Source organism: Talpa europaea, assembly GCF_964194135.1.
Source record: "Talpa europaea genome assembly, chromosome: 9".
Classification (NCBI taxonomy): domain Eukaryota; kingdom Metazoa; phylum Chordata; class Mammalia; order Eulipotyphla; family Talpidae; genus Talpa; species Talpa europaea.
Genome location: NC_140076.1, coordinates 53,610,946 through 54,187,661, shown reverse-complemented (window position 1 = coordinate 54,187,661; position 576,716 = coordinate 53,610,946). Strand labels below are relative to the sequence as shown.

Genomic DNA, 576,716 nt, shown 5'->3' with positions numbered 1-576,716 from the left:
ATTTCATTATACAAATGTGGTAATTATGGAATATATGTTTCTATTGAATTAACACTGTTATAGTTGGAAAAAATTTGTTTTGTCCCTTTCTAACCTTTCAAAGTTCTCTATTACTATAGTTTTGATGTAGTTTTGTGGAGTTGCGGGGTCCTTGGGTTCACTCTGGGAAAGGTTTCACAAGAGCTCCCTTTTCAGCGGCATGTGGCAAGTTCACCAAGTGCGTTTCTCCACGAGACAGAGATGTTAGTCATATTTAAAGAGCAGGTTTATTAGGGTAAGGGAAAAGGAAAGGAACAGGTTTGCTGAGAGGCCTGCATGGGTGCAGGCAGGTGGCCTTGACAGGTCACGGGCTGGCAGAAAGCTGCTGCCCTGCAGAGGGAGAGAGTTGGTGGAAAGAGGCACCTGCACAGTCACAGGTGAGCAGAGGGAGTGCTGACCCGAGCCTCTGCAGAGACTGCACCGATATAGCCCTTTTCTCTTTGGGAGGGGTCACTCCTCCATGGAGTGGCTGCTTGTTGCTGATGTTGGGTAACAGGCAAAACTAGAAAGGGACCAGAGATTCCAGGGTGGGCCCAATCTCCATAACTTTACCCTCAGGCCTGTGCTCCACTCCCTACAGCATCTGATCCTGCTTGGGTCTCATGCCTTGTGATAAGACACTGGCGCCTAAGGGTCACGACCTCTACAGCTGGGTTAATGGTCATGTTATTCCCCTCCATCCCCACCTCCTTGTGTGAGTCAGGTTTTGGTCTTGTGAGGCCTCCTTTCCAGTTTTTCTATTCTAGTCTTCCATCAGTTTCTTTGACTTCCTTTTAGTTTTTATAGCATATCATTTTCACATCATTTCACTTTTTTTTTAAAGATTTATTTATTTATTTATTTATTTATTTATTTATTTATTTATTTATACAAGCACTGGGCACAGTCAGAAGCGCAGGAGGGTGAGAGAATTCACCAGAGCCAGAGTGGGGAGCAGAGCAGGCAGAAGGACCAAAGTACACTGCTGAGGGGAGCAGCGGGTGGCAGGAGAGGTCTGTGTGCCATGTGGGACCCTCCTCTGGTGGCCGGGGAGCAGCTGGGGATTGAACCGGCACCTCAGAGGCCGTGGGCAGCTTCACAGCGCTGCCCTTTACCCGCTGGGCCACTGGGGAGGCCCTATCTTGTGTATTTTTGTCCTTTCTTTCCCTCTTTCTCCCTTCTCTGCATTAGTCTGGAAACCTTTAATTGTTCTCTCTTCTCTCTGCAAGGTCAAATTTGTTGTCAAAACAAATCTGTCAAGTTCTTCATATTCATTATTACATTTCCCAAATAAAGTATTTCCATACTATTTTTGACCCAGACCACTTCAATCTGTCTCTCTACATTTCACCTTTTTTGGGCCTCCCCTGGTGGCACAGGCGGTTGAGCACCGCACTGTGAAGCTGCCCTCAGCCTCTGCAGCACCGGTTAGATCCTGGGTGGCCAGTGAGGGTCCCACATGACAAGCAGACCTCTCCTGTCTCACCCACTGCTCCCTTCATCAGTGTTTCGTCAGTCTGCCTGTTCTGTTCCCCGCTCTGTCTCTGGTGAATCCTCTCACCCTCCTGCACATCTGGCCTGTACCCTGGTTCTTGTATAAATTTTAAATAAATTTTAAAAATCTTAAAAAAAAAAGTAGCTATTTTCACTCCCGTGTCCCCAATTTCTGGGTCATGTGTGTATGTTGCTAACTTTCTTGCCATTTGGTCCTGCTTCCTGAAATTTCTGTTAGTTCTTGATTAAATATCAGAAATTTTATTAAATAATTTAGTATCTATATTGTTTTGTTTTTTCTATTACCTTAAAAAACAAAGTGTGAATCCCATATTCAGAGAAAGGAAAGTTTAGTGTAGAGGGATTTTTGGAATGTGTATCTCATTATAGGGTATTCTAGAATTAAGGTATAAAATTGAAGTCACTATATAAACCACTACATATTCATAACTGGCTTGTCATTTTATTTTTGACTTCTTCTAATGCCTTTCTATGTAATACTGCTTGGGATATATATTTTGGAAGGTTCTGCTAAAGGAATCTCAAATAGCATCTTCATTAAGGAAGTAGGTTGCATTTAGAAAAGATTTGCTTTTGTCCTGAACCTTTCACGATATAAATATAGAACAGAATTATTTTTAAAACTTAAAAATTGCTATTAAAATGAAGAAAAATCCACCAAGCATTTGAAATTTGTATAGACCTTGTTAAGTTGGTAATACAATGATCGCCAGCAGATAAAGTCTGGGTGTATGTCATCATCAGTTATTGTTCTAAAGCCAGACAAAAACATACTGAAAAATATTTGCAGAGAAAAAAATTAAGCAGTTGATAACTACATGCCTGTGAGTGGGAGAAGAGAGAGAGACAACAAAAATAATATTAATTTTTAATAAATTCCAAATTCCATCATTGTAGAAATGTTATATTTATGTCAGTCATATCTAAATATAACAGAATAATTCAGTATGCTGAAGACAGGGTATTAAAATAGAAGTGCTTGGGCCTAAATGTTAGCAGGGAATAGAAGCAGCATACCAGCTTAAGTCTGGAAGAAAGTATTGTCTTCCCATGTTCTAGTTAGTCCTCTAGCTCTACTTCCTGTGGGTGTTGATAAGCTGCACCTTTATAAATAGTACTGTGTGACCGGGTTGATTCTCCTGTTTCAGGGCAACCCCAAGGTGAAATGGGTAGTACCAATGCTATATTGTTATGACACTTATTTTCTCCCTTGGAGCCACCATAAATATCTCAATTTTTAGATTTGGAACATTAATCCCTTTGGCTTTAGGATATAGTAGATATAGATATTCAGGATTTTCCATGTTTTTTGAAGCAACATAATTGGTTACATGATTACATAATTTACATGAAAAAAAATTAATATTCTGACATTTTCTCTGTTTCATAAAATAGCTAAGATTTTTCAAAACCTGAGGTTATGTCTGTTGTGGACTGAAATAGCATGAAAGGATATCAGTGTTGATTAGTAAATCCAGGACCTATGAAATATTGACTTTGGTGAGAGAAATAAAGTGGGTGATTACAAGTTGACATTTATTAAGGCTTATTTAATAAATCTTGGCTGTGGCCCATAGAAATTCAACATACTGCAATGAAGCATTATAAAGTGAAGTTCTTGGATTTCAAGAGCTATTTCAGGTGTAAAAATTATTACACTACAGTGACCGAATTGATCCATTTTTTAATCATTTTTATTGAGGTGTAATTGACATTGTATTATATAATTGATAATATGCAATACATTATATTGAGATATAGTTGACATTGTATTGATATATAAGTATATACTATATTTGTTGTAGATGTGCAACATAATGATTCTGCATTTGTTTGTATTGTGAAATCACCACAATAGCTAACATCTGTAACATCTGTAAAAAATCATTTTGTAGAGGAAGTATTTTTGTAATTTTAGGAAAAGAACAAATTGAAAACACTTTATTTTCATTTTAAGTGCTTGTATTCAGATATTGAGAAGTTGTTTTCTATTTATCAATGAACACAGTTTTGTTTTTTGGCTTTTTTTTTTTTCCTTTCTGTATTTGGTCAGCAATCAAGCTTTCACTGGATTTAAGCACTATGTATTTTTGCATTACAAAGACTTTGCAGTGTTCCTGAAAATGAATCTTGATGGCATTCCTACTTGGAATTTCTTTAAAAAAATTGCCAAGTGAGTTTCATTCAATCCAAATCTGTTCAGTGCAAGGAACTCTGCTAGGCACAGGGTTTACAGATATGAATCATAGAAACTTCCTACCATTAAGAAATGAGACACAAACTTGCAAGAGGAAGGACTGTGTTGATTTAAGTGTAATATTCTAGCCTAATTCTCTAATGTGTCTTTCAGATGCCTAAGGAAGAAGTTTTCTAGATATTTGATCAAATTTTGTATCAACATAGTAATGAATGAAAGTGGATGTAAATAAAACTATTTTCTATATTATTTTTCATAATTATAGCATTTTTGTCTAGTTGAAATCATAAAATAATCATATCTTCACAAAAATAAGAAAATTTGTCTCAAAGATAAAATAACATTTCCAAAATCTTTTCTTTAAGGCTTTACTTGTGTGAGATTTTGATATTCTCTATGTAAAAATTACAATTTAATTGAGTTTGTAAAATATTTTTTCTTTTATCCTTTTGTGGAAAAAATCTATCTACATCTGCATAGATATACTCTACATAGATATAGATATAAAAATTTCAAAATTTTGAGACATTCTGTAGTTTAAATACTCTATTTAAGTTTAGTTAGCTTGATATTTTTTACTTTACCATAGACCCCTCTATGAAATACATACAAAAAAGAGTGTATTATGTAAAATGGTGGGATAAAAAGTTCACACAGCAAGGAAAACAATACATATAAATTTTTATTCTCAGACCTGAGTGTTTTCCACTAACCATACTCACCCTATCAAGTAATTGAGGGAATAAAGTTGACATTCTTATATGGAGATTATGGATTAAGTCTGTGACTTAGTAAAGCAAAAAATACTTCTCAGTATTCTGAGAAGTAGAACACTGACCTGCATGTAAAAGGAAGATTAATACTCTATTGCAGGCATACACAAAAGGCTACACAAAAGGTTTATTTACAGGGGAAGGGGAAATGAGGAAATGTACAACTCAGGGAGAAAAGAGGGAGATAGTCTTACATGTGTCCTCCCTGTTCCGCTGATCTGTTGACCTGGAATACCAATGGCACGCTGAGAGCTGGCGGAGATCCACGAGCCATGAAGCCAAGAGAGAGAGAGAGACCCAAGGCCCACATGTCTGGTTTTATACCAATCCTAGCAGCTTAACTCCTCCCTCAGGTCCCAGCAACCCTCCCTTTGGTGATGATGGGATTTGTGTCTTGATGGCTTGATGAGATTACTTGACTGGAGTTGGGTTGGAGTCCACAAAGCCTGTATGGAATTAGCTCAGGACATCCTTTCCCCCTAACATAGGGAGCACCAAAAGTTTTTAGAAAGAGCCTATGTAGTGGTTAACAGAAAAGATTGTAGAGCCAGTAATAGAGGAAGCAACATTATTGGTTACATGATGACATAATTTATGTGAAAAAAATCCCATAATCTGATGCCTAAATTCTATTCTGATAATCACATATTCTGATCCCTAAAGTAGTTAATATTTTTAAAACATTCAAACAATGTAGATGTAGTGCAGATAGTACACATAAGAAACAGTACCTAGGGCCTCCCTGGTGGCTCAGGCAGTTGAGCGCCACACTGTGAAGCTGTCCACAGCCTCTGCAGCGTGACTTTAAACCCGGCCTGCCGGTGAGAATCCCACGTGGTTCAGCAGACCTCTCCTGTCTCGGCCGCTGCTCCCCTCAGCAGTGTATTTCTTCGATCTGCCTGTTCTGTTCCCCGCTCTCTCTCTAGTTAATCCTCTCACCCTCCTGTGCCTCTGGCCTGTACCCCAGTTCTTGTATAAAAATAAATAAATTTAAAAAAAAAAAAGAAACAGTACCTAAGTATATAAAGAAATAGTCCTTACAGGTTTTTATTTTTTTTTGTCTTTATTGAATCTCCAGGTTGAATAATTGCCTTTTTCTGATTGAAAAACTCCATTTTCTCACACATTCAAATTCATTGGGCTGATACCCATCAAGTACTATGTTTGGGAAATTTACAGTCTGTTTATGGCATGGATAGAGTAAGAAGAGAAAAGGAAATGTTTCTTTATATCTGCCTGCTAAATCTTCAGCTCATGTTCACATCCAATATCTTGGGGCATGTTCATTGGAGAAAACCAACTAAACTTATCTAATGAGAAAAGCAAATTATTTTCTCTATTGGTCCCTGTTGCCTCCAAATGTTTGCTTGTGGACTTTCCTTGTACAATGTTAATAATAACAATATATTTACTGAGTGCTTACCATATGCCCTGTGCTCTTCTGAAGGATTTGTATGTAACTTTTTCCATGAATCCCTACAATAGACAATTCTAGAGTTGGATATTGTTATTAACCTCATTTCATAAATAAGAAAATAATCAGAAATGTCTTCTTTTATAAAACAAATTTAGCATTTCCAAATATTTTCAGTTCCTTAGCATAGAAAATTACTCTTAAACGGACATTTTTTTTTTTTTTTTTTTTTTTTTTTATAGAGGCATGCTTTATTTATTTGTTTGCTGGTTTTTTGTTTGTTTGTTTGGTTTATACATGCACTGGGTACAGTCAGAAGCGCGGGAGGGTGAGAGAATTCACCAGAGCCAGAGCGGGGAGCAGAGCAGGCAGAAGGACCGAAGTACACTGCTGAGGGGAGCAGCGGGCGGCAGGAGAGGTCTGCACGCCATGTGGGACCCTCCTCTGGTGGCCGGGGAGCAGCCGGGGATCGAACCGGCGCCGCAGAGGCCGCGCGCAGTTTCGCAACCCAGCGCTCAACCGCTGCGCCACCGGGGAGGCCCCAAACGGACATTTTTTTAAAGAATGGACTGGGAGGATAATTCACTCAGCTTACAGGTGATATTAACAATTTGCCAGTTATACATACATCAATAATGGCCCATGGATCTGTTATTATTACTCCATATTATAGAGAACTAATTTGAAGAATAGTAAAATTGCTTGACTTGTCTAATTCAATATGAAAATGATCTACTTCTTTAAAAAATGGACTAAAAATCTGAAAAGGAAGTACAATACATACTTTCACTGTTGAAACTAGACAAAGAAGAATGTTGGCATTAATGGTAGATCTGGTAAGAGATTTTCAAGCATAGGAAGGTCTCTATTGCTAAGTTAGAAACACACATGATTCAGAACAAACTTGTAGAGGAATTTTTTCTTACTGCTCATTTTTACTGAACCAAACTTGATTATAGATTCATATATCTCATCAAGAACAAAGAATGGGGAAGATGCTTTTATATGTACTAAATAGGACAAACACCTAGGAAATGAATATTTATATAATTCAGTATTTTCCATGCATTTATATGCACATCTCTAAATTGAACATAGGCCTTTGAACTCCACTGCAATTACAGGAATGGTCAGGAGAAAATTTGCATTGGTTTCTTATTATATCTATTTGTGTCTGTTTTCCCCATGATTATGACATAGAACATCATCTAAACAGTATAAATATGTATTTCCTAGTTATATGCATACTTTGAAATCACTGGACATCTTCAGTTTTAATAGGGAATGCGTTGTTTTTCTCTCTCTATGTAAGATGTTTGCTATGAGTCTGTCTCCCCCGGAGCAAAATAAATTTCATCACTTTATAATTGTCACCTTAAAAATGTTCACACTTTAGCTACTTAAGAACAATGTTTTTACAGTGCATCGAGTACTATTTATTTCATTGTAGAGATTTGAAATACACCAACTAATTGTCAAGAAAAACTGAATTTATATTCAAGGTTTTCTGCACTAAATATCATGAAGATGCAAAGAAAACTTCTAGTTCACTTCCCACTTGTTCTAGGACTTAAATCTACTGCCCCAAAATATAATAAATTACTGGGTGGCAATTAAATTCCCTTTGAATACTGATTAATGGAAATGAAAAGAAACATGATTCAACTTTCTTTTTTTTTTTTTACATAAGTGCAAGGGAACAATAAAGTAGATTTTTATTATAAATAAAAATAAATTTTATAAAATTAAATATTATAAATATTCAGAAAACTTCAGATAGTTAATTATGGCCATAGTATAGGGCATAAAATCTTGGACTCTAGTCACAGGCTGATTTATATTCGAATACTACCCAGCCACTAATCAGCTACAGTTTCTTGTTTTGTAAAATTATACTTATTATAGATATTAATTATGAAACAATTTTTATCATGAATCTATTATAATTCCCAATATAAATAAATATTATAAGGTTTGTATAAGATAATGAATCTAGACTATATATTGCTCATTGTAAGTGATTCTACTAATACATTAGTTAGATTAAAAATAAAATTAAATGCTTTGTTAGGAGTTTAGATGTCATACCATGGTAGACAATGGAAAGTCTTTGAATAATTTTACCCAGAAGAGTATCATGCATTTAAAAAGATCATGTGGAAGTTTGATTGGAGGTCACAATAGGAAAACAGTTATAAGACTATTTCAGTGGTCCAGGAGGAAATTAATAAAGGCTTGAACCAAATCAGTTGCAGAAAGAATAGAATAAATATTATATTGATCAGGAAACAACGGAGTATAGTTACTAATGCAATGGTGTAACATAGAAAAAGGAAGAATTAAGAATGGCTCCCAACCACCAGAAGGATGATGGCTATCAGAATACAGTCCAAGAGGAGGCACAGGTGGTGAGATGGGAGGATTTAGGATTAGATTAATAAGATAAAATTGGTTTTGAAGAAAGAGTTTGAATTTCCTGGAAGACATAAAGGCACATGGGTCATTTACTCAATTCATTATGTTGGTTTCAACTTGGAGTTCAGATAAGTAGGTGAAGTTATCAGACAGTATGTTACTGCCTATACAGATTAGAATAGTGAGATGTTAAGAATTGAGTTTTGGGCCTCCCCTGGTGGCGCAGCAGTTGAGCGCTGGCCTGTGAAACTGCCAGCAGCCTCTGCAGCGCTGGTTCGATCTCCAGCCACCAGGGAGGGTCCCACATGGTGCGCAGACCTCTCCTGTCTCACCCGCTGCTCCCCTCAACAGTGTATTTCGTCAGTCTGCCTGTTCTGTTCCCCGCTCTGGCTCTGGTGAATTCTCTCACCCTCCCACACTTCTGACTGTACCCCAATTCTTGTATAAATAACTGAATAAATATTAAAAAAATGAGTTTTGGGAAACCTCAAAATATAGAAGAAAAAGAACTTTAAATGGGGAGTGAGAAGGCACATTCATATAGTAGAAAGGAAATCATGACAAACTAATGCCAAGGAAAATAAGGCAAAAGTATATCAAGAAGGAAGTAGTTAACCCTACCATATATTGCAGATTAGGTACAATAAGATTAGGAGAGAAGCAATAGCATGTGGTTTGATGATTATTGCACTAATTATGATGTTTGCAGAGGTATTTCATTGCAGCAATAGGAATCATCAGATTATAAAGGGTTCAGTTGTGAATGAAACATTTTGGTTTACTGTTTTTTCCATAAACAATAATATTTGTTATTCCACAATAATATTTCTGATCCCAAATCTTCTCCCAGAATCTTATTATATTTCATTAAAGGTGGAGTCTTTTCCTGTTGCCTTAAACTGGAACTTGTGACTATCTCAATGAACACAATATAACAGAAGATATGTTGTGTTGACTTTCTTCTCTCTCTCTCTCTCTTTCTATCTCTCACCCCCTCTGTCTCTGTTTCTCTGTCATATACTGGGTTCTTGAAATCTATCAACCAAGTTGTGAGGAAGCCTAGGTCACATGGAGAGATTACATTAAGGTATTACAACAGACTGATCCAGGTAATATCTCAGTGCTGATACCAGCAATAACTGCTAGAGTGAGAAATCCTTTGAGTGACTTTCATCCCTAACTTTTGAGCTGTTCTCATGGATACATCTGAAACAGAGATTAACTATCCCCATTGAGCTCTATCCTTTTCAAAATATTCTAGCTATCTTACAACACTGAGTTCTTGGTAACATTTTACAGAGGCATAGTAAATAACACAGATGCAAAGGAGAAAAACAATAAATATAAATTATTTTTTCAAAGTCCTTAGTACTGAAGATTGACAAGTTAATAGCTTGATAAGGGTCCAGAAGGTTATTAAAGTAGGATCAATATGAGCCATATAATATGTTAGTGCAAATTCTGTATCTTGTTGGAGAGGAAGAATATCAAATAGAGAGTCTTATTTTTGAATAGGAAATCTGATATTTGTATAGGTGCTCAAATATGAGGGCATAATACTGAAAAAAAGATCATTCTCATTATTCTTAGTCAAAGGTGAAGTAATCTATACTGAAGAAGAAGTGTTGGTCAGGGGAGCAGGCAAGGTAATTAGAATTGTGAATTTTGAAATAATTGTAAGTAAACTTATAGAAGAATAAAAATAAATAGAAGGAAATGACCAATAATAAACAATTACTAGGCTCACTTGAAACTGGGAACTGTATTTCTTTAATGGCAGAAATCCAAACCTCTGTATCATTTAATTTTCAATGATACTCAGTACCACAGGTATTGATACAGAAATTACATTAACCCAGCAGTGAGCTGATTTGTGTTTTCCTCAATGAATTGTTTAAACTTAGCTGGAGATTCTCAGAAACAGAACTGAAGACATCCCCACGGGTTTTAGGATCCAGAACTTTAGGACTGGTCTTACAGTGTCTGTCTAATTCAAAAGCCAGTTACTGTTCCTTACTTGACAAATATCTTTTCAGTGCCATCAATTCAATATAAGCAGATCTCTGCAATTTTTATTCTGATTACATATTTCTGCCTTTTCAGAGCTGATTGGCACAAGCTGAACACTTGACTCCACTAGAAGCAATCATTTTCCCTATGCAGGAATTTAGCACTAGGACCAAGATAGATTCGACTCCTTTCTTTCTTGACAAAATCTTACAAGTTAAATTCAGAAGCCTTGGATTGTCTATCTACATAAGAAGTAGATAGACAGAAGTATAGATAAAACTGAATTAGAGAGAAGCTAACCATGAAAGCAAGCCAAAAAAGAAAGAAAGGATACTAAGAATTCCCTGGGTTCTTGAGGTTTTTTTCTATTTTTCTATCTTGCGTCTCCACTCTTTTTACCTTCAGGATATAGTAAATGATATTGATAAAAATGTAAGTTGAGATAATTTGTTATTTTTGCAGGCAGTAATCAGAAAGTCTATATTTGGAACCAAGACAGAAGCAAGAAATTGTTGTCTAGGTGTAAAGTCAGAATTGAGAATCTAAAAGAAGTTATAGATGATGTTCCACTCTGAAAACATGGGTAGAGAGACAGAAATCAAAGATACCACAAGAAGAGAAACAGGTGGGAAAAGAATGAGGGTATGCAATTTGCAAAGTTTTCTCACACAAAAATCTCATAGGATGCCCACACTAGTTGAGAAAAAATTAAGGTGATCAAATCAGAGTGGAAAACAAACACAAAATTTATATTGTCAAAAATAACTACACGTATTTAAAAATAAGACACCCAACAACTACTCATCCATTACTTACAATAGAGATTTTTTTTTAATTTTAATTTTTTTATTTTTATATCCCCCAAACAATTGCAACCCCTTTATTTTGACCCCATTCCCCCCCCGCCCCCCTCCCCTCATAAAGTGTCTCTGGTTCATAGTTGTTTGTTGATTATGATTTTCACCTTCTTATAGATATTCATTTTCCTGGTCCCTTATTTAAGTTTTCTAGATTCCTGCTATGAGTGAGACCATCCAATATTTTTCTTTTTCTTTCTGGCTTATTTTGCTGAGCATGATCCTTTCCAGCGCCATCCATGTTGCTGCAAATTGCATGTGTTTATCGTTTTTGAATGCTGAATAATATTCCATGGTGCATATGTACCACATCTTCTTGATCCAATTATCTATTTTTGGGCATTTGGGTTGATTCCAAAGCTTAGCTATTGTAAACAGTGCTGCTATAAACATAGGGGTTCAGGTGCTCTTTGGAGTTGATGTTTCTGTGTCCTTTGGGTAAAGACCTAGGAGTGGAGTTGCTGGATCATATGGAAGCTCTATGTTTAGTAGGTCCAGAAATCTCCATACAGCTTTCCATAGTGGTTGGACCAGTTTGCACTCCCACCAACAGTGCAGGAGAGTTCCTGTTTCTCCACACCCTCGCCAACATTTGTTGTTGCTAGTTTTTTTAATATGTGCCATTCTCACTGGTGTAAGATGGTATCTCATGGTAGTTTTGATTTGCATTTCCCTGATTACGAGTGATGGTGAACATTTTTTCATATGCCTGTTGGCCATTTGCATTTCCTCTTCAGAGAAGTTTCTTTTTAGCAATTCTGCCCATTTTTTCACTGGATTATTTTCTTTGTTGTCGTTGAGTCTCATCAGCTCTTTGCAGATTTTTGTGATCAGTCCTTTATCATTAGTGTTGTGTGCAAAAAATGTTCTCCCAGTCGGTGGGGTTTCTTTTAGTTTTTGTTATTTTCTCTTTTGCTGTGCAGAAGCTCTTTAATTTGATGTAGTCCCAGCTGTTTATCTTTGCCTTCACTATCACTGCTTTGAGTGATGTGTCTGTAAAGATGTCTTTGATGTGCAAATCACATAGTGTTACGCCTATATTTCTTTCTATATATTTTATGGTTTCAGGTCTTATGTCTAGTTCTTTAATCCATTTTGAGTTGATTTTTGTGTATGGTGTGAGGTAGTGGTCAAGCTTCATTCTTTTGCATGTAGCAACCCAGTTTTCCCAGCACCATTTATTGAACAGACTTTCTTTGCTCCAATGCATAGTCTTTGCTCCTTTGTCAAATATTAGTTGACCATAAATCTGTGGGTTTATTTCTGGATTTTCTATTCGATTCCATTGATCTGTGTGTCTGTTCTTGTTCCAATACCATGCAGTTTTGATGATTATGGCTTTGTAGTATAGTTTGAAGTCTGGGCGTGTGATGCCTCCATTCCCTTCTCTTTTTTTCAGGAGAGCTTTGGCTATTCGGGGTTTTTGGTGATTCCATATGAATTTCATCAATAATTGTTCTATTTCTTTGAAGAATAACATTGAAATTTTCATTGGAATAGCATTGAATCTGTATATTGCTTTTGGTAGGATGGCCATTTTAATAATGTTTATTCTTCTAATCCATGAGTAGGGGATGTCTTTCCATTTCTTTGTATCTTCTTCTATTTCTTTTAACAGTGTTTTATAGTTTTCTTTGTCTAGGTCCTTTACCTCTTTTGTTAGATTTATTCCCAAGTATTTGATTTTTTTTGTTTCGATAATAAAGGGGATTTTTTTTTCATTTATTCTTCTTCAGATTTACAATAGAGATTTTTTAAAGATTTATTTATTTATGCATACAAGAACTGGGGTACAGGCCAGAGTTGTTGGGGGTGTGTCCCGACCCGCGGGATTCGTAGGCACAAAAAGAGAAGGGCTGCGGATGAAATGAGGGGCTTGAGACAACTTGACGCTAGCGTATGCTTCTTTATTTTTCCTTTCCCTTCTCTTACTTTTCCATGTCTTTCTTTTCCCTGTCTTTCTTACTTCCCTGGACTTCTCTCTGCTCCTCTCGCAGCACTCTCCTCTCTCGTGGTTCTCCTCTTAAATCTCTTTTCTTCTTCTTTCTCTCTCTCCTGCGTTCTCCTCTTATATCCTGGTAGCTCCTCCCCCCGTACTTCCCAGTCTCATGTGATTTACAGGAAAAACCTGTGGTTCTCCAACAGCGAAATGGTAAAGCGAAACTTAACTCATGGCACGCATACGCAACACCGCGCATGCTCCGGACGGCTCCGGACAGGGGTGCAGTTAGAGGATTCACCAGAGACAGAGGGGGGAACAGAACTGGCAGATTGAAATACACTGCTGAGGGGAGCAGAGGGCCAGTCAGGAGAGGTCTGCTGCACCATGTTGGTAGCTCCCTGGCAGGGGATCGAAGTCATGCTACAATAGCTGCTGATAGCTTCATAGGTTGTGTCTTAACCCCTTGCGCCACCAGGGAGGCCCCCCCACAGTAGAGATTATTTTAAGAGCCAGAGTGAATGAAAGTATCAGATGATTGTTTGCCTATAGCTTCTTCGTACAATAGCATGTATACATCTTTTCATTACATAGATTTTATTATGAAAAATTCTAAAGTTGCCTTATATTCAGTCCTTAACCCTAAAATTAGATATGATAGCGTTGTCTACCCACATTGATTAGTTTTCTCCATGTTTAAAACATATATAAATGGAACCACTGAGTAGGTACTCTTTTATGTCTAATTTTTATTGCTCAGCACTATGCATATTGGACTCCTACATAGTTTATACATAGGAGAAATCTGTTCTTTACCATTGTTGAATAATACTACATTATATGAATTTATTTTTTCCATTTTAATATAGATGGACATTTGAGATGTTTTAACCTTAGAGCTATTAAAAATAAGGTTTCTATGAATGTTCTTGTGCATGCCTTTGTGGCAAATTTCTGTTAGCAGTATACCTAGGAAAGAAATTCATATAAATTATGAAAACATGCTTTGATACACTAGATTTTCCTTATCATTTAGCCCCAAATATTTTATAAGTTCCTTTGTGAGTTCTTCTTTGACCCATGGATTATTTAGTAGCATTTAATTTAACTTTCAAATATTAAGAGTTTTCCTAGATATCTTACTATTTATGTAATATCTCCTAGATTTAGTTTAATATCATTATGGTCAGAGAATATGCCTATATCTAGGAATATGTATTTGAGTTTTAAAAAACTCTACTGAGGCTTGTCTTGTGGTTTAACATATATTCTGTATTGATGAACATACACTGTGCACTTGAAAAGAATGTGTACCAGGCCTCCCCTGGTGGCACAGCGGTTGAGCGCTGGGCTGTGAAGCTGCCCACAGCCTCTGCAGCGCCATTTCGAACCCCGGCCGCCAGCAAGGGTCCCACATGGCACACAGACCTCTCCTGCCATGCCCGCTGCTCCCCTCAGCAGTGTATTTTGTTGGTCTGCCTGTTCTGTTCCCCGCTCTGGCTCTGGTGAATTCTCTCACCCTCCCGTGCTTCTGACTGTACCCAGTGCTTGTATAAATAAATAAATAAATCTTTTAAAAAATGTATATCAATAAATAATATCTACAGCATATAGATTTTTATAAATATGAATTATATAAATTAAAATTAGATCAAGATGGCTGATAATGTTCAGATCATCAGAGATTTAATACTTTTTGATGTGTTCATAAAGGGGTTTGTTTTCTTGATTTCTTTTTCTTCTAGTTCATTATTTGTATATACAAAAGTAACTGATTTTTGCAGACTGATTTTATTATCTGCCATTTTACTATACTGATTCATTGTTTCCTAATATTTTTTGAGCAGCATCCTTAGGGTTTTCTATGTACATGTTAATGTCTGCAAAAAATGATAATTTGTATTCCTATTTGGTCTTTATCTTGCCTGATTGCTCTAGCTAGGTCTTCCAATAATATTGAATAGTAGTGGAAAGTTGCATTGGGCAACTCCATACTGATAAAGAAAGGGAGTCGAGGAGCAGGCTACATAATGCAGGATGCTGCTGAACAGCAAGATCCTGGCCTTTTTATAATACAAGAATTATAAATTGAGAGGAAGGAGGACAAAGAGAAAAGGAAGCATTGTGAGTCTGCCCTCCAGGCACTTCTCATCTGCTTGATGACTTGGTATTGTCATTGAGATCAAGCTTTAGTTCCCCAGCTGTGGTTTCAATCTTACCAACAAAGCATTCCACTGATCAGCTTCTGGAGTCCCTTGTTACACATTGGTCCTTGACCCATACCCACACCCCCTCCCCACCTCTCCCCCCCGCATTTCCGGTCATGCCTCATGATGTATAAATCAGGAGAGCGTATTATGCATCAGTCATCAGCCCCCCAAGCATTCCCCAGTCATACCTTCCCAGCATGATCCAGTTTTGTGTTCTTGTTTGATTTGAAAGGCACCTTGCAGGGTTGGGCTCCTGTACCTAACTGAATGGGTCATTTTGACCTCGCTTAGGATTTAGAACTGTAGGTAACAAAATGGTGGCCGAACAGGCTGCTTAGGAGTAGCAGACCCACAGTAGAATATCCTTGATAAACACAGATGCAAATTTCCTCAACAAAATCTTAGCAAATCAAATTCAACAGCACATTAAAAGGATCACACATCATGAACAAGTGGTCACAAGATGGTTCAACATCCAAAAATTGATTAATATAATTCACCATATCAACATAAAGATAAATAATATGATTTTATCAATAGATGCAGAGAAATCATTTGATTAGATTCAACATCCATTTATAATAAATCCTTTTAAAATGCGGTAGAAGAAACATCTAAACCTAGCAAAAGTCACCTACGACAAACTCACAGTTAATATACTCAATGGTGAAAATCAAAGTTTTTCTTTTAGAATCAGCTGTAAGACACGGATGTACACTTTCACCACTACTATAGTTTTTCTGACTTTAAAAAATTGCTTCAGAATTTGCTAAATTACTTTCATAGCAAATGTTTATGATCACATTTATTCCACTAAACTGATATCCTATGACTTCTTAAGTAACCTATTTTACATCATTTACAATAACCTCCTTTTTTTTTACAATGGGCATTGAAATTCATACAGCTTTATTTCTAAAGAATTATTCAGAATTTTCATGAACACGAGATCCATTATTGTTTCAAAGGACGTAACAATGTACTGTTCATTAAAGGCAGTTCTTGACAATCTTGCAGAGATATTGCCAATCTACAATACCATTTACAATGTATAATAGAATTTTTATTACAAGCTCTCCAGAACTGAATAATTTTATATGTATATTGAATGATGTAATAATTAGAAATGAGGTATCTTGCTTCAATTTGGAGTGTCTTTGATAACTTACAAAGTTAAAAATTATTTTATTTTGGGGAGTGGGAAGTAATTTCAAAGACTGCATGTCCATAAAGCTCCTAAGTAAATTTTCATAATTTTAACAATATATTAGTTCATTTTCCCCAGGTTTTTATGAGTGTGTGTATGTGGTGTGTTTTACCTTCTATTTTTCTCAGAATTTTGTATACTAGGTAAGACCAAGGATATACTCAATATAAACTTATTAAATTGAATACCATTTTTTCATTCAGTTTTCAATGATTTTACAGACTGAATAGCATTTCAGAGACTTTAATGCACATGGTACAAAACTGTGGTTTATCTGTTCAAATCACTTACCATATGTCCAATATTCTCCTTCCTGGATGATTCATTCTGATCTATTTTCCCATCATAAGAAATAATAGATTCATAAGTTATATATCTGTTATCTAGACTTATATTGGTAGTTTTTTTTTTTCTTTTTTTCTGTAACAAACTGGCAAAGGAGACACAGCTATAATACTGGGCTTGAGCAGGCACATAATAGCAGAGTTTTGAAAAATGAGAACATGATTCAAGGCTGCTAGATAAAACATGCCAGGCAGAGCTTTTGATTGGAGAAAGTCAGTTCTACTAACCTATCATTCTCTAAACTCCTGTCTTTTTGTAAGCACAGATAATGTAGCTAACTTTTCATCAATGACGTGGTTTTAAGTTGCTTTTTCCAGAGTCATAATCAATTTGCAATGATCCTTTCTTATATAGTAAAATTTCTAGACAAGTTGAAATAGTAGTTTATGTTCTTAATTATATTTTCAAGGAAAGACTGTCATATTAAAATATACAGTTCCCTTTAAAAACTTTTTATAGGTTTAAAATTACATAGAAGGGCCTCCCCTGGTGGCGCAGGCAGTTGAGCGCAGAACTGTGAAGTTGTCCGCAGCCTCTGCAGTGGCCCTGTTCAATCCCGGTTCTCCTGGGAGGGTCTCACATGGCGCGGCAGACCTCTCCTGTCGCGCCTGCTGCTCTCCTTAGCAGTGTATTTCATCAGTCTGCCTGTTCTGTTCCCTGCTCTGTCTCTGGTAAATCCTCTCACACGCCCGCAAATCTGGCCTGTACCCCGGTTCTTGTATGTATGGATAAATAAATAAATCTTAAAAAAAAAGTCCATTATAAAAATGCAGTATTTAAAATAAATAAATAAATAAATAAAATTACATAGAAGCATAAAATTTCTTAAATGTACCGTGATTTTCTCACAAAACCCTATTTGCTATGTCAATTTTAGAAGATTAGTTTATTCCTCCAATTACTGCAATTGTAATAATTGAGTTTTCTTATAGATTTTTTTAATATGAAGTCAAAAGCCACTTAACATTAAAGATTCTATCTCTTGAGACACTGAGAAGAAGTTTAAAGTTTGTGAAAAGAAAATACATTTGTAAAGTACAAAAAGCATATACTTCATATCTACTCTTCTAGACAAATAAGATCTTTTAATAAGCCAAGAAAAATGGGGGGAAATATCATTTAACTCTAGAATTTGACTTTATTCATTTGATTTTATCTTCATATTGGAAGAAATCTTTAAATACGTTCCATTCCTCATCTGTCCAATGAATTAATATGCTTCCCATAATCTATTATTGCTAGTTATCTGTACTCTGAGATTTCATACCTAAAGAAAGACATGTATTCAAAAAATAACCAGGGAAGATAATGTTGTTTTGATAAGTCATCATCTTGCCAAGGACAATAAAAACAACAACCAAGAAAACCTAACATCTACAAATATTATCAATAGAAAGGGCATCTTAATACAAAAAGAAAGAGTGACAGTTTCCTGATTAAGCATTTTCACGAATACATTTAACTTTGTAGATAATTCATTGCAGCTTTTTTATTTTTCTCATTTTATATCTTCATTACATAATATTTTATTTATAGAAGCTAGTGTTTACTTTGTCTCAATAAAATAAAAACCATTTAAAATTAAAAAAAAAAAATTCAGGGCTTCCCTGGTGGCATAAGGGTTAAGTCTCAATGCTATCATGCTGTCACTGCTGAGGCCTGAGTTTGATCCCTGCCAGGGAGCTGACCCACATGGCCTGCCTCCCCCCAATTCATGTCAAAGCAACACATTTAGACTCATTGCCAAAGTTGTCCCAACCACATAGTGAATAAATCACAACCATTTTGATATCCCCCATGGCGCAGCAGACCTCTCCTGTCTTGCCTGCTTCTCCCCTCAGCAGTGTATTTCAGTTGATCTGTTTGTTCTGCTCCCCATTCTGTCTCTGGTGAATTCTCTCACCACCCTCTGCCATCCCGCACCTCTGGTCTACACCCCAGTTCTTGTTGCATACATAAATAAAAATGAATCTTAAAAAAAATTCAAACACTAGAGACAGTTCTTGAACTAACATACACCTTATCCAGACACCCCCAGTCACGGAAAACTCAAGCGTTTCAAAAACTGGAAAGTTCTGATACTTTAGCAATGTTTTTATTATTTTGAAATAAAATTTATTTCCCCCATGTGCTCCAGTTCTGTCTTCTAGAACTATTTAGAATAAGCCTATTACCTTCTTTGAAACACATTCATAAATATTTTGATAATTACTGAAGTAAAAAGATTGGACTTAAAATAATTTCTAAATGTGTTGATGTCACCTATTATCATCTTCAGGGAATTTGGAAACCTAAAGATTTGAGTGTATTGAGACCAGCGTTCTACAACTTAATGGGCTAGTTTATTTCTTGATTTTGTCTGAGTTCACATAAGTGAGTTCCAGATGACAGAGGATATCTTTGAAGTTAGCGGCAATAATCTAAAGGAAGCCTTACCCACAGAGTGCCAGAAGGCATTTCCTGGCAAGGTCTGGGGTGCATTCCTGAATCAAATAGCTGAAGGTGTATTCTGCTCTCTAACTGCTAAAAATGCTTTTCCACCAGGAGTCCTCATGTGCAGCCTGGGTTTCTGTCCTGTTGAGTGCCATGATAGCACTACCCTTATCTAATGAGAATTGTCCCTGGAGGCAAACACGAATCTTGTTTGCTTTGTAGAGTTGCATTATTTGTCCTTGGTTACAGAAATAGTGATGATCTGTTTCTGTGTAATTTAACATCCTCCTCTTGCAACATTTGTAGGAATCACTCTGGGGGAGTAAAAGCTGAGTAACAGTATTACAGCACTTCACCAAAGGGATTTAATCCTATTATTATTCCCATCCTATCTATTTTTCATGCTACTACAAAATTTCTCTGCAAATGTGTCCATCGCTTTTGTACTGCATCATGTAATTTGCAGGGGAAATACAGTGTCTTCTCTGTGACATGGGGGACCCTCCTGACCCTGCTTCTCCCTGCCTTGTCTGCACCATCTTTTGCCATGACTGGCTAACTCAAAACTCCAACACACTGAACTACCAACATTCTTTCTTGCACCTGTTATTTTGTGTAAGTCTGAAATGCCCTTTGCCTAAGATGACCCTTTGCCTTTCTTCTACTCTTCTTCTGTATTATATACACTAAATAGTTATATGATGAAATAATCCTCCTCAAATGCTCACACATGTCTGTGACGCCACAGTGCTACACATGCAGTTCCACCTCAGCATGAATCACACTTGCACAGGAGCTTCTATATTACCATCCTATAGATTGTGAGTCTCTTAAAAATGAGCATCTTATTGTACCCACCAATGCATGTCTGAAATTTTGTACAATGCCTGGCACATGGTAGTCTCCCTGGAAAATGTATTTTTCTTATCCTTCAATCTGATAGTTGATGCATGCTCTTTAATATGATCTCTTTTAAAACCAGCTAAATATATTTATAGAAGAAAACTGGCTAGAAGATGAGATAAAAATGGAAAGAAACAAGACTGCCTCCCCCCAATTCATATCAAAGCAACACAATTAGACTCGTTGCCAAAAGTTGTCCCAACCACATAGTGAATAAATCACAACCATTTTGATATCCCTTGTATTACTAGGAATAATGGGCATTTTCCTTTTTTGGTCGTTCGGTGATGCTTATTGTTTTTGTAAAGATACATGTAGTTCTACTGCTAGTGACAACCATAGCATCTATGTGACCACTGTATGTAGAATAGCTGACAACTGTGAAGTCAGGATAACAATGAATTTGTCATGCTCTTTTACGCTGACAAGTAGGAAACACTGCTTTATATTTTCAGCTTCCTAGTAAGTACATTTTGTATCTTCTTTCAAATATTTCCCAGTCATCATGCCTGATGGATTGACAAGCTCAAAATCATTTTCTCACAGAGAAAGTTTAACAAAGCTTCACAACCTGTTCAAGAGAGAATGAAGTTCAAAAAATAAAAGCACATGGATAAAAGAAAAGAGTGTCTGTGTCAGGACATACTCCATTTATATTAAAAAGAAAAGTCAGAACACATTTCTCTGAATAAAATCTTTATACACACTCGTACACAGACACACAAACATACACACTATTTTTATGCAGTGAAATAACAAATGATGTCAACAGAGAATTTTTAAAAAAAGATATGTTCTTTTACTTAGTAATGACCAATTAATAATAATCTGGGCCTCCCCTGGTGGCGCAGCGGTTGAGCACTGGGCTGCGCCAGTTCTACAGTGCAGGTTCGTTCCCCGGCTGCCGGCGAGGGCCCCAAAATAAATAAATAAATAAATAAATAAATAAATAAATAAATAAATAAATAAATAAATATGAACAGGAAAGACACAGTTTAAAAAATAATAATAATAATAGTCTAGTGACCACCCATTTTAATAAAAAAATTATCCAATCAATTTCTCTTTGTAATTATGTGAGAAGTCTGTTACTATAAATATGATGTTGAATTAGTTTATCATAGAATGTGGTGAGGCTCACCATTCATAGTTGTGTTCAGTTATATTTATTGCACTGTGAATATGACATGAGCAGGGATAGAATTTCACATGACAGAAATACTCAGCACCTAATTCTTTGCCAGCTATTGGGTCAGTTCTACTACATAATAATTTAATCATTACAAGAACCTTAGGGATATGTGTACCTGATGTTTACAAAGGAGAAAACTGTGGCTCAAATAAATAGCCACAGAGGATTAAATTCCAGGTCAAAATACTTTCAAAATCCCCACTTACTCCATGGTGTAACATTACTTGTGAGACACTTCATTTGGGGTTCCATCTTCATGTCATCTCTGTCAATCCTGAGCGGGACAAGACAGGAAGACAGGGAGCTCCCAAATAAGAGGCACCTGTACTCAGCCCTGTTAAGCTGACCTGTTCCATCTGCCTGCATGTCATTTGCTGATACTTCTTACAATCCATATATCTAAGTTATTTTTTCAGATCTACGTAATCAGAAATATTAATGATATAGAAGTAAAGGTACCTATATTTTTAACAGCTTCACAGATTATTCTAATGTGGATGTTAAGCTATATTCTGTATTTTTCTATCTGCTTCAATCAAATATTTCTTCATTGAAAACCTGCTCAAACATTAATCAAGTCAGTCTGCTGGGGTTTACAAACCCCATCATTTATACTGGACATAAATAGTGTCAGCACAAAACTCTCACCTTAGCAGAGAATAGCAGAGTACAGAGAGAGACTATATATTACTTGAGGGATTCAAGTAACCTTTTAATTTTCCACTTGAAATTTCAAGTTCTACTTTTTCCTCTGAGACTCATGAATGCTCAAGGGTTTTCTAAATCTCAATATCAGAAGATTGTCTTGTATATATTTTACATAGCTACTCAGTAATATTTGCTCAGCATCTGCTATGCCCAAAACATTCTTAGATATCATAATTTATAATATAATACATCTATTCTGTATTTGTTATTCACAAATTTTGATGACATCCACTGTCATTTCTTTCTAATTAGTAACAGAACTCACAAGTTTTAATATGTCATATATTCCAGTAAGGTTTTTGTCACTCAGTTCCCTTGTAGCCAGGTGAGTCTATGTGTATAGTTCTAGTAGTAAGGACAGTGATGTGTGCAACTTCTTTCCGATCATCTGTAAGGCAACCATACAGCAGTCATCTAGATTATGATAAAGTAGTCACACTGATAATGGCAGTCTCTGATATTATAGACCTCTCCATTTAGATCTGAAACTATTTATACTTGTACTCTTGCATGAACTTTTTATGTTATCAAGCCAATGTTGTTGATACTTTGTTTTTGTTAGAATAGCCAAAAAGGTATCTTAACAAAGACAGCATGGGCCAGATTCTGTTAATAGAAAGAAGGAAATGCATCAAACATACTTAGATAAAATAAGATGATTTAGTTTTTTTATCCAAAGGACACAGAAACATTAATTCCAAAGAGCACCTGCACCCCTATGTTTATAGCAGCACTATTTACAATATCTAAGCTTTGGAAACAACCCAAATGCCCAAAAATAGATGACTGTATCAAGAAGATGTGGTACATATACACAATGGAATATTACTCAGCAATCAAAAAAGATAAACAGGGCCTCCCTGGTGGCGCAGCGGTTGAGCGCTGGGTTGCGAAGCTGCCCGCAGCCTCTGCAGCACCGGTTCGATCCCCGGCTGCTCCCCTGCTACCAGAGGAGGGTCCCACATGGCGCGCAGACCTCTCCTGCCGCCCGCTGCTCCCCTCAGCAGTGTACTTCTGTCCTTCTGCCTGCTCTGCTCTCCGCTCTGGCTCTGGTGAATTCTCTCACCCTTCCCCGCTTCTGACTGTACCCAGTGCATGTATAAACAAAACAAACAAATGAAATAAATAAATAAATAAATAAAACATGCCTCTACCAAAAAAGAAAAAAAAAGATAAACACATGCAGTTTGCAGCAACATGGATGGAGCTGGAAGGGATCATGCTCAGCGAAATAAGCCAGAAAGAAAAAGAAAATACCGGATGGTCTCACTCATAGCAGGAATCTAGAAAACCTAAATAAGGGACCAGGAAAAAGAATAACTATAAGAAAGAAAAAATCAAAATCAACAACTATGAACCAGAGACACACTATTGGGGGGGAGGGCAGGGAAAGGTGGGATTGGGGTCAAAATAAAGGGGTTGCAATTGTATGGGGACTATAAAAATGAAATTTTAAAAAAGTACAAAACATTGCTAAGGGAAATTTGAAAAGATCTAAATAAATGGAGAGGTGCCATGTTTGTGCAAAAAAAAAAAAAAAAGATGATCTAGTTTTGGAATTTAGTAACAAGCTGATCCTTCATCCAAATGTTGAAGGAAACAAAGGAAACTACACTAAATTCATGTGCCCATAAATGTAAATAAGTAAGGTGGAGTGTTTCTCAAAGTACTGTTAAGAAGGTGGTTGTGACTACTGCACATGCATCCTCTTGATTGCACCAAAAGGAGGGCACCTTCTCAATGGCAATGTCATGCAGTGGAAAATATTACATGCAAATGAAGTATATTAGAGATAGAACTAGCCACACGTTGTCTAATTAGTATCATGTCAGAGTAGGTCCAGGTGTTTGTACCATCAATGTAAATTAAAGTCTGGAATTTCATGGTATAACAAATACTTAATTTGAACCTTTGCTTAAAAATCTTTTGGGGGCCTCTCCTGGTGGCACAGGCAGTTGAGCACTGCATTGTGAAGCTGTCCGCAGCCTCTGCAGCGCTGGTTTGATCCTGGCCAGCTGGAGAGGGTCCCACATGGTGCTGCAGACCTCTCCTGTCTCTCCCGCTGCTCCCCTCTGCAGTGTATTTCATCAGTCTGCCTGTTTTATTCCCCCCTCTGTCTCTGGTGAATCCTGTCACCCTCCCGTGTATTTGGCCTGTACCCTGGTTCTTGTATAAATAAATAAGTAAATCTTTTAAAAAAAACTTTTGGGAATGGAGTGCTTGTGACTTTGCTAAAAGTCAGTGTCTTCATATAAGTAAGTAGTTGGATATCTATATACTCTCACCCGTTGTCCTCTTCGACATCACTGTCTTGAAGAACTCTTTACTGAGAAATGGTGTAAGTTCTCTCCTTTTTGATGACCTATATAATTCATTTTGGGATCAAAATGATCATAGATGTTTATTACTTAGATTGTTTTCCTCAGTCTTACCACCATCAATAAGGGGAGATTGGAAGGGCTCTGAGGAGGCAGTGGGAGTGAGATTGAGACAGGATCTGTAGAAACCGTTTCAATAAAGATTTCAAAAGCATACATTCTAAATCCAGATCTTATTCAATATAAAATGTTTTTGCTTTGATGATGGGACTAATGTCCTCTCCAAAGATATAATGGTGAATTAAAGCTAAAGTACAGATCTTAATTTAATAAGAAATGTTTGCTGTTATCAAATACTGACTTTCTTTTTTGTAGACTAATATGGCCAATTTACAGGATTTTATTTTGTTAAGGTAGTTAACTTTTATCAGTATTTATAAACAACTATAAACTTGGATTTCCAAGCACAATGAGTAGTAAAGAAGTAAATAATATTCATTCATAGGGATATGTCACATTTCCAAATGTCAGGATAAGCTTTTATCTTGCAAGACACAAATATTATGTATTCTCAGTAGCATTCTCAGAATTCCTACTCTCCTGTCTAATTTAGGTATCCCTCTGCTCTCTAATGGCACAATTTATCACCCCATTATAACACTTCTGTGAATTTATTTATCTGTCTTTGTGCAGTAAACTCTGACAGTAGGGACATATATTACTTGATCATCGTATGTTCTAGTTATTGATTGCCGAACAACAAATGACTCCGAGCCACTTTGTGGCTTAAAACAACAATCATTTATTTTGTTCACAAACCTGCCATCTGGACAGGAATCAGCAAGACTAACTTGTCTTTGTTCCACACAAACTTGCAGAGGAGCAACTGAACGAAGATCAGTTAATCTATTTCCAAAATGGCTTCTTTGAAGGCTCTGTATTTGGTATCTGCTCACTATTTAACTGAAATTTAGCAGCTTAGAAAGACAATGAGCAGTTGCTGTTGTTTGTTTTTTTTTTGTTTTGTTTTTTTTTTTATGTGGTTTCTGTGGGTCAAGTGTTTGAGATAGAAAGAACTGGGTGTTTCTACTCAGAGTTTCTCGTGATGCTAGAGCACTGAAAACATGGTGGAGGCTGGAATAGCTGCTCATAAAATGACTCACTCATGTGGGTGGTAGGTTGGTATTGGCTATTGGCAGAAGAACTGAGTTCCTCAACAGATAAATTTCTACAAGGGGCGACTTGAGCAACCTTAGGACATTGTAGCAGGCATTCTCCAATGCAGTGCAAGATAGAGCAAGACAGAAGTTTCAAGGCTTCAAATACTTAGTCTCAAAAGCCACATACTGTTGTTTTGCACTATCCTGATGGATACTCACTTCGGTTTTATTCAGTATAGGAGGACACTTCACAAGGTCATGAATCCCAGAATACCAGGAACATTGTCCTTCTTTAGAGGCTGGCTACCACAGCTGGCATCTTGGTATTGGCTGTCATCTGTGTCCCCATAAGGATATTGGGGCTTCCTCACAGCATGGTGACAGTGTCTCAAGGGAAAGAAAAGACCAAGAAATCAAAGGCAGGATGTGGCAATTAGCTAAGTGGGCTTTTAAGTTCTATGCTCAGTAATTGGTAAAACATCACTTCTTTTTACCAAAGAAAGTAATTATTTGTCCCACACAGGGTACTTGATGGAAGGAATGTCAAAGATTTTTTTAGTGATCTTTAATCTTTGACATGATTGCCTTTACAATCACATGTATGATTCTGAACTCAGAACCATGTTTGGAATTCAGTAGGCATTCACTAAATGAGGATTCAAAGAACAAATGGACTTTTTGTTCATTTTCAAAAATATTGATTGGTAGAGGTGTGTACCATAAACATTTTAAAAGTGATCTTTTTGTATATATTAGTGTATTCACAAATAGAAGGAATAAAATCAGCTTTTAAGTTTCAGTTATATTTGTTGTGACTTTCCTGAGTAACATTTTTAAAAATTTGATATTTTATTTTTAATATAAATTACACATTTATTTGATAGTTTGTGGAGTAACAGTCCCTGGTATTCTCCATGTTGAGTGGCAGTACTGTCCCTCTGTCCCAGCAATCTCAGTGAAATAACATAAATTTTAGCAAATGAAAAAAAATACACATAATATTTAAGTAGCTATGGAACATTGCTCTTTCTAAAAAAAGATAATCAAATTATAGAGGCTGCTTTTTAAAACTGTTTTGTAAAAATGAGTTTTGAATAGAACCTGAGACTATTAAAGGTTGTGATGACATAACATTATTATTATTTAATGTTGAATTAGCAGTTAATATGTATCACAACCATTAAGGAAAGGAATTCATAGAATTTCTTTCAAAGAGATGGAGACCTTACAATGTAGAAATTGGGAGAAAGCTAAGAGAGTGGTTTATGAAAGCTGTAGCTATCTTATAACATATGACTTACTTATAATCAACTTTAATAAGAATCTATAATTCAAAACATTAGCGGTGGGGGGACATTTTTATACAAAGATACACACAAATTGACTTGAGCTGGTCTCCTTTAGTTAACGACAGCACTTGAGGCATTAATGTCTATTTTGTTTACATTTTTTAACTAAAAGCTCGCTGCATTTTTTGAAAGGTAGTAAAATAAAATTACAGTCCTGCTGAGTCCAGTTTCACCTTTAGACAGTTCTTTTCATCCAAATTATAAAGGTTTTATAAAAGCAAGGCGGCCATTTAATTACTATCACAAGAGCAACAACATTTCCATATAACGTTCAGTAACACATATTATCAATCAAATTGACTTTTTAAACTGCTTTGTGCAGAAAAGCATACTCTATTATGTACTCTGTGTCCTGAATGGTTTCTAAAGGTCTTAATCCATATTGGCCTTAATCCTGTCCCCTAAGGTTCTTTGCAGCTTTCAATCTGGAGTGAGAAATTATAATGCATAGATAAACAACACAGCATACAGCTCATGCTGGTAGAACACAAGCCATAGCGCAGACAGGCTTGTGTTGCTACTTCACAGCTAAGCACAAACTGCAGCAACTTGACTGTGACCTGAATAATCAGAAAGAAAAAAAAAAACTTGCATTAATTTTCACCTTGAATAACTATGCTGAAGTTTTATTTATCAAAGAAATTATCCATAAAATTTCTTCATTAACACTTTAGTAAATTATTTTAAAAAACAGAAAATTCTGTATTACTTCCCCTACACCAAATGGTGTACATCAGGAAGTTGACTTAGCCAGGCTGCTGTGTACTTAATCACAACAATAACAACTCCTGCTAAATTTTTTTAAACCAGAAATCAATAAACAGAAAAAAAAGGTTCTTTTTGGCGATAATTCAACTTAAACCTAAAATAAGAGAAGTCAGAATCCCAAGAATCCCCCAAGAAGGTTATTCTAGTTACTAGAAAAGTACAGAGCCTGAGGAAAGAAAGAGCTTAGCATATATTCAGAGCTATCTGAAAGCCATTGTGGTTAAGGTGTAGGAGTGAAACAAAGAAGAAAGTGATAGGAGTTTGGGAGGGAGGCAAGCAACAATACATACCGTAGGAGGGGTATATGCCATGGTTAAAAAAATCAGACTTCTCTCTAAGGACAGTGATAAGACAGAAGAGCTTTCAGCTAGAAGATATTATAATCATATGAGGGTTTAGTGACTATGTTGTAAGGACGCATGGTGAAACCCGGAGACAAGTTAAATAATTCAGACTGAAAATTATGATTACTTATACAAAGATAGAGATGATAATAATAAATTAGAGCAGATATATTTGAAATACATTTTGTAGAAACAATGGAACAAAGGTAGATTGGATATGCAATCTAAAAGGGATAGATGAACTATCAGGAAGGTCTATGAATTTTCTGAATTTAGCAACTGGTTCTGTGTTAGTGCCATTTGGTGCAATGGGAGAAGATTTGGGGGGAAAAGTTTGAGAAAAAACCAATAATTCTTTTTGGGACTATGCTAACACTGAGGTGATTATGAAATGTGTAAGTGGGAAAGCCAAATAGTCCTTCAATTGCAGAAGCATAAAATATAGTTCTCTTTCTCTCCATCTCTGTCTCTCTACATATATATATATAAAATCATTTTTATGCTGTCAAGATATATATATATATATATATCTTGACAGCATAAAAATGATTTTTTTTAAGTCACAGGAATGGATGAGCTTACTTAGTAAGAACATATGAAGGCAAGGGTCAAGGACCAAAGCCCACACAGAATTTTAGTAATTGTGTCTAGAAAGAGCAATTAAAAGCATTGGAAGAAGACCAGTGGAACATAGTGCTATAAAAATTGAGAAAGCGTTCAATTATGTTGAAAGATGCTTCAAGGTCCAGTAAGATAAACATAGAAGTGGCAAATTCAGAGACCTGGTGGGGCCAGAATACTGATTAGGAAGGTCAGTAGAATAAACTGAAAGCAAAAATGAAGACAATAGGAGATTGTTTCAAAACATTTTAGTATGAAAGGAAGAAAACAAATGTGGAGTAACTTGGGGACATAAGTGGGATCAAGGGCAGGTTATCTCACAAGATAGGATATCCACCTGAGAGGAGAAAGCACACATTGTACAAAAATTAACAATGATGTAAAATACATATAAATAATTACATTTTAAAAAGAAGATAGGGGGCCTCCCCAGTGGCGCAGAGGTTGAGCGCTGGGTTGTGAAGCTGCCCGCAGCTCTGCAGCACTTGTTGGATCCCCGCCACCGGGCTTGGGTCCCACATGGCACGCAGACCTCTCCTGCTGCTGCTGTTCCCCTCAGCAGTGTACTTCGTCAGTCTGCCTGTTCTGCTCTCTGCTCTGGCTCTGGTGGGTTCTCTCACCCTCCTGCGCTTCTGACTGTACCCAGTGCTTGTATAAATAATAAATAAATCTTTAAAAATAATAAGATAGGACATCTTCCAGAAGTGTATATAATGATGGAAATGATACAGGGAAGAAAGGGGAAAAAATGATGCTGTAGAAAAGGGAGCTTGTTGTCAGAGCATCTCTCTACTTGGCCAAAGTAGAGATAAAAAGAAAGGAGAGTGATGAAAAGGTTAGTATGTTGAAAGGAGACAATTTCTCAAGAAGATGAGAATGATGGATTATAGAAACAATGAAATGAGGAGGGAGTCTATCTACCATAACAAGAGGAGACAGGAGCAGATGGGACAAAGTGCAAAATAATTATTTCAGAGAGTGAGAAATGAATTTTATAGGAAAACATAGCAGAACCGATGTGCAGAATCAAGGATCTGGTTGAGGCTTGTAATTATGAATTTAAAGTGAAACCAGTGCTATTCGATTTTCTCTGACAATATCCATTCCCTATTGCAGGCACAGATGAGAAAATTTAATTTCTCTAAGGTTGGACATATATCAGGTGATGGCAGAAGTAGAGAGGGGCAAGTAAGTTGAGGATGTTTGCCGCAGTGTGTTTATAATTACAGATTAAACAAGGAAAGCAACCAAAACAGGTGGAAAGAAGCAAAGTGATAGAAAAGGTGGGGTCTACCTTTTAGGTTTTGAGGGTGTTGAAGAATTGAAGGAGTTCTAGAGCAAATGTCTTAGAAGGAGAGAAAGTTATAGGTAAATATTGGGATGTTCGAAATCCAAACCCCCCAAAATGGCTCCATGTGCATCCAGAAAAGCAGATGGTTAAAGTGAAGTGGAAGAAAGCAGCACTGGAGGTGGAGAGGACAAGAACTGAGATTCCGTTTCCGTAGAGATCATTGATGAGTAAGTACTAAGGATGTGTGGAGGAGAGGGAGGCTGTGAGCCAGGAACAGAAATTTTCAATGAGTGCAATAAACCAAATTTCAGCAGTTCCAACCAATGAGGGGCAGAGCACATTTATTTCATTGAGTTGGTCTTTTCATGCAATCAGACTTATTTCACTTTGATTTACATGAACTCATAAAAAAAGGAATTTTTTCAGTATCATTTTTCAATTATGTCTCCTGAAAATTTATGCATTACAAACAAAACACCTCACCACTGCAGTCCTGGGAAATGCTGAACGTGGAAATGATTGAGAGTCGCTGCTGAAGTAGCAAGACAATAGCAGGGATGTCATGAGGAGCTGGATGCCTTGGAGCAGAGGAGGGAAAGACATTCAACAGCAAATTATATGGAAATGGATGTGAACTTAGAAAAAAATCTAGTGATTGTTAAAAGTTGTGAGTCATGTATTCAAATCCTTTCTCCACTATAAATGAACTGAAGTCTTGGTTGTCTATAGCCCATTTTCTTGGACATTAGCATAAAGATCATAATACTGGTGCATTTGGTTGTTATGAAAGTTTGGATGAAGGTGAAATGGAGAAAATCTTTTCTCTTTTCCCTTTCTTAGGTTCTTTGGTTGGTCTAATAATAATATTGAAATAGGAAAAGTTTAACAAGAAAAAAATTTAATTTTGTACATATAGAGGCCTTATAAAAATGGGATGTAGAGAAATGACCCCAGCATTTTGCTTTGTCAGCCTGTTTAGACAAAGACGAACTGAGAAGAAAAGATTTCTGTTTGTAGGATAGTTAAAAAAGTAACAAAGTCTGTTTCCATCATCGTTTCAGAACTGAATTTCCTATCCTTGTGATAAGGATGACTTCTCTTCTGCTTTTCCTTAAAAGGAGATTGCTTTTCACAAGAATTCATCTGCTTCAAGGTCAAAGGATTGTTACAGTGTTTTTTTATTATTATTTTTTATTGTTGAGGTGGCAGTGGTTTACAACACTGTGTATTATTCAGAGATAGAGTGTCACAGTCATCCGAGTGTGTTATCACACCACACCCGCCACCAAGTTACCCACAGCCCTCCACCACAGGCCTTGGGCCTCTACCATTTTTTGCACATCCTGTTTTTTAAGTTTTTTAAGTTTTTAAGTTCAAAATAATCTGTTTGCCAAAGTGGTACATTTTAGGACAGTCTTCAGTCTTCTCTAAAGTACATCAAAGGGAAATGTGTAAAACCTATTTGTTATTCAGGGTCTAGGGTAAGATGTTATAACAAAAATAATTAAAATTATAGTTACTTCAACATAAATTTATTTCTCTGCCACCTACCAGACCATGATGGGTACATGGGCTCTGCTTGGCAAGGTCATTCAGAAACTTAAGTACTTTCCTTCTTGATATTTTCTCATGGCCTATAGATGGTTGAGCTCATGGTGGGAACAGACTGACCTTCACATCTGCATTCCTGTTTGGGAGGACAAGAAAGAGTGGGAGTACAGGAATAATTTTTGTTTGGGAAGCTGACACATACTATGTACTTCAACTTCCATCCCACTGGTCCAAACTTAGCCTGTAACTAACATAGTCCCTAGCCTGCAAACCTGATGCTCATTCTTAATTTTGAAGTTTTGTGATCGCATACCAAAAGAAGTAAGAGGGGGCCTCCCTGGTGGCACAAAGGGTTAAGCACAGCACTATGAAGCTATCCACAGCCTCTGCAGCGCTAGTTTGATCCCCGGCCAGCCAGGGATCTACCCACATGGCGCAGCAGACCTCTCCTGTCTCACCCGCTTCTCCCTTCAGCAGTGTATTTCAGTCAGTCTGCCTGTTCTGCTCCCCACTCTGTCTCTGGTTAATTCTCTCACCCCCCCACAACTCTGGCATGTACCCCAGTTCTTGTATGCATAAATAAATCTCAAAAGAAGTAAGAGGCAGAAGGATCCAATGGGAGAGTTGCAGTCTCCACCAGATCACCTTTGGTCCACATTATTCTAGTAATTAGTTCCATTTACTACCCTTATCAGAAATTCTTTTATTCACCATTTATAGTCTTTATTGACATTTAGGTACAAAAACATTGGATTTTTATTTATAAATATATGTAAAAATTGGATTCCTTACTGATTATTGACATATCTCTATTAACAAAATGGTGAACACTGCATAGGTTAGGTATATGGAGGCTGTGCTCATATACTTGCTGTCTCGGGATATGACCCATAGGTATTCATGAATCTTCATCCATACATGAAGATGAATCTATTATTTAACTTAGTGCAACAAATTTATGTATATACTCAGATCCAGCCTGAGTAAAATTACTCATAAATAGCAAGTTAATAAAATGACCATAAATCAAGTTTATTCACTTAATTTGTTGAACAGTCTCATAGCAATGTATTAACTCTGCCAAAAAAAAAAAAAAAATCTGTGGTAGGGCCTCTCCTGGTGGCGCAGCGGTTGAGTGCTGGGCTGCAAGGCTGCCCGCAGCCTCTGCAGCGCCGGTTAGATCCACAGCTGCCTGCGAGGGTCCCACATGGTGCTCAGACCTCTCCTGCCACACCCGCTGCTCCCCTCAGCAGTGTATTTCGACGGTCTTCCTGTTCTGTTCCCCGCTTTGGCCTGGTGAATTCTCTCACCCTCCCAAGCTTCTGACTGTACCCAGTGCTTGCATAAATAAATCTTTAAAAAAAAAAAAAAATCTGTGGCTGCCTAGTTTTGTTCATTCTGTTTTACTTACTAAGCATTTTTTGCTTGTGAATATCTCTGGTTGTTCACCAAAAGAGCATTTCCCTCTGACTCTGTCAATGCATTTCCAATAATGGTACTTTGCTCAGTGAAGCAGCTATAACCACTCCAGGGACATGTAAATCAGGATATTAATGAAGAACTATATACTTTCAAATTTAAAGGGTTTCCAGGAATGTGGTTCATAGACCTAAAATAGGTGATTACAACTTGAGTCAGTTTTATTGGGGTAATAAGGCCGTTACCAACTTTTTGCAGCTGAAGAACTTTGTAACAAGGATTCTATGAAATCAATGAAAAATTATAAAACTAATTCTGCTTAATAGCTTATTATGTATGGATCTATCTATAGGCAAAGTAACTTCTCTCGTTTTTCTCCTTTTGGTCAATATACACTGCCCCCTTTTAAATGATTTTTTACCTTCAAGAGGTTTCCTTCATATTCCTTGTACTCTTGTGTTCTATTTCAAAACATTTTAGACTTGTAGATATCTGACTGTATAAAACAAAAACAATATTATAATGATTTCGTTGTTAGCTACTAAAATTATGAATATAAACTGACATAGTTAGCATGTTACCTATCAGCTTCATTTGCATAGGTATGTTGACTTAATCTAATGCAGTGTTGAATGATGGTTAAAATTCATGTTCCTGAATCAAACAGTCCTAGATTTGAATTGCCTGCTTGCCAATTTTTGTATAAGTCACCATAGGGAAAGTAAAACTAAATTTCCTCATTTTTTGGTATTCTCTTTTATATTGAGCTAACATTGGTTTACAACACTATCTGATTTAGAGATGAAGGTTCACACTTCTCCAGATTACCACACCACACCCACCACCTACTGAGTAATGTTGCTGAATGATGAAATGAAGAACCATGTGTAAGATATTTGATTATCCTGACATGAAGTAAACAGTAGATAAATACTAGCTATTATTCTTGTTACTGCTAATTACTTCTGAAGCTGTAAGTATTATATGTCCAGTTGTATTGATAACCATTCAAGATTCAAAGATTTTAGTTACTTGCAAATAAATCTAAATGGAAAGATTTAAATTTTGAAAAACATTTAAAAATCCAAATGTGTTGTGCTTTCCTATCATTTCTTTGTGTGTGTGTGTGTGTGTGTGTGTGTTTGTTTGTGTTGCTTTCCATCACATCAACATCTAAGCAAATGCTATTGTTTTCAGACTGATTATTAAAAAAGAGCAGCCTACTTTTAGGCAGGAGCCTAGTTGGATATTCTGTATCCTGGGTGGGTTGAGAAAGGAAGATAATAATTGCTTTCTCATACATTTTCACTTCTGTTGTTTTGCACATGGTGTTGTTAGAGAGATCAGTGTTTTTTTTATTATTAAGTAACTTTTGTCCTGCAATTCAGCTGCCTCCTTTTCTTGTGCCTATCCTTTAAAGGGAAATGAGAGGCGGGAAAAGGAAACAAAATGGGCAAGACTTAAAACTAAAGTAGACAATGAAGAAGCTCTACATTGGGTTGTGGAAAATCTGGATTGCTTTATGATTCCTAAACTAAAATTTCTGCTGTAGTACACTATGCTGCTGCTTCTTGAGAGAAATTTATCATTTTGCTAAAGATAAAGTGAGACCGTAAGAGCTGTACATATATTTTTTTAAAAGATTTATTTTTTTATTTATATAAGTGCTGGGGTATAGGCCAGATGCGCGGGAGGATGAGAGGATTCACCCGAGACAGAGCGGGGAACAGAACAGGCAGACTGACTGAAATACACTGCTGAGGGGAGCAGCGGGCAAGACAGGAGAGGTCTACCCCATCATGTGGGATTCTCGGGCCAGACAGGATCAAACCCGTGCTGCAGAGGCTGCGGACAGCTTCACAGTGCGGTGCTCAACCACCTGAGCCACCAGGGAGGCCCAAGAGCTGTACATATTGAGTAAAGCATAGTTTAAAGAAAAAATTGTGTTCAAATAATAAAGAGAAAAAATACAAATTTCTACTGTCAAGGGTCTAAATTTTTAATCAGGAAGCTGCTTTGTACTGCCCATTCTGTCTCAGAGTTATGATAACCATAAATATAATCATATATATAGTCATATATGGATCATGATATATATAACCTGTGTGTGTGTGTGTGTGTCATTTAAACTGAGTTAATTCTAAGTCTTGACGTGTGGTTAATTCATGGGAAATTTATTTACCTCACACACACCAGTGTTTTGGCAGTCATATTATATTCCTACATATATCCTTTTATGTAGTCAACTTTAAAAAGTTCTGTATGATTCCCATGATTTGGTGAATGTCCCCTACTTTTAGAAGATATAAATGTATTGGAGACAGAACTAGTGGCAGGGAAATAGAATGCCAATTGCAATATTCCTGGGTAAATAGGTGCTAGGAAAGCATATTAAAATACCTGGACAATTAAAACTACATCAGTACTTGGGAAGTAAGGAGAAATAAAGAATAAAAGAAGACACTTAAAATTAAGCTTGAATTTGAACTTTAATGACAGGTTAGTAACTTTTTAAAATAAATTAAAATAGAAACAAGTTGAGTTTTAAGGGTTATACGATCAGAAGGGCATTCAGATAAAAGTTAATTATACACAGTAACCAAAGTTCTTAGACAGGTCATAAAAATGTTATTTCATCATAAAATGTTTTTATATCAAACACGTACTCTATGCTTCACAGTAGCTCTTATCAAACATTTACTTTTTTATTATTACTTTGAATTTTAACCCAGAATAAAATGTATTTTGGAAGATATTAATTGAAATTGCTGAAGCAATAGTATTCTGTATCTGTTTAAAGCTTTTATCATTATTCAAATATTTGTTTCTTTTAATAATAAGTTGTGACCCAATATAAAGATATTTTAGATTATTGCTGGAACACTTGCAGACCAAAAGTTTCATACATTATATAATGGGTTATATTTGTTTTAGTTAAAATGTTGTCTAAAAAAGGATTTAGAAAGACTTTAGCTCATTGCTTTCATTTCATCATAATCAAGCAGCATTCATTCTACTTTAAGCTGTGTCGGGCCTCCAGATTGAGGTCAAACATGCAGTTAATTTGGATGAGCCAGGGACTTTGCAAATACCAATTCAAATCAACTATTTAATTTTAGCATATTTTTCATCAAGGAAAGTGAATCTTTTCATGAGTTCTCATATTTCAGGACACCAACTGTTTAATTGTTCTAGACCACCCAGTTGTTTACCAAAATTCAGTTGGGAGATTTCAATTATGAATATAAATGAAATATGTGTTTTACTTTTATTTGGTGGCATTCTTTAGACACAGTCTTAACAAGACAGCACAGCATTAATAAACACCTCATGTTTTTCTTTCTTTTGTCACAAGGAGATTTTCCGTTTTAATTCTAGTGGATTGGGAATAGAAAATGATTTTGCAATGCTAGGGATAGTTTTACATTGTTCCCATTTTCCATATAGGGACCCCTAACTATTATAAGAGAAGTATTCAAATTATATGAATTTTTTGATTACTATAACTCTCTTTGTTCCTTATTCTCTTTGAAAAACTTTTAAAACTATGAAATATTGTCTGAAATCCTAGTCTATAAATTAAAATTAACACTATCCAATTAAAAATGGACAAAAGAACTGAATAGAAGTTTCTCCAAAGAAGATATAAAAATGACTTAACAAAAAGGCCCTCAATGTCACCTATCATTACAAAAATTAAAATCATAACCATAGTGAATTTCATACCTGTTAAAATGACTTGCCAAAAATAAAATATGACAATCATTGACAAGGCTGAAAAGAAAAGGGAACCATATACATTATTAGTAAGAATGCAAGTTATGTGGCCACTATAAAGACAGTATGGAGGTGACTCCAAAAATTAAAAAACAGAACTACCATATAACTCTGCAATCTCACTTCATATATCAATTAGAATTAAAATCAAGATCTCGGGCCTCTCCGGTGGCACAGCAGTTGAGCGCTGGTTTGCAAAGTTGCCTGCAGCCTCTGCAGCGCCCGTTCGATCCCCAGCTGTTCCCCGGCCACTGGTGGAGGGTCCTACATGGCTCACAGACCTCTCCTGCCGCCTGCTGCTCACCTCAGCACTGTACTTCGGTCCTTCTGCCTGCTCTGCTCCCCGCTCTGGCTCTGGTGAATTCTCTCACCCTCCCACCCTTCTGACTGTACCCAGTGCTTGTATAAATAAATAAATAAATCTTAAAAAAATAAATAAAATCAAGATCTCAAACTGCTATCTGTACTCCTATGCTCTCTGAAACATTATTTACAATAGCCAATATGTTAAAGCAACCCAAGTATCCATTAGTGAATGAATGGATAAGTAAAATGTGGGATATACATACAATGGGATATTATTCAGTCTTAAAAAGAAGGAAATTCTGACATTTATGATGGTATGAACAAATCTGGAGGATATTATGCTAAGTGAAATAAATCATACTCAAGGACAAATACTGCATGATAATACTTAGCTAAGGAAGCTAAAATAGTTAAATTGATGGAAGCAGAGAGTGTAATGGTGTTTTCCATTTTCCAGAGGAAAATGGAGAGCTAATAGCCCAAAAGTACAAAGTTTCAGTTATAAAAGATAGTTCCTAGAGGTCTACTATGAAGTGAAGTTCCTACAGTACACATTACTGCATTTTATATTAAAAAAGGTTATATCTTATGTTGGGCTTTATTGCAACATAATAAATTAACAATGATAATAGCAATTATAATAAATTTGAAAAATGGAAGGAAATTTTTGAAGGGAATGGATTTGTGTGTGGGATAAATTGTGGTGAAGGTTTCATGGGTATATGTTTATCTGAAAATTCATTAAATCATGTACATAAAATATGTATATTTTATGCAAGTCAATTATACCTCAATAAAGTGGTTTAAAGAAAACCAAATGCAACTCAAAAAGGCGATGCTGAAAAACATGGTTATGGGGGAAAAGATAAATGCAAATATAAATTAACAGTTTCTGTTTTTTACTATATTATCTGAATAATATTCATATTTCAGTATATTGTTTCAAGAGTATTTACAGAAACTTGGGGGGAGGGGAAGGACTGCTGTGTTCATGGACTAGAAATTAAATATACTAATGATATCAGTTCTTCCCAAGTTGGTCTATTAGGTTCAATTCACTTTCTATCAAAATTCCAGCAAGGTCTTTTGTAGACATAGAGGAGTTTATTCTAAAATGTAATATGTATATAGGAAAGATCAACCTCTTAAGTCACAAAAATAGCATTGACAAAGTGGAAGAAATTACTCTTATCTTATGTTCTGTTATATATATATCTACTTTGATCAGGAGAGTATGCATTGGTGAAGGGATAGATTCCTATATCAATGGAACAGAATAGAAAAATCTAGCAACAGTCCCACAGACATATAGCTTATTGATTTTTGACAAAGGTGCAAAAGCAATTCAATGAAACTTGAAGAGGAGTTTGATTTGTATCCACAAAATATTTGAGCACCTACCTCCAATATTTGTGGACTCATTTAATTATTTATAAGTTAAATGTGTGTTCTGTACTAACTTATTATAGAGAATGTATGCAAAGTACACAAATTTTAAAGTGTAAGATAAAAAATAAATGCAGCTAGGGATTTTAATATTTTATTCCTACACTGCAGTGGATCATCACCTATTCCCTTGGGATGTAAGAATCACAATTTTGTATTGGCCATTGTAAACAAAAGGAAGTTGTTAAAGAATTATTTTTTTTTTGTTTTAGTATCTTTTTAGTTCCATCTTTTCCCCCTGAAATCTCTGCCCTGAAATATTACAAAGGACGAAATAATATAGGTGATATTCTTACAGTGTTAGTCAGAGCATATCACAATTCTCTAGAGAATATTTTTTGTATTATTAATCGTGGAAACTTAACCAGTTTCTGCAGGCTTGAGAAATGTGATTAATCTTGGGTTTGCTCATTATATTTAAAGTATGTGTGATAAGTTTTGTAGTGCTAAGAGTGCAGAAAACCCAAAGGTATCTTTTTTATTTTCTCTTAACCAATCTCTCCTTTTTTCATTTTCTTTTTTCATTATATCTGCAAAATATATAGTGACTTAAAGCTGTAACTTGTGCACACTATGCATACATGTGTTGATACTTTAATATGAAGTGTTGCTGAAAGATGACCAGGACTTTCTATCTATCTATCTATCTATCTATCTATCTATCTATCTATCTATGTAGAGAGAGCACCATAAAGTGTTTGTTCTCTGCTTTTTTATTTTTATGTAGCTTGTGGTAACATATGAGAACAAGTAATCTGAGCTTTTTCATAAAGACAGAACAATGTTGCCTTGTATTTACAGATGTACTTTTAAGTAAATATTAGAAATAATGTACTATATATTAGCTACAAAATGAAATGTGTCATAATATCTAATCTAACATACATCACATCAGATTACATATATAAATCATAAATGACACAACATGAAATAAAATAATATAGTATAATATAGTGAGACTATTATTATAAGAAGTGGGAATAGGAAGTGTAGTGACCCTGATTGAAAAATATTCCTACTTGTTCATTCCTGTGAAGACTATAGAGTGTTAATTGTTTCTTGGTGGAACTGAAGCAAGAAAGACCAGTCCTATGTCATAGTGCTATGAAGTTAACAGATAACACACACATAGAAAACCAATTAGTGACTTCAATTAGTGACTTCAAGAATAGGAAGTTTAATTATGACATTTGGTGTGTCACTCAAGATTTTGTGAAAGGTCTTAAAGGACAATGTTTCTTATTTATTTAAAAATGTTTGTTGACCAACTACATAACTTCATCAAGGGATCTATCATTTGTAAAATATTGCTCTTGTCTGAATAGTCTTAAGAAGTCTCACCTCTATGCTGACATAGTGGATAGCAGAAGTGGGAAAGGAAAGGTGGTGGGTATTTACTCTTTCTAATAAAGGCAAAACTTAAAAATCTCACCCACTGTTTATACTTACATTCTGTTGGTCAAAATGTTAGTCATGAAGACAACTTAGCTGAAAATAGGGGTTTGGAAATATAATCCTTTTTATGAGTTGCACTCTACCTAGGGAAAATCTCTATTACTTTAGAAGAGGGAAGAAAAATATGAAGGAAAGTTGAAAGTTTATACCACATTTTCTATAAAGAAAATATGAATAATTCTAATAGTAAAATTTTATCAATTCTAGCACAATTTAAAGCTCTGCAGATAAACTTCAGTTCCATTAGTCACCTTAGAAATCACATTTATCTTACATTCATCTTCAGGTGGTACTAAAATCCCTTTTTATTATCTTTAGGTTTAGATATCATAGGGAAATTATTTGACTTGTTAAATTACTAGGCTAACAGATTGTAGCATAAAATAAATAGGTTCTCTACATTCAAACAAATACTTTATAGGTGACCTGCCAGGTTCCAAATTATATTGAATGAAAATTTTATTACTTTATTACCCATCACACTCATGGATTTTTGTATTATGGTCCATTCTATTTCCAATTTGATGGATATGCATAGTATATGAAGTATTCTATATTTATATTCCTTGCCAAGGCCAGAAGTTGACTAAACACATCTAGAATCTGCTCCTGTCAAAATGTAGTTGTACACATCATGAATACCTTATTGCCGCTGCAGACTCTGCAATGCATTGGGCACAAACGGCTGCAGTCTCCAGCAGACTGCAGCAAACAGAAAATACTTGCTGCTTTTTCATCCTGAAGGAAATTCTGCCTGTTTTTTTATGAAGTATGGTCCCCAGAGAAGCACATGCTACAACAAAACACAGAAATCTAGTTCTATAGCAATAGTTGTGATTTTCTATAAATGAAAGATTAATTTCGGTAATTTTATGCATCTGTAATCTATGAGAAAATTGTATTATTCTATATTTTCAGTATCCCAAAATATAGATTTTGAATGAAACAAATATCAATCTCAATTTATTAAAAGAATAGTTTCATGACCAGCATACTGACCATTTATAACCACTATGAATGCAAATGGAAGGAATTTTCAGTTAGTAAATGGTATAAATAGCTGATATTTTATATTTTCTATATATAATAAATAATTACATAATTAAATAAAAGTAATAGAATTAAAGAAGTAGACATTTCAGTAATCTGGTAAGTTTGATTTATTTTTGCAAATTACAGCCTTAAAAATTAAAGTACAACAGTCAAGAAATGATCATGGGAGAAATAACTACTCATTTTCAGTCTCCTTACCAGTTTGTTTGAAAAAATAAAATGAAAAACTATAATTGATGTCACCAGAGAAATAAAACACCACATTGACAAAAGAGAATTCTATAAAAATGAAACAATCAGAAAAAAATGAGTTCTTAAAAATAAAAAAAAAAAAATGTGACAACCAAATTTTAAGTACTCAGTGTTGGAAAGTTTGGAAAATAATATCACCTATGTGAATAAAAATGAAAGCAATCAAAAAGATGGTGAAAAGATAAAAATATTAAAGAATCAATGCAGAGAGTCATATCTAAATAATAGAAGCTCTTGAGAGAATAGAGAAAAAGGAGGGAGATATTTTGAAAAAAAAAAATAAAAGAAGATTTTCTAAAATCAAAGGCCTGGAGCATCTATCTACACTGATAAGACCCAGCAAGGGTCTAACATAGTGAATAAAAATCATTCATATCACAACAGCATTGTAAAATATCAGAGCTCTGTGTATACCAAGAAGATACCAAAAACCCTCAGAGAGAACTGGTCAAATACAACAGAATAAGTAGGGGAAAATGGCATTGGATTTCTAAAGAGTAACTCAATATTCCAGAAAAGTCAGCAATGCTTTAGTATAATGAGGGGAAATGAGTTACATCTTAACATACTATATCCAACTAAATCAATGGTGAGGGTAAAATTTTCATAGATGTAAAGAGTGAAAAACATTGAACTGCATGTGCCTACTAAGGAGACCAATGAATGGTATACATCAGCAAAATAGGAAAATAAACAAAGGGAAAAAATCTGGGAACAAAGAAGAGAAACAAAGGAAATTGCCAATGTAAAGGTGAAAGAACTACAGTGGCGACAGCTGTTTATCAAGCTGAAAAAGAGATTTGTCCAAATTGGAGCAGAAAAAACAAACTAGTGGAAGGAAGAGAACAGGGATAAAGCAGATAAATAAAAAGGCATAGAAATGATTAATAATCTGATATTTGATGGCATTTGTACACATTATAAGATATTTGATATTTAGGAAAAATAGCAACTAGCATCTGTAACTGAGCAAATGTATGTAAATGAGAAAATAGCTCTAGGTATAAAATTAAAAGTTTTTAAAGGAAATATGTTCATAGTCCATTATTTGTCTCAGCAATTTTCATAATTCTAGTAATGAAAATACTAACAATTTCACCAAACATTTTGATATAATTATATTGAAAGATAAGAGAAAGGATATTAGCTCATCCAAACTCTTAACTACTGTAATGAAAAATTTAATAGATTCTGTCAAAATGAATCAATCAAGACAAATCAGAATATGCATAGTATTTAGAAATACTGATAAAAATACCAGACGAGCCAGCTAAAAATTTGGAAAGTGGCTGCCTTGGGGTAGCATGACAACAGAGAGGAGGCACTGGGCATTGGTCACTGCACACACATATTTTTAAACATAAAGGCAACTTTTATGATATGGGCAGGATTCAATAAGGAACAAGAAGAAGACAAGTATGCCTTGATGCCTCTACTGCTTTCAAATACAACCTGCACTTCCTTTTTCCCCTATCACTTAGGTAAATTTTCCAGTAGGTACAATAACTTAGGCTGGTTATTTTTAGACCTAACCATAATGGTTACATTGTGCAGACTCAGATTGTAATTACAGTGCTTCATTGTCCTCCCTTTTTTCTGTCTTTCCCAATTGGTTTAGACTAGGAAGCCTGCAGTGAAGATGGAGATAGTGATAATAGAGAATGGGAATCTTCTCTACTTAATGCTTTTCCTTTTTCCTTTACCCTCCTTTCCTTTTCCTTTATCCTTTTTCCTTTAAGAGAAAGGATATTAGCTCATCCAAACTCTTAACTACTGTAATGGAAAGTTTAATAGATTCTCTCTCCTGAGTGGAAACAACTCTTTTATGAGTTTTTCAGGAATACTTGTTCTGGGACTTCCCAGAAATATCTCTCTACTTGTTACCTGTCCTCTTAGAATTATACTCACAGTTTCTGAATCCAATGATAACACCTTCTGTTTTTAATTCTATTTTAACTCATTTTCAGACCAGGTACACCTTATGGGTCCACAAAGTTCATGGGAAAGTCTCATATCCAAGCCAGGCAAAACGGAAATGCACCTTTCTTCCAAGAAAGCTATGAAACAGAAGAGTTTCCACTTATTCTTCTGCTGCCAGGCACACAACTCCTGACTAATTTTCACCTTTAGCCTTCCCAGATGTGAGTCAGTTAACAGTATTCAAATACTTTTTAAACCTAAACAACATACCAATATTATCAGAGTATTGTCAAGGTCCCTCTTATGAAGTCTTTGCATGAAAATGAGGTAGACCCTTTGCCCTCCACCTTATAAAGGTAGAAACCACACAGCACAGGATAGCACTCAGTAAGAATTCTTGCTCCTAACTCCTCCACATCACCTCCTTTTGCTGAGTGGGAAGCATCATCAGAGCAGGAAAATTAGTTCCACAATTGTTTAGCCTCTGCAATTCAGCTCTACCAGTTTCTAGCTTCAGTAAAAGAGAGTATTTGGTAACATTGTTTTGTTCTTTGGCCTTCGGGTATCAAATGAAACTAAAAAAGAAGTTTCATTTTGTCATTCTGATACGTTAGATTTTTTGTGCCTTTTTTTAACTTTTCATTTTTTTACTTTGTATTAAAAATGAAGACTAATTTTTCTAAAAAAAGAGAAAGTCATGAGACTTCACAGTATAAATTAAATAATAGTTTGCTGTCCTGAGTCTCTTTTGTCAAGTTTCCTGATAAACGAATATTTGGATATATGTCATTATGAAACAGCAAGTTTCAAGGTTCAATCTGCAAAAATCACAAACTCCCACAAGAATCAGACAGATGATATTACATTAACTAGATAATACTAACAAAAATTACAATGTGATTCATTCTCTCTCTCTCTCTCTCTCTCTCTCTCTCTCTCTCTCTCTCACACACACACACACACACACACATACACACACATACACACACACACAAAACTATGTGAGTGGATATATATGTTAATTAACTAGTTGGGAGAGGGAATCCACTCACAATGTATTTGTGTATTAAATCATGACAATACCTTAATGTACACTTCAATTACCTTACAGTTTTATTTGTCAATCATAACACAGTAAAGCTTTTCAGTAAAGCTGAAAAACAGACCAAAAAAAAGCCCTCTGTGTACTCAGTATCAGAAAATGGAAGTGACAGGGATTCCTAGAGCCTGCACAGTCTGAAGCAGGCAGCAACTACTGAGCTTTAGCTGCTTATCGATCAATAATTTAAAATCTTCCAACTGCAAAGAGAAACTAATTTTATATTGAATTTTTAAATTTTACATGTGCATTTTATAGTATACACAAATAAATAATTTAATATAATTTAATATAGTGACTTTAATATAGTGATAACCATTTTATCCATATTCCAAAAGTTCATATACTATTGGGCATTATGGCTTTTATGATTCTTTTCATTATATCTATATTATATAATATAGATAGATAATTCTCTGTACATGCATACATGTATATGTTTATATAATACACACAACATACTTGTCTCAGAGATGAATAAAAGTGATACTTTGACCTATTCTTATTCTAACTTCCATAATTCTTTAGGGACCTCTCAAGAGTTCTGATTTCCTAAGGACAGAGCCCTCATCTCCAGAAAGACATGGGTCTTCATGGGCTCAATTATCAGTTCTGCCCACCCTTGAAGTACCCTTCAGTTCTCAGTCCACTGAGTCCTTAACAATCATATGGAGACAACAGGAAACAGCCGAGTCTTTGTCTAAAAGGACAGAAATGATAGAGTAACTGTAATTCACATACAGAAAGAATTAGCACACACACATAGAATGTGTACACACTTTCAGTTGCAGCAAAGTGGTGATAGTGTAACTATCATGTACAGGAAGAATTAGCATACGTACATAAATTGCTTGCAGACATTACATTGCAGCAAAACCTTATTGTACACTTTCTATGGTTATTACAGTTTGTGCTACACTCTTCTAATCCACTATTTACTTACGGTATCCTGTATTGATCATCTATTTGATGTTAAACTCTTTTCAAATATCACATTCTGCAGAAAGACATTTCAACTTATGTATGCTATGTGACAAGTCTCAATACAAATGAAGCCAGGCATGCAAGCTTCATAACCACATATCAAACATTTAGAGAAGCAAATAATAAGTATGCAAAATGCAGTTGTCTCAATAAGGATTTATTTGGTACCAAATAAAAGAAGACATGAATAATGGTAACTTATACTGGACATTTAATATATATTAACAATATTCATAGATGGTTCCTAGTTTATCTTGTAGCAACTCCACAGCATCATTAAGATCCCAGCTATTTTTTATTTTTTGCACTCACATACACCTCTTGCTGAGATTTTGTCTCAGGTTTATTGGCTGAGCATCACAAGTATCTAAATGAGGAAACGAGGAAACGGACTTTTTTCTCCTTTCTGTGGGACTCTACCAGGAAGAAAATTATTTCTCAAAAGTTTCTCCATAACTGTTTGTTCATCATTGGTTAAACGGTAATGCACTAAGACAAATGGGATTGTTCAGGCAAATTATGATAGACTTTGGCAAAGTTTGACTCATCTGTGTGATTGACCAGACACATTGTTCTTTGAACAAAATTGTGGTCTTCTTAGCAAGGATGGCAGGATAAATGGTTACGCTACTAATAAAATCTTCTGAAATAATAAAATAGCAAGTATTTATTGTGCCCATTATGTACAAGTACCTTTACAATACAAAGAAATAAGATAATGCAGTGATCTATGACTATAAAACCTTCTTTTGTGTAAATATTAGGGTTAGATTCCTGAGTAAACCCTGAGTTCCTGGAATTGATCCAATCATCCAAAAATGGTGACCTGAAAGAATGAAGAGTCCTTAAAGAAAAGTCACATATTAAAAACCTAAAATACAATATATTTTAGTACAGTGTGCAAAGACAGTGAATTTTTGTATAGAACAGATCAACCATACAGTTAGTGACAATATCTTCTATTACTACAGTTCTTTAATTCTTTTGGAATTGGGTATACAAAGACAAATTCTCTATTAATAAGCAGAAAAAATCAAGAGCTTCATGTGTAACTTTTAGAAACTGGTCCCACTCAGTCTCTCAGTTACAGGTAAACAAAAACAAAAATCTCAAAATGAAATTGCTCTGTACCTGAGAAGCCACAATATGCCAATTATTAAGGTGTTTTTTTTTCCTTTTTTCTTTCTCTGTGTTTCTTGGGCTTTGCAGACAAATTAGATATAGAGACCTTTGATTTATACACACACACACACACACACACACACAGACCCCTACCCCTCAAAAAGGTTGTGCCCATCATACATTTTTCATTGTTATAACTTTCAATATTTTGCTTTCTCATGTGTTCCATTTTTGCTCATGATGCTCAAATTAAATATGATTTCAAACATCAAGAAATTATTTATGGATACTCAGCACATATGTTTATAATAGCAATTTTTCTAAATTTAATACCTCGAATGGTATAAATAAATCATAACTATCAGCATCTCACTAGACAGAAAAGCAATAATTGTGTATCTGATTTTACTCTCCCCTTTTCTCTTGATATTCACCATCCCTTAATTGCTTCCTAACCCCTTGTGGCAGGTGCTTTCAGTGCCTTATCCATATTCACTCAGCCCTTATCCCACACATTACCTGCTGCCTTTCTTTTCCAATCAGGGCTGGCAGTTTGTACCCATGGAACATTGTTTACAGCTGACCTCTGACTGCTAGAACCAGTTTTGACTGAACACAAGGAAGCCAGAAGTGCCTGTTTAGGCAACATGCCCCAGTGCCAGTGGGCAATCCCTAACCAATTACTGATGTGTACAGGGGCTCAAGAGCTTCTCCTCTTTTGCTCTTACCCAGATTTTGACACCTAGATAACTGTTCACAGAGTTCATCGAGATTGAACCAAACTTACACCTTGTGGAATTTAACCTCTTTGCTTTTCTTTCCTTACCTCCTCCATTCCCATCCTAAATCCCTCACCAATCTGTACTTGCTTTCTAGGGCTGCCGTGACAAAGTACCACAAACTGGGTGGAAATTTATTGTCTCACCATTCTAGAGGCTGTATGTTCAAGATCAAAGTGTTGGAAGGCTTGCTTTATTCTGATGGTCATGAGAAAGAATTGGTTTGATGCCTGTAACCTAGTTTCTGGTGATTTGCTGGCATCTTTTGGTTTTCCTTGATTTGTAGAAGCATCACGTAATCTTACCCTTCATGTTCATCTGGTCTTCTCTCTGTTTCAAAACAGTGTCCAAATTTGCCCTTTTCATAAACACATCACTTATGTTGGATTCAGAGACCACCTTACTCCTATATGACCTCATCTTAACTAAATACATCTGCAATGACCTAATTTCCAAATAAGATCACATTCATAGGCATTGGGATATAGGATTTCAACATATTTTGAGGGAACACAATTCAAAGTAAAAAAGTATTTTCCCTAATAAGTCTCTTTCACATGAATTTTCATCTCAGGATTTCTTCCGGCAAGCCCATTCTGTCCATCAAATATTTAATTACTGTCTCAGTTACAGTGTTTTTTTTTGTTGCACGAAAAAAATAGTTCAACTCAAGTTGACTTCAATAATAAAAGGAATGTATTTCTTTATATAAAGAAAAAATTCAAAGAGAAATCAGACTTTAGGCACAATTTTACTCAGAGATTCATGAATCATTCAATAACAAGTTTTTATTTTATTGAGTGTCAACTCTGTGCTAGGAAATGTACTCTTATTTTAAAGATTTAACAACAACACAGACAAAACATTCTTGGAAAATACATTAAGAGAGGACCCAAAAAATTAGCATTAAAAGAGACATTAATTCAATTACAATAAAAACTCTGGAGAAAAGAAAAGCTGAGAAGGAATCAGTCAGAGTTGATGTGTTGAAGGGGGTTTGGGTAGTTTTAAGAATAGCTTAGTCTTAAGGTCTCATTGAGAAAGCAACATCCAAATAAATGCCTGGGCACAATGAGGGGGTGGGGTATGAAAATATCTGGATAGAAAGCTTTCCAGGTAAAGGAAAGGCATAGTGTGAAAACCTCAGTTTGGAGTTTGCCTGGAATGCTAAGAAGCAGAGAGCAAGCCCCTTTGGTCTGAGTAGAGAGAGGGAGAGTTAAGGAGATGTGAGATCAAAAAAGGAAACAGTACTCAGAATACACAGAATTTTGTAGGTTATTGTATGAACCTTCAATTTGTCTCTGAATGAGATGGGGAACTATTAAGTGATACTGACCTGAGAAACGGCACAATCATATACTTGAACAAGTTACTTGGCTACCTTGCTGAGAATAGATCCAGTGGGAGGATAAAAGTAGCGAGACAAGTTCGGCTATTAAGTAAGCCAGGTTGCTTGGACTAGGACATAGCAATATATGTGCACATTGGACAGGTTCTGAATGTATTTTAAAGATAATAACAAAGGATTTACTGGGAATTTTTAATAAAAGAGTACATGTTTTCAAAGATGCATCTACATTTCTTTAAAGGTACATTTCTCTCTGATTCTCTTAACTCTGCCATCATCAGTGGACCAACTACATCTTCAGAGTGCTTTTCTCATGATAGAAAAATGACCACTTAATGCTTCCCTGATACATCCAGGTGAGAAAAAGAATTTCTATTTCTCCACATGTTGGCAATAATGTCCTGAGTTCCTCTTTGAATGAAACAGATTGGGTCACATTCACTGTGATCTGGGAACTCTCTTATCAAATGGCTTCAGCATGGGTTGCGGGCCCATCCCTAAACAATTAACTGTGAGAGCAAACAGAATTTCCTGATTGTCTCAACCAGCCTGCAAGGAGTGGGCAAAATCACTCCTTTGTAAGATGTTCACAAAAAATAGGAAGGAATTAAAATCTATACTGACAAAGCAAACGCATGTCTACTATAAACACAATTCTGTGATATAAAACTTGCTTTCAACCTAAAGAACTATGGCTTCCCTAGTAAATATAAAATATAAGTGAAGTCATCACAATATAGTGCATGAAAATGCTTTGAGGAGAGAAAAAAGAGGGTAAACATAACAGCAAATAAGTTATATTCATGTAAGTTAATCCGTGATGTCTTTAAGTCATGGAGAATTGTTAATTTTCCAGTTGTCAGTTACTTATATCTTTCTTTTTTGCTGGGCATACAGAGTTGCATATGGAAGAAGGAGAAAAAAAGGTCTAGTCTTATTTAATAAGTTAAACGAAGAGTTTATTAATTCATACTTAATAAATCAATTAAGCAGTCTCTCAAAATTTCAGTCTTTCCTGGTTATATTCTTTGAATTAGTAATCTTTGATCATATTTTTTAACATTTGGCCTTATTAAGTACTGAATTTAGGAGTGATCTGATGTATTGATGTTAGTTTTGATTATGTTTGCCTCCTCTAAGAGGTTGAGAACCAAGGTTAACACAAATCCAGGAGGTAAAAAGAGATTTAGATAATCCAGAATCACAATATTGCAATGCAGTTATTGACCAGGAACTTAATTTCTATACAGATACAGCATCATTTGGTGATAACTGTATTCTACATTAGTTTAATTATGCTATAAATCTTAGTGTTCTAAACAATTCAGTAGACATTTTTCTACTGTAATTCATCAAGTGATCTAAACGAGCTTAAAGATTTTTTAGTTTTAAAGTTATTATAGTAGCAATAAAAAATAAAAGTCCGAGTTCAAAAAGTGGAATGGTGCTTGTCATTAGCTGCAAGAAGGAAGAAATGGAGTTACTTAAAAATGGCCGTAAACTTTCAGTTAGTAAAATGAATAAGCTCTAGAGATTCACTGTATTGTACCTATAGTCACTGATAATGTATTGTATACTCTGGAATTTCTTAAGAGGAAGATAATGATAAATGTTCTTATCATGATAAAATAAGTAAAGAAACAAGAAATAACACTACAACAAAAACAGCAACAGTTGACTCTCATTGTTCACTATGCACCAGGCACTCTTTTAAAGGTCACACATACTCAATTCATATGAATCACACAGTGGCATCATGATCCCCAGTCACCAGGTGGAACTGAAGCACAAAAAGTTTAAGTAACTGGCCTAGAATTGAGGTCAAACTTACTCCCCAATCCAAAATTCTAACCGCTATGCCAGGGGATGTCTGTTTCTCTCTTCCTTATTTTTATTCAGGAGTGTTGTTATTAGAAGAAGCCAGTATTTGTGATGTCCCTGATTCCATATTTTGTGAAAGATATCAAAACAAAAAAGTTATATCTAACATCTTCTAGTGTTTTCATATGAGCTCTGAATCACTGATTTGGTTGACTTCTTGATGTAAAATAGCCACGTTAATAAGGAATTTTCAAACAAGTCAATTTTGTTGTCTAAATAGATACAACTAGATCTAGTAAAACAGAATAAATGAATCTCAGTGCAAAGATTTATTTTAAACATTTGATTTAAAATAAATATACTTTGTTAAATTTAATTGATTTATCTCCACATACTGAGAAGAATCATAGCATATTTGAAAGGTGCTAAGACAAGCACAAGTTTTGATTCTATGTTTTGAAGTTATTTAAATGATAGACTTTCTTACAAATGTACTTCTTACAGTTTGATTCTGGAAGAAGTTAAAGCATGATTGCATTATAAAGTGCAAAGGCTTTGAATTTGCATTTTAAAACATTTATGTAGATTTATAATTAATGTATATGTATGTATGTGTACACACACTGTTTTAGATAATGTATTGATATATTTTATTAAATAGCTTCTCTATGAAAAACAAATGACTGGAGGCTAAATTTCATAGATAAAATTTAAGTAAATGTATTAAAAAATGTAACTAGCTTTGCTAGTATTCTAAAAAGAAATATTGTATGGTTTTAAACCGCATTTATGGCTCCCCTCTTTGAATCCAAGTAATTTGAAAGAGAAAGTAAGTTTAACTTCTTGACAGAGCACAAAATCATCACATATTTTTTCATTTTCTCCCAAGTAGTTTTTATGAAGGTAGTTGATATTTACCTTCAGCAAGCTTGGGCTTTGGCCATACTTTATATCTTAATACAGGTAAAATGCTGAAAGAAATTCTGGCTTCCTACAGATATGGCTGTGATATACTATAATATTCATTAAGAGCAATGAGTCAAATTTTGCTGCATTTCAATATTGTCTGTAAAATCTCATCTAAGCTTATAAGCAGCCTTATAAAAAGAAAGAACCCTATAATTTGGAGTTAATGTCTTGAATAATCATACTTGTTGTGTCTGTTGTCTGTGGGCAATTCATTTAATCTCATCTTTGGATCCTTTTCTATAAAAAGAGGATGAGCATAATGCTTACCAAACAGGATTGTTGTTACAAAGTATCTAATAAGCTAAAAATATATGATCTTCTTAGTAAGTTAATATGGTAGAGGAATACAAATCTCTCTTCTTAAGTATTCTGTATTCACCTAGCTGCTCAATAATAAAACTGAAAGCAAAACCTTGAATTGAACACTTGCTATATTATCAGTATAAAAGGAATAATTTCCAACATTATGACTAACTGAGTCTTCCATTCAAAAATATAGAAATAATGATGAACTATACTAAATTTTCAAATGCAGAATCAACCACAAATAAGATGAAAACCTTAGGTGACAGAAAAAAAAATGCCATTTCTTTGGGGAAATTAGTCAATGATGTCAAAACTTAGGGAGTAATAGCTAGATATAAACCCTGAGAGTTACGGTTTGTGATTTTAACAAACATGAAACAGGAGATGAACCTATGGTCCAGAACAAGGTGGGAATCCGAAATCCATATGCCTGTACTAAGGTGATCTCTTGGATGGGCTCAACTCTGCCCTTAAACAAGGAAAAGAAAGGCTTGCATCTTAACTTAGGTCTTGCATGATTTTAAGGATTCATATTAATACTACCTATGAGCAATAGGAATTCCAAGACTTGAAATATAAGAATTGGTACAATGTGAATAAAATTCTAGGGAGTCCAACAAAAAGCAAAACTTTGCATCATGAAAAATCTCAGAATTCAGTATTCATGGGATTTTCACGGGGGAAAAAAAAACAATAAAACAAAACAACTAAAAAGTTCTGCAGGAGATAAGTGGGAAAAACCATGATAAACCATGAAATTTGAACCCCGCCTTACTCCACTCAAAAAATTAACTTGAAATGGATCAAACACTTACACATAATTTCTGAAGCCATAAAACTCCTCAGAGAAAAGAGAGGGAAGAAGCTCCTTGATAATGGTCTTGGCGATAATATTTTGAATATGACACCAAAAACAAACCAAAAACCAAAAAAAAAGTGGAAATAGATAAAACCAAAGCTTTTACACAACAAAAGAAACAACAAAATATTAAAGGCTACCTACAGAATGGGAGTAAATTTTTTCAAATCATATGTCCAAGTATTCTACCTAAAATACACAAAAAACTTATTTAAACCAATAGCAAAAAAACCAACAATCCAACATTAACATGGGCTGAGGAAGTAAATTTTTCCAAAGAACACATCCAAATAGCTGGCATATATGTAAAAAAGATGCTCAATATCATGAATCATCAGAGAAAATCAAATCCAAGTCTCAAGGAACCATAACCTCACACTTAAAAGAGTGGTGATAAAGAACAGAAGACTAACAAGTTTGGCAAGTTTGTCTGGTAAAGGGAGTCCTTATGCGCTGTTGGTGGATTTGTTAATTGATTCAGTCACTATGCAGAATAGAATAGTGATTTCTCGAAATATTAAAATTAAAAAATATTAAAATTAAAATCCCAAAGAAAATGAAACAGGTTATCAGAGAATCATATGCACTCCACAGTTCAAGCAGCATTATTCTTGATCACCAAGATATGGAAACAGCATATGTGTCCATTGAATGTAAATAAAGAAGATGTGGGCCATGTGCCATTAGAAAAGAGGGAAACCTGCTATCTACGTAACACCGATGGTCCTTGAGGACATCATGTGAAGGGAGGTAAGTCAGAGAAAGACAAACACTATATGATTTCCTTTATATATGGCATCTAACAAAAGAAAAACAAAAGCGGAGAATAAAAATGGTAGTCATCAGGGCCTGAAGCAGGAAAAAAAAAGAATTATTGTTTAAGGATACATACTTGCAACTAGTGGATAAATAAGTCAGAAAGACTAATACATACTACAGGGATGATGGACCTCAAAAACATAAACACTAAATTTGCTAAGAGAGCACACTGTCATTTTTGGCAACACTAGTAGAAATGATAATTATTTGACACCACACTGGTGTTAGTTAAACCTACTATGGTGATCATATTGTAATAAAAAATGTATTGAACTAGTTCATTATACACTTAGATTTTCACAATGCTGTGTCTCAAAATAATCCTGGTAAAACACTACCATGTAAGGAAACAACTCATTATGAGGGGCAGTTAGCAGAAAATATAAAGAATCAGCAACTTAAGAACTTGTAATAAAGAAACCAGCAAGCAATAAAATGTGTGTGTTTAAAACAGCAACAGTGGCTAAGATTTATTTTGTACTTATGCAGGGTTCTCTTCTACTTACTTTATATGCATTGTTATTTAATTTTTACAATTGCAAGTACAACTTAATAACAACTTAAAACCAGCAACAGATCCCCTGTAAAGAATGGTATTTAGGCAGACAGCAACAATAGCAACAGTTTAGGAGATGGAAAATATGGGAATGGTTTCCTCAAAATGCTACAGAAAAATAGTTTATCAATCTAAAACTCTATTCATAAATTGTGTCAAGAGTGTAAACAAATACATTTTAAACAAAATTTGTCATTCATGAACCCTGTTTGAAATAGTCATTAAAATCTGCATTGTAGTATGGAGCAATTAAAGTCTAGGAGGAAAGAATGGGATATAAGTAATCATTTGCTTTTTCCATTTTTGTCTAGAGAGCACGATCACAAAATAAATCAAGACATTGTCATCAAGTTGTACTATAGGATGTTGTATTTCTCTGTATATACCCCATTTAAAAATAAGGATAAAAGAATTAGAAGAGAGTATCAATTTCACTTAAGAATACTCTTGATGAAAAATTAAAATTATAAATCTTTTACATCTCAATAGGTAAATACAGTTTTTGATATGTTCTGTATGGCAACAATGGAAGTGGGCAAAAATAGAATGCTAAATATTTCTGCAGAATAAGAAAACATAGTTGTATTAAGAAAAGCACTTATAATTATTTAAGTCATAAGCTAAAATAACCACTTTTATCAGAGAACACCATTTTCATATTTGAAAAAATATGGATAGGCAAAGTATGGTTATTTATACTTGAATGTTTAGCAGATTTTTTTTCAAAAATAAGCAAAGTAAACTTGCATCTCAAGGACAACTGACAGTATTATTGCCAGTGATAAAACCTGAGCTTTCAAAAAATATAGCATTTTAGAAACTTACGTCTATCATCATGAGCTTAAAATCTTCCTGACACTTAAAAGCTTTTCTGATGAGGTTAGTATCAATATTAACAAATGTGATTTTTATTGCATAATGAAACATGTCAACATTTAAAAGATATCCGTAAATTATTGGCTCAATATTTTCATGTGAACATATTTGATAGTAAAAAGTCATGCATGGGTGAAAGTATGGGAAAGAGACCAATGTATTCTTTTGTAACAGAATACTGAAACTTCATTCATGTTGTTACATATTGTGTTTGAAACCAGTGAGAATATCATGTATCAAGTTTTAATATATATGGAAGAATATACAAAATAATCTTGAAATACTTTTTCTGCCTACATATTTATATAAAGACTTTCTTCCTATACTTCAGTCAAAAAACATACATTTCAGATATAGCAGATGCAATAATGTATTTTATTAAATCAGACAATATGAAGGAGATTTATAATAATATATAACAATGACTCATTAAATTTTTAAATTTTAATTTTAGAAGTATTTTTATAAAAACATCATTTATATTGAAAGGTAATGGGCTTATAATTGTCTTAAAATGAGTCAATAAATAATTTCAAATTTTTAAGCTTTAATTTCTAATTTGTCAAATGTAAATAGGTATTGGATATAATCCACATTAGAAATGCTATTAAAAATTTTTGAGAACCATAAATAATACCAAGACCATGGCTATATTGCTATGTACCTTAAACTACAAACAACTGAGATAGATTTATTTTTTTAAGATTTATTTATTTATGTATACAAGAACTGGGGTACAGGCCAGAGGTGTGGGGGTGAGAGTATTCACCAGAGACAGAGCAGGGAACAGGCAGATCGACTGGAATACACTGCTGAGGGGAGCAGCGGGTGAGTCAGGAGAGGTCTGCTGCGCCATGTGGGTTGCTCCCTGGCCGGGGATCGAACTCGTGCTGCAGTGGCTGCGGACAGCTTCATAGGTTGTGTCTTAACTCCTTGTGCCACCAAGGAGGCCCCATAGATTTATTTTTGTGGATGCCTAGGTGGTGGGTGTGCTATGGTAACATACAACTGAAAAGGTGTGAAACTATACTTCTGAATCATATATAGTGTTGTAAACCAGTATCACCTCAATAAGAATAAAACAATTTTAAAAATAAAATAAAGCCAGAGATAAAAGGAATCATCAGCTTTTATCATGAGGGAAATGCAATATCTATCAAAAACTACAATGAGATACTACCTCGCACCCATAAGAACCATACCCAAACAAACAAACACACAAACCCAGAAACTGGAGGGGGTTGTGCTAAGTGAAAGAAGTCAGAAGGAGAAGGACAAATACAGGATGATTTCACTCATGTGGAATATAAGGGAAAAAAACAAAGGAACAAATAAATCTTTGTCAAACTGTATAAATCAGACTACAGAATTGAGTATATAAAGGGGCTGGGAGTGCATGGTGTTGTGAGCAAACTGGGTAGGGATTCCAGTAGCCTAATCATATAGTTAATTTAAATTAGATCCACATAAACTCCCTATGAATTGGTTAGGATGCTTTTGATTTCCTGTTAGAGAATACATAATTAAAAGTGGATTAAAATAACTTGCTTATTTTTCTTATGATAACAAAATATCTTTCAGAAGCTGGTTCCAGTATTGGTCAAACATGAAAACAATGTCAGGTTCTGGGTCAGCTTGTCGATGATTTTTATGATTTGAAAATGATTGTCACAGTTCCATTTGACTTCTTCAACTTACGCCATTCAAAGTCATAAGTAAGAGAGAACACAAGTTTTTTTATATTTTTTTTAGCGAAAAGATATCTATTATTCATTATTTTGTTCCTTACAGCATTACATCATGCAAGTTACTGCCAATAAAAATATGAGAGTAAAACCCCTGTCACTGTAGTGACATTTCTTGGTGTTTTAATCATAAATGAATGACTACAAACTTGACTCCATCTTCACATCAGCCAAAACAGGGGTTAGTGAAATTACAAATTTCTATTTAAAGTCCAAACATCTCTTGACCTTGTGTGTGTGTGTGTGTGTGTGTGTGTATACACACACCAATATATATACTATACACACACACATATATATATATGTAGTTTTCCAAATTTGGTTTTGGTCATTAATATTCTGTAAATTCCTCAGACGATACATACACATTCAACAAGTCAACAAATAACAGCCTAATAATATCCTTGTGCCAAGATTTATAGAGATGGAATATTGAATACAATAGATATTGCTCACCACATGAAGCATGTATTCTAAGCATATACTCTAGTGAGGAGGACAGTCATTATTTGTAATTGCAATGATTCTGATATGAAATAGATTGGTCTTACTTCAGAGTAAATTAACATTTAAATGTGAAGGATAATGGTAAATAATGATTATCATTGTAAGAGTCCTCATGCAATATACATTTTATGTATGATTTTACTTAATATTCACACAATCTAGATAAGTAGATATCATTTCTGTTTTGCAGATCAAGACATTTAGGCACTGTCAGGTGTTTAAAAATAACAATTTTTGGACACTGTTTTTTGAACTTGAATCTGCCTGACTTGAATACCTTGCTCTTAACCTCACAACCAATGTGCTTCTGATTGCTTACTTCTTAGTGTGTCATCTGGAGTTTTGTATACTTATTAATGAAATTTGTATGGTAAAGAGAAGTATGGATACTTCAGAGTTTATTATATTTCTGTTTCCCCATAGTATCTTAGGACGATGAGTGTTTATGATCTGTACATGTGCTTAATTTCGGAAAACATCAAGGTCTTGCTTGCAATTTAGTCTTCCAGATGAAGTATAGCTCCATTTTGGTAATGTTCCCTACTATCTTCTTCTGATTGCAATGAAATTTTGATAAAAAGTGCATTGATATTATGGATTAATCCTGTCAGAATTACTATAGAGTATTTAAAATATTGAATCTCTATTGTTATCTATTTACACAGCATGTCTATACTTTATATATACAAAGAAATGTGTGCTTATTCTTTTATTAGTTCATTAGAGATTTACTACCTTTTTTTAAGATTTATTTATTTATTTATTTATATAAGCACTGGGGATAGTCAGAAGCATGGGAGGGTGAGAGAATTCACCAGAGACAGAGCGGGGAACAGAACAGGCAGACTGATGAAATACACTGCTGAGGGGAGCAGCAGGTGTGGCAGGAGAGGTCTGCGAGCCATGTGGGACCCTCGCCTGGTGGCCGGGGATCAAAACGGTGCTGCAGAGGCTGCGGGCAGCTTCGCAGCCCAGAGCTCAACCACTGCGCCACCAGGGGAGGCCCAAGATTTACTACTTTTTAAAGGAAAGGAACTCCATATCTAAATTCATCAGTACTCAAAAACCAAATGAAGAGAATATTTCAGCAATAACTGGAATGAAAGAAATGGAGGAATGATTGCCTACAAAGAAATAACAATTACACCAAGATGAGATAATGTGTACAACAAAATGATCAAACTTATCACAACGTAGTATATCTTTCCATAATCAAATTAGGATTTAAGTCAACTTACATTTACTTCCATCACTTCCATTTAGGTTTAGATATGCTCTCTCTATGACAAATGAAAGCGATACCATATTTTTTTTCTGGCTATGTCTGCTCTCCCATCATCGGAAAGATATTCCTTCCCAAGAGTTTTCTTTCAAGGTCAAGAAAAAACTCTTGACGTTATAATTGAGGTCCCAAGATTTGTCTTATGAAAGAAAATGGTTTTAGATGGACCAACATGACTCCATGATATTGACTTTAACAAGGCACTACTCTAGCAGTTATTGGAAAAAGTAGAACCATTAGAAGAATTTCGTTGTAGCTAATTGTTTTGCCATCTATCTGGACATGACAAAGCACAAAGCAGGAAAAAAGCAATAAATATTCTTTTCCCCTAACTTGTATGGAAAGATAATTGGAGCTTCCTTGTTGACTGATATAGCACAGAAACCATTTAATGATAACAATATACGGATTCTCTGATTAAAGTATTATCTTACTAAGGGAAGGTGAGTTTTTGTATTGCTCTGAATTGTGCATCCTCTTATGAACTCTGACTAGTTGTGCAACTTGAATTCAGATTACTCAAAGATCTTTAGTATTTTGTAGTTTTCCTATCAAAATTCCTTTACTAAAATAAGCACTAACCCCCTACCTGTTTTAAATAATTCCTAACTCATCAAATTAAAGATAACATACTGTATTACTTTTTACCAATGTGGGATATACAATTTCAGAGTTACAGATAATTTTAGGTTAACTTAATTACACATAGTTTTAGCACAGAAATGAATTTTAAAATTTTATATAGACATAAAACTACCTGGAGATAGCAAAGAAGTTTTTACACTATAATGTGTTGGTGAATTCATTTACATTGTTTTTGAAAAAGATATTTCATTCTTCTGGGGTGGTCTTTTCACTTATTTTATCTAAGATAACCTTCCTGTTTGAGTACTGCATGTTAAATTTAGTTTGAACTGTTTGTGAGAAAGAATTGCCAATTTGCTATCACACTAGACAGAACAAGTTCTTGCAATTTCACAATCTGAGAAAAATTAAAGGAGCTACCAGGAATCTACATCATGCTTAAGAATTAATAGCCCAGAGAAGTTTCTTTTTAGCTCTTCTGCCCATTTTTTGACTGGATTATTTTCTTTGTTTTTGTTGAGTCTCATCAGCTCTTTGTAGATTTTTGTGATCAGTCCTTTATCATTAGTGTTGTGTGCAAAAATGTTCTCCCAGTTGGTGGGATTTCTCTTTGTTTTTGTTATTTTCTCTTTTGCTATGCAGAAGCTCTTTAATTTGATGTAGTCCCAGCTGTTTATCTTTGCCTTCACTATTACTGCTTTGGGTGATGTGTCTGTAAAGATGTCTTTGATGTGCATATCATGTAGTTTCGCCTATATTTCCTTCTATGTATTTTATGGTTTCAGGTCTTATGTCTAGTTCTTTAATCCATTTTGAGTTGGTTTTTGTGCATGGTGTGAGGTAGTAGTCAAGCTTCATTCTTTTGCATGTAGCAACCCAGTTTTCCCAGCACCATTTATTGAACAAACTTTCTTTGCTCCATTGCATATTCTTTGCTCCTTTGTCAAAGATTAGTTGACCATAAATCTGTGGGTTTATTTCTGGATTTTCTATTTGATTCCATTGGTCTGTGTGTTTGTTCTTGTTCCAATATCAGGCTTCTCTGAAGAGGAAATGCAAATGGCCAACAGGCATATGAAAAAATGTTCAACATCACTTGTAATAAGGGAAATGCAAATCAATACTACAATGAGGTACCATCTTACACCAGTGAGAATGGCACATATTAAAAAAACTAGCAACAACAAATGTTGGCGAGGTTGTGGGAAAAAAGGAACTCTCCTGTACTGCTGGTGGGAGTGCAAACTGGTCCAACCACTATGGAGAGCTGTGTGGAGATTTCTTGACCTACTAACCATAGAGCTTCCATGTGATCCAGGAATTCCACTTCTAGGTATTTACCCAAAGGACACAGAAACAGTAATTCTAAAGGGCACCTGCATGTCTATGTTTATAGCAGCACTATATACAATAGCTAAGATATAGAAACAACCCAAATTCCTAAAAATAGATGACTAGATCAAGAAGATGTGGTACATATACACAATGGAATATTACTCAGCAATCAAAAAGATAAACACATGCAGTTTGCAGCAACATGGATAGAGCTAGAAGGGATCATGTTCAGCGAAATAAGTCAGAAAGAAAAAAAAATACCGGATGGTCTCACTCATAGCAGGAATTTAGAAAACCTAAATAAGAGACCAGGAAAAAGACTAATCAATGCAAAGTAATAACAAAATCAACAAGCAACTCTAAACCAGAGACACGCTGTGGGGGAGGGGGGATTAAGGAGGCACAGGGAGAGGAAGAACTAGAGTCAAAATAAGGGGAGGGGGTGCAATTGTATGGGAGATATAACCAAAACAAAAGTGCATACATTGTACAAAGATGAAAAATGATGTAAGAATTATATAAAATAAAATATTAATAAATAAATTGATGAGTGAAGTTGAAAAAAAAAGAATTAATAGCCCAAAAATAAAAGATGAAGAAAAATCAAAGACATTTTTAAAAAGAGTAAGATGAGGTATCTTGTTCTCCCTATCTATCAGCACTGATTATGAAACTATAATAAGTTAGGACAGTTTCCAATTGAAACCGCATAGAGAGACAGATGGAACTAAATACACAGACCAAAATTTGACCAAAGAGCTGGTATATGATAAAGGAGACAATAGTACAATGAATTGTCTTTTAAGGGAATAAATGGAAACTGATACAAAAATTAATCTGATAACACCATACATATGATCAATTTCAGATGGACTGAAAGATGAAAACAATATTTTAAAGCTTTTAAAATACAATATAGAAAATTTATGTATATTTTGGGGTAGTAGAAACTTTATTAAACTAGATAAAAAGCACATATCATAAAGGAAAGTACTAATAAAGCTGAGAATATTAAATGAAACTTCTCTTCATAAAAACACAACTAACAGGATTTAGAATGCAGGTTACACACACATCAGAAAATCCCAATTGAAAAATGGGTGCGATATATAACTAAGCAGTTCACATTGGAACTAAGAAAGAGTGTTCAATCTCATAAGCAAGCAAAAAAATCTGCATTTAAATGATAATGAAGTAACATTCCACACCCCTCAGACTGGACAATATGAAAAAATCTGATACTATCAAGTGCTACCAGGGTATAGATCAATGAAAATTCTTATAAATGGTAGTAAGAATTTTAACTGCTTGAAAACAACTTAATATTGAGTATAGTATACAACTTAGGGAATCTGTAACTAAATGGTATTTAAAATTGAAAATCTCATACATGTACATAAAGAGCTACAAATAAATATGCTCACAACAGCATTACTTACAAAAGCAAAAAGTGTCATTAGGCCATGAATATGATAAATGCATAAAATTAACTATCATCTATAGTAATAATTAGTAACCCACAATATTACACATCAAAATGTATCATTCTCACAAACACAATGTTGGTTTTTTTGAGAATCACAAGCAAGTTGTAAAAGAAAACGTACTTCTTTATATCATGTACATAAGGGTTAAATTTCCAAAGCACTACAAAAATATTGTTAGTAGTAAAATTATGTGACATTTAGAATGTACAATAAATACAAATAAATTCTCTGTGTGTGAGGGGAGCAGAAATAGAGGAATGGGGTACAAATTTCAATCACATGAATAATAGTTTCTTCCCTTAGGTACTTGTTGGGTCCATCAGCATTCACTGTATTTTGTATATTTTGTTTAAGTAAATTGACATTTAAAATTAAAAAATAATTATCGAATTGCATTCACAACTACAATAAACATTTTCTCATTAGCTAGAACAGATTGTTAATCTGAGAGATTAGTTTCACAGTAAAGGCCATCTAACAAATTAATCTGAAGAATTTTTAATGATTCCTACTTCCTATTTAGAGCTCCCTTCTCACATTTCAAAAATTAACCAGAACAGTGCAGTACTCCCCACATTTATGATACCCCACTAACACTGACCCTGTCCTACCAAGCACTTCCAACTGAGCTCTTCAGATCTCTTGTTCTATACATCAACATTTAATAATCTTTTTCTATTTTCCCAAAGGCCAGTATCTAATTAAGTCAATCCTGTTGAACTATTAACAGTTGGTTAAGCTGAAAGTTTTATGCTTCCTATAAGATGTTATGTTTCCATTGCCTAAAAGGAAATATTTTAAGGTAAGGGTAACATTTCAGACCTCCAAACAGAAACATTAAGAATAAAATTGGTATCTGATTGTTTATACCACCACATCTTTTATTATTTTTTTTAAAGATTTATTTGTTTATACAAGCACTGGGTACAGTCAGAAGCGCAGGAGGGTGAGAGAATTCACCAGAGCCAGAGTGGGGAGCAGAACAGGCAGACTGATGAAGTACACTGCTGAGGGGAGCAGCGGGAGGCTGGAGAGGTCTGCGCGCCATGTGGGACCCTCGCCGGTGGCCAGGGATCAAACTGGCACTGCAGAGGCTGTGGGCAGCTTCGCAGCCCAGCGCTCAACTACTGCGCCACTGGGGAGGCCCATGTCTTTTATTTTAAAGTTAGTTCTATCTTTCAGGCAGATTATCCTTTAAAAAATTGTAGTAGTGGGTATCAAAGAAAATGATTAACAATTTATGAAACTTTATAGGCTTAATATCTAACTATTCATCAATATAGTCTGAAAAGCTAAGCTGTTAAACTGCCTTGCTTTAATTTATTTTTTTTTTTTTACAGTTTTGGTATTGAACCTTTGCTTGAAAGACAGCCTAAGAATATATAGCATGCCTTTTTTCCAATATTCAGACAGTCATCTGCATTTCTAGAGGGTTGATGACAGGGCAACTTGGAGTGTAAAGACAGCATCTACATTTGCATTTCAATAGTTCCATAATTCTGTGAAACTATGGAAATCTCTTCACTAAGCTTTGTTGTTTAAATAGTGAAGGTGGACAAATTTTGTTCAAGATTCATAAATCTTAGGGAAAAAATGGACCATTGTATTCAGTCTATTCTACAGAGAATATTCTTCTCCCTTAATTTTATGCTAAAATCATGTTTTTTAAACCCATAAATACTACATCACATCTGCCGATATTTAAAATCTTTTATCCATTTGAATTTTTATAACCAGAAATCGAAAATCTAGGTAAGATAAAGCAGAAAGGTGGACATATGATTTGATATACATTATAGCAACATTATAGCAACACACAAATTTTTAATCTGAGGTCCCCAAAAAATATCCTTCTCCCCATTGAAAAGAAATAAGTTTGTTTTCACTTAGGCGAACAGTTCCACTACACACTTGGTAGGTAGTATCATTGGTAGGTATGCTGCCTGGTTACAAGGATCTGCAGTTATTCTTAATTGGCTGTGATTTTAAATAGAATTTTTGCCCAATATTTTGGTACAGGGAATGAATCCTGGAGCTCAGATAAGAAATTCAGAGCTCAAATGCAGGGCAACTAGATAGCTTTCTGAGATGACCCTTTGTGGTATTCTTCGAAGTGTAGATATATTATCCACCAAATAATTTTAGGAAAGGATTAAATGAGAGAATATATGTGAAAGCAGCCAAAAGAAATGGAAACCTACAAAGAATTGCTAACGTTGTGTAATTGTTGGGTTGTGTCAGGTAATTTTCAATCAGTACCTAAACTGTTTCGTATCACTCCATCCAGCTGAGATACTGAGTCATGGCAAAAGATTTACAAGGACAAATCCACTGGTGAAAAAAACCGAGGTTAGTTTAAAAAAACTAATCCTTTTAACTAATTTTATCTCCTTGCCATTTCAGAATTCTTTCTCAATGGTGTTTTATAACACATTTTAAAATGATCTGACTTCCCAAAATATACTTTCGTTCCTTCCCCTGCTACATGCAAATCATATGAAATACTGAGAAGTTGTCCTTAAAAGTCAGTCCACCTTCATGGTCCAGGCAGATTGAGAAATAATCTTCATTTTTGCAGAATAGCTATCAGCCTCCAAATCTCCCCCTAGACACACCCTGGCCGAAAAGATGATTTTGACCTTGAAGATTTTAGCCATTCCAAATCCGAGAATACAAGCAAGTACGTTTTCTTGAGCGCAAACGTGAAGTTACCTCAACCCCAGAGTGACAGGGGGAATGCCAGAAAATGTGCATTAGCGATTTAGAGAACTAATGGGAAAATTATTTTACTCCTGTAATGAGGACCCGGGAGCCCTATATTCCACAAAAGAGAGAACTCGCCGGATGAGTTTAGAGAATCAAAGAGGAGTCTAAAGATAGTATAAGCTTCATCAATATGTTTTTTAAACATTGCTTGCTTATGAGAGTTGCAAGAGAAGTGTGTGAGAATAAAGTGTCTGTGTGTGCCTTTATGTGAGGGAGTGTGCTGAGTGTGCTCATGGCAGGAGAGGCGGTGCAACAGAAAGGCTAGTTGGGAAACCCCTCTCTCTCTTCTCTTCTCTTCTCTTCTCTTCTCTTCTCTCTCTCTCTCTCTCTCTCTCTCTCTCTCTCTCTCTCTCTCTCTCCCTCTCTCCCTCCCTCCCTCCCTCCCCCCCCCCCCCCCCGGCACTAATAACCCCTGCTCTGCAAAGAAAAGGGAACGTGAGAGCAGGCACAAAGGTCGCTGCTTTGAGTGATGGGAAGACACTGAACCCGCAAGCGGAGACTTTTCTCCTTGGCAGCCAACAACCTGCAGCAGGAAAGGAGGGCGGGGGAGGAAACCCCGAGGAGGCGCTCCTGGCCGCCTCCTTGCTGAGATAGCAGGAGCGGCCGCCTGCGGAGCCGCGAGCGCAGCGTCACCGAGCTGGTGCGGGTGCAGGGGCGCGAGGGAGGCGCAGAGGCCGGGAACCGCCGCTGGCGCGGAGGCGCGGGCGCTGCAGGACGCGGCGGCGCTGCCGGAGCGCCCGGGGCTGGTCCGGCAGCTGGAGGAGCCCGCGGCGGTGCGCTGCTGAGCGCGGCTGCGCCCGGTGCCACCTGCCTTGTGCGCCGCGGGCGAAAGAAGGAGCCGGGAGAGCTCGGCCTGCTGTCCCGTTCTCGACAAGCTGCACGCTGCGGCCGACGGAGCCGGGAGAGGACGAGCCTTGCGATTCTCCACCGGAGTGGGATTTTTCTTTTCGCAATTTAGGGGAACCCAGTAGAGGTCAGAGGGGCAGGCGAGGATCTCAAAAGGGGGACGAGGACAGTGAACATGGTCACCCCTGCTATCGCTGGAAAATCTCCTTGACATTTTTCACACTTTGAAGCAGCTGCAGCTGGTGTCGTCGGAAAAGGGGGTGGGAAAAAAGAGGGGGCGGGGAGAGCAGAGAGACACAGCCAAGAGCCGGGAGCAGCGCCTCCTCGCCCTCCAATCCTGGCACCTGTGCGCCGAGCCACTGCACCGAGGAGGACCCCACTCCGGGCGAACCCCGAGCTTGAAGCCACGGACACCCAGCCCCTGGGCAGCGGGTTCTCTCCCGCGGAACCTGCAGCCTCCCTCTCGGGCCACCGCGGTCTCCCGCAGTCCGCGGGCGCGCACCGCCCCTCGGAACCGCACGCTGCTCGCGGGTCCCCAAGGAGCTTCGCCCAGCAGAGGCGCAGCGGCGGGCAGGGGGTGTTACGGAGTTGGGTGCACGATTCGCCTTTTCTGCCCGTCTCTTCTCCGCCCAGGATTTATTGTCTGTGGAGCCTTCTGGGGGTGGGGAGGGAGCTGCGCCTCTGCCACCGCCGCCGCTGCTGCTGCTGCTGCTGCTGCGGTCGCTAGCGCGGCGCGCCGGGCAGGCGGAGGCTGGGGAGTGGACGCGCTACTCCTCCCCGCCGGCTCTCCGGGCTTCCCCGGGGCGGCTTCCCGCCGGAACCTCCCCAGCAGTCCACCTGAAGGGCACCGGCAACATGGTCTAACGTGGCTCTCGCTTGGAATCCCTTCTGTCTCCTCCTCCGCCGCCCCCAGCTCTCCGCCTCCGAGGACCCCCCGCGCCCTCTCCACTGCGGAACCTAGAACACTTTAAGGAATAGCCCCCGGCAGCTGCACGATTCACTCTCTGGAACCTCATGGGCAGTTTCTCCCGCCTGCGATGTGAGTAGCACACTCTTGCTCTGTGGCCAGGGGGGCTGCGGGAACCTCGCCGCTGGCGGCCCCGGCGATCGTGAGCGCCCGAGGTGTGGGACCCAGCACCGAGCACCCAGCACCCAGCACCCAGCGGCCGGCGGGGGAGGGGCGCGGGGGTGGCAGGACTGGGAGCTGCTCGCGCTGCTGCCGGCGGAGGGAGGGGGTTGTGGTAGGTGGCCGGGCGTTTGGAAATGGGGTGCGTGCTTGGTGGGTGCAGGGGAGCAACGAAGGACCTGGGTTGGTGGGGAGACCCTAAAGGGTTACAGGCTGCGAAAAGGAACGATGAAAGAGCGAGTGTTGGGCGCTGGTGTTGGGACCGTTGGTCGAAGTATGGTTAGTCTTGGCTCCTCTTTATTGTCTGGGGTATCTCCAGTCACCTTTTTCCGGGAGGCGTTTGAAGGATGGAGCGCCTGTTTGAAACACACACACACACACACACACACACACACACACACTTGTGGAGGATCGCAGTTGTCCCTTTCATCTGGGAAAGGTATAATGTTACTGTTTGATGTATTTTTGAAATATACAATTAAAAGATCTTCCTGTCATCGGAGATTGAAGGGAAAGGGTGGGGTCTTGCGGGGTGGGGGGATGGAGAGGACATAGGGGTATGGCAGATTGGAGGGCAGAAAGAGAAGTGGAGAACAGTGGAGTGAAAGCTTACTTTGGGTGTCAGGAAGAATGATGCCTCCCTCCCCTAAGCTAGACAACTCCAGCCCACATATCTCCTTTGTGTTGCACGGTGAGGCTGGTGAACCTGCACTATCCCCAGTCTCAGTGCTGGGCCCCCTTAGCATCTTGCATCCTCCTCCTAGAGTCATTAAGGATGCAGGACTAGTTTCAGATCCTGTATGGTAACTGGAAGGGAAGCGTGTTCACGTTATGGTAATCATGGCACCCTCGGTCCTGGACAATTAGGTTGGCTTCCAAATATCTCCATTCCTGGTCTTTGCAGAGTCAAGAACAGGGGGTGAGGAGATGGGGGCTGTACAGAATGCCTTTAAAAATCTGTGACTTCATAATAATGGAGATGGCTGCAAAATTGCTTCATTACACTACTTCTTGGCCACCAGGGCTGAATAAAGGACCCGCCTCCGCCCTCTTTCTGGCTCTGCTCCCCATCAAGTCACAAAGCAAGAAGGTTGGGCTGGAGAGCCGGGCTTGAGATCTAGAAGGGAAGGGGTCACTTTCACAACTCCGGGCAATTGGTTTCTGAAAGGAACCATCTGTGACTCCCACGTTCCTTTAGGAGTTCTCCTTCAAAGGGAATTAGAATATAGGGGAGGGGTACAGTGAGACACAAGGGTCTCCTCCTGCTCTTTTCAATTACTTTCCCGATGCACTTTCAATACATCGAATTTACCTGCAGCTGTAACTGGGTCAGCACTTATATATATGTGTACATGTATGCGTTGAAATGTGGCCCCTTTGATCGCTGAAAAGCAATCTCCATGTGAGCATATGTTAACCTGGGCAAAATTTCTAAGCACAATAGAGATTTTATAGCGTGGGCGAGAAGAGTGCATTCCAGCGAAAGCAGGACACGTGATCCCTCCAACCGGAGAGATACTGTATTAGGAACTCGATTTTCTTTGTTCCAGGCTGAGCCTATTAGATGCTCTGCGTCCCGGTAGTCTAAGTCCTCCTATAAGAGAGAATAAATAATAAAGTTGACCTGGGGTGAGAGGGAGAGCAGAGAAACCCCCGTGTGGTTCCCCTGTAAAGGGCTTAAACCTGCTCTGCAGCCCACCACCCCCTTTTTTCTGCCCACCTTCTACTCCATCCCTAGCCCCCACCACAGCCACCCACCTTTTTTAAAGTGAGGCATTCCCGGTGGAGACGCGGCAGAAAAGTTCTCCAGCCCCTGTACACGTGGGTTCTCCAGCGCCTCAGAACCTGCTGAGATTCGCGACACATTCTGCCACCTCCCCAGTCCAAGTGTCACGCCTCCATCTAGAAGTCGCTGAGCTGATTTGAGACTCTAAAAGAACCACCAGAGATCTTTTTTGCAAAAGACAGTAGAACAGAGTCAAACCCCTGCTTCTTGGAAACCATTAATCTTGGCAGGGGGAGAATGAGAAACTCGGGATTTAAGAATTATTTTATCTTTCCTTAAAAATTTTCATCATAGGACTAAAGTATATTGGGGGTGGTGTTTAGTGACGTCTGCGTGGGGACTCCTAAGAGGTGTCTCAGGTCTAAGGAATGCCTTCAGGTGTGATTATTTATTAATATAATGGAGGTAGAATGAGTTCTAGACCCAAAATTTTATTAGTTACCTGATTTGAAGATTTCTGTGTTTCATTTTTTCACTCCATGTTTTATGAGCCATCTTAATGACTTCAGGTTTTTTAATGTAGGCTATTTCTGTCCTATGCTGCATTGCATTATACTAATATATATCATGGTAGGGAAAGCTGAGGCAATTTTCATGCCATATTATGAGGTGAGAGTTTTTTATACATTTTTAGTTTGGTTTTTTTTTTTTTTTTGTACTTGACTGTCCAAGAAAAGATGTATGCTTACCATGGCAACCCTTACATTCTACATCACGTGTGCTAGCACATATGCAGCTTCAGAATTAGAAACAACTTCTTAAAGAAATAAACCTGGTCCAATTACAGTAGCCTTGTTTTATTCAGAATTTCAGCACTGCTTTAGGATGGCACTAAAATTTTCTTAAGTAAATTCTCATTCCACAGTTTTGTAAGCTTTTAATTTTTCATCTTTCTCCATAACATGCAGAACAGAGCTCAAAGTGTTTGTTTGCTTTGGATTTTTTCTGAAGAACAGTGGTATAAGTTATCACTATGATTTTTTTCTTGCTTATAGACGTCATTAAATAACTGTATTGCCCATATGGTACTAATTCTCCAAGGAATATCTGTTATTTTCAGATATAATGCATGTTAATATTTTGATGTAAAAGGTCATTATCTTTAATTATGACTTTGAATGTCCACTTTCTTGAACAACAAATTTAAGGATAAGTTATGTTTTAATTGGTATATTAAAATTATGAATTATACTATACTTTTATCTTCTGTACACTGTAGCCTCAACATAAGGATGGATTACAATTTCCATGATATTAAAGCTTCGTCCCATAACCAAATTAATAGAGTACACAAAGGGTAACCAGCTATTGATAAATTACCATGTGAGCTGTTTCTAAATTTTTATTACATTTTCTTCCTTCACATAAAATGTTTCATAGTTTTTGGAAAATTCTTCATTTAGAGCATATATGGCATTCACTGACTATAACAATTATACAACCACATCAATAAAAGACACTGCTTGCAGTGTTTGTTAGTAACAACTGCTTTGTAGAGTATCATCCATATTCTATCATTGAGTGAATCTAGTCTGTCATGTGAATTGGCAAGATGACTGTGGAGGAACCAATAATTCAAATTTGTGACAAAGGATAACCTTTAGTTTGTGTTTAGTCAATTGACCATTAAGCCAGATATCCAAGGAAAGACATTGAAGATGATTCTAGGATCTTCTGAGAACCCTGAAGTTTTCACTTTGATCTCTTTAAGACACATATCAATGGAGGGTTTTTAATGCCTCAAAGATTAAAAAGTGGAATTTTGATGTTAAAATAGCAATTTGGCCATGTAGTGTAGCAATTAAATTTTATTCCTAGGAAACACAAAAGCAGAAATGAAGTGCAAAGATAGTAAATTTTGCATAGGTGTTAAAATAATGAATCATGAATTGCCACAAATCACTAATAATTTTCCTTCATGAAGTTTCTAGCCATGTTTTGTGAATCAAGTTTGAATCATTAAAAGTAATTCATGTTTTATAGAAAACCACTCAAGTAAATTATCCTTAGGTAGTAGGAAAAAAACATTGAGCACTTCCAAAACTCAGATGTCATCTTAGGTAATATAAATTGGTCCCTTATAATGCTATAAGTTAGAGATGGTAATAATTGCTAATTTATAGTTGTAGTACATAGCAAATAATATGATAATGTGGTACATGAAAATTTGTTCAGGCAAATTAGAAGAATGTAACATAAACATTTTTGTATAGATCTATAGTAATGTGTGTATGGTTGTATATAGTGATAACATAGTATATATGAATAGTATGCTATTTACATGATCAAATATGTCTGTTTTCTGTCTTGGAATTAAATGATTATGCTCAGAAACCAATGAACTCTTTTGATTAGAAGCCACCCCTTGACATCTTGCTTCCCTTGACTTAGTGTATGAACTGTAATCATAATTATTTTAACAGCTACCAGTTACTAACCACCTACCAGGAGTCAAGTGCTTTAGTTCAAAATAATCTGTTACCATTTGAAAGATTAGCATATTGAGGTTCAAAGACTGAAGTGACAAGTCCATGACATGTAACCATAAAGTGGTGAAAACATAAATCCAAATTTGACTTTTGTCCCATTCTCCATTATGCCCTCTCCCTTATGGATGTAAATTGGTACTTGTTGCCTGAAATCTGTAACTCTTAGAGTGGTTTCCTAATGAATAAAGAAAAGTTAATATTTTGAACTAGCTTTCAAAGTGATCTAGATACTTGGTAATAATGCACCATGTTACTTTTGCAGTCATTTAATATTGGTACAGAAGACATTTCAGCTTATCCTCCTGATATAATTAATTCATGACAGAAACATTAATAAGCTATTAGAAACTGTCATATAAAAATACATTAAGGAAGTTTTCATAAAGCAGGTTTGAGTCAATAGCTGTCATGTCTGTTTTGAAAGTATGATGATATATTTGATGTAAAAGTCTCTGGAGTGGTATCATATGTGCTATTTAAATTATTTACCCTAATAGAGAAATATTCATTTATCATTCAGTGACACATGGGAAAATATAAAATAAGTTTAATAGCCCAAAGTATTTCCTACATATGCTCATTTTCATTATGTTATTCACTGCCTAATAAAATACTTAAAATATCTATACAAAATATTATTTTACTTAATATACATGAATGCAACAGTAGTTACCAGAGATGAGAGATTGAAATTTTTCATAGCATTGACATGATCTGTTTAAATATTTTATCAATGGAGTAGATGCTTTCATTGTTTAAAGTTTCATTTAATGGCTTCTTAAAGATAAGCTTTTTTTTTTTTTTTTCAGTTGGGCCAGGGTATTGTTCCTCCATGTGTAGTTCAATAAAGTGGAGAACATATTTAAACTTAGGAGATGGTAATACTGTTCCCAGAGTAGGGTCATTACATTTTTGTTGTTAGATTAAGAACAAGGGGATTGTAGAATATATGTGTAAATGTGTGTGTGTGTGTTCAGATGGAGAGAATTCAGTTTTAAGCTATTCAATAAGTAAAGTAATATGAAAACCAATAAGAAGTTACATCTTTAAATTGTAAAGAAGTAGTTGACCTGAAAAGAGAAAAAAAATACTGATATTGTAAGTTCTACCAGTATCATTATGAGCTTTTTCATAAGGAGAAAGATGAAAAGGTGGTATTTTGAAATACAGAGGAAAAGGGAAAAACAGTTGAAAAGAAGTATTTGATTAATTCACTGTGAAAAATAACTTACAGGGTTTTTTATGCTGTTATCATACTGAAAGATATGACACCTTTGTGTATGGTATTCCTTCTTATCCATGGGAAATACACTCCAAAAACCCCAAAGGGCATTTTGCACCAAACCCTACATATATATGGATCATACATATGTATAAAATTTAATTTATAAGTTAGGCACAGTAAGAGATCAAAAACACTAACCACTAAAACAGATATAACAATTATAACAAAATGCTGTAGTAACAATGTTAATATTCTCTCTATATAAATTATTGTATGTAATATTTTCAGACTATGGCTGATTGTGATACATGACAGATATGAGAAAGTGGACCACAGATGCGGGGAATGACTGTGGTGTCAAACTATTTTATAGATGACTGGCTATATTACCAAATTATTTGGTCATGGAAGGAAAGGAAAGGAATGAACCTTATTGAGAGAGTGCGTAAATATTATGAAGACATTTGTTGCACTAAAAAACTAATGGGGATACAGCTAAAATGTGCCAGTTGAATTTAAAGAATGTGTCACAGATATAACTAAAATAATTTAAATGAGAAAAAAAACAGACTTCTTGAATTTAATGACTGCTTAAATGTTCTACATTTAATGCATTTGCTGTTGTACTTCTTACCACAGGTAGGCATCTTACAGTCTCATGTAGGATGGAGATGTACCTCAGATCACTTACTTTGAGCTCTGACATCACATTGAGTATTTTGGTGTGTTATTCTGAGTCCGAATAATTCAAGACATGAAAAATTTTTCTTCCCTATTTCAAGTGTGATTAATTTCTTAAGACAATTATAAAAGCTATTATAATTAAAGCAAATACCTATTTAAACTTGGAGTGATTATTAAATATGAGTGATGTCCTTAGGGTAATACCATATTGTTGAACATTGAGTATAAAACACACATACACATAAAGCTGTAATTGCTCTATTTCATGATACACACACAGCTGTAATCTTGCTTGTCCATGAGTTCATAGCACTTCAGAGATGGAAAGGACTTTAGAAGGTCTCGTTTGACAGAAGAGGAAACTGAGTCCAGCTAAATATCCTTTCTTGTGCATGGTCATGCAACTGCTAGTAAGAGAAAAATAGAACCAGATCTCTTGACTCCCAGCCTCTGCCAATAAAATCACACCCTTGGAACTACTAGATTCCTTTACAGTTCAGCAAATTGTAATACGGACCTTAATTCATGAAGCCAGCCAATATGATGAACTCACCCAAAACACATTTATTTTCCATTTCATTTTTGACCTGAATTTTGGCCTGAGTTTTTATTTGGCCTTAGTTTTTTGGAGAATTCCTTTATCTATCTTTCCACTTTAATTTGACTGTCTAGGCAATATAACATTATAAATTTAATGTCTATTTGGTATCCTGTTTTTAAAGTTACCTTCATTTAAAAAATGAAACTTAAGTTCGTTAATATTGAAGCATTCTAAATTTGGACACTTTCCTTTTTAATTAAAATTAAATTGTTTTTAAAATTATTGATCTTTTTAGCATAATGCCAATTGCATGAATATTAGATGAAGAGAAATGCTCAATTCATTTCAAATAAATGAATTCTCTTCTAAATTTGCTAATTTCATTAGGGGTCAATGAATGAATTTTTGCACCAAACAAAGAATAATTTAAAGTGATGTTAGGGGGCCTCCCTTTGTGGTGCACGCGGTTGAGCGCAGCGCTGTGAAGCTGTCCACACACAGCCTCTGCAGCGCCGGTTCAATCCCTGGCCACTGGCGAGAGTCCCAGATGGCACGGCAGACCTCTTTTGTCTTACCCGCTGCTCCCCTTAGTGGTGTATCTCATCAGTCTGCCTGTTCTGTTCCCCGCTCTGTCTCTAGTGAATCCTTTCACCTTCCCGCGCATCTGACCTGTACCCCGATTCTTGTATAAATAAATCTTTGAAAAAATAAAGTGATGTTAGGCCTGTCTATAAAATGCAACTCTATAGGAAAACATTCAACCAGGAAGATAAATTATGATGCAGTTGGAATTTGTAAAATTTATTTCTATGAATATGTTTTGCATTAACTCCATCTAACTGCTAAACATCTGTTTATAGTCTTTTATGACTTAGTTATCTCTTCTGAATGTTTCATATTTAAATTTTTTTTCTAATGCTAAAATTCTGAGTCCTCTTCATTTGGAAGTTTTGACTACTGAAAAACTTAGGGCAAGATGTTCCTTAACCTATTGCCAAAACATTAACAACAATCAGATAGCAATCTTGAAAATATGTCCATATTTTTAAAAATGTATTTGCTCACAAACAATATTGTATAGAATCATTTACAAACAAAAATATTTATTTAACAATACATAGCTACATAGTCCATCTAATAATCCTCTTTAAAAAGGGAGATTAAAACTTCCTACTGTCACAATAGTGCTTGAAATTGAAGAAAAGACATGGTGTCTAAATTAGTGCATTGCATGCCAGCACATTACCTATGTTTTTCCTTTGTAGAGTGGTTCTTATTCATGCCAGCTTTCAGTGTACTGTTCTGGGACTCATGGGTGTGATAGAACGGAACATATTCTGTATCTGTGAATTCAATCCCACACACCGTTTTACATGACAAAATCTGAATGTCCTAAGACTAGGTGTTTGTTACAGATAAGACAAGATGTCAACACATCACTCCAGGGTTTTAGTCAGCTCCACAGTACTGCTGTATCTTTCAAAATATCTACTAAAATATACCTCAGACCACATATTAGATGTCATTTAGACATGTAATTTAAGGAGGAAGAGTGTTTTGTGTTTGTTTCCTTGCTTGCCTGATTACTTGCTTGCTTTTTCTACCTCAATATATCTAACGTTTGCTTCCTAAGACAAAAAGCAAACTGCTGAAATTCAAACATAGTAGACATCAAAGTGGAATATATCCAAGGGGGAAAGGGTAAAAAGGTGATGTATTTTTATACTTTGATACAGGAAGAAATTACTAGAACTACCATGTGTATTCATTTTCTAAATACAAATCATAAAGGAAGTAAGCTTTAGTCATAGTTGGTATATGGAATAACACAATCCCCTTCTATATTGGGGTGGGGTAAATGCTCATTTATGAAAATATATTGGGAAACTAGGATGATAATTATCAACTAAGAATGTATTTATCTGCGAGTCTAAAATGTGCTGGTTTGTTAAAAATGAGTAAGGATTGTGTAAAAAGTGCTTAATGTCTTTTTTTTCCCCATAAATATTGTAAACGTGTTACCTCTTAGTCCCAGGATCACTCTCTTTACTAAATTTACTCCCTTCACTCACCAAAGGCACTTGTGTTTCTGTAGCAGTAGCAAGGTATATATTTTCTCTATTATTTATTAATTAGCATAACTTCAGCCCTAACGATGTGGTGTAATGGTGATTGTTAATGGAATAGCATGTCTGTCTCTGATGCAAGTCCTGGGGAAGCAGTTGGTACTCCGTTTATCCTTGCATGTGACCAGGACAGCCCAAACCTCAAAGGTACATCTCTTTATTTGCATGTGAAAAGTTGCCATGATTTTTAGAATGAAATGTGTTCTTAATCGTCTTCCCCTTTTTCTTGGTAGATTTTTTGTGTGTGATCTTGTGTGAAAAATAGATAGGAAGGCAGGAAAAAAAGAAAGATGAAATTGAATTAAGGAATATGGATGAATATTTTCTTTTAAATGTCACTTAATATTTTTAATATTATTGTTTAACAATGGATCAAAGAGTATGCTTTGGGTACAGAAACTACAACATTTTATTGGAAGTCAAGAATTATAATCTGATGGGCTCACATTATGAAAGGTAATATAATAGCTTGTAGTATTTGCACTGAAAAGAAAGGCACCAGAAGCTACATGAAGGGTATTACTTTTGCTCCTGGATCTGAGTTAAGTGAGAAATTGACATTTAAACTAAGTAAAGATTATTAAGTTGCTAAATTCTTTTTAGAGTGCTTAGTTGAATGAAAAATGTATAGAATATGAATATAGTTTAATGAAACTTTAAAGTTCCTTGATCAGCCTGTTTTTAAACAATTCCTTTTCTATTAAACAGCCAAGCCTTTAAGTAGTGTGATTTGTGTGATCACCCAAAAATCACTTTAAGTTGGTCTTTTGCGGATGCTTCAATTATTGAATGTGCTTCCTTCCTAGCATTGCTAAGTAATTGTTTGTTTAAATGACTAGCTCCAAAACCAGCACATACATAATGGCTTGCTTGATTTTCTTATCCTTAGCAAAGTAGTTTACAGCATAGTGCAGGAAAAAAAATGAATGCTGTGTGAATGAATGTTTGAATGAATATTTTCATTTATGCTTCTGAATCCCTCTGAGTAACTCTTACAGACATTTTCATAATTCCCTCAGGTTTCTTCTTCCCTTTCAAGAACCTCATAAAAGAGTGTGCTTTGTAGCTCTCTTTGAAATTAAGCATGCCATGTGGCATTCTTTGACCAACACAATAAGAACAAAAAGTGAGAAGTGTTTCTTCTAAGTAGAAGTATTTGGCTGGTGCATTGTTTACTCTTTTTCTGCTATATAGTTGCAGGATCATGTGTCATAATGGAACCTCCACTAGTCTGGTCTCTGAACAACAACAGTAAATCAAATCATCCCTGAACACATGCATTTAATATGTAGCATGAACAAGAAATGAAATGTTGTTGCCTCAAGATTTGGGGGGTATTTTTGTTACTGAAGATAATTCAGCCTTTCCTTACTGTCAAAATCACAGAATTTTGAGAAGACAAAGTGAAATTCTGGTGAAAGTGAAGTCCTGATATCCAGGTTAGGGTGTCACAACTATAGAGATGGTCTCTGGTCATGCCTCTAATTTAGATCTTACTGTAAAATCGTATTTTATTTTATGATTCACTTTAAAATTATAGCTAACAAAGTTGTACTTAGAAAACATAAACATTGATTGTTATTAATCTCTTTCAAAACTTGAATTTTGTAGGTTTAAGCATTTTAACTTTTCTCAACTTGTAATTTTGTGTGCATGGATATTTTGATACATGAAGTCTAAGAGCTGTTGCTGTTCTTGTACAACTCAGCAAGGGTTAGTCTAATTTGTAAACATATCAAGAACCCAGGGTGATAAATCTTTTCTCATTCTGTAGATTGTTGGGGCAATATCTATAATAAAAGATCTGTCATATCTACTAGAATCTGAAACATTTTCTTAGTATGACAAATTTTACTTGAGTTCATGCATGCCTGCATTCATTCATTCTAAATATTTATTGTACCGATACTCTGTGCCTTGTACTAAGAAAGGCTGAATACAAATGTGATCTGTGTCTTCATGGAGCTTACAGAGCAATGGGATAGACAGATCTTAAATAAGTAATCACTGTAGGGTGATATAATTTCAAGATTTGTTAAGAGTCAAGAAAGAAACCCCAACTTACTGAGAGTGAATACAATAAGAGTCAGAGCAGAAGTAGCATGTCTGATAAACTGATATTTAAAAAAGGTCTTTGAGTTGATAGGAGTTAGCCAGGCAAAAATGTGTGAACTTCAGGTCTCAGTGGCTCTGCTTTGGGTCAACCGTTTTTGGCTGGGCATTGGGTATGGATAACTTTGGATGTTTCATGGGGAAGCTATTTTAAGTGTACTCTTTCTTTTCTCTTCTGTCTATTGCACACTTATTTTATTAAAGCTCTTTTCTACTGAAAAAAGAAGGGGGAGCAGGAGAATTCCAGATTGGACAAATGGCATATGCAAAGATTAAATCATCTAAAGATGATGCACTGGTGGGTGGTGTGTTTGGAAAGAAGGTAGGGTGACAGGATACAATTAGCATAATGTGAGACAGGTAAGAGTCAGATCATCTCAGGAATTATTGACCAGTTAAGAATTTGATATTTTTATGTCCTATGTAAAGTTATTAGCAGTGGTGCAAGCTGATTGTTGATCACTCTGACTGCTATATTTGTAGTGGAAATGGGAATAGAATTAGGGATTATAAATTGGAAGATTTTATAGTAGATTGGGCAAGAGATTAAGGTATCTTATGCTAAGGTTTTGGTAGTGGAAGGGGAAAGATGTGAATAAAACTGAGAAGTGCTTTGAGGGTTTTTAAATTCAATCCTAAATTGATAGTTACTGATGGCTGCTGAGAAAAACTGTGATATCAAGAATTATTCCAAGATTTCTGACAGAAGAAAATAGATACCTGGAGATACATTTATTGTCAAGGAATCCTAAAGAGGCAGCTAAACTAGACCAATATAACTAGAGCATCGGCACTAATATGAAGGAAATTGACTGATATTCTGATTTATTGAATCAGCATGAATCAGACAATCATTTTATAAAACTAAACACCCCTATGTAAAGTTACTGGTAATGTAGTGAATACTTTTGTGGAGAAAATAATTAAAGCCTTTTTTTAAGGAAAATACATTTTTAAATGTATGATAATTGGGTGTGCATTAGAGTGACTCATTTTATTTGATTATCTTGGCTTCTAATTATTCTTTGATATGAAAAACATGAATGCCTATTCATTCCTTCTGAATTCTAATTTCTTCCATCATTTTCCATTATGTGTTCCAGTTTTGAAAGAGCAATTTACTCCTGGTCTTTTTATAATTAGTTTTTTTAAGATGAGCAGGAGGGTGTTAACTATGGGTGGAATTTGTTGAAAATGACCATGTCAAGTGCTTCCTTGGGCAGCCTAGGGGTCTGTTCTGTGGAGCCCTGTGCAAGGCAACTATCCCATATCTGATCTCTTCCCTAGAGTCCTTCACGTTCATAATAGTTCGGTCAGCAGTTAATACATGCTGCAAATTGCTCCTTATTTAAGTGCATACATAAGAAAGCAATAAACCTTTATTCATGTATATATTATGGATACACTATTGAGGTATGTATTCACCTTTCAAATGATGAAAGAACCAACAACAAGTAGCTTAACTGACATAGCTATTTTACCCCTCCTAGTTAGCACTTGCAGTGGTAACTAACAATCACAAAATATCTCATTGGCTTACAATCACAAACATCTAGTTCTCACTTACAGATATATAGGGCAGCCACAATTCTGCTTGGCTCTGGTTACCCAATCTTCTTGGTTATCTCGGATGTGTAGTTCCCTTAGTCGAGGGCAGGTACAAGAGTCCCTCAAGTTCAACGAAAATTCCTGCTTACAAATGTATATATATTTTTTTAATAATAAATTTTATTGTTATATTCCCCATACAATTGCAGCCCCCCCATTCTGACCCCAACCCTCCCCTCCCGCCCCCGCCCCCCTAAAAGTGTCTCTGGTTCATAGTTTTTTGTTGATTCTGATTTTCACTTTCTTATAGTTATTCATTTTCCTGGTCCCTTATTTAAGTTTTCTAGATTCCTGCTATGAGTGAGACCATCCGGTATTTTTCTTTTTCTTTTTGGCTTATTTCGCTGAGCATGATCCCTTCCAGCGCCATCCATGTTGCTGCAAATTGCATGTGTTTATCTTTTTTGAATGCTGAGTAATATTCCATGGTATATATGGACCACATCTTCTTGATCCAGTCATCTATTTTTGGGCATTTGGGTTGTTTCCAAAGCTTAGCTATTGTAAACAGTGCTGCTATAAACATAGGGGTGCAGGTGTTCTTTGGAATTGATGTTTCTGTGTCCTTTGGATAAATACCTAGGAGTGGAATTGCTGGATTATATGGAAGCTCTATGTTTAGTAGGTCCAGAAATCTCCACACAGCTTTCCACAGTGGTTGGACCAGTTTGCACTCCCACCAACAGTGTAGAAGAGTTCCTTTTTCTCCACACCCTCGCCAGCATTTGTTGTTGCTAGTTTTTTTAATATGTGCCATTCTCACTGGTGTAAGATGGTATCTCATGGTAGTTTTGATTTTTCATCGACCAAGACCAAAGCAAGTCACATAACTGAACCTGGTGTGACAAGAGAGCAAGTGGATAAATTTCCATGCTGCTGTCATGGGTCAGTGATGTGATTAGGAACTGACTCTTTCAAACCATTGTCTACCTCCTAGATTGTGTTCTTAACATTTATATTTTCTTTTTTTTTTAATTTTTTTTAATAGAGGCATTTTTTTTAATAGAGGCATGTTTTTATTTACTTATTTATTGCTTGTTTGTTTTGTTTATACATGCACTGGGTACAGTCAGAAGCGCGGGAGGGTGAGAGAATTCACCAGAGCCAGAGCGGGGAGCAGAGCAGGCAGAAGGACCGAAGCACACTGCTGAGGGGAGCAGTGGGCGGCAGGAAAGGTCTGCGCGCCATGTGGGATTCTCCTCCGGTGGCCGGGGAGCAGCCGGGGATCGAACCGACGCCACAGAGGCCGCGGGCAGCTTCGCAACCCAGCGCTCAACCGCTGCGCCACCGGGGAGGCCAACATTTATATTTTCAATGAGTTTTCCTAATTTAACATAACTTCAAATAGATTGGCGCAAAGATAATAGCAGAAGGGGAGATCAACTGTGAGTTCTCTATATCTCCTCTTCTTTATTTTAATTTGTTTCATACAGATATATATATGGATATATTTTGATTTTTTTTTCTTCTTAGAGTGAATTGAAATGTTTTTTTATACATTCCTCAAGTAAATTATTTTGAGCATTCCCTATTATTTTATTGGATGAAGGGGCACTTAAATGAAATCCATCTTGAAACTTGGATTAATAGTAATTCACTTTTAGCTTAGAGAAACAGGATTTCTTATCTTTTTAAGAAATGAGATTATGAAAAATTTACTTTTTATGAAAATCTGCAGTTTCTGTGAAATTTATATTTTAGAAATGGCTGTGCTTTTTAACTTTGAGATAACTCTCAGTTCACAAAACTATAAACTGAAGTGTAAAACCTCATGTATTTTATTTTTGTTCTGGTCTACTTTTTCTAGAATTTTGGACTATAACCATTTATTTCATGAACCGTATTTTTAACCACAAAAAAATGTATTTTTGTTTATCTTTCTGTCTCTCAAAGACAGAAAGGTATTTGGGACTGCCAGTTCTGCCTCTTAATGAATATCTTCCGTGCCTAACAAATAAGCAAAATGGTAGAAAAGACACAGCTCTGGGTAATCTGAGTCCAGTGAAAATACTCAATCATTTTGCTGACTATAGCTCGTTAGGGCTCGTTTTTTTGTACTCTCTGGTTTTTGGCCCCTCATCCTAAATCATTCAAATTGGGAGCATTAGTTATTAAAATAAAATCTTCAAAATTAAATATATTAGATCATCATCTTTATACCTCCTTCAGTGTTCTTTTGAAACCATTTGGACTTCTACTTTGACTAGTAATCACTACTAGAGTGATTTTCCAACATATTTTGTAACGTGGAATAGTTTTATAGAATGAAATATACAGAGAACTCCAATGCAAAAAATGAAAAACAAGACTGCTATATTTGAAAATCACTGTGCTTTATATTAAAAATTTGTCACACCAAAGTATAATAATTTTATGATTTCTCATTTCCTCTCTTAATAGAAAAAAAATTTTATCCCTAGTTGGGGAAATGATAAGAAAATATAGGCATTACTTTTTTTCAGTTACAGCCTAAATAAATTTAAGTTTGAACAGAGTTATATGAATTGTCTTTAGAGTACAAACAGGGTTGCATTCGTATTAGCTCTTCAATTTTTTCCTCGATTGACGGAGGGTGATATTATCCACACAAAGACTCCCAGAGGGTTTCACTTTATCACATCAATTATCAGTGCATATTCCAGGCCTCTACAAGACAGAAAGGTATTTGGGACTGCCAGTTCTGCCTCTTAATGAATATCTTCAGTGCCTAGCAAATAAGCAAAATGGTAGAGAAGACACAACTCCGGGTAATCTGAGGCCAATGAAAAGACTCAATCATTTTGCAAACTATAGCTCGTTAGGACTCCTTTTTTGTACTCCCTGGTTTGGCCCCTCATCCTAAATACCCTGTTTAGACCAGTTTACAGTTCTTATGAAAGTAAACTACAGACCTGAGTGTAAAATAGTGTTTCAAGGCCAAAAGAGGACTGAATGATTACTCTCCAGAATTTCATTTCAGTCTTCCCATTATACAGAAATATTGAAAGAAATTTTGGGAGTCTTCTGTTTTAGAAGACAGGTTCTTACTACTGCTTGTTGGCTAACCTCTATTTCTCTATTGCAATCTGCCACCCTGACCATGAAAATTGTGTTTTATTACTTATCTTCCAAGTTGTATTTTGTTGGCATTTGTGGTTTAGTGACAGTCATAGTAGAATTGAAATTAGATAAAAAATATGGCTTTAATTTTTTTGTTATTTTCTTTCTGGGTGACATTAAAAAATATTTTTAATTCTCTAAAGCATAATTTACTCATCTTTGAAATGGACATAATAATTCCCAATTCCCATAAATGTTGTAATGATCAAATAATTTAATGTAAGAAAGTGATCTAATACACTATTGTCTCAGTGATACTTTGGGCATTCAAATTGAAACACCTCATCTCTGCTTCATATAAGTAGTTTATTGATATTCCAAATCTTATGACATTAAAACAAAAATCCATAATTTTACTTATATGTCCCTCAATTCTGGCTATTATTCACACTCTAGCTTCATTTTCTACATTCCAAAAAATGTGGGCCTTCTTTTGGTGCCTTGATGAGGCCTCTTTCTTCCAATCTCAGGGCCTTTACATGTACTATTCTTGTTAACTTTTCCCTTCATTTGGTTAATTCCTATTTTTCCTTCCTGTATTAACTGAATGTTCACTTCCTGTGGGAAGCCACTGCTGTCATATTCTTTTTGGGCACTGTGTGTATACACGATAATATATGATGTTTTCCACGTTTGTTTAATGTGAACTACTAAATTGATATTTGTAATAGTATCTTTCTGATCCTTTGAAATGCTTTATCTTGAGTATTTACAAAAATACTTGAAAATAAATTTATGTACAAATTTAAAAAAGGAGGGAAAAAAGTGCTGAAATTTACTAGGCACCTAATGTCATTTTAGGAATTCATCCATGCAGTCACACACACACACACACACACACACGCGCGCACACACACACACACTATACATATATACTTTTGTTTATGTAATCCTCACCAACTCTGTGAGAAAAAAGGGAGCATGCAAAGTTTACAAACTAAAAAATTCCTTTTTTTTTTTGTAAAGCTAGAGAGATACAGAAAAGCTTTATTACATGGAAAAATTTTTGTAGACTACCTTAACCCTATTTCCAGGGATGAACTTGCCATTTGTTTAAAACAAACTAGTTGAAATATAAAGCTTTTGAAAAGATGATGAATAGGTTATTTTAGTACATAGCGTAATATTTATTATTAAATTACTTTTATGAATATAATTCTCATCACACATGAAAGTGTCTATGATACTGATACTCTCTTGTGCCATAAAACTAAAAGGGAAGCTATGAATGAGCCTGCAGATGTCAAGAATAAGTTGTGGGTGAACACAGTAAGCATTTCTTAGAAGTACAGTATGTGATAAAACACTTGCAGCCAGTTAAATGAGGGCCACTGACCTTGTCAGAATGACACAGTCAGCCACTGGTGAGTTCAGAAAGAAGTACATGAACTATTCTGAAGAAATAGATCCTTCTAAAACTTTAATTAGCAAACTGCTCCATTGTTTATCTTATACACCTGACAAAATAAAGCCTTTGGTTCCTTGACACTACAAATATAGTCATTATCAACTGATTTAAAAATATTTGTTTACAAAAATGGCTCTTAAAATGGAAAGACTGAATTTTTGTACAGATCTACAGAACCTAGAGGGCTATTGCTGACTTAAATCTCCTATTGTTACATAGTGGAAGTACTAGCAGGTGATTTGATTGGCTTACTATGTCTAGCTATTTTAGAGGATAAAACAAAATTCCAAAACAAAATTAATAAAATTTTTGTCAATTTAAAAATATAAAAGTTTTTTATTTCCTTGTATCTCCTTCCATAATGTATAAGAATCTAATCTGTTTTTGCAATTGATCTTCCTGATTTTAGTTTCCCCCATCCATCTGTCAAATTAATCTTTGTGAATGCCTATCTTCCAAATTAATTTTCCCTCTGAGATATCCCCAGAAGTTTCCCACTGCTTATAGTAAGTCTCATTTTCTTCATTTGAAGCTCACAAGTCTTCTTCCAATTGCAACTTTCTCAAACTTATTTTCTGTTTTTTTTTTTTAAGATTTATTTTATTTATTTATGCATACAAGAACTGGGGTGTAGGCCAGAAGTGCAGGGAGGTGACAGGTTCACCAAAGACAGAGTAGGCAGCAGAACAGGTGGATTTACTAAAATACACTGCTGAGGGGAGCAGTGGGTGAGACAGGAGAGGTCTGCTGCGCCATGTGGGTCAACAACCTGGCCAGGGATTGAACTCATGCTGCAGTGGCTGCCGATGGCCTCATAGTGCTGAGACTTAACCCCGTGTGTCACTAGGGAAGCCCCTGTTTCTTCTTTATAGAAAAGTTTCATTCCCTTTAAACTGAACTAAGATCTCCAGAGACCATGTACATGCCTCCAAAGAGACCTTGTGACAAAGTGGGCAGGACCCAGACGGTGGAGTCACCTGGCTCTCCATTCAACTCTTTCCTTCATTGATCCCAGTAGTGTCCCCAGTTCTGACCTATTTATATCTCTTCTGTGCTATTTCAGTGGCTCTGACTGGCCTTCCTTTCTTATGGTCTTTTCTGCCTCCAATGCAACCTTTGGCCTTGAGACTTTCTGAATACAGGTCAATTTAGGGCAGCTCTTCTGATGTAAAACCATCCCTGAAACCTTGTGCTCAAACTCTTTGAGATGGTTTCCCATATGGAAATAGTGACTTCTTCCCCTTTCTCTCCTCCTATGTATTTGATATTCAGACAATATTGAGCTAACAAAAGTTCCAGAAATTTACTCTCCCTTGCCCCAAGTCATGTTTTCTGTCAGAAATACCAACATCTTCATTCCTTAAGTTCTAGTTCCAAATGTCACTTTCTCCATGAGCCTTTCTGTATAACCATTCTCTTTTTTCCACTCCAGAGAAAGTTGGTGTCTTTTTCCTTTGTGTTTTAAATGTAATTTGCATGTATCTCTAGCAAAAGGCTACTCTTGTTATATTTTTTTATTTTAAAGATTTATTTATTCGTGCATACAAGAACTGGGGTACAGGCCAGATGTGTGGGAGAGTGAGAGGATTCACCAGAGACAGAGCAGGGAACAGAACAGGTAGACTGACTGAAATACACTGCTGAGGGGACCAGCAGGTGAGCAGGAGAGGTCTGCTGCGCAATATGGATAGCTCCCTGGCCGGGGATCGAACTCGTGCTACAGAGGCTGCGGACAACTTCACACTGCGTTCAACCACCTGCACCACCAGGGAGGCCCTCTTGTTATATTTTAGTTGCATCTTTTCCACTGGGGTAAGCATTATGATATAAGAAATGGTGTCTTTCTTGTTTCCTCAGCTGTTAGCACACAGTATCTGTATAATAAATATTTGAAGAGTATATGAATAGCAAAAGAACTAAGGAACCTGATATGAACTTGATAACAAAACTGTGTGTATATATATATATATATATATATATAAAACTAATTCCATCAGACATAGTGTCATCAGAACTATATTGTTAATAGTTTGTTTTTTCTTGCTGTTGGGTGCAGATGGAAAAAAAATACTAAAATTTTAGTCTTCTAAGTAGAGTATGTCAATGTAAATAACACAAAACTAATGTAGAGTAATGAATAAAGTGTGATTCTTGGCACTGTAAAACCTGAATTTAAGTTCTAGCTTTGCCAAGAAATAATCATAAAATTTGAATGGGCTGCATAATTTTTCCAAGTCTTGTTTTATTCATTTACACAAAGAAAATAATATTTTCTTTAAGTCATGTAAATCAAATAAGATATATAGATAGGGATATTTTATAACATCTTTTTTTTAAAGATTTATTTATTTTTATACAAGAGCTGGGGTACAGGCCAGAGGTATGGGAGGGTGAGAGGATTCACCAGAGACAGAGTGGGGAACAGAACAGGCAGTCTGACGAAATACACTGCTGAGGGGAGCAGCGGGCGTGGACAGGTCTGCCGCACCATGTGGGATTCTCGCTGGCTGGCTGGGATCGAACCCACGCTGCAAAGGCTGTGGACAGCTTCACAGTGCAGCGCTCAACCTGCTGCGCCACCAGGGAGGCCCAGATAGGGATGCTTTATAAACTATTGAAAACTAGATGTCTTTAATATTTGTGTGCTTATCATCACTTTCAAAAATTCTTCTGTGTTGAAATATAACTCTTAATCTCTACTTATAACTAATTTCAAAGTATCTTATAAGGCCTTGTCTTGAATTTCTTAAATTTATATTTCCTTGACAGATGAAGTCACTTTTTGTCTAAAGAAGTGTATTTTTCCTCTTTACTTCTCAACGTTGCTCTAGCTGGTATATGAGTTCCTGTTTCTGTCTGTCTTTATCTCTGTTTCTCTCTCTGTATCTGTTTCTTTTTCTGTAGCCCTCTGTCTCTGTGTGTGTCTCTCTCTCTCTCTCTCTCTCTCTCTCTCTCTCTCTCTCTCTCTCTCTCTCTCTCTGTGTGTGTGTGTGTGTGTGTGTGTGGGAGAGAGAGAGAGAGAGAGAGAGAGAGACTGGGAGAAGGTTAACTCTCTTGTGTTCTGACTTCTGCTGTGTTCTGGCCTCTGCTAAGGTCCAGCAACTGGAGCAACTGCCTTCACTGTAGCTATGCCTAACATTTCTGTCCATCTCCCCCCAAACTACTAATTACTCAGGTATCTGTATTCTATGTTGTCCTTACTGTATCTCTCCATTCTTTCAGATCCACCCATCCCTTAGTTCTTTGTGCTCCTTTCAGAAACTTTTATTTTGAAAACTTTTATGTCTCACTAGGTATGAAGAACTATACCTGGTGATTCCTGGGCCCAACCATGCCTGTAGAGACCTCTTCTGTCTGCCACAGGGAAGCCCTGTTGCTCAGATACCAGTAGTGGATTTGGGAATTTTAAACACACTTGCAGACTTCCAAGGTTTTATCCTGAGAAGATAAGCACAAGTCTCAAATATGACATGCCATTAAAATTACTTGGGTTTCTGTCATACCCACCCTAAACTGTACATCGGCCAATTACTACATCGGCCAATTACTACTTCTATCTACACTGTAGTTTTGTTCATTTTGAAACATTCTCTTTTCCTGTATGGCAAGACACACAGGACATCCTCACTCATTTCTATGGGTAACAGTCACAGTCTATGTCCATTCTCCAAGGTAGATCCTTAATAGTTAACATCCAACATTTGAAATTCCAAGAAAAACCTCTTTCTCAACAGGTGTGTTTCCTGCAATTGTATCAGTGAAGGACCTTGAACACTCTATTTTGAAATTCAAGGCAGAGCAAATAACTTCTTTGTTCTCAGCTATATCGATCGTCTCCCTCTGCAATAAAGGCCAGTGGCTCCACAGCTGTAAGAGACGCAAGAGGCATAGGTAGAAATGTAGGGGAGAATATTATCAGTGAAGTAGCTCCAAATATTATATGGCCATATTATTAGTCTTTGCAGTTTAGAGAGTCCACATTAGGTTCTGCTTTAGAATTTTTAAACAATAATTTACCAATTATATACTAAAAATTTCCCCAAAATAATAGAAAACATATTTGATTATATGTTCAGTGTGTTCTGTATCCCAAATATATTATAAATTTAATATAGAAGATATACTTGTTTCCTTATCAACAAACTGGGTTAATAATATCTATTTAATCAAGTTATTGTGAATATTAAATGTGATAGTGTAAGTGGCGCATCCAGTAAATTCCGAGCATGTGGGTGATGCTCAATAAGATCTCCACTTTTGTCTTATGTTGTTATATTGTATTCCTTCGTAACTCTTAAAAGACTTGATAAGCAGTATGTATTAGCAAAGTCTAATATGTTAATAAGTGAGGTAACTAATAATTATTCCTTTATAACCAACTCTGATGCACTTTCCACAAACTTTGCAGAAGCCTAAGATTATCTAATATTCTGAATTAAGGAAGCCCACTGCACTCCAAAATTTGTCAAAAGATTGATAATTGGGAAGCCCTTTCTAGAAATCACTACCACAACAAGTGATTTACCAACATAAAATTGACTGGTATGTTACATAAAGACATCTTTGGAGCATTTAAGAAGTAGTAGATACCGTTTTCCCGATTTTTAACTTGATAGTGTGCCCAGTTCATTCTGACACTGTTGACCATAGACTAGTTGCATCAGCCTCCATCAGCTGTTATATCATGTGCTGTTCTTGCCTGTTCTTTAGCCCAGGGTTAATATCAAACACAAACTACAACTATCAAAAATACGTAAAGGGTATGATCTTTGTAGAAATTTAGTCTCTTTGGAAGTCTGTTAATCTCACAGAGATATGAAGATTGGGAAAGAAAAAATAGGAAAACATTTTTAAAATTATGAAGCACTATAAAATATCACTAATAATTATTGCTATTATTACATTAAGAAGTGGTCAGAAACTATAGCTGTTTTGCTTAAATATAGGAAACTGTGGGCATCATAAATTGAACTTTAATTTTCAGTAGATGAGGATAGTGGCTAACTGAAATAGGAAAAATCACTAAAACTCTAAAAATTCCTATGAATTAGGTTATAATCATTGATTGTTACTCGTGGATAGTATATCAGAGGAAGATGCTAAGTCCAGCAATTCTACACATGTGTTTGTCTGACTTCTAGACACTTCCCAATGATTTCTTCAAAATAAGTACACCAAAACAAACAGTGATAATCAAAGCCAAAGAAAGATGGGGTATTCAATTACCATGGAGGAGCTTCCACTTTATATCCATTTTAGTTCCACATGTTATAACAGTATCTAAAGTTGTTTGGAACATTCTGTGTTGCTTTCTCATAAAAAGGGTGGGGTGGGGGTGAGAAGCTATTTGGTAGAACAGTGATTTTCTCATAGACTTCAAGAGGACAAATCTCTCTGCCCTGCAAACATAAATCTTACATACTTTGAAGCCAGGCCATATGATCCTCAAATAATCTCCATATAGGAAAGCATAATAAAAATGATATCTTCCATGATGGATTTGCTCAAAGGACATTTATAAATCTGATCTTTGCCATTTTGACAACTCCCTTTGATTCTAGTTTTTCATAACCTGCTATCACAAAGATAAATATATTTTACTTTTCTGTATTATCTGGAAACTCACCAGCAATGTCATCTGGTGGATACTTGTAGATCCATTTCTTAGTCCAATCAGAAAAATATAAATAAACTGAAGCAAGGCATGACCCTTTTTTAATTCTCATTAATAAATTATTAGCAAATTCATCACATTCATCTGTACAATCTTATTAAGGCTGGTCTATATCTTACCTCATTAACACAAAAAACTTCCCTCATTTCCCTCTGTATTATTCCTGCTTTTATTTCCTTTCATTTTTAATCCTACTTGTCCTATAAACAGTTACTTAGATATACATTAATCTAATCATATTAATATGTGCAAGGCACTATGTCAGTTGCTGAACATAGACTTGATTCTTACCCACTTTATAGGTTAGAGGGGAATAAAGACAATTATATTACTTTGTGCCACTGCTGTGATAGAACAGCATAGGTCACTCTGCCTTGTGTTTTCTCCCACCATCCCACAAATTAGCACATATTTTCCACATCTCTCGAATCTGTAAAAGGAGTAGATGTTCCAATTTAATGGGAATTTCAGGTAAAGTTAAATCGTTATATGAAATATGTTGATTCTAAAGAAAATAAGAACATCACCTGAAAAGGATTTGGAATCAAAATTCAGAGAGATTGTCTGTCATCCTTAACAAAAGAATAAAAAGGAAGAGAGAGAATTTTATTGCTCAAAGAGCTGACTTTTTGGAAATATTCAAACATTTTAAAAATTTGAATTTTAAGTCATTATTATAAGTGCATAAAGCTAGCAAAACATCTCAGTAAATTTTCTATCTAGAAGGTGAAGATTGCCTCATTTGAGCTCAGGACTAGATTTAGAGCAGATTTTGTCTACTCAGATTTTGGCTAAAGCATCACTGAGTATTTAGGTTGCACTGTGGAAATTTAAGAACTTGCATTGGGAATAGAAATGCCAAGCTTTTTACTTGTAAATATAAGGATAAAAGCTAATATTTTCCTTCATTAGGCACATTCTGATAAATGCTCTGCATGTATTGAAGTTTCACAACATCTCTGGGAGAATGGAAATTTTATCTTCCCAATTTTATAAATGAGGAAAGTGTGAATGCATGATTAGAGAGGAGTGAAATTTTCAAGGTCCTGCAAAGCAGAGCTAGACTTGAAAACTAAGAATCCTGGTAGCTTTTATTCATAAACATTTCTAATATGTTGTTTTATTTTGTATGCATGCTTTTCTAAGGATCGGTATTCTTTAAGAATTAAATTTGTTTATAGTTTATAACATCGAAGGAAGACTGGATAATGCAGCATAAAAGGAAAATTTTATAATTTGGATTATTTAAAAATTTGACTGTTTTGGAAATTTTAGTTAATTCATAAATAACAATATTTCACTGCAAGAAAATTAATGAAAAATAATGTAAGTTTATGAAAAACCCACAGAAGACAAGTGACTTTAATATTAAAAAACTACATCTGGATATCTAGAACATACTTTATATTATTTTATATTGTTTTGCCTTTAGAACAAATTTATACATGGTTCAAGAAATATTTCATATTTATTCTTAGGAAAATAGCAGTTGTTCAATATTTGATTTTTTTTTTAAATGTAGTGACATTAAAGGTGTCAGGAAGAGACTTAGGTGTATGAGATATACTATAATTTTTCCTTAAATTTAATATTCATTTGTGTTTAAATGACTTTTTTGTAAAACTAAATTGCAGTATCTAAGAAAAATCTTAAAACTTCCATACCAAGACATATCTTTCTCCTGTATTCTTATTTTGTTTATTGTGTAGGCATGCTTATTATTATCCTTTAAACCATAGACCATGCATGATATTCATCTCTTAAAAATTATTGGCAAGCCCATGTTCAGAGTACAGGTTTTATCATCATAAGAATCCAACTTGAGCTTGGATCCTTGTTCTAATTTAGCACCTGTGGGAACATCTTAGAGCTGTGAACACTCACACAAGTGACCCTAATTCCCTTAACACAATCTATCCACAGGCAATAGCTCTGGGACCTTAGCCACCTAGGGAATTTTCTAAATTGCTCTACAGCTAATTTTTTTTTCCTTGTAAAATGAATATAATACTACTTTCTATTGAGAATTATGATAGTTAATGAAATAATCTATGAAGTGTCCAGTACAATGAACTCAGTAAATGGATAATTCTTTTTATCTGTATAGTATCCTGCAAGTTAATACACTCAACATACCTAGAAACCTAACTGAAGGTTTTTGAGACTGTGCAAATATTTTCCCCTTCTGCGGTAATATCCAGGTTACATGTTTGTGTATATAGTTCTTTATCTCTCTAATGACTAAACTCATTGAATTAATTAGAGGCAAAATTCTTGTAAGGTTGATTATAAACAGTTTGGTGCATCTTTATGTACACAATCAAGTTATTTTCCAAAAAAATCATACTAATTTTTGGTGCTTACTGTGACCAGTTTTATTTGGCAAACATTCTAGAATATAAATAGTTATATAAGTGACATCGTGTTCCCTTCTTTAAAGTAACCCCTAGGAAGGTTCTATGCTGATATTAGCAATTCTGTTAAAGCTCCTGAAGTTTCTGCAATACCTTTGGGATTAATTTTATAAACTACTTATTGGGGCATACTATTGAACTAACCCTTGCTTTAGTTGTTGTCTCTTATCCATTGCTATGTCCATACTATCTATTCAAACAGACTTTCCAGGCTCACTCTGCTTTTTTCTTCTTGTTATCAATGACGTGGTCCAGATCCTTATAATATCTAACCTGAAGTACTCCAACAGTATTTTAACTGGTCTCTCTGTCATACATATTTTACTCCTCTGGTCATAGTCTCTGGTGCCAACAGGTATTTTTCCAAAACTGAGGCCTAGTCAAATCCTTCATTTACCATTTTTCATCATATTGCTTCCATAAAATTTGGCATCAACTTTCTATTCTTTATGTTTCCCTAGTCAGTGCCTTTGCCACTCTTTTGCCTAAGGCCTAATCACCCTGGAGGAGGTATTACCTAAACTATCTTAAAGGATGAGAAAGAGTCATACATCATTCCCTTTTAATATCAATTTACATAGAAGGTGATGTCACTGTGCCTAAAAAGTGTTTTATAAAAATGATACTTGTTGCTTGTTTTGAGTATAGACCATGTATAGGGTGCTAATTTAAACATTTCACATCGATTCATTCATGAAAGCTCACAGTGGCTTTATTAGAGAGGTACTATCTCATCGTGTCTACTTTTTTTTCAAGGGAAGAAAGTAAGGTACAAGAAGGTTAGTTAACTTGCCCAAAATCTACAGCTTGGTAACAAAGCCGCATTTCAACCCAGAAAGTCTGACTTTCAATCACTTCTGGACCAACAGTTGCCTTGTGACTGTCAATAACTACTAACATTTTACTTATCCTGGTTTCCTGTTCTCGCAGTAAGTGGCATTACCACCACACTGCAGTTCAACCTGTGCTGGTTTCCCAGTGCATCGGATGTGGTGAATGATCTATCGCGTTACCCATTCCAACAAAACTTAACTCTGCCAGATGGCACATCAGTAATATATTATGGTATATTATATAATCTGTACAGATATCTTTCTGTGCCTCTTTTGAAAATGTTTAACTACAGTTACATCACCTAAGTTTCCAGCACTTTTTCTTTAACCTACCTTGCTTTTATAATAAAGTTCATATATTTATTTTTAAAAACCTATAGTTAATAATGATTGTTCACTCTTAAGCAATTAAAGTGCCTCATATAGTTTGTGTGGTTAGATATGAGGATTTGATTATTTTTTGTGTGGCTTTTCTAAGTAACTATCCTCAATCACACACAAATGGATAATGGTACCTATGGGTCCACATCAGTAACAGAAGGACCATCCAGGTACTTTAAGCAAAGACTTTTGTCTCCCATTTTGAGACAAATTCTTCTTAATAATAAGAGCACTCAATTTATTCCAAGCATTATTCTCAATATTTTATTAGGATTATGTATCTCCTTTGCTCTTCATAGCAATATTAGTGTTAGTACTGTTTTTTGAATAGAAAAATCAAACACCTAGTGATGTTAAATAACTTGCTCAAGCACATTAAATGTGCACAGAACAAAACCCTAGTCATTTGATCCTATGATCTTTACTATTAACCACTGTGCAACAGCTGTCTGGCTAGTGTGTCTGTCTCCATGCCAGGGTTCCTATATCGAAATCTAATAGTGCTTACTACTTCACAGAGCTTAATGGGGACACAAGCAAATTGGGTCATAGCAGTATTCTTTGATTCTGGAGATAAACCAGTAGACTGAAACAGAAGTATCTATTGAAGTGTATCAGAAAGATAACTGTTTTTTTTTTTTAACTAAATGGTGGCTATACATACATTTTCAGCTTTAGTTAGAAAAAATTTTTCTTATTCTCAAGTGAATGAAAAGTCAACCATTTGTATCTGGTAAGTTTTTTACTAGGGTTAGATAAAACTGGACAACTCATGTTCTCACATGGAAGTATTCTTTTCAACATTTTCTTATTCCTATTTTGAGGACAGAAATGAGGTTCACCCTTGGGTTCTGTTTTGAAGTTTGAGATGATTATATGAGCTGTGTTCCTCTCCTTTTCCTTGCACACTAGTAAGAGTTGCACTCGATCTACACAGACCTTGTTATAGCATAGGGACTGACATCAGGCGGGCATCAATCAGTCACTGGGTGTGTTGGTGAGGCAGGTTGAGAATGATTAACTTCATAAATTTAATTCAAATGTTCATTGTAAACCTTACAAAACTAAAAAATAAAAATCAATAAATACTGCTGTTGTCTCTCATTTGTATTTTGAATGAATGAATCAGAATGTTTCTCTGATTCAGTATTAGTGTGAATATCTTATATTTGGTTAGTTTGTTCCAGTTTACTTTCACAAAGATCTCATTTAATCCTCAAAAACTCCATCGGAGTTTTCCAGCCAGGATTTGAAATCAAGATTTTAACCTGCAAACCAGAGTTATTTCTACTATATAATCATTTATTTATTGTTTCATTTATGCGACATTTGTATATGGAGTGATTACTACCTGTAAGGTAAATTGCGGAACAAAATAGCCAAAATCCTTGTCTTCACAGGGCTTGTATTTTACTTGGGGGAGGTTGTGCAAGAGGACAAGCAGGTGATACATGATAAGTATTAAAAATAACATTTATAGAGTATATTAGAGAAAATATTGCAATATCAATAATTGATGGCCTAGTTATTTATATCTAGACATGCTTTCTCAAGCAGAATATGCTGAGTATTTAATTCTGATTTTGTTAAATAAATCTAGGAACTCAATACATAATGATTAAATGAATAAATGAAAGAATGTGCTAGAGATATGTAGGTCATTAGATTTAGGGAGAGGATCTGCAATCTTTGTACTGATTCTGGCCTAACTAATGCATTCATTTATTTAGTTAGCAAATGTACTGAGCGGTTACTGTGTGCCCCAGAGATAAATATCAATCAAGAACTGCATGATTCCTGCTGTCAGAATGATAACAAACTTGTGGGAAAGACAATATAAAACCAAAATGAGTGTTGCAGTTCTATGATGGGGAAAGTAAGCAATGATCTGAGAGAGGAACATGTTTATCTATCTAAGACTTGAAAAAGGAGGTTGAGTTTGTGAGTAGAAGTGACATCTTGGGATGAGAAGGGAAGGCAACTGGAAAGGCAGATGGGCTCAGATTTTGTTAGAAATTCTGTCCTGACACCACAGTGATATATTTGATTTTCTGAGCTATTGGAATCCATTATCTTTTAAGAGCTTTGGATTCCCTCTGACTTTAAAAATAAGAAAAACGTATCTTTCCCAGCTCTTCGAGGCTTTGGCCCTTTTATCATATGCCATGAATGAAAATTTCCGTTAGATGAGACTGGTCCCACTAGCTACAGATTAAGTAATAGATCTTCCAGATTGGTTTCGAATCCCAGCATCAAGTGCAGTGTCTCCACACCTAAGAAAATGTATAAATTAAAATATTACCGTTGGGCCTCCCTGGTGGTGCAGGGGTTAAAGTCTCAGTGCTATCAAGCTATAACCAGCCACTGCAGGCATGAGGTCCATCCCCAGCCAGGGAACTGACCCACATGGTGCAGCAGACCTCTCCTGTCTTGCCCGCTGCTCCCCTCAGCAGTGTTTTTCAGTAGATCTGCCAGTTCTACTCCCCACTCTGTCTCTGGTGAATCCTCTCACCACCCCCTCCCACCCTGCACCTCTGGCCTAAACCCCAGTTCTTGTATTCATAAATAAATAAAAAATCTTTAAAAAAAGGTTAATGTTGTCTGCAAACAGACATGTAGTCTTACGAGTTCCCAAAATTTCCAGGTTTTAGAGTAAATATAGAGAAGATTCTAAGAAGAAACAATTGAGAGGCAGTCTGCTGGGCAGACTTACCTATTTCTGATGGTATCCTTTACCTTGACCTTCAACATAGATTACCATGACATTAAATCAAACAGTAGTACATAATGACATGCAGTAATATGATTGATTCCCTATAATTCTCACCTTTGCAAGTACTTTTGTGACTCAGTGAACTCATTCAAATTACTCACAGAAAATGAGCGAGAAAGCAAGGAAGACAATCAAAAAAAAAAAAAAATCACCAAAGAATGTTCTGTGTGGGACTGTTTCCTTCCACCAAATGGAGTTTTCATACTTGAGATAAATTAATTTGAGGAGCAAAATCTGTTAATTTATAACTTGAATAGCTTGCAATCTGAATGTGTTGTCCCATCTACTAATGCATACCTGGAAAGATGTGTTTAGTCACAGTTATCTAAATTACAACTTTTTAAAATGAAGTGTGAGGTTTTCCTACTCTGTTGCTGTTCCATATCAGGTTATTAAACTTCATTTATCAGTGACTCTGAGGCTAAACTTTCAGGAATATGGTCTACTGTAAAATATGAGAGGGTATGTTTTGAGCTAATTTAAATAAAATACATAGTGATGGCAATATCTTGGGCAAATACAGTAGGATAATTCTGGATTGATAATTATGGGATAGGCTTTCTTGAACAGTGAGTCGGTATATGGTTGACAAGAGGTGAGGCTCATGATTATTCTAAGCAGTGATGAGATATTTTTCCTTGTGGAAGTTTTTCCTAAGGGTTTTCCAAAGCCAAATTTAGTTATTTTTTAGGTATAAGCTCTGCTTTATTAGTGAGAAATTCCCTTGTCTCCATCAAATAATTTTTTTTTAGCAAGCATTGTGAAAAATATTGCTTGATTCAATAAAAATAATTTTGATTATCAATAAATTACTTTATAATTAGAAATTATCTTTCACTACATTAATATTTATAGCTGTCTTATATGATGGATGTGATTACCACCATATAGTCAATGTTGAAAATAGAAGTCCAGGAAAGTAACACAACTAAGGAAATGTAGACGACTTACTGAGTAAGTATGGCAGAATCCCAACTGGTCTATTCCCATTATATGCCCCACCCCATACATGATGTAATGTATAAGGACATCCCAGGATACATTCTGTATATTAATCAGAATTCTCCAGAGAAACAGAACCAACAGGCTGTGGATGGATGGATGGATGGATGGATGGACGGACGGACGGACAGATGGACAGACAGATAGATAGATGGATGTACATAGATAGGGAGATAGGTCGAGATAGATTTACTTTAAGGAATTGGCCCATGTGGTGTGGAGGTTTATGCACCCCAAATCTCTTGGAATAAACCAGCACACCTGAGACTCAGGAAAGAATCCAAATGCAGTCTGTTTCTGGCAGAATTCTTCCTTGCTTGTGGGGGAGGTTAGTCTTTTTCAGTAAGGTCTTCAGTTGATTGGATAAAGCCCACCCACATTGTGGAGACCAATCTGCTTTACTCAGAGTCTACTGGTTGAAATGTTAATTTACCCATAAAAACATCCTCAACAAAGCATCTAGAATAACATTTGACCAACTATCTGGGCACTGAAGCCCAGCCAAGCTCACACATTAAATTAGCCATCACAAATACCAAGGTGTTTCCAGCCAAAATGTACTAAGGGATATTGGGTGTAATTAGTTAAGTCAGGGATGCCATTAGCAAAGTCAATGATCCAACATTCTACAGATTTTGCATTCCAGTTATTTTGACTGAATGATATTAACTGTGTTCCCACTGAGGCTTACTCTCTTTCTTTTATATCTACATACTTCAGACTATTCAGGGTCACTGTGGATTTCATACACTTTGTTCACACACTTTTCCTACCTGACTTGGTATGGTAAATGAAGCTTAATAATTGCCTCAAATATGCCTAACGCTCTGGGAAGTCCCTATAGAGAAAACAGAAAAAATAAAAACAGCATGTATTGCTCATTTCCTGCATATAGCTATTGTTTGTCTCACAAAGGTAAAGTAGAAATTATCTGTTTTACAAATGAAGAAACAAAGACCTAGAGAGGTTAATAGATTAGCATCTACACAAATAGAATGGCATGCTGATGGGTTTCACGCCAATTTGTCTTTGTTGTACAGGTCCTTTTCATTTGTTATACCAGGAATTCTTGTCTACTTCCTGAAGAAGTAGACTGGCAGCTTTCTTGATGATTTATTTTTACAAACCCTCTTTAATCTGTAAGCATATGTACAGGCTGAATTTTCACTGGGAACTGTACTGCCTTCCTTGGAACCTTCTAATCTCATGAGACAATTTATGTAAATTATAATAGGGGACTAGACAGACTGTAGGATGAGTTCTAGGCTTTACATCCTAAGTCATGTCATAAGTTATTTGTCAGGGTTTATTTTTTATTGCGTACAATAATGCTTTAATGTGACCTTTGATTATGTAAGCTTTAGAAAATATTATTTCGCTCATCAAGAAATCACATGTAATAAACTTGAAGCAGCACACTACAAGTGAAAAAGAGCCAGGGAGGTTTAGATGGAAGTAGACGTGCCTAGTTATCTACTTGACACTCAGTTCCTCTTACTTCTTTGCTGGCAGAGCCTGATTTTATTTGGGTATCTTCCAAAATCTCAGAAGGGAAGTACCTATATTCATCTCCAGGGTAAATTCTGATTAGTAGTCCATTTGTGGACATTGTAATTTTTTTTTTTTACCAGTGATTGGTTTAGATACAATTCTGGCCAATGAACCATGGAAACATCTGCAAAAGTTTCCTCACTCCAAAGAAGGTGCACAGAAAATAAATTACCCTTTTTACCCTTATGCTTATTATTGTACTTGAAATCTAAGTATCCATATTTGACCACAAAGACTATCAGTCTTAGGATTAATTTGATGCAGGTGTGGGCAAAATAGGGAAACAGAAACTCCCCAATTCCTTGGTGACTACTCTGAGACACCAATTAAACCAAATCTAAAGCCATTCTACCTCCAAGCTCTCCCTTATATGTCAGGTTAAAACAATATTCCTTACTGTTTAAGCTGATATAAGTCAGGTTTGTCAGGTTTTCTATTACTTGCAGACGAATGCATTTGAAATGATACAACTGATTTAATGGAGAAAAAAATGCAGCTTCTTATTTGGTGATCTCTGAGCTTTATTTTATTCTTTGCTTTATTTCTCCAGAACATACTAGACAAATTAAATTTTAGCAAAAAAATTTAAAATACTAGCTACTCCAATTTGAAGTAGTAATGCCTCCTCTCACTTCACTCCCAACATTCCAGTATTAAAACTCATAAGGGCAAGTTGCTTAAAGTCTCTGATAAATGAAAGTGGTTTCAACTCTATTAGCAATTTATTATAAATGGATATAAAAATCTTTTGTATAGTAATGGACATCTCATAACTCTGAATAAAGGCTAATTCTCAATAACTATTTCTTAGCAATTCATTTGTACTGTTACTATTTTTGTTTCAAAAAATCTTTTCAAAAGTTTTGTTTTATACTTTCATTTCCTATAGAATTCAAATAAAAACTTTAGTGTATATTTCACTGAATTTTCATGCAACCCTTAAATACTCATAAAGTTTACAGATTTTCTTTAAATTACCCTGCTAAAAAAAAAAATGATAGAACCTGAGATTTCTAACTTCTGGTGCTCTCTTTAATACAATAATGCAGACTTCCCAGAGTAACACAATCAAAGGAAGGACTCACTGCTAAGGCTTATATTAGCAAAGTATATGACAAATTAAAAACTAGATATGTGATCATGAAGGAAGAAGTTGATGACCTCCATAAAGTGATTGCAGGAACCAAATTTAGAACTGCAAAAGATATAGAGATATATATACACTCTCTCTGGATAATCACTGTATTTATGGAAAGCACAAACATGTGGTTCAGAAGAGATTATATTCTGTTAACTAAAAATAACAACAATAGTGTACAATATGATATTCTCCAAGTACGGATTCTACAGTAGCAAATTACCTTGAGCTCCATTGATATGGTTCCATATATTTAGTGTCACTGAATTATGTGCATAGTCTACTAAAGTGGGATCATCAGCAAGTAATAGAAAACTAAGTCCATTGATTATATATTTGTCTTTAGTAATAAACTGATTTAATACTGAGAACAATACATTGGACTAAGAAAAAAAATCAGTTTAATTCATCTAATAACCTTTGTGAATATCGGCAAATATGAGGTCATTGGCTTGGGAAAATAAGTTTGCTTCTCTCTCTAGAAATCTATGAATATCATTTTCTTTCTTTTTAAATAAACTTATTTTAGAATACATTTAAATTTTAGAACAATTGCAGATATATCGGGAACTTCCTATAAACTCCCATGCCCGATTTCCTTTGAATTATGTGACATTTAGTATACCTTTTAATATCTAACCATTATTTAGCCAATGTTGATATATTTTCTTTAATTAAAGTCCTTCATTCAAATTCCCTTGATTTTTACTTAATGTCTTTTTCTGTTTTAGGATATCAGCTCAGTTTCCATATTTCATCTCCTTGTCATATCTCTCCAAGCTTCTCTTGACAGTTTTTCAAAATTTTCTTGTTTCTGATGACTTTGACAGTTTTGAGGCAAACAGATCTGGTGTTTTTAGGATGTTATCTACTGGGACTTATGTAATGTCTTGTTTTTTTTTTTTTAATGACTAGATGATGAATTTAGGATTTCAAAGGAAGAACACAGTGTTAAAGATCTAGGATGGACTCACGGATATTTATTTTAAACTTTGGGTTATAATTCAATACAACTTTATTTTGTTGCTCAAATTGTTCCAACTTAAGCCATTAGGTGTTCTTTCACTAAACTGTATCCCTTTAATTTTTATTATGGATTTTTATTATCATTCCCTATTTTGTGCATTGCAAGATGCTCCAGGCGCATCTTGTTTATTTCCTGTTCCTGTTGTTGTTTTTTTTTAAGATTTATTTATTTATGCATACAAGAGCTGGAGCACAGGCCAGAGATGCAGGGGGTGAGAGGATTCACCAGAGACAGAGTGGGGAACAAAACAGGCAGATGAACTGAAATACACTGCTGAGGGGAGCAGCGGGCGAGTCAGCAGAGGTCTGCTGCGCCATGTGGGTTGCTCCCTGGCCAGCCAGGGATTGAACTCCGTACTACAGAGGCTTCCGATTGCTTCATGGTGCAGTGCTTAACCCCTTACACCACCAGGGAGGCCTCAGAACCAGCCATTTCTTCAAGGAACTCTGATACCTTTTATTAAAGAATGGTATTAAAAACCAAGAGCAAAGCACTATGTGTGCATGTTATGGCTACTGGGTTGCCACTGCTTTTAGAACCTCTGAGTGGATAGAGCAAGGGCATATATATTCACACGTACAGTGTATGGAATAAAGTAAATAAAACAAAAATACATGTTTAGATTATAAGATCAAATTAGTGGTTATCAGAAGGGAAAGGGGAAGAGGCAGGTAGGTAAATAGGATAAAAAGGATCAATCATATTTTGAAGGATACAACTAGACTTTTAATGGTGAAAATGTAGTATACATAGATGTGGATTTATAATGATGCACATTTGAAACTTATATAATGCTGTAGTGCAGTGTTACTTAATTTAAAAATGTTTTAAAAAGTGATAGTCCCAGGTATTGCCTTGTACCTTTAGAATAAACCACTGATGTTGACAGCTGGGTTCAGTTTTCTGATGATACTTCCACTCATATGTTTTCTTTGCAATTTTTATGATCAGAAACATTACTTAAATAAGAAAACTTTGAAATATGTAATTCCAACAATATGGAAAACATCCATGTATCTCTGACCTGAATTCACAGAGTCTTAAGGAATTTAAATGGCAAATTCTGTCCCTTTTACTTTATAAATTGAGATACAATCAATGTCATATTCATAGGACTTTAAAATACCAAAGTAATAAAGAGAGACCAGATCTTTTTCTTCCTGTGCAATTATTTTAATTTTGACAGCATCTCTGTCATCTTCAAATGGAATATATATATATGTATTATTTTTTATTTTTTTCATAATGAACTGAATGACCAAAGCAGTACTCCTAATCAACATTACAAGATTGACTGTCAATGTGTAATAATTAAAATTTTATACACAAAGTAAGCTATAAGAGAGAAAAATGTCTGATGATATAAACTGATAAGTCTTACAAATGGAAATAGCTAGATGTTATGATACATATTTCATTATATACATGAATTTTACAGTCTTAAAATGAAAAAAAATTAAATAAGATGCATTTTAGTAAAACAAATTAATTATTTAAAGAAAAAGTTGATATTCATTATCATTTTTACACCCAGTTCTGTGGCATTAAGTATTTTCCTAGGCCAGCCATTATAAATGACCACAAACTGGGTGACTTAGAACAACAGAAATTTATTCTCTCATAGTATGAAAACCAGTAGCCTGAAAGCAAGACATTAGGTTTGGTTTCTTCTGATGCTCAGAAGGAGAATCTGTCTGATCCATCACTCTCTTAAATTCTGGTGGCTTTGGACCAGGCAGCAGCTAGCAAGTCTTGTTCTATACCTGCATCATTCCAATTTCTAACTCCATTTTCACATGCTTTCCCAGTTGTGTCTCTTTACTCCTTTCTCTCTCTCTTGTATGAACATTCATGATTAGATTTAGAGCCCACCTTAAAGCTAATAGGATTTCATCTCCAGATACAAAGACCCTATTCCAAAGAAGAACATATTCATGGGTATCTAAGATTAGGGCTTGGACATTTCATTCTGAGAATATCATTCAAGTCTACTGAAGGTATATAGCTTAGATAGTAGAATTCTGATGTTTCAGATATAGCATCATTAAATTTTGTTAGTTGCATGAGTCTATTGAAATTTTATAATGCCAATGTGGATGTGATAAATGACAGGTCTCCCTTGCTTATTAGGAAGAGAGCGTAAGTGTGTTGAAAATAATTTGATAGGTTATAGAAAATACATTTTATAACTTTTCACTGCATAAAAAAAATCTACATTTCACACTTACTGTAATTCATATTCATTATGTCTTATTACTGAAATAGCATTTTTTCCAGATTTTTCCCTCACATTGCTTCTGTTTGATTAATGTCTTTAATTCAAATGATTAATAGACACGTTTTTAAGCTAAAAATAAGTAGATATTTTTACTTCATTTATTACTTTTTTAGATCTTGGAGGAAAGATGTTTGGTATCATATAGCTCAAAAATCCTTTTATTCTTTCATGCTATCTTTAATCTTCAGATTTATAAATTGTTTTTAAGCTTAAATCTATTATATATCCTTTTGAATACCAAAATATAGATGATAAATTAGTAAGCAGAGTAACCAACCTTGTGTGTACAGTTTTTCTAATTTGATACCTTTGTGATATTAGAAGATAGTTCCATTTTTCTTTCCCAAGAACATGGTAAGAAAATAAGCCAGTAATCTTCAAACACAAGAACAATGTAAAAAAAAAAATCTATATCAGCTTTTTAAATTTTTTAAATTTCTTGAATATTGACCTGTTGAAACTAAACACATATCTCAGACTTTTCTCAAAGGAAAATTATGACATCTTTGTTTTTTTTCCAGCACTCTATATAGGTGGATATGTTATTTTAAATTTAAGATCTAAAACATTAAAGCTCTCAAAAATTATACAGTCTATTGATTTTATATTATTTGGTCAAGTCTTTCCATATTTGATCCTAGCCCAAAGAGCTAAATACCACAGTTTTATTTTTGGTCTTTAAAATAAAATTATTTTTTATTTTAATTGACAATAAAATATAATAATAATTGACAATAAAATATAATATAATTTACAACTTGTAAAATCCCAAATAATCTCAGTTGGAGAGGCAGATGAGTTATAGATGTCTTCTCTTAAGAATATAATGCTGTGAGGAATGAGGAAAATATTATGTAATTAATGCCTTAACTTGATTTAGTGTTTGTTTTATTGGATTAGCCCTAGCAGAGAACAGGATCCCAAGAGAATAACATGGATGATAGATTAGGTTTAGATAAAGGATTGTGCTGTCTGTGGCATCACCTTTTATTGTTTTGTGGGTTTTGCTATAATTATTTAATAACTAGTTCTAAATCTACCAACAATTTTTCTCAATCCTCTGGGCTTACTAGCATTAGGGGATAACTGGTAGCATGTGTTATGGTGACTTTTAAGAAACTTCCTGCCTATTTAGGGTTTGTGAGATGAAAATAATACAAATTAAGAGGTACCAGTGCTATAAAAGAGTTAATATATTTATTACTAATGACATTTGATATTTAAGATGGAATAGACATGCTGTATATATGTAAAAAAAATATTTAAAAGCAGTCATTCAGCAAACATGATAATCTGGTTTTGACATGTGATGCAGAGGGGTGAGGACAAAGCATGGTAGAGGACTATGGGTGGTAGTTGTGATGTGGTATGAGGTGTGAACCTACTCCTCTGAATCGTATACAGTGTTGTATAAAAACCTTACCTCAATAAAAAATTTATGATTAGAAAAGGGTTAAAGGTAGGGGTGTGTGTGTGTGTGTGTGTGTGTGTGTTTATGGAGATCTCATGCTGTTGAACTGAATTCCTTCTTGTTGGTTGAGGAAAAAAATTATCTAAATTTTTATACATCAAAATGTCCTTGACATTCATACATTTAATAGTTGACAGTTTTTGAGCAGTAAGAAACTATCCTACCAATCTAGAGCATAATAATTTGTGATTTTTTGAGACATCACTTTAAGCAATGCATATTAAGAGCTAGTCACTTATCTAGTCTCTGAGCTAAGAAACCATCAATTCTCGAATCATGATCTCAAACACATTTTATTAGATGCATGTGTGGCATAAGGGATTCACAAGCAACTTGTGGTATCCCCTACTCTAAATGGCAAGATAAGCTTAGATTTATTAAGGGTTAACAATAGCTTATAATACATGCTTATGCTCTATACAGTGCATATCCATTTGACTCTCGTATGCATTACATTACAGATTCTTTCTTTGATCAATGAAGGGTAGGTGAGAGGAGGTGCAGAATGAGTTTCAACAGCATCAATCCAACAAAAAGCATTGTATTTGATCAATTTTTAGGAGTTGTGTTTTCCTTTTTTTATTGTTTGAAAATAGAAGATTTCAAGAAAAGCAAATAAAAAGGGTCCCCCCTTTTTACTTTCAAAGTGAGTTAAAATCTTATATTTCATATTGTGCACCTACACACACTTAGGTAAGGTCAGTGCTGGGCTTTTTTTGTTGGCAAATATTTGATTTTATGATTTTCACTACAGACACAAATAGACATTGGTGTTATCCTTCAGAGTAAGGTGAGGTGACTGAAGAATTTCAGGTGGTGCACTAATAAGAGACTGTGTTAAAAAAAAAAAAAAAGGAGTTTGCATTGGTTTAGAATCCTATTTTTTTTTTAATTAGCGTATTTTAATGCTCTTTTAGATGGAAGCCTGATTATTTGGTTTCTTTCTGATGTATTGATGAAAGTTTTGAATGTACTTGTAAGTGTTTGGGAAAGCAGATAAAAGTCATCAGTGTCATCCTCTGTAATCAATTCACTAGTGCTCAGTTCACACTCACTGATACTTTCTTCTCTTTGTCATTTTATTTTATCAGAAAGGAGTGATGTAGCACCAGATTAAAATGGTAAGCATTACTGGAACTCACAGAGCTATTCAAATGGTTTTCAGAGTTTTTTATTATTATTTATTTTGCTCCCTCTATTCCTTGATGTGCTTTCATATTCTCCTGTTAACTATTCTCCTCCCTTTTTCTCATTTTCGAATCTCTAAACTTCCTTGTAAATTTCGCTAGGCTGTTCAAATTAGGTTCAGAAACACTTATTTTTGTGTTAATAATTCCTAGGTGAGTCCACCTGAGTAATAAATGAATTTTGTCCTCATCCATTGACAAGCATTTTGTTCCACATGTTCAGTTATGCATATGTTTACTGAGGGCAATAATTCCTTCCAATTTAAAATTTTTCTCTGGGGCCTCCCTGGTGGTGCAGCGGGTTGAGTGCAGTGCTGTGAAGCTGTGTGCAGCCTCTGCAGCACAGGTTCGATTCCCAGCCGGCCAGGGAGATTCCCACATGGCGCAGCAGACCTCTCCTGTCGTGCCTGCTGCTCCCCTCAGCAGTGTATTTCGGGTCATCTGTCCTGCTCCCTGCTCTGTCTCTGGTGAATCCTCTTACCCTCTCACACCTTTGGCCTGTACCCTAGGTCTTGTATAAAAATAAATAAATCTTTAAAAAAATAAAATAAAATAAAAATTTTCTCTGACAAATGACTCATTTCAAAGTCACCTAAAGTATCAAATATACCAAAATCATTAAAACTTTTCTTAAAACTGTGACAGAAACGTAGAGTTCTGTGAAGACATTGTCAATAGATTGTATCCACCTGAGTATTCAAAATTATATTTCAGTCTGTCTTACAGAATAGCAGGTATTGACTCTTCTATTTATAGTGATTTTCTTTGTGCTGGAAAGTCAACTTCTTGAAGAAGAACTTGAGGTAAATAAGCCCTTCACAAATAAGACCTTAGAGGCTTCAGCACTGTCGGCGTCCATTCTAATGGGACATACATTAAAATTCTTCTTATTATTCTGAAATAAGCTTTTCTTTCAAAGCAGAGAAAGATGACGTCCTGACATTCAAGGTAGTACCATTCTTTTCGCAAGTATAGGATGATATCTTTGACATCGCACAGTTCAGACTTTTCATTTTCAAAATCTAAAACTAACAACTATTGTAGTCCAGGTAATTTTCAGCCATGTAGAAATGTTGGTTATTACATGGTGTGGCACACTTACAAATTGTTTGGCATGTGCCACTCTCTGGCAAGTTTTTAATCTTTTTTGTTCTTTTCTTTTATTCATAGAAGAACTGGGGTATAGGCCAGAGGTGTGGGGGCAGATGGAAGGATTCACCAGAGAAAGGGGAGCACAGCATGTAGAGCCACTGAAATACACTGCTGAGGGGAGCAGTGGGTGAGCCAAGCAAGGACTGCTATGCCATATGTTTGTTAGCTCCCTTACTGGGGATCAAACTCAGGCTGCTGAGGTGACAGTGTGATAGTGCTGAGACTTAACCCTTACACCACGGGGGAGGCCCTAATCCTTTTTTAGTTCTTTTTGGATTCATGTCTAACCTGAGATGACTATTTTCAAGGTCCCTATCTTTGACCATCCTCTGTTTTGGCCTCCACCTCTGCTGCTTCCCTCCTCATATTTCAAGGCTGTGCCAGGATGCTGGTATGGTCCCTGCCTGCCAAGATGGTAGTTCCATCTCCTGTCTCCTGCCATTTCTGTGACTTCATTTGAAGTTCTCTATCGTGCTTGCCCAGTGGCTGACCAGAGCAGTTTTTGACTTGAAGGCACTGCCCACACTCTTGCAGTTTTCTTATTCCAGGCAGCATCCCATAAACCTTAAAGTAACTTGATAAAAAGTTATCACAGACTGGTCACCTAGTCATAGTCAGTCCTAAATGTAGGTTCTTTTAGGTTCCTTTGATAAATTCCATAAGTATTTGTTAAATACTTGTATTTAGTAAGTGATGGTAACACAGAAGCAGACATGACATATAATAACACCATCCTCAAGATAACTGCCTAGCAAATATTTTACCTAAATAGGTTTAAGGCAAAAACTGACAATTTCTTTAAGTTGCCATATATCTTTAACTCTACATGGTGAAAATAATAAAATCTAATTTAAAAAAACCAACATATTCATATAGTCAAAAACAATGTGGTATTTACAAAATTGGTATTTCTCCAGAGGAAAAGAATTCACATGAGATGTTTGAGAATAAGCAGAGGCAGCATAAAAATTATAGTCTTTTTATTTGTGATGGATGATAAATGATGTTTTCTGTAAAAACAGAAAGTGGAATGTAGGGAGATTTGAATTTGACCTTAGTTCTACATTGGCTTTATTACAGTTCTTAGAATGTTACTTCTATTCTGTGCACACAGTCAAGTAGTATGATATTTTGTTCTCTGATATTCAAATCTAACCCACTTTTTACATTTTCATAAACATGATTAATTAGAATAATAGTAGGAAATGATTCAGGATATTTTTGAATCAGAATTCACATTATTTAGTGTGTACATTATTAGAATTTAAATTATTCCAATATTATCTGACAATTTTTTGAGATCAAAAGCTTAGATAAATTTCATTTAATATGGTCTATCTTAATTGTTTGCATTAGCAATATGGAAGAGTAGCAGAGAAGGAGAGAGAGAGAGGAGGTACACATAAAAACTGGCAGAAAGATGATAGGAAAACTAAAAATGTAAAAAGAAAGGAAAAAATCAACACTGATCCCGTCACCCAGAAATAAACATTGATACAACCCTAAAAATATCTTGTTGATATGAATACTGCTACAGTTACCATTTTATGAATAAAGATGTTAAGCCTTAGATGGGTTAACTAACTTAAGTAGTAGTTCCCAGGTGGCATTTGCATAGATGTGATTTGAACCTACCTTAAATTCAGATATTTTTTAGCCAGTGTGAATAATTGTTCCTGTAAATTATGATTTCCAATGGAATATATACTATATACATATATTTTATATATACAAATATATATATTTTAACCAGCAATTCATTTGTGGTTCTTTAGATTGTTTCATTTATTTTCTTATACAATGCTACAGTAAACACTGAACATTCCAATCCACTGTTTATATAGAATACTACCTAGAAATTAAAGGTCTTGCTCGCCTGGCATTTTATGAACTACCTTCCAGAATTATTTTCATACATACAGTAAAAGTAGAGAAAATGTTAAAATGAACTCCAGTATATCACATCAGTCAGCTGCATTTTAGAGCTCTTATTTCATCTTTGCTGGCCCTGATTTTGTTTACTATAATATTAAGTGAAAATCCAAATGATATATCATTTCACCCACAGAATGTGCATCTCTAAGAGAGAAGAATTGGAATCTGTAATGATTTCCTGTTTCTTTCTTGCAATTTATGTGTTGAAGTAGTAAGATCATTTTCCCCCCCAAAACTTTCTGTGATCTAGATTTGATTAAATAAACCATATTGTTTCATCTTTTCTTTTTTCCCCCTATTGTTTTCCTATAAGCTGATGGTTATCTCTAATAACTTGATGAGATTTTGGTTCAATTTGGTGGGAAAATAATACATTATGATGCTGTGTGCCATATGAGGAAGTACACAAAATGGTTGCCTAATTCACTGACGACATTATAGACCATTGGATTCAGGCACATGCCATTTAATCTGTCTTCCTTCTTTGTTCCCTTTCCTCTTTTTCAATATTCTCCAATCTGATAGCCTAAAAAAATAACTCACTATTGTTTTCTATTTTCATAGTTGCTAATGATATTTTCCCACAATTTTTTTTGGCTTTTTGAACTGCCTTCATGAATTGCCTCTCTGTCTTTTGTTCATTACCCCTTTGCTGTTGTGGAAGAACAAACAATTTTTGTGGCATTTTATTGTTCTTAGATTAGGGACATGTTTGATTTTTTTACACAAAACATTTTTAAGAGATGGACTTTAGGCCTCCCTGGTGGCACAATGGGTTAAGCACCGCACTATAAAGCAATAGGAAGCCTCTGCAGCATGAGTTTGATCCCAGACAGCCGGAGAGCAACCCACATGGCACAGCAGACCTCTCCTGTCTCGCCTGCTGCTCCCCTCAGCAGTGTACTTCTGTCAGTCTGCCTGTTCTGTTCCCCACTCTGTCTCTGGTGAATCCTCTCACCCCCGCATCTCCAGCCTGTACCATAGCTCTTGTATGCATAAATAAATAAATTTTTTTAAAAAAGATAGACTTTAAAAATTGCTCCTAATCTAGCAAGAAAACACATTTCTAACATACTGTCTGAATTAATTATAGCTCATAGTCCAGTGGTTAAGCTGTTACAAAACCGGTAAACATATTCAACTTCAAAGGCATAAGTATTTCAGAAATTTAAGGGAAAACAGCTTTCTACACAGAATATTTTAATAAATGTTGTTTTCTGCAACAAAAACCTAAAGGATCAAAGTTATGTGTCAATAGTTCTTTGATTTTTTTAATTAAATATGGCTATAGGAAAGATAATTGCTCATTTTGTAAAATACACTTAAGCAAGAAATTCAACTCTAGGATGAAAGGATACAATATTAGGTATAAGTTTAATTAAAGCATTATGATAAATGTACCTAAATATTTGCCTTTTTTCCCCAATAAAATGTAATGAATAATCTTTTGGTGTTTTTTTAAACACACTTAATTTCAGCTGGTTTTGGCTTTTTTAAAAAAAAAAAAAAAGATTTATTTATTTTTATACAAGAACCGGAGTACAGGCCAGATGCGCGGGAGGGTGAAAGGATTCACCAGAGACACAGAGGGGAACAGAACAGACAGACTGAAGATATAAAATGCTGAGGGGAACACGGGCAAGCACGGGAGAGGTCTGCTTGGCCATGTGGGATTCTTGCCGGCCAGCCGGGATCGAACCCGTGCTGCAGAGGCTGCGGACAGCTTCACAGTGCGGCGCTCAACAGCCTGCGCCACCAGTGAGGGCCCTGGCTTTTTATTTTTTATGTATTTATTTTTTTTTAAGAGGCATGCATTTTTATTTATTTATTTGTTCGCTCGTTTGTTTGTTTGTACATGCACTGGGTACAGTCAGAAGCGCGGGAGGGTGAGAGAATTCACCAGAGCCAGAGCGGGGAGCAAAGCAGGCAGAAGGACCGAAGTACATTGCTGAGGGGAGCAGCGGGCGGCAGGAGAGGTCTGCGCCATGTGGGACCCTCCTCCGGTGGCCAGGGAGCAGCCGGGGATCGAACCAGCGCCGCAGAGGCCGCGGGCAGCTTCGCAACCCAGCACTCAACGGCTGCGCCACAGGGGAGGCCCGCTTTTTATTTTTTAACTTCAAGTTTCTTGCTAACTCTTTTGAAATTTGTGACCAATGATTTTAACAAAAGCAAAATTAGTCATTTGGCTCTCAGTATATTTTATTTTCACATTTTTTTTTTTTGTTTCTGTATTATTGATACTAGACTTTACTGTCCTAAGTACTGGAAACATTTTTCCTAAGTTATTATTTGCCTTTTGCCTTATTTACATTTTTTTTAGATTTGTAATAATTTTTAAATTATCTGAGATAATTTAAAATGTATCAGTACAGTCAATTTTCAGATTTAATTCTGTTGAGCTTCTGACCAAAAGTTTTCGTTAGCTGATGAATACATAACCTGGTTTTATGTGTGTTCTATTTAAAGGCACCTTATTTAATCATTGATTCATTAACATGGAACTCAAGTCCAACACATGATGACTCATGTAAACTTGAGTTTCTTTCTATGGTAAAAATTTAAATAACAATTTTTACTGATAGTGCACAGCAGGCTTCTTGTGTTTAGGGACACTAGACAGCACTTTATTGCTATGCTCCAAAACCATTTTAAAGAACAAAATCACCAACAAAACATACAAAAATGTGGCACTCAAGACTGCACAGAGACGTGTTTAAAGCATAGGCGGTGATCAAGAAGGCAAAGGATCGCTGTGCTTCACCTAGGCTGGAAATGTGCTCCTGACCAACTCCCACATGCTGCTCTGCGCATGCACATGGCCACAGGTGACTTTGGAAGCACCACAAGTGTCAATTTGAGGGTTGCAAATCAACTTATGGGAATGCTAACTCACAAATTTGGAATCTTCAAATAATGAAGATTGATTGACTTCCCTTTTAACTTTTCCCTTGCTTTTCTATGTCACCAACATTTCAATACTATCTTAGAACAATTCTTATATTGGTCTAATGTCAATGACCTATATTACATTAAAAAGAAATACCTTCATTTCATCCAATGCAACTAAAATAATATGCAGAAGATAACATTTTCTGCAATAAAATAGTAAAGCATAGATTTTTAATATTTAAAATTTAAAGTGACATCAGACCTAAATCTGATGAAGTTAAAAATTCATTACTATGCTTTCTTCCAATCAGTAACAAAACTTATATTTTATGTAATTTTCAATATTTTTGTTGGAATTAATATTCTTTTATCTGGAATATATTTGAATATGTGTGAAATAAGTTTACTAGTTAGGTTATTGGATATTTTCCTAAATATATAGGGTTTAATATATGGGTTTAATTACTAGAAATTGGCTATAGTCTGGCTCAAACATAAGCCATTGTGAAATATTCTTAATGGGAAACATGGACAATCAGCACACCCCGGTGTTTTCTGTATGCTGTATTATATTCTTATGTTTGCTGCCTCTTTTTCTTTTATTTTTGCAGGTGCAATTGGTGATGTCAGAGATTGCTTGTTCACTGTTTTATTTTCAGTCTCTAGGACACTGACTGGCATATAATGAACCCATTTAATTTAAAATATTTATTGTGAATATTCATTTCCAAATGTTGAATAAAGCAACATATTTCTAGATATGACAAATGTAAGCATTTTGATAACTTCTGAGATGATGCATTTCCTGAAACTGTTTTATTCAACTTATGAGAGGAAGCCAGAGAGGAAGAATTATTCTGAAAATAAGTCTTCCTGCTGCTAATTATTAAGTTATACTTGCAGAATAAATGGCAGAAAAAAATATATGTCCAAGAGGAAAACATAGTGGAAAATATGATAAATTTTCATTAAAAGGCTAGAAAGCAGTGAGGACTAATGTGAAAAAATAGAAAAATATTTATCTAACATATGATGTGATGATACACATGGTTATTCATAAAATTTCACTTATTAGAAAACATCCATCTAATCATACAACTAATATCTCTGAAATTGAAAAATTGATTTACTTTTTAACTCATATTAATTAAGATATATTCATGGATATATCATATATATATATATATAAGCTCTTCATTGGGAAATTTTATTGGCTTACTTATATTATCAAGAGAATTTGCTAAATGCTTTGTGCTTGAGGCGGCACAAGGAAAGGATATCAACTGAAATGAATGTTATAGATAAAGGTTCTCTTCTCAAAGACTTTATTACAAAATCACACACCCTGGAGCATAATAATAAACTGCTTATTATAACTAATAATTTCCAAACCCAATCCCATTGTCAACACATTTCAAGCAAAATTAAATACAATTGGAATACAACCCTTGAGTATGTGATAACTGTGTATGACTGTTTTCCAGCCACTGAAAATGAATGCAAATCAGCAAGGGGGATGTATTCATTGTTATCTCTCAGTGCTGTAGGTACATAAAATTCTTATTTATCCTGACCTCTGTGGCATGTGGATATCAGTGACCAAACACCAATTTGAGCTGTGCTCTTTTGTGCGAGAAAGAACAGAAGCAATTTAATTTGCCCGTAGGCAACTTTCATTGTCTTCATTCATGTTCCTTCTCTTGGCACTGATTACTTATCTTGGTACTACTATTAACTTCTGTGTCACTTGAGGAATACAGAAATTTAACAACTTATGTGACCGATCTCATTTGTAAAATACAACTAATCTACTTACTGTGGCAATGAGTAAAATTCCTAATAATACCAGGGAGCTAATTCCCTTGCATCACTAGAATCAATTTTGTCACAAATTTGGAAGCTAGACATGGATTATATAAAATGTCTACTATTGTAATATATAAACATCTACTACACAATATATTTCATGGCATTGGGCAGGATAAAAACTAGGTGTATTGTTTTGGGGTTCTTGCAGAAACCTACTTTCCCATAACTTTAGCTAAATATTTGGTATTAAATAATCAGATTAAATATAAATATACTGAAGTAGAGATCAATATAATTACTTTCCCTGCTTTAAAACTATTTGTTAGATTTTACCCCCCAAGGTCTACTTAATAAAAATGTATAAATACTTGTAGCAAACACTCTTAGTTCCCTTCTATGTTGTCACTTATAATGACAGGGGCTAAAACATTAATTTTTCATTTATTCAGCCTCCCTTGCAGCTAAGGGGGATGTTGTAATAATAGTCCTGGTCAGAGAAATGTTAGCAGAAGAGTGATGTAGGGTACTTAAAATGGTTTAACTCTCCTAATAAAAGAAGTAGAGGCTACTGATATTGTTCCTTCTGCATGTGGCAGAAAAGACCAAAATAAAAGTGAAGAGCAAGGAACTGACTTTGTTGAGCTTTAAAGTTAATGCCAACATCTTCATGCTTTCATGATTTCATTTACTTTATTTACTTATACCTTTATTTACTTAAACCAATATTAGTGGATTTATTTTAACTAATCATAATCTTGAAACAAGATAAAAAGGTACACATACATGTGCAATTTTATATATATGTAATACACGTATACACATGATAATGAAGTTTGATGGTAGGGTACAAAAACAAATTATATGCAAGCAATTTGGTGTTACTATGAAGTCAGTAAAAATCACTCTTTTAGCAAAAATAGTATAATTGTAAAGATTACGAAACAGTAGATAATATTTAAATGTTGGAAATCAAGGTTATTCATTGTTCTTTGATAAGAATTTAAATACCATGTTGAGTTTGCATTTTTAATCCTCTTCCACTTATCCCAAGAACCACGAAAAATTCAGTTTGTGATCACTAACACAATTGGCAATTGTCTGATCACAGTTTCATTATTATTTTCCCTCTTTTTTTTAATGTTTTACAGCTGTGATAGTTGAATAGCTATCCCAATTATGTTGGAATATGGGTGACAGCAGCTACAGATTAGAGTTCCATCTGAGCATGACTAGGATCTCATATAATGTCAATCAAAAAGATATAGGTCAAATGCAAATAAGTCAGTAAAGGCAAGCATATCATTTATATGAGGGGGGAAGGATCACATTTGATTTACTTACCAATACATCACAAGCACCTACTACAATGCTTGGCCTATAAGATTACTGATCAATAGTTATTGAATTTCCAATTTAAAAAAGGTTAGAATTTTTATTATCATACACAAAAATTAATTTAAAAATGTATTAAATACTTGGATATAAGGCCTAAACTCTAAGATGCATAGAAGAAGCTATATATATATATATATATATATATATATATACACACACACACATATATATGTACATATATATATACTCCTTGATATTAAACTTACAGTATTGTGTTGGATTCTCAACTCCAACAGCAAGATAAACATAAGCAAAAATGAACAAATGAGATTACATGGACTAAAAAAACTTCTGCACAGTGAAGGAAACTGCCATCAAAATGAAGACATCCTACTGAATGAGAGAAGATGTTTGCACATCATACATTTAGAAGGGAATGGTAGAAAAACTACAGAACCCATTCAGCAACCAAGAAACAAAACTGTCTAATTAAAAATGGTCAGAAGACCCAGAGTCCAGGGAAGCGCCTGGCAGACATGTCATATTTAGACAGGAAATTCTGCATCAGGACCTCACCAAAGCTGTTGTATGGAACTGAGAAAGCACTGTCCCCACAGTCAGAGGTGAGCTGAAGGCCCCCTGCAAGCCAGGCCCCGCCTGCAGTGATTTGGAGTCCAGTGGGCGACCCAGCCACCACCAGGGCAGTGGGACCTCAAGACCCGCCTCTGGAATTAAACAAATACAAAAGTAGATTTTCAGGGACAGCAACCATTAACAGATCCACAGTACCACTACCCTACTGGACTTCTGGCATAACAGCATTGGACTTGATTGGACCACCAGTTTCTGAGATCTCAGAAAGAGCACACCAAAGAGATGGAGGCCAGTACCAGCGAAACAGTGTCCCAACACATAGGAAAAATCAGAAAACAAGTGAGGGAGAAGAAAAATTACAAGCAACCAAACATGTCCCCAGGGAAAAGACACACCACAAAAAGATAATCAAACATCAGACTGCAACAACAGTGACTTAGAGAAACTTCTGAGTCTTCCCAATAGAGAATTTAAAATTGCCATGATTAAAAAACTGAAAGAAGTTGAAAATGATATGGGAAAAATAATCAACAATCAGAAGAATGAAATTGAGTCCCTAAAGAGGGACATGAAAGAAATGAAGGAGATCAAAGGATTAATGGAGGAGCTAAAGAACTCTGGGAAAAGCAATGAAAGCAGAATAGATGAAATGAAAGAATGAATAAGTACTCTCAAAGACACAGAAATAAAAAACCAAAACAGAAAAGGAAAGAGAGATACAAAGGAAAAAGAATGAAGACTTGGGGTACTATCTGACTCCCTGAGGAAAGGAAATATAAGAATTATAGGAATCCCAGAAGGAGAGGAGAGAGACAGAGGGGCAGAGAAAATATTCAAGGAAATAATTGAAGAAAACTTTCCAAACATGAATAAGGAGATGAAAATAAACATACAAGAAGCAAGAAGAACACCAAACTTCCAAGGAAAAATACAGCAAGACACATAATAGTAAAGAATCCAAGACAAGGAAAAAATAATGAGACTGACAAGAGGGAAGAAACAGATCACATACAAAGGAAAGCCAATCAGGCTGACATTAGACTTCTCCAAAGAAACACTACAGGCAAGGAGAGAGTGGAGAGATGTAGTCAACAAACTCCAAGGCAACAAATGCCAACCAAGAATACTCTATACTGCAAAGCTTTCCTTCCTCTATGAAGAAAGAATAAGGGCAAACAGAAACTCCAGAATTTCATTAAGACTAAAACCCCACTCCAAAAAATACTACAAGGAGTCTTAAAGCCAGAACCAACAGAGGGATGAATAAGAATGAAACAAGGCAAAAAAATTGTTTTTAAATAAATTAATTAATTAAACCAGAGAAAAGACAAAATGGCAAATACAGATGCTAACATCAATATTAACTCTAAATGTAAATGTACTAAACTCTTCAATAAAAAGACACAGAGTCACAGGCTGGATTAAGAAACAAAACCCAACCTTTTGCTGTCTCCAGGAAACACATTTAACTACAAAGATAAAAATAGGCTGAAAGTAAAAGGATGGAAAACAATCCTACAAGCAAATGGACCAAAAAAGAAGGCAGGAACTGCTATACTTATATCAGGTAAAACAGATTTCAAAGTCAAAAAGGTAAAAAGAGACCCAGATAGTCACTACATTATGATCAAGGGGACAATACATCAAGAAGACATAACACTCATTAACATATAATCACCAAATGAAAGAGCACCAAAATGTATCAGAGCTATTATCATCTCTGAAAACAGACATCAGAGAAAATACATATGTAGAAGGAGACTTCAGCATACCACTATCAAAAATGGATAGATCAATGAGACAAAAAATAAGTAAGGACACTAAAGCTCTCAATAAGGATCTAGACCTCATGGGCTTAACAGACATCTACAGAACACTAACCCCCAAAAAAATCTCAGTACACATTTTCTCAAGTGCACATGGATCATTCTCTAGGATTGATCACATAGTGGGACACAAGACAAACATCAACAGATACAATCATACCAACAGACTAAAATCATACCAACCATTTTCTCTGACCATGAAGGCATCAAACTAGAAATAAACCATAAAAAGAAGTCAAGGAACCCTCCTACCTCATGGAGATTGAAACCCACACTACTGGAAGACCACTGGACTAATGAGGAGATCAAAGGAGAAATAAAAAAAATACTTTGAGTTGAATGACAAAGAGGACACAAATTTCCTAAATGTATGGGATGCAGCAAAAGCAGTATTAAGAGGAAAATATATAGCAATACAGGCTCACATCAAAAAATAAGAAAGAACTCAAAGAAACAAACTAATCACACATCTCAAAGAGCTAGATAAAGAACAACAAAAAACCCTAAAACAAGTAGAAAAAAGGAAATGATAAAAATCAAAGCAGAAATAAATAGAAACTAAAAAAAAAAAATCCAAAAGATCAATGAAACCAAAACTTGGTTCTTTGAAACAATAAATAAAATAGACAAATGCCGAGCCAGGCTCACAAAGGAAAAATGGGAGAAAGCACAAATAAATAGGATCACAAATGAAAGACACAGTAGAAATCAAAAGAATAATCAGAAATTACTAAAACTACTATGAACAGTTATATGCAAACAAGCTCAACAATCTAGAAGAGATGGACAAATTCCTACAAGTCTACAATCACCCAAAGCTAGATAAAGAAGAAATAGAACACCTAAACAGACAAATTACAAGCAGTGAAATTGAAATGGTAATCAAAACCCTCCCCAAAAACAAAAGCCCAGGACCAGATGGATTTACAAATGAATTCTATCAAACATTCAGATATGAACTAGTGCCTATCTTTTATAAACTCTTTCCAAAAATTGAGAAGGAAGGGATAATACCAAACACAATCTATGAAGCCAACATTTCACTAATACCAAAACCGAACAAGAACAACACACAAAAAGAAAACTATAGGCCAATCTCTCTAATGAACACTGATGCAAAAATCCTCAATAAAATCTTAGCTAACAGAATCCAACAATGTATCCATAAGATAATTCACCACAAACAAGTAGGATTTATTCCAGGAACACTAGGATGGTTCAACACCTGAAAATCAATGTAATTCAACACATCAACAAAAAGAAATATAAAAACCATATGATAATATAAATAGATGCTGAGAAAGCTTTCAACAAAAGTACAACACCCATTTATAATAAAGTCCCTTGAAATTCTTGGGATACAAGGAACATACCTCAACATCATAAAGGCCATATATGACAAGCCCACAGCCAATATTTTCTCAATGGTGAAAAGTTGAAAGCATTTCCATTAAGATCTGGAACAAGACAAGGATGTCCACTCTCACCACTGCTTTTCAATATAATACTGGAAGTCCTCGCCAGAGCAATAAGACATGAGAAAGACATACAAGGAATCCAAATAGGGAAGGAAGAAGTAAAATTTATCACTATTTGCAGATGATATAGTAATATATGTAGAGAACCCAAAAACTCCACAGAAAAACTAATCAAACTAATCAATCAGTTTTGTAAAGTAGAAGGATACAAAATCAACACACAAAAATCAGTAGCCTTCCTATACACAAACAATAAATCTGAAGAAGAAATCAAGAAAACCATCCCTGGGGCCTCCCCTGGTGGCGCATATGGTTGAGCACAGCACTGTGAAGCTGTCCATAGCCTCTGCAGTGCAGGTTTGATCCCGGCTGGCCGGCAAGAATCCCACATGGTTTGGCAGACCTTTCCTGTCTCGCCTGCTGCTCCCCTCAGCACTGTATTTCGTCAGTCTGCCTGTTCTGTTCCCTGCTGTGTCTCTGGTGAATCCTCTCACCCTCCTGCACATCTTGCCTGTACCCTGGTCTTGTACACATGAATAAATAAATCTTTAAAAAAAAAGAAGAAGAAAACCATCCCTTTTATTATTAAACAAAAAAAAATCAAATACTTGGGAATAAACCTGACAAAAGAGATAAAGGACCTATACAAAGAAAACTATACAACACTGTTAAAAGAAATAGAAGAAGACACAAAGAAATGGAAAGACATCCCCTGCTCATGGATTGGAAGAATTAACATCAAAATGGCCATCCAACCAAAAACAATTTGCAGATTCAATGCTATTTCAATAAAAATTTCAATGACATTCTTCAAAGAAATAGAACAAATATTGATGAAATTCATTAGAGCCACCAAAAACCCTGAATAGCCAAAGCTTTCCTGAAAAAATAAGAAGGGAATGTAGGTATCACAATCCCAGACTTCAAGCTATACTGCAAAGTTATAATAATCAAAACTGCATGGTATTGGAACAAGAAAAGACACATGGACCAATGGAATGGAATAGAAAATCCAGAAATAAACCCATAGATTTACGGTCAACTAATCTTTAACAAAGGAGCAAAGAATATGCAATGAAGCAAAGAAAGTTTGTTCAATAAATGGTGCTGGGAAAACTGGTTTGCTACATGAAAAGAATGAAGCTTGACTGCTACCCCACACCACGCACAAAAACCAACTCACAAGATTAAAGAACTAGATATAAGATTAAAGTATTAAATGGATTAAAGAACTAGACATAAGACCTGAAACCATAAAATATATAGAAGGAAATACAGGCGAAACACTATATGACATACACCTCAGTAACATCTTTAAAGACACATCACCCAAAGCAGTGATAGTGAATGCAAAGATAAACAGCTGGGACTACATCAAAATAAAGAACTTCTGTACAGCAAAAGAGAGAGACAGTACCCAAAACAAAGAGACATCCCACAGATTCGGAGAAGAATTTTGCACATGACACTAATGATAAAGGACTAATCACAAAAATCTACAAAGAGCTGACAAGACTCAACAAAAACAATGTAAACAACCCAGTCAAAAAATGGGCAGAAGAGCTAAAAAGAAGCTTCTCCAAAGAAGAAATGCAAATGGCCAGTAGGCATTTGAAAAAATGTTCAACATCACTTGTAATCAGGGAAATGCAAATCAAAACTACAACGAGATACCATCTTACACCAGTGAGTGAGAATGGCACATATTAAAAAAAACTAGCAACAACAAATATTGGTGAGGATGTGGAGAAAAAGGAACTCTCCTGCACTGCTTATGGAGTGCAAACTGGTCCAACCACTATGGAGAGCTGTGTGGAGATTCCTCAATCTGTTAAAGATGGAGCTCCATATGATCCAGCAATTCCACTCCTAGATATTTACACAAAGGTCACAGAAACATTAATTCCAACGGGCACCTGCACGCCTATGGTTATAGCAGCACTATTTACAATAGCTAAGCTATGGAAACAACCCAAATATCCCAAAATAGATGACTAGATCAAGAAGATGTGGTGCATATACACAATGGAATATTGCTCAGCAATCAAAAAAGATAAAGTCATGCAATTTGCAGCAACATGGATGGAGCTAGAAGGGATCATGCTCAGCAAAATAAGCCAGAAAGAAAAAGAAAAATACTGGATGGTTTCACTCATTGCAGGAATTTAGAAAACCTAAATAAGGTACCAGGAAAAAGACTAATTATAATAAAGTAAAAATCAAACTCAATAAGCAACTATAAACCAGAGACACACTGTGTGGGGGGAGGAGGGAGTAGGATCAAAACAAGGGGTGTGGGAATTGTATGGGGACTATAACCAAGATGAAAATGCATACATTGTGCAAAAATGAAAAATGATGTAAAAAATATATAAAAAAATAAATACAAAAAAATCCTTGTGATTTTAACATTGCTGTTACATCTGAAATAAACTTATGTAATGTTCTGGTAAAAAAAAAAAATAATAGAGAATCTCAATAGATATTCCTCCAAAGAATTACATGGCCAATAAGCACATGAAAAGATGTTCATCATTTCTTATCATTAGAGAAATGCAAATAAAAATGTGATATCACCTCACACTTGTGTGAATAGCTACTCCCCCAAAGACAAGAAACACCAAACATGTAGAGAGAACATGGAAAGAAGTGAAACCCTGTACTGTGTTGATGGAATTGTAAATCAATAAAGCCACTATCAAATGCAGTGTGAAGATGCCTCAAAAAATTAAAAATAAAGATTCCACAACCAGCTATCCTATTTCTTGCTATTTGCCCCAAAATACAAAAACATGAATTCAAAGAGATACTCAGACCCACATATTTATTGCAAGAGCTGGAAAGAGCCTACGTGTCCATTTACAGATGATCAGATAAAAAAAGATGTGGTATATATACACAATGGAATAATACTCACCTATAAAAAAGATGAAATCTTGCCATTTACCATATCATAGATGGACCTACTTAATGAAATAAATCAGGCAAAAGAAGACAAACTGTGTGTGATTTCTCACATATGTGGAATATAGAGAAACCAAACCAATGAATGAATTAAATAAAACAAAAATAAACTTTTAGACTGAAGACCGGTTAGAGCTTACCGAAAGGAAAGGGGGAATGGGAGTAGATAAATTGGTTCAAAAGGGACAATTATATTATTAAGGCTAGAATTTGGTGAATTAATCAATAAAAATTAAGGTGAATTTATTTTAGTATATACAGCTGCTGATCTTTGGTGATGTGCTTCTGAAACATACAATGTTACAGTGCAATGTTACTTCAATAAAAAAAGAAAATAGCAGTTATAATTGGAAACGTGACAATATAATCCCCATACAAGAGATTGTTCTCATTTTTCCCTCTTCATTTGTGTGTGATATTTGCTTATCTTGTAAATATGTGTCCTCTTTTTTTATAATTACCATCTAGTGAGTCCTCGCTGAGTTGACCTTGACAAGGTACTTTACTTTCATATCTAAAGTAATGTAGAAATCCCATGAGGTGTTATTGTTATGCCAATTTTATAGAGGAGGAATAGAAGGGCAAATAGGTATGTCATTTACCCAACAACTTCTGGTACTAGAATTCAAACACAAATTTATACAATTCTATTGTCTCCTTTCTTTCTACTTTGTTACACTCCTTTAAAAAAAATCATTGTTCCAAGTCAGAGGCTGGCCATCTGATTTTCTGTTGGATTCTACTAGTTCTCAGATATATACAGGAGATTTTTCTCTCAGTAGAAAATTTCTTTACTGGAATATCATAGTTTGGGGAATAATCACACTCAATCTCTTTATTAGAAACTGCTGTTTATTTTTCTACTCATGCTTGCTAATAGCTTGATAGAATCTCTCATTTTTATTTGTACAGCTAGATCTTTACCAGAATTTCAAACTAGTCTTGTAGCAGCTGCTCTAGAGAGTTCAGTCTCTTAGAAGAGATACATTTACCACCCCTCCTTATTTGTGGCCTTTCTGCCTCTAGAGTTGTTACAAAAAAAATGGACTATGTAATAATCCTCTGCTTTTTATCTTTTTTTCTATTTGTCTCAATCCAACTCTTCCTAATGAAAAAGTTGATGGAACTATTCCCATAATCCAAACATTCAATGCCTCCCATGTTTGCTGATTTTAGTAGTTCCAATTTGTAATGTACTCAAAGTGCTTCTTACTCAAAGTCCTCAAAGAAATGCCTTGGTATTTCTTCTCTTACTGTACTGCTTACCCTTACTGTACTGCTCTGTCTAACTTGGATTGCCCATCCCAGCCTTGTATCTGACCCTGCTTTTTCTCCACTCAGTAATGTCCTTTCCACCCTTTTCATTCCTATTAAATGCTTTTGATTTTTCATTGTCTCTCTGAATCCTCACCATTCCCAAAGCTTTACCATATTATATCATTTTTCCTTCTTTGAACTCCCAGTTTTCTATTTGTATCATAGAGTCTGTATCATGCTATATTTTACCTTGTATATTTGTGTACTTAGCTGTCTCTGAAATTAGAAATTGTAACTTTCTTGAACAGAGAAGTATTGTCTACTCATCTTCTAGCTTAATGATGCCTTATGTGTAACAACTGCTTGTTCTGTGTGTGTAGGTGAATATTTGTTCTACCCTTTAAGTTAACCAGTTATCCAGAATAGATTCAACATTCTGTGAGAGTGAGCATCATATAGAAAGTAAAAGCCTTTCTAAATCATTCCCTTGACACCAATTTTGGGTCAGAAACTTGCTTGTCTACATGTGACCCACAATTTCATTCTAGTCATTCTTTAAATAACTTTTGTCTATATATTGCTTTTCAGTTTCTTCAATACTATTTCCTAGATTCAGGTCTTTTTAGAAGGGCATAAAAAGACAAAACCAGTACTTCTTACAACATGAAATAATCCATTAATCAATTTGCCCTTCAGGAAATGTAAAGTTATTCTATCACTCACCTTGAATTGGAGGTGGCGAAAAGTACTGTAATGAATTTTGAAGAGACTCAGTGTCTCAGGGGAAACAACAATGCTCTAATCACCTAATCACATGTGGTACTTTTCTGAGTATAGGAAAGATCTTCCCAATGATACCCCATTGTGTATCACAGATGATGCTATGATTGAATTTAGCAAATGAAAACTAAAATACTAAGTATATTCAAGGATTTGAAGCTTGTTAGAGATGGCTATTTTTTTTAAAGATTTATTTATTTTTATACGAGAACTGGGGTACAGGCCAGACGCATGGGAGGGTAAGAGGATTCACCAGAGACAGAGTGGGGAACAGAGCAGAGATGGCTATTCTTTTTTAAAGGATTTATTTTTTATTTATTTATACACACAAGAACTGGGGTATAGGCCAGAGAGAGCATGGGGGAGGGGAAGTTGAGAGGATTCACCAGAGACTGCGTGGGGATCAGAACAGACAGAGGAGGCCTATTCTTAAGAGATAATAAGCTCAGACTCTTCTCAGGGTCTTAAGTAATTCTTGTTTACTGTTCAGCCTCCTTTGGGTAAGAACCAGCTTATCTATCACATCTTGGAGTGCTTGGAGCCTGTTTATAAGTCAGAGTTGACTTTCACTGGCACTTTAATCTGTGAGAAGGAAAAAAGCTTTTTCCCCCTTACCTTATTTCTAATGTAACTGAAGATCAGTTAGGAGTGGTGCTCCCCAACAGTGGTCCAATCAAGTGTAAAGTTAAACTTCCAGCCTATAGGAAATGAAACTTTAAAAATTGCTATTTTACTTGGTTAAATAACTTACTTAAATAACTAAATTTAAGTAATCTAAAAGCTGAATATTACTTTTAGTTTTCTGAAGTATTTAATGATATTGGGTACACTCTCCAATATTCATTGACATTCTTTTTTTCAGTTACCTGCTTGCACCCTTTAACCTTTCTTCTTTGTATTTGTCTCATAAGTTGCTTGAGAGTTATTTAGCCAAATCTGTCAGTCTTTTCTTTCTGGCTCTTGGGTTAAGTGTGTCAAAATCAGTCCCTTTAAGGGAATTTTCCACACTGATTGCCAGTAATTCTTGAAACTCCTTTACACCTTAATCTACTTTGTTTGGAGTTCTATATTACTTTACTGAACTTGCACTTGTTAAAGCTACTAATGACCACAGGGCCACAACATGAAATCCTCTTTCCTTTTGTTTTACATCGTATAGTATCTTATTCACTTTGCTCCAGGCTTTCTGACTTTTAGATTTTACATTCCTATAGCTCGAATTTCATAAGTGTTGATATCCCTCAGAATTTTACCAAGGAAACTCACTCATCTCATTTGACAGAAACTCTGTCTTTTAGGGCCTTCCTGGTGTTGCAGGCGGTTGAGCGCAGCGCTGTGAAGCTGTCCGCAGCCTCTGCAGTGACGATTCGATCCCCGCCGGCCTTGGAGCAACACACAAGGCACAGCAGACCTCTCCGGTCACACCCTCTGCTCCCCTCAGCAGTGTATTTCAGTCAGTCTGCCTGTTCTGCTCCCCACTCTGTCTCTGGTGAATCCTCTCACCCTCCCGTGCATCTGGTCTGTACCCTGGTTCTTGTATAAATAAATAAATCTTTTTTAAAAAAAAAAAAAAGAAAGAAACTGTCTTGTAGCAATAGATTGATATTACTTTGATGTTTTGGGGGTGAGGAAGAAATGTTTAGTTCTATTCGAGATCACATTTGGAAGGGACTCATGGTTGTCAAAGTCCTACCTCCAGTTCTCTCTGCTTTGCCCTCTCCCTAAGGCTTGGACAGTTTATGACAGAGATCAGTAGCCAAAAAGGGGAGAGAAGATGCCATTTTGTTATCAAAATTTGGGTGGTATCAGCTAATCTTCAATAAAGAACTGTGTTAGATAGTAAGAATGAGTTATTTAAACTTCTGCCACCACCTTTCTCTAAAACCCTAATCTCTATTTTTGTATCTTACTATACTCTGGCTAGCTGCTTGATAGACACGCAACCCAGTAATCAGCCTTTTTAGTGTGTGTTCACAATCTATATTCGACTCTGAAGCTAGCCAGAGTGCTCATCTTAATCTTAAATCTGATCATGTCTGTCTCCTGTTCAGTCACTCCAAAGGCTCCCCTCTTGACCTGAAGTTAAAATCCAAAACCTTTATCGTAGCTTACAAGACTTTTTGATTCACCTCTGTTTGAATACAGGCCTCTTTTTTACCCTCCATATCAGACAGTCTAAATCTTGTTTAGATTATTTAATAAAATGTTTTCTCTCTAACCCTATTAACTTTTTACAAGTTGTTCCCTCTGGCCAAGACCCCCATATTCCTTCTAGTAGCCCTTCCTGGAACTTCAAAGACAGAATGAGTGGCTGCTCTCCTGTGTACCCCTGGTGTCTGTTGCTTCTCTCTATTCTCCAGCATGTATCATATATTTTACCTCTCTGGATACTTTTTTTTTAAAAAGATTTGTTTATTTATGCATACAAGAACTGGGGTACAGGTGTGGGGTGAGAGGATTCACCAGAGACAGAGTGGGGACCAGAATGGTAAGACTGACTGAAATACGCTGCTGAGGGGAGCAGCGGGCAAGACAGGAGAGGTCTGCTGCACCATGTGTGTAGCTCCCTGGCTGGGGATCGAACTTTTGCTGCAGTGGCCCCAGACAGCTTCATAGGTTGCGTTTTAACCCTTTGCGCCACCAGGGAGGCCCCTCCCTGGATACTTTTTGTAGCCTCCTCACTATGAGTTGTATGAAGAAAGAAAACAGTTTTGCTCACAGTTTTATTCCTAACACCTAGCATAGTACCTGGGCTATTTTATGTGATCTATAAATATTTATTGAATTAATAATGAACTGAGTTTGCCAAGTACTATGCATACCATTACAATTTTGTATATTATCCATTCTAACTTTTGCATACTTTTAACAAATCATTCTCACATAATTGGCATATAAAATCCCACTTTACTGAACTTACTTTTCAGGAAGCTGTTTTGAATTTATTTACTGTTACATCTTCTGGTGCCCTAAATGGCTTTTATTAATCCTTAGGTTTTGTTTTTTCTTATCTTATGGCTTCCCCTTTCCATTATTTGATAACTTACAGGTTTATTGAGTAAGTTAATGACAAAGTGGCTTTCTCCTTTCCCCACCCATATTACAAACTCCCATCAAAGCAAAGAATGCGTTTGCCTTATCACTGGAAACTCAATGATAAAAATAGTCAATATGTATGAATAAATACATAATGTTAAGGTTATAAGAATGTTAAATAGAGTTAAATTTGTGCTTTAATTTTCTCACTCAACCAAGAGTTGAATACTTTTATAATTTCTAAATAGTTGTTTTTCCTTCATACTTAGTATTTTATTACTTTACAATTTTAATACAATGAAGTCATTAAATGAATTACATTTTCCATTACTATCTCCTTAATTTAAATTTTCCTCTGTCTCTGTCATTTCTACAGATTATATATTAACACTCTGTTACTTGTAATATAAAGATTCATGATTATAGACTATAATTATCAAGATTAAATCATATTTTGTCAATTTAAAATGATTTGCTTTAAAATAGTTTTACATTATCTTAATGTTTGAAGTTTTGGTTCATGTTTGCTGGTATATTTTTGTGCAACACTTTACTTTTACTTTTAATCTTTTCTGTCATTTTGTTTTGAGTGGAACCCTTATTTTCTGATCCAATCCGAGAGACTTTATAGCATGATAGAATATAGCTTATTATTTAATTGCAATTAACAATTTGGAGGTACTTACATATGTCATGTACTGCTCTTAATACCTTTTATTTATTAATGTATTTAATTCTTATAGTAGTACAGTTGGGTAAATAGTATTAATATATACATTTTATAGGTAGGGAAACAAAGACACAAAGAGAATAAGTGACTTATTGAGCTTACAGTGATAAAGAGTGGGGAAATTAAGTAATAAGCCTAAGCAAGCTGATTGTAGAGGCTGCTTTATCACCAAGTTGTCTCAGTTTATGTTGATTGAGAACAATCAAGATAAGACATATACTCAGTTGCATGGTGTACAGAGATCTTTGCGAGTCACTTAAAGATGTTGCAGTTAGATTTTTAAGAATCTGTTTTTCCAGGTAGTTCTAATGTTATGCTACAGGATTTTGTTGTTGTTGTTGTTGTTTTTAAAGATTTATTCATTTATTCATACAAGCACTGGGTCCAGTCAGAAGCTCGGGAGGGTGAGAGAATTCACCAGAGCCAGAGAGCGGAACAGAACAGGCAGAGTGATGAAACACACTGCTGAGGGGAGCAGCGGGCCAGACAGGAGAGGTCTGTCGAGCCATGTGGAACCCTCGCCGGTGGCCAGGGATTGAACCGGTGCTGCAGAGGCTGTGGGCAGCTTCGCAGCCCAGCGCTCAACCGCTGCGCCACCAGGGGAAGCCCTTATGCTACAGTTTTAATCAGTGTTCTACACCCTTAAAATACCTCTTGATTCTAGAACATTGCTTTACCTATCTACTTTTCGGTGCTGTTGAAACTTCGTATCTTTTTAGTGTCTTCTAGTTGAGGCATGAAGGCAACTTTCTTTTTCTGCCAATCTTAGAATTCCATTAAATGACTGTAGATTATTGTTTCTTTATAAATCAATAGACTCCAAATTGCCCTTTTCTCTCTTAGCATTCATCACTATTCTTGTTACCACTTTTCTTAGGATACTTTGGGCATGGTGCTATGCAGTCACTCCTATTTCAGCTTCTGGGAAGGTGAAAGGTTATAGTTTTTAAGCTTAAAGATGACAACTGGAGGTTAGTGGATCTACCACTATAGGCAAAGACTTGATAGCAGATTGAAGTAAATATAGAAGAAAATCTAACTATGTAGGAAAACTGAGGAATGGGGAACAGGATGTGCCTGATATTCAAATATTTAAAGTAATTGTAGTATTTGCTTTAAGCTTTGTGACTATCATTAATCCTTAATCATGAAAATTAAAAGAGTTATGAAAATTACTTTTAATAATTAAGAAATCTATTATGGAAATAATCATTTTAGTTATTGAATAAAAAAGGTAAGGAAATACTTATAAGAATCTAAAATGGATCATAAAGTAAGTTCAAAAAGCAGAAATCAATACTAATAGTATAAATGATATGGGTAGCCAAGTAATATAACTGTTCTTTTGGGAAAAAAATTCATCTTTTTGCCCCCTGAAATATGTATGTAATGAAAAACATGATTTTTTTTTCTTTTTTTTAACATGAAAATTTTTTTCTACTGAAATTTATCTTACAAAAGACAGTTTAGTGTAGTCTTCATTCCACTTCTGGATTTTTTTTTTGAGATAATCGTGTTTGCTCAAAGAATACAGCCAAAATTTGATAGCATTTATATACAAGTTAGCAATGTTTATCTGGTGTCTATGAAACTGATGTAATTAATGAAATCTAATATCACACACACACATGTCAGAGAAGGAAGAAAATGTTTATTTAAAGACCTTTTGCAATCATTTGTTTTCTTATTTTAGGCTCTTTAAGAACTCCAATACATTATTAAATATGAATGATAGTAGACACTTGTTTCTGGATATAAAGAAAATGTTTCTGATGTTTACAATTTAGCATGATAATTACTGAAAGTACTGCGAAGGTGCCTTTCTGAAGTTATATAAGTTTTGATATTTCTGGTTTTACTGACATGAAAAAACTCAGAATTAAAATTTATCTAAATTTTTTGTACTTACTGAAAGTTATATTTTCCTTTAATATGCTTATAGAAGGAATTATAATAAGATTGTTAAAAGTTAAAACTAACTGTACATTCTTGAAATAAATTTATATTGATCATAAAATATATAAATATTTGTATCAGACTGGATTTAGTTTGCTAATATTTTATTCATGATATTTCAACTATGTTTGTGAATGAAATTAGACTCTAATTTTCTTTTATCATGTTGCCCTGGTCTTGTTCTTTGATATAAAATTTCCAATGACTTCATATTAGTTGGAGAACATTGTCTAACCCCTTCTATTTCTCTCCTTCTATTTTTCTGCCTTTCTTTTCTCCCTCTTTCCTTCCTGTAATTTATATAAGGTGGACTAGCTAAACCATCTGGATAGACTTGGTAGGACTTTTTTGTAATGGTGTCTTTTGGTTTTGTGTGTTAAGTATAGAGTTTAAGCCTACTTGATGGATATCTTCAATAGTTCTAAATAACTTTGGATTTTTTTAAAATTGCTCCTTGAGCCTGATTCATTGGTTTATATTTTTCATGAATATTTCCACTTAAAAATTAAAAGAAAAATATTATTCATACTCTCTTGTGTTATTTTTATTTTTTAAAATTTTTTAAATTCTTTTTTTTAAAGATTTATTTATTTATATAAGCACTGGGTACAGTCAGAAGCATGGGAGGGTGAGAAAATTCACCAAAGCCAGAGTGGGGAGCAGAACAGGCAGACTGACGAAGTACACTGCTGAGGGGAGCAGCGGGCGTGGCAGGAGAGGTCTGCGCACCATGTGGGACCCTCGCCAGTGGCTGGGGATTGAACCGGCGCTGCAGAGGCTGTGGGCAGCTTCGCAGCCCAGTGCTCAACCACTGTGCCACTGGGGAGGCCGCTCTTATGTTATTTTTAAATAAGTAATTCTGTATTGTAGAACTGGGAAGAAAAATACCACAGAGAATGGTAGTTTCTCATCATGGCTCTATCACTAACTATACATGGTGTCTTAGGCAAGATAGTTAACCTCATCAATTCTGTTTCCTTACCTAAGATTTCATAACATTGGTAGAATTGTTATGAGAATTTAATGAGATAGTTTATTTAAAGTGTCAAGTGTCTCCTCATACTAGAGTTGCCAGACCAGAGTTAGCCTAAGTTGTATGATTTTCTTATACTTCTATATATAGAAGTGGAACAGCCTCATAATATACACCAGTATTTATTTTTGCTTTTTCCCAACATTTTACTAACAAAGCTAGGCTCTATGAAAGGACTCTGAGTAATGACTATGTGAAAACAAAAGCTTTCCCATATAGGTGCATCCTTGAAAGGGTTTTAGATTTCTGGCTTCCTGGCATGTGTTATTGTCCTCTGTAAGTGCTTCAGTAGTTTAGTCCAGGTACCTGGAAGAACAAATCAGTTTTACTATAACCTGATATCAGAGGAAGCTGGATGGAACTGAAATAAAAATGAGTACAAAACCAATAGCTGGATCAGTTTTCTACTTTAGGCAAATCACGAGCAAGTAAATTTTGCCTAGTATAATTGCCTTATATTTACCCAAGAATGCAAAACAGCAATATTAAATATAGGGACTACAAAGTTTCAAAAATATCTATTAATAATCAAAATTTGAAACAGTAAAGACAAATCATCATAACTCAGAAAGTAGACAAACAAAAAATGCAGGTTAAGGCAGGACAGTCTGTGACTTCTTGACATCTGGATTTTCTTCTGAGCATTGGGTAGAAGTATTATTTACTTCATGCAGTGGTCTTCTTTATTGTAAGAACTTCAGTGGAAACCATTTTGTGCAGTTGTCTCTTTGATCTGAAGGTCTTTGGCAAACTCTTTATTGTACTCCCAAAGTTTGCTACTTCTTAAGGTTTCCTAAACTCTTCACCTTGAGGTATCCAGAAGGAGTTAGACTTGAGGAACAGTATCCTACCTTTCACTGTCTTAGGGAGATTTTTTTGTAATGTCTTTTCTAGAAGGTAAAATATCTGAAACATTATTATAATGGCAGAGTTTGAAATCCTCAGTTTAAGTATAAAACACAATTAACGTTTATGCATGTAATCCATGATTGCAGTGGGAGAAAGAGCATGTCAAAAACAATGTGAACTTTTGGATTTGTAGTATAGTGAATAATATGGTTTGCTCTTGGTTATTAGGAATGATAGAACTAGTAACCCAGAAACAATGACCTAATCTATAAATTATTTCAGTTTACTATTAAACTATTTTTCTTCTGGTTAGCTCACAGAATCATCTTTCAAGCTGACTTTTTTCTTGTAACTAGTTACTGTTGTTTGTTTCCAGTGTTGTTTAATATAGGGGCAGAAAGATCTGCAGCCAGGGAGGTTAAACACAGACATTTCTTGGTTTCTATTCTTAGCATTATTGTAATATTATCTACATAGAATAAAAATATGTTAAAAGATTATTTAATGTAATCTTAATTTAAATCTCAGTGACTTGAATTGTCTTGTGCTTTCTTCGGTTAACAAGGAAAGCTATTCACTATCATGAATTGCATTCTTTTAAAAGAAGAAAACACATTCTCTAAATTCATCATAGTGTGAAAATAATGTTTAAAAATGTTTTTTTTAATTATTTACAAAGAAGATTTTAAGTGGAAATACTCAGTCTATGAACCAAGAACTTGGGATGTTACATGAGAAACAGTGTAGGGCAATTTGTGCTAGATCACATTGGACTTTTGTTAATAGTTGTGATAACTCATTGACAGTCTAATGTACTTACTAGTTTAGCAGTCTCCCTCAAATGGATAAACAAAGTATCATCACTAACCCCAGGTTTGTCCTATGCCTCTAATACCACTCCAGATAATTAGAAAATTTTTGAGTGTTATAGTTCTTATGTGGAGGCTTCCAGTTATGATAGTGAACTTGAAGGTGCCATGATACTAAATAATGCCTCCAGGTAGAAAAATGTATAATCCCTATAAGAGAAAAATAATCTGTATAAGGCACACTGGGTCTAACTTAGTTTATTATATGTACTAAAAATATTTACAAACTAAATAAGTGGTTATTGACACATTAAACCAAATTTGGTACATATCTTTCTAAATTATGCATAGAAATAATACATAATGACAAGGGACCCAGATTAAAATCTGTCAAGTAAGCTTTCAAATCCCAGTTTTTCCATTGGCAAATTAAGTATTAATTACTTTATTACATCAGCTTTCTGAGTTTTCATTTCCTGATCTGTTAAACAGGTAAAACAAGATTGCTGAAAATTACATGGAATTGTATCTATAAACTTCCAATAAAATTCCATGTAAAAATAAATGCAATTTTTGGGGCCTCTCTGGTGGTGCCGGCAGTTGAGCACCACACTATGAAGCTGTCTACAGCCTCTGCAGCGCCAGTTCAATCCCCGGCCACCGGCGAGGGTCGCACATGGCACACAGACCTCTCCTGCCATGCCCGCTGCTCCCCTCAGCAGTGTGTTTCGTTAGTCTGCCTCTTCTGTTCCCCACTCTGGCCCTGGTGAATTCTCTCACCCTCCCGCACTTCTGACTGTACCCAGTGCTTGTATAAATAAATAAATAAATCTTAAAAAAAAAGACCAAAAACAAGTTTAAAATAAATAAATAAATGAAATCTTTTAAAAATCAATCAATTAATTAATCAATCAATGCAATTTTACTATTTCTCATCTCCCTAATAGATTGTGTAATTATATCCTTATGCACTATTTGCCTGTATATCATTGTGGGAATTTATTGTTTCTTCTTTTCTGCTCATACTATTTTCTTACACTTTTTAAAAATCAAATTTAAATTGTTTTTTACTTAATTCTTCTTGTTGAACTGTAACATTTCAGTGTGATTCAAACATCAGTTTTGGTTTATTTTATTCCCTATTTATCACTGTCCTCAACCACACTTTCCTTTTCCCTCCTCTTACTAATATTTTTGGCAGAATCCATAATTTTCTGATATTTAAAAATTAATCTTATTTAAAATGTGATCTTAAGGAAGCATTCTTCTCTTCTTTTAAAATCAGCCAAGCCAGTCTTCAATTCAGTTTGTGAGGTGAATGATCTGATCTTTTGCTTCTCCTCCTCCTCCTCTAAAAGTTTTCCCCCTTAGCTGTTGGGTCATGGAAGGAAAAAAACAAACAAACAAACAAACAAACAAAACTGGTGCCTTTTGTGATCTGACCCCCATTAAAAACCTGAGTTGTTTCTAACTATATGCCATCTTCCATCAGCACCTTCTGGGCAGAGGATATCCACTTGCTAGCTTTCCTTTAGTGCACTGGTTTCATTCTTCAAAGAAGCTGTAGAGGTGGGCATCCCTGGTGGTGCAGCGGGTTGAGCGCAGCACTGTGAAGCTGTCCGCTGCCTCTGCAGTGCGGGTTTGATTCCTGGCTAGCCAGGGAGATACCCACATGGCGCAGCAAACCTCTCGCCCTCTGCTCCCCTCAGTAGTGTTTTTGGTTGTCTGCCTGTTCTGCTCCCCGCTCTGTGTCTGGTGAATGGTGAATTCTCTCACCCTACCATGCCTCTAGCCTGTACCCCAGCTCTTGTATAAATAAATAAATCTTAAAAAAACAAACAAACAAACAAAAAAAACCGAAGCTATAGAGGAACACCTTTTCTACCTCAATTCTTGGACAAAAGAAATTCTTTTACAACTTAACTCCTCCAACTTTTTTTAGATGTTTTCCTAAAGGTAGAGCCTTTAGCTTGGCACAGGTGTTTTCCTTTTCCAATTCAAGTTCTCTTTTCTATTGATGTGCAATTGTCTTGTGGTTGTCTTATGATTGACTAGCTATTTATTATATAACTCTCGATCCTTTCCAAGCTAAGTAGTGGATGCCTCTAAACTACACCAACCTCTCACTATTTTTTTTTTATATTCAAGAGGGCAGGTTTATTATAAAAAGGGAAGGGAAGTAAAGGACACTTGCACAGACATAAGTGGGCAGAAAGAGCTGCTCCTGAAAGGGACAGGTTAATGAAAAGAGACCCTGCATAGTCACCGGTGGGCAGCCTTGGGAAGAGAGCTGCCTCTGCTGCTTTGCAAAGGGAGAAGGTTGGTGAAGAGAAACACCTGCATAGTCACAGGCTGGCAGGAGAGCTGCTGCCCAACCTCTCTCCTTGTTCTACTATTATTCTCAAATTCTTTGTTTATTTAACTGACTGAAGAAATAATTTCAGGTTAATATAAACAATTGATAGAAATCTCAAAATTGTTTTGGGGCAGCCTCTCTTTACGTCATTTGGGAAGTAGGCCAAGTAACCTTTCTGTTGGTATATATACTCTCTGATTACAACAGAATTAATTAGAAATAGATTTTTAAACTAGCCAATTCTCAGATATTTCAAATTAAAAACACATTTTAAAAGAGATCATGGATTAATAAAAACCAAAAATTAGAAAATATTTCAAACTGAATGAAATGAAAGATATACCAAAATTTGTGGGCTACAGCTAAAGCTGTACTTACAGTGGATTTTTTTGCTTTAAAAGATTTTATTATTTAGGGCCTCCCTGGTGGTGCAAGGGGTTAAGCACCACACTGTGGGGGCAATCCAAGGACCCTGCAGCATGAGTTTGATCCCAGCCATCCAGGGAGCAACACACATGGTGCAGCAAACCTCTCCTGTCACGCCCATTGCTCCCCTCAGCAGTGTATTTTGTCAGTCTGCCTGTTCTGTCCCCTGCTCTGTCTCTGGTGAATCCTCTCACCCCCCCCCCCACACACACACATTTGGCCTGTACCCCAGCTCTTGTATGCATAAATAAATAAATCTTTAAAAAAAAGATTTTATTATTTCATTGCCTCTATTTGGTTTATCTTGGAATATGACCCGTGTGTACTTGAAAAGAATATGTATTCTGTAGTTGCTAGAGGTAGTGTTCTAAATATCAACAATGTTAAGGTGGTTGACAGTGATGTTTAGGTCTTCTGTAGTCTTATTTCCTTTCTTACATACTTAGTTGTAGAGAGATGTATTGATTCAGATATGACTGTGGATTGCAGTTTCACTTCTTTATTCTTTCAGGTTTTGCTTCATGCATTTTGAAGCTCTCTCATTTGATGCATGGACTTTTAGAATTTTTATGTGCCCTGATTACCCTGATTAATTATGTTTATAATTATCAAAAGTCTCTCTTTGTCCCTGGTTATATTTCTTGTCTTCTATTTACATTTTCTCATATTACTGTAGTACCACCAGCTTTTTTATGATTATAATTTGCATGACAATCGTTTTCAATCCTTTCATTTTCTGTATCCTGTGATTTTAAATTTAAAAGGTATCCATAAACAGATAAAACAGGGTTTTGCATTTTTAACTACATGGTTTCACTTAAGTATTCTATCAATAATTAAAAGATAAGACCAGAATTAAACATGCTCTTTCATAATCTACTGAGGTAGGAAGTACTTCCCAACTAATCCTCATACCAAAATCTAATATTGTAAGAAAGGAAAAGTAGAAACTAATGTTTCACTGGGAAATAGACACAGGAAACCCTTACATAGTATTAGCAAAATAAATCTAGTAGTATATAAAACTAAGAATTTATTATAAATTAATGAGATTTATCTGAGGCTTAATATTCAAAATTAGTGTAATTACCATATCATATTTTAAAGGAGAAAAATTATCTGACCATTACAATTGATACAGAAAAAGCATTTGACAAATTCAGTGTCCTTTAATCATAAAATTCCATAGCAAATTCTGGAAATAAAAAGGACTTTCTCTAATAAGGGTCTCTATAAAAATTCACAACTAACATAACTTCTTCTCTTATAACTTGTATTCTACACCATGCCAAAGGTTCTAATCTCTGTAATAAAGTAAGACATAAAGTTTTTTTTTTAATTTTATAGAGGCATGTTTATTTATTTATGTATTTATTTATTTGCTTGTTTTGTTTATACATGCACTGGGTACAGTCAGAAGCGCGGGAGGGTGAGAGAATTCACCAGAGCCAGAGCGGGGAGCAGAGCAGGCAGAAGGACCGAAGTACACTGCTGAGGGGAGCAGCGGGCGGCAGGAGAGGTCTGCGCGCCATGTGGGACCCTCCTCTGGTGGCCGGGGAGCAGCCGGGGATCGAACCGGTGCCGCAGAGGCTGCGGGCAGGTTCGCAAACCAGCGCTCAACCGCTGCGCCACCGGGGAGGCCCAAGACATAAAGTTTTAAAAGGAAAAAATAAACACTTTTTTATTCACAGATGACCTGGGTGACTTTATAGGCAACACAAAATAATCTACTAAACAGCTATTAGTAACTAAGTAAACTTAGCAATTTCAAAATATATTAGTTCAATATACAAAAATCAATTGCATTTCAATATACTAGCAACAAGTATTTTCATAGTGAAAATGAAAAATTCTTAAGATCAGAAGCCATATTTTATTAAGTTTCAGAATTTATAGTGAGCAATTTATGAAAATTTGTTACACTTGGTGCATCACTGACATTCTAAGATTTTAGAAATTATGTAACTGATTTAAAATATATACAATGGTCAATTGGACAGCATACTTTGAATTAGATTGATAGCTCTACTCCTTTTTTAAAAATAGAGAATTATGGGTAATATATGCCAGTGCCATATGCTCTTAATTTCATGTGTGTAACTGTAGTAATAGGATTGCTATTATATGCTAGAGCCTCATCTATTTTATTTTATTCTTTTTTCCATCTGCTAAGTGGTATTTAAAAAAAAAACTCAATGTCTGATGACAATTTTTGCATAGATTTCCACTTAAACCTACTTTTCACATTTTTCTTCATCTTTTTGAGAGTAAAACAGTGAAATAGCACAAATAAGCAAATCCATTAATCTTCAGACATTTATAGCAACACATGGCACATATAGAACATTAGAATAGTACTTATATTAAAACAAGCTATTGGAAAATTACCCATGTTTAACATCATAGTTTCTTGGCATAAGTTAAATATTGAATTCCATTTTGAATGTCTCTACAATGCCATCTCCTTAAGCATATTACAAATTAGCTCTGAAGACCAAGAAACATTGAACATGAAGAAGAAGGTATAAACATTTTCTGTAAAGAGAGGAATCTTGGGCCTCTCTGGCGGCACAAGGGGTTAAGCACTGCACTATGAAGCAATCCACAGCCCTTGCAGCATGAGTTCGATCCCCGGCTGGCCAGTGAGAAACCCATAAGGCGAAGCAGACCTCTCCTGTCTTACCCGCTGCTCCCCTCAGCAGTGTATTTCAGTCAGTCTGCCTGTTCTGTTTCCCACTCTGTCTCTGGTGAATCCTCTCACCCCCCGCATCTCTGGCCTGTATTATCCCAGCTCTTGTATGCATAGATGAATAAATCTTAAAAAAAAAAAAAAAGAGCGAGAGAAGAGAGGAATCTTGATTTGCTATGCTACCACAAAGAGAGAAACTGCTGCTCTAGAAGCAGAATTTTGTCTTTATGCTCTTCTGCACAATGCATCCTGACTTCAACACACATTCCCAGCTCCCTGTATTATCTAATCTTTGGTTCTGAAAAATCATTATTAATTTAAAAGCTGTGTAACCAAGCTTCTGCATAGTGGTTACATTCCTGTGGGCACTAATGATTTGCTACTGCCAGTATTTTTTTATGTTTGAGATGGGACTTACATCTCTCTTTTCTTAAGAAGTCCCAGTGGTCATTCAGATGGGTAGCATAGACTTGGGTTTCTATAGAGCAGTGGTTATTACATTTGCTTGACTGATAGTAACATGGGTGCTTCTTTTTTGAGACAACCAGGACCTGGGTCTACTCAAACCATATCAGAGCCTCTACTCAAACCATATCAGAGCCTCTATTGCTCTACCAAGCAAGTAAAATCAGTCAACCAGTCTAAAGCTACATCAATCAATATAAAGACCCTTGAGAGAAGAAAGGAAACTGTCATAGTAGGAAATAGAATACTATAATTATGTATCCCTACAGATAGAGCATTATAAAAGGAGGCAAAAGGAATCCTTCTTATCAGTTTCAAAATTTCAGGAACAAATTTCAGGAGCTCTAGTTTTTTCAGTCCAATGAGGGACAGTGCTGAGGCTAAGAGAAAATACTGTATCATTCTGTCAGTGGTCTTCAATGGGGAATGGGTTTTGTACCCATGTGAGAAGCAAATGGACTAAGAGTCATCCACACAATACATTTCTTGGCCAACACTAGGTCTCGACAAGGCCTTTGGAGGCCCAGGACATAGCACAAGAGCAATAATATTCTTCATTATTGATTTTGTGCTGTTTCTCTTGAAGGCAAATTCTTTCCCTCTGATTTTACTGTTATTTCTATTTCTTCCTCATAAAAAAGAGAGAAAATATATTTTTAAAAATGTTTTGTAGTACTTTCGAAAAACTTTCTTTAAAAAGTCAGCTATCTATGTTTTTGGTTATGCATATCCATTTTTATACATATAGCAAATATTTAGTAAGCATCCATTGTGGGGTGTCTGTGAAGCCTTTGATATATGCATGCCTCCAAGCTTTGTATTCCATTTGTGTTTTTAACCATACCCTTTAAATATAAGTATCATGTTGTCCAGTTTCTTATAATCAGAAAATTTTCATTCTTTTTAAATGCATTATGACTGCTTCAAATTTGCAGACACTCTGGGAGAACTGGCAGAATTTGGGAGCATATTGCAAGCATCATTACTTTGGCACTGTCAATAACTTACCTAATTTAATGGGCATATTTTGCACATTTTTCATTCAATTATAGTTGCCATAGATAGGAATGTTGTCTTCATATGAAAGTTATAGTGGTGATGACAAGCTTAGATGTCAATTCCAGAATTATGGACTGAAGCCTCCAGCTGAATCATTCTCCAAGACAGTTTGGCAACCTTGATTCCTGAAAATGAGTGATGAATGTCAACTCTTTCTAGTTAGGAGACAAGTCAGAGGTATCATCTGAATATAACTAAGTTTTGGCATGAGCTTAGAGACATAAAGTGGTAATTTTTATATATACTTTTGAATGTGTATTTAAAGAAATAAAAAAAAAAAAACCTAAGTTGTCCCTCTAGCAAGTTGAACCTAGTTTACAAATTACCTATGGTATTGGTTGGGGGACAAAAGCATTAAAAGAAAAGTTTAAAAGAAAAGTAACTGCAACTTCCTTTGTAGTTGAAATAGAAATTATACATCATTTTTGGTCATAATGGAATTTTGAAAATCCAGTAACATCTGTCAGTTCAAAAATTATTTATTTTGCCTGACAACTTCAAATACAGTTATTTTAAAAGGCAATAGCTGTTAAAATTAACTAATTTATTAAAAAATCAAAAGTGGGACCTCCCTGGTGGCACAAGGGGTTAAGACGCAGCACTATGAAGCTACCTGAAGCCACTACGGCACGAGTTCAATCCCCGGGCAGGGAGCTACCCACATGGCGCAGCAGGCCTCGCCTAACTCGCCCGCTGCTCCCCTCAGCAGTGTATTTGAGTCAGTCTGTCTATTCTGTTCCTCTGTTTCTGGTGAATCCTCTCAGCCTACATACCTCTGGCTTGTACCCCAGTTCTTGTATACATAAATAAATAAATCTTTTTTAAAAAAGTCAAAAGCACAGTGGGAAAAATATAGATGTGGAACTAAGAACCTTACATTTACTTTTAAAACCAGATACAAAATAAGTGCGATTTTTAAATGTCCCTGTTTAGTTAAATTGTTATCACTTTCTATTTTAGTGCATCTCCTTTTTCAGGCAAGATATTTTTCAGGCAAGATATGAAAATATAAACGCTGATCACTTTACCTTTTATTTAAAAAACTCCAGGGTGACAAAAGATATAACTGTTGTTTTTCCTATTTATTATTTTTTTAATTTTTCATTGAGAAAAATATTAGTTTATGATTTTACGTAGGTTTTAGGTATATAGTAAAAGGGAATGAAATCGTGTGGTAATTGTTTTTCTTCTTCTGACTTATTTTGCTTAGCGTACTCTCCAGTTCTATAGATGTCAAAATGGCAAGATTTCATATTTTTTCAGCTGAGTAGTATTCCATCTATTGTATGTACATATATATACTTACCCATATGTATATACACATATCACGTCTTCTTTATTCAGTCATTAAGTGTCATGGATAAGCATGTAAGTTATTTCTCTGTCTTGTCTGTTGTGAACAATGGTTATACCCATTTAAATACCTAATATATACTTGCTGAAAAATAAGAGCAGTAATGACAAGTAATGATGACCACCCCTTATTAAAGTTGCCAGTTTTATAACACAGATTATGTGCCAAATAATCTTAAAATTCCTCCAGAACACTAACAGTGCACTTGTGTAGTGATGGTAGTTTAACAAGCAAAGTTACCATTCTTAAAGCAGAAAATCTAGTTTTTCAATTTTCAAAAGGTTATTTCTGAATTCTTGCCCAACTTACTTCTATGCATTACAGGATCTTTTCCTTTTTTTCTTTTTAAGGATGATAGGTTCTTTTCATCTCTAAGACAAGCTGCACATATCCTTCAGCAAGCGAGAGAAAAGTTAAGACAAGTTAATAGCAAATAGGGCAACCTGCCTGCCATTTATTCACCATTAATAAGTGATACATTGCTTTAAGGTTATAAATTGCCTGTACTTCTCAGAAATGAAATTAATTTAAAATATCTGTTTTGATACATTATCAGAATTGCCAGTATCAGATGTTCTGACCAGCATTTCAGATAGATTATCTTCAACTTGAATACCCTTTCATCATGATGAAGGCTTTTTTCTAAGATGGTGCTGTATTCTGTATCTCACAGCTAATTGGTCACATCTAGGCAGTAAGCAGATGAATCCCTGGAGTACCTTAGTTGTGTTGAAAAACTATGCACTGATACAAATCTCTGTGATAAATTTCTACTCAATATTTAATGCAGTTAAATAAAAGAATCCACAAATCTTACATATATGCTTGAACGCATTCATTACTAAAAGACCTTTGTGTAAGTACATTCAGTTGCTTGTAATATGAATCCCCCAAACTAACTTAAACTAGTCTAGGTTTTATTTTACTTTATGTAACAATATTATAAGCCATACTATCTATCTGGTAAAGTAACTCAGTGATGCTACCAGGAATCTCAGCTTCTTCTAGCTGTCTGTTCAGACAGTAGTTTTTGTTCTGATGATTGCCAGCGTGTCTCATATACATTTTCGACCATCAAATCCACATTCCAGGCAGGAAGAAGGCAAAGGACAAAGGGAAGAGACACATAGAAGAGTCAGCCAAGCCTGTCCCTTTTAAAGAATTTCCCCAGAAACTCTTAAGTGACCGACTTACAGAATTGTGGCCTGGACTATGTCACACTGACTGCCAGAAACAAAATTAAGCCTCTATTAGTAAAGAAGAGGGGACAGGCCATAATGCACCTTCTAGAATGTTTTAAACAATTAGAAACATTTTTGCCACTGGATGTGGGTTTGAATGGAAATGCACACAGGAAGCTTTCTGGTTTAATAGAAAAAATTTTTGTATTTATCTTGATTACTCAAAGTGTATATATTTGTCAAAATTCATAAATCTGTTAACTTTAGATTTATGCATATTATTGCATACAGATTATATCTCATAAAATACCATTATTCATTTAAAAGTGCTGGTCACAGCACAGTGAATTTATTTCTGGACCCAATAATGGGTTACAACCTTTAGTTTGATAAATACTAGTTCACAGGACCTGTAAGGTTGGAAAATAGCCTATGTGTCTAATTTAAATGTCCTTCAACTCTTGTATAATTCTTCCTCTAATTACAATTTGATAGAAATTTTTGAAATCAGTTAAATAAAATTTTCAAATATGGAAAAAGCATTTGAAGTTCATATTACATTAATTATGAAAATTTAGATCTTACTTATTTGCCACATTTTGCGAACTTACCTACAAACACTGCTCTAAAAATTGCTTAAAATTTGAGTTCTTAAATTTAGGAGCTTGTATATTGTCAGGTTGACCTACTGACTTTTGAAATAATAATAAATTATAATGACAAAAGCAGAACTTAAAGTGTTTCAATAGTGTTTCCAAGGCCTTAGGCATTATCCTGCAAACACAAATGTTGTATAATATTTGCAATATGGTCTTACAACAGCACTGGAGTTGACTAATGCTGTTTAAAACAATGTGGTATTTGGTTCAAATCCCATATGTAGACTGGTACTGTTTCTTGCTAGCTTGCTCATTTATTTCCAGGTGACTCTCTCTCTGAAATACTGCATCATAGTTATGCTCCAGGTCTCATGTTATCAAAAACTTATGCCAGCATTCATTTGTTTAACTTTCACTACATTGAGTACTGATTTACTGAAATGACTGATTGATACTGAGGATATAGTAGTGAATATAGCTCAGTTTCTGGTCTCAGAATTTGATATTCTGGTCTAGTGAATGCCAACGGTAACTCGTCGTTGTCAGGATCCACAATTCCACAGACTGCATTCACATAGGATTCTCAATGAAAGATGTCTCCCATGGGTTGTTATAATGAGAAGGCTCTGGGTTAACTACCTGCACATTAAAAAGCTTTTCACTTTTTCCAGCATAATTGGGAAATGAGATTTTTCTCAAGGGGAAATGTTGCCATATAATGTTGTTTGAAGAATTGAATAAGATAATGTACAGGCATTACATAGGCATAGTAAATTTTCATTTTAAAAGAAATTTTGTTCAACTCTTTTGGTTAATAGTGTGGGCCCAGGCGTCAAATGGCCTGAATTCCAATTCTGGCTCTGCCACTTTCTAACTGTAAATGACCTTGAGCAGGTGTGTCCTCCTCTATGAAACACTGACTTTACCAGGTTATTGTGAAAATACATGAGTTTGTAATTCCTATAATCATGCATCCTCAATATATTTTGCTTGTTAGTTTATTTTTTTTTAATTTTTTAGAGAATTATTTATTTATTTATATAAACACTGGGTGCAGTCAGAAGCGCGGGAGGGTGAGAGAAATCACCAGAGTCAGAGGGGAGAGCAGAGCAGGCAGACTGATGAAGTACACTGCTGAGGGGAGCAGCAGGTGGCAGGAGAGGTCTGCGCTCCATGTGGGACCCTCGCCAGCAGCTGGGGATTGAACTGGCGCTGCAGAGGCTGCGGGCAGCTTCGCAACCCAGCGCTCAACCCTACGCCACCGGGGAGGCCCTGCTTGTTAGTTTATTAATATAAACTGGATATTAAACCTGAGGATCTACTTTTCTAACCTTATTATGCACTTTTGTTTGCCTTTGTTAATAAAATATAGTAAACATAATTTAAATTGTTCTCCATATTTAAATATCACCTTTGCAATAATCTTGATATTATACTACAGTAAAATTAGGTCCCACTTATTGGATGCTCACTGAACACTAACTATTCTGTGAACATTTTGCATGTATAATCTCATCTGATAATCAGAACAAGGTTGCTGATATAAAATTGAGAGCTTCTGTTTTGTTATTGGCTTCCTTGCATAGTCTCAGATGAAATTCAGATAGTCTCAATAACTCAATACAAGATAAGGACACATTAATATTTTTAGTACTTTGCTGTGAACACTGCTAAGCTCACAGTAGCATTCTAAATCAATGATGCTCAGGGTTCTTCCCCCCGCCCCCTGGATAGATACCTCTTAATTAAAGGGCAACTATTATTCAGACATAGAAAGTAACCCTCCCAATCTCAGCTATAGCTAATTTACTCCCTATTGATAACTACCATTCTTAGTATGTGGAAAAATTATGATTGACTATTATAATACTTTATGTAAAAATCCCACCCACGGGGGGAAAAAAATCCCCATTCATAATATCAACATAAAATTGTGGGATTTATGGCAGCAAAATAATGGAAGTGATTAAGGGTGAAGGCTTTGTATTAAAATAGGATTCAATTTTTTTATATCCCATACACTCAGTCTCTCTTCTTTCTCAGTTCAAAGTGATAGTGGTAAGCTCAGAAGAAACTCCCCATTTAGCAGTGAGCAGACTCCAAAACCTCAGTGATAAAATAATCAGTTAACTCAGCAAAAAAAAAAAAAAAAAAAAAACTAATAAATATGATCATATTATTTTGCTGGGGATTTCATAACAAAATGTCATATATTATTGATCAGTCTCTTTCTGCTAAATGACAGAAATTTACTGTCTCATAGTTTTGGAGGCTAGAATCTGAGATCAGGTGATAGCAGGTTTCACTTCATCTGAGGCCTCTTTCCTTGCCTTGCAGGCAGCTGTCTTTTCACTCTGTCCTCACATCACTTTTCCTCTGTGCACATGCTCCTATTATCCCTTTGTGTGTCCAAATTTCCTGTCCTTTTGATACCCTCAGGATCACCTAGGGCATATGCCAACAACCTAATTTTAATGAATCACCTCTTTAAAGTTTCTTGTCTCCAAATACAGTCACATTCTGATGTATTTGGTGTTAGGTCTTCAACATATGAATTTGGGCAGTAGGTAAGGTTGAAGGGAGGCACAATTCAGCCTGTAACACAATCTATTTAGAAATTACTTCTCTTTCACAACTTCTGACTACTGGACATTAGAAATTTAGCTAGAATACACAAAATAAGTAAATATGAAGTAATATATTCATGTTTTAAGTAATATATCATGATTTTCTGATCAAGAATCTTATTTTAACAAACAGAGCAGGCAACTTATATAAGAACAAGGTCTAATAAAAATTTAGTTTCAGTGATGAGAGTTATTTCAGATTGGATCACCAAATTCAATATAGTGTCCTATTAATGCATCTGCTTACCTAATTTTTCATTTTTGCTGATGTCTGTATATAATGCCAGTTAGAAGTAAAGTGCTACTCTAGACCAAAGGTTTAGGAATTATACCATTCAATGCTAACACACATAGCTTTTATTTAATATTAGCAGAATAACTGCCGATTAATCAAGTTTCTATTGTTTAATATGTAAATAATTTTGCTGAAGGAAAGAGAAAATAAATTTTTGTATGAAGAAAAATATATTCAAGGAAAATTGCTTTATTAGAGCTTCTTCGCCCTCTCTAACTTTCTTACCATAATAGATTCTTGATTAGAAAATCATGATTTATTACTAAATTTGAAAAGATACATTTCATATTACTGTTTTGTTCATTTTGGCTAAAATCTAATATCTGATACCCAGGAGTTATGAAGGAAAATTTATTTCTAAATAGGTTGTGCTATGGGCTTTCATGAATGTTTTTAAAATTAGGGAAAAATGTATTAGGATAATAATGATAAATTTACCATTTATTATCACTACCATGTTATGAGAAAGAACATTTTAATACCAAAATATATGTTTAATGAAAATCTCAAAATATTGCTTTTTGTTCTTATTTTCCTTGTGAGAACTTTGTCATTCACTCTCCAAAATTTTGTAACTAAGCACTGATCTAGAAAAGAAGACAGGAAAAGAGAAGGTAGTAAATATCAAGAGGACTAGTTAAAGACCCGTGTATAGCATAATGCATCCTTTCTCAACACTTAAGTGATTTTCTAATTAAAACACCAAATAAGATGGTTGCTGGGCAACATTTGAGAGAATGACGTTTAGCTTAGGTTGTATATTGTGATAAACAGGAAAGGATATTCTTTCATTTGTGACTTTAAAATTTTTCAATGTATTTAATACATCTTGTACAAACATTTCTCTCAGCATAAAAATGAAGCTTTAAAATGTCTTTTTTTCATTACAGAGCCTGTCTGTCCTAAAGATTAATTAAATTCTGATAAATGTCTAATATGTTAATAATAGTAGAGATAGATCATTTTAGTGACAAAATAATGGAAAACATCTTTTATGTGGTTACAAAAATGGAAAGAAGAAACAAAGGGGAAGGAAAGAAAAATAGAAGATATAGTCAATTAGAAGCAGTATCATAATGGTCATTAATGTATAAAAATCTAGTCAATTATGGACCCAAAATTAGATACTTACATTGCAAGTCTATGTGTGAATATGAGGGACTGGTTACTGACCCAATTTCACACTGACCTAATTTCTCACCAGCACTTGTGTTACTAATAGTGATAAATATTCCTGAGTTATTATTATTCTATTACTAGTGAGAAAACCAAAAGCATAGCAGTATCTTAAAGTGTAATGACTAGTGAAAAAAATTATAATAATTTGCTTAAGACAACAATTTTATTGAACTCTTAATGGCACTGTCTTTTGAGTAGATAATTTTATGTAATTAATTATCAGTGCCTCAGCACACTTTCTATAGGTAGAATTACATCACAGTAACACATAGAATCATGTTTGAAGTAAATTAAGTTACCTACATCATCCAAATTGAAAAGCATTACAAAGGCTTTCAAAGATTCCCTTCATTCAGGTGCTCTGTATCTGAACAACCATAAGTAAAATTCATACATGTTATTATTTTATTGATATACCTTTTATATGCAAAATATTTTAGGGGGTAATATTGACTTATTCCACCACAAAATACAATTGACTTGTCCAGAGCTGCAGAGAATAAAGATGGAAAAATGCAGAGAAAGGATGGGAAATAAGAAAAATGAACAAAGTAGACCTTGAGTTCGTGCAGAGGAATTATTTCCCTATTTAGAAATTTATCTAGCATAGCACTGCTGATATCACCAGTTTTTATTATGTTGTCTTTCATGCTGTTTATATCAGGTTCTTCACAAGTACACAGATTTATTTATTCTCCATATTTGCTCATAAAACATCTCTGCCAAGCCCAATAATTTCTTTGATTTATTAATGTTAAAATTGATGGAAATCCATTTGTTAAAATCTATACAATTTTTTTCTCTCTACTGTAACTTACAGCTGCTCTTTTTAGTTCATCCCTTTTATCCTATTAACATTAGTATTTAATCGCTGTTAATTGAGCCAAGCAATAATATATATTCTTAGCAATATTCACATATATTTCAATGAAGCCAGGGTAAACAAAGTTCTTCTAGCATAGAGATTTTGGAACTAGGGAAATGTGAATTTGAATTCTATCTTCCTGACTTTCTGTCATCTCCTGCAGCATATATATATAGCATTTCTAAGGCTCAATTCCCTCATTTTTTAAAAGAGACAACATTTTAAGAAATTCTAATGTGTTTATTTATAGTCTCTCTGAAAAATCATAAAAATGATTTTTTTTGGGATTTTTGAAAAATGTGACTTCTGTTGGTAGCATTAAGTACTAAGTTGCTTCAAAGTAACTACCTGTGGAAACAAGTAAAAATTCTGGATAAATATAAGTTTTTTTTTTTTCAATGAATTGCTGAGCTGGATAGAAATTAAAGAAGTAGCCAAAATCTAAATCATTGAGAAAACCTTGGAAGGTAGGTAGGAATTCAAACTAGACTTTACTCTAAGGACATCTGCTAAACCCTAGTGTGTGTGTGTGTCTGTTGTTTTAAATTGTGGTAATATTGACAAAACATTGTATATGATTTATAGGTATAGGTTTACACCTCTTCAGACTTGAGCTCCTGTTTTAATGGTAGGAAATGGCCATGAAGTTCAGGAACTAAAACGTGGATAATCTTTGGAGTAAACAGACTCCAATCAGAACCTTAGAGAAGCATCAAAGATAAAATTTCCAAGAAAAATCAGCTCATTGTATAAAATCACAAAACACACAAAGAAACCAGAAATCAGAAGAAGCATGGCATTATAAATCAAAGTCAGCATAAACAAGAACCAGAAGAAACTGAACAGAATCCTTAGAGTCCTAGATACTAGAATTTTCTAAATAACATGTGTTTTAAGAAATAAGGAATGAAATGTGAGAAAAGAACAGCACCTATAAAAATAACTAGAGCAATATATTAAAAACAGGATAAGCAAGAATATTAAAGAAACCAACAAGTGTAATGATGAGGTGGGGACTAACAAAGCAACAGCCATTTTTACTCATATGTCTGAAAAATCCTGGGAAAGGAGAGGTTTGCAAGAAACTATAGCTAGAACAAATGGTCATCTGAGAGCAATTGCAAACTTTGATAGAAGAATGCAGCTTCTGCTGACCAACAACCCACTGAGGAGGCAGCTGGAGATAACTATTCTGTCTGTCTCCTCCTAATGTCATTGTCCTGTTAGTACCTTTCACTTCCCAGACACACCTGAATACCAGAGCCATGGGAACTTTGTTGATGCATGATGTAGAAATTAATGTGCTAGGTAACAGAGCAAAGAAGGGAGGATTAGAAGTACAAAGGAGACTTCCCAGTCCAAGGGTTTAAGGACATTAAGAAAAGAGCAAAAGGCCTAACTTACATTAAAACATAGCTGTAAAAGAAATAAAACAAAGCAGAGCAGAAATACAAAGATAAAATGGATATTTCAGAATCACTGAATGATAATCTTAGATTAAAAAGTAAACCCAATATAAAAAGAATTTCAAAAATAGACAATATCATAGTGAAACTAAAAACATCAAAGACAACAAAAACATCTTAAAAACAGAGAGAAAAGAAAAAGATTCTCTTCTGAGGAAGGGCAGTTCAAGTACTAACTTATTTCTTCACAAGACTGGAGTCACAAATTAGAAATAACACATTCAATGCACAAAAGGATATCTGTCCACAGTTAATTTTTTGCTTTTCAATGCTATTTCTTGAAAAGATGAGCAAAATGTGGACATTTTCAGATGAATAACCACTGAGAGAGTTTAAAACTTCCTGATTCACTCTAAAGGTTGAACTTCAGGAAGAAGGAAGGTGATCAAGTATAAAAGGTCTGAGATACATTAGTGAGTAGGAGGGAAGTAAATATTAAATATGTGAATGTATTTAAACATAGGAATCATAATTTTCAAGGTATAAGATATAAAGAATAGAATAAAGTCAGAAAATAAAATCTCAACTCAAAAGAAGGGAGGAAAATAAAATAGAAAATCTGTGTTAACAGAAAGAACAAAATAAGATCACAGAAAGAAGTCCAAAATTGTTATCAGTGAAGTCAGATGAGTGCTAATATATTCTGATCAAAAAATGAATTTTTAGGGCCTCCCCAGTGGCGCAGCGGTTGAGCGCTGGGTTGCGAAGCTGCCCGTAGCCCCTGCGGCGCCGGTTCAATCCCCGGCTGCTCCCTGACCACCAGAGGAGGATCCCACATGGCGCGCAGACCTTTTCTGCCACCCGCTGCTTCCCTCAGCAGTGTGCTTCGGTCCTTCTGCCTGCTCTGCTCCCCGCTCTGGCTCTGGTGAATTCTCTCACCCTCCTGCGCTTCTGACTGTACCCATTGCTTGTATAAATAAATAAATAAATAAATAAATAAATCTTTAAAAAAAAATGAATTTTTTAAAAAGCTGTATTTAAAATAGCAAATTATATTTTCTTTCCAATCGGTGTACCTTAAATATGAGGACAACTACCAAAATTAGTCCAAAGTTTGGAAAAATAAAACTCCAGGCAATGACTATCCAAGAGAGCTCTTGCAACTATTACATGTTATTAACAGACACACAGATTTTAAGGTAAACACACTTATTTGACCTTAACATTATTACATAGTAGTAAAGGATTCTTTTCATCAGGATGTTATAGCTTCTATATACTCAACAATATATCCTTGAATTACGTAAAAAATTATAAAGAGAAATAGACATTCAACAACACACTCCTCTCATTAAGTAGTAAACAGAAACAAAAGCCATCAGCATTTGGATAATATACATTCTTTTCAAAGCACCTGCGAGCATTTACAATCAATAAGTATTGAATTCTTCAAGTACTTATAGATTATGTTAGATGCTGGTAAGCACTAGGATAGAGGGAAAAAGTAGACCAGTATAATGAGGATCAAGAGTTTTGGAGCAGGGGGAAATATTGAGAGACCTGTTTAAAATTCAGTGTTGAGACGTAGCGATCAGAACAGTTATTGAAGTAGTAACATTTGAGTTAAGACTTCAATTGTGGGTCTTCCTGGTGGCTCAGGCTATTGAGCACCACACTATGAAGTGGTCCACAGCCTCTGCAGCGTGGGTTCGATCCTGGCCAGCTGGCGAGATTCCCACATGGTGAAGCAAACCTCTCCTGTCTCGCCCACTGCTACCCTCAGCAGTGTATTTCAGTCAGTCTACCTGGTCTGTTCCCCGCTCTGTCTCCAGTGAATCCTCTCACCTTCCCTCGCATCTGGCCTGTACCCCGGCTCTTGTATAAAAATAAATAAATCTTTAAAAAAAGAAAAAATAAATAAAACATACACACACAAAAAAAAGACTTCATTTGAGGAGAGGGGATTCCTGAGAGGGGATACTGCTCCAGTAGAAGCCTGAGGTAGGAGCATATTGTATATGTGCAAGTGGATTGATGCAGAAGGGAAGAAAATGATATTAGGTGAGTCTAAAGGGAGCAGAACACAGAGGTCCTGTAGGCCGCTGAAGGACTTTGGATTTTGCTCTGATTAAAACAGGAAAACCTCAAAGTGTAGTGACAAGATCTGGCTCATAACTTAAAAGGACTCCCTGGCTGCTGAGTTAAGAATAGATCATGAGGAAGCAAGGGTTATAGCACAGAGGCTGTAAATAAAATATATGCTCTAATATTCCTTTGGTGGATCAGATATTTACTTTCTCTTAAATGAAGATAAGCAAAAGCAAAGAGAAAAATGAACCCTTCTGGGTGGGGAAGGAACTGAGAATGAAATGCCAGGTGTGCAGTTTTAAGGTGAAATTTCTTTGTGCCATATGATGTGATCCTTTCTTGTGACCCCACAAATTTTTGGAAAAAGCAGAAAGATTTTTAAATGCTCTTGGAATTAGCTCATAATTATGTGGTGTCCATCTGAGTAGTTCAGGCTGTTCGGGTATTCATTTGTCTCAAATAGGAACTTAATTTGGTTTTTCCCAGAAACCTATCTTCCTGAATAGATGAGTCATCTTGACTCTTCTTTCCTTAGTAAAAGATGCAGCATGTTTCATTTTTCTCGTTAGTATAAGATATTAAGAGATTGAAAGTATGCCTTAAAACCTAGAAGCTGAGAAATTATAAATATGATCCTGATTATGTTTTCTTTTTCCTCATCAATAAGAATAATAGCCATCAAACAGTATTCATTTGATTAATCTGTAACAGTTCATTTATTGAAAGAATATGCTGAGTATCTCCTGTGCTTCTATGCCATATGTGACAATGGGAGAAGATTGCCCCAATATTCAAAAAACCTCATTATCGAGTGACAGTCCTATTAGCATGTGGGCTCTAACTGCAGCTGAAAGACACTCATCAAGGATAGAATGCAGAGGATGAAGGCAGAATTCCAGAGGAAATCTTGGTCATTGCATCCCTGGATTATAAACACTGTGATGCCATTTATATTATACTTTATAGTGTATGTTTAGATACTCAGGCACATTTTAAAAGAGTAATATTTATTTTCTCCAACTCTCTATTTCATTCTGAAAAAGGAATACATACTCGTTTTGCAAAATAATTAGAATCCTTCCGCACACATTTTTTTCTGCTTCAAAACAATTACCGTGTATGATAGTAGTCACTATGGCTCTAACTGAAAGTGGAATAATCTGGAAATAAGTAATGCAGTTCCTTCACCTAAGTAACTATGCTTAGGTAGGAATATCAGCAGGAATCAGAAAATCCGGGCACGAGTCTGGTTTTGCTGCTGCTGATGGGCAAGTGAATCTCAGTTTCCTCATCAATAAAATACTAAGCCCATGGCTCTTAATGAGGATAAATAAAATATGTGAAGAGTTTGGGGCCTCCCCGGTGGCACAGCTGGTTGAGCGCCACACTGTGAAGCTGTCCACAGCTTCTGCAGCGCGGGTTCGATCCCAGCCAGGGAGAAACCCACATGGTGCAGCAGACCTCTCCTGTCTCACCCGCCACTCCCCTCAGCAGTGTATTTCGTCAGTCTGCCTGTTCTGTTCCCCACTCTGTCTCTGGTGAATCTTCCCACCCTCCCGCACATCTGTCCTATACCCTGGTTCTTATATAAATAAATAAATCTTTAAAAAAAAATGTGGAAAGTTTGTATAGCATTAGATTACATTAGAGTTGTATAGGGCATAGTTTTTTTTCTAGCATCATTCATCCATTTGGTCATTTTAAAATGAGTATTTTATTTGTGTTCAATAAACTGTGCTAGATCTTAAGGGATGATACAGCATCTGCCATCAAGGATTTTTATAAAGTCTGGGGCAATAAAATGTATGTGTGTAACCCTGTAAAGGACAGCTAGAGAATGTTAGGGACATGGAAAGATGGGAGAAACCATAAAAGATTTTCTAGAAGAGAGGTGGTTCTGTATTCTGCAGACATTAGTTTTTTCTTCAAGTTATATGTTGACTAAAAGCGATGAAACCAAAATGTTTCAAAAGAGAAATGATTTCTGCTTTTCCCTTTTTATTGAAGTCAAAGTGTGTGGGGGAAGGAAAGAGGATGTACACACACACACACAAATGCACACAGGACAAAATGTATACACTGTATACATTTCTAGATGGCAGATAATTGTATTGTCTTGTTTTTCACCTTATCCACATAATTTTTAAAACTAGTTTTCGTGTGCCATTAAATTTATAAAGTGATAGATAATTCAGGTGTAATCACTTTAATGCTATTTAAACCTGAGTATTAATAATCTGAACAAAACAACTTGTATTTTTCCTGTTTTTTTTTAGTATCAGTTTTATCTTTGCATAATGCAAATATTAGGCTTTTTTTTTTTTAAGATTTATTTATTTATTTATTCAAGCACTGGGTACAGTCAGAAGCGCAGGAGGGTGAGAGAATTCACCAGAGCCAGAGTGAAGACTAGAACAGGCAGACAGACGAAATACACTGCTGAGGGGATCAGCGGGCTGCAGGAGAGGTCTGCGCGCCATGGAAACGGCGGCGTTGCAGAGGCTGCGGGCAGCTTCACAACCCAGCGCTCAACTGCTGCGCCACCCAGGAGGCCCAAACATTAGGACTTTTTAAAGAACTCCCACCACTCTTTAATTGATATACCTCTTCCACATTACCACGTCTGATTTTGCTCTTGAGAGTTAAATAAATATCTTTTAAGTATTTTGGATGTCTTTATTTACATCTTACCATGCCTGTGACTATTATTTATTTTTATAAGCAAAAGTTTCTATTGTTTTATCCAACTTAATTTATGTAGTTTTAAGGAAATTGCTTTATGAATAGCTAAGTTTAGTGAACTTAAATTGTAAGGAACTCACAGAAAGCTTGTTATTCTGTGTTAACTTGATTTATTAACAAATGCCTTCCTATAGTTTATTTAAATAGAAGGGAAGTAAAACAATTTAAAACTGGAGTTTTGTGAATGGTGTTTTTTGAATTTATGAGGAGCTTGATTTTTTTCCCCCCATCACTACACCTGATTGCATTAATTTCATAGGTTTTTCAGGGAACAGTTGTTCATTAAAACCTCTATATACTAAAATGTATACCATTCACATCCAAGTTTGTTGTTAAAGTTAGAACACACATTTTTAAGACATACATAATGATAGCTATCTACTTTAAATTCTATTTCTTCCCCAAAAAGCTGAAAATACAGTGTTTGTCATTTCCTTCGATGTGCAATATTGCAGTATAATAACAAGTTCCTCCTCTCTGAAACTACTGATAATCCCTACATGTTTAGTAAATAGAAATCAGATATTCTGTCTCTTTTTTCCATATCAACATCACATCATCTGTCTTTCTTATGGAGCATTTATTCTTCCAATCAGTTTAAATGTAGTTAAGATGTAACTTCATTACACTATAATCTTGCTATTTAACTTATTTTTGTCCTTATTAACTATCACCTCAGCATATTTGGCCTACATAATTGGGTATTGATTATTTTTGCTCTGTCATTTGCAGTTCAAATTGGATCTTTATAAGCACTTGTGAGTCCTTTTAATCATTATTATATGCTTAATATGCACACATAGTCCTAGTTTGAGGTTTGCTTCACTGTGCTCAAATCAGGTTCAACTTTCCTTAAAAGAAAACAGCAGCTCAGTTATCATACAGAAGTACTTTCCACTGCTTCCTCAGCTCTTTCCTCTTTTTTTTTTTTCCTTCTTGAATTCAGAAACAAACAAGGAATTCTGTAACTTCAGGGGCCACTGACTCTAGGACTCTGTGAGGATGATAACAGCTTGCTATCCCCTTATTGTCTCTTCCCTGGATAGAACAAAATATTCATCACGTCCAGAAATAATATAGCAATATTATTCTTCCCCTTACAATGTGCATGCTTAAGTACACTTTCATTTTTAATCTACATTATTTTTGTTTACTTTAGTTTTCCATTAATTATATATGTTGAGCTTTTACACCTCTAGAAACATAAGTCAACATGAGCAATACTTAAAAATATTCACTACTTTAAGATTTATTGAACATTTATGACTCCTTTTGTAAAAAATTCTACTTTATGGAACACTGGAAGAAAGAAGACTGACAATATTTTCTATGTTTAGTGTCATTATGAAATGAAGCCTGGAGTTCAGAGTAGTCAGGACCTAAGTGTGAGTCCTTGCTCAAGCCCTCTGGAGTTACCTTGCATATGTCACTTAAATGCTCTACTTCCAATCATCTCATCCACAGATAATAAATTAACAATACCAACTTCAGAATTTTCAAGAAAAGGCCTCCCCTGGTGGTGCAGCAGTTGAGTGCTGGGCTGGGAGGCTGCCTGCGGCCTCTGCAGTACCGGTTCGATCCCCGGCCGGCCGGCAAGGGTCCCACATGGCACGCAGACCTCTCCTGCGGCACCCACTGCTCCCCTTAGCAGTGTATTTCATCAGTCTGTCTGCTCTGCTCCCCGCTCTGGCTCTGGTGAATTCTCTCACCCTCCTGCGCTTCTGACTGTACCCAGTGCTTGTATAAATAAAATAAATAAATCTTTAAAAAAAAAAAGAATTTTCAGGAAAATTAAATGAAACAAATGATGGGAAATTATTTTGACAATTGAAATACACTATATCTTATCCTTCAAATGATTTGGAATCTGTATGAGCAAAGGGCACAGGCATTAAAATGGAGAACAATACCTGCTGGAAACCACTTGTTACTCTTCCAAACATTAAATAGAGGGAATATGGAAGATTCAAAAGGCAAGCACTGAGAATATTTGAAATGGTTGGGTTTGATTCTGAGTGGATTTAAGACTTAAAAATATGCCTCAATGATGGGCAACATTTGTATTGGAAAAGAGCACTAATGCAATGTAATCTTTCAAATGTTTCTTCCAGGAAGGAGCAGACTTTATTCAATCCATTCATTATTTTATTTGTTAAATATTTATGGAGTATTTACCATAGGGTAGGCACTATGTTCAGGGGTGCCATGAAAGATGGAGTAGCTCTAGAGAGGAAAAGATGTCTGCCTTTTGTCAAATAGTATACGTATTAATCTTTGAACTCTGCCAAGTTAAAAGGTAGTACCCTGTTTACAACAGAATGAATATAGTGAATTTTTAGATTGTAGTCAATATTGTAGGCTTTTTCCTTTAACAGAAATGTTCCTTATACATTCATTGTCAAATTTGAAAGCAACAAATGCTACCATGCTTTTTTTTTTTTTAGAAGAACAAGGGTGTAGGCCAGAGGTTTCAGGGGGTGAGTGAATTCTCCAGAAACAGAGTGGGGAGCAGAACAGGTAGATCTAGTGAAATACACTGCTAAGGGAAGCAGCAGATGAGACAAGAAAGGTGTGCTGCACCATATGTGGGTTATCTCCCTGGCTGGGAATCGAACTCAGGTCATAGCAATGTTAGCATGTTTTAAGTTTCTACTCCTATTGTCATTCTAAGTATATAAGACTGTGGTTATTTATAGTTTTGAGTTTATTATGTTGAATTCTGCTTATAATCAGGTTAAATAAAAGCTCAGTGAAATTCCAGTCTGATTTTTTGAAAAATGCTTGCATTTGTTCAAGATTATTTAAAGATAACTATTAAAATGTCGTCGAATTTTCACTTTGCTAGAAACTGTGAGTCAAGGAAATGTATTCTGTATAATTTATTTAATATCTACCTAACTGATTTTTAAAATCAGAAGACATATGGAGCCAATAGAGAACAAGGAACAGGATTTGCAAATACTCAATTCTTGTTTTTCATGCATCAGACTTCATTTAGGGATTAATCTAAATTTTCTATCATATAAGCCCATTAAACTCAATATATCTGCAGTTTGGGTTGTACTCACAAAGAAGTAATAAACTTAATGAGGGGGAGAGGGAATAACCTCAGTATTTTTGATACCCTATGAGCAAAACATGTTTCTTTTACTTTTTTTTTAAAGATTTATTTATTCATACAAGAGCCAGAGATGGGGGTGGTTAAAAGGATTCACCACAGACAGAGTGGGGAACAGAACAAGCAGACTGACTGAAATACACTGCTGAGGGGAGAGTGGGTGAGACAGGAGAAATCTGCTTCTCCATGTGGGTTGCTGCCTGTCCAGCTGGGGATAGAACTCATGCTACAGAGTCTGTGGATTGCTTCATAGTGCGGTGCTTAACCCCTTGCGCCACCAGGGAGGCCCTTCTTTTACTTTTTAATCAACTTCCTGATGCAATGATTAAATCACCCCTCTTCTGGGGGGGGGGGGGGGTCACAGGAAATCCTGGTTCTGCTGATAGTACCTATCTTACCTGCAGCTTCCTTTCCAGACCCTCACCTTATCTCTGTATCAACAGGTGACTTTATCTTTAAAATTGAATCTTCCTCTCCTATATCTTACATCTGTGTTTTTATTTATGTGTTCCAGTATAAAGCTACATCTAACTGAAAGTGACCCGAGCCTGCTGAATTAAAACCTTAGGACTAGAAATAGGGGTATTTGTATTTATTTAAAGCTCCTCCAGTGACTTTGTGACTTAAGCTAAATTTGGAAGACACTACCAAAAGAGTTGTGGACACCTTTGCTCATAACCTCTGATTGCTTTTTCATGCTGTTTGAGATTAATCTGGCTGTCCCTATATCATCCCAGCACTTGACACATAGGCTGCACTTCTCAGAGCTCTTCAATGAGTTGTTAGAGCATCTGTCTTGCTTGTGGTCATCACACTTAATCTCTCCCTGCTGGATCTGTTAACACACTCCTGCTGGTGGCTTGCCAAGCTTGAGAGTAGCTCATATAGTGCCTTTGCTGTGCCCTGGTTGTGCTCCAAGACTTCATTCTTGGTTATTTTGTCTGACCATTTAATGCAAGCTGTAGATCTTTAATGACACTGTTGGAAGTGTCCAAGCAGTTGGAAGTGTAATCATAGGAATTAGAAGTCCCACAGTTATATCGTTTGGACATGAATATCACCTTGTAAAACTTTTAACTTGATTCAAAGTGTATTTTTTACTGGCCATAACATTTAGCATTCCAAAGAAAAAATAGATTTTTATGTCATTTTAAAATTTTTCATTCACTAGTATGTTGTATATATTATTTACAGTGAGTTGCTTTGGTCACAGCTATTTTTGTTGGTTCTCAGAAATTTTAGATGTCACTGATAGAGGCAAACATTCAGTGACAGTAGCTGAGTGATTAAAAAAATCAGCCTGTCATTAGCAGATCGGAGTATATACATACCAATATGTATAAGGGTGACCCTCCATATCTGTAGTTCAGCATCTGCAAATTCAGCCAACAGTGGGTCAACAATACGTACTATATATGGCCCACAGTGGATGTGTCTTCTTTTTCTTGTCATTATTCTCTAACAGTACAGTGTATCTGCTATTTACAAAACCTTTACATTGTATTAGATATTATTAAGCAACCAAGAGATTACTTAAAATTTATGAGAGAATATGAGTATATGCAAATACTACACATTTTATATAAGGGACTTGAGCATCCTTCGATTCTGGTATTAGTGGGTGTTCTGGAACTAATCCCATACAGGTACTAAGGGGTGTCTGTGCGTGTATATAGAAGTGTGTATATTTCTATGTAATATAATTATCCAATGTATTTGTACTATATGTTTGTAGATATTAATATATATTTGATAAGAATACATTAACATGTATTACACAGTAAATTTTCAAGTGTTCAGTCTCCTGGTAGAATTATAATGAATAATCCATAGAGTCATCGAAATAATGGATGAAGAAGCAAGTGGGGAAATGTCAAAATTCAGAGACTCTTGATTAAGTCTCACTTGAAACTTTTTTACTTCCTGTGTGCCTATGAGCAGGTAATTGAATATTTGTGAGCCTTAGTTTCCTCATCTTCAAACAGCTCTTTCAGAAGACTGTTATAAAGATTAAATGAGATAAATGATAGTAATACATTATAATATATAGTCATTGTTCTTGCAAGGTCAAAGATCACTGCACAATTTTGAAGTATTGTCTAAATTCTGTAAGAAAGAATAACCTATGTAGCACTTTTGTTAAATCGTGGATAACAACTCACTTTACTCATGTTAATATGCTTGAAAGATTATCATATAATAATTGCTTGAATCTTACTAAGTAAAATACTTTATTAAGTTCCTCATTTCCAAAAATTGGCAATTCATATGTATGGATGTTTTGTTTTTGTGAGAACCATAGCATTTGTTTAACCAGAATTTTTTTATATCTCAGCTATCCATCTGCTCTTTTTTTATTAAATAAAAGCAAACTTTTATATTTTTCTTAGCATACTGGACCTTTAAAATTTTTGCATATAATGTAATATAATTTAGGATAATTATTTAGGATAATTATGATTAGTAATAGCTACAATTGCTGTTTTTTTTTTTTCCTGACAGACACAATGTAAAGCCTTTTACATGTATAAAAATTGTTTAATCTTCACACTTTTAATCTACATATGGATCCTATCAGGCAGCTAATGTTATCCCTCTTTACTGATGAAAAAATTGTCACAAAGTTATCTTTCTCTAAAATAATTCTTTAAGAGACAGAATGGTATTTTGAACCCAGAGAATCTGCTTTCAGAACCTAGGTTCATAAAAATTAAACCATTCAGCATTGCTAACACTGCTTAATCTCTTGCATATCCACTTGTGAGTATTCCCAGAATGAAACCTTTGGGTATCATGATTCCTGGCACCCATAAATTCCTTGAATTTTTGTTTTCAATAGCAACCTTATAAATGAAACTTTCTTTCTTAAAGCTCTCAAAATACTTTATAACTTGTGTATCAGTTTTTTGGAGCACTCACAAACATATTTACATGGAAACCAAATAGACCACTTTTGTTTTTTTCACATACTCCACGATAGTCATAAATATAAAAAAGGGAAAAATAATAACATATTCAAGAGAGTGGCTTACAAATTACCAATCAGGATAACTTGTCATTCCTCATCAATACAGTTGGTTTTAAAATTATTTGACAATGTTACATACATGTGCAGATTATGTATGATGTACTTTATTATCTTGAGCTTCCAAATACTGGTGACTAATTATAAGTTCACTTAAATTTGTTATGAATTCATAATGGAAATTCATGTACTTGCTGAAACATGTAATCAAAATTGTGCATTGAATTAATTCAAAAGTCACAAACTAGAAAATTTCGTATAACTTAGTTTCCATGGCTAATCCTCAGGGTGAAACTTCAGGGACAGTCCTAGAAGACAAATTTTTCCCCCTCCCTCATATGTAATCTTAAAGCAAATTATGTCTTGGTTTCACTTGGTTTCCTGTGTCTCAAGGAACCTCGGGAGATATAAATCTTTTTCTCATTTGATATGAGCTTCAAGTGAAACTCAAGTTTAAGTTATCATTGAAAACATTTTCTTATACTTTGTATACACAGACATGGGCTATAAATACACACAAACACACACTCACACATGCACTTAAAGGAGCTCCTACGTGAGTGGATTTCAGAAAGTATGAAGTGAGTTGATTTCAGGAAGTGTTTCTAAGAACCAGTTGTAGCTTGCCATAGAAATAGTCTTATGTTACTGTTCAGTACAAAAGCTTATTTATGTCATATTCACACCATTTTAATATTACTTGTTGTGTATTGTCTGTTCCCAATTTCTCATTGAAACATAGGAAACATAATTCTCTGTGCCACTAGCCATAGGAGTCCCTCCAACTCCACAACCTCCCAATAGGTCTACTTGCAAATATGATCACAGTGGAAGTTAGGGCCTCAGCATATGAAGATTGTGTATGGGTGACAGGGATGAAATTTATCTTCCAAGATTGTCTCTGAAGTTTCACCCTGAAGATTATCTATGGAAACTAAATGTACAAACATTCTGTACATAATAATTTCTAAATGGTGAATATACATTTGTGGAACTTTGTCCACATGGTGTTTTTACATTTTTTTCCCTTGCATTTTTAAAATTGTATTGCTTTAGAAAAATCAAGCATGTTTCAGTTTACCACACACCCTGCCATTCCCTACTGTCTTACTCCTTGCCAGATATGCATAATGGTGTTAACTACCAAACCTCTGTAGGTACTTGAATTACTGACTCTTGATTTATAACATTTAATTTGTCAAAATTAATCAAGATTTTGAGTTTAAAATAATATTTTTTTCCCTCTTACAGAATGGAGAACCTAATAAGGGGACGGAATCCCCCACAATATCAGAGAAGTCCTTGTAAAGAAGTTCGTGCAGCGTTTCGGAAGAGGCCTGAAGAAGAGTGTAAGTATGTTTATAGGATAACTGTGCTTTAAATAAATTTTGGTGAGTAGCATATTAAGACTCAATTTTTGATGTGTGATTATCAAATAATAAATATTTGCTGAATCAAATTAATTTGTATCTTAAAAACAAAATCCTGCATAGTACCTGGATTTGGGCACTAAGAACACTGAGTTCTTAAGGGTTCCTCTGGTATGTCAAGATTTTCTTCTGGTAATTGGATTCCATGTTCAAATGAAATTGGAAAAATTTGCACAATATAGCATGTCTTTCTTAAGTATTTATGCAATGAACATTAATGTTTTTGAGGGTTCCTGATGTTAAACTGAAAAAATTTAGTTTGTTTTAAATGGTTTAAAATCAACATTTTCTAATTTCATTTGATAAAAATGCGCTTTCAATATTTTTCTTACACTGAGGTTTCTTTGAAAAGCCCTTCATTTGTCTAAAGAACAAATACCTTGTGGTACATAGAAACCTGTTGGTTAAGTAAAACATTTGATTTAATAAAACTTAGGGAAATATTTGGAAAGATGGATATCATATATCCTGCCATATAGTCATTTAGTTCATCTTCAAATTTATTAGACATTAAAACACGAAGCTGTCTGTAGGAATTTTGTTTTAATACTTCTATAGCATTATCGGAGATATTTGACACAATACTTTCATTTTAAGTTTGTAAGATGACCCGTAAGGCCGGTTTCCCTCATGTATTTGCATATAATTATTTTCAAGGAACCAAATCACCTTCCATTATGGTAAATATTTATCTGAATTATGGCCTTTTTACAGGAACTTACATTTTATAAGAATAGAGCTAATGGAATAGGTTCACTGGCATCTACAATTTAGTAGACTTTTAAGATGATATTCCCATTTTTAATACACTGATGTGGATAAAGACCAAATACATAATGTTGGTTTATACCTGAGGCAAGAAGAACATTTTTATTTTATTTCATTTGATTATAAAGTCAGTAGATAACCAGATTGGTTTAGCATCTATGTCATTGGATATAGTGTCCTTTTTTTATTTGGAAAATTTATAATTTCTAACTCTAGAAACAATATCCAAGTAAAACTAAAATAAAGATAAGAGTTCATAAGTATCTTAAAACAAAAGCTATAAGATCTGGACTTGTACTTAAAGGTATTGCTTTTTTATTGATCATAAGAAAGCTTTGGGGTTTTTCCTCAATGTTAATTTAACACAAACCACTTACTCTCTGAAATAGTTCTGAGGGTTTTATTTAAAATGTAGAAGAGAATTTTGTGGAGAAAACTATAGCTAATTTTCACAGAGTTGCTATTTAATGATTTAATGTATACAAAGTGACTTTCCAGGCTTCCTGTACAGATTTGGTCTAATCCAGAGATTGCCCTACTACAGTGTGCACTGACCAAAGCCAGCCTACCACCTGTTTCTGTAAACTTTTATTGATATATGGCCATCTCCTAATTATTTTGTAGTGTGTGTATCTACTTTCATACCACAATGGAAGAGTTTAGTAGTGGTGACAGCCACTACATGACCCACAAGGACAAAAGTATTTACCAGATTCTTTAAAGGAAAAAAAGTTTTAAACACTTGTCTTAGCCAGAGGTTCTCAAAGTGTGAGACACAGAGCAGCAATAACAACTCTGGGAACTTGGTAGAAATGCAGATTTTAGGACTGTAACTCGTATCTACTGAATCAAAACCTCTGAGGGTAGATTGCAGTAATCTATTATTTCTGAAGAAGCCTTACAAGCCCAAGTTGAAAACCTAAGCCTAAGTCAAGATCCCTGTGTCACTGGCTACAGATGATATAAAACATCATTGATACAAAAGATAAAGGTTGATAAAATCTTTCTGTTGTATGACATAAGGTACGTAATATAACTGTTGTTTGTATTATAGCAGGCAGGTCCTCAATGGCATTGTGGCAGTAGGAGCAATTTTTGAAGTATTGGTATAAGAGCACAGCTAGATTGAATATGATATTGAGCATATGTAATGAGAAACCTCTAAGTTGTTATTGTCATCCGCAGAGATCTTAATTATCCCTTGTTATTATAATGAAAAGTTCATCTTGGCCTGTTGCAGATCAGTGTTAATTCCTGAAGAAAGAATCCTCTTTTCAGGATGGAAGCTGCATAGCCTACTAGTTAATTAAGACATTAACTTTAGAGCACAGAAAAGGGGTCTCTTAGATGATACAATGTGACCAGCTTCAGTAACCTGGGTATACTTTTTACAATATAATATTGTGTTAACTTATCTTGAAAATGAGGATGATGATAAAGCCCACCTTGTAGGGTTGTTTTGATAATCAAGAGACATTTCTATTAAGTACTTGGTACAGAACCTAGGACATAAGTTGTCTTTCTTCTTTCTCACATTAACTCGCTACTATTGGTATTCTTATATCAAATTATTTGAGGGAAATATAGTGTGTTTCTGATGACAGAAATGAAACTATACAGAAATTATCACCATTATATTTAGAAACAATAATGCATAGTAAAGAACAGGTTGTGAAGAAATGACATAAAGCTGGATATTTTTTTCAGCACTTTTAGTTAGCAATTCATGTTAGATAGTCTTTGTTTGTCTCACACAATGACATAATTCTTTTCTGTAATTTCACAAATTCAATATAAAGGATCAAGAGCAATTCTTACTGGTTGACTCGTGTGGAAAGCTGCCACCTCAGAAAACCATCATAGAAAGCCAAGTAGTAGTGGCTTCCCTTAATTGAAAAATTGAAAGGCATAGTGGACTTGGCTAAGACTACAGGTCCTCCATATGCAAGGAGAACCCTCTTTCATTTTGGAGATACAACCTATGGGAAAGTTTTGCTAAATAGCATATTTTATATTGCTTTCTTTCATAATCTTTCACATTTTCAATCTGAAGATCAACATTAGGTTCATCAGATGTAGTCCATAACCAATTATCTTATATGAATTATATCTAACTAAGCTGCATCCAGCATAGCCATGCAACTTCAAACAAAAAATACATTGATTATTTTAAAAGACAGACTTTTAAGTATGCTTAAGTTACTTCCCAATAAAAAACAAAAGTAAAACTTGCTCTGAAAACCACAGCCCCATTTTATTTAGAGCTCAATTTTTGTTGTTTCTGGGAAAACCTCTCTAAAGAGTTATATGTATGCCTTCCAACTGCATACAGTGGAATGTCCTTCTAATCATTCTTCCAAACCTCTATAGCCTACATTCTACCCAGTCACTTTACTGTAAAGGATCTCATTCAGACCACAATAATACCTTTATGCTACTGTATCAACTTTTTATTGCTATGTAACAAATTACCAAAAATTTACTGGCTTAAAACAACACTCATGCATTATAACCTTGCCTTTTGTTGACTTCTATCCAGAGGCCACCTATAGGTTTTAGAAGCCTCCTGCAGTTGCTTGTATACATATTTTCTCAATATGGCTGCATTATTTCATTAAGCCATCAAGGAGCTCCTTCTCCTTAGGGAAGGTGCTTTCCTTTAAAGTTTTTTCACCTGATTAAACCACACTCACCCAAGATCATCTCACATTTGATTATCTAAAGATCATCTGATTCTGGAACTTAATTACAACTTTCCTTTTTCCATATGCTATTGGCTAGAAACAAGTCACAGACCCTTTGTCCAACCAGGAGGAGAGGATTATACAAAGCTTGAGCACTTGGAGATGCAATGTTCAAGGGGCATCTTAGAATTCTGTCTACCAGTTGCTAAACCCATCAGGCATTTTTTCAGTGTACTTCCTAACTGGAATCAACACTGTTGATCATTTCCCCCTTTTGAAAAACCTCAAGTGCTTTGGTTACCATAATATACTCTCCTGGTTTTCCTCAATCCCTCCAGTTATTTTTGGGCATACTCACTTTCTATTTCTAGTCATTACATATTATAATTTCTGAAGAGTGATGTCTTCTTTCCAAATATACTCTCCCCTTAGACAATCTTATTGCAACAAAAATGCTACTTATTCCTATAATCAGAAGACTCATAAATTGATACCTCTGCACAAGACCTCAGTATGATATTTAAATGTCTATTAGACACAATCTCTTAGATCTTTTGAGTGCCTCAAACTCACCAAATCTGTATCTTTCCCTCAGAACCTGAACTTCTTGTGATGTTTTTGTCTGAGTGTTAGATGTTCTTAACCATCCTGGTTCAAAAGACAGAGACTAGGAATGATATTTCATAGTTTCTACTTTTTCTCCTTAGTCCAATATAAATTCAAAGCCTCTTATTTTCACCTCCTTGGTATTTTTTGAATCTGTTCATAGATCATCATCTCTGCAAAGACTCCACCCGGTAAATACCCAACACACAATACAAAGAATGTTTCAACTTCAGATGAACAATAGAATGGATAAAAACAGAACTAAGCATAAACTTTCTTTTATCTCATATTTCAATTAAAGCAAATATACAGTACCTATTATGGTTCACAATGTGTATAGAAGAAAAAGTTAAGACAAGTGCATTATAAAATCAGGAGGGTAAAGAGACTTATATTAAAGTAAGATTTCTGTTTTACTTGAAGTGGTATAACATTAAACATGGTAGGCTTTGATAAGTTATATAAGCATTTTATGGTTATCTAGAATAACCCCAACTAAGTATACAGTGATATACCCAAGTAGTACTATAAATTCACCAAAATTGAACTAGAAATATATATAAGTAATCCACAGGAAGGCAAGGAAAAAAGAAATATAGGACCAAGGAAACAGAGGAATAGAAAACAAATAACAAAATGGCAGACATACTTTAACATATAGGTAATTACCTCAAGTATAAATCGTATAAATACTTCAATAGAAGTAGTCAGACTAGTCTGAAGAGCTAGTCAGACTAGTTTAAAAAGGAAGACAGGGCCTCCCTGGTGGCTCAAGGGGTTAAGACACAACATATGAAGCTATTCACAGCCACTGCAGCACGAGTTTGATCCCCAGCCAGGGAGATACCCACATGGTGCAGCAGACCTCTCCTGACTTGCCCGCTGCTCCCCTCAGCAGTGTATTTCAATCAGTCTGCCTGTTCTGTTCCCCACTCTGTCTCTGGTAAATCCTCTCGCCCACCCCCACACCTCTGGCCTGTACCCCAGTTCTTGTATGCATAAATAAATAAACCTTAAAAAATAAAAAAGTAAAAAGGAAGACAATATATGTTCCCTATAAAACAAAATGACCTGAAAAAGTAGACAGAGAAGATTAACTATAAAAAGATGGAAAAAGATATATCATGCTAACACTACTTAAAGTGACTATATTTATTTCAGTTGATCAAGAGGATATTCCAATTATAAATGATTGTCACCTCAATTTGTTTTTTTACAAATTGATATTTTTGTAAACTTTGTTTCAACAACTTTGCAATAATGTCTTCTTTTTACAATTTAGTGTTCAATAGCTAAGAAATTCTTGATGGCATAGGTGTGATTGAAGTCTTTATTTTTACATTTTTAAAATGACAGGTTTATTAGGGAAAAGAGAAGGACAGAAGAACACCTGAATAGACACAAGTGGGCAGAGAGCTGCTGCTGCTGTTTTGCAAAGTGAAGTTTGTGAAAAGACCACATAGTCACAGGCAGGCAGGAGAGCCATTGATTGTAGTCTGTTTAAAAACAAAAACACTATTGTTTTCATGTAGAGAAATATTATGAAGGTATAATTTTTCCTCAAAATTAACTTGAGTCAATACTGTGGAAACTGAAATTCCACAAAGCCAGTATATTGAGTTTCTGAAAAATAAGTCAAATTTATTGAAGTTTTTTCTTTATTTTACTATCTGGAATTTAAATTATTAATAACAATTATGCCAGTAATACTATGCTATCCCTTAATATAAATAATCTATTTATTACCAGGCTATAACACATAAGATTATTTTGCTTTCAAGTAATTGAATGCTTCCTTTTCAAATGTCAAACTGTTCTAATATTAACTCGTTTGGTAAAAATCATAATGATTAGACACATTCCTGCCTTTATATTAGAATTCATTGAACATGATTTAACATTTTCCTAATGATTCGAGGACAGTTTTATGAACTCCCATTATTGTCAAGTGTGTTAATACAATTATATCTATGCCTTTCTTCATATCAAATCTCAGCTGTCACTTTTGCTATGCATGTTCTTGCTTTTTAGCTCCCCCTTCTTTTGACATTCTGTTTGCCATTTTAGTTTTCTCCTTCAGAAAGCTGATAAACCATCCTTGTTAGGAATTGAATAATAAACATGTGTCACTGAACCAAAGATTTAAAACCAGTCAAGCTTTTAATGATTTATGGTAAAAAGAATAAGAAAGTAGGGAACATTAAGTACAATGTAAGACATGAGGGCACATTAGTTTCAAAGATCCTGAGGCCACGCTTCTCGTGGATGTCATTTCAGGTCTGTGCTGGGTCTCAAGATACTTTTGTTGCTTATCAGTTTCCTATTTCAAACCACGTCTCGATGATTAAACTATGATATTGATGGCATGGTGCTCATTTTATTTCACTAACTTGGTCAGGGACTTAGGCAACTGGAGGAGATTTCCTATCTACTATGAAAATTTGATGAACTCCTCTGGCTGCTAGCACCATACTATGTAACTATAGAGCTTGCACATGTGCAAAACTGTCACTACGGAGAGGAAGATTCACTATATTTTCCTGGGCTTCATTTTATTCTAGAAGACCTCCCTTATCATTTGAAGCATCTAAATTGTGCTACTTCTGTATTCTGTACTGCTACTGTATAGAAGGAGAATGGTAGGCACTCTTTGACTTAAGTCTGTTATGCTGAATCAATCACTTTCAAGAGCTGGTTTATTTTTAAAAGTAATTTAAGATAATGTATTTGCCACTAACCTGGGATAATAGACTAGATAAGGTTATTCAACAGTATGCCCCATGCTATTGCTTTAGTGTATATTTGTCTCTATATACTCAGTTATCCCAAAATATTTTAGGGTTAGAAATAGGAACAAGGTACTGGGGAATCTGGGCAATGATATTAAAGTAATTTCCAGACCCCGCTATATAACTCAGTGCCTTTTTGTTCTTCTCTAAGTCCTGCAGTTGTAAGAAATTTGTGTTGCCATTATCTTCAGTTTCTCCTTTAACTTTCTTAAAAATTCACTTCCCTTCTAGTTTGGAATGAAATCCAGTTCCCTTGCATCTCCCTTCCAGTCTTGGCCCAGTCCATTTTCATTTAACCTTGAATAATTATCAATCACATTTTATAGATGAGTCTTTAGGATCTCAGATATGGAATTAGTTAATGTGATGGCACTTATATAGTTAGTGTCAAAGCTGGGATAAAAACCTAACTTTGATTCCAAAAGTGCTTACTCCAGTGATTTTTCATTGGCCAGAAAGTCTTACCAAATATTGTTTTTGTTAATATCCTAATCTGTGATTATATACAGTACAATGACCAAAATTGAAATTCCATACATTGAACTTTATCAGCATACCTGAAATTAACAATATAATAGACTATATTAGCATGATGTAAACATAAGAGTAAAAGGAGATTAAATTACGTTCTTAGACCTATTAAAAAATGAAACCAGTCTCGTGCAAACTTAGTACAGAGTTGACATATTTCAAATGGTTTTCCCATTCAATATAATAATAGAAATTCAGGCAAATTATTTACAAAAAATACATCTTAAATTCTTCTCTGGAAGGTCCATAGATTTAAGAAAGTTGCCTTGTTTACCCCTGTTACCTGATTCCTCCCAAGATTATATTTTGGATGCAATTTTAGATAAGAACCACTAGCACTTATTTTCCTAATAATGCTGGCTTAGCCAGTCATTTATGTGTGTTAGGGCTTGAACCTGTACTGGACTTCTTCTAAACACAAATTCCTCTGAGTAACTCCAGACAAATCAAAAGACTTTTTAACATAGATATGATTTTAGGTCACTGACCTTTATAGTTGAAAGGAATCAAACATAAGATCTTTGCGTGCTTAGGAAATGAGAGAAAAAGTCAGAAAGCTGATTATAGGTGAAGGTATTGAAAAATAAATTTCACTTGCTACATATTTTTGCTAAGAGTTGATTTTATTATCTGGTGAAGAAATTTTCAAATGAAATTTCAACCATTTATGCATCCTTCCTCTCATTTCAGTTAATACTCTGCTAATTCGTCCTTCCCTCATGAAAGCTTTTTCCCTCCTTGGGAGGAAGACAGTGGTTCTGTCCCTGAAACACAGATTGTTATTGCAGTACTGATATTATAGTATTTTATTCTATTGCTTGCTTGTCTATTTCCTCCCCATTGGGATAAGGTCAGGCAGACACATCTAATTCATCTGTCACTAGCATTAAACACATTTGATAGTCATTACTCTAATAAAAAAAAGAGGAAATTACCAAAAAAAAGAGGAATGAATTGTAAATGATACAACTTGATTCATACCATGACCATGAAGTTTAAAAGGCAACCAATAAATAATCTCTGTATTCTAAAACAATTTTGAAACCAATTGTAATATTGACAAGATGTCAGATAGAGATCAAGCATCGACTTTATTACTTTTAAAAGCTAGACTGGAGAGTATAAGTGAAATGTTTGGCAACAATAGGCTACTTCATACTACAATCTAGATCTATGATACTTGTTTACTTAGCCACAGGAATGCAGAAAAGCCACAGGTCTCTTCATGTGGGAAATTCCTCCTGCAAAATTTACAGCATTGGGAAACAGATCAATGTAGACTCTTTCCTGAAAAGCCTCCATCCCAAAGAAAAATTGAGGTAGGAACTGGACTACATATCTCTAGTTCTCCTTCAAAATTTATAATTCAGGAAAATCACTCTACTTCTTCACAGGACTTAGGAATGAGATAAGAGGTTGTGAGTGTTAGGAAAATCTTCTCACACAGAAAAAGATGAGTGTATAAAAAGAATCTCCATTTGCAGTGTTTTCTAGAATTTTTGTCTCTTAAGCCAAAAATTTAAACATTAAACCCTTATACAACTAGAGAAGAATTTATTAAAATAGCCTCTACCAAGATATGAACCACTACTATTTCACAGACCCATCTGGGTTCACAGGGGGAATATAAGAGTAGCAGAGTAAAACCACTTTAAAATAGATTCTTGACACTTCATTCCACTTGTTCCAAATAATGACTTGCATGATTATCAAGACTTCTTTCTGCAATATGATTAAATTACATTCATTTTTTTCAACAAATACTGATCAAGTGCCTGCTGTGTGCCTCTCCATGTTCTAGGAGCTTGTGATACAGTGTGAGCAAAAATTTAAAAACAAAAAATATGTTCTAGTTGAGGGAAAAAAATGCTATGCTAAATAAATGCTAAAAATTCATTAGAGAGTGATTCATGTTGTGAAAAAATAGAGCAAAGTTTCAGGGTTTTAATAGTAGAAAGAGATTTGAGGGCAGTTCCAAGTAGGGAGACTCAAACAGGACTCATACAAAGGATGACTTATATGCAAGAGGTGAAGAAGTTATCCACACCAGTATCCTGATCATCTCTAATCCATGACCTGTGCATTTAAATTCTGTTGGGAAAATTCTCAAATCCAGAGGTTAATTTTGGCCTAATGTGGAGGAATAGTCACCTATACACACCATGGCCTCACTCAGAGAGGCTGTTAAGACCCCTTAGCCTTTTTGCAAGTTGAGAAACCTGTAACTGAACATCCTGCTCATCAAAGTTTGTTTCCATTTTCTTACTTTGCAATGCACTATTTTCAAACCTTTAAAATTTGTTTGAGTACCTTTGAGTACCAATAGCAGTCTGAATGTGACTCTGTCTGTCGGGATAGCTTCTACAAAATCTGGTGAGCAGGTGTCTGGTCCTGGAGACCTAACGGCCAAGTGCATAGCTGTGGAATTTCTTAGATCCATACAACTGCTTTTATTCTGATTTGTTTCATCTGGAGAATTAACCTTAGCATGTTTCTTATCAAAAGCACCTGTTGTTACTTGAGAAATCTGTGCCTCTAGGGACACGAGGAGGCTAACTCTTTGCTCTTTCAAGAAACTTGCTTTCTTCAACATTGTGACTGTTTCACGCAGAACTTGAGTAGAAATTATTTGTGCTATGTCTTTTTCCAGAAGTGAAATAGGCACATGGTGTTTTTATCTCCCTCTGTTTTTCTAATGTTTTTAGGATAAGATTGCCAGATAAAATATTAGACACCTGGTTAAATTTGATAAGCAACAAATGGTTTTGTAATGTATGTCTATACAATTTTAGGACACATGCTAGAAATTATTTGTTACTCATCTGAAACTCAAATTTAAGTGGATGTTTACAATTAGGGTTCTTGAGAAAAACAGAACCAATTGCATTTCCAGTTGATCCTTCAACTATAGGGGTGTGAACTGCACTGGACCACTTATACAGGAATTTTTTTCCAATGAGTATTATCAACACATGTATCTTATGCCTATAAATAAACATGAATTTCTTTTTCACATTATCTTTTCTTTTTGATATCTAGTGTTAGTAATATATGTGACATCTAGAGCATTTTGTATTGTACTAGACAATTTTGATGCACATTCTGATATGTACTGATGTTTATGATTCATCTTATAAACAGATGACATGCACTTACAGTATCAACAAATACAGTACAGAACTGTAGCTGTATTTTCTCTTCCTTATGATTTTCTTAATATTTTGTCTAGTTTACTTTTCTATAAGAATACAGTCTATAACTCATGTAGCATATAAAATATGTATTAGTATATCGTCTATGTTATCAGTAAGGTTTCTAGTCAACAGTAGGCAATAGCCTGTAGTTACATTGGGGGGGAGGAGTCAAAAGTTATGTGTGAATTATTACTGTGTAGGGTGTTAGCCCCCCCATCCTCCTCTATTCTACATCATTCAGGAGTCCACAGTGTATGTGTATGTATGTACATATATGTTTGTTCTGTATTTTTGAACAATGAAACTTAGATAGGGATTGTGTTGAATCTGAATATAGCTTTGGGTAAGATAGCTATCATACCTCTGAAGGAATGTGAATCTATATCCCTAAATCATATACATGTTATAAACCAACATTACCTCAGTAAAATATAATTTTAAAAATAGAATAAAAACACAAATTAAATGTTTTTGTTGGTTTACTGTTTTCTACCTTTAAATTTGCTCCAATTTTCTGGACCCTTGGTATAGTATCTCCATTCTTCAAGTTGTAGTGTCCACTTATCACTCTGGACTCTTTACATATAGCTTTAAAAAGCCACATTCTCAGTATTCAGGGATTCATTCCAGATTGTTCTCTGAAATTACATCTCTCTGCCCTGTTTAGATTTCTTTAGGCTCCAGTCACAATTGCTTGACTTGGTACCATGGAAACATGTTCAGCTTTTCTACTTGCCTCGCTTAGTCAGAATTGGGTATATCTACTTCCTTTGATTATTTGTTTCTCTCAACCTCTGAGATCCCATTTCATTTTATGTTTGTGAATCTAGCCCATAAAATCTTAATAATTCTCCTATGGAAATCTCTCTATTCCTCCAAAGTAATCAGCCAGATTTTCTTCATTTTGTTTTTATTTTTCTATTGCTTCTGTTCTGATAATAAAACTGAAGCATGCTTCTTTTCACATCACCCCAATTACTTCTAGATACTCTGTGCAAGCGCAAGTTTTAAAGGCCAAGTATTCTAAACACAGGTTTTATAATTTCTTTTCATAGCCTTTAGTTATACAATAATTTCAATGACTTTTTCAATTCTGTCTCAGAAAGGGCAGATTCTCTTCGTAGTAAGGGCTTCTTATTATTTTTTCATTTCTTTGTTAATCAAATCCATCCCTGTTAAATGGGAACATCTATAATGAGTGTCCTATGAATTATAAGGGCTTAGACAGTGCTTGTGTGACTAGTCCAAAGCTCAAGGTCAAATAGCAATAACTCAGCATTATAGCAAGCATCCACTAAGGTCAGCAGGGCCAATACTTTGTTAATAGACAGTTCTGTCCATACAAAAACAACCAGTTTGGGAATAAAGCTAGTGTGAACACTAGCCCAAATCAAATCCTGCATGGTTTGCTTGCTAAAACTAAAAACCCATAACAACATGCCCTGCTTCCATGGAAAGCATCTCCAGGTGTTATTTGGATCACTAAAATCTGCCAATTGTCTATGTTTACTACTGATAAAATTGGCATTGGATTATGGCTACAGTAATTTTCCTAAGAATTAACTAATTTTCCTAAGAATTAACCTATCTCAGCCTAAGGGGCTTACTGCTATGCAACGGAAACCCTGGGAGGGCAGAATCAGTGTGCCCCCCAAGAGAGTGCAAAGGGCATGGAGGAGAAGGGTCTGAGCACCACATTTAAACCCAGTTCTTCCTCAGAACCTATTAATTGGATTTTTTTCCACAATCCATGGTAAACAAAAAATGGGGCAAGCACGTTGAAATTGAGGGAAAAAGCATAGAATCCTAAGAAGGGAGATATGTCTATTAACAAGGCAAGTGGTATTGTACAGAACCAGAAATCATCTCACATGAGTTGTCTCTTCTTTGGGGTCTACTTGTGATGGTCAGGAACACTCATTCATACATTACTCAGACAAACTTCAGGTTTGCATACAGATCCTACTTGCAGTCTCCCATAACCTGGGCACTTCATTCATTCCTCATGCAAATCAGGCACGATTCTTCCATGTCTTCAACTGCAGGGAATTTATTGCATGCTCTCCGAAGGGTTCTATCAATGCCTCTCTCAACAAAATCAAAATGATGATCCCTACCTCTACCCTTGGGTGGGAACAATATTCATACTGAAGCAATAGATTTTTGAGGGGAAATTCCTTCACAAATTCATCTCTTTCTTTTTTTAATTTTTTAAAACTTTATATTTTTTACATCGTTTTTCACTTTTGTACAATGTATGCTTTCTCATCTCGTGAAATTCTCACCACCAATTCACCCATGTACTATCACCATAGTCCCTTCTGATCTTCCCACCACTGTTTTTATCCTACTCCCTTCTCCCCGCCTGCAGAATGTCTCTGGTTTATAGTTGCTTGTTGATTTTGATTTTTACTTTATTATAATTACTTTCTTCCCCCGATCTCTTATTTGAATCCTCTACATTGCTCCTGTAAGTGAAACCATCCTGTATTTTTCTTTTTCTTTCTGGCTAAGCCAGAAATTCATCTCTATCAACATACTTATCCCTTTTTGGTTATTGATTTGACTGGGGAATCCAAAAAATTGCAGATCTTAAACTTAACTAGCATAGAACCAGTGGGAGACATCTAGAGCATAGATCCAAAGCCAGATTGCCTGTATTTGAGTGAGTCATGCCTTTACTCCTCACTGGGAATGAGACACACAGAGGCCAGTTATTTAATCTCTCTCTGCCTCAATTTATTCATGGAAGTCAATGATGAGGATTAATTTAGTGAAAAAAAATAAAGCTCTTAGAACAATCCCTAGCATATATAAACACTATATAATTATTTGCTATTATTATTTCTTTGTCATTTCTGCATACATTGATCTGATTTTCAAATATCACTTGTCACACATCTTGCAGCTCTATTGAAGTCTGAATTTGAATATCATGTTGTATTTGTGAGTACATCCAGTTCTTCTTGCCTAGCAGAAACCCACATTTACTTGGCACCTTCATGTCCTGCCCCCACAGCGTTGGTTGTGAAACCAGAGTAAAACAACGAGTCCATGAGTGACTTCCACCTCCGTGAGGCTTGTTCCACTACTTCATAGAACAGTAATGCCAGACCCTGCAAAAAAATTATCTAAGAACTTGGCAACACATCCAACCCCTCACTGAAGCCAAGGGGGAGGAGAGAAACAAAAGAGGAATAAAAGAATTGGGACCTTGAAAATTTCAGACAACTCAGCAGGAGGTAATTCATGGCTAGTCTCTCTCAAGTGCCACCATTAATGTGATTCAGTCTCAGAGATTCAAAATAACTCTATCTCGGCTTCAAGTTTTATTTCTCACCAGAGAGGGAATTTGACAAGCCCAACTGACTGAGAATGACCATTCGTCTTCTATCACTGAAGACCAGGGTTATGTTACTTTGTGTATGGAGGCCATTCCCAAAAAAAGGAATCTTTGTTGACTACCACCCGCCCCACCCCCCCAACCAGATGTGCACTTTACTTTGAATCCCATGATCCTCCACATGCCCTTTGTGGCTCCTTTTCATTATTAACCTCTGGTGCTACTCACTTCGGACTAGTTGCAACTACAACTTCGAAACCACAAGTAATTTTCATTAGGCTCAAATTACTTTTTAATTAAATTAAATAAAATTGCACTTGTGGCTTAGATGGTGGTTAAAAGATATAGACAAAGTCTCAAGGAACTTCCTCTCTAAATTTTCAAATTAGATGTTGATAGGAACTCAGAAGTATACTAAAAGTGCAATAACATATTAATCAGAAAGCCAATTCATTTTAAATATTTCAGATTCACTGAAATAAAGTTGGTATAAAATACCCCCAAGGAACATAAATAATATTAATAAAATGTCATGCTGTGAATTTTGCTTCACTAGACTCTTAGCTCTGTGGAGACAGAGCCTCTGTTACAGCTGCTTCACAATGCCAAGCCCAGTGCCTCGGAGAGCCCAGCAATGGAGATGCTTAGCAAATACTTATTTATTGGATGAATGAATGAATGAGTGAATGAATATGTGAAATGAATGAATGAGTAGCAGAAGACTTCTTCATTAAAAAATACAATACAATTCAATTTTTGCAATTTATCGCTCAGTAAATGAATGGGACAGCTGTGAAACTAATAGCAAGCTAAAGGCATGTGTTTCTGAATTCACTTTCCTGGGAATCTACTGATGGACCCATAAACAGTTTAAACTCTGATCCACATGAAGCTGTTTTATATATATACATATATATTTTTTTTTACATAAGTGTACCTATAATAGTTCCCAAAGACATTGTTCTTGTCCCTTTAGAAGATTTTTTGACTTTATTGAGTTAAAGAAAGCTTAACTGTTAAATCAGAGGATGATATTTTAGAAACACTTGACTTAATTTATTTTTAAATTTGTATGTAGAGGATTTTTTTTTTAAGATTTATTTATTTATTTATTTATACAAGCACTGGGTACAGTCAGAAGCGCGGGAGGGTGAGAGAATTCACCAGAGCCAGAGCGGGGAGCAGAACAGACAGACTTACAAAATACACTGCTGAGGGGAGCAGGGGGCGAGGCAGGAGAGGTCTGTAAAGCCATGTGGGACCCTCCTCAGGTGGCCGGGGAGCAGCCGGGGATCGAACCGGCACTGCAGAGGCTGCGGGCAGCTTCACAACCCAGCACTCAACCGCTGCGCCACTAGGGAGGCCCCAAGGATTTTTTTTTAAAGATTTATTTATTTGTTTATACAAGCACTGGGTACAGTCAGAAGCGCAGGAGGGTGAGAGAATTCACCAGAGCCACAGCAGGGAACAAAGCAGGCAGACTGACAAAATACACTGCTGAGGGGAGCAGCAGCGGGCGCAGCAGGAGAGGTCTGTCAAGCCATGTGGGACCCTCGCTGGCGGCCGGGTATCGAACCCGTGCTGCAGAGGCTTCGGGCAGCTTCGCAGCCCAGCGCTCAACCGCTGCACCACCAGGGGAGGCCCCCAAACATTTTTAAATGGTTGGTTCAGTACCGTATAAGCCAAAGAAAAAATTACATTTAACACATTTTGAATATTTAGATAAAAAAGTGCAGTAACTCTTTGCATCAGTAATTTCTAAATTAGGCTTGTAAATTCATTTGCTATTTTTAATAACAGATGTCAAAAAAACAGGCATGTTAGTTTATTTTTCATGAGTTTAAACACCCTGTCATAAAGACCAAAGCTAAATACTTCCTTTTTAATTTAAAAAATGAAAATATATGTGACTTGGTGTGTCATTTGGCTGCAGCCCAAAGGTTGAATAATGTTTCCTCTCTGCCCATGGGTCATTGTACACCATGTTTAATCAAGAACGTGCTTTCACCTATAGCAGCTGACATGTCACATGCCTATCAGCTCCCTGTCAGGCAAGACAGAATTTATCATAAAGTGCATCAGTTATTATTATTCTCTTTTGGAGCCAAGCACTGCTGATGACAGTAAACCTGACAGTTTTTGTGATCAGCAACATTTTCACTGGCATCTTGTTATTAATAATACTTTGACTAGATGGTATTACCAGGGATAATCCATGGTGAAACATCATTCCTGCAACAGCAACTGCAAAATGACTTCTGAGCTTTTTCAAGGCTTTTTGCCTTTCAGACTTTTCCCCCTCTTGATCAAACTCTTAGCTAATTTCTTATAGAATTAATTGGGTAAAGAGAAAAGGAACTTAAAAATTCATTCAAATTCTTGAAGCAAAGGTTGTATTTACCAAATTTAAGAACCACAATACATACTGAAGGATATAATTAGGAATGTGTCATAGAGGTAACCTTAAAATTTTTAAAGTATGCAAAAATGATTTTTGATTGAAAATATAATTAAAGCCCTTGGGAAACTTATTACTGAGATGAATATTTTTGATATGTAAAGTGTAGACAGTATTCTAAACATAGTATAATATGCACTTAATAGCCATAATGATTTTTTGTGCTTTAAGAAAAATCAGTGACAAGAAAGGATGAACAGTTTTATGACTAGCCATTATCTAGACATGTTTTCCTCTCCCAGTATCAATTGAAATGTTTGTTGCATAGACACAACTTATATTTCTGATCTTATGTATTATGTCCACCATTATTAAGCAAAGGTCATTAGGTGGTGTTCCCTGGCTCACTAACCCATCTGCATATATTCTAACTTTCAGTTACTCAAAAGATTCCAGAAATGTCTGAGAAGAAAACACCAAAACTTTCATATGAATTTCACCTAAATTCTTCAAGACAAAGATGAATAAAGCTTGTTTTACTTTGTTTCATTTTTTAATTTCTGTATCACATTGTTTTAGATAAATCTTTACATTCCCTAGATTTCATTTACTCTAAAACAATAAAATGCTATATCATTTAATAATTTTATGCAAGATAATGGAACTATGAGAAATGAGGATGTTATTTTTTATATTAAATTATACTGTTAGCTAGCTTATGCAATGATGACATACTTTAGCTCTTTATAACTAGCTACAGATCTACATATCATTTTTAAGAATTACTTTAAATTTCTGATCTATAGGACTGCTCCAATACGTAATACACTTGTTGCTTCCAATTCCCCAAATTACGTAAATATGTATGTATGCCTATATGTGCATATATAGCAGGTATATAAAGTATATGTTCACACATATTAACTTTATCTTGAGGCTAACCTTTAACAAACATAAAAATACTTCATAAAAGAGATGATGAACATAAAAATATAGATGTGGGTTAGCTTCCTGGCTGGAGATCGAACTCGGGACAAGGAAGCCTTCTCATCTAATCTTAAGGATTAATTTGTCCATTAGGGGAAGCAAAATTTTTTCAAAAGAAAAATAAACCTGAGAATTTTCTTCCAATATACAAATATCTACCATTATTTAGACTATATTTGATAATTAAAAAAACATAAATAAGTATACATTAACACTTTAAGATGAATAAAGCTTGTTTTACTTTGTTTCATTTTTTTACTTTGTTTCTACCATTATTTAGACTATATTTGATAATTAAAAAAACATAAATAAGTATACATTAACACTTTAAAGACAAAAAAGAGGGCCTCCCCGGTGGCGCAGCGGTTGAGCGCTGGGTTGCGAAGCTGCCCGCGGCCTCTGCGGCACTGGTTCGATCCCCGGCTGCTCCCCGGCCACCGGAGGAGGGTCCCACATGGCGTGCAGACCTCTCCTGCCGCCCGCTGCTCCCCTCAGCAGTGTACTTCGGTCCTTCTGCCTGCTCTGCTCCCTGCCTTGGCTCTGGTGAATTCTCTCATCCTCCCGCACTTCTGACTGTACCCAGTGCATGTATAAACAAAACAAACAAATAAATAAATAAAAAACATGCCTCTATAAAAAAAAATAATTAAAAAAATAAAGACAAGAGAATAAAATATGTTATGAAGTATTTGAAAGCCATTTTGCAAATTATAGAACTACTAATTTGAGTAAGTTATCATTAATGTAGCTTTGGGAAACTTTGTTTCTTTGAGCCTCCTTTTCCTCATCTGTAAAATAAGATTAGTATTTCATAGTGACTTTTGCTGTATTGTGTTTTGAATGTTATTAGGATGACTTTTGTGCACAGTAAAGACTGTATAACTAATGGCGTTTTTAATTCATTTTTATGAAAATAAAATGTTTTAACTGGAAGCTAGTTTTTAAAACTGAACATGCAAATATTATTCTATTTGCAAGTCCAGAGTTTTAACAATCATGTTAAAACTTTATTATTCAAAACTTTGTTAAAATTTTTTTAATTTATTTTTACTCATAAAACTAATACATTTTATCTGCTTTATTAGATACTTCAGCCCTTGTATAACAAGCAAAACCTCCCAAGAACTTAAAATACTGTTGTAACACTAATCAATTAAATGTGTAAATTTAATAAATTTCAAGCTCTCAAGTGCCAGAATGCTGTTGTTAATTAACTAAGTAAATTTCTAAATATCTCAACTAAACATCACAACTCAACAATTTTTTTCTCATTTTGTTTGGATTCACATGCCCTTTAGCCCTTAATAATGTCAAATTCTTTTGAGTACTATAAAAATTTTAAATACCATTTGTAAATTTGTCCTACATTAAACCAAAAAATTATGGAGATGTAAAGTGGTTTTCTTCATGATTTTAATTTTTCATTTGTAAGCTTTCCTAGGATTAGAGACACTTTCATTTGCTTCTTCTTATACAACTTTTACCATTTTGATAATACACAACTCCCAAACCTTAGCAATTACAAACAAATTCACTTTTCATTACCATTACATGTTGGCTGGGTCTCTGCTCTGCCTTCTCCTTGTTTCACAAAGAAAATTGTGCCATGTTTTGAGTTTGTCACAGAAGGCAAAGAGCACTAGTGAAAGAACATACCGGTTCTTGAAGCTTCTCTTGGTTTAATGCCATTAGCTAAATGATCCATGACTTAAGTTAGCATCACTGAGGCAGGAGGAATTATTCTCTTACAGGAAGAGCTATCTATTGGGAAGAACCAGATAGTATGAGAAAATACTTCAAATAGTTTTGAACAATTAAAACATTCTGCCACATCTTCCTTCCAAAACCACATAATCATACATATCATGACCTAATTAATTCTGATGAAGTGTCAACTATTTTTTATCATCTTTTGTAATGCCTTATAGTGATGCTAATCACCTTGCCTTGAGGTTTAAATGAGATAACATTAATGTATGCATCTAAGCATCTATACATCCATAGCAAATATAAGTAGAAATATATTGTTTTCCTATTCCTTTGTTTCCACTTGATTCTTCCTGGTTCCATTTTGCTTATATAGTTATGTGGTTTTTGTTCAGACCCAATCCTCTAAAGCATGGATGAAATAGTTTTGCTGTTTTGTTTTCAGTTACTCTGAGAGTTCCAGCCATTATGGTCTCAGAAATCTTGCATTCACCATCACTTAGACCTACCCCTTCTGACTGTTCTAGAAATTATATTTACATTCTCTTCATCTTTTACATTGGACTGTCTAAAGGTCAGATCACAGTTTTCTCATATTAAACATATTGACAATAATCAACCAGCAAGTCATTTTCATGTATGGATATAAGTAACATTTTCTTTATCCAATAATGTATTTGTGCATTATTTTTTTAATGCACAACTGATCTAACTAGCCATATTATAAAGGGTATTGAAAAGTCAGAGAAGTTAAGATTTAATGATGTAGGAAATAGGAAACAATTGAATTATCCGAGGCAGGAAATAGGAAAACAGCATGATGTCGTTTTTTTGCAATGTGGAAAGGAGTATGAAATTTTTTATTTTAATTTTAAATTTTTCTTTTTTTTTGATCTTTTATGTATTTTTTTCCTCATTTTTCATTTTTGCACAATGTATGCATTTTTATCTTGGTTATATTCCCCATACAATTATACAATTCCCACCCCCCTTATTTTGATCCTAATCCCTTCTCCTCCCCGCGCCCCCCCCCCCAGTGTGTCTCTGGTTTATAGTTGTTTGTTGATTTTAATTTTTACTTTATTGTAATTAGTCTTTTTCCTGGTCCCTTATTTAGGTGTTCTAAATTCCTGCTATGAGTGAGACCATCCGGTATGGAGTATGTGATTTTATGTCAGACTATCCTGTGTTGAAATCCATTCACCACCAATATGGCCTTAGTACTTCAATACAGCAGTGAAGACCATACTTCCTACCTCATAAACTGTCATTCATACATTCATTCAATTACTATCAAATTCCTACTTTGCACTAAACATTGTTGAACAAAACAAACTCAGTTCTTGATTCCATTATGTTCACAGTTTAGAGACAAATAGAGAAAATATACAAGACCAGAGTCAAATTATTAGCAAACAACAATGGTAAGTGCACAAACAGCACGTGTGATAGAGAATAGAGGTATGTCTTTTAAGTAATTGGTTAGGCAAAGCCTCTCTAAACCTAGAGCTGAGAGGGACAGATGAGTGGCCTGATCTAGCCCAAGAGCTTTGCTACAGCTATAGGACTTCTTTCTCTTGCCAGTACCACTTAGGTCAAGCAGTTTCATACTTGTATTTTCCTCCTTCCTCCCTGAAAAGGTTAAGGGACTTGGAGAGGGTCATGGATAAGAAAAAGAACAATGAAAGCATTATAGTGGTCCCACAAAGTTCTGCCATTTTGTTCTGTCTTATTAATAGCCTTATGGTAAAATATACACTTGGAAGCACTTAAGGAATCTTGATTTTGTGGACTGACATTCAATTAAAATTTAATAAAATATTTGGGGTATCCAAGGCACTGACTGATCACAATTTACAGGCTTTTCATGAAACCCATATTGTGCTGCGTGTCCCTTCCCCAGTTCCCTGCATAGTACAATGTACACACTTCTGTCATATATATCAGATTATATTTAAATCTGCTTTAGATTTCTGTTTCTCAGCAGAGGGATGATTCATATTGTGTTCCAGAACCCACACAGGTTGGATGCCCAGCAGACCACAGTCTCATAATTAAAATTCTGGTTTTGCCTGCAACTTTCTGAAAGTCCTTTATGTCAGAACTTTAAAGCTCTGCCTTCAAACTAAAATGATTAACAATGTCTATTGCAAAGGCATCCTCTGCTCCACCCAAACATCACAAATCCAGTGTTGAATGTATGTTTTCAGGTTTTCCGGGAAGCAGTGTGACTCTAAATGGTATAGGTTAGCACCTGCAAGATCTGACAAACATATCCTAGTGAATTTGCTGGAAATACTGGTGATCTTCAAAATGTAATTGATTCTCACTTGCTAAGGATGACTGTGGTGAAATTCTTACTGAAGTGGTGAATGGATTAGGGCTATTTAAAATAGATTCATATAGCCTTGGTGATTTGATAGACTGTATTATTATTATTGCCTGCTGTTGGTTTCTCTCCCTGAATGGATAACACTCATTCCTGTCTATTGCTGTATGATTTGTACTATGTCCTAACAGGCATATCTGAGACTATGGAAATTTGCTCTGAAACTTCCCATCTGGATCTCAAAAATGCCTGAAATAAAACAATGTGAATATTTGGGAATTGTATGAATGATAGTGTTAGTTTCTGAATGAGGGAACTGTGGAGAAGGGCCAGTGTTTCATTTACTATGGCAGCATAATAAATTACCCCAAAACAGGAAAAATATTAAAAACAAAATAATTTTTTTCAAGGCTTATAATTCAACCTAAATATTCTTGTTTGGATTAGTGCTTGCTTATCAAATTTCTTTTGATATGCAGTACCTGTATTTCATTAATCCCATGAACATTGTTGGCATTAAATAGTCACTGACTATTTGTAATCACATCACAAAAACACCAAGAGAACATTAACCATGTGGTAGAGTTAAAATTCTTAGCTAATTTATTATCTATTTCAAAGCATTCTTGACATTTCAAACCCCTTGAATTTTTTACTTACGCAGTAGTTGCAGATCTAAATCTCTAACTTTAGTATTTTCAATAGTACCCACTCTGCCCTCTGGATTTGAAAGGTTAATTTTAATGAACATTTAAACACTTGCATTAGGCAACCTCATTTAAATATAATTGAAATGTGAATCTGGGAGTTGTAAGTTGGCATCCAAATTTGGCCCATTTACTGTGCAGTCATAGCTGAAGTGCTGTAGAAACACTTGTTAAATATTGCAGTGTCTACAGAGTGATAAACATTGATTAGAAGCATGACTGAACAAGGTTCTTGCCCTTGGGAGACCATGTTTTAATTAGGAATTTATACCTTCAGGACTTGAACATGTACTCTCTACTTTTGACTAGGTGGTCAAAGAGGCAGGTCAAACTAAGGTCAAAAAAAGCTGGGACCACAGAAAGTTCTGGAAGGAAAGGACTACAATAAAAAGTACCAGCCAATAATAATTAATGCATATAATCTACCTAATGTATACAAAGAGTTGGGATTTTGTGTCATTTACATATAATTTAGCTAGTGTATGAGAAGTTTATACTTCAAGAATGTTGACCAAAAAACTAAAAACCAGAAGTACCAAAAGCCCAAAGTAAGGTACCTTTCAAAAGACTTTCAAACCATGCTCCAGGTATAAACTCTTCCAATAAGTCTTTTAAAAATGACCTGGATTATATAAATAATAATAATAATAATAATAATAATAGATATTAAAAAATAAAACTTGCCTCTAAAAATTAAAAAAATAAATAAATAAAAATGTTAATGCTAAAAAAAATTAATTAATTAAAAAATAAAAATGACCTGGAGGCTCAAGCACGTAGCTAAGCATATCTTGGACTAACTAGGAGAATGAAAACAACTCTTGAATATTTACTTTTCTTTTAAGCACCTTATTTTGTTACTCAGTAAGAGGGACTGTCAAGACATGTAGGTTGTTCAGTATTATACTAAGGGCTTCCCTCCCCCTTCATTAAAAATATGGTATTATCTGTATACTACATGTATTAGGTCACTTATAAAAGAAAAAATAAAATACTGCATTTAATAAAAGCATGTGTGTTTTCCTAACATATTCTCCCTTGTCTGAAAGAGTATGCACATCACACTACAAACAGTAAGGCCAAGTTTGTATGTGATTTGCAAAGAACAAAAGCAAGTCTACACATCCATAAAATAAATATATATTATACTATATTAATACAGTACACTAGCAATGTAACTATAATAAAACAATATGCAATTATTACTGTAATAGTATAATACGGTATATAAAGTTCAACATAGTATAATAATATTGTATAATGATAATATAGTAGTACAACTACAATGATTGTGATAATGATCTATTGTTCTAAATGCAGCTGTATTCCTTTCATTGTACTTAACGGTGAATCTACCTGAAGTAGAGGAGAAATCTTTATTTTCAACAAAATAGCAGAAAAGAATACAGAAAGCCAGAGTATAATAATTTGAAGTACATCACATTATGGGCCTCCCCCAGTGGCGCAGTGGGTTGAGCGCAGCGCTGTGAGGCTGTCTGCAGCCTCCATGGTGCCAGTTTGATTCCCCGCCAGGGAGATTCCCACATGGTATGGCAGACCTCTCCTGTCTAGCCCATTCCTGTCTCATCCGCTACTCCCCTCAGCAGTGTATTTCGGTGTTTCTGCCTGTTCTGCTCCCTGCTGTCTCTGGTGGATTCTCTCACCCTCCCGCACCTCTGGCCTGTACTGCAGTGCTTGTATAAATAAATAAATGAATGAATGAATGAATGAATAAATGTTTTTTTTTAGAAAAATGAAGTACATCACATTCATAGGGGCTAAAATAGTATTTTTATCCTTATAATTGTATTTGTTGCAATAAAGCAAAGTAAGAACAAATGTGTTTCCCCTAAGGAGACTGCTTAGCTATTATATTATTTTTAAACATTTATGAGACACTTAGTTAATATTTATTGTCATTTTACAAAAAAAGAATATAAAATAGATGATTTCAGTTTTCTAACACGTAGACATAGGTTATATTAAATGGTATTTAACCAGGTTGTATCTTCCTATTTTTACAAAATTCGAAACAATGTTTTGTTGACTGTAAACATTTCATAATATAACAGCATAGTGTGGCGGTGTGTAAATTTTTAATTTTATTATAAAAGTTAAAAGACAAAAGCACTAAGGATAATATTAAGCACAAAATTAGTTTGTTTCTATTTCTTTTTAATAATGCATTGGTAATTAGAAAATTACTTTAGCCAAAATATAGGGTTTGCTAAACTTTATTCTAATAGTTGATTCCAATACTTATACAAATAAAGAATGGCATCAATAAATTTAACTTTATCTCTAGCATTTTTACTGTTATTTCTGTATTTTTGCTTTATTTTTTCTGTTCTAAAATACCTTTAGAGTCTTAACTTTTATTTTTTTTACTATCTCAGCCTAACTATGATCAATTAATTGCCTTTATCAAGCAGATCTTGAATATTTTCTTAGTTCTGTTGCTCCCCTTTAAATTTTTTTGATTAGAAAATTCCACTAAATAATAACAACAAAGTTTCCCTTTAAATCTCAAAACAAGCTAGGCACTACCTGTCTCTAGTGAGCTGGACACTTCTCTTTCTATTAATAAAAAGTGCTTAGTCCTGACTCATAATTTTAATAATCCCATAGAGGGATTTTCTTCATTTCCCATATTTAGGTAGAATAGGAATTAAGCATGGAGGCTGCAGCCCCCCAACCCGATACAGTAACTGAAAAAAATCTCTGCACATTCCAGAGCAAGATGACCCAAAACCTACTATTTTAGACCTTTGTGCTCTTGATTATAAAAGTTCTGCTCTCAGGGGCCTCCCTGGTGTTGCAGGCGGTTGAGCGCTGCACTGTGAAGCTGTCCGCAGCCTCTGCAGCGCGGGTTCAATTCCAGCCAGCCAACGAGAATCCCAGATGGCGCAGCAGACCTCTCCTGTCTCGCCTGCTGCACCCCTCAGCAGTGTATTTCAGTCAGTCTGCCTGTTCTGTTCCCCGCTCTGTCTCTGGTGAATCCTCTCACCCTCCCGCGCATCTGGCCTGGTTCTTGTATAAATAAATAAATCTTTTTTTTTAAGATTTATTTTATTTATTTATACATACATACATACGTACATACATACAAACACTGGGTACAGTCAGAAGCGCGGGAGGGTGAGAGAATTCACCAGAGCCAGAGCGGGGAGCAGAACAGGCAGAAGGACTGAAGCACACTGCTGAGGGGAGCAGCGAGCTTGGCAGGAAAGATCTGCCATGCCATGTGGGATCTCCGGGAATTGAACCCATGCAGACAGCTTCACAGCTCTGTGCTCAACCTTCACAGCTCAGCGCCACCGGGGAGGTCCACACTGACTCTTGAGTGTGTGCTCTCACCTGCACTGAAACTTAACTTCTGACTTACCTACTTTGACTTCCTCATTCATATACCATAGAACTTTCCTGTACCATAGAACTTCCAGGGTCCCTCAGCACCTCAGGGCCCAGTAAATGTCAAGCATGAATTACAAATGTATAGGTCGCAAATTATAATACACATAAATGTTTATGTGCACTGATGTCTTGGGATCTACTTGTTAAAAATAAATTTGATTACATGTATATGGGAATTTTAAGCTAAATTATTGCAATTATGATACACAGAAAACATTAAACTGAATATGTGCACGTATAAGTGCTAATGATCACTGGGAAACACCAAATCGGAGTTCAAGGTACAATATAGTGAGAATGTAAAACCTTGTTCATTCAGATTAATTAGAGGAAAAGGCAACTCTGACCTGTTAAAATATAAATTATAAAATTATTTTAAAGAAGTTATTTTTATAAGTTTTAAAAACACAGGAAAATATATTTTACATTTATCATGTAGTTATTAAGAATAAAATAGTCAATGAGGTAGATCATGATGAAAATCCTTATACTTGTAGCTACTGAAGTGTTGCTCTAAGAACAAATATTGGGGAAAACATACCCTTTTGCTTCACGCTGGATTTATATACTCACAGCTCAATATTTAAAATGGCAGTATTTGTGAAATTATTCTGATACAATGTATAACATGATAATTAGGAAAGCATCTGATTAAACTCTTCACATTTTATTCTTGGTTATTATGTTAATTTAGATGCATTTGTTAATTATAAGTTCAGTAAATTAAAATTTTTTAAATTTTCTTTTTTTTTTAAAGGAGCCCGCTACATGAAAAAAATGCAAGTCAAAGTGGTCACAACCTAGAAGTCTGCAGAGACAGGAATAACTAGCAAGTAGATACTATATTATTTTACTATGCTTAAGTATATAGAATTCAGTAGTTTTGGGGAATTTTACTCTCTACTGACCAAATAATCTTGTAATTTAAAATATATACTTAGTAGTATTTGTATTACTATATTATACCACATAAGTAGTTAGCAAGGGAAATGGTAACTGGATTTTAGGAAACTAGTTTTTTTGTCAATTATAATGAAATTATTTGGGTCAAAAAGACAGGTGTAAATATTGTTTCCACTCTCGGGTCTTATTTTTAGAGCCCTAATTCAACAGTATATTCCTTTATAAAACAAGTAAGTGAATATCCCTTCCCTTGTGACTTATCTAACAACTACATAAGTGTATTGCTTCCTCTCAAATTATTCACATAAATTATATTATAATCATGTTTTAAGAAATAGAGTGAAATTGCATTGAAGGTTACATTTCAAAATTTCAAGGTGATATCAAATGAAATCCAAGAAAAAAGCAAGAACTTTTCATTCATCAGTATTCCCTGACATTTTCAAGAAATGAAATAAAAGGTTCAGTGATAAAACCATGCAGTGTTTGGGTGAATGGATTTATTTTTAAAAAGGACTTAAGAATGGAGATGGGTAAATAAGATTATTTGAATGGCATGAGGAATTTTTTAAAATCTCGTTACTCCATATTAAGGTGGTTAGTGTTTACTTTTTTTAACCTCTAATGTAACTTGAAGATTATATAGAATCAGAAAATGTTAAAGCTAAAGGGATTTTAGAAAGTATAAATCTTTCATTGGCATAAATTCAGGAACAAAGTTTGCAGTTAGAAAGTGATTTTGCATGTCAAAATTCATACATATATGTACTTAGATATACAAACACACAAAACATACTTAAAATATATTTTTAGAGATTAAATAAAATGCATTAAACAAATGCAGCAGATTTTTTTCTTTTTTTAAAGATTTATTTATTTATGCATACAAGAGCTGGGGTACAGGCCAGAGGTGTGGGGGGTGAGAGGATTCACCAGAGACTGAGTGGGGAAAGAACAGGCAGATCGACAAAAAATACACTGCTGAGGGGAGCAGCAGGCGAGTCAGGAAAGGTGTGCTGCACCAAGTGGATAGCTCCCTGGCTGGGGATTGAACTCGTGCTGCAGTGGCTGTGGATAGCTTCCTAGGTTTCGTCTTAACCTCTTGTGCCACCAGGGAGGCCCTGCAGCAGATATTTTTAAATGTGATAGCTATTAAAATGTATTTGCGAATAAAAATATGTAAGAAATGTCAGCAATATCCACAATTGAAATATTCTGAAAATCATACATGAATACTTTTTTTTTTAAGATTTATTTATGCATACAAGAGCTGGGGTATAGGCCAGAGGTGTGGGGGGAGAGTGGATTCACCAGAGACAAAATGGGGAACATAACAGGCAGGTTGACCAAATACACCGCTGAGAGGAGCAACGGGTGAGCCAGGAGAGGTCTGCTGTGCCATGTGGGTTGCTCCCTGGCTGGCCAGGAATCGAACTCGTGCCTCAGTGGCTGCAGATAGCTTCATAGGTTCCGTCTTAACCCTTGCACCACCAAGGAGACCCCATAAATACTTTTTATATTTAAAACTCTGTAGTAGTAGAAATGTCTATAAATTTAGAAATTGTGTAAAATAAGCAATTTCAATTGCTTAACAGTACAGATCCCTAAAAAAAATATAAGCAAAAAAAAGTTGCTTCCCTTTCAATCTTCTTTTATAGCTTTATAAATGACAACTCATGGTTGATAAATACCTTACATATAAACTTTATCAAATATTTATACAATTGAAACCACACATTGGATAAGAACCTTAAGCAATGACTCAGTGGAGATGAAAAACATTTTTATAATGTAAATTACTAGTCATCAATGTATTTGATTTATAATTGTAAACTTTTTATCTTAGGTTGTGGTACAGTAATAACAAGCTTATAAGTTTGTAGAAGGAAGGCACCTCAAAAAAATGTACCTTCAACTTTCAGAATCTTTTAAAATAGTTCAGTTGGAATATCTTTGAGTTGAAGGAAAAACATTATGAAAACATGTTCATAAATAGTCACCCTCAATTTTTAATAGTCACCCTCAATTTTAGCTGGAAGGGAAGGAAGAAGAATTTAAAAGATATTGAAGAACTAAGGCAGTTCTTTCTCCCCACTGGTGTCTCTGCAAGCCTTCTTTTCTTTCCTTTTTTTATATAATAAATCTGCCCTTTTGGAGATATATATATATATATATAAAGATATTGAAGAATATATGTATAAAGATCTTGAAAAACTGGAAGACTGTTGGGAGAAAGTGTGGTGGAAGGAATGGAAATTGATGCTCACAATAATCCAAGTGGGAAAATTTAGGAATCAAACTGAAGTGGTAGCAGTAGTGATAGACAGAAGGACTTTAATTTAAAAGAAATAATATCTTCACTGGTATCCATTATTTGATTTGGAACATTAAAATAAGAGCACTTACTCGTATTTCAATAGATGAGGTTAAAATGGTAACTGTAGTTTGGAATGAGACATTCAAGTGCATGTAATAAGCAAAACGAGGATATCTTATGGTCAACAGAAATGCAGAACTGGAGTTCCAGATTTGTAAGACATGATAGCCAGATTTTTCTGAATAGAAATAGTAATTGAAGCCACTCGAATTTAGTTAAGGCATAAAACGTATACAGAGTAAAAAGGGAATATTACAAGTACAATTCCTGTGATTATCAGGATTTAATCATCAGAATTCTGATTAGAGGAAGCAGATTCAGCTTTTGGGGGTACAGTGTTCTACAAATGTCTAATGAGCCTAGCGATTTTAATTCCTCTTTTTGCTATTTTTTTCTTGTACATTTTGTGTCTATCAGATCTATCCGTTGATGTGATTGGTTCATTGATGTCCTCTACTTCCATTGTGTTGCTGCCAATATCTGTTTTTAGGTGTGTTAATAGTTGCTTTATATATATTGATGCTTCTCCATTTATATATTAGTAAGAATTATGTCCTGATGCAGTTATCCTTTAATCATTGTATAATGTTCATTCCTAGTTCTTGTTACCTTCTTTAGCTCAAAATATTTTATCTGATATAAGTATGGCTATCCCTCCATTTTTAGAGTACCATTTGCTTGTAGGACTATTTTGTAAACTATCATTTTTGTCTATACTTATCTTTGGATATTAGATGGGGTTCCTGGAGAGAGCGAAGAGTTAGGTTTTGTTTACTGATCCAACTGCTACTCTCTGCCTTTTGATTGGTGAATCCAATCCATATAGATTAAAGGTAATTATTGATATGTGAGATGAAACACTGTTTCATTTTTATCTGTGGATATTATTTTTACTGATTACAGATTTTCTTTGAGCTCTTCAAAAATGTCATTCCATTGTAAAGAAAGTCATCAGTGTTGTTGCTTTAAAAAAAAAAAAGATTTATTTATTTATTTATTTATTTATTTATTTATTTATTTATTTATTTATTTATTTATACAAGCACCGGGGTACAGGCCAGATGTGTGGGAGGGTGAGAGGATTCACCAGAGACAGAGCTGGGAACAGAACAGGCAGACTGAGAAAGTACACCGCAGAGGGGAGCAGTGGGTGCGACAAAAGAGGTCTGCTGGGTCTTGTGGGACCCTCACCTGCTGGCCGGGAACAAACCAACACTGCAGAGGCTGCACACACCTTCACAGCGGCACTCAACCGCCTGCGCCACCAGGGGAGGCCCAGTGTTGTTGCTTCTTTGATGATTTTTTGTGTTATTTAAGTGATTTTAAATCTTAAAAAATTTTACCTCCAATAACTATTCTTTTCATTTCAATTTTTAAACATTTCATATAGTATAACAAAGACTTTTACAAAATTCTTTAAAGTTTATGGATGTATGTTCTTTTTCACTTTTAGAAATAATTTTTTTTAAGATTTATTTATTTATATATACAGGAACTAGGATACAGGACAGAGGTATGAAGGGTGAGAGGATTCCCAGAGACAGAGTGGGGAACAGAACAGGCAGATTGGCTGAAATACACTGCTGAAGAGAGCAGCTGATGAGACAGGAGAGGTCTGCTATGCCTTGTGGGTGGTTCTCTGTCAGGGGATTGAAATCATGCTGCAGAGCTTCATAGTGCTGTGTTTAACCCCTTGAGCCACCAGGGAGGCCCAGAAATAATGTTTTTTTAAAGCAATTTTGAACAAAATACTAGTGTGATAAAGTATAATCACTAATATAACAAAAACAATTTTTTGCTCACAATATATTTTTAAAACAATGAAATTTAATTGTTTTCATTGATTTACCATTTATTTACAAAACTAAATAAATTTGGGGGCTACATCTTCACCTCTTTTGATTATAGGCCTCACTTCATCTACCACCAAATTCAAGTGCCCTTCCTACTGCCAGGTCAATACACTCTGTCCTTCCCTCGTATACACCCCAATTTCCCTTCTCCTCTGGTAGCCTCTATATTTTCCACAGGAGTGAGGTGATATCTCATTGCAGTTTTGATTTGAATTTTCCATAGTCATTGCTTTTGTCGTGATTTGTTGTTTGCTTTATTTATATTCCACATATGGGAGAAACCATATGATAATTGTCTTTCATTTTCTGATTTATTTCTCAAAATAATCACCTCAAGTTCCATCAATTTTATTGTATAAGGCAAGATTTCATTTTTTTTTAATATCTGCAGGGTGTTCCATTCAGTACAGATACCTCACTTCTTTACCCAGTCATCTGTCAATAGGCATTTAAGTTCTTTACAAATTTTAGCCATTGTGAATAATACTACTATGAACATAGGTATTACTGGGTCACAGTATATTTACATTTTTTTGTCTTTTAAGGTATTCTAAACCATTTTCCACAGGGACTGTATTAGTTAACATTCCCTCCAACAATTAGCAAGATTTCCTCTTTTGCTGCACTTTCACCAATATATGTTGTTTTCTAGTCCTTTTGATATAGATTGTTCCCACAGGAAGCTTTTGATTTGAATTAATAATCAGTGAGTTTGAACATTTTTTTCTTGTGCCTGTGACTCATAATATTTTCTTTGGAGAAGTATTTATTCAATTACACTGCCCATTTTTTTTTATTAGGTTGTTTGGTTTTTGTTGTTGAGTTGTATAAATTCTTACATATTTTGAATATGAAACCCTTGTCAGATGTATCAGGTGCTAATGTTTTCTCCCAGTCATTAAGTTTTCTTTTAATTTGTGTGTGTTTTCTTTCACTGCAAAATCTCTTTTCCTAATGTTGTCCCATTTATTTTTGCTTTTGTTTCCTTTGCCAGTGGACTCGAGTCTCTGAAGACTCTGTAGTTCAAGTCCATGTCCATATGTCTATTACCTATGTCTTCTATATAGTTTATGATTTCATGTCTTTTATTTAAGTCTTCAATCCATTTTGTATTAAGTTTTGTGTATGGTAGCAAGTAATAGACAGTTTCTTTCTTGGCCTCCCCTGGTGGCGCAGCGGTTGAGCGCTGGGCTGTGAAGCTGCTCACAGCCTCTGCAGCGCTGGTTCGATCCCCAGCCACCTGCGAGGGTCCCACATGCACGGCAGACATCTCCTGCTGCACTCGCTGCTCCCCTCAGCAGTGTATTTCATTAGTCTGCCTGTTCTGTTCCCCGCTCTGGCTCTGGTGAATTCTCTCACCTTCCCGTGCTTCACACTGTACCCAGTGCTTGTATAAATAAATAAATCTTAAAAAAAAAATAGTTTCTTTCTCTTTTTTTGCAGGGGGGAGGGGATAGTAGGTTGTATGTGGCTGGTTTCCCAGCAATGTTTGGTAAAGAAGCTTTCCATTCTCCATTGCATGGTTTGAGTCTTGTCAAAACTCCCTTGTCCACATATGTAGTGGTTTATTTCTGGGTTCTCAATTCCATTCTGTTCTATGTTTCTATTTTTTATTCCAAAATCATACTGTTTGGCTTATCATTAATTGATATTTTAACTTGAAGTTTGGGAATGTGATCCTCATTGTTTCTTATCAAAATTATTTTTAAAATTTGACAGAATACTCAAATAAATGTACAATTTTAGCCATTTTTAAAGTCTGAAAATCAGTGACATGAAGGGCATTCACATTATTGTACTGCTATCACAAGTATCCATCACCAAAAGGCTTTTCACCTTGCTAAGTTGAAACTCGGTACATTCCGTTCTCCTTCGTCCCAGACCCTGGAATCCACAATTTGGATTATATTAGGAAGCAAAAACACACATGTTATATAATAGGCACACAACAGAAATTATGTATAATACTTAATAAGCAAGAAATACATATACATTGGACAATTTTATTTCAAAGAGTTATTTCTTTTGTAGAGCAGAATTTGTGTTGAGAACTGAGAAACCTAAACATTTTTGAAAAAATTTTTCATTTATTATTTGTATGTAAAGAATTTAAAATTGGAGAAAATATACCAAAAAGGGACATTGGAATGCTTTTTTACACTATGATTTATTTACTCAGACAGTTTTTTTAAGGCAATACATTATCACAAAATATAAGTTGCAGGTGTACATCATTAAAAACCAGCATCTATTTATGCTACATTATGTTCACCTGTAAAAGCACAGCTCTTTTCTTCTCCTGCTATTGACCTGTTTTACTCAATTTACCAAGCTTCCTTCTCCAATCTCTCCACATCACTTCTAATCCCTAACTGGTTTATAGTCTAAAAGTTATTTGTTTTATTTAGCACTTCCATTTGTTTGGTTTATGTTCTACACATGAGTGAAAACATATGTTGTTTGTCTTTCTTCATCTGACTTTATTTCACTTAGCATAATAACCTTCAAGCTTGTCGATGTCATTTCAAATGGCAGGATTTCATCTCTTTTTATTCAACCAATATTGATTGAGCATCTGCTGTGTGTTGGACCTGTTGTAGTTGCTGGGAATATAGCAGTAAATAAAACAAATGAAACCTACACCCTGATGAATGTGTGAGTTTTACATAGAGGAGTGATATTTATGGGCTATGAATTTAACAGAAAATTCCCAACAGCTGTGCAGCTGTGTAAGCAATTGATTGGAATGTAGAGAAACAAGATGTAGAAACTAGTCAGAAGGTTATTTCCTTTTTATATGAGAAGTCAAAGAGGCCTGCACTTGTGAATAGCAGAGAGAACTGCAAAAACTAAATTTTTATAAATAAATAATTTCAATGTTCTATAGGAACTGGTTTGTTGAATAAATTCTATTTAACAGTTATTATAAATAATTTTATTTTCATTCATGTGATTTAAGTGTGATAAACCTGAACCACAAAAAAAAAAAAAAAATTACTAAGTCCAAACCACCTCCAATTCCATATCCTACTGAGAGTGAAACAGTCATTATGTTTGCTAAACAAAGAGAAATGAAAAATGATATAATATTGTCCATAATGAGTAATCTAATATTGATAACTGATTATTGCACATTACAGGTGGCATCTCTGTGGATAGAAATTCAAAATCTAAAGAGTGAAAATTATGTCAAGATTTTTAGAGCCTAAAATGCCCTTGTGCAGCTTAATTGTCTAAAGGTTGTGAATATTATGACAGGAAAGAAACTCACTGAATGCTGGGTGAACCACCAGGTAGTTGTATAGAAAGCGAAGCTAGAGGGAAGCAGGGAAGTTGACCCAAACTGTACTTGACTCTCAAGGTCGTGATGGTCAGAAAGAGACTATTTCCACCTGCACACTCCAGGCTTCTGACCAGACATGTGCTGATTTCTGCATAAGCCAGCAACCTGGCTTCTGTGCCCCGAGGTGTTCTGATGCCAGCTGAATGATTTCCCAGTGCTGTCATGTCTGTCTGACTTTATTCCTAACTTTCCTGTGCTGAACAAAGATATGTATGGTTTGGTTGAGCAATTTATAGCTAGAATGTAGAAAGCAAGATTGGTTGTCAGGTCATAACTGCAACCATAAAACTGAAAAGGAAAGAAAAGGCAGAAGGAAGGAAATTGACATTTGTTAAGTAACTTTTTATGTAGTTCAAGTACATTTTAACACACATTTTCACACTTACGCCTCATGATATCTCTGTAAGAGAAATGAAGAACTGAGCTGAGACTAGTTAGTTAAGTGACTTTTCCATGGTTACCACAATTGTGGTAACAGGAAAATCAGTTTTGCAATCTTTTCCTATATGACTCGAAGGACCACTCTCTCTCTACTGTTTTGTTAGGAGGAAAGGGTTTGCATGAGAGAAATTGGATGGAGAGAACATCATAAAATTTTATTGCCTTTACAAAACTCTATAGAGACATAGGTTTATGAAATAGAAATGGAACAACTCCTTCTTAAAGCAACAATGTACAATGAAAATAACTGTCAGTATTGATGCTATTGAATGTGGCGCCTCTTGTCATAGGGTAAAGGGTACATTGGTAGGAATAACCTTGAGAGGTAGAAAGAGTAGTTTTTAAGAGCAGCCATGAAATATCCAGATAATAATACCAAATGGATTTTTAAAATAGGACAGAGATTCGAGCTAACAATGTGGATTCAAAAGGCTCTACCAGGCCTCCCCTGGTGGAGCAATGGTTGAGCGCTGGGCCGCGGAAAAAAGAAGGCTCTACCATGAAATTGGGAACTAAAACCAAGAATGTGAATGAGATTTCACATGCACATAAATACAAAAGTAAGGTAGGAAGAGAAGACAGAAAAAAAAAATGTATGTTAAAACAAATAAAATTTTTTTAGAAGATTTATTTTTTATTTTTATACAAGAGCTGGGGTGCAGGCCAGAGGCATGGGAGGGTGAGAGGATTCACCAGAGACAGAGCAGGGAGCAGAACAGGCAGACACCGGAAATACACTGCTGAGGGGAGCAGCGGGCAAGACAAGAGAGGTCTGCTGTGCCATGTGGGAATCTCCCTGGAAAGCTGGGAATCAAACCTGTGCTGCAGAGGCAGCAGACAGCTTCACAGCACTGTGCTCAACCCGCTGTGCCACTGGGAAGGCCCAAAACAAAAAACATTTAAAGAGCTAGGAAGAGGGCCAGGATAAAGTGAGTTCATAGAAGCAAAAGAAGTAAGTACTAAAGAAAATATAGTCAACAGAGTTAAATAAATGCTATAAAGTAATCTAAGGGTTCATGGAGCCTCTGGGAGAACCTCATAACAGTGTAGTTTAAGAAACAGACTGGGGCCTCCTTGGTGGCCTAAGGGTTAAGTCTCAGCACTATCACCACTATAGGCTGAGTTCTATCCCTGGCCAGGGAGCTACCCACATGACACAGCAGACCTCTTCCATCTCGCCTGCTGCTCCCCTCAGCAGTGTATTTCAGTCAATCTGCCTTTTCTGCTTTCTACTCTGTTTCTTGTGCATTCTCTCATCCCCTGAACCTCTGGCCTACACGCCCAAGCTCTTCCATGCAAAAATAAAATAAAATAAAACAATCAAAAAAAAAAAAAAAAGAAAGTGGCTGATTTTAGGAAACAAGCTCTGAGATGAAGCTAGAGGTTATGGGGGAGTGTTGGGTAAGAAGGAAATGAAAATACAATGTGTTTGCAACAGAGGCCTCCATAGAGCCTTGGAGCAGAAAATCCTTCGGAATTAGACTAAAGTGAAGGAAAGTGCCTTGACCTTTAAGTCCCTATCAACCAGTCATTGGAGGAGTGTAATCTGTGTGGAATAATTCCCTTCAGTAAAAGGCAGTGCCCAAAGAGGGATGCACCTGTAAGCTATTAGCAGGCCAGCTCTGGCAACTGAGAGAATGAATGGTTCCATCCTACAAGGTAATCTGGCTGGGGCAGCACCTCACAGAATCTCAGGAGAGTAGAGAACATGAATTTAAGGACTAGGTTACAATTTTAAATACTTTGCTCTAAGTGATTTTATTATTGCAGTCACTAGTCTCATCTTTCAAATTTTCCCCCACCACCATCTTCTTACCAGCTAACTTCTTTATCAAGATTTTCTCTTCCATGTTTTATTTATTTATTATATGGCCTCCAGTTAAGTAACATTTTCTTCACAGTTCTTTGTTGTTACTCTTAGAATATCTTGTACAATAGGGACAGATGTAAGTCTAAATGGATTCCAGTAGCCATCCCCATTAATATATATTATGTGTATTTTTACAGAATTGCTTTATGTGAGTCAATTATCAATGGAAAAGAGGTTTTCCATGGACTTTCTAAGTTATAGACTTTAGAAATTTTAAACCAAAACTTGAGTCTTTCAACTACTTTGGAAGGCTCTGACTTACTGAGAAGACTGGTTTTACATATTTTATGTGAGGCTTTATATTTCTTAGAAGACACTAAATAAACAGACTTACAATTATAAATATGAAATCTTACCATAATCTCATGCTCATGAATATTGAAAAAGGGTAAATAAAAGCTGTTAATCATTTTGGTGATTATTAATTTATGACAGCTCTGAACATGGGGATAGAGTAAAAATAGTTCCCAGGAGGGATCTGAGTCAACTTGTACTTACATCATTATGTCAACCACTTTTATCACCCCACATCCGTCTGTTCCCTGTAGGTGCTTAATGCAATATCAACCACTCTGGCAGTCACTTGGGATGTGTTTTTACTGACAGTTTTATTACTTTTTTTTGGACCTATGGACTGTGTTTTTATTTCTGTTTTAAATTATCAATAGAATAGTTTAATATTTCAGCTGTATTGGCAGGTTTTGTTTTTGAGAGCTATAAAGTTCTAATACATTAAATTCCCATTTAAACAAAACATCTACCTCTCCCCCCAAAAAAACCAGCATCATGTATAACTTTATGGAGTTCTAACTAAAAGACTTTGAAAAAGGAAAATTTGTTCTTGCTTTGAAAAATACCATACATGCACACACACACACACACACACAAGCACGCACGCGTGTGCACGCATATACACACACACACACACACACACACACCAGTCCCATCTGTCACAATGCCCAGAGAATATAGTTAACAAGGAACAAGGCTACATTAAAGGACATAAAATATGCAGCAAGAGGAAAAGCATAAAGCCATCCTGCAGTTCATTGACTTCACCTGCTGTGCAGTGCTCTCCTTATGAACAAGACAGATTGGGTAGTTATTGCTACATCAAAATATCTGCCGATGTAGACAGGGAATTGGAAAGGGAAAACTGGACCCCAAATTCCAGCTCCTTCCGTGGTCATTAGCCAAGGAGATGTGACTATGAATTACATTTTCTTTCATTTTAAGGAAACAAATCAACTAGAAAATATAAAAAAATTCACAACTTTTTTTTTTTGCATGAAGGAGACTGCAATTCTAATTACCAATTTGGCAAGTGAAAGAAGTGAACTTTGACTTCAAGTTTTGCAGCTATGCCCAGGGGTAAGGAACAAACTGTTAAAAAGAACTGCTTATAATCTAGATAAAAGCAACTATATAAATTCACTATTGTTTTACCAAAATAGAAAGCAGCACAAGAAAATAAGACTCGTGGAAGATGATAACAGAAAATAAATTGTACACTCAAAAGGAAAGAGATAACACAAGTACTTAGACATCCTTTTCCACGGGAGATTTTTGCTTGAATTGTAATTTTGAAGGGTGTCTTCTTTACTGTCAAGTAACAAATTGGAAAACCATTATCTGGAACAAAATGTTCAATGCTAAACTTGTTGAAAGTGGTCTCCATCTGTGAATGTTAGCACATTATCCAAGGTTTCTCTATGGGTGCTGTTTGAAGACAGAATAACATCAGATGTTCTAAACAGTTTATATGCACTTACGAAATAGAAATGATCTTGCTTGTTTTTAGTAAGAAGTTATTTTTTGGTATTTACAGTTAAAACATGAAAATGCCCTCCATATTGTCCTTAAAACTTCTGGCTTAACAGGGGAAAAAATAGTATTTTTATTGCTAGCTAGCTAATTTATTTAAAAAAAAATACTACACTAATTTATTTGATTTCCTTTAAACAAACTTTTGGAACTATTTTCAAATCATTTACTACCCAGAAAATAAAATAGAAAAAAATTCTCTAAATAAAAAAATGTTACAAGTTATAAAAATAACACCAACTTAATAGTAATGATGATTAGCTAATTAAAAAAATAGTGATTTCTTTAGTAGGATCTATCATAACTTCAAGTAAAAATGTATGAATTTTATTATAAGGGAAACACAACACTATTACAGATAGATTTTAAAAAGCTGTTTATAGTTTTTTTTTAAGAAGTGTACAGTGTTAGACATTCCCATGAAAAAGGAGAAACATATGTAACTGTCAAAAAAAGATGTATACAAATGCAATTTAAATATGTAATCAACAAGAAATTCCAAAAGTAAGAAGCTAAATGTCTGAATTCAGGAACTGTGAAGGAATAATTATTTTAATGTTCTCTATTTTAATGTTCTGTTGTGAGAGAATGAAATAATGATTGTTTCATAATTAAAACACGGACAAAATTGAGCACACTATTGAAAAAGATAAAGAGAATTTCTACAGTGCTCCATTGGACTTAATATATACTTACAATATTTTGACTACATTTTGACAAAATGAAGAGCTGACTTTATAGTTTCTCTCATAAACAAAATGTTTTATTTTCCTCGAACTAAAAAGCAAGATGTGAGTAAAGAATGGGGTGTACCAACATGCTCCTCTGCAGATGTGTTTACCAAAATATACTTCTATACAGTAAATTATTTTAATACCTTAGATATAAAGCATTTTTGTAGGTAATCTGTCTGCCATATGTTCCTGAAAAGTGTGAGTTAGTCAATGGGTAGCGATTTGATCCAGTGACTCTATGAGCTAGATGTGAAAGGAATATCTGATTCCTAGGAGTGATTCAAGTATAGTAGAGATGTAAATGGGTTTTGGGTTTAAAAAAATAGCTTAAAACACGATAAAGTGGGTCTCCTAGGTGGCACAAGCGTTTAAGTCTTAGCACTTTGAAGCTATCTGCAGCCATTGCAACATGACTTCAATCCCCAGCCAAGGAGCTACCCACATGATGCAGCAGCAGACCTCTCCTGTCTTGCCCATTGCTCCCTTCAGCAGTGTGTTTCAGTCTGCCAGTTCTGCTCCCCACTATGTCTCTGGTGAATCCTCTCACCCCCCCATGCCTCTGCCCTACACCCCAGCATTTGTATATATAAATAAATAAAACAAATCTTTTTTAAAAAATGGTCAAGCTGGAGAATCATAGAAACAGAGATCAATGTACTCTACTTATAGACAAGTTTTTTTTAAAATAAGCTTTTTAAATTATTATTTTTTATTTTTTACATCATTGTTCATTTTTAAACAATGTTTGCTTCCCCCACCCACTCAGGTGTAGTCCCCATAGAGTTTCCTTCACCAGTGTACCCGTGCACCATCACCTCAGTCCCCTGTGCTCCTCCTTCCCTCCCTCCCTCTCATCCTTCTCCCTCCTCCTCCCCTGCAGTATGTCTCTGATTTATAATTGTCCATTTTTGCATTGTTGTATTTTTTACTATTATTTTCTTACACTGATGTCTTATTTGGTTCCCCTGTATTCCTGCTATAAGTGAATTATGCTCCGTGAAATAAGCTAGAAGGAAAAAGAAAAAGACGAGGTTATTTTTAAAAAATGGTGATTTGATTCAGATCATATGGCTACTTTAAAAAAAAAGATTTATTTATGCATACAAGAACTGGTATGGGGGGAGCCAGAGGTATGTGGGGGTGAGAGGATTCACCAGAGACAAAGAGGGTAACAGAACAGGCAGACTGATGAAACACATTGCTGAGGGGAGCAGCGGGCGGGACAGGAGAGGTCTGCTGCGCCATGTGGGTAGCTCCCTGGCCAGCCAGGGATTGAATTTGTGCTGTAGAGGCTGCGAACAGCTTCACAGTGCTGTGCTTAATTAACCACTTGCGCCACCAGGGAGGCCCCAGATCACATGGCTATTTAATAGCAGAACAGGGAATAGAATTCAGGTCTCCTGAGTCTTTACTCCAAAGTACTCTGTTGGAATTTTGGCAAGATTCCTGATGATACTTGATGTTCCCTGTTAGACATGCAATTAAGCTTATGATTAGTTCTTATTCCATTTCTCTGTGAACATGTCTTTCTTCAGATTCTATGAGATGTCACATTATTCACTCAGGGACAGAAAAAAGAGTGTAAAAATTGAGTCAGTGAAGTAATTTTATTTAAGTTGTCCAGAAAACAAGGATAACAACATGATTTGATTATTTGCTATTTGTTAGGTACAAGTGACTCCCACTTTAATTTTATTTCTGAATAATGGCAAGAAATTTTAGTTAATTGGGACCTCCCACATCAATTCTTTTAAATTTCCCCTGAATTTTGACATTATATGTCATCCCTGGCATTTTATGGCATGTCTTCTTTAAACCATCAAACCATTCTTTGCTGGCAATAAAAACCTCTTCCACAGATTTTTCAAGACAACATAAGTTTTTTTGACAAATATCATCTTTATTAAAATTATCATTTTGTTTAAAAACATTTTACTCTATCAGGTAATGCATCTACACAAGCAGTAGTAGTTTTCCTTTTCAAACACCATCCGTCATACTTTCTCACCATCGTTAATTGCTCAGATCTACCACAAGCAACTTGGCTAAACGTTGTGTCCTGTGTCACAATCTGTAGGTGGCCAGGTATAGGCATTTGAATTGCTGTTCTGATGCTCTTATTTGTGTTACAGTACATTGTAAAAGTTGGATATTCATAAATAACAGGGGTTAAGCTTGGGAATGTCACATGTATTTATTATGAATACAAGATCCTGTTTAACTTTATTCTTTTTTTTATATATTATCATATTACTAAATCAAAATAGTCATTGTAGAAAAGCTAGAAAATAATTATAGTCAAAATAAAGAATTTATAAGCACCCATCAGAGATAAACACTATTTAATTTGAGATAACTCTCACTGAATACACACACATACGGTTCCCCTATATTTCTGTGCTCCTACATCCTTCCCTCTGATCCCTCTCCCTCCTCCTCCCCTGCAGGATGTCTCTGATTTATAATTGTCTGTTTTTGCTTTATTGTATTTTGTACTGTTATTATTTTTTACATTGATGTCTTATTTGGTTCCCCTATTTTCCTGCTATCAGTGAAACCATCCAATATTTTTCTTTTTCCTTCTGGCTTATTTCACTGAGCATAATTCCTTCTAGCTCCATCCACACTGCTGCGAGTGGCATGAGTTTATCTTTTTTGATTTCTAAATAATATTCCATTGTGTATATATACCACATTTTCTTGATCCAGGATGACTGATGAATTTTAAAAGCAGTGTGGGTAAACAATATCCTTATCCAATGGTGAGATACAAAGAAACATTATGAAAACAATAAAAATATTTTGGAAATGTCTGTATCTATTAAATATATTAAAAGTGGATAGAAAGTAATATTATGTTCTTACTTAGATTCAACAGTTGTCGACATTTGGACACATTAGCTTTATCATTCTAGATCTAAGTTATAGCTATAGGACACTTTACCTTTAAATATTTTACTCCGTAGCTCAAAAAATAAGGACAGTCGTCTATAACCACCACCATTTTTAAGCTTTAGAAAATTTACAATTATTTCATAATATTATCCAATGTACAATTCATATTTTAAGTTTCCTCAATTATCCCCCAAATGCTTTTTATGACTATTTTGTTTTGAATCCTATTAATGTTAGAGCATTTTGATTATTATAATCTTCAATCTCATGACTTTTTCATGTCACTAACTTTAAAAATCTTGGCCAGTCTCCATTTAATATGTCCCAAATACTGGATTTATTAATCATCTTTTCATTATTATGTAAGATTTTCCAATTGTTCGTATTGTATACTCTTATCACAACAGAAGGCGTCACTTTGCTCCACTATTAATGATTCTTTATTCAACCACTTAACTGAGGTGGTATCAACTCCCTACATTGTTATTTACTCCTATATAACTAGTAAATAGTATGTGGGGTTCAAAAGCAACCCCAGTCAAGTGAATTCTTGACTACAATAAATTTTTACCCAACAGTTTTAGCATCCATTGATGAGCCTTGACTGAATTTCACTAGAGTTTGCAAAATGGACAGATTATACCATTTTTTACATTGTATTCACATATTGGGTATCTCTCTTACTATAGCTCCCTGCTTTCCTCCCTCCCTTGACACTATAAATTTATTATTTTTAATTCAATAAATTTCTAAACCTCAATGAAAATAATAGAAATTTAACTGTAACCCAGTTTACTTTAACTGTAAAAATTTAACTTAGAATTTGGTACTCAGAAAAATATATACATTTAATAACTAACATTGTTTCTTTTTAAACTAATAATTTTGTTGCTTTTCTGCAAATCTTATGGCATATGTTAAAATTATTTTTTTCACAATTTTCTCTTTCTAAAAATGACATTCAAAGTTTGTGAGATTAAACACTGAAGAAAGTGTTATATAGCTTGTTTTTAAATTCCCATAAGATTTGATTACTCTTGAGCCTCCCTCGTGGCATAGGGGGTAAGTCTCAGCCCTGTCATTCTATCACCACTGCAGCCTGAGTGTGACCCCACCCAGGGTGCTAAACCACACATGGCCCAGCAGACCTCTCCTGTCTCGTCTGCTACTCCCCTTAGCAGTGTATTCCAGTAAATCTGCCTGTTCTGTTCCCCACTCTGTCTCTGCTGAATCCTCTCACCCCTGCACCTCTGGCCTACATCCAGTTTTTCTATGCATAAATTAAATCTTTTTTTAAAAAAGATTTTTAAAATCTTTCTGGCTAATTAACTTAAAATAGACAATTTTTAATGTATTCAGTACTTCTACAATGTTTAATAATTGAGCATCCTAACTCAGTTTACTCTGTCTTTATCTATAGAGAAAAAGCAGGGAACATTATTTACAATGACATTTTTCTACTTCGAGTTTTACACACGTAAAAATAATTAATGTTTTCATAACATAACATAATCCAATAATGTTTGAATTATGATATATTTTTAGATCATTAAAAGTTGGTTTTCACAAATGCCTCGTCAGTGTTTGTGAATAAGTTAAGTGATGACTTGTTCAAAGGAACAAAATCTCTCCTGAGAGATGAAAATTTCTATCTGGAAAGTTACAGAAATTTGAGTTAATTTTAATACAAAAGTCCATTCTCATGATAAGAAGGCAGTTTGAACCGAGGCTGAATACAGATTTTGTGGTTTAACTGTTGTATGTTTAAATCTAGATGCATTCGCTGCTTTGAGACTTAGTGCCCTTATCTGTATAGAGGGAATAAAGCTGCCAGCTTTTTGTTCTTGTTATGGATTCATGGAAGTTTCTCACCTAATTTATGCAGCCATCATGACTGCTATTATCACATTATTATCTTTACATTGTCTTTGATGTTGTCAGCCCTTGAACTAGTTGGAAATAATAAGTTGTAAAGCAAAGTTCTAAAAGTGTGAGTCTGTGAGTGTCGAGTTATATAAATGAGTTAAAGATGACCTCTGTGTATTGTCCCCTATATTATTTATTCCTTCAGAACAAGCTTGGATTATTAACACAAAGCCTGCCAGAGCCAAATTCAAAACTTTACATATTCAGTAGCTTTAAGTAAAGCCCATGTAGTATATTTTTAGCCATGTAGAGTCAGCCTTCTTTGCAAGCCCAACAAAACTAAACCCAATATATTGCTAGTCATAGATAAGACAGCCCTGTGTTTACAAAAGACCCCAACCAGTTGCTACCCTTTGCAGCCCTCCAACTCAGAGGATCCCAGTTTTGTTACTGAGAAGCTTCACCTAAATAAACATAAAACCCCCTCTCCTTTTTCTAACCTCAATTCCTTGCTCTATTCCCCTTCTGGGTAGTGATCCTACATTACTGTCTCTGGAAGGTCTTCCACTATGAGCTACTTTCCAAAACTCTTAAAAACCCATGCAAGTCCCACCTAATAAAGCTAACTCGTGAAATACTGCCATCTTGCACTTAGGCCTTTCCCTTGATTAGCCGTGATAGCCTTAAACTCAACTACAGTCTTATATTGGAGTTCTGCATCAAAGACTAAGAAGCTGATAGTCTTTAAATAAATATTAGAACTAGAATTTACTTGTTTGCCTTTTGGGGACAGGAAGGAAGCTGGGGCAAGAGACTTTGGGCTGCATTTATGCCACAAACTTCACCCCAGGAATTGTTTTTTTATTTTTTTATTTTTTTTTTTTTATAAATTTTATTGTTATATTCCCCATATAATTGCAGCCCCCCATTCTGACCCCAATCCCTCCCCTCCCGCCCCCGCCCCCCTAAAAGTGTCTCTGGTTCATAGTTTTTTGTTGATTTTGATTTTCACTTTCTTATAGTTATTCATTTTCCTGGTCCCTTATTTAAGTTTTCTAGATTCCTGCTATGAGTGAGACCATCCGGTATTTTTCTTTTTCTTTTTGGCTTATTTCGCTGAGCATGATCCCTTCCAGCGCCATCCATGTTGCAGCAAATTGCATGTGTTTATCTTTTTTGAATGCTGAGTAATATTCCATGGTATATATGTACCACATCTTCTTGATCCAGTCATCTATTTTTGGGCATTTGGGTTGTTTCCAAAGCTTAGCTATTGTAAACAGTGCTGCTATAAACATAGGGGTGCAGGTGTTCTTTGGAATTGATGTTTCTGTGTCCTTTGGGTAAATACCTAGGAGTGGAATTGCTGGATCATATGGAAGCTCTATGTTTAGTAGGTCCAGAAATCTCCACACAGCTTTCCACAGTGGTTGGACCAGTTTGCACTCCCACCAACAGTGCAGAAGAGTTCCTTTTTCTCCACACCCTCGCCAACATTTGTTGTTGCTAGTTTTTTTAATATGTGCCATTCTCACTGGTGTAAGATGGTATCTCATGGTAGTTTTGATTTGCATTTCCCTGATGACAAGTGATGTTGAACATTTTTGCATATGCCTGTTGGCCATTTGCATTTCCTCTTCAGAGAAGTTTCTTTTAAGCTCTTCTGCCCATTTTTTGACTGGATTATTTTCTTTGTTGTTGTTGAGTCTCATCAGCTCTTTGCAGATTTTTGTGATCAGTCCTTTATCATTAGTGTTGGGTGCAAAAATGTTCTCCCAGTTGGTGGGGTTTCTCTTTGTTTTTGTTATTGTCTCTTTTGCTGTGCAAAACCTCTTTAATTTGATGTAGTCCCAGCTGTTTATCTTAGCCTTCACTATCACTGCTTTGGGTGATGTGTCTGTAAAGATGTCTTTGATGTGCAAATCACGTAGTGTTTTGCCTATATTTCCTTCTATATATTTTATGGTTTCAGGTCTTATGTCTAGTTCTTTAATCCATTTTGAGTTGATTTTTGTGTATGGTGTGAGGTAGTGGTCAAGCTTCATTCTTTTGCATGTAGCGACCCAGTTTTCCCAGCACCATTTATTGAACAAACTTTCTTTGCTCCAATGCATATTCTTTGCTCCTTTGTCAAAGATTAGTTGACCATAAATCTGTGGGTTTATTTCTGGATTTTCTATTCGATTCCATTGGTCTGTATGTCTGTTCTTGTTCCAATACCATGCAGTTTTGATGATTATGGCTTTGTAGTATAGTTTGAAGTCTGGGAGTCTGATGCCTCCATTCCCTTCTTTTTTTTTCAGGAGAGCTTTGGCTATTCGGGGTTTTTTGTGATTCCATATGAATTTCATCAATAATTGTTCTATTTCTTTGAAGAATGACATTGAAATTTTGATTGGAATAGCATTGAATCTGTATATTGCTTTTGGAAGGATGGCCATTTTAATAATGTTTATTCTTCCAATCCATGAGCAGGGGATGTCTCTCCATTTCTTTGTGTCTTCTTCTATTTCTTTTAACAGTGTTTTATAGTTTTCTTTGTATAGGTCCTTTACCTCTTTTGTTAGATTTATTCCCAAATATTTGATTTTTTTTGTTTCAATAACAAAAGGGATGGTCTTTTTGATTTCTTCTTCTTCAGAATTATTGTTTGTGTATAGGAAGGCTACTGACTTTTGCATGTTGATTTTGTATCCTGCCACTTTACTGAACTGATTGATGAGTTGAATTAGCTTTTCTGTGGAGTTTTTGGGGTTCTCTATGTATAATATCATATCGTCTGCAAATAGTGATAGTTTGACTTCTTCTTTTCCTATTTGGATTCCTTGGATGTCTTTCTCTTGTCTTATTGCCCTGGCTAGCACTTCCAGTATTATATTGAAAAGCAATGGTGAGAGTGGACATCCTTGTCTTGTTCCAGATCTTAATGGAATTGCTTTCAGCTTTTCACCATTGAGAATGATACTGGCTGTTGGCTTATCATAGATGGCCTTTATGATGTTGAGGTATGTTCCTTGTATCCCAAGAATTTCAAGGGCTTTTATCATGAATGGGTGTTGCACTTTGTCGAAAGCTTTCTCAGCATCTATTGATATTATCATATGGTTTTTATATTTCTTTTTGTTGATGTGTTGGATAACGTTGATTGATTTTCGGATGTTAAACCATCCTTGTGCCCCTGGAATGAATCCAACTTGGTCGTGGTGAATTATCTTATGGATACATTGTTGGATTCTGATAGCTAAAATTTTATTGAGGATTTTTGCATCAGTGTTCATTAGGGAGATTGGCCTGTAGTTTTCCTTTTTTGTGTTGTCCTTGTTCGGTTTTGGTATTAGTGTAATGTTGGCTTCATAGAACGTGTTTGGTATTGTCCCTTCCTTCTCAATTTTTTGGAAGAGTTTGTGAAGGATAGGCACTAATTCGTCTCTGAATGTTTGGTAGAATTCATTTGTAAATCCATCAGGTCCTGGGCTTTTGTTTTTGGGGAGGTTTTTGATTACCATTTCAATTTCGCTAATTGTAATTGGTCTGTTTAGGTGTTCTATTTCTTCTTTATCTAGCTTTGGGTGATTGTAGAGTTGTAGGAATTTGTCCATCTCCTCTAGATTGTTAAACTTGTTTCCATATAACTGTTCATAGTAGTTACTGATTATTCTTTTGATTTCTGCTGTGTCCGTTGTGATTTCTCCTCTTTCATTGATGATCCTGTTTATTTGTGCTTTCTCCCTTTTTTCCTTTGTGAGCCTGGCTAGGGGTTTGTCTATTTTATTGATTTTTTCAAAGAACCAGCTCTTGGTTTCATTGATCTTTTGGATTGTTTTTTTAGTTTCAATTTCATTTATTTCTGCTTTGGTTTTTATTATTTCTTTTCTTCTACTGGTTTTGGGGTTTTTTTGTTGTTCTTTTTCTAGATCTTTGAGCTTCGAGATTAGGTTGTTTCTTTGCGTTCTTTCTTGTTTCTTGATGTGAGCTTCTATTGCTATATATTTTCCTCTTATTACTGCTTTTGCTGCATCCCATACATTTAGGATATTGGTGTCCTCCTTGTCGTTCAATTCAAAAATTTTTTTAATTTCTTCTTTGATCTCCTCATTAGTCCAATGGTCTTCCAGTAGTGTGGTTTTTAATCTCCATGAGGTAGGAAAGTTCCTTGCCTTCTTTTTATGGTTTATTTCTAGTTTGATGCCTTCATGGTCAGAAAAGATGGTTGATATGATTTCAATCTTGGTGTATCTGTTGATGTTTGTCTTGTGCCCCAGTATGTGATCGATCCTGGAGAATGATCCGTGTGCGCTTGAGAAAAATGTGTACTCCGTTTTTTTGGGGTTTAGTGTTCTATAGATGTCTGTTAAGCCCAATTGCTCTAGGTCTTTATTTAGAGCTTTGGTTTCTTTACTTATTTTTTGTCTTGTTGATCTATCCATTGTTGATAGTGGTGTGTTGAAGTCTCCCACTACGTATGTGTTTTCTCTGATGTCTGTTTTCAGAGAGGACAACAGTTGTCTGATATATTTTGGTGCTCCTTCGTTTGGTGAGTATATGTTAATGAGTGCTATTTCTTCTTGAAGTATTGTCCCCTTGATCATAATGTAGTGACCATTGGGGTCTCTTTTTATCTTTTTGAGTTTGAAATCTGTTTTATCTGATATAAGTATAGCTGTTCCTGCTTTCTTTTTTGGTCCATTTGCTTGTAGGATTGTTTTCCATCCTTTAACTTTGAGCCTATTTTTATCTTTTGTAGCTAAATGTGTTTCCTGGAGACAGCAAAAGGTTGGGTTTTGTTTCTTAATCCAGGCTGCAACTCTGTGTCTTTTTATTGAAGAGTTTAGTCCATTTACATTTAGAGTTAATATTGATATGTTAACATCTGTATTTGCCATTGTGTTTGTCTTTCCTTTGATTTTATTTATTTATTCTTTTAATAACTTTTTTTTTTTTTTGGCCTTCTTTCATTGTTATTCGTCGCTCTGAGGTTCTGGCTTTAGGACTCCTTGTAGTATTTTTTGGAGTGGGGGTTTAGTTGCAATGAAATTCCGGAGTTTCTGTTTCTCTGGGAAGGTCCATATTCTTTCTTCAAAGAGGAAGGAGAGCTTTGCGGGATAGAGTATTCTTGGTTGGCATCTGTTTTCTTGGAGTCTGTTGACTATGTCCCTCCACTCTCTCCTTGCCCGTAGTGTTTCTTCGGAGAAGTCTGATGTCAGCCTGATTGGTTTTCCTTTGAATGTTATCTGTTTCTTCCCTCTTGCCAGCTTCATTATTTTTTCCTTGTCCTGGATTCTTGGGAGCTTTACTATTATGTGTCTTGCTGTATTTTTCCTTTCGTCGTGGAAGTTTGGTGTTCTTCTTGCTTCTTGTATATCAATTTTCAGCTCCTTCTTCACATTTGGGAAGTTCTCTTCAATTATCTCTTTGAATATTTTCTCTGTTCCTACATCTCTCTCCTCTCCTTCTGGTATTCCTATAACTCTTATATTTCCTTTCCTCATGGAGTCAGATAGTTCCCGAAGTCTTTCCTCGTTCTTTTTCCTTCGTACTTCTCTTTCCTTTTCTGTTTTGGTTCTTTTTATTTCTGTGTCTTCAAGATTACTTATTCGTTCTTCCATTTCATCTATTCTGCTTTCATTGCTTTTCCCAGAATTCTTTAGTTCTTCCATTAATTCTTTGATCTCCTGCATTTCTTTTACTTCCCTCTTTAGGGACTCAATTTCTTTCTTCTGACCATTGTTTTCCCTCTCTAGGGACCCAATTGCATTCTTCTGATCGTTGATTATTTTTCCCTTATCATTGTTTTCCTTTATGACTTCTGTCAGTTTTTTAATCACGGCAATTTTAAATTCTCTTTCTGGAAGGCTCAGAAATTTTTCCAAGTTATTGTCGTTGCAATCTGGGGGCTGGCTTTCTTTTTGTGGTGTGCTTTTTCTCTGGAGAGTTGCTAGGTTGTGTGTGGTTCTTCTCCTCCCTACTGTCTGTTTTCTAATTTGCCGTATGCGTTGGGACACTGTGTTGTTGGGACTGGCCGGCATCTTGGGTGGGCTTCTCTGTTCCCCTCTGGTTCTTCCAGGAGTCATCTGTCAGTTTCAAGCAGCCTTTACTGGAGAAAGGTCCCTGTTCTAAAATGCCGATGTGGGGACACACTCCCCTGTGCGCCTGGTCTGCCCCGGCGGTGGGTTCCTGCTCCCCTCTGGGCTTGGAGTGCAGGCCAGAGGGGGTCTGGCGTGGGCGAACTTCCCCCGCTCACCTCTGGCTCCTGAGGAAGCCTTCTGCAGGTAGTCTTTACTGACGAAATGTCCCTGTTCTAAAATGGTGATGTGTGACACACTCCCTGCGCTTCTGGTCTCAGGCACACTCTTCTGCGCACCTGGTCTGCCCCGGCTGTGGGTGCTCGCTCTCCCTGTGGGCTCAGACTACTTGTTCGGAAGGGGCCCGGTGTGGGCTAACTCCCCAGCTGGCCACTAGCTCCTTCAGTAGCCTGTGCTGGGGTCAAGTCGCTAGGTGGCGCCAGAGATCTCTCCTAGAGCCCTTGGGGAGCTGATTTTCCACCCCGTGGGACAGGGAGCAGAGCGGGGATGGTAGAGTACACCTCAACGGCTTTGGGGTGCTGTGTCTGCCTTGTGCCCCACCGTCGTGGGGAACCCACGCCCCTAATTTCGTGCCCCGGGTCTCAGTTCCAAAGCCCTCAGTTCCAGGATGCGGGCTGTAGCCCAGATCAGTGGCGCGGGAATGGCGCCTTTTGAATCCCGCTCCCCTGCCTGGGCGCCTTGTTCCTGCTCACTCAGGGAGGGCCTCCGCCATCTCCCCGCAAGCCTAGGTCGCAGGCGCGGGGACCTGGGCAGCTGCGATCCGAGCGCCGCTTTCTGGCAAGCTTACCGGGCGGCCGGGGCTGTGTGCTGGTGCTGGTCTCCTCCTGGGGGGCGGGGCTCTCTTTAATGGCGGCTGGAGCTCACCTCCGCGGCGGATCCTGCAGGGTTCTCCTCAGCTCCCGTTCACGAGGTGTGGTGGCTGAAATAGTTCCTTTCCACTCACAGTCCCACTTGCTGCGTCCGTTTTTCTTGTTGGGCGTTTTGGTTTGTTGTTTTCCTCCTCTCTGCCGGTCGGAGAGTGCCGCCTCTGTGGGCGGGGGAGGGGAGCAGGGTTCTGCGCTTCCCTCCCTTCTCGTCCTCTTTTATGGCAACTTTCTTCTTTGGGCAGTTTGCTGGAGTCGTCCGTTTATCTTCCGTGTCCCAGTTCTCACTGGGACCTGCCGCTTTTCCTCCCTATTAACTTTTTTTAATGGGAGATCTTACTCGCAGCGTCTCCTCGCCGCCATGTTGCTCCGCCCCTTCTACTCATTTCTTGGAATTGTTTTTTAAAAAAAAAAAAAAAAATTATTTATTTATTTATACAAGCACTGGGTACATTCAGAAGCGCGGGAGGGTGAAAGAATTCACCAGAGCCAGAGCGGGGAGCAGAACAGGCAGACTGACAAAATACACTGCTGAGGGGAGCAGCGGGAGCAGCAGGAGAGGTCTAGCACCATGTGGGACCCTAGCCAGCCAGAGATTGAACTGTCGCTGCAGAGGCTGCGGGCAGCTTCGCAGCCCAGCACTCAACCACTGAGCCACCAGGGGAGGCCCCACCCCAGGAAATTTGATTGCAGGATCACATTGCACTTGTCCAATAGGAAAACTGTGTTTGGCAGAAACTGCCTTATTTTATACCACAGGGGAAAATAGATTGTCTGGATTCACTGAGACTGTTTTAGGTGCCAAATGAGGGCTAAATGGCTTGAGGGCCATCTTTAGTTCACTGAGACCATAGAAGGAACATGTATTAAATTCTAACAAGAAATTTTACATCGATTACTTCACCCAGTCCTATATAGAAGGCAGTAGTCCTATTTCATTGTGTAGGTAACTGAGATCATAGAGATAGCACTGGGAGAGATGGAATTTGAACTGTAAACTTTTAATAATTTCTTAGGCCATGTTCTTGTTCTCTCATCATTCTGCTTTACCTGCTTGTCATAATTTCATAATAATCTTCAACTGAGTATTTTATAAAACTTCTAATAATGATACAAATCAAATAATAGAATTTGTTCTACCAGTTTTTACTTTTTTTAATCAACTCACTGAGAATCTTACAAAATTGAAACCTGGAACTCTAACACAAAAGACCTACCTTTTAAAAATTGTCTTTATGTTTTTTTTAAATATTATTATATACATAGTGTCAGTTTTTCAGTTAGTGGATGTTTGAGTCAGTTATCTAGAAATATTGAATAATGCACTTTTGAGAAAAAGGGATAAGAAAAGAAAGGCTATTTTTATTTAAAGAAAAACAACATGCTGATGGATCTGTTAGTTGTAAAAGGCAACCTCCCACCCAGGAGGAGTGTCTATAAGAGAAATAAGACAAAGAAAGAGCCAAACTACTTTACTTAATAAACTATCAGGAATTATAAATTTAACTCTTGGCAGCTTGAAAAGAAAAAAATCTTAAATGGACCCTCATGACTCAGTAAAATGTAGCTAGGCAGGAGTAAGTTCTTGGAGAACTCTTAATAGCTTAGAAATAAGCAGGACCTAGAAAAAGATGCCCAAGTGAGAAATTCCTTAGAGAGGAAATACAGACTATAATTACACCCCAAACAGTAGTTTTAAGGTTCTTGGGCATGATGCAAAATTCTTATATTCAACAATAAAGAGGGTTTGAAAGACTTGACTAAAAGCATGATAGCAATAGCTGGTCACTATGGTAACCAGAAGTTACCAGAACAAACATGGTAAAGATTAGGCTGAGCTTATATATTAAGGGCATAGAGAGAGAAAATCACATTGCTACCTTGCTTTCCTCCATCTGTTCTTTTCTGGCTTGAAAACAGAAAGAGGGATAAGTACTAGCTTGGAAATATAATATGTTATATAGTTCCCCTGGCCTTGTTGGGACAGCAGAAGACAGGCCATAATAAGGGTAAGCATGGTAATTAAAAGTCTTCGTCATAGAGGGGGACAGCCATGGAATTTAGCACATCCACTATAAGCCCAGGAATATAGAATGGATGCTTACACTGACCAAGGATCAGATGGCTTGAGGCCCTCTTTGTACTGCTGAGGCCACCTAGCAGATACAGGATGATTTAAGTTTTGCACTCAGAATGGACGCAACGCAAAACTGAAATAAGACGGGAATACACTTAGAAAGTTAATTGATTTGACTTGGACTTTGACTTAGACTTTTGTGTTTATTTTTTTTAATTGCCCCTGAATTTTTACTTTTTTTTTTTTTAAATCAAAGGAAAAACAGACCATTTGCTGGTTAACTGGTCAGTTTACTGGTTAACTGTGCTACGTATTTTAAATTTTATTTACTTTTATAAAGAGCTACCTATTGAAGATATAAAGTCATATTTTGCTGAGACAAAGTTTAACTTGGAGTGGTGGCTCTGAATCTGAATTCAGAGGACACACTAACTACTAATTTACAGTATTAAGCAGAGAAGTATCATTAGGCAAACTGAGATCACTTGAAAAGTTTAAAGTGAAAACTTGCGTTTGGCTTCTGTTAGAATCTGATTTTATAACTCCTCAGTATTCACAGATTCAGGCATGAGAGTGGGGAAAATAAACAAAAGATGAGAGGTTATGGGATCCATTGTATGATTGGTCTGTTTTCTAAATAGAAAGGAAATATATTGATCTATGATGACATACACCAAGAATTGTTGTATTAGTCTAGTAGGGTTGCCATGATCAAATATTATAGTCTGGGCAGCTTAAACAACAGAAATAAAATTTCTCACAGTTCTGGAGGCAGGGAGTTCATGATCAAGGTGCTGGCAGAATTGATTTCTCCTGAGGCCTCTCTCTTTGACTTGCAAATGACTGTCTTCTCCCTGTGTCCCACCATGGCCTTTATTCTATATGTATACATCCTGGTATCCTTCCTTTTCCTATAAAGACACCAGCCCTACTGGAGTAGCACCTCACCCTTGTGATTTCATGTAATCTTAATTGCCTATAAGGGTCCCCACTCCAAATTTAGTCACATTGGAGATTAAGTCTTCAGTCTATGATTGGCAAGGAAGACAAAATTCAGTCCATAATGATTGCCAGCGAACTAGCAGAAATAAGTAGACTTGGATCTTATCCTGCAGGTTGTGGGAAGGGTGTCATTTAAACAATTATGTTTGAAAGAAATAAAAGAGAAACAATGCTTGAAAAGAAATCTGTTACATTGCTGGAAAGTGCTGAGTTCAGTGAACTATGTTAAAGAGTTTAGCAGAGGCTCCCAATCTAGTCTTGCCAGATAAAATAGAGAATGCCTAGTTAAATTTGAATTTCAAATAATTTTTTAGTGTGGTCACATTCCAGATGTATTATGGGATTTATTTCTACCATTCATGGTTTATCTGAATTTTACATTTAACTGGGGATCCTGGGTTTTTTGTTGTTTGTTGTAATGATTTTGCTTTTGATTGCTAAATGTGACAACTCTAAAATCCAATCCAGGAGGCTCAGGAAAGTTCCAAAGAGGAGGTGATGTGTATTCTAAGAACTGAGAAAATGAGTAAGATCAGGGAAAGAATAGAAAACCAAAAGACAAAACAAGAAGGAAAAAATCCTGGACAAAAGAAAGGTGCTACTCTACTTCGGGTACAAAATGACACATACCAATGCTAAAAATTATTTTTCATTTGTATATTACTATTGTGTTCTCTAAATATTACAAAATGACTGATAAAGCTGGAAACACTACTATAATTATAGTCAGTTACAAAGATTTAGCATACTGAAAATCTATGACATATGTCTATGAAATAATAGTCATCCTATTTTTCTGCCATTCTGAGAATGGTTTGCTATTCAAAGACAGAGATCACCAAAATGCGGTGTAGATGGGTGCCAATGGCGAAAAGCAGACATTTGATGAGGATTAGTCATAGAAATAAGGAATAAAGATATGTATGAGGAGGAGACTGAAGAAATAATAAACAAATAATCAGTCACCAAAGTTATTTAGCACAGGAACAAGCTAAAGGAGATTTACCAACTGTGACCTGTCAATCACAAAGTCTTGCTAATTGTAACTTTATTTATGCAGCTAATATTTTTCTATACATACCTCTCTCTACCTCTTTTCTAGCCACAACTTTCTCAATAACCTCCTGATTAGTTTTTTAGACTCTTCAAGTTATTCTCCACCAAGCCACAAGCTACAAATTTGAATCTGATCAAATCCTTTCCCAATTAGAATCCTCAAGGCATTTCAGATGAGCTTTTTTCTTGTATAACTTTTCTTGTATAAGATAACTGTATAAATGAGGTGACATAAAAATCTCAGAAAGAAAACTGCCTAAAATCCTTATAGATTATAAATTGAATAAAGAGGAGCTACATATATAAAAGTCATAAGCTCTTACTTTTGGTAAAGATCCAAGCAATCCTAATTTGAAAGTATTTTGTCACCTCTGAAAAACTAAACATCAGTAATTTAAAACACATTGATTTGCATCAGAATTAAGGTAGACTACAGATTTTTCTGATATCTCAATATAGTATAGTTATAACCACACTGCTTCGTTGAAGTTATAAATAACATTAGGAGGATATTTCCAATGAAAAGATTTCCAAGCCAATAATAATTTTAGAGGCAAAATATTTTTATCAGAAAATAATTTTATATAATTGTACATATTTTATTTTGGGTGTGTTTTGTATCTTTAAATTATTTGTTCATTAGAAGACATGGTTTTTAGAGACACTTTTAGGGGGGCGGGGGCGGGAGGGGAGGGATTGGGGTCAGAATGGGGGGCTGCAATTGTATGGGGAATATAACAATAAAATTTATTAAAAAAAAAATACTAATCAGAAAAAAAAAAATAAAAATAAAAAAAAATAAAAAGGAAAAAAAAAAAAAGAAAAAAAAAAAAAGAAGACATGGTTTTTGTGTACATTTGTGTTTGTGTAAATATCATGAGATATCTCAGCTGATATGACTGTAATTTTGGAATATGAGACCCACTTATTTAATGAAATAGCATTCATCAATTCTCCCCTAGAATAGCAAACCATTCTCAGATTAAAACAGAAAATAGGGTGACTATTTATAGAAATATGTCATAGACTTTTAGCATTTTAAATCTTTATAACTGAATATATAATTATATTAGTGTTTCTAACTTTGTCAATCATTTTGCTACTATTTAGAGAGCCTAGGTATAATATACAAATAAAAAAGAATTTTTTAATATTGGTATGTGTCATTTTGTACCTGAAGGAGAATAGCATTTCTGCACCATAGATGGGAATAGCAAAATATTCTATTGTTAAAAAAAAACATAGCTGATGTCTGGTTATGTTTATTATAAACTTCAGGGTGTTACTCAGAACATAATGTTACTATAGATGATATTTCAAAAGGATGATGATTCATCATTTAGATGTCACCCATGTGCAATATCTAGTAAAGCATGAAAGTTCATGAAATTTAAAAAGAAATTTGAATCATCAACTGGCATGGGATGGATCATTTTAAAATAAGTGAAATAAGTCAGAAGGAGGTAGATAAATACAGGATATGGTCACTAAGATGTGGAATATAGAGAAATTAAATTAAGAGTCTGATAAAGATATGCATAAAAACTAACCCTTGAAGGTGACTACAAAACTAAAGCACCCAGACAGGGGCGGGGCGAGAAGGGAGGAAACACAATGGACTTTGCTGGTAGGTGCACTATGGTGCAGTACCTCATGGGGGTATTCAAATATTACCTCAATTAAAAATAATTATAGAATTGTTTTGGGGTGAGCATTTTGGGGTCATGATAAGTTCTCAGAAAGACCTTTGACAATTTACTATAACAAATACTAGAAAGTGCTCCAAGGACAAAAGAAAAGAATATCTAACATCCTAAGGAAATTGGAAAAACAATTTGCTGAGGGAGTGGCTTTTGAACTGACTTCAGGATGAATGATTAAGAATTCTCCAAGTTAAAAAAAAAAAAATGAATATCTTTGCTGATAGAGAAAAGCATTTGCAAAAGCATGGAAGAATGCAGAGGCATTTTGGACGCGTGTTGGGTGGAAGAATTCAATAGAATTATACTGTGTGGAAATCAATTAGAAAGCTATTTAGGAATTCAAAGGAAGGGAAGGAAACTCAATCCAACATTTAAGCAATGATTACTGAGAGGGGTGAAAATCTGAGTCATCCATGGCATTGAAATGGAAAATGATAGAAAATACAGAGTGGAGGATGACTCCAAAGGTTTAACCTAGAAAACTGGAAGAATGTTGATTCATTAATTGAAAGATGGAAGTATATTATAAAGGTTCAATCTGTGGGATAAAATAATAACATTAATTAAATATTATTCTTTTAAAGAGCACTGAAAGTAAGAGGAACTCTGGTAGCCCTGTGATCTTTGAAGTACGTTCTGCCCATCAACACCACCCTGTTACTTAGGCATGTTCTTTTCATTCAAAGACCTTACCTCCCTTCTTTAAATGTTCCCCAATTCTCTTTGCAAAGCTCTTGCTCCAGATTTTATTCTCTTAATTGCTTCAAATCCTTTTGCCTCTTATCATCTCCTAAATAATTTATTCCTATAAGAATTTAAACCAAAAAAATCCACATGTGGCATTTATTACTTACAAAATGAATAAAGATAAGTATTTAAATACTGAGAATGTTTTAAATTGCTGTTTGAAATTGTATTCTTAAAATCTCATATCATAGACTAACAATGAAAAAAAATTCAGAATTACAGCAAAATAATTTAGTTTTAAATGAACTTCTGATTCTGTCATGTTAAGCTTTCATGAACCTTTCATTTAATAATTACTAAGTCTATGAGTCCATTCTTGCATGCTTTTAACTTGCTGCAGAACTTCTTAAATTAAATTAATTTTCCTTTTATTTTAATTCTTCCTTCAGCCTGAGGGTGACATCAAACAGACTTACATGTTTCATGAATCTTTAAAATCTTTCCAATTATAGAGTAACTGCCTAGATTTATAGCCAAAGCAACCTAATTGATTAAAAGATTACCACTGCAACTCCTGTTTATTTAGTTGAGTTTCAAAATTGCAGCATTTGCTCTATCCTGAAGGCACAAGTACCACCATCATCAGCATTAATTAAAATATTAATAAAAACTGGCAATATAAGAAGTAATCTACATTTATGATTGAAGAATGAGTAAAGCAGCATGTAATGCCATTTAAAATGATTTCTCTAAGTTTTTATATCATATTGAAAAGATAGATCTTTTATCAGATCTTGCGTATGGCATAATATTTTTATATAATGTATCAAATTACAAAATATAAGAATTCCTGAGATAAGACAACTACATATAAAATGCTTCCTTACCAGCTCCTACCAAAGCCCTCACTCAAATCATTGGAATCAGGGGTGAAGTGTTCCATATAAAATGGACTTTTTACAAAATAAGTATTAACTATATTTATATTCCAAATTTTCATTAAAGTATTTAACTACATTTAAATGCACTATGTCCATCTCTAGCTTCTCAATAAATTATGCTTAGTAATTGATACTTTTCTTAATAATTCAGTCACCATGAAGAACATAAATCATTATACTACAGTATAAAAATATCTCAGGAGACATTAGGTTTATAACTATTAGCTAAGTAATTTAAGAATGAGACTAATTATTAGACTAAATGTCCCATTAAACCTGAGATTCTACTAAATAAATTGCTCTATCCTACTTCTGTTCCATTCTTTTACCCTGTATTGCTATATGAGCAATCTTTTGGCTATTATTCCACAAATTTATTGCTTTAAGGTATCAATTTATGAAATTAGATTTAGAGAATATCTCCCCTAATGCTTAAAAATGTGTTTCTGCATTCTATATTTGACTGCCATTAACAATTTGCCTGAAAGCAAAATTCTTTAAGAAACATAACAGTTTGCTATAGAATTAGACCTTTTTCCTGAATTTAGGTTATTTTAATCCAAATTTGAAAATTGTTTTCTATTGTTATTTACAGTTTCACTTGCATTTTTAAGTAAGTCAATAGATAAAGTACCCCAGGATAAGAAGTACTAAAATGTCTTCAACTATGTGATACATGAAGGAGAGATTTTGAATAAGCTTCTATATGTGACTACTTAGTACAAATCTTTTCTCAGATTTTTTCCAGATTGATTCTGTGGGTTGATGTTCTTTAGAGTAGTTAGTGTTAAGATGACAATAATAATGTTGAGGAGGAGGAGAACAAGGAAAGCAGCATTAATTATAGTCCGAAAAGTCAGAAAAGATTTCAAAAAGAAGAATTTGATCTTCAATGAGCGATTGAAACTCAGATTTTATATTTTTTTAATAGCACACACTATGACTACTAGGTAATGTCCTGAATAAGTTCAAGAGTAAAACAGAATATTCTATTTATCATTTCAATATGTTCCTATTCACAAGTATCTATAACATCAGCTACTATGATAGACCTGTAGACAAATTATAATAATCAACAAATTAAATCATTCAATATGATATCTGAAGAAATAATGGTGTTACCATAGATTGTTAGAATTAACACAGATGAAGAAAATTGACAGGGCCATTCAGTATTGCAAGTGGTGTAAGTAAGGCATTGAATTGGCAATGTATGTTTATGGAAGTACAGGTAAAATATAATAGTTGAAAAGTAAGATCAAAGAGAAGTTAAATAACAAGATAAAAAAATCTCATAGGCTAACCTTTCCTAAAATGTGTGATTTAGAATATTATTTTTTTTAATTTATTTATTTATGCATACAAGAGCTGGAGTGTAGGCCAGAGGTGTGGAGGTAAAGAGTGGTGTATGAGAGGATTCACCGGAGACAGAGTGGAAAGCAGAAAGCAGAACAGGTGGATTGACTGAAATACACTGCTGAGGGAAGCAGTGGGCGAGACAGGAGAGGTCTGCTGCACCATATGGGTCACCTCCGTGGCCAGGGATTGAACTCATGTTGCAGTAGCAGTGGATTGCTTCATAGTACTGTCGCTTAACCCCTCGCACCTCCAGAGAGGCCCTAGAATATTAATTTTTAGCTACCATGATAGCAAATTTAAAAAGTGATTTTGGAAACACATTTGATCAAAGATAAGCACATTTCTCTATCACAAGACCATTCTATATCCTAAATATGCTAGTGTTTGTTGCTTATTTCTTAAGGAAGATACAACCAGGACCATGAGCAGGAAAGTACTACTGTTGAAAGCATAGGCCCAGTGAAGTTTCTAGAACTCAGGAATAGAGGCATTTTAGAGGTCTAAGATATATAATGTATGTGTCAATGTATAAAATGTATAAACCTAGCATTTTCCTTTATAGCAATCATAATAATATGCAATTAGGGATTTATTTGCATAAGATTTTATTCATATTCATCACCCTTACTGTCCAGTTAATTCAATAGAGCAGGAACAGTGCTTTTTTACTTATTGGTGTTTCCCAGCATATAGCCCAGTACTTAAAACATAATAAATATTTGTTGAATAAAAGATAGTAAAGGAGAGGGCTTCCCTGGTGGTGCAAGAGGTTAACACACAACCTAGGAAGCAACCTGCAGCCATTGCAACATGAGTTCGATCCCTGGCCAGGGAGCAACCCAAATGGTGCAGCAGTCCTCTCCTGACTCGCCCCCTGCTCCCCTCAGCAGTGTATGTCCATCCATCTGCCTGTTCTGTTCCCCTCTCTGTCTCTGGTGAATCCTCTCACCCCCCACGCCTCTGGCCTCTACCCTAGTTCTTGTATGCATAAATAAATAAATCCTTAAAAAAAAAGATAGTGAAGGAAATATTTCTGGAAATTGTATACTTTTGAAGAGTATTACTTTTGGCAATAAAAGTAGGAAATTGTAAGAGTGTCAACTAGATTGCCTGAATGATTAGTAAAGGAAGGGGAAGTTGTAAAATGTTTATCATAGAATGAAAGAAAGAAAGAACAGTGAGATGACTGTAAGGTACAGAATCAAAATAATTAAAACACAGTTAATCAAAACAAGAAATCAAGAAGGAAAGCACAGTGTCTGGTACCAAGTAAGAGCTTAGCAAATATTTTCAAGTCCTGCTTTAAACAAGCTGTTTTATTTAATGTAGCTCATTAAGCAGTAGAAACAAAATCAGGGTTGATGGTTTATATTAGGAATCATTCATAGAAAGAGACTTTTTGAAGTTAGTAGATGAAATTCCTGGGAAGAATGGTGTAGAGAGAGAAAACAGAAGCATTGTCATTCTTAAAAGGAATAATTTGTCTCAAGTAGAACTTAGAAATATTTAATAGCTCATTCTTGGCACCAGGTACTATGCTATCCTTCTTGATTTCTTATTTGATTGCTGATGTGCTAACATCAGCATTAAAACCATAAGAGGGCGTAGACTAATAGCAGTCCACAGATCTTCATGAAGAGAAACCACAAATTAAATTATGTACAATCTAGACTTTCAAATATTGTAATGATAAACTGAAAACAAACCCATGAAATTGGAGTATTTTTGAAATATGATCATGTCAGCAGTCAGAAAACAAACGAATTTCAGATGCTCCATTTGGAGTCAAAATCACCGTGGAGGTTGTCTCAACAAGAGGTTAGATGTACTTGAGGTTAAGTAATGGTTTTAAAGATTGTTTCTTGAAGTAGGACATGGAGAGAGCTTGGCAGGTTTCCATATCCCCATGGCATACTTAGTGAAGCAAAAGGGTTCTCAATGAATAAATTAGAAACATTTCTCATTTGAAAAAATGGAAGACTGTGACAGTCTTTGAGGACAGCCAGAGTATTTATCACAACAAATCTTGGAAAGGTTGAATGTTCCTTTTTACCTTTATCTTTCCAGGTATGGTATATTAATCAAGGATAACATGGAGAGAGATGGGTCTAAATTCGTAGGGAATGCAAAGATATTGAAAAGTGGATGTTTTGAAAAAAATATTCTTACAGCTTGGGTCAACTATTGCAGGCATAATTCTCAAGTGGTTGAAATTGTCGTTTGTTTAAATTATCAATAGAAAAGGATTAGAAGGATGTAACAAGATGAGCCTTTTATTACTTCACCTAGGTTAGGTCATATAATCAAACCTTGCTATTTAAATGCATTTGACTCTGGGAAAGTTTTTAAAGGGAGGCCACTGACTGCACTCTGTAGTTTATGTTGTAAAAGAAAAATCCTCTTAAGCTATTCAAAGTAGATTTTTAAAATATGGTTCAAAAGAGAAGTAAATCTGTACAGTACTATGAGAATCCAGAAAAGAATGATCTTATCTTTGATTTCAAGGAATTTATTGAAAGGGTCTTAACAGGAAGAGATGGATACCTATTTTCCTCTTGCCTTTTAAAAAACCCTTAAACCTACTGAAAATCTAAGAAATTTTCCACTGGAAGTGTGCTAAGAATATGTGCTAACACAAGAAATGAGATTGCACCTGAGTTAATGTCTAAACATATTATGTGAAGCTACCTTTTCAGTAGCTTCATATTTCAGAAAAAAGAAAAAAAGTAAATATGTGCTTCTAAATATCACATATGTAATATGCATGTATATTCTGTGTTTCATGCTCTTTTGAATTCCTGAAACACTCTCTCTATCTTGCTTTTCTATACTTTCATCCTCTTGGCTTTCAACAAATTCTTTAAAACTGATCACTCAATAAGAGAACAATGCTATTTCCCTCACCAGTGTCTTTTAATTTTGTTTTGCACTTATAAGTATTATATGAATAAATAACTGTTGTGTGTGTGTGTCTGAGAGAAAGAGAGAAACAGAAGAGAGAGAGAGAGACCTACTCAACTGGTAAATTCATGTCTTAGTAAATTCTTATGTGCTGATCTATATATATCACCATTAATGTAATTCAAGGTCTGCTAATGGGAAAAATCAGTGACTTATTGTAATGAATTCTAAGAGCCACACTAATGATTCTGTATATCACTTTATGCATATCACATACTCACTAAATCTTAATTAGTTTATTAAAATATATTAATAGATGAATATATATGTGAATGCCTATTTCTCATGAAAAAAAAAGGTAATAGATCATAAGCTGATTTGCAATTTTATAAATATATATATGAAAGTGATCATATCATCTTTAGTGCCCATATTCATTTACTAATACAGTTAATATTTTTAAAATATCTGTGCTAAACCAGATTAAACATAACTTACTGGAAATACATGTTCTTGAATAGTCTGGACATGGTCCTTGTACTCACAGAACTTTCAAACTAGTAAACATGATTGATATTGAAGAAATAATGAACATTTTATTAAAAGGGAACTGCAGTGTATAGTTAGAATATATTCCCAAGAATCATAACCGACCTTGATAAGGAGACACTTATTTTCCCTTATTAATCAAACTTTTTTAAAGAATAGGGAGATGTGTCTTATGCAGAGGCAACCTTACTTCTTAAGGTTCTAGCACAAGAATGACTAAATAGTCTTAGAAATGCAAAAGAAGCCACAAAGGCAAAGAACACAGGAAGCAATGGGAAGAGTGACATCTGGCCAGAATGTGCAGGGGAATAATTGTGAGTGTGGAAGGCAGGGGTGAGACCACAGGGCCATGTCATACTTGATAAGCTGTAGTATTGCATTTCGCTATTAGGCCACAGAGAAGTTACTGACGAATTTACAACAGGAGGGTGAGAATATTATTTGTGTTTTTAAAGCCACTCCAGCTGTTCTGTGAGAATAATAGAAAAATGTTAGACATGAATGCAAAAGATAATAATTTGAACTAGGTTGCTGGGCAGTTTAAATGAAGAAAATTGGGTTTGATTGAAGAAATGTTTAGGCTATTTAATGGTTAAGACTTTGTGATTGTTTTATGTGGGAAGTGAAGGAACTAGCGGAAATCAAGACTAAACATCTTTCTCTCATGAGAAACAAGGTAAATGAATAGTAATGTTGTCCACTGAGACTGAGAACACAGAGGGAGATTTGGGTACAACAGTAGTTGCTAGCACTAAGTAAGTGCTTAACACTTACGACACAATTCTGAGTGTTTTGTATGCACTCTTATTTTACAAAAGAGGGATCTGATAGAGGTGTAATAATGTGCCCAGACTCACACAACCAGAAAGTGGGCTCCAGAGGCCAGACTCTTAACCATGATGATGTGCTCATACTTTGCAGGAACATCACTGTAAGTTTGAACATTTTATGTTTGAGATATCCATAAAACATAAAAAGGAAATTTGAGGGAAATAAACTGGTAGGGATTTTTAAAAAACAATTTTTTTACAATAATCTACTCATCAAAGTGAAATGATGTGAGAGTTGGGAAAGGTGAATGAGATCGTAAAAGCAGAGAGTGTACAATTAAATAAACAATAGACTGGGGGGAGGGGAATACTCTAATACTATAAATCTTAATGTTTAATGGAGAAGATGTCATATTCTCAAAAGATTGAACTGCAGGAACTGAAATAAGAAGATAAATGTCAGAAATGTGATATCGGAAAAAACAAAGGAAAAGTGTCTCAAAAAAGGATGTAGTTCCCTGCTCCTTGTTCATAAGAGGTCAGGTATGAGGGGAGGGATTAAAAGTATGAAAGGGATTAGAGGAGAATTTTCTTTTAATCACAGAAGTCAATCTCCCACTGTCCTTATTTATCTATTATTACAACCAAGATTCTACTGAAATGAAAGGAATGTTAAAGTACATATTCTCACTAGGAAAGAGAAAATAGAGAGGAAACACAGGGAGGAAGAAATTTCAACAAATTTTGAGATGACAGAGAAAGAAAATGTAGTTTATATTTATCTGTATTATATAACACATTAGCTACATTGTAAAATATCCATAAAGGCTATAAAAAATCATTTAGTCTAAACCTCCTTAACATCTTAGAGATACCATATCAGACAAGATCTGAGGAGAGTTAGTACTGAAAATAGGAAAATTACTGAAATCATTTCTATACAAAACTACATGGCTATCCTCCAGGTAAAAGACCAGAGGTTTTGTTGTTTTGTTTTTTTTTTTCTGGTTTTTTGCCAGATCATTCTGCAGTGAAACCTATCATGCATACAAAGCTTCCAATTAACTTTTAGAGCTCTACTTTTTAATATCGAAGGACAGCCAGGAATCACAAGATATTTGTGGAAAATCTCTATTAGGAAAGACACAAACAGAAAATAGAACATAGAAATAAAGTAAGGGGCAGAGGGAAAACAAAAAGTATATATTTAAAATCTTCTAAGAGAAATGAAAACAATACAGCACCCTGAAATACAAGCAAGATGAAAAGGAACAAGAAGAAAACAACAAATGACTTTTGGATAGTGAAAAATATGCTACCAAATAAAAGGTAAACCAGTAGATGAATTTAGAAGGTACACTTGAGAAAAACAGAATAAAAACACAAAGATGTAGTCATCAAAAAAAAAAAGAATGAAAGAGGTAATTGGATTACAAGATGAATTTAAGAAGTAGGTCCTAGTTCTATTAGTTAGGATTGTAGAGTATGAGGAAAGAAAAACAAGAGGAAGAAATGATCACATAAATAATAACAGAAAGTTTAACATATTAAAAAATGCACATCAAAGCTAAGTGTCATAAATTGTAAAAGACTGAAGATAAAAGCTCTAAAATGTTTTGATGAAGGGGAAAGTGGGTGTGAAACAAGATTTTAAATAGCTTTAAATAGAAATGGATTTCCTGACAACAACCCTAAAAGCTAGCAAATAATAAATTAAAAAATAATTTCAAATTTATAAAAGAAAATGATTTATACCTGGAAGCATATTATCCATCCAAACTTCCAAATGTTTCTGGGTGAAATAAAACCACATACATATGTAGATACTTTCTACACATGTTACTAGATATTATATTTCAACAAACTGAGGATTAAGTCTAGAAACAATAAAGACATGGGATGCTGGAAATAGGAACTATAACACCAAAAAGGAAATGCAGTATTCACAAAATGACAGCAAAGAGAAACTCTAGAATTTCTACCGATCCTGATGGGTCTTTGTTTGGTTTCCACTAATTAATTCCATACAAATTTTGGAGGAGCCAATAACTGGTTTCAAGCAAGGAATATTTATTGTGGATCACAAAATGAGGGAGGAGGGGCAACTGCCCTGAGACACACTTGGGGCTTGGATTGAGGAGTGTCCTGGCTTATGGGGTTGATGTCCAGGGTGGTGTAATGGGGAAGCAAGATATTGGTTGGCTGAGGGTCTGTGGTTTCCAACAAGAAGGTAACAAACAAGTTTGAGTTAACTCAATAACACAAACAAGACCAGTTTCCAGGGGCCCTTTAACAGAATGACAGATCTATATTTATCAGGTCAAAAAAAGAACTAGAGGGCCTCCCCGGTGGCGCAGCGGTTGAGCGCTGGGTTGTGAAGCTGCCCGCAGCCTCTGCAGCACCAGTTAGATCCCTGGCCATCGGGCGAGGGTCCCACATAGCGCACAGACCTCTCCTGCCGCCCGCTGCTCCCCTCAGCAGTGTACTTCATCAGTCTGCCTGCTCTGCTCTCCCCTCTGGCTCTGGTGAATTCTCTCACCCTCCCACACTTCTGACTGTACCCAGTGCTTGTATAAATAAATAAATAAATCTTTAAAAAAAAAAAAAAGAACTAGAAAAGAACAAATGGTCTCCTAAAGGATTATTTGAGGGAGGGGAAAAGTGACAGATGGACTTACTGGATGCCTAATATGTGCCAAATCAAAGGTGGGAAATGGAAGACACCAACTTACCATCAAGAATTTCAAGGAACATCAAGTAAAATAACAGTTACCAAACCTTGTGATTCAGGTTCTCAGAAATGACTCAGATTCTCAAAGAAACAGAAGATAATAGGGGAAAAAAATCATTATTTGAATGTTTTTAGTTAGCCTTCTACAAATTACCTTGTGCAAATAACCAATCATAAGAGCTTACTCATGAACCTGTCCCCAAAATATCATTTCTTTAATTTTATTACTTAAAGAGGGAAATTAGGATGGCTTTAGGTTGGAGTAGCTAACATCTCTTAAGCAATGTTCTGCTGTTTTCCTGTCAATTTGATATAATCTAAACAATTTTAAAAACAAGGTACTATATTGTTTTTTTAAACTGTCACTGCTTTCTAATTCAGCAAAAACCTTACATTGGTAAGCAAAAATTCATTAACAAAATGCAAGCTTCAAATGGATGTTCATTCAAAACTACTTCTATAGTTGGCAAATTCATGTGAATTTCAAAATGAAAAAGAAAAGATCCCCATCTCAAGAACTCACCTAGAACCCAGGAAAATAATACGCTTAGCAATTGTTTAGTGCTGCTCTGGATACTCAGAGGAGTTGCTAGTTATACTTGGGGAAACACTGACAGAGACAGTGACCTTTTAGTAAGAATGACAAATTTCTTAAGCAAATTATTACTCACTGATAGTGGTTGGGGGAATATCCCAACCATATCCATTTATTCATTCATTAGTTCAATTTCTATATGTTATTGAATATCTTGATGTGAAACATCAAAACAAATACATAGATGAACAAAACACAGTTCCTACTTTCAAGAGGCTTATAGTTTTAGGAGAATGACATGAAAAACAATAGATTTAATAAAGTGATGTAGGAATTTTGATACAAGTCTGTGCAAGATTTTGTGGTGTTTAGGCAGTTTAAGCTAGAGGAAGAAGAAAAAGATGGTCAGAGATCTTTCAGGAATTTCTACCATGGTTTCAAGTTTGTTGTCTCCCATTAAAGTCCTGGATCTTCATTCTGAATGAGTAGGTCAAATAGAATATAAGCTTCATGAAAACAGGGACCTTTTCCAATCTATCACTTTATCCCCAGTTGTGAGATCAATGCTGGGAAGACAGTAATTCGATAAATATGTGTTGGAATGAAATGTCTCAAAAAGAGAATGAACTCAAACCTTAGGAGTAAAACTTGAATATTGAATATTTTTACTGAAATGAGAGAAGTGTATTTTCTTCCAACAAGTTCTGGAGGTGTCTCTTCTGCACTGCAATTTGTATATTAAAAAAAAAAATACTGTAAACTCATGTTTCAAGTAAGAGTAAAATCATGGTAATAGCATTACTTTGAGTCAGAATTGTATTCTGGGCCAAGTTTGCCATTACAAAAACCACATGATAATGGGAAAGCTCTTCATCCATATAAAGATATGTTAAATGGGAATAAAAACGATCTCACATATCCTGAAGTTGCTTAAGGATTAAATGATAGATATGGCTATATCTTATTTAAACTCAAAATAATTCTGTGATTATAAAATATATACCAAAATTAAATTTGTAACAGAATCTTTACATATTACATCTTTCCAAAGCAATCAACTAAGCATTTGTTTTTTCTGTTTTTCTTTAGTGCAGTGCCTGGAGATGACCACCAAACGGAAAATCATCGGCCGTCTGGTGCCGTGCCGATGTTTCCGAGGTGAAGAAGAAATCATCTCAGTTTTAGATTACTCCCACTGCAGCCTTCAGCAGGTGCCAAAGGAGGTCTTTAACTTTGAACGAACATTAGAGGAGCTTTATCTAGATGCCAATCAAATTGAAGAGCTACCCAAGGTAATTTTTGACAACCTAAAATATATACTGTAAATGAGTATTTCATAATTTTCAAAGACTTCATATAATGATAATGTTAACTGTGGACTTCTATTTAGGTAATTGACAAATTATTCAAATTAATGCTACTTTATAATACCATTCCATTTATATCTTCATGTTATGTGTTAATGACCAGATGAGCTGCATGGAAATCATCATTTTAAGGATTATGTGTTATTGTTTTAATTTCAAATAGCTTCTATAAAAATACAGTGGGTTGAAATCAATAGGTTATATTTAGCCAAGAAAGGAAGAATATAACATTCTATTCTGAACTAAAATTCTGTATGTTGTATGTAAGGTGATTTTTTTTAAAACCTGAGCTACATGTTCTAAGCCTAAAAAATTTGCACATTTACACACACACAGTTGATGATATTATGAAAAATACACTATTATATCTGAAACTTGGAAACTTTTATTATTACAATTATCACTGAATAGATGGCATACAACTAGTAAATACAGTTTTTACAAATAACAAACTTTACACATACACACTTTGTATTATTCAAAGAAAACATTTGCGGGTCTCCCTGGTGGCCCAGGGGATTAAGACATAACCTACGTAGCCGTCAGCAGCCTCTGCAGCACGAGTTCGGTCCCCCAGCTGGTTAGGGAGCAACCCACATGATACAGCAGACTTCTCCTGACTTGCCTGCTGCTCCCCTCAGCAGTGTACTTCAGACAATCTGCCTGTTCTGTTCCCTACTCTGTCTCTGGTGAATCCTCTCACTCCTCACACATCTGGCCTGTACCCCCAGCTCTTGTATGCATAAATAAATAAATCTTAAAAAAAAAAAAAGAAAACATTTGCTGTGACTATTCTCCATTGAAGAAACTATTGGAAGATAAGAATTTACCTAAAGTAGACCAAGCCCACATATCAAAGAGGTTCAAAATCTAAACTGTTGGATCCTAAGTCTCTCTTAAATAAGTGACTCCAATTAGGTAGCCATTATTAGCATTTGCCTGTGAAGGAGTTACACAGTGGCTCTGAAGGGAAAACAAATGGCATGCAATATGTTTACATTGCTGCTGCTAAAAGAAAAATGCATCTTAAATATCTAGGAATTCAAAAAAGAAACTTCCATAATAAAAACTAAATTTATTATCAGATTCTGAGTACAGTGTACTAATCAAAACAAATTATGAATAATTATTTTCATTTAGCATTATAAATCATGGTGTTTATATAACACTTCAGAGGCAGGAACTCTTTAATGTGTACTTCAGAACCAACCTGATTCATTTTTGACGACATAAGTATGTTGCTTCATCTTAGATCTTTGCTCAGAAGAGCTTGGCCAGGTCTAACAAATCCTGGACCACATTAAGTAGAGACTTAATTGGAATGGGCTCTCTCACACCAGACTATGAACTACTTGAGGACAGAGATGACATCTTATTCATTTTTACCTCCTTGTACATGAGCATGCACAGTGACATCCACATAATAGAGACTCACTGTATTTGTCATCACTGCTCTAGTTAAAAAAAAATTAAGCACACATATTTTTGTGGGGGCAGCTAATCTAATATTGACCAAAAAAAAGACATCTCGTGATATTTGAATTTCAAACTAAAAAACAGACAATTCTTTAGTATAATCACTAAATGTTAAGTGGAGATATTTACATCACAATGGTGACAACTAATGGGGGGGAGGATCCTAATGTTACCTCAATTTAAATAATTAAAAACAATTTTTAATTTACATGAAATTTAAATTTATCTAAGCATCCTGTGTTTTTATTTGTTAAATCTGGCAGCCTTAGGTCAATACAGGCATTTAAGATTTTTTTCTGCATTCATGTAACTGATCCTTTAAAACAAATAGTAAATGAATTAATGAAATACTTATTTAATATCTACTAAAAAGTGTTTGAGGTTTGGGGGTTTACAAGAGAAATAAATCTCAATTTTGCTCTCAAGAATTTGATGAGCTATTACAAAGAAAAAAATCATTACAGGCAAATGTACAGTAATGTACAGTCAGAGCCAAATGCTATGATAGAGCTTATGTATAGAAAAGGGTTCTCTTCTAGAAGTGAAGCTTCACCAAAAACACAGATGCAAAAATTGAGATGGTATATACATGGATAGGGGGAGGAGAGGGCAGTTAGTTGTGCAGAGCCTGGAATTATAGGTGCATGTGGGTGAAAGTATGGAGAATAAGAAGGACTTAGATTATGAGACATCTTGAGAGTCAAACGGCTTTGTCTGATTTACTAAACTAGGTAGATAAAATCATTAGAGTGTCTTCTGTATCAAGTAAGTCACAGGAATGTAAGTAGACAAAGAAGAGACATCTTTAGATGTTTTATCTGGTTAGTTAAATTAATGCATTGACAACAAATTAAAATAATACAAATGAATCAAATAATGTACTTTCCCAATATATTAGAGAGAATTAGGAGAAAGTAACTTTTATTACTGGTATGATATATATATATTATATATATATATATATATTTCAAAGAGCTTTCACATAATCTCTTAAGGTTTCTTTGAATTCCCAAATTCAATTTTGTTACTGTCACAAAACAGCCCTCTAAGTTAGCTTTTTGTAAATCATTGGATGTTGAGATATGATCTAAAGTATCTAATCTTGAAATATGACCATAATAATATATTTTATGAATTTTTATAAAATGGGAAATTAAGAGATAGAAGGAATGATGTATCAATGTGTATTTCAAGTAACCAAAAACCTAATCCAAGCTGATAAACAAGACTTCATTGGTTCAGGTAAGTGGGAGATCCATCTCAGGATAGGCACCAGAGTTGGTATTTTTCTTCTCTCATGTATGCTGAAACTGCTTTTTATAATGACTGAAATAGTTCTCTATCCAAAAGGAAAAATATCTGGGTCCTGAAAATTCTCTTTCTCAGGACAAGAAAGTGTCGCCTTAGAATTCCTCAATTAACTTGTCCTTACGTCCCATTGATCTTAATTGTGGCACATGTTCATTGCTGATCCAGTCCCTTTGCTATGGGAGTCTTTTAGCCAGAGAAATGGGATTGCTCTCACTAGGAGAAGTCATGACGAGCTACCTCTGTGGAGTTGTGATTATTGGCAGCAAATAAGGCAAGGTGCAGAAGTTCCGTTTGTGCAATTACCTGAATGTAAAGTAAAAACCAAACATAGAATCATTGTTTCATAAGGAAAAGTTGCTCTTGATCAAAGGCAATATATTAAGTTTTTAAGAACTTATTGAAAAAGTATTGAACCTTTATGGAATTCTAATCTAAAGTTAGATTAAAGTACTTTTGTCTGCCATATTATTTTATTTTTCTCTTTGTATTTCTCTGATATTGTTATCAATGTGATTTCAGATTTGCTGAATGACATAGGCATTTGTATTCTTGATGCCACCTTATGGCAATAATTGAATTTTAAGTATATTTATATTTTTTCTCTTAAAATGGAATTTAAACTGGAATTAGTCTAGTTGGCCATGAGTCTCTACTTGTAAGAGGTTATATAACAGGTAGAGAACCAAGTGTCAAGGTGAATGGCATTAGGAAATGATACTTCAAGAGTGTGTCAGAAAGATGCAATAATAAATGTGAAATAACAAGTATATTTTTTTAGAACAGGAAGTTTTTTGATGGGGAATAGTTCAATCTGTGTTGCTTAGTGTTCTGTAGTTAAAGGTAAAAAAAAAATTAATAGGACTTCACACAGTGATAGAAAAACACAGAGTTTATAATTTAGTACTATTTTCACTTATTATTTTTGAATTGAGAGTTGAAAATTATAGACAGAGTAATAGACCATAACAGGTGCATATTTTATATGAAGTAGCGTGAAAGGGAAATGTGAAAAAAAAAAAAGCAATAAAGAGAAAAACTGCAGAGAAAATTCTTGAAACTGAAGAATGACTTTTAAAAAGAAAATAATAATTTTAGAAAAAATAATATTGAAAAATATGGAGAGTGAATTTGGTATTTGAGGTCAGTGTAAGCCTATGTAAAGGGAAATGGAAACATATTTACACAATATATTAGAGATTATGAACCTGAGTTTTGGATTGACAAACATGGGATTAAATCCTAGGACTGCTATTTGATTGGCAAGGTATTTTATTTTCTGTAAACCTCATCTTTTCATTAGCAATATTGGTAAAATAATAGAAGGTGTTCTGTGGATGGACAAGTAGACAGACAGACAGATTGAGTATTTGGTAAGAAAAATACATATGGAACATCTGGAATACAAATATTCAATAATTATTATTTCTCATTCTCCTACCACAAATGAAGGAAAATTACCATGTTAATTACCTCAACTCAATGAAAAACAAGTTTGTAACACCTCAAGTTAGTTGTGGATATTGGCTCTCCAGCAACAACCCCCTCCACCCCCAAAAATAAAATGTAGCATAACTATTTCTATACAAAGCAGACCTGTCCATTAATTACACTGAACATTTATTAATATTAACTTACATATGATGTTACTTGGCCCTGAAGTCAGAGGACAGGACTTCAGGTTAAGGAAGCATCCACACCACCCACCCTGACAGGGATCATCTTATACCCTGCTTAGTGTTTGTGATCATTCTTTTGTATGATTAATGACCTTGTGTCCGAAAGTACGTGTCACACTAATTTTTGTTTCAGAGTTGATTTTGGGTTGTGAATACAGGTTAAATACACATGAATAAAACAGAGGAATTGACTGCTTTCCCAGTCTGGGGCAAATACTGGCATAAGATCATATCAATACAAGATGGAGTCACTTTGGTTTTCCTACAGTGGGTGATAAGGTTTTGATCCTATACAGCTATACTAGCACATTTGTGGTAATGCTACCACTTCATAGAGAATTTCATGGACTCATAGAAACACAATGTTATATAATTTTTCAATAAATGATGTAATGGAAATTATTTCATTTAGTCCTCAATTATTACTAATAAATTCAGACTGGAAAAGTTAATTAACTTTTCTTACACCACAAGGGATATTATAGTTCTATCAAAAACTGTTACCAAATACTATGTTTGAATTAGGATAGAATAGGTTATGCTATAATAAGGAGAGAGACGCTTAATTGATAACTAAAAGGAAGTTTTGCTTTGTGTCCCATAAGAGTCAGCAGGATTCACCGCTCTTTGGGAACTCATACCTCAGCTTTGCACCCAATGCAGACATTTCTATTTATTATTTCTCATTGCAAGTCATCTAGACTTTTCATGAAAATTTGTAATAATAGAAGGAATCACTAGCCAAAAACAGACCATTGCATTATTAAAATGTTTTGTGGCATATTGATGATGTTTCTGTTTATCTATCTACCTACCTACCTACCTATCTACCCACCCACCCACCCATGACCAGGCAAGGAGAATGATAAACAATATTTCTAGGACATACTTTCTGTGGATAAGAAACTATGTTTATTGCCTTGATCCTTGGAAATATTTTAAAAGACTTTATATACTTTACCTTAGAATACTTTTTCCAAGTCAACTTTCCAAGTTTTCTGGATGGACCGCTTAAGGATATTATTTCTTGATGCTTCACCATTTTGGTTGCTTTACTCTAGATACATTCTAATGATTAGTTTGATCTTAGAGACTGATTTAGCAAATAAATATTTATTTCAATAGAAGTAGTCAGCAGAGGAAAATACAAAATGAAATGGAACTCAAAAAAGAGGCCAAGTAGGAGATGGACTTAAAAATTATCCTCCTAGAGGTGAGAATTAAAATCACGAAACAAGATATTATTCTTTAGAGAGACAAAAGGAAGACAGTTGAAGAAAAAAATGCTAAACTTCAAAAAGCAAAATAATATATAAATTTACCCTGGTGGCCTCCCCGGTGGTGCAGCGGTTGAGTGCTGGGTTGCAAAGCTGCACGCAGCCTCTGCAGCTCCAGTTCGCTCTCCAGACTCCGGGCTAGGGTCCCACATGGCACGCAGACCTCTCCTGCTGAGCCCACTGCTCCCCTCAGCAGTGTACTTCATCACTCTGCCTGTTCTGCTCCCGCTCTGGCTCTGATGAATTCTCTCACCCTCCAGCGCTTCTGACTGTACCCAGTGCTTGTATAAGTAAATAAATCTTAAAAAAAACATTGTATCCATTTAAAACAAAAAAGAAGGGCCTCCCTGGTGGCGCAGCGGTTTAGCGCTGGGTTGCGAAGCTGCCCACAGCCTCTGCAGCGCGGGTTCGATCCCCGGCTGCTCCCCGGCCACCAGAGAAGGGTCCCACATGGCTTGCAGACCTCTCCTGCCGCCCGCTGCTCCCCTCAGCAGTGTCCTTCCATCCTTCTGCCTGTTCTGCTCCCTGCTCTGGCTCTGGTGAATTTTCTCACCCTCCCATGCTTCTGACTGTACCTAGTGCTTGTATAAATAATAAATAAATAAATATTAAAAATAAATAAATAAAATAAAACAAAAAAGAAAATAAAGCAGTTTTCTTTAAAAAAAATAAATAAATTTACCCTGGAACTTGTATATTTGCTACCTCTTGTTTCCACCAGCATTCATGACAATTTTGGGGGTAAACTTAAGAAAAGTTATTATGCTCATGAAGCTAAAAACTCCATGAATAAGAAAAATAGTACATCTCGATGGATTTTGAACTAGTTTCCTATAGATAACAAAAATCTGTTTGCTCATGAGGAACATAAGGTTATAACCTTTACTGTGGAATTCTAGATATTTCCAATCTTCCAAATCATTTGAGATTTAAAATCATGCACATTTCACTGGTAGAGTCCTCAAGTGAACTTTTACATATGAGGAAGGTGAGGCTCTAGCTTCCTATCATAGTGCCAAAAACACTCTATGGGAGGGACACAAAACAAATGAGATGTAGGGGAGATGGCAGATTTTTTAAATAATTAACAGGGGGAAAAAAACAAAGAAACAATTAGTAATTTAAATTGCAGAACATGAAATCTTAAGTGTATTAATGAAGTTGCTTATTTTTATTTCATATTAACAGAATATTCCTTAAGTGTGTGTGTTGCAGAAATATAGACTTGCCCATGCGTTGGTATTTTACTTAAGAAGCCCCACATACATCTTTGGAGGGTGCATCTAAAATCTAGGTTTAATGAAAAGTTTAAAAGGGGCCTCTTTCAGCGCTCTCATTAGATAAAAGATATTCAGGGTGTATTATTAGCTCTTTCATTGCCAAAGATCTAGATTATATCTCAATATATAAAATAATGTCTGGAAATAAAACTGTCACATATATACATGGTTGATGCATAAACAGATTTTGACTCTGTTTAATCTCTTGCTTGAAGCATCTTTCTCCAAATCTGTTCTTTCATTGCAATTATTTTGACATTCAGATACATAATTATTTTCTCAATAAATAAATAATGTACATGAACTTTCTGGAGACATAAAGGAAGGTGAAATGAAGAACTAATTTGTAAAATACATAATTTACATATGGAAATTTTTAGATATTCTTTTCTTTCTTGCTCAGATTTCTGTTTTTCTAGTTCTGCTGTTTCAAAGGTTGTAGTATCAACAACTGTTAATTATATGAGAAACTGGACTTCCATAGTACCCTAATCATTTTTTAACTGTTTTACAATCTTCCAGTGAAGACTTAACTCATCCCATCACTTATTTCTAATCTTTATCTAAATATCAAACCTCATTGAAATTTGATTTCAATGGGATTTAAAATCTATTTGTTGACTTTTATTGCCACTTTTGGGGAAACAGTATAAAGAAACAGGTTTCGGGTAAAATATGTCCATTAATTTGCTCATTTATTCAGTAAACATTTCTTGCGTATCAATTATGTATAGATGGCTCTTCTAGGTGCTAGAGATACATTATAGAGCCAGACTAACAAGTTACTATTGTCACAAAATATATATTGCTTCACAAAGAAAAAGAAATGTTAATTAATAGCAAGTGCCAAATTTAAAATAGAACAAGTGTTTCTGAGAGACTTTTCTAGTTTGAGAGAACAATAAATCCTTATCTAAGATGTTGACCTTTTATGTTGAGTGTTGGATGACAGGGAAGAGTCAACCATACAGATTTGAGAAAGAGCATTCCATGTTAAGGGAATACTCTGAAGTAGAAATGAGTGTAGCAGAAAGAAGATTGGGAGTGTGATGAGGGAAAGAGAAGTTCAAGATGTAATCGGTAAATAGATATTTACCTGTAATAGATAAACAGTGGGATAATCTTTGTAAGTTTAAGTAACCCAGGGAGGACCTAAGATTTTATTCTAAGTGATACGAGGGGCCACTGAAGGATTTTAAGTGAAAGAGTGATGTGAAATGACATATATTTTAAAAATAATTTTTGATTGAGATAGCATTGCCTTATTGCATTATATGCTTTAGGTATACAGTATTATAATTTGACTCATGGTATATACTACTTTATGATCACAATCAAAAAGTCTAGTTTCCATCCATGTAATTGATCTCCTTTACCTACTTCACCTAGCCCCCAATCTCCTTCTCCTCCCGTAGCTGCCTCCCTGTTCTCTGTACCTAAGAGTTTGTTTTTGTTTTAGTTTCACTTGTTCATTTGTTTTGCTTCTTTGTCTTCCACATATGAGTGAAATCATATGGTGTTTTCTTCCCCAGCTGACTTATTTCATTTAGCACAATTCCCTTAAGTTGCATCCATATTGCTTAAAATGTTAAGATTCAACATTTTTATAGGTGACTAGTATTCCATTGTGTGTGTATACACATGTATGTTCCATTGTGTTTGTGTGTATATATGTGTGTGGTCCATTGTGTATGATACACACACAGAGAAAAACACACATGTATCTCTTACTGTATATGTGTGTGTGTATATGTATCTCACATCTTCTTTATCTATTCATCTGTTGATAGACACTTAGGTTTTTCCATATCTTGCCTATTGTATATATGCTGCAATGAACACAGGGGCACATATGACTTTTTGAATTTTTTAAATGCCACTCAGACTGCAGTGTGGTAATGAATTGTACAATCAAGAGTTTGAGGAAAAGAGATTAGTGGCTACACTAGATATTTGGGCCAAAGGTTGGTGGCATCAACTAGATTAATAGTAGTTAAGAAGAGGAGAAGGTTTTCAAGTTATGCTTTTTAGGTGAAGTTAACTGTAGTTCTAAAACAAAAAATAAAAATTCATGTGTATTATCTAAAAGAAAAGATAAGATATAGTAGCTTAAAGAGTTTAAAGTAACTACATGTAGAAGAGGGATTGTGGAATGTGAATGTAAGAATGAAGAACCGATGCAATGCTTTTATAAATATAAAAATTCATTATAAAAAAAACTAGAGGGGGTTAATCTTTTGGTAGATTTAACCAATCTCATAATATTATAGTGTTTCCTTTTGGAAATGACACATAAATTGCACTAGTAAATCCAATGCTAAATTGACATAAGACACAAAAATAAAAATTTATAAAAATTGACCAACATCTGCTATCTATTTTTTCCACTATTCTTATTACAGTTAACTGATTTATTACATGTTTAAGTTCTGTTTCTTTGCTAAGTCTTTAGTGTGTGAAGCAGTTTTAAATCGGAAAGGGCATTTACTAACACAGCAATTTAGAATCACTTGTAAAATGATATTAACCTTAAGAAATTGATGGAGAGTTACTTTTCTAGATTATAATGAGAAATATTCTAGAGAAATTAGTATGTAATTAAAAATTTGGAAGAAATGTCTATAGAAAGTCAAGCAAATTAAAAAATGAAGCAAATACAGAAATGAAAACTTGCTGAGAAATAATGGAAAGAAGAAAGGCATAGGATATGAATCCTATGTGTAAATATAAGTGTAAATATAAGTAAATATGTGTAATATATAAATATAAGTAAATATATATAATATATATAATATATAATATATAAATATAAGTAAATATGTGTAAATATAAGTAAATATAAGTTTACACTTAGTGCCTGCTAGGTAGTATTTTCAATGTCAAAGGTAAGCTCCAAAATTTCACTAGAGGCTCTAATTGCCCAGTTAAAGGTGAACTGCAGATATAGTAGAAAGAGTAGAACTTTAGAATTAAAGTTTGAATCTGAATCCCAGCTTAGGTTCCAATTCCAGTTTCCAATTCAGTTTCTCCCATATTTAGGAGATGACATCTATTTAATAGGATTGTTTACAAGCACTTTATTTTTTCATCTCCTGATCTTGTGATAATTCTTCATTATTATAGATTAAAAATCAGAACATGTTTGATATGTAAGTATGACCTGGCAAAAACCTAAAGCCTACAGCAAATAGTGGCAATTATTATGAACTAAAATACCATAAAGAACATACAAAAAATTTATTTTTTGGCACAAAATGAGAAATAACAGTCTCACTTTATAGAAAGAAAGCTATCTTCCCCCACCCTCCTAAATTAACAGTGATATGAAAAGAGAGAAAATCTTTTGCAGATATCTATTCTTCCAAAATCTTAGAGATATTGGGCCTCCCCGGTGGCGCAGCAGTTGAGCTCTGGGTTGCAAAGCTGCTTCTGCGGCACCGGTTCGATCCCCGGCTGCTCCCCGGCCATCGGAGGAGGGTCCCACATGGCGTGCAGACCTCTCCTGCCGCCCGCTGCTCCCCTCAGCAGTGTACTTGGGTCCTTCTACCTGCTCTGCTCCCCGCTCTGGCTCTGGTGAATTCTCTCACCTTCCCGCGCTTCTGACTGTACCCAGTGCTTGTATAAGTAATAAATAAATAAATAAATCTTAAGGGGAAAAATAATAATTCTTAAAAAAAAAGTTAGAGATATTTATCCTTTTATTTCTTTCTTTATAATCTTTTTACTGCTTCTGGATTTCCTGATAACAATATAGTCTTGCTGTTGATATTTTACTTTCTTGAGTGCAGTGTGTGTGTGTGTGTGTGTGTGTGTGTGTGTGTGAGTGAGAGAGAGAGAGAGAGAGAGAGAGAGAGAGAGAGAAGGAGGGGACAGGATTTATTGCCTAGAGAGTTAAGTTTCTGTTTTCATTCATTTTTAAGGGAATGAATTATAGGTTTGTTCTCTATTTTTTTTCCAAGGTGGCAATGAAGGTTAATTATGTTGAATTTAACTCCCATGGCCCTTGGTTGTCTTTTTGCTGTGTGTCAGTGGCCTTTAATAAGAGTAAAGATTCTCTTTCTTTGTTCTAAATAATTAAGAGTTGACTACATAAAAGCTTGTAATATATGTTCACCACATGAATTTATTCATTCACATTAATGATGGCTGCTTCTTTTATTGCCAGAGAAGCACCACCAGCTGCTCTCAAGAGAAATGGAGCAGAGTCAAGGCCAACGGGGCAGGGCATGGGGGATGCTGACAGACAGACATTGGAATTCTGTCGAGAAGAACAAAGTCATAGAAACCCAGGGAGTGAGGAATTCTCAGGAGGGAGTGATGACATTGTCAGATGGAATAGGGAGGGCAAGTAAGGAAAAATGAAATAATCCATTATACTGGGCCATAAAGTTTCATTTGTGATTTTTACAATAACAACTTCAGGGTAGAAGAGAGGACAGCTTCTTGATCTTCCCATTCTCTCCAGGTTATCACACTCATTCATTCTTATGTTCTCAGCTACTGATCTGAAACACACTTCTGTTTTGCCCACTCAGTCTTTTCTCTCAATCTCAAGGTTTACATGTGCATTTGGATGTCTTTTAGCATTCACACTCAAGAAATCTAATTTTTCCCCTTGAAAGCTGTTTGCTGGCCTGCATTTTCTGTCTCAATTGATGACAATCCATTCAGTCCCAATTCCAGGACCCTGCTGTTTTATCTGCCTACGTACTCACCTTCCACATCAAATAAATGACCAAGTACTGTCAATACTGCCACCCAACTATTTCTTAAATCAGATCTGTCCTCTCCATCCTATGAAACAGAGCTTTGCCGGGCCCGCATCATCTCTTAGCAGACTAATAGAATAGTCTTGTTATTGATAAGTCTTAAAACTGCTTTTTCCCCCCAATTTGTTCTTCGCAGTCAACAGTATATATCTAAATGTAAGACCAAACCACAGCCTAGGTTAAGGCTGTTCTCTGTCTCCTTTCAAAATTATGGGGGGAAAGACATGCAACAGAGCTATTATGAGCCTCCCCTGGTCTTGTTATAGCTTACCTCTCCAATCTCTTCGTTCTTCTGCCCTTAGTGTGCCTACACATAAAACATGCCCACAAGCCCATGCTGTTTTCTTTACCTCATTTGCTACTTTAAGATTCATCTCAGTTGTCACCTCCTCCCACAGCCTGCATATTTTACTCACTGGCACTGTTATTTAGCTTTCTTCTGTGCCTCTATAGTACCATGTATACATACTACAGTTGTATGTACCAAATCGATGGTAATTATTCATTCAATACATATTTATTGAATGCCTACTCTGTTTCAGGGGAATAAGGTTGAAGGAAAAAGACACTAGAATATAGGACTATGTCTATTTAATCTCTTGTTTTAGCAGGCACTACCAAAGTGTTTGGTCCAAAGGATCTCATTCAATATTTGTTAAATAAGCGATTATCATATGAGTTTGTAAAAGTGGATTAAAGAAATAAGTACACATGGTTATATGAAAGAACAGAACAATAGCTAGTTAACCCTGCTTCCTTGGGGGGGGGGGCGGGGGTGGTCAGGGAATTCTGGCAGAAATGTATTACTAAAGATAAGACTAAAGCAAGATCTTATGGGACTTTTTAAAGGATAAGTTGAGCCTTAGAAAAAAATTATGGAACTTGGTCAATAGCATATAACTAGGGTAGAGTAAGAATTCTAATGAAGTCTGCTTATTTCTAAAGTTCATAATTTTTCCACTAGGACCACAATTGGAGAAGAGCCCCCAGCTGTACCCTCAGTCCCTCCTCTCTAGTTTATTGATGTGAGCAGCACTAATGGGTACAGGCTAAGTCATTTGTTAGCTACAAATGATCAAGACAGAGATGGACAAAAATTTGAATATAGGGTTTTTTTTGGCCAGAATATATAAAAATATTGTTTTTGATATATATTATCATTAGTTTATACTACAATGAAAGTCTAGATTAATGCTAATCGACCCAGTAGTTCACACACTACCTTGATTACTCCCTTTAGATGAAGATAGTACTTTTATAAATGTCATTAACAAAACTTTTACTGACTAGTTATTAATTCAAAAGCAAGAACAACAAAAACTTCCAAGACATGCCTGTGTGTGTGTGTACACATGCACACACACACATCATTTTTCTTAAAAATAGTAGAAATATCAGGACTTTGCCCCAAGGGGCTAGCAACAGTGAAGCTAAGTAAAAATTTAAGACATTTAAAGCTGTGCTTTATAGTCAACTTTCACTTTTTCCTCTCTCTTTCTTGGATGTTTTTTAGTTTGCTAGCCTCAAACAAAATAATCATGAAAGTATAAGTCAACACTTTAATTTAAAACATTTTAAATGCAAAATGCTTCCAAGTAGAATAGGTATGGCAAGGTGCTTCTTGTATATTCAAACACACAACAGTTATTCCAAAAACACAGATATATCCCCTTCTCCTATGACAACAACAAAGCTAAAATAATCTTGCTGTTCCAAAGGGAGAAATGATTCAACAATGCTTTTGTACAAATTTGTTGCTGAAAAGATCTGTATTCGAAAAACAACAGCCATTATGTTTATTATTTTCTAGAATTAAATGCCGGGATATTTATTATAGCTTCTGTCTTTCCAAGGAGAAGGAAAGCTCTCCTCTCTGCTGCATGGGCAGATAGGGGATTAAAGTGCACTAGAAGGCATTTTAAGTGTTCTTTTTTTCTTAACAAATTCAATCATACTTGATGCTACCAGCACTTTTCCAGCCCACACCTCCCTCTTTAGCCCCTACCCTTGCCATTGTTGGAGACATTAAGTGTTCTAGGCCAACAAAGGCAAAAAAAATCTCCTCTTCTTTGATTGCCCATTTTCTCTTAGCACCAAGTCTTTATAAATTTCTCTTCCTAATGTGTCTCCCTCTTAAGCCCTACTACCAGTGCCTCAACTAAGACTTACATTATTTTTCATTTGGATGTTTTCTAATCACCCACCTGTCTGCTTCAGGTTGCTGGTGACAGTTATTTCTCAAAAACAAAAATATGAGCAAACCACTTCTCTGCTTATGAACATGTAAGGGGTGGATATTAATGTGAGGGAGCAATGTAGAACAGAATAGTTTGAAAGGCATGCAAACTACACGTCCAAATCTCCAGGTTAAAGACAAGGTCTAGGAATGTTTCTTTTTGGAATGAAATTGACTTACCAAAGCAAGCTCTCTCTCTCTCTCTCCCCTCCCTCCTTCCCTCCTCCCCCCATCTCTCTCATAGTACTGATTACATTTTTTTTTAAATATTTTTCTGTATTTGTAGCTACCAGTTGACTGTATACTTGGTTCTTCATCTTTAGGTCCTGGCATTGTGCCTGGCATCAAGTATATTTGTAAGAGGTGCTTACTGAATATAAGCCATCAAGGCAGAAGGGAAAAGTGAAATAGAGAAGGGAAGAAGAAAGTAAGAAAAGGATGGAGGGAGGCAAGGAAGGGAGTAAGTGAATGTCAAATCAGAAGCTTCCGATTTCACCAGATGCATATAAAGCCATTTTTTACTTGATTATTTCTGAGTTGGCTCTTTTTAAACTAAAGATAATGATTACACTTGTATTAAACTAAAGAATTTTAAAATATTTTATTATACTGTGTGCAAAAGAACTATTTCTTTGAAAGAGCTTTCAAAAGAACTTGGGAATGCTACAGTCTAAACACTTTTTAAAGGGATTTAAAGAAAGGCCTTCTAAGAAACTGCCATTGAGCGATGCCAACTCATTAGACAATCAGGCCTTTTCCCTAGTGGAATCCACTTGTGCCAACATATGGCATCAATAACACTCTCATTGAATATTTATGATTTTATGTGAAACTTTTCAGGAAAAGGATTTATCTTATTAAAATTCATAAGCGGTAAACACTATTTTATTTGTAGTGGAAAAATAAACAGCTTATTTCTTATTTTTTCTAAGGAACTATGTTTTAAGATATTATCACTCACATTCATGACATTTTTATTGTGCCTTTAATTTTCCAAGCCTGAGTATAAAGGTGGTATGAAATGCTAGCCCATATTATCATAGTTTGCATTTACGTAGCATTTCAGGGTTAGCAAAGTGCTATAACATACACTCACATTTACTCTAATTTAGGTCCTCACTGCAAAGGATAGTTATGGAATCAGAGTCTTCTTGCCTATCCCCCTTGGGACCATTATGATTGACTTAAAGTTCTGAAATCTCATTCACTCGCCTCTCCCAGGCAGCCACCAACTGTTGTCAGTTGTCATTGTTATCTTTCCAAAGCACAGATCTGTCTGTACAGAGGGAGCAGTGGAAAATGTACCAGACAAAAATGAATTTGAATTCTGGCTTGGCACTGTTTAAGTAGATGACCTTGCAAAAGTTAGCCTCCTAAGTTTTCTTATTTGCAAAGTAGGGATAATAATGCCTTCCTTGCAACATGATCATGCGAAGTAGAGATCATGTATATTACAATGTAGGTTAGTGCCTTGTACCTTTATAATAACCACTCAAGAAATGGCCAATGTCTTATTTGCCACTCCCCTGCATAAGAATATAAGAAAGAACAACTATTTATGGGAAAGTATCAGACACTGTATTATCACTGCGAATGCTGCAGTACTAAAGAAACTTACTGTCAAATAATCCCCAAACAGTGACATCTAGGCGTCAATATGGATTAATGCAGGATGCTATGAAAGCACACACATGGAGCATGTAAACTATTCTTAAGCTGTGGCCTGACAGACCAAAGGCATAATCTTGAAGAAAAGAGTTAGGAGGAGGTGGGATAGGAAAAATGCTTGAAATGGAGACCTGGTCATTGTAAAATCAAGCAGTCTTTGCAAAAAAAGGCAGAGCACAGTGGGTCCAGGAACTGACTGTGGCCGTTTGGGGGAGCAAAAAACAGGAGGAAGAGAGAGGGGACAGGGAATGACAAGATGAGAAACTGGAAGGATGAAGAACATTAAAGAATTTGAGGTGTGTTTTTTCATGACTTCATTCATATGTGGAATATATAGAAACCCCCCCTCCCAAAGAAGGAACAGATAAAAACACACCCTCGAAATCTGACTGCAAAACTGAGGCTACCAGAGGGAGTGGGTAGGGAGTGAGCTATAAAGGGGTGGGGACAAAAGGGAGTTTAGTGGAGAAATATGGGTGCTTTGGTAGTGGGCATCTGAAGAGGTGTGACCCTATAATCCTAAATAATATAGTGTTATAAATCAACTTTACCTCAATAAAAAATAATACAAGGGGAAAAATGGAAATATCACACTTCTAGACTTCAAACTATGCTGTAAAGTCATAATAATTAAAAGGGCATGGTACTGGAATAAAAACAAACACACAGACCAATGGAATAGAATTGAGATCCCAGAAATAAAACTACACATTTATGGACAACTAATATACGACAAAGGAGCAAAGTATATCCTCTGGAACAAGGAAAGCTTCTTCAATAAATAGTGGTGGGAAAATTGGGCTGGCACATACAGAAGAATGAAACTAGACTTTAACTTACACCATACACAAAAATCAACTCAAAATGGATAAAAGACTTGGATGTAAAACCTGAAACCATAAAATAGAAGAAAATATAGGCAAAACAGACCCTAACATAAACCTCAGAAATATCTTTGCAGACTTATCACCAGCAGCAAGAAAAACAAAGGAGAAAATAAACAACTGGGACTATATCAGACTAAAAAACTTCTGTATAGCAAAAGAAACAGTGACCAAAACAAAGAGATAGCTAATGAAAGGGGGGAAAAAGTTGTGTACCATACATCTGATAATGGGTTGATATCAAAGATCTACAAAGTGCTTATACAACTCAACAAAAAGAAAGCAACCCAATCAAAATATGGGCAGAAAAGCTAAATAGGCATTTCTCCAAAGAAGTCATGCAGATAGTAAACAGACATGCAAAAATGCTTGTCATTACTTATCATCAGGGAAATGCAAAGCAAAACCACAGTGAGATACTACCTCACACCTGTGAGAATGGCCCATATCAAACAAACTAGAAACAAGTTCTGGAGAGGGTGTGGATAAAAAAAAGACCACTCCTATACTGTTGGTGGGAATGTAGACTGGTCTAGCCCCTATGAAAAGAAGTGTGAAGATTACTCAGAATTCTAAAAAAAATGGATTTTTCCATATGACCCAGCAGTTCTACTCCTAGATATCTATCTAAAAAGAACAAAAATACTAATTTGGAAGGAAACCTGTACTTCTATGTTTATAACAGCACTATTTACAATAGCCAAGATATAGAAACCTAAATGCCCCAGAACAGATGACTGGATCAAGAAGATGTGGTCTATATACATAATGGAATACTACTCAGCAATCAAAAAAGATAAACTCGATCCATTTACAGCAACATGAATGGAACTAGAAGAGAGTGAACCAGAAGGACAATAATAAATACCAGATGGTTTCACATATATTTGGAATCTAGAGAAACCCAACAAAGTATCAGATGAACACAAACTATAAGACTGACCCTTAAAAGCAGACAACAGATCTGAGATACTCAGGAGGGGATGCAGACAGCGAGGGAGAGTAAAGAACAAGTGGAAAAGAGAACATGGTGGAGTGTGGTGGATTATGGGCACTTTGGTGGTGGGATAACTATGGTGATACACCTGATGGGAGAGTTCCTATATTGTGAAAAAATAAACAAGGATTTTTAAAATAAATAAAATGGTTTAAAAAAGACAGAAGTAAAAATAAATCTGAAATTGAAAACAAATTTAGTTTTGCTAGTTTTATGAGTTCTCCATCAAGTTTTGGGTGTATCACTGCTAAATAGAATATAGTTTGCTTATTTTTAATTTTAACCCATTCTGACAGTCTTTAAATTGGAGAAATTAATCTATATTTACTGACAGCAACTAATGAGATATTTACGTTAGCCTATTTTATGCTATTATTTTTTTATCTGCCCTACTTTTTTTCTGAGTCTTTACTTGTTTTCCATTATATTTACTAAAGATGTTTTCTAGTTATCACATTCCATTTATTTTAGCTCTTCTACTAAGAAATTTTACAACTGATGTCTACTTCTTTAGCGGTTACCCTAGAAATGTTTACATACCTCTTTTTTTTTTTTTTTTTTAATAGAGGCATGCTTTATTTTTTATTTGTTTGCTGGTTTGTTTTGTTTATACATGCACTGGGTACAGTCAGAAGCGCGGGAGGGAGGGTGAGAGAATTCACCAGAGCCAGAGCGGGGAGCAGAGCAGGCAGAAGGACCGAAGTACACTGCTGAGGGGAGCAGCGGGCGGCAGGAGAGGTCTGCGCGCCATGCGGGACCCTCCTCCGGTGGCCGGGGAGCAGCCGGGGATTGAACCGGCGCCGCAGAGGCGGCGCGCAGCTTCGCAACCCAGCGCTCAACCGCTGCGCCACCGGGGAGGCCCTGTTTACATACCTCTTTAACATGCATATTTAACTTTAATATAGAGTCAATATATTACTTTATCCTTCTCCCAAACAATGCAAAAATCAGAGAATGTTTTATGTCTCCTAATAAATATTCCTTGGTTGGACAGAAGTTTTGTTCTACATTGATTTTTTAATCCCAGAATTAGACATTTTGCTATTGTCTTACAGAGTCAATGTTTATTTAGATTTAATCACACATTATCCTTTTTTAAAAAACAATTCTATTGTTGTTCCTTCTTGCAACTGTCTTCTGGGGTCATTTTTTTCTTCCTGAAAGATATCTTTGACAGCTGCTTTAACGCAAGTCTCTTGTTAGTAAACTCAGTTTGTATTTATTTGAAAATGTAGTTATTTTGCCCTCCTTCTAAAAAGATAGCTATAAATATCATGTTACTTGCACTCAGTCATTTATTTATAATATATAATGAATCATTGCTTTCACTGTTATTAAGTTCTCTTTCTCATTCTCAGTTTTTTGAAAGCACCTCTCTCTGGCAACTTTTAAGATCTGCTACTTCAATGCTGGCAATTGCATGTAAATCTAGATACAGATTCCTTTTTTATTTGTCTTGTTTATAATTTATTTAGGTTCCTTAATCCAAAGATGAATGTCTTCAACATTCTGTGGTTCCTTAGCCATCTCACCCTCTTTTTCTTTAACTTTCCATGTCATTTAACCAGTCTTTGTGATTTTGCATCTCCTTGTCTTTCATGCTACATTCAGCTAGTTTCTTCTCTTTTTTTTAATCTTTTTTTTTTATTTGTTTATACAAGCACTGGGTACAGTCAGAAGCACAGGAGGGTGAGAAAACTCACCAGAGCCAGAGCAGGCAGACTGACAAAGTACACTGCTGAGGGGAGCAGCGGGCGGCAGGAGAGGTCTGCGCACCATGTGGGAACCTCGCCTGGCAGCCGGGGATCGAACCGGCGCTGCAGAGGCTGTGGGCCTGCAACCCAGCGCTCAACCACTGCGCCACCGGGGAGGCCCACTTCTTCTTTTTTTTAAAGATTTATTTATTTATTTATACAAGCACTGGGTACAGTCAGAAGCGCGGGAGGGTGAGAGGATTCACCAGAGGCAGAGCGGGATGCAGGTCAGGCAGACTGACGAAGTACACTGCTGAGGGGAGCAGTGGGCGGCAGGAGAGGTCTGCGCGCGATGTGGGACCTTGCCCGGCGGCCAGGGATCGAACCAGCGCTGCAGAGGCTGCGGGCAGCTCGGCAGCCCAGCACTCAACCGCTGCACCACCAGAGGAGGCCCTAATTTCTTCTTAAAATCTAGTTCACTATAATTTTCTCCAGCTGTATTTAATATCCTGACCTACTGAATTCTCTTTAATAACCTTTTATTTTATCATCATGTTTTCAAATCCCATTTGTGTTTTATAATTCTGATATCTGCATCCTCAGCAGGCAAGAATATTTGTTTTCTTTAATATCTCGCTCAATTTGATTATTTAATCAAATATTTCATGTTGTTTTTCTTTGATGATACTCTTTCTTAGAACTTTGTCTGTGGGAATTCATTAAACCCAAAATTAAAGTTCATTTCTTCAAAAGAGATTTATATTTGCTTCTACCAGCCACTCAGGGCAATACTAACACTAAATCAACTCTACCTCTGGATTTGGTTTTGGAGAGTCTCATAGATTCACTCATCGTGAATTTCAGTCCCTAAACTGAAGGAAAGTTATGCTTCTGCTTGGTATATTTAGGGTAATAATTTTCTTTTTCCTTTCTGTATCTTTTTATTTCTTCCTTTCCTTTTTGTCTTCTCCTGTCTTTTTCTTTCCTGTCTTCCCTCCTCCATTTCTTTCCTCCTCCTGTCCTGCCTTCTTTCTCCTCCTTTCCTTATTTCTTTCTTCTTTGATTTTCTTACTTCTTTTTTTCCTCATCCTTCTCTCACATTTTCCCTCCCTTTCCTTCCTTCCTTCCTTCCTCCCATCCTCCCTCCCTCCCCAAACACATATATAATCCTCCCTTCCTTTTTTTCCTTTCTTTCTTCTCAGTTCACTTAGAGCAAAAATTGTGGAAAACATGAGCTTCTACTGACTTCCTCTGCAAGACACAGTTTTTTTTTATTTCACTCTCTGAGGGTTACCCTTAGGAGATCCCAACTCTCTAGAGTCTTCTCTAAACTAACTTCCCACTCTGTTCAGTACCCAGGAAGTTTTCTATGCTTCCACTTGCCAATAACTCAGTCTTCAACCATCAGTTACTAACAGATACCACCAGAACAAAGCTAAATGAGGAACAACTTCATGTGCTAGCACATTTCTTGTCATTCAGGAAATTGAGGAGCTTTATAGTCAGAGCTAAGTTATACATAAAAGGGCATGTGTGTGTATGTGTGTTTGTGTGTGTGTATGCATGGTGTTTTGCTGTGCTAGTAGGTTTTTCTTTCTTTGTTTTTTTTTTTTACATTTATTTATTTATGCATACAAGTGCTGGGTGTAGGCCAGAATGCAGGGGATGAGAGGTTTCACCAGAGACAGAGTGGGGAGCAGAACAGGCAGACTGACTGAAATACACTGCTGAAGGAAGCAGGTAAGGGGTCTGCTGCGCCATGTGAGCCAGTTCCCTGGGTGGGAGTGGAACATGCTGCGGTGGCTAGCGATAAACTCTCAGTGCTGAGACTCAAACCCCTGCACCACCAGGAAGACCCTGCACTAATAGGTTTTTCCTCAATTATTTAGTCCACCACCCTACTTAAAACAGAAGTGGATAATATCTTTTCATGTCTTTATCTTCAGTGCTGAACATAGATCATAGCATACAATAGGTATTAAATAAGTATAATACCTAAGTATATAATAAGTATAATTGGGGCCTCCCCTGGTGGTGCAGGAGGTTGAGCGCCCCACTGTGAAGCTGTCCACAGCCTCTGCAGCGCTGGTTCAATCCCGGCTGGCAGGCAAGAGTCCCACATGGCGGGGCAGACCTCTCCTGTTACACCCACTGCTCCCCTCAGCAGTGTATTTCGTCAGTCTGCCTGTTCTGTTCCCCACTCTGTCTCTGGTGAATCCTCTCACCGTCCCGCGCATCTGGCCTGTACCCCGGTTCTTGTATAAATAAATAAATAAATCTTTAAAAAATAGTATATTTTAAATGCATGTAGATATTTTAGACTCAGAATATTCACTCCAAGATCCAAGTCTACACGTGCTTTTAAGCAAATAGTTGAAACTAGTTTGAATTACAGTCTTTGAATTAAGAATATCTTTATTGCTACAAGAAAGGCACAAGATTATCGCTTACTTAGCCTCATCTGCTTAAGCTGTGCTGGCTCTTGAGTGATGTTTTGCAGCAGAAATACTTTCCTGAGTCAACCCCACCACCATCATCAACAAAATCTGGTGTAGATATCCTACCAGTGTGTTTTCATTATACCTGATATTTACCATGGCATAGTCTTTTTTCACACTTTTAATGCATTGTTTAAATATTACATTGTAAGTAATCTGAGCTCAGTTGCTGAGTCTTACTTTCTATCTCTTCTGCTTTGTACAGTATGTATTTTTTAGCAACTTATGATTTTCCATGAATGAACGAATAATAATTTTTGAAATATACATTTTTTGTGCCAAATGTGTCTTTATTTTCAACTCTCAGGCTTTTCTTTTGTGTCAACTCTGTCAGAAAACACCTAACCATTGCTTTCTTGAAATCAGTAATGTAAACTTCACACTCTTCTCAAACCAATTTCTGTCAGTTAAATTGCTTCTGTTAGCCCAAGAACACTTTAGTACAAACATTTCTAAGACTCAAAACAATTTTATTGTTTTTGAAATGTGAAAATCATTAGCAAATGAAAGGCAAGATAACAAGAACCATTAACAATCTTGCTCTAATTAGCTATTAATTATATTTGCTGTTTCATACCATATTGAAGAATTATGGCTATTTTATAATCATCCTTCACTTCATTTTCATTCAAAGTTTGAATATTGAAGGAATCATTAAAATGCCTTCTTAATTTGTTTGCCATTTTATAGACATCATGACTCATATTTAAAAGTTCACTGCTTTGTTTATGAAATTTAGATTCTTCTGCAATTGTTTACCTATCTGAAAGTTCCTGTCCAGTGAAGTGCCATTCTCAGCTCGAACTTGGCACTCTCCTCATTTGCCCTTTACTTACCTAAGTATACTTTCAAAGATATTTATTCAACATACACTGTACGAGACAATGTGCTAGTCACTTTTACATGTGCAAAGGTGAAATAGGTTGATCCCAAATGAATCAGACATGACTCCTGACTTTAAGACTTCATCATCCAGAAACGTAAGAAATGTATTATTATGTAGGTGTGCCTCTGTACCTATGTACATAAATGTTACTAGTGGCTAGCAGTTATCAAGCTCTTACTCTACACCAAACACAGTGTTACATTTTCATGAGTAATTTATTTCATCAAAACTTAGACTATTGATTATAAAACACACGATCATTGTAGCACCATTAAAAAACACTTCTTAAAATTGTGACACTCTTCATTGTAAGATATATTCCAAGAGTTAAATAAGTTAATAGTCAAAAAAAATGGAAGATTTAGAATTGATGAAACACATTAACTTATTTAATTCTGCCAACAACCCTACAAGCTAGGTAATATTCATGTTTCCATTATATAGGTAAAGAAATTTGTAAGGTTCTGGGCCTCCCTGGTGGCGCAGCAGTTGAGCGCTGGGTTGCGAAGCTGCCCGTGGCCTCTGCGGCGCCGGTTCAATCCCCGGCTGCTCCCCGGCCACCGGAGGAGGGTCCCACATGGCGCGCAGACCTCTCCTGCCGCCCGCTGCTCCCCTCAGCAGTGTACTTCGGTCCTTCTGCCTGCTCTGCTCCCCGCTCTGGCTCTGGTGAATTCTCTCACCCTCCCGTGCTTCCGACTGTGCCCAGTGCATGTATAGACAAACAAACAAACAAATAAATAAATAAAGAAAGAAAGAAAGAAATTCGTAAGGTTCAAAGATTTTTAGGTAACTTACTCAAGAACACACAGCTAGTAAATAGATGAGTGAGAATTAAACACACTTCCATCTAATTCCAAATGCCATACTTTTAGCCTCTATCAGAGACAGGTGTTGGCTTCTCTATGCAGAATATGAGTTTTCATGTCTTTCGTTCCTGAGGTCAAATCATTTAAAATTGTAAAAGAATACAGGGCTCTCTATTAATTCTTGGGAGAAATTAAGAATTTAGTTAAGATGAAAAGACCTATTTTTACCAAAAAGACCCCTTTTTTTGAATATCACTTGTCTTAATTTTGCATAAAGTGATTATAGTAATCAAACTCAAAGGTAGTTAGTACATCTTATCAACATCAGTCATGAAGCAATTGATTCTTTTTTAAATGTATGAACCTATAACTAACCATATTGCATGTAGATGTTCTGGTTCTAACAGAATGATAAAGATTGGACAAATTTTTATTTATTTATTTTTTTAAAGATTCATTTATTTATTTACTTATACAAGCACTGGGTACAGTCAGAAGCGTGGAAGGGTGAGAGAATTCACCAGAGCCAGAGCGGGGAGCAGAGCAAGCAGAAGGACCGAAGTACACTGCTGAGGGGAGCAGTGGGCTGCAGGAGAGGTCTGTGTGATGTGGGACCTTTGCCCGGCGGCCAGGGATCGAACCGGCGCTGCAGAGGCTGCGGGCAGCTTCGCAACCCAGCGCTCAACCACTGCGCCACCGGGGAAGCCCTGGACAAATTTTTAAATTAAATTTTACCATAAGTGTAGACATCTGTTTTTCTTTTTCTTTAATGGGAAGATTAGTGGATAGTGGAAACTATTAAAGTTCTCTGTTTTAGATTTTATAAAAAGGAGTAGCAACATTTCTGTATACCATTTTGAAATTCTACTACTACATAAAGTGTTTCAAATAATCCTTGTAAGGAGCCAAAAAATGACTAACCAAAAGCTAGACACTGCATGTTTTATCTTAAGTAGCAACCAGCTTGATGATCTATTTTTTAAAAAGCTAATGAGTTAAGAAATAAAAACCATGTGCTATACTGTTTTTGCCTATAAATAATGAATTACTTGTAAGAACAAGTGGTAGTTAAATGTACTCTGGGCCAATTGCATAGTCATGGGTAGTAGAGACTTCATCTGTGTAAATTCAGCAAAACAGAATTAGAAATGTCAAACAGAAAAGATCTCATTAAGATAATTCTTCCAGAAATGAATCAAAAATCTGTCCCAGCTGTTCATATCTTGAGTAGTCAAGATGAGATGGACATAACTAAAAACAAATCCAAGTTATTGTTAACCAAAATATGATCCTGGAAACACCTATATCAAAATAATCAGATGGTTAGAGTGCTTCCTAAAAATGCATATTTTGATCCTCGTATCCAAGGACCCTGTAATTCTTCTTAGAAGAGACCAGGAATCCATGTGTCAAATAAGCATCTCCACCCACCAGTGATCATAACCATATTGGATTTGAGAACCATCACTTTTAACACTTCATCCTTCCCTACCTGGTGGCAGAAATGAAGCTATCCTTGGTGATTTTTTTGTACCAAGTATCAGAGATTAAATGTTTCATTTGCTAGGTATTTATGAAGTACAGAAGAAATGAGAGTTCATATATTTGAATGTGTTGCAGTTCTTACGTAGTGTGTTCAACATGATTAAACGGAAGTGATGCTTTATGAAATGTAAAATGGTTGTGGAAAAAAAGAATCAAAGTAATTCTGGTAGTTGTGGGAAAATAAATGGACAACTCTCAAGTATTTCAAAGAAAATTTCAGTAGAATCAGTGGGAAAATGAACAGTAATAATAAACAGAATGGAAAAAGTAGAATATATTGAATTTTTTAGCTGAGTTTACATATGAATGGATTGAACCAAATTGAAAGCTAATTAATCATTATTTTCTTTTACAGCAATTGTTCAACTGTCAAGCTCTACGAAAACTAAGTATTCCTGATAATGACCTTTCAAATCTGCCAACCACTATTGCTAGTTTAGTTAATCTTAAAGAACTGGACATCAGTAAGAATGGTAAGATTCTTATCTCATTTCTAATTAACTTGAATTTCTTTACTGAAAATATGCTTTCATGATGTCTCTTAGCAAAGGATTTAACAAGTTGTCTTTGATAATATTTGACTCTATTTTGTTAAAATAGTAAATCCTAAATTTTAAATCAAAACAGAAAATCTCTCTTAACTCACTCCAGCCTTATTTCCTTTGCATTTGGAGATGTGATTTAAACTTTTCGAATATTTTACTGGCTTTACGCTGTTTGTTTTCCTCATTCTCAAAGTAAATTTTTTTCAACATGTCTAAATATCACTTGTTTAATGATGCCTGCCCATTCACCCTACTTGAAATTGAACTCCCCTTTACCATACTCTGCTCCATTTCCCCCATAGCAGGCCATCCCCTCAATATTGTAAAAATTTACTTACTTACCAGAGTTATCTCTCTTCTCCTGTCCCAGATTGTAAATTCCATTATGTGATAGGAAGGATTTCTCTCTCTTTTGCTCACCGATGAGTCTCAAATACCTAGAGCAGTGCTTGGTAACTGATAAGCATTCAGTACGTGTTATATTGCTTGCCAGAATCATGTGTATGGTGATTTTATTTATGCTGATGCTGATTTTGATGTTCATGTCCATGATGTTTTCATCCGAATGATTGATGGGAAGCTTCTGTGTCTTCATATATATTCATCAAATCCTCATTTAATTCCAAGTGACCTTGTTTTTTTAATATTTTGTTTAATTCTTTTTATTAAGGTAACATTGGTTTACAAAACTGTAATATGACTCAGAAATATAGGATCCCATCTCTTTAGATGTATGTTACTAAACCACATCCACCATCAAGGCACCCATAGTCCATTGTGTCCCCTCCCACCCTTGATCTTCACCTTTATCCCCCACCCCACTGGCAGCCTCAGTACCACTTCTAAGGTTTGTTAGTTTGACTCTCTGACTCTTGTTTTATTTATCTATATTTCACATATGAATAAATCTTCTGAATCATTTTGCTTAGCACAATCACCTCCAGTTCCATCCATGTTATCACAAATGACAAGAGTTCATTCTAGCTGAGTAGGTTTCCATTATAAATAGATACATGCACACATATGTGTGTGTGTGTGTGTGTGTGTGTATATATATATATATATGTGTGTGTGTGTGTGTATATGTATATATATGAAGCCACATCTTAATCCAGTCAACTGTCCTTGGTTACATAGGTTGCTGCCTCAACTTAGCTATGGTGAATGGTGAAGCAATGAACATAGACATGCATCTATGTCTTTGAATTAGTGTTTTTGCATTCTGTTTGTAGATACCTAGAAATGGAATTGTTGGATCATATGGCAGATCAATTGCTATTTTTATTTTATTGGGGTAAAGTTGCTGTATATCATTGTCTTGTTTTAAACATTATAAGCTCAGACCTCTACATATGTATGTTTTCATAATATACCCACCACCAAAGCCCCATTAATCCTCCACCATGCTCCATTGGGCCCCCTCCCTACCCCACTCTCAACCCACCATCCTTCCCTTTGTGTTACCTCAGTTTTACAGTTAGCTGTCAAGAGTTCATTAGTGCTTTGTTGTTTTCTGACACTTTATTTTGTTTCTTTATATTCCACATAAAACTGAACCATTAGGTATTTACTTTCTCCTGAATTATTTTGCTTAGCATTATCTCTCCAGTTCCATCCATGCTATCTCAAATGGCAAGAGTTTATCTTTTTATTATGGCTCAGTAGGATTCCATCATATATAGATATAGACATAGATATATATCACATGTTTCTGATTCATCCTTCTGTCCTTGAACATTTAAGTTGTTTCCATAACTTGGCAGTTATATATAGGGTTGCAAAGAACATAGGGATGCATATATCCCTTTGAATTAAAGTTTTTGCATGCTTTGGCTAGATACCTAGGAGTGGAATTATTGAGTCAAATAGTAGAGGTAGGTGTATTTTTAATATTTTGAAAGCCTTCGTACTGTCTTCGGAGGGGCTGGATCAGTGAACATTGCCACTAATAGTGTACAAAGGAAAATTCCTTTTTCTGAACATCTTTACCACTACTTATTTTCTCTGATCTTTTTTATGTGGGGCTTTTTCACAAATGTGAGATGATATCTCATTGTGGTTTAATTTGCATTTCCCTAATATTAAGTGATGATGAGAATTTTATCATGTGCCTGTTGGCCATCTGTTTGTCTTATTGTGAGAAATGTCTATTTAGGTCCTCTACCCATTTTTTGAATAGGTAATTGGTTTTCCTTTTGTTGAGTTGAATATGTTTTGTAGATCCTGGATATCAGCCCCTTATCAGATGTATGATGTGAAAATATTCCTCCCATTTATTAGGGTCTTTTTATTTTAATGACAATTTCTTCTGCTATGCAGAAACATTTTAGTTTGATGTAGTCCTGTTTGTTTGTTTTTGCTTTTGCTTCCCTTGCCATAGGAGTTGAGTTCCCAAATACATCTTGGATATCCATTTTATTTTCATAAATAAATAAATAATAAGAATCTGTAAAAGTAAGTTATGAGGACATGAAAAATAACCCTTCCATTTTTAAATTATTCAGTTAAACTCTATGTATGTGTGTGAGAGACAGAGACAAAGAGAGAGATAAGCAAGAGTAAAAGAGAGAGAGACTAGTTATTTTAGGCAATATTCTTTGTTCCAAAGGAGCTGGCATAGACAAAATAGGTGCTAGCCTTCATGAAGCTTATATTCTTGTGGGTGAATTAGAAATTAAATAAATATGCTACTCAAAAAAATTAAAGTAAAATAAAAAGAAATTAAGCAGGTAATTATCAACCATTAAATAAGCAATTGAGAAAGATACATTGATTGTGAAGAGTATGCTTGCTAGTAGAACTTAATCCAGTCACTGTGATTAGGGCAAGCTACTTTAAGAAATGATAGCCAAGCTCAGACAGAACAAATAGGTGTTTCTATTGAATGGGCAATGAAGTTTCATTTATGATGCATGAAGAAATTCTAGAGATATGCTATTCAACATAGTACATAGAGTTAATAATATGGTATTGTGCACCTCAAAATTCATTGAGAAGGCAGATCTCATGTTAAGTGTAGTTATCACATACGTACAACTAACAAAAGAACACAAGACAATTTTGGGAGGTGTTGGAGATGTCTATTATCTTGATCATAGCAATGATATCATGAGTGATTGCTCGTGTCCAAATGACTCAAGTTATACATATTAAACATGTGTATCACTTATACCATGATAAAGCTGCTAGAAAAAAAGAATGAAATAAAGCACCCTAAAATGTTAAGGTAGCTTGACTTTTTGGTAAATAAGGATCTTAATTCATTGACTACCAAAAAAATCTCTTGACCACAGGTAAATTAAGAAATCCTTAACCATCCTCTTTAAAATTAAGATCCTACTGTTATTCTCCACTATACGTATCCCCTACCTCCATTCCTTATTTTATTTTCCTAATAGCTTTTATGAGAAACTGACATACTATACGTTTTAATTGTTTATGTATTTGCCTGGACTTCCCTTACAAGAATTAAAATTCAGTGATGTCATTGTTTTTTGCTGATTTTGATTACTGGTGTATTTTTATTTCCTAAAACTGTGCAGCATGTTGTAGCAGCTCAATAAATACTTATTGAATGAATTATAAATGAATAGTCCTTCTGGAACAAGGAACACATGTTGAAATATATCAGTGTAAATTACTTCTGATTTCAGTGCAAGTTTGTGAGAGTCATAGGGAAGTTTACAGTGTCAATGGGGAAATAACACTTATAAACAATCAGTGAATATCATATAACACTGCAATGAAGTGCTAAATTATATGACACAAATTACATTTATAAATTCCTAGAGAGTGGAAAGATTAATTAAGACTCCTATTAGGGAAGAGTCGAACTAAAGCTTATATATAGCATGAGGATTTTCATAAAGCAAAGCAGCATCTGAATAAAGAACAACATTTCATTAGAAGCAGACAATACTGGGCCTCCCCTGGTGGTGCAATGGTTGAGCGCTGAGCTGCGAGGCTGCCGGCAGCCTCTGCAGCGCCAGTTAGTTCCCTGGCCACAGGTGAGGGCCCCACAAAAAAAAAGAAAAAAGAAAAAAGAAACAGACAATACTAGTGCAATCAGGGGACGCACAGATCTTTCTAAACCAACTTGACTTACTACTTAGAGGAATTTCAGGAAGACACTCCTCAAAAGACCTTAAGCCAATGTAGAAAGAGAATTGCAAGTAAATTTAGGCCTAAAAAAATCAAATAAGGTCTATATTTTTAAAAATATATTTACAGGTGAACAATCTACAAATATAAATACCACTGTAAGTTGGTATTTCCGTGCTTTAATAAACTTAGTATTTCATATATATTTATATACATTCACAATCAAATTCTATTTTCAAATTACAATTCCTGAGAAATATCATCTGGCCAAATCTATCACCTATTTTGATCTTCAGTTAAGTTTGGGTGTATAGTCTAAATAAAAATCTGTATTATTTTTTTAAAGTATCAGAAATAAAATCATGACCTAATATAAAAACAAAATTCATGATAAATATTACATTTTTTTGAGCATTATAAAAAAACCCTTTTTGGCCCTTTTGCATAAAGAAATTTTTGATAGAAGCAGAATGTCACAATTCTTCAACTTGGAAGTATGTACATATCCTTAGAAGATGTTGTATTATTTAGGGACCTTCAGCTATGCTTATGATCTCTATATTCTGGGAATATTTGTGTAAAAAGACATGGCAAAAAAATTCTGTAAGTTAGAATGGTATGAAAGGTTTGATGAACATGATGATATATCATCCATTCCTAGAAGTTACACAAATAGCAAAAGATTTCGACACATCATCCTTTTCAGAAAATCATACATAAAAAAGCTGTAACTGAATTTTGTGGTAGAGACCTAGATAGTTACTTCCGGAGCATAATGCATCCTTTGGGAATCTGCCGAGTGAAGAAAGAGAAGATAGCAGAAAATACATGTAGTGTCAGCATCACTGTTGGAATGGTGCCAGTGGAGGAAAAAAATCAAAATATGAAAGAAGATAATCAGTATGTATAGGGAATAACAGAAAATAGAATGCTTGTATTGACTCAGGGACTCATTCAAATATTAGTCAATCTAAGTAAAACTTTGCTTGAAATGTACTTGAACTTGATGAGTGACCTCATATGTTGAAACTGATTCACTTGGAGGCTAAGGTTAAATGTGACTTTGGTTGTCCATGTGGCTTCTAATCTTTATTTTCATGTCCAGTTCTTTTAATGATTAGACTGATTGACCATTTTTCCTTCAATGATTCAAAAATAATATTTCATATTAAAACCTTTAGCTAAGTAAACTTTGATGTGCAAAAAGGTATCTACACAATTTTTGTGAATATCTTTCCTCTATCTAATCACACCTCCAACAAAACCAACTTGCTTTGGTTTCATCTTCAAGTAATACCAAATTGTCATTCCCAAATGCATCAGGTTGCTTATCTATGACATGGGAAATATGCTATTTTCTCTGGCTAAGAATGTCCCTTGCTCCCCACTGTTGTACCTCATCAATTAGTCAATGTTTTCTTCACTTTTTAAAAAAACTATTTTTAAAGGTTTATTTATTTATGCATACAAGAACTGGGGTACAGGCCAGAGGCATGGGGAGTGGGAGGATTCACCAGAGACAGAGTGAGGAACAGAACAGGCAGGTTGACTGAAACACACTGCTGAGGGAAGCAGCAGGCGAGTCAGGAGAGGTCTGCTATGCCATATGGGTAGCATCCTGGCCGGAGATCGAACTCATGCTGCAGTGTCTGCAGATTGCTTCACAGGTTGTGTCTTAACCCCTTGCGCCACCAGGGAGGCCCTAATTTTTTTAACTTTTCATTTTAAGTATGAAGAAAATTATATGAGACAAAAATGTGTCCATGGAGATTGTGTTAACATTTATTATATATATCATAGTCTAGTTGTATTTGAATAAGTAAAACATTGCAGAAATCAGTAAATTTTCATCCCTATACCTTCCCACTTCCTTTCTCTCAGAGTTAGTGTTAAATATTTGATTAAGTGTTTGTACATTATATGTAATATTCTATAAGTTTTTTATTCTACATTATGTCTGAAATATATCCTTTTGATGACCAATGTCCAGTAGGTATACCAACAAAAAATCAAGGCTCCATATCCCTGTCAATACTTGCAGTTATTCAATATTAAATATTCACTAATTAGATCGATCTATAAGGATGCCTTGATATTTTAACTTGCAGTTCCCACATCACTAGTGAAGTGGCGTTTTCATTTCTTTCTATTGACAAGTATAGAGTATCTTTCTCTTCCATCTGAATCAGTTTCAACTTGAGTCTACAAGCAAACCATTTACCTTTTTTAATTGACATCAACTTCAGAAATTAATTTGGGAGAAGTGATATTTTTGTTATAATCCATCACTATGGTATTTATCCTTGTTTAGGTCTTATTCTGTGTCTTTCAAAAAGTTATGTGATTCCTTCAAGAAAATGTTGCATACATTTTTATTAGTAAACTCTACTTTGTTGCTAACTTATAAATTGTTTTCCTTTTTAAAAAGTATTTTTCCTAATTTTAATGTCTTGATCTTATATTCAGCTATGGTGATGAATTATAAATTCTAAATATTTTACCAATAGATTATTTGGCATTTTATGTATAAAATCCTATATGCATATGGCAATTTTTCTTTTCCTTACTTAAATCTTTACAGCTTCTTGAATCACTCTTTCATGTTGTAATTTCCAGTGAAATCATCTATTCCTTTATCAGATAGTTAATTTTTTTCTCAATGTCAATAAGCTTCTTTTAATGTGTTTTATAAATCTCTACTGTACACAGAACTATTTATTCCTTTGTGTTCCTTATAATGTTTAATTCTGCCATCTATCTTCTACTTTTTTATGATCCATCCTTTCAGAAGTTTTTCTACTTTACTAATCTTTCAAATAATACTATTTTGGGTCATTATTCTCTCTATTGACTGGGTGTTTGGTTTGTTCATTTCCAAACAATAATTGATTTTGCTTTTCTACTTCCTATTGCAGCTATTTTCCTAAAGTTTACTCAGTTATAGTATTGTAAATATGACAATATATTTAGGTCTTGTCATCATATTATTTTGAGTGAAATACGTTATAGACTACATAGTCTGGATGATATGGTATTCTTGTTATTTATTTAATATTGTGGCCAGTGGTCAGTTTTCAAAATATTCCATGTTAACTTATAATAAAAATATATATTCTCTGGTCATTGAGTTCAGGCTAGGAATCTACCAGAAATATACTTTATTCAACATTGCAATATAAACTTTTCTATGAAAAATTCTGTATCTTAGTGATTTTTACACACTTGGAACTGTGAAATTACCAATACTTGAACTATTCTTAGTTTTAAGATGGAACACACAGTGAACTGGAAAGAAATGAATTGAAAATGAGATTTCAGCCTCTTCTATTCAATAAAAATCATAGTCATCTTTCTTAAAAATAAGTGCATTACATTTAATCTTAAGGAATTTCAATCTATATTCTAAAATTTGTCTAGATAGAGAGATGAGAGAAAGAGAGAGAAAGATCATACTGCATGTAAATTACCCTTGTCTTCTGAGTCCCTCTATTCCCCAAATTACATGAAGCAATACATAGATAAATGCATTGACATTCCATGCCAATGGATCTTTTTTCCTTTATTCCTCAGATCTAAATTCAATAGTAAGATAAACATCTTATATCCATCAGAAGCAAATGTATTTTATGATATTGCTATCCTGAATAAATATCCTTTGCCTGTTTGTAGAGCCAATACGCGGTCATAATGGAGTAAATTGTTTTATATGATAAAGCAAGATAATGAATGATAAGGTTTAATTAGGCAGTGATTCAGTTTTAAGTCTGATTGTTGATATGTCATAGTTTCAGAGAGACTATGACCCTATAATTTAAGAACTTTAATGAAAATGAATTAATGTGAAAGCCCTTTGTAATTCTTCAGCAATTAAGTGATTTTTCTCTCATCTTCTAAAACTTATTTCTATACAAGAATTGATTTGAGCAGCACCATACTGGGCAAAATCACTATTGTTTGTTATAATGAAAGGCAATCAGATTTGAAGGCATTATTATGTGTTTTACAGACTTCCCAATTATTCTGCCTTTTCCCCAAATACATGCAAAACACTGTAGACAAATAATATCCCCAAATTTCAGTGACGAGTGGGAGTTTTACTCAACAACACTAGAGAAAGTAGTTATGAGTAACCAGTTAAATGATAAAAATCCTTTAAAATTTGCACATATTAAGAGGATAGAGCCTCTGGTAGTATATATGTATATAAATTCATAGAGGAGTCTATTTTGGTCTGCCATATGTTGGTTGGGTCGGTTGTGAAGAAAATGTTACCACACTTGTTCTCAATTAGCAATAAATATGCTCTTTTCTGCTTGGCAAACCATTAGACCATTTGCTTAGAGCTTATTATTTTGCCTTATTAAATGGCTCACATTCAATGTGTTATTTATCTAAAAGTCACCAGCATTTCCCTCACTAAAAGACTACCTTCCCTTTCCACAGAATCTATTTCCACACATGATTATAGTGTTAAAATAAATTGGGGATTGACTCCTATTTCCGTTAAGAAGATGATGGCAACAAAAACCGGGTCTGTTCTCTTACTTTCTCAGTCTGATGTCAGGACTTTTAATTCTTTCTAATATTTTCATCAGGCAATAAAATCAACAAATGTTTATGTGTGTTTCCAGCATTAATCCTTAAGGGTTAGCATACAATCTGATAATATAAATATAAAGAAGAAACTGCCCCATCCCCTCCTTCTTGAATCTAAGTCAACCTAGACTCATAAATTTTCCTAGAGTCACAGCAAAGCCTTTCCTGAACTGAGTGATTAACCTGTCTTCTGTTTCCCTATAAATCATTAAAAAAAATTGAGAACAAAAACTGAATTGGTAATAAAGCACTCTCTCTACTCCTACACCATACTTTTCCAGTTTTAATATATAATCCTTGAAAACAAGAACTGGTACACATTACACAGTTTCTAAATCCACAGGAGGCACTTTCAGTGTACAAAGTAATTGCTCAATAAAGTGGTTGCTTAATAATGAAGGGAGAAATCGTTAGTCAAATACAATGACTGTTACTAAATAGTCCATGTCGCACATAGTGACTCAATATGCTTGTCTTGGAGAGAGGGAGGGAGGGAGGAAAGAAGGGCAGGAGGGAGTGAGAGACAGAGAAGAGAGTGTCAAGTGTCACTTTAACTCATTCTGACTAAGTCAGATTCATTCCTCTATGAATGAGTTCATTGTTGGTAAAAGTTATAAAGATTTCTCAAAATTTTCACTAGTCATGTCCCTAAGGCAAAATCAGTTGCATGACTGTTTTGAATTATTGATTTACCTTCACTGAGTTTTTCTCTTTATAGTACTACTAAAATAGACAAAATGTTGACAGGAGATCTCAAACTCTTTATATTTAGGTTTCAGCTGAATTCTTGATTTCCTTTTCTGAGGTTATCATGGTTTGTGTTATTGACTTTTTTTTTTTTGCCTTCATGCAGAATAAAAATGGTAAACTTTAAGAGTTCTCATGTTAACTTGTAGTTTTTCCAATCATCTCCTCTATTATCACACCATTAGTTATTATTTCTTAACACTGTCTATTCCTACTTCTTCTAATAGTTATTGCATGAACTGTAGGAGGAGTTCAAAGATACTGATCAAGACTTATAGCACTTGTGGTCAGTATATTAAAATCAGAAATAAAGAACTTTATTACCTGAGCATTATGCCCAAAATTGCAGAATGTGGATAACATCTGAAATTTAACTAACGGTAAATTATAGAACAAATGCTTACATTAGAATGGTACATTCTAATGATCAATCTTAAGTGTGCATTGAAACTTAGTATGTGTAGAACAAACACAACAAATAAAACTCTTTTAAATACTGCATTGTTGATATTGGCTAACAAAAATTAATACCCCAAAGTAATTAACTCCTAGATTGGATAAATGCAACCTATCATAGGTAAATGTGATAGTATTTGAACTTAGGTTTACCTGGTTTCAAATCATGGCTAACCTCTGAGTGTTTCTTCATTTGTTAAATGAAATAATAGACCAGCTTATAAAATTATAGTAAAAATGAAATAAAACAAAATGATTATAACATCTTAATAAGTTTCACTTTTTTGCTCCTAAATCAAATTTTATTTATTATATATACAAATAATAAACTGCCATCTTCTGAAAATTAAAAATATATGTATAAACATTGGTATAATAATTAAAATAGCAGATGAAAATATTAGGATATCAAAAATATTTTCCCTCATTTATCTTGTGCAAGATATTAAAGATTCTGTCTTTTATCACATATGGCATTTATATCACAAAGTGAAAATCCAGGAAAAAATTCATTTTAACTGCACTATTCACTATTATCATATTCACTATTATCATATGCACTGGTATTATAATAAACATAAATTGTAATGCATTTGAAAAAATACTGGTTCTTTCAAAATTTGATATTTGTAGGAAGTCTTTCATATTGCCTTTGCATAGAAACAGTTTCTTTTTCATCTTAGAACACATCATTTGATCTAAAACCTCTGTAGTAAAGTGAAGTGTTTCCATGTCAGCAAAGTGTTTTCATTCATTGCTTCAAGATTTTCATGCAAAAATATAATTAAATGTAATTTGACAAACATTTGCTGTGTTTCCATAGTTTTCCTAGATCTAACCTAGGTGCTTTCAGAAATAACAAGAAATTGAATATCTACTGAGGAATTTCATTATCTGACTCTACCCTCCTATTTTTATCAGATCGATCCCTCTAATAAACTCCAGCATCCCTGAAACCTATCAGAACCACCAGTATATGAATGTTACTTTCTTATGCCTCCTCCCAACCTTGAAGATTTCTCTGGCTTCTTTTCATAGTTTGAATTGGTTGATAAGTCATAAAGTGACACCCGTGAGATCTTTCCTCCTCTCATGTCACTGCTTGCTCAGTGAAATTTCACCCTGATTCAATCTGATTTTCTTTCTACTCATTTACTCAAATCAAAGTACAATGTATTCTTCCCTTCCAAAGAAAACATCTTGGTTCCTGAACCAGCAACAGAACCCCACCTCCTTGCAGAAAATATTTAGATGGAATTGCTATATTCCATATCGATAAATCCCTTCTCAGACTCTCAAACACATCGCAGTCTATAAACCTGCTCTCCACCAAAGTTATTCCAGTCAAGGTCACAATAACCTCCTCACTACCAAATTCAAAGACAATTTTATATCATCATCTTACTTGACTGATCAGCATCATTTGTAACAGTTGAGCAAATCTTTCAGCTTCTTTGTTAGGTTTATTCCTAACCATTTAATCCTTTTTGGTGTAATTGTAAATGGATTGTTTTCTTGATTTCTTTCTCTCCTACTTGGTTGATTACATATAGAATGCAACAGATTTTTGTCTATTAATTTTGTAACTTACCACTTCAGTGTACTGATTTATTGTTTCTAATAGTTCTATTTGTGGAGGCTTTCAGGCCTTCTGTGTATATTTATGCATATGTATTTTCTATTTATTATGTTGAGGATATTCCATTAATCCCCATTTTTTTAGTTTTTCTCATAAATAGATGTTGAATTTTGTCAAATGCATTGCTACATCTGTTGATAGAATCATATTTTTTAAACCTACAAATGACACTTCTAAACTCCAAGTTTATATACAAATAAGTACCTAACTTCTCCTTTTAGTAGTCTAGCAGACATCTCAAATTACACATGCTGGGATCAGAGGGAGTGAGGGAAGCGCACAGGCGACTGTGGTGATGGTGCACGGTTGAATTAGTGAAGGAAATTCTATTCTATGGGGACTATATTTGAAGAAGGGGAAACAAACATTGTTTAAAAATGAACAATGATGTAAAATATATATATTTAAAAATTTTAAAAATCAAATTACACATGTCTGAAATTAAATCCTTTATCTCCGCCCAAAAACCTATTTCACATATAGTTTTTCCCATCTAAGTAAGGCATCCCCTTTATTCAAGTTGCTCAAGGAAATAAAAAAATACCTGGAATGTCATGCTTTACTCATTCCACATCCAATTCATTTGGAAATCCTATTAGCTTTATGTTCAAAGTACATCCATATAAGTTGACATCCCATTAACCCCAATCCTCCCCGTATCCCTATTACCACTGTGACCTAATTTTTTGCTACTTTTCTCTTCCTCACCTTATTCTAGTCACACCAGTTTCCTTGCTATTCTTAGAATATACCAGTTATATTTAGGCCTCATAGATTCTTCACTGCCTATTCTCTCTGCCTAAAATGCTCTTACTTTCTACTTGTAGATGTTTAGGCATCTGTATCCATATCTCCCTCATTTTTCTCAAATACTTATTCAAAGACCATCTTCCCAACCAGTGACACTTACCTTAGTCACCATAGTTAAGCTTGAAATTCACGGGCATTTCTGTTTCATTTTTTAAATTCTGCTATAAATGCCTTTTTCTATAGTACTTTTCATGGCCAAATTACTGTCTAATTTTATGCTTATATTTATTATGTTTTATTATATTTATATTCTTTTGCTAGACTATAACACAAATAAAGAGAACATACCTATTTTTTCATACCTTTCCCTTAATTATTATTACAGCTCCTAACAAAAAGTAGGCACCTGATAAATATGTGTTGAATGTGTGAATGACTTTGCCATCTCAGGAAACTTTTATTAAAGTTATCAAGTCAATGTCAATAAGCTGTAAAAGATGACATGTTAAAACAATGATTCCTCAACTTATAGCCATATTTTATGTCTCATTATTTTTTAGGCTAATTTAATTTCAGACACAATGCAATCTAAAATGCTAGACATTAAGAGACATTAAAAAGAGTCATGGAGGCCTCCCTTGTGGCACAGGTGTTAAGTCTCAGTGCTATTAATCGGTCACCAGCAGCTGAGACATGAGTTCGATCCCCATCCAGGGAGCTAATCCACATACAGCATAGCAGACCTCTCCTTTCTTGTCTGCTACTCCCCTCAGCAGTGTATTTCAGTAGATCTGCCTGTCTCTGGTGAATCCTCTCACCCCCCAGCACCTCTGGTCTCCACCCTAGTTCTTGTATGCATAAATAAATTAATAGTTAAAGAAAAAGGAACATGGACTCTTGAATACATTTTCATAGAGATGATAGAATTTATTTCTTCTTTTTTTTAACTTTTTTTTTTTATAGAGGCATGTTTTCTTTCTTTCTTTATTTGTTTGTTTGTTTTGTTTATACATGCACTGGGTACAGTCAGAAGCGTGGGAGAGTGAGAGAATTCACCAGAGCCAGAGCGGAGAGCAGAGCAGGCAGAAGGACAGAAGTACACTGCTGAGGGGAGCAGCCGGTGGCAGGAGAGGTCTGCGCGCCATGTGGGCCCCTCCTCTAGTGGCCGGGAAGCAGCCGGGGATTGAACCGGTGCCGCAGAGGCCGTGGGCAGCTTCGCAACCCAGCGCTCAACCGCTGCGCCACCAGGGAGGCCCGAGATGATAGAATTTAAATATATCTATATGGATGATGATAAGACCTAGGAATTAACTGAGATAGTAAATGAGTCCAGGTAAAAATTGTAACATTAAATACTAATGAATATATTCAGAAAGTGAGATTAAAAATGTCTTATAGTTAGGTTGTTATTTTAAGTGAATTCCATTTCTGATTACAAGACTCAATATAGTTATTGCTATTGCTATTCTGTTTTATAATGACAGATTATTTACTACATTTCAATTTCATATGCATTTATTGAGTTGGGGAAACATGTGCTTTCATATTTTAATATAAATATAAAACCAACTTAAATCATAAGCCAACATTTTGTTTTGGTTTGCTTTAGTTTTAGCTTTTATTTTGAAACTAACAACCCTTTTTATGATTAAATAAAGTTGAAAACTCTATCATTTATAGGTTTAAGACACTTCTTCAAGACTTGGTTGTTGGTTAATAATAGACAAAGTGATCCAAGTAAAACATTCAGTCAAATACACTAAAACCTAAATTTAGCCATGCCTTTCAATTTATTCCATGCTAGTCACTAAAGATCACATTTGACTGATTTCAGAATCTCCTGTTTTCTCTTCTTTTTCACATTATCTGATGTAAGAATGACTGAGCTGTGAAATGGAGGCAGCATGAAAGAGAACAAGAATGAATAACCCACAAATTGTTATGGTTTTTGAATAATTAAATGTTGAGCAGGAACTTTTCAACATAACTTTTAGAAAGGAAAAAGGCAAAGAAAACAATAAGATAAAGTTGTCTGTTATATCTTTTCTACTTCAAGATATTAGTATTCTGTTGATGCAAATTTAATTCCATTACAATTAAAAGCTTTGTTTCATCTTAGTTTTAAGTTCAAAATGCAGGAATGTCATTTCTCATTTGCCAGTACTCCTGTGAACATATTCAAAATACATTTTGTGAACATATTGGGGAAATATTAACACAGTGTCTTAATTTAGAAGAATAAACATATATTGATGTCAGGTGCTATTTGTGAGTAGAGTAATAGTCCATTTTTAAAACTGAACATAGCGTTTTGCCTATAAAACACATTCTTTCCATGTAATTATTTTAGAGTACAGTCTGTATTGATTATTCAATCTAAGTTTAAATCTAGTCTAAATATACTAAGCTTGCATCTTCAAATATACCAGAAAAAAAGTGAATTCTTCATTCCCTTATGATAGAATTCCTTATGGACCTGTTTAAAAAGTTCACTTGATGTCTCAACTGCAAAAATGGGGATTAAAATTTGAGATGTGTTATTTACAAATTGTGTAGTTTCTAAGTTAACTGCAGATAAAAATATTTTAAATAAAACATACTATTAAAATGAAGGATCTGTCTCTATTACTGGATGAATAAATTCGAAAATCAAAATATATTCCATTTTAGAAAATATGTGTATTGATAAATAAATGCACTTATAAAGTATATGATCTTTTTATAAATTTAAAATATTATATTTCAGAAGAAAAGACAGATCATTCTCAAAAATTGGCTCTGAATTTTATAGTCAAATCTACCATAATCTTAAAAGTAGCACAATAGAAGGAATAAGGAACAAAAGATGTCATGTTTAAAAATTGAATTAAATCCTACCTATACACATTGTCATCTATAAGACCCACTTGGTATTTTAAATTAGTCAGCTAATCTTAGTGAATGTGTGATTCTTCATCCATAGAATGAAAGTAATATTGCCCAATGCATCTTCCTCACAGTATAATTAAGAGAATTATTTTACAGAGTGACCTACAGAAGTTACTTCCTATTAATACATGAATTTTATCTAGTGTTTATTGGGCACTTATTTAGTATCTGATATGATAGTAAGTACTTTACACTTTACCATCTCATACTCAGAGTGCCTTGAATTAGGCAAGAAATGAGTAAGTGATGGTCAATTATTTGACTATCTACCTAAGATTATATACCTATTTAGACACCCTTCCAATCTGTGCTCTTAACTACTATGCTTTCCTCCCCACCCCCATGTTTAGACTGAACATTGAGTTAACGATATGTTGCAGAGTTTGTCTTAAATTCTAGGACCCACATATTAGTATATTGACTTATGTAAATTGACCCAGACATAAGTAAGTGAGTTCATTAAAGAATTACAGTGGAGAACTAGAGCCCAGATACAGCATCCAGATGCTCTGGAAAAGCTATTCTTATTTTGAGCCTCACAATGAGAATTTTATGCAGTCTGCAAGGGAATAATTTTACATTTCAAGGACTTAAGGAGAAAATTTGGTGAGGTATCCAATTAATGTATCTATTTGATTCTCTCTGTATATGAGGAAAGCAAAGTGGGGGAGTTGTTAAAAATTTACCCTTTTGAGAATATTATCTTCTGGGAACTGGGGGTTTTAGCAAGGCCACAAACCTTAAAGTTTGTCCTTTTTGAAGTTTTTTATTTTCTTGGAAACAACTTTTTGTTGTTGCTGACACAGCGTCTTCACCAGGTCAGTCCACGGATGTCTTCTTTCTTTAGCTTGCACCTCTCTCAGTTGAGGCCAGGGAGAGGGGTACACCTTTAATTGTTAATTTTAGTTTACAACTATATGTGGTAAACTAATTAAGATATCTATGAAGACCTCAGCAGAAATAGAAAAATATTAGTTATATATATTTATTGATCTTTTACATTTTCATATATAATTCATAAATAGCCATCATAAATTTGTATACCTGTTTTATTTATTTAGTTTCCACCTGCAAGAACATTTATCTCAGCCAAAATGATGATTAGTTACTGGGACAGTCTTTCGGCACACTAATTTTTACCTTATTTGTTGTGCTTTCTTAGGTATTTTGCAAATTGTTATTTCAGACCAGCTATTTTGACATGTTTGATTTTTTGTTGAATGACACTATTTGCTTCTATTTATTGCTATGCAATAATAAGTGGTAATGTTTATGCACTATTTTATACCATTTTATATCTTTCAGTCTTCACTATTATTCTCTCATCTAACTATTCACATAGTCACTATTTCTCAGAATAGTAAACTAAGCTTCTGAATACTTAAATGATGTGCAGGTATTACCCAACAAGTACATGGAAAAGTTGGAATTCCATTTCAATCCAACAGATTCTGTTCTGAACAGTTTTAAACTTAAACTGTAAACAACATAATCTAAGTTTTTTAACAAATAATGCAACATTTTCATGACATAGGAAATTCCACTTACAGTTGAAGATAAAGAGATACAGAATTTCCTTAAACATGTATTTAAATTTATTTCTACTCTCATGTCCTGGCTTACACATAATTTATGGGGAAAAAATTATCCCAAGGCAGAATCTATGAATATTAGTGATCAGACACCCTAGCATATAATGAGCCCATGTTGGTGATTAAACAAAAAAAGCTAAAAGAAGAACTTTTGCACTCCTGTTGGTTGCAGATATCCAAATAAATATGAAAACTATGGGGAAATGAGGAGAATAGCTCAAACAGTAGTTTATTGACTTCTTTGCCATTTTGTTAATGTTTAATTAATGAGGGCAGCTCTAGGTGTTATGGCCTTTTCAAAAAGTGAAATGAACATTCTCATTGAATTCATACATAATGGAACGCCTGAGCTTTCTTGGGTTCTTATTAAGATACCAGAGTTATTCAACAATAATGGTAGAACATCATATTTTCTTGTGAAATTTCACATTGGGAGAAATGGAGTGAGAAATATCCCCATAACCTCTTTCATACCCATACTTTTCTGTGTCTTGGATTTGGCTACCCTCCTGCTGATTCACGGGGCTTCTGGTGCTGCTGGATGTGGTGGTCTAGGTCAAATGAATCTGGAAAACTGCAGTTTTCTTTCTGGAAAATTTATCATCAAAAAAATTCAACTAAATCTTGCCACAAAATTTTCCTCATCCTCTGTCAGATAGAAAGTACTGCAGAGGACTCATACTTAGTGGAAATGTTTGCATCCTTAATAGGTTCAAAAGTTGAGAGCAGGTAGTACTGCAGGCATATAGGAATGACTACATATAGCTATAGTCTAACATTTGTAGAGCCAAGTGTATTTGCTTCGTTTATATCAATTTATTGAAATGCTCTCCTTTTATTCTTCTGACCCTCACATTTACCAACTCAGTTAGTGGCTTACTGATTTTCAGTTTCATAGAAAAATCTGTGATTTTCTGTCACATAGCCAACTGCACAGCTGTGGCAACAGAAGAGCAATTCTCCAAAGGCAATGAGCCAAGCTGGCTACCTCAGAGACTCCAGGACAACCTGAGGAAAAGCTGCTCACCTCCTCACACTTGCAGGCAGATGCAGCTAGACTTTGTGCAGCCAGCAAGAAAGAGATGCATAAAATTTGTTAGAGCCCCATAGTAGTTTGGAGATATCTGTAAGTTTGTGAGGCATCAGAGGTATTTTTCATATATATAAGCTCAATCTTCCCAATTTATAAAAAGGAAGCAAAGACTTTATCTCCTGTTTTCTTTATATTTGCCAATTTCCCCAGTAGTGGCGTCATAACTAAATAATCTATGCTATGTTTATTTGTCAAATACATAATTGTCCTCAATCTTATATCCAGTTTCTAACTGTCCTTTTAAAATATTCAGGTTTCAAATTTTATTTTTAAATGTATGTTTATATTACAGCACACTAATATATTATCATTATATTACTAGAAGATTATCCTTATGGTGTTTCTACTGTGTATTGATTGATAGTTTTAATTAATTATTCTTAATAGTAGTACTATATAGTAAGGAATTTTTGCTGAACATTTTCATATATTTTTTCTTCATATTTCAGGTGTACAAGAATTTCCAGAAAACATAAAGTGCTGTAAGTGTTTAACAATTATTGAAGCCAGTGTCAATCCCATTTCTAAGTAAGTATGAGTGATTGAATTTTATTTTTATTCATATTTCCATTAGATCATCATTAATCCAGAGGAAGGAAATATGCATATTAAATGAACTTTAAAAGTTTGCACTAGCATTCAATTTAATAGAATGATGGAAAAGAAACAATTAAGTCAGAATAGTTCAATAGAAGATGATTAAAATCATTACTGAATAATAACGAGGGCCTAATTGGCACAAGATTGCATAACTTTGAGTCAATGATGTCATCATTTTTCTATAGCTCTCAAGTATCATTCCATGGAAGAGAGTCAAAACTAAGGAAACAGATAATATTTATCATCATGGTAGAAATTTAGCATCAAGGACTTCATAAAAGTTTAAGAAAGTTCAAGAAAGTACACAAGTTTAAAAGTATTTAAAGGTGAATGAAAATAGCTAATCACATAGTTCATGCTGGAAAAGAAATTAAACATGACTAGAAATAAGGAGTATTAGCATACCAGGAGTCACAGGAAGAACAAAAAGACAATCCTTTTGAGAATAGCAGAACAAAAGATGTGTATGATAAAGATGCTATGGTGAGAAAAGGGATATGTGTAGTTGATAGCTGTTGGTGGAAAAGTGACCCACCATGTGACCATGTTGGTGAATTTCCATGATGTCACAGTGATAGAGGGGACTGTAGAATCAAATAGGTCAAGAAACCACAAAGTGAATGGATTGGGTGACATAAGAACCTGATGGTAAAGTCACTTAACAATGGAAAAGGCAATAAAATCTAGACAGACTATTTATTGACTGTTACAGTAATAGTAGGAGGACACTGAAACAAATCAGAGGTATTGGGATGCAAATAATGAGTTTCAGACTATGACTGGCATTTTAATTATACAAAACTGGTACTATAATTTGAGGAAAACCCCTCAATCCTTTGTCTACATGAAGTTGGGGAGACTGAGAGAAACTGATATTCTTTGGAAAGGCATTTAATGAATGAAGTGTTTTTAGAAAACAGAAGGAAATTTATCAAAGGGAATTTGAAGGGAAATTTTTACAAGAGCCCCTCAGAATGAGAATTGTTTCTCTGTAAGTCATAAGAGATGTAAGTAAGAGTGGGAATGGATAGAATGTAAAAGAATGTAATCAAGTGTGGATGGATCTTTTAGTGAATGGCTTATGAAATTAACTTGAGAACGTTTGGTAGAAAGTGTAGAACATGAATTCAAATGTTTGAAAGACACAAACATTTGTATCTCCCTCAAAAGTAGAACATGATATTAACAGGAGGGAGGGGGGAACATTGTTAAAGTGTTTTTCAGAACACTTAGACCAAAATGCAGTTTTCTCCACAAAGAAATACAGTTCTTAAGTTCTCACATCAAGAATACAGCTGTGTTTTTGACTTGCTTCATAATCCAGGGAAGATAATGAATTTTTTCAATTTTTGTTCTTTAATCCTAATAGCTCATCTTATTTAAGAATCCTTGGAAGTCAAAATTAGATAATGAATTACATTTTTAAGAAGCTTAAGTTTCATTGACAATATTTTTAAAATTCCTTCCATATACTTCAATTTTTAAAAGATAAATATTGTTTCTAAATTCCTTTCATATGCTTATTAAAAATGAATGGATATGACCTACTTTATTTTATTTTTTATAAGATTTTTTAAAATTTATTTTTTAAAGATTTATTTATTTATACAAGCACTGGGTACAGTGAGAGAATTCACCAGAGCCAGAGCGGGGAACAGAACAGGCAGAAAGACTGAAGTACACTGCAGAGGGGAGCAGTGGGCGAGTCAGGAGAGGTCTGCGTGCCATGTGGGACCCTCGCCCCAGGGGCGGCCAGGGATCGTACCAGCGCTGCAGAGGCTGCGGGCAGCTTCGCAGCCCAGCACTCAACGCTGTGCCACCGGGGAGTCCCTGACCTACTTTATTTTAAAAAAATGCCTAACACCAAAAACATTAACCAGTTTGGAAATTCATTTAAAAAATTACTTGATAGAAATCTAAATCTAAATAGTACACTAATTTTAAAGTGTTTTTTAAAAAGATAGAACTTATATATACTGTATATATATAATTCACTCTTTCAGATATATGATGAAGTGAATTTTGACAAGTATATATACAGTTCTGAAACCATCACCATAATCAAGATATATTCCAGTTCCATCAATCCCCAAAAGTTCCTTCACCCTAATCATCCACTGATCATGATTGCTGTCTTCATAGTTTCGCCTTCTCCAAAATGCCATGGACATGGCATCATACTTTTGTTTCTGATTTCTTTTCCTTAACACAGTGATTTTGAGATTTATCCATACCATTTCAAGAATCAGTATTACATTGCTTTTTATTTCTGGGTAATATTCCATTATAATGATATACCTCAATTTGGTTATCTGTTCACCAGTTTATAGACATTTAAGGGGTTTTTTCCAACTATGGGACATTATGAAAAATTTGGTTTAAACATTTATGCAGGTATTTGTGTAAGCATATGTTTCATTTCTGCTACATTTCCCAAAATGGCTTATTCCATTGTGCATTCTCCACAGCAGTTTTTTAGAGTTTAATTTTTATCAGAAGTTAGTATTTTCAGTGCTTATTTTTTTCTGTTTTAACCTGCCCAGTAGACGTGGAATCTCATTATGCTAACTCATTGTAGTTTTAAGTTATATTGATATTTTTAATGTCAAATTAGTCTCTTTCCATGTACTTATTGATGATTTGTATTGCTTCATTGGTAAAGGTTCAAATTGTCCATTTTTATTGACTTATTTTTTTATTATTGACTTATAAAAATGCCTTAAAGACTAAAAGTCCTTTAACAAATATTTGCAGACAAATATTTGCTCTTAGTCTATAATATTTTCTATAAATTGTGATTTTCAAAGTGAAGTCTTATAATGTATAAAGTTTTTGTGGTATGTATTCCTTGTTCCTATAAATTTAATCTCCATGATAGTGACAGAGCTATTTAATTTTTTTTTCTTGAGTGATCTTTGGTAGTTTGTGTTTTTCAGGAATTTGTACATTTCATATAAGCTTTCAAACTTATTGGCATCTCATTTTTATAATTTACTTGATCAATGTGGGTGGAGATTTATCAACTTTATTTTTTTAAAAAACTAAATTTGAGTTTCAGTGATTTTTCTGTACTGCTTTTCTGTTCATTTTCTTTGCCCTCAGAAATCTACAAATTAGTAACCCTGTAATATCAAGTTATAATTTTGGGTGTTGTCTTAGTTTTAGTTTTGAATAAAGAATAAAGTTGAAAATAACACGACTTGGTGAGAAAAGCATGGAACAATTTATTGAAAACCTGTGATATCTCAGGCTTTTAGATATATGTTTCATTTTCATTTTCTCAATAACCATATGAAGTAGGTAAATATGGAAACACATGAAGATAATATTTGAATTCCTGGTTCCCTTTCACCATATTTCAGCAATTCTGAAGAAGCATTTTGAATTTGATTTAAATTAAAAGATATATTTTGAAAAATTTGAAACATTCTTTATGTTCAACAGTAAGGAAATTGGCAGTAATGATGGTACATCTACAATGTGAATAGGAAGACTATATATAGGGTGACCATATGTCTCTGTTTGCTCAAGTCATCCCAGTTTACACCTCTTGATGTAGCATGACTAATAATAGCTCCCTTTTAACTCTTAAAAATGTCCTGGTTTGAATGATAGATAAGGTCGTCATTCTAGGTATATAAAAAATTGAAAACAAATACAAAGTAGAGGGATACATCATAATAAAAGTTTGCAATGTTATTAAAACACTTGGAAATTAGATGAGAAAGAAATGCATGAAATTTTAATAGCGGTTGTATTAAGAAGTTGGAATTATGAGCAATATTTCTTTCCTTATTTTCCAAATGTTTTATCTTATTATACTAATTTCATATTTTAAGCTGTATAAATGGAAATATTCACATGTAAAATACTTTTGAATTATAGATTTTTACATTAGCTTCTTAATCACAGGGTATAAAACCTGTATTTCAATTTGGTTTATCTGTTCTATTAGAGGGCAGATCCTTGTAATATGTTTTCATTTTACTTCTAAAGTAAATGCAATTAGGAAAGAAAAATTTTGAAAACCAAGATATCTGCAACCAATCTTAATTTGTCTTTTTTCAACAATGAAATTAGCATTAGAAAAGTATTTAAATTAGTATTCTAGATGATACTGAAAGATCACAGAAGAAACAATACCAAAGTAAAGTAATACATTTGCTTCCATTTACTGAAGTCTTACCATAGGGTAGATAGTCATTTAATTATTGGAGCAATTCTGAGAAGTGAATATTAGTATAATTTATAAATAAAGAAAATGAATCTTATAAAAATTAAATAATTTGTAAAGGTTGCAGAGATAAAATAGTTGAAAGAACTCTTCAAACCTAATTTCTCTGACATCAATGCGCACTTCTCAACCACTAAACCATTTTGGTGTCTGGTTCTATTATTATACTTTCTTTGTATAGTTTGAATATGCTACTTTTAATTTAAGCAGTAATAAAAGAAAATGATTAGTAGAGAGAGATTTACCAGTATATGTATAGAACATTTATGCCCTAAATTTCTAAATAAACCAGTCAGTAGTGGAAAAGCATCAGTTACTTTGTGATAGTAAAATCATTTCAGCATTGAGCGATCCTTTATTTAGTGTGAAAAGCTGGGTTTCATTGAATAGTTTGTGACTGTCATCTTCATCAAGTTTATCTACCTTGCTAAGAAATATATTTCCCCTCATAGCAACTTGTATATTCCTCTGGAAATGGCAATATTGACAAGTAGGAACACTGTCTCTGTTACCAGCTACAAAATGAACCATAAAATTGATAATAAATTAAGTTGAATATCTTCTTTATCAGACCTACTGACTTTATATATTTGTCAGATGATATGTTTTCAAAATACAATACTAGAATATTGAGTAAATGAAAAAATCCATTCCTCAAGGAAATTATATTTCTTTCTGAAACAGATAACACCCAGTATTTTACAAACCATTGCTATAAGAATTTTGCTAAATCTATACATGGCATCCTATAGGGAAAGTGAGGAAAAGGCACCAATTTTGAATCTAAGTGCAGAGTCATAACTCAATAAATTTGTTGAAGGAAATTGATGTAAAAGTACACATGCTATTATATAAGACATATCACTTAATACCCTTCATTTTACATTTTAAAGAAGAATTTCAGTATAAAATGTAAAAACATCTTTGTTTATAATCAGGCTGAAAAACCTGGGTTTTGTTTTCTGGTTTTTCTATGTAACTTATTTTTGGCAGTCCAATTTTGCAGTTGATTCTGCAAAATATGTCAAGTCTTAAATCCTCAAAGAAGTGTTCTATATAACAAGCAACATTTTCATATGGCATACACTTTGCTAGAGAAGCAGCACTAAAGAAATATTTTTTGATCAAAGAACTAATAAAATATCATTTAGAGCTTACATATGTAGAATAGTCTACTAATGAAAGCTATGCAGTTCAAACTGTCACTATAGCAAGAAAATTAGTATTGATAAGCTCTTTTACTTATGAATAGTTACCATGTTGAAGTAAATGATCAGATCAAAGGTTTTATATTCTTCTCATTTCACATGAATTAAGCTTCCTTTTTAAGAAGTCATAAATGATTCCTTTTTTAATGACTATTGAAATCAAAAGGATATTACAGTAAGATAGTAGTTAAATTTGGATAGAAATCTATTGCGCTTCTGTGCCATTATCATAAAAACTGTCATGCAATCAAGACATGACCTCTAAACCATTGAACCAGAGGCAAACAAAGAGAAAAACAGCGATCTCTAATGTGATTTTTTAAATCACATAGCATAAAGTTCAAACCTTTAGGTCCAGTATTCATTCCCCTCTAACTCCCGCCTATATTGATATTTTCGATCATAACTCTAATACTTTCATATAAAGCATTTCCTCTAGAACGCATCTTCTTTTTGTCATCAACATCAGGTAAAGTCTTGTCAATGTGTTCTAAAACCCCTTGTGCTTCTTTGCCTTTTTTGTCCTTTATTTTCTATTGAAATAACGTGCAGTATAATATCATGTAAGTTTCAGGTATGCGTCAATGGAAATCTACACATGTATATAATTTTATGAATTCTGCTAATTTTTAAGAGCAAATTTATGTAGACATAATCTACAAAGCCATTTCCAAACAATTCCATTCCAAAATGCGAACTGAAATTAGATATTTGCAGCAAACGTAATAAATATAAGATTAATATTCGAAGAGTATATAAGAGTTTCTACAAATTGATGTGAGATAGTAATTATGTTCAGTTTGGATTCTGCAGAAGCAGATGTTCAGAAAAGAATTCTAGCAGTGTATTTAAGAGAGGGTTTCAGGAAACACTTGCATGTTATGATAGATCTCTGAGTAGATATGTTAGTGTGAATCTCTGGACCTTAGAGAATACCAGGGAACAAAATAAAACACATCAGTTTTTAAGCACAATGGGTGAGGGAGCTGAGGTGTTTATACTCCTGCTTGTCGTTAGTGAAGACTTTTCCTGAAGAACATTAATTGTAACCAACGATGTAACTTAAATAATTTATTTTATATCAGGAATATTCACAGAAGCAATGTTGGTAATGGGGGAAATAAATCTTGAAACAACTATGGTGTGCATTAGAAGGAGAATAATAGATTGTGGGATATTCATATAACAATATGCTGCAGTGATCAGTCATGTAACGTCAAAGTGGATGAATTTTACAAATCTAATGCTAATTTTTAAAAATCTCAGGAAAGCGTTCATATGTGATTTAGTATTATGTTCAAATTCATTCAGAGCCAATGAGAATTTTTTGGAATTCAAATAGATGTAGAAAAACTCCAAAAGGCAGAATGGTAAATATCATTCAGCATTTTGTGGGGAATATAGGAAGATGTAATCAAGGAGGGACATCAGAGGGTTTTAAAAGTACTGGCTCTTCTTATTAAATTGCATCGTGGGTGCATATATCATCCTTTATTAGTATAAAACATTTCATGGCAAAATATTGGGCAGAGGAAGAGAAAACTCGTAATGAAATTCAGACACAATGTCATAAGAGTAGGAGGAGAAGCAGGAGAAATGGTGTATTAGAAGGCAAAAAGGAGAGAGTAGTCAATGATGGCAACTGTTGCTAGGCAGTGTGGGAAGCAAATGAAATGAACTTAAAGGATTTGGGACTTAAGAGGTCATTGGAGGTTATGGTTAGTGCAGTTTCAGTAATAGAGCTGGGATAGCTGCCAGAAGACAAAGGCTTGAGAAACAGTAAAAAGAATATATATAAGCAGCTCTTTAAATAGTTTTGTCAGTAAATGTAAGGAGGAAGATTGGTTGTAATTTGAAGATAGGGTGAATTTGAACGCTATTTAGAAGCATGTTATAAAGGAGTATAGTCCTGTGTAGTCCATAGATAAGAGCATTAATATACTTAAAGAGAATTATAATTATAGAGAAAAAGTAATATCCTACTAAGAAAAAATCTCCTGTAAACTTCTTCAGTTAAATCTTTTTGGTGGAAATATTTAAATATTTCAAGTGATTATTTCATCTAACTGGTAGAGTCTCCCCAAAGGATATTTCCTCAACTCTTTTAGTGCCACTTAAAGCCTTTATCATTCTGTTTAGGTATTGTTTCAATGTTCTTGCTTATTTTTAGTGAATGTAACTGGACCTATCTGAATTATAATGCACATGGTGAGTGTGTATTAAAGAAATTATGAGTTAAAGGGGCAAAATACTCTTCCGCTTTCATATTGGGCAGCTTTAGTCATTGTAACAAATAAGACAAATTTTAATGATTACGTGAAAGAGTAAGCTGATATCCTTTACCTAGCTATAAATGTGAATATTCTATTGAGAAAAAAACATTAAATTAAATTTTACAAGGCATATCATACAACTTGAAATTTTTATTAAAAATATTTTGCTAGTGTGCCTAAGGTTAGGACAATAGTAAGAGATGATGTTGCCGACTTTGGCAGAAACATAAATTTCAGCATAGGAGAGCAGCATAAAGGTGGATGATGCCATTTATTTTAATAACGGGCAAAATTTTCAAACTGTAACAACATGCTCAATAAATTCTTCTATTATTATGATACCAAAAGAGGGTTGAAAAATGTATTACACGTCTATTTTTTCTCCTTAGAGATATATATTTTTGTTCTGTTTCTATGGCAACATCGATGCACTGACTAAACCTTTAACTCCTTTCTAGACTCCCTGATGGTTTCACACAGCTTCTAAACCTGACCCAGCTCTACCTGAATGACGCCTTTCTTGAATTCCTTCCAGCTAATTTTGGAAGGTAAGAATAAGAAATTTAAATGTTGCAATTGCATGTCACTTTAGCTAAATACTTTATCAGCACCAGTGAGTGAAGTTTCAAAAGTGTCCTTTGTAATTAAAGATAGGTTAATAAATTCAATAAATGAGGCAATGTTAATTAATGAAACATTTTGCAAGAAATAAAGTAAAATTAGGTCTTTATATGACATTAATAATTGAATAAATTCCAGGCACATTGTAGTTAAATATAAAAAATACCAGAAATGATCTGGGGAAAAAATGCACATAAATATAATTTAGTATGGGAAATACCTTATAACATAAAACAAAGGGTAATATCATAAATGGATAGATTTGACTACGTAAATACATTTAAAATAAAATAATATCAGAAAATATTTTTTAATTAATGTAAGACAATAAACTGGGAAAATATCTCTACCATATGTGCAACACAAATTAAACCCTTAATACATAAAGAAAATGAATATGAAGATAAAGATGAAGATAAAGATGCCTGAGGAAAAAATGGTTGACATGTATAAGAAATTCACAAAGGAACAAACTGCCAATGAAAAATACTTATCCTATGTAACAATTTGTAATCTTATGTAGTAAATTTTTTAATTCCTATAATAATTTGTGTTTAAGAGCATATTGCTTACAGTACAATATAAATATGTATGCAATTAAAGACATATCCCTTGGAAGTAAAATTATGGATTATTTGAGACGTTTAAGGTGTATGTATAGCACAATGACTTGACTTAATGTGTTATGAAAGGATTACCACAGTATGTTCCATTAACATCCATCACCTCATATAATTACAAAAAAATGTTTTTTTCCTTGTAATGAGAACATTTAATATCTGCTCTTTTAGCAACGTTCAAATATACCATACAGCATTGTTAACTATAATCATGTTGTGCATTGCATTCCTGGAATTTTTGTGCCTTTTGACAACTTTTATCACATTCCTCTACCTTTCTACCCCTGACTCTGGTAACCTCAAATCTTCTCTCTTTTTCCATGATATTTTTTTCTTTCTTTTTTTTTCCCTGAATCTTCATACAAGTGAGATCACACTGCATTTGTCTTTCTCTTTCTGGCTTATTTTAATTGCATAATGCCCTTATGATCCATCCATGTTGTTGCAAGTTAGTTTTTCCTTCTTTTTATTGATTGAATAATAGTCAATTGTGTATATGTGCTGCATTTTCCTTACCCATTCATCTGCCAATGGACACTTAGATTGTTTCCATGTCTTGGCTATTGTAATGATAAAAGATGTATGTTAAAAAGTTAAGACATTTTAAATTTATTGTCAGCTTCATTTGTCTAAGTGATCTCTTTAAAATTTTTCAAAAAATAGACTGATTGTGACGCTACACCTGTGTCAATAGAAGCCTGTGCATGGCATTAAGAACTCAATGGAATCATGATATCCCTTAAGATGTAGCAGCTTTATTTAGCTATGGAAAGCATACCCGTATTTCCTAAGTCCTCTTACTTTTGCAAATTGTGTTATCAAACACCAGTGAATACCATATAATTGCAGTTTTCAAAATATACAGATCTTCAAAACAGCATTTGCTTGATTTCAAAACTATCGGTACTTCAGCAGTCGTCATATAAACTTGGATTGATCTTCTTATACTGACTACAATATAAAATATGCTTATGATTTATTATCAAACAGGAAAATTATTATCCTAAGGTGTAATTTTTGTCTTAAATTTTCATCAGTTCTCTTGCACAGGTCCAATATGAGGGAAGAGATTTGGGCACAGAAAAAGTAATACCAAAATAAAAAATCCCTGGGAGTTAAAATTCAATTTTGTGTCAAATGTATTTCAAAATGTGTTCGATTTTGTGTAATTCAAAGAGTTTTCTAAAGCTGAATAGCTTAACAAAATGATGCTTAAAATTCCTTCTAACACCTGAGATTTGATGCCCTTAAAACCCAAAATGAGCCACAAAATATCATACTAGTACAAATATTGAGAAATTTGAGACGTATAAATGTCTTGACCAAGAACTTTAAGAAACCTCATTTACTAGTGATATACCCTTGCTCTGGACAAATGAAACACTATATGGAATGAATTATAAGATTAAAATTAAATTGAAAACTTGATAGAAATTAAGACAAAAAGAAAAGAAGAGACCTATAGATGAATACCTAAAAGCACAGTAAATATGAGAGATTGTGAGTGAAATAGCTCAAATAGAGAAATAGTCCTATAACGTAATTCAAATATTCCACTTAATATTGCTTCTAAAGTAACCTCAATTGATTATATTTTAAAACATAGAATTAGTAATAATGAGTACAAACTTTAATAAAGTGTAACATGCAATCCTAATCATAAATCCTAATCCTATACATGCAGCAGAACCCTAGAACACCTCTTATCCTCTTTATAGGTTTCACTCAACCCCAGAGTGTCAGAGGACAAATAATGCTATAGATTAAATGTACATCCATTTCAGAAATGTTAAGGCATTCATTTTAGAGAAAATGAAATACAGTATATTATAGCACTTTTCCCATTGTGCAATTAATGATAATAGTAATAGTTGACACACATTAAAACTTATTATGTGCCAGGCATTATTCTTTACACCTGTGACAATCATTTAATATTCAAAATTCCATAAACTTGGTGCTGTTATTGCACACTCATTACAGATGAGAAAACTGCAGTTAGATGGCGGTAATTATTTAGCCTGTATCAGAGAGGCAGAAAGAGTCTGGATTTCATTCACATGGGTCTGACCACAAATCTCAAACTTTTTTTTTTTTTCAAGTAGTGTTCGTTTAAAATGCTGTATTTGTTTTGGGAATGGAGGTTCATAAGTCTTCAAGTGTATGCTAGCATACCACAACTACCACCTTAGCACCAATAATCTTCCACCACAATCTATTTGGGCCCCCTCCCCCTGTTTTTTCCTAACCCTCACTGTCCCCTACTAATAGTCTCAATTCTGCAGTCAAATATCTAGAATTTGTTTTGGCTTGATTTTTTCAGTTCCTTTAAAGTTCAAGCTTTTATCCACTATTCTATACTATTTGCTTTGCAAGTTCATTTATAGTCTCTAGAGGGAAACTATTGCCATATTCCAGTGAACACAACATCTGGTATTTACTAGACTTTCTATAATTTATTGAATGCATACCATAAAACAACAGTGAATATGTTTTCAAAAAACATGAAATTTAGAAAACATGAAATCACTGATATCTTCCATAGATCTTTATTTTAAGAATATTATTTCATCATTGTCCAATGTTGATGCAACCTTATTCATTTGTATAACTCTTCAAAATGTTATCATGGTATGTAATATTTAGACATACTGGTTTGAAAAATTTAAAAATAAATCACTTTACCATAGGAATAGTGTTTTACACAAAAATATTAAGAAGCAACTTTTAATTTATTTCTATAGACTTGTCAAATTACGGATCTTGGAGTTAAGAGAAAACCACTTGAAAACTCTACCAAAGTAAGTGACTGTGTATTCTCTAAATCTCGAATTGTGATTTTATACTCGCAGGAAATATGACTATTTTTATTTTGACTATTTTTAACCATTTTGATTGAGTTAATTCTTGTGCAGGTTTTCCTAGAGACAGAACTGTATAGTGTACTATAAATAGCAAAACTAGAATGTAACTTGCCTTTTAAAGTTGTATAGGAAAGAGAATATTTAAGGTTCCTTTCAGAGCAGAACACACACACCAAGAAATTACCACTTTGAACTTACAAAATTGACATTTTTATAGCTTAAAAACAACAATTCCCAAAGGTTCAACCTAATAGGGTGCTTAATACTTCATTAAACAGTTATGTTAATTTATGAATTTTGATATATTTTGGTTTTTATATAAAGAACATTCAAAAATATTTCATACAAGTGATTAGAATTTTTTTCTAGATACTAAAGTTGTTTGAAAGAAAAGTCATATTTATATTTTCTTCCAAATTTGTCTTTTTTACTAGCCAATTTAGAATTTGGTTTTTATAAAAACACAGGATATTTTCATTTAGATATTATTACCAAATCTTTTTCCAGTATTTAATTTAATAAAATGTTTTGTTTCACCCATTGCCTTATTCATATCTAATAATAGAATTTTGCATTTTACAGAAAAGATATTTTGAAAGTAGGAAGAAATTTATTTCGTATATGTATATGTATATATATCATTTTTGTGAGCAAACACTGGTTATGGCACTGTATATGGGTTAGAGGTATAGGTTCATACCTCCTCAAAGTATGTTACCACATCCACCACAAAAGTACCAATAATCCTTTGCCATAATTTACTGGGCTATCTTCCCCCTTTGCTCCCCATCCCTCCTAGCCCCCTGTAGCCTCAATTCTGAAATTTTGTTTCTAAGGTTTGCTTTGGTTTAGGTGTGTCTGACCCTTTGTTTTGTTTCTTTATATTCTCATATGAATGAAATAATTTGGTATTTGTCTTTCTCCTGACTTATTTTGCCAATTATCATACCCTTTAGTCCATTCATGTTTCACAAATGACAAGATTTCACCTTTTTTTTAGTTGAGAAGTACTCTGCTGTGCATATGTACCACATCTCCTTAATCTACTCATCAGTTATTGGGCACTTCAGTTGTATGCATTGTTTCGCTGTTGTATATAGTGCTGTGATGAACATAAAAAATCAACAAGCAACTATAAACCAGAGACACACTGGGGGTAGGGGGGGAGGAAGGGGAGAAGAGATTAGGGTCAAAATAAGGGGGGTGGGAACTGTATGGGGAATGTAACCAAGATGAAAATGCATACATTGTGCAAAAATGAAAAATAATGTAAAAAAATAAAATTAAATTAAAAATTAATTAAAAAATAAAATTAAAAATAAAATAAGAAACAAATATATATCATTTTTAAAAGAAAGCATTAAACAATGCGTTTGCATTTCATGTACTACCATTTGTGGAAAAAATAGATAAAATATATAAACATTTTAATAATGAGGAAAAAAGTACATATATCTATTTGAATGCTGTTTTTGTAATCTTCAGATAGATTCCTAGAAGTGGAATTGCTGGAACATGTGACAGATCTATTTTTAATATTTTGAGAAATCTCCATACTCTTTTCCATAGGGCTGGACCAATCTACATTCCCATCAACTGTGTAGAAAGTTTCCTTTTTACTGTACACCTTCACCAACACTTGCTGTTTGTGATGTTAAAAATAAATTTAGATGGGAATTTTTTTTAACTGAACTAAATCAATATGAACTGGATATGTCATAATTAAAATGTGAAAAGTACTATGTTGCTACTACTGTCCTTCTGCAGTATTACAGATAAATATTGAACATGGTGATTAATTTTGAAAACATATCAGCAGAACTTGAAGACCATTTCTCTGCTAAATCAACATTTAATTGCATTTTTTGCCTTTTAGAATCCTTTTCCTGAGCTCACCAGGCTGACTTTAGATTGCATTTTTAATCAATATATCAGAAAAATACATTTGAAAACAATTTATATGTATTATGTTGGAAATTCTGTGGCTGAAATATAAAATTTTAAATAATGATACAGATTCTATTTAAGTATATACATAGAGATAAAACATCTACTCATTCCTCTTTAAGTGGAGTATAAGTAGAAAACTTGGGAAAGAGGAAATATCTCTGTTTCTGAACACCCTACACTTTTGAGTAACCTTTCCCAAGCCTTTATGCATAGGTCTAATGGAAGGCACTTCTCGATGGGAATGTGGTAGAGAGTGTTACATGTTCAAGCATTAATCTCCTGAAAAATGCAGCTGGTGTCACTGTTGCACTCCAATGCTTTAAATATCTACATTTAAAGTAGAGTGACAACGGTTAAGAGGAAACCAAGTCATGGTGAAGAAACAGTTGTCCCCTTATCTAAACAGATACATTTAGGTCAAGGGAAAAATATTGAGTGTTTGGAGGAGAACACTTTCCCCTCTGCTCTCAAGTAATGGCTTTGATGTGAAACATAAAAATAAATCGGACATAAATTGTCAGGTTTTTAAGTTATTTTTAAGTATAAATTTCAAATATAAATTAAGGCTTGACCATAGATTGATAATGTGAACTTTATATGAGATAGCTGTGTAAGTAGTTCAGACTAACGTGTAACAATTGGTGCAGGATTAGTGCATGATTAGTCTGTAGACTGAGACTGTAGCCCAATATTAAAATAAGTTGACTAATATGCATTAACAATCTTTGGCATAAAAACACTATAAAGATGTGAAGAAATTTATAAGTTTCCATAGTATATTGTTATACACGTAAAACTTGTATAGCTCAGTCAGCTTTTATATTTTAAAGTATTTTCATCTATTGAGTCTACTTTATTAGGCAAAAATCTAAAGAAGCAAGAACATGCATAAAATATGGAGACTATGGAATATAGTTCAGTGTCTATTGTATGAGAATTACAGAAAGAAGTTTGTCTTGAATGAAATAAAACCTATGTTCGCTGCACATTACCAATTCACTGCATGTTCACCAATCAGACCTGTAACAGGGAAATATGTGAGAGCTTTCTACTTTACTTTTCTTTTGTATTTCCAATGAAAATAAAGAATGAAATGTAATTTTAGGGAAAGTAATTTTAGTTCAATAATAATTATGCCAGGCCTCCCTGGTGGTGCAAGGGTTAAGTCTCAGCACTAAGAAGCTGTCTGGCAACCACACAGCATGAGTTCCATCCCTGGCCAGGAAGCTAACCCACATGGCCCTGCAGACCTCTCCTGTCTTGCCTGCTGCTCCCCTCAGCATGTTCTTCTCCCCATTCTGTCTGTGGTGAATCCTCTCACACATAACTCCCCCTACACACCTCTGGCCTACACCCCTGCTCTTGTATGCATAAATAAAATAAATCTTAAAAAAATAATAATTATTATGCCAAGAAAAGAGAGTACATGATTAACTCGGAGATACAAACTAGGCATCAGGTATATATAGTGAGTCCTTCATGATTTTCCTTCTTTTCATTTTTTGCTTAAAATCTGCATATCTAGATCTGTGCATAATGTAAAAATGTATAAGAATTATGATATAACATTCAGTAAAATGTATCTGTTATAAACTAATAGAAGTTTTGGTATAAGTTCTTACAGTTATTAAACAGATGTTCATATTACATGTAATATATGTAATAAGTGTTTTATGTAATAATTGAGGCTAGGTCTTCCTTATGATTCATACTTTTTTCACATGTTGTTTCCTTAGAGGTTTACCTTGATCGCGTCATAAAAATTGTCTCTTTTATACCATTTCACTGTTCTGTTTGATTTTCTTCTAGCATTTAAGATTGTCTGAATTATGTTGATTCTGTTTACTTGGAGGGGATCTTAGTAGAACAAAAGTTTTATTAATGATAGGATTGCTTGTTTGTTTGTTTATTATTCCTGTTTTGACATTTCTGAATCTCCAGTGCCTAAAGCAGTGTCTGGACATAGGGACCACTCAATAAATGAACTGGAATGTTGGTTTATTGATTCACAAAGAAAAATACACATAACCTGGACATTGTATGTCACTTGATTATATCTGTCCATCTGAAATTTATATGGGATGCCAAATATTGTAATCAAAAGAGTTTTTGGTACGCATCATGGAGACAGACAAGGATAAATGATTGTGTATTCTCAGTAACTGATAGTCAAGCCTTGAGTTTTAAATCCACATATATACACCTACACACAGATGTTCTCAAGTTACACATAATAACTAAGGCATGACAAAGGAGCAAGGTATTTTCCAAGTAAGTAAATTAATATATTAACTAAAGAAAATTCAAAAGTAATAAAACATATCTTTTCATTTGTCATTAAAATATTATACATGTAGTCAAGAAACAGAATAAATACCAAGATAAAAATGAATAGATAAGGATAATTTTTAAAAATGAGATTTAGGGAGCATTTCCATGAAAGGAAATAGCAGCATATACATGGTTAGTAATAATGATGAGTTATCTTTAAATAAAACTGTTCCATATTTGTAAGAAAAATTCCTCTAATAGCTTAAAGTTCAAATATGCCATAGCCCATTAATCATTTATTAAAGCTATGACTCACCTTCTTACAACCTGAGCTGAAATATGATTTTATGTAAATGTGTGTGATAATTATGAAAACATGAAGTACTATGAAGAAAAGGAAAAAGAATAGACTAACATTAAGGTTTATATTTGCACTCCCTTCTGGACACCGAAGACATGAATTATGATATTTCAGTCTGCTGTTATAATACACTGAGAGGAATATTTCAAACATGTTACTGTTGAATTGCCCGGGCAATATCAGAAAATAGAGTAAAGCCTGTTAAACAAATCCAAAATGGAAAAGAGGAATGAACTGAGTAGATAAGGAATGCTAATTGTTAGAAAAAAGAGATTCAAAGTAGAGATTAGTTTGAAGCAGTGACCACCTCATTTGAATTCCAGATCCTTCTGAGAAGCTTAAAAAAAAAAAAGGTTATGGGAATCTACAAAAGTATTAAATTTAAAATTGCAATTGGATCTATTTCTAGAATGCCTATGGTCCATTGTGTTTTCACACTTTTATTTTCACCTAAAAGATCTGACTTTTTATGTAAAATAAGACACATCAAAATATCTACTACTCTACTATGAAAGAGCTCCAAAAAAAGTGCCCTCTCAAAATGAAAGGACCAAATTTGTCAAATGGAATTCTTATCATACAGCTGTTTCTAATCTCAAAAGAGGCTATTTTATTGAGTAAAATTTCCTTTGGGTCGTTTAAAGGAATATTTCATTATCATCTGTGTACTTTTTTGATCTCCATAGAAAAAAATAAAGGAATAATTTAAGGAAAAGTTTCCCAAGACAAACATGAATGATACTTTGAAACTACTAAACCATGTATTCTTAGTAACTAGTAAATAGTGATGTGATTTACATATATTGACATGTACATATTATTATATAAGTTACATGGTTTTATTCTTTATGCAGTATTTTTTTATTAAGTGATTTCTCATGGCCAACAGCAATTCAGAAACTCTGCAGTATCTCTGTAAATGCCTAAGGAATCATATAAACACACTTATTCTCACAGAAGGGCACATTATACCTCATTTGGACATACTCTAGAAAGAAAAGATTCTCCTTGAATTGTAGATCCAGCTTTAAAGTAGAACTACATTAAAACACAATTAGTGAGAGATATTAGATCAAGAAAGTGAAGCAGACTGAGGGATATTTCGGCTGAAAATTGACCAAAGAGGCATTACAGTTAAAAGCATTGCTTCTATGGAAGGGCTGATTAGCAAATGAGAAGCAGATGGGCTCAACAGTAAACAAGGAGCGAAAGGTCATTTATTTCTATTATTTTACTTTTATCTTTTAAAAAAAGCATTGATTCTAAATTGGTTCTTTTGCTGTAAAAGGTATTATTGGGACTACAGAAAAATTTGAATGGGGTCAGTTTTTCTGACCTCATTTGGACGATTGTACTTTTGTTGCATAGGAGTATGTTCCTGTTTGTATCGCTCTTAAGTATTTGATACTGATAGGACACTAGGTTTGCAATTTACCCTCAAGTGGTTCAGAAGGTCATTTGTACAGTGCTTTGAAGGTTTCTTTTGTAATCATATGATTATTTTAATTTATTTTAAAAGCACTGTCAACACAAAATTATCAACTTCATTTCTGTAATAATTAAGCTGAGGAGGGCAAGGGAAATTTGCATTTATATACTAAAATATTTATAAAAATGAGCTTATCAGTGATAAGCATTCTATGCATATGAATAACATATGTATTGTGAATTTGTTTTTACTACTTTGAATGATAATGCTCTATATAGTCATAATTATTACTCATATCTCTAAAGTATTAATTTCCAAATAACACCATCTTAGTTTTCATATAATTTCCTTTGTTCTTTTTAGATGAGATTAATTGATAGGAGACATATCAAAAAATAATATACCTGTCATATTTTCTTTTTATAAAAACCTCTCTTGTATATTTTATTATCATTATCATTGTCAACACAATGAAGAAAATTCACAAAATAATATGCATTCTGAACTGAAAGGTGACTAAGTATTATCTATTTCATTTCAGTGTCCTATTAATTTATTTCATTTTGCATTATTTTACCAGCCATTTCAATGAAATATATCAATAGGTTCCTCAGTGCAATTGCAACAAAAACTTCCCTAGTCAGACACCACTTACAGAATAGCTTCCTGATGTTTCTATTAAGTCTGTTTTTGTGGCTATAATATATAACTGGATACAATGTGTTTTTATAATCATATATGGTGCACATACCTGTGTACCATAGTTTACAAAACATAGTGTTTGCCTAAATCTATGGTTCTATCCCATTAGGGGATAGCTTTATCAAAGGTGACAATGTAAGAAGCTAACTGACAAATGGTAATAATACTAGTTTCCTGTGGTTCTAAAGAATTGTACTTTGAACTCACTATTTTCTTCTCACCTGGTGTTATATTTCAGCTCAAATAAGAAAAGTGATAATCACGACACAATATTTAAAAATATTCTATAAATTATAAGGCTGAAATAATGTAATTATTGAGTCCCTTCTACAATATCAAATGTGCTTCCAAAGAGTCACAAAAGGAAAGCGGGGGGGGCTCTGTCTTGTGAACTAATTGTATTTCTTTGTAGCCTTATACTTTCAACATAAAATTAAGATTGAGAATATTATGATTCATCACATAAACTTGTGTCTAGTCTAGCAAAGAACTAGCAAGAGGGCACAAAAAAAAAAAGGCCAATGGATTCAGATGATATAAAATCATTCTTTTCATGGTACTAAAATCAATAGCCACTCTGATCCATCTCTGATGATTAACTTTACCAAAAGATGAAAACTGCCTGATATAATAGTGAGGTGGAAGTGCTGTGGTTCCCATTTCATAAAATGTCAAGGCGTATTCTCTCACAGAACAATTAGTTGTTCTTAGATCTATTTCACCTGGGAAGTGCCAGAATATATTTGAGTGAATATATACTTTGCAGTCAGACTCGTCTGGATTTACATTCAGGGTCTGGCTGCTTGTTTATCAATTATTTAACTTCTGTGAACTTTAGTGTGATTTTACAGAATTTTAGGTGGGGCATTACCTTCTTTGAACTATGAAATATATTTTGGGTAGTCATTGATAAAAATTAATCATGTTATCATTTAAAATCAAGTAAGAATTTTATACAAAAGTCATATATCCTAGCATTTAGATATGTGTGTAAGACACATAACCATGGGTTATATATTTTTCATTCTCTCTCAGAAAAAAACCCATTCTTATAAAGATAGTTCTTTTAATATTTTCTTTACAAAAAATGTGTGAAGCTAGTATACCTTTCTTATTGTTCAAGCAGCACTGTATGAGATTTCTTATATAAATGATTGTCTCTCATCCTCAGCAAAGTATACAAAAACTATAAATACCTATTTATCAATTTTAAAGAATTTTTAATTGGTAATCTCTGAATAAATTTTAAACTCAGATACTAAAAGATAAAAAAATAAAAACACCCAACAAGCATCAACAGAATTATATCAGCTATTTGTGACTTATGATTGTACTTGTATAAATCCATTCACTGCAAATTTGTAAATTCAAATATTTAATGTGGATGATTGCTTTCCCCTTTTGGATAAATGTCATGTCTTTACTAAAGATATGTTCTGAACATCACACTAGTATTGAACTTAGTCTCAGAGTCTTGGTCCAGAAAAATACACAAAGATCCAATGAAAAGTTAGTAAAGCTATTCCTATGACCTCAGATATTACCTCTATGGTGAATTGCAAATCTTTTCCTAAACTTTAACTCCATATTCAATTAGCCATATCTCAAATGGAGTATTTACCACATACCATCACTGAAATCTTCATCTCTTCCACCTACCACACCATAGCAAAACCAAACCAAATCAAACAGAACCCCCAGGTTGCTTATGATATGCTGCCTAATGACAGCATCCTCCATCTAATCCCAGATAATTAGAAATCTCAATCCACTTTTCTTCTCCTGTTGTCTCCAAATCACTGGCCATCCATTTATGGAACATCTGAGCACTCTGTTCTTCCTTGTGTCACTGCCCTACTAAAATTCTCTAATAATTCTTCCTTCTTCTTATGTCCCTCCTCAAATTATGTCCCTCATCCTGACTGTTGTCAGATCGTCTTTACTAAAATATACTGTGAAACATGCTGATTTAAAGACAGAGTGACTGCTCATCATTTGCAGAAGACAAATATGTCAAGATCATATTTGTACTTAACATTTCCAACATCATTACAACTTCCGTTATTCTCACCATCCCATGAAACTTCTCCAATATGCATCCATTACACAATGTACCTTTTATCTCCAAGCATATTTCTTGGAACCTTCCCTTCTTTGCCTGAAAAACTGCAAATCATCTCTTGATTTTCCCATCACTTTCACTGTGAAATTAGTCATATTCTGCATTAAGAATGATAGCTTAGAAAATCTGCTAGAGACTTTTTAAGGGAAAATTTTACAGGAATTTTCATCTATTTATATAGTTTGACTCAGAAATCTAGTAAGCTTTTTTTTGTGGATGATTTTTTTTTTGTCATCTTGAATATGTTACTTGAAGTTCCAACTCCATAGTCCAGCTGTCAAGGAAGCAATTGCTGAGCAGTATGCCTTTCCTTACTAATTACAGATTTTGTAATAGAATAATCTCAGCAATAATTGACAATCAACAGGTATTGGTGAATTGATTTTCATCAGACCCATTCTATAGTATTTTGGTAGGTGAAGGGGAAAGAAACTGAACTTCAGCAGATTTGTCTTATTCTAGCATTTTAAAAAATTTCCATGCCACCTATGTTTTGCTTATAACTTCTAAAGAGGACTCAATGACAAGCTACAAGCTACTTTGATATTGATAGTTGGTTCAATAAGATACAGTAAAGCAGATTAAATGTATCTAACTCTCCATGGATTTTCTGCTTTCTTTGTATCTCTATTCTGTCTACTCAATTTAAGGTTAATTCAGGTCTTTCAATGTGCGAAATACAGTCTAAAAATCTTAGTTTTTCTGTTGAATAGATGCAAGTGGAACATTTCTAAACTGCTGTGGCTTTTAATAGTATCTATGGCAGTTAACATTAAAAATAAAAATTCACCTGAGATATTAAATCTGTGACATTAATTTCCTTGAATGAATATATTTCTTTATACTAGTATGAGATTTTAGCTTTTCCTTTTATGACTTTAAAAGTGTGAATTCTTCCTTGTCAAATTTCTTATTCCATTATGTTTAAATTTCCCACTGTTTACTCTCAAAAGAATCCCTTTACCTAACTACATCGTATTTCCATTAATTTATTCTCTGTACTTATACTTCATTCACTGATTTAAAAGAACTTCTGGTAATATTTACTAGTAGTAGTAGTAGTATTTAGTATATTTAGTGTAAAGTAAATTTCATAATTTTATTGATAAAATTCATCAGATTTAAATGTTGCAAAATCGAGCATTCAATGCCGAGATTCATGTCTGTCCTAAATAAAATAAGGGCATAGATAATATCATGCTACAAGAATTGGTTAAAATTGCAAATAACACATTCTCTATTAAGTAATGTTCAGTGACAGCTTGGATAAATGAATTACTTTGTGGTTTAATTATATTAAAATACCATTATGGGCCTCCCTGGTGGCGCAAGGGGTTAAGACACAACCTATAAGGCTAACCGCAGTCACTGGACCACAAGCTCGATCCCCAGCCAGGGAACTACCCACATGGCGCAGCAGACCTCTCCTGATCCACCCTCTACTCCCTTCAGCAGTGTATTTCAGTCAATCTGCTTGTTCTGTTCCCCACTCTGTCTCTGGTGAATCCTCTCACACCCCCCAACCTCTGGCCTATACCCCAGTTCTTGTATACATAAAATAAATAAATCTCCAAAAAAATGAAAAATATTTAAAAAAAATTTTTTTCCACTGATAACAGTAGAAAAAATTCAAGTTAAACCTATTTTTAAAAGCAAAACCTTTACTTTGATTAAATGTCTCAAGCAATATCCAAAAGAATAAGGAAATGTATTTTGTACACTAAATAGAATTTCTTTATGAATTTGTTGAGGTAACATTGTCTTACACCACTGGGCATATTTTATAACATAGATCACACCTCCTCAGATACTTGTCTTCACACCACACTCACCACCCAGGTACCCATAGTCCCCCACTATAGTCCATTATAAAGGTATCTCTTTAATTATTACAGCAAACTGAATGGATATTTATTTTAAATCTATATATATACTTTAGTTTTGTAAAAGCAACATCTTAAAGGCTAAAAGAAAATGTAAGTTTAAATATCTCTGGCTTTTCATTGCTTGTATTAAGATAACCAAACCATTAAACATGGCATCAAAGGCTATGTGCAGTCTCACCCTTACCTTTGCTCTCACCCTACTTCCCTACTTAATTCCCTAAATATAGCTTCCAGGTCTGTATACTTAATGACAAGTTCTCCCTTCAGATAATGAACAAGTCAGTTAAAAAAAAAAACTTGAATTGAGCGTATCCTTAATATGTGTCAGACACTATTGTAGGTGCTAGAGTATGTGACAATGAACAATAGAGACAGTTTCTCTATTCTTCAGTGACTTTCAAGTCTGATGAAAGGAGCCAGACAATAAAGTCTTAAACAAATAAATGAGTAAGACAGGCAGTTTCTGTAAAGAAAACAGAATGACAGAAATTATTTGGATTTGGGGTTTTGTTGTTGCTTGGTTGGTTGTTGGTTTGGGGCTTGTCCTTGGTTTTTGGCTAGGCCAAAAGGGAATACCTTGAAAAAGTCGCATTTGCATTTAGCTTTTGTGTTTTTTTTTTAAAGATTTATTTATTTATGCATACGACAACTGGGGTACAGGCCAGAGGTTCAGGGGTTGGGAGAGTGAGAGGATTCAGCAGGGTCAAGTGGGAAACAGAACAGGCAGACGGACTGAAATACACTGCTGAGGGGAGCAGCGGGCAAGACAGGAGAGGCCTGCTGCACCATATGGGTAGCTCCCTGGCCGAAGGAGGATCAGAGGCTGCAGATAGCTTCACAGTGCGGTGCTTAACCCCTTGTACCACCAGGGAGGCCCTGCATTTAGCTTTTGAATAATAAGAATGATACAGAGTTCTAAAGGAAAAGCAAAAACAACAACAAATAATAACTGGTATAAAAACACTCATGGTGGGGGCCTCCCTGGTGGCGCAGGCGGTTGAGTGCAGCACTGTGAAGCGGTCTGCAGCCTCTGCAGTACCGGTTCAATCCCCGCCAGCCTCGGAGCAACCCACATGGTGAGCAGACCTCTCCTGTCTCACCTGCTGCTCCCCTCAGCAGTGTATTTCAGTCAGTCTGCCTGTTCTGTTCCCTGCTCTGTGGTGAATCCTCTCACCCTCCTGCACATCTGGCCTGTACCCTGGTTCTTGTATAAAAAAATAAATAAAAATAAAAAACACTCATGGTGGGAGAAATTCTGATGTATCTTAGGAGTGAGAAGTCTAATGAAGCTGGATGAGAGTGAGAAGGTGTGGTTGGAGAGGCAAGTGGGGTTAAGTTATGAAGTGCCCTGTGAGCCATGTTTACAAATTATGATTATTTCTGATTATAAATTAAAACTATTTGAGGATTTGAGCAAGAGAGAAGTGTTATTTTTTTAAAGATTTATTTATTTATGCATACAAGAACTGGGGTACAGGCCATAGGTGGGGGTGGTGAGAGGATTCACCAGAGACAGAGTGGGGAACAGAACAGGTAGACTGACTGAAATACACTGCTGAGGGGAGCAGCGGGCAAGTCCGGAGAGGTCTGCTGCGCGCCAAGTGGGTAGTTCCCTGGCTGGGGATCGAACTCTTGCTACAGTGGCTGCGAATAGCTTTATAGTATGTGTCTTAACCCCTTGCACCACCAGAGAGCCCAAGAAGTGTTATTTAATCTAAACTTTATAAATACAAGTCTGGCTGCCCTGCAAAGACTGGGTTTCAGGTGGGCAAAATTAAAAGGACACCATTATAGAGAGGATCACAATAGTAATAACAAGAAATGATGATGACTTTGACTAATGTATCTATGGAGATGGTCAGTGGTCAATTTTAGGACATATTTGGAGACAGAGCCTTACTGATAACATTTGTGGTAAGAGGAAAATATAAGAATCAGGGATCATTCCCCAAAATTGGTTTTAACTAACAGGTTGGATGGTGGCATAATTTTTTGATCCAGAGAAAATTTCAAGTTGTAAAGATAAGAGGAATCTGAAGTTTGATACTGGCACTGTAAAGTTTCAGATACCCTTTAAACACCAAGTGTAAGCAATTAGATACATAAATCATATGTTCAGGAAGATAGAAATGTACTTTCAAGAGTCATCTCTGTAGAGATGATGTTTAAAATTAAAGCAGTGGTTGAGGTCACCGAGAGAAAGAGTACAAAGTAAGAAGAAATAAAGACCCAGAACTGAGACTAGAACACTAAAATTATAGTTTAAGTATGCATGCTACCAAAGATTCACAGAGCAAGCAACTAGAGTTAAGAGGAAGCCAAATGCAAGAAGTGCACTGAAGGCACAGAAGTGCCTCTCCCTTCTAGAAAAAGGCAGAAGGGAGAAGTCAATTATATCGAATGTCTCTTAGAGGTCAAGTAAGATGGGAAAATAAAACTGAACATTGCCTTAGCAAGATATAGATCACCAAAAGAGCCTTGATAAGAGCTCTTTCGTTAATGCATTATGTGCAGCCTTTTTTGGAGTGGCTGAAGAGAAAATAGGGATTACAAATACAAAGGAGATTACAAATACAAATGATTCCTTCAAGGAGTTTAATTGCAGAATGGAGCAGAGAAAGGGCTGCAGTAACTAGATTGGGACATGGTATCATGAAAAGCTTTTTTTAAGTAGTTGATGTTAAAGCATATTTGCAAGCTGATGGAAATGATTCAATAGAAACAAAGGAATTAATGATGCAGAAGAGAAGTGAAATCATTGTTAAGACTAAATGCTTAAGGAGGTAAAGGAATGAGATGCAGAATACACGTAGAGAAGGTGGCCATGGAAGCAAAGATTCATTTAACATGAAAACATAAAGATCCTAGAGAAAATTGATATTAACATACATTATTGGTGGTATGAAAGTAGAACTGTACGATTCTTAACTAATTGCTTGGATTTTCTCTATGAAACCTGAAAGTGAGCAGGGCATGTTGGAGATATGAGGAAATAATAAAAAGTATGAGTAATCCCCTTAAAGAGTGGGAAACTGAATATACTAGAATATTGTCACAGAATGATCTGCTATTATTGACTGCCTATTGAGATTTAAGATTATATGTTTGAAAGAAATCCATCGGCAAAGTTGAGCAGTTTTCAGAATGTCAGCTACTTGACTGCATACTTAGTATGAGATAGTTGAGTGAGTTTTGCCAGGCAGGACAGAAGAGAGGGCCAAGGAGAACTTAGGCTGTTCCAGGGGACTGATGAGGGTCTGTGACTGAAAAGTCTAAGATAGGGGATGAGGGTAACTCAGGCTATAAAGGGACAGGAAGAAATGCTTTATTTTTTCTTCCTCCTTTTTCATATACAATAGATCCAAGTGCCACTTTCTCTATGAAGTAGCTCCTTACACTTCAGACACAAATAATTGCTCCTTACTCTTTGTTGTCATAGTACTTTGTACACTCCTATTACAGCATTTATCACGTTATATTGCATTTGTTGTCTCTGTCTTCCCAAAGACTGCTAACTTTCAAATGGAAGAACTGTATCTTATTTCTTTTTATATTGGCAATAACATGGGACATAAGGAAGGTTATTAAAGAACATTTGCAGAATAAAGGCATGCAGTAAGGTATAGAAGGAAGTCCTTTAGTGCCTAGAACAATGCCAAGCATTTCACCTGGTAAATATCTCATTGATTCTAAGGACCATCAGTAGGAGTTTATCTCTGTGTTATTGTCTCGTTAAATAATTTGTTTATCACAGCTGGCTCTTGATTACTAAAAATTTAGTAACTCAAGCATAATTCCTTTTATTAGCTTCTCATTTAACTCCTATCCTTTTTAGCCATTCCACCTAACTTTCAACCTTGGAGAAAGTAAGCTACAGATGTCAAATTGGTGTTGCTATCTTTATTTAATTCTTTAATTATGTTTATTGAAGTAAAGTTGATTTACAACACTGTATATGTTACAGGGGTATAGCTCAACACATCTGCAAATATATGCTCTCACACCATGTCTACCACCTGAGCACCAAAAGTCTTCCACCATAGTCCACTGAGCCCCCCTCCTACTCTGATACCCCCCCCCTTTATGGTAGCTTCAGTTCTGCTGTCAAATTTCAAAGGCTTGTTTTGGTTTGTTTTTATGTGTTCCTTGATTTTTAAAAAACTGTCAGCACTATGAAGATGTGGCATAAACTGACACTATTAGTATACATGGGCTTTTTTACTTGGATTAGTTAATTGAATATATTATCTATTTTAATTTAAAAAATGTCAACTCTAGGTATATTCTTAGATTATGCTTCCTTATAAGAAAATTTATTATAGTACTTTTTACATGGAATGAATTTCCAAGGCATTATGTAAAATGGAAATGTGTTCTAAAGAATGAAATAATGAGGGTACAGTGTATTTTGATGCAATATGGCCTTTTCTAGATTGCCAAATGTTGTTGCTTGAGAAGCAAACTATTTAAAATGCTTTGTACAGGATATCCAAAATGCAGTTATAATACATTATAGGCATATTTTACAAAAGCTTCTATAGCTTATTAAATGCATCCTGCCTGCAAACATTTACAAAATCTTTAAATCTGTTGTCATTAAAAAAATAAAAAATAAAATATTAATAGTTTACATATATAGTGTGTTCCACTGCTGTATTGTGAACCATTAATTTGTGATCTATCTGAAATAATTAAATAAATCATGTTTTTTTAGTAGAATTTTGTTTTAAGTTCTCTTTAGGAAATTAGCACCTTTCACTTTTTCTTTTACATATAATGCCTGATAGAAATTTTTGCATCTGAAATAAATATTCAGACTGTCATAGGATGAAATGTGATAAATGAGTCTAATCCAAGATGAAGCAGAATTGAAACTCAGCAGGTTGTAGGGAAAGTAGATGAGAAATATGAACTCAGTTGATTTGAGGTAGTGGATAGCTGTTTTCTTGGATAAGAACAATGAGAAACCTGAAATTCTTGTTCATTTGCCATTCAATAGATTAGGTGATATTTCATATATATTTTAAATGAAATATAATGATTAGCGTTCAATTTTAGTTCCTAAGTAAAATCTACTTCCTTATAAAATCTGGCAGATATTCCATTTGTAAGGTTTTGGCTAGATGATACAAATACCAGTAAATACACCGATAATGTTTGTTATTCCTATTCTACCCATAAAATAAATATTAAACAAGTAAATCAACATCGTTTGTTTTAACTCTGGCCCAGTTTTAAGACTGTTGGATATAATGGAAACAAGGATAATTAGCTTTCCTAAAATTTTACTGTTTTCTGTTACTTTTTTTAATCTGTATTTTTAAACAGAAAAGGACAAAAATTATTCCCTTTAGTATTACTGACAAATAAGATGAAACAGGAATATGAATTTTTGTATATCATAGGGTATTTTAATCATCATATTTGGGATGTCCTTATGCAATGTAAATCCAGAAATCTTTAATAATCTCCCACAGGATGAAGTTACTCCTTGGAGACATGTAATAAAAATGATTGGCACTTTAAAAAACAGCTGCTAGATACACTAGTCCAACAATTTAATGGCGAAACAAAAAATAACTTCTAAAATTTGATGTTAATTTCCAAATATGCCATTATTTAAAAAAAAAATTGAAAATTCTAGTAGTGATTTTTTTTTCCTAAAATGATCTATGGTTCTCTGCCTGCATCAGGAGCATAAAACACATCTTGACTGAGTAGAGGGGGCTTGGGCTTCAGATTGGGCAGACCTGAACTCAATTCTCTCACTCCTTAGTACCTATGTGCCTTGCAATAAAGGGATTAGCCTTTCTGAACTTCGGCCTCCCTTATGTATCATGTATAGAGGCATTATAGATAATATAGTATCTATATTATACCCAGTATATTAGGCATAATATACATGCATTGTTGATACATGATAAATAAAAGAGGTGCTTAAGCTTACAAAGGAAGGAACAAAAAAGAAGTTATGAGCAGCTTGTCTTGTGACACAAATACTACACTAGTCCTTGCTCAAGATAAAAAGAAATTCAGAGGGCAGGAAGTGACACCCATGCAGGCTATATCAATGTTGTCATACTGTGTATCTCATGTTCTCTTTTCTCTTTGACCCTTTGAGTTTTAAATTTTAAAGACTCTGAGTTCAGAGTTTACCAGTTCTGCTCCTACTTTGTCTGTTGTAACTCACAGTGGCAGTCACACAGCAGGCTCCAGATAACAGCTCTGGAAGCCATAATACTGACACTAGAATTATCCACTTTGGTCCACTCAACCATGTCATAAGATATTTTCACTAAATTGCCATAGCACAAATGCCCATTTTGCATTTCCTGAGTTATCTGACCTCTAGTTCCTAAGAAATGTTCTTTGAGTCCTTTTATCATATTTATCATAGTAACCTCCTTAATGCCTGGTATTCTGCCTTGTACAGCATTGAACAAACAATAATTGTTGAATATATGGAGAAATAAATGTCACACTTTTTGCAGTTCATAATTTAATTCAAAACAATAAGGTCTAGCAGGAAATATATAGCATAATTGCCATAAGGCAATATCAGATGTGTACCACTGTATCCCACACACCAAATACCACTGGATACATAGTCTTATACTGAAATCTGCCAAACTTACTCTAATCATAGCTTGAGTAGACTTAATGTATCATTAATGTCACTAATGAAAAATGTGTTTATTTACAGTTTTATAAATTTCATATTATATTTATTATCATATGTTATTTTTTGTTCACATGGTGGATAATATTTGGCTATGCTAATATTAATAATTTTATGCTACTTTCAAGCTCAAGTATTCAACTAGTATTTCCATACTTATTTGATAGTAAATATAACAACATATTTTATGCTAGGGCTAAGATTTATTGAAATTTTCAAGGTGCTGTTATCTTAAGCAGTGCCCTTGCTCAAATGTTCATGAAGATCATATAAAAATCAATTCAAGACCATTAGAATTATTTCTGGCCAGTTTAGAAAAGTTATTCTTAACCACAATGTTATGGCATGCAGCACCAACACTTCACAAACTCACCAACTGCAACTTCCAAATATCATATAAAGGTTATTATTGCTACAACTGAGCATTCTTATTGTTATGGCAGTGAGTGTTAGGCAAAACATTGCCCAGACTGGGGAGTATGGCACTGGGTGGAAAGGGGCACAGCTTCTGTAAATAAGAGGTCAGAGCATATGTAGTTAAAGCCAGTTCCAAAAGAAGAGGACATGCTTATTCAGACATATGATAAACTTTTTTCTGTATATGTTCTAGTTCAGATAAAGAGAGTAAACAGTATTACTCAAATACCAAATAGTACGTAGGGATGAATAAGGAATAATTTAACATTATGGATATTTTCATAAATACTCTGGTATGTTGTTATTTCTCATAGCTATTGCTTTGAATTATTGCTGACTTGTTTAAAGTTGCCTTGATTTTTTAAAATATATTCAAAGCATGCCACCACAACTTATAGTATGAGAAAAAAATGTGCCCAGAACACAAAAAATTAAGAACTCTGCCTAAGGTAACCTGCTTCAATGTATGTAAATTTCAGAAGCTGGTGCAAATATTGTCTAAAAAAAAAAGTAAAAAATGATAAATGTTAAAATAAAAAATAATAATAATAAATAATAAAAGGGCACCATTTCTGAGAAACAAAAAGGGTTAAAATTAGATTGTATTTATATTTCAATTACGTGTTTAGTAGAAAACAGCACTAAGGAAATCTAGAGCAAACTTTCAATAAAGAACTGGAAAAAGTAAAGTTTAAAGAAATGTTTATTGTGGCTATAAACTGCACTCTTAACCTTAACCCTAGGTAATGATCAGGAAATGTCAATATTCATAAACAAAAATAAACTCCAATACTGTTACTGCTGTTACTACTACTACCACACACAAATTTTCCTTGGATCAACCCAAACCCAAAACTACTACTTCGTATATCACCCATAATATTGAATGTTTTTGCTAACATTTGTACCATCTGTGTACAAGAGGATCACATTAATAAATGTATTACAATTGAGATTCTTGAAATTACCAGCAACTAGATGAAGATAAATTTAAATACTTTTTAATTTGCAGGAAATAATTACATGCATTGTGATTGTATGATTGAAATTAAAGATTATCCAGTAGTTGTTTTAATATCACATACCTATACAGTAGAGTTATCATATATGTGTACCATGTACAGTCAAAGCTATTATTTATTATATCAATTATGGTCCCCAATTCCAATGTGCTATTGACAGATTTCTAATCTGAATAGACTATCTTTTCTTTTTTATTACTAAAGGTCATTATTATAAATTGAGCCTAGAAATTTTATTCCCTTTTATTTTCTTCTGTTGCTTTAGATTTTGTAGATTCTAATATTATTTTGATTTTAAGAAGTACAAATTAATCATTTTAGGAAGCTTTCCTTAGATGAATTATTACAAATGTAAACATTATTGCATTCCTCTAAATTCAGTGCTTTTGTTGAGTGCTAGCAAAGTTGACACAAGAATAAGAAATCAAGCCATAGAAAAAGATTCTTTAAACTGAGAGACACAGTATGTTCATTTTGACCTATTTTTAAATCAACAAAACTTTTCCTTGAGAACCTCCTCCAACTAATTATATTCAAAAAGATGTGTTAATATTTGAAGAAACTATCAATCTTCCTTTATTTAAAAGTAAAATTGAACTAAGAGATGTGAGAGACATTTATACTAAAGCTACCCATTTCTACTACAGTCAACTTATTACCTCAATTCTGTATTAAGGTAATTTTTTTTTAGTTGTTGTTTATATATTTTTAAAAAACAGGTGAAGTACATCATTGTTGTGTTGCATTCTATTTTGCTGAATAGTTGATTGTCCTAGTATTTTTATTTGAATCATTTTTTGTTCCATGTTGCCTAGAGAATTTCTTATACCCAGAAGCATCCAAGCTGTCTTAGATTTAGGAGTTGGACACTTCCATTTAAAATCCTACATCTAAACTCCATTTAAAAATTGCTAAGAAGCATTACTTGTTCTAACATTTACACTTACTACTTAAATTGGTTTTTGCCTCATGAATTCTTCATTTACTGTAGTAATAATAGAAACCATCATTACACAGTGCCTTATGCCTGCAAGGCACTGTAGTAAATTGCTTCATTTTTATCAATATGTTTATTCCCCTTGGTGTCACTGTAATATAGGTACCATTATCAGTCCCCATTTTATGGATAAGGAAAATAAGAAGGTTGAACAACTTGTCCATTATTGTACAATTCTTAGAGTGGATTAGGGATTCAAAGAAAGATCTAATTTCTAAGTCTGAGAAATAACTGATAGTAACAGTTACATGCTTTGCTAACCATATAATTACAGTTATGTATACTTAGTAAATCTGAGTCCTAATGTACTACTAAAGTGAATACAGGCATTTGCAAGATGGCTAGAGATAAAATAAGCACATGAATGTCAATAGATTTCTTTTTTCCATTCTAGAAAAAAAAATCCTGATGAAAGAAATGGAAATAAATATTCCTTTCCAAATAGCAATAAAACTAAGTGATATTTAGAGATAAATTTAACAAGAAAGACATAATACTTACGAAAGAAAACTAAAATTCTTATTGAAAGGCACACAAAATCTGAAGAAATGAAAATATATATCATTTCTTATATACAAGGACTTAATATCAGTGTCTTATTTCTCCCAATATTGCTTATTAATGAAGATAAATATTGGATTAACTTATCTTCCCTTATGACTTGAAAGGTTTTCAATTGGATAATCCAATCTTCAAATTTATTTGAGAGAAAGAATATTATTTAATAAATGTTTTTGGTACAATTGGTGATCCATTTGAAACAAAATGAAATTATACTCTTGTATTAAATATGCAAAAACAGCTGTCAGGTATATTACTTATATTTCAACAAGGCTTACTGGAGCACTGTTTGGAGATACTAAAAAATAAGAAAACTTAAAATTAATAGAGTGAAGATTGAATAAATAATGGCACAGAAACATCATAAACCCTTTTATAGGATGACATGTACAAGTTATTATTGAGGGAGAGGAGATTTGAGACTAAAGTTGAGGTGAGAAGTGGAAAATAATGGAGAGGAGAGGGAGAAAAGAGGCAAAAAGTAAATGAAATTAAAAAAAATTAACACTTCTCTGAAAAAAATGACAATCTTATTTACAAATTTGTGAGTTATTTTATTGCTATGTATACAAAGTAATTTCAAATAGAAGTTGAAAGGGATTGCTTGAATTACTTCAATTACCTTCATTGCAATAAGCAATTTATGAATTTTTGTCTTATAATCTACCACATATTCAACAGTAATTTATAAGAAAATTATTTAAATTGTATTACTAAATTGTAACAGATTCCATCTACATTATAAGTTCTGTTGGACATGACAAACAATGTAATTAGTCTAGTTTACAGAGATCTAGGAGAAGAAACTAAACTGAGGAAAAGTCTAGCATACAAGTTTGATAAAAGCTAAGTAGATCTAAGGAAGTAGAAAGTCAAGTTTAAGGAATGAAGTGTTAAGCAGGCACCATAAAACTAAAAGAGTGGTAGGATCCTTCTGTCCATGCAAGTGTCCAGCTCCTATAGCCATAGTGAGAGTAATTGGGAATCTTAATTCTAGACCAGAGACTCTTTGCTTTATGCCATTCTATCAAGCAATTGTGTGTTTGTAAGCTGGAAAACACAGGTGATTCTTGCATTTCAGAGACACATGACACTGAAGTCCTGTCACACTTGATTAAATCAGTTACTAAAGTCTAGTTTACTGGCACTTTTCAAAAGTTATCTGACAAGTAGGGCAGGTTTATTAGGTCAGATTCCCTGTTGCTGAGTCTTCTCTATTGAGATGAGATTTCATTTATGAAGTTGCAATATCTGTGTAAATATTTATGTAGCAGGGTAGTCTCTGGATTGTCTTTAAGCAACGAGCACATTCTGCCTTGGATGGTCATTAGTCAGCATAACACCTTTTAAAATTAACCACCAAAGTATCCTCAGAGAAGAAGTATAATTTTCAGCCTTTTCATCTGTGGCATAAAGGGAAATATCTTTGACCCAAGACAGTATTAAAACATATTTGCAGTATACTACTCAGCTATTCGCAGCTCTGAACCTAGCCCCCAAGACTAGGTTGAACATGGAAAATTGGTCATTAGTTCTTATAAATGACTTATAGGTGATTTTGTGGGATGAAAGTAGTGAATGAAACCCAAAAGAAGGAGTCTAGCATACAGAAGTGAAACTATTTTTATAAGTAAATTGGAAATTAAAACAGAATCAGAGCATCATAGTGAGAAATGCAGTAGACGGGTCCAGATTTCCAGATTTTTGCTTGGAAATAGCCTTTTTAAAGTCTACCAGTTATGTTATCTTTGGATGACCTCATTAACAGAAGATTCTGAAACATCAGAAGAGAGTTAACTGGCTTTGAACAGCAGTTGGTATTACAAAGACTTTCAGCAAAAACAGCCAAATGAAAATGTCATGAGACAAGGAGTTCACCTGGACAATACTGTTGTAATAATCGTTTAGAGCTGTGACCCATATCCTTCCTGTTCTTAGAAAGAAAATATCTTATAGGTGAATTATTATCCACATATTTCAGCTCATCACAGGTATTCTAAAGTCCACAATCCAAGTACTGAGCTCATCATTTATGTCACTCTCTGTACCTTTTCCAGTATCCCCAGACTCATTTAGAAATAATAGAAATAACATTTTCTAGATCCTGTGAATCATTGTAGGCCTATTTCTTACTCCCACATCCAATCAGTCAACAAGTTCTGTCAAATCTGTCTAATTTGCTTATTCATTTCCTTCTGTCTGGATCTCTCTGCCCCCAGATCCATCCATGGTTGCCTCTCTCTCTTTTTTTTTTTTTAAGATTTATTTATTTATGCAAACAAGAATTGGGGTACAGGTCAGAGGTGCAGAGGATGAGAAGATTCACCAGAGAGAGTGGGGAGCAGAACAGGAAGATCTACTGAAACACACTGCTGAGGGGAGCAGTGGGCGAGGCAGGAGAGGTCTGGTGTGCCATGTGGGCTAGCTCCCTGGCCAGGAATTGAACTTGTGCTGCAATGGCTGGTGATAGCTTGATAGCTTGTCTTTAACCCCTGCACCACCAGGGAGGCCCCCTGTTGCTCTCTTTTATATCTAAACCTTAAGTCAGATGTCACTTGACCAAAGTGTCTTTGATGATCCTTTAAAGTAAAGGATCTCCCACCCCGGGCACTTCCCCATAATCCTTTTAAGATTGTTTAATAAATTTGATCATTACAAATACTCTATTCCTTGTCTCTCCCCTTTCTAAGATTTCTCTCTGAAAATGTCTCCTTTCCCCTAACGTATTAATCATTGTACCCTCGTTGCCTAAATGTATTATCCGGTTCATAGTGTGTGTTTAATATAAATGTACTTTAAAAAATTCTTTCATTAGAGAATTCTCTCAATACGTATTAAAGCACTTGTGTGTTAAATCCTGTTTATGAATACAAGATGCAATGTTGAGGGAAAAAAACAAAAATTATATCTTGTACTCATGGCGCTCATATTTAATAAAAAGAGACAACTCCTACTCAAATAAATGTTAACGCACAACTATGAGTATTTACTTTCAATTAGTTTTCCCTTGTCAATCTCCATCAACATTGCTTTAGTTCAGGTTATCATTATCTCATACCTCAGCTATTAAAATCATTGATTCCTATCTCCACTCTTACCACACCTACACTCAGTTTTTTCCAAAATTAAAATGGCAATAGTATGTTATTTTGTACCTTAAATACTTAATAGATTCAATGACCTTATATGAAAAGTACCTACATTCCCTAAGATAATAGCTCTTTATGACCAGCCTTCATCACCCTCTCTTTTTTTCTCTTCACCATTTATTTCTTCCCACACTTCACATTCTATGTCCCAGTCACTCTGAAGTACATTGTTTTCTCTGAGCTTTTGTATGTTGTTCCTTCTTCCTAGATCACCCTTCCCTACTCTCTAATTAACTAATGCACTTAATCCTTCATAACTCAAAAGAGATAAGCTCAGAAAACCTTTTCTGAACCAACTCAGACTGACTCAGTCATTCCTTTTCTTGCTCTCAGCAAAAAATTTATTCTATTGTGGGGAGCCTCCCTGGTGGTACAAGGGGTTAAGACACAACCTATGAAGCTGACCACAGCCACTGTGGCACGAGTTCGATCCCCATCCAGGGAGCTACCCACATGGCACAGCAGACCTCTCCTTACTCACCCGCTTCTCCCCTCAGCAGTGTATTTCAGTCAGTCTGCCTGTTCTGTTCCACACTCTGTCTCTGGTGGATCCTCTCACCGCCCACCACCTCTGGCCTGTACTTGTATGCATAAATAAATAAATCTTAAAAAAAATTATTCTATTGTGCTATAATGATTTTATCTACTTGCTTGTTTTCCTCAAGGATTGTGACTTCCTTTATGGCAGAATGTCTTTCATATTCCTATCTCCAAAGCCTAGAGCAGCAAGTATGTAGAATAAATGGAAGGATGGTTGTATGGATGAATTCACTTGACAATATTAAAAATTAAAGTCAAGGATGACATGAACATATATTAAGAATGTGTGTTGGGGTATCCCCTGGTGGTGCCGCGGTTGAGCTCTGGGCTGTGAAGCTGCTCACAGCCTCTGCAGCGCCGGTTCGATCCCCAGCAGCCAGCGAGGGTCCCACGTGGGGCGCAGACCTCTCCTGACTTACCCGCTTCTCCCCTCAGCAGTGTATTTCAGTCAGTCTGCCTGTTCTGTTCCCCACTCTGGCTCTGGTGAATTCTCTCACCCTCCCGCCCTTCTGACTGTACCCAATGCTTGTATAAATAAATAAATCTTTAAAAAAAAAATGTGTGTGTTAAAAATGTATTTTCCAGACCAGACATCCAGCAAATCCCATTTTGGAGCTTCTAAGCAATGTGGCAGGCAGCCTGCAGTAAATTGCTCATTCCATGTTTGTTGATATTAGGAAAATCTCAACAATCCATAACTCTGTGTTTGAAATGTTAGATTAGGCTACATGGCAATGATGTTATCACACCGAAAGACAGTTTGTAAGATTTCTACCAATGACAAAACACTGCTTAAAATAAAGAATACTAACATTCTCTAATCTTCAGTGTGTTATAGTCTACTGTCACTGGACAAATGGAATCATGAAGGAATGTCATATTTTAAGGAAACTTGAGTTTTTAAACTAATAAATGAAAATAGCTAATGAATATATGGCAGCCATTGCTGTTCAAAGGACATTGACTAGTTTTTTGGGTTTTTTTAGTAAGGAGGAACATAAGGGCACAAAGATAAGCTATTTCTTTAAAAACTGTCAGGATTGGTTTGCAACCAGACAGTCTTGCTGCAGTTAGTTCTTGAAATGGAATTAGAATGACTATAAACTGAAAGTATAAAAATAAAGTAATTCCAGCGATTCTACTGAGGAACATCCTGGCAGTGGGGTACTATTTCCATCCTAGTCTCAAAAAACCTAACCTGAACAGGGTAACCTAATAGTTAAATACATACTGGCTATTGTCCTAGTAGAGGTGTCAAGTTTGACCATTTGCAAAATACCTATTCAGTGTTCAGCCAGCATTCATTAAACACTTTCAGTGTTTCAGGGACTATGCTACAAAAAAATCTAATTATAAAAAAAAGAAGAACTAGGGCCTCCCAGGTGGCACAGCGTTTGAGCGCTGGGTTGCGAAGCTGCCTGCAGTCTCTGTGGTTCGATTCCCGGGCAGCGGGCAAGGGTCCCACATGGCGCGCAGACCTCTCCTGCCGCCCGCTGCTCCCCTCAGCAGTGTACTTCGGTCCTTCTGCCTGCTCTGCTCCCCACTCTGGCTCTGGTGAATTCTCTCACCCTCCCGCGCTTCTGACTGTACCCAGTGCTTGTATAAATAAACAAATAAATCTTTAAAAAATAAAAAAATAAAAAATAAATAAAAAAAAAGAACTAAAGGTAGCTGATGGAATAGAGCCATAGTGAACTTTCAGGAATCAACACTAAATAGCCACCAGATTTCAACAACCAAAGAATTAAATCATCAGAATAAGTGAGTCATTTAAGGCAATTCCTTTTATATAGATGGTAGGGAAACAGAGCTACTAAATGAAGCACCGCTAACCTGACCTGAAATTAGGCCACTGGTTGTATCTTGACAGTGTGACTTGAAAATCAGCATGGGGCCAGGATAAATTCAGATTCACTGGTAATTATGAGTAAAGCTATAGCTCTGAGTTGCCATTGTCAAATGGAAAAGAAAAAAACAATATTTTGTGGTAGATGGAATGTTTGGAAAGGAATAACTATGTCTAAATGTACGTCACTTAACTTTTAATCATGAGTTGATTTGTATTTGTTGAGATGTTTGTTTCTCTAATAGCACAAGAATGAAATCCAAGATAAATTCAACAGGGGCTTTTGCTTTAAGTCTGCTATTATTTCTAACACTCGAATATTGGAATGGAATCCTCCAAGAGGATGAGTCTTGTAATGAACAAGAGAGATTTGTTCCCTGAGTTTTGGTGTGTTTTTTTTTTTTTCATTTTTATGTAATGAGGTCTGAAAAGAATGGTTAAAATGAAAAAATGTGGATGTGCATTCCTCCCCTTCCCATTCACTTTCTCTCCACTAAATCAAGAGGTTCTTTATGAGAGATGTGATTTTCAGTAGAGACAGGGTTGTTGTACCAGAGTTAGAAAACCTGAAGGGTCTGGAAATAGAGCATAGCACTGGAGAGAATGTGGGAAATCAGCAACATGTGACACACAGCAAAATGCAAACTTGTTGAAAGATACAACCTTTCATCCTCCCACAGTAAATTTAATAAACTTTTAGAGGTTTGGAACTGGTGTCATTCAGACTTCTCAGACATAGCCTTCTGATTCCAGGGGTTACTTATCATTTTCTGTTCATTAAACTTGTTGCTTTAATCCTACTGTAAGAACCTATATATTACCAGGTGTGCCATATAATGAATGTTCTTTAAAATCATAATTTAAAAATCATAACAATAACCATTTCTTATAGTGATGTTATTCAAAGCAGTGTTTCTTTTCAATTAGCTTCAGAATTAATTTGTTAACACTGATTATCAATTCTGCATTAGTGTTCCTTTGGTAATTATTGCTTACCATCAAGGCTCCATTAAGTTTTCATGTTTGAAATGATGATTTGATTGATTACTGCTTGTGATTTAATGAGTTATTCTGTGAATAATAATATTTCTAGCAATATTGTTAGTGTTTTTCCAACATTTGTGGATCTACTAAACCTTGAAAAGTTTATATCTATTTAAACTCACAAGAGTACTAAATGTCATATTTTTTTTTCAGGTCCTTGGGACACTGGTGTAAAAAATTATTAAAGGCCCTATACAGAGAAATTTACGAAATTATCATACATTTCTAAGCCAAAGGAATTTAGAAATATAAAAAAAATTAATTATTTCCATTCTGAATCTGACTTTATTTCAAGTTCTTTATTTTTTAATATCCTTTCTTTTTAAATAGTCTTCCTTCTTTGAACCTACAGTGAAGGTTTTTGCCAAAATAGATAATTAGGCCACTTAGCAATCTTTAGTTTTCAAGATTCTTCCAAGTTTCTGTCCTGGGAATGGAGACAGACACACAGATGCATTAGTATATTAGTCACAATATGTCTCCTTAAGAATCACTGATATCAAAAGGAAAAAGCTAGAAGGATTGGATTATATAGTATATATAAAAACCTATTACAGTATCATGAGAAGGGGTTGAAAGATGGTTTTGAATGATCCATTGATCTGAAGATCATCAGTCTAAGAAATGGCATGCTCAAACTTGCATCTTTAACAAGTTATGGTAATAGTTATGAAGCAAATTTGAGAGAGATGAAATTGAATCTGCAGACAAAGAGGTACACTTAGAAACCACTTCCATAGCCTAGAGAGCATATGGACCAGTTTAAATCAATGACAGTGCAATGGAGATGAAAGATACCAGATATGGTTAGATAATAGAGTCAAAACAGTTCAATAAGTAATTGAATTTAAATAATAAAGCAAAAGGAAAAGAGAAATGAGAGCAATCCACTGGATGCTGGTTTGGAAGACTTGATACATTATAGTACTGTAAACAAATAGAGAAAATAGTTTGAGAGAGAGAGGATAGTCACTAAATAGAAATACCAGGTTTACCTTTGGACTCATTAAGTTTCAGTGAAATGCTTTGGTATAAATAGGTCCAATTGTCATCTAAATCAACCAACCAGGAGAGAAGTCTCAAATTAGAAGTTTGGAAATCATGCCATACAATTCATGGCTTCAGTGAGCACTTCTAAATTTCTGGTTATAGAAAAATGATTAGATTAATTAAAATCATGGTGAAATATAGTGTGAAGTCATTAAAATTGTTTTTTAATGATAGAAGATGCTCAAAGAATAATATCAAATCAAACAAAAAATAAGCAAATTGCTTGGGCAGTAAAATCTCAGGATGTAAAAATCAGCCTTAAAATTAAAGTGGTTAGATGGGCCTCCCTGGTAGCAGAAGGGGTTAAACACCACACCATGAAGCAGTCTGCACCCTCTGCCAGGGAGCAACCCACATGGCACAGCAGAACTCTCCTACTTTCCCCGCTGCTCCCCTCAGCCATGTATTTCAGTCAGTCTGCCTGTTCTGCTCCCCACTCTGTCTCTGGTGAATCTTCTCACCGCCCCCCTGCCACACACACACCTCTGGCCTGTACCACAGTTATTATATGTATAAATAAGAAATATTTATTTTAAAAAAGATAGGAAGGTGTTGTAGCACAGTGGGAGCTTGTTATGTTGAGATTCTATCCCATGTATTCTAAGCAAATGTTAAAAAAAATGTATACCAGGTAGCCCCTGTATTCATCTTCCAGGCCACTGAAATAGCATATCACAGACTGGGTGGTTTAAATAACAGAAATTTATTTTCTCACAATTCTAGAGATTAACAATCCAATATAGAAATATTGGTAAGGTTGGTTTCTTCTGACTCCTTAAACAGATAGTCATCTTCTCCCTTCTGTCTGTGAACGCTCTCCCTTCTCTCTGTGAACCTTCTTTCTCCCTTCTCTCTGTGAACCTATGCCCATATCTCCTCTTCTTATAAGGATGTCCAGTTATATTGGGTAAAGTCTATCCTAGGACCTCATTTACTTTAATGATCTCTTTAACGTATGTATTTCCAAATATAGCCATATTCTGAGTACTGGGAGTTAAAATTTCAACATATGAATTGGGGTGGGAGAGACACAAATCAGCCCATAACAGGGAGTGATGTGGTTAAAGTTCTTTTGACTGGACATATGTATCCGTGAACCAAAAAGTGATTCATATGAGAACTATTGTGGTTTTTGAGAATTATGTTTCCCTTTTTATTTGAAGATAAAGCATACCTTTTTCTTTGAAGATAATGGCATAGTCTGATGGAAAATACGGAAACAAAAGTTCCTTTGGTAACTATGTGGAATGTGGTTTTGAGGAAGAAGAGGTGGCTTAACAGACTATTGTAATAATCCTGGCAAGGAACCAGGATGTTCTTTAGAACAGTGAATGTAAATCAATGAATATTAAATGAATGTTAAAAAAAGAAACATGAATGAATTCAACTACAGATCCAATTCTATAATGAGGATACAGTTAGATATTTGTATCGAAGCTCAGACACAGATTATAGGGCTGAGAGCTAGAATTGGGTATGATTATTACATATGTTATGTGAAACTATAGGAGCATATCCATGTGTTTTGACTAATGAGAGCAATGGACTTAGTATAGAAAATCAATATTTATGAAATAAACAGAAACTGAGCCCTTGAAGGAGAGATTAAAGTGTGGGGTGGAACAGAAGAATGCCTTCTTGCAGAATCTAAGGAAGTATAGAGCTTTCATGAAGGGAATAATCAATAATCAAAGAGAGCTATGGAGGTCCCAAAAGTAAAGACTTGAGAAATCTTCCCTGGATTTGAAATTAGACAGATTTGTAGACATTGATACCAAATAGCAATTCCTTAAACTTTTATGTGTTAGGCACTAGCTACAGCACTGTAAAACATGTAATATATTTCAATTTGAGCTTCACTTAATAAACTAAGGAAAATGTCATTTTTCTATTTATAGATTAAGAAAATGATGGTTCACGGAAGTCAACCAGCTTAAGTTCAGCAGACATCAGATATGCGAATTAGCTCTAGATTTCCCTTTGTCACCAAGGCAGACATGCTTAACCACTAGTAATACTAACTCCCTAAGAGCAAAGCAGTTTTGTTATATTGGAAGATCTAGAAATCCAGAAAGCAGTGAGTTGACCAGTGAATGTTTGATGAAGAAGTAAAATAGACTGCCTTTTTCAGAAGAGAAAGCAGAACAGGGACTAACTCATCTATGTAGTCAGCAATCTCCATGGTTAATACATCACCAGATGCATGGTAGATGTTCATTAGTTCAATCAATAAGAAATAAATACCAATTGAAGTAACTTTAAGACATGTATGCTAGTGGTGAAAGAGAAGGTACCAGAGATGTGTGGTGCTCACAGCCCAATGATAAGGAGCCTGTAGAGAATACAGCTGGGGAAAAAGCAAAAGATTTTAGAAGCCATATCCTTTTTAGAAAGGTTGATCAAGTCTGGAAGCAAGCACATAGCTGAACTTGACCTGAAGAGATTAAAACACACACACACACACTAAGGTTGAATAAATAAAATATGGAAATAATTGTGTAAGGATACATGACAAGTAGCTTCATCAACCCCACAGTGCCCTCCATATTAAACTCCCTCATGAAAGAATATCTCACCATTCCCAATGTTATTTGCTATAACGTTTCAATAAATATATGCATGCATTTTTCTATGCGTACAATTCCCTTTTCCTCTGTGTTCCAATCTCCTGAAAAATAAAGACTCAGCTAACAGATTATCTCTTAAAATTATTTCTTGGATTCTTGAAACAGAATCTCTTACTGAGTCTCTTACTCCTCTTAATCTATTCCTTCTGTAGTGAGCTGGAGTGACTCTGGAGTGACATGGAGTGACATGGAGACCACAAATAAAACACTCCACTTATTTACTAAGGTCCTTTAAAATATTTTGGCAAATCAACAATTTTTTTTAATGTTAGAAAACATATTTTAGAGCAGAGGAATTTCATAAGTTCATTTAGGTTGAACACAATTGCATTAATTTTCTTAACCTTTTATGTATAAAACAATATACTGGTTAATTTTTATAACTGATCAGCTAAAGACTGCATTATGTAATGAATGCATATTCTTAAATCCTTGCGTTTAATAATTTCATACGTCAAAAGACACATAGACTGGAAAAGTTTATAGAATGTATTTAAAGAATAAAATGTAACTTACCATTAATGATTTAGCTATAGATTGCTATGTTGTTTAAAGAAAGTAATTTGTGCTTGTGCCCTATCTTCAAAGCCAAACTGTATGCTGTGATATTTTAACTTTTAGCTAGTGTTTACTTGGATTGGTTCAATAGTGGGATGGGAATATTGACTGCTATATTACTCTTCTGTTAGACAATATTATTCTTGAGAAATTGATGTGAATTATAAGAAGGTCAAATGATAAGGCACTGAGATCTAAGACAAAACACCAAGTTTTATTTGTTTTAAGTTTAGACAGCTATCCAGATGCATATTTCAAATTATTCAAAAAAATGCAGTTATATTCAACCTGAGTTTACACAGCATTATTCACATCTAATTGAAAATGTAGTAGGATATTTTAAATATAAAAATAAAATATTCTTTGTAATATTTTGTGCATGCTGTTATTTTCCTTATCTCATCAAAATAAGAATGTGAAGTTAACAAACATGTGTTGGGAGGGTTAATATAATGACACAAAACAGTTATATCAATTTGTAAAAAATACTTCTTTTAAATGGTTTCTTGATAGACACCCAAAATTAAAATAGAATTCTAACAAAATCTGTGAGGTAAAATACTTCACAATAATCTGTGTATGTATTGCCTGTTCATTTAACATGCAGATAGGTAATTTTTGTTAAAATAATCTATGTGCATTCCAATGTGCCTATTTTAAGTATTGAATTGCTCAACTTTTGGAACACTTGCAGTTATTCTAACATAATTAATAGTCATATGGAATTGAGGGCTCCACTTCTTGCCTTCTAGTGTAAAAATGCCTCAAGAATAATGTGTTCTAATTTCATTTGTATGCAAATATTGTAAAATCATATTTTCATATTTAATTGAAAATATATAAAACTCTCTAGATGAATTGGAGAAATTTCTATTGCAGTTAAGGTATTCAGTCATCATTTAATAATATATTTAACCATAATTGCATTTATCTGAGAAAACATAGTTTGCCTTGTTTTGCTACTAAATATATCCAATTTTTGAACCATTATATGATAGTAAATTTGTAGCATTTAATTTGGATAAAATGAAGGATATCAAAAGTTGTAAATAAAATATGTATGTATGTTATTAATTGAAACATGTGATTGGTGGTTTTTCTGAATGAAATGGGTGGTAAAATTAATGTAGAGAAATAGCATAATTAATTGATTCAGAATGGCTCCTGCTGAAAAATTATGTTCAAAAAGAATCTGTCAGTATAATTTGTGATCATTTGTCACTTTACAGTATATCAAATATAATGGATTCAGGTGCATAAGCTGTATAAATGACTGTCATAAAAATGCCAATTTTTAAAATAGAAAAAGATGGTCACTGAACTGATTTAATTCAAAATAACGATGGCTTATTAATTTGAGGTACTATTGTGCTTCCAAAGATGATAACTATTTTGTATGCTTTTGTTCTAATATATGCATTTATCATTTTGCATTCAAGTCAATGATTTCTTAAAAATCTGTTTCTAGATAAAAATGGCATATGTTTTTATTAAAGCATGAAGATGCCTGACAAAAATTTCTGTTTAAGTATTTAATTAAAAATAAATGAAAGAAAGGATTATTTTTTACAACCCACAAACTTTTTTCCAAACCAATTCTTTTAATATATTAAAATCTGCTCTTCTATAATATGCCCATTTTCATATATATATACACACACACACACATATAAATATTATATATATATATATGTATGTCACTGAGTTCTTTCAGTGATATTCTGTCCTGTGCGTCTTTTTTCTCAAACACTATACAGATTAAACTAAATAATGCTACTATGATGGGAGCTAATATATTTCAGAAGAAAATTTTATAGAAGAGAACACATTCATAAAGCAAATTTGGTTATTTCCAGGAAAAAATGACATTGAAATTCATAGTAAAGTACCATTGGCACTTTCCTTATAGTGCCTTTAACCTCATACATCAATAATGCTTGTTATTGTAGAGAGTTAATTGAAATGGACAGAAAAAACCTTGGAAGGCAAAGTTTAAGCAAGTTCATTTTCAGGAGAATGGTTTGTCACTTCATCTTTATATGAACATTTGCTTTCTCCTTTCAAGATATGCATGTTTTAGTAATCTGGTCAAATTCCACTCAGTTTAACTTTCTGCCTCTATCTAATACTTTTCCTAACCCTAAAGCTACACCTCTTTATACAAATAACTCTCGGTAAAAACCTATTTATATGGAATTACATTAAAACAAACAAGCAGTCCACGCTCCTGTACTGTAGACCAATTGGTAATTATTTTAGTCACCTTCTGCATTAGGAGTACCATCTTTTGGGCATTGAAATTGATTTTTCTCATCTTAGCATCTGAAGATCCAGAGTGTGCCCTTTGCCCAATCGCCTGAGACTATACAGTGACACCTACAACAGAGGATGTGGAGGCAGCAGTTTTCGTGCACCAGAAATGGCAGCAGCAGGAGCATCAGCACGAATAGACTTTGTAGAGGTAGTTCTCCCAAACTATATTATGAAACCAAACATTTTTGGTGTGCTGCCTGCTGATGGGGGCTGCCTTCTTACTACCTAGCATTATGAAAAATGTTTGGTCTTTGTTAAAGTTTAACAATGACATTTCTAATATAGAGAAACCTGACTTTTCCCCCAAATGTGTTCAGTTGCTTTAACTTTCAGTGAATATGAAATTATATCAATTTCAGAATTATGTAAATACCCCATATTTTTGTCAATTTTTTTTAATTACTTGTTATATGAAGCTGCTGTCACATATGATTTTTCTATAAATATTTTTTAAAGATTTATTTATTTATGCATACAGGAGCTGGGGTGCAGGCCATAGGCATGAGGGGTGAAGGATTTACCAGAGACAGATTGGGGAGCAGAACAGGTAGATGTATTGAAACACATTGCTGAGGGGAACAGTGGGTGAGGCAGGAGAGGTCTGCTGTGCCATGTGGTTCACCTCCCTGGCCAGGGATTGAACTCTTGCTGCAATGGCTGCAGATAGCTTCATAGTGCTTTAACTTAACCCCTTGCACCGCCAGGGAGGCCCCCCCTATAAATATATTTCTAAGTAAACCATAATAAGCATCATTTTGCAAGTCATCCTAAGAGAATTTCTCTAATCAGTTTTATTCTTCATGAACTGAATATGGTGGCCCACTGTCTCTTTCATACTCTATAGTGATGTTCCATTGTGAACTTAGATTATTTCCAGTGACCCCAAGTCAAAATAGGAAAGACCAGTGATTGATTGGTTTTGTGAGTCCTTGCATTTTATGTAATTTAATGTGAAACAGTTATTTTGTAGCTGTAAAACACATTTGTTAATTAACCACATTGCTTTATTTTGTATAGTTCAATGACTTAAAACATTTCCATTTGCATGTAAAATGAGTCTCTGTAATGATTATTTTGCAAAATAGGTAACAATCAACATAATGGATGCATTTACTTTAACACTTTATACATATAACTTAGAAATGATATATTTCCTGTTGAAATTTTGAAGAGTTTGAAATTCAGCATACTGAAGTCTTCACCTTGGTGCAGTAGAGTGAATTTTTCCTTCTACCTCATCTTAACTCCTTTTCGAAACAAGGCAATATACAAAGACTTTATACTAACTATTGGAACTATTGCTTAATTAAATAAAATTTGAAAGTTCTTTTCATAAAATAGGTAGATGAGCAGGATAACTGCTTTGTTCCTATTTTATTCTGTTATTTAGGAAATGACAAACTTCTGTTTTTTGCAAAATCTACACCATGGAGTTGAAATGTGCTTGTGTATGTATTTCTACCTGTTTCAGTGCATTTTCCTACATGGAATATACAAAATGCTGTATTCTTCATGGAAAGCACACATACATAGGAAAGTGGATGTTGATTTATTTTTAGTTAAAATTATATAAATGCTGATTTTCCATGAGTTCTTATAAAAATCTGTATGTAAATTTCGTAAGTCTACTTAATTGAATTTGTACATTGTTTTTAATGATGTGGGTCATAGGCTAATTGACTTCTGTCATTTTTATATGTATTACATATCTCTGGAAACTGTATATTGAAAGGTATATTGATATTTTAAAAATCACAAAAGTGAATCTCAATTGCTTTAATATAAATTGTGCAGTTTCAGTGTAAGGCAATAATGTATTCTTATGAATTCACCACCTCCTTCAATCACTATTTTGGAAATTATTAAATATGTTCTGCATAAAAGTAGCTTTAAAGTTTAAAGAAACACTGCTGTTCTGCCTCTGTCATGTTCCAAGTAAGAAACCAGAATTTCCATTAAGTTTAAAACTTTGCTATAGCTGTAATTAGTCTGCTGCATCATGTGGTAGTTCTATTGGATAATTACTTTATTGGCATGACCTTAATGCAGTAAGCCGTGTTGAGGTTCTAGCCCTATAATAAAGTATTGCAATTGAAAGCATGTATATGTAGGATAAAAGAAATTTTTGTAATGAAAGGAAATTAACAAATAATTTGAAAAACTATTGTCAAAGATGAAGTATTAAAATGCATCAGCAGAACTGATTACAAAACCAAAAGGTTAAACTAAAACATTGAATGCTTAATTCATTTTTAACCACTGTTAATGTCTAAATGTCACTGTTGGTGTTCCAACAAGTGTAAATGATTGCAAATTCATACACACTGATTATGTCACTCTAATCTAATCTTTCATTCTAAGAGGATCACACATACCAATTTAACAAAAAAAATTAAGTGTGTTCATTTTATGGAGTTCTGTATTTTTAGCCAATAGATGTATTTTTTAAATAAAATGTTTAGGTAATATGTATTTGTTATCAAATAATTTTCTATCAAACTGTATTTTAGAATATATTTTATTAATTATGCATTCACAGGTAGTGAAATGTACATGTAAAACCAGAATTTGACTAAATATGTTTTTTTAAGATTTATTTATTTATGCATACAAGAACTGGGGTGTAGGCCAGAGGTGCGGGGGAAGGGAGGTGGTGATAGGATTTACTAGAGACAGAGTGGGGAGCAGAATAGGCAGATCTATTGAAATGCACTGCTCAGGGGAGCACTGGAAGAAACAGGAGAGGTCTGCTCTTCCCTGGCCAGGGATTGAACTCCTGCTGCAATGGCTGGTAATGGCTTGATAGCACTGAGACTTGAAACCCTGCACCACAAGGGAGGCCCCTAACTAAATATGTTTAATAACCAAAAACTAAAACAAGAATAATACCCACTAAAAAGAAGATAACATAATAATACTTGGTTACCCATTCTCCAGGATACCAATTCAAAAGTCCTTTCCCTATCTCGTAAGAAAGCTGTCACTCCCAGGAGCCTGGAAACCTTGTGTGCAACATACTGAATTGCCTTTCAACATTTCATTGACATCTCATAAATAGAAATTCAGTTTTTATGGCTCTTAGAAGTGGCTTAGAAAATAGAATACATCTCCCCTATGTTTCTCGAAGTTGTGGGTTTAGTAAGAATTTAATGCACTCCTCCATTCCTGAATTTTATTTTAAATCAAATTTTACCAAATAAGGCTTCTGCTGTTTTATATTTCCTTTTGAATCAAGTCTACTTTTCATGGAACAAAACTGGCAGATGTAAATTTTGTCACAAACTTATGATTATTAGATAAATTTTTAGTCAGAAACAAAATTTAAAGAAGTCATGTTAGTTGCTGTCAGTTTTATTTTATATTGTTTTCTTCTACCCCTAGAATCAATATAAGTTGGGACAAAGAATGGTAGTTTACTTTTTTTTTTCTAGTGGCATGAAAAGCAAACAGTATTAGCAGGACAAAGGTATAACATTAAAAATGTTATTACAGTAAAAAAAATTACAGGTTCAGAACAAAAGGGTTAGAACAGCCTGAGGCTGTGAAAAACACATGATTTTTCAAAGTCTCATTGAAGTAAAAATGTTATACTGATGTACTATTCACTCATCGACTTTTATTAAAATCAGTTAAAACTTCCCAAAAATGTTATGTCAAACCAATAAAGCCCCTCCCCCCTTGCATAAGATTTGATTTAATTTCAGCTGAATGGTACACAGGGAAATAACATGTGAAATTCAAGCTCTTAGTCACCTCTTCTGATTGAGGAAATTTTAGAGATAAAACAAACCTTTAATTCAGTTGAGTTGCATAAACATTTGTGTTTCAGGCACTGTGGTTAACATTAGAGACACACCAGTGGGCAGCTTCCCTTCTAGTAAGGGACAAAGATAGTATTAGAGAAGTATGATGAATGAACAGGAATGTACCTAATCCTATTGGCAAAGTCCAGGTAAGAGCTTACAAAGGAGGCAAAACCTGAGGAATCTTATGAACCATAAACTGTACTTTAGCCAATGGACAGAAGGAAGAGTGCTGTTTAAAAAGGAAACATGTCACATGTTTTGAACTTGTAAAATAGTATGTGTGAGGAAGGAGTAACCATGATATAGATAGAGGAAACATTATAAAAGGGGCTCATGTGCTATGACTGGAGTTCATTTCCTGGGCAATGATAAAGGTTTAGGCAGAGAAATGATAAGTTAGAATGTGAGTAATAGGAAAAAAGTTATTAAGTAAGGATTCACATGCAGCCTCCCCACCAAGGAAGCAAAGAACAAAAGCCACTCATTTTTTTTAAAATATTTATTGAAATGTGCAGCTGGGACTACATCAAATTAAAGAGCTTCTGTACAGCAAAAGAGACAGTAACCAAAACAAAGAGACACCCCACTGATTGGGAGAAAATTTTTGCACACAATGCTAATGATAAAGGACTGATCGCAAAAATCTACAAGAGCTGATGAGACTCAACAAAAACAAAGTAAATAATCCAGTCAAAAACCGGGCAGAAGAACTAAAAAGAAACTTCTCCAAAGAGGAAATGTAAATGGCCAACAGGCATATGAAAAAATGTTCAACATCACTTGTAATCAGGGAAATGCAAATCAAAAATACAATGAGATACCATCTTACACCAGTGAGAATGGCACATACTAAAAAAAAACTAGCAACAACAAATGTTGGTGAAGATGTGGATAAAAAGGAACTCTCCTGTACTGCTAGTGGGAGTGCAAACTGGTCCAACCACTATGGAAAGCTGTATGGAGATTCCTCACCTACTAAAGATAGAGCTTCCATATGATCCAGCAATTCCACTCCTAGGTATTTACACAAAGGACACAGAAACATTAATTCCAAAGGGCACCTGCACCCCTATGTTTGTAGCAGCACTAGTTACAATAACTAAGTTTTGGAAACAACCCAAATGCCCAAAAATAGATGACTAGATCAAGAAGATGTGGTACATATACACAATGGAATATTACTCAGCAATCAAAAAAGATAAACTCATGCAATTTGCAGCAACATGGATGGAGCTGGAAGGGATCATGCTCAGCAAAATAAACCAGAAAGAAAAAGAAAAATACCAGATGGTCTCACTCATGGCAGGAATCTAGGAAAACTGAATAAGGGACCAGGAAAAAGTATAACTATAAGAAAGAAAAAAATCAAAGTCAACAAACAACTGTAAACCAGAGACACTTCTCTCAGAGGAGGTGGGGAAAGGAGGGATTAGGGTCAAAATAAGGGGAGGGTGCAATTGCATGGGGAATATAAAAATTTAAAAAAATTAAAAAAAGATTTATTGAAATGTACATTGTATAACATAAAATTCATTTAAAATATGCAATTCAATAACTATTAGGATATTTACAAAGTTGTGCAATCATACTCACAATACAATCCTCAATATTTTAAATCCCCCAAGCTTCTTTGAAATCAATTCTCATTCCCATTTCAGTTCCCATTCCAACCCCAGGCACCACTGATCTCCTTTCTATTTGTATAACTTTGTCTTTTCTGAACATTGCACAAAAATGGAATCTTACAACATGTAGCCTTCTGTGTCTGGCTCCTTTCACTCAGCATAATGTTCTTGTCAAATTGTTATGAGACAAACAAAAGTTTTTCACTCCCCAAAGACTGTGAACACTGAGAAAATAAGACATATGAGGTGGATATCATGTGAGTTTGGCCAAGTTGTGGAGGATACAATGGATTGGTGAACCAAGATGTAGGGACAGGATGGCATGGAAAGAGCATTCAGAGTAGAACTGCAATTGCACAGTAACGTGAATGTAAAAAACATGTCAAGATATTTTAATAACATTTTCTAAAGACTAAACATTCAACTTCCTGCTTGTGGTTACTGCTTTTGAGGTATCACAAGCTTTGTTAGCTTCTCGGATTAAAATAACTTCTCTAAAGAATGCCTTACCTTAGAGAAAGCCAGTAAATTATGACAGACTGAGTCCTTCAGTTCAAATATTGTCCTTGGAAAACCATAAGATTCCATGGGGACGCTCTGCAGTCACACTGATACTGGAATTGCATCTTTAGAATCGATAGATTTGGTTTAGGAATGCTCTTGGAGATAAACAGACTTAGATGGCATTTGAGGTCACTCAAGCCATAAAAAAAAATTTAAGTTCATTTTGTAAGAGCATACTGGCTACTGGCAAATTCTGAGTCTACTTTCAAGCTCTACCCCACTAGCTGAGAATGGCTACTGATCTGGCTACTATTGTGCTACTGAAAATAAATCAAGCTTGAGAGTTGCTCGTATGGACTACTAGTTACTGGAAAAATCCAGGATTACAGAGTGACTGATAGAATAAAAAGAATAAGTGCTGGATGGAATACACCACCACATGAATTGGGAATGCTCCATAAGTTTTAGCCAATGTTAAAATCCATGTACAAAGTGAATGAATGATTAGTTCTAGTTATAAACCCACAAAGACTGTAGAAAAAGGAATGAAATTAAGACTTCTCAATCTAATTAAACCTTTTATTAAAAGGACTGGTGCAGAATTTATCTTATAGCCAGTTGCTTCAACAAATATCCCTTAATATATAAACTAGAAGTTTCTTCTTATATATACATATAGTAATTGTAAGAATACTTATCCCATATTTGATATATTGTAAGTATTCTTAATCTGTAAACTAGAAATATCTATTATTGTGAGTTTATTTCTTATACAGAATCTTTTTATTATGTGCATTAGAGATTAGTAATTATAGGTGAGAAAATTTTTCCAATAATCACAACATCAACATAAGCTTTTGAATGTTCAGTATTTAAAAGTAAAACTTACTAAGGAAATAGTCAAAATATATGAAAATTGATGCAAGTTATGTAGTTTAAGTATATGTTTAAATATATAATTTAAATAACTTGTATAATTAACTAATTTAAATGCTGAAAGGAGGAACATCTTAATTGAAAAGGCATTAAAAAATTCACGTGCTGTTGATGGGAATGTAAATTGGTGCAGAAACTGAGGAAAACAGTATGAAGATTTCTCAACAAAATAAAAGTAGAGACACCATATAATTCAGCTATCCTACTTATGGGTATCTCTCTAAAGAATATGAAACATGAATTCAAAAAGATATATGCACCTCTATGTTCATTGCAGTATTATTTATAGTAGCAAATTTATGGAAAAAAGAAGTTGTGGTATAGAAAACAATGTAGTACTACTCACCTATAAATAATATGAAATCCTGTCATTTGCACTGTAACAAAATGGATGGATCTGAGGAGATTTTGCTAAGAGAAATGTGAGATGAAAACAATGCCATATGATTTCATTCATATGTAGAGGCTGAAGAGACAAAGTAAGCAAACAAACAAAACAAAAACAGATTCTGAAAACAGAATAATGGTTACCAAAGGGAATGATTGATGGGGCAGCAGGTAAAATAAATAAAACACAATGGAATATAATGGAGGATTGGAGGATTACGGGCACTTTGGTGGTAGGAGAACTGCGGGGTGAAATACTTTATTGCAAAAACATTAAGGGTATAGAAATTTTTAAAAAATAATAAAAACAGGTAAAGGAGGTCAATACTATGGCAGTGGATGGAAACTAAACTTAATGATCACAATATAGTACATATAGATGTTACAGCATAAAGTTGTACACTGAAAACTTACACAATTTTATAAACCAATGTTATCTCAATTTTTAAAAATGGTCTAAAAAAATTAAGTCTTTCAATATTCTTTGGTAAATGATACATGCTAGTTTGATTACATATTTTTCTAGAAGATGCCAGAAAGCCAGTATAGCTTTTTGTGGTTGTATTTAGAAGGAAGTTGAATTGAAATGATGGTGAGTATATACATATTGTAGCTATGACATTGGCTTGAAATACAATAAAAATTAAGGGAGGATTTTTATATAAAGCATTTGATCATAGAGGGGCCTCCTGGTAGTCTAGGGGTTAAGTCTGTGCTATCACTGCTGTGGCCTGAATTCAAGCCCCAGGGAGAGAGCTAGCCCACATGGCATACCCTTCCTGTCTCACCTACTGCTCTCCAATAGATCTGCCAGTTTAGCTCCCCACTCTGTCTCTGGTGAATCCTCTCACCTCCTGCACCTTTGGCCTACATCCCTGTTCTTCTATGCATAGATAAATAAATAAATTGTAAAAAAAGTTTTGATAATAGAAATTGTTATATCTACCATCAGACAATAGACAATTTTTCCTGGTTTGTAAAGATGATAAGCTTATGTTTCTTCATAATGAAGTGTATTGTGGTTGAATTTTAAAGAATGTTGAGTCTTTATAAACATTAGTGAGTCTTCTAAATGTTAGTGTTCTGTAAGGAATGATTTATTTAAAAAAATTGTAATATAAATTCAAGGAGAGATTAGGAACAAGGGAAAAACATGATAATATGGTAAAATTGCAGGTTTTAATGATAGAATGCAAATGTATAATATCATAGGACACAGAATAAATGAAGTGGAAAGATACTTTCTTTCCTTAAGTTTCAGTTTAAAAAAAATGCAATAGTCACAACTGAGAAGAGTTTTCCTATCCTTGTGCCATGAATAGTCACTAATTAGAATGTTTGAGCATGTTTGAAATACAAGTTAAAAGCTGGAATCCCTAAGCTGATGCCAAAACTTTGTAGTCCTACAAGAGTCTACAGACCCAAGTGACTGAACATGAATTTATAGGAAAATGGTTTTATATGTGACTTCAAATATAACTGTACATTTAAATAGATAAAAAACCTCTGATAAAAAGAGAATCATAGATTGCTAATTTTATCAAAGTGACAAATGCATCAAGACATTGCATTATTTCCCATCGTTGTTCCAGCTGAAATCATTTTACAGCTTTGCAGTTGAATGAATGCTTTTAAGTAATAGTGTTGTAGTAAGGGTATAATTTTTATAAACAAAACCAAATGACAGTATTAAGAACAAATGTCCTTGAATTCCAGAAACATGTACCCTGAAAGTGAGAATTTCAAATAGCTTATAAATATAGTTATCTAGTGGCAAGTCCCTAATAATAAATATTTTCAGTCCCTCATTTAATTATTATATACATATGCAATTGAAAACTTAAACATTTCTTAGGATTCAGATTTATATCATCTAGATATAAAACTGAAATTTATCTAGATAGAAGATTTTAAGGACTGATATAGGTCAAGGATTGAGGAACTATGGCTTATGTTCCAAACTGGCATCCTTGTTTTTGTCACATAGCCATGTCCATTTGTTAGCATAGTGTCTGTTGCAGCTTTTGCACTGCAATGGCAGGATTGAGTATTTGAGACAGAGACTGTACAGATCACAGAGCCTGGAAACTTCTTATCTGAACCTTTGCAGATGTTTGTTGACCCCTGACATAGACTATAGTGAACTGTAGAGTACTTGCTTTTCATAAAAACATTCATACTTAAATGCTGGTCAAACCAAATAAATCAGACTAGATTTGATTGCTTGTCAACAGTGGGCAAAGGGATCATCCTGTATCAGAAAGTCACTAACTTTCCACGTAGCCTTGAGCACATTACCAGTTTTTTTCAGTAAGGAATGAGCATGTCCCTTTACTGAGGTTGCAGTACATAAGGCCAAATGGCAAATAGCAATATGTTCTTTAAGGGACTATGAGCCAGGCCAGGAAACCATGTTTAAAGTATTTATAAATTCAAGAAGCCTGAAGTAAATATTAGGAGTATAGATCAGGGCTTCAAAAAGACAAGTGAGGATAACCTGATCAAATTTATTTTTTCTTTTTATATATATTTTTTACATCATTTTTCATTTTTGCACAATGTATGCATTTTCATCTTGATTATAGCCCCCATACAATTCCAACCCCCCCACCTCCTCGTTTTGATCCCACTCTCTCCTCCCTGCAACTTAGTGTGTCTCTGGTTTATAGTTGTTTGTTGATTTTGATTTTTTTCTTTCTTATAGTTATACTTTTTCCTGGTCCCTTATTCAGTTTTCCTAGATTCCTGCTATGAGTGAGACCATCCGGTATTTTTCTTTTTCTTTCTGGCTTATTTCGTTGAGCATGATCCCTTCCAGCTCCATCCATGTTGCTGCAAATTGCATGAGTTTATCTTTTTTGATTGCTGAGTAATATTCCATTGTGTATATGTACCTCATCTTCTTGATCCAGTCATCTATTTTTGGGCATTTGGGTTGCCCATAGATCAGTTATTGTAACTAGTGCTGCTATAAACATAGGGGTGCAGGTGCCCTTTAGAATTAATGTTTCTGTGTCCTTTGTGTATATACATAGGAGTGGAATTGCTGGATCATATGGAAGCTCCATTTTAGCAGATTGAGAAATCTCCATACAGCTTTCCATAGTGGTTGGACCAGTTTGCACTCCCACCAGCAGTGCAGGAGAGTTCCTTTTTCTCCGCATCCTCACCAACATTTGTTGTTGATAGTTTTTTTAGTATATGCCATTCTCACTGGTGTAAGATGGTATCTCATAGTTTTGATTTGCATTTCCCTGATTACAAGTGATGTTGAACATTTTTTCATATGCCTGTTGGCCATTTACATTTCCTCCTTGGAGAAGTTTCTTTTTAGCTCTTCTGCCCGGTTTTTAACTGGATTATTTACTTTGTTTTTGTTGAGTCTCATCAGCTCTTGTAGATTTTTGCGATCAGTCCTTTATCATTAGTGTTGTGTGCAAAAATTTTCTCCCAATCAGTGGGGTGTCTCTTTGTTTTGGTTACTGTCTCTTTTGCTGTACAGAAGCTCTTTAATTTGATGTAGTCCCAGCTGTTTATCTTTGCCTTCACTATCACTGCTTTGGGTGATGTGTCTTTAAAGATGTTACTGAGGTATATGTCATGTAGTGTTTTGCCTATATTTCCTTTTATATATTTTATGGTGTCAGGCCTTATGTCTAGTTCTTTGATCCATTTTGAGTTGGTTTTTGTGCATGGTGTGAGGTAGTAGTCAAGCTTCATTCTTTTGCATGTAGCGACCCAGTTTGAGGATAACCTGATCAAATTTAAACACATATACTAGGATATTTAAATACACCTATGCCTGTGTTTTCATGGACTATGTCCCTGATTTCTTGCAATGGGATGGACAAAAACCCCATTTCATCTTCTCTAAAGAGAAGTTTTTCAAAGTGTATTATTAGTCTAAGAAATGTCCTCTGAGAAAGAAAAGAAAAATGCTTTTGGTCACATAGGCAGGAAATAGTCTGAATTAGTGCCATCTGTTAGAGATTCACAATGAACATTTGTATGTTTTATCTGTGAAGTCCTGCCAATAAGAAACCTACTTACCATTTTTCTCAGCAAACTTTACCAAAATGTACTGCCATCTGAAATTTTTAAAAATTATGCAGCATCTTTAAGTCCTTAGAAAAACTTTTTAAAAACCTAAACAGTCTGTTAGTTATTTCCAACTCTGAAAGGTTTCCTTAAATATTTTTATAACTAAGTCTCACATTATTGTGTCAGGACTATGAATATCCTTTACCTATAGTAACTATTTTAATCATCACAGTAACCCCAGGAGGAAAAGATTTTTGGTATTTCCTCATATTAGAAAAGAGAAAATTGAAGTGCAAAGATGTTCTTCAATTTGCTCAAAATCAGAATGGGGGATTCAGTTCTTCATTTAATTATTGTATCTGTATGCAAGGGTTTTAAAATTTAAATATTCTTTGGCGTTAGATTCATAACTTTTCTAGAATGGGGAATTCAAACCCAGGTAGTCTGAACCCAGATTCCATGCTTTTAACTCCTCTATGTACATAGCTTTGTTGCTATATTTCAAATGTGCAGAGAAGTGAAAAATGTCCCTCAACATTTCAGCTAATATTTTTTTTATTAACAGTTTTTAAAACCTATTATTAGAAATATCAGTAAGTCAACTTAACACAAACTTTAGCCATTTAGGAACTGGGGAACCTCAGCTTTATCTGCTTTTATTATCATATGTATTTTACGATAAGTGAGCTAATATATGTCCATTACAGAATTCACTAAGACAGGCCTATCTGGATATCTCTTTGGCAACCAGTTAATTAATTGTAGCTGCCTCCTAGGCAACTGTTAATTAATTGTAGATGCCTGATAAAAATTGAGCATTTTGTCTTTGTAAATATTCTAGAATTCAGACTTCTTACTAGTAAAGAATCATTGTTGTATGCATGTATGAATGTCTTCATTAAACAAACACTGACTGAGAAGCGATTGATGCTGTGAATAATATTGGAAAATTACTTATTCTCATGAAGCTTCAATCTGGCCCAAGGGGGGATAATTTGCAAGCAAACAAATAAAAAATATTTTTCTACTTAACATTAAATATTAATTATTTAATTAAAAATAATATTTAATTAAATATTAAATATTTTCAGTGATAAGTGTTCAGGAGAAAATGAAACAGGGTGATAAAATATTAAATGAGAACAGGATGGAGACTATTTTGGGTAGTGGGGATCAACTCTCTGAGGAGGAAACATAACTGGGTTGAGGAAAAGGAGTCAGCTATGAGAATATTTAAGAATCGAACATTATAGGAAGAAGAAACAGTGTGATAAAAGTAGCAATCTTAAAAGTATTAACATTTCTATAATCTTTGCATATAAAATATGACCATAAGCTGATAAACTCTTCAATATAATACATCATTAGAACTTACTCCTTCAGATAACTAGATGAATTTACAAATGAGTCTAAAAAATCAACCAGATGTTTGTGTCAGCAGATGAAGCGCCAGTTGTCGCATCAGTGATGGAGAATGTAGCCCAAACATGACCAAGTCTTGATACTTGCTCCCTATCCTATGGTGATGATTATATTTTCAAGGCTAACCAATTGTAAGAGGAAATTGCACCAGTTGCATTCCCACACTCCATTGGGAAGGAGAAATAGGTCCCAAACCCACATGTGCTTACAGCAGGGAAGAAGCATGAGTCAAATGAATGAATCTCTCAAGCAGATTGGTCTGAATTGCATAAATGCAGGGCATGTGGGAACCTACTTAGCATAATAAGGAAGTTGACAGGGGAGATAAGACATTCCCTCCTACTAATTAGAGAAAGAGAGGACCTTAAGTATTCCTCTAGCACGGAGACTCTCAACTGGTGGTAAATTTCCCCCATCTTACCTTCACTCAGGATATTTGTCAATGTCTGGAGACAATTGACTTGTGAAACCTTGTGGAGGGTACAACTCATATCTGGAGATTAGAGACCTTGATGCTGCTAAGCATCCTAGCATTCACAGGTTTGCTGCATCTCATAAGTCCCCTTATCCAGTATATGTGTGTTTCATTTAAGCATTATTCTCAAAAAAACAGGGGTGCCAGATTTTGGATTGGTCCTGTTTTGGAAGAAAAAGTTTGATACATTTTACTGGATCTAAAATTAAAAATTTAGGGATCAGAAACCCCTTTCAAATATGGTATTGTTAGAGGCCTCTAATAAATAGTCCATGGAGAAAAATAAACCCAGTCATTTTCATTAGGGCATTTGGGTACAAGATATCACTCAGTTATTCTTTTAACAAAAGTAATTTTGCCTGGATTCAAACATTAAGACTAGGAGGGGAAGTCAGTTCTCAGGCTTACATAATACCATCCTTGAGGATCAGTGAGTACTGAAGAGTTCATAGAATCAGGAAATTGTGGAAGCATCTTTGATCATCAGTTCAGTGTGGTTCTTAATAGAATATTTGTTGCCTAAGACTACCTGGACAAGTCAAAGGCAGGTGCTTCTTCTATGACTATGGTCATTTCTTACTCACTTGCCACTGGTCCCTTGGTCCTTTACTTTGGCTTCCAAGGTTGTGATGCTCACTTCTTGTTTGTTGGACACCAATATATTCAGGAAATTATTATATTCATGTTATTGAATAAACAATATTAACAGATGTATGAGCACAGGTATAGTGAATGAAAGAAAGAGCATTAAAACGGAACTGCATCTTAGAAAACTGATCTCAAAGTCGTTATTAATCTTTGTATTTTAAACTCAAATGGACAATTTTTAGACTATCAGCAGCCTTTGCAACAATTTTTCATTCCCTCCATCTTCCCTTTCTGAAATATGCCGTTTTAAATTGGGCTGATATCTTTATTTCCCTTTAAAAAAGAAAATTAAATATTTTATTTGACTTCCAAGATCTCACAGTGTTCTAATTTTTCTTTTGTATCCGTAGTCACTTCTCAGTCTTCTTTGTTGCCTCAACCTCATGACCTTTTAGACCTAGTCTCTTTTAATCTATGCTCATTTGTTTGATTAGCTCAAACTCTTGAGACTTTATGTCACTTCTATGCTGACCATGCTCAAATTATCTATCTTGTTTAGACTTTTTACTTGAACCCTAGACTCATCTGCCTGCTCTCTAGCTGGCTATAAAACATAAATGTCAAATTTAACATTTCTAAAATCAATCTTCTGATCTAGCTAAGATCAGAACAGACCCTGTTCTGTCCTACATTGTCCATCGGTCAAATGCAACTTCATCCTTCTAGTTGCTCAAACCAAAGTACAGTTTTAGTCTACTGAACTTTGTCTACTTTATTTTAGTCTACTGTCTTATTCTTCAGTCATTTCATCAATACATCATTTCATTCTATCTCCAGTATATTCAGTTTCCAGCCACTGCTCACCACTGCCACCAAGCTGCTCCAAAACACCATCATTACCTCTCATTTGGTTTACTGCACTACCCACTCTTTAGTTCTCCCTACTCATATCTTCGTCCTCCTCAGCCTATTTACAAGTCTACATCACAGATATATTTTAAAACAAATCACTTTAGTCACCGATTTAATCAAGGCCTTTTCAGTGATCCTTCATCTTACACAGAAATCCAAGTCTCTATGTTGGTTGACAGGACTTCATATGTCTCTCTCCCCACTATTATCTCCTTATTCCCTTTCTCCCTCTCTCCCTTTCAGCCACACAGGACACTTGGAAGTCTTTGTGTGCACATGTTGTCTCTGCTTTAGGGTCCATGCACTAGTGTGCTCCTTCCTTTCTTTTAAGCTTTGGTTAAAATTCCATCTTCGGGGGCCTCCCTGGTGCCGCAGTGGTTGAGCGCTGGGCTGCGAAGCTGCCCATAGCCTCTGCAGCACTGGTTCCCTCCCCGGCCGCCGGGTGAGGGTCCCACATGGCTCACAGACCTCCCCTGCCGTGCCCGCTGCTCGCCTCAGTATTTCGTCAGTCTGCCTGTTCTGCTCCCCGCTCTGGCTCTGGTGAATTCTCTCACCCTCCCGCACTTCTGACTGTACCCAGTGCTTGTATAAATAAATTAATTAATTTAAAAAAAGAAAAGGAATAAAAATATTTAAAGAAATAAATAAATAAATTCCATCTTCTCAGTAAGGCCTGACCTAATCACCTTATTAGGTCACCTATTCACCCTATATATGAATTCTGCCTATTGACCCTCTCTAATTGTGTTTTCTCCATAACATACCATCTCTATGTTTTCTCCATAACACTTCAAATATCTAAAATATTATTTTACTTACTGTAGTTCTCCCTTCACTCCCTTTACTTTCACAGAAAATAAAGTCCTTTGGGGCCAAAGTTTTTGTCTTTTTTATTCACTGCTATACCCCATAACCCAGAAGATTGCCTGGCACATAATAATCATGCAAAAACAGTTGCTAAATGAAGAAAAGATACACACAGTTTTGCCTTTCTAACTGCCTGACAGTGTCTGAATTACAATAGCATTTCATTTATTGCATATAAAAGCTTATAAGATAATTATTGTATCCATTTAAAGATGAAGGAAATGAAATACCTAGGATTTGGGTCAATGAAGCCTCCAGAATTTGTATATACTAAAGACTGAAGGGTAGCATTCTAGTTAGTAGGATAATTAAAAAACTTGAAACTCGGGCCTCCCCTGGTGGTGCAGCAGTTGAGCTGCGAAGCTGGCTGCAGCCTCTACAGCGCCGGTTCGATCCCTGGCCATCAGGTGAGGGTCCCACATGGCGCGCAGACCTCTCCTGCCGCCCGCTGCTCCCCTCAGCAGTGTATTTCATCGGTCTGCCTGTTCTGCTCCCCACTCGGCTCTGGTGAATTTTCTCACCTTCCCGCGCTTCTGACTATACCCAGTGCTTGTATAAATAAATAAATAAATCTTTAAAAAAACAAACTTGAAACTCAGAACAACACTGACTTTTCTTATGTTGGGTGCTATACTTGAGAGTGACTTGAGAAATGCTGATCGCTTGTAACCTTTGGTACTTGTAACCTTTGGCACGAAATCTTGCTCTAAGTGTTGCAGTTGTTCAGAACGGTGGCAGCACTCAAGCCAATATGTTTAGGAGACAATGAGGACAATAGGTCATCTACAACAGAAGTTCATTTAGGGAAGTAGAAAATGACAAGACTGATGATGAACTTAGGTTTGATATGGTAGGATATTAGAATGCTTTGCTAAGAACTGAAGTCATTCATTGGTTCCCAGCCTGTGGTGATTCCTAAAAATAATACGTGTTAGAACCCCCCACTGTGCTTCCTACTGGTGTAGATAAGTACAAGCTTCATGGGTTTTTGTTAAGAAGCCAGCTTTATACTGCTCTAATCATATGCTACTCTAATCATAGACTAGCATTTGGGAACAAGGTAAGCTAAAGGTTTTCAGGTGGCAGTTTTCTTTCATTACTCTATTTTTTTCAATTTACTTCTTAATGAAAAAAATCCCCATTTCTATGTAATATATTTACCTGGTTAGGCAAATCTGACAGGGCTGTGGGTTTTTTGGAGTAATGTATCACACAATACTATTTTTCTCCTTCTGTTACAGGTCAATGCACAAACTGGCCCAGCTGGAGAGACTTGACCTAGGCAATAATGAATTCAGTGAACTGGTAAGCAAATGCATTTTCTAAATTTGAAAAATAAACGCCAAGAGATTATTTCTTTGCTGTCTTATACCCCAGGTATTAAATCATCTTGCCTACATTTGCATTTGCTAAAAATAAAATCTGGGAATTAAAAGGATTGTTTGACTATCTAATAAGTATAGTAAGAGAGCTCATAATATTCAGATTACTAAAAAAAATTAAATGGACAAAAATTGACAGTTTTGAGCATCAACCATGCAGCAGGCACTATATTTAGTGTTAATGTTTCCTATGTTGTTCTGATTAGCCATGTTGCCGTGTCTGATTAGCCATGTTGCCGTGTTAACTCTATGTAAAAGAGCTGGAGGTGGTTATTGATTTACAAAGCTTTTAGGTGGTTGAACAAGGGTTAAAGCAAGAGTTCATTAACTCCAAAGTCTGTTCCTTGAAGAGTTCTGACTTAAAGGCTGCCTAGTGGCATAGCATGAGACAAGTGGCAAGTAATAGCCTTCATTTCCAATTGTACTGAAAGAATCTCTCTAGTGAACTCATATTATAACTTCATAGCCTGCAAGATTGGCAGAATTCTGCCTGCTCCTTTCAGGGTCAAGTTTTCTATAAAAGGTGCCTGAAGACCAAAGTCTCCAATGCAAATGAAAAAACAAGTACTCTTTTACAAGCAGACCCAGCTTTTCTTTATTCAGAAATCTTCATCTTGAACAATTTCAAATTTCAAATATCGATTCTATCTGAAGTGTATTTTATCTATTTTTAACTTAAAATATTTAAGTAAATAATCAGCTTTTCTCTGCCAGCTCCATTGTGAGCTGTTTCCTGTGCAAATTACTTAAGCGTTCTAAGCCACATTTTCCTTTCCTTTAACATGGAGATCATAACAATTCCTTCCTCACAGAGCTTGTATGAGAATTAAATGAGATGATGCAGGTACAGAGCCTAAAAAAAAGGTGATCCTCAATTAATGTCACTGTACACAGGTGATGGAGTTTAATTCATACTACATCTTGAATATGCAAAGAAAATTAACGTGCTTTAACCTTAGCCATATGTAATCCAGTCATTTCCCCAGCTTTGATCAGCTGTTTATTGAGAATAAAAACAGACTTTCATTCTTCTTGAATAAAAGTGTAATCTGATTTAAGAAGCTACGTTGTCCCTTTAGGTTGTGTTCATCTTACTTGCATAAAAATTCTCTGGCTCTCATATGTGCTCTCACTTGCCTTTCGTCTCTCCTTTACATAAAAGTTGGGTTTGTTGGGCCTCCCTGGTGGCGCAGACGGTTGAGAACCACACTGTGAAGCTGTCTGCAGCCTCTGCAGCGCAGGTTCAATCCTGGCCGGCCAGGGAGAATCCCACATGGCAAGCAGACCTCTCCTGTCTTGCCCGCTGCTCCCCTCAGCAGTGCACTTCTTCAGTCTCCCTGTTCTGTTCCCTGCTCTGTCTCCGGTGAATCCTCTCACCCTCCCACTCATCTGGCCTGTATCCCAGTTCTTCTATAAAAATAAATAAATCTTTAAAAAAAAAAAAGTTGGGTTTGTGCAAAGGAGATTGCAAGTCTTTCTGACCTGAGTTAAGGGACTCCCCAGTCTCAGGTTAGTTTCCAGAAATGTGCCAGCAGCTCATGCTGGCCTCTGGGGTGATGGCTGCAACTGACATTGCCTTCTGTGTTAACTCTGAAATTCTGAACCTGTGGTCAGTGCTTTAGGCGCAAGCAGGGAGCACTGACCATCTCATTCTTGCTGATATTGCTACCACTCAGCTCTCATTGGTTGCAGATGCATGATTCTCTGTCCCATTTCCCCTCCTGCATTGGGTTTGGCAATCTATCCCAAGTTTTAGCTGTTGAACCTCTTTTCATGTGCCTGTTGGCAATTAGTATACCTTTTTTAGAAAAATATCTATTCAGGAGTTCTGGCTATTTTTTTTTTAATAGAGGCATGTTTTATTTTATTTATTTATTTGTTTGTTTGTTTTGTTTATACATGCACTGGGTACAGTCAGAAGCGCGGGAGGGTGAGAGAATTCACCAGAGCCAGAGCGGGGAGCAGAGCAGGCAGAAGGACCGAAGTACACTGCTGAGGGGAGCAGCGGGCGGCAGGAGAGGTCTGCACGCCATGTGGGACCCTCCTCCGGTGGCCGGGGAGCAGCCGGGGATCGAACCGGCACTGCAGATCAACCGCTGCGCCACCGGGGAGGCCCGTTCTGGCTATTTTTAATTGGATTTTTTTTCTTATTGAGTTGTTGAAGTTATTTATTTGAGATGTTAACACTTTATTGGTATGATTTACTAATATCTTCTTCCATTCAGTGGTTGTCTTTCCATTTTGTTGATGATTTCCTTTGTTTTACAGAATCTTGTTAGTTTATTGTATTCCCCCCAAAGTAAGTTGTTGATATGATATCCAATAGGGCAAGTCTCTCCATATAGGCACCTGGACATTTCCTTTTTTTTTTTTTAGGATTTATTTTATTTATGTATACAAGAGCTGGGGTGCAGGCCAGAGGTGTCAGGGGTTGTGGGGTGAGAGGATTCACCAGAGAGAGAGTGGAGAGCAGAACAGGCAGACTGACTGAAATACACTGCTGAGAGGAGCAGCAGGCAAGACAGGGGAGGTCTGCTGTGCCATGTGGGTCAGCTCCCTGGCCGGAGATCGAACTCCTGCTGCAGTGGCTATGGATAGCTTCATAGTGCTGAGACTTAACCCCTTGTGCCACAAAGGAGGCCCTGGACATTTATTTTTTTTGTATGAAATTTAGAATTAGTTTATTAAGTTTCCTCAAAAAGAAAAAGCATTATTGTTTTTTTGATTAGACATGCATTGATTATATAAATCAGGTTTGATTGGTTTGACATTAGAGCACTGATATTTTATGTTGAGTCTTTTTATTCAAAATGCAGCAAATCTCCACTTGTTGATTTTAGTATCTTTCAGTGATATTTTATAGTGTTCTTCAAGAAACTTTTAATTGTTTTTAGTATATTCAAGTGTGCTTTTTTATTGTCGTTGTAAATGTACCTTTTCAAATTATATCTTCTTCCCACTGTTTTGTGTGGATATACAGTAATCCATTAGATTTTTGTGTTTTTTAAGTAATATCAAGCTACCAACTAAACCTGCTAAATAACATAATTTATTTACTTGATCTGTTTAATGTGTCAGTTACTGACAGAGACAGTTCCCAAATATCCACTCAAATTCTAGATTAAAAAAATAAAATATGGATTTTAAAAAATGCCTAAATAATATAAATATATAAAGAGTAAAAACAATTATATAATAAAAACATGTTTTTTAAACACAATGTAAGGTTGGACTGAATGTAAACATTCAGAACTTTTTGAGACTATGAGTATCATTTAACTATATAATATTTAAGACAGTATATCAAGCTGTCTTCATGAAAGCATTGCATAAATTCAGCCATCCATGGGCAATAGTAGAGGATTTATAATCTATAAAACTACTTATATAAAAACTTAAAAAATTCATTCTAAAAATCACCATTTTATGCTTAGTGAGGCTACAGATCACAACAAGTAAAGTTTTATAATCTCAGTATTCAAACTGACTTGATTTCTGATGACTTTTTTCACTTTTTTTCATAGAGTCAAACAAAAATTTCAAGTAGAAGAATAAAGAATGGAGACACTGAGCTAGATAACTGAGAAAAAGTGCCAATCATTTTGTAGAATATCTGTTTGATTTATATAAATAATACAAATATGTTTTCTTAGAAATTTGAAACAGTATTTATGCTGATGTTTTAACTTGCAATTAAATATTAATGTTTAAATTATTTGAAAAAAGTTAGACTCATTCTACTAAAACCATAGTAGCCAATGGTTTCACACATATACCCCAAGTTTGCCAAAGATGTGTTCCTTTTACTTACCTAAGGTACATGTGTACATCAGACATATATCCAATTTTTATATTTATATCCAATAATTTCCTCTATAAGTAATTGCAGCACAGGTTTGCCATAATTTCTTATCACATTTTACTGATTATTCTTCAGCTGAAGCTTATTAAAAAGAACAAGGTTACACAATAAAATTGCTTTAATGTAAATGGCCACCCCATTTCTAGGGAAAATATTTAAAACATCTTAATTATTAATGCCTCCATTTCCTATATTTGTAAAACTACTGAAGACATAGATTACATCAGAGAAATTGCCAGATGTTATTAGTATATCAAAAGAAACTTGAGAAGTGAAAGTTTAATACAAAGAAGGGCTAATAGGGGCCTCCCTAGTGGCACAGGCGGTTGAGTGCAGAGCTGTGAAGCTGTCTGCAGCCTCTGCAGTGCCAGTTTGATCCCCGCCCGCCTCAGAGCAACCCACATGGCAAGCAGACCTCTCCTGTTTTGCCCGCTGCTCCCCTCAGCAGTGTATTTCATTAGTCTGCCTGTTCTGTTCCCCTCTCTGTCTCTGGTGAGTCCTCTAACCCTCCCGCACATCTGGCCTGTACCCTGGCTCTTGTATAAATAAAATAAATCTTTAAAAAATAAAATAAAAAAGGGCTAATAGCATGTTACGGGACTGAAAGGGTAAAAGCTGATATTGAAGGATCACAGAAGAGATAATAACTCTAGGACGCAGTTATAATCTCTAGTGTAGATAAGAATTGGAAGATGGGAGAGGGGCGGAGCAACATGGCGGCGAGGAGACGCTGCGAGTAAGATCTCCCATTAAAAAAAGTTAATAGGGAGGAAAAGCGGCAGGTCCCAGTGAGAACTGGGACACGGAAGATAAACGGACGACTCCAGCAAACTGCCCGAAGAAGAAAGTTGCCATAAAAGAGGACGAGAAGGGAGGGAAGCGCAGAACCCTGCTCCCCTCCCCCGCCCACAGAGGCGGCACTCTCCGACCGGCAGAGACGAGGGAAACAACAAACCAAAACGCCCAACAAGAAAAACGGATGCAGCAAGCGGGACTGTGAGTGGAAAGGAACTATTTCAGCCACCACACCCCTTGAACGGGAGCTGAGGCGAACCCTGCAGGATCCACCGCGGAGGGGAGCTCCACGCGCCATTAAAGAGAGCCCCGCCCACCAGGAGGAGACCAGCACCAGCACACAGCCCCGGCCGCCCGGTAAGCCTGCGCGAAAGCGGCGCTCGGATTGCAGCTGCCCAGATCCCCGCGCCTGCGACCTAGGCTTGCGGGGAGACTGCGGAGGCCCTCCCTGAGTGAGCAGGAACAAGGTGCCCAGGCAGGGGAGCGGGATTCAAAAGGCGCCATTCCCGCGCCACTGATCTGGGCTACAGCCCGCGTCCTGGAACTGAGGGCTTTGGAACTGAGACCCGGGTGGAGGCCCTCCCTGAGTGAGCAGGAACAAGGCGCCCAGGCAGGGGAGCGGGATTCAAAAGGCGCCATTCCCGCGCCACTGATCTGGGCTACAGCCCGCGTCCTGGAACTGAGGGCTTTGGAACTGAGACCCGGGCGGAGGCCCTCCCTGAGTGAGCAGGAACAAGGCGCCCAGGCAGGGGAGCGGGATTCAAAAGGCGCCATTCCCGCGCCACTGATCTGGGCTACAGCCCTCGTCCTGGAACTGAGGGCTTTGGAACTGAGACCCGGGGCACGAAATTAGGGGCGTGGGTTCCCCACGACGGTGGGGCACAAGGCAGACACAGCACCCCAAAGCCGTTGAGGTGTACCCTACCATCCCCGCTCTGCTCCCTGTCCCACGGGGTGGAAAATCAGCTCCCCAAGGGCTCTAGGAGAGATCTCTGGTGCCACCTAGCGACTTGACCCCAGCACAGGCTACTGAAGGAGCTAGTGGCCAGCTGGGGAGTTAGCCCACACCGGGCCCCTTCTGAACAAGTAGTCTGAGCCCACAGGGAGAGCGAGCACCCACAGCCGGGGCAGACCAGGCGCGCAGAAGAGTGTGCCTGAGACCAGAAGCGCAGGGAGTGTGTCCCACATCACCATTTTAGAACAGGGACATTTCTTCAGTAAAGACTACCTGCAGAAGGCTTACTCAGGAGCCAGAGGTGAGCGGGGGAAGTTCGCCCACGCCAGACCCCCTCTGGCCTGCAGTCCAAGCCCAGAGGGGAGCAGGAACCCACCGCCGGGGCAGACCAGGCGCACAGGGGAGTGTGTCCCCACATCGGCATTTTAGAACAGGGACCTTTCTCCAGTAAAGGCTGCTTGAAACTGACAGATGACTCCTGGAAGAACCAGAGGGGAACAGAGAAGCCCACCCAAGATGCCGGCAAGTCCCAACAACACAGTGTCCCAACGCATACGGCAAATTAGAAAACAGACAGTAGGGAGGAGAAGAACCACACGCAACCTAGCAACTCTCCAGAGAAAAAGCACACCACAAAAAGAAAGCCAGCCCCCAGATTGCAACGACAATAACTTGGAAGAATTTCTGAGCCTTCCAGAAAGAGAATTTAAAATTGCCGTGATTAAAAAACTGACAGAAGTCATAAAGGAAAACAATGATAAGGGAAAAATAATCAACGATCAGAAGAATGCAATTGAGTCCCTAGAGAGGGAAAACAATGGTCAGAAGAAAGAAATTGAGTCCCTAAAGAGGGAAGTAAAAGAAATGCAGGAGATCAAAGAATTAATGGAAGAACTAAAGAATTCTGGGAAAAGCAATGAAAGCAGAATAGATGAAATGGAAGAACGAATAAGTAATCTTGAAGACACAGAAATAAAAAGAACCAAAACAGAAAAGGAAAGAGAAGTACGAAGGAAAAAGAACGAAGAAAGACTTCGGGAACTATCTGACTCCATGAGGAAAGGAAATATAAGAGTTATAGGAATACCAGAAGGAGAGGAGAGAGATGTAGGAACAGAGAAAATATTCAAAGAGATAATTGAAGAGAACTTCCCAAATGTGAAGAAGGAGCTGAAAATTGATATACAAGAAGCAAGAAGAACACCAAACTTCCACGACAAAAGGAAAAATACAGCAAGACACATAATAGTAAAGCTCCCAAGAATCCAGGACAAGGAAAAAATAATGAAGCTGGCAAGAGGGAAGAAACAGATAACATTCAAAGGAAAACCAATCAGGCTGACATCAGACTTCTCCGAAGAAACACTACGGGCAAGGAGAGAGTGGAGGGACATAGTCAACAGACTCCAAGAAAACAGATGCCAACCAAGAATACTCTATCCCGCAAAGCTCTCCTTCCTCTTTGAAGAAAGAATATGGACCTTCCCAGACAAACAGAAACTCCGGAATTTCATTGCAACTAAACCCCCACTCCAAAAAATACTACAAGGAGTCCTAAAGCCAGAACCTCAGAGCGACGAATAACAATGAAAGAAGGCCAAAAAAAAAAAAAAGTTATTAAAAGAATAAATAAATAAAATCAAAGGAAAGACAAACACAATGGCAAATACAGACGTTAACATATCAATATTAACTCTAAATGTAAATGGACTAAACTCTTCAATAAAAAGACACAGAGTTGCAGCCTGGATTAAGAAACAAAACCCAACCTTTTGCTGTCTCCAGGAAACACATTTAGCTACAAATGATAAAAATAGGCTCAAAGTTAAAGGATGGAAAACAATCCTACAAGCAAATGGACCAAAAAAGAAAGCAGGAACAGCTATACTTATATCAGATAAAACAGATTTCAAACTCAAAAAGATAAAAAGAGACCCCAATGGTCACTACATTATGATCAAGGGGACAATACTTCAAGAAGAAATAACACTCATTAACATATACTCACCAAACGAAGGAGCACCAAAATATATCAGACAACTGTTGTCCTCTCTGAAAACAGACATCAGAGAAAACACATACGTAGTGGGAGACTTCAACACACCACTATCAACAATGGATAGATCAACAAGACAAAAAATAAGTAAAGAAACCAAAGCTCTAAATAAAGACCTAGAGCAATTGGGCTTAACAGACATCTATAGAACACTAAACCCCAAAAAAACGGAGTACACATTTTTCTCAAGCGCACACGGATCATTCTCCAGGATCGATCACATACTGGGGCACAAGACAAACATCAACAGATACACCAAGATTGAAATCATATCAACCATCTTTTCTGACCATGAAGGCATCAAACTAGAAATAAACCATAAAAAGAAGGCAAGGAACTTTCCTACCTCATGGAGATTAAAAACCACACTACTGGAAGACCATTGGACTAATGAGGAGATCAAAGAAGAAATTAAAAAATTTTTTGAATTGAACGACAAGGAGGACACCAATATCCTAAATGTATGGGATGCAGCAAAAGCAGTAATAAGAGGAAAATATATAGCAATAGAAGCTCACATCAAGAAACAAGAAAGAACACAAAGAAACAACCTAATCTCGAAGCTCAAAGATCTAGAAAAAGAACAACAAAAAAACCCCAAAACCAGTAGAAGAAAAGAAATAATAAAAACCAAAGCAGAAATAAATGAAATTGAAACTAAAAAAACAATCCAAAAGATCAATGAAACCAAGAGCTGGTTCTTTGAAAAAATCAATAAAATAGACAAACCCCTAGCCAGGCTCACAAAGGAAAAAAGGGAGAAAGCACAAATAAACAGGATCATCAATGAAAGAGGAGAAATCACAACGGACACAGCAGAAATCAAAAGAATAATCAGTAACTACTATGAACAGTTATATGGAAACAAGTTTAACAATCTAGAGGAGATGGACAAATTCCTACAACTCTACAATCACCCAAAGCTAGATAAAGAAGAAATAGAACACCTAAACAGACCAATTACAATTAGCGAAATTGAAATGGTAATCAAAAACCTCCCCAAAAACAAAAGCCCAGGACCTGATGGATTTACAAATGAATTCTACCAAACATTCAGAGACGAATTAGTGCCTATCCTTCACAAACTCTTCCAAAAAATTGAGAAGGAAGGGACAATACCAAACACGTTCTATGAAGCCAACATTACACTAATACCAAAACCGAACAAGGACAACACAAAAAAGGAAAACTACAGGCCAATCTCCCTAATGAACACTGATGCAAAAATCCTCAATAAAATTTTAGCTATCAGAATCCAACAATGTATCCATAAGATAATTCACCACGACCAAGTTGGATTCATTCCAGGGGCACAAGGATGGTTTAACATCCGAAAATCAATCAACGTTATCCAACACATCAACAAAAAGAAATATAAAAACCATATGATAATATCAATAGATGCTGAGAAAGCTTTCGACAAAGTGCAACACCCATTCATGATAAAAGCCCTTGAAATTCTTGGGATACAAGGAACATACCTCAACATCATAAAGGCCATCTATGACAAGCCAACAGCCAGTATCATTCTCAATGGTGAAAAGCTGAAAGCAATTCCATTAAGATCTGGAACAAGACAAGGATGTCCACTCTCACCATTGCTTTTCAATATAATACTGGAAGTCCTAGCCAGGGCAATAAGACAAGAGAAAGACATCCAAGGAATCCAAATAGGAAAAGAAGAAGTCAAACTATCACTATTTGCAGACGATATGATATTATACATAGAGAACCCCAAAAACTCCACAGAAAAGCTAATTCAACTCATCAATCAGTTCAGTAAAGTGGCAGGATACAAAATCAACACGCAAAAGTCAGTAGCCTTCCTATACACAAACAATAAATCTGAAGAAGAAGAAATCAAAAAGACCATCCCTTTTGTTATTGAAACAAAAAAAATCAAATATTTGGGAATAAATCTAACAAAAGAGGTAAAGGACCTATACAAAGAAAACTATAAAACACTGTTAAAAGAAATAGAAGAAGACACAAAGAAATGGAGAGACATCCCCTGCTCATGGATTGGAAGAATAAACATTATTAAAATGGCCATCCTTCCAAAAGCAATATACAGATTCAATGCTATTCCAATCAAAATTTCAATGTCATTCTTCAAAGAAATAGAACAATTATTGATGAAATTCATATGGAATCACAAAAAACCCCGAATAGCCAAAGCTCTCCTGAAAAAAAAAGAAGGGAATGGAGGCATCAGACTCCCAGACTTCAAACTATACTACAAATCCATAATCATCAAAACTGCATGGTATTGGAACAAGAACAGACATACAGACCAATGGAATCGAATAGAAAATCCAGAAATAAACCCACAGATTTATGGTCAACTAATCTTTGACAAAGGAGCAAAGACTCTGCATTGGAGCAAAGAAAGTTTATTCAATAAATGGTGCTGGGAAAACTGGGTCGCTACATGCAAAAGAATGAAGCTTGACCACCACCTCACACCATACACAAAAATCAACTCAAAATGGATTAAAGAACTAGACATAAGACCTGAAACCATAAAATATATAGAAGGAAATATAGGCGAAACACTACGTGATTTGCACATCAAAGACATCTTTACAGACACATCACCCAAAGCAGTGATAGTGAAGGCAAAGATAAACAGCTGGGACTACATCAAATTAAAGAGCTTCTGCACAGCAAAAGAGACAATAACAAAAACAAAGAGAAACCCCACCAACTGGGAGAACATTTTTGCACCCAACACTAATGATAAAGGACTGATCACAAAAATCTGCAAAGAGCTGATGAGACTCAACAACAACAAAGAAAATAATCCAGTCAAAAAATGGGCAGAAGAGCTTAAAAGAAACTTCTCTGAAGAGGAAATGCAAATGGCCAACAGGCATATGAAAAAATGTTCAACATCACTTGTCATCAGGGAAATGCAAATCAAAACTACCATGAGATACCATCTTACACCAGTGAGAATGGCACATATTAAAAAAACTAGCAACAACAAATGTTGGCGAGGGTGTGGAGAAAAAGGAACTCTTCTGCACTGTTGGTGGGAGTGCAAACTGGTCCAACCACTGTGGAAAGCTGTGTGGAGATTTCTGGACCTACTAAACATAGAGCTTCCATATGACCCAGCAATTCCACTCCTAGGTATTTACCCAAAGGACACAGAAACATCAATTCCAAAGAACACCTGCACCCCTATGTTTATAGCAGCACTGTTTACAATAGCTAAGCTTTGGAAACAACCCAAATGCCCAAAAATAGATGACTGGATCAAGAAGATGTGGTACATATATACCATGGAATATTACTCAGCATTCAAAAAAGATAAACACATGCAATTTGCTGCAACATGGATGGCGCTGGAAGGGATCATGCTCAGCGAAATAAGCCAAAAAGAAAAAGAAAAATACCGGATGGTCTCACTCATAGCAGGAATCTAGAAAACTTAAATAAGGGACCAGGAAAATGAATAACTATAAGAAAGTGAAAATCAAAATCAACAAAAAACTATGAACCAGAGACACTTTTAGGGGTGCGGGGGCGGGAGGGGAGGGATTGGGGTCAGAATGGGGGGCTGCAATTGTATGGGGAATATAACAATAAAATTTATAAAAAAAAAAAAAAAAAAAAAGAATTGGAAGATGGTAATATAAAGAATTATCAAAACTTAAAATCAGAACTAGATCCCCCAAAGAGGGACAGTAGCCTGCTGGCAAGCTGGTACCTCTGACAGGGATGTAACAAGGCTGGTTTTAGTTATAGGGAACTGTGTTGCTGAAGTTTAGTGTCACTGCAGAGAGTAGTGTTTTCTTGACATGCTAAAATGACTAGGAAGCTAATAGAAGGAGTCATAAGTTCCTTCTTCCTTCTCTATCCTCCGGTGTCTCCCTGTGCACCCAACTGTCAAAGTCTGATACGGTGCCACCTGTCAAAAGAGAAATGTTGTTAGCCCCAGAATTATAAAGGAGACTATAGAAAGGTGGGCTGGCAGCTTCAAAGCAATAGCTTAAAACCAATAAATTGGTACTGTGTCCTGAGAACTGTAGATAAAACAAATTCTCTTTTGGTGACTCAATTTGGCATTATTTTCTCCAGAAAGTTTTCCTTGCACCTAGGGGTAAACCTGCAGGCTCCCAACTGGCACTGATTAAGTGTTTTTGAATGAATAAATAAATGAATCATTTGAACCTAAAAGTGAACAGTTTGGCCAACTCTCATCATCATAATCATGTCCATATATAAATTAGAATTTTTAATTCAAACTAAACAATGACAGAGCTGGAAGAAATACTTTAACCTCTCTGCAAAGCTGTCATTCTATAATTAACTGTCCTTCAAGGAGTCAATTTTAATACACTTTGAAACATACTTCTAAACATACTTCTAAGTTTCCTCCATGAAACTTTAGAACATTGAGAGCTTTAACCAATAAGTAAGTAAAACAGTATTTCCACTATCTCTGGAATGTGAAATCCTTAATGAATCATTTGGTAAAAATGTATTTTCTAACTGAAATAACTGTGGCAACTTTTTTCCTTAAGAGGATCAAATTGGGTCTCTATTTTCATAAATGCATCATACATTGACCTAGGAATTTAATAAGCAATCCCCAGTGGTGTCACTCATCCAAATAAAGGAATCATTTTCTTGCTTTCAAACTTTTTCTTTCTTAACAATAAAATAAGTCATCTTTGCCTCTGTTTTCAAAGGAAGCATTTTTCTCTTCATTGTGATTTCTCATTACTGCAAAGCCATGATGGGGACTATGAATGAAATTAGTCTATTTGCCTTTTCATGTTGGATTTTTCTAAGAAAGACACATATCTCACTCTAGTTCAGTGCACTAATGATTCTATCAACAATTTCCACCCAAGAAATGAAAGTAAAATGGAATGGTTCCTGATTGGACCAGGGTGAATTACATTAAGTAAGAGTACAAATGTATAATGAAGACATTGCAAAGAAAATAGGAATGTCTGCAATCATAGACAAAACCCAAGAAAATATTCTTGAATTGTGAATAGGGAATATGAACACCAAAAAAAAAAAAAACTAACAAAAACTTTATTGAGAGTAATCAAATTCAGACTTAAATTGTCCTCACTAACATACTGAATGTCTGGATGTATTATCTGAAGTTGAATTAATAGAAAAAATAATTTCAGATTTTTCACAACAAACCAAAACTAAAAGACAATGAAAATGCTAAGGATAAATATAAAGAAAGAGGGTGGGGTGGAAAGAGAGCTAGGGGGGAGGGGAAAGGATGTATGGAGATATAATAAGAGAGAAGTGCCCAGGGAAGCTCCCCTCAGAATGTCACATTTCAGTTAAAAACCTAAATAAGGTGAGTGGGTGAACCATACAGATATCTGAGTGGAAGATTCTTCTAGGTAGAAGAAACAGAAAACACAAATATAAGAGATGGCGTAAGGTGTGGACAGCAAGACTAGAATGGCTGAGTAGAGTTAGTGTTAAGAGTAAGTGATACATTATTATGGGGTGCTAGGCAGGAAGAGGTAGACTCTTGCAAGACATTTTAAGGATGTTAGCGTTTATTCTGAGGAAAATGGAAGCCTTTTGAAGGTTTTGAGCAAGTAGAGCTGTGGTTTAACATATTAACCTGGCATTATGTTAAGCTGGAGTATATTACCTTCATCGATTATATTGCATTATCATTATCTCTTTGACAACAACATGTCAAGAATCTTGTCAAGAATAAATGGAAAGAGAAGGAAGGTGGAGTCAAAGAGAGTACATAGGAAGTTATTGCAATAATATGGGCAAGAAATGATAACATCCTGGATTTGGGTAGTAGTTATAGAGAAGGCAAGAAGTGGTTGATTTCTGGATACATTTTAAAGATATAACCAGAAGTGGGACATGAACATTAGGGGCATCCTTGTTCAAGAAATAATACAAAAGTTAGCAATGCATAACTAAGTACAAAAGTGAATATTTAACATGAACAAAGAAACTATGAATTTTAAATCACAGATTAAAATACAATTTTGAAAAACTGACAAATGGCATGAACACCATAAAATCCAGGAAAATAACATAATTACACAATTCTATAATACTATTCTACCCCTTCCATTTTTTGACTTCATGTTCTTTGACAGTCTTTTTACATAACCAGTGTTTTATAACATCATTTGCTACGGAGGTACTAGAAAAATTGCCCAATCTTTTCTGTACTATGTTTCTTATTAGTGATAATTTGGAAATATTCATTGCAGTTCTGTAATTTTTCATTGATATACCTTGGAAATTTTTAGGATTATCAATATCAGAGCACAGGTGAAAGTTCCCCCACTCCATCTGGATTCTTTTAAGTCTAGATGGGTGAAAAAAATTAACATCAGTTTAATAGGAGAAAAGGCCAAAATTTAACAACATAGCTGGAGAATTTACATGGTTACATATTCTAAAGTATAATAGAGCAATAGCAGACCAGGGATATTTATTTGGTGTTTAGGGACCTGAGGTGTCAAGGAGAGAGGAATGGACTTGATACGACATTCAAAAAGGGGGTTACCTCATTTTCACTCTCTGAATAAAGATAAGATTCTTAGATCAGAAGACCATGTTCAGTGATAAACCTACAGTGTACGATACACATGTATATATTAAACATCCTATGACACTTTTGGGGAGACTGATCCAACAACATCAAATTTGGAGATACATTTTAAACCTTGCTTCCCTCTGCTGTTTGACAGGATTTCCTGTAATACACTATAATCTCTCTATCTCAAGATCTTAAATTAGTCATATCTGCAATTTCTCTTTTTCCATGTAAAATAACGTATTTATGGGTTCTAAGGATTAAAACGTGGATATTGTTGGATGTCCATAATTTAACCAACCATAGCCCTACCTCTGCCCCCAAAGACTGAAGTATGACACATATGAAAAATTCACTCACCCAACCCAAGTAGCCCAAAAACCTCACCCATTATACCAATTCAATTACAAAATCTCATCTAAAACTCAGTAGTTTAAAAGCCTCAAATTTCATCAAGTAAAGCATCTAAATTAGGTATAGGTAAGATTCTAACTATAATCCATCCCAGAACAAAAATTCCTCTTTATCTGTAGACCTGTGAAACTAGAAAACAGGCAATCTGCTTCCATGACTGTGGGATAGACATATGGTATCAGTTATAGACATTCCATACAAAAAGGGGGATAAAAAAAAAAAGGGGGGGATAATTATTAAAGGACAAAAGGAGTCTATACACAGAACCAATTTCCAAATCCAACCAGGTAAATTATATTAAGTTTCAAGGCCTAGGAATAACCTTTGTGGATCAGAACTATTACTGTGTGTCTATGAGTCCATCTGAGTCATTCTTCTTTTTCCAGGAAAAAAAATCAAATTTTTGCAGCTGAGTAGATTTATCAATCTGTTTCATACTTATAGAATTTTAGGAGTCTGGCAATCTTTCATTTTGTTCTGACTCTGTCTCCTTCAGTCCATGCTGACAGTCTTTCTGTTGGTATAAAATTCTTAATTAACTGTGGATCTCTCATGTATATCTTGAGGAGTTCCTATTACACAAGAGGTTCCTCTAGAGATCTTTCCTGGATAATCTCATTTTCATTCCTGGCTTCTCGTGAGATGTCTGACAGGTTCTATGAGACATATACATAATCTCTTCACTGTGCCCTCTGATGAATGATTGAATACTCTCACATTTCTGTCCTTACAAGGCATTAGGAAAAAGTTGTCCAGACACACACCTGACTTTCTTTTTCAAGTTCATCTTCCTGTCACTGAATGTCCTGATTTTAGCATCTTTGGCAACCTGGACAGACTGAGAACATCCCAAATCAAGTACTGGTTTCTTTCTACTTAACATTTCTCTGAGTTTATCCCTTTCTCTTGCCTTTTACTATGATCAGCAAGTCAACCTGGCCATACCTTGAAATTTTTGCTTAGAAATATCTTCCATTAAATATCTAAGTTTATCTTTTATAAATTCTTTCCACATAATTATTGATATAATATACCTTCTATGTAGCAAAGATCCATTTTCCATGTTTTTATTTTTCTTTATATTTCCTCATTTCCTTCTGAACCCTCACTAGCAGTATTTTTAAAAGTCTGTATTTCTAAAAAAAATCTATTCATGATGATATACATATTCTCTAAGAAGATGCAGATTTGTCATTACCATGCTTTTCACTTCTTATGAGTCCACCTTAGCAGGCATTAACATTCATATTTCTACTATAACTATTTTCAAGACAATATGGGTTTTTCTCATTCATGCACCTCAGATCTTTCCTAGCTTCTACCTACTTTACAAACCAAAGTTCTTTGTACATAATTAGATGTTTATTACATCAACAACCCACTTCCAAGTGCCAAAATATAATACCTATTGATAAACTATAATAAATCATGAAAAATTTTAGACACTGCTTTTTTAGTTATCATCAAGTCAGGCCCCTTGTAGATGCTCTATAGGACAATCCCTTTTCTTTCCTTTTCCAGCTTCTAGAAGCCACCTGCATGCAGCCCTTAGTCCTTATTTGTATCACTTCAACCTCTGCTTATGTTATCACATTTCCTTCTACACCTTCTCTGATTTTCCTGAGCCCATGTTATAAGGGATCTTGTCATTTTATGAGCCATTCACATAATCCAAGATTACCTCTATCTCAAGATCCTTAAATTAATCCCATCTATAAATTTCCTTTTCTGTATAAGGTAGCACTTAACAATTCTGGGGATGAGGAAGGGCATATGTGGGAGATATTATTCACAATATCACAATAAGCAGGAGAATTTAAAACATGTGGCCACACCAAAAAAAAAAAATGTGACTATTCATAACATTATTTGTAACTGCCAAAAAGTGGAAACAACCCAAATTTCCATTAACTGATGAAAGGGTAAAGATAATTATAGTTATAGTATAACTATAACCATAAAATGGAAGAGAATTTGACAGTGACAAAGAATGGAGGACTGGTATGGATGAATCTTGTAACAATATGCCAGCTGAGAGAAATGAGAAATAAAATGGCCATCTATTTTATGATTCCATCCCTATGAAGTGGCCAGAATAGACAAATCAACAGTAATAAAGAGTAGGTTAGTAGTTTCCAGGGTTCAATAGGAAGGAGAGAATAGTGAAATTGAGTGGTGACATGATCAAAATGATCTAGAATTGGCTGGTTATGATAGTTGTATAATTCTTTAAGTATGCTGAAAACCACCTAGTTTTATATTCTAAAAGAGTGAAGTTACTTTTGTGTGTGACTGTATTGCAATTTTTTTTATCTCAAAAAAGTCTTACTTTTGCAAATTGTACAAAAACATATGGCTATGTCAACATTTTGCCAGGTTGCCTCTCAGAATCTGGAAAGGAGTTCATGCAAGTAAAGGACCTGAAAGTTTGAACTTCATTAACTTTAAAGCAAACCTGCCTCCAGGTAGACGTAACAAGAGTTATTGACAGATTGGATGTCAGAGATGAGAGGGAGAATAGTTAAGAATAACATCCAAGATTTGAGATCTAAACAACTAAAAGATTAAATTTCTACTTCTAAATAGAATGCTATGCAAGATGCAAAGATTTTTTTTCAGTTTTTTTATTGTGATTAATATATATATAACATATCTACCCTCTTAAATTTTTTCTACTAACAGCACAGTATTGTTAACTGCAAGCATAATGATGTACAGCATATCTCTTGAACTTTTTCACCTTTCAAAATTGAAACTCCAAAGCCATTGAGTCAGTCAATGGAATGTCCACATTGCAAGGAATATAGGTACCCTTAAAACATGAGAGAGGTACAAACAAGGGACTAGCCCTTACCCCCAAGATTCTAGCAACCACCATTCTATTTTGTGTGTCTATGGGTATGAATACATTAAATACCTCATGTAGTTGCAATCATGTAGTATTTGTCTTTCTGTGATTGACTTATTTCACTTAGAATGTCATTAAGATTCATCCATGTTGTTGTACATTGCAAGATTGCCTTCTTTTTTTTAAGCAAAATATATATAGCTTTCATATATCTCAACAAAGAACGCAAATCACCCAATCAAAAATGGGAAGAACTAAATAGACACTTCTTCAAAGAAGACATACAGATGGCCAACGGGCCCATGAGAAAAATGTTCATCATCACTTATCATCAGGAAAATGTAAATCAAAACCACAATGAGATACTATCTCACATTTGTGAGAATGGCCCATATAAAAAGTTCAGAAACGAATGTTTTGTGTTGTTGTTATCCAAACAATTGAGCCAGATTAATAGATCTTGTTAAAATTTAAGTTTCACAAAATCAAGAAATTTATCTCCTTTTTTCACCCACATATCCCAGAACCTAGATCATTTTGAAACAGTTAGTAGATTTTCAGTAAATTTTATTCTTAATATAGATGTACTTATTAACTATATTAGACATAAGCATTTGTTGTAGACATGGACTAGAAATCATGACTATTCCTGATGAAATCTCTCACAACCCTCTTCCCTAACCTTGCAATTCATGCAGAACTTGAGAGCCAGTTCTTTACCTCTGAAAATAAACAAAAAAACAAAATTTCTTTCCTAAATTTATAAAATTACATCAGTCATTACATTTTAAATACACAAATGAATGATTTTTCAGGGTAATCAATATTTTTTTTTCCATTCCAGGTATACATTTTTATATTGTGTTAATAAGACAGAAATATAAATTTAAAAACTATTTGTAGTTAATGTCAAGAAAGTAAAAAAGAATTATAGGGCCTCCCCCATTGTGCAGTGGGTTGAGCTCAGCACTGTGAAGCTGTCCGCAGCTTCTGTAGCAGGGGTTCCATCCAGGCTGGCCAGAGATATTCCCACATGTTGCAGCAGACCTCTCCTGTCTCACCCGCTGCTCCCCTCAGCAGTGTATTTTGGCCCTTCTGTCTGTCCTGCTCGCTGCTCTGTCTCTGGTGAATTCTCTCACCCTCCCACACCTCTGGCCTGTACCCCAGTGCTTGTATAAATAAATAGAAAAATATTTATAAAAAATAAAAAAGTATTATACATCTGTAGTGAAGTTCCCAATGTGCTAGAATTGCATTGTTGATATTTGAAACATACAGCGTGATTTCTGTCACTGTCAATAGTGATAATCTTCTAATAGGTTTAATGTGATGCCACCAGAGTAGAAAAAACTCCATTGATGCAAAGTTCTTCTGCAATCTATGGAAGTCTGCCTTTTGAGAACAAAAATAATCTCTCTTAAACAGTTAATAAAAATTTTTTTTAACTGAACCTGTCCACCAGGCACTGCACTACATTCTGAGGGGCTTATAAGGAAGGGCCCTGCCTTAAAGAAAAGTATAAGCTTATTGAGGAGACAAGGCATTAAAAAAAGTACACTTTAAGTGTTTATTCCAAGGAATAAAGGCTACTCTGAGGTCTGGTATTCAAGGTCTTCTAAGATCTAGTCAAGTTTACCTTTCTGAAGTGTTCCCCAACTACAAGAATAAAGAAATACTACATGCTTTTCACACTCTTTTCACTAAGCCAAATTGAATTGCTTGCTGTTCTCTACATGTAGTTTGCTTTCCTTCTTTGTGTACTTGCTTGTGCTCATTCTTCTTTTCAGAATATCCTTGCTTTCCCTCTTCCTCATCTCTACATAATATCTAGATCTTACCCTTCTTCAAGGCCCAGTTCTCATGCAGCACCTCCTAAAAATTTTCCAGCTGCTACCAGTTAGAAATAGTCTTCCCTTGCTATAAATCCCTTTATAAGGAGATCTCCGTTACACCTATTACATTCTTTCTTATAGCACAGTAGTTTCTATAGGTTTGGATCTCAACGTAAAAATGTCACTTCACCCACCCCTACTGTTTGATGAATATTGTCCATAAAGAAATTTTAATATCTTGGAAGTCAATGAGGCTAAATTATAGTTTCAGTGTATCTAATAAGATAGTCTATTGCCAACCCTTATGGACTCTGAAACCAACTCGCAAATCTGTTCTACTTTCTAAACATAATAATTACATAATGTTTTATTTGTATTGTGATTAAATACCTACCCCAACTAGAACGTGAGCACTTTGTGGAAGAGAATCTGTGCATTCATTTAGTAACTGCTACATCCAATGAGTGTATATTGAAGAAATATCCTCAGATTACCATCAACACTTGTTAAAAATTTTGATTTCTGGGTCACAGTCTCAGAAATTCTGATTCAGTGGGTTTCATCATGGCGAGTCTGGAAATCCACATTTTATCAAAGTCCCCAGATGATTCTTATCCATTGTAAATTTGAAAATGGTCACCAGTTAAACAGTGTTTGTTGAGTAAGTGCTAACTTTTTTCTCTTAAGCTATGAGCATAATAAAAGAAACACAGCTGATCACTTAATCTTTGTTTCCTCAAGAATGTGGCCAAAGCATTTGAACACTATGGAAGTGATATATGTTAATGAGATGACTGCTGACTGATGTAATTAGGAAAATCCTTCCCTAAGGCACAGGCTTCTCTGGACCTTGAAGAATGAGTTAGATTTGAATGGCTGGGGAGGAGAGATGGCATCCTTGCCAGGATATTGACATGATCACAAGAATAAATGGAGATGAGGAAGCATGAGCATGCTGAGGGTTATGAGTAAATTAGTTTAACAAGAGCAAAGGTTCTTGTGGCAGAGGAATGAGAGATGAATCTGTCTCCCCACTGTATAAAATAAACCTTTGTTAGCAGACTCTCATTTTCATTTTAATTTAATAAAATAAAAAATAAGTGTTTTTGATATGATTAATGACCAACAAGGGAACCACAGTGCTGACTTGGCAAGCATCCACCGCCACGGCACGTGTCGAAATACAAGATTTAGCACAGAATTAACCTGCCCGAGCATCTGTTCACAACTCCATTTGAAAAGAAAAAAATAGACCAAAGCATATGTTGTAAGTTGAAGTCTGAGCAACTTTTTTTTCATATCATGTTGGTAGGAATTCACATTTTTAGCAGAATTCCTATTGACTTGCTAATGTGAATTTGAATATTAAATATCCATAATAATGAGAAAGCAAAACTTTTTTTAAAAAACATTCTAGGATGCAAAAACACTAATTTGAAGGGATATGTGCACTTATATCCATTGAAGCAGCATTTACAGTAGCCAAGTTATGGGCACAACTTAAGTGTCAAATAGATGAGGGGTTAAAGAAGGATAAATATACACACAGTGGAATACTACTAAGCTATACAAAAATCTCTCCATTTGCAAATACATGGATGGAACTGGAGAAGATTATACTAAACTAAATTGTATTTTCATCCAAATACAAATACTGGATGATTTTACTCACTCATGTTGAATATAAAGCAAAAAAACAAAAGGCACTGATAAAAAGTAAACATTTTGACCCCAATCTCTCCGGTTCATAGTTGTTTGTTGATTTTGATATTTTCTTTCTTATAGTTATTCTTTTTCCTGGTCCCTTATTTAAGTTTTCTAGATTCCTGCTATGAATGAGACCATCTGGTATTTTTCTTTTTCTTTCTGGCTTATTTCGCTGAGCATGATCCCTTCCAGCTCCATCTATGTTGCTGCAAATTGCATGTGTTTATCTTTTTTGAATGCTGAGTAATATTCCATGGTGTATATGTACCACATCTTCTTGATCCAGTTATCTATTTTTGGGCATTTGGGTTGTTGCCAAAGCTTAGCTATTGTAAATAGTGCTGCTATAAATGGAATTGATGTTTCTGTGTCCTTTGGGTAAATACCTAGGAGTGGAATTGCTGGATCATATGGAAGCTCTATAAAATAAGGGGATTATAAATGCATGGGGACTATAAAAATAAAATTTAAATTAAAAAAAAGTAAACATTAACAAACCCTAGAAATCTGACTGTAGAACTGAAGCTATGGAAGGGGAGAATGAGTATTGGGGGTCCAATGATCTATGATGGATGATTATTAGTGCTTTAGTGGCGCTATGGTGTGGTAACATGTATTTGAAGAAGTACGAATCTGTAGCCTTAAATCATATGTGGTGTAGTAAATCAATGTTACTACAATAAAAAATAGTACAATTTAAAGAAAATGAGACATCCAAAAACCAGCACAGTTAGTTTATCCTGTAGGAATTAGGCTAATGACTACTGCTAGAGAAAGGGTGAAAGGAGGCCCTGGGTTTGTTTCTTGATTTGGTTGGTGATAAAAGTGGCTGTGTTCATTTTATGAAAACTCATTTATCTGTGTATTTTCTGTATGTTTATTTCTATAAAATTGACAAAAGTTTCAAAAATAAAAGCATTCTGTTCACAATTAAGAAAAGATTAGCTTATTACATTCACAGTTAAAATAATTTGGGACAGTTATAACTTAGCCAGCATCAACCTATGTATCTGTAATTAATCCTCTTGAACATTTTTTCATTTACCAATCCGGCAAATAGTTAGTACTGATCTACTACTTGCAAAACTTTGTACACAAAGTGTTAATGGTAAAGCACTGTGTACATTACACAAATTAAAAGTTTCATTCGTACATGGAAAAGCAATGTGGATATGAAACAATTCGTATGAATGAGTTATTATTTATTCACTCACTTACACAACACTCTTGGATGAATGGCTGTAGTTCCTGACTTTTTTGAATTCTCCATTTTAACTCCACAATAAGCACAGTGCTAGATGGAGATTAAGTGGTCGATAAATATTTGTTGAATGAATACATTTATTGATCACTCTGAAAGGGTCTCACCCATACAAAAGTGAAAACATGATAGTCCCTGACCTCATGAGTTTTCAGTTTAATCAGGGAAGCATATTAATCAAGTACACTCCACCATGAAAAATTCCAGTCATGACAAATGTGGAGAAGTTGCTAATGGAGTTTGGCCACAAAAGGCTTCTCCTTGAAGAAATTATCTGGAATTGAAATCTAAATGATGAGTGGAAGTTAATAAGGAAAAGAGAAGGAGGACGGACATCTTCGGCAGAAGAGCATGCAGGAAGGAATATGATGTGAACAGTGACTGTAATAAAAACTGTGAGAGAGTCACGAAAATGTGGTTGAAAAGAAAGGTAGGTAGGTAAGGTGAAATTATCGCAAACAACTCTTAGGGAGTTCCAGAATTATAAATATTAAGCAAGATACATACAAAAGGAAATATTTCATCGAAAGTTGATTCAATACAAATCAGCTTGAGTTACAGCCTTAAACCTCATTACACATTTGTAATTAATGAAAAATTTATCTGATAAAACACCAAATTTTTTACAATGACAAGCAAACAACTGAGCATGTAATTTCAAATTATATAACCTTGATCTTTGTAGATTGCAAAATATTATAATTTTGCTAAATTGCATAGCATCAATTAGCCCTGGAATGGGGGTTAATAAGGAAACAGCACAGTACCATAAGAATAATTTGGGTGTACTGATGTAGAACTATATTGGAAGATTAATATATGCTGGTGAATAGCTCACTCTACTGTTATATAAGACCAATAAAAATATATAAATTTATTAGCATAGTTCATATGATAAAATTTGTGAAGAGAAAAGTGAAGCTGAGACTTTTAAAGAGCTTTAAACACACATGGAAACACTGAACTTTTAAAATCTAACCAACTAAATAATTGGTTTTATTCTTCTATAGTTATTATAAAGTATTTGGTCAGATATAGTAATATTATTTTCTTCATCTCATTTAGCCTTATCTTTGACTTTGTGTACTACTAAATTTTTACCCGAGTGTTTACCTCTGAAACATGCTTCTCTCTCCATTCAGCAATATCTACATCTTTCACAGGTCATATTAAAATACTCTTGAGTTTTCCCTCCCTCACATGCACATGCATCTAATCCCATAGAGTCCTGGACTTAAGGTTATAAAAAAAAGTCATGTTTAGTACTTGCTAAATTTTCCAAAGTGGCCAGTTAGAGTATTTATCAATAGATATTATGTCCTTCATTAAAAGTAGATCTACCATGTAATCCAGCAATTCTACTGCTAAATATATACCCAGAGAAAACCAAAACACTTATTCAAAGGTATATATGGACTCCTATGTTCATTGCAGCACTGTTTGCATTAGTGAAGTTTTGAAAACATCCTAAGTGTCAAACAACAGATGAGTGAATCAAGGTGTGGGATAGATAGATAGATCATTGATAGATAGATAGATAGATAGATAGATAGATAGATAGATAGATAGATATAGATAGATAATTTAGTGAGAGAGAGATACTACTACAAAAAAAGGACACAGAAACATCAATTCCAAAGAACACCTGCACCCCTATGTTTATAGCAGCACTATTTATAATAGCTAAGCTTTGGAAACAGCCCAAATGCCCAAAAATAGATGACTGGATCAAGAAGATGTGGTACATATATACCATGGAATATTACTCAGCATTCAAAAAAGATAAACTCATGCAATTTGCAGCAACATGGATGGCGCTGGAAGGGATCATGCTCAGCGAAATAAGCCAAAAAGAAAAAGAAAAATACCGGATGGTCTCACTCATAGCAGGAATCTAGAAAACTTAAATAAGGGACCAGGAAAATGAATAACTATAAGAAAGTGAAAATCAAAATCAACAAAAAACTATGAACCAGAGACACTTCTTGGGGGGTGGGGGGCGGGAGGGGAGGGATTGGGGTCAGAATGGGGGGGTTGCAATTGTATGGGGAATATAAAAATAAAATTTATTATTTAAAAAAAAATGAAATGTTTCCATTTGCATCATGATGGAAGTGGAGAGGATTATGCTAAGCTAAATAAGTCAGAGGAGAAAGACAAATACTGTGATTTCACTTATATGTTAAATATACAGGAAAAAAAAAACCCAGAAGAACAGACAAAAGTAAACCAAAACAAACACTAGAAATCTGACTGCAGAACTTAGGCTACAGATCAGGAGGGTGGGCTTAAAGAGCAAAAAATTGGGGGGCCCAGTGGGCTATGGTGGAGGATTATTGGTGCTTTGGTGGTAGGTGTGGTGTGGTAACATACATTTGAAGCAGTGTGAATCTATACCATTCTAAAACATAAAGTGTTGTAAGCCAATGTTACCTCAATAAAAATATTTCAGTTTTAAAAAAGAAATAATACCAATATTCACTCTAATACTGTTAATGGGAAGTACTAAAATTTGTTAGGTTTTGTTTCTTACTATTATCTTTATTTGATAATAAATGTTAGATTAACCAGGTTTAGAGATGGATGATACAAAACATTATAAATTATTTTACAAGGATGGAGTAGGATGTTTCTGTAGGATGGAGTAAAAGAAAGGTAATAAATATCCAGCAGTACTTAATACCATTTGTGTTCTGATTTAACCCTTAGTCAAGAATGCATGCATAACTGGTGTAGATTCTAGAATATATTGCAAAAGTAAAGGAAAAAATATTCAAGATATAATAAAAATTATAACAGAATTCTTACATTAAAACTGATTTCAAATATGCATAAGTAATAATTCAAATTCAATTTCAAATACCTGTGAAACTCTAACAATGTTTTAAACATTTACATCCCTCAAAATGCAGTTTAAAAGTCTATGATGTGTCACACAACCACTATTAACGATGTACATAATGTTACTGTGAAGTGAAGTAATAAAGAAGGATGTGTATAAGGGTTTCTACTTCTCTAGTGAGAGAATTAAAGCACAATATGATTGAAATCTTGCACTGACAATGATAACCTTTTTCTTTTTTCATTTAACAAATATTTATTAGCATCTATAAGGTCAGGTGGTAGGGATGCAGTAGTGATTTTTAGAACTTCCTAACTGCTGCAAATTGAAGACAGGGTAACTTTGGAACTCAACTAGGAATGACTCTTGTCTTGATTTGGCTCTTGCCTGCCTTTAACAAGCTAGTCTTAGTACCAAAAACATGACAAAATGGCCTTCACACAGAAAAAATTGGCAATTTTAACAATTTAAAATTTTTTTTAAAATTGACAATTTTTAAATACACACTGAAGTATTTTAACATAATGACATAAGGCATAATGACCTGCCTTATAATTTACTGACTTTCATGTTCACTTGATAATTTAATTTCATATTTGATGCAGCTGAATTTGCAGACATGTTGCATAATTTCTCTGTTATTTTCTGTTCAAAATTGGGCATAATGCAGTTTAATGGAGAATGAATATCTTATATAACAGATACTAATTATTGGCTTTCAAAGAATTTGAATTCTGAATTACATGGAGATCACTCTGAAGAGAAGTAGCTGTTTTTTTTTTTTTCCAGAAGGTGTCTTTTGTGATTCAAAAGTTATTTCTGTTTTGCAATACATCTTTATGACCTTTAAGTGTCACTACTGTTATTTTTTTGCAACAGGTAGACTGCTAAGTATCAAGGATTCGCCGATGTTGCACTATTTCCTAAAATGAGTGTAGGTGTTCAGTGTCATTTCATCTGACACGTCTCCTGTGTGTATTATTCTTGTTAACTTGCTTGGGGTCCTAACATACCTCTATTTGATGAACTCTAATAACCTCCTACTCCCCTGAACTCCATCCCTTCATAGCTCTCCTGTACGTTGCTCTCCTGTTTTCAGCCTTTAAGTGCTTATGTTCCCCAGGGTTCCTTTCTAAGTCAGCTGCATCTCTAGTGGGTTTCTAGTTCCAGAAAATACTGAATCTGTATCCTCAATTCAGACCTATTCCCTCAGCCTCAGATTTTAATAGCCAGCTGATTCCTTGGCATCTCTACTGTATCTCACAAGAATCTAAAGTTAATCATGATCAAAATGGAATGTGGTTTCTTTCAAATATCTGCCTCTGCCTTAATACTATGCATCTCCACTCCTGGAACCATCATGTGCTGGGAAACTGAGAGGCATGGATGATCCCACTCTCTCACCCTCATAGCCAGTCACTGGTCCTACTGTTTTCATCTTCTAAACATCACCTGAATCCAGAATCTTCTCTTTCATTATTATCTTTCACAACTACCTCTAATAAGTATTTTTTTATTCTCTTCTTTCTCACCACCAAGATAAAGTCACATAAAACATCAATCTGCCACTATCAGTTCTTATTAAAAATCTTCTAGCAATGGGCCTCCCTGGTGGCACAGGTGTTAAGTCTCAGCCCTACCAAGCTATCACCAGCCACTGCAGCATGAGTTCGATCCCCGACCAGGGAACTCACCCAATAGACCTCTCCTGCCTGGCCCACTTCTCCCCTCAGTCATGTATCTCAGTAGATTCACCTCTTCTGCTCCCCACTCCGGTGAATCCTCTGACACACACCCACACCTCTGGCCTACACCCCAGTTCTTGTATGTATAAATAAGTCTTTTTTAAAGACTTATTCATTCACCCATGCAATAAAGTCCTATCTCCCTAACAAAACATGAGGCTCTCATAGACCCCATTCTTGCTTTAAAAACCTCACTTCCTACCACATCTACTCTGTCCCAAACTTAACTCTCCAAGAAAACAAACTGCCTCCTGTCCCCACACATCATACTATTTCACAACACTGTTTCTGACTGCCATGTTCCTCTCTTCCCTGTCTTCCCTCCAATTGACCAACTCCTTTTCATCTCAGCTATGAGTCCTTGTCTGGACTCAGTCATGACTAAGGCACACAGGTCTCCTTCTTTTGTGTTCCTTAATAGCATGCAATTACTCTTTGAATGCTTGCTTCACAAATAGACCGTGCATTTCTTGAGCATAGAGACCATACCAAGCATGATTCTAGTGCAGTGCCTAGAACTTGGAAGATGTTTAACAGGTACTTACTGAATTAAGGGATAATTTCATTCTAGAAATGCAGTGTATGCATTCTTATTATTATTTTCTTCACACAGTGTCCTGTGTAGCAGGAGGACTGTTCAAATTTTCCATGAACCCCTCTTACATTTCCCAGCTGTCCTTGAACTTAAGTCAAGGCCATGTAAATGGTTCTAGACAATGAACTGTAAGCAGAATTGATAATTGTCAGTTCTGGCCCAAGATTTTTAAGAGGAGCAACTAGTTTCCCATACTTTCTCTTCCTTGCTGTAGCTCTTTTGAAAGTCTTGAAATGGTGGAAATACAAGATCATGGTGCAGAAACCCTTGGACATATCGCAGGAGAGAGAAGTGAGCCACACTGAAATCCCAGTGTAAATTTGTTACCACAGCATAATCTAGTCTGTTCTGGATAATGCTCAGGCAGAGCGTCTATATTAATCTGTCTCATTACATACATCTAAGGTTATGTTGAATTTACCTAGTATGCAACTCTATCAATTGTCCTAAAGGGGAGAAGTGAGCCAGGCAGGAGAGGTCTATTGGGTGAGTTCCCTGGTCGGGGATCGAACTCATGCTGCAGTGGCTGGTGATAGCTTGGTAGGGCTGAGACTTAACACCTGTGCCACCAGGGAGGCCCATTGCTAGAAGATTTTTAATAAGAACTGATAGTGGCACTGGTTTGCCTATTGCCACCCAGCCCTCTGCTTCAAAACCTCTGCTCGTCACAGTGTGCTTCTTACAATTGATTTAAGTTTTCCATCTTTGCCCAGTTTTGCACAGAGGCAAAGTAGTTCACTGCCTGTTTCCTATCATCTAAGTGAATGGTTCTATTTTCCTACTCAAAATAATTCCCCACACTTACTTACACATGTCCCTGATTCCAGTGCAAAATGCACTTTCTAAAGTGCATTGAAACTTCTCCCAGGAAAAAATACTTTGTTCCATTGCAATCTCAGACTAAAGGTTTCAGAGACTAATCCCTGAAATTTCTGAAATCCTCCAGATTGCCCAAAGATGTATCCTGCTCACCCACAGTTACCATATTCCAATGAAACATTGATACAATTTCATTCTTTTCTGCTAATTTTTTATAATATACACTGGTTTTCCTATTATGGTCCTAATTTTTATTGAACTGTGATTGTATCTTGTTTCATTGTTTCTGTTGGAAGAAAACAAAAAAATCTAGTTTCAGGTGTGGCTTAATATGATGCCAACAAGATTCATTTTTAAAGTCAAAACTCTCACCCCCCCTTTTTTATTCCTGAAGCTCCCAGTACCCTTCCAGTTTTGAACCCACCAAAAAAAGAACAAAAGTTTTTCCACAGACATGCGAGTCAAAATCCATTGTTTTTTATCTGCTTTGAATGGATCAACTTCTCACCCTCCAGTGAATCTCTGTGGCCAGGGGAATACAATGCACTTATTAGCTTAAGCCTTAATCACTTCCCTGGGATGGTAAAAAGGAATCTAACTCACAGGACTCAGGTGGCCTTGGACAGATAATTTATTCAGAGAAATCAGGAAAAGGTCATCACAAACAATAGTGATGTTGGTAGCAATAGCAACTTCTGTCCTCTTTGTGTGACCTGCTGCTGGGAGGCAGTGTTTCATTATGACTGTGTGTCCCACCTTGATCAGAATCTCTCACCCTTTTCTTCGAACTTCTCTATATTCTTTTCTCCCATATGCTGCCTTGTGTTTTAGCTATTTTTATGCTTTATTTCCCAAGTTAAGTCATCATTTACTTCAAGGCAGGAACTGGGTTTGAGTAACTGGATTCCAATCCTGCATTGTGACTTTTATATAACAGGCATCCCTACATTTCAACAAATCATTACTTGATGAGTAAGTGAAGGGATGTAGGGTAAGGTAAAATGTCAGGCTTTTCTGCCCTCCCACCATCAGGATAGATGATGGATCCTTGCGGTCCTGAATGCATGCCTGATGGCGGGCACCTGGAGTAGGGTGTGGGCATAGGTAGATGGGATTCACCTGGGCTAAGACTGTGCTTTTAAGGGCGGCTTCACAGGGACGCCAGTAGAAGCCAAGAACTAACGGAAGCCGAAAAAAGAAGAGAAGCAGAGAGAACACCAGAGAGCCCAGATAGAGTGAAGATTTGCTGGGGGCTGGAAGGCCTGCCAGCCTCCCAGGCCCCCAGCACCCTTGCCTGCTGTGTACCGGGTAAATCCCAATAAAAGACCTGCAAAAACCACTGAGGACTCTGACTCCTCCTTTACCCGGTCTGCACGGGATCAGAAAAACTGCACTGTGCCCATTCCTGCCCTTCCAAGGGATATCAAGCAAGTGGGTCTTGCTGACATTATTATCATATCATGGTACTATAATGCCTGCATGTGCTTGGGTGTTTTGTGTGTAAGGTCACTGCACACATACATGATAAAAATCTACCTAGTACAAATACATTGACAACAGTGGAGATAAGAGGACATAGTGATTAAAAAACAAGCATTGCCCTTCAAAAGCAACTTATAATACACTTACAGAGTAATTAGACTATAATTGCTGCAAATCTTCATTTGTTTTATCAGGCTTGGGTTCTGTAGAGTGCTAACTTCTACAAGTAGAAAGATTTCACTTGTGACTCAATCCAAATATAAATAACCACAATAGGAATTTATAAGAGGGTGATCCACATTACAACTATATAAGCATATATTTTAACTGGTATTTAAAGGGAGAAGATAAAGAAACTCTTAGCTAGACTCTGGAAATTAATAAGGCAGAGTGGGTGTGTAGGGTAAATAATTGTCAGGCTTTTCTGCCCTCCTGCCATCAGGACTGATGATAGATCCCTGCAGTCCTGAATGCATGCCTGATGGCGGGCACCTGGGGTTGGGTGTGGGCATAGGTAGGTGGAATTTACCGGGGCTGAGATGGGACTTATGAGGGCATAAGAGCGGCATCACGCAAACAGATGACCAGAAGAGATCGGGAAAGAGAAGCAGAAGAGAGAGCACGAGACCACGAGAGACCACCAGAGAGCCCAGAAAGAATGAAGCTTCGCTGGGGGCTGGGAGGCCTACCTGCCTCCCGCAGACCCACCCCCACCCCCAGACCCAGACCCACCCCCCACCCCCACCCCTGCCTGCCTGCCTGCTGGCCAGCGGTGTACATAATAAACCAAATAAAACCCTGAAAAAGCCACCGAGGGCTCCAAGACTCCTCCTTCACCTGTCTGCTTCAATCATAGAGATCTTGCAGTGTGTCTTCCTGCCCCTACAGGAGGGGTCTAGACCAGAGAGTTCCTGGCTTCAGGGAGGAAAAGGCTGCTTTTCAGAGCAGCATTCCCTCTCTGCCTATCCTGGGTTAACTTTCAGCATAATGATGTAAGGTCCATAAGCATCACAAATTGCTTCAAACTTAGTGTGAAATTTGGTGTCTGTATTTAGCCACTTTCCAAGGTATATTATCAAGGTCAGTTCCTTTCAATTTAGGAGGGACCTCTGCACACCCTGTATAGGGTAAATAAAAGGTATCAGGCTTTTCTGCCCTCCCACCATTAGGATAGAGATGGATCCTCGAGGTCCTGAATGCATGCCTGATGGCGGGCACCTGGAGTAGGGTGTGGGCAGATGTAGATGGGATTCACCTGGGCTAAGACTGCTTATAAGGGTGGTGTTATGGGATGGCAGAGGAACAGAGGGAAAGAGCAGAAACCAGAAAGAGCATGAAAGAGAGAAGTAAAGGCCACAAGAGAAAGTCAGAGAGCCCAGAAAGAGTGAAGACTCTCTGGGGACTGGGAGGCCTGCCAGCCTCCCAGGCCCTCCAGCACCCCTGTCTGCCATGTACCTGGTAAATCCCAATAAAAGCCTGCAGAAAGTTGCTGAGGACTCCAGGACTCTTTCCTCCTTTACCCTGTCTGCTCGAATCCGAGAGATCCTGCTCTGTCCCTTCCTGCCACTACAGCCAGGTTTTATCAGTTCTTGCCTTTTCTGTCTATCAGTGTCCTCCTAAAAATGTGAGTGCTTTGTAACAACCTGTCTTTCCACCAGTGAGGGTCTTTACAATGCCAAAACATAAAAATCTCAATCCATCAGAATTATTACAGTGTTAGTACATATGACATCATTGTAAGGTGTTAAGAGAATAACATTTTTATTATTATTATTGTTGTTCTGATTGTTTCCACATCACTTCCGCGTTGGCTTTCTTAGGAACTACTAATTTTGTTGGTGGTCTATTAAATTTGGAACTTCTTAGAGCATTAATACTAGATTATCTAAGTTCAAGATCCAAGGCATATCTTATATTTGGGATAAGAGAAGATTAATTTGGTTTTCTTCTCTCTCCTTTCTTTCTGCCTCCCAGCCTGAAGTTCTGGATCAAATACAAAACTTAAGGGAGTTATGGATGGATAATAATGCATTGCAAGTGCTACCTGGGGTATGTAAGTTTTTATTATTCCATGTTGTCTGTCATCTATGTTATATATTAATTGCAACTGATAATGACTAATCATAAATCTCAGTGTCTGCATTTCAAAATGACATTTGTTAGGAGTGTTCACACACCAAGTATTTTCATTGATTTGTTTCTTAATATTTCATATACCTTTTGTGAGTGTGCTGGATATATAAAATGTATGAAAGATTTTTCTCCTCTTAGGAGTGTATTTTTTTCCTCACCTCTCTGCATTTACTGTTTTTCTTTAAAGCTATAAATTTCATATTGTTTTATTTTTTAAAAAAGATGCTACATATAATATCAAGTCTTACTTTTTGCAAACTCAACCTTATCGTTATAGGTAGCTAGATTAATGGTTTCTGCTCAAATTGTTAGCACTCTTCCACAAAATAAAAATCTCAGATTCAGGGAATTTCTGACAGAATCCATTTGAACTTTTAAATGGCAAGGATCATAAAGTGTTAAAAAAAAAAAACCTGAAATTTAACAAAGAGTCAAAATTTTTCCTTAACTCATACACAGTCAATCCAGTGGTAGGCTTACCTGTAAACTCACTGAGTGTGATTATGCCTACTTTTCCCATTCAATAGAGTGACTTCTCATAAAACAAGGCTGCCACTAATAGCATGCCCACAAATAAGCATATGCACACACTTACACATGCATGCACACCCTCATACACACCAACCACAAGGAAGGTCCCGATGGCCAACTCCAAACTCCCTGTGCTGTGTTAAATAACCAGGGCAGCTGAAATTATAATAATTCTTCAGCCAGTGAGATTTGTATGTATTTTCCCAAAGCCAATTTTATTTCACTTTAAATTGACATTAAAAATGTCTTAAAATGTTAGCAAAAGCAACAAGAACAAGAAGCTTATTGACTTTTGAACAGGCATAACATCATATGAAAAAGGAAATTGGCAAAATATTAGGGAAAAGATATTTTCTTCTCATCAAAGGAATATTTTTCTACTGTCAACACACTCAAAACAGAAAAGCATTCACATCTTCTATTTATTAATTAATACAAAAACTGTTTACAAATACACATCTGCGAACCAGAAACTGTGCTAATGTCAAGACTACAAAGATAATACATTCAATGACCTTGAATATATTTGACTCATATAACAGGAGAGACAGATCTGGATTCCACAACACATAGTAAAGCATGGTTTGTTCCATATTCAAGATGTACACAGTCCTGCGGCAAGCCAAGTAAGACAATCACTAATGCCCTGTGCATAGATTGAGGAGTCAAAATGTATATCAAGTTGGAAAAGTTTAAACCTGCTTCTTCAATATATTTATTTATTCTAAAACACTTACATGGCATTTTTCATGGGCTAGACACTATCTAGATTGTTTCCAAACATTGATTCATAGCAACAACATAAAGTTGAGAAGGTGAGAAAACTGAAACAGAGTAACTGATCCAAGGTCACACAGCCAATAAATATTGGAACTGTAATTCAATTCAGCTCCAGAAGTTATTGTTTACTATGCTGTTCCAAAATGCATCTCTCTATAGAATCAATAGAAGGCACAAATTAGAATTTGGTTTCACTTTATTATTTATAATTGTTACTTTCCCAAATACAGTCTTGCAAATCAACTCATACCTCACATACCTTAATAAATGATTATTTAAATGGAAAGGTAATGAGGCAATTTTCTATAAAATAGATAATGCGGCCAATTTGCCTATTTTGAAAGTACATTTTTCACATATACCACTGACACTAAGTAGAAAACTTACTATAGTTACTATGCTTGAACTTCACATTTTGCTTCTCTCTTCTTGAGATTATCTCACATCTTCCTGCCATAAATACACATGGCTTTCCAAATGTTGCATGGCAAATAGTTGTTATACAATTACCTATGAACACATGACTTTGAAAGGTTAATCGTGAATGCAATTTCCAGCTCATGTTTACCAGTATCACAGAATAATTAATCCTAAATATTTAGTGTCGTGAGGTAAAGGGGGGAAAGCAAGCTCATTTTATTATTAGCTTATGTTATATACCAAGCTACAAATGCCTTTGGAAATCTGGGCTGTTATTTTTCCACTCTGTTGTTCATAGATCAGAGAATCAAATAGATAATGACCAAACAATTAGTCTTTTGCATTTCTCTATCTTGTGACCATCGCTCTAAGTTCAGTCAATGAAAATATGACTAAGCAATGTATTGGACCATGTTTATTTTTTTAATCTCTCATTTTTATTTATTTTTTACATCATTGTTCATCTTTAAACAATATTTGCTTCTACCCACTCCCTCAGGCATAGCCCCCATAGAGTTTCCTTCACCAGCGCACCCGTGCACCATCATCTCAGTCTCCTGTGCTCTGGACCATGTTTATTTTTAAACAAAGCCCAGTATCTTCTTTTTCTTGTGATGCCTTTCACTCTTTTTATTCGTTGTCCACTGCTTTCTTATAGACCCCTTCATGCCTAGAGGGATATTAAAGCAACATTCAATATACTCGAGGACTCTGAAACATTTGCCATAAAGGCCTTTATCACCCCAGGTTACTATTGCCTTTCTAAGGTATTTCAAAGTTATGTTTTAAAAGGACTCAAAAGTAAACACCAAAGTGTTATTTTTCTTCCAAAAATCATCTTTAGAAACTTCACACTAAATATTGGATTGTGCTAGAGATTTTGACAAAGGAAGCTTCAAAGAAGAGAAAAATTTTCTCTTGATAAAGGAACAAAAAAAGAAATACACATCATTCTTTTCTTGCTCACCAGAAGAGAAGTATGAGCAAAAATAATATAATAGGTCCTCAAAGTGGGAAGCTTTAAGTAAAGTGTCAGTAGTTTTCCAAGATATATATTTCCACATCTGGGAAGAAACTCACCCCTCTGGCCTGACTCATCCAATCCACTGGATTCCTAGCCCAGCAACTATTCGCCTCCTCAAAACTGTACATACTCCCTTTCCCTTTCCACCTGGTGCTGAGGAAGCAGGGCTGAGTTCAGAGATATGTGCTGAGTTCATACATCAGGGAGTTAGAGGTCAGGAACTCCTATATAATCAAATAGGCTTTGTAGTTTGTAATCCTGTAACAGTGGGTTTGAATTTTATCTCTTCCCCTTATTAATGAGGTAACTTTGGAACACTACTTATAGTAGCTACCCCCTTGCATCTTCTTCCTGGAAAAAAGAACCTCACTCCTCTGGCTTCTTCTGGGCATGCTGCATGCCGTTCTTCACTCTCTTCTGGAATTGCCTAGCTGAAAAGAACTTTCTTACACAGGGTCATATTCCTGTTCCAGAAGACATGCATTCAATGGCCCATCAATGCAAGGGTATAAAGCCCTGGCCCCTTTATCCCTTCTTAGGTCAACTGCAAAGCAGCCCCAATTTCAGTGCTCCTTAAAAGGTCAGCTGAGGTCTTGAGGACTTCCTCAGGATTTTATCAGAGCCCAACGTAGTCATTTGCCCAATCCTGTTTCCTTTTTTTCCCTGACTTTCACTCCACTGGTATTGATCCTAAGAATACCCTCTCATAAAATTCTGTCTTTGTCTCTCCTTCCCAAGGACTGGAACATGTACATTACTTAACCTCTAAGGTTTAATGTGTGTTAAATGCTGTCTTGATTCAGTAGGTCTGGAATGAGTTTTAGATTCTGCATTTCTGACAAGCTACCAGATGTTATCAGTGATGCTGGTCTTCAGATCACATTTTGAATAGTAAAGATATAAAGTATCAAATCAAATACTATAAAGTGTTTCATATAGTGCCAAGTGTGTGCTTGTGTATATACAATAACTTTATTATTTGTTTATTCTCTAGTGTATATGTAGAGTCAATGTAATGAAGTATACACAGGTAGACCAGACAAGCAGATGAACCACTCAACATGATTATGTGTGGGATATTTATTTGCAAAATATGACATATTTGCACAAATAGAAAGGGAAATGAAAACTTTTATCCTGCTCTAAGTCCTGTAGTCCATGTCCCAGCTAAGTGATCCCTGTTCATTCCTAGCCCAATAATATAAGAATTCATTCTTCCTCTGTCCTCAGTTACTGATCTAATCCACTTTCAACTTTTTTTTTAATCCATCTCCTCTTCTTTCCCACTATTGCTTCCTTCATTCAAATCCCTCTCCTCTCCTCCAGTAAGCTGCTTCCCAATCTATCTAATGGATCTCTGTCTTCAGTTAGGAATCTTCCCTTTTTCATTCCCTGAAGTTATTTTTCAAAGCACAATTCTGATCATGTTGTTCCTCATCCTAAAAGCTTTGCATGATTTTCTTGCCTCTAAAATAGAGCTCACATCTCCTCATATGACATGTAGAATCTTTTAAGAGGGACTTCTTATAATCCTAACTTCACTATATTCAGTCTTAATTTCCAGTTCTTCCTCAAACATGCCGTGCTTTTCACACTTCTCTGTGAATGTATGTGCCAAACATGTCATGCTTTTCACACTTATCTGTGAATGTATGTGCTATCCTTTCTTGCCGGTACAGCTTCTCCTTTTCTTGACAATCATTGTCTTCCTAGCAATTTGTGGTCTTATGCTTCAATGGTTTTCCTACCTGCTTTTTTTATCGCACATATCAGAGTTTTATATATATAGTATATATAATGTGATATTATATATGTATGATATCTAATATTATATATAGTATATATAATGTGATATTATATATGTATGATATCTAATATTATATATTTGCTTACTTAACAATTTCCTTCCCAACTTTAAAGTCCTTAAGGTTAACTACTTTGTCTATATTATGACAAGTCTCTCCCCATATTTAGCTGATTTATTCATGATTGTTCCCCAGCATATAACCCAAGTCCTGGGACATAGAAGATTCTCAGAAACAACCATTGAATGAATGAGATACTGAATCTGCTTAGCAGGATAAAGTCCAAATCACAGTTTAAACCTTTCTTATACATTTGAAATTGTAAGAATCAACATATCAACACACACTGAACTTAATTCCACAATTTCAAGAAAATCATTGTGCTTTCTTTAAACTACAGTTTTGAGATACAATTCATATAGCATAAAATTCAACCCATTTAATGTACACAATTCAGTGATTTTCAGAATGTTCACATCGTTGTACAGCCATCACCACAATCTAGTTTTCGAACAATCTCAGTACCCCAAAGAGATCCTGGTGCCCCCAATTTACTTTCTGTCTCCATAAGTCTGCCTCTTTGTCTAAATGGAATCATACCATTTATGGCCATTGATGACTGACTTCTTTCACTTTGCATTTGTTTTCAAGGTTGGTTTATTTTGTAAGCATCTAACAGTGCTTTACTACTTTTTATTGCCAAATAATATTCTAACATATGGATGTATCACATTATTCATCAATTAAGGACATTTTGGTTGTCTCCACTCTTCAGCTGTTATGAATAATGCTGCTTTGAACATTTGTTTAAGTATTTTTATAGACATATGTTTCATTTTTGATATGCCAGATCACATGGCAATATTTAATGTTTTGAGCAACTGACAAACCGTTTCCCAAAATGGTAGCACAAAATTACATTACCACTAGCACTGATGAAGGTTATAATTTCTCCATGTCATCACAATGCCTGGCATTGTTAGTTGCTTTTAAAATTAATCTTATAGTATTGTGGTTTTTATAACTTTAAAAATGTCTCATGAAAGTTTCTCATCTAACTCTGAGTTTTTGCAATGTCATCAAGTCTATAGGGAAGTTAAAGATGCTGGTATACCTGGATATGTCCAAAAACAGAATAGAAACAGTTGACATGGAAATTTCTGGATGTGAAGGCCTTGAGGACCTCTTACTGTCATCTAATATGTTGCAACAGCTACCTGACTCTATAGGTGAGAGTATAATATCTTGTCATAAATGTTATATTAAATATATCATTTTCTTTTTTGGCAATATAATTTATTGAATGATGTAGGGAGTATACTGTTAGCCAAATATAAATAAATGAGCAAGTTCTTTATTCAAGATCATAAAATAGTATTTTAGCAATATCTTAAATTTCTTTGTATCCCTAAAAGATGGCATTTTATATATATATATCTTAAAATGAAATGGTAACTCTAGTCAAATTTAGTAGGCAAAGTTGACTTGTCTATTAAAGTGACACTACTAAATTGATAATTTATGTTTTTTTCAGGTCTACTCAGTGGTAACATGTTATTATAAGGGATATATCTTAGATTTAGATTAATCTGTACTCATGTGTGTCTGCTTTTATCACTATATTATTGCAGTAGTTTCTATCCATAGAGTGTTGCTGTATTATATTTTCAATGTTATAACATTGCTGTAATCTAGGAATAACATAAAGGAGTATAATAAATATAAAACACTTTAGTTCCATTTTTTTAAAAAAGATAATCTTAATATGCTGCTAAGATTCATAAGGTCAGATAATTTGTCTCTTAGTATATATTAAGTGCTCAATCCATTTATAAACAAATTATATGAATCAAATAATGGAATAATCTAATGAGTAAACTCATTAAATAATGAGTAAACTTTTGTGTAGCTATCTTATTGTGAGAGGACTCAAGAGGGTAATTATCAAATTACTTAATTTGGGAATATACAGTTTTTTAATTAGATGTGTCATATGCTCTCAAGCTTATTAATGCTCCTAAAAATTGAGACACAATCTAGAGAGTCTGGATGGTGGGAAGCTAGGAGACATGCAGTTTCCTGAATTTTTCAATATTTTATTGCCTTCAATTTTACCATTCTTTCAGGATGATGGAAAACACAGTTTTAACAAAACAGACTAGCTTTTCTTTCTACATCTGATGACTTTTGATTTATAGAGACATATATTTTATCATGGAATTTCTTTAACTTGCTCCATTATAACTTCACTGAGGGTTTTATCACTTTCACATTTCTAGGTGGTTTCTATGAAAACTATAATGCAGTAAGTTTGTGATATATCCTGTCATCTATATTTTTAGAGAATAGCCTAGGTGAAACTTATAATCAGATGTGTTTAGGACATACTGTTTTATGTACTAGAAGGTAAAAAAGTATAATGGTTAGGAAAAACATCCTTTATAGAGATGACATATACAGGCATCCAGTGAAGATGCATACCTTACACTCCTACTAAATCACCTCTACATACCACTGCAAGCACACAATGAAAATAAAAAAGTAACATACCCAAAATGCATATTTTTGTTTGTTATTGCCTCCACAGTACTAAAAACTGTGCCTGCTAGGGTAAGCACTCCTTAAATGTTCAATACATAAGATAGTTAACAATGCTAAGAAGATTGAGCATCTACCTGAACCTGAACTAGACAAGAAATAGTACAGTGAGGACTCAGGCCTGATGGACTCCAGGCCATAAATAACAATAGCAGCCATAAATTCCATTCCCATCATGAAAAAGAAAATAAAAGAACCTTAGAGCACTATGTGGAAATATGAGCTGACAGGGATTGAAGCAGGGACCCCTTTTCTATGAAGAGGGCTTGAACAAGACTACAATATGTGGAAGTAGGGTGGAAGGACAGAATAGATACAGATTCACAAACTAGTTTGGATGGGATCTGTATATTCACTTGGGATGTGAACACCATGTTGCTAATGTGAGTCCTGGTTCTGAACTCCAAAAAGTAGGGGGTAGGTGGCAGTAACCCAAAAACTGCCAGACAGGAAGGGGTGAATATAGGTTAGAAGAAAATATCAACCCTCACATATGAGCTTGCAAACAAAAATTTCAAAGAAAAATTGATGTTTTAACAAACAAAACCTCAAATAAATAGGAAATTTCACCCCAACAAATACTGAAGTTACCACATTATGTAAACAGATGACTTAAGCCTGAGTAGACCCTCAAATACATAATAGAAAGAATAACATTGACAAGGATAATAAGAGCTTATAAAACAAAAACAGGGGCTATGACTAAGAATAGGTAGTTATAAAAAAGAACCAATTAGAAATCTTGGAAATAACAATGTCACATAGTGAAATAAGACATAATTATGTTTTCAAAATATCTCCCTTTAAGAACACAGATTAGGAAATTTAGACTTCTGGGGAAGGTAGCACGTTTAGGTGATAGAGAAAATCAGATTAATTACATGACTGTCATGAAACAGACTAGAAGAGGCAGGTGGCATTATATATTTAACACTTTTATTTAGAATCTGGTTCTCAAATTAAGAAAGTAATTCTGTTGTAGTTACTAAATCCTCAACTATCTCTGGATCCTACTGACATTTCAGGCGAAATTTTACTTACACATCTGCAAAGTTACCAGAAACCCTGATTATCCATGTTGAATGACTGACTTTCCTTCAAGAATTCCCTTCATGGGCCTCCTTGGTGGCACAGGTGGTTGAGCACCCCACTAAAAAGCTGTCCGCAGCCTCTGCAGCACGGGTTCAATCCCGGCCAGCCAGTGAGAATCCCACATGGTGAAGCAGACTTCTCCTGTCTCACCCGCTGCTCCCCTCAGTGTATTTCGTCAGTCTGCCTGTTCTGTTCCCCACTCTGTCTCTGGTGAATCTTCTCACCCTCCCACGCATCTGGCTTGTACCCCGGTTCTTATATAAATAAATAAATAAATCTTTTAAAAAATTAAAAAAAAATTCCCTTCATGGTCAAGGAACTATCAGGGATAGGGGACTTCTTCTAAGGCCCTGAAATAATTCATTGATGGTAATTGGATGGGAAATTGCATGTTGTTGTCTTCATTGAGCATGATTTATCTATTGGACTAATACACTTAAAAGAATAAAAGATAAGAAATTTCAGTATTAATAAAGGTAAATAGCATCTCAAATAAAAACCTTTACTTCACATCTATTTCAGTTCAGCTGCAGCTGTGGACTATTTGAATGGAGTGATGTACTCAACTTTCCTCCGTGCTGAGTCACTTTCCTTGCAGAGGAAATGAAAAGGATTTGTTTCCTCTTGTAGATAGAGTTTAAATAATCAACTTCTTTGGGTAGCAAGGAAACACAATAAAAGAGAATATAATCTTTTTATTTTCAAAAATAATCTTATTCACTTTGTGGCTAAGGACACATTTTTTGTAGTCAAGTTGCCTGAATTCATATTGTGACTTTTCCCCCTCACTAGCCATGTGAACTTAGAAAAGCTGCTAAATCTCTCTATGCCTGTTTTCATCATCTATTTAAGTGAAATAGTAATATTACTTGCATCATAGGATTAGTTGAAGAAATAAATGAATTAATATATGTAAACTTGCTTACCACAGCAGCTGGCATACAGTAAGTGCTCAGTCATATGAACTATTATGATAATATAATCATTATAATCTTAGATTTGAGGAAAACAGCTATTTGACTTACAAAATTCTATTACATAGTGCAAATCCATGTACATATTACCCCCATTGAATAGCAAATTAATTCATTAATTACATAATTTGTACTGATTATATAATTAGTTCAATGCTGCCAATGATATATTTATGTATAAATAACAAAATCATTATAGAAGACAATCCTCAGTACTTAGCTGGGCGTATAAGATATAAGAAGGGGAATTGAGGAAGGCTGCAAGTACAGAGAAGGAATAGGGTAAAATATCTTTGACCCTTGTAGAAGGATCCAAACATATGAAATAGACATGTTTTCAAAAACTATCTGCAAGAGAAGGTATTGAAGACCAGTGAGGGTGAGATTGATGGTTTAATTCCACTCTAAGGATAATCAGATTCCTACAGGAGCTCCAGAATCTGCCCAAAAGCATCCCTGTGATGCAGTGTGTGAGTGACACAGTAACCATGCTACAAATGAGGTTTCTCTAAATCCTTAGGCATGGAAGTAAACAGGGAGACCTAAGTTGCTTCCACCTTCAAAGCGGTAGACGCTTCCATCCATTGTCAGAGCCACTACTCCATCCTTTAAAAAAAAAAAAAATTGAGGATCCTGATGTTATCTCAATTTAAAAAGTAAACAAATTACTTAAAAGAAAAACAAAAATCCTGTTATCTGGCCCTTTGGCCTTAGTCCCTAACCTACTGTAAGACTTCACCACTACTTCAGATCAGGGCACTGTAATTCTCTTAAAGAGTGTTTTGCGACCTGGTTTTATGGAGTTTGCTCAGCCATATGCAACCCACCCAGAACTTCTTGTGAACCTTCAAGTAATGTTAACATTGTCAATGCTCTGATCAGCAATACCAAGTTTTAAAAAAAAATGCAGCTGTCATCCATAATCCCCTGCTTTCTTTTCACAACCAAGGAACAAGCCCAGGGGTTCTTTTATATTTCCAAGGTTGATGTTTTAACACACTCTCTAGAGAAGCTGAAGTGATTCAGTCACCCTTGAACCTGGATGAATACAGCAGTGGGTGTTCCAATTCAAAACTTCAGTTACCCCAATGCGAATTGTCCTCTCTCTCAGGAGCTGCTGTTGTTAGCTGTGTATCCTGGGGTAAAAAGGTGTTGTACTAAGCTCTAAATATTGTAGGTATTTTCTCATAGCAGTTCAGTGGAAATTACATTTCTCTCTACTAGAGATTCTGAGTGCTCCTGGAGACTATGTAACTGAGCATACTGAAATTCAAAGTGCAACAACTATTTCAGACTTTTTATGACGTACTTCTTGTCTTTAAGAAGTTCTCAAAATAATTGAGGTGGGTGGGCATGATCTATAGCAGTGCTGCAGAGCAAGTTCTCAAAACACTGGCTTTGCAAGATGCTCTGTGCTCACGCATACACGCAAATTCCACAGTAACTTTAGAGTCACGTTGCTACATTAGTATATTAAAAGCTTCTTAAAAACTTCACTAAAGAATCTATTTATAAACCTAAACTCTGAATCATGTATGGTGTTGCATACCAATGTTTCCTCAATAAAAAAAATATATAATTCTAAAAAAAGGAAATCTTTTTAAACTTTGCAGCTTTTTTTCCTAATTTTTTATTTTAACATTTATCATTTTTTAAATTTTTTTAGACAATATTTGCTTCCCCCCACCCTAAACTTTGCAGTTTTTTAACTGGCATTTCCCAAACATACTTGGCTATGGAACCCACTGTATCAGAAGAAGTTTTCTGCAAACTAGCTGTCTATGCATATTTCCAAGGCTAAAAAAAATTTTTGACTTTCATGTTTTGTGCTTGGATTTTGGCTCTTTCAGCCATATTGACAGATGAGGTAATCTCATGGCTAGGAAAAGGAGGCTGTTCCTCAATTCCTCTGTGGCTATTGCTCGTGAAAATCTGGGGGTAGAGCAAGCAGCACTGAGGGTAAAGAGAGTATTAATCAGACAGTGAGAAAGATAAATAGTTGTAGCTTCAACTCTTAGTCAGTTCTAAATGGTATATTAAGAATTGCACTGGGCCTCCCTGGTGGTGAAAGGGGTTAAGCACAGCACTGTGAAGCAATCCACGGCCTCTGTAGCATGAGTTCGCCCGCTGCTCCCCGCAGCAGTATATTTCAGTAGATCTGCCTGTTCTGCCCCCCACTCTGTCTCTGATGAATCCTCTTACCCCCCGCACCTCTGGCCTGTACCCCAGTTCTTGTATGCATAAATAAATCTTTTAAAAAAAGAATTGCACATTTTATGCTTATTACTGATCCAAGTCAAAGATATGTGGTAACAAAAAGAGTATGAGGTCATATGTTGTAATTTCCCAAGTCCACAGTTATAACCACTGCATGGCAATACCTAAGTATCCATTCGTTGATTATTAGGTTTAGTTCAGATTTGTTTTCAATTTGTATCACAAGAGGAATGTGAGTTATTTGCGCTTAGGAGTTCATTAAATATTAAATCACAGCTGGCTTGAAAAATCTCATATGGTTAATTTGCTGCATAACAAAAAGGAAATGTGGCATTACTGTCAACTTTGGTTTCAATGAAGCCTTATGTTTTATTTGCTTGTCCACATTGATGTTCCTGAACTGCCCTTGATACAGGTGAATTTTTTGCAACTATTGCACTTTAAATTTCAAAATTAGACTACATACAAATTTCAGATTGCAGGTATATATAAGCAGAATGCAGCCAATTAGCATGGCAAGCATTCATCACAAGTGGCCCTTTTTATTTCATTTATATTGTATCTCCTCTCAAAAATCTGCTATTATGTATTAATAAACATTCTTCTCTGTTTTAGGACTATTGAAAAAACTAACTACTCTAAAAGTAGATGACAATCAACTGACAATGCTACCCAATACAATCGGAAAGTAAGTGCCAGTTTCACTCCAGTCTCTGCCAGAAGCAGTGTGTTGTTTTCTATTTCAAAAATATTTTCTACTAGAGATTCTTATATCTTGCTCTTTTGTTAACTTATTTTAACCATGTTTTATTAAGTTATATATTTATACATTATATATCTGAACATTGCAGTGACACCCAGCTACATAATGATGTGAGAAATATTTAACCATTAGTCTTCAAAGCAAAGTTACCACCAGAACTTTAATTATACTATTATCAGTAATTTTCCAGATATTAGTAATTTGATATTTTTGTAAAGGAATAGCTATAAATTCACTTAAATATGGCTTACAAAATCAAATCAGTTTTATAAAACTTTGCAATATGTGTATGTTACCATTACATATTAGTAATAGCTGACATTTGTGAAAGTTTAATATATTTCTAGAAGCCAAAAAGAGAAGAATCTATTTTAGCTAACATTTTTAAAATGTTATATGGGGTCTCCCCTGGTGGTGCAGCGGTTGAGCGCTGGGTTGTGAGGCTGCAGCACCAGTTCGATCCCCAGCCACTGGCAAGGGTCCCACAAAAAAAAAAAAGTTATATGAAAGAGCATCATCACCCTTTAAGGAAAATATATTTCATTTACTTGGGAGAAATTTATTTCTAATTTATATTAACATTTAGTTCACAGTTCTTTAAAATATATATCTATATATCATTACCAGTGTTTCACTTAAATACTTTGCTTACATCCTATGTAAAATGAGAAATCAATTAATTAATTGCTATGTATTCTGAAATTATATAATGCCATTTTACTGGGATCCTGTCCTACCTTTCAGTGTGAAAAATTATGTAAATCTATAATTCAAAAGATGGGGGCATACCCAAGGATGGAGGCAGGGATACCTCACTTTTTAAGAAACAGACGTATTAGCTGTAATTGACAGACAATACAGTGCACATGCTTAAAGTCTTCAATCCCAGAGATTTTACTCAAGCCCTTTCTTCCCCACTCCCTCAGCCCAAGTTAACAGGGGACCACTGATGTGAAAAACCTCATTCTCAGACTGCAGAACAATTTGGCTAAATTTGTCTTATTTTCAGACTTTGAGGAGCAGTAAAAGTCTCAACCATTTTGTGGATTTTAATGGCCATACCACACAGTATTTTTGTCTCTATAGTTATTCCCTTTTGCTCAACTGTTGAGAAAAATGTATATTCTTTTGAGGGTACACAAAAATAATTGATTTTATTGTGGTTTCTCTGATGCTTTCTTAAAAATCTTAAGTAATTATATTCTTAGGCACTAACTAGTCTTTCTGCTTGAGGTCAATTCTCAGAGGAAACAATTTAATTGTTGATGGTCCTAAGGTTTAATGATATAATGTACTAAATAATTATTTATTTTGTTTTTCTTTCCCTATAGATTTGTAATGAACAGTAACAGTGTTTAATGTTTTGAAAGGTTTTTAAGGTCTATTGTCAGAACAATAATAATTTTCTTATTGATTGCTAAGATATTTTACATGGTTTCAGCTTGCGTGGTTATTTTCATTGCCCTCCATACTGTATAAAGTACTTTTTTGCATTAAAAAGACACAACTTTACTGCACTATAGGCTATACTGAATTAATAATCTATAGGCCTAGAGAAAAGCAAGTAGGTGCAAGACACACTTTCCTCCATGAGCACTGAAATTAAAAAGATCCAGACTTATAATCTAACATTCCAGTTGATGTTATTGATGACTATCTTGTTGGAAATTACTTAAGGCATTTTAAAAACAGGATCAGATGAAAACAGCTATATCAATTTATTCAGATTATCACTGGCATTCAAAATACAGACCAAAAGTTATACCTTTTTAAAAGAAGTTTTATCTACAGTCCATAATGGTACACATTAACAGAAAAAAACAAGTTACAAAGGAAGTATAAATTATTTTATTGCAGTGTTTCCTAAACTTCAGTGTTCATATGAATCAGGGGAACATGCTAAAATGCAGATTCAATTTTAGTGGTTTGGGTGGGACCCACATCTTGCATTTATAACAAGTTCCTCAATCATACACACACATAAATACAACAGTAAAAGTGTTATGTACTGATCAGGACGAGCATCTGTGACTTGCGGACTAAAGAATTAACAGAGGAGTTTAGAGTTTATGCAGCTTAGTATCCTTGCATATTATGTAATTATATGTAATATAGTTTAAGCAGTTAATGTACTGAGATAACTGAAAGTTGAGCCACATAGTTGGGGGATAGTGTTATTTAATAAAATCATGATAACTAAAATTTGTGCATTTGGGAACAGTTCAAAGTAAGGATTGCCTGATAGTGACTCAAGACTAACCTCAAAAAATGTTTATACAAAGGAATAAAAAAAATGAGAAACCTTTACTGTATTTTTACTGTTTAATTATTTAACTTCTATCTTTGAACATACATTAAAAATGTTTATTTTATAAAACCATGGAAATTTTATGAAACTTGCTGAGTATATATGATCCCAACCCATTGATAGAAACTTCTTTTATTAAATTCTACCTATTTTAGTAAGGGCAATATATTTGTTAGATACTCTGTTAAGAAACACACTCTGTTATTAATTTCTTCACATACTGATTCCTGTCCCCACCAATACACACACACAAACATACAAAGACATAGAGTCATGTAACCTGGAATCCAGCAACAGGATTACCCCTACATATGGGGACCTCAAAGGATTTAGAAATGAATTTATCAGTGTTCACTAACAAAACGAAATATTTGCTGAGTGTTTATGGCAGGTATTATGTTGTGTCTTACACTATGCCATGAATTATTCAAAGCAGCTTCATAATGCAGAAATTACATTGCCAATGTAAAGAAACTAAGGCTTAGAGAGGAATTATATGATTTGTCTATGTAAAAGGAAAATTTTTTACTTGGGCAGCACTTGCTGGATTTGCTTTGCTAAGATTTTGTTAAGGAATTTTGCATCTGCGTTCATTAAGGAAATTTGTAGTTTTCTTTTTGTGTGTCACTTTTGTCTGTTTTTGGTATTAGAACAATGTTGGTTACATAAAATGTTGTTTGAAGTCTCCACTCTCTCAATTTTTTGACTTTTTGAGCAGAATAGGTATTAGCTCATCTTTAAAGGCTTGGTAGAACTCACTTGTGAAGCTGTCTGATCTTGAGCTTTTGTTTTCTGGGAGACTTGTGACTACTATTCAGTTTCCGTGCTTGTGATTGCTCTATTTAGGTTTTCTATTTCTTCAATATTCAGTCTCAGATGGTGGACAACTCTAAGAATGTAGCCATTTCTTCTAGGTTATTGAACTTATTAATATCTAAGTGTTCGTAGTAATCTCTTGTCATCCTCTGAATTTTTGCAGTATCTAAATAGGCTCTCTTTCATTTCTGATGCTATTTATTAGAGTTTTCTCCCTTTTTTTCTTTGTAAGCCAAACTAGAGGTTTCTCTGTTTTGCTTATTTTTCCAAAGAACCAGATTTTGGTTTCATTAATCTTTTTTTACTGTCTTTTTAATTTCTATTTCATTTGTTTCTGTCCTAATTTTTTTTACTATTTCCTTTCTTTAGCCAGCTTTTGGTTTTGTTTGTTCTTCTTTTTCTAGCTTTTTGAAGTGAGAGAGAAGGTTATTTATTTGATCTCTTTCTTGTTTCTTGAAGTAAGTGTCTTGATACTAGCTTTGCTGTGTCGCATAAGTTCTGGAAGACTGTGTCCTCATTGTTACAACTTTCAAAATCTTTTTGATTTCTTCATTAACCCAATAGTCCTTGTCAGTTTTCACATATTAAAGGTTTTTCCTGCTAAGTTACTTAGCCTCTTTAATCCTCAATTTCATTATCTATAAAATGGATTTTAAATTAATAGATATCCTATAGGATTCCTATGAAGAAAAGATTGGTTATTTTTGTCTCCAAAATGCTTAGTAACCAACATTTTTGTTGTTAATATTTTACTCCCCTATTCTCTCTTCCTTGGACATCTCCATCCACCTAACTTTGCCAATAATATTCACTCATTCCAAGGATATACATTATGAACTTCTGACTATAAATGCAAGTTATAACCAAACAGTCTTCTGTCATTTTCAATGGCTCAATTAAATGACAAGTGAATTAGAAAGGAAAAAAATGAAATATAAGCCATATCTATTTTACCAAGTTGAACTATGCATTAAATAATATTGAATTGATAAATTATATAATACCATGTAGTCAATAGATGACTTTAGTTTGACAAATTTGAAAATGTGACTTTTTCAAAACTTTTTTTCAGCTAACATTTTCAAATGTCTAATCTGTTTAACTTTTCAGTTTATCTTTATTAGAAGAATTTGACTGTAGCTGCAATGAACTGGAGTCGCTACCTGCTACCATTGGCTACCTTCATAGTCTTCGAACATTAGCAGTTGATGAGAATTTCCTTCCAGAATTGCCCAGAGAAGTGAGAAATAAACGTGTTTCTTTCAATTATCTTCTAATGGATCTGTTTGGGCTTAAGTATTAACAGGCACAATAGCAGTGTACAGTCATGAGTTGAGCTGTAAATTTATATCAGAATGAGCTATGTATACTTATCAAACACTTTCTTTTAAATGATAAGCAGTAAATTCTTGTATTTGACCAGAAAATGAATTTGACTTGAACATTATTTGTAAAGCAATAAAAAGTTGTAAATTATCTGTGCTACATAATATAATTTTAAATAATTTAATTTATATTTTGCTTGCAAGAACAGTTAGAAATAACATTTTAGGATAATGACATTTTCATTTCTGAAGTAAAAAATATGGAAATGTTTTTTAAAGCATCATATAGTATAATATTACTTTAACTTTAGCATCCATCTAGAAGTTCTGTAAGTTTTTATCTCAAAATGTATTTCCATTTATAAATGTCAAGAAGGAAATGTGAGATGTATATTCAATTTGACATTTTCTCCTAAACACTTTCATAATGAAGGAACTGTAATCAATAGATCATTATTTTAGAACCAAAAGTTATGAATAAAAATGTCATATACTATAGAAATATGAAATAATACTAGCTTCATCAAGAAAATGTCAGCAATACATTATTTGAGTATGTATGATCTTCTAGTATAAACATAGATATAGTAGTACTTATTTAAATAGACAAAAGCAATGTGACTAATGAAAGCAATGAAGTTCACAAGTATTCTAATGACTAAGTTATGAAGAAAATTATGTGAAAGTATATGAGAAACATTAATATATAAAGGAATATATAGTATATATAAAAGAGTGAGATTTTTATATTATAAAAAATGAAACTATGCACATAATAAGAGTCTTAAAAATGTTAAGGAAATCTATAAATTAAGTTGTTTTATGAATTGGAAATTTTAACATAAAACATTTTATGCTTTGTGATTCTTCACTTATTTTTCTTTTGTTACCCATAGATTGGAAGCTGTAAGAATGTCACAGTTATGTCTCTACGCTCCAATAAACTGGAATTTCTTCCTGAAGAGATTGGACAGATGCAGAAACTAAGAGTACTAAATTTGAGTGACAACAGGTATTTCTGGACCATTTCACAATCACATATGAGTTATTTTCTAAAAGCAAATTTTTTGTTAATAATTTTGAAAATATTTTTGTATATTATAAAATATATGGAATTCAGATATCCATGTTTTATTTAGGAGTAGCAGAAGCTAACTTATTTTTAAACTATTTCCAAATTTCATTATTTGTATATTAAAATTATATAAAATGTATATACCCAAATTATAGGACCATATTCTCCCATATGAAGAAAATATAATATTACAAAGATAGGGAGAAAATAATTGCTATAAAAAAACTATAAATTTTGTTCATAAAAATATATGCATCAGTAAGTATTATGGACAGTATGCTTTAATTAATACATTTATGTCTCTGAAAATGCCATTGGACAATGTATACATTGTGAATAGAGTGAACAGAAATGATAGGTCCTCTTCTTGAGACAAAGTTTTATATTAGTGTATGGGTAAAAAGAAAAAGTGAAACTGAAGTTAATCTTTGTTTCCACCACAGTTGTATTAAATAAGAAAGGATAAAAATAAGAATTGACTAAAGATAACAGTTAAATAGTTATTGTGATGAAGAACAGAATACATCGACTTGCTTTCACTAAGTTCCAGTCAGACAAGTGATAGTATGAGAGACTGAGAGATTTTCCAATAAAATTATGGATTTGTGAAGTATGATCAAATTCCAAGTTTCAATATAAATGTGGGAGTTCTCATTTGTTTTTAGCTTATTTAAGAAAAAAAAGTAGGAATAATGTGAATTTCAAAAATGATTCCCTCACTAGTTCAGTAATGTTAGAATAAAATATTTTATTAAAAGGATTGGTACATTATTTTTTAAGTCAAGTTGACAAACGTCATATATTGGTACAAAAAGAGTATGTCATGTCAAATCAACCTCATTTTGTTTTGTCTGAGTTACCAGACAGGAAAATGAGGGAAATACATTGAATGTGGTGCCTCAAAGTCAGTTACCAATTTTCAAAATTTTTCTAACTTTTCAAAATATTCTAATTATATTCTTATGAATAAGTTAGGAAATATGGTCATGGAGATATTGGGAGACAGATTCTTCATGGAGTCAGCACATCCCCAGTGTAACTGAATCAGTCTGAAGAGAGAGTTTTCATGATATGTTATAAATTTTCCTAGATTCTTGGTCTACTCAACATTTATTCACTAATAAATGTTATGTTGATATAGAAAATATACGTTTTCTACATTGCCAAATACTAGAGCAAAAGCTACAAATAAAACATTGAGAATCTCACAGCATTAGAAATTTAAAATATTCCATCAGACAGAAATATATACTTAATTTATCTCCTAGTATAATTACTAGAGTCAAATTAAGAAATTAATGTATCTCAACCTGAGGTTAAAATCAATATTCAGCCAAAGTTGAACATTACCATCAGTGAGTGAACGGCTAAGATTAAAAAAATAAAAACTGCTTGCATAAAAGATTAAATCTGAAATATTACCCCAAAAGTCATGCATCATAGTTTTGCATTATAGTTCAAAAGTGATGACTTCTTTGCACTGTCAACTGAAAGTTTTCTCCTGTGGCCAATTTCTTGCACATTTTTCAGTTCTAAAAAGAAATTCAATTTTAATAATGGTCACTAAAAGACCAAGGAAAAATGAATATAACTCATTCTTCTCAATAACATTTTCTTTCCTTTGTGTTCTACTTTTCTAACTGGTTTGACAATGATTTATCATGAATGTTGTTGTATGTAATTTAGGGGAGTTTCCCCTCCCCCCTGTGCAATTTTAATGTGGCAAAATTGATGTTCTAATTTTAATTCATCCCCACATGGTGTAAAAAATTATCCCTGTGAGACCTTATTTCATAATTTCTAGCATAAACAAAATTAAATAACTGAAAATTAGAAATAGCTCTTCAGGGTAAATAGACTTAATATTATATATGCTTGTATAACAATCAATTCTATAAAAAGAGAATTATAATATAATTTAATCTGTTCTTGCTTATATTTTTCAAGTACTTATGAGCTTCAAATATTTACAGTGTTCCTAAAGTTATCTAGCTAATGCATACTGATATTTGTATTGGCAATCAATAGCTTTTCATATTTATTAAAATATTAAAAAATGCTAAACTGCTAATGTACATAAAGTTAGCTTTTTAAAAAATCCTTATTAACTATTGTGATAGCATTTCAGCATATTGAAAACAAAGGAAATGTTTATTCTAAGTTATATATAAAATGTATGCCTATATTCAAAAGTGAGCATATAGAAACCACAATAAATCCATTGACCTGCCTGTTGTATTCCCCACATTGCTGTCTAACTAAAATGGTAGCCTCTGTATTCACAGTTTAGTGATCATGAACAAGATCAGGGATATACCTGTGGGCATTTGATAGTTTGGCTCTACAAAGGCAAAAGCTAAAGTTAAATAGATAATTTTGATTAAATGCCAACATTAATGTCAACTTCACATATCTCAAAATTTGATTTTCAAAAATTCCATCTTTGAAATGTCTACTATGCTATATAGGCAATGTGAGGGGAAAAAAGAAAAGAACACACTTGGAGTCAGCTTAACACTGGGAGCTGTAAATTCCATTATTATTAAGTCAGACATAGCTCCTTTCCCTCTTGGGTCCTACAGTTTTCTAGGGATATCAGACAGTTTTAAAAAACCTCGTACAAAAAATACATGGTAACAAATTGTAATAGGTCTCCTGCATGAAAACAAGGTGTTTTGAGATTAGATTAGGGGAAGTAATTTAAATGAGGAGTCAGGAAAATTCTTTTTGAGAAAATGATATGTAATCTGGAAACTGAAGGAGACATGAGATTAGTTAATTGAAGTATGGAAGAAAATATTCCAGACAGGGAAAAGATCTTGCCTAATCCTTGTAGTTGCCTGCTATAAGGTCAGAGGCACTGAGGGAACTAAGTCAGGAAAAGAGTAACAGAAGAAACTTCCAGGGGGAGTTTGGGAATCAGATCTGATAGCGTCTGACAAGATTATTAACAATTATGGATTTTATCTTAGATATGGTGGGAAGAATCTGAAGGGTTGAGGAGTTTAAACAAGCAATTTTCAATTTTTAAGATAGCCCAGGCTACTCAGTGAAGAAAGAGTTGGAGAAAAGAAGAATGAAATCAATATATTAGTCTTTTAAACAATGCTTCATAAAAATAAACTTTATTTTCACCCATGCTATTAGAATTTTCTTGTTTTTACAGGTTGAAGAATTTACCATTCTCATTTACCAAACTTAAGGAGCTTGCAGCTTTATGGCTTTCTGACAATCAGGTAATAATTTTATTACCCAATTTTTATTTTGTTTATTAAGATGAAATATATTTGAAACTTTAAATTACTAACTAGTTCCCAATAGATATTTTTGACAATTACTACAAAATGTAGATACTTTACCTTGTGGAAGAGAGATCTTTGCAAAGGCAGCAATTCAAACACAGAGATCTTTGCAAAGGCAACAATTCAAACACTGTTTCATTGCTTGTAGACAAAACAGTAGTTTAACCCCACCCTCTTTAAATACTTCAATTTAGCATCTACCTAATTCTCAGAGACCTAATACACAAAATCATCATTTTTATAGCTTTTTAGCTGTAGGTGGTACATAAATGTCCTTGGAGGATATACTTTAATTATATCTCTGAAGTAAAGAATAAGGGAATCATTACCACAATCCCCACAAGAGGGAATTACTATCCTCTGTGTTCCTTTTTCTTCTAATACTTTTTAATTATAATCAATTCTAAAACCTTATTGAAGAAATTTTGCAGATATCTTTTGCAACTATTGTCAGTATTTTCTGTGAAATTGTTTTGATAGTATTCCTAATACTCATGAAAATAGATTATAACTAAACCAGTATAACTAAACCAGTATCAACTGGAAGTCAGCATGAAACAGTTGAAGACAATCTGATTTGCCATCAGAAAGACTGGTGATGTACAGTTTTGATATACTTTATTGATACTCATTTCTTGTAATCCTAAAATTTTGAAACACTTATTCAAAATGTAAATAGATAATGAAAACAGGTCTTCCTGAATTTGGTTTATTATTATTTTCTGAGCATGGAAACATCATGACTGGTAAAAGAATTGTTCAGACATCTAGGTTTTGGGCTACTTTTGTGAAAAATTACAGCTAACCTCTACAAAATATAATCTGTAAATGTAAGAATGTTTGTGTCTCTACAATTATTCCAGTTATTTGCTTCCATCTACTGAGTAAAAATTAAGAGTGCCATTAAAATTCAAATCTTATCAATAAACTTGATTTTTCAAGGCATGAGTATATCATTTTAAATGAATAATTTCTGTAGTCAGTGTGAACTGTGTTAATGGAACAGTCTATTCTACAATATTGTACTATGAAAAACATTCCCTAATATCATGATTTATTTATTTATTTATTTATTAGGGATATTTTATCCATAATATAATGATATTCCCTAATATCATGATTTATTTTGAATAAACTGCATCATTTATTCAGAACGGTAATTTAATGTGTTTCTGACTAAGTTTCAAGAGACTAGTTAGTTGGTATCCCAAATCCCTTTTATACTTCACTCTTATTAGTAAATAAATAAGATTTTTTAAACATTAGATAATATTGTTTCCAATTTATTTCTGGTATATAATATTGGAGTTGTTAAAGACCTCCAAAAAAGTTTTTCTGAAGTCAAATTGATAACAACGAAATATAAATATATTGTGAATAAAAAGATACGTAAAATACAAATACAGTTGCTTATCGGTATGTGTACCCCATTTTTGATTACAGAAATATTTCTTAAAAATAAATGCTTATGTTTAAAATTAATTAAATTCATAGATGACTTGGGTAGTATGTATTTATTTAATTCCATTTTATTTTTCCATGGCAATATGAAATGAATGGTCAGATAGACCATATCAAAAGCTTACTTACTCATAGCAGTTTAATACATTTGGGTCTAAAGACACACTGATATTACTCAATGAGGATGAATGGGTGTTTTGAGAGTACAGTAGAGGAAAAAAAAGTTAGGATTTGAAAATATTCCTCAGAAGTAGTCTTATTTCATTATTTTTTTTCCTTGCTTTTCTTTTACTTTTCATACAAGTTGGGAGAGGCCAATTGTTGACAATTATCTTATGTAAGAGAAATAGTCTTCATACTTTCTGTCTTACTGATTTAATCGTGTTTTTGCATCCAGTCGAAAGCCCTTATCCCTTTACAAACTGAAGCCCATCCAGAAACAAAGCAAAGAGTATTGACTAACTACATGTTTCCCCAGCAACCTCGTGGTGATGAAGGTAAATTGTCAGAAATTTTCCCTATACTTATAATAATTATAGGTAAAAGGAACTAATTTTTTTTCCAATTTCTGTCAGGGAATACTGGCACATGGACAAAGCTATAAAGATAATTATATGACATGCATAAATAGTTTGGGGGTGACTCTAAGCATGAATTTCATCATCTACGTTATGGTATTTTGAGTACAATTCCAAAACATGCTCTGTATCTTGCTTAAAAATAATGTTGACTTTAGGAGCAACTTCTCTTGTCTGATTGCAAGACATAGGATTAGTCAAATGTGCTAGCCAAATGTGACCCGTAGCTAAATGAACAAATTAAGAATAGTCACATCTTCAGGAAGGTCCAGTGGGCTGGTTTATCTCCCATATTCACTAATTTCTTAAACACAATTTAAAAATTTAGTCCTGTGATCTCACCCCCCAAATTATTTCATGATAAGAATCAACTATAAAGAGGTGATTGATTTGTAAAAATGACCTTTCTTTCTTTTACAAGATGTTTGCCTAAACAATGTCAGCAACTGTAATAGGAATATGTCTTTGAAAAGTCTAATAAACTTTTCTCAATAATTGTCTCCTATGATCACATTACTTATCAATTTTGTAAAGAAGTTTTGTCCTTTACCATGTAGAATTTCACATGGATCGCTTCCTTTGCCCAAGACAACACAGGCTCTGATGTGCATTTACTAGTGTCACAGTCACAGTAATTCTTACAAGAGTAACCCACTTTAATCCACCCATAGATCTAATCCACCAAACTATTTGAATGAGACCAATTTTTAAAAGAAACTAGTTGCTCATGTATTTCTTATTTTAGAGATAATTATAATAAACATCTTTAGTCTTTGATTTACATATATAAGTAAATCATTTTGGAATATTTTAGGAAATTTTTATTCAATTTTTTGACTTACAGATGAAACAGGGATATCATTTTCATATGTACTTTTCAGACTTCAATAAAATTGATCTTTTGAATTTATGAAAAAGTTATCATGTTTACATATGGTATAAGCAAAGTCTTATGTAAGGATTAGGTTTTATTCCTGCAACTTTACTCTGTTTTCATTTCATTACCCCTATAATCAAAATATTTCATTCAAAAGGTGGTGGAGAAAAACTAAAAATATGTCATGTTCACTGGTCATTTCGGAGATTATGTCTCACAAATTAAATTCCAAATTTGTTCCAGGAAGGGGAATAAATCTAGTTAGGTAAGGTGTGATGTTAAAGAATTAACCTAATTGTGTTTCATTTTGTTGTTTTCCTCTGAAGGAAGAAGAGTTGACAATAGAAAAGCTTTCTTGAACTTTAAGCAAGTTACCCTTTGATTTTTTTCAGACAGGAATGTAATAAATAAATTTTTAGAATTCCTTGAAACAAATAGGGAAATATAAAGTCCTTCCCTGGGGGAAAAATAGCCTAGACAGAGTGTTTTTATTGCATTTTTATCTCATCTTCACAATAATGTTGCAAAGAAGATATTACCACTAGCCAACATTTTAATGTAAATTAAAGATCTATAAATTGTTTATATTCCCCATTAATTTGAGACACACTTAAACTAATCAGTATCTTAATGTTAAAAACAAAAATTTCCACATGTTCACTATCAGGTAAAACAGTGCCCCTCCCAGACACAAGTATATCTTATACACACAAAAGAAAGAAAAACATTGCAATCTTACACACCTTATTGCAAAAACAATGTTATGTAATCTCTCTTATAAAATAGTGATCAAGTCCACTGGTTACAAATACAGACTTTGTAAATATGCCAAGTGAAGTAGAATCTTGCATGGGCAACAGAGAAACTATTTGACTTAGGAAGTCTCTTAAAACTCAGTTGTAATTCTCTCATTAATAAATTGAGGATTTTAGTACTGCCTTTGCTGTTGTGAAGATTAAAAGAGGAAATGTTTTAATATGCCTAGTCCAGCTCTCTCTGTTATTATTATCCTATAGAGAGGTCATTCTCTACACTGGAAAACTCCAATCTCAATATGTAATTAACATAATAACTTAGCAAAGCTGAATTTGAGTTAGGATGTTAAAGGCCATCTAACAAATATCAAGGGAAACTTCTTCCTCTCTCAACTTTCTTTTCTTCTTTCTTCCTTTCTCTCTTTTCCTTCATTTTCCCTCTTTTTATTTTTGCATTTGTAGTACCAATCACTTTTTTTTGCATAGTATATTAAGCTCTATCAATTGTTAACCCTTTATGTAAGAAAGCAATAATATTTTGGAATCTAACTTAGATTTCCAGTCAGACAGTGACAGCTTTAACCCTACACTGTGGGAAGAACAGAGACAACAACGCATGACTGTTGCCTTTGAATTTGAAGAAAAAAAGGAAGATGACGAAAGTGCTGGGAAAGTTAAGGTGAACCTTTTAATTTTTGCTTCTCCTGTGTTCTCATTGTTTTTTGTTTATCCATTGTTATTATTCAAGTAGACTTTAGGACAAATTGAGTGTCCTCTGTTAGAAGGTCAGATACATCTTCAAGTCTCATTGTGCCAGGATGGTAATTTGGAAGCATTGATATTGCTTCTTTATGAGACAAATATCCCAATTCTAACTGAGTAAATTTGGTATGCCACCTCATTTTACAGTATAGTAACATGAAAGAGATTCAAGCTGAGGAAAAGCCAGAACAAACAAAATATGGGTGATGGATTTCATCTCAGAAATACTATTTCATCTCTGACATACTAAGATTTTTTTTTAATTCCTGAGCAAGGCATCATGAAGACTGAATGAAGCCAAAATGCACATGTATGTGCTAACCAACAGATTATTATTTTACATTGGCATTAAAATCTTGGAAAGACTCTATGTCCCTGGGATATTCCAGAAGAATTTGTGAGAATTGTTAAATTTCAAGACAAGTCTTCAATACTTGAAATGGTACCTAATTAGAAAAAATAACTCGAATTTTTTTAATCTCAAAATGTTTTATTTAAAAAGCCTTTATTGGAACTCATCCAAGTCAAGTAATAATTCTAATTTTAATATCCATATTTTTCCACTATTTAAATTTGTAAGTATCAGAATTGATAGCCATTTACCAACATCAGACCTTCATATTATCATCATGGCAACATCTTGAATCTCTCATTAATTTTTATAGCATTATTTGTGCACTTTTTCTATCATGAATACTAACAGCTCTCATTCTTAGTGACTAATTACCTAAGTAATCATATTAGCATCCTATTGATACATCTAGATTGATGTGTTTTTCTATTCTGTCCCCATATTCCCACATTTTCTAAACTTTTCTCTTAAGCCAACATACTCTACAACCTTACTAAAATTAAACAGTAAAGCAATTGACAAAACTAAACTATTTATCATTGCAGAGAACCCAAAGTGGATTACCAAATCCAAGTGACAGTTTTGTTAAAGATTTGAGTTTAAAAAATGTTTCTGAATGGTTGATTAATGCTGTCTATTAACCAAAGAGATATTTTTTAAACTTGTCAATTCATTTTTTAAAAATGCAAAACTGAACAAAAAGCTTTAGACCACTTCAGTTCTTCTTTTAAGGATTTAATATGTTAAATCCAGAACCAATGGATGATGCATTCTATACTGAACCTCTGATTCATTATTTAATTTCATTGAATGTCAAAAACTACATTATTCTTCCTGAAAATCCAGATTCATAGGATTCCAAGAAGAAAAGTGTGCATTTAATATACTCTGTTATATGCATCAATGAAAACATAAGATATAGTAAATGCAAGAAATTATTTAGAAGCCCTGTTTGTGTGTTATGTGATAAGGTTTGTTTACAATCAGAGTAGGTTCATTATACTTTAGAGCGTATTTTTCTCTTTATATTTGGTTTATATTAATGAACTAATACGTGTTTCCAAAATCTCAAACCACTTGGCTTTAACTAATTTGAATATTTCCAATGCCACTGGCTATTGGACAAATTAGAACACAAACAAACTTCTAAATAAGTCATCATGGAAATATGATGAATGGAATATACTGAAATCTTATACTGAATCAATCACTATTCTGGTTCATTACATGTACATTAAATTTTGCTCCATTTTACATTTAATTTATTAAAAAAAAAGATAAAAAGGAACCACTGACCTATGCCATCAACTTCCAAATGGACTAGAGTATAATGCCCTACTTGCAGTGTGTATATAGTGTAGTTGAATGCCGCATTATGTCAAGAAATTGTGACCCTTTAGCTTCATATGATATTGTACTATATTATTACATAGATTTAAACTAAACTTTTGATGATTGTTGTAAATGCATTACCCAGAGTGAACAAAATATCAAGAGTAGAAAAATGATAAAGTGAAAGTATTGCTACAGTGCTCCTCTTTCTCCCAGAAAATGGAGATTCCTTCTCCCACAGGATCTCACCTGCCAAGCCCCCTGGGAAAGGGGCCAGCGTGGGATTACTCTCCAACCAGCCAGACTGTCTGGCGATTGCTGCACACCATGGGCCAGGTGTGATCAGCAGATCCAAGATATGCCCGTCCCCCAGAATGACCCACAGCTGGCATGGGGTTGTATAAGTGGCCTCCAGCAGGAAAGGAGCATGTGCACTCCATTGCCAGTTGCAGCACAATCCACCACTCTTCCCTCTCTAAGTGGCAGACAGGTAGGCCTAGGTGTTTGGGGTAGGAGAAACCCCCTTATAGAGGCAACCTTGGAACAGTGGTTTATGGGATATGTTCTGCATGATTTGGGGTAAGAAATGTGGATACAATAGAAACCTTCCAATTGCCAGTGTTTGATCCCAATTTAATTTTTTGTTTATCGACATTGGCAATGGGATGGGGAGGACCATCGTGTGAGGTGCCTAAGGATGGGGTATCTGGCATTGAGTTCAATGCTTCAGTTTTATTATTTTGTTTTTATTTTTTAAGATTTTTTATTGTTTTTATTTTTAAAGATTTTTTTTCTTTCAAGTGTGGAAATACCAATAGCTGGGGCTGAATGTTGATGCTGCTATTGACGCAATCTAAATTGTTGCCCCCCACCCCAATACACACACAATTTTTTTAATATCGATTCTGGGGGAGATTAAGTAACTAAAATTTGATTCTTAAAATAGTGCTACATTTGAACTGTGATTCACTAAGAGTGGATTTTGAATATAAAGATCGACATCTGTTGAAAATATCAATTGCCCTGTATTTGAAAGCACAGATGATGAGAATTCCTGTAAGAGAAGATTGGTTTGGGAGTTGTGGCAAATAAGGCTTCCTTATTTCAGTAGGTTGGGTGTTTAAGAGTTTAATGGGGGGGGAATAATGTCTTAATGAGATGTGAAAACACACCATATTTTTTCTAAACCTTACCATCCACATGTAATGGACTAGATTCTTATTCTGTGTCTTATATTCTTTCTACAATATAAGGCAAGCTGAGAATGCATTTTCCTAACTAAAACTAATCTAAGTTTCCTTTTTATAGAAAATGTTTCAGTTACTTCCTAAACATAAGATATTTAACAATCAATAATTAAAGCTTTAACAACTATTTCTCTTACTGGAATTTATAGCCAAATCAAATGAAAATTTAATTTTTATATAAGAAAGCCATATTTTTGTGTGAATTCAAGATATCATTTCTGAATGCCCTCGTTCTTAACATTAATTCTTTCTTCATTGCTAAATTTGTGGGGGTCTCCAATGTCTTGCAGCTGCTGTATACATTTACTGCACTGCATATAGGTCTGCAATATATAGAATATTGTAAGACATTTCTATTTTCCAAAAGTTAAAAAAAAATAAATTTCAGTAAATATGTTTTATTAAAATGTATATGTAAAATGAGCAAATACTTTATGGTGAGTGATACACAACATTTTAATAAGAACATAGTGGACAAATTTTCCCACCTTTGTATGACAAATAAATTTGCAAATTTTTCACCTCATATAAGAATCAGAACATATATTAGCTTATATATTCAGAAATATGAAGGAATTTCTTTTGTATTGGGGTACTACCAAACTATTAATATAATTATATTTCTTTCTGAAGCACATATGAGCTGAAATATAAGAAAGCAAAACAATCAGTTTAAAAGGGCACAAAATTGCTTTTACAGAAGTTAAAACCTAACAGAATTATGAATACTGTAGTTTCACTGAAAAAGAAATTATAAAATGTTGTGCTAGCTTTATTTTTTAAAAAATTGAAATTATCTTGCTATTTAACTCAATTCTATTCACACTTTAGACTTGTGTTTCTTCACAAGACTGTAAAAATACGTGCTATACACCATAGTTTTGAGCCAAGTAGCACTAGTATAGCTTTGGAGTAAAAGACCTGAGTTTGAATCTGGGCAATGCTACCTACTAGTTGTATGATCTTGGACTGGTAACAGTGTTCTTTCTGTAAAATGGAAACAGATGCTATAAGGTTATGAAATTTAAATGAACTTTAATTGCAATTGATTACAAATCATTTATTATTATTAATCATGTATTTATTTATATTTAAATCTAATAAAAACTAGTATTATTTATTATATAAATAATAAATCAAATAATCCTATAAAACATTTTGCATGGTGTCTGGCATACACTGAATAAATGATAGCTGATGCTGTATACAGTCTGAAAGAAATTCTAAAGAGTTACAAGTATTATAGTATTTTTTATCTATATAGAAATATATGTATATATATTAGAATGTAGATTGCCAAATGTGTCCAGATTTTAAAAATGCTTAAGTAGACTGATATGTGGAAAACAAGGAACTCATTGCCTACATGGAATAAATCCAAGATTCATGAGACCTGAAGCTTTCACAGTTTGAGGAAGGGTGCTTTTAAAGGACTGAATATAACAGAGTCACATAAATATATTAGTAGGCTCCTTTGAAGGACCCCATGCAGTGGCAAGGACTAAAGTTTAAGTTTCATTAGCTTCCTGGCAAATTTACTCTTTTTCTAGAGCTAAATATTTTTACAGACAAAATAATTCTCAAACATAATCAGGTGATGGGACCAATATATCACATTAGCTTCTTATAAAATAGCTAGGAAATCTTGGTACCATGGCCATTATTGAAAGTCATCTAATTGTGTCAAATGGTACATAGCATCTACAAAAATAGATTACATGATTCCATCAAGTACTTAATTCAATTAAGAAAGAACATTTTTTTACTTTGACTCAATTTAGAAGTGTAATTTTAGCATTAAGGATTTTCTAAGATGCATAGAATTTTAATTTAATGCCCTACTTGAGAATTATTTTTCATCATATGATTGTTAAAAATTAAAAGATGCTAAAGACGTTCTTAATTGGCATAGCAGTCACTCCATCCTACAATTTACATTTTTAAATATAGCTTTTTGACTTTTAGTCCTTGACGTCCAGTACTTTTACACAAGCTCAATAATATAATTTAAAAGTTGGATGTAATTGCTTATTAACATTTCTAATATCAATTTAAACAAAGATCCAAGAATGCATGCATTCCAGTGGCCCTTGTCTAGCATGGCTATCATTCTTTTTATTTTTATTTAGGAATGCTTCACAAATTAAGTACACTGTGATATATCTATATTATACTTTATCACCTCACATATTTTTCTGTAAAATCTACTTTCCATGGGCTATATTTTTATAGCTTTATTTCTATATATTATTAATTTCATCCTTATTTGAGAGTATAAAAGTTTAAATAGTATTTAAACAATATTTACACTAACAAGGTTTTAAAGTTTTTGATCAGCTTTTCAAAAACTTATTAGAAAAATAATTTTGTATTTTCAGTACTGAAAGGAATGTTAGAAATCATATAGTGAAATCCAGTCTCAGTATTTGATAAAGAAAATTCTTTATAGAAGGTGAAATGCTGGAGTAACAAAGTTGGTGGATTTGCTAAAACTGCAGATGAGCAAAAGTGTTTGAATCCATATTAAAATCTTCTAATCTATACCACCATCATAGTTTCTTACATCCCATAAATGACATGGGTGTGTGGGGGTGGGTATGTATATGCCCCTCCCTCTTGCTCCTTTTCTTTCTTATTCCCACTCTTCAATCTTTAGCTTCTCTTCTACCTTCTCCCCTTCCCCACCCACCTCCACACACTTTCCACAGACACATACTCACCACAATCATATAAACCATCTCATTTTATAAAGTTGGTTCTACTCAGATGCAAAAAGGCATGATTTTTAAATAAACCAGGCCGTGTTAATCTACCGTATTCCCCCCAGCTCCCTTTTAATCAATATGGATAATTTTTGATTATTCCATTTTAACTACAAATGCTTTGATGGTGGGATATTCTATGTTGAATGTCCCATGTTTTCTCTCTCTAAATTAAATGCAAGAATAATCGTTTATGTATCTATAGTCCCTTAAATCAGTTTGGTATACCAAAAATTAACTCAAGAATAAAAATGGGTATCTGGATAAATATTAGCCAAAATTTACATTTTTATCTTATCTTAATGTCTTTGACATTATTTCCAATACTTTAGTTCTCATCATTTTAAGACATTATCTACAAAGTGTGTTATTTTATTAGGGTAAGAACTCAACATAAGGCCACACTGAGGCATAGTTTCTTACATGTTAAGAATTAGCTTCCTTGCCTTTTTTTGTAACATGCTCATCAACATAGAATTAATGCATATTTGGGAAACAGAAATTATCAACTCCATTTTTTAATACATGATAATGCTACTTGTAAATCTTTGGGGTCTCCAACCCTAAATCTGCACTGATCTGACAAAGATATTTTTCACATCAAAATAACTTCTTCAAAATAATTCAGATAGGAAGGGAACAACTTCTAAACTGTAAAAGCAACTGATAGCAATTTGATTAAGTGTTCAGAAATTGCCAGTCATTTAAGTGTTTGACCTATTGCTATTTCAACCATGTCAACATTAAGAAAGATTGAATATAACTGGGAAAAAAACAAAGTTTCAACCTAAAAGAGTGGACAGTTGTGGAGCCAAGTTCAAGGAGGCAGAACTTGTATTCTGCTCCACAGCACCATTTCTCAGCCCGCTCAACACTCACTATATTGCATTTGGTTATACTACTGCACATAAAATGGAGTAGTTTTGTGAACATGCTTGTTGAAGGTTATTTTTATGTTAAATTTCTTTTTATAAACTTCTAGGTTGAAATAAACCTAAAACGATATCCAACTCCTTACCCAGAGGATTTAAAGAATATGGTAAAATCTGTTCAAAATCTGGTGGGTAAGCCAAGCCATGGAGTGCGTGTTGAGAATTCAAATCCAACTGCTAACACGGAGCAAACTGTGAAAGAAAAATATGAACACAAGTGGCCTGTAGCCCCAAAGGAGATTACAGTGGAGGTATTTCAAGGTTTTTGGTAATTGCCAGTGTGGTTTGGATTTTTTGGAATTACTAAATATGTTTTTTTTTTAACTGAAATAAATCTTTCTTGATAGATGCATCTTTTTTTCCTAAAATATAAGTGATTTTCTCTACTCTTTGAAACCATGAGAGTGGCATTTCATAACTTACAGATAAATGACACCCTCATGGTCTAAATTCATTAATACAGCTCCAAAAGTTCCAATACACACAGAAGGATTTGCTCTTTTAACTAGGCCTGGCAAGTAAGTTCATTATATTATTTTCATGATATTCTTTTGGCTACCCCAAACTTCTACTTTATGAGCCACTAGAAAAGACTAAGTGAAGATTTTTTTCCCCAAATCTCAATAAAATCCCCAACCTCATTTAAATTCAATTTTTTCAAAAATCACTGTGCTTGGGTTACAACCTTTATCAAAAACATTACTATTAACCAAAAAAAGGAGAGATAACTTTGAAATTCAGCTTTATCTAATTTCTACTCATGTGAAGCTTAATTCCTAGGTTTTAGAGTTAAATATTCATCCTTATCAATTCGTTGGTCTGAAAAGAATTCAACTGCATTATGCCACCTCTATACTATCTCATCAACTCCTCAGCTAATTTGGTTATCACCGTTTTTATCTTCATTAGAAACATAACTGGTATGATTTCATCTAGAAATTTCTATACCTGCTTCTCAAAAATCTAGATTGGCAAAACTTTTACAAATCTGCATTTGAAAGCATCAGTTTGTTACACTGATTAAACACCAACTGTATATTTAGCACTGTGCTAAACACTGTGAGAGAGAAAAAAAATAATATTAATGCACGCATAGTCTCCCAATATTTAGAACCTAGCTAGGTAAACTTAACGCAGATAAGGTAATGACTGAAACTATGAATAAACAATAAATAGAAGTAGACAAAACCAGAATCCAGAAGAAAAAAACAAGATAAATAGATAACAAATGCAGCAGGAAAAAAAAGGAAAAGTCAATTAACATTTATCAATCACTTTCTATTATATGCCAAGAAGTCTAATATTTGTTATACAGTGAATTGGCCTATAGAGTCAGTCAGGCAGAACCAAGAGGATGAGAGATAAGATTCCCCTGCTCTTTTATGCAAGCCTTATGGGAGTAGCATTTGTTTTTCCCTTAGTCTGTAGTCTGTTTGGGCTGCTGTAACAGAATATAGTAGACCAGGGGCTTATAAACAAAAGTACATTTATATCTCACTGTGCTGGAGGGTAGGGAAGTTCCAACACCAAGATGGCAGCAGATTCAGTGTCTAGCAAGGTCCACTCTTGGTGTTTTCGCCATGTTTTCACATGGCAGAAGGAAAAAGAGACTCTCCAGGGCCTCATTTATAAGCATGTGAATCTCATTCATGAGGACTCTACCCTCAAGACCTATCACTTCCCAAAGCTGCCATCTGCAAATACCATCACATAGATCCCAACATTTGAGGAACATATTCAGGTATAATGCCCCTAGCCCTTCACATGGCATCACTTCATCCTTCAAGTTTTAGCTTAAAGGTTACTTTTTCAAGAAGGCTCTCCATGTTCACCCTGATCAACAGAACCCTCTGTTTTTCTCTGTCACTTCTTATTTGCATCAAATATAAGGAAACATTTATGATTACTTGGTTTATTAACTTCAGGTTATGAGTTTCATGAGAGAAGGAACCATGTCTATCTTGTCCATCAATGTCTGCCCAGCATCTCTTGCATGGTGCCTGCTGGAGGACAGTGGCACAATAAATATTTGTTGAAGAAATGAATGACTGATACAGTCCACTGTCTTAACTCTGGTAATTTGACTGTCTGTCCATCTACTTAGAAATTTATTGAAGGCAAGGGAGTTTTTGTTGAATTAATTGATTGTTGGCTGCCTTACCTATCCACACTTTATGTTGAATAACTGTTATTTTCTTAACAACAATCTGCCATGTGGCCAAAAAAATGAAATCCTTCTTAAATCTGATGAACTACTACATTTATTTTTATATATATGAATATAATGAGTAAAATTTAAATATAGAATTTTGTGGTGAACATGCAGGGAAAGACAGGGAAAGAGGAGAGAATGAGGGAGGGGAGGAAAATGGTACAATGATATATCTGTGACATAAAATAAGTAAACAACAGAGGTTCCTAAAGTCTTGGTACACAGATGCCATTAGTATCCAAATAATTTTGCTATTTTTTTCATCATTTGTTAAAACCCTAGACCAAAAGGAACACCTAACATTTTCATTTATTAAGTCCTTAGTATCAGAAATCTTAGATAATATCTATGCCCAACTTAGTGGTCATTTCAGAAATAGTACACATATATTTAAGAGAATATAATTTTATTTCATTTTTTAATCAGCAAAACTACTTAATGAAATGTGTGCACCTGTTAAACACTACCTAGCTCTCAAATCTCAGAATTCTATTGGACACTGTTACTCTAATTTCTGTTTCATATTGGTTTCCAAGTTGCACTAGCTTTTTTATCATAGCAACCACCTAAACCCACTTTCACAAAGGTTGTTATCAAAAGGAATATGCAACCTAATGCAGAAACCAAGAGCTGCCTGAAGATAGCAGGTCTTGCAGAATCTGAATAACGTCAAGTATTGTTTTGTTTTCCTTGACTATTTAAAGCAACCTTGTGAATTAACCCTGTGAATATTTAAAGGTGTCTCTGTGAATTAATAACAACAGCACCTCAGAGTTTGGGAACAAGGGAAAGGGCTGCAAGATCTGAAACACCTTGTTAACAATTGTGTGACCTTGACAAGTCCCCAAAATCTTTCTGAGCTTAGTTTTATCTTTAAAAATGCAAAAACAATAATAATTTGCAGAGTTTTGGTAAAATGAAAACAAGTATTTATCTATGACTCCAAGCACATTTCTTGGCACAGAGGAAAGCTTCAGTAAATAACTTCCTCTCCCTCCACAGGAAAATGGCATGCTCATCCTGCCCAATCCCTTTTATCTTTCTGTAGGTTACTATCTTGCCTTATAGAAAACTTTTCACTAGGTGCATGTTCACCATGCCTACCACATTCAGGAAAGTTCTGCACTTTTCCCTGTCTTAAGATACTTAGGCCAATTTCTTTCTATAGAGGAAACATTTTTTTTCCTGGTAGCAGAGAATGATCAATTACCCCCCAAAAATGTCCTTAAAAGCTTTTATTAATACGAGGCCTCAACTCTTGAAAAGCTCAGACACAAGAATTTTTTTCTGTTTGAATTCGATGTACAGTCCCTTTCACCATAGCAGTCCTTATTTCGTTTGAATAATGAAAGTGTAATGGAATAAAGAGATTTTATCTTTTCCTTCCCCTCCACTTCTGTCTCCTTACCAGAAGGGAATATCATTCAATATATTTATAATGGAATCTCCACCATATTTGATTCCCTAACAATATCTTCTACTCTCTTCACCTATAGCACTTGTCATGAAAGCTTCACCCACTTTTCTAACAAGAGCTTGATTCCTCCGGTGTCTATCAAAGAATTTATAGAGAAAAATTCCATAATTCATTTCCTTTTGTTAACTTTGTTCTGTGAAGCTCATTTTGAGAAATGAATCTTTCTTGAATTAAAGTATATCGATTATACATTATCACTTAGATAATGTGATTTGTTTTCCTTGACTATTTAAAGCTAGTGTCTTCAACTAGGACAGATCCCAGTTCAAATTCTGGTTCTCTCATTCAACTTGTGACACGAAATTATGGCTTTACCTCTATGCATTTTCATTTTCTTATCTGCAAAACAAAATGATGATGATAATAAATAACTTTAATTTTAAATACAAGATTATTGTTTAAATAACAAAGATATAAACTGTTAGCATAGTAGCACAGTAACAGACAAGTTATAGATTCTCCAGATGATGCCATCATCAGCATCATCTTTATTGTTGTCAGCATTATCATTATCATTTTGCTCAAAGATTAGAGAGTCGAACTGGATCAGTGCAAATCCATTATTCAATAGTATTACAAATCCATTAGTCAGTAGTGTTATCTTCGGGTGAGGGGGCATAGCACTCTACAGGAGAGATGTAAGTTCATGATTAGTGGATCTCATACTCTCTTCCTAGTCACTAGGACTCTATTTGATTTAAAATAGGAATCTTGAGCAAAACCAGTGACTTGAATCAGTCATACCATAGCTATCAGGCAGAGCTCCAGTCAGCATTTTCAACACAAATTAAAAAATCTGTTCTATATATGCAAAATAATTTGAACATGCAATGTGTAAACCTTAAGGGGAAAAAGTAATAAATGTAATTACATTTACATTTCTGCACTTGCACAACTATTTGGTTTGGATGGTTTAAGTCTAACACAAAATCCTTATATGTCTATATTGTGTTGAAATCCCTAATTCTGCATTAAGTCATAAAAATATTTCCTTTTTAAATTATTATTTCAACAAATAAATTAGATTTACAGAATGTTAATTAGAAATTAACACTACTTCCCGTTATTTATTACCTTCATTTTACTGATGAACTGAGTAACAGAGAGGGAGACTGCCTTACCCAAGATAACCTGATAATAAATGGTAAAGCAGAAATAGGATAAAAATATGCCAACTGTAATTGTAATTTTTTTGACAAGTCTTAACACATGTTATGCATTTTCATGTACAACTTCCCAAACTTGTGTTTGCTTCTACTCATAAGTTTTTCCAAAGATGTATAAAGGCTCTTATTTTTTGTTCTATCACCTTAAAGTTTTATAATTTTCATATGCTAAGCCTTTGAAATAATTTCTAAAACCCATAAAATGCATTTCCTCTTCATCTCCAAAATGGCCATCTATCCCAATCACTTCACTATTCTTCAAATCTGATACTGCATTTTAAGTCTTTAATGCCACTGCAGCTGAGCCCACCAGGAGGCAGCACATATAAGGGAAGATTGATGGACTAGAACCCAAAAGAATCTGCCTTTGATGCTGGATCTTTGTATCATTGTCTGTATGAGCCTAGACTTCACGCGGTCTCAGAATCCACATTTAGGAAAGGAAAGGAAAGGGTTGAACAAGATCATCTATTCTTTAAAAAATAATAAGTATAAGGCATAACCAAGTTTGTCACAAGTAGATATGTCCATCCAAATCTAACCCACACAACCAAAAGTCGAGATTAAAGAAATAGATGTTTCTCTACACTACACCATAACCTGAATCTGTCACCATGGGAGGAAGGAAAGCCTATAATGTATAAAAATTTCTATCTGATCATTACCAATTAGTTAGAAAGCAGGACCCATTTCATATATATAATTGTGTCCACAAATGTAGTCTTTCTCTAATTTAAAAGAATTTTTTATGTGTGTTAGTGTTCTAAATTAACAAGTGCTAATGAATGAAAAAAAAGTGAAAATACTAAAACTTCTTCAGATTCAAATTAACCTAAAGTTAAAAAGAAAAAGTTTAAGTTAAAGATACCTGCCATGATTTATATCACTACTTACCCATCATAGGGCAGACATTTTTAGATCTAGAAGGAAGTGAGAATTTTCTGTTTTGCCTTCCCTAATACTCTCCACTACATGACTAATTGAGAATAATTTGAATAATGGAAGCTTAAAATTAATGTTTTTATGTATTCATTTACAACATAAAGTTATATACTTGTACCAGTGTTGTTCATTTCACTCAATGAATGAATTTGGAATGAAGATTTGGCATGGTAAATTGATTAATGATGAGAAAATTGTAAACCTTAGTAAGAAAGTGTGATAGATCTAAAGAAATTGAGACACTCACTTGGCAAACAGGATTTAAGAGTAAGATAGGCAATAAAAGTAGACTTAAAAACCCCAATTGTGCAGTAATATGGTGAAGTATTGAAAATAATCTAATTGGTCAGTAACATATTTTCCTTTTACACCTCTTTTTTCCCCTTTCAGTAATAGTTTATTGATATACAATTTGTATCCCATACATTTTATCCACTTAAAGTATACAATTCATTGGTTCTCAGTATAGCTACAGAGTTGTGTAACCATAGCCACTAATTCCAGAATGTTTTCATCCACAACAGAAACTTCTCTGGCCCCATGGAACCACAGATACATAATCGCACACCACCTAATATATCTATCAATGATGACTTTTACAACTCTTAGGAGAGTTCACCCATTAGAAGGCTTACATGTGTATCTATCATACATATGTATTTTATTACTCATATATGACATCATATTTAATCCTTTGTTATAATTAGTTATAGCTTATCACCCCAACTAGACCATAAATTCCTCAAGGACATGGGTGATATTTTGTCTTCTTTGGAACCTCTACAGTTTTTTGCACAGTGCCAGGCATATAAAACACATTCCAAAAACATCTGATTAATAAATAGATTTATTTAGAGTTTTAAAATTTGAGTACTTATCTCAGAGATGCATATAATTCATTTCTCCAAGTGCTCCACTGTGAATTAAATTCAGAACTCCATCTTTAAATCTACACCAAATAAAGATATTGCCGTTTTGGTTAACCATTGTTTAAATGTTTATTTTCCTTGTCCTGTATTATTATATCTCTCAGGATTCTTTTGTTCATCCAGCTAATGAAATGAGGATTGGGGAACTTCACCCTTCATTAGCTGAGACCCCTCTGTACCCACCCAAACTTGTTCTGCTAGGGAAGGACAAAAAAGGTAACATTGTGAACCTGATGTGGAAAGTATGCCACAAATGCATGTGCATGATGAGTCACCCCTTGTAACTTATGATACACCTAATCTCTAGATATAGAAATATGTATTCTAACACTCATTTCTAGCATTTCAATATGCTCTCTGTTTTTCATACTTGCTTTTCTGGCTATAATTGTCATTGTTCATAGCATTATAATAATTTCCCTTTACATTTCAGAATCAACTGATGAGTCTGAAGTTGACAAAACTCACTGTCTGAATAACAGTGTTTCCTCAGGCACTTACTCAGACTACTCGCCCTCCCAGGCCTCGTCTGGATCCTCTAACACCCGGGTTAAAGTGGGGTCCTTGCAGCCAACAACTAAAGATGCAGTACATAATTCTTTGTGGGGTAACAGGTGTGTTTAGAATTCCCTATTTTCTGTTCCCAAATGCTTATTTTCAGCAACTTTTACAAAATGAAATCTTCTTAATTTGGGAATGGTTCGCAATGGTACGCAATGGTACGCACTTCTATGAGTGACATAGAAGACAGAAGGGACAGGTAAGCAAATGTAGTCCCCCTCGGATTTCTAAAAGTGGATGAATTCATTTTACATAGCAAAATCATTGTTTAAGGAAGTAGTCGTAGGAGAATAAGAGATTGAGATGATAGGACAAAACATTTTCCAATTATGAAATCAGAAGTTGTGTTTGCTCAACACTTATGAGGAATGTAGACATTTCACCATCCCAAATGGTGTTATGGATTACAGTAAAATGAAAGTAAAACATGTATGTGCTTCAAACAAAACAAATATTCAAAAAATTCTTCATTGCTGTCATCGTCATTTTCTCACCACCTGGAAAAATTAGAATGAAATAAAAAATTTTAACTTTTCCACAATGAATCTATATTATTTCTTTTTTACACAAAAAACAGAAGCCACAGAGTACAATGAAATGACCCTATGAAGTAGTATTTGACCAATTCTCATTCCTTCATTGCATGTAAATCATACGAGGCTACAAAAGAGCAAATAAAAACCACCATATGACATAAGTAGTCAATGACTTTAACCCTTATCTTATTGATAACATTACTACTGTTGGCACTTTTTTGGTAATAACTGTTTCTGCTCATTGATGCCTATAATAAGAATCTTAACTATTTAGTTTATAAATTCATTATTTGTGATGTAAGCTAAGATTAATTTAGGTATTTTTGGAAGATACCTTTTTAAATGTACTTTTTTCAATTAGCAAGAGCACTTAAAAATCTTTCATTACCAAAGATATATAACTCAGTATTATTAATGTGCAAATAGTTTACATAAACAATAAAGTTAGCATCTCTAGAGGTATTATGGTGACTGGTGTAAACATACCATTGACCAAAAGTCAAAATATAATAAAATTTACATTCTAGAAAAAGAGATGTGAATGTATTCCCTGTATAATTAATGTATTCCCTGTATAATATCTTTAGCAACTGGCATTCAAATAAATGTTATTTGAAGATGACCAGGTTCATTAGCATACCAAGCATGAGTAAGATATGAGTAAGATACTCTTAATCAATTGATGGGAAATTCCAGGGATGGGGACCAGAAATCAGCCAGATTTCAGGATCATTACTGAGTAGATAGAATTTTTTCGTTCATCATGGTTCTTTTCAACAAATGTGAATTTAATACCTACAATGTGCCAACCATTATACTCGGCCTGAAGAGTAAAATTCTCCGCCCCCATGAGTTTACTTTTAAACAAAGGACACAAGACAATAAATGCAATAGGGTAAGTCAATTATGTAATATGTTAGAAGGTGATGCTCACTAGGGAAAGGATGGTTGCAGCCTTGCCTGCTTGTTCTCTTGCTGGCAGACCCAGCTCGTCCTTGTTTTCATATTTCTTCTCCCCATTGTGTTCACAGGATTGCACAATCTTACCCACAGCCTCTTGATTCAAAGCCATTACTCAGCCAGAGGGAGGCTGTTCCCCCAGGGAATCTGTCACAGCGTCCTGACCGGCTGCCAATGAGTGAAGCTTTCACTGACAACTGGACTGATGGCTCACATTATGATAACACAGGGTTTGTTGCAGAGGAAGCCACAGGCGAGAATGCCAACAGTAATCCTCTCTTAAGTTCAAAATCTAGAAGCACATCTTCTCATGGACGCAGGCCTTTGATTAGGCAGGACAGGATTGTTGGTGTTCCCCTGGAACTTGAGCAGTCAACCCATAGACACACACCAGAAACAGAAGTGCCTCCTTCCAATCCTTGGCAGAATTGGACCAGAACTCCTAGTCCTTTTGAAGACAGGACCGCTTTCCCTTCCAAATTGGAGACAACCCCAACCACCAGCCCTTTGCCTGAAAGGAAAGACCATATAAAAGAATCTGCTGACATACCTAGTCCTTTTTCTCCAGGAGTACCATGGGAGTATCACGATTCCAACCCCAACAGGAGTCTTAGTAATGTCTTTTCTCAAATCCACTGCCGCCCAGAATCTTCTAAAGGTGTTATTTCCATTAGCAAAAGCACAGAGAGGCTTTCCCCATTAATGAAAGATATCAAGTCCAATAAATTCAAAAAGTCACAGAGTATCGATGAGATTGACATTGGCACGTACAAGGTCTATAATATACCATTAGAAAACTATGCTACTGGGAGTGATCACTTAGGAAGCCATGAACGGCCAGATAAAATGTTGGGCCCAGAACATGGTATGTCCAGCATGTCTCGAAGCCAGTCAGTCCCGATGCTGGATGATGAGATGCTCACTTATGGCAGCAGTAAAGGGCCGCAGCAACAAAAGGCTTCCATGACCAAAAAAGTCTATCAATTTGACCAAAGCTTCAATCCCCAAGGAGCAGTGGAAGTGAAAGCTGAAAAGAGGATACCACCCCCTTTTCAACACAACTCTGAGTATGTGCAACAGGCCAGCAAAAACATCGCCAAGGATTTGGTTAGCCCGAGAGCTTACAGAGGATACCCACCAATGGAGCAAATGTTTTCTTTCTCTCAGCCATCTGTGAACGAGGATGCTGTGGTGAACGCCCAGTTTGCAACCCAAGGCGCCCGGGCAGGCTTCTTGAGAAGAGCCGACTCCCTGGCAAGCTCCACAGAAATGGCAATGTTTAGAAGGGTCAGTGAGCCTCATGAGCTGCCTCCGGGTGATAGGTACGGCCGGCCTCCGTATAGGGGCGGTCTGGATCGCCAAAGCAGCGTTTCAGTGACTGAGTCCCAGTTCCTGAAAAGGAATGGCAGGTATGAAGATGAACACCCTTCATATCAAGAAGTGAAAGCTCAGGCGGGAAGTTTTCCAGTTAAAAACCTTACCCAAAGGAGGCCATTGTCTGCAAGAAGCTACAGTACAGAGAGTTACGGTGCCTCCCAAACCAGACCAGTTTCAGCTAGGCCTACTATGGCAGCTCTTTTGGAAAAAATACCATCTGACTATAACTTGGGTAACTATGGTGACAAGCCATCAGATAACAGTGATATAAAGACGAGGCCTACTCCTGTGAAGGGAGAGGAGAGCTGTGGTAAAATGCCTGCAGACTGGAGACAACAGCTGCTTAGACATATAGAAGCTAGAAGGTTAGACAGGGTATGTTTGGCATTTCTCTGTAAGAATATCCCTCCTGCCTTTAGTTTTACTTTATTGGCATTTTTAAGCACATGTAGTGAAGCATGAACTACGTGAATGAATAGATGACCAGCATTTTATTTATCTTTCTATTGTGGGGAAATTGATCATAATAGTTTTTCGTAGATACGGTTTAATGGTCTTCCAGAGTTCATACCTCTAGGTGAATTATTTATCAAATCTAGCCTAAATATTGTTTGTTAGTAAGAAAGAATTCGAGTCTATTATACAGAATGGTGCTTCGATTGCTTCTAGCCATTAAGGCAAAATGCCTCTCCTAAGACACAAAACTGTTCTCTAGTGACCTAAGAGTATGGTTTTTATCGAATCCATAAAAAGTGAGTATTTTGTCCCTTTCTGCATGAACTCACTTATATTAAAGGCAGGCCTAATTTGTTTATAAAATTTGCATACAGTAACTGCTATGGGACTACTAAAGTTATTACTTCTAATGAGCAATAATCTTCCCAGCAAGAAACAAAAAATAAAATAAGCAGAGATTGAATACCCTTCTACACATTGTTTTATTTAATAAAAACTCTGTCACTTAAAATGCTGGGCTTTCTATAGAAAGAAATAAATCATACTACAGACAACAAAAAGAGATTATATGGAGACTACAAATGTACAAATTCGTGTGTATATATAGTGTAGCAAAAAAAGGAAATTAATCCCAATTCAGTTAAAAATTGAGTCACAATAAAGCATGGAATGCATAGTGATTCGGGAGAGGTAAAAAAACAAATGAACAGAAAACCTATACAAAGTCTAGAATTATTTTTTTGTTACCTGTTTATATCTAAGAGAAATCTGGTATTTCCTTTTCTAGAAATATGATCAATTGACCATCATCACTAAATATGCTCTGTGCCTTGGGTGTAGAGGGTGTGCTCTGCATTCACTTTAGAGTATTAAAGATTCTTTTTGTGAAAATGGGGCTTTTTGCTCTCATTTTCTAACATTAAATGTTCAGTGCAAATTGGGGCTGTAGGTAATAATATACCATTAGAATGTTTCAGTCAATAGTTTTACTGTTTTATTTAGTGTCCTGCTAAAAGCACAGGCCACTGTATTTATACATTTACTTAATATTGAATTTTGTATTTTCAGGTGTACCCTTTTTAAGTAATTATGTTGTTTGTAGGTCGTGTCTACATGACAAGAAAACAATTATTTTTAAGGAAAGAGTGAATTAATAATGTGGGTGTGGGTGATAGTTTCTCAATGTGGAAATTGGTTCTGCCTTGCAAAATATTTCATCAGAATGTCTGTTTCAAATAGGTATGCTCAGTCCCATTGAAGGGAGACTCATCAAAACCTCATGACTGGCTGTCAGTGGGAGACACCTGGTCAGTTGTCACCATGCCTTACCTCAAGTTACACCCTCCATGTAGACAGATAACTTGGAGGGCGAAAATATTTGGGGCCAAATAATACAGTACAGTTTGGGACTCTGGCCTCGTGTAGACACGACCATACGTAACAGGGTAAGATGAACTAGTCAAGAAAGGTTATAAGAAGCTTTTCGGAGCATATGTACAATGACTAGTAATTGGAGGCAGCAGAGAAGTGAGTGAAAACAAAGCATGAAAAAGAAAAGACAAAATTCTAAGCATTTGGTACCATTGTTTAATTACTGATAAAATGGTTCTTCTCCTGTGATCAGAGCTACTGAAAAATAAGTGGCTCCTCTAGTTGGACCAGAACTTGGAGAGAGGAAAATAGCACTGGGAGAGAAGGATTTGGATCAGCAGCAGTCTGAAAGCTCTGCCTGTCCCGAATTCTAGATCTCTAAAAGAAAACAGGTTTTTTCCATCGCTGCGGCAATACTGCCCTTCCTAATTAGTCCCCACACATCCCCTTTGTTTATAATTTTGTTTATAACTCCCTTGATCTGTCCTTCATTTTTCAGAGCAATTTTAATGTATATTCAAAAGTCTTCTCATTTAATTCCAAGAAATTAAAATACCTTAAACTATTGCTTGAAGCCATTGGATCCTGGAAGTTCTTCCTCTCCTTTTTTTCCCTCTCAATTGAGTCGCTCAGGCTGTACCTTACTTAAAACCTTCCAGCTACTTAAAATGAATACAGGGTACTGAAGTACAGACGTATTATGTAAAACTACCTTTGACATAGCTGTGCTACTTGACATTCTGTCCAAAATCAGACTGCACCAGAGACATGCTGCTGCTTCCTTCCCAGTGAAACTTAGTTGAGCCATTTGAATCCTAGAAATCAAATAGTTACACCAGAAACTGTAAGATCATTGTTGATTCCTCAAAAATGAGACATGCTTGGAGGCTTGGACATTATTTAAGTTCAACAGCCAACATAATGTTGGAAAGAGATCTTGCTCCTGTTGACCTTGAAAAGGCAGCTCTAAGTACTGTCCTTACAAAAAGGTGTTTGTTTTCTCCTTTTGTGTGATCACAAGGCTCTTGCTTCCACTTCAGAGCCCCACTGTGACTGAGAGAATTTAAGCCAGGAACCCATATTTCTGAGAAGTCAACTGTTCTATTGAAATGGAGAGATCACAGGATTGGAGTAATATGAAACCTTAAGGAATCTTTCAAGTGCTAGATTGAAAGTTTCAGTGTCCTTTTCAACTTTGGCATGGTGACAATGAAAAATCTCTGGATGAAATAATCAGGGATCCATCATAACTCTAATTGATAGACAAGTACACCATCAGGAATATAATCATCTTTCACTGTAATTTAGTGAAACTTTGATGTTAAAAATCACTACTTTGCAAGTAATGCCCTCAGAATAGAACAGTTGCCTGTTGTTAATGTTCATAATTCAGTTTTTTAAAGTAAGTTAACTTCTGTAGATTAGTATTATATGCAGATTATGCTGATAATAAGAGTCTAAATAAGAGAATTAAAGGGGCCAAATGCTATCAAGTAGTATATTTCCGTGATAGTTGGAAAGTGAAGAAATGTATTGATGAAAATTATTTGATGACAGAACATCCAAAATGTCTTAATTTTTAAATGAAGCTCTCTAGGAAAAAAGTATCTACCAGATATCTGTAATAATTTTAGAAGCACCATGATGTAAATATCACCAGGGTGTTCTTTAGTTATTTAGGTATAATAGATCAATAGCATTAGTTTTCACATCAAAATTCCTTTAGTCTCACTATGAATTTATCCAGTTTAAAATGCAGTTTTTCAGAAACAAAAAACTAAAGTATTTTATCTACATACAACATATCTGATTGATTCAACTAAATTAATAAGTTCAATCAGTCAGATTGAATGATTTTTTTTTGATCAGCTCTTTTTCTGAGTTGTCATTATGGCCATAGACTGAGACAACCACAGATGACCAACATTTGTCCCAAGTCACTACGATCATGATATATGAGATAAGTTTTATGCCTGTGAGTTAGCAGCAAATATAAAACGAAGTATCTTCTTTGCTTTTTGTCTTTTCTGTAGTTTTCGATGGTACTCATTATGTGCATAACTAACACTGTTGACTGTATGCTTCTGTCTGATCAAGTGCATGTTTAAAAAAGAAAGTTACTGTTTGCCTGCTTAAAGTTAAATGTTATAAATTTAAACATGTTCATGTAATAATCAGTTTGTTGAGCATGTGTTCATACCCTGTCACATGATTATCTCCTCTACTCAGAATGCTGCTTACAAACACAACACAGTTAACCTTGGCATGCTGCCCTATGGAGGTATTTCAGCAATGCATGCAGGCAGAAGCATGACTTTAAACTTGCAGACTAAGTCTAAATTTGATCTACAAGAACTACCTCTTCAGAAAGTAAGTATGGACTGCCCTACATGTGTCAGCATACCAAAGCCAATTAATGTTGTTTGTTCACCTAATGTGTTTAGGCTGTACATATAACCCCGCTTATAGACTCTTGTGAGTCCAAAAAGCACAAGGGCAGATAATGTAGAGCCCAAACTCTTAGCTGCTAACTGAATATTTGTAGCTATACTGATTGTCAGATTTCTGCTTAACAGCTTTGCTTTTTGGATTGAGCAGATACATGGTTTTTGTTTTGCTTTAAGGATCATTTTTCTTATCAGTTTTGTTTTTTCTTTCATCCTTCATTTTACTTTCCTATGTATATTTTTTTTTAACATTTTTGGAGATAGCCTTATCTTCTCTTGCTGATGATGCAGTTGAAGGACAGAGCTGGAAATTATTATTGGATTTTAATTGATTCCTTCTAAAAGACCTAAGAGTCCTAAATTAGAATGGAAATTAAGTGCCTGGAACTTCTAAATTTTTCTTCAGCAAATTTTCTTTGTGTGAGATCTTACACAGAAATAAAACATAAGAAAACAAGTTTGTGACGTAGCTTGCAAATTGTTTCTCTTCACAAGCTAATGGAAAAGTGACAAGTTCACATGATTTTAAATGAAAATGTAGACTCATTTGAAAGAGAATATACTGTAAGATGAGACATTTCCATTATCAGAGGAACATTTCTACTTCTTTTATTAAGGGAAAACTGAGAATGCCTATTTTACCTGTTTGAGTTGATTAATGTCTTCTGTCTTGGTTACATTTCAATGCAGACTAATGACTCATTTTCACACAATATGTCACTATGACTATATAATTAATATAGTCATTAGTCTAGTAAGTTTATGTGAAAAGGCAATGCAAAATAGGGATAAGGGAATAGCCATAGCTTCCAAATACTCCTCTCAATAAAATTAATGAACGTATGGAACAAATTCCCATCCCAGCAAAGTGAAGATCATAAGACCTCAAATTCATGTTTTACTGCTAAATTAGTTGCAATAACAATCCCTGAGTCTGGATAGTTTGCTTCCTATGTGAGTAGAGCAATAAAATCAAAGAATATTTATAATAGCTTTTACATCACTCACAATCACTTTTTAAAAACTAAAGTAAGAACTTGCATATTGTTTTTCTTTGATTTATTTATTTTTTTAATCATTTATTCATACAAGAACTGGTGTGTAGGCCAGAGGTACCGGGGATGAGAGCATTCACCAGAGACGGGAGCAAAACAGACAGATCTACTGAAATACACTGCTGAGGGGTGCAGTGGGCGAGACAGGAGAGGCCTGTTGCGCCATGTGGGTTAGCTCCCTGACCAAGTGCTAACTTGTGCCTCAGTGGCTGGTGATAGCTTGATAGCACTGAGACTTTAACCCCTGTGCCACTAGGGAGGCCCTAAATGTTGTTTTGCATGTCCTCAGTCTAGTGTTGTAAGACCCAGTGAAGTGTGGGTAATTTTCTCTCCATGGAGAAAAACAAGACTTTGATTTGTAGTATTGGCTAATGTTACTGAAATAAACACTCCCTCTATGGGCAATTTCAAGGTACTGATTTAATATCCCTGAACTAGGAGTTAGGACTTGAATGCAAGTTGGCTCCAGCATGCTGGTATCAGCAGGACCCCCTTCACTGGAGACTCCACTATAAGGGAAACTATTTTTCATATCCTCTCAGATGCCAAGAGCTCACATCCTTACACTACAAAAACAATTTCCAAAAAGGAAATTTATTTGCGCTAAAGCAATACATGAGATATTGCAACTTAAATAAGCACCTTAACTAAAGTATTTGGCCAATTAATTAGAAATCAAGCCCTTATGTTAAAATGGAATTTCAAAATGCAGTGAGGAGATCCGAGAGATTTTGGTATAAAAGAAGTTAGTGATCTCTGTGTAATGGAAGCTATAGTTTAAAATCCCTAAAATTCTATAATATGAAGTCTTTTATTTTGCCTAAATTTTAGCAGTATTTATACCTCAATGTTGAGACTAATATAGATCTATTCAGTCTAGAAAAGGGTGTTTCTCAATGTCTAAATTATGCACGAGGTATAAATTTATGTACCTTTATTGTCATGTTGAATTTCTGATGTTGTTTGGGATACCCTTGAGAATGGGTTCATCAATAGCTATTCTAGCCCTAAGAAATATTGCAGTTATAATATTAGAAGACTTTTTAGCCTTCCTCTATTGGGCACAGAGATAATCTAGAGAAATTCTCCCTGGAAGCTTCATAAAATTGCAAACCAAAAATAATTCATGCATGAAAAACTTCATCTCATAATGGAGTTTTACCTTATGGAAATAAGGAATTATCCTTATTTGCTTATTATCCATACCAAAAAAAAAAAAAAAGGGAGAAAAGGCAAGACATAGAAAAATAACACAGACAAGACAACTTCTCCATTACCCCCCAAGAAGATTTTATGACCTACAGTGATCAGTTTAAGAGTATAAATTTTACCAATATAGGCTTCTGGGACAACTTGGCTAGCCTGCCACCATTAAGGAAGCCTTATCAGGTGGGGGGTATTGAGTGCTTAATCAGATGAAAGAATACTGTGGCTTCCACTTCCTCCCTTGGACTCCAGCCGAGGTCTCTGTTCTATCACCTCAGTGCCCAGATACATCTCTTCTGCAGAACTTTAATTTGAAAATTTGTTTGGGTTTTCTGCCAAGTTTTAGAGTCAACCTCCCTTGAGATGCAGCCTCTCAGATTATTCCTATCTGGACTCCACTGACCCTTGCTAACTGGTCCCATACGTGGGGTTCTGTTTCCCTAAAGCCTTCTCACCAGGAGAAGACAAAAATAATCTTCCTTTGATTTAAAAAATTATAAAAAACCTATTAGAGCACTTTTGTCTTGCTACTTAAAATAATAAAATTGTTGTTTAAGATTTCTTTGCAGTCCCACTAGGCTTGCCAACCATGAGTTATGCTGGATTGGAGTAAGAGCAATGGGCAAACATTTTCAGTGGACAAAACTGTTGACAATGTGTTCATTGGCAGGGAAATCCTGAAGTTGTGTTTTTCGTCATAAAATTTCTCAATGATATTGGCTATTTCTAGTTAGGTGCTGTGGAAAATGGTTCTGGGGTGTCCTAGAAAACAACAAATGAAGTCTCCTAAGGAATCTAAATAAACGTTTTCACATACTGCAAGTTAAGAACTGGGAAGGGAGTTGCAACATAGTTCTGTACAGGTGGTGCCCTCCCTAGGATCAGGCAGGAGCTAAAATTCAGATTTTTCCCCACACTCACCTCTTGTAAATAGGAGAAAGGAACACCTTTTTGTATGCTTTTCTGTTGTAAATTGTCTTTTTTTGTTACACTGCAGCCAAAGAGGATGGTTTTTGTGTGTGATTCCTACTTCCCCCCTCTCCATTTTTGAAATTGACAGAAAGCACTGTTTGTGCTGAGTTTCTAACTTGGCATATTTTGGGGGTTTTGTTTTTTTTAGATAGCCAAACATATCCAGTTTTTTTTTTCAATTTCATTTTAAATGAGCTTGCTATAAACTCATTAAAGGATACAACTACTTGTGAATGAAGCTTAAAGAACTCTGCACTTGATAAAGCATTTAACACTAAATTTTATGTGAATGAAAAGTAAAAAGTCCCCCAGATTTTATAATGTATTTTGGATATTGCTGATTTTTTCATATTTATTATATCCCAGATTTAGTCTTAAACATTTTTCAAGGAGTAAAAGTTAAATATAGGCTTTCCATAGTATAAACAGAAATTACATTTTCTGTGGTAATTTTATGGAACCTCTTAATGTATTAACAGATATTAATAAATAAAGGAAAATTAGTTTAATTTCTTTTTGTTTTCATTTTTTGATGTCTATTCTAATTTCTTAAAATATAGCATTTAAAAACCAAGACATGTAAGACATATAAATCAGCTACTAAATTATAAAATTATTCATTTTCAATTTAATTTCTTTATTTATTTATTTACTTCATTCCTTCTTCATCTTTTGTGTACTGCCTCTCCAAAAAGCATTTCAGGCAAATTTCTGATGTTATTAATAGTTCCATGTGCTTCTTTGGATGTGCTCTGTTGTAACTGAGCTTAGCTATTGTCTTGAAATTTTATGTTATCAGAGAGAAATATAATATCGTAAAATGTCAGTTTAAGCTACCAATTTTATTATCCAGATTAATAGTAGAATAAATAGATATTTTGATAAAAAGGAATAAAGACTAGAATTTATTGAGAATGTACTATGTACCTGGTACGATGAGGTACTATAAATATGTGTTTTTGTATGACTCTCACAAAAACCCTCTCCATTGTAGAGAGGAGGAAGCTGAGACTCATATGTTAAGCACAGGAATTCACCTATATTTTTACTGTTTCACTATTGTAATCCCTGCACCTAGCACAATAGGAGGTAGAATTTGAAACTGACTCTGCTTGGAAACCAAGTGCCTACTGTCTCTACTCTATGATGATGCCTTTTCAAATATTTATCAAACCTTACATTTTCATAGACACTAACTCGTAATAGTTGATAAAGCCCTTTCATGAACCTTATTATCTCATCTCATCTTCACAACTATCCAGAAAAATAGATATTATGGGGTTAAAAAAAGAATGCATAGGCAGAAAATGTTAACTAATTCATTCTCTATGTACAGTGTTCTTCTAGTTAGCTGAGCTTAATAAATGCAAATGCTCATAGTTACCTTATGCTCTTCGAGATCTACTTGCATTTCCTAAGCTTGCAATATCAACAAGAATTATGTTTGGTAGAAGTAAAAGGCCAAAGATTGTGAACTTAAGAAAATCATAAGTTAATCTTCCATGATCCTGCAGCCCCTCACACAAGCAGAGCTCGGGAAGAAATCATTGACTTTTTCTTACTCCTGCAGGTGACTGGCTGCCAATATAGTAGTGTGGTCTCCTCTCTCCACAAGAGAAATTGATAATTTGTTTCTTGTTCTTTTTTTAGCTTCTACCAACATATTAAATCATAGCACCTACTGCATATTTACTTATTGAAATAGAATTATGCAAATTAATTATAATTTCAGGGGAAAGGAAGCTAAGGTGTAGAAATAGATATTAAATAACCTTTTCATGTAATTTTTCATAGATGACCTCATAGCTACGTTATTAGTTAATATCCCACCTTTTCCATGAATTACAGAAATTTAGATAGCAATATTTGCATCTAAATTCTATTTAAAATTCTACTGTCTTTTCTTGTTGGATCTATGCAGATGATTCAGGATCAAGTAGTAGCAACATTTGGTATGCATTTATTTGTTCTAGTTTCAAGGATTTCTTTCTAATGCCATTTTTTCCTGCTGAGAGCAAAGCAAGATTTATGCAGGACTGTGGGGCATCTTATACCTATGGTTTCTCTTGATTTTGCTGCACTTGTTATTGGCTTCATGTCCCTCAAAAAAGAGTCACTTACTTTTCTATTATATGTATATTAAAAACACACTCACACACAACAATGTCAGCCTATAAATCCTCATAGACAATGGCCAAAAATACCAAAATAATTATATTGGTACTCATAAATGTGCTTCCTCACTATTATGATGACAGATTGATAATAAAATCAACTGGATATTTTATCATCACCTTCAGATTGGATCCTATGAAATCAAAATAAGTTAGATCCAAATCTGGCATTTGTAATGCCTTTGTAATGCCTACTTTTTTTAAAGACATGCAGAAAAAGAGTATAACAATAATTTTACCGGAAATATTTTGAGGAAAATAGTTTTTAAGTCATTTTTTTTAATCCATGGTAATGTTCTTTGTAAGCTATATGCCAATTATTAAGCAGAATAGACCCTTGAACTCTTAAATGATACATCCAAGACCTTTGCAAAGTGCTAAATTCTAACGCCATTGTCATATAATTACTCCAGCAATAAGCAGTAAGTATAATTTCCCAATCATTCGGAGCACCCAACAATTAGCAGACAGGAACAAAGATACTGCATCAGCTAAGCTCAGTTACACATATATACGAATCCTCGTATATGTGTGCCTACACATATACTCACATATGGACATACATATATACACATGCATGCCCACACCCATCTACATGTGCGTATATACACAATATATGTATATATAGACGCATAGATGCACATTTATGTCTCAAAAATATTAGAAACTATTTCTCCCAAAAGGCATCTGTGATCATTCACAGTAATCAAAATCAAAATGTTAAATGTACAAATTTACACAATCATCTTTGGGACTAGCATCTGTTCAACAATATTTCTACCAACATTACTGCATTTCTTAAATATAACTTCTGATTTTTCATTAAATTACTCCATTTTCTGTGTTTTGTAAAATATTGGAGATCTGTAGAATTTAGCTAAGAAATAGTACATTGTGATAATTTTCCATGTTTTTTACCTTTAGTTAGTTAAATATGGTAGGGGAAAGAAGACTTATTCTTAGTCTTTTAAAGTATCTGAGGAAAATATCTAGAATGTGGTACTAGAAATAACTGAATGAATAACTGACTTTCATTTTGATTATTTCCTCAAATAATGAATTTCAACAGCAATAGCTTATTACTTTCTTTTGCATTTTCTATTAGCTTCTTTTAACTTTTTAAGGAATTTTAATAGCTAAATAACTGTATTTATATACAGTTCAGCAATATTTTATCAGAAGTACAATTTTTTGCATATAGCTATACTCTTTTTCGTAAAGAAATTGAACCTACTAAGTGAATCTCTTTCAGTTCCTGACCCCCCAAACATTAATAAACTGTTTTACATGGCCTTTCTTTTCCCTCAAATTTCAGTCACCCCAAGGGTGTTTCACTAAAGAAAAACAAAAAGACCAGAGTATTCTTGAAATTAATAAATGAAATGGCTTTTCAGGAAATTCCTTTAATTTTGCTTGCCTAGTGAAAGTATTTTTTTCATGTGTCTGCATTTTTATGTTCTCCTTGGCTCCTATAATATACCTGTTAATTCCAATTTTAAAAACAGAGTATAATTTCTAAACTAGTGGAAGATCTATGCCACCATTATATTAAGATTTTGTCTAATGGGTTTTAGCCTTTTTTTAAATGCCAAAAAGAATTTTGCAATCTAAATTATTCTCTGTAACTATGAATCAGATCTGGGCAACTGAAGTGAGCTTAGTAGAGGAAATAGAGATGGATATGGAGACAAGACGAGGAAAAAGGATGTATGTGGTGAACTCTGGTCACTTATCAAAAATTTGTGTTGCACAGACCTAGCCAGATAAATATATTAATATTTAGTACCCCACTTAACTAGCAAAGAAACCAAGTTGGAAAAAACATAAATGTAAAAAGCCTTCCATGCATAATTTTGCCTTATCTGGTTATTTTTAATAATTTGATTTTTCATATTTTAATACAAGAAAAATTTTGTGTGGGTATATGCAAACATACTAATCTGGAAAGTGTAAAGACTAGAAAATTAATGCTTGAAAATAGACAAACGGGATTGAGTAGCTATCTGGTTGTTTTAAGTAATATGCGCTTTAAACATGTTCTCTACTTGATTGTTCAAATAAACACAAGTAAATTGACTCCTAATTAACCAAGGATCTTCAATTCATTAGTTTTTTTTTTCCTTTTTTCAAACTATCTGAGAGACTCAAGAAAAAAAAAATTTATATGGACAAATACAAGAAGAAAAATTGAGCTATCTCCTTTCTTTTCATTATGTGCATTAGAATTCAGGAAAACTTTATCTAGTGTCATAATAAATCCTATTTTAAAATAGTTCCAAGATCTATTTTTAAAATGTATGTACTCAGAATGCACATAGTGGTCATGCAATTATTTTCTATTTGAAACCTAACTGGGGCCACTCAATATTACCAGTTGACTTGCTATTAAGTGAATGGCCCCCTCCTTCCATCTAGGATTGGAGCTCAATTACTTAGACCATGCTGCACATACACTCTCTAATCAGGCTTAATTTAACAATGGAAATTCTTCAAAATTTGCAGAAAATGACATAGGAAATATGAAGCATAATATCTCACCCATATAGCAATTAACCAAGAAATCAAACCATGACTCTGTAGCTTGTAGGTTAGGGGAGGAGAAAACTTTTGCAAAAAGATACTCTGCTTCTACAGGAAAAATAAACCACTGGTATATTCCTTCACTAGAAGTCATCTTCCTGACTCCGTGTGATGACTTGCTTTTACTCAGGTCCAAATGAAGCCTGCCTAAAATGTTTAATACTAGTAACTAATAAAGATGGGGTGTTATTATTGGTAAAAAAATGAGTAGTAGCTCAGCCAAAAAAAAAATATATATATATATATTTGATTAGTTTTAACTTTTAATAATATAAGTGATCTATATAAATAAACTTGAAATCAAAACCATCATGATTTATTTATACCATGATTATAATAGCACAATATGTTTGATATTGCTTTAATCCTTTCCTTAACGCTATCTAGAGGTAATGTCATAATAACCATAAAACTTACACTATGCTAGTGTTAACTCTATGAATTTGTGCAAGGAATATTCTCCCAGAATCAGTACAGTTTTATAAATTTTGTTTTAGGTTATGGCTTGGAATAATGGATGTTATATACTATGTATTATGTGGTTTCATTCTATACTCCAAATGGTAAGATCATGCTAAAGAAACAAATTAAGCAAATTTTAAATGTTGTGGTTTTTAACAAGTGGTTAATTCTAGTCTGATTATTTGTATTCAGGTATTGTAAATAATCTAAACTTTTCTTTAAAAATGAGTAAATAATACTAAGATGGTTATTTTAATTGAATTACTCACTGATTCAAAAAGATGTCAGTTTCATATCCTTAACAAGTAAATAGTATAAAAATAATACTTCTAGTTCAGGATATATGTTTCTCTGCAATTAAAACTATTTTTACCATAACCATTAGGGACTCTTTTCAGAAAAATATGGTAAATATCTTTTACATCACTAAAGAATGCCATACCATTTTTGCAATAGACCCCGTCCCAGCAAAGCAACATTTTAGACAATGGACAAGAAGATGTATCTCCTAGTGGCCAATGGAATCCTTATCCTCTTGGGAGGCGGGATGTACCTCCGGACACCATTACTAAGAAGGTAACTAATTTCAAATTAATGACACGAATCATGAATCTTTCACATTCATTGTATTATGTTATCCATATCTTGTGTTGTAACATCATTTCCTATTTTGTAATAAATTTAGACTAAATATTATCCAACTATAGGGAGATTAGTTAACTATAAGTACACTGAAAAGAATGATAAATGAACACTGCCAACTATTCAGGGTGGGAAATAAATTTTTCTAACAACATCCTACCACCTCTCTACAGGTAAGATTACCTCTTCCTATTGCCTGTCAACCATCTTTGAAGTATAATTATAGGAAAGTGTGTAATGTGTATTTCTTACTCTCTTGGTTTCAGCAGTGTGGTGTAGCCAATTTGCATAAAATGAAATTTGATCACAAAGATTGAATCACCATTTCTAGAGACTTAGCAACTCATTCATTCATTCATTCAACAGATAATGAGCACCTGTATGTGCCAAGCAGCAATACTATGTAATGATCCTAGATCCTGGGGAACAAAAAAAAATAAGATATTAGTTCTTACCCTGATGACCTGTTAACCTAGTGAGGTAGGCTGAGTGATAATTAGGTCACTATAATACTTCATGGTAAGTCACTATAAAAGGAATAAAGAAAAAATCACCATCGGGGAGATGACTACAACATCTATGAGAGACAAAGGATTAGTATTCCAGAATACATTTTCTTAAACTCCTATAAATCAATAAGAAAAGACATATAACACAATACCAAAAAAAAAAAAAAGGTAAGATACAAGGAAACCAGGATCATAAATAAACATTAAAATGAAAGTGAAATTTTTTTAATCAGTCTGGGAAATGCAGAAATGATGCCATTTCATACCTACTAGACTCACAAAACATCACCCAAAAATGTAAGCTCTTTGCAAGTATGAGAACAATGGAAACTTATTTCCTGTGGAGATGTAAGAACAATCACTTTGATAACAAATTATTTTATGAAACAGAACTCGCATATACCCTACTGTCCAACAAGTCCTCTCCTAAGATATTAGTCTAAAACTCTTGTAGCTTGCCATTCAATGTATTTCTAATGTTTGCAATAGTAAAATCCTGGGAAAACCCAAATATCTTTGACCAGGAAAAATATGTAAATTTCTAATCTTAATACAAAGGAATATTTTTTACTTAACCATAATAACAATAATTTATATAACTTTAAAAACATAATTTTAGGGAAAGAGGTTTCAGAAGATGGCACACATCAAAAATACCATATTTATAAATCTCAAAATATAAGCAAATTTTAAAACTATTGGATAAGCATAAGTACATAACTGAAAAAACTACTTTTATAAAAGAATTATTAACATAAAACTTAGGACTTATGATTGATTCTTTAGAGAAAGGTAGGAAGCTAAGGGTATGATTAGGGAAGAAGCTGGCATTGTTCTTGATACTGTTCTATTTCTTATGCTGAATTGCTTTTCTAAAACTCTACTCCTTAAGTTAATGGTGTTCATTTTATATTTGTGCTTCATAACTCACGTCCATACTACCTAATCAAAGATTTCTTCTGTAACCTGGGTGATGACTTCTTTCCCTTGATGACTACTCAGTGCTTTTTAAAAAATAATACTAAATATCAAATTATTTTGCTCCACATAATTGTTAATACCTTGATTTGCAGGTGTTACATATAATATTAATCTGCCTAGTTGGCAACATCCAGAACTGAAGATAGGTCTAATATACTATAATTAGTGAAAATGGGGTAAGCTGCCTGATCAAAGGAAGGAATCAGATCCATTTACATAGTTCCAAAGGGTTATTGTGATTTTCCCATAGAAAAAGTCTTATTGGTTTATTGTTCTAAATGGAACTAACAGGTATTTACATCATCCGTCCATACATCAATTTTCCATGAAATGTATTTTCAAAGTCCATAATTTATTTAAATATATCACCACCTCAAATAATGATCACTTGCTTCCTTCTTTAACTTGGTTTAGAAACCCCATGCCATCCTGTACTGATTAAGTATTTGTAGGCTAGTTAATCTGAAAATTTCACTAATTTTTACTCTTCTTGTCAAATAAGAAACAATGTAATGTGTCTTTTGAATTTGTCATGTCTTTCATATATGAGCCTATTTGTGTCTTCTTCCTGCTATCAAAGAAGCATTTTCTGATTATCCCATGGTATGGCTCTTTTGCCTAAAATCTGAGATTTTAGAACCTATAAATAGATATATCTACCTATTACCTCAGAGAGAGAAAAATGAAAGTTGTAGATATTTAAATTTGGTTTTTCATTATATATTATTTGAATATGTCAACATAACATTCAGTGAGAATCCACCTAAGGAAATGAAGATGATCGTGGCATGACTAGCATAGGCTGCAGGACCTATTGAAATAGGAGTGATAATTATAGGATTAATTTTGGGGGTTGTATCTTCCACAGTGACTGCTCTTAAAGTCAGTGTTACATTTGCAGTTGTCATGAAGTAAGTAGTCATTAGGCTAGACAGGATGAGAATGGAAAATTAGAAAGTGAGCCTCAAATCGAATGGGGAATCTAAGGAGAATCTTACCCCCTGGTGAATCTTCCCCACTGCCCAAGTTGAATCTATTTTCCCAAATCTTTGCAGAGGATTTTTTAAATCCTACTCCCTGTGCAGAGATACTACTCTGAGCGTTCTCCTGTGATACTTGATGCTAGTGTACTGTTCTTGCTGTGAGACCATTGTAATGCTGCAGAGATTTCATGGGAAATCTGTTTTAGAAACACTTTGACTCTATTGTGGCTATTATAACTCCTATTGAACTGACATTTGTAATACCGTGCCAATGACTAGATGTTTAGTAGGTTCTTAAATAACGTTGTTATCAACATCATTATAAATAACATTGATGAGGGAAATATTATACTTGGCCAAGCCCACTGTCTGTGTCAAGTTTACCTGATCTCCCCAGGTCTGCACTGGTTTTCTTTCCTGGCTCCTTCCATATCTCAAAGATGTGCACATTGGTCATTGCCATTTCTTGACTGTACTGGTCTGAGTGAGTGTTGGTGTGTCAGTGAGCCCTGCAGTGGAAGAGAATCCTGTCCATAGTTGGGTCCTGCCTGTACCCTGAGCTGCTGGGACAGGTTCAAGTCACCAGGGACCTGAACTGCAATAAGTATGTTGGAAAATAAATTAACAATGATTGCTTAATATTGAAAGTGTTTTTGGTCTTCATCTAGAATTTTTGGGGCCAGAAACACAGTAGGAGCTTAACTCTATTTTTATCACTTAGCCTATGGCAAAGTTGGTTTCCAAAGACTTATTCACAAAGTTAAATGAGGATTTATTGTACTGTAAGTACTATGAGAGAACAGAGGTGGGTATCCCAAGTTGTGGATCCAGAGATTTAGCAACATAAGATATTTAGACAAAGAGTTCATTTCTTAAAATAAAATTTGCTCCTTTATCTGTTATCACTGTCTTTGCTCCTGAGTGTGGCTAAGCTACAGAAAAATGTTAAGAGTGCTAAACCCCGACTTTTTATTTTTTTTTAAAGATTTATTCATTTATTTATTATTTATTTTATTTATTTATTTATACAAGCACTGGGTACAGTCAGAAGCGCGGGAGGGTGAGAGAATTCACCAGAGCCAGAGAGGGGAGCAGAGCAGGCAGAAGGACCGAAGTACACTGCTGAGGAAAGCGGGCGGCAGGAGGGGTCTGCGCGCCATGTGGGACCCTCCTCCGGTGGCCGGGGAGCAGCCGGGGATCGAACCGGCACTGCAGACGCAGCGGGCAGCTTCGCAACCCAGCGCTCAACCGCTGGGCCACCAGGGAGGCCCAACCCTGGCTTTTTAAATAGAGTTGTAATAGATGGTAGTTTTTAAATTCTCTCTATATCAGTTTTCAAAATCTCAAATTCTGATATTCAAAGTCTGGCAATTACTGCTAGAATAACAAGTCATAGCTATGTAGTTCCAGCCCGTACTATTTGAGCACTTTAAGAACTGCTATAAGGAACTTTTGCGGTGACTGAAATAACAGTGCTTTCAGGAGTATCTGTATTTTAGAATCTTCACATCACTGCTTTGACTACAACAGCCTATTGCATTTTGCCGCAGTCACCATTTGTAAGAAATACATAAGGCATGTGTTAAATATTACCCTCTGTCAAGCATTGTGCTAAATACTTTAATGTGTTTCTTCATCTAATCCTGACAACAAACAAATGAGATAAACACTATTATTTTTATCCACCTTATGAAAGAAGAGACTTAGTTTAACTTAAAGCTAAAAGTTTCTTAAAGCTTAAAGCTTAAAGTTTCTTAAAGTTTAGGTTGTCAGGATCACACCATTGAGCAAATATTTCAGATTACTCTCCTACATGTAAAGAAAATAGTATAAAGGTCATAGTTAAAATGCATATAAATACAATTTTCATTTTAAAGGCAAGTCAAATTCTCTGATTTGGTAGAAACCTCCATATGAATGACAATGCTGTTTTCCCTAATTCTGAAACAAATATTTCTGAAAGTATCAAGAGTATTAAAGAGTTTGAATATTCCTGAGGAGATTTAAAATAGAAGTTTAATACCTGGAAAGATATATTAAAATGTTGGAGCAGGAAAACATTACAGTAAAATTGCTGAAGTGACATATTAAACCAAATGAAACTTAAAACATTGCCCTTTTGGAAAAGGTAACCAAGAGACTTTAAAATCCTGTCAATACTTAATTGAAAATTCTTAAATACACAAAGACTAGACATGTAAAATCTCATTTAGCACTAATGACTCTTCCCTCCTTATCTCTTAATTCTAAGTGCATAGTGACTTAGCAGTTAGAGTGACGGAGATAGGTATCAAGGATCAATATCAGAATGGACAGTTGATAACAAAAGTGTAAAAATGCAGTTAATTTACTATTGGCACACACACTTGCCCCTTATGCTGATTTCCCCAAAATTTTCTCACATCTTGAATGCCAGCTCAGCCACTAAGGGGCTCAGGATTGCCAGGTATTTGTCATCTCTGAGGCATGCCAAGGAATTCATTAGGAGAAACTAGAAGACCCATTTTTTTTAATATGTGAGAGTTTTGCCCATTTTCATGTTCTTTTTATCCTTTATTTTACAGGCCCCCAAATTGGAATTTTTGCTTTTCCAGATCATATGAATTAAAAATTTAATTAAAAAATTTATTAAGTTTCTTGGAAGGAATTCTTATTTCAGTTTTTGCATTTGTCATGTTTCTTAGTATAATGCATTTTACTGTATCTTTCCATAGATATAATAAAATAAAAGACTTAAAATATCTTGTGCAAATCTTAAGCTGTTACCCATATGACTATGACCTTGTTTCTGAAAACAAGTGAACTAAATTTCTACTGAAATTGATTTTTCACATGACAACAAAGCATCAGTTATTCATTGTAACTTCTCAGAGGGTAAATTTTCAGAAGGTGAAAATTAACTAATGACATTTTTAAATGAGAAATAGATATTTAAAATTAAGACATAAGAAAAATCAAGTTAATCCATACAAATAGTAATTTAAATAAAAGGACTTTATTGTTATGCTATAAATATCTTAAAAATAGTCATTAAATTCTACTCATTGAAAAGTAACTTTTTCCATTAAAAGTATATTGTTGTCCACACTCTATGTATGTGGGACTGGAGTAAAAGTGACCTTAATTCTTGACTTTTGTAATTTAACTGAAACTAGTTGAGTAATAGTGCTGTTGGAATCCCTTAACATCTAAGGGAGGTTAGACTGGGGCACAGTGAACATAGCTCACACAGAAATAGAGGAAAGTTTGGCATAGATAAGAACAAGAAATGAAGACTTAAATCTTGGAAAAAAGGAAGCATGGCATCTCTGGACTGTACCCCAGTTCTTGCATAAATAAATAAATCTTTAAAAAAAAAAAAAAAGCCACAATTAAAAAAAAAAAAAGTAGGCATGGCAGGGAGTAGATCTTGAGGTATAAGAGAGGAGAGCAAGTCAAGAAATGAAAGAGACAGGGCCTCCCTAGTGACACAGGCGGTTGAACACAGCACTGTGAAGCTATTCACAGCCTCTGCAGTGCTGGTTTGATCCCCGCTGGCCATGGAGATACCCACGTGGCATGGCAGATCTCTCCTGTCTCACCCACTGCTCCCCTCAGCTGTGGATTTCAGTCAGTCTGCCTGTTCTGCTCCCCATTCTGTCTCTGGTGAATCCTCTCACCCTCCTGCACATCTGGTCTGTACCCTGGTTCTTGTGTAAATAAATAAATCTTAAAAAAAAAAAAAAGATATGGAAGAGGCAGATATGTAAACCAACTGGGTAAACCTTACATATTAGAGATAAAAGACAGGGAAATAGAAATGCTTATTTCCAACAACATCAAAGTTAAGGATATCTGTTCTGGTTTAAAATAAAATTGAGATAAAAAATAATTCTGAAATTTTAATGATTGTCAATGCTGTAGCTAAACTCCCTTGTATGCAAAAGGAAATATATCAGGTAGAACAGGTTTTGCCAGAAACTATTTTTTTTTCCCTTCCAAAGAAATATGCATCATTAACAGTGAAGAACCAACATCATCATCAGTCCATAAGTAAATGAGAACAGTCTTCTGAAAGGTCCATGCAGGAGGCTGGAATGCAAAAGCCTACCAGGAAGCCCACCTGGGGGCAGGAATGCGGAAACCGGCCTAGAGGATTCAGACAATGAGCCTCCCCCCTCCCTCTACTGGTCTCTTCTCAGACAAAGAACCTCAACCTGCCCCAGAAATCTTTTCAAGCCCTACAAACTTTTTCCCCCCATAGGAGCCGGTTTCCCACCTGACCTCTCCTTGCCCTATAAAGGCCTGCATCCCCCTGACAACGTGCGCGGCTTCACTGACCCCCACCTTGGGTCCGTGAGGTCCGACCCGGGTGCAATAAACTTTCCCTTCCCCTGAGGAAGCTTGGCCTGGCTGTTCTTTACCGCGCCGTACTTTTCATCTTCTTTATCCCTGCAAGATGAATGCCAAATACAATCTTGGCTCCCCCTTTTCTACTTCTCTTTCTTGAGCCTCATTTTTCTCCTCTGGTAGAAGTGATGTAGTTTTTGGAGTTAGTGCGTTTGGAGTGCAGGGTCCTTGGGTCATTCTGGGAAAGGTTTCACCAGAGCTCCTGTTTCAGCAGCACACTGAGTTTCCCAGGCAAGTTTCTCCACGAGACAGAGACATTAGTTATATTTAAAAGAGCAGATTTATTAGAAAAAGGGACAGAAGAGTAAAGGACACTTACATAGACTCAAACAGGCAGAAAGAGCTGCCCCAAAAGGGACAGGTTTGCTCATAGAGAGGCCTACATGGTCACAGGCGGGCAATCTTGAGGAGAGCGGCCTCTGCGGAGGGAGGTCAATGAGGAGAAGTCCCAGCATGGTACATGCCATGGGCAAGCAGGAAGGCTGCTGCCCTGTGGAGGGAGAGAGTTGGCAAAAAGAAACACCTGCATAGTCACAGGTGGGCAGAAGGGCTGCTGCCCCAAGCCAGTGCAAATACTGCCCTGATAAAGTCTTTTTCTCTTTGGGAGGGGCTCCTTTGTGGAGTGGCCTGTTTGTTGCTGATTTTGGATAACAATGAGAATCTGAAAGGGACCAAAGATTCCAGAATGGGCCTTATCTCTATATCTTTACCCTCAGGTCTGTGCTCCAGACACTCCCTATAGCATTCTGATAAGGCAGTGGTGCCTAAGGATCTTGATTTCCATAGCTGGGTTAATGAGTATGTTAATCCCCTCTACCCCACCTCCTTTTGTTAGTCAGGTTTTAGCTTTGTGATGCCTCCTTTTTTTTTTTCCTATTCTTTCCTTCTTCAGAAGTAAATACAAATTTTGAACTGGTCAAAGTAAAATTTTCTTCTGGTAAACTGGGCCAACATTTAAACTCAAAACCATATCTGAATCCTTTATAGAGAGTCATTTTAAACTCCAAACATTTCCCTTAACATTAGGAAAACATCTTTCTAAGTGAATTGGTAGGTCAAGATTCTCCTGGCTTCCTTCATACTTCTCCCATCACCCCTATACATGATGGTGTCACATAGGTCTGTATGTGACATACTGCAGTATGGTAAATACTGCATTAATATCCTGGTAATGGCATATTCTACTAAAACTGCTGTACTTCCAGAACACCCACCAGCCAAATGCATTCATAGCCTATGAACTCTCCTGGTGCCATCATCATTATTATTTTAATTTATTTCTATTTTTTTAAAATATCCTTGCTTATGTTTTCACAATATAGGTTTTCTCCCCTCAGGTATGGTCACCATAGTTTTCCTAACACCAAAGCACCCATAATTTTCCACCAAAGTCCATGGTTCTCTCCTCCACCTCTGATTTCTACTCTCCCCCTCTTCCTGCTGCTCCACTTCTGAATGTTTCAGGTCTGCTCTCAAGGGTCAGCCTTCAGTTTGTCTTTGTCGGATCCTTTGATTTCTGTAGATTCTACATATAAGTAAACCACCCAGTATTTCTCTTTCTCCTTCTGGCTCACTTAGAATAATGCCTTCTAGTTCCCAATGGCATGAGTTTATCTTTTTTTGATGGCTGAGTAGTATTCCATTGTGTATTTATACCACATCTTCTTCATCCACTCATCTCTTCTGGAGCATATAGGTTGTTTCCATATCTGACTATTGTAAATAGTGCTGCTATTAAAAAAAAAAAAAAAGCATTTATACAGGTTTCCTTTTGAATTTGTGCTCAGATGCTTATGTTATTTAGTGACATTAATTAAGACACCCGCTGACTTCTTTTGACTAATAAGTCAATGCTTCTATCTATACTAGACTAGCCTCAGCATGATGTTTATGGCATAAATAATTATTGTGCTGGAACAAGACAAAAATGTACCACTTGAATTTATACAAGTTAAAATATATAAACAATCTAAAGAATAAGAGCTAAGAGCTAAAATATAGTCTTGAGCACTTTAAGTTGCACACCTTTTATATTACCAGGAAGAACTGGTACCCAGATGAATTAAATCTACTCTTTTCAAACATAAATATTGACCGATCCTCATGTTAACTTTTCTAATAAACCAATACAGCCGTATCTTTTGCTATACTAAAGATATAAGAATGAATATATCCAATGAGATTCAATGCCACCCACAATTGCAAATTTTTGATATCAGAGAGAAAAGGTGGAATATATGTAAAGACTTGGTAATTAACAATTAATTACCAAAGCAAGAGTAAATGACCTATAGGAAGTCAAAAATTTTGCGAAAATGGGACTCTTCAGAGATAGTTATATGCCCTCAGTAGTAGTAGCTGAAACAGAAAGAAAGGCTTGAATAAATCAATGAAATAATTTATTTTATTTAATGATACATTTCAAGTATTTATGTTGCTAACCTGAGCGGCTGAGATTTGATATGTTTAATCAGCTGATTTTTTTAAAGATTTATTCATTTATGCATACAAGAACTGGGATACAGGCCAGAGGTGTGGTGAATAAGAGGATTCACCAGAGACAAAGTAGGGGACAGAACAGGCAGATTAGCTGAAATGCACTGTTGAGGGGAGCAGCGGGCAAGTCAGGCGAGGTCTGCTGCACCATGTGGGTATCTCCCCAGCCAGGAATCGAACTTGTGCTGCAGTGGCTGTGGTTAGCTTCATAGGTTGCGACTTAACTCCTTGCGCAACAAGGGAGGCCCCCTAATCAGCTGATTTTATCATTATTTAATACATAGATTTTTTTTAAGTTATAGAAGAATATTTATTAATGTTGGGAAAAGTTATGACACTATATTATTAAGTGACATTCATAGCTTGCAAAATATATAGGGTTTTTCAAACCTTACTCTATTTCTATCATGTAATTAAGTTTGTTCCCAAAAATAATGCAGGCAGGTGGTTATAGAGATATAGATGGAAAATTTCTGTAGCTTAAAGCAAAAGTGACAACCATTTTTTGTTTCACAGCCACTTTTGTATTATATTTTCTTACATAGCACATTAATTATTTAACTTATCCAACACATTCCTTTATCTCCTAAAACTCCAGTACAACAATATAGCTGTCTATGGTAGTGAAGGACATTACTGTCATGAAGATAGGTCTCATCCAGACTCACTAAATTATTTCCTTAATAAAAGTGTAAACCCAAAGAGTGTCAATCAAACGGCTATTATGTCAGAGGTAGGAAAAAAAACTTGCCACAGATAAAAGCAATGAAAAGAGTGGCAGATTCAACCTATTTTTTAATTCTTGACATAGAGGTCCTTAAATGACTATTCTACTTCAGAAAACTGAGATAATACGATGACATTTATACTCTCTTTTTAGAAAAAAATCTAAAAGCAAAATTAATCTAATGCAATGAAAAGGTACATGATTGACTGTATAATTTGTAGACTTAAAAAATATGACAATCATCATCTACATCATTGATGACTATTGCTAAACAGATGTCAAAATAACATTTCATCTCTCCTCACTTGAATTTTATGTCACTTACTCTACCACCCATAGGTTTTTAGAATCTGAAAGGTGAAAGAAATGATTTTCACACTTTCATTGTTTTTGTTAACAATGTCCTTTTTATTTTATCTCAAGACTGTATAAGTCAGCATTATCACAAACAAATTGTTGGTTGAAAAGCATAGCATTAGCTCCAGCTTCATTATTTTGGAAATTATGGATTCTCCATTGTTTTTTCATTTGGGTTAATAATTTCCAATTTTGTAGCTATATTTTGTAAATTGACATTTAATCATAAAAGAAAGTGCTTATAGATTCAATAAGTCAGAAATGACTGCCTGGACACATTAGCCTGCTGTCATCCTACAGCACATGAACTAAAGGAAAAGCCCTCACCTTTTTATCTATCAATCAGTGCTGGAGTGTATCACCAGTATTTAACTCTAAAAAATTTTACATTACCAAGTATTTGAATGCCACCCCCAAATATGGCACTATGCCAACAAAATACAGTGTCATCAAATCCTCAGAGTACAAAAGGGAACATGCCTTCTCTCTTTCAAACATCAAAGCTCTCTTCCATGTATCTGTGCAACTTTGTCCTCTCCTGTCCTAATGCATTAGACTTTTGGTAGCAAAAATGCCCCTGCTGAATTCAATTAAAACAAGAGGAGGAAAAATATAAACTCTGATAGTTTGGTTGTCAAAATTTTAGAACAATGTCTATAATACACACACCACATGCACATACATAGACTGTGCTATGGGATGAACATGCATACCCCTATTATCTTCACAACATCCTTCAGAAACAAGGATCTAGGGTCATGGAATTAAGGAACATGGGGTTAGAGACCAATGTTGTCTGGTTTCACAATCTACTCTAACTATGATGCTATACTACTAATATTTCCTCCCACCAAACCCAACCAAAAACATTCATAAACATTATACATAGACCTGTTGCAATAGTAAATAACCCTCAATGTCAGGAATATATATATATATATATATATATATGTGTGTGTGTGTGTGTGTGTGTGTGTGTGTGTGTGTGTGTGTGTAGTACTCTTTGTCACGAATGGGTGTTTTTTTCTTCTGTTGCACATAGAGAAGAGAGAAAGAAACCTTGGCACCAGTTTTAGAAGAATTTTTTTAAAGAATGTTCAAGTCCTCTGTAAATTGTTCTTTACAAATCAAATAGTTTAGATATGCCAAAAATGCTTATTTTCTAAGGCTCATTTTCTTTAATCTGAAACATTTACAAGTTCTTTAATTACTTTTGTGAACCTCAAAAGGTATAGAATCAGCTCTAAGCATGACTGAAGCCTCCTTACAGATCTTTTCATCACAATGAATTTTGTTAATAGAGCTTTTTCAATAATTTAGCCCAGTACAGTTGCTGATTAAGTCATCTAAGATTATGACCTCCACTTCTTGTTTGATACTATCTCCCTTTTCAACAAATAACTTAAGTCCTAGCACCAAACCCATTTGAAAAAGTGATAAAACTTCACTAAACATTGAATAAGACTTGCAACAAAATTACAATAACTCATAAAAACTAAGCTATGCACAAAATTACACAAAAAAAATTATCTCAAGATTTTCCTTGGTTCTGAAGATCTTGCTTTTTTTTAAGCAGGAGTGCAGAAGAACGTGTGAACCTGAACCTCATTTTTTTTTTAAGATTTATTTATTTATTTATACAAGCACTGGGTACAGTCAGAAGCGTGGGAGGGTGAGAGAATTCACCAGAGCCAGAGCGGGGAACAGAACAGGCAGACCAATGAAATATACTGCTGAGGGGAGCAATGGGCATGGCAGGAGAGGTCTGCGGCCATGTGGGACCCTCCCTGTCAGCCGGGGATCGAACTGGTGCTACAGAGGCTGCGGGCAGCTTCGCAGCCCAGCACTGAACCACTGCGCCACCAGGGGAGGCCCTGAACCTCATTTTTAATTGGACCTTGGGCATATTAAATTTTGCCATTCATTTTCCTCACCTAGAAAGAGAAGACAATGATGCATACCTTGTAAAGTGGTTTCAAAAATTAAGATCATGAAATAAAATACTTGTCATATGACAGTGCCTGTCATTAAGTATTTAATTAACAGCCATTATAATATTCGTTATGTTGGAAGAAAATCCGTGTTAATATTGAACAAGTAAATTTTTACTTAGTTTTGTTCCTAAAAGAAAGCTATTAATAAAACCCAAGTCATGAATTATCATCGCTTTTAAATTACTTACCTATCAGCATAGACTGTACTCTTCTCATGGACAGTTGCAATGAAAACATATTCAATTATTGGATTAGAGATGACTAGAGGAAAAGATGAAGTTGAATCACCATCATAAAATATTAGTCATATTAATCAAGTATAAGTAATACCATCTCTACTTAGAGCGCAGTTGATTTTTTATGTGTGTGTGATATATATATATATATATATCAAGTTCCCCTACACAAAAGAGGCCACTTCTCAGTATTTGAAACAAAATGCATGTGTTACTGCTTGCTAACAAATAACTTGTAAGGCACAATCTCTCTGAGTAAAACAGAGGGGAAGCTTGGAGTTCAGGGGTTGGTGGAATTACAGAAGTTGGACTTCGTAGGGGTTCATTAACCCTGAGCTAGAGAGTATTGTTACATGAGTGAGACTCTTGCAGATTGACTAACTTTCGGAAGCAATTTCAAGAACAAGTTGTCATTGATTAATAACAGATTTTAAACCAGTTATTGTTGGTGGTTATTTATTGCTATCAATAAAAAAATAAACTGCTTTACTCAGCAGATAAGAACTTTTAATACCCATGAAATTATTGATTACTTACTGTGTACCAAGCAAAATGTTCAGGATATTACATTATCTTCTTTATTCTCACAATACTCTATGAAGCATGTATTATTATCTACAATTTTCATATGAAAAGCAGAAGGCTGGGGCTTCCCCGGTGGCGCAGCGGTTGAGCGCTGGGTTGTGAAGCTGCCCACAGCCTCTGCAGCACCGGTTGAGGGCCCCACATGGCACGCAGACCTCTCCTGCTGCCCGCTGCTCCCCTCAGCAGTGTACTTCATCAGTCTGCCTGCTCTGCTCCCCGCTCTGGCTCTGATGAATCCTCTCACCCTCCCGTGCTTCTGACTGTACCCAGTGCTTGTATAAATAAATAAATAAGTCTTTTAAAAAAAAAAAAGGGAAAATAAAAGAAAAGCAGAAGGCTTAGGTAACTTGCATATAACAGCTTAACTGAAAAGTGACAGAGCAGGGAATAAATTCCTCTGGCTCCACACTGTGTTATCTGTACTGCCTCTATTAATTTTTTTAAATTAACCCCTGTCGTTTCTACAACTCCCCTTTCATAATCTTGCCATTTCAAAATCATGGAATCGTATAGTATAAAACGTTTGGGGAATAGCTATTTTTTACTCAGTATACCTCTATGAAGATTCATTCAAGCTATTGTTTCAATAGTTTCTTCCTAAATATTGCTGATTGGTATTCTATGGTAGGGTTGTATCACAATTTGTTTAAAAATTCACCCATTGAAGGAAATCTTGTTCATTTCCAATTCTTAGGGTCATTATGAAGAAAGTTGCTTTAATCATTTGTGTATAAAATTTGTCTAAATGTAAGCCTTCCTAAATCTCTGAGATAAATGCCCAGGAATATAATGTTAGGATCACACAGTATTTGCATGCTTATTTTGTTTGTTTGTTTGTTTAAGATTTATTTATTTATGCAACTGGGGTACAGACCAGAGGTGTAGGGCTGAGAGAATTCACCAGAGACAGAGTAGGGAACAGAACAGGCAGATTGATTGAAATACACTGCTGAGGGGAACAGCAGGCGAGTCAGAAGAGGTCTGCTGCGCCATGAGGTAGCTCCCTGGCCGGGGATCAAACTTATGCTGCAGTGGCTGTGGATAGTTTCATAGGTTGCATCTTAACACCTTGTGCCACCAGGAAGGACCTGCATACTTAGTTTTTGAATAAACTGCTGATTATATTTTAGAGTACCTCTACTGTTTACGTTTCCAGCAGAAGCATATGAGTAAAGTAGTTTCTCCTCATCATTGTCAGAATTTGTTACCACTGTTTTATTTCAGTGTTTATCTTATGTGTGTAGTAGTATTTTATTGTGCTTTTAATTTCTCTAGTAGCTATTAGATAAATTAATCATGTGCCTAATTTGCTACCATCTATATATGTCCTTAGTGGGGAAATATCTCTTCATGTCTTTTGACCTTTATTCTAAATTCATAGTTTACTTTCTTACTGTTGGGTTTTGAGACTTCTTTGTATATTCTAGATATTATCTTTGTGAGATATATGGCTTGCCAATATTTTCTCAAACTCTGTAGCTTGTACTTTCATTTTCTAGATGTTTTACATGTAAGTCTGTGATCTATTTTCAGTTAATTTTTATATAATGTATGTGGCATAGGTGAACATTCATTTATTGTTCTTAATGACATCTAAGTGTTGCGGCACCATTTGTTGAAAAGGCTTTTCTTTCTTCCAAAGTTGTGTTTACATCTTTGCCAAAAATTATTTAGGCATATTTTTAATTTGTCTATTTGTGAATTCCCTGAACTGTTCCATTTATCTGTCTATTCCTCTGCCAGTGCCACACACTGCTAATTACTGTAACTCAATCTTGAAATCAGGCTGATTCTTCCTGCTTTATTCTTTTTCAAGATCATTTTATTCTAGTTTCTTTGCCTTACAATATAGGTTTTAAAACAATAATCTCTATAAAAATCTTGCTGGTATTTTGACAGGAATTTGTTAAACTTGTGTACCAATTTGGAGATCATTGACATCTGTACTATAGTGTCTTCCAATCCATAAATACAGTATGCTTCTCTATTTAAATCTTTTTTAGATCTTTTATCAGCATGTGTACTTTTCAGTGTATATGTTATGTACAAGTTTGATTTACATCTAAGCATTTTACCTTTTTTTAGTGGTTATTGCACTTAAATTTAGGTATGTTTAAATTTGAGTGTCCATTTCTTCATTGCTAACATGCATAAAGACATTTGATCTTGTATCTTGGGACATTTTTGTTTTTTATTATCTTTGTAGACAATCATGTAATCTGCAAATAGGCACAGTAGATTTCTTCCTTTTTAGTCAATTTTCCTTTATTTTCTTTCTTACTTTATTCCACTGACTAATACTCCCAGCACCATATTGAATAAGAGTGGTGTGTCAACACCTGTCTCTTGTTCTTGATCTTAACTATTAAGCATTTGGTTTTTCACCATTAGTAAATTGTTAGCTGTAAATTTTTTGTAGATAGTCTTTATCAAATTGGGGAAATTCTCCATTCCTATACTTCTGAAAATTTTTATCATGAATGGATGAATTTTGTCAAATATGTTCATTTGTTATGCCTATGAACTTCCAATTGTGCCAGCACCATTTGTTGAAAAGGATCTTTCCTCCATTGATCATATCTCCACTGAGATGTCATGTAAGTTTTTAAAGTCCATTTATATGGTACATCTCAAAGAGTGAGCAAGCTTTGTATCACTGGGGGAAAAAGTCTGCTTATATCACTGTATTTGAAATGATTGTTCATAATCTGTATATAGTTGAATGATGTTCTTTAATACACTCTGCCAAGATCTGCCTTTTAAATTCTGTATTTAGTCACTTTTCATTTAAGAACTGACACATTAAGGCTAACATTTTTTCATTTCTGTGTTCTTTTACTCTCTGTCTCTCGGCATCTCTCTGTGTCTCTGTCTCTCTCTCTCACTCACTCTCCCCACCCCTATTATATTTTCCTGTTTCTTACCTGCTATTTGCACATATTCCAGAATTTCATTTTGATTTATCTGTAGTGTTTTTATTTTTTATGTAATTTTATTCCTTACTGAGGTAGCAGTGGTTTATGGCATTATATGATTCAGATATATAATTTCATGCCACTTCATTTATGTTACTCCACTGCACTCCCCCACCAAAGCAACCATAGTCCTCCACGATAGTCCATTGAGCCAACTTCCCCGTTTGCTCTGTGCTTTCACCCTCCTGTTCTCCAGCCTCACATTTTACTCTCCTATACCTAGGGTTTTTTGTTTTTTATTTTTGCTTTGTTTCTCTATATTCCATATGAGTGTGAAATCTTCTGGCTTATTTCACTTAGTGTAACTGCCTCCCATTCTACCCATGTTTTTGCAAATGTCAAGAGTTTCTCTATTTTTATAGTTGAGTAGTATTCCATTGTAAGTATGTATATATGTGTTTGTATGTATGTATATATGTGTTGTGTATGTGTGTGTGTGCCACATCTAAATCCACTCCTCTGTCATTAGGCATTTCGGTTATTTCCAAACTTGACTATTGCAAATAGCACTGCAATGAAATAGGCGTGCACATATCCCTTCTGGTTATTGTTTTTGCCTTCTTTGAGTAGATACTTACAAATGAAACAGCTGGATATATGGTAGATCCATTTTTAATGTTTGGAGACTCCTCTATACTGTTATCCATACGGCTAGACCAAGGCACTGCAGACTACATGGTGTGAATTTTTAGTGACAGAACTGTTTTGTTATTGTTTTACAAAATTACTAAAACTGACTCATTTAATTGATACTGCTGATTCCTTGAAATAAATTATTGACTTATCTTTTGTAGATGATTCTGTGTTTGTGACACTCCTCCCAAACATTATTAGAACTATTCTGCATGTAATTTTAGAGAATGAATTGTCTCCACTTGAATATTCTTGGTGACATAATTATCATCCTTTCAGACTGTGCTTGATTTTTGGAAACAACTCCAAGTGGTTCAATAGCCAAGATGGGTAGTAAAACAGATGACCAAATTGGATAATATTCTCAGTTTAACACTCTTTTCTAAGAGAATGGTGTGAACCAAAGCATGTTTTGCAGTGACAAAGTGACAAAGTCATTTCTTTTTATTACCCAGAACCTTCCAAGCACTTCAGATTTCTACATAATAAGCCTGATTAGCTGTAGGATGAATCTTGCACGAACAGTACCATTCAGTATTAAATCAACATTCCTTTTTCTGTAGTGTTGACGTAAATGTTTCCTTGAATCCAATGGATATTGGAGTTTTTCCCTGTAAACTTTGACAGTCTATTTTTGGGTCAACTTGAAAACACCATATTCCATCACTATTCTCCTCAGATACATGCTATTCTGTCCAACCTCCCCTTGAAAGTTTGAAACAAATGCCAAATCTTCTCTTACTTTTTATCATTCAAAATGTGTAGTGCAGGCTTTACAGAAACCTTCATGTTCAAATTCCCCTTCAGTATAAGTCAGAATTCTCATAGCTTACCCTCTGCTTGAACAAATCCAGTTCAATGACATTTTCTCCATTTTCACCAGCCATTTGAATTCTATCATGAGCATCCTTTTACCTTCCATAAGCCTTGTGCCAGTCAAAACAGTCCCTCCCCACCAAATTGTCCCTTTAGATTTCTTGTGTAATTTACATTTAACTTCACACAAAATTTAGTGTCAATGGTTTGCTTTCAACAGCTGTCATTCCCTGTCCCCATTATTGCAGCCTGTAGCCCAATCACAGAGTGAAAGAACTGTGACTGATGCAAGCAATCACTTTACACATGTTCCTTCCATGTCCGCTTTAAGTTTTGCCAAGTCATCTAAAAACATGAGCTTCATTGCTTAGTAATCTTGAATAGATTGCTAAGTACACAGAGCATCATCTCATTTGTTTACCTGGAAAGCTCTATATCAAATGCATAGGCTATATATTAATTGCCCTAATTCAATAAGTAGGAATGGCCCTTCAGCAAATTAAAGAGCTGCTAAAGAATTATAATAAATTCTACCTCAATACCCTGACCCTTTTGTTCTATTTCATAGTTCTTTTTCAATTCACAATTCAACTCTTAGGGTAATGATTGGGGGAAGGGAACTGAAGTACAATTTTGTTTAAGAGCATAACCTTTGATTGTTAAGCAGCCTTGGTTCAAATCTTAGTCTTCCAGTTTTGTCAGTTGTGCAAATTGTGAGGCAATGTTGCTTACCCTCTCCAAGCCTTAGTTTCCTCCTCATAAAACCAGATAAAAATAATAATAATTATCTCATAATGCTATCATAAAGCATAAAAGACGTAATATGTGTTAGATAAGTTTTCACACATTGTTTGGCACCTAGTGTTTAGAAAGTAGCCATTATTTGTTAAATGTCAGTTACTGTGCCAGTCATTGAAAATGGTAAATAGGATATGATGCTTGCCCTAAGGAAGGTCCAAACAAAGTATAACCAAAACCCAAATTATCCCATTAGAAGAAAAAGACCCAGAAACTTGAGTCTAAAATCTATTACAGTTCTATAATATGTAGATTATTTTTTCACCCTTGGATAGACCATTACCAGAATATTCCAATCAATGAAGTGATTATTAAGCAATCATTATTGGTATTTTTCATGTGGATTATGCATCATTATACTATGTTCTGCACTCTTCTAAGTTATTCTGGGTGCCATAATTCTTTGTTTGTCTATGTGATCACTCCAACTAAACAGGCAGTCTTACTCTGTCTGCTGGGCCAAGCACTGACTGAAGACCTATGAATATTATCTCAGTGAGGTGAAAAGCAGCAGAAATGTAAAATCAATTGATTGTTTGGTAGCTGCTCTAACTCTAGAAAAAGTCATCATCTCTAACTATGTAACTCAGCATGCCAAGAAGTTCCTTCAGAGTACAGGAGCTCAAAATGTGAGACTGGGTTTTTTATGGGTTTCCACTCCTACCATGCCAAAAAACATGAAATTTCGTGGAGGTAGGAGGAAACTGAATTTGCAATAAGGAAAACTTGATCACAGGTTTTTCAGTCTTCTAGAATGACTTAGAAAGTTGTGACTTCCTTTCATTTACTTTTCTGAGAAGGGAATAGATAAAATAGAGAAATACACATTTCCCTTTATGAGGTTATCTTAAATGTGTTTCTGATGGTGTAGTTTTTTCTCTCTGGTTAATTTTGTTGGACAGTATTATACTGATAATTGTTTCCACATTGTGCTGGTACAGCCTAAAACTCTTTTTTACATTATTTCCTCCAGTTTCTCACTATTGAAATATATTTACTATTTTTGAATGTAAAAAAAAATGTGCATGATACCAGGACAACCAGTTGAACATTCATTTTAAAATGTAATCAAATGCTTGTTTATTTTGCCTTATTGACAAATAATAATTTTGAGTATGTTCTTCACTGAAATTACCTCTCATCTAGAATCAGGCAATATGCCTTCCATCTTCTACAAATGATTTTCCACAGTCACTGTATTTCCTTATGACTCTTATATTGCTCTTTTTTTAAACACTTGAAAAATATTTAAAATTAATCACATCTTTAAATACTTGTTTAATAATTACTCCTTTATTTCTCCAACCTGTCTTTTCATAGCAATCGAAAATCTTGATTAGTCAGGAAAATTTACAACCTTTACTAACTAATGAATTTGAAGCTGAAATTCATTTTTGAATTCCAAATTACCTACCTTTTAAAGATCATTGACAAAGAAAATTAGCTCAGGAAGTAAATCCTTAGTTAGATCTTTTGGTAGCAATGGGTAAAGTACCCACCACTTAAACATGTTTTAAGTATTAAACATGTTTTAAGTATTAGTGATAAACTTTCCATTTGCTTCCCATGTTAGACCTCCATTTTAAACCAACTTAATTTTAAGAGTCATCTCTAAGCTCACAGACAGAACTGTTTGGTTGGTAGAGAAGACATCAAGAATAGTTCTGCTTTAAATAAAATGCCCATAAACTTCCCTGGGAGCTCAGGAGGAGATGGTCTGCATACAGACCTCACTTTGAAGACCTTTCCATAAGCTAGTGCCTCTACAGGCTGCAGACACTACCAGGACTTTGTCACATGAACAACTCTAATATCACTTAAAGAGTCCCAAACCATACATACTTTTGATTTAATAATGCAGAAAATTAATCTGCTCTTGACTTAATAATGTAGAAAATTAATACGTATTGATTCTACTCATCTGAATAAACTTGCTATGCACCTGTTACTTAAGGAAAATGGGCAATTCGATTCTTCTGCTCCAGAATTAAGAAAAGTTTCAATCAGTTACATCTCCCTACCTGCCAGTATTCAAAATGAAGTGCAAGAGAGAACTCCGCTATATATTGTGACTTCTTTTTCTTTTTGAAATATTTTAGACTGAATTTTGTTTCCTTGCAATGTGGGTTAAATAATCTTCGGCAAGCTAGAAATTACTATAAATGTATTTAATGCAACCTTGCTCGGATATTAACATTTTCACAAACGGCAGTAGGCAGATCCTTACTATTTTTTCATTATCCTTTCCAGGCGTGGCTGAAAGTCCAAATGATGCCACTTTATCCAAAAGATATTCTGTATGTGTTTCCTACTTTAATCACATCCATTCAACACCACGAATCTTTGTCTGACAGATTATCTTCTCCACAGGCAGGCAGCCACATCCAGACCTTGATGGGGTCCCAAAGCCTTCAACATCGGAGCCGGGAACAGCAGCCATATGAGGGGAATATAAACAAAGTGACCATCCAGCAATTTCAGTCACCATTGCCTATTCAGATCCCCTCTTCACAGGCCACCCGAGGACCTCAGCCTGGAAGGTGCTTAATTCAAACGAAAGGGCAAAGGAGTATGGATGGCTATCCAGAGCAGGTGAGAAGAGTTTTTGCAACTGATGAATTTTCAGGAAAATCCAAGGAATCCACACTTTCTTTTCTTTCATTAATGTAATCTGAGACCCATCATCCCAATGAGTAGAGTGGGACATTGTGAAGGGAGTTTATCATTATTTTCAGTGGTTATGAACTGATTTGTACAATGATTTGATGGCTGGAACAATATGCTTTTCACATAGGGAAAAATTGGTGAAGCAGAATAGTTTTTTGATACTATCTCCTACCCTCTCCTACCCACTCCAAACTTCAATTTAGCTCGACAGCACAGCTTTTGGATTGACAAAGAGCTTCAATAATTAGGTGTATTTACCAAGGTCCCTGGTAAAATCGACAGTGTGAAAAATAAACTGTATGTTCCCTTCACTTATGGGGACCTTTTTTTCAAAGTCCTACTTTCTGACTGTTGAATAGTTCAAAGATAAAGCTTTACTAAAGAAAATGATTAAAAAAAAAAGGTTAGAAGGGAAACATTTCTGAAATGCTCCCAAAGTTACTGATAAAGACCATGTACCAAAAAATTAAATGCTGCTCTTTGACCTCTCTAAAATTGGGATTTGCTTTTCCATTATAAAATTGGTTTTTTTCCCCCTTAGGATCAGAACACTGAATAGAATCTTATCTATTGAGTTATATTAAGCTTAGAAAGTAAGACATTAAGATCTTAATACTCTCATAAAATTAACTTCTCTTATTTCATTCTTCAGATAATTACATAAAGCTCCCACTGACTTTACTAACTCTTTAATACGGTTTATAAAGGTTTCACTTTACTACTGCTTACTGAAAGCTTCACACCGCACCCACCTTATTTTCTAAACACAGAAGACATGATTATCTTCATTCTCCTGTTTTTTTCACTTTCTTCTGTTAAGAGCCATTTATTGTTTGGATCCCAGCTGCTCTAGATGTCTCCTCTATTAATACTTCTTCTTGAAGCTGAGATTATGTATTAATTATTCTCAAATCATCAGTCTTTTTAAAGATAATTTTCTTCCTATCCTGCCTTGATCTAGGCCAAGTGTTAGATTTAAGGTAAAATTAACCAGACAGGTGTCTTTAATCAAGTAATGATGTGAGATTTCTAATTCTCCAGAGATATTTTAAAAAGTTAATAAAGTTTTAAATTATGCTTTACCAAGGCAGCTTAGAAGGTTAAAAATTGTTCATACAGATATAACCTCCACCCAGTTCTCTGATTTTTTATTCTGATTGACAGCTGTCTGTGTGATGGGGGAGGGGAGACTCAAGAGGGTGAGGAGGGTTTGCCCCAGAATCAATGCATTTAAAAATCCACTGAGATCAATACCCTAAATAGTTTGTTTCAAAAATGCTTTCTGCTCATGGTAGCAGCTCCAGAGCCTCTCAGATTTGAAATTAGCAAGAAAAAGCAAGATTCTCTTTCCTGGAAATCCTATTATGCATCTCATTATTCCTTTTTTAGTTGTTTCACGGCCCATCATGTAATCATTCTTTTAGGAAATACGGGGATTTGTTTTAGATCCAGATAACATCACTCACCCAAAGCATACAGACTGAGAATGGGGAAGTGAATGTTTCAAAGAGAAATTAAGGTAGAGCTACCAGAAGAAGGATGAATGGATCTTAGACAGCAAAAATAACAGGTATCCAAAAAAGCTTTATCATTCATACTGCTAGAAAGAGATTAGTCACTAGCATATAACCTAGTAAGCCAGATCATTGCAGCATCTTCAGGTACCTTTCTGCAACACAAATTCCTATCCTGAATTACACCTCCCAACACGCACGCACACACACACATACACACACAGAGTATGGTGAGGCCAAATCAGAGCACTGCCTTCTGCAGATCATAGATTATGACCTTACATGGTCTCACTGCTACATTAACAATCCATTTTGTCTTGGAGACCTCTTTGAGATAAGACCCAGTATTTTAATTAGCACAAAATTAACAAAGACCGAAAGTATCAAGTATAGTCAAATGATAGAAACTGTCTCTGAAAGAAGCAAATGCTTCTTTGCTTATATTTGAAGCCAGAAATTTCATTCATTGATATCAATCTCTTAAAAGAAAATTGAAATGCTGATTCTCATTAAATAAATTATGTATTAGCCTCCTTGATCTGACCTTTTGCTGAAACACTGCATTTCTTTTACTCATTCTCTTTAGCTTCAGTCTGCTTCTTGGCTGTGAAGCATTCTCTCCTCTTTAACTTTATGACCCCTTTGGGCCTTTGTAGGCAGGTGGAATTCCTTATATGTGAGGTGAATACTTTCTCTGACATGCTTAATGGGACACAACAGTTACAACACAACCTATTAACCATATCATTGCATGCCCACGGGTAGTCTAACTACAGATCAGAATTTATGGTTTTTTTGTCACATTTGTAAAACTATAGTGTCATCTTTATTATTTCTATTATTTAAAATATATTGAGGCAGTTCTTCATATACTTGGCACATATGAAATTTGTTTCCCTTACAATTTTAGTGCTTTCCAGATTGACAATAATATAAAATAGATATAGTTGCTACCTTGAAAGAGAATGACTGGGAACTACTTTCAGCAATTTCCAATGTAAATAAAATCAGTTGTATATGTTCCTTTTCAGGCTTTATGGTGACCTAGGGGAAGCCAGAGCATATATACCTTCCACATATGACATTGTACGATATAAAAATCTTCATATCAGAAAGCTAGAACCTAAATTTAAAATAATTTAATTGGAAATGCCCATATATGTAGGGGAAAACAAAAATAAAATGCATAAATCATATTAATTCCATTCTTTCCATTTTCTGTGTAACCGCTAATGTCTACAAAGGACTACAGGGTAAGTTGGCACATTGACTAAAGCTAAAATATTTCTTCAAACTGCATCAAACTATTATATGCTCATATTCACAAACTAAGCCATGTAAGTAAGTAAGTAAGTAAGTAAGACAATTATAAATTAGTTTCTCTACTCTCTAATAATGTTTTAAGAAATATAGCTCAACTAAAGGACATGATGTAATTACACAAATCTTTAAAATAAAAATATGGGTGAATACTTATGCTAATTGCAGTAATTCATAATTTAGAAATTATTCATAAATAACTCTACCATAAAAATCACATTAGCAGATAGCAGATTTGTGTTATAAGTGAACTATGTAATAAATATACTTACTGTTATGAAATATAACAATAAATTAAGGATAGTCCCATTACCCAACCAAATCTAATTGATCCAGTTTCCCAGGACTCACAATATTTACTAATTAAGCAATAAACAGGACTCAAATTTGCCTTGATATAGGATTTAAAGGTACCCTCAAAATAAAAAATAGAAACCATAGGGCCTCCCCTGGTGGTGCAGCGGTTGAGCGCTGGGCTGTGAGGCTGCCCGCAACCTCTGCAGCGCCGGTTCGTTCCCTGGACACCTGCGAGGGTCCCACAAAAAAAATAAATAAATAAATAAAATAGAAACCATATTGAGCATTTACATTTGCCCATAAATAGAATTAGCAAGATTGCTAGGGAAAACATTAAACTGCTTGAGAAACCAAACTTTTCCAGTCATCTTGAAGACCATTTCCAGCATGTATTTCTATAAATACAAAACATATGCTAATGTATCTCTTTAGATTTTTCTCTTAATTATTAATTTTTTGCCTGCTAATTTCTAACTACAGTTGTACCCTTAGTTATAGTGTTCATTCTGTATTTAAAAGTTATAAAAGTATTTTTTTTCCTGTATATGATCAAAGTGTATGCTTCCTGTGTCTTTCAGTCATCTGGGGTCACCCTGTCCCATTTACATAAATAAAGTGTTTTTACCATAACCCACACAAACATCCCAGCTCAGGTTTGTTATTGTCTCTCCAGATCATTCTTGACACTGATTTGCCTACTAGATTCTTGACCTACACTTTTGTATTAGCTCTTATGCTAGCTATATATATGATATATATGGTAAGGCCATCTTCATTCTGGCCTTATCCCAAAGTGAACCCAATCTCAGTTCCCTCATTTCCCTTTTGTGCTACAGAACATAAGGCTTTTGAGTTTAACAAGCTTTCATTGATGATTTCAATTTCAGGGTGATAATATCACACAAAATCTAGACTATTAACCCTCATGGTCCTAAATATTTATTGATCAATCCCTGTCACAAAAAAATATCTCTGCATATTCTTGACATCTTTGTCTCTCTTTTTCACAGTGTTCTCCTGTTTCTTCTAAGATTCCTAACTGCCTCTCCAGGAGTTGTTGCCAAACCCAAAACTCTTTTACTAAACATTCTTTCTTTCTTTGTTTCGTCTTCTCTCAAGCCATGGTCAGAAGATCCCTCCCCCTTCCCCTACCACTTCTCAAACTAAAAGCCCTGTTATTTGTAGACAATAAAATTACCTAACAAGGAGGTGAATAGTATTACTGTACTAGGAAGCAGTAGCAACTTAATACTTTCTAAATTGTGTTTTTTTTTTGTTGAGGTCATGTTGATATACAATACTGTATATGATCCATGAGTATAGGATCACACCTCTTCAGATGTATGTTATCACACCACACTACTACCAAGGCACCCATAGTCCTCTCCCACGATCCATTTGGCTCCCTTCACACTCAGTAGCAACTAATTGAAATTTCCATATTTGCCCTCACTCTACATTTGCAAATTTTCTTTCACTTATTCTTTCTAATGTCAAAATACACATGCATTCAAAATAGAGAATTAATACCTAGGAGTGGAATTGCTGGATCATATGGAAGCTCTATCTTGAGTAGGTTGAGGAATCTCCACACAGCTTTCCATGGTGATTGGACCAGTTTGCACTGCCCCCAGCAGTGCAGGAGAGTTCCTTTTTCTCCACATCCTCGCCAACATTTGTTGTTGCTAGTTTTTTTAATATGTGCCATTCTCACTGGTGTGAGATGGCATCTCATTGTAGTTTTGATTTGCATTGGACACAGAAACATTAATTCCAAAGGGCACCTGGACCCCTATGTTTATAGCAGCACTATTTACAATAGCTAAGCTTTGGCAACAACCCAAATGCCCAAAAATAGGTGATTGGATCAAGAAGATGTGGTACATATACATGATGGAATATTACTCAGCAATCAAAAAAGATAAACACATGTAATTTGCAGCAACATGGATGGAGCTGGAAGGGATCATGCTCAGCAAAATAAGCCAGAAAGAAAAAGAAAAATACTGGATGGTCTCACTCATAGCAGGAATCTAGAAAACCTATATAAGGGACCAGGAAAAAGAATAACTATAAGAAAGAAAAAATCAAAATCAACAAACAACTATGAACCAGAGACACACTATGGGGGGAGAAAGGGGGGAAGGTGGGATTGGGGTCAAAATAAGGGGGTTGCAATTGTATGAGGAATATAAAAATAAAGTTATTTAAAAAATAGAAAATTAATACATTTTTTCATTATTTTGATTTTTAAAAACTACATAATTTAGTTCTGCACATTAATGAATAAGTACTGATTTCTACTTACCTAGATAATTCGTGTTATTTTCAACTACATCTGATGTCTGAAACACTAAGTATTATGTCAGTTTATATAGTCTTTTGTGAACCAAATCAATATTGGCTGACCTTGAGAACTTAGTGAAATGTGAATATTTTCTACTGAAATGCTGTTATTTGAGCATATTTAGCTTTGATATATATTTTATTACCTTTTTTTATCTTTTTTACATAGTTTTGTGTAAGAATAGAAAAGAATCCTGGCCTTGGATTCAGTATCAGTGGTGGAATTAGTGGACAAGGAAATCCATTTAAACCTTCTGACAAGGTAAGAAGTGAATTTTTTTGACAGATTTCATTAAAAAAATATTGTGTTCAACTTCAGCAATGAAAGTTAGAAAATACTTACATGTTTTTGCTTTGCTTTAATAAGCTATCTAACTATAAAGCCAATTAGAAACTTCTTCCACATAGGGAATAAAGAACTCACTGCAGTGTTTGACAAATCCTTAAAGAAAGAAAAAATAAATTTAAGCGTACGTTTTTTGAAAGATAAGATCTTTCTTGCTTCTTGTGTACATTTATTTTTTAAAAAATAGGCAATTTCCAACAAGTTGTTTCTACAAATTTACTTATTGATCACTTATTTGTATAAGGGTTTCATTATAACAGAATGATTAAATGAGTCCATGCAGGGCCAAATGATGGATAACTGCTTTATCTCATCATGTTTATAAATTATTTTATAAATAATATTGTAGAACTAAAAACCACAGAAAGCAAATACTCTATCATAAAATCAGAGCTAAGCATGACAGGAAAATAACCCTCACACTTACTTCTGCTTGTCAAACTATAGGTAAAACTTCACCACAGCTCCCTACTCTAACCTCAGCCATTGTCTGGACAGCTAACATGCTGCCTGCCCATGCTCACAGAGGGCCAGTCTAATCCCATTGTGAATCACCATACTGCTTTTATTTTAAAAATTTATGCAGATCTACATAAACTGCCCTGATCAGTGCTTAATACTCTCAACTTTGAATCAATTAGAAAATATAATTTGATAGTAATTGAAACTATACGTTTTTGACCTCATCAAATTTAATTGCATTAACTGACATCATAAAACTTGGGGTTGATGAAGAGATGACAGAAATTACAAATGAATAAAAGCTCCAACATCTCTTGACTTACCTTTGGGTCACAACCTGGTACAGATCCTTTCAACGCACTGCTATTATACAAATGACCCACACATCAATTTATGATCATAAGTCCTGCTTCTGAATAAACTTGGATGTTGTTACTCTGAAGAGTTCTATAGCCTGAAATAAATTCTTCACTCCTTTGTTTTCCTTTACTTCTTCCCAGTCTACTTGCATTCTTTATGTTCTTCCTCATTCCTTTCTTTAAAGACAGAGGAAAAGTTTGGGCCAAGAGTAATAATTATTTACCCCACACATTAGGAAGGAAGGGACTAAAAAGAGAAATCCCTGGTGGCAATAGATGAGAGCTCCTTTGATCAGCTGGGTAGAGCAGCAATGTGTATAGGAGGAATATATAAGAGGCAGTCCTTTGTAATTAGGGGAATGCTGATTAGAAACATCTGTGCATACATAAGTACCTTATTTCCATTTTGAAATGAACATTGACTTATTTCCATTTTGAAATGGACATTTTAATCTGATTTAGAGATTAAAATATTACTAGCTTAGCAAAACCAATATTTACTGAATTTTAATAAATTATTAATTTATCTCAAGAAAAAAAATGTGAATAGTCAAAATATCAGAAACATGATAGTATCATTAAATTTTCAAATCATTATCTCTTACTCATTTTAACCCCTATTTTTGTCTCTGGTTTTATACCTTCTCCATAAAAGGACAAAGATAGTTGAAATTCAAAAGACATGTTTTTTCTTCTCCTTTTTCACCAGTATATATAAAATTCATATATTTTTGGAAGGCACAGAACAATAAATATTTTATTATTTTTAATGATTTATTTATTTTTGCGTAGAACTGGGATATAGGCCAGAGGTACAGGAGATGAGAAGATTCACCAAAAACAGAGTAGGGAGCGGAGCAGGTGGATTTACTGAAATACACTGTTAAGGGTGCTAAGGAGAGCAGCAGGCCAGACAGGAGAGGTCTGCTACCATATGTGTGTTGGCTCCCTGGGCAAGGATAGAACTCAGGCTGTCACAATGATAACCCTGAGACTTGCCCTAGGCCACCATGGAGGCCTGCAATAAATATTTTATATTAAGGATGAACAACTGCTAAGCAGTCAAGAAGTTTAAATGTTGTCGCTTTTCTGCTGTTATTTTCTCCTGCAGGGTTAGTAGATGTGAGGCTTTCCAATCATTGCCTGTTATTTTTCCACAATAATGAATATAAACACTTTGTAACGATTAATTTCACTTCTCATTTGTAACATTTTGATAACTCTAGTGAGACATTTCTGTGATCATTTGCTCTTTTGGTTAAATGCAACAAGTACTGAATTTTGAATTATATAATGTGATCATTGAAAAATTTCCTCTCAAAAGCACTTTTCTTGCCTGATTACTCTCTAAAACACTTAACAATCTGAAAAATGTATTTCCATTACTGCAAAATTGATGGGAGTAATTAAAAATTTCAAATCTACAGAAGACTTTCAATACTGCTCTTAATTTATTGACCACTTTAGGTGTCATTCCAAACATATGGTGGGTACTTAGTTAAAAGTGTTCAGAAGATCTAAAGACATTGGCTCTGACAATTAATACAAGAATGTAGTCACTGACAAGAAAAGTGTAAGGATATTACTAAGGCAGTAATACCATCTCTTGGGAATACAATTGTATTCTTTAATGCCCTATTCTAATAGTGATAGCATAAAATTTATAGTAGAACCCAGTGCCTGTACCAAGCCCAGAATACCAAATAGTAAGAGCACAAAAGTGAGTTAAAAATATACTCCTTTCTCCATTGTAAAAAAGAGATTTTTTTTTTAATGAGTTGGGTAATTTTAAAGCTGAAGACTAGGCAAACTGAATGAAACAAATGCTTAAATTGAACAGATACTACCTATATCTGAGATGGAAGTTTCATAAGGAGTCCCAGCCATGCAAAAGCTTAAATTTTAATATGATACATACTCTCAATAAACAAATTGTGGACCTTCCAGAAGTTGTCTCAGGAGCACACTGTTTTACTTACTATTTATGAATGTTTGAATGTTTTGTAATACCATTTTGAATTCTAAGTATACAAGAACATCTGATTGTTTTAGAATCATTGAAAACTTTCTGTACCAAGTTAGCCAGTAGATTTGTTCTGTTCTCTGCATTATTGATGATAGGACCCTCTGTTGCAGTCAAATGCAACAGACCAGTGGTGAGACAGCATATAAACTAATTATCCAGTTCATTCAATTAAAGAGAGGAAGAGGTAGGCATCCCAAAAGACTGGGACCATAGGATTATGGCAAAAGTGAGCTGTTATTCATTCTGGCAGAATTTCTACTTTAAATTTTGGAGTAGTATGAAATTATTGCTGAAAACACTTGGAGCTGCCCAAAAGTTAACCGTGGCTTTAGAAAGGATTCAGGATTAAGTCAGATACATGGGACTATTTTGTACAAGACCATGACAGCTTAGAAGAGCATCTGGTTTTGCAAACTTAACTCCTCTCAAAGATCCCAAGGAAGTTCTAATCAAATATGATCTCCTCTTTTTAAATAGATGGAGCACAATTAGTCCTGCAGTTGATATTATTTTTAGAACAATGTTTAATAGTTGAACAAACAGTTCACTCACTCTCAATTTTATTATTTTGGCTTCATTACCAGGTAAAATTGTTTTAACATATTTGTAAACAGAAAACTGCGGAACATTGTATGAAAATGACACTGTAACGCTTTCCTCTGCCCTCCCACTGAAATGGATGGAAGTCATGATATGGTTTATTACAATATAGTTTCTGTCGAGATGGAAAGATGCTATGAGGACAAGAATGATTTTGATCTAACAAATATGATGATGATAAAAAAATTTTTGAGTTATTTTTAAAATTTTTTTATTGAGTATCTACAGTGTCACTGAGCTAGGTTCTTTCTATACATGAACTTATCTGATCTTCAAAACAATTCATGCTAGTTGAGTGTTATTATTTCCCACTTTACGTTGGCCCCATGAGGTTAATTAACTTGCCCAAGGTCATTTAACTGATCTGGTTGAACCCAAATTGATCTGACTCCAAGTCCTTTTCTCTTAATAAGCACTAAAATGCATGCATCTGTCTGAAAATGTCACTTTGCAGAAAATTTATACCCTGTAGAGTTGAGACTAATCTGATATTCTAATATTGAACGTATTGTATAATAGAGCCCTCTAATTAGTCATAGTCTAGGTATTTGCTTCAACAAGTCCTTGGAAGTCAGCGTGTGTTCTCCATGGAACCTAGATAATTAGAAGCACCCTGTACACAGTAGATTGCTAAGCAGTAGCATAACTTTTGAACAAAGGTATTACAGTGGTGATTCTGTCAGTGGAACAAGCCATGATAATCTTTGCTATATTCAAATGTTCATAGAATAGCTATTCATGATTGCAAAATTCAACTAATTTACCAATGCAATTACCAGAAAATGTTGTGAGAAAAAAGAGACTAGAGTAATGGGTGATTAATACCTTCTTGCTCTAGTATCTTTAAACAGCAGCCTATAACTCTGAAAATGAATGAATTTTTAATGACAAATTCATATAGTTCATCATTCAGGCACTGATATCCCTCCTTGCCCCATTTAAAGAAGGATTAATTTCCCATAGTTTAAAGATATTAAAGGAAATTCAGCCCTTTTCTCTATTTCCTGAACAGATCCATTTAGTCCATTTAGTCCAACTATAGGACTAAATGAAAGCTATATAATGGATCCAACCTATTCTCAAAACACTTGACAACAGAAAATAAACATTCTGAGGGATATGTTCCAAAGATTCACTTACTCTCTACATTTTTTTTTTTCATAAACTGCATTGCTCAGAAGATGTCAGAGAGTCCAACCATATTTTCATAGACTTGGGCAACTGCTACCTGCATGTAGATACAGAAATGATATTAGAAACAAATCCATGTTCTTTTTCAAATGCCTTCATTTGCTTATAGTAAAGGCAAAATCCCAAGCCAAGGAAAAAATATTGAAGCATGGCAAATGTAAAATTTAATTCCCAATAAACTCTAAATAGTTGTTCTGGAATTTCAGAATGAATAACTATATCTTTGTCTATAACTTATAAATTGTTGACTCCCAATATGAAAACGCTCTGCAGAACTTAGGCTCTTACTCAAGTGTTTGATGTGACATTCAAAGCATTTATTTGATATCTTTACCTGGGGATGACAATACCCACAGGCATGCTTGTCAGTGGCAAATTCAAAAATGCACAAGAATAATTTTCTAGGTTTACTCAGCCTCTTGACATTGGGGGATTCATAAACCAAAGGTTGCAAAAGCTATGTTCTTGGCTTATTAAAAAGGTGCATACTCTGTTTATTTCTTGCCATGTGTTTTCCATGGATACAAAAATCAAGAATAGCAAACATATTTGTCTAGGACACCACACTTATTATCTACTAAGTAATAAGCTGCATTTAACACATTTCCTTCATTTTGTACAACTATTAGACAAATATTACTTATCTTATATATTTCTAAGTTCATTTTATAATAGAATTTATGTATCTGTCCTATCCCTAATTTTACTTCAAGTGATAGTGTAATACAAAGTAATTTGAAGAACCTGTGAATTATGTGAAAGAAAATTCAGGAGCAAACAAGAGAAATAATATTATTTATAGACTCAACTTTGGACTAAATGTAGGACTAAACTTTGGACTATCTGTATGCAGATTTTACATAAATGTATTTCTATCTATACCTATACATTAAACTAAATTTTTCCAATACCAGGCATAAATTATTTTACACTCTTACTTCAGATGCATTCAGTCACGTGGAAGTTGGAGGTTCAAATTGCCACATTGTGGCTTGAAAACACTAAAGAGTTTTTTAACAAAAAAATTATGTTTTTCCCACTCTCTTCTTTGCTTATATGTTGAGAAAAGAATCCCAAATTTATTCAGAAACATTGATAGACTTATAGTCTTTACAATCTCCTACTAGAATTCTTGCAGGTATAACCACTTAGGCAAAGCTTTTTATAAAAGCAGGGCAGTGTATTTTAGCCAATTGGATAATGTCAGTGTCTAGGGATTATAATGTAAAGAAGACATGGAAATCAGCTTACGAAAGACTCTAGTGAATATACCACAACGCAGGCTTCATTCTTCAGAAAAATATCCCAAAAATATACATGCATATTTTACAAGGTACCATTTTAAATAAGAATATTGATTGGAACATTTTAATTATAATTTAGAAAATCACTGAAGTGAGATTGTTATCATTTTGTGCTACATTGTAAAGTATTTTTCAGTAAAATTAAATCCCAAGTACATAGCCAGCTATGTTAGTTGCTGGTGTTCACATCCTGTTATGTCTTAGTTACATTTACTTATGTTCTGTCTGTTGCATCATTTTAGTCATTTGTGTGAAATGTTAGCAAAATAGACTGAAAATGGTGTGGGAAAGGAGTAAGAGACTTTCTTTTCAGTTTGTTGCTAAGCATTGGCGAAATGTCAGACATTTCTCTATCAACAACTGAAAGTACTTAAATTGGTTCACAAATAATATGCAGCTCCATCAACAAGAGAAAGTTAAAAACTGAGTTAAACAGATCTTTGGGAAGTATGTGAAATCTTTCACAATTCATTTATAAAGGTACTATTTCATATTTTAGGTGGTATTCCTGGAACCTCATGGTTTTATTTGATAGTCTCCTGCTTGAATAGATTATAACCAACTAGAAGCCTTGAAAATATTATGAAGCCACGTTAATATAACTAAAACAAAACCAAAAATAAATAAAATGGAATAGCAAGCAGGTCTCTACCTAGAGGAATATTGTTTAACATTTTTATTATTTACCCATATTATATTTGAGGCATGGCTCAATGATTTATATTTAACAGCAGTATCAGCCACCTTTACCCATTCCAACCCTCAAAGTCGTTCTATGCTGGGCAAGTAAGGTGATGCTTTATGTCCTGACTCTGGCTTCCCAAGAATCACTTGTCATCAAAATACAGAATCCACATATCCCTCCAGGCAAGAAAATACTGCAGATATTTACTTTTTGTAGTTTATTTGTCCAAGTCAAGTTTCCTTTATATAAACCAAAGGTGGGATTTTTGTGCAAGTGGTTAAAGGATTATTCCCATGTGATATCCGTAAGGGAATGAGGGAAGCAGGATAGGGCAGGGGAAGAACATGAGCAAAAAATATGGGTTTGGTGGAAGCTTGCTCTCCCAGGGTGTTCCGGGCCATCAGAGGTAACAGAATTGTCTCATGTAGAGGAGGGAAATGGTCTTTTGTATCTGATAACATTCGGCAATCACCCCAAGGGAGAGGCTGTACTCTTCCAAGCATTTCCCAGGAGGAGTGTCAGATGTGAGCCGTGACAGCCTCTGCGGGATCAGAACACCAATCTGATAAAGGAAATCTGGGCAGGTCCCCAAAAGTGTCCATTACAGAATTATGGAAACAGTCATTTTTGCCTCTTTCAAGCTAAAAGTTCTTGAGTATCAGAGACTCTGATATGCTGAATACTGCTTGACAGTCTAAGTGCTTTCAGCCATGACTCTGAGAGACATTGTCAAAGCAACTGACACTTCTGTGTGCACCCTAAAACTGACTTGCCAGAATTTTTTGCAGCGGGATCCTTTTAAATCCTTGTCATTTTTCTGATTAAGTGGATTTTTTAAAAGACACTGCTATGTAGTCTACCGAGTCCTTGAGAAAGTAATCACTAATTGAACCAAATCTGTGTTCTTTGGTAGCTAAAGAAAGTAGCTTGCAAACTAAATATTCATCAGAAGGAGCAGGGATGTTTGAAGTAAACACCCTTAGGTGGGAGCAGAAAGGAAGTCAGGTAACAATAAATTAGAAGACTCTGAGACTAGCACAAAAAGAAATCCAAAGTAACTGGAATACAATTTTTTGTGTCATTTTTTCACTTTGGGGTATGTAAAAAAAATCATGAGAACTCAAAGAGTTGATTCATAAATTCTGTAAATTAAACTTAAATCCTCCCTAAGATCCTTTGAATGTCTTAAGCGAAAGCCACAAACCGGTGAAAATAGATTCTCAGGGCCTCCCCAGTGGTGCAGCCGGTTGAGCGCAGCTCTGTAAATCTGTCCGCAGCCTCTGCAGCGCCAGTTCAATTTCCAGCCAGCCAGGGAGAAACCCAAATGGCAGGGCAGACTTCTCCCGTCTCGCTCACTGCTCCCCTCCGCAGTGTATTTTGGTCAGTCTGCCTGTTCTGCTCCCCACTTTGTCCCTGGTGAATCCTCTCACCCTCCTGTGCCTTTGGCCTGTACCCCAGCTAATGTATAAATAAAATAAATCCTTTAAAAAAATAAAAAATTTTAAAAATTTTAAAAAATAGATTCTCAGAAAAGACTTAAATACCAAATTAACCTGAAGGTTCTAGAGCTTGCAGAAAGGTTATACTAGCATATCAGAATTAAGAGTGATTAAAAATAAATCCAGAATTAGATTAAGCAGTAAGTAATATCAGTTTAGGATACCGTATAAAGTGATAATTTACAAATATGCACTTGTTTAATTAGCTATCATTTTTACAATATAATTGATATAGTTATGCAAGGCTTAGTAACTAAATTGTATTTTCTTTTTTTTTTTTTTTAAGATTTCTTTATTTTTATGTATACACAGCTGGGGTATAGGCCAGAGGTGCGGGGGCAGGGGTGAGAGGATTCACCAGAGACAAAGTGGGGAACAGAACAGGCAGAATGACTGAAATACACTGCTGTGGGGAGCAGCGGGCGAGACAGAAGAGGTCTGCTGCGCCATGTGGGTAGCTCCCTGGCCGGCTGGGGATCGATCTCTTGCTGCAGAGGCTGTGGATAGCTTCATAGTGCCGTGCTTAACCAACCCCTTGCAACACCAGGGAGGCCCTAAATTGTATTTTCTTAAGTATAATAGAGTAGAGAACTGCTTTCAACATTTAAAATCTGGTTGATCAAACTTCATTATCATACACAAAGCACAGTCCCATAACTAGCCACTATCATTTAACCCCCAAGAATATTTATTAATAGGAAATAGGAAGAAACTCTTTAAATACTGGACTAAACATTAAAATGATTAGAGTAATATCTTAAATTGTTGTTTGTCTTTTTGTTCATTGAGGTACCCTGGTGTCTTTTTGTTTATTTAGAGAGAAGAATCATAGTTCCTTCCCTACTTTGAGAATAATGTTTCTGAATGTTCAGTTTGGTGGAAAACCTGGACTTAGGGAGATTTGCTCATTCTTATACCACAAGAAAGAACTTATAATGTGTCCAGTTTTATTTGACTTGCACACACCAGTTGGAATGGCTTTAGTTCTCTGAAGGTGTCCATCTGTGAGCCATAAAGTAAGAGTGGTAGAAGATACAGAAAATATGGAGTCATTTTTACTTAGTTACCTTCTCTGAGTGTGAACTGCTTCCCTTTCGTCCGTCAGCCACATGCTGCTCATAGCTTTTACACTGGGTGACAAAATTATCATTCTTTAAATCCATAATACATTCTTAGTCTCAGATGTGTACAATTGCAAAGTTCTTTTTCTCTAACCTGTATCTTGTAAAACATTACACAGATAATAAGTGAAAACATTGTCACTATGTAAGTTCATATAACAGAAATGCAGAGGCTAAAAAAGTGACAAATCCTCTTTTTCCCTCCACCCCATATCACCAATGCACAGCCTTGACTTAAGAGCCACCTTATTAGTCATTGTATCAGGAAATCACAACTATAATGTCTTTCTGAGCATTTGCCCCTGGCCTCTTTGATCTCCTGGCTTCTCTGCCACCTCAAGGAAATATTCTTCCATAGTCTGGCCATACAGTGATGCATTAGCTCTCTTAAATTTAAAGAATCACAGTTTGGTTGAATATAACTTAAAACAAAGCAATTTTCACTTCAAACACTTTATTTAGCATAAGTGGCAAAAAAAGTGGCAAAAAAAATTCTTTTCTTTTCAATTCATTATTTTGAAATGGTACAGATAGTGCCAAATATATATATACAGTTGGAAGGACTTTGAGGTAGCCTGTAGGGATGATAATCAGAAAGCTGATTACCAACACTATTTTAGGAAAAGCTAGGTAGGAGAATCCACAGCCACCTACAGTTACCCACTCCTGCTTTTAATAGTTTCTCCTATTTCATGCTATGGATGAAGTTGAGAATAAAAGCCATTAGGGGCTCTGACAGAGAACCAGTAAATGGTATGGAGTCCAGCAATCCAAATATACACCAATATTGAGTTCTTACATGAAATACAGGCTTAAAGAATTCATAAGTAAAAGAACTGAAAAATGTTTCCTTTATTTTTCCCAAAGAGGCCAGAAATTTGGAAACACAGAATGTAGAGGAGTGTGATTAAGTACTTTTAAAAGAAAATATGAAGATGAAATGAAAGAAAACTATTTTTTAAGCTCAATAATTTCACCAGGAAATAAACAGGATGCAAATGTGTTTTTAGTTACCATTGACAGACATCCCAGAGATGTTAATTGTTAGATAACAGTTGGAAATTGTTAGATAACAGTTGGAATACTGGAGTCTTAATACATGGGAAAGTATAATTATAAAGTAACCAAAACATAATTTTAACTCTTACATTTAAATTCCCCAACATTCCATCATGATCAGTTGTACACTGTAAAAAATATTGTAGTACTTGATCTGTTATTTCTAAGAGAGACATCAGATAGAAAGGAATAGACTACTTACTTTCTGAATTCTTTTAACAAATCAGAAAAACAGTATCTCAGAAACAACACTATTTGGGGGAGTCTATTAAACAAACCTTCATAATGAACTAGGAAAATGATGCAAGTTTCAAGAACAAACATTGTATGTTTCTTCTACTAGAATAATCATCGTTTTTTGATCAATGCATTTATTTATTTTTAATTGAGGTAATATTTGGATACGATCAGTTATCACCTTAGTGTACCCACCACCAAGTCACCTATAGCCCACCACATAGTCTATCATGATCCCTCCCCTCTTGTTCTCATCCCTTTCCTGCACCCCACCCCCCATGCTTCAGTTCAGTAGTCAGCTTTCAAGGATTAGTTGTTAAGCTTGTCTTTATCAAACCTTTAGTTGCTCTCTGTTGTTTTGATGCATTATTAATAAATTTTTCACTAATAGAGCTGATCCCTATATTAATATTTAGTTTATGAAAAAGTGTTTGGAATTCCTTTAAACATCTGCATAAAATTTCTGTGATATTTTTAGAGGAAGTTAGTCTTTTCTATTTGTATCTATCATTTGAGGTTAAAAATTTCTAGGTTTCCAAAGCAATTCTTTCTGTTTATCTTTTATGGATTTTACATTTCATTGTTTTGTCAGCTAACGTTTGATCATACATTGAAGCATCATATTCAGCTGCCAATGTCACTTTTCATTTCTCTCTCTCTCTTCTTCCTCCATCTTTCCTGTCTCCTCTTTAGTATATAGTGGCATGAGTATAAATTTCTTTCTTGTTGCATATAAATTCCTGTTTTTAGGGTAGCAAGTTGTTCAAAGTCTAAGATTTGACACTGAGCAATTAACCTTAAAATATTTTGTCATCACACTATTGATTCATAGTGAGAAAAACTACTAATGATACCTTTATCCTTGCCCTATCAAGTTGTGTAATAATCATTGTGCTTAAGTAAATACAGTCCATTGTGTAAATGTAATGCTGTTTGTAGAGTCACAACATAGCTTCACACTAACCTTGCCCAATTCATGAAAAAAAAAATTGCTGCATTTTTAATGATAAAAGAATGTTTCCCATTTAAAAGCTATATATGATTGTTTTGCTATTTTCACGAGTTAGTTTTCCAGATATACAGTGAACTTTCATAATCATGCAGAAGCATGAATTACTTTATAACAACTGACCATTGTATTCATAATTGTAACTATAATAGTACACAGTTTTTAATTGAGATTTGGTCTTCCTAGAAACCAGTTTCTTAGGATCAGCTAAAGGTTGGGTTTTTCAGAATTTTTTAAAACATTTCATAAATTGAAGTTGTAGTTCCCTTAAGACAAGCTCTATTTTGGTATCCATTTTTTCAGTAGTTGAGACTGTCACAGTCATTCACCTTCATCATTAAAAAGCCATATAAAATTTCTTTCTCCTCTAAATTTAAAATTTTAAAACTTGGCCTTATATACTAACTTTCTGAATTTTTTAAGGTTTATGTCTGCAGATGATAGGCTTGTTTAAGAAAGGTCAGATATGAACACTGTGAAAAACTGCCCATACTCACACTTTTTCAAAATTGTCAAAAATAAAACTTTTTAAAAACTTCTTATGGGCACTGTTGGAATACAATTTATGACTAATAAAAAAAAACTGTTTCAACAGATGGGAAAGAAATACAAAATGGCAACAGGTCGTGCCTGTTGGTAGCATCCAACAGACCCCTTATCTTTGGTTCAAACTTATAAGGATTCTTCTGTGATGCATGACCCCGTGGGGCCTGTGCTATCTCAAGCACACTCAGTGCTGGCATCTGAGAAAAGCCAAGACCGACATTCTTTGGAAAGGGCTGTAGCAGCTGCCTTGTTGTGAGATACCCTCTAGAGTTGTTGCCAAGGGAAAACCATGGTGCTTTCTTTTTTTTTATGTAGAAGAACTGGATATAGGCCAGAGGTACAGGGGTTGAGAGGATTCACCAGAGTGGGGAGAACAGGCAGACTGAATGAAATACACTGTTAAGGGAAACAACGGTTGAGACAGGAGAGGCTTGCTGCATCATATGTGGGTTAGCTCCCTGGCTGGGCATTGAACTCAGGCCATAGTGGTGATAGTGCTGAGACTTAACCCTTAGGCCACTAGGAAGGCCCAAAAGCCATAGTGCTTTCAAGCCAGTAAGAAAGCTGAGAGCTATTCATAAGGTGAGAGACATTAGAAAGACGGGTTTAGCGATGCCACAAATCACTAGCAAGATTCTACAGCCATTATTATAAAAAGTTGATGCTCCTGACTTGTTTTCATAATTCTTGTTTTCATAATTTCATTATTGATGCTCCTGACTTTTTTTCATAATTTCATAATAAGTTTTCATAATTCTCATCACTGTTTATCATAATAGACTATAAAATGGGTTCAAAATGGAGCTACAAAAAAAATGAAGTAGCCCCTGAAATTTACTAACATTCACAAAGCCCTTCAGCTGGGACCCATGCCCACTTCTAAGAGTGAACAATATTTGGAGCCATTAATCCCAAAAAACATCATTAGAAAACCATGGATGAGACAGAAGAAACTTTGCAGTCCCCTTGCCATACCTTCCCCTAAATAAAAGATACAAATCCTCTCTTCTCTTGGGAATTCAAGGGATAGATAACAAATGTTGGTTTTCAAAATACTTCAAATAGAGAGTACAAATTTCTTGACAGTAAAATTCAGAAACTCTCATTGTGGACTTTGCCTGATAAATGACCTTGGATTATATCTTAGTGTTCAGACTTTCAATAATTATAATGACATTTATTGACCCTATACTGTGTGCCATTCTTTGTTGTATTTTCACTTGCTCTAATTCTATAAGGTCTGTACCATTATTATACTCATTTTACTGGTGAGGAAGATATATAAAATTTAATTAACTTGTCCAAGGTCACCAATTTATAAATAGTGAACAGAGAAAAGCTAACTCCAGAGCTACGTTCTTAACCAGTTCTTATACAATGTGGTAGACAGGGGTAAAAATGGTGCTCCAAGAAAAGTTAATTCCTAGGACCTGTTCATATGTTATTTTACATGGCAAAAAAAGACTTTGTAGATAAGATTAAAGTATCCTGGATTACTGGGGTGGACCCAATCTAATCACATGGATCTTAAAACAGTATCCTTGACTGTAGTCAGAGAGCAATGCAACTATAGAGGAATGGTTAGATAAATATACAATTGCTGAGTTTGGAAATGAAAAAGGGGGATATGAGCCAAGGAATGTGGACATTTCCTAGAAGCCAAGAAAACAGATCTTCCCCAAGAGATTCTAAAAAATAATGCAGACTTGCCAACACTGCGTTTAGCCCAGTGAGAACTGTGCTAGATGTCTAACCTTCAGAACTGTAAGATCATAAATTTGCAATGTCTTAAGCCACAAAGTTTGTGCTCACTTGTAACAACAGCAAGAAAAAAAATCTAATACCTACTACCTCATTGAACCATAGAGTTACTTAGGTAACTTCCATGAGCAAAATGGTTTCCCCTAACCTCTCCCTTCATATATAGGTTGTTTAACTGCTTTTGAATATATGACATGATAGTTTTTCTCCACATGTAGCATTCTCTCATTTATTATAAAAACTGAACATATTTTAGATCTTACAACAGAGTTATAAAATTGATCAGAGGCCTTGATTTGAATCTTTGATACATAGAAGACGGCTTACTATTGTTTGGAAATTAGGAGATGGAAATTAGGAAAACATAGCAAGACATTATTCTGATTTTCAGAATACAAATAATCTGATGATTCCTCATGCAATTCTGTCATCGGTGACAAAATATTCTTTGAAGTCTCAGAATAAAATGATTTTATTGAAAACGTCATACATTGCTACAATGAGCTTTTTCAAAGCAGTATCAAAGTTTTCATAATTCTCATCACTATCATAATAGACTACATATCTATCATAATAGACTACAAAATGGGTTCAGAGTTATTTGGCAGTGTTTATATACATAAATACAGTGACAAATCAAGTAGTACTCTTTTCAGGCTTTCTTTCGTGAAGCGTTCCACTTCCTCAAATAATGAATGCCACAGACCATTATCAAAAATACCACTCACTGCTATCTGTGTCGCCAAGGTGATTGTTTGTTGTCCGATCTGATATATGTACAAGAATGGAAACTACACCAATGGGCAGTAGCTGTTTCTTAGTTAATGACATTTATTGATTGAAAAGAAATATTAAAGCTTTAGAAAACAACAGTAAATGCTTTAGAAGACTCAGGCCACATTAAGAGTAAGCTTCAAAGCAGGTCTTCAGAACAGTGGTTGAATCCCGCAGAGCACTGTGATGGATGAAATTAAACCTGCCTCAGACACTACATTTATATTCTTTCAGGAGTCAGGTTATAGAGTATTGCTAGTTCCTCTCAGCACTGCCGATGATGGCCATAATTCAGCTCCTATGGTCTGGAATCATATAAACATTATTAAAACAGTTCCTGTACAATGAGCTGAGGAAAGGCAATCAAAATTAAATAGGTAGCACAGACTTTGGTTGCTGAAATAAAATAATGCTCAAAACAGCTTTACCTCCTGCACCCAGAAGCTTATTTTGGGAAGTAGTATCATTCTGCCTGTTGTACAGAGACCCCACCAGCAAAGAGGGGGCTACCAAGGGGACCGATTACACATGCAGTCTCCTGAATTGGTGGAGTATAAATTATGTGCTCAATATGAAAAGAACTGTCAGGATTATATTTTCTTTTAACAACTAATGCCATTCACTGGTCTGAAAGGTTAAATCATTGCGTCTCATATTTAAATATTCTCTTCAAACAACCAGTTTTCTTTTTCCTTTTGTATTGACCACTTGACCAAAGTAACTAGCTGTCTACACACTCCTCCTAACAGTCACCAATAAAAGAAAAATAAAAATAAATTTTCATAATGCTATAAATATATAGTACATAATAATTGTAAAAAAATTAGAAAAACAAAAAAGGAAAAATATGTATTTTATGTCTCATTAGCTAGTATAACTACTACAAATATATCCTTCCAGATATTTTCCACCTCAATATATATAATGTATATGTATGTGTATCTATATACGTACATACATAGACACATATATATATTAATTCCAGCAAAAATAGTATCATACTACACATAATACTTTATAATTTGCTTATTTCTCTGAGCATTGGTGTGCTTCTATACATGCGCGGCACCATCTGGAACTTCATTTTTAATGGAATACATACTATTCTTATTGTATGAATTTACTGTATTTTTTTTAATCAATCTCCTATTATTAGACATTTAGATATATTTGTAATTTTTATCATTGCAGATGATGCTATAAAAAACATATTAGTAAATGTATGTTGCATATAGTCAGCTCTCCATTTCCTCCTCCTTGGAGTCAATCAGCTGCTGCCACTGATGAATAATAAGTGCTGTGCTGTTGGACCTCAAACAGTACATCTGCACTGGACGTGTACAGAATTTTTCTTGTTATTATTCCACCAAACAATATAGCATAACAATAACCTACATAACATTTATATTGATTGGGTATTATAAATGATCTAGAGATGATTTAAAGTATATGAAGGGTTGTAGGAATTATATAAAATATTATACCATTTTATATAAGGGGCTTGAACATGCAGGGCTTAGAGAGAAATTCCTGCAACCAATTCCTCTTGGATAACTAGCAGCAATGACACTTGTCCGGTTATTTTCTTAAGATTGTGCAAAAGTGAAAAATGATATAAAATATATATAAAATAAAAAATAATTTAAAAAAGATAAGAATATATATGATAAAAAAAGATAAGTTCTAGAAAGAAGTTGAGTTAAAAACTAGGTGGTTTTCTAGGAATTTTGCACTCTATAATTTCATACTTAAATGAAAGGAAAGCAGATAACAATCAGAAAGAAAAAAAATATTCCAAAGGCTTCAACTAAGTTTCATAGAGATCTAAAATATGAAAGGAAAAGACAATTAGGGTCTGTTTGTCCTACTATTTATGCACACATGCACAAAGTTATGGGTTTATAGAAAATCATTAATTCAAGTGATCAAATAAGATAATTTTCTAAATAACAGGCAAGGACATTAAAATATTGTATTTGATTCTATTAATAATTCTTTGAAATTAAAAACATAATCATAGTTTACCATTCACATAGCATATAATTCATCTCTTCAAAGTATAAAATTAAGTGGTTTTTAGAGTATTTACAGAATTGTAGAATCATCACCACTATTCCCTTCACAACATTTTATTACCTCAAAAGGGAACTCTGAACACTTTTTAAAAATCACTCCCCAACCCCACCCACTATCCTCCCTCAACCCCTGGCAACCACTAATCTACTTTGCACTTCTATGCATTTGCCTATTCTTTGGCACTGCATATAAATGCAATCGAACAATATGTGGCCTTTTGCAATGTGTTTTCAAGGTTTACTCATGTTGTCAGAACTTTAATCCTTTCTATTGCCAGATAATATCCCACTGAAAATGTATTGTTTATCCATTTATCAGTTCATTCTTTGGGAGTTAATTAAAATCTTGTCACCATCATGCTTAAAATCTTGTAGCTCCCCAGCTGATAAGCATGTCCACTAAAGGCTGACCTTGATCCGGTCCCAGACTGCCTTTTGGCCTGATCTTCTCCCGTGGCCCCAGCCCTCCCACCAGCACTCTAGTCCTACAGAACGATTTGTACTTTTAAGACACACTCTTACTTTTGTTTGTTTCACCCATTCTATATGGGATATATGTCTTCCCCTTATTTGTATTCTTTCTGAGTCAGCTGTCAGGTATTTCCTCCTCTTAAAAACCCCAGCACACTGAGGATAAGTGAGGCTGAATTTCTTTCATATTCAATTACATCTCTTTCATAACATCTGTCACTGTATTTTATAATTTTGATTTTCTTAACTTTTCCTCCATTCCAGTATAAACTCATTGAAGGCAGAAACTGTATTCTGTATATCATTATAAAACACTAGCTATCAAGGCCTATCATGTGGTAGACAGTCAATAAGTACTTGCTTTGTACATATGACCAAAAAAATTAATTTGACTCTTTACAGTAATTTAATCAATGTAGGGGTTGTGTAACTATGTAGATATCAACTTTATATTTTAAATGCTTTGGAATGGTCTTATGTTTAATTTGCTCATATACATTTTGGGCCTCCCCAGTGGTGCAGCGGATTAAACGCCATGCTGTGAGGCTGTCCACAGCCTCTGCAGCACAGGTTAGATCCCGGCCTGCTGGCAAGAATCCCACATGGTGTGGCTGACCTCTCCTGTCACGCCCACTGCTCCCCTCAGCAGTGAATTTCATCAGTCTGCCTGTTCTGTTCCCCACTCTGTCTCTGGTGAATCCTCTCACCCTCCTGTGTCTCTAGCCTGTACCCAGCTCTGGTATAAAAATAAATAAATCTTTAAAAAAAAATTTGCTCATATACATTTTATATTAAAATTCTCGACAGCATATACTCATTAAAAGAAACCATGCATATTAGAATGTGTAATTCTAGTAAGGTTTTTAAGGTTGAATTTACAACCTATCAAACGAGAGACATTTTCAATGCAGAATATCTTAAGGCAATTTCAGAAGTCGTACAAAAGGCAGTTCAGGACCACATTTCAAATGATTTAAGAAAAAAAAATGTCTTGAGATTATAAATCATATGTGCACTTTAAAAATAAGAAGTTTTTGGTGCAAATAAAGATGTTGCTTTACTTAAACTTGACTTGAAAAGAGGTGCTTGCATGAACTACCATAATAAGCTTTGATGCTTGCATGTGCAAACTGATTTTAATCTGTTTTTGCTGTTTTCTATATGAATAAAAACTTTTAAGTAGATCTAGTTGTTGAAAATAGAATCCTAACCTCTGTTACTTCTGACTTATAGGGTATCTTTGTTACTAGGGTTCAGCCTGATGGACCAGCATCCAACCTGCTACAGCCTGGTGATAAGATCCTGCAGGTAAGACATATGCAAAACAATGCATTCAAATATCAACACAAACAAATAAGTGGTAAAATTATTAAGTTGAATGACTTGAATTAAATGATTGAAAATAAGTCCTTCTTACCTTTCCTATTTGCTGTTATTGTTCTGAGATTGAGAGGCAGGCCAGAAACCAATTCAGTCTCATAAAATCCTGTGTGCCCAGTTGTTGGCATATGGTAAGTGGCCTGACATTTTTAAGTGATATTATTTTGGTAATGTATCTTTTTCCAATGTTCTTTCCAGTTAAAAAAAAATCTGTCTAATTCATTATACATTTTACAGTTCAAAATATATTTGAATACAGACATCTACTAACTATAGTCACTCTGTTAAAAATATGAATATACTGGAGAAGAGAATTTATTATTCTGGATAATGAACAGGATTCACGGTTATAGCCTAAAGCTCACTTGAGTAAATCATATTCTGTTTTATCATGGTAGTCAACCACTTACCCCACCCACTCTCCCCAGATGAGAGCCTAATTTTGGCAGAAGAAATTAAATGACTTATAGAGAATTAGCTAATAATATCAACATTTTACCAGTTATCAAAACAGATTTTTCTAATGTAAGGTATATAAAAATGGTACCAAAGTAAACATAATTTCATAATCTCTCTACCTTACCAGAATTTTAAGAATTTTGGAATTTGTAATCTAAAATATATACCTAGTCTCTATTTCTCTGAGATTCCAAAATAAAAAAAAAATCAAAGGAGATGATAATTCAAACAAGCCAGATTTTTTTTCTAATCTTTTCTTTTTCTAATCTTTTTTTTTTTTTTCTAATCTTAAAACCCCCTGGTCCTACAATTCAAAAGGACAGTTTAAAAAAACTACTCTCAACAAATGAGTTTATCAAGTTTCCACTAGCTATTGGTAAGTTGTTTAGCCCAGAGCGTTGTATCAAAGAGTTGACTCTTAATGGAGCAGGAGTTACTTCAGTCCTAACAGAGAGAAGAAATGAGGAAGGGTAAGAGGAGAAATAACTGTGGGCTTCTTCAGGTACAGAGGTGAGAAATTTCTACCATAGTGAGTGAGTAGTATGCAGTACAGAGGAGAGAAGATTGGGGAGGAGATGGCAAACATGAAGAATTTTAAAGTTCCTAAGATTTCAAAGTTTGAGACAGTTGGAAAGTTGGAGAGTTCAAAACGGAGATGACTTCACATGGCGATAAGGATGTGGCAGAAATAGTGAGACACAGTTTTCAAGAATATGAGTAGAAAGTTTAGACTTCCCAGAAGTTTAAATAAAATTTCCATGATGGTTGGATACAGATACATGATGACAAATCTGTACTCAACCGCTGAATCAAATCCTCCTGTCTGAACGGAAGTTATTTATTTCATGGTTCCAGTCTTTCACCTAGTTTTCCAGATCACAAGGGGGAAAGTTTGTGGGTCCAGGCATATTGCCAAAAGCAAGAAGTCACGGTCAACAGCTTCAGCCTCCAGGAAGAGAGAGCAACTTCTTTTAAATGTTCTTTTAAAAACAACATTCAAAAAGTACCTCAGATACATGCAGTGAAGAATAGTGTTTCTCTAAAGGGGGCAACCCTTTAAGCTATCTTTTTAAAAAAGATTTCCTTAGTCAAATAAACTTGAGCCATCTCAGGCTCTATCTCTTATTTCAGATTTCACAATATATTAAGCATATTAAAAATCTGAGAAATCTTACAAGCTAACATTTTCCAACATAGCTAACTAAGCATAGAACATGCCTTACTAATAATATCAATTAACCACAGAGCACACTTTGGGAAATGTTTCTTATAGATGCAATGAACCGGGTCTATAGCTTAATCCCAGAGGGTGTTAGTGATTAACATCATGTTCATAATTATCATCATGATTAATTAAAAATGGACTGTAGCATATTCATTTCTCTGAGGTCTTAAAAATGTGTCCCTTAAAAACCTACAGAAAATAAAGAGTAATTGAGCTATCTCTCAACCCCAAAACTTAAAAGGCAAATTGGAAATGTAAGAAGGACCTATGTTCAATCATTTCAAGAATAAGACTTTTAAAAAATATAGTCTGATTAGAAGGCATCTCATTTTTCAATGTTTTTTAAACATGTGTGGTGTTACATGCCAGAGTTTCATTGTGTATCTTTATCCATTTAGTTTTATTCACATTACACAAAGTTCAGCACAGATAAATAAAAAGATTGATAAAATGCTTTTTGCAAATCAAAAATATATTTTATGCAAGTTTTATTTACTACTAATTAATAATTGTTCAGTAAGGCATGAAAATGAATAAAGACAAGTTAACTTCATTAGGTTGGTTGTAACTACCATGATTTGACTGAATGTAACATTCATTTAGCATTTCTATTACATCATCTATTTCACATAACAACTCTGCAAGGTTCCTAGTATAGACAGAGATTAAATAATTTATTTGAGTTTCTCCCAGTAAGCAATACTGATTCTACTGGAGCAAATTTGACTAGTAGTGTCCTATCCCTTTATTTATTTATTTAGAAAAGTAAAATTATTATTAATTCCACAAAGCAAAGTTATTAAAATTCCACAAAGCATTTTACCAATTAATATGAACAATGTAGTAGAGACTATAACAAAATTCCTGTCTTTGTACACAATCTAATGCAGGAGGGAGACTTGCCCAAAATTACCAGCAGAAAATGAAGGAGAAAGGAAGACAGAAAAAAACTGACAAGCAAATGTTTAATAAACAACTCCTAGTTTGTCTTCTTTTAAGAACAAGCTCTCCTCCAAAACAGGGCTCAACCTAGCTACCAAGAACTCCCTGAAAGAACGGGGTTGATTTTGCAGTTATTCTTTTCCTAGCAAAAGTAAAAAGACTGTCTATAGTTTATTGGGAACTGCTTTGCAATCAAAGGAAGGAAATTTTCATTTTTTAGACATATTTCTTCAATATGCTTGATAAGAAGAAAGCAATCATTTTAAAATCAAGCGAATAAGGAAAAGTTTTCAGGGTTATCATTTATTATCAGTTCCACACCTGAATTTCTATACAAATAATTCAAAAAGCCTCTAATTGAGTCAACTCTGTCTTTCCTTGTCTCTTTTGGGCCTGAATTCATGAAATGGTCTAGCTGCAATACATGTGCACTTAAAACACAAGAGAAATTCTTATCTGTGGATTATTCTGTGAAGATATTTTCTAATCCTACAGTAAAAGCCATTAAAGCTTTAAGCTTTCTCATATTTAAAAAGCACAATATTAAGTTTTCATGTGAACTCTCCAAGAATTTAAGGTCTATAATTCAAATGTTTGAGAGAATGGAAAATTTTTCAAATGATTTGGCCTGGAATCAATGTAAGATTGCTTATGCAGTTTACTTGCCCTAAATATATCCCAATATTTAATAAGAGTACTCTATCACATTAAAACCTGAAATGGGAATTCCAGGCAGTTCTTGTGAAGCAAAATTATGTTTATGTAAGATTCCCATTATTTCTTTTTTTTTAATTTTTTTTTTTATAATAACATATCTTCAGTAGATTTTTTTTTAAAGATTTATTTGTTTATGCATACAAGAGCTGGGGTACAGGCCCGAGATGTGGAGGGTGAGAGGATTCATCAGAGATAGAGTGGGGAACAGAACAGGCAGACTGACAAAATACACTGCTGAGGGGAGGAGCGGGTGAAACAGGGGAGGTCTGCTTTGCCATGTGGTTTCTCCCTGGCCAGCCTGGTATCGAACTCATGCTGCAGAGGCTGTGGATTGCTTCATAGTTAGTGCTTAACCCCTTGCGTCACCAGGGAGGCCAGATTCCCATTATTTCTTATGATGTTCCTCACTGTCAGGGTTAGAGATCATGAAGACCTGCCCTTACAGCATCAATATAGTCACTGTATTTTTTCAGTTTTCCCTCAGAGGTATTCAGAGTTTCCAAGGCATTAATGAACTAGTGTGTATCCAATGTACAAAATACAAGTGCACTGGCCCTTTAAATGCTCTTCCCTTGAAGATGAGTGTAAATCAACCCAAAATCACATACGCAAATCTCTAATTCTATTTTTCTCTAGAATTCTAAGGAATGCTATTGCCCTTCTTATTGGCTAATCCCATCAACCTTGTGGCTAACTGTTCCCATAGTCTGATTTTTAAGTATAGAACTGTGCATAATAAGGACACAGCAGAATTCCTGAGAGAATTACAGCATCCTCTGGAGATTTTCTGTATTATAAACATCCATAATTTATCCATTTAACAAAGCATTTACCAGAAGGAAATCAAAGATAAATCCAGGAAGGACCCAGAAGATGAAATCCAGAAACCATGTGTATTTTACAGTAAATTGATGAGCTGTAATTGCAAAACTCTACTTTGTTGGAACTGCAAAAATTATTTTCATTAACCCTCAGTCTTTTCAATTATAAACCATGAAACAGGGCAATTAAAAACATTTTGTGGCAAATGTCAAGTGGAATTAAAATAAGGAAGGAGATCTTTCAGAAATAACATAAAGACTATAGTAAAATTATCCTTTATATTTTCAAATTAGCTAAAGTCAAAATCCCATTAATTACATGTTCTTGAAGCATAAAATTTTCAGAATATATTTCTTTCCTAGATTGTTTTCTTATTAACTTCATTTTAACATAATAATCCAGTCATTTATTTCTCCATTTTCATTAAGTTGCAATTTTTGCAAAATTGGACACATTTTATTATAAGCCATTACAGACAGTGTGTTTATACAAAATGTACATGTAGCCAAATGTGGCAACATATTTTAAATTTTCATTAACTTAGCTTTAATTCTTCAAATCATCTTTTGCATTTATATTATGCATACATTTAAAATATCAAATGTGTAAATATAGATGATATGCATTTATTTTTCAGAGCATCATTGGATTTATACTTTGTAGTTAATATTTCTTAGCTCTCCCTCTTTTCACACACACAAAAACACCAAAGCCTTACTAGTTCAAATATTGTGAGTCTTCTGATCTTCATTTTAATTGGAAAAGCCATACACAATTGCAGTAACATAATTTTCTGATTCCGTGTCTGAACTGACCAAGATGTTAGTCAGATAGCCATATTCATTTAAATGAATATGTTATAGTCATTTAATGTTCTTTGCTCTTCTCTCCTAAGGATGGAAGGAAAAGGTCCATTAGGAAAGAAAAAAAACCCTCTGTCATTGCCTCTCCTGACATCAGGTCCAACATAATATGGCCTATCAAGAAATAAGTCAATTAATATTAAAGTAAATTCAGGGCCTCCCTGGTGGCAAAGCTCTACTTTTACAGAGCTACAGGGGTTAAAGTCTCAGTGCTACTAAGTTATCACCAGCCACTGCAGCCTGAGTTCAATTCCCGGCCAGGAAGCTAACCTACATGGCACAGCAGACCTCTCCTATTTCTCCCACTGCTCCCCTCAGCAGTGTATCTCTGTCTCTGGTGAATCCTCTCACCCCCGCACCACTGGCCTATACCCCAGTTCTTTTATGCATAAATAAATAAATCTTTTTATAAAAAGTCATAAAGTAAATTCATTAGGTGAACCTTAAACTTGTGTAACAACCTCACAAGGTCCAAGGAAATATTTGTGTGTCAAGATACAGAGAGTTGACAACCTGTTGTGTCATAAATTCCCATCTACCCACCTGGTGTGTGATCCGGATATTTCATGTAATCTCTCTAATCCTTACATTTTCATCTTTTAAAGGAGTATAAATAACTAAACAAGAAAAAGATTTCCTCCCTCTGACATTTGTCCATCTGTTCTTGTGACTTACTGAAAATTGTATTTAAGTTGAAAAAAGTTACAGTGAAGTAATATTAATAGTAGTACCTAACATTCATCAGCTGGTTATTTATAGTGTGCTGGGTCCTGTCCCAAACAATTGGCATATGTTTACTCATTCAATCTTTAGAAACTTTGTAAAATAATATGATTTCTGATCTGTCAGAGTCCTTTTGCTATTTTGAAACTATTCCCAGGCAGCCCTTTGTTGTGGTCTTTTATATAAATAGGCCTCTTGACGTCCACATAGATTCAAAACATTTTGGGGGACTAGCATTACAGGTAGTGATCTAATTTATGAATCTGCCTGTTTCCTTCTGGGAAGTAAGTGCCATATTTGTGTTTCTCACCATATAACTCTGCTTTGTACTTACAAAGCATGAAAATGAAAAACTGATGCTTAACAGCTATATTAAATGCTAAGCTAAACAAGGGGTCCCCATAGAGGTGACTCTGAATCTGGACTGTGGATCTGAACATCTTAAAGCCTGGGGTGTTGGAATGGAACCAAATTCAAGGCTAGAATTAACACGACAGTCCCTTTTCCTGTTCTATCCTCTGCGCTGCATGAGACTAGAGTTAATTGAGGTGGCTAGAAAATTCTTGATTCCTTGGGATTTCCCATGACCTTTAGAAGCACTTTGCCTCAATATGCTTTAGGGTGACTTGTTCTAGTTCATCTGCCTGGGAAATCCAGATTTTCTCTTTCCTCCCCTCAGTGCTTTGTACACAGGAGAATCGTCCGTCCTTTCATTCACTAGGCTATCAGACTAGTGCCAGCTCTCTGCCATCCTCTGGCAAGAAGGATTGGATCCTGTTTCACCTTTCTCTCCCTCACTTCAGAGAGATTTCCTAGATGTCCAGGGCACCTGCAAACCTTTCTGTTCTGCTGTCCAGTTGCAAGCCCCATCCTGCCCCAAGACTGTCCCCTTTTCACAATGCTCCCTTTTAAATAAATTTTCTGATAAATCTCTCAGCATTCCATGTAGTTAACATCAGACTACAGTAAAGATCTAACTTCTGTTGCCAATGCTGTCACACCAGCCTCCTTCCTGAGCTCAGTGTCTTGTTTCTAAACATGTGATCATCATTTGCCCTCCAGAACTGCACACTTCATTGTCTTCCCAATGAAGCTCGCTGCTCCTTCAAAGTCTCCATTACCCATTAATGGCAACACAATCTGATTCTTAGTTCTTTCCTACCCCTTGTCCAATTAGGTGTCAAATTTATAGGTTCTATCCTTAAAGTGTTCCCTTTTCTAATCTATTTCCTCTAGTCTTCTGGCACTGCCCTAGCAGATAGCCTGAATTAGTCTTTCTACTTTTGATAGAGAAAACTCACATATGGCTACAACAACCCAATTAAACTGGAGTTAAAACTATATTAAGAATAAGAGATTGGGCATTTCTGTAAATTATAATTTAGGAGTGTTATTTCTGCCACTGTTTTTTGAATAAGGTCAATTAAACCTGATAAGAATCTGAATGAAATCAGGACTTTGCCACCACAGTAAAGAATAGAATTATGTTAGGAGGTAATGGAATGATAGTTTTTAAAAGGAAATTGTTCATTATTTCATCATGATCAATAAAATGTCAGTTTAAATCACTTGGAAGTGACTGTGATCATTATTATATTGAGAGAAATGATAAGAAATAACATTACAGTATCAGATGATTCAGTTCTGGCTGTGCGACCTCATGCAAGCCCTTTGGTCTCGCTGAGGTTTAGCTCTTTCATTTATAAAATAACAGGATTAACAGAGATCCACAGTTTTCACACTGTTTGCAGGAATACCATGGAGGTGGAAGGTGTTGACAAGCAAGCTGGTCCTAAGATGCAATCTCCTTCTGCCTTTCATCCTTCCATGTCCCCATGTCGTTCTCTGACTGTTTCACTCTCTATCTCTCCAGAAAAGTTCTGTTTAAATGATTTACATATTGGGCTACCTCTCTTCCTTTTGAAAGAAAGGCTCTTTGAACTAGCTCCATCTCCTCATTCCATAAAGCCTCTCCGCATTCACTTATTTTTATAGTTAATTCTTGTGCTAAAGCCTATAGTCTAAATTCATTGGTATTTTGATTTTTAAATCTCCCCAAAATAACTACATGCACAGATCATCTTAAAACTCATCCCCTCCTGACCTGTTGCAGGATTTATTTGAAACAGCCAGCTAGTCACATGTCCAGAGCTGGAGGCAACTCCAAGGATTGAGACAAGACAAAGACCTGGAGTCCTTTGCTGAGCACATCTTGCCAGACATGAGGACCAGGAAAGTCTTGTCTTGATGGCTTAGAGAAACAGCTTCCTCGGAAATTTTTCCTTTTTTTTTTTTTTTTTCACTGATCTACCATAATTCTTTATTTGTCTCTTCAGATGTTAATTCCATTCAGCATTAATTTGCTGAGTCATTTCTACATGTAAGATATCTTCTACATTACTTTTAGTCATTTTCATGGTTTACTTTCCCATCTGGATGTTTGCCTTTTTGATGGGAGCCTACCTTTTTCTTTTCTTTTTTTTTTTCCCAAAGATTTATTTATTTATGCATACAAGAGCTGGAGGCCAGGCCAGAGGTACAGGAGGGTGAGAGGACTCACCAGAGACAGAGTGGGGAGCAGAACAGGCAGATTGACTGAAATATGCTGCTGAGGGGAGCAGCAGGCAAGACAGGAGAGGTCTGTCACGCCATATGTGGGTCAGCTCCCTAACCTGGGATCTAATTCACACTGCAGTGGCTGCGGATAGTTTCATACTGCTGTGACTTAACCCCTTGCGCCACCAGGGAGGCCCAGCCTCCCTTTTTCATCTCTTTCTTACTTCCTCTCCCCGGGCTTAGCATAATACCTTGACCCAGTCAACACACCATGATTTGATTGGGGAAAAAAAAAAAATGGAAGATACTCATGGTGGAAGAAGGCCAGTTTTCTTTAAGATCTTATGATAAAGCTATCATTCAAAATTAACAGCTATGATTAATTTACTGTATGGGTTTTTTATCACTTATACCCTTGACACTTACATTATTTTGAGAACTGTAGTTCTTAAAACCAGGAATATTTAGGAATGATAATGGACATTTTGTCATTCATGGCCTCCAGATTTATTCTTTATCTTTGAAATACTGAGCTTTATATTTCAGACAAGTTCCTGAAAATTCTCAATGGATTGGGTTCATTGTAATTTTAGGTTTTAAGTCTTTAGTAGAGAAATCTGATCACTCACATAGTTGCTATTAAGGTTTGACATTCAAAAAACTATTGTTCGGGCCTCCCCGGTGGCGCAGTGGTTGAGCGCTGGGTTGCGAAGCTGCCCGCGGCCTCTGCGGCGCCAGTTTGATCCCCAGCTGCTCCCCGGCCAACGGAGGAGGGTCCCGCATGGCACGCAGACCTCTCCTGCTGCCCGCTGCTCCCCTCAGCAGTGTACTTCAGTCCTTCTGCCTGCTCTGCTCCCCGCTCTGGCTCTGGTGAGTTCTCTCACCCTCCCGCGCTTCTGACTGTACCCAGTGCTTGTATAAACAAAACAAACAAACAAACAAATAAATAAATAACATGCCTCTAAAAAAAAAAAAAAACTATTGTTCAAGTTAAATTTTAATTTCACTAAGGTAAGCCTTTTGGTAAAATTGGAAACATTATGGTAGTTAATATATCCCTAAAAAATACAGTGGAAAAAAAGTACAGTGGGATAAACTTATAATCACCCAAGCTTGCTATTTTCCTCATGTCAGAAATAGGATGAGAGTTAAAAAAAAGAATGTGCCATCTGCTATTCCACATGACCATGTGACCAGAAATAACATAAAATGGAACCCAGTTATTTATTTTTTAGTGTCACTTAAGGAAAGATATTTGGGCCATGAGACATATTCAGTTATACCCAACTAGCATTTCATGCCACTGAAAAAGTTGGTACCAACATGCATACTCATATATGCATATTCTTTTTTTAAAAAAGATTTATTGATGTATGCATACAAGAACTGGGGTACAAGCCAGAGGTGTGGGGGGGTGGGGTGAGAGGATTCACCAGAGACAGAGTGGGGAACAGAACAGGCAGACTGATTGAAACATACTGCTGAGGGGAGCAGCAGGCAAGACAGGAGAGGTCTGATGCTCCATGTAGGTTTCTCCCTGGCTGGGGATCGAACTCGTGCTGCAGAGGCTGCAGATAGCTTCACAGTGCTGTGCTTAACCCCTTGCACCACCAGGGAGACCCTATACATATTCTTTAATATTGTTTAATTAAAAAAAAATTATTCTGCTGGTTATATGGATTTAATGGATTGGCATATTTATCTCCTAGCATTTTCCTTATCTGTAAATGTGTTACTATTTTGAAATGCGAATACTGTGGGATCGAGTAATAAAATGTGTCAGCTGACCTTCTTCTAAGTTATAAGATTATATAGTATTGCTAAAGATATGCTGCTTTTTTAATTCAAAAAAGCCAGTAGAGTATCTAAAGTGGATGGTTATTTGAAAATTAATCATAAATCAAAAAGCATAAAAAAGTGAAATAACAAAGTCAATGTGTGTCCGAAATTAGTGTCAGTCAATCGAAATTGAACAAGTCAAACAATTAACTGACTCTATTATCTGTATTTTGCCAAGCAATCAATTTGGCTCACTCTTTCACTTCAACTGAGTCTCAGATTGCAGGAGAACAGTCACATAAATTACAGTTATTGAATTTCCATGATTTATTCCTACCAAATTTCAATAATGTGATGTTTTATTTGGGGTTTCACTTTATTTGTGGGACTCACTTCTTCCTATAATAATAATAAAAATCATTCCAATCAAAAAAATCTGCAATTTGGGCCTCCCCGGTGGCGCAGCGGTTGAGCGCTGGGTTGCGAAGCTGCCCACAGCCTCTGCAGTGCCAGTTCGATCCCCGGCTGCTCCCCGGCCACCGGAGGAGGGTCCTACATGGCGCGCAGACCTCTCCTGCCGCCCGCTGCTCCCCTCAGCAGTTTATTTCGGACCTTCTGCCTGCTCTGCTCCCCGCTCTGGCTCTAGTGAATTCTCTCACCCTCCCGCGCTTCTGACTGTACCCAGTGCTTGTATAAATAAATAAATAAATCTTAAAAAAAAAAACTGCAATTTAATGAGAAAACCATGGACCCATGAGCAGTCATTACAGAAAAGCATGTACATTTTGTGATGGAAATGTCAAATAATAGCCAGTTAGTATCCTGAAGGCTAATTATGTTTAAGATGACTTTTGATGGCATAAATAGATGATTCTTAACTAGAGGACTGTGACCACATCCACTGTTACTCATGCCAGTGTGTTTTACCCCGGAGGGACAGATCTCATAGTTATATTAGATGGGATTGAAGGCTACTGGTATAGACTGTGAATATGGTTGCACTTTGCATTGGTAAACTAAGATCATCTCAGTGAGTCAAAATAAGATTTAACTATACACATGTGTTGATAATAAATATTAGCTTCTTCCAGAAAAAAAAAATAACCATACTATTAGTGTCACATTTGCATGACTGAAACATTTGACCATGCTGATGGGTTCATATCAGTAATTAGATATAAAAAGAAAGCAATTATCCTGGGGACACTGCGAAATGATCTCAGCTAAGTACTTGCAAAAATTAAACAAATCAAACCAACAACAAAGTGAACTACCTTATTTTAAGAACATCTGTTATTCCTAAGTGCATCTCTGTGATTAGCACAGTAGCTAGGACTGTACAAGGGCAGTCCTGGGTAGGACATACCAAGTACTTGATAAATATTTGTTGAATTAATAAATTGTGTTGAAGCTGGATGGATTTTTTTTTTTTAGAGTTTCAGAAGATGCTAGTTCTTTTATTTTTTTATTACTTCTTTAAATTTATATCCTTCTTACATTGTCATTCATTCTCCTCTAAGGTATAACCCCCTTAAAATTCCCACCACCAAGACTCCCTTGATCCATAGTCTCTTGTGCTCTTCCCTCCCATGTTTTGATCCCTCTTCACCCTGCTCCCCTGCTGAATGTCTCCAATTTATAGTTTGCCTGCTAGTTTTGTCTTTTTTCCCCCGATCCCTTGTTTGTTTTCTTGATCTCCTGTATGTTCCTCCTATAAGTGAAACCACTGGGTAAAATTAATTAGCTGTTTGCATAGTTGCAATTCTGTTGTGAATTTAAAAACTGCTAACTTTTGGGTGTGCAATACTCCCTTAAATTGTATGGTTAGAAATAATGATAAAGTGATGAACAAATAGCTTGCATTGATTGCCTGATATTATTTGTGTTTTTTACAGGCAAATGGACATAGTTTTGTACATATGGAACATGAAAAAGCTGTATTACTACTGAAGAGTTTCCAGAACACAGTAGACCTAGTTATTCAACGTGAGCTTACTGTCTAAATATTTTTTATAAATAGTGAAGATACGTCTAGCCAGACCTAATGTTCAAAAATAAATTTATACATAGAAACAAATTTTGCCAATTGCTGGACCAATGGCAAACATTAGTGCCAAATGTATAATACTATATGTTAGCACTGATCATCCTTAAAAATGTTAACTATATAAATACGATGTTCATGTGGATATGTATTAGTTTTAATTGTCAGCCTCTGGCTGTGCATTGGTGCGGTTTTGTTTTTGTTTTTGTTTTTGTTTTTTTAATCAAATAAGTTTCTTCTCGAAGTGGATTTCATATAATTTCGGAGCACGGAAGCACACACAAGCTCTTTACGAATTCTGCTCTCCATCAGAAACACTGCCTCAAAGTTGTATATGCCTTTATATAGAAAATACAAAGAGTTGTAATTCCCATAAAATATTTCTAGCACAAGGTATATGTTGGCATATATACAAAAAGAATATAGAGAAAAACAATATTTTCATAAACCTAACATCTCGGATTGAGAAAGAAAATATATCTTAAAATAAGACTTTACTATATTGAATCTTTTTCAATAAAAGTTACATGATAATGCCTTATGAAAGTAACTGTATATATGGTATAAAGTGTTTATATTTGGTTCCATATTTATTTGCTAAATTCTCATAACAGAGTGAAATATTTCATAAATTAGCCATTTATCTCTGGGACCTGAATAGAAATGGGACAAACTAATTTGTTCAATGCCTTTAGCTAATTACAATACACACAGAGTTACGAAACAGACTAAAGGTCATTGTAGATCAATCTTTTTCACCACAAATTTAAGCAGTGAATGATGGGTGGCAGGAAAGGTATTGTTTTCTTTCCTTCAAATTTATGTTGATTATAAGCTGTAGCCCTGTGATTTCTTTACTTGTAAATGTGGACTTCATCTGTGTGTAGCTTTATCTAATTTGCTACTTTTAAATCATTTAAAATGCATTTGGGGGATTGATAAAATTTATCATTAAGAAAGACTGTTGTTAGAAAGTTATGGTGGGTGATTAAAAAAAAAAACTTTGGTATTTAAATATGAAACTTCAAATATAATTTCTCAGAGCTATGGTCTGGTGCCTGGTTTTGTGGGCACTGCAATAGAGAAATAGAGAAAATATTTTTTTTCCAAAAATGTTTCAAAATATATAAAATCCTGAATTCTGTCTCACTGAAGAGAAAAACAAGCATAGTTAATATAGAATTTATTTTTTGCACTGGGGCCCTTTTCCTCTATAAATGATCAAAATTTATTTTATAATCCTTTTAAAAGATATCTTTTTTGATATTAGTCATTAGTTTGATTAAAATATTAATTTGAATTTCCAGAATAATTTCCCAGAGTTGATTGTATACATTGTCTCTCATATTTCCACATGTCTCTTTTTTTTTTTTAAAGAGAGAGAGATATATATATATAATGAATTTATGTTACATGCCAATGTTTCAGGTATTTTATTAGGATTTTCACAATAGTATCACATGCTGATGTCACCAAAGCTCTGAGAATAATATTTGTAAGTTAATTGTTTTATGGGGACATTGAAAATATTGTATTTTTGTAGGGTCTATTAAAATGAGTGTCACTTATTAGAAGTACAGTGGTATTTTTTGGCAATAGAATTTGTCGCTTACAGGCAAATGGATACTTCACTTTATAGATGATGCACTAACTTTAATGTTGCTTTATGTCAGAGTGACATTATTCCATGATTTTATAGGGTTTGACATTTAGCAAATGATTAAATGATTGACCTTATTTAATGTTTCCCAGAAGTAACTTTTAAGTGCATTTTAATATATTGACAGTTTCTGATGAGAAAAGTCTTTCATGGCCTAATTTCCTTTGTTAAAAACTCAACCCAAACCACCTTCTCCAGTTGCTATTATAGGATGATCATCGTTACTCAAAAGAGAGACCCTCAATGGCCTCACAAGATCACTTAAAGGAAAAACAAACTCATGGGTGCCATTTGGTGGCAATGAATCATCTCAAATTATCCCATCAGTCTTGTTTAATATTTTATGAGTGAGGTAGAAAAAGAGCCAGATATAGGACCTCCCAAATCTTTGTTCTTATGTCAGGTTTCCACATCAAACCCAGGGCTTCAGGAGATGTTGCGGGGCACAAAGCTGAGAGAAGGATGATCTGGTAAACACCTCTGCCACTTCTGATGTGATAGCATTGTTTTGGGCCAATACTCTAACCATTCCTGTTCTGCAGAAGGGGGGAAACAAGAAAAGAGATCCCTGGCCAACTGGAAAGTAAACCCGATGTGCCTCATTGTCCAATGTACTGTAATGCTGCATACTAAGAAAGGCAGATTATAGTGAAAAGAGGCAATTTTTTTTAGGCTGGCTAAATATAATCACTCATCATTTGATGGGGAAAAAGTCTAATTGATTCTATAGGTGACTAAAATCAATAACACATCGATTTTTGCATCTTGATTTTTTGGGGAGTAACTGGTTTTGCTGCCTAAAATTAAAATCTAAGTTGCGTTAGCCAAATAATAATAATAATTAAGGGTATGTCCTTAAAACAACAAACCAACCAAAAAGGAGTGGAATTCATGATGCCTCTAATAGACTGTACCTTTTGCTCTTTGGTTTTTATTGGAATCTTTCGGCTTAAACTGTCTATATCTGATGGATCAGTGAGACTCAATGGAGGAGAATGAAAACAATCAGAGGAAGAAAGAACAAGCACTGAAAATTATTAATAGAATTGCTGCTGATTTTGCAAGCCGAATGGATATTAGTGAACAAGATTTTAAACAAAAGTCACCTAAACAAGCCTAATAATTTCAAAATATAGGTGTGCTTTCAGCAAGATTCATTCAAAGTCAGTATGACGTTAAATATTTCCATCCTTCTAATTTAATACTCATTAAAACTTTTACAATGTTTGTATCCCAGTTAATTAGATTTGTAATTATATAGATATCAAATAGTCCTTGTGGTTTCTTCACCAATCCTTGGGGTTTACCACCTTCAATATGGAAGGCAGTTTTAAAGAGGGGGCAACAAACCAGCATTAATTAATTTTTAATCTCATAGATAATTACACATGTATCATTTATGTAAGTGCTTACTTTAAAGTAGGACTGAAGTATCTTTCATCATAACTAAAGAGAGAGTATAGTCAAAGAAAAGAAACGTTAAAGCAACTACATTTATTCAAATATTAAGTGAAAACTATCTGAATTTACCATAATGATTACAGGAAAGAGGATGGAAAAACAGTTTCCTTTTATTCATAGCATCTATTTAATGACTACAATTTAAAGCTTTGGGAAACAGTGTTTGCCAACTTGTATTTTGACTGTCCTCCATCAATTTCTGCTCCTCATTGATACATAGATCAAGAAACTCTATTCTTATGAAAAGGGAGCGATCTGATCAATAGGGAGCGATTCCACAACATCAGTAGTCACGTTGGTGTAGGAACATCATGCTAAGTCTTTGGTAAATTCGGTCAGACAACATGTTTGACTGATTCCTGATATGCTAACCCCCTATCAGTTTTTTTGAAACACTGCAAATAATGACGTGCACTGTTAAGATGGGTCCTTCTCTGATCAAGAAAAACAACAGTTTCCAGTAAAGGTCCTCTCAGCAAATACTAAATTTTTCTGAGGATTAATAAAAAGTTCAGACTCTGGGTGGCTGATGTGCCCTTGCTTATGACTGCAGTTACCTATCTACTGGGAACTGGTGGGAGATGTTCAAACTGAAGATTACTTGCATGAACTTTTTACCTTAACAATACAATCAGCTTTCACTCAACATCCTGTCTGGCCCCTGCTATTTACTCATCACTCAGCAAGATCACTCCCTCCAGGTATATGTTTTAGCAAAGGAATAGCGTGTGGGCCGTGGAGAAACAGGTGGGCACTACGGAAGTAACATGCATTGATATTATAGGAGACTCTGGGTGTCAGTATTTCTTTGTATCCTTCCAGTTCATTTGATCTAACTATTCAGAAAATGTATATTCTGGAACACCCCACTGTACAAAATGAAGGTAGTCACAGTTGAGTTTACTAGTAATATCCTGAATCTGCTGGAGTCATTTCTATTTTGAGTATTTAAAACTGATCTCTTTTCAATGCTGCTCTTTCTGCTATGGATCCATTCCTCCAACTTCCCATGACGGTCCAAATGCAGCGGATGGCTGTTTCTAGTCTGCTGACACCAAGATAAGAGGCCCCCTTAGAGTTCTGACTGTTTGGAGTCTCAATTGATGGCTACAGCTTCCAGTTTGGGAGGAACTTTCCTGGGTGATCAAGGAGCCAGGAGTGGTAGAATTAATCAGCACTTATGTCTCTGACAACAGCAAACAAAGCTTATGCGCAAGGGTGAGGCTGGCAATATCTTCATAGAGCTGTGTTGCCATTTCTGGTTTTAAAATGTTGAGTCTTACATGGGAAGGATTTTCTCTAAGCCTCCTAACTGACCGTTCTTGGGACAGATTCCATGGTCCTTTGCCTTGTTTTGGAGAGACTCTCCGGTGAGAATATAAATTGCATGACTTCTACCTTGGAGAATTCAGAGATTTCTGATGAATGGAGATGGAGGTGGGGGTGGGGGAATGGAAATCCACTTGAAGCTTTGATTAAAAAGAATAAATGAAAATATATAATATTGAATCTTCTGGGCTTTCAACGATGTGATTATCCTATTCATCCCTGAGAGCAGTTCTATAGGAAGCAAGAAGAGAACAACAGAGGGGTAATAATTCACTGGTTCCATCTTTGAAAGCATCGCCTCATCTGGTAGAGTTTCCGAGGTTGGATTCTGCTGTAGCACAGTCAACTCTTGCTTTGTAGCAACCTTTTGAGCTCTAAATGAGATAAGAAATAGGCCTGGGTATAAGGTGACACAGATGAGAAGGATGGCTCTCCAGTCTCCCTGAAACCTCCCCAAATTGGTAGGTATTTCCAAATAATTTTTTAAAATCTTGCCTAATTTTGTGAACAGTAGCACCTCAAAGAGTTGAAGATTGTAAAATTCAGGCCATGTTTATGCAAAATCCACTGAAATCCTGTGTACCTTAGCTGTTGGAGTAGAAGCACCATAGCCTGACTCAAGGAAAAGCCATGGTCAAATTTCCACAGGCGTAATTTTCCAACCAAGCATCATTTTCTTTTTCCTTTAAAAATGAAAGAGGCTCTTTTTAATATCATTTTCAGTGTGTACAGGAATGAATGATGAGGAAAAAGTTAAATGAATCATTCAATCTTTTTCTAGTTCTGAAAGTATTTTTTTTTTCTTAAAGCTATCACTGTTGCACTGTTGCACAATTGTATTATTTGAGCCAGGTTTCTTTTCCCTTTTTTAAAATAACATGATGAATAAGTAGCCTAGCAAATAACCAGGTATTTCTATACCTAGATTAAAATATTCTAGTACTGGAACTTTTATTTTTATCAGCAAACTCCATAGTTTCCCCACAGGAGAATAATCACTATATCTGAATCCCAGATGCCCAAAGTATGTCATTCATAAATTAAAATATTTGGGGGAACATAGATAAAACTTTAAATGCAATGTTTATAAATATTTCTTGAGCAATAATTATATACCAGGCACTGCAAGGGACATAACGGTCTGCTCTGCACAGAATCTCACAATCAAGTGGGAAGATGAGAGAACTTCCAGATCAAAGACAATACAAAGCAATATGGTGAGTCCCTTTGTCCCACTCCTCAGTTCATGAATTCAGAAGGGAAGTAGCATCTTCATCTTTGGATCTGAGCAGGTTGTTCCAGCTGGAATTACAGATAAGTTTCCCTACTGGTACCTATGGCCTTTGGGAGGTCATTCTGAATATTTGCCAAAATTTAGGGCAATGTTTGATAAGCTAGAAATGGTAAGAGTGGCTACCTAGCGGACAAGATAAATAGCAACAGAATCCCTTGAATCGCTAAAAGAGAAATTTGCCAGTTTGCTCTGAAAAGGAGAAAGTATGTAATGAAAAATGGTATCTCTCAATCTAATTCAGCAGTGGGGGGAAGAGATGGAAGTCAGTATAGAGTGTTTGAAGTGTGTCGTCTTTCTTAAATAAAAGATAGAATTGGAGGTAGGAATAGATAGAACAGAAGACAGAAAAGATAGAATCGGATCCCACAGAGTCTGTCCTAAGTCCACTCTTAATCAAGAAGTGTGGGAGTCCCTAATAGCAAATATTCGAGTGTCCCATTCTGAAATGCAGTGAGTTGAATAGCCATTCAACTGGCCACATTTCTTTTTACTCCACTTTTTTTTTTTTTTTTTTTTTATAGAGGCATGCTTTATTTATTTGTTTGCTGGTTTGTTTGTTTGTTTTGTTTATACATGCACTGGGTACAGTCAGAAGCGCGGGAGGGTGAGAGAATTCACCAGAGCCAGAGCGGGGAGCAGAGCAGGCAGAAGGACCGAAGTACACTGCTGAGGGGAGCAGCGGGCGGCAGGAGAGGTCTTCGCGCCATGTGGGACCCTCCTCCGGTGGCCGGGGAGCAGCCGGGGATCGAACCGGCGCCGCAGAGGCCGCGCGCAGTTTCGCAACCCAGCGCTCAACCACTGCGCCACCGGGGAGGCCCTCCACTTCTTTTTACTCCACATTTCGTTTTACTTCCTTCAGTGGAGTGAAGACATTTTTACTGCATGTTGTCCAGCCCATCCCGTAGCACACATATTATATATGTATTCTTCCAGGAAGAGTTTGATCCTCTGAAACAAGGATTTTTTTTTTTTTTTACCTCCATCCTAATCATAGTCAGTGTTTTTAGATACCTAGAAATCCTTCCCTGTCCCTAAGTACTACTTGTACTTTTCAGTCTCAGCCTTTGCCCACATTGCTTTTTCAACTAGATTACATCACTGCCATCATCAAACTGGCCCTAATCTTAATCATAATAAATTTATTTTCCTCAGTAATGCCATATTAACTCTTACTATATTTTATAATACTAATCACATTAGACCAGAGGTGATAGCCATTTGGTATTTGTTCTTTCCTATCAACAGTAAGCTCCTAGAGAAAGAGGGCCAGGCAATAGTTAAAAGAGGCATGATAGACAGAAGAGCTTCAGGAGGGCACATTTGGTGTTGTTTACCATGTATTTTGGGTGCCTGTCAGTTTCAGAAGCATAGTAGGTGCTTAGTAAATATTTGTGCAATGATTAAATGGATGAAAGACCCGGAATGCAAACACACTTAATACTTACTGAATTAAACAGAAAGCTGTTTAATTTGCATAACCTGAACCACAAACCTTTTATTTTCTTAATTCATATACCATTTCTAGATTTCTTTTTTTTTTTTTACAAGAGAACTTATTTTTTTTTTTAGATTTATTTATTTATTTATACAGCCATTGGGTATAGTCAGAAGTGCGGGAGGGTGAGAGAATTCACCAGAGCCAGAGCGGGGAGCAGAACAGGCAGAATGATGAAGTACACTGCCAAGGGGAGCAGCGGGCGGCAGGAGAATTCTGCGCGCCATGTGGGACCCTCGCCCGTGGCCGGGGATCGAACCGGCGCTACAGAGGCTACCGGCAGCTTCACAGCCCAGCTCTCAACCACTGCGCCACCGGGGAGGCCCACATTCCTAGATTTCTTATAAAAATTCTCACTTTGATTCTAGTCCTCATCCCCTCCCCAACATTTCTCCTAAGATCTTTTAGGATCTCGTGTTGTTTCAACAGTTGTGTTTAATAGCCTGTTTATGAAGTGGCTTTTGTTCATTTTTATTGGAGCACATCAGATCTAGGCTTTTGATTTGTCTTGGGTTTTGTTTCTGTTCATGGAAGAAGTCATGCATATAGATGTCAGAAATCCCTGAAAATGAATTCATGAATTTGAATTTGTAGAGCTGCAGGTTTGGGTCTAACAAGGCATCTTAAGAGATAATCAAGTTTAGTTCCCTCATTTTTTCAGTGGCCTGAGATCTAGCGAGGGGAAGTGACTCTGAACTAAAGAGTCAAAATTTGTGGTTCAATCTGGTCCCTTTCTAAAGTTCTCCTTCTGGTACCTTGTGACTCAGCTGATTACTTCACTCAAGCTATTTTTTTTTTTAAAGATTTATTTATTTTTATACAAGAATTGGAGTACAGGCCAGACATGTGGGGGGGTGAGAGGATTCACCAGACACAGAGTTGGGAACAGGTCAGGCAGATGGACTGAAGTACACTGCTGAGGAGAGCAGCGGGCGAGACAGGAGAGATCTGTCCGACCATGTGGGTTTCTCCCTGGCGGGCCGGGAATCGAACCCATGCTGCAGTGGCTGCAGATTGCTTCATAGGTTGTGTCTTAACCCCTGTGCCACCAGGAAGTCCTTTACTCAAGCTATTTTTAAATGTGGCAGTATGAAGATTAGTAAAGAATGGGTATTAGGAAGAGGAAATCTTCAATTCCATTTTAGCTCTAAAATTTAATGAACTTCTGCCTCTTCCGGAAAAAAGAAAACTGTCCACAGGCCTTTGGCCATAGTTCATAGAGGTCAGAATCTGAACTGTTTATCTCATTGTAAGAAAAAAAAACCTATTTATACTGCCTTTAAATGTTGGCTTCATTAGATGCTGCCCTCCTAGGGTCAAAGAGTGGAGTCTAGCCCCTAAAAAGAGCAATAGTAAATAGTATCTCATCCGGGAGACCCACAGGATAGAAAACTGTTAATCACAGCTCCTTTATTACCTCATAGGCTCTTGCTTTCCTTGCAAGTTATCTTTCTTAGCTTTCTCTTAAAAATATTTCCCAGAATTTTCTATTTGGATTTCATAGAAAACTGCCTACAGAAATGAGTGAAATATTCCCAAATATACCCATTTATCATCTAATATTGTGCTTATATTGATAATACTAATCATTCCATCTTCTTGTGCCTTTGAATTTCTTTATTTGAGGAAAACTTGCTAACTGGCTGATAATGGCATTTTTCATGAAATTTGTTATTTGGAAGCCATGATTCTTCCTCAAAGGAAACTCCCATCATTGTTTTCTTTGACAGTAGAGCACCTCACACTCTCCAGATGCCTACTATTTGGTCTTATAGCCCAGTGTCTAGATATTTACATGAGGAAAAGAATGCCAATGCCTGCTTGAAGAAAAATCAAGTGAAAATAAATATTGATGGACATTTTCTAGGTAGTAAGTTGTAAGCATATTGTAGAATAGTAAGAATAAGAGCAAACCTGAGGGCCAAAGGAAAGAAATTAATAAGCTCTAAAGGAAGTAATAACTAGAAAGGTCAAAAAGAGGTAAATGACTGATAGAAGAATAGAGAAACTGGATGCCAGCGATCAGACTCAATTTCAGATTATTGATTCCAGTGGTTGTGTCTCTTCCTTGGGCAGCCCCAGAATTCCTTTCCTCTCCTACTTCTCTCTTGACCAGAGAGTGAACATCCAGCTTTTCTTGGTTTCTGGTCTCTCTCCTACTGTGGCAGAGTAGAAAAAATCCAGAATGAAAAACAAGGTATAAGCAAACAATGTATTTCATTTGTTACTCATTTCTAAAAACGATTTTTGTAATGTAGTGGATAAACTTTTAGTCACACAAATTCTCAAGCTATCCCCAAAAAAAATTACCAAAGCACTTTTATGAAATAAAGGTCAATAGTAAACATTATAACCATAGTTTAGACATACGTGTGGAAATGAGGGAAGTCATCTAATATAAGAGAGAAAAGGACCAGTACAGTATCTGGTTATCTACTTTCAAGGAAGAACTAATACTGTTTTTAAATTACTGCAGAGAAGAGGTTACTACTTCCTCAATAATCCACCCTGATAAAGTAATAAATTATGTTTCCATAAGAACCTCCATTTAAATTACTGGATTCCATCTAGAAAACCTAAATAAGGGACCAGGAAAAAGAATAACTATAAGAAAGAAAAAAATCAAAATCAACAAACATCTATGAACCAGAGACACACTTTGGTGGGGGGGCGGGGTAAGGAGGGATTGGGGTCAAAATCAGGGGCTTGCAATTGTATGGGGAATATAAAAATGAAAAAAATGTATTAAAAAAAGCTGATGAGTTGAAAAATAAATAAATAAATAAATAAATTACTGGATTCCTATTTGACATGTTAATCCTCATATAAAGTTATCCTTATATCCAGATGCACATCAGTTTTTGGAACATGCCTGCAGTTAGAAAGAGTCACCACCAGGTGGCGTGCATATCTATCGCTATATCTTGACAGTTCTTATCTGGGCTTAGAGTTTGACACATGCTCTGGATGGTCAGTTCTTAGGCCTCTTGTATTTGCCATTAATGTCCTTTACATACGTTTTGAAAGAATTCATTAGAAACAATGCTCTAAATTTAAACAATGTAGAGAAAAATGTTAAGACTTTTCAGTGTATTTTAAAGCAGTTATATGTTTTTTGACTAAATCTCTCAGGTTGTATCATCACCCTAGGACCCAATGAGAGGGGTGGAGGAGAGGGAGCAAGGCTGGCTACACTTTCTCAAAGCCTCAGGTGAATCTGTGCTCTAAAATTTTGATGTTTCTTAATTATTCGGTTTCATTTTTACATCGTCATTTTAGTAGTTCTTCTCTAACTTGCTTGTGTTTTCCAAATATTTTGTTTCTCTGCCGTAATTTTAAATGTATTTCTTGAAACAAATGTTCCAAAACCTAATGCTTCAGGAATGAAGTTAGCCTAGCATAGTCTTCCTTATACAATTCTAAAACAAGTCCAGTCTAAATAGGGGTGTATCTGCATTTAGCTTTATGTCCAGTTGACATCTGGCAGTTAAGTAGGCAACTGATATGAACTCCTAATTTCATTTTATTGATATGTATAAAGAACCTAATATTATAATCAAATTATTAAATTTGATTATTATTAAATTTGATAATAGTCACTTATTAAAAAGTGAATAAGGGATGTAACTCAAAATATAGGTCATACGGTGATCATTGGATTCCAAGGGTAGTTTACAGTCTTTGCCAACCCCCTCCTTTCAGTCAGAATGTCTGAGTGTTGAAGGCACAGCCTCTGGCAGCTTTAGTGACATGTGACCTCAAGCAATTATAGTTCTCAGATATGTGTCATTTCAGGGCCTCCAATGGCTGCATCATTGTTTAAAAAGCCAAATGTTTCTGCTTACTTCTAAACTAATTATACCCTCACACTCAACAGATTAGCCAGCATCCTTGTTCAGGCCTCTCTGCTAATTTCAATGCCCTGCTTATTTTGAGTGTATGGTGTTTCTCTGAAAACTGTTTAATCTTTTTATCTTCCAATCCCAAACAAAAGTAAAAGGCAAACAAGATGTTCCTTCCCCAAAGCTATGTAAAATGATTTAAATCCTCCAGTGCTTTCCTCCAGAGAAAACACTTTCCTTCTGGCCACATGATCACACTGGGAATACAGTGTGCTTTCTTGGCAAATTCTCTTCAGCTCTTCGGAATTGGTCTTTTGTAACTTCTTGACTGAAAGCATGCCAATTTCATGCACTGCTTTGGGTTTGCTTACCAAGTGCACTTTCCAGAGAGGTAAATAGCTTCTTAATAAATTTAATTTGTACACAATGTGGCCACACATTTTAAAGCACACACTTCTGGTTGGTCTCCATCCTTGTTTCCCACTTTTAGATACAGCTTTTGACTTGTTTATTGGCCTTGTTTTCTATTTCATTGTCGTTTTTATCCCTTCTTAGATATCCATAAGCTTTTCATAATAGGTTTAGTTGTAGAATCTGAAACGAAATGTTAGAAAGAAAATGAGGAAGAATTTGTACTGAGTGATGAGGAAACTTATTTGCAAGCTATTATAGTTATGGTCCCTGAGAGCGCCTTTATGTGGTACTGTACTACCTCTAGATTTTTTAGTCTCAACTATTACCTGAAGTATTTTCTCTCCCCCCTCATCTTTCTCCCCCCTCGTCTTTCTCCCTCATCCTCTTTATGTGGAGAATCTTAACTTCACGTTTCTGGGCACAATGTCAAGGTCAGTGCTTCCTGTCTAGCAGCCAGCAGAGTCCCAGTTGCACTGAGACATTGATCTGTTCCGAGCGCGGGGGGGGTTGTGGCTTGTTACTCTTATTCAGGGCCTGCAAAGGCTCTCTCGATTTTATCCACCTGTAGACCATTCTGCAGAACAGTCATTTTCTATCTGTGTCATGCTATAAAGAGGTCTGGAAGCTCTGCTTTTAGGTACAATAAAAGGTTCCAATCACCAGGCTTAGGTTGAGATGTGGGGCCTCAGCAGCTGATGGAAGAGAAGAAAGCAGTGAGGAACTGTTACTCTTTGAAACTGCACTCTTCTGCCCCCCACCATCCCAACTGGATGCTGATTATCCATTTGTGCCACCCTCCCTGCAACAGCCACGCACCAGAATCCACTCTTTCGGTGCCCATTAAACCAAAATTCACCTGTAAGAGGAAAGGTTGGTAGGTAGTAGGCCAGTCTTGCTCCACATTTGATTTGCTCTCTGTTATATACAAACTGTTCCTGACTGCTTAACACTTATCCTTCCTTGCTGTCCATCTGTTTGTATTAAACTATCCATCTTTGCTAGCCAGTCTTTGGACATAATTTTTCAGCCACGCTTGTAGTGGTGTTCAATTCAGCAATAAGTACTTTGCACTTAGGAGAATCACAGTGTCATTACAATCGGGCAGTCTCTAGAAGATCGTCCTTCTCTAGAAGATCGTCTAAAGAATGTTCTTTAGAAAACCATGAATGTTGGTAGCAAACATTACAGATCAATGTTTGTGACCTTTTCCCAGGGAAATTCAAACTTAATGCTCTCTATCTCTCTTTCTCTCTCTAATAAACACACACACACACACACACACACACACAATACAGGTTTTTTTAGTCTTCCACATCTTTCATATAAATGGCAGTTACTATCCCTGTGACCTTGGAACCTGGATCATCATAAACTACTCAAAGGTAAGGGACTATGTCTTCTTTTCTTTTTTAAATTTTCCATAAATATATCCAGCATGCTCACCTGCAGCCCCACAGCAATATGTACATATGCCGACTGTGCAACCAGGCCTGTATGTAGGTTTCAGCAGATGTACCTCAGAGAAGTGAGTAAGTAGTTCTCCCCTGAGACCTCCCCTGGAGCTGACCTATGCTTTTATCCTTTAAAAAAAAATCAGAATTAAAACAATTTATAATTGCTGTACAAATAATTTAATCAATAGATGTTAATAAGCAAAGGATTATGAGGACAGTAGGACATAAAAATGTTAGATCGTGGTCACTCCCAACAAGAAACACAGTCTAGTGGGGAGACAGACTGGAACCCTATTGTGTGGATACAAATATGAGAGAACAGAGCGGAGTACAATCACTTTCTCTCCCAATCTAATAAATCGGCAAATGCTTTCGTTCAGCTTTATTGTTTTCGCGTGAGTTTGGAACCTTTTCCTATGGCCCCTCCCATGTTCCAAAAAGAACAAGCGTCAGGTGGTGGTGATAACCTAGAAGTGCAGTATCATCTGAACGAGCACAACAGGAAGGGATAGTCACCAGCCAAGTTTGGGCTCTCCAATGTCATCAGATTTTGTCCTTCCAAGGGTTTTCCCAGACGGTTGAAAGTCTGAGAGGCTGCAGGAATCAAAGGCACATCCTCCTTGCTGGAGGGAAGCGCCACCACCACAATTTACTAAGGAAAATCCACAGTTCCACTTGCAGATCAACCTGAGGAGACACTAGGACAGTTAACCTTCAGTATCTCTTGAAATCCTTGCTTAAAAATAATTCATTTGTTTTAAATACCTAGGGAAATGAGTGTACTTCTAGTGGGCGTGCATATCCTGAGTATTGATCATGCACCTACATACAAGGAAAGATTCATACTCTGCTGTTAGCAAACACCCCACTACTTAGGGGATGCTTTGATTGCAAGTACAGAGCAGGGTCCATTAGAGTCCAGTAAGAAGTGTGACTTGAACAGCACCCATGATAAGTTTTCTAGGAAGTGAAAAGCTAAAATGGGCCCAGAGCTATGTAAGTAGAGACCAAGTTTCATGCGTGCCACCGAAGGTGAACAGCTCAAATGCTGACCTTCCCCATCCCAGCTGATCCTTCTCTTAGGATGGCAATGACGATTTCAGCTATCCTGCCCAAAACTCTAAGCACTAAAATATGATAGCTATCTAAATTCCCACAAGCTTTTCTAAAGGAAAAACCACTTTAAAGATCCCACTGGCAAAGGAAATAGCAGTTACGATTTCATAGCCAACAAAAATGCTGGAGTTTTTGTTTGCTCTTTGGGGTAAAAATTAAAGATATTTTCACTCAGGTCGGCATTACCCTAGACGCGGAACAACTACTTAATAAAGTTGGGTTCAAAAAGTATGTGAGGTCAACTATGGTCCTTGGATCAGCCAATTGGTGATGAAATAGTGGGTTTTTCCTTAGAGCAATGAAGTGCCTCTGAGAAGCTTCAAAAATATGAGCTTATCACAAAATTTGCAATGGACTGTACAGTGTGCTTACATTTGAAAATGAGGTTGTGCTTTTTAAACACTATGTCAGAGGGCTCTTAGACCTTCAAGCACCACTTTGCTAGCGATAGAGGGTAAAGGGTATTGTAGAAGCCCAACGTCTACACATAGTCACTGGTCAGTACTGAAAAGGCATCATTTTGTGTGTGTGTGTACACTGTAAATTTAACTATTTACTTAACACCTTACCTTAATCCAGAAAGAATAACCATGGAGCATGATGCCCTTGGTTTTATTTTTTTCCTTCAATTTTATGTTTTTAGTAAAAATTGTGCTAATTACTTAAGGTACACACATGAGGCTTTTCTCTACAGAGTAACACAATTACTACAGTCAAGTTAACGTCTCAGCTCCTCACATAATTATTTGTTTATTGTGGTGAGAGTGTAAACGGGCTGAAGTCAAAGACTGTTACAGGTGGCGCCCCCTGGAGGGAGCTGCTGGTGAGGATGTATTGCCCCAGGCAAAATACAAAAAAAAAACCTGCTGAAATCCCAATCCCCAGCTAAAATAAGGGGGCTGCTTCTACAGTCCCTTATCCTTCTCCACCCCACCCATATTTTGTGTGTATTTCTCCTGGATCTATTCAGCCTCACCAGCACCTCCCCCACCAGGGGCCCCACCTGTAACAGTCTTTGGCTTCAGCCCCCAGTACCAGAGAACCTGAAATCTAATTTTTTAGCAGAATCCCATTATTTAATTGAATATTATTAACTATGGTCGCTGTGATATGCATTAATTCGATCTCAAAATTTATTCATCATATGCCTATTGTGAAGACATCATCATTCCACTAGTCAGTCTTTCTGATTTCTAAATATGTGTGGTAGTTGAAAGCAATAAATGTCCTCATATTAGCACGATGGTTCTCTTATGAACTACATAGAGCTATGTGATAAATTAGAAAAACTATGTTAAAAATGATAGCTGTAACTCTTTAAGATACATGATACAGCAGGGAATCACTCAAGGAAAATTGAGAAGATAAATCATATTGCTTCAAAAATTTAAAGGAACTGAATTTAAATTCTCAATATATTTTGAGAATATGACAATTATTTTTGAATTGTCTGAGGAATGAATGTGGTACCAAATTATTAAATCAGGTGGTCTCTTGGCCTAACGAAGCTGAATTCTGTCCAAGGTGTGCTCAACCAGCAAAAGAACAGAATAGAGTTGCTAAAAAACAGATCATTTTTTCAGTTAAATCCACACCACTAAGTGTTCCTCCAGGCATCTGCTGCCTGACTCTAGGTACCATATCAGAAAAATAAAATAAACACCCATTTTTTTATCATATATTAAATTTAAAGGCATAGTTCCTTGTGAAAACTCTATTATGTTTTATTTACCTATCTCAGAATGTTATCTGCCTAGCTTTAATGATTAGTCCTACATCAAGTTGTTTCAGTGCTTCCCACCTGCAAAACCAAGACTGAAGTCTCAGGTCCTGAAGTTTGTTTGGTAGGATATTTAGGCATTTTATCAGATTCAGAGCTCTGTGAATACGCTGAGGAAAACAGAAATCAGTGGGCTTTGGCATTTGAAGCTGTCATTGTTGGGATTGTCAAGGGATTCAGAACTCTAACATATAGAACAGGAAGCCACTAGCGAGTGTGAAATAAGCGTTTCTCATACAACCTACATCCAGTGTGTTCGAGAGTGCACAAAGAGCAAGTTTTATTGAGACCATTTGCAGTTAGAAGTAACCTTAAACACATCTGGAGGGTAAATGAAGTTGATCAGGCTTTTACGCCATTGGCTTCTGTGGCTATCAGCTGTGGTCTTGATCTTGTTAACGTAGAAGGCGCACGGGTGTGGGCCAAGTGTGCCTGATGATGGCCACCTAGCCTGGGTGTGTGCGCATGTCCAAGTGTGCACACCTGTGCCTAGGAACGAGGAGATAAAAGGGCGGGGTCAACCTGAGGAAGGGGGTTCAAGTCGCTGTCTCCCTGCTGGCTTGCTTCCCCTGCGCACTATTCAAACCTGTGAAGATGATGCCAAGGGCTCCAAAATTCTTCGAATTGCTAGAACCACCAGTGAACCTACCCCGGCTGCAATGGTTGCCAAACACCATCTAAAACGGTTTGTCTCCAACTTCCTGAGTGATGTTTCTAGTTTTAAATTTGTGTATGTTGAGGGTGGGTCAGGGAAGGGTGTCACTACTCCTGGAAAAGTAGCTCTCAGGGAAGGGTCAGATTGGGTTGACGATAATGTGACATTCCCCCATTTCCTCAGGGCAATTGCACTTAGATATAAGCCAAAGGCTGAAGTCACAGGGAAGAGGCAATAATTATAGAATTTCAGGAAATGGCCTCTTGGGACATGTGGGAGACAGCATGGGGGAGTCTCCCCGGAGCCTCTGTAAGTATGATTGTAGTTCTGCCTTCCTGAGATTAGACTGAAACTCCAAGTCATTCTTTTGAGCTTTCCTGGAATCCTAGTCTGGTTTGATCAGTTTAATTATCAACTCCAGAAAGAGGAAGTTACTAAGGAAGTGAAATAATTATTTCGTTAATGAAAAACTGACTTAAATTTTAGCTTACATACAAAGCTGCCTTATGGGAGAGGCACTGCGGATTTGCACATTGTGGTGTAGTGTTTTGTTTCATTCTGAGTGTTTGGGAAGATGCTTCAAGCAATAATATACTAGGTGCGCAATACTCTTGCCAGATAGTGTGCTGGCTTTAGAAGGGTAAGAATTGTTGTAGCAGCTTTGATTTATCGAGCTAAACGTGGACATGTCTATTGAAGGACATAGGGACAGACGAAAGGGAACCGGACTGTACAGTTTCCTTGATCTGAAGTACAGCATAGCTTACTGCCTTCTTTCTTCATTCCCCTCCTCTCAGCCTCCAGGACCAGCTACCACCAAGTCATTTTGTCCTTTTTCATTGATTTGGCCCCATGAGGAACATGCTGCTTCTTTAAATCCCAAATGCTCAAATTGCCATGTAGAAACCAACTCCCTATCAACTTTCTCCACATTTAATCCTCAGCTTCTTGCATATTTTCATTTTTCTGCATTGGTTCCCATGGTAACAAGTCTGTTGGCAGAGAAAGTGTGACTCTGCTTTTAGCCTCTGCACAACGCAAAATCCTACTAGTGATCTTCAGACAAGTGTCACATAAAAAGGCAGGAAAAGGTTATAGTTCCTTTGGCTGATGCCTCTAATCCTGTAGCATTCTAGGGTTTGCATCCCCACTCTACACACAAACCAGGCACAGTGACCTCAGAGGGGAAATGCAGCAGTCAAGGACAATGCCCAGAATCCTTTCACCTATTCACACAAGTGGTCAAAGGACATTTCTAGCTCACTGCAGCTACAAGGATTAAGCCTTTCTGTTCAGGTGGCTTTCTCTTGTAGGTCAGTGATTTAACTGACATAAATGCATAATGTGCAAAAAAGAGACAGTTGGGGGCAACATGAAGGTGCAGCTTGCACTCGTGTCTATAAAATTTCCTCAGCATGCATCTGAGATATATACAGCCCAGGGAATAAGTAGGTAGGTCCTGGCAGGAGCCTTAATTTAGTGTTTAACGATGAAACAGTGGGAACAATTAAACAGATTTAATCCTAATGAGTAGCTAACTGGCACAAGAGAGGTCTAAGAATCAGCCCAGAGAACTGAGCTTCAGGAAGGTGAGGGAAAGATAATAAAGATGTAGATAAGAGGACTTTGTAACCAGTGAGCAAAGGCGCTTTGGTTGGAACAATTCAGGGTTCAAATATGAAGGTAAAACACCTAGTGGAAATAGAGCATAGAGAACAAAAGGTTTTGTTTTGTTTTAAAGAATTAAATCTGCAAAAAGGGAGTCTGCAAAGGAGAGAATAGCTTCATGCAGACTGACCCAGCTCTCTACAAAATATTTTTCCACATAATATTTCAATAATAGGTCATATATTTTGTCTTGAATTTTAGCATTCCATTGTGGCTTAACGTTAAGTTATATTTCTAGCAACTGCAAATCTCCTGTGTCCTCAATATTTAGAGGGAAAAAAAGCAGGAACTATTCATCTTAAACAGTCTTCATGTTTGGTCGTGCTTTTTATTTTTTTTTTTTTTAGGAAAGTCCATGAATTCAGGGGTATGAAAATAGATGTTACAAATAAAAAATGTGGGTATTTCAGCTATAGATTATGATCAAATGTAAATGATTTCTTTTTTTGTCGGGTGATAAAATATGTGATATTTAAGCACACTGACGTTTTAAAGTTAGCTGATTACATTGTACAAAGGTATTTTTGGCCCTTTAAAGGTTATTTTCCTACATTAAGAAAAGTTTTCTTACATTAAAAACTTTTTATTGTGACTCAGGTTTTGTGTCTGCAAAGACACACATACATGGTGTTTTTCTTAGTGCAATTGTTTTGCACAGAAGTTATGAGGTTAAATAATGTCCAGTATGCAGGTCAGCTGACCTTCATAATAACTAATGAAAGCATTTGATGAATGGACGAAAGAAATCACGTTATATTTCTTTGTATCTCTCCCTCCTTCTCAACTCTCTGCTAATAAACATTTCTTAGTCAGAAAATCATAGTTCATTTTTTGGAAAGTCTGTAGGAAAACCAAGATGAAATTCTCATGCAGAGAGAATATAAAGTGGTTCCAATATGTTCTAGAATGTAATTTTCCAAAATGTATTGCTGAAGTTAATTTTACTTTCAATACTTGTAGTCTTGCCACTCAGAGGACTCTTAGTGGTCTTGCGTGTGGTAAAGGGGAGTAAGGAATGTGGTGTTAAGTTAGGTTCCACTCTAAGAAATTCCCGTTAGCTTTGATGACACCTAGTTTCAATGAATGCAATAAATGTATTAATATTGTTGGATGACATTTAGGCATTTCCCTTTAACATCTTCAACTACATTTTCCCCTTGAAAATACAAGCCTTACTATTTTCTGTTTGGAAGGAAGAGAAGAGAAAGATAGTTGATAGATAAACTGGATATTTTTGTCTCAAGAGCCAATCAAGTTGCTCTTTGTACTCAGTGTATAGAAAAGACTAAAGGAAGCTTAAAGATGACATGTTCTCATATGAAGGAGGAATTTTTCCCCAGTTGAAAAGCAGAAGTAGATACTGAAATCTTTTTGTAAATTTCAAAGATGATCACAAATAACCTTGCAAAAAGTAAGGTTTGCAAGTACTGTAAGTTTCCCACTTCATAACCATGCAAGGGCCGCCCTTCCCCACCCCCATACCCGCTACCGGGTTTAAACCATAATATCAACTATGGTCTTTTTCTATTGAGAGAAGAAATGGTAAATTAACATCAGAAATTCTAAATGAAAAGATGTTTTTTATCCCCATCATTTAAGTGATTGTTTTAATTGGTTTAGGAATTATAAGTAAAAGGATACCAGAAACTCTGCTTTGAGATTTTTAAGAAGTATTCATGAAAATTCTTTCCTAAGCTATCTCATATTTATTTCTAATCTATTTGGGGTCATGATGCTTTCATTGTATGAAGACCTAATTCCAATTTATTTTTATAATTATCCATGTGCTAAACACATGCACACATACCTTCCACATTTCATAAGGTCATATAATTCAGTTAATGAAATATTTCACTCTTCTGCAAATTTAATAAAAATTCCTAAGTAGTGAGTAACATTGGGCCACTATTTTAGCAAAATGAAGACGGTCTCTAGATTGGTAGTCTTTTTTGATATCAGACTTCACTATCATATGTGCAGCCCAACAGTGACATCTTAAGGCCAAGTAACTAGAGCTCCTTTAGCCAGAGAAAGGATTTAATTGGTATGTTTTCAATGAAATTATATTATATTATCAAGTAGTTTTCAAATTTACAATTTGCAATTGGTAGATCCTTGTAAGTGCTTCTTTATGACTTCTTTTGCAGTCTTTGTGAACATTTTAATGTGCATTAGTAAATGCTACACTTTACATAGACATACTGTATAGTAATGCATGCATTTCACTGCATAGTTTATTGACACTCCCCTTGTAAAGCTTTTATGGAAGAAACAAGCCACAGCAGTATAGCAAAAGAGGCTTAATCTTTATAAATTGGGGCCTTTTCTGTCTCTTTGCTAGCTTAGGTGGCTGTATAAAATTCGGGTGGGAGGGGGCAGGAAACACCTCTTAACATTTACGGTTTTCTATGTGGGTAAACATTAGTCAATTCAAAACAAATTGCTTACTTTAATAAAAATTTTACCATTTTATAAAAAATTAAATCATGACATGTTTAATTGAAATGGCTGTATTGTAATTAATATTTTGAGATAATTGTGATTTTGAGCTTAAATTATATATAAAAAAACTGTCATTTTTGTATGTGTTAAAAAAACAATCACAACAGTAATTTTTAGTTGAACTACATACTGATGTAAATAAAAACTGGATAAAGACATATTTACTACTTCATTAACATAGATTGTGAATGTATTTAATGGTTTTTTTTTTTTGCAGTATGAGACCATAATGACCTTAAAAGCTGCTTCATTTTATGTGCAAAGAAGTCCTATGAATCTATATTTTAAATTTACTGAATCAGTGAAGTTACTTTGTCAGTTAATTTGCAAATGCAAGCTGTATTCTCCAGTTCTATTTTATGTTTTGACAAAAATCGGTAAAGGTGTACAATGTGATTAGAATGCATTTTGAAGATGCTTTCTGTACAGATACAAAATACAGGGACTAAAATAATGCTGTGCAGTGTATAGCAGAGCCATTTTTCGGCTTTGGTGTACTCAACTTTTTCAGTATTTAAAAAAGTGTTTTGAATAACATAAAAGTCTCTATTGTATAAATAATAAAATGTCACCTTATTGTAAAATGCCTCCTGTTTAATATCAAGACTGACTTCTTAGTCATCCATAGAACTGTCATATGAAAAGGGCATGTTTCTTTAAACCAAAAACAAAGATTATAATCAATATTTGAAAAATGTAACTTATTAACATGTAGTATTCTTTATTGGCAATGATTTCTTTCATAATACGATACACCTCAATCATCCAAAACTAGCTAGCTATCCATCTATATATAGCTATTTTAGTTAATACGCATTTTAGTGATTGATCCCTTAATAGAATCTCATGGTAGGTTTTTTATAATGACTAATCAGCCTATTCTGGTATTTTTTGGTGTAAATAAAATATTTCTTTAATTTTTATTAAATCAACCTGTAACAAATTCCCTTTTAGAAAATTACCATGTAACCACCAGTTTAGTTTTATCAAAATTACAGGCAAATTTTAAAATTAAGGCCCTACAAATTAAAAAGCACAAGGTTGAATTAAAACATGAAAAGAATAGGTTATATATACAAATATCTGCTTAATAAGTACTTAAGGAACATTTCAAGATTTCTATGCATGAGTTATTTTTCTGTTGCTACAGATTTAACAAAATAAGGTGCTCAGTACATTTTTTTAAACAGCAAAGGTATTAACATGTTCACACTTTGAGGGAAGAATATATAGTTCCAATCTCTAAATTTCTTTAAACTTGAAGTACTAGATTGTGGAAATAATACTAAGACATCAAAGAAAATCTGTCATGTTTTAAATTCAAAATTGTGAGAGTAAACACTACTTTCTCCACCAATAACTATTTTGCGCAGACTTTCTAGAACATTAGAAACCAACCCTACAAAAACAATTTAAAAATGGGGGAAGGGCACACATTTCAACTAGGTTAAAAACAAGACTGTGAAGGGGCCTCCCCAGGGGCACAGTGGGTTGAGCGCTGCGCTGTGAAGCTATCCGAAGCCTTGGCGCAGGTTCGATTCCCGATTCCCTGCCGGGCAAGGGCAGAAAACAACCATCTCAACTAGGTTAGAAACACGGCAACAAAGGGGGCCCCAGCCGTGGCGCAGTGGGCTGAGTGCTGAGCAGCGCCTGTGGTTGCCTGCAGACTCAGCGCGAGTTCGATTCCCGGCCAGCTAACCGGCTCAGGGAGCAAGGCCCAGGAGCCAAGACAGCACAACCCCCACCATTTTCTGTCCCCTTCCCAGAGCACAGCCCTCAGGGCAGAGCATCCTCGGTCCCCTCCCCAGCAGCACCCCGCAAGGGCCCAACCCCCACCCAGGACCCCCAGTGTCCTCAGTCCCCCACTCAGTGTCCAAAGTGCCCCCCCTCACCTGCCTGCTCTGCTCTCCACTGAACCCTCACCCTCCAGCACCTCTGGCCTGTACCCCAGTTCCTGTATAAATCTTTAAAAAAAAAAAGCTAACTTAAACTTATTTGCAACTACAAAAAAGCCCTATTATGGGTAAAGCAGTTTTTCAAAGGCAAATACAGTACTGGATAATAAATTCAATTTTATATCTAAAGAAAAGGTGGAAATGGGATGGGCATATTCAGGTCAATTGTTCACATATTTTAACAAACAGAAATGGGACAGGAAAAAAAACCCATTCTATAAAAAAGGTAGTAATTATAAAAATATTAAAGTACATTAAACATTCACTTTGAAGACTTTCATGTTATAAGGGAATAAAAGTGAACACCATAAGTATTGTACTAAACATACAGAACAAATGTATGAAGACTACATGTGGTTACCATAATAAATGTATAACACCTTAGAAAAATGTAAAACAATTCTCATTCAAGTAGGAATTCGGTCTCTCAAATATTCCAGGATAGCAGCTGTTCCTTTCATTAATATGGCAGCTCTAGGAACACGGAATGGATTTCCATCTAGAAGCAATGTTCTAAATAAAGAAGAAAAATTATGAATTTTAACAATGTTCATTAAGTAGGCTTTTCTCCTAATTTCATTTGCAATTTTATAAGTTTGTGTATTTTTCCTTCAAATTTAAGCATTTTTAAAAGTTTGAATTATAACTACAATAACCGACACAGTATTAATTGAATATCTATTATGTGAAAGGTACTGTGCTAAGTAATTTATATCCACTGACTCTCTTAATTATCTTAATCCTTTTTCTGTTTCATAGATGAGGAATCACAAGTTCAGGAAGGTAGAAGGATTTGTCCAAGATCACACATGTAGCTATTAAATAGAAAGCTGTTTGAACCACCAGTCTAGCTTTATTACACCAAACACTAAATGGTTGAACTAGATTTACACAGTATTAGAATGAACACACTGATTAACACTTGCACTGGGGACTGTAATGCAATCAATGTATCACCCTCCTTCCTGGGAAACAGTAATGCACACCTGCCCTTTCCTTTGTCAGATACACACATAAAATCTATTTACGTGTTCTGAAATGAGATTCAATGTAAGATTTAAGGATTTAATGATTTGTTGATGTAATTTATGAAATCTCTTCAATTATAAGAGACATTAATTTTTTTTTTTTTTAAAGAGGCATGTATTTTTATTTATTTATTTATTTGTTTGTTTGTACATGCACTGGGTACAGTCAGAAGCGCGGGAGGGTGAGAGAATTCACCAGAGTCAGAGCAGGGAGCAGAGCAGGCAGAAGGACCGAAGTACACTGCTGAGGGGAGCAGCGGGCGGCAGGAGAGGTCTGCGCGCCATGTGGGACCCTCCTCCGGTGGCCGGGGAGCAGCCGGGGATCGAACTGGCGCCGCAGAAGCCGCGGGCAGCTTCGCAACCCAGCGCTCAACCGCTGCGCCACTGGGGAGGCCCAAGAGACATTAATTTTTAATAAGTATGTAATAAAAGTCAAGGACTCATACCATATTAAACAATAGATCTAAATTATATCTTCAAATATTTGTATGCCTTGGGAATACTTTTGAAAGTGGATTTTCTCAATTTATAGAAAAAAGTACTGTCAATACTCATTTATAGATTCTTTGCTAATTTGCCTACTCACCAAAATTTATTTGTAACCCCAAAATCAATATACAATGACACTTTCAATGTCATCTGTGGTAATTCGCACAGAACAAAAAATTTGAGTTGCTCAACAGGCACATTCCACTGGGGGTTAAACAAGGTGACACTCTGCCTTCTTGTTTCAGCCCTTGTACTATAAACAAGTATACTTTTCATGTTCTATTTAATTGAACTTTTGGAATTTTGTACTTTTAGTTGGCGATTTCACTGTTTAAAATGGCCAGAAGGTGTAGTGCTAAAGTATTGTCTAATTTTCCTAAACATAAGAGGGCTGTCATGCTCCTTACAGAAAAAACACATGTTAGATGAGCTTCCTTAAGGCGTGAATTATACAGCACTTTCACCATGAGTTCTATGTTAATGAATCAACAGTATTAAATAAGGAATCTTAATACAGGAAAATGTTTAAAACACGGTCATGTATTGACTAACTGATGAAAATGTTGTGACCAAATGTTCAGAGGAACCTAACTCTTTACTGGTCCTCAAAGTAATGGCTCATTATTCACCAGTTTGGTGTTCACAAAGACTTCACAGACTACAACTACTGCAAAGAACGAGATCAACAGACTTCCAAAAATTCGCTAATATGAGGCACCAGAGTTGGTGCCAATGCTGTCCTAGTTAAGTAAAATATGTCAAACCATTATATGCTGTTCCAGTGAATAACTTATTCTGTTACATTCAGCTAGTAAGTTTTCAGCTGACATCTCAAGCTCCCTTTATGTTCACAATCAAGCACTTACTGGATGCTTATTACCTTTGACCCTGATACAACTCTTTTCTAAAGGAGGACAAATAAATGGTATAAGTGAATCCAAACAGCAAGAAGGGAGATTAGAGGAGGGGCTAACTCTACGTGGAGAATGGGGAAGGTTGTCAAAGGTGATACTTAGGCTGACTACTGGTAAGAGCAGGGTAGAGGAATATGAGGCTCAGGCAAGCACTGTGAAAGAACATGCTGAGCTTGAAATGTGGCAGTTTGTGGTCAGCTTTTGTAAACCCCAATATGCACAGTTATGGATTTCATATTCGCCTGGCACTTTTATGTAGTAGAATTTCAGGTTATAAATACATAGCAATGAGAAAAGTACCACTAGAAAAAAATCAGTTACTATATTTACACATACACCACATAAACAAAGCTAACAACATAGTTGGTAAAATTTAAAAGTTTCTGGGTCTTGTTAACTTATTTTCAATAAGACATTAAATTTGTTACTTTAGCTTTATTGCAAGAGTACCTAAACAGGGCCTCCCCTGATGGCGCAGCAGTTGAGCACAGGGCTGCGAAGCTGCCCGCAGCCTCAGCAGCGCTGGTTCGCAGTCTCAGCAGCTCCGGTTCTATCCCCGGCTGCAGGCGAGGGTCCCACATGGCACGACAGACCTCTCCTGCAGCGTCCGCTGCTCCCCTCAGCAGTGTATTTCGTCAGTCTGCCTGTTCTGTTCCCCACTCTGGGTCTGGTGGGTTCTCTCACCCTCCCGCCTTTTTGACTATACCCAGTGCTTGTATAAATAAATAAATAAATCTTAAAAAAAAAAAAAAAAACAAGAAAACAACTTCAACAAATCAAATATATGCAAAATAGAATTGTGTAGTTACCTTAAGTTCACACAGTTCCCAAGCTCTGGTGGAATTTGTAGGAGGTCATTATTTTGAAGGTCCAATGTAATCAAATTTTCCATTGTTTTCATTTTCTGGGGATCCACAGATCCAACCTGATTGTTACTAATCAAAATTGTTTCAAGTGTGTGGATACGATAGAGAACTTCAGGTAGTATTTTGAACCTATTAAAACATGAACAGAATACTTAGGTATATTGGAATCAGGCAAAAACATTCCTTCCAATGGATGACCTTATGTTTGATTATCATGAGATACAATTTTCTTTACCTTAAGTTACTATATATTTGGAGTAAGTCCTGTATTCAAATTTTCCAGAAAATGGACTAAAATTTTGGAAATTTTGAAATACATGGAAGTACAAGACTTGTAACAGTTTCTATTTATTGTAGAAAATTAAAAGTGTGGAGTAAACTGTCCCATGTGTTTCTTTTCACATACAGGAAACAAGGAAATCCTCCTCAAATTCTCTATATATTATTGTCTCCATACAGGTTTTCTTCCTTAGTTCACTTTTATTTCTCATGAAACAGAATCACTGTCAACACAGTAAATAAAAATTAAAGACTAATATTTTGCTTGGCTGAAGCTTCCAAAATGAGTGTATTTTTGGTTCTTGAAAAGATGACAAACTAGCATAGGTTGCCAGCATTCTCCTCTAAAGCAACCCTAAAGATGCCAAATGAGGGAAAGGCTGAACAACACTCAGCTATTAACACAAAATGGCTGGGGATCTCTTGAGAGGCAGGGCTGGCATGGTTTCATGTGAGGCAAACTGCTGGCTGGATAGGAGAGACAGTACTGGGTGGATGAAAGGCGGAACAGCAGTGGCCTTTTCACATCCCAGTTTTGCCCTTTCTTTGTTGCCTTGATGTAAAAAAAGCAACAGTGAAAGGTAAAACTCAAAGCAGTTCTGTACTTCCAGAGGGACTGGAAAACCAGTAACGGGGAGTACAGGTGGACAAACAGTCCCTAAGTGGTTTCTCTGCCCCAATCTAAGAAGAAAGTAATTAAAAAGACGTAGCTCACCTGCTAACACAGAAATTAGGGTTAATTTTTGCCACCTCCCCAAATACATTAGAATGCAATTGATAGCTCAATAAACAACTCAATAGAGAACTGGCAGTTCAAGTAACAAAAACTAGAAGAGATCTGAGTAGTGCATATCTTTCTAAATAATGACCACAATGTTATAATGATACAACGCACGAGAATGCACAAATAATGGAGCAGGCAACAAAAATTTAAATAGGCAGTATTTTAACATCACAGTGCCCTAGCATCCTCACCTGTTAAGTGAGGAGTAATAACAGTATTAAACTTATAGAGTTGTTATAAGGATTGAATGTATATATATATGCAGATTTCAGGATAGTATCAGGAATATAATATATATATTATTTTCTTGTCGGAATCAACTTACATCATAGGAAATGATGTGACAGTTGTTAAGAGCCCCAGTCAAACCACCTGAACTCAAGTACCAGCTCAAAACTCACCTTTGGTGGGTTACTTCTAATCCTCAATTTCTAAATGGATATTATAACAGAATCTAATGTGTAGGTCTTTTTAAGGATTAAACAAGATAATATATGTTTACAGTATATGTAATATTTGGCCCAGTGTCAGCAGATAATAAGCTGCCAATATTAGGTATTCATCATTAGTAACAATCTTTATAGTCCTTGCTGAACAAAATCCATGTTTCATTCATTATACAAAGCTCTTAAGGGCCTCCCCTGGTGGAGCAGGCAGTTGAGGGTCCCACATGGCATGGAAGACCTCTCCTGTCTCGCCCGCTGCTCCCCTCAGCAGTGTATTTCGTCAGTCTGCCTGTTCTGTTCCCCACTCTGTCTCTGGTGAATCCTCTCACCCTCCCATGCATCTGGCCTGTACCCCTGTTCTTGTATAAAATAAATAAACAAATCTAAAAAAAAAGCTCTTAAAGGGATAGATACTTCACTCATGCCCAGTATCATTTGTTACTTCTATTCTTCTATCTTATAATCTTAAGATCTAAGTTGAAATGAGTTTATTGAGGTTATCCAAACTCATGTGCCCTAGTACATACTATTTGCTCAACCTGGGATACCCTAGCTCTAAATGTCTGGAAAATGTCTATTTTGAAGTCTCTACTTCAATACTATCTTCTTTACCTTCAGATAATCGCAAGAAACAACTTTTCTATGCACCATGCTTCTACTATAGCAATTTCAATTATTTATCTGCACATCTGTTTTCCTATTAAACTACACCTTTCTTAAAATTGTTTAAAAAAACAGTCTACTACACATCAGATGTGAAAATTATATGAATGCAACATCACTTTCAATTCTAAGTAGAACTAAATAAAAACAAAGCTGGATAAAACAAGTAAACATGCTGGGCCATTTTATTTGCATTTATTCTCTAGTAAGAAAGACCTACAAATTGTTTACAGAGCCAGGATGGAAAAACAACTCCCTTCCTTTGGGTAAACATTTCCAGGCAGTGAGCTGTCATGAAAAAGAAAAAAGAAAGTTATCTGTTAACTAGCCTTCTGACCACTCTGCCTCCACTTCTTGTCTGCTTGGAAACATTTGTGGGTGCTAGTGATGGACTGGAGAGCTCCTGCCTTTCTTATCATCTAGCCGTATTACTGAATTAACTTATTTAAAAGTAATGTTTTAAAAAATTGTTAGATTTGTCAGTTCTGTTTCTTACCTATTAAAGGAAAGATTGATTGTCTGTAGTCTTATCAATGATCCCATTTCTTCAGGCAAAGAATTTAAAAAATTATTCCTAAATTGGAAAAAGGTGACATATAAAGTGTGAAAATGTGTATCAATTTAATTTAAAAGTGTTAGTCAGACAAAAAATTATGTAGCCTTGTTTGTCAATCATTGATCTGAGCTCAATAAGTCTAAGTACAGTGAATTCTGAATCAGTAGCTGCCTCAAGCATTTGACTAGTGTGCCAAACCTAATAAAACCAATATGCAAATAACAGAGCAACTCTTGAATAATAGACTTGCCAAGGTAAACACTGTAAATTAATCCCTTATTTCCCCAGATTGAGCTCCACAATAGTTAGGACCCTTGAGAGCACACATCTAAATACCATAATATTTGATACCACAGATATTGGATTGGGGTTAATACATATGTCACACATATAGACATGAAATTTTACTTCAAAAAATGAAAAATAGGCCTCCCTGGTGATGCAAGGGGTTAAGTTGCAGCACCGTGACGCTAGCGCCAGCCACTGCAGCATGAGTTCAATCCCTGGCCAGGGGGCTAACACATATGGCGCAACAGAAATCTCCTGTCTCACCTGCTGCTCCTGTCAGCAGTATATTTCAGTCAATCTGCCTGTTCTGTTTCCCACTCTTCCTCTGGTGAATCCTCACACCCCTCTCCCCCGCACCTCTGGCCTGTACCCCAGTTCTTGTACGCATAAATAAATCTTTTAAAAATGAAAAATATAGGAAAAAATTAAACAGGAAGGTAAAAACATTCTATATATTTAGAAACTTGGAGCTTTCTACTACATCGGTATTGAAGCAAATCCATTTATACTCTAAGTTTAGAATTTCAATTTGCACAGCACTTATCTCTTTAGATCTTATTATGAAACATGGTAATAAACAGAATCTCATTTATGAGTAGAAGAATCTGGGAGCAATGTCAGAAAAAATGTTAACAAGAAGGTAGAAGGATTGTAGAGGTTATATAATACTAATAGTGTAAAATGTGTGAGAAAATTTTCTCCAATTACATGGCTACCTATTATATCCAGAGAATAATTTTCTCTACCTTATTTCTTTAGATTAAGAAGTCAAGTTAAGAATCATACTTTCCACAGCATAATCTATATATTTTTTTCCTCTGGACTTTTCTCCAGCTACTGTCTTTATTAAGTTGTGTTGAATAACCCAGGGCTAGTTTCTATTCTGTTCATAGAGCCTTCTACCTACTGTTATCAAACATGAAAGCAAATATTAGCCAGTCGGTTAGAAACTTCCAGGTTTAATTATAGACAAAGGATTATTTATATATAAAGGAGTGGAGGCAAAAGAAGACACTAGCAATGAAGACATGGATTCATACTCTGCTCCATTAACACTGAACTAAAATGTAATTTTACATTGTTTTGCTAGTGTGATTGCCACCCCAAATGGAAGCAATTCCACAGCTAGTAGGGTGGCAGTATTAAATTTGTTTGATTCTATAAATGAATAATTTTTATCTCTACAGGAAGAAGACCTTCAAAGAGTTTACTGTTATTTGACTCTTTTTTTGATAATTTTGTTTCAACAGAGCAAGAAACACTATACTTTAAGCTAAAAACACACTTACTAACAATAAATGAGCAGTGAGAGGCTCAAGGCAATAGAGATATAGTTTGCAAATAGAATTTTGAAGTCCAAGCAAATAAATGACATCTATAAATTACCTTTAAACACATATTATTTACATTACATTTACATTATGTACATTACAACATTTACATTATGTAACCTATAATACATAGTAAATATACTGATTGTATAATTATATATTAAATACATATTATTACCTTTAAAGAACTATGATACTCTGATTCTGTCACTTCAATTAATGTAATATGCTCTTTTTAGAGAAGCCATATAAGTTGATGTACCAACACAGGGCCATGACAGTTTTATGCTCTTTGCTTTCAGAAAAGAAGCAATATGAAGCAATTCTTTCCATGTGCTATTTGTAACTTTGATTCAGAATGAATATAAAGAATGCTAATATTTTAAATAATTTTGTCCTATCACTGAATATATAAATTGCTTAAAAATGATAGACATCTAATTAAAATACTTCCTAAATGCTTAATTTGAAATTTCTCCTAAGTATTATTAAATTAAAACCAATTTCCAACTGTAAACAGTACAAAAATGCATACATTATGCAAAAATGAAAAATGATGTAAAAATATATTAAATAAAATAAAAAATTCCCATATTTACTTAGGAAAATACAAAGGAACAGGCAAAAAGTAGGCAAACAATAAGTTATAATGAAAAAAAGCCAAGCAACAGTATCAATAAATACCTGAGATCTAAAAATGTCAAATTTTGAAGCATACACAAATCCACTGATAGGGATGAAAGTTTATTAAAACTAAGATTGACATCAGAAACCATTTCCTTCAGTTCTACAATCCTGAAACAAGAATAATTTTAAAATGTTAGCAACTGCATTAACTTCCTATCTTCAAAACTAGTAGACAATGGGGGGTACATGCTGTATTATTTCTGCTAACTAAGATTTCCTGTAACTTTTACTTTTCTCACAAAAAATTCATTGAGTTTGGTGTAACTGATAAAATACTTTTTAAGGCAGTTTTGATATTATCAGTAGAAGAATTTCTATTTGACCTTGAGTATACAATGAAATTTGATTTAAAAGCTTATTTACTTTTACACTGAAATCAATTATGGACAAAGAAAAAGTATCAAATCTAGGCACTGAATCCATAAAATAAATTGTTAGACATATCTTGTAATACAGTAGTTTACTCTTTATATTGCATAATATAATACCACCATATTGGGCACTTCAACTTTTTAAAAACATTTTCAAAATATAGCATAGTATTTGTTCACTAAATTATCATTACATTTAATAGTAATTACAAAAAAATTTTTAAGTTAATTCCTAAGTTTGGCAAGTATCACTACAAAGAAATTTAAGCTACAGACATAAAGAGGAAGAATACAATGATCCAAAGTAAGCCTAATCAAGTTTAGTAATTTTATAGTTTGCTATTACCTTAACTGAAATAAGAAATGTTATATATGAAGGTTAAACTATAACTATAAATCTGTTTTGTCTATCACATTAGCAATGAAAATGTAAAAGAAAGAAAGAATATCCTTTGGGTAGTTTACTTCAAAATAATAATTTTTAAAATTTCAGTCTTTAACTTTGTCATACCTGAAGATTTTGCTATAATTAATATCAACAAAGATATACTAAACCATAGGAACAATAATGCACATAACTTTTAATGATTGCAAGTGAAGACTTCTTTCCTTCTGGTAAGAAAAAATTAACAGGATCCAGTCAATTTTGCTTTTATTATCAATGGAAAATTCAATTATTGGCAATTATTTAACATAACCCACAAAATGAAAATTCCTATTAATCTACATGGACAGGTCTTTGGATTAGCTCATAAAACTTTCCCTCTACTATTTCATCATATGGGAAAAAAGTATGATTTGATACTTATAATAATTCTGATACCTATTTTCTAAGTTTAAGATGTAAAAGAAATAGAAATAGCATTTCTAAAAGGTCTATGTATCAGAACAAATATTCAGAATATCTCAAGAAATAAGTAAATTTTGGTAAGTACCTCTAATATTAACACAAAAATTACATTATCTTTCAAATTAAAAACTACGAAAATAATCATATTTGGAACTGAGATACAACTACAACTGAGAATGAGTCACAACTTAATAGAAATGGCATCATGAAGAGTTCTTACCTTTTTGGAATTTCACAGAGCTGATTCTTACTGAAATTAATAGAAGTGATAATATTGCTTTTTACTGCATCAAACACTTCATCAGGAATTAAAGTTGTTTGTTTATCACTATACAAAAAATAGTTGAAAAATGCATTATTCTTAGCAGTATTGAAAGACATGATTATTTGTTTTTAATGACCTTTAAAGATTGTACAAGATTGTTCAAGACAGTTGATTATGAAGTTCATAAACAAAGTCACAAAAACCTGCAAATCCACAAATGTTAACTGTCAAAAATTCAGATATGTTGTGCTAGAACATATGAATACTAAACATTCATACGCTATGTGAATAAAAACATAATCTTTAAAGATTATCTAAAAGTCATAAAGTAAATGGATAATCATTTAATAAGTGGATTCAATTATTTCAGAGTAGAACTAAATCTATAATTCTAAAAGTTATTGTCTTTGTCTTTCTGACTTATTTTGTTTAGCATTTATCCTCTCAGTTCCATTCATGTTGTTACAAATGGCAAAAATTTACCTTTTTTTTTTTACACCTGAGCATATAATTCCATTGTGTATATATACCACATCTTCCTAATCTACTCAGCTTGGGCACTTAGGTTGTTCTTGGGAGCTTAGATTGTTTCCATAACTTGGCTATTGTTAATAATGCTGCAATGAATATAAAGTGCATATATCTCTTCGAATTACTGTTTTTGCATTCTTCAGGTAGATACCTAGGAATGGAAATGCTGCATCATATGGAAGGCCTATTTTCAACATTTTGAGAAATCTCCATACTATTTTCCATAGGAACTAGACCAGTCTACATTCCTACCTACAGTCCTTTTGAATGTGGAATATAGAGAAACAAAACAAAGTATCAGTCGATTCAAATCAGTAACAAACCTTTGAAGTTTGACTACAGAATTAAGGCTACCAGAGAGGAAGAAGGAGCATGGAGATAAAGGAGTTAAAGGTTTACCAATGGACTATGGTAGAGGACTATGGGTACCTTGGTGGTGGGTGTGGTGTGGTTACATACATCTGAAGTGGTGTGAACCTATACCTCTGAATTACATACAGTCTTGTAAACCAATTTTACCTCAATAAAAATTTAAAATTAAAAGTTTTAAAAGCTGCTGTTAGCCCTTTTCTTAAAAATCTCTAAAGGGGGGGACCTCCCCTGGTGGCACAGTGGTTGAGCACTCTGCAGCGCCGCAAACCAGCCTCGGTGAGGGTCCCATATGGCGCGCAGACCTCTCCTGCCACTCCCCTCATTAGTGTATTTCGTCAGCCTGTTCTGTTCCCCGCTCTGGCTCTGGTTAATTTTCTCACCCTCCTGCGCTTCTGACTGTACCCAGTGCTTGTATAAATAAATAAATAAATAAATAAATACATCTTTAAAAAAAAAATCTCTAAAGGGGCTACCTTTCAACTTTTTTTGGAGATATAGTTTATTGCAAGATAACAATAATTTTCAAAAATTAACCATTATACTAAGCTAATTTTCTCAAAACCTAATTTCTCTCTCCTTAGCATGCGATAAGGTAAACAAAATAAAATACCTGACTATAGTCTGTATTCTTTTGTATTTACACTGCACTAAACATGAGCCAAGCACTGCAAGAGCTATGACTGTATTGGTTATTTTTATCGTTGTTGCCTTAAAAATAGTACTAAAAGAATACTTGACAACCACTCCAAATCTTTACATAGGTATCTTCTTTCACCAATTAGACAATTCCATGATATATAAAAAATTAGGCTTTCATATAGTGACATTTATATAGCAATATTCTAATTATTTCAGGTTTCATATTATGTGTTAGAGCACATTGTTATTAATCTATATTTAGATATATTAAGAAACAAGCTCTCAAGTTTTGTCTTGACTAACTGATACTTACTCTTGCTGGATGCTAGCTGAGCAGAAAATTTTATTACTACCCAATACTGTCACTCTTCTATTTTTTATAACAACAAAGTGTTCTTTTTTGTAAGGATATTACTATTAATAATGGTCTCTCAAACACAACACAAATCACCTTAAAAATGGACATTTAAGTTCATTATACTTTTAATAAGCTTTTATGGCATCATTTTTACAACTGCTGCTATAATAAATCAAATACCAATACATTCTGATGAATTCTTCCTTGCCAATTGTTTTTTTCTGAATGATTATTTCTGAAAGTTTCCTAAGTGCTTTGCAATATTATAAAAAAAAAAACCTCATACCTATAGTCTAATAATTTTAATGTGATGATGGCATGTACATTGACTCTGGATTCACTTGGTAGTGTCATGGCAGTGTCAATAACAGAGTCACTTTGATTGGGTCCATCATCTGGCAAAAGAAAAGTTATATAAAACCAATATTTACACTACAAGGTCATTTTTTAATTCTTGAAAATACATAAAGATAATACATATGATGTCTACATATGATTGGTGAGAATATCTTAGTCATATTTAGTCATATTCTTTATTTCCAATAACTCAAATCTGAGTCTAGAATTAATATTTAATTAGTACAAAGCAGCAGAGAAAAACACTATCATACAGATTCAAAACCTTTTTCATGCAGTAAGGAAATTTGAGAGTAGGAAAGAAATGTCAAAGAGTAACTACAATGTCTCAGAAGAAACAGTAACAAGCAAACCTTCCAATTAAGCAAAATATGGTCCATTAGAAGGAATTTGTTAACAGAGGAAAAACATTATTTCCCAAAGATGTCGGCCAAATAGGCCTATCTTTTCAGTTTAGGACACAATGCTGATCATTCCCAATCATCTAAAATTTGACAACCTACATAATAAAGTAAGCTTTGGTACATTATTTATGTGAAGATTTTTTTTCTTTGCATATGCAATACTTTATTTTCAATGTATATATCCTAACATACAGGCATACTCACACATTCACACACAATCACACACTCATTATCTTACAGACTATTTAATACTGCCACCCTATGGTATAAAAAAATAAAACAAACATACATATTTAAAAGAATCAGCTTTGTGATTTTTCAATAAGAGATTTGAGCAATCTAGACAAAAGCCAAATAAGACTATTAACAGTCCAATATTCATGTCAAGAGCAGAACAAAGGTGAAAAAAAAAAGTCAGTAGTAACCTTGATCTTACTTCAGTTGGTAGGCATTTAAGATTAGCATTTTTTTTAATTGCTGTTTTAAGTCTTTGTCTGATAGGTCCTGTATTTCTGTATCCTTTATATTTGTTCCAGAATTTCTGTTCTTATTTTCTTTTTCCATCTTCTGTTCAAATGTACCTTGTTTCCAAGGCATGTGTGTTGGCTTATTTGCTTTTTTTATGGTTGGGGCACTGGGTCAATAGCTATGAAGCTTGAGTCTGCTGAGGGCTACCTCTGGTCCACTAGGCTCACACTCCAGGACTTAGATGGACCTGGCACGCAAGAGGCGCTTGAGAAGGATGTGCCTCGTTGTCTGGCTATAGACACAGGCAGTGGTTTTCACAATTGTCTCCACCTCCACTTCTGTTGTGCCAATTCTGAGGGACTACAGCTTTAAGTTCTGTGTACCTGCTTGATACTTTCCAAGGAATTTTAGTGATTTCTCTCACTAGTCCTTCTATTGGCCAGCAATGGTTCCCAGCCTGGCAATGGCTAGCAACTTTTTGATTTCTTATTTCTGGGAGGAGGTATCAGGGGAGTAATTTCCTTGCTCACACCACTTGCAGAGTTCCCAACTTCCTAGGTCAAACCCATGTGCCTGCACTCCCTTTTTGAAAAGTTCCTCCTGGGAAATTCACAGAGCCCCAGAGTGCATAGTCGTGACTTAGAGAATCATCCCCATCCCATTCTACAGATTGGGCATACTCTCTCAGCTGTGCCCCTCTTTACTTCCCTGCACTCCTTCCCCCCAGCAGCCACCAACCTTAGTTTGAGTTCTCCACAGGAAAGTCCTAGGACCCTGTTTGGGGAACTTCTGAGTCCTCCCTTGAGCAAATATTTCTTTCTAGAGTTGCTTTTAGGGCAGAAGGTTATCCCAACCTCTACGTTCTTCCACTTTATCTGTGAGTACTTCTATCATATATTACAAATGTCTTATTTTTTAACATACACTGACAATATGGTACAAGGCTGGGCTATGTGTATAACTGAAAGTGTTGTGAGCTAAATTAATAGCTCTATATTTAGCCACTAAGTTTTAGAGTGGTTTGTTATGTACAATATACTGTTACAACTAATTTTTTTCTTAATGCTTTAGTGTATACTTCAAAGACACAAATGAAAAAAAAGGGGGCTATCTCACACTTTTAGTGAAGCATTAAAAATTAAATTTAAAGTATCATTTTCTCTTTTGGTGTATGTTCATGTTAAATATCCTGAAAAATGTGTTTTGTTTTTGTCAGAACTTAGTAAAATGATGTGTGCTGCAGATTTTCAAATAATTTTTAATATACTTCCCAGTCAAAAGAAGCTATATATTATACCATAAAAGTTAAGTGTTGCTTTTTTTTTAGAAGTCAAAGCACTAGGTGTTTACATACATTGGTTATTTTCTCTAATTCATACACTATAATATGATTCAGAAAGATTATGGATAGAATATTATTATTGTGAATTTAAGGATGTTTTTATAACTTCAGCATACCTAAGGTCTATATAAATTAAAAACTGGAGATATACCTGTCAGGGATCATTTCTTCTAGATATTTACATTCAATATACACCACCACTTTTCATATTACCCTTCAAAATCTAAAAAAAATACCTTTAATCTTGCTTCGTAAATATTTTAGAACTTCTTGGGTTCCCTTCTGAAAAGGTAGAGAAAAATATACATTCACCAAAACATACTTTGTAGTTTTACAGATCAACATGTTTATATTTAAAAAAAAAAAAAGTTGAATTCTAAACTTACATTTATAATTTCTCTTCGGATAGTTCTCAAAGGATTTCCTTCCAGAGCCAGGAATTTCAAATGAAGGTTTCCCAATGAAAAGGGCAAACTACAAAAGATTAAATTGATTTTGGGGGGGGGGAAACATTTATTACATTTCAACTAAAACTTAACTATAAAATGAACACCATATGAACTCTGACATATTAGTCTCAAAGAAAGCCCAAATAATATAGGCCTAAAATAGTTCCCGTTGAGATAAATGCTGGACATGTAAAAGAAAAACCACATTTGTTTTGAAATCCCCATGTGGTCTTGTGAAAACAGAATGGTTGTGTTTTTTAAAACATTTGCTATATTGTATTCAGTGCTAAAAGTAAATGTTAAAAAGTTAATTTGAATTAATCGGTGATTCAATATAGTCATCCTCACTGATACTATTTTTGTTTTTCAAGAAAAAAAAAAGAAAATTCTTCTATAAAAAAGGTCTTAATCACCCAATTCATAGTTTCATCATTATCTTTAGTATAAAAAATATCTTGTTTATACATATAACTTTAATCCCAATGAAGTTTATTAGCTAGCTACAACAAACAAGGCATTGGTATAGGGATAACAAATCTTTCCTTTTAGGGAGGCCTCAGATGAGCAAAGAAAAAAGATACAAAATATAATAATTAGGAAGGATCTTAAGTTGCTGGTGAGCATATGAAGAAGCGGAATCTTTTAGAGTTAAACATACACTTACCACACAACTATGCAATTCCACTCCTATTATTTACCTAAGAGAGATGAAAATAATGTCTACACAGAGAATTTTACATGAAGGCTCACAGTTGCTAAAAAACTGAAAGCAATCCAAACATCCATCAACTAGGTAATGAAATGATGTATAAATTGTGTTAAGCCTGTATAATGGAATAACACCTAGCAATAAAAATAAACTACTGATATACACAGTTGCATGAATGAATCACAAAAGCTTTATGATATATGAAGAAAGACACAAAAAACTATACACTGTGTGATTATGATATTCTAAAAAAAAAATAGCAAAACTAGTGACAGAGCACAATAGTGGTTGCTATAGGTTTGGGGTATAAAAAGGGGTGTGACAACATGAGGAAACTATGGAGAGAAATGGTCTACATTACTGTGATAATGGTTACATAAACATGTTACACAAGCATATACATTTGTCCAAAATCATCAAATTGTAGGCTTAAATGGATGAATTTTATTGTATGTGAGTACTTGAACAAATGTACATTTAATACATGCATGTTTCATATATGTGTACGTATATGTATTTGTATATTATATGTGTGTATATATTAAAAATTAAGATAATGCCAAATAAGTAAAGTTGCTATGAGAGAGGAGAGCTGTAGAAACTAGCAAGCAGGCTAGGGAGAGAATGGAATAGCAAAGTCTGGATTTTGTCATAGCAGGAGGAATGGGATTTCATTAGGCAATGAGTAATGCAGTAAAAGGACATTCTATGATAAAGGAGTAAAATGAAGAGTCGATACATTTAGAATTTGGTGCAGCCAGATAGTGGGATGCCTGTAGGAGCGAAAGATGATAAAGAATTAAGTATGACTGTGAGATGTCCTTGAATGCTGTGCTCGAAAGTCTGAACTTTAAGACAATAGCTCCCAGTTGCTTGTTGGAAAAACAGAAACAGCAAAACCTCCTAGGAACTGTTTGATATAAAACAATATAATAACAATTTTGTGATCTCAATGTTAAAGATTCTGATTCACTGGTGTCTCAAATTTGTGTTTTTTTTTCCTTAAAGTTTCTCAATAGATTGATACATTGCCATATTTAGGAAACAACTGAATAGTATAGTAACAATTGTATAGTAACAATTGAATCATAGAACTTATTACTAAAATGACCTGATAATTTGCTTTTTAAAAAAACAATTGATGCAATGCAGGCAATTACTGTCCAGCCAGAGGAGATTCTAGAGGGGTACAAATGAATTCAAGTTTCTATTATCTACAAGTTTCTATTATCTAGGGTGTATAACAGAAACAAAGAGGAAAGGAAGGAAACTAATATTTATTAAACGCCATTATGTGCTTAGGCCCTGTAAGATAAACATACTATATCCAGACATCTGGAGGAAGAAGTGTATATATATATATATATATATATATATATATATATATATCACGAAAAAAGGTACCAATTACTATATTAGTTTTGACATAGTTTTGCTTTCGATGTTTGTTTCCCATTGCTTTCATTTAGGAGCCAAAATAAAAATACCACTGGGAAAATTTTATGTCAATATGTATAAAGCAACAGATTATTTTATTCATTAGTTGTAAGACAGGCACAATGTGGGATATCCAGGTCATTTACTAACACTCTTACAAACAGAAATGAGTGAAGAGTGGTCACTGTCCAAGTATTAGATCTATAATGAAAATGTACTGTATTACATACATACATTGTGAAAATAACTGATTTTTTAAAAACTATATTAATATATACACATTAATAAAATTCTGTCTTGCCTGACCTTTCTACTACTAAAATAACAAACCATGTTTCTAACATTCAGGCACAAAACCTCACACATCTAACTTCTGTATAATCCTCGATAAATCTTAGTCTTATTTCTTATATTTGTGAAATAATTACATCCCTAAATGATGATTCTGTAACTTCTTATGATTCTTTCACTAACCTCCTCCTCCTCATCACCAAAACAGGCAAAAAACTGCCAAGTACTATTTACTCTAACTTATCATGCCTCTCAAGTCTCATCTTTCCATTTCCATTGTCTCAAGTTAGGTCATTATTACACAAGAGAAAAATCTACAAAGCTGTCAATACAGTGAACTGCATGAAGCAAATGCTCCTTAATGATGAATATTAGATTAGTAGAATTTATTTAGACGGATAAAAAATCATAACTGTTCGATGTATCAACCCACTATCATCAATTCAATTCTTAGTGAGATTGCAATCAAAATGATTCTGTTCTTAATCCTTCAATAGCTTCTTCTTAACTAATGAAAAAGAAATTGATTCTTTACAGGCATTTTTAGAGCCTCTTCCATATGGCAAAGCTTTGCTTGTATTGTTTTCTCCTGAACAGTAGGTTATTCTAACCATGTTACACATGCACTTGAAAATCAAGGTTATCCCTGAAAGATCATATGGTGGAAGTAGGGTGAGGCATAATGCTAAAAATGATGGTGTTCTTAAATTTTGTGGTCTACACAATTAATGTCTCAATCTAGTACCAGTCCCAAAGATCATCTAAAAAAATCACTTCTTCAATAAAATATGTTCTTATTCCCCTCACTAAAATGATTCCCATATCTTCACTGAGCCCCCAAGCACTTTATATATCTTCTTTACATTCTTTCAACAAATATTTGTCAGGCACCTTCTATATGTCCCCAGGCACTAAGCTAGAAGTTAGCGATCTTGAGATAGAGCAGTGAATGAAACAGATAAAAATCCAGCCTTCTTAGAGTTACATTCCAGTAGGTTAGACTAACTTGTAAATACATCTGATTTTATCAGCATATGAAGCTTGCCACCAAGACTAATTCTAGTTAATCTTTATTTGTCTGCACATGATTCCTGCCCTATTTCAATTTTGAAAAAGACCTCTACATGCTTTATAAATATTTGAACTTAAGAATCATAACCAAATACAGTAAGATTTCTTCTTCATTTGATCTTAAACTTACCTACTAATATCATTGTTGCTTAGGTCAAGTCTTTCCAAAGACTCTAGTAGTGAGATTTCATCTGGAACAGATTTTAACTTGTTGTCCCGCAGGTCTAGCACAAGGATGGAATTCAGATGCTTAAGATGTTCTGCCCCTAACATTTCAATCTGGTTTTCACCTACATGTAATTCCTACAAAACCAAGTATCAATCATGTTATTTCTATAATCAGTTTTATACTATGTAACACAAAGTTGAAATCTTAATTTAATTCATTGAAAAACATGAAAAAAACTTCACTAAACCACTTAAATTTTCAATTATTTTGAGCTATCTTATAGCTAAAGAAAAAGAGCAGAAACAAAATTTTCAAAATTTTTCTGGTTATTTAAAAATAATTAAAGGTTTAATCTGGCAGAAAGTTCAAAATTAATAAAGCCAAAGTAGAGAAGTGGTTTTGTAGTTCTATTTATAGAGTTAATAAAAATACAAATCCAATGGCTGTATAATAAAAAATGGAAGTTTCAAAACAAATTGATATATTTTATTTATTTTTAAATTTTAACTGAAGTTACATTGGCTTAAAACCCTATAGTTTCAGGAGTATAGCATTATAATTCAACATCTGTAAATACCACATTTCAATACCAGTTAGAAAAAGTTATAACCAATTTGTTATTTAACATTTTCCTTAGCAATTATTATGCTTTCTCATTAGCAAAATCTATACTTATTAGGTAATTACTCTTAAATTAATTTTATTAAATGATAACTTTTTCCGTTTTTATCACTGACACGATTTTTTTTTTTTTTTTTGGGATTTGGAAACTTTTAATATTTTATTCTTTATAATTCTTACATCATTTTTCATTTTTTGCACAATGTATGCATTTTCATTTTGGTTATATTCCCCATACAATTGCACACCCCCCCCAATTCTGATTTTCATCCTTCCTCTCCCCACATCCCTTCTCACCCCTCCCACGCCCGCCAGTAGTGTGTCTCTGATTTATAGTTGCTTGTGAATTTTGATTTTTACTTTATTATAATTAGTCTTTTTCCTGGTCCCTTATTTAGGTGTTCTAAATTCCTGCTATGAGTAAGACCATCCGGTATTTTTCTTTTTCTTTCTGGCTTATTTCGCTGAGCATGATCCCTTCTAGCTCCATCCATGTTGCTGCAAATTTCATGGCTTTATCTTTTTTGATTGCTGAGTAATATTCCATTGTGTATATATACCACATCTTCTTGATCCAGTCATCTATTTTTGGGCATTTGGGTTGTTTCCATAGCTTTGCTATTGTAATAGTGCTGCTATAAACATAGGGGTACAGATGGCCTTTTGAATTAATGTTTCTGTGTCATTTGGGTAAATACCTAGGAGTAGAATTGCTGGATCATATGGAAGCTCTATCTTTAGTAAGTTGAGGAATCTCCACACAGCTCTTCATAGTGGTTGGACCAGTTTGCACTCCCACCAGCATGTCACCATTTTATTTTAAAAAACTTTTTAATACCAATGCATGAAAGTACATGTAAGGGAAAACAGTAAATTTCAGACAATATTAATGGTATATAATTAAAACCAAAAGAAAGATTAATTTTAAATAGATTTCATTCTGATCAGGCAAACATGTGAGGTCGCAACTTACAGAATTTGATATATATTCTTTACTGATATTCCAGGTCTTTAACAATATCACACCTTACTGTGTTAGCCTCATCATCTACCACACGTCAGTTACAAATCACTTATCAAAATGAAATGGACAAGTTCCTTTTTTAAAGTTAACTATTTCTTTTTAAAAAACTTATTGATGATATTAAAGTTCTAAAGTTATTAATACAGGAAAAAACAGCACTTATACCCAATATATATTTACAATATAAAACAAGATTATCGCCTTTTAAAAACTCATTTTATAATTAACTTTTAGAAAATAATATATATACTTTGTAATGAACTAAACAGTACCTTTAATAGCTTACAAGAAGAAAATTCTGGTAGAAAATGTAACTTATTCCTCCGCAAATAAAGCAATTCTAGCGATTCCATGCCAGCCAGTTCAGGAGGTATAGTTTCCAAAAGATTTGCATTACAATCCAACTGCTTTAATTCTGTAATACATATTTAGTAAAAAACAAAAGGACTTCAATAGAGAAAATATATATTGGTCTATAATTGCATATACCTTCCAAAAAATGTGTGTGTAATCACATGAGGACTTAGGAACCTGGGTCATTACATAGTGCTATAATCATGAACACTAGAATACCAGTAAAATAAACATATTTAATTTTTTTTACACTTAATTAAAGAGAATTTAATTTAATATTTAATAACAGTCCAGGTCATTTTGTAATAGATTGAAAAAACAAATTACTTATTCTATAATGTATAAACTGTGTATGATCGGCTATTATTTCCCTCAGTTAAAATAAATCTTTTAAAAAGACGAAGCTTAAGTAGTTAAGGACAAATAAATATGTATGATACTAATTGTATGAATGGATGCCAAATAATGCTGCTAAGATACATCTATATTTACGGACAAATTAACTGTCAAAAGGCCTTGGATTTCTACAGATTCCCATTCATTCATCCATCAAAACTGCCTCTCTCTCTTACCCTATCTTCTTCCCCTTCCCTTCCTTTCTTCTTTATCCTCTTAAAAAAATCACATGCTTTCCCTAAGACAATATACTTGACAATGATATACATAACAGCTCAAGAAGGATGTCCTCACTTAATGCATCTCTAACTTGGATCTATCTTTCTTAAAAGTCAGAAAAGAAAACAAAAATGGAAAAAAGTAAAGGTCTTCTTTTCCTTAAGACTTCAATCAACAGTTTTCTGCCTGATCCACATTAGAATCTTCAGTTAATCATGGTCAGCATTTTTTCCAACAAAACCACTCTCAACCCTTAATTTTAATATGTAATATGATTTTGCAACCCTTCTTTTCTGGTACTTTCAGTCTGTCAATTTTAATATAATTCAAGACCAAGTTAATATACCATCCTAAATAACTTCTTTTACTGTTTAAAAAAGCTAACAGCCTTTCAAAGCAAATGCCATGGTACTACTTTCAACTAATAACATAATTTATGTATTATTTTGACTAGAACATTGATAAAAATATCACAATCTGATCTACCCCAAATTCAGTAAAGTCTATAAAGAAAAGTTTGCTTTAGGGTCTCCCTGGTGGTGCAGGTGGTTGAGTGCCGCACTATGAAGCTGTCTGTAGCCTCTGCAGCACGGGTTCGATCCTGGCCGGCAAGCGAGAATCCCACATGGCACGGCAGACCTCTCCCGTCTCACCCGCTGCTCCCCTCAGCAGTGTATTTCCTCAGTCTGACTGTTCTGTTCCCTGCTCTGTCTCTGGGGAATCCTCTCACCCTCCCACACATCTGGCCTGTACCCCAGTTGTTGTATAAATAAATAAATCTGTAAAAAAAAAAAAAAAAAGAAAGAAAAGTTTGCTTTAAAGTTAGAAACTGTAGGGCCTCTCTAGTGGCACAGGGGTTAAAGTCTCAGCGCTACCAAACTATTGCCAGTTACTACAGCATGAGTTTGATCTCTGTCCAGGGAGCTAACACACATGGTACAGCAGACATCTCCTGTCTTACCCACTGCTCCCATCAGCACTATATTTTAGTAGTTCTGCCTGTTCTCCCTACTCTGTCTCTGGTGAATCCTCTTAGCCCCTGCACCTCTGACCTATACCCCAGTTCTTGTATGCACAAATAAATTTTTCAAAAAAAAAAAAAACAAAAAAACTAATTTTTATAACGGTTTGCCTCTATGAGCACTGACTGAGACTAGAAGCAGTATACAGTGGAAAGAACATGTGGTTTGGAAAGAGAGCACTCAAGACAAGGCTCTACAATTTACAATATAATTTCTAAGCTTTGGTTTATGAATCTTTAAAATACAAACAACACATATCCCCTCTAACTCACAGAATTGTAGTGATAGCAAAATGATACACATAAAAGCATTTACACAAATGTAAAATACTATTCTTGCAATCCAGTCATTAATAGTGTAGTAACAACTATTGATGATAGCTTACAAGTATTACTGTTATAGCAAAAGAACAGAAAGCATCTGTATATTAGTATACAGTTATATACATCTGTATACATCTGTAACTAGTATACAGTTCTAGAAAAATTGTTATTAACTCAAAACTTTTTCTATAGATTATCTCATATGTTCCTCTATTCAACTTATAGGGAACAAAATCCATTTTTCTTATATCCCCACAGATATCCTCATATTATCATATATTATGTTTAGCTCTACTTCTGCTACCTTTATTGAAAATGGTAAAGACAAGCAGACTCTTACCTACTAGTATCTCAAATAAAGACTCCCATAAAATGTCAATTCAATATTTGACAAATTTAATTCATGCATTTCTATTATAAAGGACAAGTAACTATTAATGTAAAACAGCATAATCTTACAAATTCATCTCAAAGTGCTCTATGATCACTGGATATCACTGGATATCACTGGATATCACTTCTATGACTTGTTCTACAAAAAGGTCTGAAAAAAATGAAGAGGGCTTATTTATGATTAGCAAAAAAAGACTAGATAAGGAAAAGACGACGATAGTTGACACACAGTGTGGTCATCCAAGATGCCTTTTAACAACAAAAAAATTACTATAATGATTTTAGACTCAAAATTAAGACTTCTAAGATGGTTAAGTATTTTTATTTAATAGGAACTGAAATGTACCTCAATGTTTTTAATCCTTTATATCTAAAAAACCTTCAAATATGATGCATTAATGGCAAATTTTAAGAAAACCAATAAATTTTAGATTTTTTAAACAAAAAACATTGATATGGGAATACTAGATTATCTTTAAACATTATGGGACACCAGGAGGCTTTAGCTTTAACATAACCACTTATCACAGGTAGAATCACCTGTGAGGGGAATAATCTTTTAGTGAATCCTAAATGAAAGAATGGATGAACAGTGAGAGCACAGCTCAAAGCCCTAGTCAATTTCTCAGAATATAATTTTTCTATAATTTACAATCATATTTTCTTTTCCTCTTTTTGATAAGCCCAGTTATCTTTTGGGGGGTAACTCTTTAAGAGGTGGCTAGACAATAACAGCCTAAAGAAAAACCGACTGCTTGCTACTGTTTGCATTACCACCATAAAATCTATCTTACTTCTTTGTAAGTAACTATATAAAATTTTTCTAGATGTAAGTTGCACCTTCATATTTACGTAATTTTTAAAATAGTGAAGATTTACTTTTCATGCTACTTATTTCTGCTGGCAAACTCTTCAGTTGATTACTGGAAAGATTGAGTCTCACCAAACTGGATAGAGAAGAAAAACTAGCAGGAACAGTTGTAAGACGGTTATTTGAAAGATCCTTTAAAAAGAGAAAGACAGAATGAATAAATCAATGAGAAAATAAATAAATAAATTATTCCTAAAGGGGATTTTGGAATTTGAAGAAAATTCAACAGAAAGGCTATTTCAGAATTCATAAATTTTATAACTCTCAGAGTGACAATTTCACAGATCATCATTTATTACCTCAATAATGCCCATGGTGCTTGGCAAGAAATGTGGCCATTTCGAAAAACAGGGAAGAAAAGGCAGGGCTTGAGGGATTACCTGGTTACCCAGTGGCTAGGAGTTACCCAGAGCCATAGGAGTTATAGAGAAAAGTGGGAATGGTGTACGAAAGGAGTTGGTATATACTAAAGACACCTTTCCTCTATTGGCTAATACATAAAAGCTTCTGAATAACAAACTCATTCTCATTGCCCCTTTTCCAAACTGTTTCTGAATTAAAATTTAGGGTGACTTCATAAGAAAAAGGAAAACAAATTGACAATTAGTAATTCAACAAACTAAGTGAAATGCAGTTTCTGATAATCTAGTCATACAGTTATCCAAGACCCATGATTTCAATACTACATCCAATTAGTCAGCCTGATAAAAAAAATCCCACCAGTCCCAAATTATTCAAAAATTAGAAAATCACAACTTACCAAATCTTCTAAATTGAAAAGTTGTTCAAATCCCTCTGGTATGCAGGTGAGTTCATTATGTTGGAGATACAGACCCTTCAGGTTTCTCAAATTTGTAATTTCTTCAGGGAGTATTTTCAGTTTGTTATGGCTATTATTGATAAAATAAATGCTAAGTAATTTGATGACAACATGATACTTATAAAGGCATTATCTGTTAGCCAACTACATGGGCTCACTAAAAAAATGAAATACAATTGCTAATTCAAGTACTTACCAAACTTCATATCCTAAAAGTCTATACTTATTACAGTGACCATAATCTAATCAAGAAAAGGATTTCAAAGAAAAATAACAAAGAAATAAAGGTCTTTAACCAAACAACGTGTCTATATTTCTTTATAATCAATTTTTACATGCAATATGAAAGGATATAGTGGATCATTAATTTTTATACTGTTTCTGAGTTTTAGGATTTTGACAAAGCTACATATACAATGGTGTCATATCTTTAGAGATTAGGTGTTAAACTTAGCACTTAATACAAAAATAACAACTTTGATTTGAGGTGCTGGTATATTCGGCTGAATTTAATATACTGTATTCATTTTTGTGTGTGCTTAGTCTTAACTTTTCAGCTTACTCCCGCTATAGAGATACTTAGCTTGTTGGTTTCATAGATGTCCCAAGTCACTGAAGATGATTGTAGTGGCAGGAAGGCCACAGGGTAGGATCTCTATGATCTGAGCAGATGGGGTAAAGAAGGAGAGTCCTGGAGCCCTTGGTGGCTTTGATTGTCGTTTTACCAGGTACATGGCAGGAAGGGTGCCAGGGGGGCCAGGAAGCTGGCAGGCCTCCCGGTCCCCAGCGAATCTTCACTCTTTTCTGGGCTCTCTGATGTTCTCTCATGGTCTCTGCTTCTCTGCTGGCTCTCCTCCAGCCTCTCGCTTGTTCTCTTCTCATGGTTCCGTTCCACTGGCGCCCCCGAGACACCGTGCTTATAACTTATAGGCCCCCTCTCAACCCAGGTGAATAACATCTACATATGCCCACACCCCACTCCAGGTGCCCGCCATCAGGCATGCATTCAGGGTCACAGGGATCCATCATCAATCCTAATGGTGGGAGGGCAGAAAAGCCTAGCAATTGTTTACCCTACAATGATGAATACCCTGATAATTAAAAGATAATTTAACTTGTTCTTAGATTTATCTCAACCATTCACTGAGGAATTCTGCTCTATTTTCAAGCCATATACCATTACTTTACAAATGATGGGGGATAAGGGAAGTATATGGTAATAACAGTAAGCTTTTATTAAAGTAAAATTATTTGTAAAATTAAAATACAAAAAAAGACTTCTAAATTAAGAGCAATAAAAAACCGTTAAAAATAGAAATTTTTGCATGTTGAGTAGAGATATAATTCTAACTATACATTTCTTCTATTCCGTTTCTATTCTATTACTTCTATCCTAACACATACTTTTCCCCACTACATATTATCCCACCTCTTCTTCTGAACCTTCCCCATTTTGCTTTTGATGGCCACATCTATGCCTCTGATGTGTAAGGGAAAGAGGTCCTAGTATATTACAAACAATTAATACCTTTCTAAGTATGCATAAATATTTTTACTGATTTATGGTAATTTAAAATTTTTCACACATGAGGACTATTATTTGAGGAAGTATTTTCCCGCAAACCAATTAACTCATCTCCAGAAATTGAGACTTCACTGTGGTAAGATACATAGATCTATAGCCTTATCTATTTTCTAAACCATCATTTTTCAAACCATATTTTGAACATTTAAACCGTTTCATTTTTTCTCTGCAATGAAATCTTCCTTAAGCTCTTTTCCCGTAATCTGTGTATATATAACACATAAGGCAGTTATTCTTTCTTAAAAGTAGAGATGTTCATTGAAGGCCAAATAGAATTAGCTAGAACCTTGTGCCTAGCCCCCCATATTCATACCACTAAATACCAAAAACATTAGTGAAAACCCGAAAGTTCCCAGAAAAGTTAAAAAACTAATACCAAAACCATGAAATTTTCTTATCATTGATGAAGTAATTATTTTAAATTTCTTCCTGTTGCTTAGCACCTATTCTTTCAAATATCAAAATTAGATGTCATCAAAGAGGATTTCTGAAATAACCATTAAAAAATTGCTTTATAAAATTATAACAAAAAGTATTTTTAAAAAAGCAGCTGGCCTCAGATTTGTAAAACTGAAAAATACATAGGCAACTTTACAACAAAAAATTAAACAAAAATAAAAATAAATAAGAATGAAAACTTAAAATTCTTATTCTGCTTTAATCATTTCCTTTAAAAACTGACTGGTACAAAAACACTAGCAAAAAAAGATTATCTAGTTTCAGAAAAAACATTTAACAAATATTAGACTTAACACCATTAAAGTTGTGGTATTAGTGTAAATAAGCTTATAATTTACCTGACATTAAGTTTCTGAAGATTCTCCAACTCTCCTAAAGCAGAAGGAAGTGATGTCATCTGATTGTCATGTATCTAAAAGTTATTAAAAGACATATTAGTTTCATAGTTAACAATATATGAACTTGGCCATTTACAAAATCTTGTACATGTTAACTCATTTAATTTCTAAGAACAATTATCAGTCCTGGTTTATACATAGGGCTACTGAGGCACAAAGAGGAACCTTCCCAAGGTTATACAGCTATCAAGAGGCAGAGGCAAAGTTTGAAGCCTGATGTTCTGACTCTACATGCTTAACCATAATGGTACACCAAATATAATAACCTGTTATTCTTTCTTGAGTTCTATTAATTAAACATGGATATTCTGCTTATCACAGCCTAAATTTAGCTTTAGATTTAATATTTATAATCATTCAAAAATATTCATAATTACATCAAGAACAGTCAATGCAGGCAGCAGCCGAAGGTCATCTGCTAGTGACTGAAGTTTATTGTTTGAAATGATCAGTTTGGTCAAATCAGTCTGCTCCCACCATCGATCAGTAGCACCAAATGAAAGAGTTTGATTAGCTTCCTCAGGGACATCCAAATTTATTCTCCAGACACACTGAGGCACTATTTCCAAAACCACACAAAAAAAGAAAACAAGAAGTTGTTAAGTGACATATTTTTATAATAGCAATTCAGTTTATCTACTAAAGGGCAATTATTGAAACTTTTTAAACTTTCAAGCAAATAGCAATAAATTGCAACTAGATTATAGTGATTTGATCTTTTCCAAAAAAATACATTTAATATGCATTTTACTTAATAGATCTCACTTTTAACTTCACTCAACTTTATTCACTATGTATATACTCCACATGGCACACTGTGGTAGGTATATAAGACAAATAAGTGGACTTTATCATTATGATAACAGAAGAGCAGAAATCAATATATATGATATAAGAAACTCCTATAACAGAAATACAGACCAAGTGTGAGAAAGGAGCAGAAATAATAATAGCTAATAATAATAGCTAACATTTACAAATACTAGACAACTTTCTAACACACTCATTTACATCTCATAACAAGCCTGTGACATAGAAGCAATTACTGTTCTCATTTCATAGATGAGAAAACGAGCACAGAGAGAAAGAATAATTTACCAAGAGATATACAGCTAGTCAGTAACAGAGATAGGATTCAAACACTGGCAGACATACATATTTGGTCTCTCAGTGAACATTTGAAAGGCATATCTAACTCTGGTAGCGGCTCTCTATTTTACCTAACTTACAATTTTATTTGTTACCCCACCACACAACACTGTGTTCATTCTACTGCAGAAAATACAGCAATTCCAGTAGCACAGCAATTAATACTATACAAGCTGAACAAGAAGAATCCATTGAATCACTACAGAACTTGAAGCTCCAGAAGATATTAACTTGTTGAGATTGTAGTAAAACTATTTTAAGTATAATCCTTCATTCCTTGAAAAAAAGTAGGACTACCTATGAGTATGACTTAGAACACTAAGCTTAAATTAATCAAACTACTGATTATCTACCTCAGTGATCAAAGTTTCAAGTTCAGGACACCAAAGTACAACTCAGAAAAAGAACTCTGACACAATGGTTTTATAGAAGAAAAAAATACAAGACCTTGAAACCCATGAGCCTATATTACATATATATTGATAGAAGGTCCAGATAAGTAGACAAATATACCACATGACAGTCTGAGACTCAATATTGGTAAGATGTCACTTCTCCACTAAATGACTTACAGATTCAATACAATTCTAATAAAAAATCCCAGAAGGCTTCTCTGTAGAAATTACCAAGCTGATTCTAAAAAATATATTGAAATACAAAAGAATGAAAATAAGTTAAAAAACTTTGAAATTGGGCCTCCCCAGTGGCGCAGAGGTTGAGCGCTGGGTTGCGAAGCTGCCCGCAGCCTCTGCAGCGCCGGTTCGATCCCCTGCTGCTCCCCGGCCACCGGAGGAGGGTCCCACTTGGCGCGCAGACCTCTCCTGCAGCCCGCTGCTCCCCTCAGCAGTGTACTTCGGTCCTTCTGCCTGTTCTGCTCCCCGCTCTGGCTCTGGTGAATTCTCTCACCCTCCCGTGCTTCTGACTATACCCAGTGCTTGTATAAATAAATAAATTAAATAAATCTTAAAAAAAAAAAAAACCCAAAAAACAAAAAACGTAAAAAAACCAACTTTGAAACAAAGTAAAGTTAAAGGTCTCGATAGTATTTGATTTCAAGTCCTATAATAAAATTTTCAAGATATGTGTTATTTGCTTAAAGACATAGATCCAGAGGAAAGTAGAATTCAGAAAAACTTTCAAACAATAAAATATTGTCAACTGATTTTTAACAAAGCTGCCAACATAATCTAATGAGAAACGAACAATTTTTTAAACAAATGGTACTAAGACTATAAATTCACATGGATAAAAATAATAAATCAACCAAGTTTTCTTTACCTTGTAATACACTCAAAAATTCATTCCAAATAGATGAAAAAAATAAATGTAAAAGACAAAACTATAAATATTCTAACAGAAAACAGAGTAGAAAATCTTCATAGCTTCAGAATGGCTAAAATGTCTTTTTTTTTTTTTAAATACAAGAGCCGGGATACAGCCGGGATACAGCAGGGTGAGAGGATTCACCAGAGACAAAGCGGGAAACAGAACAGGCAGACTGACGAAATACACTGCTGAGGAGAGCAGCAGGCGAGACAGGAGAGGTCTGCTAGCCATGTGGGTTGCTCCAAGGCGGGCGGGGATGGAACCAGCACTGCAGAGGCTGCGGACAGCTTCACAGCCCTGCGCTCAACTGCTTGCACCACCAGGGAGGCTCTGGATAAAATGTCTTAATATAGAAAAGGTAACAATCATTAAAAAAAAAAACTTGACAACTGAATTTTATCAAAAAACTTCAATTTTTCTAATGATATCATTAATAAGGCAAGTCTTCAAGTAGGATAATGTATTGATAATACACCAAACGTCATTCACTAAACTGCCCACTAGTGCTAATTATGAGCACTTCAAAAGAATAAACCAATAAAACAAATCATTATATAAAGAACTCAGGAAAGCCCACTAGTAACATTCCAATTTTCTCCACATTTGTTTATTTATGGCTACCAATGACCTCATTATATTAATTAAAGAATCCCATATTGACAAACCACAATTACAATGTCACTTTCAAGTTACCTTTAAAGTCTAATAAGAAACACACAAACGCACGCGCCCCAGAGAAAATTGAAGTTATATGGAACATATTGATATTCTAGTCCTTAGGCAATGAAGACAATATACAAACAAATACATGATACAAGTGCTAGCAGTGATAAATGCTATTAAAAATTAAACAGATAAAAGAACAGAGTGTAAGCAATGGCAGTTAGATAAAATAACTAGGAAGGGCCCCTATGAAGTGTGATCTCTGATTAGAGTCCTAAGGAAACAAAGGAATGAGCCCTAGTCAGGTATCAAGGAAAACCTGCCAGTGTTTGGGAAAAGCAAGTGTACATGCACATCTGTGTTTCAAAATACTTATATTCCCACTGTTTACAAACTTCCCCTGGTGAAGCAGAGATTTTAAATCATACATCCTTTCGGTCATTCAGCAAGAATTTGCTTGCTTAGTATCCCATTCGCTTTGTATGGTATCTATTTTGACCCTCAATTCAGCAAATATGCTCATTATTCCCTGTATTTAGGACTCTGCCAAGCTGTATACAGAAAAAGGGTCGTGGAGTGGCATTCACTCTTAGGGTCACAAAGCAGCACATAGAAGACTTTAGCATTGCTAAAGTGCCCTACGAAATCAAATTAAAAAGAGGGAAATGGGGGACCTATTACTTCATAACTAATTTAGTCACACATTATATTATTTATCCCAAAGAACATAAGAATCTCAGAAAGCGCCTGCGCTTACATTTTGCGCACCTATACAGCAAGGTCCCATCACCAGAGATGCCTGGAAGGAGAAAGCAGGAACCAAACCCGGGGCACCCAGAGAGAAACGTGATGAGGAATTACAGCGCCAGAATTAACGCACCGGGCACCAAACATCCTAATTCCTTGCCTGAGGCAAGGCGGCGAGAGCCAAGACGGAGGAAAGAGATGGGGGGGGGGGGGCCTGGAGCCAGGGCTTTCGGACGGGACGCGGGGCGCCTCTGCGGATCCTACCTTCAGTGAGGTTCCGCCCCGACAGGTTTAACTGGCCGCTCTTTCTCGCCGCCTTCAAGAGTCCCTGCGGCACCGAGGTAGCGCGGTCGCTCCTCTCCGCTCTGAAGCCCGCCCGGGGATCCCGCTCCCCAGCCCGCTTCAGGCGCGACATGTTCAAAGCCCCGGGTTCGGAAGCTGAGCCCCGCCCGTGACGCTAAAAGGTGGCGCGGCGGCTGCTCCCGCCCCTCGCCGAGCGCGCGCTCAGTACACTGCGCTCGTGGCCCGGCGCTGGGCCTTCGCTCTCGGCGGCGCGGCCCAGATGTCGTCACCGCCAGCGCCTGGGGCTGGAGGACAGAGGAGCCCGTTCCGTTGCCGGTGCCGGCCTTGTGTCTTAGAATTACTTCGCTCAAGTAAGTGCGTTTAAGGGGCTGAAGAGGGATCGAGGGCTTAGCGTGTGCACTATTACTGCGACTCCAGCCTTCTCCTCTGTGCTCCCGCCGTGGCGAAGGGGTCCGGAAAAGGTAACCTCTTCTCTCCCCTTGCGTGGCCTGAACGTAGGCCTTAACTAAAACTTGAAACCTGGGCGCGGTCTGCAGCCTCTCCGCACCCCAGTCTGTGTTTGTAGCTGGTGGTGGCGTGAGGTCTCCATCCGGCGTCGATAACGAAGCCCACTGGTTTCTTCAAGTCTACACTCGGATTCCTAGAATCAGAGCTCCGTGCCTGTTGTTGTATTGAGTTTCTAGCCTGGCAAATGAGATAGTGTGAAACGGAAGGGTTGGCAACAAAGAAGGGTGAAGGGGGGAAGCTTAATAATAAAAGTTCTGTCTGCTGGACGGTTTGGAAGCATTAGTTTAGGTTGAAGAGAGGCCAGCTTGGATTTTGGAGTCCCAGAGATCCGAGTTCTAATCCTAGCTGATTCTGTACATTAAAAACTCTTTAACTGTAAGAGGCAGACTGCTCACTATCTTAAAGCAAGCTCACTTCTTTTTAATTAGAGATAATAATCCCTGTTTGATGAGGGTTTTGAAACAAGTAAAGGTAAAATTTTTAATATTTTTCTCTTGCAGAGGAAAGGGACTCGAGTTCTGAATAGAAAATGAAAATTTTGTTCAATAACTTGATTTTCCTGGAAAGTTCGTTTCTGTTGTAGCTTTGAGTCATTCAATAAATAATTATTAAGAACTCACTCCTCTCCAGTACTGCCAAGGGTGCTGTTCTTTGGCCTGAAGTGATTTTGTTTTCAAAAACATAAACCGAGAAATTGCCTCCTAAGCTTCTTTCAATTCAACGGAGCAACAGTAGGATATTTAGAAGGTAGGGTGATCGCCCTCTGACAAATTCTGCATCTCACACACTTTTTCCTGAGTGCAGATTCTTGCTACCTGTAAAATTCTCTTTAGCTTCCTCCCTCTGTGATTCTTCATTATTCTCTGGACTTCACTAAAAGTGAACAGCAGTAAAGTACCAATAGTTACACTACCAAGCAAGAAAAGAAGCATAGCAGTTTTTGCAAAGTCGCTAAATGATAGTGGGGTGGGGAGTGGGAGTAGGGAACTGCTGTCAGGAAGACTAGTATGACTTGACAATAATGATTACTAAGTTACCTCATGGTCCTTAACTAAGTGCCAGGCTTAGTGCTAATACCACTTCTTTTGCTGTCTTTTATTTAACACAATGACCAAATAAAGAATTTTTGCAAATTAAGAAATTGAGGCAAAAAGGGATTAAGACACTTGCTGAAGGCAACACGTTTCTGTAAGTGGTATTGCCAGGAATTAGAACCTAAATTTGTCTCCCAAACCATTCTTGTTAATCAGTTTGATTTGCCTAGTGGATTTTGGTTCATTCTTTTCAACTGGTTTTTTATCCTGAAGCCATTTTAAGGAAGAATTCAATTATATTCTAAAAGAAATGTATTAAAGAAAAACCCTTTTTTATAAGATTTACTACCTTTGGAGGATGAATTGCTCAAGTATAAAATGTTACAGTTGCCATCACTCCCCTCTATGATAGATTCTTTAGTCCAATATTTCTTTAAAAACAAGGTGTAATTTTTGTTGTGCTTCTATTTGAAAGTAAATATTTTCTTATTGACCTTTAATTATAATAGTGTTAAAATATTTTTTCATTTTGTATATAAGAAGTGTATCCTGTTTAATGGCAAAATAATTCTGAAAAATCCAGGTGACCTTACACTTGTGGTAAACTTAATACATAAAAATTGTATTAGTATAGATCTGTAGTATGCTATGTAAAGTATCTGGGAAGCAAGTGAAAATGAAGTGAAGGTTAAAATTATCACCTGATGCAGCTGGGAAAAATTACTTATTTTATCTCAAATTGATGGAAATAGAAAGCTTACCAACCTGAAGTGAGCTTCTCTTTGTAAGACTAGAGTTACATATACTCATAATTTTGGGGAATTAGTGCTTTGTATTAATTACATTGTTCTAGAAGAATGCATTACAAAAAATCCAACCCTTGTTTAACAGGAACATTTAAGTGAAAGTGTTTGCTTTTTAAAAAAAAAAGTACTTCATATTCTTTACTAATGTGGAATGGATGCATAGCTGTCGTAGGGGCATAGCTACCTATTATTACAGAATTTATATAGTTATGATTTAATATCTTTATTTTGTTAAAGTAATGGGGGGTTTCATTCTCTTAACTTCATTGTTAAATGAGAAAGAAAACAAACCTAAGAATCATATTTGCCAACAAGTGCTGTTCAGTTTCATAATGGGAAGACTACTATATGTAGTAAGATAAAATGTTTGACAAAGTGGCTTATCTCTACCATTAAAATTTAATAAGACGTTTTCAAACATGTCTGTAAATCTTTGGAAAGCTGAAAGTCAGAGTTGAAAATATGTATTTATTGAGGCAATTTGAGAAATTGTAATGAACAAAATGCCATTAATTTGTGCAAATTTTTAATACATATGTTTAAAAACATCAAATAAGAGCAAAGAAAATTTGTTTTGCAAATATTTCTAGAATTTTCTTGTGGAGAGAACAGAGTTAGCTTACTTTGAGTCAGTATGTTTTTCTTTAAGAATATCACCTTATTGAGAATTGCTGTTTTATGATATAGTTCTTTATACTGAGAACATTTTGTAACATTGATTATTGGGAATTGTTACATATAACATTGCTTATTAAAAGGTTTTATTTGTTCCTTTATCAAAAATTTGTTTTATATATCAAAATTGAGAGCAAATTATAGAGAACTTGTTTTTAATATTCAACTTCAAAGAAGTTTGTTACACAGGTCTTAGTTTCTTTTCAAAATTTCAGCTTGCAGTTTCACATTTGTTTTCCATTCAGACCTAAAACTGCCACTTTTAAAAATAGTCAGTTGAAAATATTCTTTACTAATTTCATTTAAGGCAGTGCATATTTTGCATTTTTATTCATACTTTCAAATTATATTTGTTGCTGGAGTTGTGTGTGGTAATTTTTCTGATGGAGATAGTGTGTATCTTCTAGATTATACATTTGTGTATTCTTTATATGTTAACATAGCTGCTCTCTCTTACTTTTGAATCATAAAATTTCCTCCAGGAGGCTTAATATTTGATTCAACATTTCAAATATTTCTCTCTACTTTCAAAAGAACTTAAATCTCTACTTTCAATACTATTATTAAAAAATATTATTTTTATTTCCCTCCTACAAATAGACTTTTCTGCTGATTACTTTTAGTTTTACTTTTGGGTGTTTTTTTTTTTTTTTTTCCCTTCCTATTTAAAAAGAGTTGAAACCAGCGTGGCTATATAGGATTCTTGCTTATATCATTAAATAAAAAGCACTATGATATTACTTATTGGTTGTTCTAAAATCAGCTGAAAATGTATCCCATTATTTTTAGTGATTCTTTTTTTCTTTTTTTAAAAGATTTTGGGCATGCAAGAACTGGGGTACAGGCCCTGAGGTGTGGGGGGGTAGGGGCTGAGAGGACTCACCAGAGACAGAGTGAGGAGCAGAACAGGCAGATCTACTGAAATACTGCTAAGGGAGCAGCGGGCAAGACTGGAGAGGTGTGCTGTGCCATGTGGGTAGCTCCCTGGCCAGCTGGGGATAGAACTCATGCTGCAAAGGCTGCAGGTAGTTTCACAGTGCTGTGCTTAACCCCTTGCGCCACCAGGGAGGCCCTGTTTTCAGTGATTCTTAATCTTAACCTTTAATAGTTCATTTTCCCAAGATTAATATCTTCTATAGTGTAAAATCTTAATTGTAATATTAATTATATTAGATTTTTTTCTTTAAACTAGTAATGTAATAGAAGTAAAATTATGACACCAAACCTTGGAGTGTGTCTCATAGTATTCTGTCTTCAGTTGTGTTATCACATGTGAAACCACTACTGAATACATCTTTCTAAAATTTAATTTTAATCAAAATTCATTATTTTAAAGTGTGACTGTGTCACCTGTGCCAACAATTTAGTGGTGTTGGATTTGGTTTGCGGCTTCGTTTGCTTAATGTGAGAGAAAGAATGTGAGAGAGAGACAGACAGACAGACAGACAGACATTGAATGATTATACATGGCAAATATTGTTGTATGAGCAGAGCTCCCCACAAACGTTCATAAGAGGAGATACAATATCAACTTAAAGTGACAACGGAGTGAGGAGGAAAATGGATAATTTGATAATTTGTTGACAGTCACAATCAAGAGATTTTTAGTTAAAAACCTCAAATTTCAAAGTAAGATACTTATACTCACAGTTGCATTTAAGATAAATGCTAATTTAATTTTCAGGATACCTACAAACTATCCAGCTTTTTCTTCCCATCATTTAAAAAATCACTGTTAAATGCACTTCAATAATTTGAAAGGCGCCATCATTGGAATGTTGAAGTACTGAAATACTTGGTCTCTAAAATGCTAACCTGTGAAGTCAGCTTTACTTTTCATCTTTCCAGATGTCCATGTTGTGCACTCATCCCTAAACCTGTGTATCCTTAATACAGCTTGGATTCCCTTTCATTTTAGAGATGCTGACCCTTTTGCATCTATGTGTGCCATTGATAAAGCGCTACTTTAGGATCAAACTAAACATGAAAATTTGAGATCTGTTGGTGTCCATTGCAGCACACTCTAAAGGAGAAGGGGCACCTAATAATAATATTTCATATGTTTACTGCCACTTAAGAGATTACAAAATATTTTCACATTTGACAGTAATACTCTAAGGTGAGACAGAATGTTGTTACTTAGCCATTGAAAAGATGAAGTTGAAAGCTAACTTTCTTTAATGGCGCAAGTTCCTGTGTGCTGGGCACTGTGCTAGGTGCTTCATATCCATATTTCTAATCTTTGAAAGTATAAATGGTATCATTACCCTTATTTTCACATAAGGTAATTGGGGCTTGCGAGGCCAATCAGAGGCAGCACCTATTACAGTGGTAGAGAAGATACATAGTGGAGTAGAATAAGGAACTTCTTCATACTTATAATTTGAATATTTAGCACGTGCATTTATTACTTAATAATAAGTTAAATAGGCCACACAAAAAAACCTATGTTAAAATGTGGAATCTCAAATAAAAAACTCTTCTCACTATGTAAACTGATTCTTTTGATTCCGATCTTTCATGTGAATGATAGAGTAGAATTAAAACAAGCTGCCAGCCTAAAATAGTGACATTAGGAAATGGAGCCAATTGAGGTAACCAGTCATTTTTTTAAAATGAAAATTTTTTAATTTATAGAGTAGGGATATTAATAGTAGCTAATATTTATATTTTCCAAGCATTTGTATTAATATTCTCACTTCATCTTCAAAGCAAACTAGTGAGGTGAGCATTATTATTCTCTCCATTTTTTCAGGTGAGGAAATTGAAGCACAAAGGAATGAGTCAAAGTTCATCATTATCTTAATTGGTGAGAAATCCCCTTCTGACTCCAGGGCTGCATTCTTAATCATTGCAACACCTTTCAAGTTTTGTGAGGATTAAAGGATATTACCAAAGCATTCAGATAATGTACATCCTCATATTACTAAGTTGAGTTTAATTTATGCGAATTTTATGACTTCAGAAATACTTTCCCTTTGTAAAGAGAAAGTTAATTTTACAGCATAGGAAAGAGCTCAAATGGTGCAAATATCTAATTCCTTGGTTAGGGAAAACTACTATTAAAGTGCTTGAAACTACTTAAGAGTAAAGATACATGTTTTTGTTTTTTAGGATTGTGAAATATTTCTTCAAATGGCCTTTTCTCAATTGAGAATCCAAAAGGATCATATGTAACAGTGGGTAGTCATGGTAGCTAAGCCAGTCCCCAAAGCTTCCCCATCTAAATATTTTGTTGGCCCCATTTAATTCAAAAAGCTAAATAAATTGTGATTTTTAAAGCTACGTATATTCAATACAGCTAAATACAGTATATTGTTTATATGGATAGAGGCAGCAATAACTCAAAACTACTACTTTTTTCCTGTGTTGATTGTAAATACCAAGCTTTGAAAAAAAGCACATCCAGGTTTTTGCCCACAATTTCAAGCTGTTCAAATCCTGTGCTATCAATTTTTAAATGTAGATATAGAATCCCCTCTATTGATAAACTATGTAAATTAAACAAAACAAGTGTATGGAAACAAGTAGACTTTTTCTGCTCTAGAATGTGTGTTTGCGGTCCTTTCATCTATTCCGCTCCTAATGCTAGTTCATCTTTTAGCATTTCCCTTTCATTTATTTAGATGGAGCCAAGGAAAAGGGAGTTGAGGGGTTTACCATTTTGATTTTAAAATAGATAATATTTATAGAATTCTCTAATCTATAAAATTAGAAATATAGTTATTTAAGTTGTAGAATGAAGAGTATAAAATAGGTCTACAGATAAATTTTTTAAAAGTTACAGATTTATAAGCATTTCATTTTGTAGATTTCATTCTGTAACTATAGGGGGGAAATTATAGCAAAATACACTCAGTTTATCAAGTCCAATTTCTCTGTAAATCTCAAAAATGCACTCCTAGCTTCACTCACTAACCCTTTGTTGAGCAGATTAGGTGAAGCATTGTAATATTTTTGGCATAAAGCTCATACTCAGTAAGTTTTTGCCAAATGCTGACTTTGTGTAATTTTGTTGGGCATCAAAAATACAAAAATTTGTACATTGCCTTTCCAGTTTTCAAAATCTATTTGATAGAGAGCTGCTTAATTGCTAAAAGATCTGTTGCTAGATAAAAGTCGCAAAATTGTGTCAATTTCGCTTGGTAAAGGACACTGTCATTAGTCTTATTTGTGCAAGTCTTCACATTTTAAAATGTCAACTTGTGAAATGTTTGTAAGGCCCTAGCAAGTGTAACATTGTATCTGTTATGAAGGTTTTAGTGACAAATCAGATTGTTACAAATTTAATGTTACAAAAATGTAAGCGCTGTAAAGATTAAGAAAAATTTTTATTTATTTTTTATTATTCTTTTCATTTTTTACATCATTGTTCATTTTTAAACAATATTTGCTTCCCCCCACCCCCTCAGGTGTAGTCCCCATAGAGTTTCCTTCCCCAATGCACCGGTGCATCATCACCTCAGTCTGTGCTCCTCCCTCCCTCCCTCTCCCTCTGATCCCTCTCCCTCCTCCTCCCCTGCAGGATGTCTCTGATTTATAATTGTCTGTTTTTGCTTTGTTGTGATTGGTATTATTTTTTTTGCATTAATGTCTTATTTGGTTCCCCTATATTCCTGCTATAAGTGAAACCATCCCATAGTTTTCTTTTTCCTTCTGGCTTATTTCACTGAGCATAATTCCTTCCAGCTCCATCCATGTTGCTGTGAATGGCATGAGTTTATCTTTTTTGATTTCTGAATAATATTCCATGGTGTATATGTACCACATCTTCTTGATCCAGTCATCTATTTTTGGGCATTTGGGTTGTTTCCAGGTTTTACCTATTGTAAATAGTGCTGCAATAAACATAGGTGTACAGGTGTTCTTTAAAAGCAATGTTTTTGTGTCCTTTGGGTAGATGCCTACTAGTGGAATTGCCCGGTCTGGTAACTCCATTTTTAGCAGGTTGAGGAATCCCCACACAGCTTTCCATAGTGGTTGGACCAGTTTGCACTCCCAAGGATTAAGAAAAACTAATAGTGGTGGAGAGGGAAACCTTCGTAGCTTGGGTGGAAATTTCATTTGTAACGGGACATATCTGTAGATTTTGCGTTGCATAAAGAAATAAAGATCGTGGGCATTTTTAATAAGAATAGTTGCTAAAGTGTCTAGTGTTTTGCAAGGAAGTTATTGCTTGCTTAAAAAAAAAAAGTAAATGCCTTCCACTTGTCTCTTCTACAAAACGCGAAAACAGCCGGCCCAGGGACGCCTTCCGCCGCCGGCCCCTCCAGCTCTCTCTGGCTGCAGGCGGATCCTGCTGAGCCTGCGCGGGGTGGAGCCAACGGTGACGCGCCCCTGCGCCGCAAGGCATTGTGGGCAGCTCGGGCCCGCGATTTAGGTGGTTGGAGGCGAGGCGGGGGCGGCCGTTTGTTTTCTCGTGCTCTCCGGCGCGCGCTCCTGCCTCCCCCCGGCGAGCGGCGGGGCGGAGAAGCGGCGGCGGCGGTGGCGGCAGCGGCTGTAGCGGCAGCGGCTGTAGCAGCGGACCCTCCCGTCTCCCCTCCGGCGAACCGGTTCCTCCCCCCTCCCTCTCACTGTTTGTTGTGTGTTTGATGTGTTAAAGCAGGAGCGAGAGCCCGAGCAGCGCCATGAGCAACACCACAGTCGTCCCCAGCACCGCAGGCCCGGGCCCCAGCGGCGGGCCCGGCGGCGGCGGCGGCGGCGGCGGCGGCGGCGGCGGCACCGAGGTAATCCAGGTGACCAACGTCTCCCCGAGCGCCAGCTCCGAGCAGATGCGGACCCTCTTCGGGTTCCTGGGCAAGATCGACGAGCTGCGCCTCTTCCCGCCGGAGTGAGTATCGGCCACCATCGCCGCCGCGCTAACTTCTCCCGGCCTCGGCCTGCGCCGGGCCCCGCGCGCCCTGCCCCGGGGCCCCGCGCCGCGGCCTCGGCATCCCGGGAGGAGCCGCGGGCGGGCGCCGCGGACCCAGGGCTTTTCCCTCCTCGATTGCGCCAACGTGGTCGTTCTTTTCGGGTCGCTTAAAGCAAAGCAAGCTGCACTTTATGTGTTTTGTGTGAAGCTGTTTCTTTAAGACTATCAAGTGTTTGCCTTCCTCGAAAAATAACAAAATAATTCATTCCTGTGTCTGATGTTGAGCTCTGGCTGTGCACTCGCTGCTAAGCAGTGGTGGCGATTCTGGCTTCACGGGTGTCGTTCAGGACTAATACACTTTTTCACCGCTTAGTTAACGAGCGTGAATACTTAGCTTCTATAATGATAAAAATGGAATAGAACTGAAACCTAGGGTTTTGAGACAGGATGTTAAATTTAACAGGATGTTAAATATTTCACTTGGAGTGTATTTTTTTTTATCTTACATTATTGCAAAAGTGTAAAATGAGTGAATTAATTATAAGGAAAAAATAAAGTGGCTATTCAGTAAGGTAAGGTGTAATAAATATTAGAACAAACATTTGAAATAAAACAGCCCTGTGCTCTTTGGGAAGACTGGTGAAAGTGAAAATTCACGTTATTTCGGAAAATACTCAGTACCCATAGTATGTTTTGAGTTTTATGACATCACGTGAGTGCTAAACAGGAAATTGGAATGCTCAAGGAATCTACTGTTGTGATGTGTGTAATAAATCATTAATCTATGTACATTTCTGTTCAGTTGATCATAATGAGGTATTTGTTAAGTTTGACCATATTTTATTACAGTCTTAAAATATTTTCAGATGATTGTGTAAAAAATGTAGGATTTTTGGAGCACATGTTTGTTGTAGCTATTTTCAACAGAAATTTGATTTTGACAATGAAGAATAAATAGCTTTCATAGTATGAATGTAATAGACTGCTGTTATTCAATTTTCTCACAACATACTGTTAAGTTGTTTGTGAAATTAACCGTAAAATGGCAGAAAATCAGAGTGACTTTTTGTTATCGTGAGATTCTGGATTTATTTAGACAATAATTTAGTGTTTTGCAGAAACACTAGTATCTATTCTTTTATAGTTGCTAGCTTTAAAATGTTTTTGCTTATTCTTTTAAAATGTTCTTTTTATGATGCATTTATAAAAAGTTGACAGAGAAGTATAGGCAGTTTACTTGCTTCCTCATTTACTCAGTGTGCAAGTAGTACCTTCTTAGAGGGAGTCATAATGGAGCAAATCTGGCATTTTTAGCTTTGTAATCAAAGGGAAAGTTCTATCATAAATGATGTGCACCAGATAACGTTATGTAGGGTTCTGTGCATTAAGAGAAAAGAGGATAAATATTGTGTTGGGAAAAGAGGATAAATATTGACACACTTTTGCTCTTTTGACTCCTTCCTGTATGTTCTCACATACATATCATTTTTCTTATCAAAAGCTATACAAGATTACAGTATAGTTAATCTTATAATTTTACTGGGCTTCCCAATTTCAATAGTACTTATATAGATGCCTATTATAATTTGATATTGAGTTTTTACTCTTGAGAATTCTTTATTGTCAATTTAAACACACTGCAGTATGTAACAGTAGACTTATTAGGGATAACTGGCCATGGGGTTTTAGATTATATAATTGTCTAGCATAAACATACTTGTCTAGTCATTTTTTATGGTGTGCTGGAGCTCTTTTCCCCTAGATAGTCCCCTGGTGTGCCTGCTTTCTTAGATTGCTCAAATGTCAAATCAGAGAAGTAGTCCCTGATTATAATATGTAAAAATACCCTTGTTCTTTGCCTTCTCTGTTCTGTTTACCTATTGTTTTTCTATAGCACCTATTACCCACTGACAGGTTAAGTTTAGCTTACCGCCTCTCTAGAATAGAGAGCCCTTGAGGACATCCTCATCACCTACGGCACATTTTTTAAGGCACATTTTTTAAGTACGTCGGAGTGTACATTAGCCCACACCTACTGAAATTCTAAGTTCAGTTTTAAGTGCCTGTAGAGGAGGGAGGATCCTGGGATTATGTCAGACATTTCACACAGATTTTGTCAGACAGACTCTTAGCGAAGATTTCCTTTATTTGATTATTGAAAATCTGTTTATATCTTGGTTCCTTTTAAGCAACAGGAAATGCTGACCTGTGATTTCATCCAGTGATACACTGTTGTCTTCACACTGAACAGTATTCTAACCCTTCACTTCTTCTATAGTTATTAAAAAGCATCTATCCAATGCAGTTTTTTAAAGTTACTTTGAGTCTGTTTTCCCTAAAATGCGTGTTTGAAATTCAATATTGTCTAAGTGTCTATTTTATGCTAAGTATGTTTTATCATGCTTTGTCCTTGACTGGGCTGAAATTCACATAGGTTGTTTTATATACCCTAGCCACTCTGTAAGTATCAAAACTCAATGTTGTGATTTTTTTCTTTGCCACTTGATCAGGAATTCCTTGATTTAGCCAAGCAACTTGTGAGTGGTTTCATTCTGTCATACTGATTGTTGATATTCTTCAAATGTTTGGTTTTCATGGGATTTCAGAGTAGAGACTATAACTGGAGGTGTGAATTAGATGAAGACCCCAGTGAAAGCATATGTCAAAGTTATGCACTGCTTAGCAGCTACTGAAACACTACAGATAAGTTTAAAATCATAAGTAGCTTTTTAGTGACCAAAAATACTTTGATGATCATATAATTATGAGGAACTCGGTGTAGTTAGGTAAGGGAAAGAACTTAGTTTGCCTTAAAAATTTTTGTTTTAAATATATGCAGCATTTTAACTTACTTCAGAACTGAAAAGGAACGTAATGAGAAGAGGGCATGTGAGGTCAAGAGAGTCAAGTTTTCAGATGAATGTTCACGTTTGTTACACACTTGTTATGGGGCAGGGGGCAGCTTCAGAGATTTGTCAGTGGCCTAAACCAGAAGTTCGCGTACTTCCTTTCATGAGCACAGATATCAGTTGAGGATCTTGTGAAGAATCAGAGCCCCCCTTTAAAATGGAGTCTCAAATTCTTTGGGCTTGAAATGAAACATTGAAATCGTGAGTTTTCTATGTACATACCAGAAGATTCTGAAACAACCCTTAGAGGAAACAAAGAAATATTAGAAATGGTACCACCATTCTGAGGTGAAGGGCAAAAGCTTCCTATGGAGTTCACTTTTCCCCTATATTGTTCCACAATTCTATTGCTCTGCTTCATCATATTCTTAAAGATAAGAAGTAAAATAATCATATTTTCAGAAGTGGCATTTGCACATACTATTTAGCCGTGTGTCTTTCATTAATAAATTTTAATACTGGCCTTGAGAATACAATTGTGGGGCCAAATAGCTATGACTTTAAACCCTTAAGGCCATTTGAAGTCAGGAGAGATAAATTATTTGCCCTTAAACTTGTCTTTAACTGTCCCTGTCTTTTCCATGGTATTTAAATTATGGTATTTAAGTAAATCTTATTTTATCCTTACCAACTCTTTTTTTTTTTTTTTATCCTTACCAACTCTTAACAGGTTTGCTATAGCCAAATTATACCAGTATTATGACATGAGTGGGTAGGGGAAAAAAATGAATCATTTAAAAGTTGCCAGTAAATGGAAAAGCTTTGTGAAGTTGTAGGTGGCACTTTGTAATTTATTTGTTTGTTTGTTTGTTTGTTTGTTTATTTATTTATTTATTTATACAAGCACTGGGTACAGTCAGAAGTGTGGGAGGGTGAGCGAACTCACCAGAGCCAGAGCGGGGAGCAGAGCAGGCAGAAGGACCGAAGTACACTGCTGAGGGGAACAACAGGCGGCAGGAGAGGTCTGCGCACCATCTGGGACCCTCCTCCGGTGGCCAGGGAGCAGCCAGGGATTGAACCGGTGCTGCAGAGGCTGCGGGCAGCTTCGCAACCCAGTGCTCAACCGTTGCACCACCGGGGAGGCCCGGCACTTTGTAATTTTTAAAGAACTATTTATAATCTTTAAGGACCTCATATTTGATAGGGTTCCCCCCCCTTTTATTCAGATGACAGTAAATGATAGCAAAGAAATGAAAAGGTCATTGTATATGAAATGTAGTTGCTACTGTTTCCCAAGGCACTGTGTTAGTTGTTAAGAACAAATGATAGCATTTAAAGAATTTTTCAATTTAGTGGTAAAAATATGGATGTCAGAATAAGAAATAGATGCTTTAGCCCTACAACTGCTAAAATGACATTCTTTACACTACTTTGGCTACAACATTGTTAGATTTTATCAGTAAATTTTCACATTTAAAAATAATGTATCCTGGGCCTCTCCCGTGGTGCAGCGGTTGAGCGCTAGGCTGCAAAGCTGCCCACAGCCTCTGCAGCCGCCAGTTTGATCCCTCCGGCTAGGGTCCCACATGGTGCGCAGACCTCTCCTGCCACGCCCGCTGCTCCCCTCAGGAGTGTACTTCGTCAGTCTGCCTGTTCTGCTCTCCGCTCTGGCTCTGGTGAATTCTCTCACCCTCGGGTGCTTCTGACTGTACCGGGTGCTTCTGACTGTACCCGGTGCTTGTATAAATAAATCTTTAAAAAAGAAAAAATTCTTTAAAAATAAATAATGTATCCTTTCCAAAACTTTTACAGGTAACTGTCTTAAATACCTTAAAGATGGCTTAAATACCTTTGGATATTGTCAGTTTTGCTTTAAATCAAGGTTAGGTTCTGCTTAGTATGGGTAATGCCTTTATGGAATTTACATTTAGAAGTTATAATGAGTTTGAGTTTTCATATTAGTCCTCAAATTATGAGTTTTTATTTCTTGTTAGTGTCAAATCATTTAAAAAAAAAAACCTTTAAACCACACAGTACTTAATCTCTGAAATACCTGATGTAGCCAAATATGGTATAATTACCACATGAATATCTCTTTCAATAAAAAATTAAAAATAAGCTCTGTTTTAATAACATTCAAATATTACAGGATTTCCCTTTTTATTGAGTCTTAGGATGTCATTGACTTCTTAAGATAAATCCTGGTTCTTTGTGCATATTAAAACTGTCTGGAAAAATTAAAGAAGGCACTCAATTCATCAGAGATCTTGATTTAATTGATGTAAACTAAAGAGCATGGATTTTATTTTTCCCTCCAAAAAGATCCTTATGTTTAACTGGGGATAGTGTGATTACTGCTACCTTAGGGAACTGGTTATCAAGTAACCTGGGGCTAGGGAGCAGCCCATGCTTTATTAAATCTCTTCCTCACACAGAGTGATCTCATGGCAGAAATTTGAACCACCTTATAGAAGAAAAAAAGAAAAGCTGTTGCTTCCTATGTAATCTAGTCTCTGTTGCCATAACTTGGCATTTTAGCATTTGTTTCATTTTACTGAGAAGTCATTTCACTAAAGGAAGTGACTCTGACTTACTGAAATATTGCACAGTAGTTCTGGGGCCTCTGGGTAAGGTACTATTTCCCTGTGTGCTTAAGAGATTTTTTTTTTTTTTTTCCTGAAAGTTACCTAAGCCAGAAAGCCTGAATTATTTGTAATACCTAAAAGTTCTTACATGTACAACATAAAACATTTAGTAGGCAGGTCAGGAAAACTCATTAAATGATATTCAGATAGTTGTATTTTCCTATAATGTTGTTTCCAAAGTGGAAAATTTCACCTGAAAAGTTTTCTAAGCCAGAACTTGTAACCTTTATTTAAAAATAAATGGTATGGGAAGAAAATGTTGGCACTTTGATATGCTCAGAGTTGAGGCTTTAGTTTCAAACTGTTTTTAACTCAAGGCACTGTAATTTTAAAGTGATTTTTTTTTTAACTCTGCAAATTGTATTTGAGTTCAGTAGGTAGTTCTTTATTAAAAATGCTGTTTTCTTTTGCACTTATTAATATATGTACAGTTAGGTATTTGTATCTGCCTAGTTCACGTTTTGAGTGCATGTTGATTTGTGAATCATACATTTGTGTTTTAGCTGATATTTATCTCTGTCGCTTTTTTTTTAGTGATTCACCTTTGCCAGTTTCATCCCGTGTCTGCTTTGTTAAGTTCCATGATCCAGACTCAGCAGTTGTGGCACAGCATCTGACAAACACTGTATTCGTTGACAGAGCTTTGATAGTCGTACCATATGCAGAAGGTTTGTGCTTTGTTTAACTACCTATTGGGCATCCTATGATGACCATCTACCTCAGCATAGTTTTAGAGTGAGCATTAGTAGCATGTTAAAAATCTAAGTTATTAACATTTTGAAACCCTTGTTATACTGTAGCCCACATTAATTCTAAAAATTAGAAATTGGATGTTTTTATAAGACTTTAGCCTTTTGCATTCTTTTAAAATTTGAAAGTTTTAAGTTCAATAAAATTATCTCCCTGCTTGTAATTCCTTAAGACATCTACTTAGTTACTTAGCTAATTTAATGTTGAGTTTTATTGAAAAAGTCCTTGAAGGTGAATGGTTTACTCCATGCACAAATACTAGAAATTTTAAAATAAATGCATGATTTTATATCTTTCTTTGGATAAGTAACTAGGTTAGTTCTGTTTCCTTAGTGCTTCCACTCACTGGTAACTTTAAAAAAAAAAAAAAGCCCACATTGAATTCCAGTATACCAAGGGTTTGCAATGGTTTTGGTTTTTATGAAGTTCAAGATTTCCTGTAGTTTAGGTGCCAGATGGGCACTGGGTGTTTTGTTTTTTATGCCAGATTTTCTTGTTCATTCTTGCTATATTTTCTAGAATATCTCTAAATAATAAATTCTTCTCTCTGTTATTTGTGTGTGTGATTTTTGTAGTGGAGAAGGCAAATGCAAAACTCTTCCAGATGACTGAAAAACAGTGGGTCCTCTGCAGCTACAGGGGATTCTAGACATTAACTAAAGGCCAGCAAGCACTCAAGTCCCCCAAGTGTTTTCCTGGTGTAACCATTTGTTAACTACATTTTCTCTTTTTACATTTTAGGCTGTTAAAGTAAATAATGAGCAGGGTTTGGGGATCTAAAAAAGCCACTGTGACAAGCAAGACAGCACTATTTTAATTCCATTTTGTAATTTTCTAAGGCATATTTTATAATTAGTTTGTTCCCATTGTACTGCTACTTTATTTGCTTTTTGGTAATTATAAATTTTAATCAAAGAAATCACTGAAATATGATAGAATTACTGGATTTAAGTTACAATTTGACATATATGCTGACCAGGATTTAAATGCTTCACCCTTTCCTTAATGAATTGGTCAGTGGAAACAATCTCGGTATTGTTGATTTTACATGCTCTCTTAGATCTTTGAATACCAATGTGAACATTTACACTATACCTTGTAAACGTTGTGAAATGTCTAGTCCATAAAACTCAAAATATTAATTTTGTGGTTTTCAAAAGAAATTGAAGTGCATCCATAGATGGGTTAAGGCATGTTATATAACAGTACTTTTATCTCATGAATTAAAGTATGTGAGCCCAAATTTGTTTTTTAAAATATATATATGTGTGTATATATGCTGATGAACTTTTGAGTTAGTGTGTTTTGGTTAAGCAATTTCTTTTATGTCAGTGTGCCTGTTGTACAATAAGATTTTATCACCAAGAGAAAATTTTCAGAATTCAGATTTAGGATACTGTCGTAAAATAGATGATAGTGTTTGGAAAAGGGGTCAAATCATGTGAGTAATGTGCAAAACATTTAACTAGTTTTTAACGTAAAAGAATTCTTATTGCCTAAGTAATAATATAGTTCCCAGACCCTGAACATAATACAGTATATCATATAACTGGATTTCATAACTATTTTTAGACCATGGTAATTTTTTGGGTCTGTTTTGGAAGTGAAATATTTGGGAGTTTTATAGACAGAATTACAAGATATTAGTCCCAAAGTTTGTTTTTAGTGTATTTGACTGCTGGTATGGTATGCTGTATTAATGTTATTTCCACTAAATAACTGGGGTATTCAATCCCTTTGGCACCATTCACCCTGGTTTTAGCTTTCACACTTTGGTGTTGGCTCTTGGTCAGTGTTTTAGAACAATAGACACAAAGTTTACGGTAAGGAATAGTCTTAATTGCTAAAACTTAGCTGGATTTGGAAGGAACTCTTAATAGTAATGGATCTGGGGGTTATTTAGGTTCCTTGGTTAATGTTTGTTTCTTTTGTCTGTTTCTTTTTCTTTCATTTCTACACATTCATGCAGTATTTCATGGTTCTATCAAAGCAGCAGTAAAAAAAATACTCTTGACGCATGAAAATTAACTGGTGAGGGGCCTCATTGCTATTATTAAATTGTAGTTTTATTTTTAAATAGTCTTTTTTTAATCAGAGGATCAGATGCATGACTTTTTTTTAATGGATGCAGATCTTCTATCAGGTGTCTCACAATAAATTCAAGAGGATTTTAGTTTGCCAGTTATGTTGCAAATGCACTAATTTGAGTAAGATGTTGATACTTAATATTATCCTCTTGAGATATAATTTTGCATGCAAATTATCCCATAATCTCTGTAGGTTTGTTAATATTGATGCATTAATGCCCTATATCTAAATGATCTTCTCCCTCCCTCCATAACTCTTGGTATCTAAATTGATGACAGCTCTGACACAAGCAAGATAACAGTGCTGTGTAGTATACATTTGTTTATATTATCGGCACTTCTCAGTATAGGTGGAAGGAACCATTACCTTTATTTAACAGTGGTTTTTCTTTTTTGTTGTTGTGTTTTACAGTTCTTTTCCCTGGTTCAGCCTGAACTATATACCAGGCCCTGCTGAAAATACCACCCAACAGTTTTCTTCTGCAGCTTATCCAGTTTCTCTTAAGTGCCCTGTACATATTGTATGTTTTATGATGAGATGCAGTTTCTTAATATGTATTACAGAAATACTACTGGTATTTGCAAATATGTAGTTTTATTGTATTATTGAACTCTCATTTTGGGGGCTTGGGCACATTAACAGATTAATCCATCTGTATAGGGCTTTTGCTGTTGGATAGAATTTAAATTGTCTACATGAATATTTGTCTTAGGACCCTTAGATTTTATCTGAATACACAGATTAGGCTTTAAAAACAGACATACATGTCATTCTTGGCATTAGGAGTTTGGCTCAGTTAGCTTTCGAACTGACACTGTATAGCAGCCTTTTTTGGTATGGTTAGCATGGCACATGTTGGAACGTAAAGCATTTTACTGTACAGGTAAGGAATGTGCCATGTTGTTTTACCTATTCTCTCTCTCTCTTTCTCTCTCACTCCCACACACACATCCTGTGTGTATTCAGAGACCTTCAGAAACATTCATATTCATTTTCATGAGTCAGCAAAAGCCCTACGCTTGATTCCAACAGAATATTTCCTTTACATACTTTTCTTCTCTTAATTTTTACAAAATTTGTATGGTAGGTGTAAAAAAAAATCATAGTAACTGTACCATATTATTAACCCCTAAATCAAACTTTTTTTGTCTTGTGTATCTTGATTTTTCTGTGTGCTTTATAGTGAAGCAGCCGACACGAGTCGTTGTTCATAAAACAGCTTTTGAAAGTTGAGAGCACACCCCTGGAGAACCGACTGTGCTTGCTTACGTTTGGTTCATGACTTAAAAATCGAGTACAGGTGATGAAATCTTGGCAGTGTTAACAAAAAAGTAGTGTGTATTGTGCTATTTTTTTTTACTCTAGAAACTTAACCATTTGTAGAGAAAAGGAAACAAATTTTCACACATTGAACTTTCTGACATAAAATTAATGATAAATCATAGAAATCAAACCTTATATTTTAGCGAACATAAGTACTTTCAACAAACTCAGGTGGTGTATCAGGGAGACATTTTCTGGGTGTTTTTGTGTGTTTTCTGTCTTACAAAAGAGTGTGTTCTAATGCGTGGATATTTCTCTGCAGGAGTTATTCCTGATGAGACTAAGGCATTGTCTCTGTTGGCACCAGCTAATGCAGTGGCAGGTCTTCTGCCTGGTGGTGGACTCCTGCCTACCCCTAACCCACTTACCCAGGTATTCTGTTAGACTCTTAAAATGCAGAGGAATGCAGAATTGTGTATAAAGCTAAACATTTGAGTTTTTAAAATGGTGTTGTAATTGTAGGTCACAGAGCATTATTACCTGTGCACAATATTGTTAAAGGTTTATGTTATAATCACTAATACAAAAAGGATTCTCTTGGAAATACACTTTTCAAGAACATTCTGCAAATCGAATCTGTTACATCGATTTGCCACTTTCTCTCAAAACAACCCATAGGTAGTAACTATGTGAATGAAATCTCATGAAACATAAACTTTTGGTGAACACACTTTAAAAACTGGGTGCTCATTTGAATCAGGAGGAGAATAAAAATTCAGACTTCTTTTTTTCTTTCTCATTCCCCTTTCATCTTCTGTTCTTATCTTGGGGTTTGAATTAAATAGGTGATTTGAAATAACAAATCCTCAATAGAGATGGTTGATATGAGGGGACTGAAGTAAAACTGGAGAAAGTTTTTGCTGGATGTTTTTACCTTAATAATGCTATAAAAAGCCTATAGCTTTTTTTATGGGTCTGTAAATGTCACGTAATATAACCATTCAAAGAGATTACAACTGGTTGTTGGTTTCACACGTGATCATGAACGATGAGCCTTCAGCTAGAACTTTATGACAGCATTCTTTCTGTTATATTGTTTGCTCAGTTACCTGTTAAGTGAATGTGTAGTATAGTATTATGCAATGAGAACTAGATCAGGTATTCTTAGCATTTTGAGTATAACTTTGATTATCCCTTAACTCCTAGATTTGTTGTTGTTAATCTATAAAATGAGAGTCATCTGGATAATTTATAGATACCATTGATGTATATAAAATTGTGTAATCACTAAGATGGTGATTTGTATAGTAGTAGTAGTATTCAATATAGTTAACTTACAGAAAGCTTGGTACCTGTATTTGCTAAATAATTGAAACTTAAATTTTAGCCTAGTGCTTCAGACACTCAGACTGCCTCTAAAGCCATAGGATTTTGCATGGTTTGTGTCTCTGTGTTACAGATTAATCTAGCTTAGGTCAGGCAGGAAGACAAAACCAAATGGTAATTTGGACAGGAAAAGTTTAAGGTAACTAGTAACAGGAAATTACGAGGGGAATGCTAAGGAATCTAGGAGTAGCCGCTATCCAGATCAGTCTCACTACTTCTAAGACTTAGGGGAAAAGACACATTGGATGAAAGGATTCTTCTTCCTCATTGAGGCTATTATTCAGACCTCCTTTGAAAAGAGGGCAGATAGCAGAGAAATTTTCTGAGGTGCCACACAACTTTTCAGGAAGATGCAGAGAGGATGGCACTGAAACAAACAGAAATAAAAGGCTACATGGAGCTGCAGTAGCAATCAGAGGACAAAGGAACCAGGAAGAGAGACTTTCACAGTGTCTTCCCAGCTCCCCCTACAGATGAAACTTAGTATCATGCTAACTGCTAAAGGGTGCCTCTAAGGATACTTACTGCCTTTAGTATCACAAAGCAGAGCAAAGAACAATGAACTTGGAACTAAAAAGCAGTAAATACAAAGATACCAATATTAAAGAAACAGACAAAAACAAATACATAAAATCTGACTTAAGAACTGATACTCCCTGCCAGGAGGGGAGGGTGGAGGGGAGTTGGGATGACAGGGAGCCCAGTGAACTGGTGAAGGATGAAGGGCACTTTGGTGGTAGTATGATATAATAGACAAGGCATTTGTAGAAATGAGAGCCTTTACTCATAAAACGTAAACCAAACATTTCCCAATAAGCATTTTTAAAGAAGCAATGTTATTAGCCCAAGAAAATAAAATTTTTGTGTTTTTTCTAAATCTAATTTTTGAAGTAAATGTGCTATAATGTGTGGGAAGCAAAGCAAACTATAACCCTTGGGCAGACCCCTGTGTTTATATATTTTTATTAGAACACTTAACAATGCCCATTTTGTGTTACTATTGACAGGCTTGAAGTGGCATAGTTAAGTAGTTGCAACAGTTCACATAGCCGGTAGACTTAAACTTATTTGGACCTTTAGAGGGGGGGAAAATTAACCCTTTGATAGAAGGAACAAAAATGAAACTTTAAATAAAATTTGAAATTTCACAGATTGGCGCTGTTCCATTGGCTGCTTTGGGAGCCCCTACTCTTGATCCTGCCCTTGCCGCACTTGGGCTTCCTGGAGCAAACTTGAATTCTCAGGTATAACCTAACATCCTTCCACTTTGAGCTTCTCTTTATAATTAATTAAAGAATTCATCTCATTGGCTGCATTTCAAATTTAATATAAAGAAATTTTTGGTTACTATATTGTTAGCCTTTTACCCATTAAAGAATTTATTTTATAGTTCAAATTAGAAAGTAGTTTAATAAAAAGCTTATACATACCGTATCATGCAATCAGTAAATTATAATTTGCTTAAACTTTTATCTGAAGCCCTTTGTAGAAATCTTTTGATTAAAACTTTCTCAGAACATCTTAAAGTAAGCAGGAGATAAGTTTCTTTAAAATCTGGACTATGTAACTATTATCTTTGTGTTTGACTTGCTAAAGTAGCTCTAGATTTCTAATATTATAGTCACTTACGTCACCTGTTTTTGTTTTCCTATGTGGCTGCCAGAAAAATTAATACAGTGTGTTTGGTTGGCATTATATTTCTATTGGTCATTGTTGTGCCAAGAATATTGTACTTTTTGTAGGTTTGCCAGATTGTCTCAATACATTCAGCATAACCCAAAATGAAATATAATCATTGTCTTATGTGTGCTCACTCGTATTTTTGTTTTTGTAGTCTCTTGCTGCAGATCAGTTGCTGAAGCTTATGAGTACTGTTGATCCCAAGTAAGGGTTTTTTTCCTTACCAATTGTGTGTGTGTGTGTGAATGTTTAGAAAGCAGTTGGGTTTTTTGTGTTAGCTAAAAGTTATCCCAAGGCATGCAATATGTAATTCTGTTTTCTAAAATGAGAAAAATCCAGAGGTCAGCCCATTTGTAAAAGGTTTTGTTTTTATGTAATTTGAGTCTTTTGAAATAACTGACAATAGCTCATGCCAGGATGACAGTGAAAGAGATGAATGTTATCTTTAGTTGATTCATTTAAAAAAATATGTGCTGAGTGCTTATTACAAACATTTACTTTCATAGCATTTATGCTCTGAAAGGAAGAGCGATGTTGCTAAACATAATAAAGTAACTAGAGGAAGGAGAGGGCTGCTTTGGGAATTAATTGAGAGGAGGAGAGTTTAGAAGAAGATCAGAGACTAAGCCCTAAAGGATGAAGGGAGTTAGGAAGGCAAAGTGAGGAAACACTATCTCATAGCAAAGTAGTAAGTACTGTGTGTGTGTGACATACTAGCCAACATCATCTTTTAGGTGCTTTTAGAAGTTCCCTTCGTGCTGTAACTGAAGTTTTTTCCTATTTGATAGATAGTAAGTTCATAGGATGGTTTAATTGATATTGTACTCTGTATTGTTTACGAAGATTATGGCATCCTCCCTTTTTTCCCTCCAACAAGTAACTTACTAAAATGATGTTTTACTTATTTTACATGTTTTGCATATTCTTAAACTATTTTAGATCTCAATTCTTGCTTCTGTTTCAGGTTGAATCATGTAGCTGCTGGTCTTGTTTCACCAAGCCTGAAATCAGATACCTCTAGTAAAGAAATAGAGGAAGCCATGAAGAGAGTACGAGAAGCACAGTCCCTAATTTCTGCTGCTATAGAACCAGGTAAACTCTTGTTTTTGCAGTTGTTTTCGGTCTTAAACTGATTATTCACAAAAGTGATTCTTTTGAAAATTTGTTAAAATAATACTCTAGATGTCTTGTTTTGGTTTTTTTTTTTTTTTTTTTTTTTGGATTGTCTAAATTCTGGTAAAGGGTCAAGTAATGAAATGATTCTCAGTGTGGGAAGCAGAGTTGCCTCCAAGATATATTTGAAAAATTATATAGAGACTTGTCATGTTGGTACCAGTTGCCTGTAGTGGGTAGAGGATAGATGCCACCCTCAGCCAACACTGAATGATCTGTTCCAAAATGTTAGTAGCACCTAAGTATATCTAATATTTGTTGTGGTATTTTTCTTATTTTTTATTTCTGAGGTTTTGTGTTTTGTTTTTTTTTTTTAAGATTTATTTATTTATGCATACAAGAACTGGGGTACAGGCCAGAAGTGTGGAATGGTGAGAGGATTCAACACAGACAGAGTGGGGAACAGAACGGGCAGATTGACTGAAATACACTGCTGAGGGGAGCAGCGGGCGAGCCATGTGGGCAGCTCCCTCGCTGGGGATCGAACTTGTGCTGCAGTGGCTGTGGACAGCCTCGTAGGTTCCATCTTAACCCCTGGGAGGCCCGGTTTTTGGTTTTTAGTCATTTATGTTTGCCTAAGTTGGGGTAGCCTAATTGATTTTTGTCATTTGTTTGACCAAAAGAAACCTAATTAACATGATTAGGTATGGAGCCTCCCCTGGTGGTGCAGGTGGTTGAACGTAGCACTGTGAAGCTGTCGCAGCCTCTGCAGCACCGGTTCAATCCTGGCCGGCTGGCGAGGGTCCCACATGGCGTGGCAGACCTCTCCTCTCCTGTTGCAACTGCTGCTCCCCTCAGCAGTGTATTTCAGCCAATCTGCCTGTTCTGTTCCCCACTCTGTCTCTGGTGAATCCTCTCACCCTCCTGTGAATCTGGCCTGTACCCTGGCTCTTGTATAAATAAATAAATAAATAAATAAATAAAAATCTTTTTTAAAAAAAAGGTGTGTTATGCCATTTAAGAGAGGAAAAAAACTATTTTCTGCCCTTTTTCTTTTTTTGAGGCAGAATGAGCATATATCCTATTATCTGGCAGTATTTGGGTCTTTTGTCCTGGATTTTTTTTTCCATTGAAGTATAATCTTGGGCCTCCCAGGTGGCGCAGTGGGTTGAGCGCAGTGCTATGAAGCCTCTGCTGCAACGGTTCAATTCCCGGCCAGCCAGGGAGAATCCTGTCTCGCCTGCTGCTCCATTCAGCAGTGCTTTTGGTGCATCTGCCTGTTTTGCTCCCCGCTCTGTCACTCACCTTCCCGTGACTCTGCCCTGTACCCCAGCTCTTGTATAAATAAAATAAATCTTTAAAAAATAATAATAAAGTATAATCTTGGGCAAATTGATACCAAGTGCTTTATGTATTATCTCATTTGAGCCACAGAATATTAAATTATTAGCCCTGCATTTACATGGCAAGCAGTAGGGACTTTAGATACACAGATAGATTTGTGTGACTCCAAAACATGATGTAACTATTTTCTGTTTTCATGGAAAACTCACAACTGAAATGATTAAAAATAGTTTTGTTTGGATTATTATTGTCAGTATTTTTGTCAATTTATTATTAGTGTAATGACATTTATAATAAATTGAATCCTGTTAATGAAATGATTTAACGTGAAAGGTAGGATCTCAGTCTCACTTTGATGAGAGCCCATGAGTGAAGAATGCATTGCCTTTATATCTTAAGTAATTACTATTTGAAGGAATTTCTTTAAAAGCTAGGAAATGGAGAGAGATTAGTTTCTATGTCTCATCCATGTACACAATTGAAAGTTACGAAGAAAAGGGACAGACAGATTTAAAAAGAGACCTAGTTTATTCAGTTGTGTTCTGTCTCAGAAGTATAATGAAAAGAGTGAATGAATAATGACTTCTGGTTTGGAGGCCAAATACTGAACCTGTTTGTAAGCCACTTTACCAAAATATACATAAATTTTGTATATTTATGTATATTTTGTATATTTATGCTTACTTAGCTTAGCTAGGTGAGCAACAAAGGAACATTTTGCTGAATCAAAAATTTAGAATGTTGGGCCTCCCTGGTGGCACAGTGGTTGAGGGCTGGGTTGCGAAGCCGCCGGCGAGGGTCCCACATGGCGCGCAGACCTCTCCTACCGCCCACTGCTCCCCTCAGCAGTGTACTTCGTCAGTCTGCCTGTTCTGCTCTCCGCTCTGGCTCTGGTGAATTCTCTCACCCTCCTGTGCTTCTGACTGTACCCAGTGTTTGTATATATAAATAAATAAATCTTTAAAAAAATAAAATAAACTACTGTTGCAACTTTAAAAAGAAATTTAGAATGTTTATTATATTTTTTTTATGAACACTACATTCATTTTACAGTTAAGTACTGTTTGGAGACATGTTAATACATAAATGTGTAAAATTAAATTTCACAGCAGGGTGATTATAGCTGTATAAGTTCCTAGAATAATTCCTGAATTGGAGTAATCTCCCTATTTATTTGGTTATTTATAAATCCAAATTTTCATTTTTAAATACAGATAAGAAGGAGGAAAAACGAAGGCACTCAAGGTCAAGATCACGTTCTAGGAGGAGGAGGACCCCCTCATCTTCTAGGCACAGGTTCGGTTAATCACTTTTTGTGGTCAGTTGTACCTTAGACAAAGATAATTTCTGTGTGTCACTGCTTTGTTAATTTGCTATCTGTTAAACCTGCTAACTCCCGGTTAAATTGCTAGTAATCACTGTTGATAAAATCCTTATGTTCTGCAAGTTTTTCTCAAAAGTTGCTGTCAAACTTGCAGGTTGGTAATCTCTATGTACTTGTAAAAAAATGTGTGGGTGAGAGCTGTCAATGTTGGCCATTAAGATTTGAAATGTCAATGGTAAACCCATACATGTTAATGTAACTTAGAAGCAAATCTTTTTAAAAAAAAGAACAGCTATGTATTACTGCCTTACAAATCTCTTTAATATTTAGCATGACTGAAGGTGTATGGGATTCTGGTTAGTAAATTTGGCTTCATGTGAATATGTAGTTAGAAAAGGGGAAAGTGATTTTTTAGGTGATAATATTATGAATATTCTTTGCTATGTAACCCCGTAACTCCATAATAATGATTTTACATATTCTGTTAAAATCTCATCCTCTACGTTGAGTGGATTTTCTTCCAGTCATTGTTTTGTAAAATTAGGCATTGGTGGCCTGGACAATAATTTGTCACCTAAATCTTGACACATTGTGTTATATGATACAAAAGTGACACTTTGTAATCCGAAAATCATTTTAAGTATTACAAAGTTGTAATGTTCACAAAGGTTAATTCAAGTTTTATCATTGGCATCAGTGTAGTTATCTTCCTTAAAGTGATAGACTTCATTCTTACCATGTTTTTAAGATAATTTTGCCATCTAACCAAGTCTCAGCAACTTGGTTGCTCACTTCTTTCAAGTAAAGTTGATGTTTCATGGAAAAACAATTAGTTAAGCTTATAATTCAGTCACACAACTGTCTTCCTTGATACAGCTATTGAGCTATAATTACCAGAAGTGTTTTGTGCATGCATCCCATTCCATTCCATAGAATAATGCCCAAGAGACTAGATTTTGAAATACTGCTTTAATAGTACTAGGACTGGATTTAATAAAATCAATTTTTACTGCTTCATCCAAGACATCCTTAGTGAAAATGGCTTTTTTTTTCTTCTTCCTCTTTCATTGCAAGTACATACTGCAAATTCTAATGAAGAATACAGTGACTACTAGGACAGTTCATTTGCCACTACCTTGATTTATACTAAAGGAGATGCCAGCCTTTTTACACTACCATTGCTTTTGCACTGTTAGTGCAATTGTCAATACAGTGGAAAAGGCAAGTAATAATGCTGTTACTGTTTTGAAAATAATTTTGTCTTCATTAGACTCCATGACATCATCAAGTTCATTTTGGGGCTGTGTCTTAGCTCATACAACGGCTTTAATAAGAATCATAGATTGAATAACTTGTAACAGCAGAAATTTATGTCTCCAGTTCTAGAGGCTAGGAAAGTCCAAGATGAAGGTGCCAGCAAATGTGATGTCTGATGAGGACCTGCCTCCTCATTTATAGTCTGCTGTGTTTTCACTGTATCCTCATAGGCAGTATGCCAGGGATCTGAGATGTCTTTCATAAGGGTTTTGTATCCTATTCTTTCATAAAAGCTATGCCCTCCTGACCATATCACCTCCCAAAGGCCGTACTTCAAAATATCACACTTGGGATTAGGTTTCACGTCAGAATTTTTGCAGTACACGTTCAGTATGGCTAGCTGTTAGAAGGTTGTCCTATCTGGTGTTTCTGTTTTATTTCCTGTCACCCACATTTCTCTTACTCATCTCGTTCTTAAAGCTGACTTTCAAAAACACAAATTTGGATCATACTGCAACTCTTTTAAACCTTGACAAATTCCTTATTACCTTAATAAGGTAAAATATAAAACCCTATTCAGGGTTCTTTATTATTTGGTCTGGTTTGTCTTTCCATCTATGTCAGTTGCCATTCCAAAAGAGCCATGGTACCACTTGACTGAATGTAGTCATTTTCACTCTTCATGTTTCTTTCTGCATTGCAGATTTTGGTACATCTTCACTTCTTTTTGAGGAACTCCTTTTTCTTTGTTCAAAATGCAGCTTAATTTTACACTTTTGTAAAGTGTTGGTACTGTATACTGTCATAATCTTCCAGGACAGTTGCTGTCATAATCTCCTTTAACATGTAAAAAGGACAATTTTTTTTTCTTCTGTACATACCAAGTACATGCTAGCGCTTAAATTGTAATTTGAAATAACTGAAACATTTATTTCCCAGAATGCAGTGCTTTTGAACTGTGCTTGGACACTGGACATCATAATAGAGAGATGATTATTAGAGGTGGTAGTGTCTTAAGTCTCTTGATATTAAAGAAAATGACCAGTAAGCTTCAGTAAGGCCTTTTTATATAATTATATATGCTGATCTTTTATTTTTTAAAATCAAATATATCAGTGTGTAAAAGTGACTTTGCTATATTTCTTTGATGAAGACTTCAAATAGCTAAATATATGCTCTCAGCTTTCTTATAAGTGAAATTTGAACATGAATATTTTCCATTTCTAAATGTCCCATCCTCTTTTAAAATTTTCCATGGAACAAGTTTGACTAGTAGATGTTGAAAGATCAAGTCTAAGAAAAGGATTGAAATTTTTAGTAATTGTTCTTAAAATCAAGGAGAATGAAATACAGGAATGAGGATCATTGACAACATCAAAAGGATAGTTGTCCTTCAAATGTCCTCAAGAAAACAGAATAGGGGAACCTTTCTGAAAGAAACATTTTTTGTTATGTTTTAGGAAAGAAATAATATAGACAGGTCTATATATTGAGAAGAAATGAAAATAAAAGGCAGTTTATACAGAATTTTATTTTATTATTTTTTTTAAATTTCCAAATTCTGATCTTCTCTGAGTCTTTTTTTCTTTTTTAAGATTTATTTATTTTTATTTATTTATTTATATAAGCACTGGGTACAGTCAGAAGCACGGGAGGGCGAGAGAACTCACCAGAGCAAGGGCGGGGAGCAGAGCAGGCAGAAGGACCGAAATACACTGCTGAGGGGAGCAGCGGGCGGCAGGAGAGGTCTGCGCGCCATGTGGGACCCTCTGCCGGTGGCCGGGAAGCAGCCGGGGATCAAACCGGCGCTGCAGAGGCTGAGGGCAGCTTCGCAACCCAGCGCTCAACCACTGCGCCACCAGGGAGGCCCCCAGAATTTTATTTTTATATTTATATATGTGGGGCAAGCGTTGCTTAGATTTATTTTAAATTATAAATCAAAGGATAGGATATTTTTTAGAGAATAACAATTAGAAGTCATAGAAGATAACATTCAGAAAGCAAGTAATAAGAATATATAACTATTTGATAGCTGATAGACTTACCATGCATCAGTGAGGAATCAAGTACATGCTAAATTACTTTGTTAATTATGAGAGGTGATGCAAGTCAGATTAATGTTCCTTTTAATCTTTGCCATTATTTTTAACTTTGGAGTTGTAGTTTCAGTAGACATAGAAGCACTGGTTTGACAGATTAAGCAAAAGATTGAAATGCATGGAATTACAGTTATGAAAAAGTTCTGCTAATTTTTAGGGTATCGAAGATGTTTACTGTATGAACTAAGTAAATAGTGGCAGCAATGACAGCATCCACCAGGCAAGTATCCCCACTTACTGATGGTTAGTTCAGTTGTGTGAGTTTTTTGTCTGGTGCCAAGTAAAATACTCACAAGCAAGAGCTAGTCTTTTTACATTTATATGTGTGTTGGCTTCCTTTTATATTTTTAGGCGGTCAAGAAGCAGGTCAAGAAGGAGATCACATTCTAAGTCAAGGAGTAGGCGACGATCCAAAAGTCCACGACGGAGAAGATCTCATTCCAGAGAGCGAGGTAGAAGGTCAAGGAGCACATCAAAAAACAGGTACATTAGACTTCAGCTTTGTGTGGGAAAACAAATTTTAAAGCTTCAAGATCCAATACTATATTAATGACAGAAGGAGATTGAAGTAGACTGGAGAGAAACTTTATAGAGTTTGAGGAAACTGACATTTTGTAAGTAAACAGATAACTGTTTATAGCAAGGCCTATATAAATAAGATTTCTTTGTAGTAAAAATTCTTAGCTGTCTTGCTACCTTCTTTCATTTCCACTCAATCACCACTAAGGATTTAGTGCTGACAGCCTTTTTTCATAGTATGCCAGAGGTTATGGCAGATAACTATGACTTGTCTTTGTATCTCTTTATAGCAAACATTTTAAGCTTCTGTGTATATTAGACTTATTAGGGGCTCTTAGCCTGTGATTTGGATGGAACCAGTTGAGAGTTAAAGTAAGGATTCATTTAAAAAAAAAAAAAACACTCCCATCTTCACATTTCATTTTGACTTAAACATGCTTGTATTAAGGAATCCATTTTTTTAAATCTAGGCCAAACCCTTTAAAATTAGTATGCCTAGTCTTGAGTGATAAATTGCTGTTTATTTCCGTTGAACCACCTTTAAAGTGTCCAAAAAAACTATCACTTGAAAGTACCTAGATTTTTTAGAATTTTTTTGATATTCACATATAATTTCACAACACTAAACAACTGTCTTATCTTTCTCTTTGCCTTAACTTTTAAGATGTAGCCTCTATTTCATACTATTTTATCTGTTCATTCGATTATGTAAGTTAAAATAAAGACAGCTGGGTACCAGTAAAATTTATCCCTAGTAAGAATAAAACTCAGCTGAAAACTGATGTTCTGGAATAGCTTTACTGAGTGTTCAGGCTTTTCGTCATTATATTTTGCAGAGTGAGTCATCTAGTCAATCGTGCAAACAAGCTTTCTTAATGAAACACGTATCATCCAAAGAGGAATTAGGCATTCCTTCTCTCACGAAACTTTCTTTACATCAGGAGAGAAATGAATATAATTATAAAGAAAGAACTGTGTTAAGTGTTGGAATTGGCCTAATTGAGAAATTATGCTCAAGTATTAAATTCTGATAGATTCTACTAGACTCAGTAAGTAGCATGGTTTCAAGTAAAGAATGTTGTTTCAAAGCATAAATTCTAGAAATAGCAAATACCTGTTATAGGAGTGCCAAGAACAGAGGTTAGAAAAATGTTAAAGTGACAGATCACACACAGAAAGTTGTGTTCACGCTAAGTTCTTGTTAACACTTAAGAAATTTGCGTTTTTCGAGGAGGGAATGGGAATGGTAAAAAGGATGAACAGGGTGCTGATATTTTCAAGTTTGTACTTAGAAATATTTCTGATAAAAGGTCTGAGATGAACTTGTAGAAAACAGATTAGGACTTAAGGGACTGTTAAAATAATTTAGGAATTAGATGGCAAAGACTTTGAATGAAAAGAGGATTACCAAAGAAGGGAGGGTATGAAATAGAAAATATAGGGCAGGTGAATTAATTTAGAACAATAAAAATAAATCTTTGAAATTATATATGCACATATATATTTTAATCATTAAAAATTATAGAGTAGTTGAACATAGATATGTGTCTGTTCATGGGTAAAGGGACTTCTCATTCAACAAATATATTATTGGTTATCTACATTTTGCCTGCAGTCTTGGGGAGAGTAATGATCTTGTGGAGGAAATACTTAGGGGAATAAAAGTAAATTTACAAGAATCTAAAAAAAATTTCAGAGGTTCAGGCATGGTTGTGTCCATTATGACCGGATATTTAATGATAGAATATGTATGTAGCAACAGGAAAAAGAGTAGAAGGTTGACTTGTTCCATGGTGGACATTAACATATGGGGTATACGCTTTATGAGATCATTTGTAATGCTGGTGAGTCACTATGATTTAGTTCATTAAGGATTTAGATCTGATAGTAAAAGATCTAGAGCCATGGTGATAGAAAAAGGTAATGTTGAAGCTTCAAACCTAGAGGTGATTATTATATCTGGTGTATCGCCAGATACAGCAAGAAATGGGCCAACATACTAATTATTTTCTCACCACATAATCTGCTTACCTCCATTGGAGAAGAAGTAATACCAGGAGGATTTTTTTAAAGTTATTTACCACAAATATACCATTTGTGCTAGTGCTTCTATGCAGTTTCTGTGGGAACATTTTATAAATTGCATTAATCAGATTGTGCTTTTTTTTTTTTTTTTTTAATTTATCCATACAAGAGCTGGGGTGTAGGCCAGAGATGCAGGGGGTGAGAAGTTTCCCCAGGGACAGTGGGGAGCAGAATGGGCGGATCAACTGACATACACTGCTGAGGGGAGCAGCAGGTGAGACAGGAGAGGTCTACTGCGCCATGTGGGTTAGCTCTCTGGCCGGGGATTGAACTTATGCTGCAGTGACTGCCAATAGCTTGATAGTACTGAGACTTAACTCCTTGAGCCACAGGGGAGGTCCTCAGATTTTGCATTCTTTATTGTTTTTAGTGCTGTGTAAGTTTAAGCTCACTATTTTAATGTGCTCATAAATTGTCCTATTAGAGACAAGAAGAAAGAAGACAAAGAAAAGAAACGTTCCAAAACACCACCAAAAAGTTATAGCACAGCCAGACGTTCCAGAAGTGCAAGCAGGTAAGGTGTATTACAAAGTCTTGGCATATTTTTTTAACTGTGTTTCAGAGAAAGTCAGTAGGTTGTGAACATGAAGGTTTTTTAGTACATCAGTATGCACTTTGGTTTTGAAGTTTTGTTTTGATTAAGTAGTTTCTGCATAAAATTTATCTTTTCACTTATTTTAATGGTATAGAAAATATTTGAAATAATAGAATTAAACAGAACTTATTTTTTATGTTTACTATATGCAGGTCACATCCTGATCTGTTTTTTTCGCCCTAAGTGTTTTCAAGTTTTTTTCCCTTAAGTATTTGTTTTGATAACTAAAGTGAATTGAATTACTACATGAAATTAATTATAGTAAGTTATATTTAAATGATGCGCCTTAATACTTAAAATAATTTTTCCCCCATATGTAGTACGTAGTTCTTTGATAAAATAATGAAGGCAGTACAGGTTCTGGTTTGTCAATCTTAGACTCATCATTCTACCTTTGACCTGCCATATTGAAAATTCATTTTTTAAACTTGACATACACATAAGGGCATTTTTTCCCCAATCTCGTTTATATAGATGTCTCACACTGTATATAAACCTAGTTCATAATGAAGGACCTGAATGTAAATACTAAAACTAAACACCTTCTGAGAAGAAAATGTAGTAAATCTTCATGACCTTAAGTTTGAAGATATTGACTTCAAAAATATTAAGTAACAGAAAAGAAATAGTAAATAATGGGAAATATTTAGTCAACAAATTTTATGTTTCAAAGAGCACTGTCAGGAAAGTGGTTGGCAAAAGAAACTATCATTTAAGTGAAAAGACACCCCCCTATAAGGGAGAACATATTTGCATGCCATATATATATATATATTTTAAGATTTATTTATTTATTTATACAAGCACTGGGTACAGTCAGAAGCGTGGGAGGGTGAGAGAATTCACCAGAGCCAGAGCGGGGAGCAGAGCAGGCAGAAGGACTGAAGTACACTGCTGAGGGGAGCAGCAGGAGGCAGGAGAGGTCTGCGCGCCATGCGGGACCCTCCTTCAGTAGCTGGGGAGCAGCCGGGGATCGAACCGGCGCTGCAGAGGCTGCAGGCAGCTTCGCAACCCAGCGCTCAACCGCTTCACCACCGGGGAGGCCCCGCATGCCGTATATTTTTAACAATAGGTAAATACCAAGATCTAGAAAAAACTCCTACAACTCAACAAAAAGAATACAAAAATGCAGTCAAAAAATGTATAGAAGACCTAATTAGACACTTTTCCAAAGAAGACCTAGAGATGGCCAACAAGCATATGAAAAAACGCTTATCATATCTATCATCAGTGAGATATAATTCAAAGCCCCAGTAATCTACTCCCTTACACACATGAGTATGGCTCATATCAAAAAAGACCAAGAAACGACAAGTGTTGGCAAGGATATGGAGAAAAAGGAACCCTCATACTTGATGGAATGTAGACTGTTCTGGCACCTATAGAACACAATATGCAGGTTTCTTAAAACATTAAAAATAGAGATGCCATATGATCCACCAATTCCACTCCTAGGTATCTACCTGAAGAAGGCAAAGCACAAATTCAAAGGGATACAAGGCACTCCTGTGTTCATTGCAGCACTGTTTCTTTTTTTTTTTTTTCAATTATAAATTTTATTTTTATATTCCCCATACAATTGCAACCTCCTTATTTTGACCCCAGTCCCTCCCCTCCCTGGTCCCACCCCCATAGAGTTTCTCTGGTTCATAGTTGTTTGTTGATTTTGATTTTTACTTTCTATAGTTATTCTTTTCCCTGGTCCCTTATTTAAGTTTTCTAGATTGCTGCTATGAGTGAGACCATCGGTATTTTTCTTTTTCTTTCTGGCTTATTTCGCTGCGCATGATCCCTTCGAGCGCCATCCATCTTGCTGCAAATTGCATGTGTTTATCTTTTTTGAATGCTGAGTAATATTCCATGGTGTATATGTACCACAGCTTCTTGATCCAGTCATCTAGTTTTGGGCATTTGGGCTGTTTCCAAAGCTTAGCTATTGTAAACAGTGCTGCTATAAACATAGGGGTGCAGGTGCTCTTTGGAATTGATGTTTCTGTGTCCTTTGGGTAAATACCTAGGAGTGGAATTGCTGGATCATATGGAAGCTCTATGTTTAGTAGGTCCAGAAATCTCCACACAGCTCTCCATAGTGGTTGGACCAGTTTGCACTCCCACCAGCAGTGCTGCAGGAGAGTTCCTTTTTTTCCACAACCTCGCCAACATTTGTTGTTGCTAGTTTTTTTAATATGTGCCATTCTCACTGGTATAAGATGGTATCTCATGGTAGTTGGCCCTGCAGCACTGTTTCTAATAGCCAAGTTAATGGAAACAACCTAAGTGGCCAGAGACAGATGAGTGTGTTAAGAATATGCAGTATTATGTGCACAGTGGAACGCTACTCAGCTATACAAAAAAATGAAATCTTGTCATCTGCAACAACATAGATGGAACTGGAGGGAATTAGCATCTGAGTGAAATGAGTCAGGAAATAGCACATACGGCTTGGTTTCACACCTATGAAATACAGCAAAATAAAGGCTCAGACAAAACCAAACCAAAACAAACCCTAGATAATAACTGTAAAATTGAGGCTACCAGGGGGGAAGAAGAGGAGACCCAAAGGATTGTAGTGGAGGACTGCAGTACCTTGGTGGTGGGTGTGGTGGAGTAACGCATGTTTGAAGCATGTGATCCTACACCTCCAAATCATATACAATATTTCAAACAGTTTTAACCGCAATTTTTTTTTAAAGTGCTAGAAAATATTTGCAAATTGTAATCTGATAAGGGCCCTTAAGATAGAATATAGAGGGGCCTCCCCGGTGGCGCAGTGGTTGAGCGCTGGGTTGCGAAGCTGCCCGCAGGCTCTGCAGTGCTGGTTCGATCCCCGGCTGCTCCCCGGCCACCAGAGGAGGGTCCCACATGGCGCGCAGACCTCTTCTGACTGTACCCAGTGCATGTATAAACAAAACAAATAAATAAATAAACAAACAAAAAAGATAGAATATAGAAAGAACTGTTAAAACTCAACAATAGAAAGACAATCTGATTTTAAAATGGGCAGAGGATCTGAATTACCATTTCTCCAAACAAAATATGCTGGTGTTAAGTATCTAAAAAGGTATTCACCATCAGACATGGGGGAAATGTAAATCAAAACTACATCTGTAGTTGGCTATAATCATTAGATAACTAGTACTAGTGAGGATGTGAAACATTGGAACACCATCTGTTGCTGGTGTGATTGTAAAATGATTCCACTTCTTTGGAGAACATGATGTCATGGAGTACACAGATGATGGGTGTAAGGTAGTAGTAGTTCCTAAGAAAGTGTAAACATTTAGACACAATTTCAGTCCTAGGGCTATCCCCAAGAGAAATAAAACATTTCCACACAAAAAAAACTTGAACATGAATGTCCAACATTATTGATAATAGCCAAAAAATTAACCCAAATAGTCATTAACTAATCATGGGTAAAGAAAATGGTATATCCATACAGCCCATGTATTCAGAAGTAAAAATCAACAAAATACTGACGAATGCTACACTGTGGATGAGCCTTGAAAGTGTTTTGCTAGATGAAAGAAGCCAGTCATAAGGAACCACTTAATCGTATGATTCTGTTTATATGTAATATCAGAGTAGGTAAGCTGATAAAGGTAGATTAGTCGGAGTTGGCAAGTCATAACTCTAAGGGCATGGGGTTTCTTTTGGAAGCATCTTAAAAACTAAGTCTGCCTTGAGGACATTCTGCTAAGTGAAATAAGTCAGAAGTTCATAGATAGAGAAAACAAATTGGTTATTAGAAATTGTGGGGGTGGATAAAAATAAGTCCTGGGATTGTAATGTACTGCACGGGAACTATTGTTGATAATACTATATTGCATATTTGAAAGTTGTTAAAACAATAGATCTTTAAAAGTTCTTGTAACTGTGTGGTAATATATGTTATTTAAACTTAGGTGTAGTGATCTTTTCACAGTATTTATATCAAATATCAAGTGTTCATGTTTTACACCTAAAACTAATAAAACATGTTACTTATCTCAATTTTAAAAATAAAATCTATGAGAAGAAAAGCCAGGCGTAAAGTACTGCAGGAAATGCCAAATTAGGTCTGAGGAATAAGTGGCAGAAGCACATAAAAGATAGAGTGCAGCATGACTCTTCTTACCTTAAAAATGGAGGCATTTTTTTTTTTTTTTTTTTTTGGCAGGAGGGAGGCCTGTTGCTTTAATAAAGTTATTTATAAGCATCTTAACCTAAGTATTTACTGGATCATTCTTAAGTTCAGGCATATGCTATAAGTTTTTACTGATTTCCTACTGTGTGGTTGCAGTATGCTACAATCTACAATCTGTAGAAAGGCAGAGAAATATTAAACATTTCTTCCATATGGGGATTTTGAGATAGCAGCTACACAAAGTTTAGCAAAAAGTATGAGGTATATGTAGTAAATATTTGATGAGTGAATGTTAAACTGTGTAATGTTTCACAGGACCATGGGGTCACAACTGAAAGGATTCTTTTTTTTAAAGTTATTAGACAACTGAAAGTACAGGGACTTTTTTGTTTGTGCCCAAATCAAATTATAATGGTCATTTTACAAGTCTGATAACTTCTGATTTTATTTTTTATTTATTTATTGAGTTATTTGTTTATACAAGCACTGGGTACAGTGAGAAGCGTGGGAGGGTGAGAGAATTCACCAGAGCCAGAGCCGGGAGCAGAACAGGCAGAAGGACTGAAGTACACTGCTGAGGGGAGCAGCGGGCAGCAGGAGAGGTCTGCGCGCCATGTGGGACCCTCACCCGGTGGCCGGGGATTGAACCAGTGCTGCAGAGGCTGCGGGCAGCTTCGCAGCCCAGCACTCAGCCGCTGTGCCACCAGGGGAGGCCCATAACTTCAGATTTTAAAGTAGTTGTTAAGAGAATTGGAAAAAGCTATTATACATTGTCTATCTTTAATTGCTCAAAGTAAGAGGGATGGAGAAGGGGAGAGTTATAAGCATTTTGATTTCTGTGTTACCAACTAATGTTAATTTTCTGAAATTTTACTCAATTTAAGTGATTTTTGTTAATCAGTCTTTTCTCAAATTTAATATTTCTAATGCCTTTATTGCTAAAATTGGATTTACTTGAGGGCCTTAAAGGAAGGGTGTATCATTTACAAAGGCCTATTGTTTGCAAAGAGTTATTGTTCATTTGACTCCTTTATTCAAAATAGTATTTGAAAAATAATATTTGAAAACAGAATTCTGTTATCGGAGTTCCTAAAGGAGCTCCATCATAGAAACATCTGCTATGTGTCTGCATGTTTTAGATAATACTGTATTTTAAAGTCTAGTTTATACATCTGTGGTTCTAGAGAAAGACGACGACGACGAAGCAGAAGTGGCACAAGGTCTCCTAAAAAGCCTAGGTCTCCTAAAAGAAAATTGTCTCGCTCCCCATCCCCTAGGAGGTAAGAACATTATTTCACTCTGTCTTTTCTGTTTTCAGAAGCTGTCAGTTTTATTCGAGTTTTCCTCTTCAGGAACTAAGTGCCTAAGAGGTTGCTGATAGGTTCCCTTCATGAGTTCAGACTTTTGTAATAATCAGTGTTCAAGACTGAATGTTTTATTTTAGATCTGTACCCAAGTTAGTCATCTTGCATAGAATACTTGTGCACAGCGTGTTATCGAGTGTTTTGAACTCTCATCGTTGCTTTCCTATTAATTTTATGTGAACTTGGATCAAGCTCTCCATCCAAACAAATAAAACCTGTTGCTGCACGTAAGGGTAAAGCTTCTTGAATGGTTCTGTTTAAGAATCTTTGTTTGAGAATATTTTGCTGTCATCCTAGACATAAAAAGGAGAAGAAGAAAGATAAAGACAAAGAAAGAAGCAGAGATGAAAGAGAAAGATCAACAAGCAAGAAGAAGAAGAGTAAAGATAAGGAAAAGGATCGGGAAAGAAAATCAGAGAGTGATAAAGATGTAAAAGTAAGTCTAAAAACTAACTTATTTTGGTATTTAGGGTGGTGCTGGTACTTTTAAGAAGTGATTTTTCTTTGAAGAAGTTTACTTTTATTATTCTCGTTGGCAAAGCAGGTTACACGGGATTACGATGAAGAGGAACAGGGGTATGACAGCGAGAAGGAGAAAAAAGAGGAGAAGAAACCAACAGAGCCAGGTTCCCCTAAAACAAAAGAATGTTCTGTGGAGAAGGGAACTGGTGATTCACTGAGAGAATCCAAAGTGAATGGGGATGATCATCATGAGGAAGACATGGATATGAGTGACTGAATATTGCCTCCATGAGAATCTGACTGTATACATGCATCAGTGTCATTCCTTTGTGTGATTTCTTAATGCTGTATTTGTTCATCTCAAACCTAGATGTATACAGCTCTGAGTTAAAATGGTTATAAAGCTCCTGATATTGACATTAGTTATTTACACCAAAAATCTTTTAGAAAATGATATTGTGGGTAACCAATTCTTGACATGGTGAAATGTGATTGAGTAACCAAGCAGTTTTACTATTCTGGTGCTGCTTCATAACAAAAACGAAAAGCTGCATGCATCTACAGCAGGCATGGATTGTTTATGTTGTATGATCTCCTTTATTACGTAAGTTCACTTATAGTATTTCTAGAATTTGATTCATTGCCGTAATAGAGCCATGTAGGGAATGCACTGATTGCATGTTAATTGTGGCAGGAATATCCTAAATGTCATTAAAATCTCCAACATGATGGATCTACTTATGGTCTTGTTTGTTGACATGACAAATTAACATTCTTATAGTTACATCTGAAATGAGCATTGAAATAGATAATCCTTTTAAGCCTTGTGGCTAAATTTTTGTGGCTTTTGTTTAACTTTGAAAGGTGTTATATGCACTAACCTTTTTTTGATGGCTAATTAGGCTTTAATTACAGAAACAAGATTTCAAATGAAACTGTCTTTGACAGTAAATAACATATTTTGAGGTAGAATTGTATACTTTTTCATAAGGTATTTCGGAAATTTTTCCTGAAATAGTAATTTATTCCACATCTCCATCAGTGAAGCTATCTGCCTGTCCTGAGTCCACCTGTAAAAGAAAGTTTTCTTGTCCTGATTTTCAATTTTCCACTCCTTTATTAATTTGTTTTAATCTCAATGTTGGAAAAAGGGGGTAGTGCATTTTAAATTGACCTTCATATGCTTTTAAAATAAGACAAATCTACTTGATAATGTACTTTTTATTTGATCTCAAGTTGTATAAAACCAATAAATTTGTGTTACTGCAGTCGTAATCTCTTAAGCACCCAGTGATTCCATGTTTAAATGCAAAGTAGTTAGGCAACTGTTTTCTTAGTTACAGGAGTTTCAAGCTTCACTTTTGTGCAGTAAAAAACAAAAGTAGGCTACAGTCTGTGCCATGTTGATGTACAGTTTCTGAAATTGTTTTACAAGACTTTGATAATAAAACCCTTAAACTTATGTTCATGTTCCTGTAAAACCGTATTTGTATTTATTTACACTGTTGAATGTATGACATTTACCTCATTCATTTTACAAATCAAGTTTTCCCCATTTCAGTCCACATGTTTAAAGATAGTAATAAGATGAAATCCATCACTATAGCGATTAGCTGTCATCAGAATTGTCAAAGTTGGTTTCATTTCTCTCTAAAATAGTCTTTTTCCTGGTGTAATTTTCTCATATTTGGGTGTAGGAATTTGGCTCACTAAAGCAATGAAGTTTAGGATAACCAAATGATCCCACCTATATCTAGTAAATTTATATTTTCGGTGAAATATAATACCTTTTCTGGAATAGTATAGAGACTGTCAATGGTATATATACTGTATAATACTAAATAGTATAATCATTTATAAAATGAGTAGTGTTTTCAGTGGCTGGGATTAAGGGGATATTGAGACTTGGAATTGTAGATTTTATCAGAGTTTGAGTATAAGTTTTTTTAACTTTTAAAATTGAAATGTCATATAGAAAAGCAGCATTGTTTCTACAGTTTGTAGTAACTTTTTAAAGATTTTATCAGAAGGAATTTTGTCTATAGTAAGAACTATTAGTAATAGTCCTAATAATCACTGCATTTTTAAACACAAAAGTGAACAAACATGACATTCAAGCTTATAAAAACTTTCTAGAAGTTTGAATCATCTGACATAGCCATTTTTGTAAGTTGAAAGGAAAATATTGGCAGTTTCACATGGTTAAACCTGTTACTCAAAGTTCATTCCCTCACTTGTAATCTCTGAATACAAATATGACTTTTCAAAAAGAGATAAGAAATTTTTGACTCTAAAATAGTACCAGAAATTTAAGATGCTGCAGTGAAGGGAATTCATACCTAGGTTATTTTTCAGTGAACATTTTATGCACAAAGGTAAGGTTGCACTGGGACACAGCCTTGCACACAGATAACCAGATGAAATCAAGTGGACACTCCCTCCACACGGTTTTGTTCTGTATTTGGTAGTAAAAATGATCAAGAAATAAAAAATGTTTTGTTAGAAAAATGTTTGTCCTATTTATTTGCTTAAACTTACCAGAAGTGAGTGAGATAATGGCTGAGTCCAATTACAAATTTGGGGTTCGTTCACAGCTGCTGAGACCAGTTTTTTAACCATAATTTTCCTGTCTAAGGTGGGAGTGATACCTGACTTTGCAGTGTATTTAGTAATTCTGCTCAAAAAATGTAGCTCCATGTGCCTGGGTCAGCACATGGTACTTGCTGTTTGATTATGGAGCTTTTCAAAGAGTGCAATAATTTAATTTGGGGCAATGTTTAAGCGAGAGTGCAAAGATAAATTGAAGATTAGGTTTGAGATGGCCTTTTATCTTTTTGTGGGAACATCTTTGGTTTAATAGGCTTCCTTGAATCAATTCTATATGGAAGAGGTCACTGGGCTCCTACTGAAACCAGTAAAACTAACTTTAATCTTGGATTTGCTTCTTAAAACAGGTTCTGTTAAGGGCATTATATGTCCAGAACAAGTATCAATAAGGCAACTTCCTCTTAATAAAATACACCACCTTCTTCAATTGGAGAACCAGATAAAGTGCTTAGGGTTCGTGTCTAAAGATTGATACACATCTTTTAAACTGAAAATGAGAAATAGTCTATCTAAAATCTACTGCATTTCCTCCCTGTGCTATCTAAAATATTTGTCAAGTGTACATGCATCTACTTTAGTTAATACGGAAATGTTCCTGGTGCTTTTAGGAGCATCCAGAATAACTATGTCTATTAAGACTATTAGCAGCAGTTTTCCAAATTGAGACTAAATTCTGAAGTGGCAGGTAAATTTGAGTGTCTTTGCTGTTCTGTGCTTATTCCCATTTTCATTTTATTTCAAAGTGCGTGTGAAATTCATTTTAGACTTTCTTTAGAAAATAAGTCATGTTAACCATTCCCATTCTTTACTAGTGGAAATATTCTTAGTACACTTCAAGTATAGTAGATGCTACTAACAACCTAAGACAATTCAGAGAAAGGATCTGATGCAACTAATGTTCTTTATATCCATGCAAAAATAATAGGGAAAGTGACATGTTCATCTTTTCAGTGACTTAAAGGTTATTTTACCAGCATGTTACTAAAATAAAAAACTGAAGGTCTAGGGTAACAAAGAGTGGACTTTTCTAAATGCTTTTTAATGTAACTACGCAAGTGACCTCAAGGTATAATTTTACCCATACACACTAAAAAACTACCTTTTTCATCCACAATGTTAAAAGTTACAATTTGTTTATTTAAATACCAAATTTTCAAAGACAAACATGTAGATTATGATTCTAGTAGTGTTCAATTAGAAAAACAAAGCTATTAGAAATGAGATTTGCTACTGGGCATTGACCTTAATTGTGGGAGGCACTTGTTTCAATTTTGTTGTTTTTGCAACTGATGTGGAGATGGAAGCCAATGGGCAGAGGAAGTAAAGCTAGATAGTTGGAGGGAGAAGAGTAAGTTGGAACCACAAGTTTGAACTGGAACCCACAAGGATGGACTGAAACTCAGTTTATGTCTCATTTTTGACTGTGGTGGCATAGGTGTCCTGCAGAAGCCGAGATTTCATCATAGACCTGCCTGTATACACATGGCCCACAGTGTGAACAGCTGAAGGAGGAACTGGGGGAAGGTAAGAAAATCAGGAACAATTGTCAGTTACCCTTATGGGTCTCCCTGGTGGCCAAGGGGTTAAGTCTCAGCACTATGAAGCTGTTGGCAGCCACTGCAGCACAAGTTTTATCCTGGCCAGGGAGCTAACCCACATGGCACAGCAGATCTCTCCTGTCTCGCCCACAGCAGTGGGCCCACAGCTCCCCTCAGCAATATATTTCAGTAGATCTGCCTGCTCTGTTCCCCACTCTGTCTCTGGTGAATCCTCTCACCCTCCACACCTCTGGCCCACACCCCAGCTCTTATGCATAAGTAAATAAATAAATATTTTTATTTATAATTTTAAAGATTTATTTTTATTTATTTATACACGAACTGGGTACAGTCAGAAGCGCGGGAGGGTGAGAGAATTCACCAGAGCCAGAGCGGGGAGCAGAGCAGGCAGAAGGACCGAAGTCCACTGCTGAGGGGAGCAGCGGGCGGCAGGAGAGGTCTGCGCGCCATGTGGGACCCTCCTTCGGTGGCCGGGGAGCAGCCGAGGATCGAACCGGCGTTGCAGAGGCTGCGGACAGCTTCCCAACCCAGCACTCAACCACTGCACCACTGGGGAGGCCCAATAAATAAATATTTTTAAAAATAAAAATACCCTTGTTTCTAAATGCCGTGGCACAAGTGAAATTGTAATTCTATGTACTATAGGTGCCGTGGCTCTAGAAGTAGTGTTACAAAATAAGCTACAACAATTTAAAAAGTTCATCACTACATCGTACTGTAGGGATGGACACGTGATCTATAATGTGCAACAGTACTTCACAGAGTTTTAAATGGCAAGATAATGT

The 576,716-nt window shown here is 35.2% G+C and overlaps 3 protein-coding genes across 6 annotated transcripts; 2 read left to right on the top strand and 1 right to left on the bottom strand.

Moving 5' to 3' along the window:
- Positions 1 to 160,348: 160,348 nt before the first annotated feature.
- LRRC7 (leucine rich repeat containing 7) lies at positions 160,349 to 480,190 on the top strand (the record flags this gene model as incomplete). 3 transcript variants are annotated; one of them, XM_084242630.1, is made up of 26 exons in its annotated part: positions 160,349 to 160,445; positions 228,436 to 228,638; positions 254,072 to 254,189; positions 272,613 to 272,691; positions 280,937 to 281,026; positions 284,464 to 284,520; positions 334,912 to 334,975; positions 366,802 to 366,876; positions 372,605 to 372,749; positions 379,017 to 379,089; positions 383,399 to 383,528; positions 384,510 to 384,625; positions 387,855 to 387,924; positions 389,849 to 389,948; positions 392,216 to 392,340; positions 394,349 to 394,597; positions 399,099 to 399,299; positions 405,879 to 405,990; positions 406,208 to 406,388; positions 407,903 to 409,583; positions 413,265 to 413,405; positions 422,388 to 422,507; positions 443,423 to 443,644; positions 449,366 to 449,458; positions 467,955 to 468,029; positions 480,083 to 480,190. In XM_084242630.1, 26 exons carry the CDS (start codon positions 160,349 to 160,351, stop codon positions 480,188 to 480,190), a joined length of 4,725 nt encoding a protein of 1,574 aa, XP_084098756.1. The 3 variants fall into 3 exon arrangements, with proteins under 3 accessions (XP_084098756.1, XP_084098757.1, XP_084098758.1); XM_084242631.1 differs by lacking the exon at positions 413,265 to 413,405; XM_084242632.1 differs by lacking the exons at positions 394,349 to 394,597; positions 413,265 to 413,405.
- Positions 480,191 to 503,263: 23,073 nt separating this feature from the next.
- On the bottom strand, positions 503,264 to 534,226 carry LRRC40 (leucine rich repeat containing 40; the record flags this gene model as incomplete). Its single annotated transcript, XM_084243469.1, has 15 exons — positions 533,905 to 534,226; positions 530,133 to 530,314; positions 529,696 to 529,769; positions 527,254 to 527,383; positions 526,502 to 526,625; positions 523,188 to 523,330; positions 521,232 to 521,404; positions 517,531 to 517,618; positions 517,381 to 517,426; positions 514,860 to 514,968; positions 512,629 to 512,736; positions 511,185 to 511,295; positions 508,822 to 508,899; positions 506,097 to 506,282; positions 503,264 to 503,369 (listed from the first exon to the last, which is right to left on the bottom strand). The coding sequence occupies exons 1-15, from the start codon at positions 534,053 to 534,055 to the stop codon at positions 503,264 to 503,266; spliced, it is 1,809 nt and encodes a 602-aa protein (XP_084099595.1). The 5' UTR covers positions 534,056 to 534,226.
- An 18,520-nt stretch (positions 534,227 to 552,746) lies between these two features.
- Positions 552,747 to 572,142, top strand: SRSF11 (serine and arginine rich splicing factor 11). 2 transcript variants are annotated; one of them, XM_084243471.1, is made up of 10 exons: positions 552,747 to 552,843; positions 554,949 to 555,041; positions 555,632 to 555,681; positions 556,442 to 556,569; positions 559,149 to 559,230; positions 562,966 to 563,097; positions 565,643 to 565,732; positions 571,124 to 571,219; positions 571,601 to 571,739; positions 571,848 to 572,142. In XM_084243471.1, exons 3-10 carry the CDS (start codon positions 555,662 to 555,664, stop codon positions 572,040 to 572,042), a joined length of 882 nt encoding a protein of 293 aa, XP_084099597.1. In that variant the 5' UTR covers positions 552,747 to 552,843; positions 554,949 to 555,041; positions 555,632 to 555,661; the 3' UTR covers positions 572,043 to 572,142. The 2 variants fall into 2 exon arrangements, with proteins under 2 accessions (XP_084099597.1, XP_084099596.1); XM_084243470.1 differs by having other exon boundaries at positions 552,752 to 552,843; positions 571,845 to 572,142.
- Positions 572,143 to 576,716: the final 4,574 nt, after the last annotated feature.

Bases quoted from the DNA above. Each gene is read 5' to 3' on its own strand.
- SRSF11 (XM_084243470.1), top strand. From the start codon at position 555,662: ATGAGTACTGTTGATCCCAA. The intron at 555,682-556,441 runs GTAAGGGTTTTT...CTTCTGTTTCAG, and splicing joins ATGAGTACTGTTGATCCCAA to GTTGAATCATGTAGCTGCTG. The intron at 571,740-571,844 runs GTAAGTCTAAAA...TCGTTGGCAAAG, and splicing joins AGAGTGATAAAGATGTAAAA to CAGGTTACACGGGATTACGA.